General features: G+C 39.2%; 8 protein-coding genes and 1 long non-coding RNA gene across 29 annotated transcripts in view; 4 read left to right on the forward strand and 5 right to left on the reverse strand.

The window, feature by feature from the left end:
* The first annotated feature begins 59131 nt into the window (after positions 1-59131).
* Positions 59132-67716, forward strand: LOC127374946 (uncharacterized). Its single transcript, XR_007887295.1, has 3 exons — positions 59132-59215; positions 66188-66374; positions 66761-67716. It is a non-coding gene; the product is annotated as an uncharacterized LOC127374946 (long non-coding RNA).
* A 1661-nt stretch (positions 67717-69377) lies between these two features.
* rapgef2b (Rap guanine nucleotide exchange factor 2b) lies at positions 69378-176017 on the reverse strand. Of its 14 annotated transcripts, none has more exons than XM_051420651.1 (31): positions 175325-176017; positions 148411-148481; positions 145025-145081; positions 136887-136970; positions 123856-123931; positions 121815-121982; positions 114647-114664; positions 97581-97712; positions 92362-92539; positions 90435-90571; positions 89369-89527; positions 88541-88693; positions 88227-88391; positions 87893-88000; positions 87590-87793; positions 86007-86115; positions 85239-85515; positions 84008-84165; positions 83138-83152; positions 82398-82638; positions 81713-82096; positions 81272-81483; positions 80572-80695; positions 80086-80109; positions 78511-78734; positions 77786-77953; positions 76929-77078; positions 74789-74990; positions 74179-74693; positions 73553-73974; positions 69378-72300 (listed from the first exon to the last, which is right to left on the reverse strand). In XM_051420651.1, the coding sequence occupies exons 1-30, from the start codon at positions 175391-175393 to the stop codon at positions 73601-73603; spliced, it is 4956 nt and encodes a 1651-aa protein (XP_051276611.1). In that variant the 5' UTR covers positions 175394-176017; the 3' UTR covers positions 69378-72300; positions 73553-73600. The 14 variants fall into 14 exon arrangements, with proteins under 14 accessions (XP_051276611.1, XP_051276615.1, XP_051276608.1 ...); XM_051420655.1 differs by having other exon boundaries at positions 73684-73974; positions 74164-74693; XM_051420648.1 differs by having other exon boundaries at positions 73557-73974; positions 74164-74693.
* A 1369-nt stretch (positions 176018-177386) lies between these two features.
* Positions 177387-184595, forward strand: LOC127374944 (uncharacterized protein C4orf45). Its single transcript, XM_051420681.1, has 4 exons — positions 177387-178010; positions 178924-179153; positions 179460-179518; positions 184438-184595. Exons 1-4 carry the CDS (start codon positions 177947-177949, stop codon positions 184499-184501), a joined length of 417 nt encoding a protein of 138 aa, XP_051276641.1. The 5' UTR covers positions 177387-177946; the 3' UTR covers positions 184502-184595.
* A 1642-nt stretch (positions 184596-186237) lies between these two features.
* On the forward strand, positions 186238-194049 carry ppid (peptidylprolyl isomerase D). Its single transcript, XM_051420679.1, has 10 exons — positions 186238-186406; positions 187123-187263; positions 187906-188012; positions 188364-188552; positions 189273-189395; positions 189941-190047; positions 190967-191108; positions 191699-191785; positions 192041-192083; positions 193400-194049. The coding sequence occupies exons 1-10, from the start codon at positions 186322-186324 to the stop codon at positions 193486-193488; spliced, it is 1113 nt and encodes a 370-aa protein (XP_051276639.1). The 5' UTR covers positions 186238-186321; the 3' UTR covers positions 193489-194049.
* etfdh (electron transfer flavoprotein dehydrogenase) lies at positions 193925-211743 on the reverse strand. The gene is made up of 13 exons (XM_051420671.1): positions 211515-211743; positions 210557-210715; positions 208848-209077; positions 207620-207701; positions 206732-206850; positions 206099-206176; positions 205377-205523; positions 205018-205158; positions 200821-200964; positions 199378-199546; positions 198178-198360; positions 197370-197591; positions 193925-194646 (listed from the first exon to the last, which is right to left on the reverse strand). Exons 1-13 carry the CDS (start codon positions 211543-211545, stop codon positions 194483-194485), a joined length of 1869 nt encoding a protein of 622 aa, XP_051276631.1. The 5' UTR covers positions 211546-211743; the 3' UTR covers positions 193925-194482.
* A 2439-nt stretch (positions 211744-214182) lies between these two features.
* rxfp1 (relaxin family peptide receptor 1) lies at positions 214183-282367 on the reverse strand. 3 transcript variants are annotated; one of them, XM_051420669.1, is made up of 18 exons: positions 282044-282367; positions 275304-275441; positions 246696-246779; positions 240626-240731; positions 236332-236403; positions 233619-233690; positions 231882-231950; positions 231546-231617; positions 231286-231354; positions 231070-231141; positions 230768-230839; positions 227297-227368; positions 226272-226343; positions 225684-225755; positions 222653-222882; positions 217488-217898; positions 217125-217343; positions 214183-216255 (listed from the first exon to the last, which is right to left on the reverse strand). In XM_051420669.1, exons 1-18 carry the CDS (start codon positions 282345-282347, stop codon positions 215834-215836), a joined length of 2628 nt encoding a protein of 875 aa, XP_051276629.1. In that variant the 5' UTR covers positions 282348-282367; the 3' UTR covers positions 214183-215833. The 3 variants fall into 3 exon arrangements, with proteins under 3 accessions (XP_051276629.1, XP_051276628.1, XP_051276630.1); XM_051420668.1 differs by having other exon boundaries at positions 231879-231950; XM_051420670.1 differs by having other exon boundaries at positions 216042-216255; positions 217138-217343; positions 231879-231950.
* Positions 282368-337441: 55074 nt separating this feature from the next.
* tmem144b (transmembrane protein 144b) lies at positions 337442-345321 on the reverse strand. 2 transcript variants are annotated; one of them, XM_051420677.1, is made up of 12 exons: positions 345080-345314; positions 344799-344975; positions 343917-344039; positions 343201-343300; positions 342937-343017; positions 342712-342790; positions 342398-342477; positions 341803-341921; positions 341352-341471; positions 339702-339799; positions 338135-338188; positions 337442-337912 (listed from the first exon to the last, which is right to left on the reverse strand). In XM_051420677.1, the coding sequence occupies exons 1-12, from the start codon at positions 345156-345158 to the stop codon at positions 337826-337828; spliced, it is 1197 nt and encodes a 398-aa protein (XP_051276637.1). In that variant the 5' UTR covers positions 345159-345314; the 3' UTR covers positions 337442-337825. The 2 variants fall into 2 exon arrangements, with proteins under 2 accessions (XP_051276637.1, XP_051276638.1); XM_051420678.1 differs by lacking the exon at positions 339702-339799 and having other exon boundaries at positions 337818-337912; positions 345080-345321.
* Positions 345322-346438: 1117 nt separating this feature from the next.
* gask1b (golgi associated kinase 1B) lies at positions 346439-355793 on the forward strand. The gene is made up of 4 exons (XM_051420672.1): positions 346439-347440; positions 348676-348893; positions 350672-350898; positions 354651-355793. The coding sequence occupies exons 1-4, from the start codon at positions 346552-346554 to the stop codon at positions 354856-354858; spliced, it is 1542 nt and encodes a 513-aa protein (XP_051276632.1). The 5' UTR covers positions 346439-346551; the 3' UTR covers positions 354859-355793.
* Positions 355794-421555: 65762 nt separating this feature from the next.
* gria2b (glutamate receptor, ionotropic, AMPA 2b) overlaps positions 421556-423577 on the reverse strand; it is a 48551-nt gene continuing 46529 nt past the window's right edge. For 3 of the 5 annotated variants that reach the window (XM_051420667.1, XM_051420663.1, XM_051420662.1), the window contains exon 16: positions 421556-423577. This exon is cut by the window's right edge and continues 61 nt beyond it. In XM_051420667.1, the coding sequence (XP_051276627.1) occupies positions 423474-423577 (104 nt within the window). In that variant the 3' untranslated portion in view covers positions 421556-423473. The other 2 variants (XM_051420666.1, XM_051420664.1) reach the window with 1 other exon arrangement.

The raw sequence follows: 423577 nt of genomic DNA on the forward strand, positions 1-423577 counted from the left end.
ACGGAAGTTTAAAGCCATCTGTTGTCACAGGCAATATTACTTTGTAATTGCCACTATCAAACATATACAACTCTTTTGAGGCACACACTGGCATGAAAATTATAATGACTCGTCTTCTCTTGGCATGTGATCCAGGAATACTGTATTCAAAGACTATCGAGTCCCCTGCGTACATTGCTCAGCTTGTTTCACCAGATAGCCAAACAGATGGACACTGCACTGCAAGGATCAAATAAACCCAGACATTAAAGTTAAGTTCTGTCTCGCAGTAAGACCTACAGTGTTTTACCATATACCATTACCAAACTCACATTTCTAAAAAAAATCCTGCTTAGTTTTTACTTAAATTTGAAATCCTTTTAAATGTTTCATTCATTCATTGTTTTTAGATTTCGCTTGAATGATTAGACACATTAAGTTTCCTGTTTGCAAGGAATGGGTATGTGTTGTTAAGTTCATTGTGAGTTTTTCTTTCACAAAGTTGCCAGTTGGTCAATATTTTAAAATTGACAGATATGCTGTATTTCCCTAGATTTCATCAAAGTGTAAAAAAAAAAGTAGAAAGAGTCTGTGCAGTCAGGGGCTCGCTTTCTTTCGTTTTGAATTTAAAGCTTAACATTTTTTTAATATACATATACGAAAAGTGCTGTATCTCAAAAACAATTCTTAACAATTCCACTGACTATAGCTTTTTTTCGGGAGCTTTCAACAGAAACATTTCAAGGTCAGAAATTAAGTTTTGTATCTTTTATGTTGTCTCCCATCATTGTCCGTGCTGTACACAGAGTGAGAGCTCAGACATTGGGTGCAGGTTGGTACATGTCAGAACACAAATCACCTCTCTACTCTGTACTTCTAGGTGGTCTGTGTTTGCCTTTGTGCCACCAGTCACTGCCATATATCACTAATTTGAGTCCAAGTCAGTGATGGTAGAACCAGAGAACATTGCAGATAATGCAGGACAGAGAGATCGTCCTTTTGTACCCAAAATCAAATCAAACCAACTCTGGTGTATAATCATGTTAGATGTTAAATAATTCTGGCTCTACATGCTGTCGCTGCCTCTCTGATGCCCGACCTCCCTCACTCCTCTACTGCTTCATGCATCTTCTTTCCTGGCCTCTACCTATCCTGTCCCAGCCTGTCCCTGCCATGTACTTATCTTCCCTGGAGGAACAGTCCTGGTTGGAGCCTCTACGAATCACCTTGCATTTCCTGACGTCAAACTAGTCAAAATAAACCCTCATTCACCGCAGGTTATGTGGAAATACTGTGGCTCTACAGCCGTTTTTCAGCTCAGTGTGCTGCTGAACAGCAGCTCTCACTCTTCATGGGCAGACCATTCAATTAAAAAAACCCAAAACAGCAGCTGATAGCTGATATATTGGTCAAATCACCCAACCCTATTTAGCAACCGCGGCTTTCTATTCATGAGGCTGAAATTTGCCATGGAGATCAAGTGTTTGTGTGGTCACAGCTATTGTGAATATGTGCTTGTTTCCACAAAAGACATCTATTGTGGAATATGTTAATGGTTGATTCAGTTTTTCACTTTCCAAGACAGCAGAAATCAACCAATAAGCTGACTGCCAGCAGAAGCCAGATTGATACCTGATATCAGCTTGCCTAGAAGTTTTAGCTAAATGTCTGTTGTGTCTCTTATCTGCCAGAAAGCTAGTTCAGTGAGTTAGCTTGTTTGTTAGATAACCAACTTATTATTAGATACTTACTATTATTTGTCGAGTGCTGACCTGTTAACTGTTTATAATGTGAGGGTTGCAGAATCATTTGGCTAATAAGAACACATCATGACTTGAATGTATTTTTCTACTGCTACTACATATTAGACTATTGTAGAATAGACTACAGTCATTTACAGAGACTTTTCGACTGCAGTAGATATGTCCTAGTAATCTTTGTTATCAGCTTTCTAACACAACGTGATAACAAGTTAAGTCATTTGCAAGTCAAAATAAGTTATATTTAGAATCTCCAACTCAAACAAGTCAATAGGTCATTATAGGTTTATACTATGGGTTACTGATATTATCACTGAATGTGACTCGCTGAATCAAAAATGTTCACATAGGTTTTAAAGTTTTATATTTATTGACAACTCTGTTTATCATTCACACAACCTGAGCTGAACGAAACAGAGGATAACTGGACACAGACAGATTAAAAGATGAGAGAAATTCAGGCGGGAGAAACAGAGGTAAACTCTAGATAAGACAAACAACACAGCTCGGTATGAAGGCAGCAGTATACCAGAAATGAACTTGAACCTGCATGAAAATAAACTGTTGTCGAAGCTCTGTTGAACGCAGTGTTGTCAGCATGTCTGCATACAAACTGTGACACATCTGGCATGTTCCACAACACTCCCTGCCAGATGTGGGAGTGAAAATCACAGGCTAAATAACATAGGAGGAGGAGAAAGTCAGAGACTCCATCGAAATGACCACGACCTTCGCCGATTTGAATTATTGTCACCGGCATGCTCAGCATTAATGTTTGAGTGCAAGAGGGTGCAAGGACTCAACAATGCTGAATGAGGAATCAGAGGACAAAGAGCCATGCAGTGCTTGCTGATGAGGTATGTACATGTATTGTTTATGGCTGCTCCTTTAATGTTTGATTTACTTTGTGATGTTTTGGGCTTCCTTTTTCCATTCCCATTTTTAATATTGCCACCTTACAAATGATGAATGATTTCCTTAAGGTCTTGTAGACATGCAGAATTAAAGAAAGTAGGAATATAAAAATTCCACAAGCAATTTTACAGTGGCAGAACCCAAACCACCTCTTTTACAAATTACATTTTATGATTTTTGTTCCTGTGCAACGTAGAATCAATGCATGAAGTATTTTGACATTCGTATTGTAAAGATGAGAATTTCTGAAAATTATATTTAACATGAATCCATTAAGCCATGACCGCACAAAAATTAAATAATTTTTTTAAACACGTAACAGTGAACATTTTGCAGATATGTTTAACTTCAAGGTGCTTGCTTGTTTTCCCTTCCCAAAACTTATTTTTCCACTCAGTTTGCATCAACATGCTTGTCAGTTATTTGACAGCATCATGACAGCTCAGCAACACTATGATACAGCCAGGTAACAGTGGATGGTGCCTACATTTCTAAAATCTTATTTAGTGTCATACATCAGCAAATATGCAGTAATTTTAGCTCTAACTAAATTACAAAAGTAAACAAGCACACAACTGCTTGCAGTCCCTTTGATTTTAGCTTCAATAGTTAATCCATGGTGTTAATTTCTGTGTTTACTCTCAGTCGTACTAAGAGAGTGATCGAAACGATAAATATTAAACTTTATTTGGAAATTACTTAGTCGATCGACATAAAATCAATCGGAAACTAAATGGATTCATTATTTGTCATTTTTCAAGCAAAAATACCAAACATTAAGTGGTTCCAGCTTCTCAAATGTGAGAATTTTCTGTTTTTCTTGTCATATATGAGAGCAAACGTTTGGACTAACGGCCAAATAAAAAAAAGCAATTTAAACATATTACCCCAGGCTGTGGGAAATTTGCAGCCTTTTTCACAATTTTCTGACAGTCTGTGAACTAAACTATTAATGCAAGGAGCAACAGGTTAACCAATAATGAAAACAGCTGTTATTTGTTGTCCTAATACTATATACTGTATAATCATGTTTTTTTCAGTTGTCCAACAACATCTGAAGTAAGTTCATGAAGATTTGCATTACATACATGAATACCGGAACACAGTAAACTGCATTGAACATCAATTTGATTATTATACATTATCATCATTAGAAAATATTCTAGTATCATCATGATATTGAAAAACCATAGTGTCCAGCTATACTGCCCACACATTACAGCTTTATTCATTTTGAGCAATAATTCTCTAAAAGCCTGTGATCCACTCCGAAACTCCATGGCTGAGTCACAGTCTCCACTTAATTCAACCACAAGTACAGAGAAGGAGCAGAGCAGCCGACCATAAAGCTCTTAGGGAGTGATGTAAGGAACAAGAAAATGTGAAAAGCTAGTACGAAAATGAACATGGAGGACTGAAACGTCGGCAAATGAAAGCCCCTCTGGTCTTGTCTGGAAGGCCGGTGGTGTCTTTGGGGTTCCTGACTGGCATTGTAGCTGAGCATCAAAGGCCTTTTACCAGGAGAGAGGTGTGTGGCAGAATTGTGCCCAAAAGAAGGACTTCAATATGAGCATCAAGCAGCCCGAGAAAAAAATAAAATAAAAAAAACACCAAAACGAAACAAAAGGAGGGGGGGGGGGAGATACACTGAAGCCCAATTTATATCCACATTGCTCTGCTGTGTCACAAATTGAGTTAATGGGTACAGGCACATAGACTCACACAACCTGTCTATAGCTTTTGGTGTTGTTTTGTTTTCTGCCAGCAGTTCCTAAAAATCGATGACATTATATATTAATGAGACAATATATTCAACAGAGTTGGAGAAAAATTAATAAATGTAATCATTTCAGAGAATTGATAGAAAGGACTATGAGAACTAAATGTATTTATCGCTTTTGTATCATTTAATTGGGGGATGCAGTGGTCTCCTAATACTATTGAATCATCATTATTCAGACCGCTCAGTGCCATGGTGGATATTTGCAGAGTTGCACTGGGAATACTCTGACACACAGAACTTTCTGTCTGGAGTTTTTTTTTCCTTGTCCTTCACCGTTTTAATGAAGCGTGCAATTCTAAGGCAGTTGTTCCAAGATGTGCATCGTTCAGAGATAAGACAATCATTTATTGGCACATAATATACTAATTTCATTATTTAATGATTTGCATTGAAAAAATCGTTAAAATTAGATTAGGGAGGCAACCAAGTGTACGTACCACACAATTGCTATGAATGCTTGTTTCTCCTAAACTAACCTTTTTAATCATGTATGTTCCCAAAAATTAGAGGGTAATAGGAGAGTTTGAAGCCACATATCCCTCCTAAAACACATTTGCTTACAAGATTTTATTTTATTTTTTTACATAAAGGAGATAAAGATGAGTTTGATTATTTGCCAAAGTTAAAAAGACATAACAGGTGGTGTGAATTTCTGCAGTCACTGCAATGCAAGATGTGATAAGAGCACACACGTTTGTTTCTGCATAATGGCATTACTTTATAGGTCCATATTCATCATCTCCTTGCCCTCGCCCACTGCACATACTGTACTCACACATACACACACGAGAAGGCTCAGTGCCAGACATGTCTGAGAAACACAGACAACGTGCCTCAGGCAGTTCATTGGTAATGTAAATAACAGCCAGCAAACATGAACTTTAATTAAAAAGCATCCTGAGTTCTGTTCTTTCAGAAATGTACACCTGCAAATATTCTTCAAAGAACTTATTTTAAAAATCCCAAACTCATATTATGCATCCATATTCCATTATTAAATACTATATTATGCAAGTTATATACAGTATATTATATAAAACATCTCAGTTTATAAAGTTTATAAAGTTTCATTGTAAGCAGTGCAAAAAGGTAGTTGTGGCTGTGTTGACTAGTGGCTATACAAAGGATCCTGGAACCAGAGGACACTGTACTATAGCCACTGTAAACAGTTCCCTGTCTCTAGACCAACCAGACCAGCAGGTGTAGACACACAAACAGACACAACTAATGTTCCATTTCAAATGAGACATGAATGTCTAAAAATTTCAGGGTAACCCATCAACTAGTTGAGACATTTCTATAAAAACAACAAATGTCAATCACTAGAGTGTGTCGCTAGAGGAAAAGTCAAAAGGACCACTAAATTCATTAGGATACTTCATCTGGGAACCATGAATGTAAAACATTTTGTGCAAATGAATCCACTCAGTAGATGTTGGATACACGGTTTCACCAGATAAGGAAAAACTGGGGAAAGTCTCTGGGAAAGTCAGTACACTTCATCTTCTGGGGAACATGTGTACTAAACTTTTTGGCATTGTTGGTTTTGGTCTTTTCATAGGAAACGCTGAATATCGCCAGCGCCTTGAAATGTAATTGAAAGAAGCAGAATAGAGTACATGTTTTCTGTGTGAGGCAGCTTCAACTTTCATATTTTCTCTACTAAAGGACCAGGCACTGGTACGTTTGGACCTCATATTTATGTGTATAGAAGAGTGTAAAAGGTTCCATTTCATATCAGTGAGAAGTATCTTCATATCATAAATAGATTACTCACTCCATTTCTATTTAAAGCCAGACATTATAAATCTTATATTTTGACAACATGCATAATGAAGATAAATAAGAGAATGGCAAGGTGATATACTTCCTATATCATCCTATACTGTCTAAATAGAACATTGTAAAGTGGAGTGACTCAGAGAGAACAATTAGCAAATTAATCAATTAGTTAATGATTAGATTCAATTTAATTAATCTGCAACTATTTTGAGAACTGACTAAATCGTCAAAGTTATTTTTCAAGAATAAATGGCACTTTTAGGCTTTAGGAAATTGTAATTGGTATTTTCCCTGTTTAAAGACCAAACCATTGAGTAATTAATAGAGATTGATGATGATTACTCGCACAAAGAATTAGAATTGTTTTGGTTTTTGATGTTAGATTTGGATTTGCCAAACAATAATGGAGGCAACTTTCAACACTATCTTGTCACAGCAATAAACCAGTACATGACTATGTTGAAGAGCCAAGGAAAGATATGCTGTGTGTTTCATGGTACACCCTTCCGGGCATGATCCTTCCATAGCCGTGTCTTATCTGTTATTAATATGGACAAGACATTCAAACACATTTTCTTGCCTTTTCTCCTCAGTGAGCACAAACCTTTGATATGGCTCTGTGGAAAGGGAAAAGATAATTGCCGATGCCTTACTAAACCTTACTACGGGGCTTTTTCCCGATATTTCCTCTGTATGTGTGTTGTTGTGGACTATGTCAGCTAAAGCAATGAAAGAAATGGCTGAATGGAAGTAAGGACAACTATAATTAAAAAGGAATTGAATATAGATTTACAGGTTGTTGATATGGGTGCTGGGAAGTTAATGTTTGGGAGATTTCTGGCTTTAATACTGTTCCACAGAAAACAAAAAACACAGTCCCAATGACATTCAATGACATTTCCCTCTTCTTAATTATGTAAGTCTGACTTCTGAGCAAACAACAAGCGTTGGAAGACATTTCAGACTATATAAGCTGCTACAGCTTTTGTGTTATAATATTTAACAGTTCTCTTCAATATTTCTGACTTCCATCTGTTTCTAAAAAAACATGAATCATGATTTCATCAGTTTCAAATTAATTGTCATGTGTAACAGTTCCATAAGCCCCAAATGAGGTTTCAAATCAGTGACTTTTCCTATAATAATCCTCTTTAAGGAGCCACTACCCTCCAACTTCCTCTACATGGAAAAGAAACAAGCTGAAACAGGGCATCAACTTTCTGATTTTCCCCCTCATTTTTCTACCCATCCGTTTCTTACCATTCATGCCTCTGTCAATCAGACACTTTCATGTTCCCCTCTGTGACAGTTACAGTGTGATAATGTATGGTGTCAGCAAGTTGTCAGCTGTCTGCTTCACTAAAGAAGAGGGAAAAGGGAGCTAGTGCCTGCAGTCTTCAGGGGTCTTTTCTAACCTTTTCCCAGGAAACTAGCAGCTCCTTTAGAGAGAGGGTCTTTGATGCTGACTACAGACTTTGCAGAATGTCATCTCTAATTACCTCTGAAATCCATCTCTACCCCCTCCATTCCCCAAACCTGCCACCTGTATGGACTCCCTGTGTTTGTCAGCTGTAGTCCTGTCCTTGACTACTGGGAGTAAGCACTGTAGATTAAGCAGCTTGGGACTGTAAAGGGCTTTCAAATCATGTGGAACAACTTTAGTTGGTCATCTGTTTGAGGTCTTTAGGGTACAAACATGGCAATCTTTTTAAAAAGACTGTTTATCTATCTGTTGCTTTTGAACTGATTATGCACCCATTCACTTGTGCATCATCAATCAGTTTGGCTTCGTAGCGGGCACCATACTCTCTCATACACAAATATTAATTAAAAACTCCTCCACACTGTCTCGCTTGCTGGTTCATTCCATACTAAATGAGCAACCTTTTACTTATATTTAGGCTGTGCTACCTGTTACACATTTCGGTATACATATCTTTCATGATATTCAAAAATATTGATGAATGAACAAACAGTACTTGGCTAAATTAGAATGCTTGTCAGTTGAAACTGCAATATTCAATATTTTTTATAATAATAGATCAAATGACCAAGTGTAATGGGAGAAATTGGCGCACAACTAATTATCACTCAACTCTGGACTTCCAATGAGGTCAACAGAGCATTTCAATTCAATTCAATTCAATTCAATTTTATTTGTATAGCGCCAATTCATAACAGAAGTTATCTCAGGACACTTTTCAAATAGAGCAGGTCTAGACCGAACTCTTTATAACATTATTTACAGAGACCCAACAGTACCACCATGAGCAAGCACTTTGCAACAAGGGCAAGGAAAACCTGCCTGTTAAAAGGCAGAAACCTTTTTAGCATGTTTCAGCTTATTGCTTCAGTTTTATGCTAGAGGATCAAAGATCACAAAAGTCACAGTTTGCATAGTATCGTGGTTTTGAGTCACAGATAGGATAATTTTTCCAATCAGAAATAAAAAGGGTTAGGGTTAAAAGCGCTAAAAGAGCACTTTGGCTCTGATGTAGTTGAGCCTCTCTGTCTGTAGTCACCACTCTGTAGTCTCACTCAATGTCCTGTCGACAGCACTATCTTGGTAACACATCACCAGTAATAGCCTATCAACACTGAAGGCTGCTGTGCCACAGACAGGCAAAAAGACTGGAGCTGCTCTGGTGAGTGAGCATAGCTGCGTGCAGATATTGCTGAAGTTGTAATAAACATCACAATGTTCTGATCCATTTCTATAATGACAAGCATACCCAGTTTCATCACTGAAAATGCCCCAAGCCATAACCTACATCTGTACAAATCAGCTACGCTCCATTACACCATTATTTTACATCAGGCAAACTTAGAGTTTGGGTTCAGTCTCACTGCTGAAAAAGCTGTTAAACTCACTGTAGGCCACTGCCCAACACTCAACGGCAGACAGAAAAGGTTAGTGAGTAGCTAGTGAATATATACGGAGCGCTAAAAAGCTGGATGCGTAAATTAGCAACTGTTTACTAATAAGTTTGCTTTATCAAACTACAGTGACAATGTGTCAATGTTGTGCTTACATGTTGCTCTGCTGCCCCCAAGTGGCCAAAAATTAGGTAAGGCAGGTTTAACAATGGTAACTTTTCGTGAAATTAGCCAACTTGTCACTTGTCAAAATTCAACTCTTCGAAATCTGAATTTTGGACAGAACAAAGCGACCTGTTTCTGGTCCCGAATGGTCTGGTGTTTGCAGCATTCAAAATCAGTTACAAAGTGCATTACAAATACAACAAAAACACAATACAGTAAAACAATTTTATTACAGTCAACAAAACATAAAATAAAAAATACAAGAAGAGCTATATATTATAAAATATTAGTAGTAATGGTAATAGCAAAAGTAGTTGTGGATATAAATGAGCATCGATTGATGCCGCCTTTTGCCACAACGGCCAGCTACGACAAATGCAAACCGGGCTCCATACTTCCCTGTGCTAATTTTTTTATTATTTCCGACAGAACCTTTGGACATATCTGACAAAATCAGAATCAGAATCAGAATTTGTTTATTGCCAAGTAGGTTTTTATCCCTACGAGGAATGTGACCTGGTGCAGTTGGTACATAAAAATATATACATATACAAATACAAATACAAATATACAAATATACAATTATTCAAATTTAAATCACACAGAAATCACACAGAAATCACACAGAAAAATAAAGTACTTTCAAAAAATAAATAGATAAAGATAAGAAGAGAAAGAAAGCTGAGCAGAAGAACGTGGGTGCATTAATGTAATGCATACTGTATATACAGTATGCACAAGGGTGCTTGAAAATGAAGTGACCTGTATTTAATGAAGACCTGATTAAACTGAACTACAGCAGTAAACACTCAAAAGTTTAGACAGACTCCTCTGAACTCCTCTGAACGTTCCCTAAACTGATGACCTCTACATACACTCGTACAGCCAAAATACAAGGTGTGCAGAGTCAAAGGAACTACTGGACCTCATCGCTGCTGATTGACAGGCTGACTTTTTAATGAAAGCATAATTTGTTCAGTTATTAAGAAATATGCCAGAATTGAAGATCAGCTGAGGAAATGAAGTAAATGTAATAGATGGCTCCATTTTCAATCAATCACTTTTGTTAAATTAAATATTTTTTTCTCATGATGACCTAGAACAGATGTATGACAACTAATTAACATTTAATGAAAAGGATCATCTGTGAAGCCTTTCTTTTTAATGAAATGCAATTACGACACCCCCAACCACAAAATCTAACTGTACCTTATGATTGCATATAATTACATCAGCATAATGGAGTTCATATTGTTGTACAAACTGAAAACAGTCCACACAACTTTATAGAGGAAGCAGTTTCCTTTGTTCAACTTTCAATCTCACTCCTTACTTAATTTATATAATTTTATTGGCATGTGAAGGGAGGTGGGAGTGACAAACTTTCACTAATACCTTTGTCTGTCAGTTGAATTGAATTCCCCATTAAATTGAGCAAGTGTGAATCGCCCTGCCATAGACCCCAACGGCTCATTGTTCGCAGCCATTCTCATTAAATCTGTCAAATGCCCATTTCCGTGCACGGTTTCCTGCCCTCATATTTTAATGAATAGCAGGAAGATTACAATAGCTTACAGTTATAGATGGTTATGGTACGGGGTGAAACCAGGAGCCTGTACAAATAACTTGATCATCGAAAGGTGGTGACTGCATGGGGAAGATGTAAGACTTGCATGAGTTGATTTCACAAAAAAATAAAATAAAAACAAAACTGCAGAGAGGAGCATACTGTATGGCATGACGGACATTGCTTCAGTGCTTCTGACTAACCAGGTTTTATTCTCCACACAGTGGTTAGGCTGAAAGCAATTCATTGTTTTAAAAGCTTTGTGATTGACCTGGTTGGGGGGGCTGTTGAATACAATTGCCCCTGTAAGCATAAAAGACTGAATTCAATTAAAATACAATTAATGCTTCCAAGAAGATTGTTAACTAAGTTTTACAAGTTCTGTTTTACAAATGCAAACATGTAAAGTGGAACAGTGGAATACACTTAATTGTATTGGACATCAATTGGATTTTATTTTTAATATATGCAATTTCAAACCCTGTTGTGAAAACGGCCGCTACGGTTGCACAACGCTTTGGGCACCCTGCATCTCTTATTAGAATTTCAATGATCAATATAATTAACGATAAATTGGCTGGGCCTATACACTATGACTGATATGACTATATGATAGATACATAGGTTTCAGCCCAGGGGTCTCCTTAACCAAATATTTTCTGCCACTGACTTTTTCAATTTTTTAGTCATTTTGACAGATTAATACTGAAGGTGATCTACCGTAACATTATTGTGATTCACAGAAAAAACTGACCGTGATTTTCTAGTGAAGCATTGCTGCGGCCACAGCTGAGACATGCATAAGACGCACAACTCACGCAGGCAGTGTGACTAATCTGTGGGCGGCAAAATAAAAATGAAGACTTTCCGCCCTGCACACGCGCTGCAGACGTGGGCGGTGTGAACTACGGGTTAGTTGACACATCAGTAGGCTATATTGCTACAGAGCCTAACAATAGCAAAAGTTTCTTTAGAAAGCCCAATATTTGTGATGTGGTTGATTAATGGGGTGAAAAAAGGGGGACTGACTCAGGGGAGGATGAAGGACAAGCAAGTAATACTTATAGTCTTTATCAGCCAGCGGCCACTAATGTTGCAAAAGTAAGCAGGAAGGAGGTAAAAATCATTTATCTGTTTATGGTCAGTGTCTTTTTCTATTCTCTCCATACCATTAGAAATGCATTGTCTGTATGTTAAATGTTAGTGATTGAGTTTTAATTTCAACCAACCTACATTATGTTACCAGCAGAACTGACTTAAAGACAGAGAGTAAGATGCAAAAGGAACATTTATGTCATCTTCCACTACCTTCAGGTGACGTTACTCACTCTTGTTGTCCTCTGTGACTATAAAAAAAAGCCTCCATTTTAGTACTTTTTCACAGCCTCTCACTCTGTATAACCCCTCTGGGACCACTGCTGGAATAAAACACTGCTGCCATTGGCTTCACCAATATTTAAGCTCAACATTTAATTGCAAAGCTATAGGCTATTAGTTTTCTTTTTGACCATTAAAGAAACAAATTCACTTCCTGTTGTCATCCCCCATCTCCATGCTCCATATTATATATATATATATATATATATATACACACACACACACACACACACACACACACACACACACACACACACACACACACACACACACACACACACACAGCTCCTAGGCCAAGGAATACTGTCTTACGACTTTAGGCACAGTGTTAAGGAATTGCATTCTCACTGTAATCTGCAAACACAGGGACTGCCAATAAATACAGCTCATCCCATACCAAGCTTATTCAGCGGCATTGCTCCATAAATATATTTCTTCTTGAAGACACTAGTGGTCAAATGCCACTTTTTTGGAGCAGTATCAATAAACAACATTGGCCTTGTGGAGAGGGCAGAGTTACAGTTTATTTGTTGATTTCCCACAACAGATATGAGGTTTCACTCCCCTCCTTGAGTGAGACATAAATCTAGCAGACACAATATGGTCGGAACTGGAGATCATCAACAGATCTCCCCCAAGTGTCAAGTTTATCCTGGGAAATCTTCACCTCTAAGGGAGACTTGGCCACAGAGAGCTTTTTTTTGTTGAAGACCATTTGTGCCCTGTTGCGGTTAGCAGGGGACTAATATCTCGTTCCTGGCACTGTTACTTCCAGATTTTTATGAGGTCTTCAGCTTGTGAAGGCAACATCCCGCTGAACCGACAATTACCTGCTAATGCACATTGGCTAATTTGAATCTGGGGAGAGGGGAATTATGCAGCAATCAGCTTGAATCTAAAACCACGCTATGTGTGCGAAATGATAGTACAGTATGGGTTGCTAATGGAGTTTTACTACGCTGGCAGCCTATATGATATCATTTGGGGTTATAGACATTCATTACAGCAGTACTTTTATAGCAGGAACAGATGCAGGGTGCATATTTATACTGTGCGTGTGTGAGAAAGTTGATTTTACATTAAATCACAAGAAAAATGTTTTATTTTCAATATAAAAGCAGAATACTTCTTTAATATGCACATATTTGGTACCAGGTGCTGAAATTGTTGCATTTACTGCATGCAGCAATGTAACAAAGGTGGAAATGCCAAGAATTTTCATTAAAAAGGTATGAAATTCAAGCACTCGCTATGTTTACATGAAGCCTAATATTTGGATTATAATTGGTTTAAAAACAGAATAAAAATGCTCCATATAAACCCCTCAATCCAAATTAAATGCATGTAAACACCAGATCATATTAAATCACATTCCAACAGTGGACCCAACATGTTCCATTGGAAAGATTTCAATCAGAATGACAAAAAGTGTGCATGTAACCACAACGTAATGCATGCAGCAAATAACATACAGAAACTATACAAGATAAAAGCTTGTTGACAGCTACAAAAGCATTCAGATTTGTGTTGTTTTCACCCTTACAGTGGCCCTTGATAGAGTTATTATGAATGTGAAAAGCGACACAAATTCCTATAATGCACCATAACAGATTAAGATGTGAAACAGATAATGCAGTGTAATTACTCTTACAACAACAACTTACCACACATACAGTATCAAACCTCATCACAAGAGCCTCGGCTGACAATAATAATAATAATAATTATAATATGAACAGTCATTAGTCTTATGGATATAGAATATTTGTCTACAAATATGTTTATTTGCAAAATACGTTTGTGTGGGTCATACTATGACCCCCATTCCTGGCTGGTCTATTTTTGATGGAAGCCGTGATGCACTTGTGTCAAACAGAACAGAGCACGTCACACTGGCAGGAAGTCAGATACAGAAAATGCAGAAAGAATCTGGTCAATTTTCAAAATAAAATACCCTGTGCAGACTCGAATTTCATGCTACATCAACAGTGGGGAAATTTCTGGGTGGTGGACTAGACAACTGCGTATTCACGAGCTTGGATATTCTTTATGTGTTTTATGAGTCATTTGTAGCCTTAATGTTGCTAGGTTAGCGAGTTTCTTTTGCCCGTAAGGCTGATGTGAAAGCTTAAAAAAAAAAAGGAGTGTGTCAGTCCACTTCCATATGGACTCGGGTACAGTTTTGTTGTCTGAAAGAAAACAGACCAAACCAGAAGACCAGACCTTTACATAGGTGTTTCTGGCATAATTTCAAAAGCTACTATTAAATCAATCTGCTGATTGTAAATTGTTATGGCAGTGATCTTACAATTGATCTGTATAAGTAACATAATAATCCAACAGCCAGGGGTGGCGTGACTTCAGAGCACGACAGTGACATGTTTACATGGATGACTGGATCAACAAACCTATAAGCAAGCAGAAAAATGACAATTACCAACATAAACCACCATGTTCTGAACAGACGCCTTACAAACACTGACAAAAAGTAAGCATTTTGCAACATAAAAACAGCACTAGGCCAAAGCATCAATCATGCATTTACATGAGTATTGTTGGAAAAATAGATTTGAAGTGTAAATAAACGCTTCAGGTTGCGACTATGCCTGTGAGACACAGCTGAGAGGCTACCCTGCACGGATGAAGACAGACAGCTGCACAGACTAAAATGTGAGCGTAAAATCAAAGTCTGTGCGACAATATCACCGCATCATGTTCGGTTTAACACTATTACGGTATCTTTACTATCACAATCCAAATCATATGCATAGTGTTAACTACTCTTATGGAGAGCCTATGGTGAGCAGGCATGTGGAGAATGGAGATGCGGGGTGTCAGATCCATGGACAAGAGACGGCAAAATGGTTTGTAATTAAGGATTTAAAATTCACTCATGCTGATTACCAGGGCTCAGGGGGCGGACAGATTCTAGTGTGAAGATTCTAGAGATAGTTCTGATAGTAAATTAATTAAAATCGCCAGAATTTTGCCAATGCACAGCCTTACAAACTACAGGCATGAAAGCACCCCTATAGTTAATCAGCCTTAAAGGTTCTGGCCAAATGTAACCTACAGCCAGGAGTTTCTGGCTGAAACTCTTATTTTCTTTTCACTACAGAAATGGACCGTGGGCCAAATCATCTGTCAACACAGTCAAGAAATACTGGTCTGAAAAATGCTAACAGAGATGACATTGTGTGTGTGACTTTCATTTCATGTTTCACTTCTACAAGAGAAAAGGCTTTAAAGATGAGGACTATCTTCTCCCTGGACTAACAGTATCTCAATTTTCTCCCAGTTGACTGAAAGAGTTTTTGTACCTTAAAACATTTTTTTCCAAAAGTAGGTGTTGTCTTGTATTCAGGTCAGTAAGGTACTTTGCTACAAACCACACTGGGGAGGACCTGTTGAAATCCTGATGGTTTGTGCCAAAATACACGCATAATCTGATACTGTCACACAAGGGATTGAGATTGTTAAAACAAATTCAGTACAACTAAATACATCTCTTATCAAAAACATTCATGTCTAATGCATTTGTGCCTTTGCAGGTCCATCTTGAGTGTTTGAAAGTGTAGTGGGCAGAATAAGTGTTTCAATGGATCCGGATATTAGTTTTGAAAGCCAGAAATGTCAGCAACTTGCAAATTAACTCTTGAGAGTCATTGGTATTGATCAACAGCCCTTATCAGTTCTTGCAGTTATATTATTATGGTTGTTTTCTGCTATGGAGCATAAAAATAAAAATCAAACTTGTTACCCTTTTAGTAATTGATTAAAGTATAGCTTTCACAGTCAACCTTTCTGCTATCTCCATACAAACCTGGCTTGTGATATAAGACCATATCAAACAAATCATACCTCAACTTCATTACCATCACATCTGTGCTCAAATTTGATTCAAACCTGTGAATGTAAGCTATTGAGAGATAAATTAATATCAAATCAGAATAAGCGGTGACATTTAAACCTTTTATTAATATGTTTACCTGTCAAAAAACAAAAAGCAATTAGTATGAAAGATGTATCGTAATGAATTCTGTCACTGTCTTTCGCTCTATGTAAAGATCTAATGCATGCAGACCCATATTTTGACAGCTATTAGCAGAGACGATATACGCATTTTACCTTGTAACTGCAGATGACTTCTGGGAGTTCTCTTCATTAAAATGAATCATAGAGGGAAATGCTGTATGTGCCAGGAGATGCAAGTGAATGCAGAGCATAATTGTTTTATTCATGTAACCGTGTTATTTTGACACATTTCTTACGTGACAATACAGCAGTTTGACATGTAAAAACATCTTTGAACTGAACTGTAACTAACTCCTTTGTACAGAATAGAATTAAACATCAGGAGTTTTCACATGTAAAGGTGTGCCTGTGCATCCGTTGGGGGAGGGGTAGAGAGTTTCTAGATATTGTGCATTAAGATTCATAGCACTGATCCAGATCAGATCTGCTAATTAAAGATCAAAGTAATGTCATCATGAACTGTTCTCAGGTTTTAGGATGCTGTTGGAATGAGCAATGTAATGGATAATTTCATTGCCTTGGTCTTCCCTTGCATCATCTGACATTCTTTCCAAAGCCCCTTTAAAGTAAGGCAAGGCTTTTTTGGAGGGGGGGGACTGTAGGGAAGAGACAATTGTATTTTCTCCTTGCGTCTACACGAGGATATAATCTTCTAAAAATGTTTGAAGTGCTGCAGCTTCTGAATGAGATAGTGGTTGAATCTCTGGTTAAACAAATCCACCCACTAATCTTCTGCCCCAAAAATGTCCTAGATTCATCCAAACGCTATATCTGGTTCAACTTTTGCTCAAGTGATCCTGGTGGCTGACATCAAGCTCATGGATCCTGGGAATGCCTGTCCTTGTATGCATATTCTGACAAAGAAAAATTACTCAATTAAAATCTATGGTTTGTGCTCTATAGAGCTGTTAATGTCTGCTGACCTGAAGTTCTCCACTGGGTTAAGTGAATGTTTGTTAGAGTGGGACACAGTTCAAAGCATGAGTCATTGCCTTTGAGGAGTGTAATTATAGTGCTTAACATCATCACAGTTTAGAAGTACAGCTTGCCGGTCTGATCCCATGTGGTCATTGTAAGTACTAAAGATTATTCTGATAATACAGTAATAACAACAAATGGCCTTTAGCGCGGTCTAAAGTATGAAATATACAGGGTGTTTCATTTGGTGGAGATTAAGAAGCCAGGCATTACCCTGTTAGCTCTAACCTCAGATGTATAGAAATTATACATCACTGTTAAATATGGTTGCGTTTCACAGCCAAACAGACCTTTTTCACATCACATTTAGACTTGCCATAGCAGGAAAAGCACAGGTGTTAAGTTATAACATTGATGATGGTCCTGCTCTATTTTGGCAACATGCCAGTCAGCTGGCACGAGTAATGCCAAGGCCATGGCACAAGCACGCCTACGGTAAATGGGGTGCAGCGACAATTAATGTTCTCAGTTACACCTTTGCTTGACAAGTCAGAATGTCTGCTGTGAGAAAGGCATTTGGCTGGTAGATTCAAACATCTGTGTAATAACCAAAGCCAAGAGCCAATGTAGATCGTCCATCTGGGGGCAAATATTTGAATTCCAAGTAAAATCAGGCATTAACTGAAAGAGAACATTTTTAAATCTTGTTTCAGATGTTTTTAGAAAAAAATAATATTGGTTGTCATAATGTAAACAGTAGTTTGTGTTAAAAAATAAAGCAGCAATTTTCAGAGTGCCACTAAAACAAATGTTGCACATTAACATTGATTAAAATGACACAGTGTAAAGTATATTGGGTACTCAAAGTGACAAATCCACAGAGAATTGTCACCCATCTCTCGAGCAACTTTTAGCTCGTAGTTTTGTTTTTTTTACTGTGTGGATGCATCTCCATATTCACCTGCAGACAGCAGATTTCTCAGGAATTGGTCGGGACCTAACTCAAGCTAAAAAGGAGAGTAAATATTGGATTTACACTCATCAGGAGGACAGAATAATGAATGATACTGTTGCTTCATTTCTGCAGAATGTACAAGTAGTTTGTTTGTGATTACTTTAGCTCAAATATACTGTATAATCTCTAATTTGGAGAGCGCCTTGCAAATATTAAAAGTAAAATTGAAAACCCCAACAGGAAACTAAGGTGTTCATTATTTTCTGATGGCATTATATATGGGATGAGGCACAACATGATTTTGAAACTTTTCCAACAAAAGAATGAAAGAGTTTAACTTCATGCAAAGGTCTACAAGCTGTATTTACGTAGAAATAACCAGGGGAGAGGAGAGAATTTAGAGGAGGAAAGAGAATGAACAGCTTCCATCGTTCAAGCTCATCAGTTATAACTGCAGCTGAAGGTTCAGTGGTGGCTGAAGTAGAGGCTTTCTATACAGGTTAGTTGGCTTTTCAGCATACTAACTGTACTCTTCTAATAGGTTTGCTGTGTCACATGTGGCCCAAAGTAATAAGCTCATGGCAGGTAGTTAACACTGATTGATAAAAGACCTTTTAGAGGGCACAGCGCACGCTGCAAGTGTTTTATTGCCTTTTGTGTCCCTGGCGAGGAGAGACAGGAGAACAAGTGAAAAGAGATGTGACATTAGCAAATGCATAGCTGGGGTTTTAATCCATACAACAAAACATGGTATGTGGGGCCAACATAAGAGCCATTAGCCTTTGCAGGGGATGTGGAAATTAGACTCATGTCTATTCAAAGTGATGTGTGGAGGTTATTTGGTCTTTAAATTGGCCTAATGTTGCTGCTTGACGAATTCAAACATTGTCCCCAATGTAAGTTTAAAAGCAACTGACAGGAGCACGCATAATGAGTCTTATTGTAGAATTTCAACACTAGCAAGTGTTGTTCAAATATTTCAATTAAAATCTCATTCTTAATGAAGTTTGGCTCAACAACAACTGAAATACTATCTACAATAAGCTTTGTTTAGAGAGCCTTACACTTACATCTCCCCACAGTCCTCCTTTAACAAAGTCCATCTATTTCCGATATTATTTGGAATCACATATAAAAGCCAGTGCCAGAGCAGTTTGAACACAGCCAAAAGACAAAGAGGATGTTACCACTAAATCAATGGACAGGGCTTTACTGCTTCAACATATGGGAGTTTGGGAGTTAAATCTTGCTTGGTTGCTGATTGAATTTTACAGCCAGAGCCTTCAGGAGAGTACTGGATGGTAATTACCCCAATGTAGGAACAACCAGAGTGGAAAGAAGTGCTAAAAAAAGAGAATGAGAATGAATAGCAGCGGGCCAATCCTTGGGTGTAACCCATCTGCTTTGAAATGTGGCAAGTTTAAAAAAGGACAAGGGAAGCTATAAAGGACAAAATTGCAACGAAGACAGACTTCTGGCTTTGGTTCTTAATGAGGTTTAGAGTCTTTGCTGGGCAGGAAGCTTAACTTTTTTGTTAACAGTTCACAGTGGCGGGGAGATTCCTAATTTCCCCACCAAATGTAACTGTTTAACCAGCCAATTATGACTGCAGAATACAGTTGGACCTTTGAATGATACCATGTGACCTGCTGGAATGGTTGCTTATCAGACTTTACCAAATGACTCCACACACTCTATATGACTTAGATGATTTGTTGAGCAAACTAATTCTCAGTGGCTTAAGGACTTTTCTTGGAGATGAGTGTCTATTATAGATGGTGGTGTATTATAAGGCATAGCACAGAATAATAATCATCTTTAAAATGAGAAGTACTTCGCAAATTTACTGCTCATCAAAAGTTTTTAATGGTTTATGCTTTTTTTTTTAATGATTTTAGTTTTTGAAGATGTTACGTATGTATAAAGAAAGTCAGCAAAACTGTAATGCAAGCCAGTATAATTGACATTATTGCAGACACCACTTGCAAACACAAATAAAAAGCCATTAAATGGGCCAATTTACAAAATGAAAAAGGGCAACAAAAAAAAAGCCAATTTGAAGCTGTAGAATATGTCAGCATATTTGTTAAGATTTTACACAGTATTTACACAGAATGTTGTTAATTCACACAGGAGTTCAGGCTGTTTTGAGCTCTCTGGAGGCTGCTGAATCTTAGGTTTCCCCATGATTCAGGTTCCAGCCAAAGCTTATTTGACTTAGGTTATTAACGAAAATCAGTTTACTATTATATGCAACCCAAAAACAACAAATACTTTAAAAACCTGAAACCACAGAATGACTGAAATGATTAATCAATATCAAAATACTAATCTGCTGTTGAGAGACTTTATCACCTAATCAGTTCAGCTCTAGACTGAACAACTAATTAAAACACCAACTGTCATAACATACATATGGCATACAGACTTTTGCTTCTCAACCTAGTCTTCAAAATGTTCAATTGGCACGATCAAAACAATGAAAATATAAAAGAAAACAGGTGCACATTCTGCTGGTGTTAGCACATGCTCCATAAATTGTTTTCATATATTAGTACATCCTTATGTATGGGTCAATCATCCCAGTGCATCTTGACTTAAGTATTAATTAACCAGTCCTTAGTGTGACAGTGTACTGTAATATGGTTTATACTGTCAAAAGCCAATTGCTGTAGAAACTGTGGAGAACTCTGTGGGTAAAACCAGAAAATTCTAACGTTTGTTGTAAGACAAATAAACATCATGTTACAGGACCATCATTACAGTGATGAAGAGGTCAGGGCTAGCCAATTACATCTACACAGTCTACTGTAAGTATTTGCACTGTGACACATTTTCTATTGCTTTGGCTCTGTACATTGGATTTGAAATGAAACAATAAATGAGGTTTTAGTGCTGACTTTCAGCTTTAGGAGTTCTTGAGGTTCTTTTCTACATTGCTCAACCAATATGGATGACGACACAAAAATTAAAGCTGAAAGTCAGCATTTTGAACTCACAGTCATTGTTGAATCTCAAAGGACAATGTGCTGGAGTAAAGAGCCAATTGTGTAAAAAACATTTCACTGTTCCAAATTAAGTTAAGTTAGTCAATTAATCAATTCAGTGCATGGACAGTTTTTACTAATCAACAAATGGTTCAAATCATTAATCAAGTAAAGGTTAAAGACTGATGTTTATAGGCACTGTGAAAAACATTTACCAAAACTGAGAGAGAGTGTCCTGACAACTTTAAACAAGTATTTCCCATCTCGGTCAGCAGACCGGGATTACAAAGGTCCGGTCTTGTACTGGTGCTGATGAGCTCTGTGGAGACTTTAGGTACCGTATCTCCGAATAACAAATCCCTACCCTGCATCGCTCTCCATCAGAGAAAGACAATTTGACTCTTGGGCCTCTCTTTACTTGCAGGGAGGCAATTGTTGCCTATTCATCTCCTCTCAATTGGAGTCGCCTGCCAATCGAGCTCTTGCTGATAACACATTGTGCTGCCGGGTCTATCAACTCACTTTGCATCCAGACAGGCTATGACCGGTTTGACTCTGTTTGATCACAGGATGAATGTTGTTGAATGTTGACTTCACAGAGAGGATCAGGTTTGAATTACGGGGTGTGACTGTTTTACCTGAAAACTCTGGACATGCGTATCCTACTTTAATTGAACAAGATATTTTCAAATATTTGCTCTTTTTAGATTTTACCTAAAGCTTGGAAGAAACATAAATTCAATACATTTATAATGATTGCAGTGAGACATGAGGTAATGTACTGCATATGTAACTATTCACATTATATACTATAATGCTTTGTCCCTTGTTGCAGCAATGCTTTTGGAGGAAATCTAAGCAAGTTATTTTAATGTAGCCACCCCACTATTTAATGCCACATTTAGTCTAATGGAAGTGAAGTGGAAACTTTCATTTTAATTTGTATTGTACATATGATTGCCCCTGAAACATTCTGGTGTACAAATGATCAAAACCTGGAATGGCAGTGTAGTTTTGATTTGAGTAAATGTGCTGACTTTGTTTCAAAAGCCTGGAAAAGAAAGCCAGACAGATTATTTAATTAGTGTCCATTCGGATTTCTCCAGAATGTTTTGTCAGCAATTCAGAGATGTGTGTTGTAGAAATGAAGGTCTGAAATTCTGACCATGAAAGAGTGGGTCTCTTAATTTTTAGACTTTCTATAGTATTGTCTCTGTATCTGCATGGCTGAGTGCCACCAAAATCTGAACACATTGTACCTCAGTGATCCGCCAACTGGTGCAGGGAGTGTGTTTCTGTACTCTGTGAATGATGATGCCGACTGGGACTTACCGTGATGTGTACGTATGTTTTTAATGTGATGTATGTTACATGTGATGTTGATGACATTATCTTCAATATGGATCTGTGCCCTGTAATAAAGCACATTTTATAAAATACAAAAGAACATCTGTGAGAAGCAATTCAAGTATGTTTTAAAGTGGCGTTTGGCTGCCTGTCAGGTGAGAGATACTCAAGGTTTTTCTTTTTAAATCACACTATATTGACTTAGCTCTACTTTATCATGATCAAAAGCAATTCCCTGCAACACAGAACAAAAGCAGCATGGGTGCTGGAAAAATTGATAAAAGCCTATTGAGTTCGACAGAGGCTGCCACTGTAAGACTTTGTTCAACACATTCTGTAGGTCTGTATTATCTACCAAAGTCTATAACATACTGCAGCAGACATCTTATGTACAACAAAATATAAATTGAAGTGTATGTTGAAGTTTGTGTTAGAGTAAAAGTTTTATTAGACAAATAGCGCACAGAAGACATCAGTGAGGAAGAATTTGCTGTCCAACTCTATGCTGAGGCCTTTCAACCTTGAAATGAACTGAAGCGGAGTCCTGAGAATACAAAGGAGTTTCAACAATGAGTTTTCATACAGCGTCAGGGTCTCAGCAACCAAGGTCTTCACACATCACATTATAAACCTTAAGGTTCTTAAATGTGGCCATTGGTTTCATTTTCAGACAACTTGCAAGGAAGGAAGTGATTGTCTATGATTACTTCACAAGAGAGCACATAATGTGCATCCACAGTCACAGGGAATATGAGTGGTCCCCAATCTGCAATTTTCCCATGATCCTTATCTTTATTAGCTCATTATTTTCAGTGGAGCCAGCAGTGGCTGCTGATCTGTGGCATTTATCTGGGCGAGCAGAAACAGCCAATTAGTGGGTGCTTATCTCATTGCAGATATGGAGGTGCAATAAGAATTAAATAGCTCAGTAAATTTTGTAGATAGACTTGGATTTAAATAGGATTATTAATATATATATATATATATATATATATATATATATATATATGGTTATAATTTGGTACAGTTGAGCCGAATGCCAGATTTATTAGCAATATATATCATCAAATGAAACAATCCTTTTGCAGTATGCTGCTTTAGTTACTTACAAGGACATATTGGTGAGATGTTTTAGTGCATGTTTTCAAGGTTCCTGCCATTATACAGTAAGACTGCATAGAACTACAACTGGTATAACAGCATTGAACTCCATTGTACCAACTCAGAGTAATAATAACAATAATAATCATAATGTTAATAAACAGTCATTTATCTGCCCCAATAATGATCATGCATCCCTATTTACTAATATAGTCGGATCTGTGATACCACATCTTTTTTAAGTGATGAATGTGGGGCAATTTTGTTGGACTGAAGGTTGAGGACTGTTCATTTACAGCACTGCACACTGGTCTCTTCGCATCAATTTGTCAAGAGGCTACATTCTCTACCTTCATGTAGATTTACGCTGGTTTTGTCTTACTCTTACTGATATGGTGAGCTTTACACAGGTACTGTGTTCAGTTCCATCCCTAAGGTGTTATAGTTTACCTATAGTTTGATCAAGGATCAAGGATGTTCTCCTCTTGTGAGTGGTGAATGGGGTTCAGTATCTTGCCCAAGGACACTTCAACTGGACAGGGAAAGTAACAACGCCCTCCAGTTACGAGACAAAATGCTCTACTAACCGAGCCACAGCTGCTTGTCACATTAACCTACAAGTAATGTGACTTCTGACTGTTGTTTTTTTTTGTTTTACTTTGCTGTTCTTTAAAGAATAAGTTTTAAGACAGTTTTCTGTGTATTTTGTTTTAACTGACCTGAATGCAGCTTGTTGTTTATCTGCTTTTGCTATTTGCTAAATGTCTCTGCCAGCAACTCTAGTACACTGTTGGTATACGGTCAGGTCTACATAGACAGTGTCTGCACTGTCCTGTCTGAACACAAACAAATGTAAGGTCATTCCTCAGATGCTGGCTGACAATCCGTATGAAGCTCTTTAAAAGGCACCACCTGGTTGAAGTCGTCATGTTATTACTGTCTGCATTCTGTTTGGTTTGGCTTTGATCCTTTGTTAAGGCTTTTTCATTTCATTTATGGAGATTCAAAAGATTTGACAGTGACTTGCATTTGATTTTTAGTCTGTGATCAATGACTGTGATAGTAACCTTTACACTCTAGCTGATGGCCAGTGGGTCACTGTCCCTATTACCATTACCTTTCTGTTCTGTTTCTGTGTATCCAATGATTCATTCTTACTCTGTTAAGGTCATGCACGGCATTATAGCGTTATTTTGCTTTATTGACAACCAGAGTTGGCAAGCGAGTAATTATGGTTTTCCCTCATTTACTAAGATACTACAGCTCAGTAGTTTTTGTTTGGATGGTATCACATTTTAGATTGGAGGTAAAGATTAATTTTTTTATTCCATTACTACTTGCACAATATTTTATTTCTCTGCTATGTGTTATTAAACTGTTGCTGACTTTAAAAAGGTCCAGTGTGTAAGATTTAGTGGTGTCTAGCAGTAAAGTGGCAGATCGCCTTCCTAATGTGTAGGAGAAACCAAGGTGGCCACGAAACTCACAAAAAAGGGAAAAGGCCACATCTAGAGCCAGTGTTTGTCTGTTCTGGGCTACTGTAGAACCATGGCACAATCCACAACCCCTCTATCACAAATCTAGTAATGCTTCCATTTTTACATAGTAGAAATAATGATTCACAAGGTAAAAATGATTTGGCATTCATCTCACCAAATATTTTGCAGTGAGTGAGGAAAGTAAGTTTCCTTGACATCCGATGGGTTTTCTGCCCAAATTGGCCACAGGGCCAATATAAAATTAAGCCACATACGTACATAATGAGTTGATTTTGATGAGATGGTTGTCTTAAGTGAAATTCCAAGCAGCATGACCTTTATGAAACCAATACATCTCGACTGTGGTTACTCCCGTCTTCTCAATAACGTATAATATCAAATACAACCAAAATGGTATAGTGCAAGAAACAACCTACTCCCCCTCAGAAAAAGCTGAGGAAGAGACACCCCCTCACCCTGTCGTAGTGTACTTGCTTAGTTTCGTGTAATTCTTGGATGCTTATGAGATCATGATTGTGTTACTTGATTTAAGCCAAGATACTTGTTGCTATTTTGGAAAACAGTAAGGTTCCCCCAAACTCCCCTGAACTCTCTTTAACCTAATCACACAGAACATTCTACGTGAACTCCTTTTTAGGAATAAATTACTATTATTATTTGTCTATTTAACATAGGTGGATAACAGTATATATAAGCAATGTAATATTTTTTCCACTTCCATTCACTGAGCCTCCCCTGAAACTGGATGGAGCCCCCCCCCCCAGGAGGCCCACCTCCCACATGGAAAACTTCTGACCTACTACCAGTACTAGTTAGCATTTTTTTTCTGATACATTTGAGGGATGGACTGTCCACCTGTATGTCCACCCATCATGCGCAGTTGTAAATATTACTTTTCAGATCTTCTTGTCCTATTTTGTCCTTTCCAGTTTTTTTTAAAGCTGGTCTAATTGACTGAAGCAAAGCACCACAAAATATGCTTATATATCAGGCTTTTTTCAACAGCTATTAGCACCAGAGACAATAACTTAAATCTCTCTACTAATAAATTACGAGACAGTCTGCCAACCTGGAACACACATTTGACAAGGGAGTTTTTACAGTAGAACAACCAAATGAGTGATTTTTGACCCAAGCAGTAGCAGCCAACTGGCATTTAGGCATGAGTACATTCATGAGGGAGACACAGTGTCCCTGTGTGTTTGGCCTCTGATTGGCTGGCATCAGTTTGACATGTCTTATTACAGGCACATCTGGGGAACTGGCAGCAGTGGTGCGGTGCCCAGACACTGCCAACAGATTATCGTAAACAGATCTCTGAGCCAGAACAGTGACTCAACTGTATAAAGTAGGTAGATGGGTTTATTTTTAGTGGATTAATGGGGATCAATGGGTACTAAAAAAACACAGACATGCACAATGGTTACGTGTGTATGCTTGATCTCGCTCAGTGGGTGTCATTTGTCAAACTTTCAAAAAAGCAAATGGGATCATGAATCTTGTCAAGGTAACCCTTTTCATAAAAACATAGGCACCAGGGGCTGAAAGTTTCACTTAATTATGCAAGGGTCAGTTTTAATTTTTGTTAATCTTTGGATATGTGTGGGAGTTGAAGAGTGCTGCTGTTGGCAATGGCCATTACAAACAAGTGGGGGTGGGGGACTAGACAATAAGTACTAAAGACTGAGCCTCCATTAAGTACAAAAAATGTTTCTCTGCATAATAACATGATGCCTGGATTTAGAAAGAATTTAATTTATAGATTGTAATGTAACCCATTTTTTTATATCTCTTACAGCGAGGCAGCGAATCATAATCTATAACTGAGAAGATAACAACAGTTGTATTCTCATCTACATATAAACCTATTTGGACACTTCCTAACCTTTGCTAGCACAGTAGCAGAATAGAAGGAGTGTACGTCGGGCATGTCCTGTGAGGATGAGGTTCACTTTAAGTGGGTCCCCAGGAGCCATGGAATGTCTCCAGGCAGTGATTGCTTCAGTTAGACAGTGGAATGAGTTACAGCCTTCACTGACCAGAGGCGACAGCAAAAATTACCATGACTGCAGCTGGACTGTCTCTTTTTGATGACAACAGTCCCTAAACCCTTTATCTCACACACATACACGCTCTGCCCACATACCCACATCTAGCCTGTGGCTGTTTAGACAGAGGGGCAGTGGGTCCTGAATCTTATTACCTAAGAGGAGGGCTTAGCAGCTGGCAGTCTCTTGAATTCATGAAATTTCAATATCGGTTGTTTTTCAGTCTGTGACATAGGGCAGCGAGGACTTCGATATCAGCCCTAGTTGAATATATAACAGTGTGGGTAAAGGAAACCACAAATACTGCTTTGTTACTGTTAAATTATGCAGTACATGAAACATATCCATTTTTTGTTACTAATTACAGTTAGTAGCTGCACATACAGTATAGTTATTGTCTGTATTATTATTTTTCTACAAAACACAGACAGTCAAGAAATGGAGGCATCCAGTAGCCTATATGACTCACACAAAACACAAGTACACACAAGAATATAAGAATATCAACAAGAATACAGGACGGGAAAAAAACAGCAATTAAGAGAAGTCTAGCCACCATAACAACTACAAAGAGCTGTCACCTTAATGGAGTGTGTGCTGAAGGAGCTAGTGAAAAAGTAAGGTGATTAAAATGCACAAACAGTGCAAGGATAATATTAATGTGAAGAATATAAAATACAAATAGAAGATAAATACATAAACAAATAATGGATAAGGCAAGCATAGCTGACAGAGAGTTCAGCAGCCTAATGACAGATTGCAGGTGAGCATTCAATCAATTTCACCCAACTAACATTGGGAGGTGTTGAAAGCCGTATGTGCGGTCTGCCACTGAACACACTCCTCTGCCTAGTGAATGTGCTGTGTAAAGGCATTGTCCATGATGGAAAGTTTATTTAGGGTCCAACTGTCTGCCAGCGACATAAGGGAATCCAGGTCTCCTCAGCAGCCTGTCTGGCCACATAGCGTCCTCTTCTTAATACTGCTTCCCCAGCATACAACAGCACAGAAAAGAACCCGGGCAACAACTGACTGATGTCAACAGCAGCAGTTTCCTACAGACGTTGAAGGACCCCAGCCTCCTTAGGAAATATAGCTGGCTCCCCTGTCAAGAGTGTCATACCACCTTTGACTCCCTCAATAGCGGCCAGTTGCACATGGGGCCTGGTTCTCCAGTGGTCAAGCAGCATCCCTGGACTGGGATGAGTTCATTGCAGAGGGTTCATATGAAAAAAACTGAGCGACCACACTTCCTATCTGCGGTTTGACATTTTCACACCATACCATTATGTACCTCCCTGACAAAAATGTTATCTTCTTCCAATGGAAAAGCTGGTCTGGAGTCTCTTTCCAATTAGGTTTTCATTATGAACTATTGCACCCGGTCTAGATATTTTCCAAGTTATGAGCTGTGAGAAGATCACCCATACCCTTATATTATAGTAAGTAGAGATAACTGGCATCATCAAATGTCTGCGCTCACAAGGCCAATAAACAAAAATGTCTATAGGCAGCCTTGTCAGTGTGGCTGCTGTGGAACAATGTTAGCACTCTTTTTTGTGAGTTTTGGGAAAGTGGTGGAAAAAGTTAGCTTCAAGCTCTGTACGATAACTCTCATGCATCCTTTTTCTATGTTTTGAAATTAGCATTATATATTAGCCATCGGCCACACTGCTCTAAATATCTTCCATTTCACCATCGTCAGTGATGCTGGGTGTGGGGTCAGAAGTTGGGCTGAAACGATTCCTCAAATAACTCGATTACTTAACATCATTGATGTGAATCCTTGTTTAATCCACATGAGAATGTACAGCCATATAGTGCACTGTGTTTTGCACAAATGATTTTTACTGTCGCACAACGTGCTTGGAGAGCAAAAATGGTGAGGGGGTAAGAAAAGACAGATCAGGGACCCCCCAAAAAAAGTGTCCAAACTTCAGGCTCATTTTAAGCTGAAACAAAATGAAAACTCAGTACAGTGTGTCTATTGTGAAAAGAGTGAGAAACCACGTGGGGATTGCCTTGATCATAGCTGCATTTTATGTCTGGTCAAGTAATCACCAGTGCTATTTGATCACTCCCCCCCCCAAAAAAATACCTCACATTGCCTTCCATTACAGACAACACTGCATTGTTATTTCATCTTTCAGAAACACAATCCCACTTATGAGACACATTGCTGGCAGCAGACACTCCTCAGACTGTAATTTGCTCTAATTAACTCTTCATAGACCTGGGAGCTTGTTTGGGAAAACAGTGATTAGTAATGTTTCATACATCTTGTTTTTCCTTCTGTGATGTATTCTTATTTTTGTTGTTAATTAGCCAACATGACATGTTAAGACCTCTGCAGAGGAAGAAAGAAAATATAGAAAATCTATTAAAAAAAAGAATTATAATTATATATTATTTCTTTTTTTTTTTTTGGGGGGGGGCTTTTATTGCCTTTAATGGATATTGATAGATGAAGATTTGGGGGGGGGGTGGAATTGAACACTGGGCTGCAGGGATTCAGCCTTGGTACATGGGGCAACAGCTCTACCAGGTGAGCTATCAGGTCGCATATTTACCATCACTGTATTGGTAGTGGAGTATTTTCAAACCGTGATATTAGTATTTTTACTTAAGTAAAGGATCTGATCCTCCACCCACAGCCTGACTGCACGTGTGTGTTAAAGGCCGAGCCTTCCCCTTTTAGAAAGGTAGGCTTGTGGGTAAAACTGTGCCGGTTTGTTGTAGGAAGTGAGTCTTAACGTAATGTTAATTTAGTCAGCCATAAAATGTGTAGATAAATTCAGCTTGCAGTATAATAGTTACTGAAAGGCTGTGTCTTGTGTTTACTGCCACAGAAAATAAATAAAAGGTCCCTGTGTATGTACATTAACATTCCTACAGTGTCGTCTTGTACAGTTCACAGCTGAGTTGGTCTAGACTGTGGACAGCTGGTTAGCTATCTAGCAATCTAGTAGACACAAATCAATCAGGTTAAAGTAAATTAAAATAATCTACATTGGAGGTAAAATGTTTCAGAGCTGGAAACCACATTAGATTCAATTCAATTAAATTGTATTTGTATGGTGCCAATTCATAACCGAAGTTATCTCAGGACGCTTTTCAAATAGAGCAGGTCTAGACCAAACTCTTTATAACATTATTTACAGAGACCCAACAGTACCACCATGAGCAAGCACTTGGTGACAAGCGTAAGGAAAAACTGCCTGTTAAAAGGCAGAAACCTAGGACAGATCCTTCGGCTCTAGGTGGGTGGTCATCTGTCTCGACCAGTTGGGGTGGAGAGGAGAGAGAGAGAGAGAGAGAGAGAGAGAGAGAGAGAGAGAGAGAGAGAGAGAGAGAGAGAGAGAGAGAGAGAGAGAGACACAGACGCACAGCAACAACAGTATTGGCAATGGCAATCTAGCAGGACCATGGCAGGAGGCTCCACCAGGACCGATAAGAACCTGCGAGACGAGAAAGCACAAGAACTCCGGGGAAGAAGTGAAGTTAGTAACATGCATTAATAGGACATGAATGAGTGCGGAAAGAGAGAGGAAGAGAGGAGCTCAGTGCACCATGGGAAATCCCCCGATAGTCTAGGCCTATAGCAGCATAACTAAGGGATGGTTCAGGACTCACCTGATCCAGCCCTAACTATAAGCTTTATCAAAGAGGAATGTCTTAAGCCTACTCTTGAATGTGGTGAGGGTGTCTGCCTCCCGAACCACAAATGGAAGCTGGTTCCACAGGAGAGGAGCTTGGTAACTGAAGGCTCTGGCTCCTATTCTACTTTTAGAGACTATAGGAACCACAAGTAGCCCAGCATTCAGAGAACGTAGTGTTCTAGAGGGGTAATAGGGTACTATGAGCTCTTTAAGATATGAAGAGGCCTGACCATGAAGAGCTTTATAGGTGAGGAGGAGGATTTTAAATTCTATTCTAAATTTTACAGGGAGCCAGTGCAGAGAAGCTAGTACAGGAGAGATGTGATCTCTTTTTCTAGTTCCTGTCAGTACTCGTGCTGCAGCGTTTTGAATTAATTGGAGCGTTTTAATGGACTTATTGGGGCAACCTGATAATAAAGAGTTGCAGTAATCCAGCCTAGAGGAAACAAATGCCTGGATTAGTTTTTCTGCATCTGTCTGTGATAGTATGTGTCTAATCTTTGTAATATTACATAAATGAAAGAAGGCAGTCCTGGAGGTCTGCTTCATGTGGGAATTAAATGACAAATCCTGATCAAAGATAACTCCAAGATTCCTGACAGTGGTGCTAGAGGCCAAGGTAATGCCAACTAGAGTAAAGAAGAACTTTTTCCCCTTTTTTTCTTTAAAAAGACGCTTTATCTGTCTCTTAATTCAGCAATCATCATATTATTTTGATTTTGTTCCACCAGGAGAGTTTTCAAGGCCTCCTCTTTCCCTTTGACCTTTTGACCCAGGAGGGGAGGTGAGACTGTGGCGCCGACAGTCTCCTGCACAGAGAGCCTGGTTCTTTCAGATTCTCAGATGGGATCTCTAAGGTGTCAATATGTTTTATCCTCTTTAACAGAACACTGACTTCTCCACAGATCAGAACGACACCCTACACCTAAAGTGGATCGTGTGTGATAACATAAATGCCTTTTGATTGTAAATCAGGGTTAGATATCCCTGAAATGTGTTTACATCTCTTTTAGTCTGACAGGTCCACCTCCAGAGAGAAACTCCTCTGGAATCCACATCTGGCATTCTGACACCCCTTCCTCTAAAGTGTGAATTACGATGTTTTCTGTTGATAGTGGACATTCCAATCTAGGAAGCAGTAACAGCAGTTGTACAGATATAGATTTAGTTCTGTTGGAGTATTATGGTAAAATTTCATCTCCTCCTAATTAACCGATTGACATCCAGCATGAGAAGGACGCAAATGTAATGTTTGTCTGATGTTTCTGTCATCAGATTGGACTAAGTTACAAAATCATGTGTAAAATCTCTGAATGTTTGATGGAGCCACAGTGCCACCTTTTGGTAAGGTTCTGGTATAGCGTAAGGTATCTTCAAAACGAACTTTGTTTGATAACTGTATAGTAATACAATAAGTAAATGCCTGACACATATTTGTTATAACAAGGATTAAGCTAGCACTATACGAAATATGTACAGTCCATCAGTGCTGTTTTATGTGCGTGTTTAATGATTAATGATTTAATGACTTTAATCAGTTCCACTTTTCTTTTACATTAAGTAATTTCGGTTATGTTATGTTGAAACATGTGAACTATGTATTAAGTCATGGTGGGTTCTGTGAACGGCGAATTATGATCTCGAAACTTTAAAACACGATAGGAGTAAGTTGATAAAGTTACGTATATCAAATTATCACCAGAGGAAGTGACGGCGCGGTCAGCTCCTCTCGTCAGTTCCGCCTCAAGAATAAAAGCTATAAGAGATAGACTCCGGTCCTCTTCATTCTTCTCTTCACTCTTCTCTTCGCTGCTTTTTTCTCTCTCTTGTATCAACTAGTTATTTTTCTCGCTTTTCTTTAATTTCCGTACTTTATTTTACTTGTTTGCGACACGTGTTAATTTTTCCTCAAGTAATAACTTGCCGTGCTGAAGTACTTTTCAAGTACTTTTATTTTGAAAGCTCAAGACACAAACGAATTTCTTCTTTTATATTTTTGTAGTCTTATCGTCAAGTATTGTCGCCTTTTCACAGAAAGTGAATTTAATCAAATTCTTGGACTTTCTTGGAGAATTCGCCAGGCCAGCGTTTCATCCTCAGTTATTTTTGAACAAGAAGCTGAATGAGTTTACAGTCAAAGCTGAAGACCAACCACTCTAAGACATTCATCATCAGCCAGAAGGACGTCGCAGTAGTTGACTGCTCAAGAAGACGTATAAACGTTTCCAGCCGAATAAAGACATTATTCTCCAGCCACCTTGCCCCCAACGCTCACTAGCGCACACGCCGCGCTGGGCCTTTTGGAGAGATTGCCACTGGAACCAGGGACGAGACGCAACTTCCCTCAGCCTGTTGGACCAGTGACGCAAAGCCGCAGTTGAGTTAAAGCCAAGGACCTGGAATCCTTCCAAGTTCCATCTACAAACAAAGTAGGCTGACTCTCCGGTACACGGCCGGATTCCACACATGAAGAAGAGCTGGTGTCTGTCTGTAAGCTTTGATTCCCATCTTTACGTTTAAGAGAATTTTGGATTAGGGCCTCTCAGTTCTAAAATTTACTCTCGTAATATTTTAAACTTACTGCCGCATCGCAAAATCCACCATCGCTCCTGAATCACCTAATAGTAATAATTCATATATTGTCCACATATTCTGTTACTTGTTGTCATTTGTTTGTTTATCATTTCATGCTATTTACTCTGCATTAGTTTAGTTAATAAACATATATAACCGTATGTCCTTGTTGGTGCAGGTTTGATTTGATGCGGGAAATCGATGAATCGTGTAAAAGAAATCACTACTTCAGAAATATGAGATTAAATATAGATTTTGAAACTTAATAAATTGATTTAAAATTGATTTGATTAGATCGGCGGAATAATTTCCTCCGGATTATTCCAGTAGCTAAACAAGGAGGTGGTGCCCCATTTACGAGTGTATTATTAATCACTAGTGATTAAATACTAATAATAATGAAAAGTAGTGTATCCCCTACAGTAACTATATCTTTAGACAGTGAGTCTCTAAGATTTTTGGGGCCAAGTACAAGAATTTCGTTTTTTTCCTGAGTTTAACATCAGAAAATTGCAGCTCATCCAGGATTTTATGTCCTTAAGACATGTTTGTAATTTAGATAATTGATTAATTTCATCGGGCTTGATTGATGGATGTAACTGCATATCATCTGCATAACAGTGAAAGTTAATGGAGTGATTCCTAATAATTTTGCCTAAAGGGAGCATATATAAAGTAAATAGTATTAGTCCAAGTACAGAACCTTGTGGAACTCCATGACTAACTGTAGTACTTATTGAAGATTCATCGTTAACATGTACAAACTGCGAACGATCTGATAAATATGACTTAAACCAGCTTAGAGCGGTTCCTTTAATGCCAATTTGATGCTCAAGTCTCTGTAAAAGAATATTATGGTCAATGGTGTCAAATGCAGCACTAAGATCTAATAATACAAGTACAGAGAAGAATTCCATTGTCTGAAGCAATCAAAAGGTCATTATTAACTTTAACCAGAGCTGTTTCTGTGCTAGATCAGATGGTTGATCACGTTTTTTCTTATTAGTTTATCCATAGATAATGACTTGTAGCTGCTAGCTAACTAGCTTTATTATTATTATTATTATTTTTTTTTTTTTTTTTTTAAAAACAGACACCCTACAGAGTTTTTCGTTTTGTTTCAGCTTGAAATTATCCCTCGTTTTCTCTGGTCTGTCTCTTCTCTCCGCCACTCTCTAAGCGCGTTATGTGACAGTAATAATCATCCGTGCAAAACAAGTCTTTATATATTTATACGGATTAAACAAAGCCTCGATGCAAAGAATTTGCATAGATGATTTTTAGTAATGTATGTATGAAGTTTTAAAAATAAAATATCAACCATTTACCAAAAATCCCTCCGGCTCTTTATTTTTCTGGTTAATTAGAGGCATTTTATTCGCCTTTTAGGAATAAAACCCTTCACATTTTATCAGAACTGCCTATGTAAACAAAGCCTGTAAGGAGCAAAAGGTTCATACTAATTGTAACACTGCTTGACCCCAATACTCTGAATTTCCACACACCATTTGAGTGTGCTTTTAATTATTTAGTCTGCAATCCTGCTGAGGTCTAGTTGCTACAGTACTTGGCCAGAAACAACACTCTTGAGCAGCTGAAAAATAGGTTTAAGCCACTAATGGCTGGTGTGATGAATCTCTTAGTCTACACTTACTATGTTGCTTGAAAATGAGACGGCAAGGCTTTAATTTTGTCAAGTGAAGGGAAAATTATTCTGAAACGACGTGGCGCATAAAATGATGCATGATGTTTTTAAGAAAGCTGTGCACTCGCTTTAGTCCATTTCAGGGAGAAACCGTGAGTGAGAGTGTGTGAGAGTGAGTGATAGGGGTTGAGCTATTGGTTTGCACAGCACTGATATGCCAAAGTTTAACACCCATTGGACCAGTAAAATTATTGCTGTGCTTTCTTCATATCCACTTTTGTGTGTGGACATCCAGTCAGTACAGAAAGACCGCTCCACCGTGTATGGTAGAAAAGTAGCTTACAAAGTATGGACACTATTGTTCTTAATTATCAAGTGTTTTCCACACTATGAACTATTATAAAAAAGCCATTGGCTATAATTACAAGGCGTAAAGTATGGCTGGGCAACAATCCAATACACAAACTCTGTCCAAATTGGTTATTCCATGCAAACTGTGATTAACAACTGACAATATTGGTCAATCAAGTTATTATTTTATGCAGGTGAAAACAGCGGGACACGGTACATTTCCTACTTAGATTAACACCACACATTATTTTGATTTTTGCATACATTTGCAATATTGTAATCTATATTGTTATCAGAAAAAAAAGTTATTTTGTGAGTCTTTTTGGAGCGTTTTATGTCTTCATTAGAGAATCAACAATTTGAGAGAGGCAGGAAATGAGGGAAGAGGAAACAAGATGAGATGGGAAACATTGCCAGTGAACATATTCCAGGCAGTAATTACGTTTCTAGTTACAACATAATTGGGATACCAAATCAGTAGTATACAGACGTAATTTCTAGGTGACGGAGTTGCTTGACTTGAGCAGAGGATGTTAAGATGAATATTTTAGCTCTAGGGATGGCACTAACATGGCTGTAGACTGTCTTCTTAATAATAAGAAATCTCATAATTATGACCCATTATCTCATAACTCATAAGACTCATCTCCAATTTTAGGATATTATAATGATGACTTCTCTTATTACAAGAAACTCATAATTTTGACTTTTTTTTTTGACTTGCTTAACGTCCTTATCCACTCCACTGCTGAAGCTGGAAGGCCTGGTGTCTACTGCACCCACTATCACTGAACAAGGTTTCCATCTGCCAGTCACATGGCCTCCAAACCTTTACTGGGGCATTTCTCATAAGCCTCCTGATGGAAAATAGGAAATGTGTGTAAAAACAAGTAATAAAAATATCAAATAGGAGTTGATTTGTCAAGTAATAAAACATGAAGCACCACTTGAATCACTAAAATCATGAAAATGTAAAAAAACAAAAAGAAAACAATCAAGCCCATTAAATTCCTGGTTAAAAGCAGTTTTGCATATGGACTTCCTCTCTCCTCATAGTCTTTCTGACCCACACACTCATACACTATGTTTCATTCCACACACAAACAGAGTTGAATTTTTAAGGAATTACCAAAACAGACTGCAGTACCTGGGTGCATGGGGAGTGCTGAGAAATCATTTACATGTGCTGAGTTTGACAGACATCCAGTGCATCCAACTTTGTGCATGGATAAATTGGAGATCATTCATTTTTCATTTCATTTCAACTTTATTTCTCCAGGATAACCGACTCAGTAATGATACGGCTTCCCAGGTAGTCCAAAGTACATGTAAGAGAACTAAATAAGACACTGGTACTCTACGTCTGATTAGCTTATTTAAAAACAGTAAATCCACAATACTTCATTTTAAAAGCAGCATTTTTTTGACATTGAACTTTCATTGTCTTTTACAGAAGACTGAAATCTCTGTCAAAGATGGACTTCAGCGTTCATATCCTCCCTCTCATGTCTCTAGGGATTAGAGTTTGATATTGAACTTTAATACTGTTTATTAATACCATCCTATACTTAGGATTGGTAAAATGCAGAGCACAAATTTCACTATACATTGTACTGTGCATGGTTGTATGTGTGACAATACAGTTGATTCTTTTCTGTTCTACTATACCAGAATACTATTGTATTTAAGGATAAAGTTTTTCTATTTGTTAACAGAAAAAAAAAAGCCAACAAGGCAATCTGTCTTTCAATACTTCTGATTGCCCTACTGTGTCTGCGGTCCAAGCCCACAGGCTGCTACTGAGGTCATAAAACAGGTCAAACAGTACATACGCGTGAAAAAGTACAGTTTTAGTTTTGGTACGGAAACATATTGCCATTTCTTGAGAGGAATCATAACATTTCCAATAGCCAGCTCTACTGGGGATCTCTTTATATGTCGTAATATTGTCTAATTTTTCAGTCCACATGTTCCCACTCTGTGGTGCGGCATTGAGCAGATGGGCCAGAGAATATTTGCATATCAAATTTTAGATCTATATATTGGTTTGCACTCCAAACATTCATTACTGGTGTCATTGACTGCAGACTTGTGACCACCAGGCTGCTGAACACACAAGAACAGATTTACAGGAGTGGAGATAAACAACCCAACAATAACTTTTAAATGGAACTGTCCAGCAGAGATAATGAAGCATTTGTACAATATTAGATTTTAAGACAGTGCTCGGAATTGGCTTGTTGTTGACAAACTAACCATATGTAATGGTATCATTTCATATGCCATATTCTTTCAGGGATTTATTAGATTAAAAGCAACAATCAAAAGTTCAGACTTTAAAAAGTACATACAAGTACGCTGAATTTGAAGGAAAAGCTGTTGAAAAATAAGGCAAGAAAAGTAGCTGAAAGGGACAAAGAAGCAAAAGGTTTTGAATAAACTTGTCTGCAAGCAAAGGTCCATCCCCAAAAGTGAAGGCTAAGTATGAATAGGAACGCTAAAGCGAGCATATCTTAATCTGCATAGACAGCATTTAACTTTACACAGTCTGAATCAAGCTCACAATGAAAGCAGTCTCTTTTAAAAGTATGGTGGTGTGTGGCAGAGAGATTGAATGTAAAAGACTGAGATAGTAACTGTCTGCCTGAAAGGAGGTGTTCTGACATTTAACCTTTGACTTTAAAACTTTCTTTTAAAAAAGGAAGATAATTCCTGTGATTAATGTAACAGTAACAGAATTATCAGAGCAGGGTTGACACACAGCCAGAGAAATCCTTTCCCTACATACTAACGAGCTAAAAATCTACATTTTTCCCATGATATTTAAAGCTACTACGAGGAGTTTTTAACTTTATGGGGTCAACTTTTGGAAGCAACAGCTGAACTCGTTAGCATTATGAACACTTTCTGCCTGTGCTCCTCACTGAAGCAAATAAACAGAGAGGAGCAGAACAAAAAAAAATGCCTGCTGTGACAATACTGTCTTAGGGACAAAATGACTGCAGGTAAACATTATCTTAATAAGCTTATGCACAGGGGATTGCCATGGTGCTGAAAATGTAGGCATTGTTGGCCATGAGAGAAAGAATATAGCCGGAACACTGACCTGGTTGAGGCTCACGTAGCTAAATTAATTATTTGATTGATTACTATGACTGGAGGATTGTTAAATGGGTCAGTCATGACAGGGAATGAGCAGTCTGTCATCACAGCTGGTTTGTTCAGTGACAATAGTGTTAGTTGTGCCTCAGGTCTAATGTAAAATACACAGAGTCTGCCATGGTTTGCCAGTCCTACACAAAGTGTAAAGATCTTCAGTATGGAATCTACAATGGTGCCCGTTATGATGGGTTGTCGTCTAGTGTGAGTGGTTCTGAGACGTGTCTTCACTTCGCTGTGAGCAAAACTCTGAGCTGTATTCAGTATTCAATGAGAGCAGCGGAAGAAAAGGAAACTGAGGCAGGGTAAGGATGTAGGTGTGTGGAGGAACACACACACACACACACACACACACACACACACACACACACACACACACACACACACACACACACACACACACACACACACACACACACACACACACACACACACACACACACACACACACACACACACACACACACACACACACACACACACACACCTTAATTTCATTACTGCACAAATTGTGTATCTTTAAAACCAGATTACATTGTAAATCAGTGCATCTCATCTGTTGTGTAGGTTGTGCACCCCCACTTTACCATGGTAACAGTTTGGGACATGAATAATTGTAGAGCTGCAGCTAGTCTCCCATAGCCAGACACACTTACTTTGAGTGTTGTCCCAGTGCTGGAAAAAGGTTTGGCTGAACCCATTATCATTTCTGGTGTGGGGGAAAGAAACCCTCTGGCTTGTTTGTATTTCTTTTCAGGATAGACTGAGGGTGTTTTCACATATAGCCCTTTGTGTAAATGCACCAAACTCATTAAAAAAATAAATATAATATTCCTGACATCAAACACACAGACATCAGTCAGTATCAGTCCTTCCTCCTGTCCTCTGAGATATGGGGTAAAATAATACTACAGACAAACAAGCTTTAATCATTATTAGATTATCAAGAGCGCTGTGGTTGGAACAGCTGCGGATGAAGCAGGTGGAAATATCGCTGCTCTACTTTTACTCCACTACATTCATTTGACAACTTTAGCTACTAGTTCCTTTGCAGAATCATGTTTATGCTAAATGTAAATCAATTAAAAAAATATGATGTACTGTATATTTTGACGCTAATACTTTTAGGGGATTAATAAAGTATATCTTCTTCTTAACAAAGCAATATTTTGAATACGTGACTTTTACTTTATATTTTATTCTACTGTGGTATACAAACTTTACTACGTAAAAGATATGAGGACTTCAAGCGCATGTTTAATTAAATCCTGCAAAAGAGAGCTTACAAAATAAAAAATAATTATTCCACTATTGCTTTGATGTGTATTCAGTCAGATAGTGCTGCTGTGGGCAGGACATTGAATGAGACAACAAAGTCCAATAGTCAAAAAAAAATTCTATATCAGATCTAATAATCAGCCAGACATAACCAGACTATCCCTAATTTCTTTAAACCAATCACAATGTTCTTGGGTGCCCTTACAAGACTGTAACACACAGATAGCAGAAGGGGAGGAGAATTTAAATAGTCGGCCAATGGCAGGCTTATACCAAGCCTACTTCCACTGAGTCAGATTAGGCTACAATTTATTTTTATTATGGATTACCAGCCAATTATTTTCTTGATAAATCAATCAATGTCATAGTGAAAAATTTGACAATTGAAGTTGACATCTACCAATGTTTTAGTTTTGTGCAGTTTACAATGATTCAAAATAGACAAAAGCAGCAAATCCTCATATTGGAGAAGCTTCTTAAAAAAAGTGACCAAAGCAATAAATCCTTTACTTCGATGACAAATTAATTTATCAATTATTAATTAAAAAACTCTGAGCAGTACAGCAATTCTGAGATTTGGCATCTTTCACACTTCACAACCTGCAGTGTAATTTGTCAGTAATGGCAAACTGAAGGACTAAACAAACAGTCCCAGCAGTGCTGAAAGGACACAGTGCTACTATTTTTACTATTAGCAAACTATTGTGACCTTTGTTACTATTGCTACTGTACATTAGGTGTTTATTCTGTTATGGGAGTAATGCATATTTTGAGTGAGGACAAATTAATGAGTGTAGCGCTACCATTATGCAGGCTGTTGTGATTTATCATCATTACTTTCATTACATTCATAAATTTGACCCTAGAGGAATAAAAGAAGTTAGCATGGCACAGAGAACATTTCTAAGATCAACTTAAAAAAATTATAAAATGATGAGAAACGGACAACCAGGAATTGTATGCAAATTCTGCTTTTGCCTGGCTTAACCATATGTAAATAAATCTTATTGTATAAAGCATGCAAATGTGTTCTGCCCTTAGAGCTTTAAAGGTCTGAGCTTGTACTGAAAAACTAAGCAATTCTTTTCTGCCTTCCAACTTTTACAAGCTATTGTTGTTCCTTATACAATTGCATGCATAATTAGTTCTGACCTTGAACTATTTCATAAGTTAACTGTATCCATGTTGACATTTGTAATAAAAAGATATTTCTGAGAGCTTACTGGGGAGAAATTGGTGAGAACTCAGAGCAACAGATGAATTTAGCCAACCCACAGTGGGAGAGTAACACCAGCCAAATCTTCCAAAAACCAACATATCCAAAAAGTGGCCAACAGACGTCTGACCATCAGTCACAATGTCCAGTGGGTAAAAATAGCAATTTTCTTCCTTAAAGCTTAAGCTTGGCGAGGTGTGGGTGTTTGGAAGATGGGAATGTAAACTCAGTGGCCCAGGGAGCAGATGGTAGCTACATGGTTTAATGACCATCTTCCTGCCTTGGTTCAAACTGCTCACACAGGGAATTCTTTTGAAGCAGGTTGAAATCTGATAGGTACTGGCTTCACAGTGGACCTGGAGGGATTTAGTCTGAAAGTGAAGGGTGTTCTCGTGGTTCAGGGATCCATATGTAGGGATAATGGGTTGCTAATGTACAATTTAGAGTGGCCCCGTGGAGCTCCAGGTTTTAAAAGAGGCAGGTCATGTACTGTGGTTTTGAAGTTCTGACACTGACACGGTATGAGGGAAGTGCTTTTCATTTATTATATCATATACTGAGCAGTTCTTTATTTTGAGTAATAAGTATTTGAATAATAAACTGAACATTAGTGTGATACAATGCTGTTTTGTTTTAATAATTGCTAAAACAATGTAAAATGTAACATGTACAATGTAAAGGTATGCTTCAAACATCAGCTCATGCCAGATCAGCAGTGTCAAAACCTCATCCTTCTAAAGATTTCCAGTGGAAGTCGAGGGGAAATGATCAGTCAACAAACAGAGATTAATCTGTAACTACTTTGATTATTTGTTTTTAAGCCAAGAATGTATTAGTTCCACTTCCTCAAATTTGAATATTTGATCATTTGTTTAGTCTTCTATGATAATGAACTGAATGTTTTGTCTTTTTGAACAGTTGGTCAAACAAAAAGGCAAAAAAAGGAATTTCAAGATGTCACCCTCTCTCAGTGCGAAACTATGACTGGACTAAGTCACTATTTCTTTTGCCAAATGATTAATCAAACAATACGCAGATAGTTGGATTTTTCCAAAGGTGAAATTGATTAATTGTTAGATGCAAACCTATTCTGAACTGGATGGCCCAACAATTTCCACAATCAGAGAAGCATGGCACACTTGCCCACAGTAGCTGGCCAGTTGTGCGGCGGTGTGACAGTATTTGGACATCTCTCTCTCATTCTCTCAATCTCTCTGCTCCAATTCTATCTTCTTTCATGTGTAAAAATGAATGCAACGCCATGAATATCTCTTTTTGCTGATTTGTTTTGCATTTGCCCCACCTTCAAGTGTGGCCATTTGGAAAAGGTACAAAACACTTTTGCCTTTGGACAACTGAATGATGCACAAATCAGTTTCAAGTATACCCTAGCCTGAAAAGTAAAAATGCACACACTCAAAGAACAGCGCTATAAAAAACTAAAAATATGAAGCTGTAACTTGCCTTTCCTGCAGATATGTTTTTTTTTTTTTTTTTACAGCAGCTATTACTTTGCCTTTTGGTGGTGACATAAAATTGTCTACATCTGCATGTGTAAATGTGTCATGCTTGTCTAACAATGAATGAACAGCTCCATCTTCAGAACCTGCAGCCCGCCAAACGGGAATGAGATAGTTTGTGGGAGTGCAAACCAATTCCATGAGAAGCATTGTATCTAAAAAACAAAACAAAACAAAAGTCCTTAGCTGGTGGTCTATCTTAAAAAGCCACCCTGGTTTAAGTAAATTTCACACTCTGCCCTTTCATATTTATCATGCAAAGTTGAGGGTTCCCTTGCTTTAATGAGACTGCATCCACAAATTAGTGCTGTAATTGGATTATTAGCTTACATTTGTTAGGGCACCGAGAGGCAGAGAGGGACACACTGTGCACCGTAGTCTTTGGGTCCTTTGTGGAAGGTGGCAGGTGGTGAACAACAGCTGGCTTCCCATGCTGCTCTACTCCGGTCAGAACTGTCCTGATCCAAAAATTCCCAGCTGCCCAGTTGGTCGGTCTGCCTGTCTGCCTGCCTGCCTGCCTCTCTCCCTTTGTCTGTTTTCCAAACATTATCTAACTCTGAATTCGTCTTGTTCTTTTTGTACAATGGGTTTGTACAATGACCAACGATCAACTCAAGAGTTTATTAAGTGAGAATAGAATAGTTTCACTACCAGCCCTTCTTTCCATAAAATATCAGTGTCTTGACAGGGTGAGGGCAATACATTCAAATCCCTGGTCTCAAATCACATCTCAACTAGACAATGCCACCACTAAAGACAAACTAAATATCAGCAGAATTCAAAGTAATAGGTCACAGCAAGTGTTGTAATGCCCCTTATTCAGTCTGGATTTTCAGACCTCATTAAAATGACTTCCTGTTGACATACTTGGTTGATATTCCGCACATCACGGAGGAGCCCAATGAGGCTGGAGCAGAATGTGTTAGAGCCTGAATGGATTGATCAGTTGCTCATTACACAGATCAGAGCTGTGTCTGTGTCTGTAGGTAATGTGTTTGATGGGAGAGTGCTTTGGTCAGCGGCAGTCTGGGATTTTCTGCACCCCAGGCAGCATCATGCAAAGATATCCCTTGAAGGCATCCTCCAAGGCAATTCAAAAGTGCATCTAATTCCCACCTTATTACTGCCACACACAGGTTCTCTCAACATTTGACTCCAGGTCTTTCAGCCAGCTGCATATAATATCACATCCCCGGTCTGATCGACCTCCTCTGCTGCGGGTGCCTCAGAAAATATCCCACCTCTTCACCTCAAAAGCAGAGCCCCCAGTCGATGCTGTGGTATGCTCATCTGTTGGGCACAGCGCAGAGGACTTGCAACCAAAAGGCCTAAAGCAGTAAAATATCTCATTCTCATCACCTCATTCAAATTCAGGATTATTTATTTATTCAGCCCTTCATCACAGGATGTCTCAAAAAGTTTTAAAAAGAAAATGTTTTAGGGTAATCTTATCGTGTAAATGTCACACAGCGTAACAGGGAATACAAGATACTGGATCCTACTGCAGACTGTAAAACTAGACTGGTGTAGTACAGATGATTGAATGAACAACAACAACAACAATAACAATACCAATACCAATACAAAAAGGCTTACAGAAAGGTCAGCCAGGAAGAGGTCAAAACCAGATAATCAGTCCAAAAGGCAAACAAGTCCAAAAAACTAACATAGCAAATCCCAAACAGTGAAAACACTGGGAAAAGTTGGGGAAAGGGCTGTAACACCTGACAAACTGACAATAAAACAAGAAAATCCAGACTAAACACACAGTGAGAGGAGGATAACTAGACAGAGGTGAAACTAATCAGGGCGGGGCAGACAATCAAAACTGGCAGGAACCACAAAGTTATCGACACAAGAGGAGAGGTGAGTATTACAACATAAAACAGGATATAGTTAAACTAAAAACCAAAACAATTACCATATTTTGTTTTACAATTTTTAGTTTGTTCTAAGGCATGAATTTAGCAACATGAACACTAAACAAACTTTGCAGATGGTGAAAACTCTGATTGGATGTGAGCTTAGTCCATCAACAGACACAGTTCAGTTTCAGTCTCATGTACTACTCTTACTGCTGCTGCTGCTGCTGCTGCTGCTGCTGCTGCTACAACTACCAATATCAGTATCTACAGATATCCAAATTTAGGTATCAGGGTCGAAATAGAAAAGAAGGCGGATTAGTGCATCCATAATCTCAGCAACAGCAAACTAGAAGTTTGGGTCTAATCAGGAGCAGACCTGTTGTAAACCTATCCAAACACAAGATAAGACAAGACAAGACATAAATTAATTCTCCAACAAAAAGTGACCTGATCCAAACAGGGGACATGAGGACAGTTAGACTTGATCTGTATAGGCCTGGGTATAATTACACTGCATCCCAAATGCCGTAGGCCCGAAGTGGTCAAAACAGACCCCAACAGTGGCAGCAGCAGGATGTGCTACCAAATAAAAAGCAGCCGCAATCAAAAAAGAAGCAGCAATACCTGTAATTTGTTTCTGCAGCGTAGTTCCACCCACTCCATCTCGCCTCAAAATCTCTTGAGTTGATATGCTAAAAAAAAAAAAAGTTTGTACAATCCAACCACATCACAAGACAAAAGTGTTTTGAACAGCAACACTGCACCGGCTGTCGTGGAGAAGGGCAAGACATGATAACTGTTTAAATATGGGGATAATGGCACACTCTAACCCAGCTAGAGTCAGGGCTGAGTTGGGTCTCGCATACTAGGAACCAAGTGGACTCCAATAGACGTTTACAGCAAACAGTAGAGGATGTGCAGCTAATGGTCTGTAAGAGTTTGTGCTGTTCAGATGTTAAGTTGATATTTACATTACCGTTTAAGAATGTTGAATTTCGGGCACTTACCACTACACTTTGAAATTAGCAGTCCACCAATAGTGCATTTTAAAGGTAGATATAATAACCCCTGTGACACTGTCCAAAAAGAATATAACAATAACAGTTATTGAGATGATTATTAGGAGTGAAACACATGCACACAGATATTTTCAGCAAAAGTGGCCAAATGATCAGATATGGCCACTGGTCCCAAAGTTGCAGCAGTTATCTTGAGTCTAAGGCACTAATAACGCCATACTATAACCAACAATCTTATCATGTCATAATTGTGTACAACTAATAATAGTATATACACTTATTTACATATTAAGTATCTCCTGGTACCCTCTGCCACCATCGCAGGAAAGTTCTGCCGATACCAATATATTATAAAACATCCCATCAGCACAGATTAATCAGTCAATCTATTTTTGAAATAAATGGAAAATGAAATTTTGAATTGAGACATTAATAAAAGGACACAAACACAAATAACTTATATCAGTAATTAACCTTTTTGTGGACGGAGCCGTTCTGCTTCATGAAGTTGGGAAACAGTAGCAGCAGTTTTTATCCCCTACAGATTCAGAGAAGGTCATTTTATTTAACTTTGTTTAGACCACTGCAACTCCATCTGTGGTTCCCTCAAGAAAAAGTCTCTTTTACGACTTTGTCTATGCTGTTGGTTTCAGTAACCATTACGTCAGATATGGTGTAAAATATATTTAAAGTTTACTGGCTTGTCGGGTCAAACTTGACCCAACAGGACAATTAATGGTGCTCGACATCGGAGCAATAGATCAAATGCAATTTATTTTCATTACTAACCCAGCTACTGTAGTACTCCTAACAGTGTGTCAAGGTCAGGCACTAGAGTCCAGTATAGAGAATATAAATGAATATAATGATGATCATGAGGACATGAATATTTATGCTCATTTTCATGCAGCATTTAACCATGAGATGATACAGTCCACTGGCTAACAAAGATGTCAGACACACCAAATGCCTAATCTTATGACTTTGGTGGCATCAACCTACTGGAAAAACACATGTCCCAAGTATCAGAGCTATTTAACGCCTTTAAAGTCACAGTCTTAATGTTGCACAGGCTATATATACAAAATGAACTACCAGATGTCTCACTAGAGCGCCAGCTTCTCAGGTCAAAACCATGGGACAGAAACAAACTAAAACTCACCAAAACCAATTCTGTTAGTCTTTCCACCGTCTTTCCAAAATAAACCCTGAATTCATAGAGTTAGATGTGAAAATATTAAAAACATGGAAAGGGTTGCTATGGCTGCAAAGTAAGCCAATGTAAATCATTGCGACAAATGCATCCGTCAAAATGCGTCCACTAAAAGAGCGTGTGACAGGCTCAGATTGTTATTCTAAGTGTCTGACAACATTATGGAAATTCCTGCAGATAGACCTTTTGTTTTACCAGAAATAGCCGTAATAACGCTCGCACCCAGACTCTATGAAGAAAAAACTACTTTGTCACTTTATTGAAAGTGGACTGAAACAAAATAAAACTCACCAAAACAGTCTTTTCATTGGTCCAACTATCACAAACTCTGCTCTGGTTGAAATTAAACCCTAAATTCACCAACGAGTAAATCAGCAGTTTTAATTGCTGTCCTCAGTTGTACTTGGAGCAGACCAGCTATGTAAACAAACCACAGGGAGGCAGCTCAGGACACCATGACTCCACTATATCTCTATAACTTTACATAGCAAATAGTGTTTGCTGCTATAATAATGTTTTAAATCTCATCATCTCTAACCAGGCATAGAAGACTAAAGAAGTAAAAAAAAAAGGTTTGAGTAAAATATAGCAGCAGTTCCAAAATAAATTAACTGCAAGGCTAATCCAGTATTACCATTTTATACCACCATACACAATATGACTCATGGAGGAAAATAAATGTTTTGCTGTCACATTTGATGTTCATTTTTTTGCTTTATCCAACATAACATCCGTCTTCATACAACACAATAGTTACACAACAACTCAGAAGTCATGATGATGGAGAAGAAATACACCTAAAATTTCTCATGAAGGCCCTCTGAGCCCAAGAGTCCTCTTCAAATTGTCTCCATCAGACGCCAGAGTGTGGTCAGCTCCGTGGCTTCAATTGCAGCACTCATCGATTATAGAAGGTCGCTTCACTAATGAGCGAAGGTCAGCCCCTTCTTCATCTGTCACTGTCCTCCTCGCCATCCTTTCTTTCCCGTTAGCTTCTGTTCCTCTCTGCCTCCCTCTCATTGTCTGGCAAGCAGTGGAATGTGGCACGACAGGAGGACATGTCAATGTTATCAGCATGCAACAGACGACAGCTTTGAGGGAGACCGTGACTTTCAGCTGCTGCCCCAGTGGCTAATTACCCGCACTCCTCATCGGGTGGAACCCTGCTCGCCACTTTGCAAAACAAACCACCAAGCTATGGGTGGCCATTTTGCATGTTGGAGCCAAGGCCTATTTGGAATTTTTTGTGGCACCTTTAATGTTGGACATTACTAATGCTGAGACACTCATTAGCAGTGGTTCACAGAAGATGCCCTCATTTAGAACACAGGGCCAAAAAGCCCACTCATGTTTCTTTTTTCAGATAAAATCAACATGTGTTCTATAAAATTGGAGTTTTCTGATTAGCTAAACTTGATTAAACACTGTGGGGAAATTTCTATAGCTCAACCTCAATGTATGCTGTGTTTCTGAGACCAATACTCTAATGGCTAATATTATTAACAATAACAATTATTCATGAACACAACATTGTGATATGGATGCCTTACCTTTTTTTTATGAAAATATCTACTGAATGGGACATTCTACAGTTGAAAATAAACACTGGAAACATATCGGGGTGGCTCTCTGGCTTTACCGTGGCCTGTAGGTTCTTGCCCTGGGCTGCTGCTTGTGTTTTGCGTCTCCCTTGAGGTCCTGGTAGTGCAACTGTTACAGACTGTGTTTTTAATGCAACTTGGTGCAGGTGGCCAGTCCATCCAGAGTGCAATGAGGGTCCTGTTCCCATTCATTCTCTCCCTCACTCCCATTGCTGGCTCTACCACTTGCACCACATGTTTTCTTCTTTTTAGTTTGGTTTAGTTGCACATCTTTTTATTTTACACCATACAACGGTGTATATTCACACACAGTCACTAACACTACTGACTGACCATTTCATACATGTGGGTAATGCTTTTCGTTGCAGTTTTTGTAAACCAGTGCACACCAGTATAACCACATGGATCCCCCTTTTTTTATCACGAGCTGAGGCATGAAAATCTTTAACATCTCTGTCCTGCAACTTTCTATTCATCAGCCAACAATCACAATATATTTACATTAAGCTGATACTGTAGAAATGTATGTAAGCAAACTACTGTAGTGCTGAAACAATTAGTTGATTAATTCATTAGCCGATCAATTCTGAATCACTTTTTGTCTTGTGTGACAGAAAAAATATCTTTGTGATTCCAACTGTTGGTCTGCCATAGAAAATTGTGATGGAAAAATATTTAGAAGATTTATCTATAATAATAAAAAAATCACTAGCCTTAAAACACTGAGAACAAATTCCTTAATAAAACATAATGTGAACATGTCTAAAAGCAGAAAAACTACTAGATACTAGTATGATATAAGTAAAAATAATAAAATCAGCAGCAACAGAATCAAGTGAAACCAATTTAGCGTTAGATTAAGTATTGTATTGTTTGTTTTTAAAACTTAAGTTATGAGATGAAAGGCATTATTGTACAGCATTCACACCACTAAAAGCCATTATGATTAAGTAAATATTAAAGATCAGGCTTGTGCATTTAATACCTTAAAATCAATGAAGTCTTGGATTCCATTAAATCTTTTTCCAAGGGGCAATAATTTTGATGTTTACTGCACCAGAGAACCAACCAAGTATCATATACCTGAAGGGGGGTTGCTGATCAATACCAATAACTTCACCAGGTGTGATTTCACTTTCTGACCACGGCTGCTTTGTTCAAAACAAAAACTCTATTCACTGGAAAATGAAAATGAACAATGCATTAACAGACAATGGGTGGGTGGGGGGGCGTTTTGTCAATGTTGTAATTTCTGGTGAACAAAAGAAGTTCATTACAATGATAGATCACTTAATGCCCCTTTGAAATGTTTTACTTAGTGTTCCTTTTCAAAGTAAAATCAAATGGTACACTAACACAAGCACATAAAACTTAATAAGCCCATATAACTGAAATTACAATGACGTTTAATTTTAAAAGGAACAATGTGTGACATTGATCGCATTGCTCATTTAGCAGCCACGCAGACCGTCCAGACGAGTATCTGATACCACAGTTCAGTTGGCTGTCATCAGTTCAGATCTATTCACAGCTTGAAATTCCATTAATCGACAACGGATTCACATAAACGTCAATCAAAAGCCACATCTCAGCTTTCTACAGTCTCTGCAGGCAGTTGCTTGAGGAAAGAGCCTGGATCAATTGCATTTTAATCAATGTGGTCAATGGCAACAAATGAGTTTGCTCTAGAATTGATGTAGCTCTAAAGTTCTATTCCATAGTTAGTGTTTAAAGCAGCAAACAAAGTTGAGTTATTTTTAACTGTGATTAGCAACAGTTTTCTGTTAAAGGGACCCTGCCACCAAAACTGCACAGCTGTACACTAATGAAATCTACCAAAATCAGGTTCCTTTAACTAATTAGAAACACTCTAGGCTTAGTTGTGAATAGTGCATTCTCAGTAGCATCCATAGCCACGGTAGCTGCTGGTGCATTTATAGCTGTCCCCTGTGGCATTTAATTTCAGTGTATGCGATTTGTCTATGTTGTGGCCTCTGCAAAGTTGGACTGGACAATGTGGATAAATGAATGTATGGATAAAAAGTCAAGATACTTAATCACAATCCTATCAAAATCAAAATCCTGTATAAAAAAGCAAAAGCATGCTTATTTGCATTGTTGCAAATACAACCAGAAATACTGAGAAGTGACAGCTACCATAGTTTCACAATTTCTAATGACAGACAAATGATGCATGTTGTCGTACAGGCAGATGCCACTACAATCTAGGGCTGTCCCTGACTGAATAGATTTTCCTAGTCGGCTAGTAGTTGTTAGTTAAAGCCATTAGTCGACTGGTTGTCAGTGTTTCTCTAGCTCCCTGTATGCGTCTCTGTTGACTTTCTTCAGCAGTATGGTAAACAGAAAGAAATCCCAAATGCGAGTTGTATTTGTTGGGTGACTTTACTACCTGCAATTCCGTTTTCACATCAGCAGGTGAGAGTTTTCACATCAGTGGGTGAGCTGTGTGGAGGAGCCTTGGCGTTAATGACGTAGCCTATCCGAACAATTGAAACCACCGTGGTACCGAATAACAGCAGCGTGTTAACTGTTGTTCACTCGTGCTTTCCCTGATCCATGCTTGTAAAATATCCACCGTGTCTGCGTCAGAGAACATCTCTCTGTGTTTCTCTGCAGTATCACATGTCATTTTATCTTTAAATGTATTGTTGTATGAAACAACTCAAGGAAGTTAATGTATTGGTGCAATTTACAAATGACTTTGCATCTGGGATCAGCGGGAAATGTGGTGCATGTTCTTACAGTACATTGAGAGTGAACCTCTTAAAATTACAATAAGCTGATGGTTTCTATTGTGTTCACTTTCTCGAGCTGTTTGATTGGACTATGAAATATAGTATGAAAGGAATCTGCCAAGGGAGTTTTCTCAATATTCTACTAATGAACCATGACTGATCTTCTTTATCCAGAAAAAGAAACCAAAAAAAAAACCCCAAAACATGCTAGCAATAGCCAGGGGGAGCTGTCATCTGGTTAGACTGAGGTAAATGCAAAGAACTAATGGACTCTTTTACACTCACACTCCCCCCCCCCCCCCCCCCCCCACACACACACACACACACACACACACACACACACACACACACACACACACACACACACACACACACACACACACACACACACACACAGTTCCTGCGTAATTTACCTCCCTTATAATGGCCACAGCTGACAGCAGCAGTAAAGATTAGATATGCTTTTTTCCACATGCCTGCACCCACACTGGCAGTGTGGTGTGTTTTTTCTTTTGTGTTTTGCACATTGTTAGGCTCAGTAGGGGTATGTCTGAATAAGACTCGTACTGGAAAGGTTCCAAATCACATTTAGGATTGTCTGACTCTCCAAGGGTGGTGGCAAGATCCTGGCTTCTACATGTTACAGTCGTAAACAAACAGGACCACAATCCCCTGCTATTACAGCAGAAGCCCAACGGGTTCAAATACATTACCCTATTAGGAACATGGCAATAAATTACACTTAGCAGGTGTGACAGGATTTTATTTCTCACATGATAATAATGTGTCACTAAAAACTACTGTGCTGTAGGAGCTCATAGCTGTTAACAGCTGTATGGGCTGTGACTACATCTTTAAAATTGGGTCAGTAACAGGAACAGAGTTGCATAGAGTGCAGAGATGCTTAAGATGCTTGTCTTCATGGTCTTCCAACTTAATTCCTTTTTTAGTAGTTTAGACTTATGTTACAGATGACAAATGAGGCTAATCACTTTAGCATTGCACTGAGTGACTAGCTACTAACGACAATATGGAAGTGTTTAGATATTATAGCTGCACAAATTTATTATTTATTTATATTTTGACATAAACAATGGCTCAAATGACTGTGTATTTTATTGTTTCTGTTGCCAGTTCCCCTACGCTCTACAAAGATTTCAGGCATCTTTCAGTAACAGCAGACAAAGTTAGTGAGTACAGAGGAGCATGCAGCAGCTAAAGAGCCAGATGTTTCCCTCAGGAGGTGGAGATGAAAGCAGAGCTAAAAGGAGAGACAATGATGGGCTAATAGTGTTCGCCATGTGGCCAGAAACAACTCCATATTCTTGATGTGTAAATAAAATAGGCAATTGTTTGCTAACACGTCGGCCATAACAACTTATGTCAAGTTGTGTTTGTCATTTTATCGTTGCTTGTGTCTTTGTCCTACCCCAAAGCGGCCCCCAAATCAAATAACTTTCAGCACCTTTAAAACGTTTAATTTCTAAATAATCTATTGTATAAGCAGATGTTTGATGATTAAATTGGCAGATTTAACCCAAGAAGAACCCAATCCAACACTAAATCAGTGGGATTAGGCAACTTGTCAATGACACAACTTGATCATAGTGCTCCAAGTCTCTCCCAAATAGCTTCAGTGGAGTCAGTACTGTGGAAAGCTACCCAACAGAGCAATGTGTTGATCTCTATCTGTAGCCAGACACGATGTCCAGATAAGGAAAAACACATGCAAGGTGAAAATGCGTCATGACTGGAATATGATACACACAGCAGAACAGCCGCTCACCGTCCGTGCTGCTGCATGGAGCACATCGGTATTTGCATGCAATTTGTGCCAGTGCTGGAAAACGGAGCTGATTATTTCTCCAATATCCAAGATGGAAATAACCAACAAAACATTTAGCCAGCGCAAAATTGATGCCACACAGCAAATGATAACGGAGAATATAATCTTATTTGCAGATGTCAGTCAGCGAGCCAGATATCGGCTGATACCAATGGTCAGACAAAATATCGGTGCATCCCTAATGTACACAGCTGGTGAGCGCTTTGTAATGCGTTTGCAAGCAGACAGTGAGGATCAGACTTGAATAAAGAAAAACAAATACAGTTTTTAGGGAAAAAAATGACACAAATCAGCCACACAGCCTATTAATTTCTTTTCCGACAGTTAAGTTGTAGATTTAAACATTTAGCCAGCTTTTAACAGCCACTGGTGGTGAGGAGCAGACTCACAGTGACTACTATGCACATGACAGGTAGCTAAAGGCAACTCAGTCAAAAATCATGCTACGTAGAGCCCAGTAGCCATTAGGAGGCCATGACTTCATGGATCAAACTCTTAAAAATCGAAAAGGTCAGAACACCTGAACCTGAAAACAGATAACAGGTTTTGCCCTTCAAACACATTTCCACATAATCTATAAATACCCAGCAAATGAAGCTGGTGCAGGTAAATTTTAACTTGAGCATTTCTGACATTTAAGGGCCAGATTACTGCTGTGTGCTCCATTTCTGACTAGTGGAGGTGGGGGGTTGTAGAAGTGGCAGACGGCAGTACTATCAGCTTTGATTAGGGGCACACAAAAACATTCACACTGGGCATTGAAACCGAATATTAGGACAGAGTGAAGGACCTATGCTTTTTCAGAGGCCCCCTACCATTAAGAGTTACGAAATCCTTTCGTTAAGTGTTCAGTATTTCACCTTGGGTTGCAGAAACCAACAGATGCCAAATGTTTTTCACCTTAAAGTCACCAGTTTAAAAGAGTTCAACCAGATTCTTCTAGAAACAGTACACTAGATTGAGCCTGTTCACTGCACTGCTTTCCTCCAGTCAGAGCTCAAACATTCAGCTACACAACACAAATCATCTCACAGCAGACTCAGGGGCTTCAGACATTTTCCATCACTGTTACTTTGTTGCTTTTTTTTTATCCATTCCATTTATTTGATAAGGAATTTGAGTCACATCACTTCTGTCAATACAGCCTATTTAAACAGCTGCATCCCATTGACTGTTAATGAGTGAAGCTGGACTAAAAACGTGCTCCTCGCTTCAATGGATTTATTGATGCATTAAAGAGGCATATGAGAACATTTTAAGAAGAGTTAGCATTTGCTTTTCCTGCAGTTGTATACAGTAAATACTTCATCTCTTCTATAGTCTTCAGCACTATAACTGAACGGGCTGTCACCTATTGACTGCACCTCCAAAATATCAGCGTTGTAATTAGCTTGGCCTTCATGCATTTTTAGCTTGTTCAGATGGTTTAAAATTTAAGTTCAGTACACCTGAGGATTATAATGTATTCTCAGCACATACATGCGATCCTTCATTTGGGGATGAACCATGAAAATGGGCAAAAGAAAACATAGAAGGCTTTTATCTGGCAGCAGCAGTAAGTCAAATTTCTTCTAATGAGCTACTGCTGATTGACAGGTCATGCTGCAGTTAAGTAAGAATTTATGATTTGATATTAAGGAGGCCAGTGTCTACAAACTAGGACAAAATGTATAACATAAGCAGATTCTACCAAACACTGATATTAGACACTTCTACATAATGTTTAATTTGCAGCTGCCAAGCTGTGTTTTGCATCATTTTAATTTTGAGATTTGGGTGGTATTGTATTGTAGTGTTGGGCATTTTATAGAAAAAACAAAAACAACTAATTGATTAAAAAAAATAATCAGCAGTTTAATCAGCAATACAAATAATTACTGCCCTAGTTTAATATAAAAAATGAGAAGGAACACAATCTGCAGGGTCAAGATCAAACCCTGCTACACAATCAACACAATATCTTAGGAGCAGAAACTATTCATTGACAGGAAATGATTCTGCAATTATTTTGTTAAAACATTATGTAACTTTTCTACCTTAAAATAACTGCTTCAAAGTCATTTTGAAGCTACACAGAACTGTAATAGGGTTAATGGTGCCTCTGTCATTGCCACTCTGTCCGGGTCTCAACAAGTGCTGACGGAGAGCGTGGCGGGACCAGAGTCAGGTGGGCGTGCAATGTAACCAGACTCAGCAGCTTCTATGGACCTAGTTCATGGTAGAGGCGAAGAGACCAAAGAGGAAGCACGAGAAATGGAGAGAGAAGCCATTGGCGAGAATGTGAAATAAAAGACTGCAGACAGACGGCAAGCTGGATTTCTTGTAGTTGGACTAGTAAATAACATTAGCTGGCTTGTCTTGTGTTGTTGCACTTGCTTGATGTTTAGCTGTGTTCGTTGTCAGTTTGCTAGTTTTTGATCATAAGTACGTAATCATAACAAATGCATGTGTACACCGGTCCATATTCACCAAATCTTACAATGTTGCTTTAATCAATTAATCATTTAAGTTATTTGATTTAGCAAAACTGCCAAATACTCTCTAGTTCTAGTGAGAATATGATGATTTTCTTTGTTTTATGTTACTCTACATTGTATATCTCTGGCATTTGAACAGTTTTAACTGCATAAACCACACATCTTTTATGTAAATTTTGTACAGTAGAATACAAACATAATGCCATGGAGAAGGGGCTGAGAGCAAACCAAGGAGTTACAGTGACTAGGGATAAATGTGACATGACTAACATGAATCGTCTGTTAATGTTGTTACTTCTCATTTCCTCCTCAACTCAAAATATTAGTTATTTCTACATCCTAATGTGGTATTAGTGTGCAGCCTTGTTTGTCTTCTTATCAGAAGACATTAAGCAAGAATTTGTAATACAAACTTAAATATTTTGGTTCATTTTTCAAGTTTTTCAATTAGGTACCAGTTTCATTAGCATAATTTGTCCGGAGAATATCTAATCACTCTGTGCTATTTTGTGTGATTACAGATGCATCATGTATTAATGTGGAGTATTAGACTGAGAAACACTGCAGCTCCACAAACAGTTGCAGCCATGTTTAATAATAATGTTTTCCTCATTATGCTAAGAGCTGCAGGGTGTTCACTGCTGCTACAGCTAATATAATGGGATTTTAACTTCCAGTTTTTTCTTCTAATTTTGAGAGTGCTCGGTAAGAGGACTGCTGAAGTAAAGTCACTGGAGTTTCACCTGTTATTGGTAATGATCGTGGCACAAGAATGTGGGGTGCTCCAAAGCCTGTATTTTGCCGTGAGGGTGCTCTCAAGAAGAAACAATAACCACCTCCCTCTTAGCTTTATCCCTCTGAGTAGTCAAAAAAAAAAAAAAAAACTGTTATGCACAGAACTTGCTAATGTTTTTATTTGCTGTTACTGAACATTTACCATCACAAAATGAATTCTGGCAGGTCTGCAAAATCTCTGCTATATGCTTATTAATTTTACAGATTTGAGTGACAAAGCTGTTCATGTAAAATACTTTTGGTCTCATCCATTTGACAGACTTTGAGGTACCTCAAGCCATTCTGATGTAGAGATAAAGGAACAGTAGGTATGGACGTAATTTTTTTTCAGCTTGGGGACATGCAGTCTCTCTCTCTCTCTCTCTTATCTAATGATGTAGAGTTTAGGTTTAAATAACTCCGTAGCATTATTATTACAGGCCAAGTTAATCTTTACTATAATATTTCAGAACCCTACATCAGAAAATCAGACATAACTAATTCTGATGATCATGCTGTGAATGTGATATTTTCTGAATTTGACTTAATGTTGTGTGAAAGCGGCCGTCTAGATGCTAATGGCTCAAGATAACTCAAGTGGACACCATTTAAATGCACACGTCGACTCAGATATTTGGTGGGCAGCTGGTGAAAATAACACAAGGCAGGATACAGGAATGCTAATATCAGGGAGCTGATTGGCTGTTCTCCAGAGAGAGCGGAGGGGAAATGGGTGAGATGTAGTCTGGATGCTGTCATCAGCCTTCCACTTCCCCCTGCTGTATGAGAGGTCACATGGCATCTGAGTAGAAGAGCATCTGATGCCAACATTAGTACCTGCAGCTACACGACTCTGGTGTTAGAGGGATGTGAGAAGACTGAAGAGCTTTTGGGACATTTGGAAACCTAACCATGCAATCACAGCTATTCTCTCAGCCTCTGTGTTGCTGGTGTTTGTGCATATAGTACGTGCTATGCTTCTCTCAGACAAAATCTGCCACAATGGTCTGTTCATTAGATACACCTTTGCCGATTTCTCCTGGGCCACTGAAGCAGTTAACATGAAAGGAAACGGCAAGACAGCATAGACTAAAGAAGGCACGAGCGGAGAGGCAATGCAATATACTCCCTCTACAATTTCTTCTCTCACAAGCAGGAAAATATGTATTCATGTCTGCATGAAAAAATAAAGGATTAAAACATATTAGTCAGTGCAAACCAACAGGAGCAGGAAATTATACATACAATAGCACATATAATAAGCCTGAGCAATAAAACAATAGCAATATGTATCAGCAATAGAAGCTTTATCAATAGAAATGAGAAAATTGTTCCATATGATACATAGTTTCACTTAAATGCATTAAATGAAAACTGCCATGAAAGCACATAACAAATACGCCCCGGCTCATAAACAGCCCATCGTCTCCCTTGATAATGCAGCGTGCTATAAGTGAATTACCATAGATATATGCAACACGTCATCAGTCACAACATACATCGGTTACATCTCAAGAAACAATCCACAGGCTGCCCGCAATGTACTCAGGAACAACAACTTGACAAAACATTAACGTGTAAATGATTAACTGTGTGCCTTGAGAAATAAAATAGGTAAATTATTTTTATTATATATAAATACATTTTATCTGACTTCAGACTGCCCATTACCTTCACAGTATGTGCAGAGGTTGAAACATGCACAATGCAATTACTCACGTACAGACAAATAAAAACTTGTATTTTACATTGCAAGCAATAAAATATGAAAGCTGCTTTTGATTATCCTGCCCAACAGAGATATATATATAACATGTTCTGCTTAAATCATGACTGTCTCTGTCACACTCATTTCACTCAGATTTTCGCACATATTTATTTATATGAATATAGAATATGTCCAGAGATCATCTCTCTCATTGCTCCCCGCCAACATAGACTAGGCAATGACAAATAAACTTATAACCTAAAATTATATTGCATACAGAGCCTGATGACAGCTATTACGTGGAATCTATCTACTACTTACAAGCTGTGACCATTCCCCAACGAAGCATGTGCACATTGCTAGGAACAGATTTTTTAAACAGACCCATCTAAACCCAGCAATCCACCTGAAGTGCGTCAGCCCGAGACACATCAGCTATGCAGCAGATAATGAATAATTTAAAATTTAAAAAATCACCAATATTCATGGTTTAAAGTATAACATGATAAGCAGATGACAGAACACGGCAATCAGTGTGATTTAATGTGGCAGCAGTGGGAAACCAACAGCAGCTCAGTATTGTAGATGTAATTATGATATGCAGAACAGTAAAGCAAGGTGTCACATTGCTTTGAGTTGGGATGTTTCCCTAATATATTAAGCTGAATATGTGACTGTGTGGTGAACATGTGAACATGACTAACTATGCTACGTGTGACAGATCACATTTGGGATTTCCTAGAGGCCAGTATTACATGGAAATATTTATATGAACGGTCTGTGTGCAAGACAGTCATCGTGTTTACATCCTAAAAGCCAATATACAGTACAATATCAGCCTCTGCACAAGCTTCACTGGACCGACCCCTCCAAAGAATGATGATAACCTAGGGGGGAATATGCAAAGTCAATTATGTCCATAAAACTCATATACGAGTATTTCCACTGTGTAAACAAACACCATGAAAGCATCATAATGCACCTGCCAAACAACCACCAATGGACAATGAGCTTAGCCACAACAAAGTAGGCTCATTCATAATTAATACCAATGCAAACATGCACAAATGGCAAAAGCAGCAGCATCCAAACAAATTACCAGCTAGAATATATTGACAAAAAGCAGATCTGAAAAGCAGTGCAGTGCCAGCAGCCTCATAACAGCACACAAACGCAAACAAACAAAGCAAAGACATCCGCTGACAGCAATTAACGTAAGCAAAAGCAGATATTCATTAATGACTTAACTTTACTTGTTGGAAGTGAGGCACTGGTCCCTGGTGTCCCCGGTGTCCCTGGGGAGGAGAGACATGGCCAAAATATACAGACAGCAGGAGACAGGAAACCTCAACTTCCAGGTAGAAGAGAGGAACTTCAGCAGCCTGACATCCAAACTCAGAGGGCCTGAACACGGTAATGTCCTCCAGAAACTATCCCCAGGTGACCGGACCGTCGCCAGGTAGGTGGACTTATGCTAACGTTAGCTAGTTCACGACATGCTGCACAGGTAGCAGCTGTGGCGGTGTTTACAGCTGTGTGTGAGACAGTGGGGTAGCAGTACTGTTGAAATATACCGTTTTTAGTGTTAAAGTTAAAATGGCGCTTTAGATATTTGCTCCAGCTTGTAGAGTTCCTCATGAGTCGGCCGGAGTGGTCTGCTGAACTGAGCTAACTTAGCTTGTAGTCCAGCGTCCACTTCCATTCAGACATTAAGTCGAGGTCGGAGACTTCTTCTTGCTTTACAAATGGACTTAAAACACAACACTATAAGTAAGGGCCATTACTTCGGTGAGGAGAGACTCAAACGCAGGGTCCGGTCCTGATGCCGGTGGAGGTGGGGAGGTCCTGCTGAGCTACAGGTGCAGCTAATTAGGGTCCTAATGAACATGCCCCCTGTGAAACCCGTGCAGTTGAAGGGAGTACAACTACAGTAACCTATCTTTGGATGACATTTTCACTGAGCTCCTAACCCAAAGTCTAACTCCTTTCAATACAGACCCCCAAACACTCGTTTTCTTGTAGGCCTTACCTGTTGTCAAGCAGTGGGTTGAGTCTTCAAGGGTGTTTATGTGATCTCCCTGATGTCTACATTGTGTCCATGCAGTTAAAAAAAAAAGAGCAAGCAATGTGGAGCTAATGTAAGAGCATCCAAGGGTAAACATTTACCGGTAATTATTTATAGGAGACAAATGTAAGATAATGAACATCCCTGTTAGCATCTGCTGATGGATAACAGGTCAAAGTAGATTTCCCCCTAAGGTTTGCAACCGCTGCTTGTCAGATAGGACTACCATCTGGGCTCCAAACGTTTCCAGTGTTTCCAAAATGTGAGTCTACCAGTATATACAAAAGTACACACAAATATCCATTTCACATACTGTGTTTTTCAAAGTGTGTGTCTTATGATTAGCTAATTATTCTCTATCTGTTAAAATTTTAATGTAGTCCACAATTTGTCCCAAAACAAAAAAAAATGGGCTATCCAGGCCAGGAGCGGAGACTTCAGCTACTGAGCCTGGCCAGGAAATAGTACCACGCTTAAAGGTCCAGTGTGTAACATTTAGGAGGATCTGTTGGCAGAAATGGAATATAATATTCATAGGTATGTTTTCATCAGTGCATAATCACCTGAAAACAATGGTTGTGTTTTTGTTACCTTAGAATGAGCCCCTTTATCTACAGAGGGAGCGGGTCCCCTTCTGCAGAGTCATGTTAAAATATAGATGTGTGTATATCACTGATCTGAGTCTAGCCTAGAACATAACATATCTAAGTACAGGAAAAGAAGACAGTTGACAAAAGGGTGCGGGGCTTAGGACGGGCCAATAGAGCAGAAAGTTTCGCTCTTTGCTTATTTGTTGAGGCTGCATGGGGCCTTCTGGACAGGAGCAACTACTGTATACAGTAAGAGTTTGCTGTTATTACGCAAGAAAACAACAGTTACGGCACTCTGTCTTGCACCTTGTGATGCTGAGGCAGAGGCTGGAGATGGTCTTTAGCTCTCAGCCCACCATAGAGGAGGTGGGAGATGTTGCTTAAGATGGAGTTCAGTTTAGTCCTCAGCCTCCCCTCTGCTGCTGCCTCCAGGCTGTCCAGAGCTTTTTTACACCAGTTTGTTTATCCTGCCTGCCTCCCCCGCTGTGGTGCTGCCTCCCCAGCACACTGTACACAACAGTGGCTGGCACATTGCAGCAAAGAGAGGACTGAGGAAGTCAGTCAGATTAAAGAAATAGATGTACAATAATGCTCTTAGCCTAATTATCAGTCCACATGTAGGCAGCCAAGTCTATCTGTTGTGTAGAAATGTGTCTCAACAGACATACAGGAACATATAATGTTGTAGAAGAACATACAGCGTGTGCATGTGCTGATGCACAGGGTATGTTGGCGTCTTAAATTGCCAGGGGGGCAGGTTAAGATGTTCAGTGGACTATTCATCCTCCTCTACAGGTATATTACTGCAAAATATTCTCTCAACATCACCTCAGTGCGCATACCAAACCAGCTGCAGCCCTCTGACCTTTCAAGCCAACTTTTACTCTGTCTATTGTGCAGTGAGTCGGCACTTTTTTAAATTTATGTGCATTATATAAATTTGATAAGTGTGTGAAATTCAGACGTGCTGTGTCACTGCTCGCTGTTAATGATGAATTATTGACCATCTGTACGAGAAAGCTTTTGAAGTATAAAATTAGTGCATAATGAGAATTTGGTTTGGAGGCAGTTTCAGCCCCACCTAAGCCCCCGCATGATTACATGTTGAATATTGATTATGCAAAGCCTTTTAAATGACATTAGAGATTAAATCACCTCTGCAGAAATCAAGCTTAAGGTAGACTTGCTCTGTTCCAGTCACTGACAGAAAGTTGATCAGCTGTATTTACTGTGCAGTGCATGTTTTAAATCAAATGTGCTGAGTGAAATGGAGATATTACAACACTTTTACTTGCTGATTTAAATGTTTCTGCTGTCATTGTTTTAGAAAAAGGCCATGAGAGCAATGGTTCTACCAAAGTATTAGATGGAGATATCTTTAAAAGTGGCTCATAGTATGTCTCAATTATCAAACAATGTATGGGTTAACTATATATTATATGAATAATAATTCTGCTCATTAGCTGGTACATCTTTTTGTCCCTGGCTTGCTACTTTCCACCTCAAAGGACCACTCAGATAATAAGCCTGTAATTAAACCTGGCTGCAATGGTTTTTTGGAGTCCGTGGAGAGAAACAGAAATAGTAGCAGAACTAATGCTAGCTTTATGTTGAGCAGAAAGAGCCCCAGAATTATGGCCGCTTGTACTAAGAAGCAGTGACAGCCAGGCTTCAGTAATGTCCCTCGATGTGGACCAAACTCTCTTTCTAAGGTCTGACAGACATGAAAGAGCCTTCTGATGTTCTGACCTGTGAGTTTACCTTTTGTTCATCCTGAACTATGTGCTCGTGTGCAGCGGGTCCTGCATTTCAGATCTGAGCTTTCAGTGAATCCAACCATGGAAAATGTCTGTACTGCACCTCCATCGTCATCTATCCTGTGTTTGATTTTCTCTTGTTTTGATCTATATTTGTAACCTTTGTTTTCTGTGAAGCGCTGAATGAAAGCCTGTTTGTTTAAAGCGCTTTAGAAATAAATGCGATCTGACAGTCCCACCGTCGACAGTACTGTTATAAATGCCTGTAGCATTATATATTGAAACAATAGACCGGAAACGCAATAATAATACTTTAACAACCCTTTATAATGAAGGAATTATTGTAATAGCTCGTAATAGTCACCTTTGAAGATACTGGAGGTGTAGTAATAATGTTTCATGCAATAATAATTGGTGTTTTTGGTGTCATTTTTCTTAAGATTCATAGCCCAAATTATTATGACATCACCAGAAAATATGTAAATGCAATAATTTATTGTTGTTTAGTCTTTAAAAGTTCAGAATATTGTGCAAAAAACCCAAATGATGGTTTAACGCGCTTGTTTTGTCCAAAATCCAAAGATATTATTTTTACAATGACTTCAAACAGTGAAAAGCAGATCTTCTCATTAGAGTTTTTTTCTTCACAAACTACTTAAATAATTAATCGATTTAATTTTCTGTGAGCGAAAACAAACACACCAGAGGTTTGACAGGTTTTCCCCGCTCATCCTCGAATAACTTGTGTTCTAAATAACGACCAGCGTGAGTGACCCCCCTCCCTTTATGTGGGCCACTTGCCAGAGCAGCGAGACGGTGTGGAGGTGAGCCAACCTATCAGAGCTCGGACGTGACGTGAGAGGGGAAGTGTCTGCGGCCCTTCAAACCCAGTTAGACCTAATAGCCAATTAGTGGTTCAGAAGGGAGGTGAATGTCAGCTCATTGTGGGGATGACTGTCACAGCAGCTGGATAATACAGTATGTAGCCTGCAGGAGGAACACTGAATACTGGATTTGTTGTTATGGCACGTACTCAGGATGCCGCCGTCAGTCAGGCACAGAGAGAAATTGACTGATATTGATTAGAAATGACTTGATATTTCAATTTGCATTTAAAAAAAGGATTATAAAATAGCTTTCAAGCCCTGTGCTGACTTTAAATGGTGCTGTTAACCACAATGTAAAACTGACAGCAGAACCATTCAGTCCACTGAAGTATTTGTTATGGAAAGTGTGTAGGAAGCTGGTTAGCCTAGCTTAGCTTAGCATAAAGACTCAAAAGAGGGAGCCTGGCTTGTCCAAATGTAACACAATCCACCTACCAGCACCTCTAAAGCTCACTAATGCTAATTTAATCTGTTCAAAAAAAGTGTTTTAAAAAAAGGACATGTGGTTCCTTATGTGAGGTTATATGCCAGACTTTCTTGGCCGAGTAATTGCTAACAGTGACAACGTGTAATCTGTTCACTAATTAGTAAAAACTTCAAAAGCCAACAGCTTTTTTTTAAGCTTTTTTATTGGAAGTGTGTTTAACCTAGTTCATAGCTGTGCAGCTGCACCCAGGAGAGCTGCTCTAAGTAAGTAGCAGTATAGAAAAACATTCATATTTGGGAGCCCAAATTGGAAAATAACAAGTTACAACTAAATATAAGAGATTTCTAAGAAGATTTCTTTTTTAAACTATTTCATGTCTATCAAGTAATTTAGTTTCCAGTGCTTCATATCCACCTATCCTGAATTAGGGCTGCTCAGGGGTCAATAACTTAATAATGATACCACTATATATGACCCCCTACTCAGACTGGCTGACAGTATTGCTGGTTCCAGTACCTCACTTGACGAAGGCTGCTCACAGAGCGACAGGACCATAAATGAATCTGATTCAAAACAAATTGAAAGACATGGACCATAAATACCATTATTTTTTCCCAGTCTGACACCACACCAAAACTGAAACTCTGAATGGCTGTTTTATCACATACCAAAGAAACAATAGCAGTTTCATGTCTTCACAACACTTTCAGTATCCCTCCTTTAAAATGCGTCTGTCTGATGTAAATGTCAGTATGGATTATCATGGAAGTTATTATTAAATGAAACATCTCTGCTTACACTCATTCTAGGAGAGGGTTAATGGAACTTTAATGATCCCCACGGAGAAATTGAATATTATGACATTAACAGTTCTACTTTTGACTTTGATTTACAACAGTGATGCCTGGCTACCATTGTAATATCTATTTTAAACAATGCTAAAACATACAGAGAATTCACATGGCTCAGTAGACTGTGCCCAGTGGTAAATCATTTCTTATTACTTTATAATGGACTCCTTTAACTATTTTTTTGCATTTTAAAATATCGCCCTTCAGTAGGTCGAGACCTTTTAATCACATATAACAACACACTCAGCCAATGCAGGCTATTGAAATGGAGGACAAGCCTCTTCCCTCTGCATGCCAACTAGCTTATTGTGAGTCAGGTTGGTAAGTGATCCATGGGTGGTGGTTCCCTTAAAAGAACCATTTGAATTCAAAGCATCTCAAAGCATGGCTCTCAGCTATATTTACAGCTTGGATAGCGATCAAATGGGATCCTTCAGGGTCGATGAAAAGGAGCAGAACGCAGCATGAGAAAACACACAAGGGAATGAGCCACTTATTGAGTTTCATGCTTCCTGCACATTTTCCATTGCAAAGAAACATTTTCAACGTTCATTTTTTTGACTGGATGTAAAGCGTTTGTGTTGATATGGAACATGTTAGTGATTGTACAGTACACATGTGACTGAACATAGTTGAGAATAATGGTTGAAGTGTAGAACTACATATTGTAATGTAACTCTACTCCACTTAATCTAACTTTAATTCATTCATTTCTGCTTCTTCCTTTAAAAGTACATCTAAAAAAATACTACCATTAGAGCAATAGTTCTAATTCTATCCTTATTTGTTTTTGACTCACGGTTATTTGAAAAGATTGAAACCATTCTTGTGTCTACAATAAATACAAAGCTAGCATCCGCAGCTGGTTAGCATAGCTTAGCACAAAGACTGGAAATGAAAACAGCTAGCCTGGCCCAGCCAAGAAATAATGTGGTTAAACCCACAACTTGTCATTTTTACAATTCGATTTTTGTACGGATTAAATAAACAAGAAACAACATGTCAATAAATTAGCTTAGGAGGTGCTGGTAGGATATTTTGTTAGCCAGCTAGCTGTTTCCCTGTTTCCAGTCTTTGTTCTAAGCTAAGCTAACCTGTTAGCTAGCTGTGCAAAAACCTACATAAATACATGAAGTTGTGGTTTTATGGTGGGATAGGACTATACAGGCCAGGCTAGCAGTTTTCCCATTTCAGGTCTTCATGCTAAACCGAGCTAACAATGTGTTGGCTTCATAGCGGACAGACAGGCTATGAGAATGGTATTAATGGTTGTATTTCCAAAAATGTCCGACCATTACTTGCACTTCATTTCAAATTCTTCTCCCAACTACTTGGACTAAAACTATGGTATATATGTGAACATGTATGTCATGTTATTCATTTGCCATACAGTAGTAGTATAGCAGATCTTTATTCTACACCACAGCAGATGCTGAGAGGATTTTTTGCCGCTCTGTGATTCTTCGGCGAGCACCATGAATAACAAGAGAGTCATTACTGCGTGAGGCGGAGCAAGTCACTTCTCAGAGGCAACAGAGAGCAGGAAGCCACAGATTTATTTATGGGACTAGTGAGTGTGAGACACTGGGAGCAGTGGGGGGGCTCCTGCCCAGACAGACTGACAGACTGACAGACTGACTGACTTAGACTGATAGATAGATAGATAGATAGATAGATAGATAGATAGATAGATAGATAGATAGATAGCGTATAAACCCTGCCATTACCATATACGACAGAGGCAGAAGGAGTGAGACAGAGTACTGAGAGTGATGTCGCTGCTCCAGTGTTTGTAGCTGGTTTGGTTCCCTGTTTATAGGGTGGCTCCCTCCTCTTATCTCTGCACATTTGCAGGTGCTCTGTCAGAGGCAGACCTCACTATCTGCGGATCTACCACAGTGGGGACTCGAGAGCCGGAGCAGCAGAGTCGAGGGAACGGCGACAGTACAGAAGAAACGATCCCTCTCTCACAAATAACCAAACGGTCGATGTGAGATAATAACAGAGCCGAATACTTTGGAGCTGCTTATCTAAAAATACTGTAGGTGTTGTGCTGATTTGTAGTATTGATTTTTTTTCTTTTTAAGTGTCATGTGATATCAAAATGTATTGATGGAGCTCTAAACGTTGGGTTTTTACAGTGGCAATTGCTTCTTGGAAATGTGTTAGTGGAGGGTGGGAGTGTAATTTGAAAAGCTGGGAGGATAGAGGAATGAACCTCTAGGAAGAAACTGACTTTTACCCAGTAATATATAACATTTGATGGTAGTGACTCATATAGACATCAGACATATTTCACAGCCAGCCGGGGTATAATACAGATTGTTTCTAATTAGATATAATATATGTGAGCGAATGATAAAATGTTCTACTCCAGGGTAAGAACCTACAGTAATTAAACAACGTCATGCTGATATTTCATTACAGGCTCTCTGAAGGAGTGTTTGGGAGTGAAACAGCGTCAACCCCTTCATGAACCATGTTGAATGTGGAACATTTTCTCAATCAAAACAAAAAGCAGTGAAACCTGCTCTAAACTGCTCTCCAGCCCCTCCCAGCCCCCCCATCCCCCAACCTCCACTACCTCTACCACAGCAAATTGTGCAGGAAAGCACCTGAGCGCAGGAGAGTACAGCTTTTATTAATCTTTCTTTTTCTCAATTCTTTGAGTCTGACAGCTTTTAACTGAATTGTCTGCTCGGGCCCGTGTAGACCCGTGGAGTCCAGACACAGGCCGGTGAACGCTGTGACATCTCCACTCCCCTCAGCTCTAGTGCTGCTGCCTTCATCCAATTTACCATGAAAGGAATCCAGACAGTCCCATAATATGTCCCACGACTGCCTCGATTGAACACGGTCAACAACTCTGGGCCTGGGCTTCACACACATAACCAGCCGGCTATCTACAGAGGACCATTGGCTGCCTGTTACCCCTTGATAAGGCCCATTGCCCAGGGAAAGACTGGACAGGTCCATCTGGCGGCATTTTATAGTGAGGAGCGCCCCCTGGTGCCTCTGTGGGCACAGCACAGTTACAGGGGCAAGTGAGTCGTAAACACATCGCCTGTAACTGTGGTCGGGGGGGGGGGGGTTCTACTGTCAGACACAGATTACAGCAGTGTTTCCTCTCTAATTTCACGCAGCAGCGGTGCTTGGGGTGATATTTTTGTTGTTTTTTATTCCACATCCATCCTCGTGTCAGTCACAGTTATCTTTCTAATGCAGGCGACTGCAGTGAATATTTTTTTTCTTCACACACTTTATCACAATGAAAACATGATTTGTCAGCGTTAGGGCTGTACCTCCATTTGTTTTGAGGGAAAATGAGAAAAAAAATATAGAGCTAATTTAATGTCTCTTTTTTTTTTCTTGCTGTGGTTGTCTTTCTGGTGAATAATGAGAAATAAACGCTATGTCACCCATTATAATTAAGCCCCCAGTTTGTGGCTGAATGTTCATAAGTGAGTGGTTTCCTGCTGTGTGAAGATGTGTTGCACAGAAACTGCAGGAATACTGATTCACAGTTTTAATCATTTAACTGTCCAGAGATAATAGCTGATAAGTCAGAGCTGGGAACATTCAGTCACCCACTCTGTAAGAAGAGACAAAAACACTGTCTTGTCTGTTCATTTTCTTCTAGTGGGAAGATATAACAGCACATGAATCTGCAAAAAAATGGGAGCTAAAACAACAACAACAACAACAATTTACTAACTTTTACAGTCACATGAACAAATGCTGCTTCAGGGTTTTTTTCCCCCTCTTCCCTTTTAAAGATATACAAAGTAATGAAATACATAAAATGCCAGGGGCAACATCAACATCCCTGCAGCTGTTTTGGCAAATTTACAAAAATGCCGAACACTGGCACAAATTTCCTGCTCCTTCAATCCAAAAAATATTCCTTATCTCCCAAAATCCTCCTGTGTATCTCTCGCTGTGTATCTGAGAATAGAGAAACGAAATGAAGCAAGACAGTGAGACACCTGAAATACCTTTATTTACTAGGCTGAAAGTTGTGTGAGTGTGTGTGAGGGCAGATCCTCTCTCGGTGTGTATCATTTTCTGGTGAGTGTGACAAATTGGGGCCCTCGGCTCTGTGATAGAGGGAACCGGGAACAGCTCGCTTGCATTATTCATGAGGAGTGGGGATGTCGAGCTGTGATATGGTGTCTACATCCACAACAACGCTACAGTCAGAATGTCAAACTGTACGAGCTTATACATTTCCCCCATCTGAACCCACACTCTGATCAACAGGAAACTGAGGCATTGTGGGACCAGATAATGAGAATGGTAACGGCTTTGGTTGCTTTTCTTGTAGAGAGAGTGGGCTTACAATACACTTACTCACTTTTTTGAATTAAAAGAAGACAAGTAATGATTTTTGAGTATGTATAGACCTATTCAACACACTCTGTATTATATTGAACATATTTTCAGAACCCAGCACGCTGTATGAAACACTGAAGTAGTTCAGATTCTGTTCTGATTATTTGCAGAAGAACAGCGCACTCTTGTGGTAGACTTTGCTCCATTTTATTGCAAGCACTACTCTGCAGGCGCCTCTATCTGTGGAATTTAGATCCAAAAGTCATTCTCTAACAAAAACATAAAGCCACTTAATTAATTTATTTCAGTCTGTCTATTTTGTTGCCAGGGGTGACTCTTTTGAATTACAGTTTTTAACCTAATGATATAAACGGAAATTTTTTATTCGTAGTGCCTTCCTATCAGTTATTATAAGCAAATCTCAGCAATTGTGAACGATGAGGCACAAATTAAATGTTTTACTTGCAGTAGAAATAACTAACAGCATGTATTCCCACAACACTAGCTCACAGTCATCATTTTTTTCCTATGGCTCTGTGGTGCACAGTGAGTTGGAAATATAGATTATTACAAAATGAAATAGCTAATGTAAGAAACAAATGAGAAATGAAATAAATGAGAATAGTGATAAATGAGAGTTGGGACTTGCACTATTCTCGCAGCTCTGGGGAACAAGACAATACAAAACAAGTAAATAAAAGCAAGGCGAGACTTCAATATCTCTTTTTTATTAATTCTGACACACTGCGGTCAGATAGAAAAGTATGAGAGTTACACTTTTCAAGTTGCTTCCATGACTTGTGCAAACACTAGACGGTATCTGGGGGAAAACTCCTCTGAAGGAAAAAAACAATTGGAAAAGAAAGACATCAAAATGTAGAAGAAATGAATAAGTGCATTTAAACCTAGGTGTTGATTCTTTATGCAGTATTTATTGATTCCCAGCTTCATATAAACTGGATGTTGAGGCATAAACATAGTACATTTGAACAAAAATATAACCAATATTTACAATTATTGTATTAAAAATACAAAAACAACTGATACGTACTCCACCAATTGTCTTTTTAAAAGACATACAGGTCAAAGTAGTACAAGAAAGAATGAAGAAAAAGAAGGTCATCACCAGCTAAATGTACATTTCTCACTGACATCACACATCAAACGGAGTAGCAGTTCTACCTACTACACTTATCTTTACGCTTGTACATTTTTGTGCAAGTTTTTGTTTTTCAAAGTCGGACTTGGCCCGCTAATATGCACATTATCTTCAGAGTTGAATGAAAGTGAATGATGCATGTCACCACTGTATTACAAACAAATTATTAACAATCTATCTGCAGCCATTACAAAAAAAACTACAATAACAAAAGAAACCCAAGAAATTATTAGTGTGTAGTCACAGAACACAGTGGAAAACACCGCACTCATTCATCTTTTTCTCAGTCTGTAGTTTCCAAGACTGATCAATGTGATCAGTGCGACTCAGTGATAGAGGAAAACAAAAAGTTACTTTTCACAAATTGGATTTCTAATCATTCTGATTGGCAGCCTCGGAAAAAAACAAAACATTTCTTCATATGTCAACTTCCCCACCGGAGTCAAAAAAACAAAACAAAACAAAAAAACTTCAGTCACTTCCATTGATGGCAAGATATGGTGGCGAACTGGATGCAGGCGTTAGCGATATACATACAGCATCCACTGAGCTGATGTCTGTAACAGGTGAAGAGTTTCTGAGGATGATTCTATTAGCACAACAGCAGAGGGAGAGGTGTGGGGGCGCTCCGTGTGTAGACAAAAACATCTACGACACTGTAACGTGTGATGGCCGCAGCGAGTCGGATGATGCCGTCTGAAGCCACGTGAGAACAAAACGGTGAAGAGAATGCTCGGCTTCATCTTGTACTGAGTCTTAATGTATTAAAAAAAGGTCTGGGGAAGTATCCTGAATAAGGCATTTCACTCCGCTATTGCTTGATTCAAGACTGCTCTTGAAACAAGGTGATTTTGTGATGGGAACAACCACGCAAAGAAATGTATGCAATCATGGCATCGTAAGGCGCTTTGGACATTCACAAAATGTGGCATATGTTCAGGTTGGAAAAAAGCCAAATCTGAATTGGTGGATGCTTTTATTTTGAAGGGAGATATGGGTATTATAAGACTCTGTACAAGATCGTTTGTAAAGGTTAGGGCTACAGTCACAATTTACACGTTGGCAGCTTCTGAAATATGCTGATGGTGGGTGAGTGCTCGCTCACAGTTTGTACTTCTATACTTCTTCTGTATTCACAAGTTCCCGCCAGCGTCCACACCTGACATCAGCTTTTCATTTGGGGGGAGAGGGGGGAAAAAAAGGGGTGAACCTCCAGGATTAAATCTTCTCCACTGCAGCTGCACTTTGTGATTTAGTTACCTTGTGTACCTCTGATGCGCTGTAATGACCAACATGATGGAGTCCGACATGTTCGCTCAGTTTTCAGCAGGTGGTCAGTCAGATCTGTGCTTTTTGATATCACCTACAGGCCGGTTACAAAACACTTAGACTCTTGATGCAACAGCAAGCAACAGGAGGATGAAAAGACTTTGATATAACCAGACGAGCTCCGAGGTGGGATGACAGTAAGATATGGTTCACTCATACCCTGGTATCCAGGCCAAATGTCTGGTAACATCTAGGATTGTGCTGAAAGTGCTATTTTTTTATAATAGAAATTCATTGTTTTATCTGTGTGTGTGTGTGTGTGTGTGTGTGTGTGTGTGTGTGTGTGTGTGTGTGTGTATGTCAGTACACTGTGCATGTCGGTTCTCCCTACCGGGCTCTCCTCCTAGCTTTGATTTGAACCAACACTTGATAAGCTTTCACATGTGACACATGAGATAATACTGGATTTAGAGTTCAAACACTCGACAACAGATGGGTTGTTTCAGTCCAGGCAGAAAAATGGGCTGACTTGGTTTCTCTTTTACGGCCCCCAGAGTGCAATCAGTCAAAGACAAAAAAGAAAAAGAAATCTAGTGGGAAGTTGAAAAGTTGAGAGTCAAGTCAACCGTTGTTTCCCTCCGTCTTCAAACGATAGTCTGTTTTCTTGTTTTTATTTGTTCTGGGGTTTTTTTAGAAAGTAGAAAATGAGAAAGTGCAGATGAAGCTCAAGACGTCATGATGCTGTTGTGTTAACAGGTGGGTTTGGGGTTGTCACTGGGTGGGGGCCGGTCTTAAGGAACCCGCTCCCGTTTCTAACAGCAACATCTATGTGGTTTTGTGTATATGCGGCCAGGTCGACCCCTCCCCGGCACCGGTTAGGTTTCTGTAGTCTTTTTCCAAAAGTGCCAGGCATTTTGTCATCGTCTTTGACCTCTCCATCTCTTCTTCACAGTATTTTTTTGCATGCAGGGTCATTCAACCCCCTATGATGCTTTAAGGCAGGGGAGGGAGACGAGCAGAGGAATCCACTGATCAGGAGGGAGAGCCGAGTGGAGGAGGCAGGCACGTACGTAACTGATGATGAGTCCATTGGTCTGTCTATCTGTCAGTCTCTTTAATCCTGCCCACCCCAAAGCCAGGGGGACTTCAAGTTACTGCAAAAGGACGTCCACTGTTGTCCCTCAGACTGCTGACACCTGTTCATCCTCTGTGGAAAGAGAGAAGACAACAGAAGGTTACACTGACTGGACAGCCCATGTGTGAACTGTTTCTAGTTCAGAAAGCAGTGAGAAGTTGAGTGAAAGCTGCTGCAGTGTTTCGTTAGAATGAAAACCTGCCTTCATATCGTATACTTTAATACTTTCTATGATTGATTTCCTCCCTTCGTTTAATGTCAGTATGATATGAAAATCAACTTGCAGCGACTTGAAATTTGACAGTGACAGAAGACATTTTGTCAGTTTTATTATATTTTAAGGTGTTTCTGACACACAATGCAGCTGTGAGCAGAGGCTCTTCTGAACTCGATGTTTAATACAATGATGCAACAATGATTTACCTAACATTTTTACAAATTCCCTTAGTATTAGTCTTGTAACTTTTTACAAACAATTGGAGACAATGTTCCCACGTGATGGCTTTACCCTCTTAAGCAAATTTCAAGTCTGTTTCGATTTGATTTTCATCTTGCACTGAAGTAAAGGCTGCCTGCTAGGTACAACATATTTTAAAAACTCATGTTTGGGAAAATAATAATATATTTTTTAATTTCTCTACATGCTTATTTCAAATTTAAATTAATTATAGTAATTTTGATGTCCTATTGTGCTATGTAACATCTGTCCAAGGACAACAGATGAAAAATAACACATTTACAGTAGTGTTTATTAATGCGGAAACCAACAGCTGTTCTAAAATCCAACTTTAATTTAAAATGTGAAAAACACTGGACAGCGTGTATTAAAAGTGTTGCTACAATAACACAGAATTCATCCAGAGTCACTGAAGGCGAGTCAGGTGCGTGCTGGTGCAGGAGAATGGAGGTGCATGTTTTCAGGCATTGAGTTTGATTGCATGGGTGAGAGAGTCCTCGCGGCACTGCGCCTGCTGATGGATGCTATTCGACACAGTGTGCGTGAGACAGTGAGAGAGAAGAGCAGAATGTGTGGTGGCAGAGAAGTGGTGAGTTTCTGGTCTGACCAGTATGACTCATGCATGATGACATATCGTGGGTTAAAGGTGAGGGTCCCGCTCCAAATGAACAATTCCCAGATCATAAATACTTAATGTCTGAATTTCACTTCCTGATTACGAACACTGATAGAGAATTGGAATTTGGAGTGGGACCGATCCTGCTGGTGCTGTGGGAAAGGAATGGTCTCAGTCCAAGTGTGTATTCCTGTTCACATGCAGGTTTCATTGGAGTGGAGGGGGGGGCAACCTGATAAATCAGTTTTTACCTGCCTTGGGAAGAGGGGCCCTGCCTGTTAACCCCCGTACACTCACTCTCATGGTCTGGGAGTCTCAGGTGTATGCTGTGCCACTGGCTTTGGCTTCCTCAGAGCGATTAGTTTGGAAGACAAGGACTCACCCTCCTCTTCCTCCTCAGCCTCTTGCTCCTCGGCCGGTGAGCGTGTGCGGTGGAGGCCGCCCGCCCGCTGTTTGGCCCCCTGGTGGGCCTGGTGGGAGTCGGGCGACTGGGTGACCATGCGTGAGCGCTGCAGGGCCGTGGTGTAGTCTGGTGGCCGGCGGCCTGTGTGGGTAGCTGTGGACGTGGGGACAGACGGGGCCGGGTGCTGCCCTTCGGCGAGGTCGGAGATGGTCAGGGCAGTGTAGCCGGGGGGAGTCGGGGGAGGCTCACGGTAACGGCTCTCTTTCCGCGCTGAAGGGACACAAAAGAAATGAAGATGCAGATGATGACGGCACTTTTAAAATACCAATGCTTGCTGGTTTTTATTTGATGTTGATTGTAGAGAAATGAAAGGAAATGAAGGAAGAGAGAGAACAAAGGTCACTGATTACAAGGTACAAAGAAATTCAAGCAACAGGACTGTGAAGTTCAGTCACTCACTAATGAGGCCTTTACCCCCAGCGGTGATGGGTGACGGGGAGGGCCGGCTCAGCTGCTTGGCCTCCTCTGACCCGGTGGATGTGATGCTACTTGTTTCTGGGTCGGCATTGACGTCCTTCCCCCCTCTCCTCTTAATGGTGCCAGTATCTCCCTCAGAGTCCTCTCCCCAGTAAGCAGCTGAGGATGAGGAAGAGCTGGCGGATGCCCAGCTCCCCCTGGCCTGGGCTGCCCACAGTGCGGCAGGCCCCCCTAATAAGGCCTCGGGTCCACCGGGAGGGAGTCCTCCAATGCCACCTCCAAGTCCACCTGCACCAAAGGCCAGAGTCTCCCAGCTACGCCCCTGCTGCATGGTCTGGATGTTGTCGTGGGAACCAGAGGAGCAGGAAGTCCAGGAGCCGCGGCCGCTGTCTGCGGCGTCGAGGGAAACGCGGTCGCCCTGATCCTGAGTCAGCTCCTCTGAACTGGGGGAGGAGAGCACTGTAGGGCAGCCGGTGTAAATGCCCCGACAGTCCTGCATCGATGAATATGAACTACCATTTGAGAAAAACAAAGAAACATTACTCCGGTTTGAAGGTCAGAGGGATAAAAGTGATCAGAAAGCAACCAACAAAAAAAGCGTTCCTACCCGAGGCTGTACTGGTCGGGGTCAGTGGTGGCTCTTCGTTCCAGCCGCGGCCCCCCAATGTGCGATTCCCCAACTCCTCCAGAGTGACGGAGTCTCCTCTCCTCCTGGGCCATGTCGAAAGAGGAGTTACTGACGAGGCTGGAGCGAGAGGAGATCTCACTGTGACCGGAGTCTGAGTAGGCGTCTCCCGTCCGGTTGTAACCTGGAGGAGAGGAAGAAGTTGTAAAAGATGTTCAACTTCAACAAAGAAGACTCAAATCCTGCAAGTCCTGACAGTGCTCCATAAAAGCCTCTTCCTAACATGACCCCCTTCATGCGTGTGGGTCTCTGCCTAACTTATGGTGGGTCAGTTTCTTTTTAACTCTGATCATAAATCTCTAATTCACATATCTTATCTCAGTCAGTGTTTTTAAACGAGGCATCACACACGGACTGCAGGGATAATTGCAGAGTGCCATTTCCAAGTCAGCCAACCAACTCTTTAGGGACGAGTGACTTAGATTCTTACTGAAGCAGCAGTTTACTACGAGAGTCAGGGTTTCAACACAGCGCTGAAGAGTGTGGAAAAGTTTAGATAATAAGTGTTGAGGGACTGAGAATTGCACAACAAAGTCTGGGGAAGTACATAGAAATCACTGGTGCTGACTGCTGACACATGTAAGTACATATTTTCTAGTTATGCTGTCATTGTAGCATTTGCTGTAGCTCAGCTATAGAGTCGAATAGCTTGACAGTCTTATTTCTCAGCCACTATCAGCATTAGTCAGCTCAGTAACCGCTTCCATCCCGGCATACGCTTTTGAGTCTGAAGAAAGGAGGGAATGTTTAAATGAAAATGGATTAGGAAGCTGTAACTATAAAGATGTGGCGCAAACATGAGTCAGAGGATGTTTAGCCCCTGCTAGATGATATCAATTCAGCTCAGGCTGAAGGGGACACACGGACTCATAAGACCCTTGAGGTTAATTTAATGAATATAAGCAGCAGCTCTAGAACTGTAAAGACAACAAAGTCCTGTCCTGTAAACAACTGATGCTCTTTGGACTAAATGATGGCGTTTTATCTGTAGCAGAGAACAATGGACTGTAATTATTTATGGTATTTTGCATATTTTTAGGTTGTTTGACTTATGAACTGCAGGTCTTTAAAGTATGTTGTTTTTAGCTTGTATATTTATGGTACTTCTCATTTATATGATGGTTTTATTGTTGGTATGCTGTGTTTGATGTTGCCCTGTCAGTCGTGTACCATGAGTTCATAAAGACAAGCTTCTAGCAACATTTGTTGAAAATGGTAACGTTAATTCTAATTCTAAGTAAACATTTTCTACAGCTGTTTCTAGCAGTTGCAACATGTGGAAGAGCTGTTTTAGTAAAACCACTGACAGCCACTGTGGCTGAACAAAGAAGAAACGCTGGAAGGAACAAAAGCATTCTATGAAAAATATATGAAAACACCAGTGGTTTCTGGGAAATGCAGGGTAAAAGCATTACAGATGTTGTCAAAATCCCAAATCCAAGAACTATTAGGATTACAATTTAAAAGGCTGAGAATGTGTGTTAAACTACATTTAAAAGGCATTGGACTCCAGACTAGTTAGTGCCACGGTTCTCAGGTCTACACAATTCTGCTCACCACCAGACCAGTACCAGTTTACCTGTGGATACAGTGGCTTAAAAGGGGGACCCATATTTCTGTGATCAAGGCCAATATGTCAACAACGACGCTTTATAGGCTGAAGCTGGGTGGGAATTTGGTGGCCTTGGTGTGGCTCCAAGTTCTAGTTAAATAATGTCTTTTCTGTGGCAAGGATCAGAGGACAGGAATTTGATATTTGTTATTAGTGCGTGTTGTCCTTTCCAAGGTAAAAATAATATCCTGCTGTCTTTCCCCTGCAACACATTACATAATCTCTCATTTCTCAATCTGCAAGAGTTTTCAAAGAAACAAAACTGGCACTGAAGAATCTAGGTTTGAAATAAGATGGGTCTTATTATGGAGGAAAAATACTGGTACCCAACAACAAATCTGAAACACAGTGCAGTGCACACTGGCAGCCACCAGGTGGCATTTGTGACACCATGACACAGAGAAGGAGCATGGAAAATGGTGTGAGAGGGAGGGAGGATTATTGGCTTACCCTTCTTGGGTGAGCTCTGGGGGGAGGTGGGAGGGGAGGAGAGCTGGGAGGAGGCGTTGGACACAGTGTCCTCTGGCTGCCTCCGGTGCCTTTCGTTCCCCTCCTCTGACAGAGACAGGATCTTCTTCAGAGACTGAGGGGAACTGGTGCCTGTGGACATTTGCGAGAAGATGAGCAGAATTAGCATGAGGAACACTGCCATTCCCCAAGGCTGCTGGGATGCTAAACTGCATTGTCTGGGATTTTCTTTTTGTTTTTTTTTATTCTTGTCAGACAGCCCCTAGGTGGCAGCACTGTCATAAAGAAGCAGGGAAATGCTGGCTCTGCTATTGTCTGAAAATAACTGGATGAGGAAGAGCGAACAAGGCAATGGTGGCATGTAGAAACAGAGTGAACAGAATCCACTCAATCCATAACAACACTGTTACAATATTATCAACAGAAGAATAACATGCATATCTTCTTTTTGGGACAGAGGATTTAGCTTAAATATGACATAACATGTCCCCACAAGAAAATTTAAGCAGAGCAGTAACTCTAGTGGACTGTACAGTTCAGTTACTGGTAAGGATTGTTGGATATTTTCCACTACAAGAACCGACATTACAATCAATTTAAGTCTACTACTTCAAATAAGACTCTATACACAGCATTTCCAGATCAATTGCACTTCACAAAATAGATTTATACAAATATACAATATATATAAATACAAATACCTCTAGCTCTCCTGCTGAAATATAACTTTTAAATACAAATAAAACTGATATTATATTAGGACTACTAATACTAGTGGTTGGAGGTGTATGTTCAGACTTACAAATCTCATTATTCATAAAGCTTCATCTTTATCTTACCAAAAGGCGGCAGATCCTTGACTGGCACTTTCTTTCGGGATGGGTAAAGGGCCACAGCGGGGACCTGGAGGGCCTGGTTTCCTTTGGCCAACTGGCCCCTCTGTTGGCTGGCAGCTCTGGACACAACTGGGGAGGTGTCTGGTCGTTTTCCACTAGCATTCTTGGGCACTGCAGTAGCGTGAGAAAGTGAGCAAAGTTAGATACAGATTTTCGACTTTAAACTGAGATGTATGTGTATGTAAAATGACTCATGAGAAGGCAGTAATTTGCTGTCTAGTTTAAGAAAAAAGACTAGTAATGGACAGTCAGTAGTTACAGGGATCTAAACTGTATGTTTGCTGGCCTGAGAGAGTCTCTTTGACCACTTGTATCCTTCCTTCTGTCTGTCAGTGAATTAGCAGCAAGTGGTGTTGGCATTAACAATGGAAAACTGACCTAGTGGTTCAGTCATTTTTATTCCCTGCCAAAGAGTCCTTAAGCAAGACTGAGTGTCTTGTTACTCCAGTGGTCCCACCCTGTTTGTCTCTGCTATAAATCTTGGGAACATGTGTGTATTCAAGATAAATATGCACTCAACGTTTAATTCTAAATATATTCTTGAAAAGATTGCTTTGGGGAGGGATAAGACAGAGTTTATCTCATAGACTATATTCATGTTTTCTATTATATGTCTATAATAGAAATAATGCCTATATCCTGTGTTGTTGTGAGTGTCACAAACTCACATGTACTGATGGAGGGTTCACACTGCAGCGAGAGCGTCTGCAGGCTCTCCTCGTTGGTTTCCAGGCTGAGGTTGGACAGGTACTGTTTGACCTTCCTGGCCATCTGGGCATCTTCGTAAAGCTTCTTGGCGTTCAGGAAGGAGCTGCGTCGCACCCGCTTCTTGTGCCCCCCTGTCTGGGTGACGTCGAGCACTGCCGCATTGGCGCTACCCTGGCTTAAGGACCTGATAGCACACATAGGCACCCACGCAGAAACATGGACGTCAACACAGAATGGAACGGGATTTGCAGGCACGAACCCAGACAAAGACGCACAAAAGCAAATAGAAAGAAGAGAAAAAGGCTTATTAACATATTGCTTTAGTGTGTAAATGAGGCTACATTTATTTTATTGTACAGGTAATACTACTGGGCTGCATAGGGAGTATGATATGTAAACTTGGACATGCAGAGAGCAGGTTTGGGCCTTTTTCTTAACTCCAAAACATTCCAGACATTCCAGGCAGCAGAGGGGGGTGAGGGATGATGGCTGTTGTCAAACAACAGGGGAGTAGAAAGGGGGAATTCAACTAGTGTAGCATGGTCATAGTTTACATTTCTGTGGCTTGAGTCAGAGCTGGTAGTAGTAAAAGCTTTATTTGCACACGAGCTCAGTCAAATAATAGTGTTACTCAATGAGAGTCACGTTTGTTCCTATCATTTCTTTATCGTGTTTCTGAAATGGACTGTTTTGCTTCTGACTATCAAAATCAAAAAAATCTGCTATGTGCATATGGATTCCCATTTCATTCAAAGGATCTTTTTCTCATAATTACTACGTCCGTATCTAGTAATTATAACTTAGCACCTCATATTTCCCAGATTAAGATCTCATAATTACAAGAAAACTCTTAACGGTTCTGAGATACAGATCTCGTAGTTCCAATATGGTTTTCTCATAATTACAAGATGTTAAGTCATAATTACGAGATAGAGAAGTCATAATTAGCAGAAAACGTTCCCTTTTTTTCCCCTTTAGTGAATGCAATGTGCTTCCATGTGTTTCCCATTAAATTTCCCAGTAAATGCTGTAAGCACAATAATGTCCTATTTGACCACAGGAATGTAAAGCATGATAAAAAAAAAAACTATATCTGGCTGTTTGATGTACAGATAAAACCTCAAAGACAGGTCAAATTCAGTATGTGAAGCTGCATGCACATTAAGTAAAGCAGCATGTCAATAAAGGTCACATTTGCTCATGTAATGCTGGAATCCAACATTAACAATATTCATTTGTTGTATCTTTACAGTATATGTATTAGTTTTTTTTTTTTTTCCAATTATCTGTGTTTTATTCTTATTGTAAGCACAACATCTATGTTCAGTTTACAGAATGTAACATAGTCCAGTGTAAGCTAATGCTAGCATAAGTGACCTTTGTTTCAACTGGTTGCCCTTTGGTTAGGATCAGGCAGTGTTAGTGGATTCAACTCAAACTGGTTAATGGAAACAAGCTTTCAGAAAAGAAGAAAAGAAGCACACAAATTGCCGTGGTGCGGGGAGGGCAAAAGGTTGTAGGGTCACCGAACTTACCCTAAACTTCTCCATTTCTTCTTCCTAGAGGGTGGGTGCCATGAACAGAGAAGCATGGAGGGCAAAGGGTGGACGAGTAGAGAAAGAGAGAAGGAGACAAAGCTTAGGACAGGAAAGACCACCAAGATCACCAAAGAGAAGCAATTTCACCAAAGACCCACGTGAAAGTCAGAGGAGGAAATCAAATGGTAACACCACTGGGAAGTGACATCATTAGACAAAGACACACTTTCACAGGAGCACTGTGCACATCCTATGCCAACAATGTGTATAGGGAAACAGTTGCCAGAGGAAACAGTTGCCAGAGGGAACAGCTGCTTGACAGAAAAGCGTGATGCAGAAATCTTTACTGGATCTACAGTATGTGAACCCGCTAACCCCTCAGAGCTTGGTTAGTCAGTGAGAGTGCTGACTGGGCCTACAGAGAGGGTGAAGGATCATTATTAATCTAAAAATCTGTCTTTTTTTTTTTTAAAGGAGTCTTACCTGGTCCGGAACATGAGAGCTGGGTCCATGTTGACGGAGGCCATGCGACCAACATGGCGAATTTCTTTGGCAATCATCCTCAGTTTCTCAAAGTTCACCAGGCCATCCACTTTAGAGTCATTGCCTGAGAAATAGGGGACAAAATAATGTGAACGCCAGTTACGCACACATTACATGGCTCACAAAACAAACAGATCAATAGGACTGCAGCAAAAAACACCTAACAGGGCCCTATAAAGCCACAAGTAGACTTACAACTTAACTAGACAGCTGATATCAACACAAGAAAGCTATGTTAATGCTAAAGTATACCTTTGAGATAGCCACAGCTAGCATTAGCTAAAGTTACATCTACCTACTTTTCTCTTTCCATTTCCTGTAATTGTAAAATCTGTTTTGTATCCATCTAATCTATTGTAGTGTATTTATTCTGGCCATCACAGCCTCTACATAGTGGAATTCACAAAATGTTGTGGGAAACTTTTTCATAGCTTATTCATTTAAGACAGTCTAAAAGTAAAAGAGTACGTTGCATCTTTTAGGCATTATGCATGTCTGTGACATAAAGGGGCACAAAATCGACATTATTATAACTTAACTGCCATATCAAACAAATTTTCAGTCACAAGCTTTGTAGAATGCTTCCATATTAGAGGCGGGATTAGCTGTACGTGTTTTTAATTGAATGCATGAATTATACCTTCATGTAGGAAGGTGAGGTCCTTCTTGATGACAGGGAACAGGGGAATGATCGGTGGCTGGAGGTTCTGATTGTTGAGGACATTCCTGTACTTGGCCATATTTCTTGATGGGTCAAAGAGGTCCTGCAGGTCCCCGAACAGCTTCTCGTACTTGCTAGGTAGCTTCTCCCATGTTCCCCTCAGCCTGGAGACTGGAGCCAGGTTCAGACCACTGTGGGTGGGAACATATTAAGCATGAGTATGGGAAATTCATGCTTAATCTGGCTTAGTTTATTAGGTCCTCTTATTAGTTTACTTATATTACAGCTAAAAATCATCAAATCAATCAATGAAAAGAAAAAAACACAACTGAATTTGTGAATGAATCAAGACATCCACTCATAATTCAAAATGTAAGACCATGGCACAATTAACTACACATTCATTATTCCCCAACTCACCTGATGATGGCGAACATGGAGTTGAAGTTCTTGCACTCGCGGCAGTGCAGGGCAATCTTGATGAAGTGCTTGATGGTCTTCATGCGCTTCAGCTGGTTTGGCTCCCGGGTCACCTCTGTGGCCACCCAGAAGGTCTCGTGGTTGATGGCCTCCTCAAAGCGTTTCAGGCTGGCCGAGCCCGTCTTGGAGCGCAGCTTGTACAGGTCATCGATGTATTCAGTGGGCTCGATGGCACAGAACAGTTCAAAGGCCCGCATGGAGAGCTGAGTGGCAACCTCCACTGTGCTGAGCTGTAACAAAGAGATCTGGCCTTCTCGCAGGAGGTCCTGAGCGTCCTCGTCGGAACATAACGTCTCCGTCTCCATGTTGCTCTTTAGGTAGTATCTGATGATGGAGAAGGATAATGTGTGGTTTGTTTTACTTTTTTTCTAGTGTTGACAGTTGATTCAATGAGTAGTCAAGTAAATCAACTGAAAATTAACTATTTTGATGGATGGATTAAGCTTAGCTTTTTTCCAGTGTGAGGATTTACTTATTTTCTCTATCTGATTACATTCTAAACAGAACACATTTTACTTTTTGAGTGTTTGCTGGACAAAACAAGCAATTTTAAGCCAAGAAGGGAAAACAATAACACTAATAAATAAAGGTGGCACTTAGCACATTCAGATGAAGATGTCATTACCTGCCACTCAGTTGAATCCTGTCGGCTAGTTTAGACAGCTGGTCTGGTAGCCGCCTCTGTTTAATGACGCCCTCTGGTGTGACGGATACTTCACACAGTGAATAAGCGTCTGCTGCTGCAGTCAGGGCAAACTCCCTGATAGCCTGGGCCACCACCTCCTTAGCCGTTGTGTCCTTCCCGATCATGATGTATCGAGACTGCTGGTCTGCCTTGAAGACTCGTAATACCTGGTCCGACATATCTGGGGATGCAAAACAAATCATGAGGATAAATGTTTAATTGTCAGCATTGTTTTTAATGTGAGCAATGAGCTGTTTGAATCTCATTATGCAAGTAACACCAAGGATTTTCTGCTGTTTCCTCCCCCAAGATTTATCAAGAGCCAGTACATCTTCCCAGCATTCCCTTGGAGCAAATAGACACCGACATATTTGGGATGTGATGGATCATTCATTAGTTTGATCAAAGACACAACTCCAACAGATCACATGATTCAAAATCTCAAATTACTAAATCAACACCCATGTGCCCACAGAAAAAAACATCAGCAGTCAGTGCAATGCTGTTAGCTTTACTCAGCGCTCACAAGCATGAATGCAGATTAATTGAGTTTATGTTACGTGTACAGACTTCAGTACAGCAGCTGATTAATGTCTGTAAGTCTGACATAGAGGCTGACAGCATTGACAAAGACGTGACTGTGCTAGGAGAAGCAGGATCATGGGAGAGAAGGTACTCACTCAGTATGACTGGGGCTGGACGAGCACAAACAACATGTGATGGACAGGAGTTAATGAAGACAGAAATACTGATTTTATATTCCTATCGTTGGCTCTATATAGTCAGAGTAACAAAAATCAAAGTAGGGCTGGATGATGATGATACATGTTTTATATGTGTACTGTAGGATGGGAGAAATGGTTCATACTGTAACATTTCTGGTTACAAGCCTGTCAATGAGCAGGACTTCCCTATAGCAACAAGGATTTACAGAATTGCTGCATCAATGTGATGAGGTACCTTCATGTGTGAGGTTTTTATTTACCGCTCTCCAAAAAAGGGCTTATTCTATCTTCCACTGGAGTCTCAATCAAGTTCATTTTTGACCTTGTAAAGAAATTCAAGGTCTGTGTAGTGCTCATTTTTTTTAAAAAATGTTAACAGCTACTGCGTAGTTCATGTAAAAGTTCATGTGAAATGATGGAAGGCTACTAGAACAGGTTCTAAACAGAACTGAAGGTAAGTTTGTTTTTCAACTGGTTTCTAATTGAATATCCAAAAAATTGTAGCACATCACATCTATACCAGTGTCATGATATAACATTGAATATGCTGTGACTTAAGATCCATATTACTTCCTAAAGGTAATAGTATTCCGTCAAAATTTAGTGTCTGTGCTCAAAAAGACCTACTTTTGGGGGTTTCTCTATATTAAAATAAAACATTTCTAGAAACAAGTGAAAAGCCTATTAAGGGCATGAGAAGGTTTTAGCTGCCACTAATGGAAATTGGTCATAAAAAAACGTTTTAATAAAAGACATAATGTTATGTTTTAGATCTTATTAGCCAACTGTGATGTCAGATGCTTAAAGAAACTGTTCAATACACACCAGGCTGGTTGTTGAAGTCGAGGATGCGATGGTGGGACTGCAGAAGGTCTGGGTTTGAGGACGACAGGTTTCCACTAACGGGCAGAGGTGGTGGGATCTGTTTGGACTGCTTCATCCCCACAATGCTGTCGTCCTGCGATTGGCCCACGCAAACGTCACTATGGAAACAAGAGGGAAGGTATGGGAGGGGTGAGAGAGCAGTTCTATCAACAAAAGGCAGGGGGCGATGTTAGTGTTGGCAGGAGCTGGAAGCTGTGGACGCCTCTGACTGTGCAATCCATCAACTACATTCTGCCAAGAAATATACCAAAGTTTTTCACCTGATACTGGGTGATTGGTGCTCTCACAGGTTCACATTTGGGTCAGTGAGCAGAGATATCAATTTGAGATCTGCACCTGGTGCTAGATCATTAGAATAACAAACTGAATGAGAATCCCACTGTCATCAGGAACTAGTTTCAAAAACTCACTGTCATCAGCTGCAGGCTGCTGGGGCATCAGTACCTCCAGTTAATTGCTAGAAATAAAGAGCACTTCCACTAATGTCAAACATTTTTTGTAAAATGTTAATACTAGGCTTATAAATCTTCAGGGAAAACGAGCAGTGGCACTACCACGCACAGCAAAGCCCACGTATTTTATCAGCCAGGTGATTGTTTAAACCTTCATCTAGCAACTACAGTGATAACGAGATGAGGTGCATCCAGATAAGTTGGATTCAGCTCAGCAAGTCATTGATTGATCAATCACATGGTGTGTTCGCTTTGCATCAATCAGAGCAGCATGTCGCAATGTGAGGAAAAAAGGAAAACCTTGTGAGTTTTCACAATTTTGGAAAAGTAGAAACAAACAGCCCAATCAGTCGCAATCAGATGAAAGAAGGAAATCAGTGCTTCCTCTCTGCACACAGCACAGGATTAACCAAAACTTGAAAGGAAAGTACAAACTGACTCTCCAACATCACTCCCAAGACTTTCTCTCTCCCAAGCCTTTAGTATATTTTGGAGATACAACTATCCCAGTCCTGCTAGTTTGGTGAATAAGCATTCTGTCTACAGTTTACGGACACCATCTAACATGATTATATGGTATTCAAATTTAAATCTCAAACATTTGCCTCTATATGCCATCTAGAATTGTGAACATGGAAAGCTTTCTTGTGCAGCTTTTACAATCACATACAATAATGTTCCTGATAATAAAGGTTGCTATGCTATTTAGGTCTTATTACTTGTATGGTTTAGGAGGCAAGATGCTGGTGAGTGTCTTGTCGAAGATCTTCTTCAGCTTGTTGCGTCCTCCCACCGTGTTGGTCTTTGCTTTCTTGCTGACCTTCTCCAGGCCCATCACCTGCTCCACGTCCACTGCCAGGTCAGGAATGGAATAGCGGCTGGCCTTCTTGATGTCCCCGATCTTTGGAAGGTGGGGTGCACCGTTCTTTCTGTCATGTTCCTCCTCACCATCCAGATCGTGGTCGTGTTCTGGCCTGGTTAGCAACTCTTTAAACACTAGACAAAAAGAGGGAGGAGACAAAAGATTGGTAAAGGAAGGAGAGCAATATACTACTACTAATGAAAACACTATAAACATAATTCAAAATGATTGCTACCAACTCTCTCTTTTCTTTTGTAAAGTGTTGAAGTACTTCTGTCTCTTTTATTAGATAATAATCCCCTAAGCCTCTCTTGGTTTGAATGATTGAGTTTGGCTATACTTGATTTAAGACACTAGTTCCCAACCCTTTTGGTTTGTGACCTCTTAAACCAAACAATGTCTACTTGCGACTTGCTGTATTTGAAGTTTTTGAGAATCTTAAATCATTTCATGAATTCACAGGAAAGGAGAAAAGGTTCAAGAAAGGAAAGTAAATACTTTTCCTAGCTTTTCTCTCCTGTTAATTATCTCACAGCCCCTCTCCACCCCCAGGTTTGGAAGCCTTATTGGCTAAACCCTCACATTACAGCAACACATGAAAAACCATATCTCCAAAAAACTTTACCTAAAAGGTTTGTTTTCACAGTTATGGACAAGTGGGTGTTGTTCTTCAGAATCTCATTGGCTTTGCTGAGCTGGACATTCTCAAAGTTCTGCCCATTGACCTCCAAGATCTGCAGAAAGAAGAAGGGAGAAATATATCAGGCACATTTTTACCAAACTGTACACCTCATTTGTTACCAACAATAGAGTTAAACAATGTGTTTGAGTGGTTAAGTGGGTGAATCTCAGCAGGACTTTGCCTTCTGTGTCCTTCTCAAGAATGTGATACTCAGCTTTTGTTTCTCTTTATCTCAGTAGAGTTAAATAAATACTAAGGTGAGTGGGTACTCTCTAATAAAAATGAACCAGATCTAAAGCTACAGCTACTTGATCCAAAGTTACGTATGTGGATTAAGAGTCAAACTGCTGCACTGGGGGACAAGAAAAACCTGCCAGTGAGTGTGTTTTCTGCCTCAGGTGTCACATCGCCATGTCAAACCGAATGCCATATTGGATATGTGCAGTAAAGTGATGAACCTTGAACAAACAACATATTTGTATCTGGGGAAAAAGGCAATAAACTCCAATCCTCTGGCATGTTATACCAAGGCCTTTAGTCCAACACATGGTTTTGACATTAACAGGTCCCCTTTTAGTTGTTTTTGTTTCAACAGCTTGACCTCTCTATATGGGCCGGATATTTGCATTTAACACAATCTACTAACCAGTCTTTGCCACTTCCTCCTCAGTGGAAGAGGAAGTCACCTCTGACTGCAACATAAGTACAGGTCATCCTCTGCTGACTTACAAGACCAAATGTGTTGGGATCAGCAGCGATTAGTGAGACGTTGCTTGGAGTTAACTACTACAGGGACTACTGCTAATAGATGACTGAACAAATGGCACTAATACTAAAGCTCTGAAATGATAAGTCCTGGGTGAACTATGATAGTAACTGAAGCTATTATAAAATGGAAGGTGTGCGCGGGTATGAGAGAGTGAATGCTTCCAAGGATGTCAGCTTCTCCGCTTCCTTTTGGGGAAACAGCTGCAGGGGATGTTTGGAGTCAAGAGGGCTTAACTCGCATCCAGACACTCTCAAGATGGTTTCAAGGATTAAGGGACTTTGCTTAAAGCCCAGAGGACTGCCGAGTGTGAAAATGGTTGAGAAGTCAAGATGCGGGGAGAAAGCCAACACAGGGTGTAACGCAGCTACTGGCAAGTTCAATTTAAGACTTAAAAAAAAAAAAAAACCTTTAATGATAGTTAGAGCAAAATGTAAAACCAATTTCATAACAAAAAATGAACTTGTGTGCTGGTCCGTGTGACAGGAGTGATTTCTCCTCACAATTGTAGCCTACAGACAAGACTGTGGCAGCTGCATTTATAGTTTTCATCCCTACAGTTTAAGAGGAAATCCCAAGACTGCAGACACTTTCTTATAGCAGAAGCAATGTATGCTGTCTTGCACATGAAGAGCCAGATTTTATTAGTCAATTAGATGGCAACAAAGATAATGTTATGGAAACTGGTGGAAGTGTCTTTGAGTGAGAGGAAACATATTCTGCAATGACGGTGAAAGTGGTAAAAATGAAGATATCGTACCTGATCTCCACGCTTAAGGCCAACTTCTGCTGCCTTGCTGCCAGGCTCCACAGCATCAATGAAGATGCGGAACCCTTTTTCCTGTCCTCCGAGTAGGCTGAAGGCCAGAGGAGAGTCCCTGGACGGCTTGGTTAGTGTCACCAGCCGCGGCTTGGCTTTAGCAGCGCACGCTATATTTAACAGTCTTAGGTGCCCACACATTTTCTGGAAAAAAAATACAACAGATGTGAGAAAAGTGCAATAAATTGATGCACAAAACACATGTTTGCATGTGGTTAATCCCTGCATAGTTACTATACTTACTTCTTTCTCCAGATTGTTTTCAAACTCTTCCAGAAAGTGAGTCATGGCAGGGTCACCCTCAAAGTCATTGAAGTGATTGTTTACCCACAGCAAGACTACCCGTGTAACCTGGAGGAATCACATGATCAACACAGGTCAATAGACAGTTTACCGGTTGACTAAAAGTGTGCGTCATGTAGCTTACATCCTGTTCTAACAGTGTCTGTGGGTTCATGGAAAACCTCCACTTAAATGTGTCATCATGCCTTCACTTCACTAAGTGTGTCATCATTCTGTCCATGATCAAAGTTATTTCATTAGTTCATGCAGGTATACGGTGGTCCTGCTCCCGTACCTTGTCCCTGAGACTGGGGTCGTGGAACCACTCCAGGAGCTTCTTGCCCACGACCATGGGGCTGGAGAGGAAGGTCCTGTAGGTCAACAGGAAGTCCTCGATGTAGGTGGGGTCCACCACTGAGTGTTCCTCCACCAGGTGCATGGTGAGACGCTCCGGTGTGCCCTGAGGTTTAAAATGATGGCATTATTGCGTTATTGCTGCAGCAGTTAATATTTTGGTTGGCTGTTCAGGGACTCTAGTCTCTTCTGAGCTGTCCTTATTTGTTTTCAGGTTTAAGGAAAACATAAATCAAAGTAAAGCTGATTGGTCACCTTGATGACGATGTGTCCTTTCCTGGTGCCAGTGCGGTCCAGTTCGCGGTGTTCCTTCACCATAACAATCTCCCCTTCCTCCTCCACCTTCTGCATGTTCTTTTCTACTTGGTTGAGGATGCAGCAGTAGTCCTGCTGAGCTATACACACAAACTGGACAGGGCAGGGTAAAACAAGAGTTAGAGACAGATTTGATACATTTTGACACAAAAAGTATTCATCATACATGCTGAACAGTATTGTAGTTACAGTACGTATACATAAGTTATTGGATTGGATCCCCCTAAATACTTGATCTGTTAGTGCCTTCACACCAGATTAAAAGTTAAATTAATACGACTAGAAAGAAATTCTGCATAGCAACTAAGCTACTATCCCCACTGATAAATTATGAAGAAAGGGATTTCATTAATTAAAAGCATTTCAGCAACTAAGCCTGATGAGTTCAGCTGCTGAAAATTAAAAAGACATGTCTTTACTTTTTTTTCCATTCAAATTTATTTATTTGTATAGAGCCAATTAATAAATAAAGTTATCTCAGGACACTTTTAAAATAGAGTAGGTCTCGACCGTATAAAATAATGGTCTATTCCTGTTAAACACATGAGCTGGCCTATTCTCTTTCAAAATGGTTGTGGATGCTATTGGATGCTATTGCCCAAAGCTACTTTCATTGTCACGAGTGCAAAACTTGTCTGCAGGAATGAGTTTAATATCATGAGACGTCAGGGTTCCTGCTTTGCTTTTCAAACTGGGATGTGGATGAAATGGAGCGATAAACCGTAACCCACTGTCACTACGCAGGAACATTTCCAACAAAGAACCTACCTGGCAGTCGTCCACCTTGGTCTTCATGACGCCCTTCATGTATTCCTTCTCCATGGTTGGTGACACCCCAAAACTGTTCCCCATGCACAGGATCTCTGTCCGGCTTTCGGGGTACGTCACCTCCACTGAACCGTTCAGGATCACCGACCACGAGTCCAGCTGGAGCCGAAGCACATGATTGTAGTAGTTAGATATTGGAAGGAGAAAGTGGAACAAACAAAAAACAAACAAAACATTGGAAAAAGAGAAAGAAAATAGACTAACAATAATGAGTTTGTAGATCACATTAACTTCAGTCAAGTAATATTCCAGCAGCTGGTGTCCCTTAATGAGTCAAAGATATTTATCAAGAACAACCATATGCAGAAACTACAAGGGGACTGCTGCACTAACAGATGGGTTTTTATTTTCCTCAGAGGGATACAGCAATAGCACAGGACCTAACTAGGATAGGGAGTTGCAATAAACTCAAAGTATTGTTACAAGTAATGCGCGCTTGATCTGAAATAAGGAAATATCATATTTTATCCTTGAAGGGGTAAAAAAATAGGGACATTTTCAAGAATTCCTGAGAAGCTTTCAGGAGAATTTTTGAGATTCACAGATTTTCCCCCTGACAGCAACAATAGGTTCAATGAACCCTGAATTCTCTATGACCGGACATTTACTAAAGTGATCTGGCCTTCAAGGCAAGCTCTGCTCTTTATTGTCTGGGTGCATCATAGCAAAAACCAAGCAAATTGCCTTCATTGAAACTCATGTTGCGTCTTTACCAGAGAGAGAGAGAGAATAAGTGATGCCTGCTTTAGTTGCCTAAGGGATCTTAGTAAGGCCCGGTGATAAGGGTTGTCCACCATTCCGACTTAATAGAGCAGAAAAACACATCAAATGGAAGGAGAAAGATTCACTGGTGTGAAGAGGTGAAGCTTAGATTTGGCTCACACACACACACACAGACACAGACACAGACACAGACACAGACACACACACACACACACACACACACACACACACACACACACACACAGAGCAAGACAAAGTCACGAGACAATACACTAACACGCACCTCCTCTCCATCATTGAGAACGATGGTGCCGGCACGTTCGACCACAGCGAAAACCATGACGGCGCAGAGTTCCCTCCTCACTGACATGGTCATGTTGGCAAATGCTGGCAGCTGATGCATGAACTCCAGTAATTGCTCTGTGAGAGGGACAAGGAGAGACAGCGGAGGAAGTAGAGGAGGTTGAGAAAAAGAGCAAACAGAGTGACACACAGAGGAGACAAAGAGGACAGGCAGCGCTGCTCTTGGCAAGTCTGCATTGCCCTCACTTCCAGCCAAGAAGACACGAGCTGGAGGCTGAGCATCAGAATGGATCATCACCACAGTGAATAGCCAACAGAGGAATCATTATCTGGAGAATGTAAAGCCAAATATCAATTCCATTGATGTAAACTTTCAAGGCAAGCCAAGAATAATTGCTGACACTTCACTCAATGACCTCAGTGTGAGTAATAGAAGTTCAATGCAGACATTGAAGCTGAAATCATATTTAGTGCTCTGTTGAGCATGATCAAGTTTAAAGGGTCAGTTCAACAGAGGACCCAAAAACATATTTTCTGACTTTGTTGCATGGCATTTTATTTGTGTAGCTAAAAGCATTGACAACTCGAAGATATTCAGTTTACTGTCATATATAGCAACAAAAAGCAGGAAATCCTCATATTTGAAAAGCTGGAACAATCATTCTTGCTGACTAACAGAATTAATAAAACATTTGAAAAACTTTGGACATTTGAAAAGTGCAACCTGGCTTTTCAGAAACAATTTTCCTGTTACTCTGGATAATCCACAGACCTCGCTGTGATCAGTTTTTGTAGGGACAATTTCTTCAACAGATAGTTGTTGTAGCAAAAACTGTCACAGTGAGGTCCAAGTGCTATTTTCCATTGTTTTCCGCAGCATATACAAAATTCTTTTCACCTCTTTTGTCTTGGGGTGATGACAGATATTTCCAAGCAGGATATTTTAAAACCTGGGCACATCAAAGCAAAACTACTGTATGTGCCAGGCTAGCTGTTTTTTTTTTTTGTTTTATTTGGGTGAAAGGATTTAATATTGGGTGGATTTGACTGGGTGTGGCATAAAGGGAAATGCTATGTATAATCCAAGACCCAAGACTTTCTGCAGCACCCTACACTGAGGTCCTCTCTCCAACCAGCCCCTCCCCTCCTGGCTTGCCAGCAGCAGTCTGGCGTTCTGGCTGACCTGTGCTTGCCATGGCAACAGCATCGTGTGTGAAGCTGCGGAAGCACTGAAAGTTTAATGTGCTGGGAGAGGTGAGGAGAGGATGTGCCGGAGTGACCTAGAAAAGCCTGGCGGCAGAGGGAGGGGTGTGCCGCGGGGGGGATCAGCGAAGACCGTGGGGGAGGGGGAGAATGGTTGGCACTCATTCTCTGCATCCAGTGCATCTATCCTCCCCCCAGTCCACATCTGTAGCTAAGCTCTGAGACTGTGTACTTTTTTTTTTTTGAAAACACGCCTATCATTATCATTGGAGTCGAGTCATAGCTTTAAGGGATATGATACTGCAAGCCTGATGTGGCTTTGAGAATTACTCGAAAGCCTACACTGTAAATGAGAGCAGGAAAGCAAAACAAAAAGGCTTCAAACAAATGTAAATTAAAAAAAGAAAGGAGGGTGTGGCTTTTGTAGAGTGCTAAATTATTCTAATATTGGGACAAACAGTACGGTCTCAGCTGGGGAAAACACTTTGTTGTTTTTCACAGATATCTTTGGAAACACATCCTTCTCTAAAGTCTTGCAAAGATAGCACTCTAAGGCATGCACATAAATAGACTGGATATTTTTAAAAGTTAACACTGCATGGCAAAATATCTTTATTTATAATAGTGCTATTCAAGAGCTAACTGAAACACAAACACTGTTCCACATTCACAGCACAAAATTAAGCCCCTGACTGGGTGCTCACCTATGTCGTCGTCGGTTCTGTCCATGGGGTCCTTCTCCAAGCAGTCCCGCACAATGTCCCGGCTCATGAGGGGGTCCGACGCTCGCTCGATGTCCTCCTCATCGTCGTCCTCCTCCGAGTCGACGGCGGTCTCAGGCAAGCCACTCAGGTCCATGTCACCGGGTTCGTTTTCTGTGGCCTACAAAGAGTAAACAGATGAGAAATGACTCAGTTATCTACGATTAAAGAGCAACAATGAGGGATTTTGGTGTTCCCATCCAACATCAGCAGTTGGCTGTCCAAAAGTAAAGGTTCAGATGGACCAGTATGTCCATCTATTGCAACGTCTTTGAGCGAAACACCGAACCACCTACCTGCATGCTCATTACAAACAATCCTTGAGACTGTCAGCTACATGCCTGAAAAGTGAATCAGATGTTGGTACCTGCTTACTAAGCCAGTAACCAAACTCATGTTCAACGGTCAGAACTCAGTGAACTTAAACTCATTTGTAAACAGCCAGTGTAAAAAAAAAATCTGCATAATAAGGATGCAGAGGTGGAGGCTGCAGACACACACACACACACACACACACACACACACACACACACACACACACACACACACACTGCTGAAATCATTTTACAGCACAAACATCAGCTGCGACACAATGCATTTCCAACCACAAGCAAAAAAACAGCCTCTTTAAAACTGTTGTGCAGATTTGACCCATTTCAGGAAATAGATTAGAGGTATACAGTACAGTATGAGAAAGACAGGCATCAACACTGCATACCAAACAGTCTGCTATGCATAATAAGAAGCTAATTAACAACTTTCCTCCCCCCCCCGCCTCACAGCCAGATCCTGTTCTTTGAAAGCACAAGACGAAACATGTGTGGAGCTGGGAAAATGAACTGAGTTGAAGAGCAAATGTAATTCAATTACTTGTGCAGGAGTGATATTAATGGAGTTCCTCTGCTATCATCAAAGAAAATATTTCTACAAATGACAGAGGGGCCCATATTGCCTGGTTCCTGCTTGCACAACATGAAACCTTCACACTGAACAAACCAAAGCAGTTGGGAAAAGGGACTACAAAGCATCAGCCCTGCTACACTGCCACAAAAACAAACCTTACCTCAATATGGTACCCCACCTCAAGCTTCTTAGTAGAAAGAGAAGAAAAGGTTGCCTTTGCAAACTGTCCGCAAAATCCCAGAGCCAGACGCATCTTCACCTCCCAGACTGTCAGTCTGCTTTTAATTTTTCAAGGCTCAGAGTCCCCGTGCCCGGTCTCTCACAGAAGCCCTATGTCATTTCTCCTCAAACGCCATGTGCAAAAGGCTCATTAATGATTCAGGCCAGTGTCTGAGAGGCCATTTGGGCGTCACCGGTGCACACACCCTGGTGGGCGGGGCAGATGATCTGGGTGTATGTGTGAGGCCTTTTCGACAATGGAGAGTCACAGATTCAATACTGTAGAATATCTTGCCTCAAAATAAAATAAATCAATAACAAGAGTAGATGCACAAAAAGAAATCAAGAATCAAAACGGAAGGACCAGCTCCATGAATTTGAATAGCATTCCCTGGGCACCCTCTGTCCTAAAACCACTGACCGTTGCATATTCATTGCTCATTTTCTACAGATGGACAGAGGACACACAAGACAGGTTCACCACACTTGTTATCTGCAGTAAATATATTAAGGAACAAACATAAATCAGCAAGAGAAGTGAGGATGCCTATTCCTTCACAGATGCCACAGTGAATTCATTTGCTTTTAACAGGGTGCAAAAAACACCTAACATGCCACATTGAGTATAACTTGTTATAACTGGAGATCCAGCGCGCTGTATTTAAATACAAGTTGCCCATATGCCTTTGTATTCCTGCACACGCTCGTTTTCGTGTCATCTATGCATCAAAAATCCATAAATGTGCAGTAAGCATTAAGAGTCAGTGGGCAAGACAGGTACTGTTAATATTTCATCACGGCTATTCTTGGATCAATGCTTTCAAAGTCCTTCCGAAGGACCAATTTCATGATTTATTCAGACACAAAACAGTGCGCCATGTTGCCGGTGACGTGAGAGTGATGTGGGACTCATGGGGTGCTTCAATTGTAGAGGCCAAAGGAGGCGGTAGAGATTAAAGCAGCAGGGCGGACCGGTGGTTAAACTACTCACTGCCTTCCATCATAAATCTGTACCCCTATCTGCTCAGCAACTCTTTACAAAGGCATAAGCTAAATGTAGAGTAACGCCGTCATATTTCTTAGTACCATCAACTTCCTGTGGTCTCAAGTGTAAAGAACCATGTCTCCCCTGATCCGTTAATTCAAAAACACCCGAAGTGAACACCACAAACATCGCTACTGAGCTTCTATGCCACATTATTAATTCTGAAACCTGCAGGGTGCGAGTTCAGCTAACAATAAAGAAGTAATGTTGCATAAAACAAACAGTTTGGGGAATCCTGCTGGGTACCCTAGGATAGTAAGACATGAATTTGAATCTCTCTCTCCATTTTTAATGTTTGCATATTTTAATTTAGTGTGCTGAGTGCGAGTGGTCTACAAGTTAGGGAAGGAGGGCTTGTCATCAGAAGCAGTTCAACCCTGCAGACTGGCTGATATAAAAGTGAGACAACTTATCTCCTTCATTTAACAACTGCCACTTAATCCTCATTACAGGGATGGTGCAGTAGTAACACCAAGCAGTCTTTAGATAAATCTGAGCAGTAAGGAGATGATTAAGAGGAGAGGGAAATAGAAATATTTCAGCAAAATGAAATTATGCTATTTTCTTTTCACCCATTCCTGTGAATTACAGCATCATTGTACTTAAGTCAAACAGTCAAATAAAGCTAAGAAAAACATACTTTTTCATTTAAACGTATCACAATACAAAGAAATATATATGCAACCAGTTACATGCGTGGTTGTAATTGATTAGGGACTGGAAACCATTGCTGTTAGAGCAGGTAAACTGTAGTTTAATTGAAACAAGGCTGCAACCACGGATTATTTTCATTATCCATTAACCTGCATATTATTAGTATGATTAGTATTAGTATAAGTATTAGTAGAACAATTTCCCAGAGCCAAAAGTGTCTTCAAACATTTTCAAATTGTTTGTTTCACCCAACTACAAGTCCATGCGCCCAAATATTCAGTTTACAACAGCAAATCCTCAAATTTGGGAACCTCAAACCAGCACATATTTATTTATTTTATTTATTTATTTATATCTATCAACTAATTGTTTCAGCTCTAATTTGGACAGCAACACTTGGGAGTGTGAAGAAAAGTGCACGGAAAATACAGCTTGCATACTAGTCCCAACAAGCACACATAAAAGTAGATCACCAGTGAGCTGAGCAGACAAGTTTGATCACATGTGACATTGAGATTGAGACAAAGCAATTTAAGGCAAGGCGACTGAGTAGATATAGCACTCAGAGATGGAGCAGCTGCTGCTACAAATAGATTAAAGGTTGTTAGAGTTAGAGATCCAGCAAAGGAGGACAGAGAGACTGAAGGAAGACGAAAAAACAGGACAGTGTATTTCAGACAGAGAGAGGGAGAGAGAGAGAGAGAGAGAGCGAAATCAAGACAGACACAGAGCTGCTAGCAGATGGCTGTAAGACCAGGATCACAGACTGGGGACAGTAGAGCCTGTTCAACCTGCCCCAGCCAGCCACAGCATGGCCAAACATACACACAAACACACCCGCTCATACAGGCCTAACACACAATTAAAGAGCTGTATTCAAACAATTTCATATAATTCTCCATCACACACAAACACAAGCCAAGAAGAGAGGTCCATACAACGTAAAATTATTCTGACTGATGCCCCCGAGTACAGTCACAAGTGCACACACACACACACATAAATAGGCACACAGCAGGTGACAGTATTAGGAGCCAATAGGGTGGGTGCTCTGTGTTAAGAGGATTAGTTGCAGGGTTTGGGACACGTCCACAGTCACGAGATTGTGTGTGTGTTCTTTTGAGCTGAGTCATGTTTTATTTACCTCTTGGAGGGGGGGGTTGATGTAATTTTTTTTAATGTTCCTTTATTCTTTAGTCAATGGTACTCATGTATTACCTTAGTCACACCCCTAAACACAAAAACATATTCTGCAAAGTCTATGTAATATTTTAGTATAAAAAGCGACTTATCACAGGAGACTGTACGTCACAGCTCCCCGGGAGTTCTGTGCTTCTGCTTTGAGGTGACGAGAGCCCGAGCTGGAGTCAGGATGTAGGCTGGACCACCTGCTCGCAGCCACCAGCCTGTCTGCTCGTCTCCCGCTGAGCAGTGACAGTGTCCTATTAGTGTCTTATAGCCTATTTGTCTGCCAAGCTTTTACATTCTTTCCCAAACTCTCTTGTCCTATTTAATGAGCCTAACCTGCAGTCCCAGAGGTATATTTGTCATTCCACCAAGGAGAGTTTTACCACTTGGGCTTCAGTTCAACCATTTTACTTTATCCACACGAAATTATCCTGAGATTAGGTTAGAAACATTGGCTAACAGTTGATTTTATACTATGCATTGTTAACATGTCATGTAGAACCTCAAAAGGCTACTACTCTACGACTACTTCTCTTGAGATTTACAGAGTGACCTGCACAAAATAACACCTCTTCTGTCATTCCCTTGAAGGAATAGTTCTTGCTTTGTAGTTGAGTTGGATACAAAGATTAGATGTGAAGCTAGAGCCAGGTACTGCCAGCAGATGGTTAGCTTAGCTTAACGTTAGCACAAAGACTAGAAACAACTCTGTTCAAAGGATTAAAAAAATCTCCCGCCAGCCACTGTAAAGCTAACTAATAAATGTGATAGATTGTGTTTCCTTGGTACAAAAACCTGACGAGAAAAAACAAAAGTGTAAAAATGATTTCAGTCTAAAATAAACTAAGCTAAGCGACTACTGGTACTAGCTTCTTATTTATAGTACAGACATGAGAGTGCTAGGTCTCCTCAGCTAACGCTCAGAAAGAAAGTCAATACATGTTTTTCTCAAAATGCCAGAACCTTCCTAAAAGTGCTTTCACATTTAAAAAGGTGAAAAGAAATCCAACTGGCTACTGAACGACGACAACTGGGGGAGTTTGACTTCATCTACAGGGTGTTAATCTAGTTAACAACCACACCTACTGAACTATCCAGGGGAGTCCAACCTGGGGATCCAGCGCCAGTGGTGGGGGGGGGGGGGGGTACTTACCTGGTAAATGTCTGACAGGCTGCTGCTTCCAGAGTCGCTGGTGATACTACATCCTGAGTGGCTGGAGGAGACGTGGGTCACCTGTGGGTGCAAGCCGTCGGCCAGGTGAAGTCTGCTGAAGTCTGCGGGGAGCTGCACATACACACACACAACATACACACAGATGGTCAGTATCAGCCAGCTCAGCCGCCACCACTGGTCAGTGGTCACTCACACTAACACCCATGCTGACTGCCAGACGTGTTGAAACGCACTTTCACAGTGTGAAATAAAAGGCTTCTCTACTTAAGCATCATTGTATTTATTTCATTTCCTTGTATCTGTTTCCTATTTGATCATTTTATAATGGACACAGTAATCCTTGCCCTTACTACAACTGATTAAGCAAAATTTGAACTGGACAGTCGATGTTTGAATTGCAAATTTTAGATTTTTTTCGCACCATTTATACACAAACTACAAAAAAATATTGCCTCTTTAATTTTAATTGGAAAGTAGCCCAAAAAACACAAAAAAAGTCTATTCTGTTGATATTCCACAGCTGGGATAATGCAATGTTAACAGAACAAAAGATATTAATTAGTCCCACTGCAATAGCTCAACTTAACACATAATTTCTTATCAAAGCAAAGCAAAGGCAGAAAAAATAAGGTGTTAATTAAATCTGACTTCCACAGAGTCTGTCAAACACATTTATCAAGTTTAACACAACATAGGACTGAATAAAAAAGTCTCCTCCTCTGCGTGTCAGTTTAAGAGCACACTAAACCTGCTGTCTGTTTCACATACAGTCTAACAGGCCTCAAGGACCTCAGAGTCTCATTGTCTAAGTGACAAAGTAACAGTTCAACTGGCATATTGAAAAGTGATAATCTTTAGTGGCATCTTTTTTTACAGCTCCTCATAGCTCCTGTTAGCTGTTAACTGCACGGGAACTTCCTTTTTAAGAACCGAGGAAATCGACAAGAAGCACGGCATACATCAAGGAAACACCCTAATTAAAACTCACATAACCTAAATGAACACCAGGCAGTAAAGGGGGGGGGGGGGAACCCCTCTGAGTAATTCATACTGTATAAAGTAACAGAAAGCCCTGCTGTAATTAGCTATATTGTAAATGAGCCAACCCACTTCTCTATGGAGATGACCCTGAAATGTAAAATACATCAGAAACCCCCCGCTGACGTTTCAAGAGGCAGATGAACAAAACAAAAACAAGTATAGCAGTTAGTGGTTTATATGAACAAAATGCTGTATATATATATATATATATATATATATATATGTGTGTGTAGTATTGGAGCTTTAACGATAAGTCAATTGACAAAAAATTAATCTGCAACTATGATACCTGATGATCGATTAACAGTCAAATTTCAAGCAAAAATGACAAACATTTGCTGGTGACAGCTTCTTAGATGTTGAGTTTTTTCCACTTCTCTCTGGTTTCTAAATCTAGTAACTGATCATGTGGGGGTTTGGGACTGTTAATTGGAAAAAAACGAGGCCTATGAAGCCAATGCCTTAGGCTCTGGGAAATGATACAGGGCATATTTTCCAATCTTTTACAGAGATTTCATAGCCCAACGATTATCGATTAACTGAGAAAATAATAGTGATCTTAATTTAGCTATTAATCATAATGTCTAGGTGATAGGTAATCACTATGAAATTATACAAATAATGACAATAAACCTCAGTAATTGGCTACCTAAAGCTGTTTACTTAAACCACATTAACATTAATTTGCCATTTGTAACTGTCAAGCAAATATTATGGTTTACAATCTATATGAACAAGCATTTTATATATTATTTCAAATGTGCAATATATAGTGTTACCCATCATATCTGACTACAATCCCAGAGGGGTGAATTATGAATTTAATCAAACTGCGTAAACTGGTTCACAGGGTCTATAGCCGTGAATATTTTATAGCTAAATGTTTTATTTACCAATATATATTTGACAGTCAGCAGGGAGACCGCTCTGAGCCGCTTCCAACTCCACTTCTGGCTGTGGCAGATCATCAATATTATATTTTTACACCTAAAAGTCAAATGTGGCTGATTTAACTAGGCTGGCCTCATTCATCATATGATATCAGAGCTAAATCTAAGCATCTAGAGAGTCAGTTTACAGTTTTTTTTAACATGCTGTATGATTTCAGATGTGGATAGTAAACAAGATTTAGAATTTTATTTATACATGGTGATTTTAAATGTTTCTTCTGGACAGTAAAAACTTTTCACTCAGCTTTGATAAGTGCCAGTAAATAAAGCCCAGACTATATATTTCATAGGAAAAAAGGACAGAAGCTTTGCTCCAATAAAACATGATGTAGGTGTGATATTGGACAGATTGTGCAGCCAGGCTTTTAGCTCTTCTCACGTGAGCTGTTAATGGTAAAATGGTCTCTGAAGTACAGTAGTCTGGGTGTCAGTGTCATCTGCCTCAAATTGTGCTTTGGGCTGTAAATAACTACACTGCCTCAGACAGTTTTTGGAAATCAGCCTCAACAGTGGCAAGACTATGAAGTCGCACTTGGATGACAAATGGAATAGATTGGATAGAAATACATCTTTGGAAGTTAATTTGCAAGTAAATGGGTTTGAGCCGTCATCCGCTCTTGAACGTACTCTAAGAAAACGCCCGTCATCATAGCTTCTGAAGCACTCATCTGCATTACAGCTTAATTAAAGAGTTGGGGAAATGGGAGGAAAAGTGTGCAGCTGCCAGAATTATCACTGTGGAATATTGGAAACTAGTTAAAATACTTTTTAATATTCATGGTCTGCCCTTTGAGACAGAGCCCCAATAAAACTGAAGAGCTTGAAGGTGTTGTGGCACTGAATTGATTTGGCAGAAGGTGTGGAGAGATATTTGGAGACCTTTTTGAGCTGTTTGTGTGGCGAAAATTAGAAAATAAGATATATCTAGTCACAAAGTGACAAGAGACTGAGGGGCAGACAGCACAGCTCCTGTGGCACTGAGGTGTGATGTGACTACACTGTGTCAGAGATTGCCATCACGTTTAATTATCTGGCTGGCTGCACTAACTAAAATGGTCGACCGGAGGACCCAGTCAGTCACTAACCCCCCTCAGGCTGCTATTTCCCACCCCTCGTCTGGTCCACTTCACTCTGAACGCCTCCAGCTGACTTCCACGTTATTATTGCGGGCTGGACATTATTGCGTTAGTGAGACGAATCTCTTTGTCTTTTTGTAACTGCAGTGATAAAGCCTCATCACATTTCCTTCTGATGACTTTTGGGACCAAAAGAGATTATGGTATATCACTCATGTGTAATACAAACCTCCGAAGTGAAGTCATGTTAGAGCAACAACAATAATGTAAATTTATATCAAGACAGCTGTCATAAGAGTGTTGTGGCTTTGAGGCTTTAACTTCAACTTCATTCTTATCCCCAAAAAATGTGATTTGCAGCCAGACAATGAACACATTGATCAGTGTATCAATGGCCTTGAACCAAAACAATTATTGGTCAAAATATAAAGGCAATATTTAATATAAAGCTGCTCTTATAAAAATGCTCTTTAAGGACAACTCTCTTAATATTCTAGATTTTTCTCCAAATTACAATTCCAAGATCAAAGCCAACAATTAACTGATGCTAAAAACAAGTATTGTCTGTGTAACCAAAGCCTGATATTGCACTGGGTGAAATCTTCCTCCAATATGATGAACTTGGGCACGGCCATCAATACTACATAGAGCACTAAATGTGCATTAACACCTAAACATATTCTTCAACAAATGCACTTTACTTTTGTTGGAGTAGCATTTAATACTTAGCTGTTTTAGGAACTTTTTTTGGCCTTTTCTCTTTTAAAAACAAACGCATGTATTTGTCAACTGTTTTTAAATAATTATTTCTACACTAGAAATAAATGGGCTTGGGGCTGAGAGCCACAAATGGCCAATGAAAGTCAGAAACTTTTGGGACAGGGATGAATGTATTCTCGCTTTTGGTCGGTCTTTTCATGGGTTTGTTGACAACAGCAAATATATAGAATACCACCAGCCTTATTATATATTTATTTTTAAATATAGACTGTATATAAAAACACTACTGCCACACAAGGATCAAAGCGGAACATGAAGTCAAGTAAATGTCTTAATTGTTAACTTATTCTTAACATCCTGGTTGCGCAGTCAACAAATGGAAGTGCACCGACAGTAAAACAATTGAACATTCTCATTATTGAGAGTACAACTCAAGACTGGTCATGTGGAGTTTGTCGATATGGTCTCCCAACCAGGCACTGGACTGGTCTACATGTCAATATTAATATCCCCAACTGGTTTCTCCTCCTCCCAACAAACCCCCACAAACTACAAGGCCCTACCCCCAGAAAGAGGGAGAGATAAAGGGAGGGCAGGAAAGAGGGATAAAGGGAGAGGATAATAAACACTTAATCCTTTCTCTCCACTCATTTAGGTCATCCGTCTGTCGGTCAATAAGCTCGGGTCCATTCAGTCTATAAGCATGTGGTCCATTGACCTCTTCGGCCCAATGGCACGCGAGAGACTGGGCCAAGATGGATGCCAGCACAACAATAATGACACACACTCATTAAGCTTTTCCAATCGGCGGCGCGACAACATGGCAATATGTAAAGTGCATGGTTAACCCCAATCGACTGCAGAGTCTATATCAGAATGCTATTGTTGAAATCTATTAGAGATATGCTCACCATCAACTACAGCATGAAATTGTGATTATTGTCCTACCTTTTATAGGTCTCTCTGTACTCCTTCGCTCTGAATTCAATGCTCTCTCGTAAACAAATGAAGCGAGCTCTGCAGAACTGCGAGCCGAAAGTACGTACAATCAGCTGTCACAGGAGGATTAAGCATCGCTCTAATGCTCGAGCCACAACACCCAGTTCTGCCTACATGTGAGCAGATGTGGCGCTCCTTAAATTACACTGTAGACCTAATGACCTAGATTGCTGGGTGGAAGCCCTGAGTGGAAGCGCTGGCTCTCAATCTCTTTACCGCCTTTATATGCATGGGGTGAATCTGTGCTATTACACTAGATATCAGATATTGTGGGTGGCCAAGTGCACAAAATCTAACCTTCCATGGTGTACAAAGCATTAAAGTCTCATAAACAGCCTCATACTTCCACTGAAAGAAGTCAAATTTAAATTGTTGGTTTAATAGGTTTAAATTATAGAGCAAAGGACAACAAGAAAATGCTATTGCTTTCTGAATTCAAGCAGCTAGAAGCGCCTGAAGCTGCTCCTTTAAACATTTCACATGTGGGTTTAACTTTGTCTACTTGTTAAAAAATGGAGGGCTGCCAATGTTGGAAGGCTAAGAGAGAGCGGGCACATCCCAGAGTTTCCCCTGACCATGGTGGAAGCTTCTCGCTTTCCTGAGCCTCGCGGATCAAGAGATTAAAACCCTTTCGGCAGGGTGTCCGATTAAATGGGCCTGATATGCTCTCTGGGCTTTCCCCTCCCTGGTTACAGCGCCACCAGTCCACACCACACAAGCCAGACAAGGGGGAATGACTACCCAAAATAAGGAATATAGTCCCCTATACTGCTATTGCAATCATTGTTGGTCAAGAAGTCAGTTATTGTAAAAAATAAGCCCTGCTAGTGGATGGACAACATTTACATGAATCTCAAAATAACATACTTCTTATATTACTGCCAGTTTTTAACAAGATAATAAGGGATACAGGTGTCAAGTAAACACAGAAAACTTTACCATAAGTGTTACAGAGAGGAGTATCAATGTCTAGTCCCCAGTTACAATTTCTATCGGATTTATTATCCAAGCCAGGCAAGGTTAAAACATTTGGGCATAGGTCTTTAAAGTATATAGTACAATAATTCCATAAAATGTTCCAAGATAAGGAGACGGCATTCATGGCCAAGCTATCGCCAAAAGATGAAGCCATAAACATCCATCACAACCTAATAAATCAACACAAATTGTACTGTGATGGTGTAAGTCAACCTGTGCCTCGTTGCAGTAAAGATAAAAGGCAGCTATAAGAATGAAAAACACAGGCCTCCAGAGGAAAGATAAGCAATTAGGGAATTATACATATAGCATCCAATGGTTGTGAGCCTATTGTGGTGATGTCATTACTGTAATAAGATCTGGGGGGTGTTATTGACTCTACCCTTAGTGGGTTTCTTGCTGGGCTAAATGAATATTTACACAGGCCTCCATTTGTATGCTTAAAACACAATACAACTAAAATCTAATGAAGGGACAGGGAGAGAAGACAAAGAAAGACAAAGATAGACTAGAAGAGGTGAATATACAAATCTGTAGATATTATCCAAGACTCGAACAAAAACAATGAATTTGAAAATCAGTGTCAAAATAAAAAAAACTCCTTTCTACCCTGACTGCAGAATATGTAAATAACTTCCACATGCTGAAAGATGGCCAATTGTAAAAGGAGCCAAAATTAGATTATCGCACTCATGTTTCTCTATGTTCTACATAATTGCCATTTGTGTTGACTTGCTGGCTTGTTTCCTTGTGTTGTCTAACGTGAGGTGCACGTGTGTTGGGCTTTCATTATGTTCTGGCTGTAGAAACTATTCTATCCTGCCAATAGCAATTCTTCAATTAGAATGATGTGCTACTTGATGGTGTGTGTGACGTGTTGCCTTTCCTCGTCAAAAGATAACTAGTAACCCTATGATAAATAATTTAAGCATATTTTAAGTGTTAGAGTGGCAACTACTCACTCAGCCAAGTGCTTTTGCTAGATTCCTGGAAAACCAGTCAAATCAATGTTGAAAGGTCTATTTCAGTTATTCAAATGACACAGCACATCAGCTGTACCATATTAACAAGAAATGCTAATAGTGCTGATACCATGGTATATTCAGCATCAACATATAGTTGAGTGCCACAGTGTATGCAGTCTATGTAACCTCGTATAATTACAGAGTTGTTGGAGAAAACATACTGTCAACACTGGAGTTTCCTTTGACTACATACAGGACGTAAACATTTATAAAAATTGTAGAAAATACATGCATTTATGAGTAACGACTTTAAAAATACAAACTTAATAAAAGATTATTGACAAAAGATGTTCATATAGGCAAGAATATAGTTTTGGATGCTTTAGAAATTCATTTGATGTAATAAAAAATCCTCTTAAAAACGGATATTTGGGGCTCCTGGTACCCTGTGAGGCCTCCCTCAGAGCAGATGAGATATGTCGTCAACAGTGACACATCTATGACTATTATAGGAATATTAAGGTGATTTTTCGTTGGGGCATCTGTGCTCTGCGATCCAGGAAACTGTCCATCAGTGTGATGTACAGCCTTCCTCTGTATGTGTACGTGTGCGGTCCCGGTGTGTGAGTGATGTCAGCGGCGCTGACAGCCGATCAATCCGTTTACCGTTCAAGTGCAGATCAGCTCAGGCCTCCGAGTGTCTGCGGGAGCTGCCGGCTGCTTCCAGCACCACGGACAGCGCCCCCGGCAGCTGCAGCACTACACACACCGCAGGGTCAGACTAGTGCCTCAGCTGGTGATCAGCGCAGGCAACACACACACACACACACACACACACACACACACACTGAAGACACCTACAATTATCAACTGGATTCATGCAAAAGGGTCGATGTAGTCCATTTTCTATGATGCATCGTAATGCTACCAACAGCACCTAGAGGTTAAAAGGTGGGACAACTGAATTTGGGGTAGCTTCATCTCTGCACGCATGACATCACCTCACACCTAACCACCCTGATCTATCGCTCCTACTGATTTCTCTCCCAATGCAAATGACACCTAGCGTGGTTCATTTCATGGACCTACAATCAAGTATTGTCACCTCAGAGCGTCGTAAAACATGATGAGGGCAGAGACGTCGGTCGTTAAACACACTTACACACATCTGCACCGCTGGATGTGTGTGTGTGTGTGTGTGTGTGTGTGTGTGTGTGTGTGTGTGTGTGTGTGTGTGTGTGTGTGTGCGCCCTTGGATGAGTTTAATGTGTCTGAATTATTGGCCACATATTGATCTGGTCGGAACTATTATTTTAGGCTAATGAGCAAGGCCTATAAGATCAATCTTAAGTCCTTAATATTCACGTGAGCGCGCGTATGTCTGCGCGCGCGAGTGACAGCAAGCACATGGCGGCCGTTTCTAGTACAACACACTGACACACATCGGAGGCTCGGCGGGGCAATCATCAGCCCCCGGTTCAGCCCGTTCGGGTTTCTGTCGCGTCCTTGGTCTGCCCTGCGCTCATTCGTCTTGTACTGGCTCGATAGAAATCCGATGCACATCCATTATAGGGACGGTAATCATATCTAGTGGGTCATAAATGAGAGAGAAAGAGAGGCAGAGAGGAGGAGGAGGAGGAGGGGGGGGAAGAAAGATGGAGAGAAAACGTTGCACCTCGATAAGGCTACTTACCGGGGTTTTATCTTGCTGGCTCGGGACTCCATTGCTGTCTGATGCTGCTAATGGTTTCATAATGAAAAAATGTTCGCCGGGCTAAAATCTAACATCCCGGACCTGCTCTACGCTACAGCACAGACCCCCATCTTCATCCAAACCGCCTGCCCTCTCCCCTCCCTCGGCTGCGCCGTCTCTCTGGCAGGAGGCGGCGGCTTGACAGGTTTGGGAGTATCCGCTGCTCCTTGGCCTGATTAGACTCTCTCCAAACCAACACCAGCTTCTGCGTTTATTCCAGCCTCCCCGCTGCTCCCCACAGAAAGATCGTTTAAAAAAAAAAAAAAAGGAGGTGGAGGAGGAGGAGAGAGAGGGAGAAAATATCCTTTTATCCAAAGCTAGGACGAGCCAGCTTCTACTTCTCCGCGCACTTGACAATCACATCTCCAGCCGGAGAGCAGCGGCGCGCCGATAATAAAGCAGAGAACAGGGAAAAAAAGATGAGAAAAAATGGCTGACAACACTTTCACTCACGTTTGCGCCCTCCGCCTTCCCTCTCTCTATCTTTCTCCCCTCCCTCTACCGAAAGTGAAGCTACACACACGAAAACACACACACACACACACAAACGCCTTTATGCACCATTACATTATTTGAAGACCGAGACGCCTGCAGCCTCCGCCGAGGTACTGTACGTTAAACCCAGCGGTTTGTTTGTAACGGGAGCAAGGGGATGTGTGTATGTGTGTCAGGGGTGGAGGAGGGGGAGATTGGGAGGGGAGGGGGGGTAAGGACCTCCTCCCTGCCAGACAGTGATGCTGTAAGAGCAGCCACTATGGCTGTGCTCCTCTGGAGGGGCTCACAAACACCCCCGGCGCAGATAGAGAGATGGAAAGAGGAGAAGGGCGGATGCGAAAAATGAAAGTGAGGAAGATGAGAAGAGAGGGAGAGATGAAATAGGGGATGACACAATAAGCAAAAACGTCAGGAAGAGAGCCGATACACAGCCGGGTGGTGGGAGGAAGAGAAGAGAAGAAAATATCAAAAGGTAGATAGATGGATGGATGATAGAAGGGATTGGAGGGAGGAGAGGGCCGCAGTGGGAGTAATGCCATTATCACGCTCACTTCGGCACAAGACCGCGGCTGGAGCCGGTTGGCATAGTAACGGAATGAAGGAAAGCCATTTCCTGGGCGGGGAGACAGAAACCGAGACAGCAGCACTTCCTCTTGAGAGAGTGAGAGTGAGTAAAAGAGGTAGACCCACAGAAAGAGAGAAAGAGTCGCATCATTTCTTGTGTGTGGAAGTAAAAGAGGAAGATGGGAGATGGAAGATAGAGGAGGGGGAAGAAAGTGTTCAACAGTGAACCACAGAGACTGGCACCAATGATGTCACACTGTCACTGTCACTCAGCTGGAATAGCCATGGCAACTGGGTGAGCACGAGCCCCCCCCCGCCCCCCCTCACATCCTCACATCCTCCCACCACCCAACCCCAGCCATCCAGCCCCCTACACACCCTCCAGGGCTTTCAGTTGCTGTGGCGACAGAAGCAGCGAGACATGGCGAAATGGAGGAGGGACGGGAGTCGAGTGTGTGTGTGTGTTTTTGTGGGTGTGTGTGTGTGTGTGTGTGTGTGTGTGTGTGTGTGTGTGTGTGTGTGTGTGTGTGTGTGTGTGTTCGTGTGTGTGTGGGTGTGTGTTCGTGTGTGTGTGGGCCATGCCTCTAGAGAATCTGGATATTGGATACATAAAAAGGTCCCACATATGAAGGTCTCCTGACAGAGATGTGAGGACGGCACTTTAAATGACAAAAACACGTCATAGGGAACAATGGGGGTTTAAAGGCCAAACGAGGCAATAAACAACTGGCCTGCTGCAGTTCTTATTCACACTGCAAAATAATCAGACATTCTGTTCAAAACCAAGACACAAAGGAATTAATATCACCAACTACAGCTGTCATAATTGACACTATCTACACTTTATAGCAGGAAGCAGCACATCAGCGAGAAGTGTCACACTTCAAAAAGTAGATATCAAATTTGTTTTATTCTTTTTTTGTTACTTGTCATTTTGTTGTCACACCATTTTCTCAAATCTTGACGGTGTCAGTCATTTTCTGCTATCTTGTTCCATTGCTGTCATTTTCTTGTCATTTGGAGGTTTTTGTAAAATAACAGACGGAAAATAAATTATTTTTACAGTATGCAACTGCAGAAATCAAATAAACCATCATTTTAGCACCGAAGTTACTGGTCAGTTTATCAGTTAGACTATTTTGATGATCGTAAATTATTTATTCAGCAAAATTGCCAAAGATTCGCTGGTTGCAGCTTCACAAATGAGAAGATTTCCAGGTTTTCTCCATTTTATTTTATTATATATTGCATGTTAGTTAAACAAAACAAGGTAACTGATGTTATCTTGTGATGGGAAGTTTAATGAATCAGTGTAAACATTAGCTAAAAAAAATCTAATATTTGATATTGAAAATAATAAGTTGTATTCATATAAAAGAATCCTGATGCTAAATCTGTGCTTAATATTTGATGATTAGAAGTATAACCACAGAAATATAAAAACAGTTTCTAATAAAACCAATGCAACATTTGGCACATTCATAGTTTTGTGTGTGCAGACAGTTGAGGCTGGATCTTTTTGTTATGGTGTATAAAGAGCTGCGCTGCCTCAGACAATGCCTGGAAAGCAGCGTACTACTAGCTGGTCTTGGAGCTGCTCCAGTCAAAGTAATGGGGGGGTGAGTGGGAGGGAAGCTGGAGACCCGCTATGACATCACCTCTCCTGCCCCGAGCCATGATGTAATGCATCACAACAACAAAAAAAAGCTCAGGTGCTTTGCTGTGCAACCTAGTCATTAACGTCTCCAACAATCGCCGGGGGGAAGAGGACCGGGGCATCATTACATCACCGCGGCAACGGGGCGCGTCTGGGGAATATCAGACCGTTCTGCCCAACCCCCTTCCTTTAAAGCTTTCTAGGCACAAACAAGCTAATTAATCATTTTTTTTACTGACTAATCACACGCTAAATGTAAAGGGAGAGAGGCAGGGGAGCATTGATCTTAGAGGATTGTGACAGTGACGTGAAAAACGCCACTTGAGAATAACATTAATGCACTCGAGCTCAATTGCATTGTGTGCTAAATGCATGGGGTGGAGAAAGGGGGGAAGCGGTGCCTCATCTGCCATTTGTAAACAGTCTGTGGACCCGGCGTGCCTGCCACTGTTCAATGCATTTATAGCGTAGACCATGCAATGGAGTTTTGCTTGCTGATGCATAGCATTAGAGCCATAAAAACCCCATTACGCTGCTGGATGACACACATGTGCACAAACACATGACACACACATATACGCATGTGTTTCAAGGGTGATAACAGAAAAACTGCAACATGGCACCTCCTTTGACTCCTTGATTTTGCAATATATGTTCAGAAATACAGTACAATACATACAGTGCAAGGCCCCACTGTGCAGTGTATTACAGTGCACACAACCAACAGAGCAAGAGATGTATGCATTTCTTCTGCATTAAAATGGTAACACAGCTGAAATGAACTCAGTCCTTCAGAATGGTAACGCATGAGAGAAAAGCTTTTATCATTCATTTAATTACATTTACAGTCACATGCATACTCACAAGCACCCAAAAAACAAACTAACAAAATCTGTCACATGGACTGCGTGTCTGAGGCTCAGTTCCTCGTCCAGTATTTCAGTTCCTCACCCAATATTCTGTGTTTTGAGACTTTAATGTCCCTTTATCCATGCCAGAGACTAATGGTGGGGTTAACATGATGCTCCGGCTGGAGAAATGCTTCCGACTTCCTATAAAACTAAAGACCTTACATTGTTCAGAGTTTTGTGTGATTGTTTTCACACACCACTGACACCATGACAGGAGACTTGTTTGTCCACTTAGAACTGATGTCACTGTGAAGAAAGAGATTCAAATGATCAAGTGTTGAATTGAACTCTAATGGATGCGGTGTGGACAACGGTGATGTTTACACTCTTAGAATCAATGGATAAGACTGGCTGTACTTTTTTTTTTTACACTGTCAACAAATGAAAAGGCCAAAATCAGCAATGTCTAGTCTATCTCTGAATACTTCCAGACTTAAAAACTTGTTACTCAAAAAAAGAGTAAATCGTGCATTTGTTAGGGACTATTTTCAGCCGTGGATTAATATGCATTTGTATACTGGTGACTATAACAGCAGCAGGACGATGTATGGGAAACATTAACTACGCTAGGAGGAAAAAAGATCAACCGGCTAGGATCTAAACAAACAAATCTAAATCATAGCACCAGAGAAAGAAACTTCAGCTCCTACACTGTACCTTACCTGCAATGAGTGAGCAGATCGTTTTTCAGTATCTTGCTCAAGAAGCCTTCAACGGGATATGTGACTTCTCATGGACACACACTGGCTATTACAGGATCAAACTCTACATACTCTGATTTATTGATCTGTGTCTACCCCTGTTCAGTGAATTTGTCTGTCAGCTAACAGAACGCCTCCTGTAGAGAAAACACAGCCCTCCTGAATGCCTGCTCGGTGCATTAATCCTTGACGTCGGTCCCATTACGATGGCTCTAAATAGCATTGTTAGAACGAGAAAGATGATCTAATAAAGTGACTACATTTTCATAGCTGCAACAGCCCAAGGGATTATTTCATTTATCAAGCTGTTGTCACCTGCACGCTGCTCTGAAAATAATTTGGCAGAAACGCAGGCAGCCAGGCACGTTTAAAAGATTACACTTGTAGGTTCACAGGGGCAAAACATCTGTCGTACCCCAGCACCTGCTACAAGGCGCATAAATCAAAATCTGAAAGTGAATGAAAAGAGGAGCTCTTGGAGAATAAGTGGCAAAGTAAGATTGTTGGCAAGTGAGTGAAAGGTTGCTCAGTAACTATAGGTTTCCGGATCAGGTTATAGACTAACTGTGGAAGGTTACGAACTGGAAGTCTTTGACTTTACAATTATGTTTCACCTCACTGTTTCTTTCCCAATGTTCCTGTTACCCTCCAGTCCACATCCAAAACAAATGGAAATGGTAAAGGCAAAGGTACAAAGTGCACCTGAGGCTGAGGAGAATGTCATTAGTTTTGCAGGTATTAGATCATAAAACAAAGTATTGGACCTTCGCTTTATTTTTTTATTATTAGGATTTTTCCAACAATATTTTACGGCCATCCATCCAATAGCTTTTTGGACCAATGGACAGGAAACATCATTGCCATCTATAAAGCCATAAATAAAGCCATAAATAAAGAGTGCATGGCTAAAAACAGCTCTATAAAATATTTCATAATTTTTTTAACATAATTGGTCAAATGGAGACAATGTGGTGTTTTTGTATGATTTGCGCTGCCTCTCAACAACCATACAGGATGAAATCCATCACTCAGGAGGCATATAGACCAATTTCCCACAAACAGCAGCCTCAATGAACCACAATGTAATGCAGTCACTCTTTTTTTAGGGCTGGAGAAATCGCAGCCTCTCAGAGTCTCTCAAATATCCACAAACTACTTGGCTAGCTACCTATAAATACATACAACAACGAGGGGCAAAGGCCACACCAAAAAGCACAAAACAACCTCAGTGATAACCGCAAACTGTTGATGTGTAAAGGGGAAGCGTCTAGAGAGGAGAGTGTGAATATTTCCTTCATGAGACAAGAAGTCATTATGTCAGGATTTAGGACTCCTTTTATAGTGCAATTTGTTGGAAGGTGTGTCAAGTCAGATATAAATGGATCTCTGGGTGAGCAATAATTGCTCATGTGGAATCTGATGTGTTAATTGATATCATCTTTTACAGCTTAACAGTTCATCACATTGTGCAACTTTATTTAAGAGGATATTACATCTAGCCGGTTTTATTCTCCATTTTACTGCTCGCTAGGTTCATGGCTACTATCAGTATTATCCCCGCGTTACGGATGTTTAAATACAACAATATTATGTGAACGTTTAATAAAGGTCTCTTTTTTATGTCTTTATGCCAGACAGCTGTTTCAAGCTGAACTAGAAACAACAAGCCGCTATGATCCCATCATTATGCTCTTATCATCTGTCTATCTCGATGCTAATATGCATCCAGGGGACTGTGCACCCAATATGAAGCAAGACAGCTCTACAAATTTTATTTTCAGACTCTTACAAAACACATTTTAACCCTTATTTCACCAGACAAGAGCAGAGCATTGTTATTAATATCTCAAGTATCTCCTGCAGCATTCACACCCGCTCAACATTGAACAGATCAAACAGTTCTGCTATCAATTGTTTAGAGAGATTCTGATCAAATCTAAGTGACACAAACAACAAAAACAGCGTACTTTGTTATCCTCGCCGTGCAGGCTCATTACCATCGAAAATAAATGTCATCTGTCAGGCTGTTTGAAAATACTCAACTTTAAAAAAGGTCTTTGAATGTCAGAAGTGACATGAAAAGCACATCAAATGTCAGTAAGCGTGTTCTATAACACTGGTTGAGATATGAACCATTCGCCAGCTGTAAATGAGTAGCTTGTTCTTCTCGGTTGCACGATTCCAGCTGTATTATCCAGTACGAGCACTCCCAAAAATATCTGTTCCATTTCCATCAAAGCATAAGGTCTGATATTAGGCTATTAATAACTATAAACACAGATATTGCTTTTGATGCTGGGAAAAAGATACAGATAAAGAAACAAAGGAAGACAAACTACGACTGAAAATAAAAATGCATATTTACTGCATTACATACTATAGAAGATAAATGAACTGTCCTCTTTTCCTCAATCCTTATGACCATGTTGGACAATCAAGTCATCTTCATTATCGTTACCGATTTAACAATAATGTGTTTCTTTTTACAACATGTTCTACCTCGAAAATATTAGGCCCTCCAAGTTCCACCATAATGACCAACGTTAAAATATTCAGCTACTGTAAGTTAACACAAGAGGCAGGTTTATTGCTGATAACTTTATTTATTGATGACTGTTGTTGGATCCTGGATCCTCTTATCTACCTTGCCATCACATTTTAGCTCACAAATAATCATGGCTGTATGTAATCGCTATGTGCATAAATGTGACTATGTAGCAGGCTGATACAGGAAATGCAAAACTCATTTTAAACCAACGATCTCATAGTGGTTTGTAGTAATTTGACAGCATTATATGTTAAATAAATAAATGTATTTTATTTTTTTTATATATATTTCAGCGATTATCCCGCATAACACTGGACTCTCTTGTACCAGAAGTGGTACACGTACCATAGTTTGAGAACCAGCGGACCCATTGATTAATCAATTAAAACGATGGACAGAAAATGAATCAGGAAAGATTTTAATGATTATTGGGCTTTGGGTAATTGTGATGGGCCTTTCTATTTTATGGCATTTTACAAACAAAATGATATTTTTACAGACTAATTGATAATGAAAGAATAATTATAAAGAGCACATTCTGAAGGATGAAGGAATGCAGGAGGCAAGAATGCGAGAAAAGAAAAGTGTACAATGAACCGTTGCTTCTTCCACCGCTGCAGTTCCTACACAATGTCTATTCAAAGCGGAGGCTTTTGTATCCCCGCACAGCTGAAGCAGAGCAGGTTGTCACAAAGGACAGCTCTAAAAATAGGAGCTCGGCTTTTTCTGCGGCCGAGAGTGGCAGGTTTGTTCTCCCTGCTCTCGCATTTCTCAGCAGGTCTGACTGCTCAACACCTTGAGCTCTGATCTTTTCAACCTCTTCCTCGCAATCCATTTCTGCTTGGACACTGCGGGAGTCCATGATGGAATACTGAGATATGATATGTATTTTTTCCAGACATATGTAAGGAATGGTGATATGCTTTTTTCCCCACGCAGCACATATGGTAGATTTGTTTTTGAATGACTGTGTTATACTTGGATAAATGTATTTCAAAGCCATCATAATCAAACACTTAACACATTAACAGCACCATCAGCAGATCATCTCAACAGTGAGGCAAGACCCAACAGAACCACACCCACACGGCAGGGATAATAATAATCCATATAGCCTAAAGACAGTCAATACCATTATCAAGCACATCAGCAGAGAGGCACAGTGTTTGAGATAGCGTGCACCTCAATCAGCTAAATTGTTGCCATTATCTCAGTTTACAGGCCCATAAGCTCTACCAGAGTGATGTTTATCATTTCTCTGTCATTACCCGGCACCGTGATGAAGTCCATTCACAACCAAGCATTCTTATTTTTCTGATCAAAAACAGGATAATATGTATGGAAGCAGAAGACGGAGCCGTTTTATCAGGGCTGTTTCATAAGAATTCAATTCATGTTGCTGTTTATGTTGTGGTAATACAATTGGAGTGTGGTGCAGGCTTCCCTCTATGTCTTTATCAGCACCCATGCCCGCAAATGGAAGGTATTTATTAAGGAAGTGTACCAGAAGCTACAGATACGACAAATGGGGAAAAGATAAAAACCCCCAGCAGAAACACAAACACATCACAGCTAGAAAATGCAGAAAAGCAGAACACACATACACACACACACACACACACACACACACACACACACACATACACACAGTAAACACAACAGACAACATTGTTAATAGATACAGTACCTGAGGTTTATTGCATTCCTGGCAGCCAGGTTAAAGGAGAGGGCCATGAAAAGAAGCAGAGGAGATGAAAGTTATCAAACATGCCACTTGTCAGTGCTGGATGTGAGAAATAGAGGGTGAAAGCCGCAACGACATGTTAAAATGCACGTTCTGCACCAAACAGAGAGAAACAATTCAATGTTAGATTGAGACTGAATGTAGCTGAATGTGACTGCATCCAAAAACACTGCTTATAGATATAAAACTTACTTGTCACACAGTGAAAATGAATTGGTTTTGTTTGTTTTTGATTCTTATATATGAAAACAAGTGATTTCAATGGTCAAGGTACGTTTATTGAAAACAACGATTACTTCAATCTACTGGCCAAATCTTTTTCATTGTTCTGGGACTCAGCAGATTAATGAATTCAAGGTGAAAATTCAACTTTCTCAGTGCTCTTGGCCAAGGACAGGTAGGGAACACAGATACGGGCATTATTATTCTGGCTTGCACACACATCTTTCCATTGCCTGCAGATTACTGAGCAGATCACTTCTGCAGGACATTTTCAACCACTAAACAGACAATAAGACTCCAAATATACGGTTCTATGTGTGTAGTGGTTTTAAAATTCACTATCCTTTCCAAATTAACTTGGAAACCTTTGGTAAAGTTACCTCAAACCCATGAGAGAGTGGTCGAGGAAGCCCTCAGCCTCTAAATTGAAGACCACATTTCAAACTCTATCTCTGAAAATATCTTATTGTAATTTTTCTGGACCATATTGCTCTTGCAATTTAAATTGAATTATTTTAGTAGGTCTGAAACAATTAGTCAATAAATATTAGTTGACAAATATTAGTTGACACACATTAAATCGCCAACTCATACATGTATTGGGGCGCCCTGGTAGTTTACCTGGTTGAGCGCACACCACGTGCTGAGGCTAAAGTCCTTACAGCAGAGGCCCAGGTTCAATTCCAACCTGTAGCCTTTTGCTGCATGTCAGCACCTTCACCTCCCCATTTCCTGTCTACCTCAAGCTGTCCCTATCAAATAAAGGCATAAAAAAGCCCACCAAAATAATAATTTAAGATATTTATTAAGCAGATATTATCAAGCAAAGTTGCTGGTTCCAGCTTCACCAATGTGAGGATTTTCTTCTTTTTTTCTGTTTCATACAAATATACTTGGGTTATGAACATTTTGAAGATGTCGCCTTGGAGATTTTTCACTACTATCTGACATAATATAGGTCAAATTGGAAACAGAAAATATAATGGGCAGATTAACTGTTAATGAAAACAATTCTTTCCGGTCTGTACTGGTGGTCTAGAGCCAGCAGCCAGTTAGCTAAGTGAAGCACAACTAACCACAGGTGGCAGATGGTTTTTTTGAATACTCTGATTTTAGTAGGGATTAAACAAATCAGATATAACATGGAAATTACTGGGCTTTAGAGATGCTGGTAGGCAGATTTTTAGACAGAGCGAGGCTGTTTCCCAGAAAATGTAGAAAGACATCAAAATGTCTGCTTTTGTTCATTGAAAGTACACTTTAAGATTGCAAATTTGATACAAACACAATTAATCTCTCTGCTGTGATAACAGGTAAGTTAAGATACAGAGTTCATTAAAGTTCATTTGAAGTCAGACTGTGCTATAAAGCAACCACATACAGTAAAACCCTGCAGCAAAGCCAGTCTTTGCATCAATTTGATACATTACATTACATTATATAGTCTCAGAGTCATCCCATACATGTGTGGGCAGTAAACAATTTCTATTCAAGAGCTCTCTAACATAAATACTTGTCAGAGAGACTGACGAGGGGCTCCTCCTTATCTGCAATAACTCCCCTTCCATATATGTCTTAAAGCAATTAAAAAGTAGTCAGCAGATGAGTGAGCAATGTCACTGTCAAGGACACTCCAACAGAGCACACGATGCTGATGGACACATTGGCTGTTGCAGGGATTAAACCTGTGACCTTCTGATTACAGGGCGGCCTCGCTAACCACCAGGCCGCCCGGGTGGAGGAAAAGAGTAAAAGGAGTATTGATTGTCTGCCTCCTGCTGCTTGTATAATTATAGAACAGCTGTTTGGGGCCTTAGATGCCCCACTAGCCACTGAGTAAACCCAGAGGAGGAATATTACTCAAAGAGTTTGGGGTGTCTGAGTGCAAGAGGAGAGTTTCAAAACAAGCAGAGGAGAGGAGAAAAATGAGGACAAAGGGTAAAAGGAGATAATGGAAATGATCAGAACTTCTTATGGATGAAATCAGGAGTGTAGCGTTCAGAAAACACAAGCAGACCTTGATGGCAATCACGTCAACATTTCATTTTAAACTGAGTGACAGACAGAATCTGAACAAAGACATTAAGTGAGTGGCTGAGTGAGAGATCAGGGAGAAAATCTGTGTGTGCATGTGTGTGTGTGTGCGTACAACAGGTCGACAGCACAAATGGCTGTTGATATTAGAGGACGAGATGGAGTGTGTGAGATAAAGTGCAAAATGGAGAGCAACTGAGAAATGGAGATTATGAGCCTTTGCGAGGGAGAATATTGAAAGATCAAGTGTCTGTGTGCGTGTGTGCGAGCGCGACAGAGAGATGGAGAGAGAGAGAGAGAGAGCCTGAGTGATGCTAGAAATAACTGTTGTCCATTCTGAACAAGGCACCCAAGTGTTAACCCACTGCTCAGAGCACACAGGAGACACGTGTTGAATCCTAAACACTGTCCTCTTTCACTGCCCTGATTTATCCAGGACACATCTATAAACAGAAATGTATTTTTCTATGTCTATCTTAATCTCTGGTTCTAATGATGTCAAGCCACAAATTTAAGCTCAGACCACAGCTGTGTTTCGTTTCAAGCAGTTTATATGAGGGCATCAGCTACATTCCTCAAGTAAAAATGTGACATAATAATTCACACGACAAGCTAATTCTAAATGCAACACGAGCATAACGTCCTCCTCCAGATACAAGGAGATAAAACTTGGCTTGTGGTAATCAGAGAGGGAGGGCATAGGAAAAACGAGGACTGTGTTACATCATACCTTAAATCAAAAGCTTTTAATGTTTAGTAGCAGGTGTGGTCTTTGACTCTGACAATAAATCTGGACAGTGCATTAGTAGTGAAGCCAAAACTGCCATCTTTCACCTCAGAATGATTGCAAAGGTCAGTGTATTCCTCTCCCTGGAGGAAGCTAAAACACCATTGCATGATCAAACATAAGAGGCCTGCATTATTGTAAGCCAAACAAAAAGACAGCTCGGGCGCAACTTGTAAAGAGTTCTGCCATGAATTGTGCACAAACGCAACATCCCCTGTATTTGATTCATATAGATTGGGTATTGTGCTCATTGATTGCTGTTGTTGGCCCGGCTGCAAAAGCAACAGAGTAAATCACAGCTGTGTAGACGGGTTTAAGAACGTCATCTTCCTGTGCCAGAATTTGAAAAAATGTAGAAAAATGGACACAAAAACGGATGACATCAACACTGCTATACAGGTTGTTTTAGGCGACATACAGACACATTCACTCTTAAATCCACATATTTCTTTGATCTACATGTTAAATAACATTCTCCTAGCAGCTGCTAGCCCTTGACCGCTCCTGTGTCACCTGTAAATGATGTCTATGGGACGGATATGTCAGTCACTATTGATTGGTTGGTGCAAAATAACATCTCTTATTTTGTTTAATTGTGAAGCACATTGCATCGAATTGTCTGAAATGTGTGCTACATAAATTGAGACTAATATGTGAAATAGCTAATGGAACAGTCCATGTATCTAACAAATACTATTCCATGTTAATTCTCTCCAACCTAAGCCCTCCAAGTGATAGTAATAGTCCAAACAGATCCAGATGAAGCCATTAAAGCCAGACTCTTATTTAAATGTTCAAGAAATAACTTGCATTATGTTTGAACCCTGAGAGCCAAATAATCCTCACTTCATACAGATAATAACTCCGCTTCAGATCATGGTGGAGAGTGGGGATGGGGGGGGCGTGTGTGTGTGTGTGTGTGTGTGTTTGGATGTGTGTTAGCGCTCCCAGTGGGAGTTCCACTCCTGGGTTAGCATTGCATTTATATTTTAGATATTAAGCTACAATGACTGAGCATGTTCAGTCTGTTGCTCAGGGACAACAGCCGTTCTCAGACACTCTGCCCACTGCAGGGATCGAACCTGTGACCTTGGAGTTACAGGAAAATGTCTCGCTAACAACGAAGGCCATGCTGCTCCTGGAAAAGCATTAGCTATTTCAGGACTTAATGCAATACTGAGGAAGGTGGCTGGCATTGGTACGTCACATCTCATCTTGCTCACAAAAGCAGAGCTTAGCCGCTAAGTTTTAAATGAAAGGTTTCACTTCTTACAATAACAATAATCTCATCTGAAGTAACCCAATCTTCAAATAGCCAACCGTTTAATGTTGTTTCCTTAATGCCGTGAGTGGTCGCAAGAACTTGATGAGAGGAGGAATCACTTTTTCCAAACGATGAATGAAAAGTCTTCAAATGCAGCATTGTTGAGTACCTTCGCTCCAGTTGACTATACAAACAATATAGTTAATGAATTCTACCAGCTACAACAATAAAATGCTGCTCACATATGAATGCATCAGTAATAATGAGACAATTTAAAAATATATAATGGGAGAAGACAAGGGCCACAATGAGTACTTTTACATTGGATTACTTTCACTTGTAATTAAGTATTTTAGATTGTGGTATGAATAGTTTTACTTAAAAAATATATTTTTCCACATAAAGCAATCAAATTAAACAACAATTTTGATAAAGGAAGAATAATTTCAGTCACTTATCAAGAAAAAACGCCAAACAATCGCTGGTCCCAGCTTCTCAAATGTGAGGATTGGATTGGACAAAACAGGAAGTTGTGTTGGCCATTTTTCACTATCTTATATCATTTTATAGACTAAACAATCAGAATTAATCAACAAGGTAATCAACAATGAAAACATGCACATGAGCCCTTAATAAAACAGATCCCTCTACAGTATCTGTCCCACTGGAAGAGCTTTGAAACCTTCAGATCAGTGGCTCCTCTGATGTTTTCATACCTAGCCTCACATTTGCCTTCACAGGAGTGACTAAGCTGAATAAAAACCTTGCCTGCTGGAGAGATTTCCTTTCTTCAATCCCAAGTTTCTCCTCGGTGCATTTCTCACCTCCTAAATATGCCTCGGGGTAGGAGGGAGGAAAATCTGAGTGGTGCCTGGCATTCTAAATGCTGGAGATTAGCCCGCTATGTCAGCTTAGCATCCGCCCAGATTCAGCTTCTCTGTCGCTCTGCTCCCCTCCACCCCTCCACCCCTCTGTCAGCAGCAGCACAGCAGCAACGGCGGCGTACTGCACTCTTGCTAAGTTAGCTCCCTTCCCTACTGTACTTCTAAGTGCACTCGAGCACAGCCCATTTGGGACTTGCTGGTTGCCATGGCACCCGCTCCATCCTTCCCACAGGAACGGTACTAGAGCGAGGAGAGTTGAGTGTGTGACGGGAGATGTCGGGCCATGAGAAAGTTCAGTGCAGTCTTTTGAAACTAAAACACAGCGAGTCTAAATTTAGGAAACAGGGTGGGGCTGGAGGGAGGCAGGAGGAAGATGACGTTTGCCGCATTTTCTTTTTTTAAGTGTGATTGTTTCATAGTGTTCCAAGAAGAACTGGGTACACTGACAGAAGCCCCAAGGGAGCTTCAGGAATGAAGGGAATGCAGTGAAATTGTGCAGAACAGGAAAAAACTGTGTGTAACAACTGCATGCTGGGTTATTTGGATCATTAGTGTGAAAATGCTTCGCTTCCTTTTCCCAGGGAAAGGAAGCACAGAGGGGAGAAAGCTCGGTGCAACGCAACGGGGCAACAAACTCTCCCTCTGCTGGAGTGGAAGCCCTTCACATGGTTAAAGTCAATACTGTTCCACAGATATGGCACTGTGATTGGATTTACACTGGGCTTTACACCATCGGAGCTCCAAACCACATTTCTGCTTTCGTATTTCATCATCGACATCATCATAAACTATTCTCCAACACACAAAGTGAGCTGATTTGTCCAGCCTCTAACATGTTGAAACAGTATTTAATTAGGATGAGAAGTATTGTCTACAAAATGTATATACATACCACTCAACATATGTATAAAACTATTAAATCACAATATACTGGACTCTTATCGTCAACCATTTTCCTCTTCGTCATCTTACTTTCTGGATAAAATGACACTACTAACAAATCTTTTTTTTTCATGTTTCATTAAAATGTTCAAAAGGAAACTTCAGTGCTCTGCATTAAAACCATCCTATGTTATGTTGTAGTTTTACATTCATCTTACACCTCTTGTTGGAGTCCCAATTCCCACATTGGGAAACAGTGCTTTATTAACAGCTTTTTTAACTGAATATCTTCCTTTTCTCTTGGTTCAATGATCATCAAACAGCAACATGGATATGATAAAAGTTTTGTTCTCACTTTATCTACAGATGAAAGGAACTATGTAACCATATACACCTTGACTTTGCTTTGCAATATGCTGCCATTTTAATCATCTTCATAATTGTAAAGAGAGCTGAAGACGAAGTGCTAAAGCGATGCATGGTGAGGTGTGTGTTAATGTGCAAATTCAAGATATAAAAAGGTGCTAAACATATTAAAAAACTAAAATTGGAAGACTATTCTAACAACTATAAGAGGCACAAACAAGTAGGTATAGCACAGAGAGAGTACACTATAAAAGATGCTCAACAAACTACAAAACATTTATTACACAGAGGGTAGATCGACACACTAAAGCCAAACATTACACACAAGTGTAGCAACTTCAGGGAGGAAAGCTCAGTGCAAGGATTAGGAAAACAGTATCGAAGCACACCCTCTGGGGATAAGGGTGCTCTTCCCAAAGGACACAAGACATCAAAACAAGACAACCTGCAACCGACGGGTCAGTTCAGGCCACCAAACACAAAGTTGGTTAAACAGGGACGTTTTCAGCTACGATCGGAAGCAAGACTGCACAACAGGTTCTGAGGAATGAGCGGGACACACAAACAGAGCACAAACACGGCAACAGAGCAACACTGAGCCGCCTCTGGAGCGCACAGAGATCCACCGCAGCGACGGTAAACACAAAACTGCAAGCGCAGGGTGCAACTCACCGTGTGGTATCCCCGGGCTATGGGCGGCTTTCCGGTGGGGTACGGATCCACTGTGTCGATGATTGTCTGCCTCTCCCCTTTCTGGTTGATCTTCCGAAAGCGCCGACGGGACTGTCTGTGCGAGGCTTGCCGCTGAAAGTACTCCTCATTTTCATCCATATAGTCCACCTGGAAATGATAGGGAGGGAGGGAGACACAGAGAGGGGGGAGTGACTGTCTTCATCTTCATTCACGCCCTTCCCCACTCCCCCCACCAAACAAAACACACACACACACACACTCATCCCAAAAACCACACCCTCCTATACTCCTTCTCCCTGCCTCCCGCCCCTCTCATTGCGTAAAAATAGAGGAGTGTGTGGGCTGCACGGTGCACACCTACGTCAAAGGGTTCTCACAACACAAAAAGAGAGACAGAGAACGAGAGGAACACAGGGATGAGCGAGGAATCTGAAGTGAGGGAGGGAGATAGAGATATTGATTGACAGGCGGCGATAAACGGAGATGGAGTCAGATGGAGTGAAAGAGCAGCAGATGAAATAGACGCTCTCAACTCTCTGCCTCTGTTAAACATTTTAACCACGAAATGAAATTACATGTTAAAACAAGATAAAAATCCATGTTTCCATTTTTAATGATGGGAGGAGGGAAAAAATTCCAAGTGGAAACTGGCAGAGGATGCCACCTCAACATTGCTGGCAGTGAAGCCACATTATACAGTTTTCTTACGTATTTTTAGTTAAATTCTACTTTAATGGGACCGTTCTGTTGCCTGGTGGCTTTGGGTCATGATGGAATGACATATTTAAGTTTCTTTTTTTTTTTTTTTTTTTTCCCCCCCCCCCCCCCCCCCCCCCCCCCTCCTTCCCTCCCACCACCCCCATAAACCACCCCCCCCCCTTGGAAAAAAAAAAAAAAAAAACCCCCCAACAAACAACCCCAAAAAAAAAAAAGGGGGGGGGGGGAGGGGGGGAGGGAAAGGGAGAGTGTAATTGTAAAAAAAAAACTTTTGTTAGTTTTATTTTTTCTTTTTTTTTTTTTTATTAAGTTTTTTTTGTAAGTGGTTTTTATGTGTGCATCTTTCTGTGTGCTCCTCAAACTTGTGGGGGGGGGTTAGTCATGAGTATCTGTATTCCAGCAACACAAAACCCTCCTCAGTAATTACAGGGTGGGTTGGCACCTATTATAGCCAAAGGGGTAAGGCCAGAGTGTCTGCAGTAAGCAGAGAAGAGGGTGTTATTACTGAGGGGTTTGTGTCTAGCTGATACAGGCTCAGTTAACAGATCTTAAAACAAAACTCCAGTCCACTTTAGATTAAACTATTCAGACCTCCTACCCTGTCAAGTTGAGTAGCGAGTATACTGTGCATACATTTTCTCACTGGGCTATGAATGACAACTGCTTTTGATTCTGCACAACATGGATTTTGTGTCTAGTATACTGCCTCCCTTTTAGTGCAAAATCATCAGCAGAACCGCATCTGTTCTGATCCGCAAGCCTCAGAGGGCTTCTGTTCAACAGATGATTGCATTGTGCTGCTACCTCCTGCTTCTGTGGCCCTCTGAGACGGGAATGATTTGTTCTCAGCAACTTCTTCTGTGAGCCAACATTTGATTTGCCATAGAAATGGGTCAGAGTTTCTACCAGCCTCGGACTCCAGTCACCCCACACGTGCTGGACTTCAGCAAAGACACAGTTAAATACAGCTGTGCTTCAAAGCTGTGATGAAATGTCAATAAGAGGCACTTAGACAGATTAGTACAGGCCATCACAGGCTCAAGAACCTATATTCTCCTGTAGGTAATGTAGGTTTGATGATCCGCGTGGGTGCAGATCACTCTTAATACATGAAGGAATTACAAAATCAATAATTTTTATGAGAACTTTACATGTTCTCTGCTGCTGCGTCTTATTATTTCTCGCAATTTGTCTGTGGCTCTACAGCAGGAAATATGCCGTTCTATTTTGTGTGTCTTGCCTGGTGTGCTTTAGGTAATGCCTTTCACACTAGTGTGCTAAAAGTCTGAAAAATGGGACTCACCACAATCATCTCTGAGGGTTCCAGGACGATGCACTCACATCCGCGTCGCAGGCTGCCTGCTGATCGCTTCCCAAAGCTGGACAAAAAAGAAGACATGAATAAAATTATGAGAAAAACAATTTAGAAGTCAGCATTTACCTATCAAAATCGGAAGAATCCTGTTTATGTTGTTTCCCTGTACAACCTGTAAATCTTATATTTCTTTTGAGTTTTGACGCTCACACTGATAGCCCAGAAGCCCAGACAGATCGCTTAAAAGTGTGTGTAAGTCCATAGGTAACTCTCTGCCCAACATTTTAAATATGCAGTATGGAATTTCTGTATAAAATGTTGAACAGAGCAGCATTGAACAGACAGTTTCTCCTTTCAGCTGTAACCACTCCCACCTGAAGGGAAACACCCGCCTCTGGAAAAGTCCACTTTTGTGACGTCACAATTTCTACAGTATGCCTCGCTCCTAATGAGGGGGGAACCGGGAAATATTAAAAGCAGCGGAAACCGAAAAGTCTCAAAGAAGGGCAGCAGCCATGGAAATTCTGAGCATGAGGAGATCCAACTTGTGGGTTGGAGGAAGAATGCAGCTTTTGTCCAGTACCCGACCTCAACGCAGAGACACAAGGACGTCCTTGTTTGTTATTTTTAACATCTTTCGATTCAGAATGTGACCCACATCTTGTTGGTTTGCTGATTGTTTTGTAAGATAAACTCAAGTGACTCCAATGGAACAGACTGCGGTAGGGTTTGTGTGCCTGCCTCACGTTGTGCACCGTGTCTTGAATTATTTAGATTGTCTAGCTGGGATTTTATACCAGCAAGCGGGCCATTTATCTTTAAATTTACGTCAAGGTGGCCTGCAATCTTAAATAATTAATAGAACAAACAGTTATAACAATGTATTTTTGGAAACAATCATAATGCTGATTGATGGTTGGAGGACAGAAGAGTAATCTGCAACAATGTTGATAACTGATCAATAGCTTGAGTCATTTTTTTTTTGTTGGGGGGGGAATGGCTCAGATTCACGATATCCAACTTCTCAATAATGAATATTTTGGGATTTTCTTGGTGATCTATGATAGTAAAGTGGATACCTTTGAGTTCTGGACTGTTCGTTGTACAAAATAAAGATCAATGAATAAATAAAGATGTCACTGTGGGCTCTGGGAACTTGTAATGGGAGTTTGCCCGATATTTTATAGATCAAAAAAACAACAAAGTGAGTAAGTAAAATAGTCAGACAATTGACTGAAAATTATTTTCTAGTTGCAGTCCTAGAAATGTAATTTATCCATTTCACTTTTTATATCTGATTTTTGATCAATTGATTTGATTTGACAAACAATTGATTGCTGAGCCAAAAGAAATGAATCAGCTATATTTATCATTTTAAAGCAAATAAGCAGAAGGTTTGCTGGTTCCAGCTTCTCAAACATGCTGATCTGCTGCTTGTCATATGTCGCTGTTCTTTCTCAAGTCATAAACTGGGCCTGTTGAAAATTAAAAATTATAAATAAAAATATAAAAATAAAACCCCACTGTATGGCTGCTGCAAAGTGAGTAACTCTGGGTGTATAAAGTTCCCCTCTGTGCTCACAGTGAAGTGAGCAGAAGGCAGTGACGAGTGGCTACCTGCACGGAGGACGTGGAGGTGGCAGCTTTCATCAATCACACCGACAGGTGCAGACCTGAGGCACAGCATGGCTTAAATGCTTTGGAGCCCAGGGCTTGTGGCTACATGTTGTGGGTCCAACTTGGTCAGGCTAGAAAATAAATATCAGCCAGCTGCAAAGACCTGGTGATACCCTACCTGCCACTTTGGCAAAGAGCAAATAATGATTTTTGTGGTGCCTTTTATTTTCTAAAAGTCAATTTAGCTTGCTCTGCTGTTCTCTTTCTGCCGCCTTTCACAGACAAGCCTTTGTCGGATTTTGTGTTTTTTCCTCTTTTGTCAGCCGTTCTGTTGTTTCTCTGCCAGTGCTGCAGTTTTACTTGACTAATTTGTCAACTTTTTGATGCTTCTTGAACAACAGTTTGTCAAATAACTCCACATGATGCACAGTTAACTAATGCTGAGGAGCATAAACTGAAATCAAAGACAACACTGAGTGACTGGCTGGACCACAACAAGCTGAGTGAATAAAGGCAGTCAGGGGGTTAATGCTGATGGTTGCTGTTTGCTTTGCCTGAGCTTCAGTTTAATGCGTTTTAACTCTGCTTGTATGCCCGACATACACAAGTCTGAATTCCACCACAGGGCCAAACAGAGCTATAGTATGGAGAGCTTACTCAGTATTTTCGCTCACATTCTCAAAAGTAGACAAACGCTGTAATTCTTTTGCAACTTATTTCCAGCAAAGATGATTTGTCAGCTGGGCAGCAGCTTCAGAGACGGGCCAGCGCTTTTGATCTGGTTTTACAGACATTTGGAGTCGGTACCAGTTCTGATCCTGTTGAGCCTCCCGTGGCTGGCTCCACTGTAGAAAAGGGAGTAGTGGTTCCACCCATAACGCATCACAAAGCATGCTGGGCCACTAAATGCAAACAACCAAAGTGACATGTTCAATCATGTTCCTCAATTACATTCCTAACATTAGTAATCCAATCCTCCATTTTGCACGAGGCAAATGCCACTGGCAGTGTGAGATATTAAAGAAGGGATTATGGAAGTGGAGAGTGAGGGGGTGAGAGGGTTTTTTCTAACACAAAAGTGTCTTGTTTGGAGATTAAAGCCTCCACTGTCGTATGACTAGTCCTGAGCAAATATAAAGTACCAGAACTGCCGTGTGTTTGAATGTATCTTAGACAACAAATATAATATCTAAAACAAACATTTGATTCTCCCAGTGAAGGCTTGGTTGCGTTGGGGTGTGGGCATCTCTGCAGCAATTAACACTGTCAAACAGCAAAGTTTGACCCATGCAAATATTTAATTTATATTAGCTCTACTAATGATGTTCACGTATGTGCACTAGCTATGAATAATTGAGCACTGAGGAATCCAGGTCCACGAGTTGCTGCAAGGTTTTGTGTTTTCTTTCCTGAGAACTACAGTGTGTGTTGGCTGAAAAACTTACAAAACCAGATAAGAAGATAGAAAAAGATAAGATGTCAGATGCTTGAACAGGTATGTAACTCATTTATAACAGAGCACAGCACTGAGCAAACATTATCAGTGTCACACTTTCCACACCAAAATGCTGCTCAATGTGCTGTGTGCACAGCAACATTTTATATGCCAATGCTGAAAAATCATTATGTTCACTTTATTGTCCCTTCAAGGGGAATTCATCCTGCACAAGCCATTAAAAATACAACAGACAACACGCAGTACATAAATACATAAAGACCTAGCATGTTTAGAAACAGACATATAGAAAAACCACAGAAAAAAAAAACATGCCAGAAATTTTAAATCAACAACTTTGCAATTTAGGAAATGCTTGCACTAGTTTCTGACTTGTAAATAAAATTAATGTCATAATTATGACTGGGAAACTCAGTGAAGTCAATATATTCAAATTGGCAAAGTGCCTGAAATGCAAACAAACACGAGCCTCGTGTCAGCCAGTCTGTTGTTCAAGGTATTAAAACCCACACTTATGTAACAAAACCGCATTTAATATATGCCACATTGTCACCGTTTTCACAGCATTTTGTAACCTGCACATGGGCAACTTTACAAGCATACACTGCCTTGTGTTGTCAGGTGATGTGAACACTTGCAAAGTCAAAACATGGAGATCTCTTCCCATTTGACACGAGACAAGCCTTCATCTTAAAAGGTAAAAGCTGAAACTCTTCCTTCAAAGAGTCATTTTGACCATAGTGAACTTGGCTTAGGGTAGAACCTGTGTAGATGATATTGTTGTGAGTCACATAGGCAAGTAGGTTTGCCTATTTCATCATGTTTCATAACCTCTACCCGTTTACACATTTAAAACTCTGAACCAGGAAATGTTCAAATTCAAGGTAAGGTTTAGACAACATGGCTTTCATTTTAATGTCTGCATTAAAACATTTTATTTTGGCTATTAAAATTGTTACCTATGATCAATTAAATTGCCTGCAGTTTATTGCAATTCAAGTGCAAATGCAAGTGCTTTACAGGTAGCTGGCAAGTTCCTAACCAGTGGAGACTAATACACATACACACTGGATTCTTTAAAGATCCTCTGCTTCTACCCTTTTAAAAAATACCCAGCTTTGCTGCCATCAGACTCTTTGTATGAGCTGGTTTCAGACAGGCGGCCAGTATCTCATTTTCAAATTAAGCCCTGAAGCTCTCTCTCAGTTGACAGACTGACATCTCCCCTGCTTCAGTGGCCTGGCATTCCCCCCCACCCGTTATACAACAAGCCTGGGTGTCTGGAATGTCATTCCACATGCATCACCAGCCTTTCACTCTACAAGCCCGGCAGCCCACCGCCAAAGCCTCAGATCCATTCTGCTGTCTGACTGAACCAGTGCAATCCCTAATCTGCACCCCTGGTCTGAGCTGGAGGAGGAGGGTGGAGGGAGTGGGGGGGTCCTCTGTTAAGCCGTTTAACTGAGTAAGTGGTGAGAGGGCACACCAGCTTTTTTAACCCACCAGACCCTTAAGAAGGACAAAGATTAAACTCTCCGGTTATGCAAGACTTTAGACCCGGTACAGAAGGAGGGAAGGGGAGGTCAAAAGAAGGAGATGACAGGAGCCTCAGGACCTTCCACAGCTGTTAAGTCAATGAAAACAGCATCCAGGGTGGAAGGGTTTACCAACATCCCTTCAGAGATGCAGTCGCCCATCCAACCACCTCTTACCTTGCAAACATAAACAGAATTCCTTGGAGTAACAGCGTGGTCGCGCCATACATGTACCCTGGAGCTTTGCCCCGCCACTTCTGAAATAGGAGCTGATGCCGATGCCAAGAATGTGCGATTGACTCGTGACTTTTGCTTCCCGAAATACAACTTCACTGACATCGTAACAGCAAAGAGAAAAGGGCACTGAAGTAGAGAGTTTAGAAGGCTATAGAGAGAGCGACTAGGCTAGCCGCTTACAACTTTTCCAAGGTATATCAATCAATCATCACCGCATCTATCATCCATTTTTAACACACATTCTCCTCACAGCAGGAACCCGAGCTTTGTTTTGGTTTCAAAGTTGCCAAAAGTCTTGTCTAACCCCCGAAACATGAAGAGCACACACCCCTTTTACTGGTGGCACACACCGCACACTAGCAAATCCAAAATAACATCAAAGTATTGTTTTACATTCCAGACTTGAAGGTTTTACTGCAACCAGCTCCCGGGCTCGGAGACGAGTCAGGTATTTAAATTACAACCAACAACACAGGAGTTTCTAGGCAGAGCTTTGGTGAGTCATATGTAGGAGTTAAGTGCTGCTGTAGTCTGGACACTCACCGCCGACACTGCTCCCAGAGTGACACCAACACCTGATAAGATAAGAAGATCCTTCCTTCTAAAATTTCCCCCCGCCGTTAGTCCACAGTCAGTCCAACAAGCATAGTCCAAGTCCCGACACCTTGCTGTGACTGCAGCATATCGTCCTGAGCAGACCCCAGTGCTTCTGTCCGAGATTTTTGTGTTAGAATGGGAGTGTGTGGCTCGGAAAGTGTGTGTGGATCAGCTTCTGCCCAATGGCTCTGCCCCCTTTCTCTCTCTCCGTCTCTCTGTCTCTCTCTCACTCTCTCTCTCTCTCACTCACTCTCTGTGTAATGTGGTGAGTTGACTGCAGCCAGCATTCCAGCGTACGACTCACTTCCTGCTACAGAGTTACAAGTGAGTGAGAGGGTGTGGTGTGTGTATGTGTGTGTGTGCTATGGAGGGTTGGGTAGGCGTGGACAGATTCTATCCTGCCCATTCAGTAGCAGTTACTCATGACATTACATAAAACATTGAATAAAATCAATATATGTTTTACTATGCATTCTGCAGAATGAAATACATTTTGTCAGCTTTTAGTCAGTCAACTGAAATTTTAAGTTAGCACACTAAGCACGTATAATAATGAATTCTTGAAGTTTAATCTCGTGAGGACAATTAATGTCCATCCGTTTACTTAACTGTGGTTTTCATACATGCATCTCAGATCATGCCATGGGTTTTGTCTGATCAAGATTAAAATCATGATTTAAGATTAAAAAAAAACCTAACCACTTATATCTATCTCTAAACTTGCTTCTGAGCTGTTTATTTCAGAATGTACTTATTGCAAGTCTGCCAAATGAATGAATGTAATATAATGTAAAAGCATCCACTCCGGCCACTTCTGCATACTTTTGAATTCCAGCAATAGACTTCATACTTATGGATCAGCACTGATCCTTGTTTGAATGTAGAAGCTGATGACTAGGCAGCATGGCGGATAAAGGATTAGACTTAAGACTGCTTAACTGGTGAATAAATAAACATAATTGGCAACTAGCAACTCTGGTTAATATTTAACCCAAACTGATGAGTTGTTGATTTAACTTTCTATAAAGGGAAAAATGCTTTTTTTCTGATGATCTGTATGTTTGATTTGGCATAGGCTTCTTATGCCGGATGCCTTCCTGATGCAACTCTTCCCATTTATCCAGGCCTAGGACCAGCGATTAGAAATGCACTGGTTTGTGGCTGTGGAACAATGCAGGGTTCAGTGTCTTGCCCAATGATACTTTGACATGTGGACAGCAGGAGGATGGGGATCAAACTGCCAACCCTGCTATTAAGTAGATTACCTGCTCTACCACCTGAGCTGCAGCTGCCCCTTTTGTGAGACAAAATATTCATTTTTTTAAAAAATAGTATGGAGAGCAGAAAAATATCTTGACTTTACTTTCTAATATGGGTCAAGCTCCAAATTGTTGAATTCTAAAATTCCCATAAAGCAACTAAGTCTCTTCATTAAAACCTTCCTGTCAGGTACTGTAAATAATACCTACATTTTCAAACTCTGTGGTCCCAAATTACATTGCAGACTTTCTATTGAATTTCAAGTGGGGGCGCCAGGTTAGCTCAGTAGGCAGAGCTGGCGACCCATATACGCTGTTGCTGCAGTGGCCCAGGTTCGAATTCGACCTGCGGCCCTTTGCTGCGTGTCATCCCCTCTCTCTCCACCCACCTTTCCTGTCTCTCTCCAGCTGTCGATCAATAAAGCCAACAAAAGGCCCAAAAAAATAATAATAATTTCAAGTGTACAAAGCAAAGCCAAGATAACCTGATGACTTTATTGGGGTTATTTTCTCAGACATAACTGCTTTAGAGCCACAGAACACATTATACAACTGTTTCTACAGGAGAAGTAGAACGTCCATGTCTGAGTGTGAGTGTGCCCCTTTAAATTTAGTTACCTCTAATTTCAAGGAGCCGAGTCCCTCAATGTTATATCCGTCTGTCAGTTATAATTAATTTTACAATGAAGCCAGGTATATTGGAGTTCTTCAGAGGTAGATGGATTTATTACTCTGGTAAGAGCACTCATGTGATACGCTGTTGGCAAAAACCAGAAGATATTTTTATATTATAGTCATTATTCATTTTATATTCTAGTAGTTATAGTAAGAATTGTTTTATTCCATGTAAAGAGTAAAAATCACCTTTCAAGTCTATCATGTCTGTCCACAGAACATACAGTATATGAGCAAAACTGAAAAGAGATAAGGCAGAGCTATAATTGCACAATTAGAGATATGATTACTGGATTAGTCTGTCATCTAGTCACAGATGAGTGTGCCAACTGTCAAGAAATGATTTGAGCACTACTGACCTTTTCTCCCAGCAGTTCACACAAGCAAAAATGATGACATTCCTCCGCTAACTGGCTGCTGATATGGGCTGATTCAGTTCAGAGTGTTAGATTTGGTTAGCTGATGACCAGGAAAATTTTTCAGTAAATGACCGGAGGTAAAGTCCTGTCAGCTGTCAGCTGATAGTGAGAATACATGTCGGCAGCAGCATAAAGGAGGGGAAGTAAAGTGTATATTATGGGGGAAGTAAAAAGATAATTAAAACTGTAACTAAAAATATCTCATCGTGTTCTTACATAACCTTTTGAAAATTAATTCACTCATAAATGTTGCTGTTTGGGTGGGAAAGGCTAATAAGACAGCTATTATTTACAAGACTGGCCAAATTTCAAGTGTTTGTGTATTCTGTATATTTTAAGAGTTCTGTCCATTGCTTAAAAAAAGTTGCAGAGTTGCAGAAAGCAGAGAGTTGCAGCATAAACACATCTAAACATCTATCTATAAATAACTCTAATAACATTTGCAGCTTTTCCAAAAGAAAATTCAGCCACCATCACCAGCAACAACTCAAATCAAATGTTTAAATGTAGAAAATCTAACTTTTACATAAATTTAACACATCCCAAGAGCAGACTACACTTTCACAGCTTGATAATGGCCCAACCGACATTATATAGCATATGTTTCATACATGTTTGAAATCTGTCCATCACCTGCTTATTTTTTGTTTTATTTATTTGGGTTGTATTTGATTCCATACTGCCCTGTGGGTTAAATAAGGCACAGACCTCAAGCTTCTTTCACTTAATGACTGAGTCATTTCTCTTCCACTGGATCACATCTCACTACAGCGACCAGCAAGAGGAGGGGAGCAGAGAGAGAGAAGAACTGAGGGAATGATGAATGCATATCAGGTTTTCAACCTTGCTACCAGTATAGATATGAGCAGCCATTTCTGGGCAGGGCTTGTCTGAAACCCAATTCCACCACATCCTTAAAAGCTTCAGGAAGTCCCGCTGGACTCCATTCAGTTCCTTGTGTCACAGCCAATTTCCTCTCTGAGCCATTTAGCCCTTTAACCATTCTCCCCTTTGTTTCTTCTTTGTCGCTATGGCCATTAAAAGAATTTCAATGACAAAAATTTCAAGTCCGAAGGAAAAAAGGTGTGAAAAATATTGTAAACAAAGTGATATCTGGTAGTTTGAATAACAAAACAACTGTTCAGGTTTTAATAGGACTGAGCTATTGAGGAAATCCCACAGCACCTAAACAAGCATTCAATATTTAAACACCCAGTGACAACACTGACACTGTTTAATAGGAAGGGTGGCAGTCATGCATCCTCCAGTGACGTCCGATGATTTCCAGTCTTACAACTTACCAAAGAATTTATATAGAATATAGCGTGTCGCTTTAAATAGTCACAATTGTCACTGGGTAAGGTCTTGGTTCATTTCTCCACTAAAATTATGTTTTTAATATGACAGCCATACTCCAGGGGCTGTGGTAGGAGCTAAGACTGTAATAAGTGCTAATAATACAAATAATTTATCAAATTAGCAATATTAAGAATAAAAAATGTCTGAATCTCATAGATATGAATTAATTATACATGCAACCACACATGACAACATGCCAGATGCTCAACCAACCAATCAGCACACAGTCCGGAATCTGTTATGGGACATAACAACTAACTGATAAGTCAGTTTTTGATAAGTGTTATCTTTATACTGGTAAATGTGTACGTTTTTTTTTTTTTTTTTAAATCAAGCTGCTGACTTATCAAGTCATTTCATCAAGCCCTTCTTTAACATGATTTTGCTGATAGTACTCCACTTCACTCCTTTATATTTGCAAGCTGTATGTTGTTGACATACTCCTCTATGTTGGATGTGAAGTTTGTGTATCCAACCATGCACGATATAACATCACGTTACCTCCACCTCTGCTTCGGAGTGAGGGCAGTTGATATTCATATGATTGCAAGAGATTGCTTGCATAGAAACTGTCAATACCAGAAAAATGACAAATGAAACGATTGGTTGTCAGTCTCCAAACTTCTGTGTTTGAGTGAATTATTGCAGGTCAAATAGGCTACTGACTGATATTTTATTTTACCTTTATTTAACCAGATAAGTCAATTGAGAACCAATTCTCATATACAATGACGACCGCAGCAGCAAGAGGCAATCCTTTACAACAAGTAAAACAGTTAAACAAAGTTAAAACAGCACAATATGTACACCACAGAGATCAAAGTGCTGTGTTCCATAGAAATAGATTTGAAAGTAGATGCAATGATCAAACTAATCATGTGTTGCATGAGTCATTGAAGGAGGATAATGAAATAAGATATTTATTTAGCAATTTAGCAGCTTTTGCAACTGGTTCCAGTCACTGGGAGTGGCAGACTAAAAAGAGTGACAGCAAAAAGAGGTACAGACTTGCGGGTTGTCCAGAGTAATGAATTTGCTAGGAAGCAAATTGTGGTTACAGTTAGAAATGCTGAGTAGAGAACAGGGATACAGTGGGGTGATTTTATAAATTAACTGGTACCAGCGGATTTGACGCCTGGTGTGGATTGATGGACAGTTGACTAGAGAGTACAAGTGGCAATGATAAGTACTGAAACGGGCACCTGTGACAGAGCGGATGGTGGTATGGTAAATGGCGTCCAGTTTATTGAAAAGAGATTCGGAGGCAGAGGAAACAGATTTTTGCCTTGACTTTGGAGAACAGGGTGTTGGTGTGTGTTTGAAAAGAGAGGGAACTGTCGAACCAGATACTCAGGTATTTGTAGGAGGTGACAAGCTCAAGTTCTGAACCATCCAAGGAGGTGATATTAACGGGGCTGCTGAAGCTGAGTTGGAGGGAAGACAGGGCAGTGTCCAGGGAGGGGCTGGGTGTGTTCAAGAAGGTATTGTCAGCATAAAAGTGGATGTGAGAATGGCCTGCAGCCTGAACAACATTATCTATGGATATTGTGAAGAGGTTTGGACCTAGAATGGAACCCTGAGGGACACCCATGGACAGGGATAGTGGGTCTAACATGAGACCCTAAGCTCTCACAGTTTGTATACGATCAGAGAGGTAGCTGTTGAACAATGCCAGACATTCTCTCAGTGAGTCCAATATCTCTGAGCCTATGAAGCAAAATGTGATTGTCCACAGAGTCAAAAGCCTTTGCCAGATCAATAAATATGACCACATACATTCAGAGGTCATGTTGTTTCTGTGTCAGTTTTACAGTGTGTAGTTATAGCTGTTGCTTTGCTCTTTAAGACTGTTCCCAAGATAGATTCTTCACCTTTAAATTGTGATTTAAAATGTGCATATAAGGCACAAAGCCTTGTATGTATTAATTTAGTGCAGTTGACAGAAACAAGACAGTCAGTGCAGTTGGTATCACTCTAAACAAAGTGAGTCAACCTTATACATTCTCATGCAGTAGAGTGGAGCCCTAACAGGCTTCCTTGCAACATATGCTTACTAAACATTTTCAGAGCCCTCTTTTCCCCTGTGACTGCAGTCAGGCATTAACTTTAATCTGTCAATACCTGCAAATCCCCCTCCAGTATCCCATTCACACGCTTTCACCTTGTCAAAACTGAAAAGGTTATATTTAAGAGGGGGGCAGCTTTATGGCACATGTCCGATTGGGTCTTCCGTTTTAAATGCCTCCCACGTTCATGTGAATCCAGAGAATGACCGCCAACCCCCACAGCACTGCTGGGACAGTTCTGCTCCATGGGCTAAAGTGGTGGCCTGGTGCTCTGAGTGGTCGTAGGTGTGTGTTATGCAAGCCTGATGGATGAAAAGATCATTGTTTTCAAGACGCCCACAGAGATGGTTCATGTAACAGATCCACTTGTGAAATCACAGCTTTTTAACATTTGAGTCTTGGCTTAAGAGGTGGTGATCACTGCTGTGAGCTGATGGCTGAGAGCTGGAGAGCAGAACATGAATCTTAAGTCCTCTGAAGGTGTCGTAGATAATTATTATCCATCATGGGGGTGGGCTCTGGTGACAGCCCCGCTTTCTACCACTCTTCTTTCTTCATATATTTCAAATAATTTTTCCTTTGAGATAACTGATACAACTTTTGAAGGGTAGAGGTCAGTTGAGGTGTTTTATATGTTTGTCAACATAATATATGCTTAAAGGAAAATGTTCTGTGGTTTAATAAAAAGTTTAGTGTTAAAGATATTTTACCAACTGGGCGTGCTGCAGTTCCCCTTGCTTTACTACATCTTTTCATTATGGACCTTTCCTTGGAATATACGTATACGTATATATTTTCTTTGCTTCTTTAGTTTGGGTGTTTTAGCTATATATGTGAAGCTAAGCTACTTTAAACTAGTGTGAAGTGTAGAGGGTAATATTTCTACATTTTGGAGCTAAAGTCTTTTTGTTTGAGCATTTTGTAATTCTGTTTATGGTGTTACAGAAAGTAAGCACAGAAAGACTGTACTTGTTTTTTTATTTTATAAAACTTTTATGTGTCTTTTTGTAATATTAGTGTGCATTTTATACTGTCTTCCTTTAGCTCAGGACTTATCCTTGGAAAGCAGAAAGCAGAAGAGAGACCCTGCTGCAAATGCATTGTTTCTCTAGAATTGCAGGAAAGTTATGTTGATGATATCTCTGGCGCCTTGCAATAAAGTGTCAGGCAGCCCAGCATCCCTCTTGGCAACTACACTGTGTACGTGAAGCACTGGAATATCAGGTCTTTTTGGATTATACATATATAGTGCAAATTGAAATCATGCATACCAATTTGCTGCCAATTAGTTGACATGTGAACACATTCACAATTTATTCAGTGGTTAGAAGAAAATGAGAAATCTGTTACTTTTTGGAAAATACTGCTGCAAAATCCCAGAGTTGGCAGCAGTGGTCACATTTGAGGGATTATCTTCAGTGACAACATAAATAAAATCTATTTTTGTGACAGATAAAGCAATTATTAGGTTTAAACTGTTCCTTCTGAGAAATACAACAAGCAGAGGTGTCCTTTGTAACCTTAAGGAGATATTCTGCAAACAATGTTTAAAAAGCCAATTACTGTTAAAGGAATCGCTCCTGTTTACTCCTCCGGATAAGAGCAAGTTGATAAGAAGGGCAACAAACTTTGAGATTGTATAAATTAAAACTGGCTCTCTCTTGACAGTCCAGGATTAGATTTTTATCCCCCTTTGTGACTGTTCTAAATAGGCTTTGAAGTGAGGAAGCTGCTCGCATATTAGTGCCAAGATCAAGCCTTCAGACAGCGGCCTGAACCAAAATGGCTGATGATCTTACCTGCTTCTGGGCAGAAACATGGACTCCTTGATGAAGACAGAGCCAGACAACAGGATGTACCAGCAGCTTCCAATGTCATCAGGACTGCAAGACAGAAAGAGAAGCAGTTAGCACAAATTATACATGCAAATTATATGAGACGTTCAAATATAAAAACACACAAATTCTGCTATTTTAAAGCAAAAACCACTCTATTACAAGTATATTACATTTCAAAATAAATGTTACAAAAGTCCAACACCGTTTTTTTTTTATTTATTACTAACATAACATTACTAAATGATCACCTTCAGGTATTATTTTCTTGGAATTACTACATTGGTATTGGAAACAAGCTCTTCAGGCCCCGCTGAAGAAACGTAAGCAAACTCAAATTTTATGTCCTCTTTTTTTAGAGCTCAACCAATTAGTCCATTATTTAATTAGTCAATAGCCAGAAAATCAATCAACCATTTTGATAATAAGTGTATGCTGGAATTGGCCCTCTGTGATTGTAAACTGAATATCTTTAGGTTTTGGTTCGTCAGTCAGACAAAACCTGAAATAAAATGGGCATCAACTTGGGTACTGGGATATTCACTATTGTTTGATATTTTCTGGACCAAACAATTTATCAATTCATCTGGAAAATCATCAACGGATTTAATAATAAAGATCAATTGCTGGATCCTGACTCTCATTGATGTGTTTTCTCATTTGCCTGATCTGAATGGTGCTGCAATCTAAAGCAATGTGAGACTGCTCAGTGTGCCAAATGTAGATCACTGTTTTTAAAATAAAAGACAGTAAAAAGGAGAACACACAAGATAGAGAGAGTGGAGAGTGTTAGAGAGAAAGAACTATGAATGAACTGAGGAATAATGTCTTATCCACCCACATCCCTGCTGAAACACACAGACAAGGAAACCGGGCATTGCAGACGAAGTAAACTCAGACTGACCCCTGGATGATGCAGCTGGCTGACAAGTTCTTACAACATCACACACACACACACACACACACACACACACACACACACACACACACACACACACACACACACACACACACACACACACACACACACACACACACACACACACACACACACACACACACACACACACACACACACACCCCTTTTGGCCATTTAATTTAAATTATAGACACTTTCAAGTTTTACCTGTTATGTGTCATTACCAGCGAACCAGATGCCTCATTAAGGGACATCAAAGATTCTACTGAGGAGAGTCTGCCCTCAGATAAACAACTCACTAAATATGAAATTAATTCAGTCTACCTGTGTTAATAAAGGACTTAAAGGACTTTTTTGCATCACTTTTGCTTCCTTTGCTACCAGAGGGATTTCAAAGAGATAATCTCATGAGGCTGAGATACACTGAATCTTCTACGCTCAGTACATGCAGGATTATCAAAGGGGCCGTGTATGCTAATGTACGGAGAATGTAAATAAATGCTATGGAGATGGATAAGAGAGTTAATGCTTGCTTTTATCCACATGCGACTGACCAAAGGGATCAAAGGACAAACATAACATATGCAGTCTTTGTGCATGGTCAGTTCAAATATCAGAGAGAAGCCGACAGCGCTACTATTGAGTCTCATCTTTACCTGGATTCTTGAAAAAAAATCAGTAGTGTATGCTTTTACTTTTATTTGAGATTAATTCTGGTTAAAAAATAAATAAAAATCCTTGTTTGACAGTCAGTCATTAAACATGTCACCTCACAGTCTTCTGACCGTAAAGAGGAAGTAGAAATCCACTGAAGGAAGTATTCTCATGACACGTAACACTGATACCATCGTTCTCCGGTGCTGGGAATTTGACATCAAAACTGAAGTTTCGGCAGTGGTGGACGAAAATAGGCATGTCAGTGAACAAACACTGCTTTCATTTTGCTCTGATGATTCTTAACCAACCCTGCATTATTACTGCAAAAATGGTTATTTTACTAGATGTTATGATTAACGGTCTGAGTTTGGTGCTTTTCTTGCTTATTTCAGCATCCCTGCTTTTCAAACAAAACAGATATCTCAAGTGTGTAAATATTTGACTTAGATGAAGATTGATACCAATGTGTAACACTTAGAAAGGTTCTTTGAATATAATATGCATAACTATGTTTTTATTAATCTATAATCACCTGAATATATGGTTATGACCTGAATTATGGAACTGAATGAATCTTTAAAACCATAGAGGAACAGTAATAACATGATTGTAAAAATCTTGAAATAAAAAAAAATCTATTTTATTATCAGTCTGTATCAGTTCAGCTATTACTGTTAAGCTTCACCTGCAGGTGCGAAAACCTGTAATTATCTTTGCTATGAATGCACTGCAATGGAAATTCAAAAGGATGTTTCTCCGTGTGAAGCTTCCATCTGTCTGTTTACCAGTCTGCACTTTGAAACGCCACCTCTTCACAGAAAAAGAACCTCTGCTCGTCAAGCAGAAACCAAACCTTGTACTCCAAGGTGCTTTGGTGTTAATAAGGCAGCAGCTTGTGTGATTATCGCTGAACATTTTCACCTGGTCTGGGTGAGACTTTTTAATTGAACCAGCGGTGAAAGAAAAACTAAATCAATGACTAGAAATCAGCAGAGTGGGACTGGTTTTTGCTTACAGAAAGGGAAAGGATGGGTGCTCTTACTGTACACCCACCCCCACAGACACATATTTACACCCAGCATCGCTGTGCTGACCGAGTTTTTTTACTCTAATCACTGAGAACAAAGTCTCACCCTCCGTTCCTCCTCCTCCTCTCCTCCACACTTTCCTTGCACAACTAATGAGGCTGTAGACAGCACACTCTACTGACACAGTGCAAAATCTCCCTCGCTCCCTCCAACAGCATCCATTCTCCTTTTCCTTCTACTGATCTCCACCCTCCCTCCAGGCTCTTGCCATCCTTTTATGGTTCTTCCTTGCATTCAGAGATGACACGAATTAAATGATCAATTATTAATTGCTGGCATGCAGCCGCACCGAGCGAGTGGAGAGGCTCATATAGGCTGAGGAAGACGAGGAGGAGGAGGAAGAGAAGATACTACACCAAAAAAGTAGGAGATAGGAGACTCTTATGCGCCGCGACAGCTTGACTGAACTGGGTCACGCGTACTGGAAGCGATCGTCAAATGCTAAACATCATCCACTGAAACCCCCCAGGAAGCCTTGATCAGCGGGGATCAGGATATACAAGTGCCATGGAGGTGCTGGAAGGGGGTAAAATGACACGGGAAGGGTGATTATGGCATTGAGACTTGGGTCTACATGTACGAAATCAAGAGTTTTATTCAAGAAAGAAGTGACCCTGTTGGAAGAACCCATTTGGCTGCCAACGCATTTAGCTTTCACAAAGCTGTTAGGTATGCTCAGAAATTCAATTAAAACGTTTACATTTCTACTTTTAACAGGATATAATCATTTGCCTTGGGGCTTGGACAGGGTTCAGGACTGACAGGATCGACAGCAGTTTCAACACAGAAGAGGTGTGTTTGACAAGCCCATTCAGTGTCCCAGTATCAACAAGCAACTAAATATATGACCATTTTAAGTTGTTATTGTTGTGATGTTTTCATCATGGGAGTCTCAAGAGACTCCCAGTGGCACAATAGTGTGGTGACATTATGAAATAATGCATTCATACCACTTTAGCAATCATCCTAATGTTTTACTATTTGATGTTGTTTTGCTGCTTTTATGTTTTTATGTAAAGTGTCTTTGAGTATTTAGAAAAGCGCTCATAAATAAAATTCTTATTATTATTATTATTATTATTATTATTATTATTATTATCCAACTGTCCTAAACGCAAATTGTTGTTGTTGTTTTTTTTCCCCAAAAAAATCTAAAGCTAACAAATGATCAAGAGAGGGGGTGGGAGGGGGCTGGTTCATGTTCAAGATTGAAATACAATGAAAGATGTCTGACCAGCAGATTGTTTTACCACACCAACATACTCTGCTTGGAAGCTGTCTTAAACTTAAAATCAATTAAGACATGCTCTGGAGGTGATGAGATCTCACTGCTTTCTGCTGGACCTTATTAAAAAGCTCCAACTATGGTTGAATGCTCCAGACCACATCGCTGCACATACTGTTTTCTTCTTTCATTTTTACCAAACTGAATATGCCGCCATTGCAGATACTTGTCAAATGACTAATGTCTCCATGTCAGAACTGTCCATACTGCACGTACTGGAATGTATAATTATATATGCCGACTGGTCATTGGGATGTGATGAGTTTTTCAATTTCCATTCCCCACTGACTTTCCTCATCTACCCTCCTGCGACGGTGGCCAGCAGTGTCACAAGGAATAGGAGCTGAATGAGGGGGACAACTTTCCGACAGCTGCACGGGAGCGTCGCTCACTCTGAACCTCAGCCAGACAGTTAAAATATCACAGTCTGCAAACTTCTTTAGCGTTGTCATTCGTTTTAACCAATGCTACTTTTCTATATCTAAAAAAATTGTAATGACCATCAAGTAAAATAAAGGACAACTGGTTTGTTCAAACAACATGTATTGCCACACCTAATTGTTGCAGTGATGGTTGTAAGATAAATGTTTTTGTTTATCTCTCCTGGCATCAGTTTGACAGGGTAATACTTTCACTATCGAATGCCCGTAGTTCTCACAAAACAAAAGCAAAACACAATTTTGCAGAATTAAAAGCACTGAGTTTCCAGTTGGACCACACAGACCAATGAGAGTCAAAGGTCAAGGGTTACATTGAAAGAGCTGACATGGACGAGGTCAAAGGCCAACTAGAAGCTACTAACCCTCTTCACCAGCCACCGTAAAATGTGCCAGGTCAGCCTCCATCTCAGGAGGGCTTTAGCACTATAATCTCTGGATGGTAAATCCTGAGAGGTTCAGGCTCTCACAGTATGGGATGTTTTCATGAGATACTGTGTGTGTGTGTGTGTGTGTGTGTGTGTGTGTGTGTGTGTGTGTGTGTGTGTGTGTGCATGTAGTGTTAGCACTCTAGCAATCTAGAGCCCCAGGCAGGAAAAATGAGCACTTTTATAACTATTACCCTTATCCTCCTATCATTACTCTAGGACTGCCAACTGTTAGGGACAGTCAGAGTGAGATTGAGAATGTGCGGGTCATTAACTAGGTCATTTGTGCGACTCTATGTGGTTTTATCAAACATTATGAGTGTTTGTAGAAAAATAAATATGTAGCCAGGATTTAATTTTATGTCAAATGTTCTTTTGGGTGCTGCTTCACTTAAATCACACGAGGAATCGTAAAAAAGTTTTTTAAAAAATGTGTCTTTTCCATGTAAATGCACATTCAAATGTTAAATTTAAGATAGAAAGTCCTAATCCCGCTGCCATTTATGGATACTCAATCCAAAGCCTGACATTTATACTGAATTTCCTTTGATCAAAAGCCATCGTAGTTTTTCTAAAAGCATCTTACATTTGAAGGTGGCTTTTTCCTTTAAGAAAATGAACTCTCTCCAACCATCTGAGATACAGTGTGTGTGTCAATGCACAGGCCATACATTTTTTACAACTTAATAAAAGATACTATCACAATTAAATTCCCCCATTGACTTTTAGAGCCCTCGCTCCCCAGCAGATTATTGCTGTTGTTATAAACAGACCAGGAAATTAAGACGGGCTGTTAAAAGCCTGCATTTTCACAAGAGAAGGTTGATTAAGATCTTGCAGGAGGAGAAGTCTATCTGATCTGCTGGTGTTAAACACCCAGCTCTTATCAGTAAGAGCCCTGACAAGACTTTCAAAAGCATGCAAGCACTTGTACAGAAACACATGCAAACAAATGTTTATACAAAGACAACTAGAAACTATGCCTAAACACAAATTAAATAAACCAAAAAGACACTAACCTACTGAGTTTTTATGTTTCGAACTAAATTACGGTAATTTATCAAAGTACAGGCAGTTAGGTGTGGCAACTGCTTTCTCTCCTCCATTCTTATACCCCTTTCACATAGGAAGCACGCATACGATGCAGGTCTACTGAACGCATGCTCAACCCGAGCTGGTTCCATTCATGTGAGACAGCTGTCCCAGGTTGATCTGTGGTTGTAACTGTTAGCAGAGACTCCAGTCTGCAGCTGCAGATCAATAGACTTCACTGACAAACCAGAGAATCACACAAAATCTCCTTCCCAATTACCAAATCAAATTCACATTTCAGTTCCACTTATCTCATTCTGTTCATAAACCCACGCTACCTCTCTCATTTGCATGCTTTCTATTTCCCTCATTTAAGGAAGTACATTAAATGATGTTTATGCATCAGTATCATTTATAAGGACGCGCTGATATAATCGGCTGAAACATCGACAGCCGATATTGGCCTTGTTGACTGACATCGTCCTATCGACATTCACCAATGTCAGTGGTCAATGTTCTTCTATAGCTTTCTTTGTTTCCCTGGCACAAAGGGGTGAGTAAATCATCGGTATGTTGGCTATCGGTCAAACTGGTTTTTAACATCGATATTGGTCCAGAATGTCCCCATCTGTGCATCCCTAATCATTAAATTAAAAAATGGTTATTTTCCAACGTCGATGAACACATTCATGCCAAAGTCAACCAGCATCCACAACAGGATGAGGGTTTGTGAAGGAGTGTCAGCGGATGCAGGTCTCAGTGGGGTTTTAAACTACATCCACACTAAGCAGTCTATATCTGAAATTGTGTGATCGGCTGTATTGACATTAGAAATGAGTGATTATAGAGTAGGTCAGAGGTGACAGAAAGTTGGCCTCTTGACTTTGCAAACACCCACTACACGACTGTGCCTGGGCAGATGATAGTTTTGCAAAAGCTCTATTTTTTGGCTTTCAAATCCGTCCACTCTAGAGAGTATTTTAGTAAAGCTCTATTTTACCACATGATAAACATGGCTTACTGTGGACAGATACCAAAACTGAGAGAAAAAGGTGCATTTTTTAAGATTCAGCCAGCTGTGTATTATTCCTTGTTCTGCAGATTTACATTTTGGACAGGAATTTGTTCACAACAAGCAAGAATGCTCGTTGTGAACAAAACTACTAAAAATGCAAAGTGAGATTCTCAGCTATAGGCTAGGTGTGTGTGTGTGTGTGTGTGTGTGTGTGTGTGTGTGTGTGTGTGTGTGTGTGTGTGTGTGTAGTTACTGGTATGGAGGACCTGAGGGAATCTTGCTGAAACTGGAGTCTTTTATGCGACCACCGCGCAATCTGCATTCCTATTGTTTAATCAGCTCCCACGCTGCTGAGTGGGCTTCTAATGGGGTGTTGACTCTTCCTCATCATCCCCCAACACAAACACACACACACACACACACACACACACACACACACACACACACACACACACACACACACACACACACACACACACACACACACACACACACACACAGGGGGATGAGGATACAGAGAAGGGACAATGCGCCCTTCTCTAGCCCCTCGAGAGGTTGATAGAGTTAATCAACTGTCTTAATTCTCACCATGGGTGTTCAGAAGGCGTCGACATGTGACAGCAGTCAAACACTATATGCTCTCTCTCCACCCACTACGGCTGTGGCAGCGTATCAAAATGGGTCCAAACACACTCAGAAGCCGCCAGGAAGCTGTCAATACAGTTTTATGATCATATTAACCCTCCACTATACCCAGCTGAAAGGAGGAAGCATATAAACATTACCACTAGTGACTAGCTAGCTCTCTCCCCCTTGAAGGAAATGCTTTTAGGAGCTATTATAGCTTCAGTTTTTCTCTGTCGATTCAGTACACGCTGACTTATTGAATCAAGCTGAAATTACACTGGAAATCTAGAAGTCCTTTGTCTTCAGCAACGCTGTACACCCACACCTTCATAAAAGGCATCGTCTGACTGCTTCTGTGCTTTATGGACATTTGTTTTCATTTAAGTCACCCGGGTCGCTCCGTTGTGTGGACCCGGCGTGCCTCAGTTCATCAATAACTCGGAATAACAACCCAGGCCAGAGTGTGTTTTGATCGCACAGAATTGAAATATTGTCACATTGGTTGTCCCTGCTAGAGATTTATATATTATTTATATAGATATATATTATATCATCAATATCCATTCCCATGCTGGCATCCACACCCATGCAGTTCCAGGCATTGTGGTACTTACTAGTATAGCACTTCATTGGCCTCATGTCTCTCATAACGCACCGTCTCACACATTATCCTGCGGGGACAGAGAAGAGAGGGAGAGGAGAGTGACAGTCAGAAAACAATAGGAGGAAGCATCAACTTTGGTTGGCGAGCAATGTTATAAAACAGAAATAAATGGGAATATCGCTTTAATAAGGGTGTAGCTTCAAGTACTGACTCCTTTGAGAACAAAATGTCATCCCTTGATACTACAACATAATCATATATCATCTACTTGTGGTTTGTGAGTTTTTTTAAGATCAAATATTGTCATTTATTTTATTTTTAAATCCACAACTAGTGATTAGCGACTAGTGACAGGCAGCGAGTGTGTAGCTTATAATAATTAAAATTGGGAGTACTGTATGTGTTGGTAGGTCGGTAAAAGATGGTGGTTGAGAGGTATGTCTTGCTGTACTTTGGAAAATAAATGGATGGGCATATCAAACTTTAAGTTCAGGCTTTTTAAAGGTTTATTTTGTGAATAAATAAAAAGAGCCTACAATGAGGCACACCATTTACATTGGAGGCACGTATACATTTCTGACCATGGGGTGCATACAAAAAAAGGTTTGGAAGTACCGATGAAGGTTGTACCTTAGGTTGAGGAGGAGAATAGTGACTTCACATTGGCAATGTCGGCATAAATAATTTCTTGATCCTTGAACAGTAGAGCCCGAGAGTCGGAGTGGCTGTATTATTGTATTGTATTTTGGTCTATTGGAGCAGAAGGTCAATTGATTTTCCTGACCAAAAAAAGAATCTTAATTTATGTTCTAGCTAGAAGTATTATATCTGCCACTGCCTTCTTTCTTATATGAGTCTATCTTTTTAATCTGGCTTTTATTTGGGCTAATTTTACATTGTCACCTAGTTTTTATTTTCGACATGTATCATTTTTGCCATTTGTTTCACTGTATTTGAATTGGAATATTTTATGGTACTGTTGCCAAACATTTTTTTATAAATTCATTGTCACTTTCATTGTTTGGCATTTGCGGTTGATGACCGCACTTATGAAAGGATGGTAGACTACTCACAATACAATGAGAGATTTTTTAAAGTTCACTTTGGGATTTGAACAATTAAGCATAGAGCCACAAGACTGTTTATGCCTCGCCTCCCAAAACAAGTATAATTAATCCAGGTCAGATGAATATTTACAGAGCCCGGGTTTAGACAATTGATTGACCTTACTGCACTGTAGTAATTTCATAACCTCAATTAGGCACAGACTCACTTTGTACTCCCACTGCTCCTGTTGTTTTGATTTATTATTTGTTAAACATGAAGTATTTAAAAAAATGATAAATGAAAGTACTGTCATTATTCAACCAAGAACTTAAAGTTATTTTGTAAGGGTAAATAATGGGTCATATTTCTCAAATCACAGATATACGATTTTGGAATCAAATCTGTTTTTGGTTTTTTTTTGTGTGAGAAAAAAAAGTCTTCTATATCAGGCTTTCCCCAAGACGCCTCCAGAGAAGACAAGTGCGCGTCAACATTACAGACATGCAACGATAGTAAACAGTAGCTGATTAAAACACGAAAGGCTTCAAAAATAGCTGGGGGCGGCCGCCGTGTTGCAGCCTCTATTGCACAACGACCGAAAAACAATCCCGGCTGTAAAAAACAAGCCGCTGTGAAAAAGAACTACAGAAGAAAAACAACACATTCCTCCCAGATGAAATGAAAAGAACTATAACATAATCCCATAGTTAGTGGGATGTCTGGCTGGCTGGGAGTTTTTTTTTTTTTCAAGTTAGGAAAACCAAAGTTGGCAGGAGCGGTGGTTTGGTCTGTGGGACCACGGGGACATTCCTCAGGATCCAAACAGGGAGGAGGGAGAGGGGTTACTGTGGGGTGGGAGGCCTCTGAGGGGGTCACACAGTGGAATGTTCCAGCTCATGGGTCATGTACTGCTACATTGTTCCGCCGCCAGTATAATCCACATGTATGCACACAAGGCATGCTGGGAACAGACTTCTGACATGCAGTGTTTGGAAAAGTCTATGGCAGACAGAAAATACTGGAAGGCTAACGTGGTGACAGGAGAGCAGGAGGCAAAATCATGTACGGAGAACAGAGCAGTATGTTCTCATCAGGTTAGATTGGCAAGTTTGAGATTGTCATGAGAATACACGCTTCATACTCCACCAGTTTAGCATTGTACACATATAACACTATCTGACTCATGATGGACAGTTTAAAAAAAGTAGTAAAATCGGGCTACTACAGCCTCCAGCCTCGAGTAGAGATGAGGAGCGGGCTGCAGAGTTCTGCTAAGCTTACATCTTTCTAACTCTGTACCACCAGATTTCTTTACATTTTGGAACTTGTAGTCTCTTCAGATCCAACTCACGCTGCCTCAAGTGACATCACTTGAGTCACTTTATCAGATTTCAAGCAGCTCCCTCTGGAGCCACAAAAGGCGTTGTACAACTTTCTTTATGAATACAGTAGTACTTTTCGAGACCTGTAAACAGACTGTGATGGGTAAAGTCAGAATGCTTCCCCTTTAACAGCACTTGGTCTGAGGGCACGTGTCAATTTCTTCACATGTCAAGTTCCCCGAAACAACAATAGAGCCCTTTGAAAAATTCCTGACGAAACCAAACCCTCTCTGTGAATGCCAAATCAAAGAATTAGAAAAAGAAACCCTGCTTTCAACAACTTTTGGAGAATTCAGAGGTCAGTGTGAAAGAAAGGCACACCTGTCGGTGAACAACTCATGAGAGCATGGATGTTTTAAATGTGCGAGTACTTCGCATTGGAATTTCTGCGCCAAAAAAAAATTAGCTTACTACAGTGATTTGGATTTTGGAGTAAGATATTGCTGAAATCCCTCTTTCAGAAGAATTGTTGTTACATTTCATATCATTTTAATGTGTACACACCTTCAAGAACCGACAGATTTTATCACCTTGTTATCTAGAAAAGTAATATGCCCAACAAGAGTGAAAAAAACTGACTTAAACATTAATCATGCTTAAAATAATGTGTTTTAGACCAAACAGAATTTTTTTAAGTGTGCCAGTCATTATAAAGGCTAGACTTCAGTCACTTTGTAGCAGGCAGATTTGCTTTTTAGAGAGTAAAATAATTCCAGGGAACGAGTGGATGGCGAGTTAGCCAGTGGCTGTAGGGCAGAATTGCTGCTGTATTTAAAAAAAATAGACCAATTCCGCCAGCATTTTGCTGGCAGCTCGGTGTTAATTTTCCACCCTTCAATACAACCGTTATGGATCAGACACTGAGGAGTTGTCACTGTGATTTAATTAGCATTTGAAATTCATGTGATTGGAATATCAAGCTCCGACTTATGTTAATTAAGCAGCAGGCATGTGTGCAGACACTGACCTTAGCTGGTGCTCTCGCAGGTTGGACAAGGCCTCCATCCCGTGGAGATAAGAGTAGACGATCTCCAGGTCCTGAGGAAGACAGGAAAAGTGTTGTTAGACACAAACGCTTAGAGCTAGAGCTTTAAAGCTGCTACAATCTCGTATTTTGGTAAATGAACAATGTATGAAATGACTGCGTGAAAAACGACACAGATAATTATCACAGACTTTCAAGTTTCCCTCAATTCTACGGAGCTTTAAAGCAATTTTCAGCTCGTTTTGGTTTTACGGCCCACAACTGTTAGTGTAACTGTTTTGATTCACTCTAACCACTCATCAAACACACTCACACTCATCAAAATCTTTTCAGCCACCGCAGGCAGCTGTTTTCAGTGAAATGCCTCTGATAAACCCACTGTAGCAGCAAATACTTAAATTTATGAGGCTGAAACCAATGAACGTTAGGTTTTTCTTTTTTTTTTAAAAATGATTTGAAGATGAATCGATTATCAGAATTGTCGATCCATTTTCAGTCGATCAACTATCTACTTAATTGACTAATTGTTTCAATACTCTACACAATCCCAATGAGCAAAAGGTGTCAACAAAAACACACCCAAACAACAAGTAATGATTATATAGTAACACTGATGCTTAAAAACCACTGAACATTCATTCTGCAGTGGACAAAACAGCCACTCATTCAACAGAAGACGTTTTACAAGGACAGTGACATTGATTAGTGCGAGTGAGCATTGGAATAGAAAGCAATAAAGCACCTCACAGAGAAAAATAAAGGAAGTACACTGCACAACTATAAACTCCCCATTCAATTACTTCATCAAGTGACCCAGTGAGCGACTCTCAGATTGTTTGGCGTGAATCCAAGTCAGAGGTGAAACAAAGTGGCCCTCTCTGGGAGCTGGCAGCCAGCACAGCTACTCCACTGTCTGATGGTACACACTGGGGCACTGACTCTGTGTATGTGTGTTGCGGTGCTGGTTGCAGCTACTGGGATGCCTTTGTCGGCAGCAACTGGAGGTAGATGTGGCGATAGCAGAGCAGGGGCACAACAGAGACTCTGTTAAAACCCCGCCAGACACACAACACACACACACACACACACACACACACACACACACACACACACACAAACACACACACACACACACACACACACACACACACACACACACACACACACACACACACACATATACATATACACATATGAAACCACACACAATGGCCACCCCTGTCTCTGGGCTATATTTCTGAGAGATGCAACATAAGCTTATTGAAGATTTTATGAAATGTTGACCACAAATCTAAATAACACTTTGTGCTGGTTTGGTGTCCCACTGTGTGCAGAAGAGAAAGTGCTAGAATCACACCAGTGTTGGTAGCCTCTCTTTGGTGAATATAAGCCATTCTAAAGCAGCAACAAGGAACTTTCATTTTGTGTTGATTCTGGCGGCCCCTGTGGACAAAAGCGGTAGTGTTTCTACTGTCTCTGTGGTAGGCATTAAGAATAACAATACAGGAATAGCCAATCTTCTTGCTGATGGTTTCGTTTGATTATGTACATCATGTAGAGCCATCAGTATTAAATTGAGACTGTTTCATAAAAAGTTAAAAACTAACAAGGGTTAGGTGCCTTGCTCAAGAGCACCACGGCAGCGCACAGGAGGTGGCACTTGCACTTCTCCAGCTACCAGTCCGCACTCCATACTGTGGTCTGTGCTGGACTTGAACCGGCGACCCTCCGGTTCCCTACAGACTGAGCTACTGCTGCCTTCACGCACCACAACAAACAGCCACCACAATATAATAACTGTCACTTAAAACTGGGTGAGTCCAAGTCTGACATAAGTGATTATGAGTCATTTTTTAGACAAATCAACCCCTATATAGGATGCATGAAACTCAGTGACCTTGAATTTGCATAGTAAACAACATTCAGAGAAACAGCTAGCAAATGAGCAACACACAAAGAAAACACTCTGCCTATTTGCTCAGCATTAAAGTTGAATTCAAAGGGTAAATTCAGAAGTTCTCATTACAAACAACAAAGTGAAAAAACACCACACTTCCACACCACAATCTGTTCTCACCACCTGTTATAAATGTCCATGTAGATCTAATAGTCAACAAATATGTGACACATTAGTACAAACCATGAATTCATATCCAAACTGTTATGAAACTACATGACTGGGTGTTGGTTGAAGTCTCTTTTAAATTTGGGTTCGGCCTTTATGAAGTGGACCCAGAGAGAGACTCTTATTGTCCTCGGGGGTGCCTGGCCCTGTTACATCACACAATGATATCCTCACTAACCAAATCCTTATGTTCAAAGTGTCTGTGGTCAGTGGAACAACAGCAATGGTTAGACAGAGTCAATGTTCAGACACATACTGCCACCTACTGAGCACCTGAGGAACTACAGCCTGGAAGTAATGTACAGGGTACATTTTGGATATTGAGCAAGAAAATGCCACTAACCCTAACCCACCACAAAGACAACTAATAATACAAACATCTGCTGAACTGCAAATGTTAATCAGGTCTTTATTACAAAGTATGCATGTGTAGTATATCACTGTGCAGGGGTAGGGCTGAAATTAACTGATCAAGTCAAGCAAAAGTGCCAAAGATTCCATAGTTCCAACTGATCAAATGTGAGTTTTTGTATGCTAAAAACTAACCAGTGAGGTTATTCCTTCCTCAAATGGATCTTAAACTATTGTAGTTCCAGTGTTAACTCTGGACTTTTAAACCCTAAAACTTAATGTTTAACTTTAATAACCCAAAGAATACAAAATAAAGTACACAGCATAAAATATGATTACTAGTCTCTCCATGGAGAGAAGAAGAGAGAAAGAAACAATCAGGTCTCATCTATAGAAAGAATTTTCTTTTAAAGCAAACCATGTAAATGCAACACCACCACTAATGTAACTCGGTAACCACAAAAGGTCCTCACCCCCTTTTCTCTCTTCCTGCGTATTATCTGTCACTCCCTAGTTAAGTTTCCAAATATCCATTTCTTATAGTCACAAATGAGATTAAACCAAATATGACGAAGCAGAAAGTGTCAATAAAACACCCGGCAGCGACACAGGCATCAATTTTCACTGTGTTGACTGGAAGGAAGAAATTTCCTTCTCAGACACAAGGTGTCCAATAAATCCAGCTAGAAGGTCACCACTAGGTGGCAGTGTTGCAGGTGTCTTTTTTCCCCTTCCAGTGACATCACTGTGAATAAAACAGCGCCACTCAAAAGCAGCCTCACAGGGAGAAATATGCAAAACCATCAATTGTGGCTTCAGTCTCAAATATTTTAGATTGACTGTATGGAAAGAATGTAAAGGACCCCATCTTTTCCACTCCCTGGGCCCTACATTTTCCGGTCCATTTTCTTTCTTTTTTCTCTGTCTGGTCTCCTTTTAGTCGGAGCCAAACACAATCACCACTAAGTGCACAGGCAGAGGATACAGGACAGTTTCAGGACATGGACATAATCATCAAATCCTATCCGCAATTTCAATGAGGTTCCCCCCACCCCCGTGATTAATTTCCCCCCTGTGATTAATTTGCTTTAATTCAAACAATTTAACATTCATAAAAATAAAAAGACCTTGCATGGACTAATTATTCTAACAGCTGATTTTTATGCTTTCACAGAGATCAAAAGAAGAGGGTGTTTGATCTACGCTTTCAACAACACTTAGATGATGCCTGCTTCATGTTCATTCACATCTAACAGAAACAGGAAGGAGATCAGACCATGAGTGGTGGGTAGCTGAAACTGGGACATGCTGATGAAGGTTGCATCCAGCCAAAATTCTGCTCATTGTGTGTGCTGAATAGCTTGTTTTTAAAAAAAAAAAACTGCTGGCTTTTTGGGGGGTAGCTCAAACTCCCAGACTACACCAGTAACACCATCTAATCCCTGCTCCTTCCTTTTCCAAACTAATCCTTCCAAGAACACAGGTGGCCCCCACTGAAGGGAAAACATACCAAGATGCTGTTCTTGATAAAAAAAAACCTCTTGGATACCTCAAAGCTGTTTGTACAAAACTACCCATGGCATTCCTCACATACCGTCAATGCAACCTCTTTGTAAACTTCCCCAGTAATTTCCTTGATGCAACACAATATGTCATCGCTTTACACCTTGGTTTGTCAAACAGATGGTAGCAGTGAAATGCAGCCAAACGAGTGGAGGCATTTCCTCTCCTGGATACAAATTAAACAATAGCAGGCCTTGTCTTTGTTGTTTGGGGCCCTAAAACACACACACACACACACACACACACACACACACACACACACACACACACACACACACACACACACACACACACACACACACACACACACACACACACACACACACACACACACACACACACACACACACACACACACACACACACACACACACACACACACACACACACACACAGACCAAGATGTCCTCCACTTCCCACCCATTATGTCAGGCCCCAGGGGGAGAGGGTGCAGTGTCAGGCCCCATGCCAGCCTGTTGAGTGGCAAAGCATTCAGTGGGCAAAAGGGAGGTCGAGGAAGTTGTGAAGTTTTTCCTGCATTGTGTTCATTGAGACTTACGAGAAAACAGAAGTTATGGTGAGAAAAAAAAACTGTTTCACTTGAATATCGTATCGTATGACAAGGAAATCAGAATTTGTTTATTGCCAAGTAGGTTTTTATGCCTACGAGGAATGTGACCTGGTGCAGGAAAGTACATGCTAAATTATAAAAGAAATTCCAAGATAGGGCTGCAAATAAAGTTTTATTTTTATTTTTTCCATTTACTGATTCTATGAAATGTCAGCAGAGTGAAAAATGCTTGTCACACTTTCCCAAAGCCCAAGCTGACGTCTTTACTCGTTTTGTCCGACTAACAGTCAAAAACCCAGAGTTATTCAGACAATAATATATTTAAAAAGTAGCAAGAGAATGGTAAGCACTTTTGCTTGATAAATTATTCAAAATGATGAATCAATATACTGTAATTTCAGTATTTGTTTTGATTAATTAAACCCTAAACTATAGTTAGAAAAGGCCTCTGCTTTTCTTATCTCTTAGCACCACAGTGTCTGTTTGCCAGATAGGAGGCTTTCCTCTAGTCGGGCCCTTTCACTGTGGCACAAATGGTCAATCCACTTATTCATTTGGCTCTGGCTGAGTGCAGATAGCAGACCTCCGCATACATCTATCACCCACTGTAGACAAACATCAAAGAAAGGGGCTGCAAGCTTTCAAAAACAATGGGACGCTGTGGGAGAGACAAACAAAAGAGTCTCAGGTAGGGAGGTGAAGGACATTTCTGATTATCTAAGCAACCTTGATATCTGATGCATCATCAGTCGCTCATCAGGCTCATGTTTTTCAATTTCAACTATTTTGCACGTTGTTAACATATCTTGTTTGAAAGTGTATCTGCTGTCCTACAGTACTGCGGAGAACTGCGGATGGAAATGACTATGAGCACCGTCTTTAGAGCAGTAACTCATACTGAACGGCTAATCTGATGATGTGTGTCTGGGGACTGATGTAGCAAACTGCAGGTGATGAGGTTATGTTTTTATATCGTTTATGAATGACCGATTAAGTGTTTTAAAGCGATAAAACAGGACACGTGATGGCTGTTATAGAGACGCGCTGCCCTCACCGAGTCAGCCAGCAGAGTAAATCAATGATGGTGTCTCCTTTGTTGACAACATTAGCATCTCCAGCCGTCTGCATGCAAGCCTCGCGCTTATATAACTACTGTCGAGGAAATCCTTCTATCAGGTGATCCCAATTACATGTTTGTTACTTTCTGGCTGAGCTGAAAACATGCATGCATCAGTAGAGGTGATTTTATCTGTATCAGCAACAAAGGAGGGTTTATGTAGTTTCTTACAAGCACAGGACTTAATGCTGCACAGTTAAAAAAGAGAAAGGAGAGAGTAACTTCCTGCCTCTTTTCTTATTTCCCTTTGTGCCTATGCAAGTCTTTTTGGTGATGTTCTGTATGTTTTTTTTTATGGCCAGGGAGAAGGAATCTTCTGGTACTTTTAGCCTCGATATCTTCAAAATACATTTAGTGGTGACGTTTCAGGTGCTGGAGTATACTTGTGGGGTTTCCATGGAATGCAAAACATTGCTTGCAAAGTATTTGCTTCAGACTGCCATCATCCTTGAATCCAAAAAAGTTACACATAACGAATGTGACCCTTGTTCTGGAACGATCTTCAGGTTCGAAGAGTTTATGTGTTCTTCCTCATCTTTCCTTGACTTTAGCCTAAGACTTTTGCTTTTTCTTTCACCATATTCCTCCTCTATTTCTCTCTGACACATAAATTAAAATGACTATTTTTAGTACAAATGAACCAAGCGCTACTAATCTATTAATCCTTTTTTAATTATTTAGTCTATAAAACGTCCAACAGAAGTGAAAAATGCCCATATTATTTCTCCCCATACACTTAAAACCAGAGAGTCTGTTTACCAAATCTACTATTCTTATCTATTCCAGCTCTAGCTATTCTTATCAAGCCAACAGAGACATGAACAGAAGGGCAGAGAGTGAGAGAGAGAAACCAGGGTGGCTGCCTGCTGTGAGGCATATGTACTTCTGTCAGCACTGCCAGGCAACTTGTAAAGAACTTGTCTGAATGAGTTTTCACACTGAGTAACATCTCACTGGCAAATAGTGGAATTTGGCAAATTGTGATCCTTCCTTCTGTCCACGGTGGCGGTCAGATGAACAGGCCTGAGCTCATGTTGGTTCAGATATATCAACTGCAGAGCATGAAACACTTTCCATCACCAGTAACGTTTTGGATCATTCTGAGCTGGAAAACAAAACGTTCTATGGTCTGTATCTAAATGAGAATAGTAAAATAGGGATGGGCTGATCGAAAATGTGTTACCAAAGAATGAAAATAATGCAATTAAACATCACATTAAAACTGCAGTATTGACTACTGGTGGCTCGGGTTTGCTAGAGCCTGCTTTTAAAAGAACAAGAAGCATCTTTCTACCAGTCGGCTCATTACACCATCCCTGTCTAAGATGCTTACGACCTTGATCCCTGGCAGTCAAATAAGGAACGGCCGTTCTAATCACGGCACTTTCTGCGGGGAGGATTTGTTGTCGTTCTGTTTCAGAAAATAGCTGTGAAAAGCACAAATTAATCCCCCGCGACCTGGGAGCGAGGACGACCTAGTTTTATAACAATTGCTCACTTGTCACTGCGGGGTGAGCTTTTTAACTCCATACCTTCACCCTCTGAACTTCACTGCGGCCGCTTCAAGGTTGGAATCAAACAATGAGGATGTGGTGTGCACACACAGCTCATTAGTGTGACATAACTATGACTAAAGAAATCAAAACTACACTTTCTGTTTGAACTGGAAAAAAAAAACTTGGACTTTTATAATTCAAATTGAAACAAATGAAGCCTTGCATAATTGGGAAATGTATTTATTCATTCAGTCATTCGTTCATTTTTGTTCCAGAACATTCCCCTTTGAAGTTTTGACCTTTTCCAGGTTTGCCTTTATATGTCAACGACCTCTCATTCAGTGATGCATCGGTATTCCTGGATCCTGTTACCGTGACACCGAAGGGGCCGTCTTGTGTGTCAGGCCGGGGTGAGGCTTGCATTCCTCAGATGACACTGTCTAGATAATGTCTCAGTGTCCACACTAACAGACACTCACACACAAGGCCTAAAGAGGCCATCTCAGTCGTGCCTCCCACCCCCTACTGCTCGCTAACCTATGGAAGGTACTATACAGCATACCAAGTGGAGGAGCCATCTGGGTCAACTATTAAGACCATGGATCTGTGGGGGACCTGTAGGGACTTAAAAGATACTAGGACTGCAGCTACCGGCTAATTTCAATCGTCATTTAATCTGCTAATTATTTTCTCAATTGATTGCATTGTTTGATCTATAAAATGTCAAAGATTAAAACTTGCAAGTCAATGAACTGCCTCACAGTTGGTTGCAGGAATGTCCTAATTTACTTCATGTCATTATGATTACAGTTGTGACTGTTTCTATTTACACTAGCACTCAAACAATTAGTCAATTATTTGCTTAGTTGACTGACTGGGCAACAATTTGATAATTTATTGATGGGTTTTGACATTTTTCAAGTAAAACGTCAAACGTCATTACAAGCTTCTCGCTTGACAAGACATCTAAAGATGTCACCTTGGGATTTTGAAAATTGTGAGGGGCATTATTCTCTCTTTTCTGACATTTCATAGATCAAAAGATTTAACCATAAGGAACATAATTGTTAGTTGCAGCCATAATTTACCTGACAGTACATCAAAACACACCATCCCTCATGTCTTACCAGGGTTCATTAGTCAAACTACTAAATGTCACTTCCATTAAAAATAATCACAAAGGCAGCAAAATCCTTCCGTGCATTTCCTAGATTCTTCACACTGGACATATTATAATGCTGCCTTGCATAAAATTAAATGTCAATCTCATCAATGTCTGGCTGTCTAATAAAGAACATGGCTGCATCAGAGACTGAACAACAAGTCTGAAGTGAGTGTTGGAGCATAATGAAGCGGACAGAGCTGCTGCATGAGGAGCTCAACAGCCTGTAGCCGTGTAACGAGATAAACAGACCACTGGGAGTCAGACAGCTAGTGTTGAAGGTTGGAAGGTCATGTTGCCTACGGTGCAGTATCTGCTAATGGCAATATATTGCATTATATTGTCTCCTCAGCACAAACGCCGCAGCATGTCTGTGTCAGTGTGCCAAGTGGGTCTGAGAAAGACCGCCCCCTGAAGCAGGCGAAACAGCAGCGACGGCAGTTTATTCCAAATGTGCACAACATTCATCATATTCTTCAGGGGCAGCAGTATGCTGTTCCACTGGGTGCCACTGTGTGCATGTCTGTCTCTGTTTGTGTTAATATGTGTGTGTGTGTGTGCATGTGTGTATTCCCCTTGCCTTTGTTTGTACATTCCCTGTGTTAACAGGGTGGCCAACAGCTGTCCTTGAATCTCTATTGACAGAGAGTGTGGGATCTGCTGGGTATTTTTATCCATTAGCCTGTGTGAGAGAGCAGGTGGAGGCTTTGTGGGGCTACAACAAGGTCACACGATGACGGGCGCCGCTACGCCGCTATCTGTGGCTGTTCTGGCCAAACGTCGAGGTCTGAGTGCCCGTTTTACAAAGACACAGCATGCGATGATAGCGAAGGGCTTCGCTGGCAGAATGCAAGAGCTCATTTCCAAAACACTACATTCATTCTCTGGGAGGAAAAACATTGACGTTTATCCTTCAAGAGATGGCAAAAATAAAAAGGATCCAGAATTGAAGCGCTGTTAACTGTAAAAGAACAACTATTTATTCATATTTTGAACTGATGAAGATGAAGAGTGAGAGCATGAAGTAACTCCAGACTGTTGATGAAAAGGAACCCGACTGTTCAAACGTCCTTCGTGTTTTGCATTAAAACCGTGTGCCACCTGAATGAAGCTGGCACATACTACACAAAGCTAATTAGCGGTCTTATTAACATTAAGCACTCGGTGTTAACAACAGGTTAAGCTAGCAGAGCTCATGGCCCTCTCTCCTTCTTCCTCTCTGCCTTGGATGCTGAATTAAGTGCCGGAAAAACAATCACACTTCCTCTGCCACCTGTTTAGACGTGTTTAAGAAGAAAGGACTCCTCTTTGTCGACAGAAACGCATCTAACACATCCAACCATCCTCCGCATTCACTTCAACAGCAGATTGATGGAATTTAGTGAGTAGAATTACACCTCTAAATGATGGTGGGTGGCTGAAGTGGCCAGTGGAGCGGAACAACTTCGCAGACAAAATTTAAAAAGCACTTGGGAGCTGCTGTTTATTTCCCACCATGGTCGGGCAGCTGGTGGACACGGTGACTGGCTGGAACAGGAATCAAGGGAGGCATGTGAATGAGCTTAACAGCACCTACTTGAGCTGCCTGCCAGAGTAAAAACCCTCAAGAACTAAAATGCAGTCGGTCTCGTAAGGCATGCAAATTAGATGTGCGCTAGACTGCACAAGTAGCAGCAGATAGCGAGTTTTGTTGTAAGTTTGTTTGTAAGAATTGAGAGGCGATTCAAAAGGATGTTCTTTAAAAAGTGTGGATGTTTCATAGAAAGCCAGCAACTATGTCTGAGCAGTAAGCATAGCAAAATGAATGCTACAGGTTAAGTGACCTCTCCAACCCGTCAACCAGTGCTGCAGCCATCTGACACAGACGTTGGTTTGGAAGTGTATGCGTGTGAGTCTTCAGTGCAGCATTTCAAAAAAACTGAATTGAGCAACAAAATCTCCAGCTCTTCGAAAGATAAAAGATCATCTTATATAAAAGAGTCAGCTTGAGTATCATTGTGGCATGTCAAAATATATCTTGCAGTTGAAAAGAGCGCTTTGAGAGTAGCTTATTGCTGCAGCTCACTATCTCACTTGGACGGCTGTGTGACAGCAAACCAGCGTAAGAGATGATGACAACCCTTTCAGGTGAGGAAGTGAGGGAAGTTTCTGCTCTAACTGCATTTAGCAAACTCTCAAGAAAGGGCGAAAAATGCTAAAATATTATAAATATTTTAGTTTTGCAACAAATACCAACCATTGCTGATCTGAAGGTGCTGATATTTCAGTGCACACAGACACAGCTGTGAGATCCCTGAGAACAGTTTGGTTTAATTACCTAACAATGCGACTACCATCTAACTGAGACCCATCTGAGGCAATTAAAATGTATTTTCCAGTAATGGAATTATTGAGACACTCCATTCCCCCTGCCTAGACTCTGATGGGACGTTTAAAGAAACTTGAAAAAGCTCTCTACATCCACAGGATCACAAAAATACTCCATGTTGAGTATTTGTTGAGTCACTATGTTGTACATTGAGGATGAGAGTTGCTCTAAGTTAAGGGGTAAGAGGAAATAATTTATGAGGAGAATGAAGCAGGAGCTTGTGGTCAGCGCTTAGGAAGAGCTACATTGTTCACAGTACACATACATTTTATTAATTCACTTAACAGTATGAGTATGATTTATACAAAGAGCTGCACAAGGTAATTTCTTGCTTCCAGGAGGCGCACTGATTACTAATTCAGACTCTGCAGTAAACTGTGAGGACACAATGCTGCGTGGTTGTCCTTGAGGGTAAAAACAAGCCCAGTTGTCCAATAAATAAGAGTTAACTTTCCTGCATCAGTCTGGTGCCAGATTAATATCATTCACATGGCATTAGTCAAGCCACACTGATACAGGATCTCACAGCGATCTAATTAGCACTGAATGATATTTGCTGACTCAAGTCGCACCCCATAATACCAGAGCACATTCACACAAGGCAAGAAGTCAAAGCTATCAACAGCATCACAAGAAGAAAATTCTAGATCTGGCCAAACTTTGTGCGTGAAGTGTGTGAGGACGCGATACAAGTGGTCTTGAACATGTCATTGATGCTTTAAATGTTTGTTCTTTAAAAATGAGTAGTAATGCTAATGCTAAACATTTAGCTTTAGCTGCTAACTGATCCACTATGTTCACCAGCCGGTCACTAACTGTGTCTGTCTGCTGTTTGGTGCTGAGAAAATCATGTAAATTGGCGTTTTTTGCAGTAAAAAGTTGCCTCCTGTGACCAAAAATTAAACCATGGGACTGGTGAGAGTGAAACCAAATAGTAACAGCTGGAAAGGGAGCTGCAGATTCAGGTGACAATTCTCTATAGATTCATCACTACTGTTTTTTACATTATCAACTGATACACTGTTATTATAAAATAATTATATGCCAAGTACAACTATACATATGAAGACAATTTAGATTGTACATTGAGGAAATCCTGAGGTTAAAAGTTCAGCTATTGAGTTCCTTTTTTGAACATTTACATCTCTGTACCACCAAAAGCAATACATCGTGTTGGAACCGGTTTCCTCAAGCTGCTGTACCAACTCGTATGCTGTCAAGAGTACCTCCAGAGCTTTAATGCAGTCTGTTCTTGGACTGGATAACAGCAATGTCTTCCATCCATCTGGGCTGAACAAGTCCAGTTTTACACCAAAATCAGGACCATATTTTCTTATCACTGATGCGGACGGAAAATACACAAACAAGCTTCACATATTTGACCACACTGTTGCACCATGACAACCGCTACTCTGACCACAGGCTCATTCAAAGTCAACCGCTGTACCCGACTGTAAACACAGCCTCAGCACACAGGCTGCATCTACGACAAGTCTGCACGATCATTCATACAGTTCAGAAAGTGACAATGGTGTAGTTTTGAAATAGCTGTAAAAGTAGTATATATGCTTTCCTAGACAACATTCTGACAGTAATTCTTGATTAATCAACTAGCTGCTGGAAAATTATTCTGTAACTATTTTCGTTATCAGTTTATCATTAAGGTAATTTTTTCAAGCAAAAATGCCTAACATCTGATCTGGGTTCTGTAGAAGGAGAGTAGGGAATTCCAACTTCATCTACTTCCATGTTTCAGGTTCAGAATGTCAAATCTGAGAATGTGCTGCTCTTCCCTGTCATAACATTATAGCAAAATAGCAAATTTAATAATTTGGGGTTCTGGACTATTGGTGGCCAATACAAAAACATCTAATGACATCACCCTGAAAGTTGTGATGGGAATTCTTCACTAAATGATTGATGGTGAAAATACTTGAGATTAACTGATAATGAAAATGTTAGCAATATTGATTTAGTTTAACTTTATTGAAAATATTTATTAAAAGAAAATGTGAACAAATCTTACTATTTTTGTTTCAATGAAGATAATTATCATGATATCATGGGAAAAAAACACAACACTTATTTTAGTCATAAACATGCAGCCTTAACAACAACAATGGCTCAATGTGGATTCAACGGTGGACTCTGACCAATAGTGGACACAAAGAGATCTCTCAGCTCTGTCATTGAACCTCATCGTAGCAGGTCTGTACCCGGGAACAAAGCCAACTGTCCGGCCAAATGAAACCCGCTCCATCTCGCTCAAACAAAGGCCTCAAAGAGGTGCAGCGCAATCATCACAAAGTTACGCAACATCATATAAAGATCAATTCATGAGAGCTCAAAGCAAAAACAAGGAGAAAAGGGTTGGGTGGATAAAATGGGATGGTGATGTGCTTTAATCTTCCCAGGGCAAATGACTTGCTTTGCGGCCTAAATGATCCAAAACCGCTTGGTTCCAGCTTCCCTCTACTTTCTTCTGTCCAATTAACTTGACAAAATAGAAGCCAGCGGCTGGAGAAGGGTTGCTAATGAAATCCCCCAGAGTTCCACATTGGGAATAAAATAAAACCAATTCCCAGCTCTGCCTGGGTTCAATACTTCGCTGCCATTAATCCCATTAAAATATTTATGAAATTCAATTATCAATCTTTTAAATCTGCTGCTTTCTCTCATGGACGTCTGCATAAAGTAATTACAGCATTACAGCGCTACTCTGGCTACTGGTTGCTAGGGAACAACCAAAGAAACTCTTTTCACAACAAGAACTGCTTTCAAACAAGCCTGATTTCTTTTTTAGGGCCCCCAGCACCACAACACTACTTGGTCACCAGAGGGACACTGGAGTTTGTTTGTTTGTTTGTAAGAGAGTGCATGTAAAATCACGTGGAGCATGTCTTGTTGATCATTGCAGCATAAAAGGATTTCAGCATTAATCTCTTAGCAAACAATACCCATAAGAGAAAGGGAGTTCAGGTAATGTTAACAGAACTGCGGATGTTGTCTTGGTTGAAATGTATAGTTTGTGTAGTTTTGTTTGTTGTTGTTTTTTTTTATATATCAGACAGCTTTTTGGTTGTTGTTTTTTTCTTATTGTTAATGGGTTACTTTGATTTTAATGACATTAAAATTGCTACCCAACATTCCCATACATTACTGAAAGTCTTAGAAAATACCCTCATACTGCATTACACATAAAAATGAAACACTGCTGGATTTAATAGACAAAAGAGACTGTGGCTCAAAACAAATCCACCAAAATCTATTAGAGACATAATTTGCTACATGTGCATGCATGATATTGAATATAAATACATTACTTAAATAAATATGACTTACTGCTTTCACTTTGGCAATCGGGCACACTAAATTCCTAAATGAGTTTTAAATGTAACCTTGGCAGTGCCAGTGGTCTCATGTTTGGAGTGTTTCCAGAGGGTCTCTGGGCTGCAGGACTATCAGCACATGAACAGCATGTTCCCTCTGAGCTGGGAGAGAGCCAGCAGCGTTGCCTTTGTTAGTAGCTCAACGACATTGTCATCTATGCTCTTTCATGGTTTGCCATTACAGTGGAGGGGGGTCTAGCGCCTGCCTGAGTAAGGTGTGACTCCTCACCTTTTTATCTCAAAGGGGGTGACTGTCACACTATAACTCTACCATCCAAAGGGGGCAGTGTTGTTTTGTTTTGTCAGTGAAAGAAAACACTTTAGTTAATGTGAGCTGCCAGGGAAGGTCAGAACAGTTGAGAGCCACTTAAGCATATAAAGCCAACTACACCCCCTGTGTGAAAATCATGTATATCTCGAAGCATACGATGATGTCTGATGTGAGGGATTTGTGGTGTTGTGTCAGTTCTTGAAAATCTGCTCATGATTTGAGAGATGCATTACTCTAACTGATAACTATTTTCTTGTGTTTAGCGTCTGCAGCACCGGGAGCCAGTCAGCTCACCTAGTCTTGAATGAAGGTTTCCTGTTTATAAAGTTGCCTTGTGATCCCACCCAAGGCCTTTCACTTCGCTCTGACTAAAATAGGCCCCAGCTCCAGACGGACGGGGATTTCAGGCTATATCCTGAGGATGTTTTACAAAAGAAACATGGCGAACCATTGTGATCCTTAAGGACTTCAGTCACAAGTTAAGGTTTTCCCTTTCCTTGCCATCACTTCAGCTTCCCAAAATCAAAAGGAAACATACTGTATGCATACTGTTTTTTTCATTTCATGGTTTTTTAATGATCTTATTTAATATTATCTAATTTAGTTCAATGGTAGATTTATTGCAATTTGGATTTGCTATTTATTGCATTTAATGCAAATGTTGCATGGTGAGTTGGGATTTTTCTGATAAATAAATAATTTATAACCCATTTTAATTTCATAAGAATACATTCTCACAAAGCTGAAAACACAGCCATTTTGCTTAACCCATGAAAAGTTTTGGTTATAAGAAGTTTTTGACCACCTCTGCGTGGAAATAACATATGGTTTTCACAGGTAAGCATTGCATTGTATTTTTTATTGCATGTGTGTTTTCTCAATAAAATCACATCTTGAAATCAAACTTAGTCTTTAAATATGCTAATAGATGGAACGATTATATTCAGTGCATTTTATATATCCGCTCTTATAAAAATAGTTCTCTTATTGTAATTAGCAATCTTTTTCATATACTGAGCTATAAAATTGAGCTATATGTTATAATGTAACTCACGGGGTATTTGGGCTATAATACAAGTCTTTGTTTAAGTCAGCTTGGCATGTGTACAACTCCAGTTGGTACAATTTGGCTAAAACAGCTATTCCAAGTGCAGCGACAAAATAATTGGTGTGATTTTAACCGTTTTTGACAGGCAGAAGCTGGTTGTAACAGGGAGTCATTGTGTTGGGTCCGCACCACACTTGCTGGAGGATTCAAAGCACCCGAGCCTATAGGGAAGCATGCATGAATGGCCTGCATCTTTCCCTCCTATTATAATCATATACAGTCTTCATTTAGCCCAGTAATAACACAGCCGCAGGCAGTCAGAACTACACAAGACGATAAAACCATCACATGAGAACGTTGTCCCAATGTGACTCACATTTCATAACACTGAGACAGCAAGTACAGTGCAGAGTTAAATATACTCTGGAACATGGCACAAAGGACACATAGTAGTGACAAAGGCATCTTTTCAAAAGGACATTTAGCAATTAGTCAATCTGCTCTTGAAATTTGTTCAATCACATCAATCTTTCATATTTGTCAGTTGTGTCAAGCTCACTTGTGATATTCTAGAAATGAATTATTAGCTTTCAAAACAAGAACATACAAGGAACAAGAGGACCTACTTATCATGTTTGTTTTCTTTCTATCCATGACTGCAAACATAAGTTAAGCATTTGATATGGAGGATTTAAATTAAATTTGAGTAGTTATCCGAGCACTGAAAATGACTTTTACAAACAGAAAAAGAGGGAGCTATACCTATACATGTGACATCTCATATAGCCAATTCAGAGTCTGTTTAATTAGGAAAGTGGAAAGTTAAGAAAAGTCAAACTTACTGCTCATCACTCAAAGTTGAGAGCTTCTATTCGAGCATGTTGGTTAAATCCCAAGATATGCCATTGTCAAATTACTGTATATAACATAGGAGGGTTTCATTTCCAAGTAGGATAAATATCTACCGGGCATCCGCAGTTACTCTCTGTCCTTGGGTTGAATCATTTCTCATCATCTTTTCACTTCACACATATGCAGCAGTGTCCGACTGATCAGCAGCGATGAGCAACACTGTATAACCACTCACTCTCGACACCGAATCACATTAACAATATGTGTGACGCGATTGTGAAAATGCACTTAAGGGCCGGATTTTCACAGTAAATAAACCTGCAGGACCATCGGGATTCTTTCTCGATTCGTTTTTGACTGACTCTGCAAGGCTCCTTTGTTGCTGTGATTGATTCTTGCCCATTGTGTTGTTTTGTACAGTTCACACTGAGTTCCATTTACTCAATAATAGTCTAGTGTGCAGCCCATTCCTGTGAATGTTTGCTTACCAACAGAACAGAGCAGCTAACCGCATTACTCAATGCTATAAGAAGATTGTGCACGCATTAGCCTCTCAGAAGAACTGCTAATGTGGCATTATGTAACCTTCTTTTTGATACTTGTTCTTTTCTCCATCAAGGCTACATAACACATAAGGAGATCTGCATACTAATCACGGCAAGAATGATTAAAGAAAAGGGTTTGCTCTCAGCAGGAATGGTTTAAGTGTGAAGGAAATATAGGGCCATATGGGAAAACGTCTGGAAGTGGACGGCTGTTTGAGGTCAACCAAGGCAAGTGTCAATTAGCCCGGTCAAGGTCTGAGGCGCCCATAAACTAATGCCGTTTAATGAATAATGCTCGGCTGTGCTGACATCATAGCTTTTAGTGAGAAATTATTGCTGGAATGGTGCGAGAAAGACATACCACAATGTCACCAGAGTGAAATCAATGTCAACTGGGCTGAAAAGGGGGAATGTTGCATCACAGCAATAAATGTGTTTCCACAAACTTGTCCCAGAGGTAGGATCCTAAAAAAAATCTGGGCACACACACAAGCTCTGTGGTTTAAGAGTAGGATCCTGATAATCTCAGACTGGCACCAGAGCGATCTAGACTCCGTTCGAAAGAGAGTGTAATCGGTGGTTGAGTTGAGCTAAGATAATTATCCCCTTCTTCCCAAAAGCAGGAAGCAGGGAGAAACTGTCAAACATTCCAGTAAGAATCAGATTACTTTGAGGGCCTTGGTAATGAACAGACATTTTCCCTGATGGGCAACGGAGGAACAGAGGGCTGCAGAGCTGGAAACGTGACCAGCTACAGGTTAGACAAACCCTCAGGGACCAATTACAAAGATAAGGTTTCAACAAGACAGATATTGTACACCAATCCGCTTCACTGCACACAGGAAGTGGAACAACAGTATTCCTAATCACTGATTTATAAAATGGGGAAAACAATGTTGTGTGGAGGCTTTTTCCCTCCTTCATTGCTTTCTTTTTTAGGCCGTGTGGGGCTATTTCCCCCCTTTTTTTGTCTTTTCATGTTCCTGCCGGTAGAACTCAAGGACTGCTGCTGCAGCATTTTTCACTTTTGACAAAAGCATCCATTAGCAGAGACAGCTGGTTTTTGCTCATACTAGTGTTGTAATAAATGGCCTCTTTTAGCTCACATGGCAAGTAATTACCTGCCTGCCACCAGCACAGCTGTTAATAAACCACAGTTTGCATGAGGCATGACAGACCATATTAGGATCAAAGGCACATCTAGCAAACAGTGTTATGACTCAACATTACAACTTGATGCTGACTAGCCATCAGGTCAAAGATGCCTTGGCTGAATGATGGGACTGAACTGTTTCTCTCTACATGCTTCTAATCTGATATTCCACTTTCACACTTTCCCTTTACACACCAGCCCTACTCTACTGTACAATGCATTTGTTTACACTGGAAGGGGGTGGATTTCCTTTGCATACAGACACACAGTTGGCTGGTGGAGGGAGAGTAACATCATTGCTTCAATCTGATTGGTTTAAAGGGTGGCAATTACCCAATGCTTGCAGAAAGCTGTGAAATGTCACTTGTTTAATGTTGCACTTGGAATGTGTGTAGATTTAGGCATGTATTGTGTTGTTTGTTTGGTAGTATGATGTCACCTAGTCACCTGGACCCCTGCATCTTAACATCAGGACCAACAATGGATGGTGTTTTGGTGTCCTCCTTAGTTAACTAAACTAAACTCTGCTTTATGTTTGTCATAAATGAAAATAATAATTTCGCACAATAGGAAACACTGAGTGAGCCGAACATACAGCAGGATGTGTAGGCTTAATGTTCTATATCAGTGCAACAATGTAAGGTGTAGTAAAAATAGCAGAAGGGAGATGACACCCACCTGAACAACACTTTTTAACCGACTTGTGAATATCCTATAAATATCCTCCAAGATTTTCATGAGGAGGGCCACCAGTGCCTTGCTGATGAATATTTGAAAGCTTTAACTTAAGAAGGTGAGCAATCCACTAGAGGCACAGTGTTAATGAAACTGGCTCTAGTTGCTTCAAGTGGACAGATACATAGAGCCATACTGCTAATGAACCTGGCAGTGGTTCCACAGCAGAGTAGTAGGATGGAAACATAAGGTGCCAAAGACTTTCTCTGCTCATAGAACAGAATAAACAGGTCTGCACAATAAATCTAATGAAACAGAAAATGCTGTACAAACTATACTAATATATCACTCTTTCAAGACTTTCATTTCAATGCAAAACATAAGCATTAATGTATTTATTCGGTCCTCCCGACAAAAACACTGCCCTGATCTTGACCCTGTGTGTACAACAGCAACCATTTTTAAGTGCCATTGTTACAAATTCTGTAAACAAGTATTAACTGCATGGTGAACCCATATACCGGGATTTAGAGATCTCTAATCACACAAATTAATCAGCTCTCCATCTGATCCACTTCATGTCTGAGCAGTTCACCAAGAGGGAGGATTTATACAGCAGATTATACACCAGAGTAAGCCTGTTCTGTGTGGGACAAGCCTAAAAAGGAAATTCATCCCAAGAAGTCTGGTAGTTGTTTACATCAATGACTTCACAAAACATCCTAAAACATATATATTTAGCTTGAATTCAGTAGCACTCACTACAATGGACAGATGTGTCTGATTTAGGGTTTACCTACTCAACAATAAAAAGTACAATTTATGCCATCAATCTTTTTTGTAATGTAGGTGTCACTTTTTCCAAATTCTGGAATTTCCAAAATCTTATTTAGGAATGAAGCTCTTAATGACAGCCACAGCAAGTAGCGTAACTCAATAGCTGTCGTGTAAATATTGCACGTCAGGAATGGTTTATTCTCTAATCTCTTCAAGCAGCCAAGTGGGTCTCTGACTAAGTTATGTAAAGACTGTGGTCACTCAGTGGCATGAGGTCTATTGCCTTCTGCTGTGGAGGCCAATGGAATTTCTGGAACCTCGACTCCAGAGTTGTTTTTCTTTGCTTTAAAAATATCTCAAGGAATGTGAACATAAGGAACTGAAACATGCCTTGGACATCATAACGTGTGTGTGACTCAGTAGCGACAAATGTACAGTGTGACCCTGAGGGAAACACCTGATGACCTGACACCTGATAAAGACTGGCGGCAATGCAACCTCAGGACTGCACACAGCATTAAAAGTAGTGTTCACTGTGAACTGCAGCTTTAGAACGAAAATATAATCTGTCAAAACCAAAAAGATTCTTTTTTTTGAGTTTTTGTAAAGTTGTAGAAATAGAAAGGTTTAACCCAATAGATGAAAGCAACTGATGTATGAATGACATAACCTGGAGTGAGCCCCCAATATGCCAGCATTCAAAATCTGAATATGAAAGAAGCAACAGCAGAGAGAAGACTGCGGAGAAAGCAACCTTAGAAACCAGCATGGGGTCTCTCGATAAACATTTTGAAAAAGTTACTTTAACTTCCTCTCAGCCTCTATTGTCTGAAAAGGAACTCTGATATGATTCTGCTGAGGTGTAACAAGGATACTTTGCAAACTTGGCAAAGTTAACTTTTGTTCATATGCGCTTCCTGAGGACATATCCACCTTAAACACTGTCAAAACTCTTTTATTGTTTGGTAATAAATTCTTTATATTCCGCAGAATGCTGCACATATCCTGAGTAACTACCACAGGCACAGTTTAATTGAAAGAGATTTCGCAACTATTTAAACTCCAGCTGTAAATGGCAGGTTTAGTGTTAGTCCCTCTGAATCTTTCTACTCTCTGATAGGGTTAGTCCATTAATTGATTCGTCAAACGACAAAAAATTTAAATATGTACGATAACCAACCAAGCATTGCCGTCTCCTTTCCAACTGAGAAAACTCTAGCAGAAAAAGGCCAAACAGATTTATTTTAGACATCAATACTTGAGGTTTTGATCTACAGCTGTACTTTAAGGAGTTAATAAAAGCATCCACCTACCTTAGTCATCAGTAAAAATCTACCAGTGCAACAAGCAGAGATACACAAACGTTAGCCAACATATAAAGCGCCTCAGCTTGGTTTTGTGCTCCACTAGTGTTTAAATCATGTTTCATGGGGTGAAAGCCGCTGTGTGTTTAACTTACTTCAATCTCAGTGGTGCATTCAAACACAAACTACACTGGATTGGTCTTTTCTTTATTAGATTTCAGGGAGTAACAGGCACACAGGGCTACACAAACATCCTGGTGTATTCCAGTAAGGAACACTTTGTGGAATGCGTATGTTTTCTGGTTTGTAGTCAACCATGATATCAGACATTTATCTCTACAATTAAACCATAACAACAGCCATAGATGCCATCTTCCTGCAGTAAAGAGGTTATATGTATGATTTAAGATTCAGCCTTTTCATCAGTGGCTCCCTGTACGGTCATAACACTGAAGAATCAATACTTTAAATATAATAATCAATGCCTTTTATAGGTCCACTGAACAGTAGGCAGTGCTATGCTTTATTGCCATCACAATACCATGAAAAAAAAAGGCTAAAATAAAAGCTGGATTCGATTGAACCAATCAGAAGCTGTGCTGGTCTTCTGTGTTGGTATAGCACATTTGTTTCTTTCTTCCCTTCCTGAAATCATCCCCTGTATTTAAACTGGGAGCAATACGTCACTGTGACCGCGGTCTGTGCACGTAACCACTTCAGCCTACACTCAGCCTCCACTTTCAACACAAGAATAACATGTGACATCACTTTACTTCTACAGGGTTAGCGCTGCAGAGTGCGAGCAAAACGCCAAGCAAGCAGCACCTAAATTTACAGACTGGTTGGGAGCTTTGGGGAATTAGAAAACCCTGTGCTGCCTGGGAAAATCACACCATCACGACTCCAGCAGAAAAACTCACAGCAGAAGTCCATCCTACTTTTTGAGCCAGCAATCTGGAGATAGATGTTCACATGGTTCTTACACCCTGAGAAAAATAGGAAGGAAATCACAAAACAACACCCAGCTTCAGAAAATAAAAACAGCTTTGGGGGAAAGCCATTCTTCCGGCTTCAGTTCAAAAAGCATCCTTGACGATTTTCCTCTTCCTGCTGCTTACACTGGGCAGGATGCTGAGACTTTGTGCTCATCAGTCATTTTACAATCTGTAGCAACTACTTTCTCTACAGGTTTATATGTATACCTTCATTTGTAAAGGGATGACACGAAGCAAAGTGCCAAGGGTTGGAGTCGAACCCATGGCGGCTGCAGCTGGGACTTTGTACACGGTGTGCCAGCTTTACCAGGTGAGATACCAGGGCACGCCAAGTCAATCTTTTTTTTAACACAATGTGATTCACAAATATGGTCAATAGGCCAGTATTTTACTTTATGATATTTAAAATGTAATACAATATTACACAACGTCATATATGATGAATGTGAATATTTATTTCCATATATATGCACATAATGTATTAGGAATGCATAGGACTGAATGCATTAAGCTAACAGCTCTGTGTCATTTACACTGTTTCTTTCCTGTAGTGTAAATGGCAGGTATGTGATTAAAAAGAGCCCATTTTCACCTTCATTTTAAAGTAAATACTGTTTTAAATGAGTCTTTAATAGGGCTGTTATTCTCGTCCTCCTTTCCATTTCTGTTCTCCGTACCTTTCTATCACGCCATGGTTGTTCTACAGACAAAAGGTTATTTATTATTTCAGCTGGAGCATTAAATGCCTCGCTGTTCATATCTGAGTTTGAGTAATGACCATCTAATGGCCTAGAAATTAAGATTTATTTTGCTCACTACAGGTCACTGGGGTCAAAATCCACTGAAAAATGTGTTTTCTCCCTCGGCTCTCCTCGTGCAGTCACTGCACGCCTGCACTGATCTCCTTTGCTGGTCAAGAATATGTGGAAACAATGTAAAGTAGGCAGCTTGTCCCTCCAGCTATGCGAATGTGAAGCAGGGTCACTGCAGCAGAGGACTGTGGTTTGTGGCCTTTAGCTTTGCCACCTGGCTTAACAACAGGAGAGGAGAGATAGCCGTCCTGCGTCAAGCTACTTGCACCAGATTAATGGACCAGCTAAAGCAGAAGTATTCACCTATGCACCACGGAGAGCCAAGTGTGTGCAGGTCTCTGTTCCTATAGGACTAAAAAAATGACATTGCTGCAGTCTCGGGTTTCATACTCCCTGTACTTCATGAATGATACGATAAAGATATGGATGCTGCATCAAAAAATGCAGTTCAGATCAGTGCCTTTATGGTGCAAAGTTATGAGATTACTAAAATATGGACATAAACAAGCTATTCTCAATATACACCAACAACAGCAATTATTCCATGTTAAAAACGACTTGCCTACTGAAGATCTCAGCATGCAATCCGCTCTGAAATACTGAGGCTTTTTACCTTCTAAAACATGTAAAGCAGAAGATAGATCTCAGAGTTCAATGCATACTTTGGACAGCTAAAGACAGCCCAACCCCTACCCAGTGACCTGACAAACAAACATGACACAGATAACACTTTCACACAGAAAGCCTGAGCCTCATGTTTGATAGTGAACATGCAATCTAGATCTATGAAAGGATCCACTTAGTATTTGTTTTAGATTCTGAGTAGCACAACGGTCATTACTGGTGACAAATGGATTGGTTATAAATAAAATGTCAAAAAACAACGAGTAATGCCCGTCACAGGTCACCAGAGCGCAGAGTGTATATATTTTAGAGTCTGTGGCATCCTCAATAATAAACTGCCATGTCTCTGATCAATTTAAATATTACGTTTTAGCGAGTCTGCAATGCATGACTGTACAGTGCTTCAGTGCAGGCCCATGCTAGAATCCCACTGCTGAGGCAGGCACGCTGTCATTGTGTCGTCTGCAAATCTGATAATGTGCCCGTCCTTGTATTGTCTCCTGCAGACATCTGTGCAGAGAGGACAAATACATCCCTAAGGGGAGACAGATACAATTATGACTGAGTGTACATGATGTCATCTGTACAACCCAATTAAGATTATTTTTTTTATTTTTTTTAAAGCTAAGATTTGAGGCTGGATTGGGTGAAGATAGTTGTGTGGCTTAATAGTTGGCAGTGATATAGATAGAAGGCCCCAATTCAGACCATGCAAAACATCTCAAGAACCACATTGCATGTTTCAGCAACTCTGTTTTATTCAAAGGGATGTAATTCCACCCCGAAACTTTATTGAATTTGGACATGAAAAAGAAATTAGAGATCAAATAGCCATGTCATGTTATCTTAATTCATATCACAACTGCAAAGATGTGCAGCAGGGGTTAACAGAAAAATAAAAAAATGTGTCCTTCCTCTGCTTTCTTCACTATCTGACTGCCTCCTTTGCATACTGCAATTATGTTGCACTTCCTATTACACACCAAAATCAAGCAAAGGAAACTGACAAAGCCAACGTGAACACTAGCTGTCAAGCGGTCAGTTATTTAACCTGCCATGTGACAATGGCGTGAGGCACAGAGGGTCAAATCCCAGTGTGGTCAGTCTTGAGCGATAGAGACAGATCCCTCTAACCGTTGGCTAATCCTGACAGAGAGACCCTGCCAAAACCATTAGGATAAACTGTGTCAGCCACCATAGTTGCTGGGCGCTTGAAAAGAACACCGGGAAAGGTGCTGCTATTGAAAAACACAGAAGAGAAGAGCAATAGAGCCACCCAGGCACGTGATCAAAAGACTTCTTGGTTATTATAAACACTGTGTTCTTGCTTTTCTGCAGAATAATCACAGGCTTTATTGTGGTTTTTATTGCTCTGTGACGCAACTGCAAAATGACATGGATGCAGTGTTTCTGAAGGCTGCCAAATCCTGCCAGGACATCACACTTTCACCCCTGACTAAATCTTTTTCAAACATAGTCATTTAGTCATTGTTCAGACTGTCCTGGTTGGCCTCTGTTCATTATTCATCCTCTCAAAGACCTCCTGATGAAATGTTTGCACACTGACTCAGCATGGGTTCATACCATGGCTCTAGAGTGTTGAAGGACCACAGACATAGTATTTTTTTTTTGGTTTTTTTACTGAATCTCCTTTTGCACAAGCCGCATTATCTTTTAAACAGACTACTTTCCAGCTCAGAATTTTTCAAGTGCTTAATTTCTTCTCACACATTCCTGGAAACTTTCAGAAAGAGCTGCGTTCAGACATCGATATGACACTGAAATCCATGCTGCTGTACATTCTCTCAGGTGGCAGGATGAGACAGGTTGTACCAGTTATTATTCAAAGGATCCTATTATCAAAACTACCAGCAACTATTTCCTACTGCGGAAAAAATCTATGTTGATTGGAAAGAAAACTAAAAATATTAACCACCACAACTGAATAAAATTGCAATTTGGGATTGTCTGTCTACACAAAATGAATTGGCAGCAGTTTTCATAAAAAAGATCGATAATTTCTGTCGTTTCTTACAACAAAAAACACTACCTAGTCTGAGCCTCTCCAATGTGAGGATTTGTGGTATTTGAAAAACTTCTATGATTGAATATGTTTTAGACTGACAGTTGGACAAAACACGTAATTTGAAAATGTCACTATGGGCTCAATGACAGTTTGACAGTCATTTTTGAGATTTATTTTCATTTCATGGACAAAACTCCTGAAAACAATCCTCACATTAATCAATGATAGAAATAGTTTTTAGTTTTAGCCCAAATAGAAATGACTAATGTTTAGTCTCGTCTTAGATGAACATTGCTGCTACTGATGCCAACCACAGTCTGTCTTTGTTTCCATAACCACAATGGCATCTGTCACTCCTACAAATTATAGCCTGCATAAAGCTGTAAAGACTGTGGGCCTAGTACGGCTCAAGCCGTCAATGACACCATAATTGTTTCCTCAATGTCAGATAGACAGGCAGACGGCTGTGCCATTCAATGTAGCCCACTGGTTCAAGTGGTGGCCTATTGATTGTCCATTGTGTGCAGAGCCTTTGCTGAAGCAGCATCCACTCGCAGTAAAAGCGCTGCTCAAATGAAATGATACCATCTTCACAGTCAAACCGGCTTTATCTGCAAAGCACAACTGCTAATATCGGAGGATATGCAAGCTTGTGGGTGTGTGTGTGTGTGTGTGTGTGTGTGTGTGTGTGGCTCAATCTTAATAACCAGAGCCCACAGCATTTGCATGTTCAAAGGCTTACACAACTGGTACTCCAAACTTCCCAGAGGAAGCCACAGTACTGGTATGGATTGGATGATACTGGGGTGATAATGTGCAGGGAAAGCACCCGGCTTCAAAAACAACTAACAACAAAGCATTATTTATTTATTATTTTTTCTTATTCTGTCTAACTGTGGGACGTGAAATGTCCCCATCACCCCATGAGCACAAATCATCCAATAAAAACTTGGCCACAAAGAAAGGAATGACAAAACATTATTAGGTCACTAATAAAGTCAAATAAAGCCCTAAGTACCAATAAAAGGGGGAAAAACGACAAAAGCACATCAATAACTGGACTAACTAAGAATCATTCATCTTAAAAGTGTGCCTCAGTCTACGAACAATGATCTAACAAATAAGTAAAACATGATAAGGAGCAACGTCTGCTTTGAAAGGCTACTTAAAGGCTATTGGCTAGGTTAGGATTAGCCACAGCTTGTCCCTCTCCGATACTCATCCTTTTACCCTTTAATGTTATTCTACGCTAAATGCAAAAGTCGGTTTTGCCCTAGACGACAAAAATGCAAAAATAAACACGTCTCAAATGTAAAAAAAAAACAAAAGGCACAAACTGGCTACTTGAGGTTAGATTCCCGACGAGGCTACAGCTCCTGTTATGTTAAGTAGCCTTGATTATCTCTGCTGATAGAGAGCTTAGCGGGATGTAGCCATACGTAACACTGGAACAGGCTGAATGGCAACAGTTGCAAAACACACACACACACACACACACACACACACACACACACACACACACACACACACACACACACACAGCTGCTCTGTTGCAGTTTAGGACGTTACAATGTTATAATGTAACAACTGAGTGTCAAACACACACACAAAACGCCACTTGTACAGACAGGTTACCAGCAGTAGTTACACATAGTAAATGATTTCTTCTGACCTGTTGCGTCCTTTCAGCCGGATTCATCATCACAGCCTGCCGAAAGCTGTTATCCACATAAGACGCCATTGTTTTGGAAGACGCCGTCTGGAGGATATTGAATTTCTTATCCTGATACAATGTTTACAGATATCCAGCGCCACGGATATAAACACAAGAAGTCCCCTTGCTGTCTTGCTTTATTCTTGTCGCCTGTGCTCCGATGCTAGCGGATAAGCTGGGAGTGCCCCGGAGCCAGGCCACAACTGGAGCCCGACAGCCGAGCAGTCTCCTCGGGGTGTCTGTCTCTCTGTTGTCCGAGCCGAAACCGGCTGCCAACAGCAGTCCCACCGAGAGGAAACTTCCTTTAAAAGCGCGGCTCAAACTGTCTCTTGGGAGTTATTTTCTTAATGTGAAAAATGTCCCTTTATTGAAGCCAGCGTTCATCAAAGCCATTCCTTGTCTCTTCAGCATTCTGCTAGCGACGGAAAGAAAACCCATGTAACGTTAGGAGCCACCAAACAAAAAAAGTAAGCTAACGGCTAACGGCTAACGGTTACCCCGTCAACAACAACCCGGCGTCCATTGTGAGAGGTAGACCCGAGGACACTCACTGAGAATATTCATTATATTAACATTTTTACTGGGTCTGAAAGTGAAGATAGGTCCGCCGCCGCTGTGCTCTGTTGTATGCCACCATGGTGACTGACACAGCAGAGTAAAGTCCGCAGGAGTTAGCGCTCGCACTCCTCCAAAGCTTTTCAAAATAAACCTCCAAAAGGAGCAACGTGTTTGACGTTAATACAAAGAGACAATGGAGGGAGCGGTGTTTTTAGGGAGGAGTCTGCAGTACATGAAATATACATGTTGTTTTGTTTCCCCCCAAAAAAATGTCATTTCCTCTGCACACTATTAATAAAGACCTATATGCAATATGTCAGGGGTCTTTTCAGTAGAAGTAGCCTACACAAAACGTTGGATATTTATATTAGACCAAGCACTATGACGTAACATAATCATTAAATATCTGTTTTTAGTTTATTCCTATATTTAATCCGCGGAGTGTTTCTTATTTATTGACTGTAGCGCTTAGATTGTATTATTGTCGCATACAATTATGCTTGCTTGGTATTATTAAAGGTACGATCTTATTTTGAAGGTTAAATCATTGCATTTCCTGTCTGACTGTTGCTGTGTTTGACTTGACGGAGCTGTAGTCACAAGGGGCGGCTCATGGGCGAGTCCATTGAACAAAAAAAAAAGAAAAAAGAAAGAAATTGGGAATAAGGAGGGGGGAGTGCAATGTGGCAGAGTGGTGCTTTGGGGCCACCTAGTGTCTGAAAATGGTAATATACATTTAGGTGGACACAAAGATGCACCATTTGATCAACGGTGTTACAAAAACTTATTTATCTTAGTTATCCAGCCCTATCAGCGGTGAGAGAGCTACTCAGGTTTTTACTGTAGTAAAGGTAGCAGTGCCTACATTTACTAAATAATGAAAATCCTGCATTAAAAATGTTATCTGAGTGAATGAACAAGTATTGCTATCAAAATGTAGCCTATTTAAAGTACCAAAAGTAAAATGACTCATTATGCAGAGAGGCCCATTTCAGTAATATATATATATAATAATATTACATTACTAATGTTGCAGCTGATAAAAGTGAAATTAATTTCAACTACTTTATACACTAAAGGGTAACTTAATCAATAATAAAAACAGTTGAACTGTATTTTTTATTAAAATCTGAATTTTAAAAAGTAACTAGTAGTTAATGTCAAACAAATGGATTGGAGTAGAAAAAAAAAAATGTTGACTTCCAAAATGTAGTTGAAATTGTACTTAAGTACCGTACTTGATTAAATTTACTTTGTTACACTTCACCGTTATCCTTAAACATTTGATCAGGATAGGAAGAAATAAAAATACAAAATATTCATGTCTGGTAGGAATAATATCAGATTATGGAGAATAACAGAGAATCGCAGAGTAAAATTAAATTCATTATTATGTGCCACAGACACACAAAGTTCCCAATAGGAACGCTACATTGTGACAGTCTGCTTTAAAGAGGCATTTCATTCATAAGCAAACTTCAGATTAAATAATTTGCTTTTCCTGCACGAGCTGACTCATACACTCAGTGTCTGCACAGGGAGTTCAAATGTAAGATAAATAAAAAAAGAAACAGGTTAAGTGAAGTCCAGTAATGCAACTCTATGAACTATATCCTGTATTTAGTATATGTATATAGGTATGAATAATCAGTACAATATACAAAATTATATCACAACATAAATGTTATGCTGTTGCGGTTGTTACTCTGAATATAACATGTTAAAAAAACACTCCAGTGTTACCCCTGCACCTTCATGTTAATTATTTCAGTAAGAGATCTGGGATGAATTTAGAATAGAGTAATTTGTAGTGGACATGCTTCAGCATAAGAAGCAGCCTTTGTTTTTACAACTTAACTAGGACGCAACCACTGACTCCATGACAACCAGTGGTTGCATGACAACCGACCATGACCCCATGGACAGAGCAGACCGCCAGGCTCTAGTTATCACCCAGGGGCACCCATTAAATTGGTGTATCTATCCTGCAACTAATCCAAACATCACACTGGAGGGAAAAAAATGATGCAAAAAGGAGGAGCAGTTGCCTCAGAGTCTGAGCATGGACACAGGATGGTTTTTACAGGTAGGAGAAGCATACAGACAATGTACATCTATTGTATCGACACCGTGTGCCATCCTAGGAGGTAGAATTTGTAGTAAAAAGTTTGAAATTTGAATTGAAGCAATGTCTCTATTGTTATCACTCCCAAAATAGCTAATTGGTGGGAAAGTATGTATTGTCAGACTGCTGTAACCCAGTTTCCTGTGAGATTATGCCACAGACCCCCAGAGCATTGTTTAACAATTATATAAGCATATGTTCTGTGTCCAAGCAAATATAACTGTAATTGGACACATGATGGCACTGTAACCAGGGCCAAAAGTAATACTGTATGTGTGCGTGTGTATGTGGGTCTGTATAATCGTGCTGTATGTGTCTTTGTGTGCATTAGGGCATGTCCACATAGGTGTTTGCTTTCACTGCAATAACGGATGTGTTAGACAACACACAGCGGGATGTGCAAACATATTGCTTTGTGTTATTGTCTATCACTCTGTATTCTATTAATTATATCACACAGTGTTTTCTAAGTATTAATAATTTATGTGTTCTTTATGTAACTGTTATTACTCTGAATAAACACTTAAATAAAAAAGGAAGATCAAAGAGAATGCATGTTCTGAAAAACACTGATCCTTTGCTCCAATTCCTCTTGAAAGATAATTAGTTGTAAGAAATCCCCTGAAGATAAATACTGAATGGATGCACCCTTTCATTTTTTGACTTTCTATAAACAATCTATTTCTCTTTTCTCTTCCATCTTGAATATCTCATTGTCGTTAGTTCTGTTGGATTCACCTCAGTAGCTGCTACTGCAACTGTACAGAGATTTCTTTAATGTATGCTGCACACTATTTCTCTCTTTTTTATTTAAAAGATTCAGGTTCTTCTGGTTGGGTTAAAAAAATATTTTCTGTCCACTGGTTCTAACAAGGCCCAGATGGAATTGGAGACTACAGACCGAGATCAAATTATTTCCCCCGGTACATCGGTGTGGGCACCTCATCACCTGAGGCCACGGGTGACCTCAGTTACTTGTGCCGAGCTGCACCACATGCCCCCCCTCCTATGCCCAGGCAGAGCTGCGTGGGGGAGGTAGGCTGGGGCTGGCAGTACAACCAGCTGTTGAACAGCGGGACGCTGCTCAGCAATATGCAAATTAAGGTATGGCTAAAATGCACTGTGTGCATCTTATGCAAATTAGTAAATAGAGGCAACATTCTTCAGTAATGTGGCACAACGTCACACTGAGCATGACTTTGAGAAACTGATGTAATATGATGCAATATGCAGGACCTTCATTTTAGTTTGGGTATTAGTTTTCTTGTTGTTGACTCGTGACATCATGAATATTAATTTTACCTGCTGTGGATTAGAAAAATGTTATGACAGTGTATCATGCTGTAAACATTTAAAACTACAGCATTTCAGGGATAAATTAAACTGAACTCAATTCTCCTTTTCTGACAGAAAACTGATATACGGACGGCATTGGAGGACAGAGTGACTCACAGGTTCCAGAGCAAACAGTAAGATAGCATTTGTAACCCTAACATTGGGCACGTTGAATGTATTTGGTTTCCACCGCCCAGAATTGTATTACGTGTGTGTGTGTGTGTGTGTGTGTGTATGAGTGCTGTGTTTGCACAGTGTCTGCTTTCCCCATTCATAATGCAACACTTCCACTTTTACACATGCCTCAAGCTGTTCATGAGAAATCAGCCAGACAGACATGGACACAGTCACACCACTGACATAAATACGGACCTAAACGAACTCTCTGGAAGGTTTACACTCTACCACATTAACAATCTAAAGTTACACAAAATCTAGACCCAACAGTGGTTTCCAACCTTTTTCCTGAAGAGTAAACTGCAGACCCCTAACTGAGTGACATATTTTATGTATATCTTATATTATATTCAATGTATAACAATAACTCTACAGAATAACTGATAAACGTTACAATGAACCCAACTAGTGAATACAAAAACTGCAGGAAGTTAAAAGAGTGATTTGGATGCATTTTGAGCAGATTATGTCCTGTGAATATTGCATCAGAGATGAGTTTTCCTAATATTTTTGGGGACATTTTTTTAACAATCATACATACTTAATAGGATTCTTTTTTGACAAATTCAGTGTTATCTTTCTCTGGTTCTTAGTTTTTTTTAATTGTGTACTTTTCTCATGCAGGATGAGGCTGTTTAGCAGACAATGAAGGCTCTGTGAATATAGCTTGTGTTCAGGTCTTCATTGTCCTCTGAGAAGTTCATGTCTTAAGCAGTCAAGCATGTCTACAGTCAACTTTAAAAATAACAATTTCATTTAGTTTTCTTCCCAGAAATGAATTAAAATACTGAAATACAACAATAGTGTATGTAAAAATAAAAGGTTTTATATATATATATTTAATTCAAGGTCCAGTGTGTAACATTTAGGCTCTATTGGCTGAAATAGAATATTCAGAGGTATATTTCCATTAATGTATAATCACCCCAAAAGAAGTATTGTTGTGTTTTCGTTCCCTCAGAATGAGCCACTTTCATCTACAGGAAAAGTCTTCTATAGAGTCTGCCATGTTGAACTGTCATGTTTCTACAATAGCCCAGAAAGGACAAATCAAACACTGGCTCTATATAGGACCTTTTGCATTTTTCTTGAGTTTGTGGCCACTATAGTTTCCCCCACAGACTTGGAACGTTGAGCTGTATTCAAATAGTTACAACTTCACTGCAAGAATCTTGATGTAATAGAATATGAATGAGAAGTTATGGCTCTGTTGAGCTTTGCCTGTTCACTGTGACTTATCTTTCACATTCATTCTACAGCTGATCCTGACAAGCTCAGTTTGAGATGTCCTAGAATGGCCACTGTATGTTATAAACGTAATGTATGTAACAACATGACCGTTCCTCTGGCACCACCAGTGGGAAGAATTTAGGGAGATAAAACTACATATGGGTAAAAAAAGTAAAAACATGTAAAAAAGAAACATAAGAAATGCTGATGCTTCCATGTAGGGCACTGGGCGTAAGGTATATGACATGCTATAGCCTTCACAGTCATTAGATCTCAACCCATATGAACACCAATGTGAGATTTTGGAGCAACGTGTTGGACTGCACTCCTCCGCCACTATCATCAAAACACCAAAAGAGAGACTATCTTTTGGAAGATCATCATTTCATCAAGGGTTGACAAATATTCAGTTCATGTGTTCAAATTCCCCAGCAGAACACAAACCATTTGAGATGTTTTTGATAAGCCACATAACCAAACCATTTTATTTCAGCTTTTTTTTTTTTTTTTTTGCCTAAGACAGTCACAAGATTTTTATTTTAAGATATTTATTATATCTAATGTCCCTGAGACTTAAACATTTTCCCGATCCTATATTCATTTTTTTTTTTATTCAAAGGGTCTTTATTGGCATGGGAAACAGACGAGTACATTGCCAAAGCAAGTGTAAAACACATGTATATACTGATTAGTAAGAAAACAATAATAAATCATATAAATAATAATAGGTGCTATCTATGGACATCTGGTGTCTGCCCTTTTAAGAATGTATGTTCTCTTGTGTTTATGTGAGAGGTTCTCACTGTATTCACTCTATTCCCTGGACAGATGTAGAGTATTGATTCACCCATTGTTATACGCTATTGTATTGTGTGTGTGCTGTCTGAATAGCAGTGGCTGAATCCAGGAAACCGGCTATTGAAGGCTTCTTCAGAAATGTGGGCCTAATAACAAACCATTTCACAAATGTGTCCCTTTGATAACCGTAATGACAAATTCACACTCACACATTACAGTTCCTTTGTTAGACCCTCCCACACATGGAACATCCTTTCACTGCATATAGACAGTTCCTTGTTCAATCTTAACTCCTGGATCAAACATTGCCGCAAGGGTCATCCTACCTTGACTCTGCATGCTTGTCTGTTTGTCCTGGCTGTAAGCCTGTCACAATATGTTTTGTGTCTCCTGTGTTGTGGGGATGTCAATGGTTAATGTGTTCCATTGATTCACTGCTGTCCTGTCAGCCAAGGCTTCTTTCTCTTACACTTGTTTGTGCGCTTTAACAGTTTGGTTTACTTTCTACTGTATTTGGTGGCTTTTAAATTGTTTTCTTGCTTTTGTCATGCATGTTGTTCAGGAGGGAACTGGCTGTTTGGCTAACACTGAGACAGTGACATAGATTAATGGGCAATGTCCCTGAAACAAAACAAAAAATCCATAAACTCACCGTCTACAGTGGTCACACAAGGCTGTTATACTCATTAGAGACCAGAAAACAAGATTACTGAATGAATGAAAAATAGGGAAAGATACACACAGGTGGCAAATTAAAGTGGAAAACACCATAAAATGTCCTAGTAGTTGAGCCTTCGCAAGACCACCAGAACAGCTTCAATGCATCTTAGTGCAGCTTCTCTTCTTAAACATCAATGTAGTTAATAAACTAAACTAATTATTTTTTAAAATAAGATTAGCAACATCAAGCGAATATTAGGAAGTAACCAGGCTCAGAGAAAGACAAGGTCAGATGTATAAGAAGAAAACAAGGACATTTACATTCAAGGTAAAATTTGGTCCCATGTGATATGCAAACACAGCTAGCAATACATTACAATGCACAGTGCAACACACAGCAAAGGAAGACTGATTCGAGGCAAACAGCCCCAGCTTAGGCTCCACTAATCCTCTTCTATGTTGCATCCCATCTTCAAAAGGAGCGACATGCATCAATGTTTTTAGATGAATGTGTTATGTGTATTATCAAAATCACAATGGGACCCAGCCTGCTTCACTACAGCAGTAGACCCTAAATGTATGCAGAGGCATACACAGCCGTTATACTGCCAACATCAAGCAAATGAAATCAGAACTTGAGAAGACAGTCAGAATAATTATATATAAGACTGGCATTCTGGGAAGTAGCAGCAGTCCACTTCTGGTATGTTGAAGCATCAAGGTCAAAGGTTTGGAACATACTCCCACCACAAATTAGACAAACAACGTGTGCTGATGGTTTTAAGAAACCACTCAAAATCATTTTCATGATCTTGCTTTTAATTATTTTTTATCTTTTTTTTTTTTAGCATTACCGACTACATAAATCCTGTATGACTTTTTAAGATTATTTTCATTATTATATTATTCTGTGTTGACACAGATCCATCAGCTGGGTCACAAGTTATACAGATTGCTCCTGTGAGCAACCTTCCCAAATCCCCAGGCTCTCAAGCCTCACAGCCATTACATTTACAGTTAAAAAGTATTCAGGGTAATACATTATTTGCCTATTTGATAATTGCATTGTCATACAGAAATCTGGGTTTTTGGAAAGTCAATCAACACAAACCAGCCACAAAGAAATGCAAAACAGTCACAAAGGAGAAGAACTACAAAGAGGAAAAAAAATCACAGAGATAAAAAACTTGCCACAAAGAGATGCAAAGCAAGCACAGAGACAGAAAATGACCACAGAGAGATAAAAAAAATGACTACAGAGAGATAAATAATTATCACAAGAGACACACACAAAAAAAAAAACAACATTTCAGTCTGGGTGTGTTGCTTCTCTGTTGGACATTTCTGTGTCCCGTGGCCCATTGTCTTATAATCTGTCCATGGCTATAGGCTATTTGGTGTAACGAGTGGCAGCTAATCATTGATATTATTTCAATATATTAAAATATCTAACTATGTTTATTTGGCATTCATGTATCACACTGAATAGACAGTGTAACTATCAATCATTTACAGTGTATTGTTGTTAAGTTACCGACTGAAATGCGGTCAAGAATCCCTGAAGCTGTACAGTCTTCATCAACATCTCTACACTGAAAACCATCTTACTCCCCCATAAACTCTTTTTCTTTGACCTTCCACTGAGGTTGAGGGTCACTGTGGTTACATTGACCCTTTTTTTAAATTAAATCCTAAAGTGAACATCCAACACAATAGTCCAGCACTATAATGGAAGACCTCTGCTAATAAGTATACATAGTTTTTACGAGAAGTTACATTTATCAGTCAGCCAGGGTCGAGTATTATACAGTAGTTGTTCTGTCTGTGAGACGTGAAGTCTGCAAATTCACTCATTTGTAACAGATTTTCCTGATTTTAGCAATGAAAACTAACATATGGGGTAAAGAGTTTCTTGGAGACAATAGTCCTTAAAGAACAAACTGAAACTCCTTAAGTCCTCTTAAACCAAATCAATAGGTTATTTCTATCTTTGGGATATGTTAATAATAATAATTGTAACCAATAAAGGACTTGTGTGAAAAGTGTGTCTTTAATATGTGAGAGAACAATAAACCGAATAAAAACAACACACCCTGTAGGTACACATGTAGACCAGGGATGTCAATTGATTCTTGTATGATTCATATCTTTTACCACCTCTAATGGCTGCCTATCTGTTACCTCCCAGAAAGAACATGACAGATGACTCACCCCAAGTCAGCACCAAGTTTCACAGAGACAGTCAGCGCTAACAGCAGATGGCATTCCACTACCCACGGCGGCTGCAGGAACCTGACTGTTAATGAGAAGTGCCCCATTTGATTAAACATCTTCTAATCCCCACAACATGTTGACTTTTCAGCACTTTCATTTCATTACATAAGCTCCAGCCTGACTGATTCAGAGAGAATTTGACACATTTCTCATTATCGAGTTTAGACGTTGTGTTTTCTTGCACAATTCTACTTGTGAAAGTTCATGGCAAGTTTATGATTCAGTTCTCTCTGTTATAATTATTGGAATTTACACTGGAATTCTGAACTAGAGCACACCTGAAAGTATGAAAACTGGGCCAACAAAAGGGCTAAATTGTTGCTTTATCAAAGTTGCTCGAAGCAATATGACCAGTCAGATATGGCATTGATTCCTCAAACTGAAGATTGTCTCGAAAAAAACCCACAACAAGTTGTTATTGTTTATCAGAGGTCCGTCTCCCCTCTCGCAAAGACACAGATATAGACTTTTAGTTCCTGTATGAAAAGTGCCTGGTAATCTATCCCAGCAGCAACAGCAATCATATCCACTTATGGCTGGTGTAGATAACTGTACAGATTGTTTACCACAAGAGAAACCACCAATTTTTATATAATGAGCCGCACAAACATCCATTTCTCGAGGTCAGCTGCAATTTGCTGGTAATACCATCACTACAATAGGGTGCCCTCAATCTGACACCCACCTGAAGGCATTTTGTGGTTGATCATTGCTGAGACAGAACACTATATGTATTTACAAGACACTCTGAGTGGCAGGCAAAGCCAAAAGCTTCATAAAACCAGCATGGGATCCTAAGGGGTTGCTATCAGTTCAGGCACCCTGTTAGGATTCATTTATTCAGTATTCCTCCATAGGTATTATTCAGTGATTTCCAACATTTTTGTCTTATGGCCCATAAAACAAAGTACCGTCCACTTGTGTCACCTATGTCTGTGTATTAAGACTATGGTCAGCTGAAGAGTTGTTTTTTCCTCCTGCTTTATCTGAGTGCTGAAGAGGTAGAATTAGCCAGCATTTACAAGTTAAAAAGCAAAGATTAGAAGAACATAAAAATATCTTTTTGTGCAACATTAATATTCTTATCTGCTTTACTATTATGTCCATCATCTCACAACCAGTCAGAACTGTCCCCAGTTGTGTAAATGTGTACCGTTGACCTACACAAGTACAAGACATGAGTCATTTTTAGATCAGCTTGTATAGAGTAGAAACTAATAAAGGTTACCAATCATTATCGCACAATTAGTTTTTCATAGCTTTTTAATCAATATGATTAAGCGCTCTAGTTTTACATTGCTGTATCAGCCAATGGTTTTTGTCTGCTTATTTAATCCTTCTTATTTGAATTTCCAGAAAATATACTGTTTAGTGATTCCAACATACAGAATTGTAACCATTTTCCCCACTGCTACTTCCAGTAGTGTCTATGAATCCACCATGAGGACAAATGATCACTTTTGTGAATTTTACTTTGGTAAAGGTTTTTCGGAGGCGCACAATCTCATGAGTAAAATTCTGTAAACGAATATATGCTGTGAAAAAAATACATTTTGTGAGGAAAGGATGTATTCTATATATTATTGTCTTTTAGGATTTGGAAGTCAAATACATACATCGGTTATTAATGTCGTTACCAATACATCCTCAACAATGACTCAACAGCATTGTTTTATTTTGAAATTTCTTGATCGGAAGTTATTGAGTTCATTCTTCTTCGTTTAATCTGCTCCAGTACGCCGGCCGGGTTTAGCAAGGTTAGCTAGAACAAGTGTCTTAAATCGCCTTGTCCTTAAAAATGTCTCACCCAACACCGTCTGACAAGCCTACAAACCCCGAAAACCCTCGTGTCTTCTTCGACGTAGACATTGGTGGCGAAAGAGGTCAGCACATTTTGATTTTAATGTCAACTAACAGCTTTTTAAGACCCAGTCTAACCGTTAGCCGCGTTAGCTTAGCTTGGCTCATTCCAGTGACTTCTAGAAACGGATTCATTTAGTAGCTGCCAGAACAAATTACACCGAACAAATAAAGCAAGTGTGTACACACCGACTCTAGCAGCTAGCCAGTGTTTAATGTGAGCTATCTTACAGTCAGATAAATGTTTATTTAGAGAGCCGGTCTCTCGTCTTGTGGGTGCTTAAACCACGTGTGCTTGTTGTCCAGTAAGACCAGTGTAATGTAGCACTCCTCAACCTTCACTTCGCTGTCAGAGATACCATTGTGATCATAGTCATAGCCGTCGCTCACTGTTAAGAACAAGTGTAGGTCTCTTAGTATTAGCTCAGGTAGTTTATTGGATCATTTAACTGGTTGCAGCAGCAACACATGACAACACAAAGAGGACCAACCCATACACTGTACCCTGACAAGGCCTCGGGTAGATATAGCTGTGTCCTGTATGTGTAATGCTCCTGGATACCTTCATTCTGCTGCTAGACTTTAGTTTCAACAACAAGGATTTGTTTTCTGTGTTGAAAGTACATAGTAACTATGTCCAGATTATTCTCATGTAGACTATACTGTAGGTATCTTAGTAAATTCTAATCTGTGACTATATATTAATGTTATACTGAGCCAAATTGTTTTCTATCCACAGCTGGCCGGATAGTTTTGGAGCTGTTTGCCGATATCACCCCCAAGACGGCTGAAAACTTCCGGGCACTCTGCACTGGAGAGAAAGGCATTGGCAAATCGACTGAGAAACCGCTGCACTTCAAAGGATGCCCGTTCCACAGAAGTAAATAGCCTTCACATCTGCATATAATGTGACATTTCAGTTTGGAAGGGAACCTTGAAGTTTTAGCACCACCACACACACACACACACACACACACACACACACACACACGTGTAGAAGTAGCTGAAGGGACATCCAGTGCTGCCAGACATCTGGAGAATGTGTAGTTACTTGGATGCTCAACTCCTTTTTAAAATATACCAATTTTTTTAAGATGTCAATGCACCAAAACCTCTGACTACGTAGAATGTTGATCTGGTTCTTTAGTTATAGGTCAGGATTTTCCCGTGAATGAACTTGCTTTAAGTTGGGAACCCAAAGGGTGGATAAAAAGGAGGACTGTGCTGCACCTGAACACATGCATGATGAAGGGGTTGTTAACTGCACCAGGGTTAACAGTTAAAATGGACCAAACAAACACCTAATGATGAACAATGGGCCGTTAAACAGACAGTTGTTGACTATTGTAAAATGCAAAGGCATTTTTTTCCTGCACAGACATGAGACAGTATAGTATTAAAAATAATAATAAACAACTTGAGCTCAATAGGCTAATTCAGGCAATGGTTATTTAACTTTTTAAATTAGGAAGTCTGAAGTACTACTGACATTCAGTCTAATTTGATTATTTGTTTTTGGCAGTCATCAAGAAGTTCATGATCCAAGGAGGTGACTTCTCCAACCATAATGGCACCGGGGGTGAGAGCATCTACGGGGAGAAGTTTGAGGATGAAAACTTCCACTACATGGTAAACTAACACAAGAATCCCCATTATCTGGGTCGACCTCTGAAATATATTTAAGAGGTTTCTTCATCCATCATGTTATCCATCAGTGTTTGTAGTCACTATTTTTTAGCTTTATCCATAACAAGTCACAAATGTCCAAAGTTTGTCATCGTTATTGACTTAAATTTAATTACGGTCCCATATCGAGATCTCCATTCTACTCTCCAAGCACTCTCAATCTCCAATGTTTGTTTAAATAGACGGAAAGGCTTTCTTTGTTTTGAATAACATTGATCAAATTTGTCCCTACATGTGTATTTTTTTCCTGCCATCTTTTGTCTGTTGCAATAATGTATCTCCTTCTCCATGCAGCATGACAAAGTGGGTCTGCTGAGCATGGCCAACGCCGGGCCGAACACCAATGGCTCACAGTTCTTCATCACTACTGTCCCCACGCCTCACTTGGATGGCAAGCACGTAGTCTTCGGACAGTTGGTGAAAGGGATGGGAGTGGTAAAAATGCTGGAGACCATTGACACTAAGGATGATGTCCCCGTAAAGGTAAATGTTTTTAATTAAAACATGTACTTATTTATAGTTAACCACATCTTTTACATAGGGTTATTCACTTGCTCTTTTACTTCACTTTATGATTCTTTTTCTTTTCATTTTTTATTTAATTTTCTTTTCTTTTCTTCTTTCTCTTTTTGTGGCAACATGGGTATGAAGAGTTCTTTTTCTTGGTTTTTCTGTCATGGTCATCTTGACCTGCATTTGATGTTCAGACTTTGCCATAGCTGCAGAAAACTCATTAAGAAGATTTAGAATGCTAAGTTTACAGAGGTGGCACCTAGTATAAAATTAACAATGTGGCCTTAAAAATAAATTGATATTTTCTTTCATGTAAAGACCAAAAACAGCTTTGTACAGTAAATTCAAAACCTGCAGTCATGTGGGTACAGGTTGAGTAATGACTATGTTTTAGATAAAGTGAAATAGAAGTTTATTTATACGTATAAAGACAATACTCCCCCTAGAAATGATATACCTGTTAAGATGAAGGGGCCTTCCAATTGTATATGAAATAAATAAATGTTGCCCAGTTCCTATTTTCATTGGATAACTGATACGTATATGATTTATGATTTGTAATAAGTTCCTAATCCCTCCCAATGATGCATTGTTTATTGCCACTGTGTTAAACCCACCATAATCTGATCTGTGTATGAGCTTTAAGTGAAATCTTACTGTCTTAAAATGTCCTGCTCTCTACCTTTGCAGCCATGCATCATAGCCGACTGTGGTGAGCATAAGGACGGAGACATCTGGGGCACTGCACCAAACGATGGATCAGGGGACGCCCACCCAGACTTCCCCGAGGACTCCGACATTGACTTTAAAGATGTAAGTATCGGTGAGCTCTTTGATCTTCAAGGACACGGGTGAACTTTGGCAGATAGCATCAGACCGCTCTGCGGGCCTCTGCTGAAGGACCACTCTGGCTTTGTGGGAAATGTGCCCGTTTGTCGTCGTATCCAAAGTCAGATGAGAAGATTAATATCAAGATCCAGGACGTGTTTAGCATAGCAAACACTGGAAGCAGGGTAAAACTGCTACTAAACCAGTTCAAGGGCTTGTCCCCAAAAGGAGGGATGATGAATTATTACCATTATTTTGAGTGTGCTCACTTTGAGTTTTACCTCCAAATATAGTGGTTTAGATAGTCTGGCTAAAGTATCTGTTTACAGCCCGTTTGAACGATTAAGTTGGACTTCATTGTTTTATACATGTATTGTATATGTTTTGTTTTAGCAATTTCTCTGTGTAGCTGGTACTTTGAGCACAGTGTTATAATAGAAAATAAAAGTTGTACAAAAATATTACTTTTATTTTTTTTCCTTGCCAGCAGTTTAATCTCCAGTGACATTTCCACCTGTGTTTGCTTTCAGGTCGACAAAGTTCTGTCTGTTGCTGACGACGTGAAGAATATTGGAAACAGTCTTTTTAAGAATCAAGACTGGAACTCTGCAGTCAACAAATACAGCAAAGCTCTCAGGTAACGTGTTACTCTTAGTCACAATGGCCTTTAATACTAGTGAGAACTGCACGTTGAAAGCAACCATCCAAATAAAATAAATGATCTTGGGTGATATACATACATTTAATACACATCCACACCTGGCTAAAATGAGCTTATCATAATTCTATACTTTTCTTGTGGTTAAAAATCCTTTTTAAACGCCTCTGTTCATCTCCCAGTGCATACTGTCTGCCCCAGCCTGTATATGGAAATCTGCCCCAAGCCCTTGACAGGGATTTCCAAAAACAGGTGGAGACTGTTGGGGACTATTTTCAGTTGCGCATTTAACGTGTCAGTGTACATATATATATATATAAACCACCGTGCCCATGTTCATGGTAATGAAGGATCATGTCACCCTGGGCAATGGTGTCGCTCATTTATGTGTTTTTTTGTTTAGTTTTTTGCTTTAGATAACAATGGATAAGAACAATAAGATCTTAACAGGCTTTGGCAGTGCCTGTTAGTAGGTTGAATGCAGTGTTAAATAAATGTAGAAAATCACTAGCCATTATCTTTTAAAACAGAAATAGCTCACCACACATACGCAGAAAGCGCTCTGTGACAGATGACAGTGAAGAGACAATGTTTATGAAAAGGAAATGATGACGGGCTGCTGGTTATACAACCAGTGAGTGTTGCAGATGACCTTCACATTGCACTCAGAGACACAGTTCTGTTAACTACCGTTTCAAACCCTGTGACGCAGCAGCTGCGGATAAATGGGGTTACAGTATATAGTCTCAGTAGCATCCTTCCACAGCTCCCACAGCTTTGTCACCTGTGATTCCGTTCACGCTTGATAATGCACGATAGCCACAGTTTTACAGTGACATCAATCATTGCTCATCGGGATCCCATTCTGTAACCAACAATGAGCCATTCACTCGCACAGGTACTTGGAGGCGAGTGGAGATCAGCTGGAGGAGGAGGCGCAGCAGAAGCTGGAGCCCACAGCCCTCAGCTGCTTCCTCAACACAGCGGCATGTAAGCTGAAGATGCAGCTGTGGCAGGACGCTCTGGACAGCTGCAATGAGGTACATTTGGCAGTGCTCTTGTCTTTGTGGCACTCCTGTGTGACGCAGAACGGTCGAGGTTTATAGCTCATTTAGCCATGCTAAGAATTTAAATCTCCTGCTGCAAACATTTTTACAGTTAAATTTCGGGAAATATGCCTTATGCTTTATTGCTGAGAAGTAACACTGTCATGTTTGTAACTCATGAGATGTAACAAGTTAATCTGTACAAAAAACTAATTGTGGGAACTACAAGTTGTGGTTTCCTACTTCTTGGCCAGAGAGCAGTGACTTCCTGGAATCTTGTCGTAAAAACAAATAAATAAATGTTCCTAAATGGCACACTCTTGGTTTACTGGTGGTATACAGTATACTGGATCTTACATTCAGTATCTCTAAAGCGGACATGGTTTTATTTCTGGCAGGATAAAGTAAACTTCCCAGACATAGTGCAAATGCACTTAAATACATTATTGGTTGGACCCATCCTACACAATGAGTGTTAGCGGGGGATACAATGGGCTCCCAAAAATAATGAAGTCACAACAGAATGCTGACAGTTTTAATAGAAGTGAAGTTGTTTCCTGATGTGTTTCTGTTGTGTCTTACAGGCTCTAGAGCTGAGCCAAACAAACACGAAGGCACTTTTCCGAAGGGCCCAGGCCTGGCAGGGGTTAAAGGAATACAGCAAAGCCATGGTAACGTCTACACCAGCACCTCTGTCTTTACAGTGGCTGTTGAAAAGCCTTTTGTATGAGTTAAAAATGTATATATTTATTATTCTGCATATAGACGTTGTATTGTAGTGAAGCATTTGGCAGATGGGAGTAACCGTGCTCCTAATTTACACAAGATAAAATCCAGGTGTATTGGCGTTGGATACGTTCAGTATTTGGAGCAGTAAGATGTCAGTTTGGCTCACCACATTGTTTTCTGCACTTGTCCTCTTTCAGATTGATCTGAAGAAAGCTCAGGAAATAGCTCCAGAAGACAAAGGTGGGCGATTTGTCTTTTGTCTGTGTGCTCAGCCTTTCAAGATAGGCAGCAGATATTTTCCTCCTCTTCCCACATTTGCATATTGAGTTTATATATTTCTACATTTCATCCCCATTCACATGCATTATTCAAACTTTGCTTGCGAGCTCATGAAGAAAAAACAGTCCAGGACTGTTCGGACAGGCCTGCCCCCACTGCTAAAAAAAAATCCTAGAGGAAACACTGCAGTTGCAGGACATTGGTTGGTTTGATGACTCTTCCCTTCTCTTGGTTACTTGGTTTTCATGCAGAGAGCCAAGTGTAGTCACAATTCATATTCTGCTAGGCTGGTATTTAATGGCAGGTTGTTGGAACATGAGGTCACAAACAACAGCTTATTTTCTCTCATTTTCAGTGGAGGTGGAATATTTTCAAGTAAACGTTCTGCAGTCATTTGATTGACTGAGTTCTCTATGAGCAGCATGCAACCAACACATCACCACCCAAGACCTCCCAGTATGCAAACTGGTCAATAATTAAATTCCTAAGAATATAGGACAGAAATGGCCACATTAACTTCCCGAACTATTCTGTAGCCAACAAAAGCAGTTTACAACAGACGACTGTGCTATACTGTTAAAAGTCCCTGAGCTACCAGTAGATGGAATCTGATGCTGAATGACTTTAAAGGATAATGAAGTTTCTGTCCCAATTTTTTAAAGAACCGACACTTTTATCTTGCTACTGTAAGTGTGACTAAAGGAGAATTATTCACAGCCACACGCTATCTAGTGCATTCAAGCATTTGAGAACACACGTGTCTCAAAAATAGCTAGTTCATTACTATGATTCTTACTGATCAGAGTATACTGACACATGCTTTTTAAAGAAGTGTTAGCCATTAGCAGATATGAACCCTCATTAAACAATGCTGAACTGAAGTTATTTACATGATGTGCATTTTGTCATTACACCTCCATTGGATGTTTAGGGGAACAATTTAAAAGTAATACACCCCCCAGTACGTAAAGGTTTTGGGTGGGATCTGGAGCCCTTCTCTTTTTGACAGTTTCACTGCTCTTTTGATATTTTAAGCAGCAGTTCATTGGCTGCTGGCTAGGAGATAAGAGCGATCAGTGCACTTCATGCTCTCCTTATGCTTTCAGGAGCAGGCTGTCTCTTACAGTCAAAGTAAATGAAGAACGTGGAAAAGTGGGCATCAAAAACAATGTTTAAAATCTCAGCATTCAAAGTGAAACCATATCCAGGACAAACAGTAGACGCGACTGCATTTGATTCACGAGTTGAGCTAATTCAAAGTGTTTTCTTTTTGACAGCTATCAGCAATGAGATGAAGAGAGTCCAGCTTAAAGTCCAGGAGGAGAAGGAGAAAGAAAAGAAAATCTATGCCAAAATGTTTGCCTGAACATTTCACCTCATAATGCAATGAATTCTTGTTAACAATTATCAATGTTTGAAGTCGTGTACACGGGAAGCTGCACACTGAGATAAAGAGTCTGTAACCAGGTGAAAGTGTACAGTATTTTCAGTTGGCAGGTCCTTTCCTGTTTTCCAGCTGGCACATTTCAGTCTGTATTGTCACACGGGAATATCTGTTGTAAGCTTTGACCTGTCTTAGTTCTGACAAGTGTCTTCACTGTAATGATTAGTTGCATGGCTGACCCCACTGCTCTGAAAAACTGGGTTAACGCTGGTCTTTGTTCTGGAGTTTTGAGGTAGTTCAGCAAAGTTGTGTATGTAGTATTGTTTCATGGTAGGGATTTTGATACAGTGCCCTTGGACACATACAGTACATCTTTTTGTTTTTATTTATGTTTTTTTACAGAGGTCAATAAAAGGGATAACAGTCAAGTGTTCTTTATTGATTACTGTGATATCATGTAATGTTATGTACAATACTGTGCAGATCAAATGCTGTCAAAATATACCTGCAATAATGCTGAAATAAATCTTAATTTGAGAACAACTTGTTTGCTTGTTCAGCTGCAAAAGATTTTGAAAGAAATATATTAACTATTACAGTTGGTAAAGTAATTTCCAAAGCAAAAGAGTCACCATTTTTAAATGGCCATATCGGTGATTTTATGGCAGTGATACACTACAAAACTGCTCACTGCAGACTGCTTAATATGGTCCTGCATTTTGCATGGGTTTCATAACCCCACACACATTATGAACTGAATACACTATGAATTAAGAATTTCTAGGACAAAATGTTCTAATATCCTTGCTGTTTTGTGGATTATTATTATATAATACCTTCAAAAACAGATGTGTAGTTATTTTCAGATCCATACTGGAGCACATTGCCACTGGCTGGCAGTACTGTAACCCTGGATGTATCGTTCTTAATAGTTATCGTTCAAAACAGTAAAAAAACAAACAAAAAAAAAAGCTGTTCACATTCCATTGTAGGCTGGTCCACCGCCGCCTTCAGGCACAACCCAGTTGATGTTTTGGCTCGGGTCCTTGATATCACAGGTCTTACAGTGGACACAGTTTTGAGCGTTTATCTGCAGTCTCATCCCATCTCCAGTTTCCAGGGGAACATACTCGTACACACCTGGGAGGGGTTGGTGGAAAGAAAACGTTAGCTTTTCTGATCAGGATTTATATTTATTAAAAGATGCAGCAATATACCATCATGGAGCCCTATGAAACCTTACTGACAAACTCTGGCACCAATAGCTTAGGGTCATCAGTGAGTTAATACATTTCTGTGAATGTCATTATGTTATGCCATGAATAAGTAGTTTGTACTTGGCACCCGCTGAAGGAGTATGTTTTCTAATGTTTTTTTGCTCTGTATTGCCTTTTGCATAATTGCTTGTATTGTTATACAATGTATATCATCAGCAACATGTGATAGCGCTGTGAGATACCCTACAATTTCCAAACCTATTTAGCTCTGTGGTAAAACGATGAATCTTTAGAGAGCTAGAGGCTCATATAATCAACTACATCTCATCTACTTTATTGAACAAAGGATTATAAAATATGCTTTCTTTCTGTAAAACTGGACTGATTCTATTTAGCATAACTTGCCATTTCTGTGACAAATGTTACCAAGGAGACAAACAGCAATAAAACCTGATAGAAAACATGGTTGGAAACTCTTCAGCAGCAGTACAACGTGGACACTGATCAGTATTAACAATTGCCTCAGTGCATTTAGTTTTAAGCTGAATGCTGACCTCACTGTTCCTGCCCACTGGATTTGATTTTGCTTAGAAGTTTTTAAAAAATAAGACATCAACTAGTATAAGCCAAGCATTAGTAACTGCATTTCAGTTTCCACTTGTATCAGGTTCTACAAGATCTTGTGAATATTATTCATGGTTCATGGTTGTACAAGTGTTATTGTGTGAAATGCTACAGCAATCTGTTGGTGACGTACTATATACGACTATAAATGACCGGTTAATGAGGTCGGGTTTGAAAAACATGAACCTAAGCTTTAGATTCTAAAGGGTAAGCTACATCCTTCAAAGTTTAGAAGACATGACAATTGCGGCTGTTTTGCTTTCTTGGAAAAAAACTTTGTTCATTATTCATGCCAGCCATAACTAATTATAAAAAACTATTAACCTTGCCAACCCCAAGCTGCAGCGTGCACAGATTTTCTACAGTCCTGTTTAATCCAATCTCCCCAACTCTTTGTCATGGCGCACCTCTGTGGGCCACAAAGAGAACAACTGTCCCGCTGAATTTGGCTTCTCTGTGTTCACGTTAGCATAGCCACTGACCGCAGATCATTAAGTTTCAAAGCTTCCAGAGAATTCAAACGCAGTCACCGTCTATCGAGTTTAGCTTTTCAGTCTCAGCTGCTGCACCGGAAAGGAGATACACACACAACCAATAAGCTGAACAGATGACAAAAACAAACCCAAAACATTTCTTGTGGGCTTGTTTTTTTAATGTTGTTTAAGGTTGTTTAAGGTTGTGGTAGTACGTCAAGGTTTCAGGTGTCAAGTGTCTGTTTTAAGACGTCAGCAGCTGTTCCAGTTGATTAACTTCAGAATACAGGAGAGATATTGCAATGTTTTCTGTTCCTGACTAATCGAATCTGTCAAAATGGAATGTAATACTTCTCCAGTTGCACTGTGCTCAAATTCAGGCTGTCATTCATGGAAGAGTCTACAGGACCCTGGAGCAGTTTTTTCATCAAAGTCCAGCATGTTCCCACCAGGGTGTTTATGTTTACTCCTCGTTTACCACAGAGAGTGTCTGAAACTCTGGTCTCAGCTTTTTAAAATCCTCTCCAACTCAAACGGTGGCAACTTTGCTTGGAGTGAGAATGCAACCTGTTTGTGAAGAGGTGTTAATTATCAAGTTTTTCTTCAGTTGTTCTCAACTGCAGTGCTGAAATAACTCATCAATCATTAGTGGGTCAACTGATTATGGATTAATAATTTAAGTCACTGATTAAGTGAAAATACCAAACTCTGGGTGGCTCAAATTGAGGGATTTGCTACTTTTCTCCATTTTGTTTCCTCAAACTGAATAAAATTAGCAATATGGAGATTTGGCCTTGAGCTCTGAGAAATTGTGGTAAGTATTTAGATCAAATGATTTATTGGAGAAATAATTGACAGCCCTACCTAACTGCTATGAACACCACAATGTGAGTTTTAATGAGCACAGACAGAAGAATCTATTCCATGAGACAGTGTGTAGGAGTGGGATGTGTAGATCAAAAAGGTGCAGATAAATTCCTGCACACTGCCCAACTTGCAATATAACATTGATTTGTGACATTTCTGTACTAGACCTTTATCAGGCAATGATAAAACTAAATGTTATATTGTATATTTAAATGAGCACAGACAATAATATGACATGTATTTTAAATTACAGGCACTAGGTTAGATTTAGGATTGCAACTAATGAATCTGCCTATCATTTCCTCAATTTTCAGTCTATGAGATATCAAAAAATAATAAAAAATGCCTTGTGCTTCCCGCAAGTTGACATACTCAAATAGCTTCTTTTGTCAGCCTAAAAACCAAAGGACAGTCAATCACACTTGAGATACTGGAACCAGTGAAAAATCAATGAATGAAAAATGACAAAGGGTAATTAACAGAAAAATATTTCAGCTCTAATTAGATTTAGTTTCTCTACTAAATATGAGAAAGCATGTGACCTATTTTTTTATTTTGTTTCTGTGTGAGGCTCTATGTTATAAAACATAGAATTTCTCATTATAGTATGTGGAAAAGATTAACTGTTATCTGCACCCTGATGGATTGTTTGGGATGCTCCTCGGAGGGTTGACAGTATTACCTGCAGGGCAGAAGCGTTGCTCGGGCCCATCGTATATGGCCAGGTTCCTGTTGACGGGGACACCGTCATCCTTTAGGGTCAGGTGGGGGGGCTGGTCCCCCTCGTGGTTGGTGCCACTCAGGGCCACAGAGGAGAGCAGGTCAAAGCTTATCTTGCCGTCAGGCTTGGGATATTCAATCGGTGTACAATCTTTAGCCGGTTTCAGCTGGTTCGCATCAAGGCCTGAGACAGATCAGGCATGGCCGGTTATGAAATGTTGATTTTCTCTGCTGAGATAAGATGACCTCGTACCTCACCTAAACAGAAACCACTGCCATTGTGCTGTGCTGCACAGCTAACCACCAATATGAACTATACTGCTCCACTTCTTTATTTACATTCTTTATACATTCAGGCCTGAGGTCACGGACACTATATTGATTTATACTAATGCTGTATGCTTTTTCTATAAGGTTTACAACCACATAGCTTTTTTCTTAGAATGAACAGTGTAAACATGTTAAATCAGATTATTTGCAATGACATTGTAGAAAACAGAAAATTACACATTTCAGGATAAAAAAACCCTTCCATCTTCTCCTCCTCTTTCCATTTCACTGGCACTTATTTCTCCTAATTGCATTAACTATAAAACTATACTATAAACATGAACTTTTTAGTTCAACATGTGCTTATTGTTTTTGTCATCATTGATCAACCTTTTACTGTAAAACTCAGCAGTTTATTGCTATAGAGAGATCAGCTAAATGCATAACAAATGTTTGAGTTAACACTGAGCTGTACAATGATTCTGCTCCTTGATACTCACCACAGTGTTTGAGGGTCCATGGTTCTTTTCCTCTAAAGATCCAGTAGAAAATCCCAGTGTAGATCATGCCACCATACAGGCCAAAGTAATTGTGGAAAGACGGCCTGATATTTCTTACTGCATACATCTCTTTCCACACCCACGAATTCTTCAAGTTCTCAGCGTACTCAGGTGTATGGAGTCCTGAGAGGATTATAAAAAATGAAATAAATTAATTGAAAGATTCTAATTTCGTTTTTGCTCTGCTGTTTTCAAACTTTTCTACACATTTGTACCACAAAACCGTGATTCATTCTGTACTTGCTAAACAAAGTTTTATAAAAGAATGACTAGATTTCAGCACATTTCCAGGAATATGGAGGTTAACATTTTCCATTGGAAGAAATAATCCCAATAAAAACTTTGAAATCAAAGTCAAGTCTGTGGGCTTTCTGTATTAACTAAGACTCAGTTGGTAAAACACTTAGACTTGTTAGGTTTTCAACTGTAATTTTTCAATTTGAGCAACACAAATTAAAATGCCTTCACCTCAAACTGGAGTGGTGGCAGAACATTCAGAGGTGGATCACTTCAAGACCCTGGCACATTAAACCAAAACTGTATACACAGCAGTACCACTAGGAGTGATTGGGTAAGTAATTTGGGTGAAATAACCTTTTAAGAATTTAATATTTGTAATTTTTTCTTTTCTAGACCACAGACATTTTGTTATTATTAAGTAAATAAGTCACCACACACTGTAACTGTGTATAACGTCCGTATCGGTTAGGTTCAGCCTGTGACTTTTCTCAAAGCAACCTGCTCTGAAAATTTGTCATGATCTTAAGACTCCTCCACTGACATTTTTATTGAAATTGCAGTTTTGATTGATACACAATTTACCCACTTTGGACATCTTTTAATATGAGTTTTCAAAACAACCTGAGGAAACTTAACTTAAGTTTATTGCCTGACCTTTGTATAGCTGGCAAATACTACTACCTGGCATTCAACCTGGTATACCCAAGTCTTGGTGCATTGTTTGTGATTGTGTAACTAATCATTTTGTCCATGACGTGTTAACATTATTTTGTCTACTCTGTATAATTTAAGTGAGTTAACCTTAAAGAGGTATGACCCATGATGGAATAACCGGAATGATTAACAGACAAAGCTACTGGTGCTACTATCATGATTAGTAATGGCTCTTAAATTCTGTACCTGCCGTCTCTGAATCCAAGCTCTCTGCTGTGACTTTTGGGAAAATGGCCTCAGCAGCCAGCATGCCACTCTTCATCGCTGTGTGGGTGCCTTTGATCTTTGGGACGTTCATGAAACCGGGGCTGCAGCCAATCAGCAGCCCTCCAGGGAAAGTCAGCTTTGGTATAGACTGGAGAGGAAGAGGAGCGAGTTCATGCCCATTTTTGAACTTTCTTGTGTTCTACTTTCTGAGACCTTAAATTCTAACGGGTTTTCAAGAATTTGGTTGCTGTACTCTCAATAGAAATAAGGATACTGCGTCTTGTAAACGCCTTATCCAGGTCTAATCAAAAACAGGTTAAGACAAGGACACTGGTGTATATACAAGTAAATATTACATGTAAAATCTTAAGGCATATGACATTCGCAAACGGCTTTAAATGAAAAAAGTGGTTGGTTTATCAGCAAACAGTTTTCTTGTTGGTGATATCCTCTAGCTCATCCTGCGGGATCCTGAGGTGTGTTCTCAGGCAAAGTGGGATATATAATCCCTCAGACCTGTTTTGGGTCTGCTATAGGGTCTCCTCCCAGTTGGACATGTCTGGAAAACCTCCACGGGGAGGAGGAGTCCAGCAGATGCCCTAACTGACCTTTAAATTTGAGTGAGCAGTGGTTGTGCTGACTTGTTAATATTCAACAAATTATTTTACATTTATAAGTGAATACAGTTGTTACTATTAAAACAATGAAACCACTTAAAAACAGAGGTGTTGTATGTTACTGCAATACCTTAACTTAATCCTATTCTAATTTGATTGAGCTATCTATTTGGACACTAAGAGTTTTATTGCATATCTGGCAAATAAAGCATGTTATCTATACTTGCATTAGAAATTTCAATTTAAATACACCAATAATATAATGAGGCTGAGGAAGAACCAGAACACAGTTAAGATAAATCAATCTCACTTCAAAGGCTCAGATGCATTTGATGTATACAAATAAACCAAAGTGACTAATGAATCAGTAATAGTGAAAACATTTTAATAAAGATGTTCAATTAGTATCTTGTTTCTCTTGTCATTCAGCTGTAGCAACATTGATTTGTTTGCAGAGTAAATTAGATTCTACATTTAGAATTCTGCTGAGGGCTTTAATTAAATATGAAAGTAGGAATAAATTTAAAACAATCCCTGTAGGGAAACTAGCTGGTTTAATTGAGGCACAACAGTCATCCCTGTATGACACAAATATAAACTGTAAGTACATCTTGTGATTTCCCCAGTGACACAGCTTAAGTCAATGTTTTGACATTTAGATAAGGTCAATTTTAGGGTTTGAAAATGTTTGAAAATGCCTGGCTTGTTTCACTGCTTGTGGGTTTATCTTGTAAAATGGCAAGTTTGATAAACTAATTTTATGCTAAACAAGACTCCTAATTGATAATGATAATATGTACTATACCTGTAATCCTCCCTCATTCAGTGCCCTGGCTCCATATGCAATCCTGTTGCCTCCTTCCAGTGTGGGAGCTACAAAGGGATGATGTTTCCAGCGCTGGAACTCCCTGAAGGGGCTCAGGTAAGGATTGGTGTAGTCTAGACCAACCTGGAGTGGGGAAAAAAACACTGTATATAATCAGAATCATCTCAAAGTATAATATATAACAAACCTATTAGACAAATACAAAGTGGTCAAAGGTAGGGTGATTGGTTATTTTACGATGCTACTGTTATAATTGTAATAATAATTAAAATCCAATTAATGTTTTATTATATCTTCTTGAGTTAGTGTAGCATGTTTGCATCAACCCAGACAATCTAACAAAACATAACAAAATATAAGCAACAATACATAAATGTAAAGTAATTTGGGCCTTAAGTCTCTAGAACCTGTTAGCTTGTCACAGTACAAGTCAGAGGAAAAAAACAGACCAGGTCAAGGACTTCTTTGTCCCTTTAGATTACCCTTTGATGAAAAAAATGGAAGAGATTTGGAACCACCAAGACTATTCTGAGCTTGATGTCAGGCCAAACTCATTGACCAGACAAGAAGGGCCTCAGTCAGGGAGGTAAAAGCTGCCAGGATGATAGTGGCTCCATGAGGTGCCACTTAATGACTGTGAACAGTGTAATGACAAAAAAAAAATTACATTTGGCCTGAATGCAAAGTGAGATGCCTGGTGAAAACATCATACTGTTCACCACCTGGCTGATATCATGTTTTGTGAGATGCAGGTAGCAGCATCATGCTATGAGGATGCTTTTTATGTCAAGATAAACACCCTGCTTTAGAGTAGATGTGACTTACTCTTCATAAGCCAAGGTCTTCAGTCAAATCCCAGAATTTCCTTCAGTGATAAAATTACAGGACTGAACTCAATTAATGATCAGTGGAAAAAGCATTTCACCAGGGTTTCCTCATCCAGTCCGACATGAACAGTGGGAGCATCTGTCCCAGTCCACGTGTGCAGAATGGCTTTAGTTTTTAGTTTTTTTGTAAAATTTCCTAAAGAAAGATTTTTCTTTGTTATTAAGGGTAATAGGAGTACAGTGGGGAGAACAAGTATTTGATACACTGCCGATTTTGCAGGTTTTCCCACTTACAAAGCATGTAGAGGTCTGTAATTTTTTATCATAGGTACTCTTCAACTGTGAGTGACGGAATCTAAAACAAAAATCCAGAAAATCACATTATATGATTTTTAAATAATTAATTTGCATTTTATTGCATGACATAAGTATTTGATCACCTATCAGCCAGTAAGAATTCCGGCTCTCACAGACCTGTTAGTTTTTCTATAAGAAGCCTTCCTGTTCTCCACACCATTACGTGTATTAACTGCACCTGTTTGAACTTGTTACCTGTATAAAAGACACCTGTCCACACACTAGGGCTGGGCGATAAATCGATTTTATCGATTCATTCGAATTTGTAGTTAAACACGATTTATTTTTAGTTAAAATCGGTTTTCTCTTGAACATCCACAACACCGGTGCTCCCTTTGGGCTCCGTAGATCAGAGTGCGCTGACCCCTCCCCCTGCCTCTCCACAGATAGACACAACATGGCAGCAAGCCAGGATGAGCTCGTCCCCAAAAAAGGCACAGTGTCGTCGGTTGTTTGGAACTGGTTTGGTTTTGTGGCGTCCGACAGCGAACAAACCACGACCCACTGCAAAGTTTGTTTGAAAGCTGTTGCAACCAAAGGTAGCAGTACGACCAATTTATTCCAGCACCTCAAGCAGAGGCATGCAGCCAAGTGGGAGAAATGTTGCTCTCTGCGAGATATACAGGACCGCAGCCCACAAACACCCGCTAAAAAACAGTCTACAAAAAAATCGATTAAAATCGTAAATCGGGTTTGGTGTGAAAAAATCGGAGATTTTATTTTTAAGCCATATCGCCCAGCCCTACCACACACTCAAACAGACTCCAACCACTCCATAATGGCCAAGACCAGAGAGCTGTGTAAGGACATCAGGGACAAAATTGTAGACCTGCACAAGGCTGGGATGGGCTACAGAACAATAGGCAAGCAGCTTGGTGAGAAGGCAACAACTGTTGGTGCAATTAATAGAAAATGTAAGAAGTTCAAGATGACGGTCAATCTCCCTCGGTCTGGGGCTCCATGCAAGATCTCACCTCGTGGGGCATCAATGATCATGAGGAAGGTGAGGGATCAGCCCAGAACTACACGGCAGGACCTGGTCAATGACCTGAAGAGAGCTGGGACCACAGTCTCAAAGAAAACCATTAGTAACACACTACGCCATCATGGATTAAAATCCTGCAGCGCACGCAAGGTCCCCCTGCTCAAGCCAGCGCATGTCCAGGCCCGTCTGAAGTTTGCCAATGACCATCTGGATGATCCAGAGGAGGAATGGGAGAAGGTGATGTGGTCTGATGAGACAAAAATAGAGCTTTTTGGTCTAAACTCCACTCGCCGTGTTTGGAGGAGGAAGAAGAAGGATGAGAACAACCCCACGAACACCATCCCAACCGTGAAGCATGGAGGTGGAAACATCATTCTTTGAGGATGCTTTTCTGCAAAGGGGACAGGACGACTGCACCATATTGAGGGGAGGATGGATGGGGCCATGTATCGCGAGATCTTGGCGAACAACCTCCTCAGTAAGAGCATTGAAGATGGGTCGTGGCTGGGTCTTCCAGCATGACAACGACCCGAAACACACAGCCAGGGCAACTAAGGAGTGGCTCCGTAAGAAGCATTTGCAGGTCCTGGAGTGGCCTAGCCAGTCTCCAGACCTGAACCCAATAGAAAATCTTTGGAAGGAGCTGAAATTCTGTATTGCCCAGCGACAGCCCTGGAACCTGAAGGATCTGGAGAAGATCTGTATGGAGGAGTGGGCTAAAATCCCTGCTGCAGTGTGTGCAAACCTGGTCAAGAACTACAGGAAACGTCTGATCTCTGTAATTGCAAACAAAGGTTTCTGTACCAAATATCAAGTTCTGTTTTTCTGATGTATCAAATACTTATGTCATGCAATAAAATGCAAATTAATTACTTAAAAAAAATACAATGTGATTTTCTGGATTTGTTTTAGATTCCGTCACTCACAGTTGAAGAGTACCTATGATAAAAATTACAGACCTCTATATGCTTTGTAAGTGGGAAAACCTGCATAATCGGCAGTGTATCAAATACTTGTTCTCCCCACTGTAGAATGGAATATATATAAAATATGTAATACATTTGAAATACAAATCTATAACATAATAGGATTTGAATACCTTAAGCAAACATGTATTTTTTTGAAAATCCAATTTGAAATCACGATTATTCAAACGATTATTTTTTGCTGCATTTATTGGACATTTGTCAAAAACATTTTGCAACGAAGTCCTCAGTTACACTTTCCTTTCCCCATAAACATTTATAAGTCTCCACGTTACCTGTTCAAACGAAAACAACGTGACAGGAGAAGACTGCAACTAGTGTCGCGACCACCAGCGCAAGTATAAATAGTTACGGCGCTCCTGTGACTTCACATTGTCGCGCGACAGGTCGGGAACGGCGAGTATACCGAGCGCATGACTTGTGCTGTGCATGCTGTGGGGGAGGGACGGAAATACGCATGCCCGAAATACGCAGACTGTGGCTGTGTCCCAATTCAGGGGCTGCATCCGTGAATTGGAACACAGCTTTTTTCTATACAATGTTGCACAACAGGAAATTAAAAAAAAATCGTTTCCCCCGATTTTATTAGTTTTGAGATCGTTTGGCCCCAAAATCGTAATCATGATAAAATTTTTATTAATTGAGCAGCCTTATATCATTGTCAGAATGTAAAGCAGGGGTGTAACAGTACACAAAACCACATTTCAGTATATGTACATTTTCGATAAGATTAATAATTTATTTTGAAAAAAGAAACATTGAACAGTACTGGCATGTGTCAATAAGAAAAAATGAATAACACCAATAAATAAATGAAATGTTTGAAGTGTTCCCACATACATTGAACAATGTCCACATACATTTTGACACTAACCTGTCCGTTTTTGCTGTAACTGATCGGGAAATGATTTGTGTTTGCCATTCGGATGGCAGCAGCACGACATAAACATGAATCATTCCTGTACCAAAAGGTTCATGGGGAATGCATCTATCATTACACCATGAATACATAGCCACTCACCACAAAGCCCAAGGCCACTAGTGGCTCTCCTTCATTCAGGTGATACAGGAAGGATCCTCCATATGTGTGCCTGTTCAGGGGCCAGCCCACAGAATGCTCCACTCTGCCTGGTCTCCACTTCTTCTCATCAATTGTCCACAGCTACAACAGGAAAAGTGGAAATTATCAACAAGCAGAGCATTCATTTAAAGCTATCCATTCATCTCCTTTCATTATGTTCACATTTGCTTTATTTATGTTCATTACTCATTAGAAATGATAAGTCAAACCAGATTAAAGGGAAAACAAATTTAGTCACAAACGGAGTGACCGTTGCTCTCTCTTGGATTCGCCTGATGCGGGCAGTACATGTTATTTACCTCCTTCAGGCCTATGGCGTAGGTCTGGGGTTCACAGTTCTCACGCAGGTTAAATTGCTTGTAAAGCTGCTTTGCCAAGTGCCCATGACAGCCCTCTCCAAACAATGTGACTTTAGCATGGAGCTCCATTCCTCTCTCAAAAACATCCTGAAGCAAGAGAGGAAGAGTAAATGTAAATATATTTCATGAATGACAAGGAACTGTGTATAATACAGAGAATAGTTAGGTTGTGACCGAGTTGTTTTTCACATAGAGGACAAAATCATTTAGTATAATCCTTATAAAAACAAAAAATAAAACCTACCTTCTTAAACCCAAAGGGCAAGAAAAGGATTTTCTAAATTGCAATTATATACTACATGTACTAAAAATGCTGTCTGCCTACAAAATATTGCCCTGGTATACAGTATATAGCATATTACAAGGTACTGTATAATATCTTAATCATACAATACATCTATACAATGTACCTATCAGGGACAATCTCATTCTTTATTTGAAGCAACACAAAAACTACTTAGATAAAGAAGGTCTGTTAATGGAATTTTCTATGCTTGATGCCTCAAAACAAGCTCTTGTGTTCCTGTTGGTTTGTTGCAAACCTTTATGTCCTTTCAAAGAGCCTGATATACCCAAGCTGTTCATGCGTATATTGTAAAAAATGGCCTGCATTTGTAATTTTTCAGCAGTATTATTAAATTACATTTGTTGCTGCACAATACCTTCGGTGAGCCATCCTTGGCAATGCCTACATCATTAGTGGCGATTCCCTTTACACTTCCATCTTCATGAAACAAAACCTTGACAAAAGTAATACAGAACAATGTTAACGACTGGAGATGAGAGAAGACAGTAAACAGGTTGATTAAAATGACTAAACTTTTTTTTTTGCACACAGTGTAGATGCTACAGAGGTTGAACGTTTTGTAGCACAGGACACAAAATTGTAGCATTGCAGTGTAAAATGTATATGTATGTTACCACTACTAAAAACAACCACAAGTAGTGCACTAGATCACTTCAACAGCTAGCGACTGGCAAAGGACAAATAATGTTGCATACAGGCCATGCAAAATCCAAACCATAGCAAGAAATGTTTTCAGACAAACATTTTCTTTATTTGTCCATAATGGTAAACTGCAGTTACAAAAATAATAGGGAGTAAATTCAGAACAGGAGTAGAAATGATTGACTCAGACCAGTGGTGTAAGCACTTGAAGTAGGTGTTCAAAGTTTGATCTTTACCAACATTTATGGAGAAATGAGCTACACAGCCATAGCCAAACCACCCAACTATTTACATACATTTTGAGAAATAAAAAAAAAAAAATGTGTTTAAGAAAAATGTTATTCACCTCAGCAGCAGCATAACCAGGATACAGCTCCACTCCAAGCTCCTCTGCCTGCTCCCCCAGCCAGCGCACAAAATTCCCCAGCCTCACAATGTAGTTACCATGGTTATTCATGGGCAGACCTACAAACAGTGACAAAAATCACACACACATAAAATCAGCACTGCTGGGACTCTGGTGTTATATCATATAAGTTTTAACAAGCTGGCCAACGTGTTTGAGATACCATCCTTCAACTAAATTACCTCAGTATGAACACATACCAGTATGGTACACCTTTTTGTCATAATTTCTGTATGCAACCATTTTTATAAGAGAAGACATATGACACACCTGTGCTAAGATGTGATGTAATGTCCAACACATAGATTAGATATATTCACATAATTTAATACAAAAATGGAACATATGTACATAAATGCATAATGTGCATTCTAATTTCAAAACTGATTATAATGCAAAACAGTCAGTTTGCCGTATATTAAGTTTCCTCTGTTTGAAATTTTTGTGGTGTGGCAACACCTATAACTAGATTTAGACTGTAAGAATGCTGTATCTTTCTTTCGTATCAGTTCAGGTATACAATGTGTGCTCACTCTACACACCACTCAACTGGCAATAAAATGCTGATGGATTCTCTCTGTTAGCTTTAATATATATATATATAAATATATAAAATATAATATAAAAATATAAAATATTACTGTAGTTGTAAGTAACACATGGTAATAGTAACAAATGTAATTCTGATCTCTGACTGAAACCATGGATATATGAAACACCCTCTGTTGGGCCAAACCTTGTAAGGCCATGTCAGACCAATAATGCGGCTTACAAAGTGAGAGAGCACTGTACATTTTTATTAGAATTTCAAATAAAACAGGGTTTTACCTGGCAACATAGGGACAGGGATTCTGTGTTTCTCTGTTAAAATGCTGAACACATCTTCAGTCACTGGAGTGTTGAGGGGTGCCTGAGGTAAGAGCACAATGTGTGTTGTTGAAAGTTTTACTTCATAGGATTTGTACTTTGTATTAATATTCAGATCTGCATTAACACAAAACCATACATATTCTATATATATATATATATATATATATATATATATATATATATATATATATATATATATATATACCCAGTGTAGGTATATGCAAATACTGAATAAACTGAGTAAAATGTAAACATCTTACATAAAGCATTGCTGACAAACTACATTAAAGAAGACGCAGCAACAGCATGGAGCACCTGATGTAACCATCCTTTATGGTTAAAATAAACTGCATCTTTGTAGATCAATCCAAGAAGGGCTGTCCAGGACTAAGGATTTCCCTAGTCGACTATTAGTTGTTAATTCAAGCCATAAGTCAACTGGCTTTGGAATGTTGATGCTATTGATTTAATTATTTAAATATATTAACATAATAACAGCCGCCTGGTAAACAATAACAGAAATGAACAGAATAACAGAAATTATTATGTATGTGTGGGAACAATGGAGCAAGGAGACTGACCATTTAGTTAATTTATTTCAAAAAAATGTGTTCAAAACACGGTATAAATAACTTCATAAAAACAAACACTTGTAGATTTATTGATACAATGGATGACGTGTAACGTTACTTACAAATCAACTCGCTACAAACTTGCTGCTCTCCTGTTTCACACCTCTCCCGCCCTGCCTAGTCCTGGTTGGAGCCGCTGTAAGTCACCTGGCCTTCGATGATGTAGGAGACTGTGTTTGGCTCCAGCCATGGTCACTGGGAGGCTGATGAGCCTGTTGTCTGCTCACCCACTCTGGCTATGCTGCTCATTCCGGCCCCACTCTCCTTCTCCTACCCCAAACCTCCCCCAGTTCTTACAGCTTGTAGTCCAGTACAGTCTGCTGATAGGACTGCTAACTAGTTGGCAGCAGCAGCTTGTTAGCCGTCACAAGAGTAAAGGTCCATGTCACAACACTCTCCTGATCCTTTAGCCCCCGTAAAAAGGCAAATATCTGACTAATGAAAAGTGCGTCAAGTAGGACTCTTCTCGTCCATCAACAGTTTACCCAAATATTAGGGGACAGCCCCACTACACACCAAACTCACAAAGAAGACACGTTGAATAAGACACTCACCCCTCGTTCCTTCCAATCCGGAAAGAGCTCTCTGAGGGCAGTGGGTTCCAGACAGGCTCCTGACAAGGTGTGTGCTCCAATCTGAGAGGCCTTCTCCACAAGGCACACTCGCAGTTCCTTCTCATGTTTGTTGGCTAGCTGCTTCAGTCGAATGGCTGCTGAAAGACCGGCAGGGCCCCCACCTACTATCACCACATCTGCCTCATCGGCAAATCTCTCCATTTCGATCCCTGGGAAAGGACCATAAGGAAGAAATGCTGGGGAACGAGAGAGGCACTGCAATCTGATTCCCTTTTTAAAAGGATAACTGCAATGTTGCGTGGCACACTTGGAAAAACGTAGTGTCAAATCTGACAGGATTAGGCAGGGTTCTATTTGCAGTGGAGCTAAACAAACTAAGTGTGAATTATTCGCTTTAATAATTTTTTTTATTCACACCGATTCCTCACCATAGTATAGTTTAGTAGTTTTTTAACTGAATGCTATCATTCTGTTGAGTGTTTATTTTTGTCCCCTGTGCATCTTTTTAGTTGTGGCTTTAGTTTCATTTGCAGTGAGTGCAGCCGTCATCAACTCTCCACTGGAGGAGGGACAGATAGCAGGGGATAGCAGATGACAACCACACACCCAAGTGCAAGTCAAACATAAGCCCCGCAAGTAAAAACCCAATAAGAGCACTGTTGCTATAAAATTTAAAACTGTCTCAGCTTATTGCTTGTGTTTCCACCAATTCTTGAACTTTTTTACAGACATTACAACTAGCACTGTTGTCCTCTTTTTCTGCAACATAAAACCACCTCTTTGGACGCTTTCTTCCTCTCCGCCATGACTCCTTCTTGCAGCAAGTTTGCTGCAGCGTAGAAGCATGAGCTTGACGTCACTGTTTTGCTATGCACAATGGTCAGAAGAACACGCCAAGCTTTGACAAAAGGAAGTGATAAGCTCGGAGGCATACAATACGATACAATTCGCCAATTTGGAACTGATTCTGAAATGGAACCTGATGGAGCTTGATCGGGATATCCCAACCTTTTTTTTTTTATATCTGTAGCCTTTTTATTTCACTCAAATGCTGCTGTGACAAGTGAATTTCCCCATTGTGGGATTAATAAAGTTATCAATCTATCTTCTAAACAGAAATGGAAAACCTCAATGAACTCTAAGTATGGAATCATATTGCATGCCTGATCAGATTTCAGAAGACAAAAAGACTTAAGCTCATGGGCTGAGGAGCTTAGATCAATCCTGTCCAACCTTGCTGCCACAGCAAATCCTCAGTGACATTTCTCTTTCCATGGATATTATACAAAATATTTCAGGCAATAATACAAAATATGATACGAAATCACCAAAGTAAAGGTGTAATGCAGGCTGTATATTCCTAACACTTTCAGTTGTCAAACATGTCTAAATGGCTTTAGTAATTTTATTGTAAGCATATGATAAGTGAAAGGTGCACTGTGAGCTGTATTGTATAAGAAAAAATTTAATTGAAATGCCTGGACATATCAAAAACCAGGCATAATGAATCTTACAGATAAAAAGGGGGAAAAAAATACAAATTATAGACAAAACTGGGAAGATACATCGTGGATCAAACTACAAAATGATCGATCCTCAATCCAAGGGTGCCAGTGGATGTCTGGCCAGAAACCATGTTGCTAGTGATGATGATGTGATGATAAACTCTGGATAATGCAGCGTCTTACCTTCCCATCTCGGATCTTTTTCTCGAGAATGGATGGTGTAGTGTGTTGTGATGCGGGGTGTTGACACCGAAGAGCATGTCCGTCTGTTTAGTGTTGTGTACAACTGAGGGGCTGCATGCTCCGTCTGTACTGTCTTCAATGCCCTGATACACCTGTGGGCTGCAAGAGAGATAACAGCTCCCAGTCAGGACCAGTTCAAAGTGGTGGGCATGTGACTGTATACAGCTGAATAGTGTCCTCATGCTCACTTGGTTTAGTTGAGCCTGAGCCGGTTCTTAAAGAATAAAAAAAAAAAACACACAAAAATACAATAACATGACGTCTAAGAAGACCTCTTAAAATATAACATAAAAAAAATAAAAATAAAAATAAAAATAAATAACACAGGACACACACACACACACACACACACACACACACACACACACACACACACACTATTTTAGTAGCTAATGTAGTGACAATGCCAGACAGCTGTCACACTGCTACAGTAAGTTGTAGCAGTAGCACTATGCTAGCTAGCAGAGTTGAAGATAAATTCAAAGTTCAAATAAATATTATTCTTACAAAACAATACACTTTTTACAGAACCTTCTAAACAATGATAAGTTACTAACACCAGTACACGGAAAACGCGTGGATACATAGCATCAACGTTAACCCAGGACAAGGGCACTGTTTAAGTAACCTACATACTGGTTCACCTTTACCCTACATGTTAGCTTGAAGCTAACAGAAACGAGCTTGTTGGGATTGTTTTGACTTTGTGCTAACACTAGCATTAGCACAAAGTCTAAAAACAGAGTTAGGCACAAATAAACAACATTCCCCACCCTCTACAGCAGGCTGTAATAAGCAACATCTGACCAAAGTGCCGGTCAAACTAACGTTAAGTATGTTTAAAGTCCAGCACACCGAGCTCCCTCTGGGTTAGCTAACTAGCCTTTAGCTGACGTACCTTTACTTGAATATCTGCTAGCTGGAAACATGATGTGTCAGCTGCTGTGAGCTCGCTAGCGGACAGCAGCTTTTTCTTTTTACAGTCAGCCGAAGAGCAGTTGTGGTGTTGTCACTTCACCGCCAGTGTAAAGGTTGTGTAACCCGCCCGCTCTGCAAACAAACGCAGTCTGATACCTTACACAAAGCGTCTCATAACACAGGCGTTGGAGCGCGTCTAAAGCTGCGGGGCTGCGCCGGCGTTCATGTAACAGAGCCAAGTGGTAACTGCGCAGTTGTGGAGCCATAGGACGTTTACGTTTCACTCTCTGTCTGAGTTATGGTGAATCTGAGATGTTTAAATTGTGTTAAACGAGTCGTTCCAGGTTATTGTGCAGACAGTGTGTCGACGTTGTCCAGTCCAGAGAGTTTAGCCTATCTGACATAACAAAATGTTCAAAATAATGATCTATCTATTTGAACTAACTAAAGCTATTTAAAGGAGATAGTAAAGTAATGTAAAAATGTAAAGGGGATGTAGATTAGGTTGTGGTCTATGAATTTAGTGGAAATTATAGTATCTACTTTGTTTTTGTTAGTGGTTGAGGCTAAGTACATTTGTGTAAGTGAAAAACAAAGAAAACAAGCCATGTGTTCAGGCCTTGAACTGCTGCAACTGAGGCACTGAGCATTTCATTTGTTTTTCTCTCTGCCTTTGAAGAGTGTTGGATTTGTTTGTTTTCACAACAGCTGATAAACTCTATGGGGGAGGAGGGGAAATTGAGTGGAGAATCAAAAAGAATTATAATGGTGAAATAAGCAATAACCTGCTAGAAATCTGAAAGTGACAGCCTTTTTCATTTCCCGCTGAATGCCCTTCTTAAAGTGTTATCTGTTGGCACTTTATTACAGCTGTGTTGTGATTACTGTTCTACCAACTATGACTTACAATGTATTCTTCCACTTTACAGTCAAGTTAGTCTTTGGGAATCAAGTTTTATTAGTTGTACATTTATACAAATCCTTTGCTCCAACTCTTGTTTATGGTATCTAACAGTTCTGTGACTTTGTAATCACTATGATTGAGTTTGTTGTGTGTTATCCAACAGTGCAATCTTCAGTTTCACAGTTTCTGCCATTAAAGGCCAACTCCTGTTTTCAACTTTTTTGGAAGTACTTTAGTTGATGCATAGCTGTGGACCTATATGCATAGTGGCAGCAGATGATAAACTGCTTAAATGCAAGGCCAGTGAAGTATTTTTAGGTAGTGTTATTGCTACTTACTACAAGTACTGACCCAACTATTCCCAATATGTCAGAAAAAAACCTATGAGATACATTTGTACTCCGTACCCATGCTTCAGAGGAACATCTCAACAACCCCAGGTAGGTGTGGCAGGGCATACAGACCATCACCAACTACAGAGGCTGTGCTGGGACACCCGGGGACTCAGATACGGGGTTGGCAGAGGAGCTGAACAGCTTATTTGCCCGCTTTGAGTCTCAAACACAGCACTCAGCCACATCACTCCAACGACCACTGCAACCCCCACCAATACCGGACATTCTGATCCCCAAGCTAGCCAACCTGGGGCTCCCACCACCCACCTGCTCCTGGATAAAATACTTTTTGGTCAACCGACCCCAGCAGGTGAAACTGGGTCCTCACCCCTCCTCCTCCCGCACTCTCAGCACTGGCTCTCCCCAGGGCTGTGTGCTGAGCCCACTACTCCCTCTACACATCCGACTGCAGTCCCGTCCACCCAGAGAACATCATTCTGATTACAGGGGGAAACGAGGCGGCCTACAACTTGGCACTAAACATCACCAAGACAAAGGAACTCATCCTGGACTTCAGGCGGAACAGAGCCCCCCTGTACATCAACGGTGAATGTGTAGAGCGAGTGGAATCCTTCAAATTCCTCGGCATCCACATCTCTGCAGACCTCTCCTGGACGGTCAACACCACAGCGCTGGTCAAGAAGGCCCAGCAGCGGCTACACTTCCTGAGGGTGCTCAGGAAGGAGCAACTAAACACTCAGCTGCTGGTGACCTTCCACCGTTCCACCATCGAGAGCCTGCTGACCTACGCTGTGACAGTGTGGCACTCCAGCTGCACAGAGGCCGACAGGAAGCGACTGCAGAGGGTGGCAAACACCGCACAAAAAATCATCGGCTGCCCTCTGCCTTCCTTGACTGCCATCTATAACTCCCGTTGTCTCAGCAGGGCCAGAAACATCTTGAAGGACACCACCCACCCCGGCTTCCATCTCTTTAACCTGATGCCCTCTGGTAGGCGTTTCAGGTCCATACGGGCCAGAACAAACAGACTCAGGGATAGCTTCTTCCCCAAAACTGTCACCATACTAAACTCAAACTTGCACTAATGTTTTTATTGTTTTGTATTGTATTTATTGTATAGTCTTTTATACCGTGCTAATTATGTGTGCACTTTTACGGGGCTGCTCTTTAAATTTCATTGTACTGGGTATAATGACAATAAAGGCTTTTCTATTCTATTCTATTAACTTATATCACTTATTGTTTCAGTTTTACAATCCAAACAATGCCCAAAATAATAAGACAAAAAACAAATGTGCACAAAATAATAAATATCAACAAGCAGATATGAAGTGTACATATATTTATTGTACACATTTCACTCAAGAACAACAAAAACACAAAAAAACTCCCTTGTAAGTAATTTATTGTGGGACACAAGTCAATACAACAAATTAAATGGTAACACATTCAAAACATTTTTCCATCAATATTCAATGTAAGCCTGCAGATATTATGAGCAAACTCCTCAGTTCTCTGTCTTTTCAGTATAGGAATGTAATGTAAACACAAATGGCACATACAACATATTCACAAATCATTGTTTTAATAACAAGGTCATCGCCATCTGTGTTATAGCATGTCTGCTATACATTCATACATTTACAATGTCTGGAAAAGTCAATTTCCACACATGCACAGAATATTTTATGATCACTGTACAAATGTCTTCACTGTACAGATCACAGTGTAAAAAAATGTGTAGTGTGGTGTGGTTTGTGCGGCGAGGTTGAGTCCAAGTTCAACCCCCCAGACCAGCTGGGGTATTTCTAGACAGGATGTATAAAAGACTATTTAAAATTGCTGCCTGCCCAAATTAAGTACATTCTTTCATAAACATACTGGACATATCTCAAACATTACATTCAATATTTCCCTAAAATAATTTTTGGTGGCAGTGGCAACACAAAAAACACTTTTGATGGATGCAAGAAGAAGGGCTTTAAAAAGTTCTTTGCTGCAAGTTGCATGTATTATTATCGATACAAGATGAAACTAGTAAGTACAGCATGCAATGTATTTTTATGGGCCCAATCAAAAAGGCTTTATAAGGGTTGATTCACACAAATCTCTTCATCTGAACTGCCCAGTGACTGATTGTAATTATCACCAGATTACAGTTTTTCCTGTCACAGAATGTTCCCATAAGACATCATTACTCAGGGCCAGGAGAGAGAAATCAGCATCTATAATAAACTTAAAAGACAAATGCAAGTTTCTTGCAGATTTACAGCTGCAAATATTATGATTAGACGATATGGGTTTTCTTTGTCCATATTATAAAAATAAAGTAAATCTACAACTGCAAGGCTAGTACAATTTTAACATTTTAGACTGAAGACAGCAAGATATGTTTGAAAGGTCCAGAAAAAGCTTTTGGGATTTTGCAAGAACAACCTTCTACATTAACTATTTTGTTTTGAGTCACATGGTTAACAGGACCTGTGGTTATTGGATTTGAACAAAATACGTTTACGTTATCACTGTTAAAAATGATAAGTTGTCAACATTTTACTCGCCAGTATACTAGTAGATGAATATTCAGCTAAGAGTATGGACTATGGATAATATATAATGTTTCAGCTTTCAGAAAGAATAATGAAAGAAGCCCTTTGCGAGAAATTAAACGGAGACCTAGTGGAATAAAAGCTAAACCATTAGCTGGGCATGACTTATGCTCTGTACTGATATATTTTCGGAGTGTAGTGTTCATAAGAGTAACTGTACTGCCACATAAGGGATTTCCACACTTCACTTGACTTCACCCATTGCTGTGATGGCTGCTGCTTGGTCAAGACATGCACACAGTGGGATTCCACTAACTCTAATGAAGATGAATTATTTTTAGGACAAATCTGGGCACAAATCAAGGACTGTCCCTTTAAAAACGGTATTAGTAAAAGGTCAAACACTTTGCCGAGATGAATGTACCTGAATCATCTGTTAAGGGTGACTCTTTGATGTCATTATGAACAAATCTGTGTAGCGGCTGTTCGACACCTAGATGAGTTCATTTGTTTGTGTGTATATGTGGGTGTGTGCGAGTGTGTGTGGCGCTGTTTGTTTCTGTGAGCATACTGACAGCACTGTATGTTGCTTCTGTTGCTGTGTGCACGTGGTAATGTCATTGTATCCCTCGGTAGGGTTTTCCACCGGGGTGAGCTTGGCTAGCGTGCCTGTTGTCTCCAGCGGGTGCCCCGTGGTGAAGCCGTGGCTGTTCTCCTGCAGGGGCCACATTTCCTGCCAGGTGAGCGACGGATGATGAGCTGGGTGACCACTGAGCAGAGGCCTCTTCTGCCTGTAGTTAGCCCATACCTGCAGAATGGTCTCTTTGAAGGGCCGTGTGGTCAGCGTGTAAAGGATGGGGTTAAGGGCGCTGTTAATGGGGAGAATAAATATGACCACCCAGGAGCTGATAGTACCTGCAGTGAGAAAAAAGACAGAGAAGAAGAGGTAAGACAACAGGACTAAGCAGAGTTCAACATGGTTGTGAGTTGGCAGAGTACTTGAACATAAAATCCTTTAATCAAAGCCATTTATGTAATTAATGAAAATCCCTTTTACCCCTGGGCATCTAATTAGGAAGCCAGAGCTCACAGGTTATGTATGTAATGGACTTTCTGCACAATATTAAATGGTCATTTGGGTATAGAGTGCAAGCTAAAAACACCAAGGTGTCTACAGTTAAATGCTTTTTATTCAGTGGTGAATGCCTTTTTAAAAACCTTTTAAAACTTAGTTGAAACACCTGTCATAGTACTTAAGACATTTACTAATATACAGAAAATGCATTACAATTTAATACAATTAAAGAAATACTCAACCAAAATGTCTCTTTTGAGCACTCATCTCCCTATAGGCTTGACATGTGGCTCTGAAGAGTTAGTAGCTTTGCAGAGGAAGGCAGATGTAGTCACAACATAGCTATAAACTTTACTTCTGTGTCATGCTATTGTGTCGTAGCTCCAAAGTTTATCCAAAAATGGCCAATTACTTGGAAAAAACTGTGCATAGGAATCAACAGCAGATAAGTGGATTATGTCGTAGTTCTTTTTTAAAAATTTCGATGGCCATTTTGAGGGTTATTTTAGCCACTGAATTCAATGGCGACCAAGATTTACGTCAGTGGCTGTGATTTCGAGCTCACTATAGCTGCTGTTTCTGCACAAAAAAGCATGCTACAGAGTTTTCAGAACCACATTGCAAGCCCACCGAGGAAGCGTATTTGATACTCAAAGTGTAGACTTCCAGTGGAGTAACCCTTTACATGGTTATAGCACTTTTACTGTACCGGGAATCTCCACCTGCAGCAGTGACAGGATCTTGAGGATGAAAATGGGGATCCAGCAAAGGGAGTCAGTAATGACGATAGAGAAGAACCTTTTGGCGATGGTCACCTCTTTCTTGATGTGGTTGCTGTATTTAGTGGTCTGAGTCCCTGTTCTCTGGATGTTATAGAACATGCTTGCATAGGATAGGACAATGATGAGGAATGCCACCAAGTTCAGACCTGCAGAGAAATATCTGGTTAGTTTCTGGATTGCAAATGCAATAGCTCATATTTGCACTGTGGATGTTCAATAATAACGAAGCTATGCAAATTAAAATAAACAACAAAACAGCTCAAAGGACTATTGCAAGAATAAATGCCCACCCAGGAAGATGACAATGGAGTAAACATGAGCCCAAAGTGTCTCTGGCTGCTCAGAGTGCAGTGGGAAGCAAACTCCATTGGTCCCGTAGAAGTTGCGAAACAGCCCCTTGCAGGCCAGGGGCAGGAAGGCAACAATAAAGCCAAACACCCATATCCCGAGAAGGATGGTGACAGTTCGTCGCCAGCCAGGAGTCAAGTACTGGAAAGGGTAGACGATGCAGATGTATTTCTCCAGAGTGAGGTACGTGAGGAGAAGGACTGATACCTCAGTGGACAACATGGCCAAAGAGCCGATGACCTGACACTGACTGCTGTCCATCCAGGCCTGGGCGTGCCGGTTGTACTCGCCACGGAACTTCAGATCATACGCACCGATCATAAAAAGGTAAATTCCCATCAGCCCGTCTGCACCTGCAAGAAAGGAGAGCTCTAATTGACAACATATTCCAAAAAATGTATTGACTGTAAAGATTGGTTCAACAATTAAACATCTTTAAAGACACATTCAGATCCAGCGTCCATCCAAGTGTTCACACCTTAAGCTTGGTTCATTTAACTGAATGTATTTGAACTCCAAACAAAGACCAACACTGACTGATAAAGCAGGTCTTTTTCAAGCAGTTCTCTTTCATAGGAACTGCAATGCAATTTCTTCGAAGTGAGAACCGAATCAAACCAAGTACAGACATGGCCCTACATGAAAGGCTTCCTGTCTATAATGTGGAGATGGATGATGACAAGCAGGTCACTCAACTTTGGAAATACAACTATAAGAAAAGAAACCAGGGAAAAAAACCAAAAACTTTTTTAATAAAAGGGAGAAATTTAATAAAAAAAAAAAAAAAAAAAAAAAAAAAAAAAAAAAAAAAAAAAAAAAACCAAAAAAAAAAAAAAAAAAAAAAATTAAAAAAAAAAAAAAAAAAAAAAAAAAAAAACCCTTTTTTTTTTATAAAAAAAAAAAAAAAAAAAAAAAATAAAAAAAACCCAAAAAAAAAAAAAAAAAAAAAAAACCCACCAAAAAAAAAAAAAAAAAAAAAAAAAAAAAATTATTATTATTGCAGTCAGGTAATGTAATGATGGATATGCGAAGATGGCCTTACACCCATTGGTGTGTATTTATAAAAATAAATACAGTGTTGTGTTACTGTTGTTGATGTTTACTCCAGCATCACAGACTTTAGAAGCTGGGTAAGCAACGGAGACAGAAAGGGAAGGGAAGAAGAAAATGGAAAAGGGAAACTTCCTGGAGCACTAAAATGGCGAATTGTTATTAATTTACAGAGTAAGATGTTTTCTGTCTTTATGCTAAGCTAAGCTAACTGGCTGCTGGCTGTAACTTCATATTTAATGGCTAGGCTTGAAAGTGGTATTGGTCTTACTCTCAGCCACAAGCAAATAAGATTATTACCCAAAATGTTCAACTAGTCCTTTAAAATGTCCCCCTGTACTCATGTGTCATCAATCACCATTTGATTGCTTTGGTACTGTTTGAAGATGTTGTATTTGCCTTTTGTTGTATTATCGTCATTATCATTAACATCTAGCTATATATGAATATTTATTAGGGTTCCCGCTCTTTTTAATAAATCTCTTTTCAGGATCATTCCAGGACATTTTTCTGGAGCTTTTCTTGACAAAACAGAACAGCACTTGCTCACAAACGGTCATATAATTTACCAGTAGGCCAAATACTGACACATTTAACTGACACAGTTTTATCCCTCGTGGTTCATTACAGCCTGGCTGTTCTCACAACCACTGATTTCTTTTCTGCTTCGGTTTAAGTGGAGCAGAGCTGAGGCGAATTGAAAATAGTTTACTACAGTTTTCCTCTAATAGTAACATTAATAGTTTAAATCAAGTACAATATTTACTTTATTTTACAGAAAATGAATCTTCAATCAGCCAATTAAAATAAGAAGTAGAGAGTGACAGGGTCTGTTGCACGTACAGTTAACATCACTATCTTTTTATCAAGCACAACAACACATTTAAATTGGATCATTAATGGGCTGTATGCATGTAGATATGAGATTTCTGCCCGCGGCTCAGAACTCGACAGCAAAAAGATCACTGCAAGTCAGTTGTGCTTCATGTCACCCACTTTGAAGTGTCATACTATGCAGCTCATCCAACAAACAGTCATGTTTCAAACTAAATACGCAACCAGGTTTTTGTAGGAGATCTGAGTGAGTTGCTAAAATGGAATTATATTGTCCATGACAGCATAGATTATTTCCAGGATATTTGGTCATTTTAATCAATTGGGTGTTTCCATGACTAGCAAAATGGTCTCTAAATTTCCAGGATGCGTGGGAACCCTGTTCATGGATAATTGTGGGCTAGGCAGTAACAATGTGCACATAAATACATCATGACAATAAAGAGTACTTGTATATGGGATACTGTACTGCTTTAATGCACAGGCTGTAGGCTTTTTAACTACACAGATGTTTCTGCATCTGGCCCACAGTCCCAAAGTTTTCAAAGTCTTGCCTATGAAAAACTAACAACCAAACAAAATAATAAATAAATCCCAATCCCACATGGTATTTTCTTTTACAACTATGTACTTTTTCTACCCTCAGCCTACCACCACAATGTGTTTGCTGACACTTTGTCAAAGCAGAAATTAAATTCAAAGCTTGCATCCTCTGAGGAACTCGCCACTCCTTCATCATCAGTCACTACTTAATGTTTCTTTAATAATATAGTAAGTGTATTACCCAAACCCTCCTGAGAATAAATCCTTTGATATGGAAGCAATACCAATGCTCATGAAAAAGCATTTTTAATTTCACACACACTGTATATATCCTCATTAAAGACTCCCCTAATATTCGTCATGTGAAAATTGGATGGGGCAGCTGAGACGAAGCTTTGCTGTGCATAATCTGAATGAAAACCTTCGGAGCTGACACATACCTTTAAGTGTCAATCAATGCAATATCTTCAGCATAATATTTTTTGCTTTTGTAATTGCTATTTAGTTATTGAATTATGAGATACAAAGTGATGCATTATACTTCTATATGAGTACATTAAAGTGTTGAAGTTGAAGTATAAATTGACCTCTGGCTGACTCAAGCCGGCTCAAAGTACTCTCTAACATAAATCAGGAAGGATATAGAAAACAAGCGCTACATTCTTAGAAACTAAAATAAATAGAAAAGGTGTAGCAAAGGTTAGATACAGAGAGGCAGAGAATTATGGGTGATAAATGTGTGAAAACCCATAAGGTAACATCAAATGATAAAAGTATATTGAATGACCAGATGCAAGTCCATTTACAGCGTAGGAAGAATCGTTCTCACAACTCTTGTTCTGGTTCTAAACCACATTACCAGCGACACACACTCTTATCTGAATGTCTCTGCTTTGTTTGTGCCTTCTTTCTTTCCAGACTCAACGCTGTTCCACTTTAATAACTGGATTAAAAGCAACATTCAGACACGTCCTGCTCACATGAAGAGACACATAATCCACTGTTGTTAAAAAGAAGCGAACAATGAATAATATCGAGACATTTTCGCTTGTGCTAATTACCTTATGCTCTGTTTTTGTCTGGTCTCAGCCACCATAAATTAGTGTGCTATCAGCCCCCACTGACATTCTGGTAATAAAGTTTTAAAGGTCGCCATATTAAGTGAACCACAGAAGGAGATAATGAATAATGGCTGTCATCCTCCACATGGCTTTCATTGTGGATGTAGCAGGAAAGCGAGCATACAACCACTATAACATATCATTTCTGCTTTGCATATTCTGAGCTCTTTGATCTCAGCTGCTCTGAGACTTATAGTCCACATAGGATCCTTTATGTTTGACTTATAGATGTAAAATGCCACCGTAGGCACAGACACAACATTTATTTCCTATATATTTTGCGCTTTTATGTTTTCTCTCTCTGTGCAGTTTCTATTCAAAAGAAATTCCCTCTTGGGAACGATAACCATAAAGTTAATGTACACTATCTGGTTTCACACCTGCATAGATCCATTCAGCAACTTCCCATAACAGCAAGTTTGTTTAAAGGTGGAATTGTTTGCTTTATATTATCTTACTTTCATGAATTCACTTTCCTCCTGAGACTTATAATGTCATAGTGAGACCCATGCTGAATGTCAGTTAGAAGCTAAAGTGCCAAAATGTGAAGGAAAATGCATTATTAGATTTTTGGCATGAGGAGCCTTTATCTGTGCAGTGTCAGTGCTATCATATAAATTCTACTCTATTTCCAAAGGAACTTTCTCACTGCAATCAAAGTCTTTGTTCCTGTAGAAGAAGCCCTTCAATGAACTCTCACAGCCCTTATCTGAATGCCATCACACACCTGCAGTAGATACGGTTGGATAAACAAACACCACGCTGATAGATTTTGACTATATACCAATGCAGTCATATGAAGTTAGTTTTGTCTGCACTGCACATAGTATAGCATAAGTTACATTCCAAAACTATATATACACTTGGGGAAAACACTGTAAGTCCAATTGACATAGCTACTGTATAGGTATAAGTTATCTGAAGGATATTTATCTTGGTAGATGAGTCAGTGAATGTTCTGTGAATGAATCACTGCCTTCACTGGACCGTTGAGCAGTTACCATTTTTGTGCCAATATTATGCTGTGATTAATTTATTTTAATCGGATGGCAAAAATTACACTTTGGAACAAGATTGTATTATTTCTACATTTAGTATTATTCATGAGGGTGTCAACAGTGTACATAATACGAAATCATTGTTGGTGAAACACACTGATAAGCACACTGGGAACTCATTTAAAATTTCCTACTGAGTTCATAGGTCTGTTTACTTCAAAAGTAGGAAACTAAATTATTTTGCAGAATTTCCACTTTCCCCTTCTGTAGTTGTATCTGGCATAATTCCAGACTATAGTCCGGTTTATAAACACAATGAAGAGGTAAATATAAATATAAGTATACTGTAGTGGTAATAAGGCAGAAAGCCACCAATTTATCATATTGTAAAAACTTGTTATTTGGCAGTAAATACCACACCATCTATATCTGTATGACTTACAGAAGAGACTGGATAATACCTATATATACACATATATACTGTAAGTAATGGTAAAACGTATTCTGCAAATATAAATCCTGTTTCCACTAGATCCCTCCTTTAAATGCAGTGTGACTTACAGCAGAGGGAGATGATGCACATGGCATGGAGTTTGTTCTCCGATCGGATGTAGGAGCGCATGCAGATGACGAAGATGTTGCCGAAGCAGGTGGTGGCAGAGACCACCCAGACGAAGACCCTCAGCACGATGTTGGCCAACAGGTCCTCGAAGGACGAGATGCCGTCTGTGTTGGGTTTGCAGCTGCGCACATGAGGAGCATAGCCGCAGTATTGGAATTTCTTGAAGTAGCTGTGATAATAGATTAAAGAAGAAAATCAAGTTAAGAAAAAGAAATAAGGGAGTTTATTTACTGGGTTTTTATAGGCGAGTGTGCAGTCCACACACCTTAACAGCTTTTTTTGTTGAGACGATTGGAAAGCAGAAACATAAAAAAAGAAAAAGAAAAGGGTTGATGATTTTGACTAAAGATTTAATTTAGCTTGAACAAAGGGTTTGAAAAAGGGTTAGCATTGGATGGCGGGGCTTTAGAGGTAGTAAACTTAATCAAAAAATCTATTTGTGTTAAAACTGAAGCTTTTCTTCTTTCAAAACTTCTATTTATTTTGGACAGGGTTGAGTGAGTCGGCTGAAACGGGTATCCAGTACAGATAATGCACTGCTAGTGGTGCTTTAAACTGAATACTAAAGACCATGCTAAAGATCAAAAACACAATGGCAATGTTAACATGCTAATGTTATGCAGGTACGGTTAGCGTGTTAGCATGCTAACATAAGCTAATTAGCACTAAACACAAAGCACAGCTGCAAAGTCAGAATCAACAAAGCTAATTTATCCTTTCGTCACTCCTCAACCCCCAGAAATGTAGTTTAACAAGTTCAGAGAAATACAAAATTTTAAAGCATATAGAAGATGAAAGCAGCAGATGAAAGAAAGGTCAATAATTATGGTCAATGATGAATAAGTATGGTAGATCAGCATACTTGTCAACCTAACCTAACCAGGATATTGGGGATCAGAGAATGTTGCTGTGTATGGAGTCATTTTTGTGGCTGAGATCAGAGTCAGAAGGATGGGGGAAGGGGGCATTGAAAAATAGGACCCTCAGGAGAATCTACAAACAGTACCATTGTATGAAAAGTAAATGAAGGAAGAAAAACACACTGTTCAAAGACAGTGCATCCCGCACAGATAATTTTGTCCAGAAAACAACAACAAAACAAACAGATTTTATTAATCTAGAAAGCCAGCCAAGGAATAGAAGACAAGGAACTAGGAACTGAACTATTTTGTTTGGATTTGTCATATTTTTCTTATCAATTATATCAGAGATGCTTTCACACATATTTACTGATAAGACTACAAAGGCAGTTCATCGTCTGACACTTTGGCAGATAAATTAGGCCAATGGTACTGTCTGATAAAAAGAGCTAGGATAAATACCAATGCATGATGATGATTTAATTTCCAAATCTGTAGTACACACCTCCTAGGGTTACTAGTGTGAGATTATTGGTGAGCCTAATTAATCAAACATGTCTTAATCACATCAAAAGTTGTATTTGTTGTTTTTTTTTTAATGATTTTTTAAAATTTGGCATAGATATGAAATTGAAGAGCAGTGAGGCAACACTCTGCATACATGAAAGGTGTTTGATGTTGGAGCGGTATCTATTAACGCCTCTGTCAACTAAAGCCACACAAACTGTGTACTTTGGGCTCTGGAAAAAAGCCTGATGATCAGACTTGGTCCTGTTTGCAGAGATAATTACATTTTCTCATGAGGGATTGGCTTTAAGGCTTCCTCTTCTTTGGCATGAGATTTGTTCAGGCAACGTGAGATCATACTGGCAACCCTGTATAATGTTAATCAACAATGTAAAATTATGTTTTAGTTCATCATTTAGGATCACTTATATCCATGATTTTGCTAAAAATCTCTTGCAAATCATGAGAAAGTTTCAGAGCCACAGGGATGCAGAGCGTCCCCGTAACCATAGTAAGTTACTCTCACTGCTGTCTGCGAGAGAGAGAGAGAGAGAGAGAGAGAGAGAGAGAGAGAGAGAGAGAGAGAGAGAGAGAGAGAGAGACTCTGCGCTGCTACCAGAACAGCTGCTGACTAAGATTACTCTGCAGGTATAGGAATAAATTACAATAGATATGTATATATTTCTCACTTTGCCCCTGATGGTCTGAAACTTGTCTGTCTGTGCACACTGCTACGTTATCAGTTATGAATTTGAAATTGACTTGTGACATGAAAGCATGTGAAAAGTGTCAATTGGCCACCCAGTGTGAAGACATCTGAATCTAAACCAGGATCACCAAGTCAGCAGGCTTCATCTGGGGACCATGAATGATATACAAAGCTTCATGGCAGTCCATCCAGCTATCCAGCTAGAGATAATTCAGTAAGCACTAAAGCGGTGGACCAATCGACAAAAAACTGACAATGCCATCCCTAGAGCAATAGCATGCCAAAAAACAACAATATGTCTTTGCAAAACACTGTTCCAGGTACTCTGGTAAGGATCCTTTTTCAATGCTGTGAGCACCAAAAATGAATTTCCATTCATCTCCTCTGTATTGGTGCAGAGGCAGAAATCTCAGAGACAAATATCTCAAAATCTGGACAAAACAAAACCAAAGAAATTCTAGGCTAGATAGATAGAGTCAGAAATGATATGTTTTGTAACTTGGATGAAGTGCCCATTCAAGATTGGAGACACTCTATTTGAGCAAACAAACTATTTGTATCTTACCATATCTTCCTGGAACTTAAATAAAACTCTGGAGAAAAAAGAGCCTTGAAGAGCTTTTCTAAAAAGGCTGAAAGGGCATTTACTTTCTCTCTGTTGCATCCATTCCAGGACCTGCATGGGTGTATCTCAGGCTGTTTCACTCACAGAAAAGATGGATTACACTAAGCCTGACTCCAGCATCTCCCAGTTGGAAAAGAAGCCTGACAGTCTCGATAAGGCTAGCTGGGGTCTCACTGCTAGAAATACACGTGAAAGGCCTACAGTCTTTGTGACAGTCAAATGAAGAGGATTAACAGTATAAACACATAATATGACAAAGGAGTACTTACATGTGAGTCAAATATTTGAGAGGTTCAAACATCCTCCGTTGTATGTTTTCAATTTCAATTCCTTCAATGCTCCTAGAAAATATACAGACATAGTGATTTTGTCCAAGTCAGATGCCACACCCACAATACAGTTTTGATTTATAATTGTTATTATAATTATAAATGTCTTTGAAAGCACAAATATTTCCACCAAAGGTTCTCCCAAGCAACTAGCCATTCAAAGACTAAATGAGAAACAGTTATACTTTCCCAAATACATTTTCTTCTTTTTTTTATTTGTTCATACAGCTGAGCTCATGCTTGTATCTCATGCTTGACCACCATTCAGCAAATGCTGTGACCCTCACAAAATGGGCCAACATTGACAGAACAATGATTTCCTCCTAGCATGTCAGGGTCTTTTTTTATTTTCATTATCCAGGCCATCACACATGTCTGTCTGTATGTTTGCTGCTCTTCTGAACCCTTAAACATGTAACAGGAAAGCTCTTCAAATGCCCTTTTAACACAAACAGGGATATTTTTTTATGTGTAACATGTTTTGGATTAGTTGCAAGAGTCATTCAGCATTTAATAATGTATACTTACAATGACTTCAGTTTATGCAACTTGTCAAAGTGGTCAACTTGGAGCTCCACAATGGGATTGTATGATATATTCCTAAAAGACAAAGATAAGAAACGCAGTAATGAAAATCAATTAGATAACATCAAAATAAATCCGATTTACTAATTACATGAAAGTACATTACACATTATGTTTAGTAGGACAAGGACATAGTAAAGCACCCTACAGTGTTAAAGTTCCTTGATAATAGATGTAACATTAGTGACAATGTTTCCCTACTACTGCTTGAAGTTACAATCTTTAAGATGGCCAACTTTTATTTTGCAATTGTCAATCACTGTATTTACAATCAGTAATTATCTCTGTATATAGTAGTATTTTTTTGATAGTGGTGGAGTCTGCTATTAATGTGTTGAATTCAGATTGCCTAACTTAGAATGAGGAAATAACAGGAAAATGAAATAGCTTGTAACCCAGCAAAATCTGATTTTATTGATTACAGCCTTGCTCTGTTTACTTTTCACTGGCTTTACACTGTGTCAGAGCTGTATTAAATTACTGCTAATGCAAACAGAACATCCCTCAGCCGCTTCACATTAATAGCATTCAACTGGGGAATCACAGGGTGGCTTTAATTGTGAAGCAGCCACAGGAAATGCAAAAATGCCTCTACATAACAAAACTATGGTAATTTTTTTTTCATTTTATTAAAGCAGTAATGAATCAAGAAGGAACCGCCATAGTGCACTGTTAGATGAAGAGTTAAAGGAGACAGCCTGCACACTTCAAACTTCTCAGAAAGGTAACTTTACTGTGCCCTGTTATGTGACCAAAATGTGAAGGATTACAACTTTAAAGGATATTTACCAGCACTCACTGAAAGTACATATTAGGGGTGAACTTTTGTGTTATACAACAACCTTACTAATGACTCCATTGTCCGTTCCTGACAGAATCAAAAGATAAACCCTAGTAACTATTCATGGAATAAGTATGCTTGCATGCATAACTGTATATCCCAGTGTATTTGTGTAAACAACACTCACAGTTGGAGCAAATCCCCCAGTAAGACAAAGAGATTGGGAGGGATCGCCACCAGTCTGTTGTTGGATAGATCCCTGCACGCAGAAACAAATCCACATCGGTTCCCCAAAAACACAAAACAACAAACAAATATTGATGTACAACACTGGGTATCTGACAGATGCACACAGATCTTGAAAAAGAAATGCAACATACAGGGGGCGGATTGCATAACATACACTGAAAACAACAGCCTCGCAATACTGTCTCTATGAATTGAGAATGTAATGCACATTTTTGATGCACCCAAGGTTTTCATAAGTCCCAATAGCCAGTGCATGAACTTGAACTATATTTGGCTGTGGTTACATGGGTGAATGGAGACAGCTATGGTTACAATGTTCATAGCTGAAGGAAAGTGTGAGCTTTTACAGTCAATAACAAGTGAGAGTCTCAGCCCTCACAAAATCTGTCGTGGCTGCACGGCATTAGGGTTCTCCTGAGGATGCATGCAGTGTACGGTTCATCACTTCTGAGGGGAAGGGGAAGTGGGGTCAAGATCACTGTAACTATCTGAACAGATTAAGGTTATGGGTGAGCTGCATTTACTTCAAATGCTTCCTTCTTTCTTTCCTTACCTACACTCTCATTCTTACTCACCTCCATGTTTGCTAAAATCTGAATCTTACTCATCAGCGACAACATTTATATCAAAACAACAACCAAAAAAGTGTTTAAAGTATGTGAGCCTCTAAGATGTCCACTGATGTTAAAGATTATAGTTAATAAAGAACCAGTGAGTAGGATTTAGTGGCATCTAGTGGTGAAGTTGCAGACTGCAACAAACTGAATACCACTCGTCCTCCAAACATAGTAGGAGAAACTACTGTGACTGCGCAACTCACAAAAGGCACATTTGGACAGCTGTGGTGACGGCCTTTGAATGGCCATCTACATTGTGTGTACTATACCAGTAGTTACAGTATACAAGTCTTTCTAAGCTAAGTAGTTGCTCCTTATTGACACTACTTTACAGTTACAAGGACTGTTTTCTTTTTTATTTATTCATCCTCGAACCATTTATCGTTCCTTGATTATTCATACCATACTGTTTATGTTTATTACTACTGCATAAGCTTAATGTCAGTAATGTGTTCTACATTTATTCCTTTTAATCTAGTAACCACATTCACATAAGTACATTCTAAACAACCAGCAATAAATAAGTGGCATGCAAATGTGTGTGTGTGTGTGTGTGTGTGTGTGTGTGTGTGTGTGTGTGTGTGTAAACATAAACAGTTTTGAGAAACCTTCCATTATCCAGATTCCTTACCGCCCCCATCAAATAAAGTGCAGGCAAATTGTTTTCCCTGAATATTAATGTTGATTATTATTCTGTGTTATGGCCTGAATGCCAAATAAAAGATTTAATTTGGACAGCTGCAATATCATTACCATTAGGAGCAACAACAAAAAAAGCCATGTGAACAGAAATTATATATTTTTGAGTGTTAAACAAATGCAGCAGTTAGAAATTTGACATTCAAACTTCAATCAAGCCTTGTTATTGATGACAATCAGAAATTTCAAAGGAAATAAGTTAGATTTCTTTGAAAGATAGTCCTGTTTGGTGCTTCTGTGCCATTTTCTTTACTGCAGTTTGCAGAGAAGTTATCAAGGCCATCAAGTCCAAGTGATTGCGGTACTTGGACTACATGTGGAGGACCTGGCTGAATCCCTGCTTGATTAGATGTGTTGTTGGGAAAGCAAGAAGAAGCAGCCTGGTCTTCTCCCAGAGAGCCTTGTAACACTGGGCATATTTAACATGTTGCCAGAGATGCTCCTGGGTAGTGGGATTGCATTTGGTCAAGGGCTTCATCACCCAAACAGGAACACTGAGATTCAGGAGGTCCCTGAAGCAGATCTAATGTCGGCCTTAACTGTCCACAGGTGGACGGTGTAAAGGACTTACAATGTCAAGAATGTTAGAGGGGCTAATACTTTTTATTTTAATACTATACTATAAATCTTTATTGAAGATATTGAGGACCTTTTTATTGCATTATTTTCTTTTAAAATACACTGTTTGGTTGACTGTATGTTTTTGAACTGACTAAACATCATATGTTGCAGCATGTAACTTTTAGCATAACATATTGCAGAATTAATTTAGAAGATTTTTGAATGGAGTTTGCTCAGACATTTTTTATGCTATACCAGGGAAATTAAACCTGGGAAATGGATCCGGTTTTGGGACTTCACATTGCCTTTTATTCATAGACTTATTAAAGACGTTTAATGAAGACTTTAAAGGTCATGACTAGACAAAACCGTTTTATGTTGCTGTAAAGAAAAGTCGCATCGGTGTCTCAGCTGGAATTGAGCAGGTTGATGGCATTGCTGTGACTCAGCTTGTCAGGCAGCAAGTGTTTGGTTTTACAATAGCGGTAAAATTAAGATGGAAAATTTAAACACCACATAAATCCCTGGCAGTTCCTGGTACTTGCCTGTGCTGCCTACAGTATATGTAATATATATGTGAACAGTCATTAACCTAAACCTTCACGACAATATACAATACTGCCTACTGCCGAAATCCCACTTTTCATGCCATGTTAATTTTTGAAATTTGATATACTGATATATCAAATTATCATCAATCAAATGATATACAACGGACAATTTGACCTAATGGTGATGAAACAAGAAAAAAACTAATGAGTCTCCAAGTTGGAATGATTCCACAATTTCTTGTGTACAGTTTTTTCCTTGTAGTGGTTCTAATAGAAAGTTCCCAGGCTCACTTAAAAGTCAGCAGAATTCATCCTCTGGAGACCATGAACACTCACACCAACTTTAATGGAAATCCAACCTTTAGATTTTAAAGAAACTTTATTATGATGAAAAAGTTGGCCAAGGGGAAATTTCGATCTGACGAAAGGTCAGACACTCACCACAATAATTAAAAAAACTAAGAATCATCCTGTGGGAGCCAAAAATATTTCTAAAATCTACCCAGATGTTCTGAGATATGTTGCTTTAGAACAAAGCATTCGAAAACACCTACTAACTGAAACACAAAAAAGCCAAAGCCCCAAATAACCATCCTCAGGCCTCACAGCTAGTGGGGCACAAAGGAAATGGTCTTCATTAAAATGTATCTGTTCAATGAAGCCATTATTCTAAATGTGTGATCATTAGACTTGTGTCCTTGATTGGTGTCAGTTGTTGCTTGCAGCTATATTTACCACTTAGACAGGAATTCCGTCTGAAGGTTTACATACTTTCAGCATATAATGTTAAAAACCATGCCCTCAACATCATTTTTGGGAAACAATTTAAGCAGAAATCAAGTTGTTCTAAACTTTTCTCTCAGCATTGTTTTCTCATTTCCTCCTCTTCTGCTGGTGTTTGTAGAGTCGTTGCTTGTAACACATGTTCAGCATTTTTTTCCTATACAGTTTTGCTTACATAATCAAACAAAAATAACTTACAATTCTCCAAGCTTTTGGAGGACTGAGAAAGCCTGTTCGTGTATATTGCTGATCTCGTTCCGCTGCAAAACCCTGGCAATAAACGCAAAAATAGAATCACATTACTACTTTTTCACCTTTTTAATCCCATTTAATGAATCAATGCTACAACGATTTCATGCTTAATTCCATGATGTAATTTAAATTTTGAGAAAGTGAGGCTGATTTGGATGGCTCTCACAGAAATTCAAGCAAACAACAAATACATTTTAAGCGAAAACATTGCCTTTGCTGTGGACTGAAATATGTAAATGTATACTTACAGAACTGTCAGCATACTGCATGAGTGTAATGAGACATTCCCAATAGTTTCAATGAGATTTCCCTCCAAATCCCTGCAAGAACAGTTACGAAATGCACACACAGAGGAAATGTGCACACACACCACACAAGCACAAACACACAGACAGAATAAATTCATCAAAAGACATGTCACTTCTATGACAAGACAGCTTTTGATTTCTTGACATCCTACTTACAGCCAGTTCAATCTTGGCATTTCTCGACAGATGTCATCCAGCTTTGTCAAAGAGTTGTTCAACAAAACCCTGTCAATCATTAACACACAGTGTAACAAGGTGTAGTGCATTCTCCTTCAATGTTCAAAGGGGGAACACTCATTCAATCTAAACTTAACAAAGAGTCGTAATACCAGAACTTTTGATGATTTGAGAGGACATCACAACAAAGTAAAGCCAAGCAAAACAGAATAAGAATAAAACCTAAAATAAAAACTCACAGTAAAACAAGGGAGTTTAGTCCAGAAAAGGTCATGGAGGATATTTGATGGATGTTGTTATTTTCCAGGATCCTACAACAAAAAAAACACTGTTTATACTTGCAGCCTCATTTGCAGAATATTGATTCAGAAAAAACAGCATTAAGAGAGATATGTGTGATGTATTACCTGTATGTAACAAAAAACAAAAACAATGCAAGAAACAACGTTTATCTCAAAACTGACCTTCTTTGCCTATAGCAAAGCAATACTTACAGTACATAAAGTAAAACATCCTATATTATTTTATATTCCTTTGGTGCAGAACTTTCTTTCAGTAGAGAATAAACATACAACCACTCCAGCTTATGCAGGTCCCGGAACACCCCCGGCATCAGGACAGATATCTTGTTGTAGCTCAGATATCTAAGAGAGGAAAGAGTTTAGAAGGTTACCTGAAGAGGATGCTCTCTGACATGTTAAATAAACTAATGGGAAAACCTGCCCCCTGTTGCGTTTATTACTATACAATAGTCTCAACAGTATGCTGTATTCTGACTGCATTTATACTTACTGTTTACCTGATGTTCGTTACTGGTAACCAGAGGTGGGAGTAAGACACACATGTGCAAGTCTCAAGCAAGTCTCAAGTCTTAACCTTCAAGTCTCAAGCAAGTCCCAAGTCATTTTTGTGAGAGTCAAGTCAAGTCAAGACAAGTCATAGTTTAGGTCAAGCAAGTCACAAGTCAAGTCATAGGAATATAATAAGCTGGATGACAACTGTCTTAAAGTGCTGATAGCTCATGTTTTCAATGCATAGTATTCCATTAAATACATAGGTAACATTGCAATTAAAAATATTTTTTAATCACAATCAATTAAAGAAGTTAACATTTGAAAATGTTGTCCATGCTTTTCTACTAAGCTGTCATCTCTAATTTCTCATTAAATATACAGCCCCTCACTGTTATGTGGACATGTACAGTATGTGGTAAAGTAAAACCATAGTCTGTATTAGGCTAAATTAGTGCATGAATAATGTCTATCAAACATAAAATTAGAGTTGCAATGAGCTTCCAAGGACCCCTAGGAAGGGTAGGCTATGTTAATTCACTGTACATTGTACTAGGGCTGCAACTAACAGTTATTTTGGTTGTTGACTAATCTATCGATTATTTTTTCATTTAGTCGATTAGTCCCGATTATTTTGGCATTTACTAAAATAGAACAAAACAGAAAGATGCATCATTTCAGAAGCTGCAGGTTAAACATTTTTATAACTTTGGGAACAGCTGCTTCCAGTTCCATCTTCCAAGTGCTCCGCTCCGGCCACTCTACAACCGCTGCAGTCAGTGATGCGTGCGTCACTTGGTTAGATTACAGGTTGCCTGGTTCGCCCACATGCAACAAGAAATATCCGATCGAATTTTTGATAATTCACATATTAATAAAGACAGCAATGACTTGTCGAATCATTTCATGCAAGTCTAAGTCAACTCTCAAGTCATGACTAGCAAGTCAAAGTCAAGTCAAGTCTTTTATCACTGTTAATCAAGCAAGTCACAAGTCCTCAATCTGGCGACTTAAGTCTGACTCGAGTCCAGTCACTCGACTCGAGTCCCCCCATCTCTGCTGGGTAACTATATGCATTCTACTATTTCACAATGTGTGTACATACAACCAAGCTTTGATAATGTCAGGAAACAAGGATCCATTACATTGCCAAAAGTATTTGGACACCAAAACATTAAACCTGTATGTGATTGTTGAACATGTCATTTTAAAGCTACAGGGATTCAGGCGTTCTATAATATTTTAGAACCTGGCGTCAGGGATTTGTTCCCATTCAGCCACGAGAGCGTTAATATCTAAATAGTCATTAGAAAAATTTACATAGAAGTTGACTTTTCTCTGAGCAGGATAAAAGACAGACATCTGTGAATAAGACAATTGATTGTGAAGCATGAATGAAACTCCAGTGGCCTGCCTCAGCTAACGCTTTGCTTCATTCTTTGTACATACACAGAAGTACAGCCTATACAGCTGCTTGCCTTATTCCTAAACAGTACGCATAACAAAGGTGAACAAACTTACAGCCTTGTTAAATTATACAGCCCTCTGAATGCGTCAGGACTCACATCTCGGATCCTGTTGTGCTGGAGATATCTATGTAGAAAAAGCACAAAACTGTTTGTGAAGCATTTGAATTCCAAATGAACAATGAGAGAAAAATGTAATAACTCTGTAATAAGTCTGTTGGTTTTTTTAAAACAGACACACAATTTTTTAATTTGGTTGTTTGAGTGAGAAATAGATGTTGTTTACAAAAAGTAAAAAGCTTAAATAGGGATATTAGCCCAGCTGAGAGAAATTAGTATTATATCATACAACCAGTGTCTGTCAAATACCTTGAATTCTTCTTTTGTAGCACATACTGTGAGCTCAACAAACCTCCTCTGACAGCTTTGTTTTGTCTATTTGTGTATTTTACACACCTGGCAATTCATTCTGATATTTGTTTATGCATATCTTAGGCAAGTTCTCAATCTGGTCAGACCTTTAGTGCAGCAACTGAAGGCTGACAGCCTGACACAGCCAAATGGTTCAGACCTATTCTCCTGCTGCCAGTCTGTGGCACTGTGAGAGGTTGATAAACAACGCAAGTCTGCAATGAATGAATCTGTGCGCAGGACAAAACAATCACTTTTGGCAGCGTTCCCAGTAGTCATCATAGCCTCACACAGATGGGCTTTGTAGTTGTGAAACTTGTGTGTTGTATTTATCACTCAGTGGCTTGTCATTATCTCGGCTCTGTGGTATCATGGAGGTGAAGGCATTGTGCTTTTCTGAATGAATAGTGTAGGCTCTCACGCATGCTAATAATTTATTAGAAGTTTCACAATTTTAGAATTTATTTTTTGGTTGGGAATGACACGCAGCAAGGACTCATCCTCGGTACACAGGGTGCTGTTAAATCTAGGTGAGCTATCAGGATGCCCCACACATGCATGTTTAATCTTGAAAGGTAACTTCAAACTACAATATATTATACAGTGGGTAAAATAAGTATTTGAACACTTCACGATTTTTCTCAGTAAATATATTTCTAAAGGTGCTATTGCCATGAAATTTTCACCAGATGTCGGTAACAACCCATGCAATCCACACATATTACACAGAAATTAAAGTTATGTGTAATAAAATGGAATGACACAGGGAAAAAGTATTGAACACGCTTACTGAAATTTATTTAATACTTCGTACAAAAGCCTTTGTTGGTAATGACAGCTTCAAGACGCCTCCTGTATGGAGAAACTAGTCGCATGCATTGCTCAGGTGTGATTTTGGCCCATTCTTTTGCACAAACAGTCTTCAAATCTTGAAGTTTCCGTGGGCCTCTTCTATGAACTCTGATCTTTAGTTCTTTCCATAGATTTGGATTGGATTGGATTCAAGTCAGGTGATTGGCTGGGCCATTCTAGCAACTTTATTTTCTTTATCTGAAACCAATTGAGAGTTTCCTTGGGTGTGTGTTTGGGATCACTGTCTTGCTGAAATGTCCACCCTCGTTTCATCTTCATCATCCAGGTAGGTGGCAGCAGATTTTTATCAAGAATGTCTCGGTACATTTTTCCATTCATCCTTCCTTCAATTATATGAAGTTTTCCAGTGCAGTATGCTGAAAAACAGCCCCACACCATGATGTTCCCACCTCCAAACTTCCCTGTTGGTATGGTGGTTTTGGGGTGATGTGCAGTGCCATTTGACCTCCAAACATGCTGTGTATTATGGCATCCAAAGAGTTGAATTTTGGTCTCATCTGACCAGACAATATTCGCCCAGTATTTCAGACAGGCTTGTCTAAATGTTGTGCAGCAAACTTTAAACGCGCTTCAACATGCTTTTTCTTCAGCAATGGAGTCTTGCGCGGTGAGCGTGCATAAAGGCCATGGCGGTTGAGTGCATTACTCAATGTTTTCTTTGAAACAATTGTCCCTTCTAATTCCAGGTCTTTCTGAAGCTCTCCACAAGTGGTCATTGGCTCTTGGACAACTCTCCTGATAATTCTTTTTACTCCTCTGTCAGAAATATTGCAAGGAGCACCTAGTCGTGGCCGGTTTATGGTGAAATTATATTCTTTCCACTTCCGGATTACGACCCCAACAGTGCTCACTGAAACATTCATAAATTTAGTAATCCCAAGTAACCAATGCTATCAGTATGTTTTGCAACAATAAGGTTGCGAAGGTCTTGAGAGAGCTCTTTGGTTTTACCCATCATGAGATGTTTCTTGTGTGACACCTTGGTGATGAGACACCTTTTTGTAGGCCATCAGTTGGGACTGAACCAGCTGATATTAATTTGCACTGACAAGTGGCAGGACTGCTTTCTAATTACTGATAGATTTCAGCTGGTGTCACGTGTTCAATACTTTTTCCCTGTGTCATTTCACATTATTACACATAATTTATGGACATCTATGGTTTGATTTCTTTGCATGTGTGGATTGCATGGGTTGTTACCGACATCTGGTGAAAATGTCATGTCAATAGCACCTTTGAAATATATTTACTGAGAAAAATGGTGATGTATTCAATAGTTATTTTACCCGCTGTATATGATGCTTGAATAAATTACTGAATAAAGGACCAATGAAAAATAACAATTGGGTAGGAGAGAAATAAAAATTGGAATGTAAATTAAATAAAACAAAAATAATAAAATATATGTACTGTATTTAATATAAATACATAATACAATAATATATATTCAAATAAAATGCATTGCATAGTATATGGAAACTCACAGTTTCTGTAGGTTCTGGTACTTAAAGAATGTGTTTGCCCTCAGTATCTGAAGCTGGTTCATTTGTAGGGACCTGCAGGACAGAAAAAGGCTCAAAATCAGAATACAGAAGGACGTTTACACCATCAACGATACATGATTCAGTACTGCTGCATTTGAACATCTAGCCGGCTCCTTCAGATTGTCATGGTTATAATTTAAGCATGTGAGTTTAAATTATAAAGTGTCAAAATGTCTAATTAATGGGGTTTCCAAGCCTGGTTCGAATCTATTCAACATTAAAATGACCATCTCAACTTCAAATATATAAAACATGACACCATTACTGCAGAACACTTTCCCCAACAATGAATATTATCTTTATTTTACCCTATATATTTCAGGCGGTGAGTCTATATCTAAAAGAACTTTTACACTCACAGACTTTTTTTAAGGTAAAAGAAAAGTTAAAATAAGGTAGGCAGATGTAAAATATATAACAACTTTAGTCAATTAGCAGAAAATTAAATCTGTAAACATGCAGTTGATCAAGCAGTTCATTACAAAGCTTTTAACGGATTAAATCTCGATTAAAGGCTCATCCACTCACAATGACATGAGAAACATTTGGACGTCAGTTTTTGGGGCAGTGTAAGATTTTCTTAACACTGTCTCTTTGGGTTTACCGTTCTCTAACATATCCTCTGATATGACTGATGATGAGATGCAATTTCTATGGCAACACTAAAGTTAACAAACATGCTTTCCTATCAAAACTGAATGTTCCAAGTCAGATTCAGATTCAGTCTTAACTCGCTAATTTTGGTCTGACAACACAATAACAACAACCACCTGTTGGTGATTAGATGCACTATGTGAGATTTCATCATTAGCATAATCAACACCCCTACAATTGCCATACAAAGCCTACCCGTTCAACTTCACTGTAGGTAAGTTTTATTTACATCAATGAAAAAAAACAACAATAAAGCCTGCATACTTACTCACTGCCACAAAAACCTTTTTAATAAGGACCAACGTAATGCGGTGACAGTGGATTTCAGAGAGGCAAATCACCCAGTGGCCTCTCTCAGATACATTGGCATCCAAGAAGAAGAGATAATTGATATACCCTTGTTTCCACTCTTCAGACTCTCCCCCCTAGCAATTTGAATCAAGAACTTAAGATCAAACATATTCTCTAGAATAAAATGGTAGCAGGATTATGATTGTTCTTCCCACATGAATGTAGATATTTGAAGGCCTACATACTGTATAAGCCTATATACGTGTGTATGGATATGTATATGTATTTTCCCTATGGGAAAATAAATGATAAAATTGGTTTCATATTTTAATCGTACTAATACTAATAGGTGTGTCTTTTACCTTATTGGAATCTGATCCATACATGTTTTTAATTAATTCATATATGTTTTGATATATGTGTTGATGGATCTGATATAAATGTCTGCATTGATATTTTGAAGAACACTATTATTTATCTCTGTACTTTGTTCAACGTATTTTTTATTACGGACTGAAATGTATTGTTAATTGTTCTCGGAGGATTATTATCCTGGCTGTAATGATTAACCAGACCTGCCAGCACAGAGTTTGTCAGCCTACTGATGTGCATAATGTATAAATATGGGAGTGGTTTCAAGTCTTTCAAACACTCTGATCTGACAATGATCCATCTAGGATTGTCGCTATCATTACTAAAAAGATGGTTGTGGCAGTGAGTTAGTGTGGAGCCTGTATTGTTTTTTTATTTATACTGTTTTCTGACAGCCTTGCACCTGAGTGATGTGCGTATAACTGCTTCCCTTCTACAAGTTAATTCCCAAACATATTAACAAAAAGTAAAGAGACTTCACCCTGTGGAACTTCAAGTCCTGATTTTGGCAGTCAGGAGACAAAAAACGACACGTTTAGCAGTGTCAGTAGTTGTAATAGAGGACCCAAAATAATACAATGTGGCAATAAAGAATAGAGTCAAATAAAAAAAATGGTTTAACGTAAGATTAGATGTCAATTAATGTCTTTCTAAAGCAAAGCGTCCATGACTAATATGAGAGTCAGTCATGTGAGTCATGGAGACACAAGATGGGATAATATTATGTATGTAGGAGATTTTACACTGTCGGGTGCAACAGAGGATGATACTGGACCTATATGAACACCTTAAGGCAGCTGTCAGAGTCAGAGACAGAGTGTGCCAATAAAAACCATAAGAACCCAAGAAACTGGCAAATTATCAAGCCATAATTATGATATGTGGTCAACATATGTATCTTAGTCATATCTTTTTTCATTTAATTCGTAATAGGAGGAAACTAGTGAATGCCACATATTCATACATAACTCACTCTGTATCCTTGAAGCCAGTACTTGCTCCAGTCAAACAGAACACTGTCTGTTGAAAGCAGCTATGAAAATATTGATATATACATATATAATATTGAAATATTATATGACCTCCAATCTTTCAAGCACAATTTCCAGAATAATAATTGTCTCATTTTCAGGCCAATACAGTCATTACAGTGAAAACAATTCCTACCAACTGAGTTCATTCCACTTCAGTCAGGATGCAGGCACATTTTATTCTAAAAGGTCACAGATAAGGTCCAATTTCACTAAAGCTTGTGTAGTACATGGAACGGGTAACAGATGTAAAATATGGTGTAGCATTTGCATGGAACTGAAAACTGAAGTCCCATGATAGCAAACTGGGCCTGTGGGCTAACACAGATTGATAGCTGTCTGGTCACACAGAGTAATAACTAAACACCCAAACATTGTTTTTATTGCTTTATTATTATTTTAATAGAAAGTGCCACCTACACATAGTCATACTTAATTAAAATAAAAATCAAAGGAAAAATATGTTTACTGTCAATATAGAATGATGAAACAATCTCAAGGAAGAAAAGACCCCAGCAAATCAAAACTACTGAAATAAGAAAACATTTTTTTCTAGTTCAGGTGTTCATGGCAACCCATCTAACAGTCGTAGAAATATTTCAGTCCAAACCAAAGTTGTGGAATAATTGACTGGCCAACAGAACTAAACATTCTCTAAAACAGAGAAAAGGGTCTGTTGTTTGATACATCATTACCAATCTTATAGACCACCATCAGGCCACACATTGGCTACTTCTATACAGCAATCTTTCCATCCACCAGAACCTTGTTGCCTGTGAAGGTCATAAATGACTTTATAACTCTGGCTGGAAGTCTGAACTATTGTGCCCTTTCGTTTTAAATCAAAATGTACACATGTCTCTTGCTTTGGTCACCTGCACTTTAAACACACCAAGAGAGACAGGCTCTTGGAAAGTTTTAGTCAGTGCGGTTCAGAGAGGAGAAAAAAGTGGGGCAACTACAAAACAACAAGAAAATGATGCTGTCCCAATGAGCAGATACATTATAACAGATAATGAGGATAGGCCAATTTGCCTGGTAATTGTGTGATTTGATCTATAGGCAATGCCTTTTTGAGCTGGAAAAAATATTAATAATATTAATATATTAAATATTTTTGGTAAACACAATCGTTGCCTCTATTGGAAAATATTTGGTTCAATCTTTACCAAATTCGGTACCATATACTGTACAAAATCTACAAGTTTGCTTTTTGAAAGCACCATTTCTCTGTAATTGGCCATCAAAATGTTGAAGGGGTGACCTCATGCCCACACAAAACTCTTTAATACAGAATTTGACAGCATCCAACATTTTGGTACACAAGTTCTCTATTAGCATGGGCACCATGCAGCTGATGCAGCAATTACATGTAGGAAATGCAAATATTCCAGGTCACATAAAAACAGCCTAAATTGACTTAAAAGGGGTAATGTACCTCCATCAGACACAAAAAAACTTTGTAATGACTACAAGTTCATACAACCATGTCAAATGAAATTTAAGAAGACAAATTATTTTAAACTATTGTCTCAAAATAATTGAAATCTTGCATTATACACTTTTGACAAAAGACTGTGTGGTGCTGGCTATTCAAGGACATACACTAATCATCAGTGGAATGTGAAGGGGTTGCATTAGTCACTTCCACTCCCCCCAGACATTCATCTATAATTCTGGCTTCAAGTAAGTTACTCACTCACTCATCTTGTGGCAATGGCAGCTACTCACAGTGATAGGGTGGCGCTTTGGAGGGGGGTGGGGGTGTGGCCCGCCTGCTACAACACTTCTCACATGCTCTGACAGTCACAGTCGAGGATGAAGGCTTCCTGGGGATTGCTTGAGCTTTAGGATATTGAAAAAATAAGGGGATATTTTCTACTCACATCATGGTGACATTCATCGCCACCACAGGGATATCTTGAAGCTGTGCGCCGTCACAGTCCAGCTCCAGGTCTCTGCACTGGCAGAGCTCAGGAACGACACCCAGCACTGGAGAGATGGAGGGGAGAGGGAAGGGACATCAGAGGATACGTCAATCAACGGGTCATTCTGCGGAGTGTCAAAGTGTCAAGAGTGGAGCTGTTTGGAAGAATGGCAACCTAGTTCTCCTGGAAGAAAATGCAAACCTGAGATTTAAGGAAAGCAGAGTGTGTAAGCAGAGTTTATTGGCTTGGAGGATTAACACAGGATGGCAATAGTTAATAACTGAACCAGGTCTCTCAAGATTGATTATTGAATATTCCTGGGTTATGCCAACTTTGATTATCTTTCATTAAATCCCAGTTTAGCTATGCAAGACGTGATGAAATGGAGCAGATACGATTGTTTAACCAGGCCTTCCTGGCTCAAATGAAAGAAAGTTTTATTTGAAGACACATCAGAATTAACCACAAGGGGCATTTAATGAAAGGCTCCTCCTTGACAGGCACTACACCTTTAAGCCGTGCTTAAGAGGCTGTTGGAAACTAGATTTTTACTTTAGTATTTTGTTCATGAATGGGATGACAAGAAGACCACAGTAGTAGTTGCAGTAGATACTTGCAGTGGTTGACACTACAACTCCCTTTTATTTAAAATACTATTTTATTAATTTCATACCAGTACTAAACTGTTCTTTTGAGTGGCTCTTTTGGGCTCAATTTCTTTATTTATAAATGTTTTATCATCTCACACTGCGTTTCCCATAAAACAGCTCTATTATTATTGTCATGTATCTGCTGATGTGAGTACTGCTTTGCTATACTAAATCTCAATGAGTGCACATTTGGGCAACACTTATTTCTACCAACATTACTTTTATTATATGGACAGCCCCAGTGGAAATAAATGCTTAACTCTGCGGGACCATGCAAGAGCTCCAACATCTGTATTCAGACAATAATAGGAGAGTTCCTGGAAATAGTAATAGAAAAGTGCCTGTCCTTATTACGAAATGATGTTGCAATGTCAATTTAGAGTCATTTGAAATCCTGCAAATTAATCTTCATGGAATTAATAAAAATAATACATGTCATTACCAGAAGAGGAAGGAAAGCATATCAAGGTTATCAAAATCTATTTGTATGAACGATACAAAATGTACTGACATATAAATACAACCCTGTATCTGACATATTTATGGTTGCTTAAGCTTGATCAAGGCTGATAAATGGGAAAAAAGTACTGTAGCATTTAGAGAGTTTCCTAAAACAAGTTTAACAGGTTGACTAGGTAATGTTTTTTGGAAAATTCATTGCAAACCATTAGAAGAGTGAATGATGAAAGAAAGGATGTTTTGCTGCCTTTTCATCTTTACTAGTTAACGTTAGCTAGCTATATAATTATTTAATTCACTGTACTGCTCAAAGGCTACTGGCAGCTACAGGCAGCTCCCGGCAACTATTAAGGAGGAATGCATGAGTTGGCATTGTGAATCATTTAACACAACTTAAAAGGTCCAGTGTGTAATATTCAGGATTATCTATTGGCAGAAAGTTAATATTGATAGGAATGTTTTTATTAGTGTATCATAACCTGAAAATAAGAATTGTGTTTTCGTTATTTTACAATGAGCAGTTTTTATCTACAGGGAGCAGGTCCTATTCTATAGTCCACCATGTTAAACTGTCATGTTTTACAGTAGCCCAGTACTGACAAACCTAACACTGGCTCTAGATAGGCCTTTCACGTTTTGCACGACTTTGTGCCGCCGCCCCCCGACCTATTACATAATCACTATGGAGAGGTTTCTGTTGTTAGCGGCTAAAGCTCCAGGTAGAGTCTCCCAAATTGATCCATGTGCATTGCCAGACTAAGTGCAAGTAAAAGACTACTATAAATCAGCTTTGAAGATGGTTTCCCATCTGGATCCCCTCCTGAAACCAGGCCTATACCTATAGATGAATTAGGGTCTTGTTGTGCTACCGCTCTGCATTTCCCTGTCTAGCTTGGTACTATAATTACTGGCCAAAGCTAACATTCTGCACATCTCATAATAACTTAACTAAAAGGCCAAATCAAACATAATTTAAATCTCAGTGCTTCTAGGAATTCTACCATTGGTGAGTTTTATTTGCTTTTAATAGCTTAGAAATGTACTGTTAAGACAGAGAACACTTGAACATTGTGCGGACATCATTGATATATGGAGATACATGCAATATTAAAGGAGAAACACTGTCTCCCTACCCAAAGCTGACACAATCTTTGATCATTTATCTTTAGGTAGAACACCAGGCAAACCTGCTGGGTTTTATTTTTGGAAATAAAAATGTGTGGGTGTGTTTTTTGTATACACATTCAGAGGTATAGATTCTCAGTGAATGCAGCATGGATGTTAGCATTCAAACTATGGTCACATAAGTAGAGCCAAGAATAATGAGCTGTAAAAGGCGCCTTAAACTACAGTCATGGCTTAAAATGAAACTTGACAAGTTGATTTCCTCTGACTTGTTTGGTTTTTCATGTTTGAGACTTTGTAATTTAGTGCAGATGGCAAATTAAAAGTATAATTATGTCAACAATTAGGCCATGCGTGCATTATTTATCTTAACATAGATCAAGTCTGACAAACTGCAGGATACATTTAACTTTTTAAACAAGCTGAGAGAAAACCTGATTAATGGGAAAGCTGAATAAAACAGGTTTGTTTACATGCACGACTTCGGTGTAAAAATGTTTTCATCCAAACCCAATTTGCACTGTTCATTGTGTGGAGTATATATTGTATACATTTGGCTGTTCAAATAAGTAATGGCATTTCTCAGTTGGAAACTATGATAAGCTTACTATTTATGACTTTATCACTTTTCTTTTTAAAATTGAGTATTTCATATCTATATCCATCCCACTACTTATTATATTGTCTGTCCTTTCTAAGCATCTGACTATGCAGCTTATTTCTTTTATCTTCAGAAATGAGTAAAACTTTATTGACTCTTTTGTGCTCTCTGAAGTGAAGAACTGGTGGCACAGCGCAGAGCATTATTGAAGGTTTTTCAAATTTGTTTTTGCCCATCTTCTTTTATATTTTAAGGTCACATTTGCTCTTTTTTCTCTATCTTGGTTAAATAGTAGATGCTTAATCAGAACTACTTGTGGGATGGTTAAACTGCTTTGGACACATTCTACAAATTGTTTCTTTTCTACCATAACCCAGCCACGAATGTCGGTTGGTTTAGATTGACTAGGTTATGATTGCTTGAAGGTGGGCTCTAATTGACAACACTTCATATAACTTAAACATTGTAATCTACGGAGGAAAAGAATGGATTTGACAAGTAGGGAAGCTGAGCTTTTTTTTTTTAGTGTTGCAGGAGGAGAAAAGTCTCCTCCTGCCTTGTCAAACATTTGTAACTTGATATCATTGTGATGGATGAGGTGTATATGACAGTATATACTGCATACACTGTACAGTGGGAGCAATAATTATTTGATCCCTTGCTGATTTTGTAGGTTTGCCCACTTACAAAGAATGGAACTGTGTATAATTTTAATCATAGGTACATTTTAACATTGAGCGACAGAATATCACAAAAAAATCCAGAATTACAACATCATATACATTTTATAAATTTATTATCATATTTTTGCATGAAATAAGTATTTGATCCCTTACCAACCAGCAATAATTCTGGCTCCCACAGACCAGTTAGTTTTCGCACTCCTAATCTCAACTAATTACCCGAAACACCTGTGTCAACTCGTTACATCATTATGTAGCTGTATAAAAGATACCTGTCCACACAATCAATCATGTTCCAACATTTCCACCATGGGCAAGACAAAGGAGCTGTCTAAGGACATCAGGGACAAAATTGTAGACCTGCACAAGGCTGGGATGGGCTACAAGAAAATAAGCAAGCAGCTTGGTGAGAAGTTAACAACTGTTGGAGCAATTATTAGAAAATGGAAGAAACACAAAGTCACCGCCAATCTCCCTCGGTCTGGGGCTCCACGCAAGATCTGTCCTTGTGGGATATCAATGATCATGAGAAAGATCAGGGATCAGCCCAGTACTACACAGGAGGAGCTTGTTAATGACCTGAAGGTAGTTGGGACCACAGTCACGAAGAGAACCATCAGTAACACACTACAGCGTGAAGGATTAAAATCCTTCTGCGTGCTCAAGGTTCTTCTGCTGAAGAAGGCACATGTACAGGCCCGTCTGAAGTTGCCAAAGAACACCTGGATGATTCGGAGGAGGCTTGGGAGAAGGTGATGTGGTCAGATGAGACCAAAATAGAGCTATTTGGCATCAACTTGACTCGCCATGTTTGGAGGAAGAGAAATGCTGAGTACAACCCCAAGAATACCACCCCCACTGTGAAGCATGGAGGTGGAAACCTTATGCTTTGGGGGTGTTTCTCAGCTAAGGGGACAGGACGACTTCACCGTATCAAGGGGAGGATGAATGGGGCCATGTACCGGGAAATTTTGGGCGACAACCTCCTTCCCTCAGTGAGAGCACTGAAAATGGGTCATTGATGGGTCTTCCAACATGACAATAACCCAAAACATACGGCCAAGGCAACAAAGGAGTGGCTCAAAAAGAAGCATATTAAGGTCCTGGAGTGGCCTAGCCAGTCTCCAGACCTAAATCCCATCAAAAATCTGTAGAGTTGACAAGCGACAGCCTCGGAACCTTAACGATTTGGAGAGGATCTGCAAAGAGGAGTGGACCAAAATCCCTCCCAAGATCTGTGCAAACTACAACAACCGTCGGACCTCTGTGCTTGCCAACAAAGGTTTCTCCACCAAGTATTAAGTCCTATTGTTCTATGGATCAAATACTTATTTCATGAGAAAATATGATAATAAAAATTATACACAGTTCCATTCTTTGTAAGTGGGCAAACCTACAAAATCAGCAAGGGATCAAATAATTATTGCTCCCATTGTATATACTGTCATAGCCACCTACCTCATGTACATAAATAAATCTGTATTTAAATACTTATTTCAGCATCCTTTGCACTCTGCACCATTGCACTATTGTCTATACTGTCTACACGTATTTGTTCTTTGTTTTGTTTATATATATGTGTAACTGTACATAGTAGTTCATGTCTATTTTGTTGAGATAGACAAATTCAGTCAGATTCCTTGTATGTGTCCACATACCTGGCCACTAAAAGTCATTCCGATTCTGGTTCTGATGTATACTTGATGCAATATGGGTGATGAATTACCTCTGTGCTATAATGCCAAAGATGTTTGCAATTAAATGAGGTGGGTTGAGCCTGAAAGGGTTAGTTATAAAGTAATTTAACTTTAAAGAACCACAAGATGTAAATACATATCCTTATTGCACTGGAACTGTCCATTGAATTTTGAGTTTTTGGTAGTGTTCAACAAATACATGTTTATCCTGGTGGCTGCTCGTCTTGATCTATTCATGTCATTAAGAAATTGTGAAAACCAAATCTAGAATAATTAGCATCGAAGTATTTGTAAATATGATTTTTTGCATTTTCTAACTTGCTAACCTTTTCTAACTCGCTAACCTTTTCTAACTCACTAACCTTTTCTAACTCGCTAACCTTTTCATTGTGTTTTGTTGAATATCTTTACAGCAGGGAGAAGGTTCATGAGAAGGGCACAATGCATCAAGTTCACGTTATTCCCCTCCAGACCTAATTCCACCTCCACAAAGTCATTCCAACGAACCAGTCAGAGTCTCTGTGAAATTAACTTTCACCGGCTTCCCACTCCTGCTGCATGCCATTATGCAACAACTGAACTGCCATCAGTTTTGTTTCATAGAACAAACCGTATCACAGCAGTGATTCAAACATGTATGGCTTTCTATTTGATGCCCTAAAGGACAACAAAAAAAGGAAAATCCAGGAAAACTACTTCTCTGCCGAGGTTATTTTAAAGAAGAGTAAAAAAAGGAGGCACGCATGCATATGAGCACAAATTAACCCAAACCACCTATAAATATGCAGTTAATAACAAAATACCAGTACTTACAGCACACATTGGACTTGGTCCCAGTGTTATAGCTTGGCATTCCAAAATACTTGTCGAAAAGATGGGGCCATCCATTATTATCTCCTGGAAAAGAAAATGAGACAGACAAAGAAAGAGATCACAACCCATCATTTGTCCCTCAGAACATTTTTTATAGTTCAGTATAATTTGAAATCGTTCAAATGTTCCATTCTGTCCGCCCACAGGGCACACAGTTCCTCTCCCTCCTCGCTCTTTTGTGATAAAAAGATGCATATGCCTTGCTGTAGGTGAGATCAAGGTCATTTTTTGTTGCTCCATGATGGCTGTAGATATTTAATAATAATAAAAAAGGATTGGCCTGCACAGTGCGACCAGTTGTGGCCAATAGAATCACACATTAATGACTAATGTAGAACGGACCCTACTTATGTAGCATTAAAGATTTGATTTCACTGTCCTTTTAAAATGTGTTCTTCTAGATCAAATGGCATCAGTGTGACATACAGGATTTTTTTGATTTTGTAGGTGGGTCCCACACAACCAAATCTATAATGTTGATTTTAGGACTTTGCATTTGAAATAAGAGCTGGAACTCACTTTCAAATTCATACCAAAATGAACTTTTCACAATCTTTTTGAGGCAAAAAATGACCAAACAGGTGCTAAAAAAATAACATGTATCTGATGAAAGTGGTGACTCTACCACTAGCTTTGCAGTGGCATGAAATGAGAGGCTGACAACAACATCCATCTTTAATTACTTCCTCACAGCTCTCCCTCTTCCCCCAATATATTTTTGTACTCTCATTAACTATACAATATAACTGTTGTTGGTTTATCATCTGATATGTAACCTAGGACATCTCAGTTAAATGTTTGCTATGGGCTGCTTAGCCTGCCGTGACTTGGGAAACATCAGCTCATTGTTTGCTGCCACAACCTCCTGGGAAGACAAAAGTGCCAGGTCAACTGGTACAAACACACAAATGGTAATAATAATAGTGTTGATGACATTTCTGAGTAATAATTTGCTTTTTTTCTCCAACACTGAAAATACCAAGCCAGTGTTCTGTTTATTAAAAGAAGGCACAGTTTCTCCCTATAAAATAAATTGGCTCCCATTGTTCATTTAAAGAATCGGCTCACAGAGCAGACTCATTCACAAATGAGAACTATCATTACAGTCTATATAACTGCTCTGCTTGCTTACTACATGTGTACTAAACCACCAGTCCACATTCTTCTATTTTATGTAAGCAACAAGTTTACATGCACTCTAATTTTCTAGTATGTTTCCGAATATGACAATATTCAACAATGTAAATAGCATATTCTATTTGGATATTCCTAATTAGAACTTATTCCATGTGGAGCAATTTCTGATTAGGACACGTGGGATATGCCAATATTATTTAGGTTTTAGGAGCATTCTTTGGGTGTGCATTCGGATATGCATTTCATTTGGGGACCACAGTTTGTGACACACAGCCTCTTGCCTGTTTATGGTCAGCTCTGGGCGATGTAAACAAACCAACTAGCCAACAGTTTGCATAGGTGGAGTAGAGGTGCATGCACAAAACAAAAGCCCACATTTCTGTTTGGAAGGAGAGACACACCTACTTTTAAACATTATGAAAGACTTTGATACAGGTTTTTGGATATGTGCAAATATCGCAATGGCAATCTTTTCAAGAACGTGGCTGAATGAGTGAAAAGAGGGAGGCTGTGTCTGCAATGTCGAACATGTTTGCCACCGGTGGAAAACATTTGACGAAAAGAGGAAAAATGACTCAAGCTTCTCCAGCCGTTCCACTTTCACTACGGGACCAACATGACTGCAGTTTAAAAAGGAGGTTAAAGGAAGGAAAAGGAGGGAAATTCCTCCAGTAGTATGTACAGTACATAAGTAACAGTTATGTTAAGAGGAGTATGCACAACTACATGTATACGGGAATATTATTATATGATATTAATTTTCATTAAATATGTAGGAATAGTAGGAATAAAAAAACTGTTTAGTTGGAATATTGTCTTCATTTGGAATCAGGGCAAAAAACTGTACCAGATATGGGTGACCTACACGTGTACTGTGTCTGAACACATTCCCTGGCGATACAGAGGGAGCACTGAAGCTGCTGCTGCTATGCTAATGTGCTGCCCACGCTTTGCCACCTTTGTAGACGTGATTTTAGCAAGCACCATATGCTGAGGAAGCAGACTGTGAGATCTGGTTGAAAGCTTTCAAACAGACCTTGAGGTAAGATCATTTCTGTTTCCAAGATGAAGGATGAACTTTCACACTGAACTTTGTTCTGTCTAACAAGCCATTTTCCAAAGATACTCAATAATATAACACAGATGAAAGCACCAAATCCTCACCTCAACTTGAATGATGTTTGGAGGTTCTGACTTAAAAAATTACTTACTTACAATATTTATTCAAATGTTGAGTAATTGACTTAAAGGGGAATTTGGCAACTTTTTCAACTTAATAAACCTGTTTAGAAATCATTTGGATGGTTAAATGGCCTGTTCCGGTGTTAATAGTGACTGTCCCCGCTCCCCCTAGCGTCCCCAGGCGGAAAACCAACCATGCAACTTTGGGACTACCGTCCCGTTAAGTTGGAAATAGGAAGTATCGTGAAAAGCGAGAACGAGCGAGAAACACGAATTGCTTCACGGCAATTCCACATAAACGCAATGTTCTATGATACTGTGTATAATGTATTACCCACCTTGGTAGACATTGCTCCACACGAAAAAGGAGGGTGCCGCAAGTGAGTGAAATATACGTCCCAGAGCTATAGGGGGAGCTTGTTGAGAAAACATGCAACGACAAAAGTGAAAACCAGCGAAGAAATGGCTAGAGTTGCCAAGTTCCCCTTTAAACGATTACTTTCCTTACCTGTCAGACCCTTTATCCAGACTGTACAAGAACTATGCAAGCTTTTTGAGAACAACATCTTGAATACAAAAAACTATTTAGAATTTGAGGTGTGCTGCTGCCAGGACAGTAAAGAAGTGACTCAGATTCCACTTCAATCCCTGTGGGGGCTCTGCTGCAGCGTTTGAGGTGGTCAGACAAAACTCCTGTAAAAACCCTTCATCCTGCTCTGGCAGACTCACTCGCCACACATCTAAGTTCAGATTCCAGAGGAGACTTCTCGCTTTTTCCAACTATCCATCACTGTTCCTTTGAAACCCTTGGGCTTTCCGGTAACTTGAAACTTCAGCCAGAAATTAATCCTTAAATCACTGCTGTTTCTCAGATAACTGTTATTTTATCCTTAGCCTCTGCTATTCTATCATATGTATTATTATCATACATATATGGTGGAAATAATGTGTATAATGTGTGAGCATTTTTTTTGTGGATAAAAATCAATAACTTAAACACACATAATCACACCATCACACCACTAATTGGATGAATAATTCTGCATTGGAGATGCGTATGTATGTGTATTAATTATTTAATCATTAAAGTTTCATATCCTACAGTCAATAAATTTGTCAGATATATAATACATTGAGATTCAGTGCTCATGTGGACATACAAAGAAATAACCCCAACATTCACGTGAAATAAGGCTCAGTGAGGGAACATTGATTTTAAGGCACATACCTTACAGACCAAGTTCCTTCCCACTAATAGTCAATCTCACACACAATCTGCATGCTAAATGTGCCCACACAGTGAAGTTCATATGGTCCACATTCAATACTATCTACTTACAATAAATTGCATAGGGTGTAGTTGGAATGTGATCATGCAAACTCAAGGTGACCATGGAGTGGAATGTGTTCTCTGCACCAATCAAGGACTGGGCCTTTAAAATCAATATCGTTTGACTGACAATGCCTTTTGTCTTCATTGACATTCAAGATGTTTGTGCAACAGTGCTTGAGGTTTCTGTTTTTGAAAACCAGGTTAATGTGTAGAGTGAAGTTTGGTGTGAGTTTAGCAATAATGTAATATCTCTTGACTACACAAACATCCCTGAAAATACATTACTTGATGCTGTTTTTTTAGAAGATTTTTGAACAAGAAAATGGCACAACATGAAGCATAGATACAGAAGGGCAGGAACATGCAGAGGGAAGGCAAGAAAATTGGGACAGAAGTCACTGACATGACATGAATGACCTGAATTCTACGCTGCAGCCACCCAAGAGTCCAACTCAGCCTGTCATCATGAGAGGGATCCATTAGCTCTATGCTAAACAGGCCAGTCTTAGGTTGGTACGTGTAACACATCACATTACAATCATGCTACAGTTCTGTGTCTGATGTGTCGAACACATATATTGTTATATGTTGTTGTCTACAGAACATTCAATTAATCTTTTTAACCTGAGTAAATTGTAGTAAAATGGTGACCAATAGTATGTTTAGAGTTCCCCTCCATACATGTTTTAAGACATATATATAAATAGTATCGGAACAATAATGTGTCTGATATGTTTTTTTCTGCCATAAAAGAAGAACAATTTCCACGTTTAAATCCTTAAAAACTGATCTAGTCCATCTATGAATAATCTATGAATATGCAAATTGTTTTAAAGTTTTCCTGCTGCACACACAAGAGATATCTTACTTCACTGCCCATTCTCAGTGTATGTGCTCTGGTGGCATTCATGTTTCTACATCGCATATGTATAAGTTGCATACTGGACCTGGATTGACTGAAATATTTGTGATGTCACAAATCATGCCTGTAAGCCCCGCCCCTTAGAAATCAGATTCAAAGTGAGCATAGAGAAACTTTCCACTTTCAGCAAATGAACGTGAAACATCCTGTTAGTGTCAAACTCTGCACAGTGAAGCTCAAAAGAAGAAAAACTGATTTTTGAGTGCAGTGACATGTATTCATCATATGAATTCGTATTTACATAGCAGAGGTGTTGCATGGCTCTATCCAAGCCAATTTTGCACTGAAGTAGAATTACCTGGGGACCTTGGGAGATTTTAGGATTCATCACCCAATTCTGTGCCATGTGCTGCATTTGTAAGAAATAAACAAAGTCTGTTTCAGTGAAATTTAATGACGTACTAATTGGAACTTGGTCCTTTTCCAAATGGATCTCCATGCTGAGTCGCTGGAGGAGCCTCTTGAATTTGCAGCCAAAATGCTATTGAAGCTCTTATATGCACTGTGGCCTGATAAAAAAATACAAAAAAGCCCCCAAAATTAGTGAGATGCTGATTCACACTGGAATAATTTATCAGATGGCCTCTTTGTGTTTGGGTTATTTACTATGGAATTTCTCGACAAAGGCAGATTTGCACATACTTAACAACACAGATGCGTCTGTGATTATATCGAATCACAGAACAACCCAAAACCCTAGTCTAATGATTAGGCTGAGTTACATAGAGCAACGTTTTGATGTTCCCTTGATGAGTCCCATTATTGTGTGCGTCTTCAAATGAACACACACACACACACACACAACTATGCACATATTCCACAATATCAATTCAAAAACGGTAGTAGCAGTCGGTGGCAGTAAAAGGATAGCAATTAGCCAATGAAAGAGGAAAATGAGAAGAATACCACTGCTGTAAACAAAGCAGGTTTCAAAGTAAACAAAGAAAGGCTTTTCAAATGTTTAATGGGGTATAAAACATATTTTGTATGTTTTGTTCGTTTGGTCTTGAGGATACACATAATGCGTTCACTGGTAAATGTAATTAAAGCTGTTTTTATTTATAATGAAAACTCCTCAGGGTACCTTTTTAAAGCATGGACATGCATATAATGTTGGGTTGGGGATTTGGACCTCCATGCTGAGTAGCTGTAGGAGCCTTTAGTAGCAGTATTATTGTTTTGCCATGCAAGCGGCGTAGCTCTCGGGATGGCAGTGTCTGTTGGCAAATATTTCATCACTTATTGGTCAGTTTATGAAATGTTGCTACAAATATAAAACTTTGTTTTATGACAAAAACCTGCAAAACTAAATATTGTTCCTACTCCTGTTCTATAATTCCATCCAGGCAATATATACTCAGAGGCCACATACTGATCTGTGAACCTGTTCATGTACAGTACTCACCATAGGCACATACATATGCAGCCGTGTTAAACAATTTGCTGAGGTTTGTGATCAAAGCCACTGAGTGAAAGCGTGCCCTCCCTATGCATTGACTGTACATTTAATGTTTAGCAGTTTGCAATTCTGTGGGCAGAAGTACTTCAAAGGCAGCAGGAGGTCTCTTACACATTAGCCGCTGTTTGGGTATGAAATGCAAATCTCACAAAGCACAGATGCTATGACTCCATCAGCTGTGATAAAAGAAGCTATGATGAAAAGACAGCGCTCCTGGCCCTAATTGATAAGCCTCCCATGAATGTGAGTGTGTTTGATTAAAGAACACACAAGTTTTAAACACTGAGCAAAGTGAGAGAAACCAAGATAGTTAATGACACAGAGTAAAATGTATTCAATATGCAGAGACCTCATTTTCAGATACAAGTCCAGGCCAATAGAATCGCTGTTCAAAGCTATGTCCAAAAGCACATTACTGAGTGAGAAACATTGATTAACAATGATTATCTCTACATGCCTTGCTGAGACACTCCCCATCACTATTAGAATTATCAATGTTTTAAAAGCGCAGCTGATAAATTCTTTAAAGGGGTGTGTAATTTGGCATAAGCTGTGACCTATTTGCCTCTATGAAACCACAAGCCTGGAATAAGAAACAGCATAGGATTCATGATTGGGTATGCTATTGATTGGTTTTGTCATGTTACTCTGTCCTTCCTTTTTCCTGCCCCACTGGGTCAGTTTTTGATCATGTAGGATTTTCTAACGTGACTAATTGGCCTCAACTATGTCTTGATTATTGATGATGTTTTTAAAGCACCTCTCACTGGTGTTTGATCATGATATGATAGCTCTCTCAGGACCTAGTATTGATTTTCATATCGATTGGTGTTGTCATTTATGAGTCTTCGCTTAACTTTGCTTCTTGATTATAAGGTTGCATTAATGACAGCTATGATGGAACTTGCTATGATAAATGGACCCTAATGCTGCATGAAAAACAAGCTGCATAACTATAGTGAGAGCAGTGTGCATTATTCAAGTTGGCATTTGGGTTCACAGAACCCAGCAGGTAACACCTTGTAACAAATTGCATGCTGGTTTAATTCAAAACTTGCTTTCCTTTATGGTTTCTATTAGTCTTGTTCTGACTGACACACTGATTATGTGTTATTTAGTTCAAGAAACACAAATCACCTTACTATATCACTCCTATCCAGTGCAACACCACCACAAAGTACAGCGTATGTTGTATTTAGAAATCAAACCAGGGCAAAAAGAAGTACACACAAATATTTTTGATAGCAGCATAACAGTTTTCTAATATTTATCATTTGAATAAATTGTTTTAAATATTTATGCAGCATCACATAATTGGTACATAAGCACACATCTTATTTTGTGTACATCAAAAGGCCAATGAAAAGCAGAATGAAACAAGCAATGGAATCAATGGATTTGAGTTTACTATCAGCTGACCATGGGAAAACAATGTGACAATGTGAGAGGCATCACGTGTAGTGATGAACCTACAGAGAATTATCACCTGAGTGTGCTTCATGGTGAGTTTAGTTGCCCGGCAACTTCGCTGTCTTTGTTCACTCTTGCCACTCAGGCAAATACATGTCATGAAATAATGCCAGAGGCATACCTAAGGCGTCATATTGTGAGGTGGAGGGCCACTGAACAAGTTGCAGTATTTGACGACGATGACGACGACGACGACGAGTGACAAGTCCACCATATTAAATTAAAAGGTGATACGTCACTATTGTGTTCAAAACCTTCTTTAGGGTAAATATCTCACCTCAGATTTAGGAGTGATGTTTTTATCGTATTTGAACAAGACAGTTGTTAATTTCAGACAGTTGCACATTTGCTCCATACTGAACTTACTGAAAGGATGCCAGGAGCCAGGAGCCAGGAGCCAGGGGATGCATGATACACGACTGGTTGGTGAGCTTTTGAACCTGAAAATAAATTTTCCCTTGTTGCTCCTTCTGACTTGCTCTTCACTCAATTTACATCAGTCATCCTCTTATGTTTTGTCTCCGTTATCCTGGTTCTGTCAGAACTTGAAATATATAATTAGGATTCAGTCTCCATGAGGATTCTCGGTCATGTTTTGAAGTACTAAATCAGTAAAGAGGAGACTGCCAGAGGGGTTCCATTTAATCCTCAGTAGGTTGTTTACACCTTGAAAAGTCACTGAGCTCACCGGCGAGCCGTTAAAGCTCTCGTAAGATGGTATCATTACCTCCTTAATGTGATGCATTTCGTGTTTAGACAGGAGAGTGCAACATCAATCTTAAGTGAAAAACCAACGTTGAGAGAGAACAGTGTTATGATTTAATATGACAGGCAGAAGGGAAGGGCATGTGAAAGGGACTGATCTTATTAGTTGGACTCACCCACTAATGCAGCATGGGTGTCCAGTGAAGATGAGCTGTTTTCCAGGAAAAGACAGTTTTCCAAAAAAGTTAAAGTGAAAGTCAAAATTGAACCTAGTCCAGTTTAAGTGCAAGCCCTCGTGGAACACATTAACTCAGTAGACACTAACGTCAGGTTTACACAAGACAACGGAAATGACAATGGAGCGTCTTTTGGAGTGCACACTAAAAGAAAGGAAAGCCTGGTTTATCAAAGTGTACAGGAAAATGACTCACACCAACCAGTGGAAAACAAGCTGAGAGTTACTGGAGCCATTTACCATCAGGCTGAGACTGCGCCAACAAGCCGTGAGGCAACATTTCAGGAAAGAAAAACACAAAACAAAAACGGAGCAAAAAAATACACTTGGGAATAAGCAGAGGAGGGAAGCAGTGTTCTTGAAATCTAGGATTCACCCTGAAGACCATATGCACAAACCCCCAAAATCTATGCAGTGTCTAATACAACAAGGGAAAACATACAAAACAACTGCTGAGCAAGTGCATGGCCCTGAACACGAGCTGGCTTACTAGAGGTCTCTGCTTCTTAAGAGTCAATACTTGGTGTTGAAAAACTGAAACCCCCCACTATATTGCTAACAACATGTTTGTTGCTTTTTGAATTTGCCTGACAATGATGAGCGTAACTTAACCATCAAGCAGCTATTTAGGCTGACCTCAGCTCCATGAGTTGGTTGAAAACGCTTCCTCCAGTTGACTCGTTCCTAATGAGAATCCTGTAAAAGGGTCTTAAAACTGCACTTGATGGTTACATGATATCAAGCTCACAGGTCCCGTACAAATATTCTGCATCCTTACCTTATTCTCACAAATTAAAGCATTTTTCTTGTATTGTAGTGTATGGATAGTTAGTCCGTAACGGAAAAAATATGTCATTCTAACATACATAACCTTGTTTGGATGCTTACTTTAAATACTCGCTTGTATTTTTAAACAGTATGTTTCACTTTTAACGTTACAAGAGAAAAGACTTTTGGGATGAGGACAAATGGAGTTTCTGTAAACTTCCCCAAATAAAGACCAGGACAGAGATTCTAACCTCAGCCTAAACTCTAATATCATCCAGGACTGTTTTCAACACAGTGGCGGAATACCACACAGTGGAAGTCACAAATAGGGGCCTTTTTTTAATACAACCCGTAAACCCACAAACTAACGTAGTTAGCTAATGACGTGATTCTTGGCTTTATATGTAACGCTACTGTGGGTAGAAAGCTAGTTAGCCAGACATGCTAATGATTGCAACTTGCGTTAAGAGCTAATAAACACACTGTTTAATCCATTCATTGCACTATTGCTCATGTGTTTTAGAAAGGATGAAAATATGCACCGACTTCAGAATGCTTGACAGACATGCTTCGCTTCTTTGAGGGAGGGGTTTAACTAACAGCTGCCTCAGAGAAAGCAAAAGACAAAATATGCTGAAATTTTAATTAGTTTTTGGGCTGTTTTTCTCTGTTTGTGAATCTTCAAAGTTGATGGGTGTAAGTAATCTACATTTATGACAGCCATGCATGGTTAAGACCCCACGCTTGTTAAAACTCAAGAGGAAATTCAGTTTTTTAGAATTAGTCACTGACACCCCATCCATTGCAATATCCTATTTCATTTATATTATTTTCAGTCAACAGTCTAATTAGAGGGAAAGTAAACTGAATGTGATTCTGCAGTTTGATAAACCATGGAAGTGAAATAATAATGAGTCACTTTGAACTTTTGCTTCAAAGACATTAATTTGTGACTCATTATATTATCATGATGATATAAAATAGCACAAACAGACTGATGCTCAATCAAACCAATAATTGAAAAATGGATGGCTCGATTGCGGTTCAGAGATCAACAGCCACAATTACAAAAGAAGGAGGCGGGTGAGAGACAATCTGTGGGAACACTCTGATGTAGCGTGCACACTATTTGAAATCAAACTCAAAAGACACACAACACGCCTGCAGATACACATACAGGACTTGGAGAAAAATATTTTTTCTCTCTGATAACAACCCCCCTTCAGCCACCTGTCAGTTTCTTAAACAAGGTAGAATTAGGCTACACAGTCCTCTGTGTACTGGAATACCTTGTTGTGAATGTGTAAAAATGAATCTATCAAAATAATACAGAAATATGATCTCAATCAATAAGTCTGACCTACATTGCTCCTGGCAGGAAATCCGAAGCAGACATCAGCCCTGAATTACAATTACACAATGACAATCTTCAATCCAGGTTCTCACAGTCTGGAGTCCCTGCTGGTTTTCATTCTACTCATCTAATTAGGTAATACCTGAGACGCCAAGTAAATGTAATCAGGTAGTTGGTAGGACAGAACAGTAGCAGTACTATGTGTGCCGGGGGCAAGAACTGACAATTGCTACCACAAAGGATGCGTGTAATAATTTATTTTATGATAATTGTATGGTCTTAACATTTCTAAGATCCTGAGAGGAGTTTTTTCACAAGGGGGCATATCCACAGCGCAAACAGGCAATACATCAGGTGAAACATGTCAATTCTAATTGGGCAGGGGGCTGTTCTATATGCTCTGTTGCAGACACAGACCATAGAGAATGTATCTCACATTGCAATGCACAGGGATTTGAACATTAAACAATCTTGACAGGGTCAAGCCTTTGCCTCTCCATGCTCTCCTCAATTACATGTAAATTGTTATTACTGCAGGAGAAAAACATTTGTGAATGCAAGACTGGAACAAAGTGACCTGAAAGAGTTGGATGGATCTATTCTCAGAAAATATGTCATACAATTGCAGTCCTTTGATTTTCATTTCAAAATGATCACCGCTGTACAATGGGATTGAAATGATGCAACTGTGTTCAACCACAGAAACTGAAATGGTACATAATGCACAGTCGACTCTGTACGGCTTTCCTCATACATCACTGAACCTGATCTTCTCTAGGAGGATTAATCTGTAAAGACCAGTGTCACACCAGCAAACTGAGCTACTGGCATTACGGTTTAGCACAAAAAAGTGTATAAAGTGAATAAAATTAATTTGGGGTATGGAACAAATGAACAGCAGGTGTCTGAAAAGATTGACTTAAGGAGCTCAGGTTTTGCATTTAAGCCCTTTTCACACATCAAGCTCCATCCAGAAATGTTTCTGAAATTATCCTTGTCGGGGTTATGTTTACACTGGAGCAGATATGCCACACATGCTCAAGCAAGACTCCCACCCTGGATGTTCCTTTGCAACACATTTCTGAGAAAAAACACTCAAAGTACTGTCTCCAAAACCCTTTTAAAGTAAAGTGGCACATTTCATACGGCACAGCATTTGTCTGGAGCATGACATGCAAAAGTTTGTTTGAGAATTATCCTTTTTTCTAACGATTTCCAAAATGTCTGTAAAGTGGACGGCCTCAAAGATAAGGGAACTGCTGGGCACCCAACTGGGCAATAGAGATTATTAGAAGAAAAAAACAGTATGAAGTGCAAAACCTGTCCTCGGCTCACCTGTTCGACACTGTCATGTCACATGTGAGCACATCCTGCACAGAAATAGTGGTAAAACGCAGAACGGAGTGCTGAGCACTAAAGATGTAAATAAATAAATAACCAATCAAGACAAGAAGGATTGTGACTTGAGGGCTTGAGAATCGATCCCCCTGGCATGATAAATCTAAGCGAGGAAGTGACTGAGGACTTACTGCCACAGCCACAGTAATCACTGCTTGGTTGCAGTGAGACGGAGGACTTAATGGACAGGTACTTTCAGGTGTGCTTGTGTGTCTGACCAGACATCTCGTCAGTAAAGTACAGCGTTAATCAGCCTCCAAGTTGTCTCATTCTGGATGCGCGGTTAATTGAGGATTTAGCCGGCTAGTGACGATTTGGCATTACGAGTTGTAATGTCATTGTAATGTCACAGTGTTTTTCTTACATCAAAGCAAAGTAGTGGGCCTCTTTAGTTTGCTGGTTTATCAGTAGGGATAGATTTTGTCAGGTAATTCATTCTTGGTGAGAGAAACATATTACCCGCATAAATATAGTATAAAAAGCAGGCTAACCTGCAAATAATACTTATGTTTTACAAAATACATAAACACAATGACAACGATTGACAATGACATTTAAAAGATCTAAAATAGTGTATATACTGTATTACTGTAGATACAGTAAATTCCACTCTCCCAAAATATACACATAAGAAACTTACACTACTCCCTGTGATTCCCTGTCTTTTTACCCCAGTAGTGCTATAGAGCTATTTTTCCATGAATGTGTCACAGAGGACGTACATGCAGGCACAGGATACACATTCATGCCATTGGTTTCACACTATTCCACTGATCCACAGGTGACTGCAATGTGCTAAAAACATGAATGAAAACAATGCCAGATTTTTTTAAAAAAGGGCAAATATTTTATGAGGAAGTGAATGCATTCAACACAGTTCAATGATTTAGTGAGTAACACTGAATATAAACATAACTTTATTTGTTCACAAGAAAACTTCACAGGGCACCTTTAATACTAACATAACTGTGGTAAACAAAGACATTTGAAACCAGTGTTTCATAGCAGAAATTACTATGTGGGATTTTGTTTCATTTGTTCAATTTGGAATCAAACATTTAATTATTTATCAATCACTTCTCATTTGGCACTACAAAAACGTCTCATATCAACACCACATTAGATCACACTGAGCCACAGTCATTATTTAGAGACTGAATGTATAAGGGTCCCATCAAGTGCAATTAGAGACGGTGCATGCTTACTGTATTACCATGGGGTAATGCGTGTTTTATGAAAATCAAAGACCAAATTCAGAGGCTGTTTTTGTTTGCAATATTGGCTTTTCATTGTTTTGCAATGTTAAAACAAAACCACACTCAATTAAGCAACAATAGACTTCAATTAAGACATTGTTTTTGTGATTCCTTTATTGCCTTTAATAGATAGTGACAGTAAAGGGGGAGAGAGAGGGCATGATACGTGGCAAAGGCCACAGGTTGGATTCGAAGACTGGCCTGCTGCAGCAAGGACTCAGCTTCGGTACGTGCCCATAGCATGCCTTTCTGATATAGAAATTAGTTTTCTGTTAATATCCTCTCAAGTCACTATGTCAGCGATGGAGAGGCTGTCTCCTGGATCAAATCTTTACAGAATGGTCTCTTGTGGTAAATTTGATCATAAATATATACACACACAGTGGTGTGGAGTGGACAAGGGATCGATATACACCTAACAGGGAACATTATGTTTGCTCCATCCTGCAGCCCTTTAGTGACAAGATGTTCTAACTGACTATTACATCATCCTCTTTTTTCAACAGTGCTTCCCTCTCTGTGACAACATATAAAAAAAACAACAATGCAGACTTATTTTATCCTCTTCACTTTGAGCCTATGTGAAGTACTCTTTGCTCAGCAACCCCCTGAGTAAAAACAACATTTCATCTTTCTGATGTGTGAATCTTTTGTCTTTGATGTCCAGGGAACCTTGACAAAGAGCCAATGTTGATACAGCCAAAATGGAAATGGAGAGAATACAGTAGGCTATATGTTGTCAACTACAGCTGCTAAATGTTTGTTTCATGAAAATGGGAGCACAAGGTCTAACCTAGGTTTCTGATTAGTTGAAACATTAACCAGGCTATTTTTACACAGCCATAAGATCAGACATTAAATCTAAATGTCATGTAACGCCACAGGGCTAGAAGTGGCCGCCTCATACATGTTGCTGTCATTCAGAGTTTGTCAGTGCTTGTATGATTAATTCACGTTTTCTAAGAATAATAATAACTTTTTCTAAAGCAATTTATTTAGGGCTTACATGGCTATTTTGGCTATGTTTTCATTACTTTGGTTTGGGGCTTGTGCAATATTTCTTGCAGAAGCAGATATCTCATTATAAACTTGTAGCAAACAATAATCACGTACAGAATAATATTTTAGAAGAGGCAAGTAAAAGAGAAGAAACAAGGTGTTAGTAGTAATGGAAGTACAGTAGCTGTAGCATTCAGAGAAGTAATAAAAACATGCTATCCTTCATAACAGTTTTCATGAAACTGGAAGGCCACACTGAAAGGATGGGTCAGGAACACCTTCAGTGCGCTCAGTACAAAATCTAAACGCACCAGGAAACAAAAGGACTCTGCACATGGAAATGTGGTTGTATTGCCCAGAAGGTTTGTGCCACTTATATCAGTTTATTGTAGGAAAATGCAAAGCTTATTTTGGGAAAGTCTTATTCAACACAATGAAAAGAATGCTCTAGGTTATTTTGTGCGGGAGAGTGGAATTAAATACAGAAAATAAGCCTCACTTGTGGGTGTATGACAAGGTACTTAGACAGAGGTACACACTAAAAATATGTTTTTGACTACAGGATTCACAACCTGTATGTATGCGTTTTTCCTCAATGTTTTACACCGGTTAAAGGATAACACTTATATCAATAACAAAAACAATTTGTGTATCTTTCTCTCAAACGATTTCCTATTCTGAAACAAAAAAACAGAGATTTATTTTTAGATAGCAATTTATTTTTAGATAGCCATTTTCCCATTTACTTTAGCCTTCATAATCAAATGTTGTTGGTCCTGTATTATGGATTTTCATATACTGAGTCAAACACAAAAAATCCAGTGTCCACTACTACAAAATGCAATATTGGGGCAATTTTAAATTATCTTTGTTACCTCTGCTGCCTTATACAAATTATCTTCAGATAAATGGCAGGCTAACCTCCATCACTGACCAGTTAATGACCTCCAGGGGCATCTTGTGACACAACAGCAGCAATAATTTATACTTGACAGGTCCCCTGGTGTCTGCTGGTGAAGTTTGTGTGTGTGTGTGTGTGTGTGTGTGTGTGTGTGTGTGTGTGTGTGTGTGTGTGTGTGAGTGTGAGTGTGAGAGAGAGAGAGAGAGAGAGAGAGAGAGAGAGAGAGAGAGAGAGAGAGAATCTAAATTGCATATAGTCTATATGCAATTAAGAGAACATTTTATAATTTCCATATTCCAATAAAAATCTGGCTTAAAATATTTGATAGTGTCATCCAGCCCATTGCGCTGTATGGTAGTGAAGTATGGGTTCACTCAGTCATCAGAGCTTTACCCATTGGGACAAACATCCAGCAGAATCTCTACATGCAGAATTCTGCAGATACATTTTACACGTACACAGAAACACTCCAACAAATGCATGTAGAGCAGAATTAGGCAGATACCCACTGATAATTAACATTCAGAAGAGAACGCTCAACTTTTTATAACCACCTGAAATCCAGCCCCAGAGACACCCTCCACTCCAAAGCCCTCCAAACCCAAGAGGTGAGCCCAGAAAAGAGTCCCCTATGTCAGTTGGTACTGAGGCTAACTGCCCCTTCTCAGACACACTCTGACCAGCCTCACAGCAACACTGCTCTACAAACAGTAATCAGAGCAAAGCACATTATAGCACAATGTAAAGAAAGCTATCTGGACCATTGGGAAGAAACAACTAGAAGCCAAAGTAGATTGGAATGTTATCTTGCCCTTCAAAGAGATTATGAATTAGCAGAATATCACTCTACTGTCAGAGATAGAAAGCAGAGACAGATCCTAACCAAGTACAGGCTCAGTGACCACAAACTGGCAATCGAAACAGGAAGACACAAAAAAATCATGGCAACCAAAAGAAAACAGAAAATGCGGTCACTGTTCAACAGGTGAGGTTGAGAGAGAGAGGCACTTTCTCCTACAATGTACAAAATTATATGATACGAGAAACATTTATTTGAACAAGTTCAGCTCTTTGGTACCAGATTTCAAAGAGCTGAACGACCTCCCCAAATTAAAAATACTCCTCGGAGAAGGAGAGCGGGCACACCTTGCTGCCAGTATGTATTAACATGCCACAACCTGAGGGACAGTGAGTGATCGAGGCACACACACACACACACACACACACACACACACACACACACACACACACACACACTGTATATAACTAATATAATGTACATAATGTATATATCTTTCATATTGTGTATTGTCTGAATATTTCGACTTATTGTATTGTATTCTGATGCTTTGCTTTGGCAATATTGTTTTTAAAAAAAAACTTTCATGCCAATAAAGCCCATTTTGAATTTGAATTTTGAATTTTTGAGTGTGACACTCCCAGTGTGACAGAGGACAAGTAGAGACAGAGCTGCACTTTCTAACCTCATGCCCTAAATATAAAATCTTGAGACAAAAACACTTCCCAAACATTTCCCAAATATACCCCGAATTCGAATTTATATCAGACACACAGAAACTCCCCTATTTACTGGGAGAAATGCCAAAAAGTCAAATTATTGCAGTAAAATATGTAAATATGTCTCCTCATGCCACGAACTGAGGACAACCAGTGGAAACTCAGATAAATGTATAAAATAATTAATTGTTTTAGTTGTTTTTTTTGTTGTTGTTTTGTAATATATATATATATATATATATATATATACACTCACTCACTCTCTCTCTCTCACACACACACACACACACACACACACGTTTACAGTTTTATTTATCTATTTTATTTTAATTTTAATATATTTTAATATTATATATATTATATTTAATAATTAGTTATTACTGTTATATTGACAACATACTAATTGTTTTAACTGTAGCCTGTTACTTTACTACTGTTTTAATGACATTTTAGTTTCACAAACTGATTGATTGATTGATTGATTGATTGTAATTAATTACTTATTGACTGAGATTGATTGATTGTGAATGTGATTGAGTCAATCATAGTTACAGTATTACCAACAGTATAGATTATAATTAATTTATTGTAATTTTTGTTTTCCTTTATTGTTATTATTGTTATTTTTAATTCCAAACACTTGCTTTGGCAATATGTACAGTGTTACATCATGCCAATAAAGCCATTTTAATTAAATTGAATTGAATTGAATTGAGAGAGAGAGAGAGAGAGAGAGAGAGAGAGAGAGAGAGAGAGAGATCCCCTGAAGCACCAGTTGAGCTCATTAGTATGGAAACCCAGTTTACAGATGCGAGGATCCACACAGCTATGGACTAACAAGGAGACTTGCGACCTTAACGAGGTACATTCATATTTATCCAATAGATCATATAAAGAACCGTGTTCTTCTGGTAGGCTGCTCGACTGTGTTAGCCCCGACCGAGGGCTGCTGTTTCGATAATACAATCCAAACAAGAGTATACTTCAGACAGGTTAGGTAACAAGCACCCGGACTGTATCCATGTAGTTGTAGGCAATTTATCTAAATATGCACCAGTACATATGCATATTAAGAAAAATGATCCACTCACTACCAGTAGTTCAATCAAGACAAGCAAGTTAGGAAGGACATGATGCACAGGCAGGCATTGAGCTCAAACAACGTCGCCTGTGCTTGCGCCTTGTGCCACAGAAATGGATGGAGAGACCACGAAACAAAAACTGACAATCAATACAATTCTTACAGTACACTGAAAGACACTGAAGGTTATGCCTAATATCCTTGCAATGAAATTTGCACTTTGATGCCTCAACTGCTATGTATGATTACCTGTAGACTAGATTATTTTATTGTCAATGTGACTGTAAATTGCTGAGCCTATAGTTATAATAGCGATGCAATGATGAATTGATAGTTTTACCGGTTGGACCAATTTTGGCAGATATTTCTGATAAGATTTAGTTTATTATGATCAATGGGCAATTAGGCTATTGTAGGCCACTGTTGGGTACACCTATTGGAGGAAGACCACTGTTGTCTTGCAATTATTCTGTGTGAGCTTATTATATTGTTGTATTTGGGTGACATATTTCTTTAGTGCAGTTTATTACAACTTTGCAAATGTATTTTTGATCCACGGAGAGTAGCTCTACATTGGGCTGACCTAAGTTTATAATGTGGAGAGGACAAACTACACTTGCTATATTCATAAAGTGGCATACTTATAATTTAGTAACTCAAAAAACTTTTAAGGAAGTCTTGGAACTCTTACCTAAATCCTGAAGGGGGCAGGGTGTTTTTTTCTGCATTAAGAAAGCTAAGCTATTAGTTCTTTAACAGATTTCTTACTGTGAGCTGCCTGATAAATTCAGGTCCAGCTTTCTATTTTTCTGTCTTGCTTATTCCCAGGTCATTAGACAAATCACTGTGTTACAGCCACTTGTGTAAGAATTGTTCCAATTTAAATACAGCTGGCAGGCTCAGAATAAGCCTATCATCTTAGAAGCTATGCATTATTCAAATCATTGTCTTGATGTATTTGGGGAGAGCTTTTACACAACCCAGCTTACACTGCTGTGATGTACACAAAGCTTGCTGTGGGAATAGGGGAATTAAAGTGGGAATTTAACCGGTAACAATGAAAACTTCTACCTACTGGGCTTCATTGGAACATAGGGATTTTGTTGGACATTGTTTAAAGCACATGGAGGAGTCTTTGGAAATATGAGGGCTGTCTAACTTTCAGGAATGGGTATGATTTAGCTTTTTGCAAAAATACATCATATTGTTCATTTGTGTTTTTTGTTTGCTTTGGTATTGTTGACATATAAAACCCCTGAAGCGGGGGTGTGGATCTTACTGAGATAATCGTGTACTGTATGTGGCAGAGACGATTCCAAGGTTTTGGCTTTATTTTAAGGCGTTTAGAGAGAGCGTGTCATATAGCGTTAAATTATTTGAACTGTGTGGTCTTAGGGATTATGGTTGTATTGAAGACTCCTCTGAAAATTGTGCTTACTCAGAAAATTGTGCAATTACAAAAATATCAAAAAGCAAGAAAAAGCTGTGTCTATATCTGGAATGCAAGACGGCTTGCTCACAGTCACACTAACCCTTTTAACATAATGTTAGATGTGTAATGTGCTTGTCAGTAAAGCTTCATGTCTCACCCTGCAGTCACACAGTGTTTTGTATTTAGCCGATCCATTTCAGTTGATATCTCTTTGACAGTTCCTCCTCTCTGTCCTATTTCTGCCACCCTCACGAGGTGAGGAAGCAGGCATATACCCATGACAGCTTCTTATCTTTTGGAACCAACCGTGCCAATGCAAGTAGAGGAAGGAACGGATGGTGGAGTTAACCAGTCGGGGGGAAAGACACACAAAAGTAAAATGCTGTTAATAGTCTACTGAGTATGCTCATGCTACAGCTCATCTCAAAGTGCACTATTGCTGAAACCCACCAACAAATGAGAGGCAACAGCTGGAACATAAAATAATCAAGGCTTAAATCTCCATTCTGATCTATTTTCAAGCAGGAATGTGCAGGAATAAAATCAATGATTTTGTACAGTTTCTGAGATGAAGAATGGGTAATTGTTTTGTTTTTTTTGCATGATGATGGAAAGAAATAGGTTCAGACAAATTAAATTTAAAAAAAATTGTAAATAATAAAACTCTAGACCTGCACATCAATTGAGCAAAACTCTGCATTGATGTTCATGGAATGGGATAAAAAGTGTCGCAAAGTAATTTTCTTCAACCAAACTGATGTCAACGTCACAGGGACTGAGCAGCTGCTACCCTTTAAATTATGGTACCCCTTCACTCAACACTGTGCACAAACCTTTTGGTTTTGGCTCACAGCAGAGGAAGAAACCAAGGCCAATCCAGTGAAAGATGACACCAATCTACTGCCAACAACACTCAAGAGAGTGCTGCTATGTTAGAAGAGCCTTGGATGGAAAAAAAGCAAAAATGTAACCAGCGGCAACTTTTTCACCTCCGTTCACCCTTCTAATGAGAATCTTGAGAGAAACACTATCAGGTAGGAGCTGTGAAAAACAAAACAAAAGGAGGTGGAAACTCCTGTCATCTCTGCGTGAGAGTCTGGAGCTGTTCAGCACCAAGATGCCTTCTGTCACTGTGGCTCTCACTTACGCCAGTGCAGTGACAGCCACACTGACAGGAAGTCTGTCTGTGGAGGTCAGGGGTGCAGAGGAGGAAGAGTAAGCCAGGGCAGTCACATATTACAGTTCCGCACATGGTGGGAAGGATTTGCAGGACAGGAAATGTTCTGTGAGATGTGTCAGTCAGTGATGGACGGGTGCAGTATTTTGCAGTTTGTTGTAGCCATCTATGCATGTTTTATGTATAACATTTTGACTTGTGTTTCTTGCTATTTATTTCTTCTTACACAAAGCATAACACAGGAGAAAGGCAGTTCATAACATTAAGTCAGCCTTATCTAAACAAATGAAAGAAATGTTCCTTTAAAATCTCTTCCACAAAGCTAGTTTAAATAAACGTGAGCTAAGTCACTGTGGAAACCTTCAGAGCCAGAGGGGGTCACAAGGAAGAAAACAGACTATACTTAAGTACAGCGCTGCTTTGAGCTAAATGCTAACTAAAGCATGCTCACAAATACATACTGCTAACATACGGATGTGTAGCAGGTATACTGTTTACTGTGTTCACTACATTATGTTAGTCATTTAGCAAAACATTTGCATTGTGGCGTTAATCACAGTGCACAGCTGAGGATGATGGGAATATCATCAGTTTTGCAGATATTAGTATTTAATTCATCCTGAGGTGGCCCGTTTTCCAGTAATTCAATGAAGTATTTGTCATACCAGCTAAATAAAAGCACAGACTAAAACTGGTGAAAAACAGGGAAAATACTATATACCATATAGTACCTTGTACAATTTCTCTTCAATTGTTGAAGCCTAAATTATGTCTCCGATTACATTCTGCAGTTTATCACTCCCCCCTTACATTTATTTTGAAGGTTATAAGTCCATATTGGAAGTCTGACTGTCAGCATCTGGTATCTCCCTTGGTTTAGCAATGTGTGCGCATGTATTTCAACAAACATTTATTTTTGTACCTTATGTCACTGGGGAGATATCAGGATTAGCTTCAATTCTAAAAGCTGACAAGACTAAACCACAATGTTTTAAAGTTCAGGCAAGCAGCCCCTCATTACTGTTATCTCATACACCAAGTTCAGGGAGAAGACACAAATTAATTACTATGATTTCTAAGAATGTACTACGATTAGACCTTCTGCAGTTTTTACCTAAAATGTAGAGCCCAACCTGTAGATAGATATTATTATTATTTGTCCTTTCAAAGTTCTTTTCCAGTTTGTGATGTTTCCAGTCAGGGTGCTTTCTATATCTCGTCTGTAAAAGTTAACAAGAACTTGGCATGGGAATTTTGCTTTTTTAACCAAGGGGGATATTTGAGATGACCATCATAGGTTCTCTGTGATGTTGATTCCCAGGAACCTAAAACTGTTCTCCTGTTCCAACTCAGTTCCACTAATGTAAACAGGGGGGTATGTGTTTGCCTCTTTTTTCCTAATGCACCAATCAGCGTCTTGGTTTTGCGAACGTTGAGCAGTAGATCATTTTCTGTGCGACACTCTGCAAGATTGTTGATTTCCACCAGATGTGAAGTCTCATCATTGTCTAAAATCTGGCCAATGATGGTGGTGTCATCTGCAAACCACCAATCTGAATTGTCTGAGATTTCTTTGTGAGGAAGTCCAATATCATGTTGCAGAGTGTAATACTCAGGCCCAGGGTGCTGAGTATACCAATCAGTTTCACGGGGGAGATTGTGTTAAATGCTGACTACTGGACAATGTCCCCTCGCTCTGCCCATCCTGTGCAGTCTACTGACAGTCACACTGCTCTGCATGCAGACAGACGCTCACTGGCGCAGATATGGGGTTTATTTTATTTAGATTTATTTTCAATCGTTTTGATAGGCTCCGTCATTAACAACAAGACTCTTCTGATTTTTGGGCGACTTTATAAAAGTTACTGCGGAAGAAAGTCAACAGAGACACAAGGAGAGAGAGAAACCGAAGAGGCAGAGCAAACCGGTGTGAAAAAGAGGTGGAAAAGTATTTTCTAACTACCCCCCAAACTTTGGAGGTTGCCAATGAGCCGATATTGTATTCTGGTTGATCGGGAGGACTTCCTTAGTTGGAGCATCACTTTGTGTGGCCTGGCCAATTATAGATTAGCATAAAATATTGAAGTTCATTAAACTGATATAAGAGGACAGCAGCAGCCCATCCCCTGTCCTCCACCACCATTTCACACAGACTGCCCTGCCATGCAGTTGTCACTGTTGAGGATTTTAATAAGAATTTCAATGATGGCTTTTTTTTACAAATAGGAAGATTTATTTATTTATTTATTTTTATGAATGATGCTGAGATTTGGTAATTGTTTATTTTAACCACTTAATATTTTTATTTTTTATTTTGAACCTCTGAAAAACAGAGGAGGTGCAACCTCCTCCTCCTGTTTCTATGGACTAGCCTCCTCCACAGCCAATTAGAATGCCCTCTTTGATGAAATGTGATTGGCCAAAGTCTCACATCACGAGCTAAATTTATTAAAGCCATAAAACAGAGCCAAGAGGAGGCCCAGAAGTCTTGTTTTCTCTCCAACCACTTGAATTACAATATGTTGAAAGGTTATTATGACATTTGTTGCCTAATGACGCCAAAAAATACTGCCTACCCAGCTTTAATCATTGAATTCATTAAATCACTCAGAGCTTTTTCCCCTCCGGTCTTCTTTTGTGAAACTTTGTTTATTCTCTTTCATACTCTTCATCAAAGCTGAAAAATGATCATCCACCTACATCCTTCAACACGTGTATGCACTCACCACTCGACATACTCAGAAAACTGACACACACACACATTATACTTTCAAGTAACATACATAACTCTTGCTGTTTTGATGCTCTATGACTTTTAGGGATATTACTCAGATCAGCATGGACTCATCATTTATGCTTCATTTATTTCCCCCTGATGTTGGGGATCTGATAAAGTTGTTACACACTTCCTGCAACACATCACTTTATGGTGCTTAAGTGTATAAATAATGTAACACTTTTATGTAACTAATTTTATTTATAACCTCACCTGTCTCTTCCAGGTCACTAGGCACCCAGTTATTTATCAGTTAGAGGCCTGCCAAATAGTGCCGTGAATGCAGCAGGATTCAAGGTAATCTTAGGACTGTTGTTGACTGAAGAAGTGGATATTAATAATGGTATGCCTTTAAATGTGCTCCTCACCATTAGATTATTTTATTCAAACGATTAAACCAGATTAGATTAGAATCTAACGGTATGACTGTTTTTATTAATAGTTTTTTTTTTAATAAAAGGGAATTTAGATTTGATGCAGATAAGTGGGGCTGTTTTTTATGTGAGTAAGGGTAGAGTCACTACTTTATTTATGTCAGCTTGTGTTGCGAAGTTGTAGGAAGTAAGCACGGATTGCTGCTCTCTCCTCAGCAGTCTTAGCATCTGACTTAGTATCTTGGATGCAAATACAGTATCTTTCTGATGAAGCAATCATATTGGAAGGCAAGGTATCAGATTTGACATTCAAAGAGCCTATAGCATCCTATGGTTATTTACCTTTTTGTAAACATGTGGACATCCTTGGTATCAAAAATTACACTTCAGGGTTCAACTTTCTGGAGAAATACCGTGTATTTATTGGATAAATTTGCCACTGCAAATATAGTGTAACACGTACAATCTCCACAAAGACTAATGTTCTTCAGGAAAGAACTACAAAGGAAATCTGTTACTGTAACATCTTGTATATACGAATATTACCTGGGGCAAGTAGATATGTCACTTCAAGCTTATTTTCACAGTTATGTCAGATATTTCAGCCACAAAGACTATTACACCTACTCATTGAGTCAAAGTGCAACCCGGAGGCTCTCTAAAGGCGAGGCACTGAATACAGCATCAGGAAGACTTACTCAGACCAGAATTGTCCATAATTTCTTTCAAAATTATACCTAAGTGCTTGCCCAACAAAACACATTTTACTGAGCACTACTTCTCATACTAACCTGGTTTCAGACCTCTGAATCACGCACATCTCAAAATAGAGATATAAGAACACAAAATCTGATTGACATTTGCAATAATGTAAATTACTAAGATGTCCTGCTATGGAACATTACTATTACCTCAACAGTTTATTGTAAGGTTTATGCCATCTGTCTCGACAGGAATAAACACCATGTGATGGGTTGAATGTTTATAATGGGTAGTTCAATCTAAACACGCATCATATTTAAGAAGTTGATCAGATGTTTTGTGTGTATAACCTTGATCTTTAAAGTAACTTATTACTATAGCTGCCAAAAAAATTTAATGGAGTAAATCTTCATGTTCAAGCAAGGCCTGCAGTAGATATTTATCTTAGAAATTGTTAGGTATCCTAAGGAATAGAGTGGAAACAATCAATAGAAAGGTATCAAGAAAAAATGCCAGACATTTGCTGGTTGCAGAACCTCCGTGTTGCTTTTCTTTGTCTTACATTATAGTAAACTATTTCAGACATTCTGCAGATCATTAGCTGAAACCCTAAAAGAACCCTTCAATGGGATTTTGCAATTTACAATGAGAACACAAACTAGTGAAACAGCAGCTACCCTGGAAAGTGGTAGCAGCACTTCAGCTCTTGAATGCCGTTTGACATCCGCACACATCCTCAGCACTGACTGCAAGTGACATCAGACCAGCTGGATATCAAATCCTCCTCCCTGAAAAATGGCTAGCAAGAAGACATGTCAGACTGAATACTGGAGAGGTACTGAAATGGCGATTCAGTCTGAATATCAGGCCATCCCATTGCACCCATGGCACTTGTGCTTGTTCTGTCTAAACACTTCTCCACATGCAAGCTGCTGATCACAGTCTTCAAGTGGGACACACGTTTTGTGCTTCTCACACCCCTGAGGCAGACTGCTATTTTCAGCAGGAGTTTATGACTGAGGGAGGCCGTTTAAATCTTTTTAACATCTCCAAAATGATGGAATCAATAGTCCATTAAACTCTTATATAAAAGGCCATAATGACAAAATGATGCTCCCTGATTCTAAAATCTGTCGACTCAAATCACACACACACCAAAATGTAGCTTGATGGATCCGTCTGCCTGAAAGATGGAACAAAAAACAATTCAACGACTCATTTTCTGTCTGGTTTGGTTCTGTGGCTCTTCTGAGAAATTTGGTATTTTATGCTATCCCCCTAAAGAGGCTGATGCCTTTAACCTTAACACTTATCCGTTGGAATTGGGGGCTTGTGTCTTGTTCGGGGATGCTTGAAAAAGGATTGTCAGTCTAACTGCCCCAAGAGGATTTTATCTGTGACCTTCAAAATTGTAAGGTCAGCAATGTATTCCTCCTGACAAGAGTAACATCAAGAAGGTCTGGAGTTAGAGACTGATGTGAATAGCCACTTTGGAAATGCATAAAACATTTAAAAGTTTACTGTTGCTCAAGTAATTGTTCTCATCTCCAATAACTAATTTCCCTTACCCCGTCCTCAGATTGAAATCATTCAATTTTCATTTTAACATTCGCTAAATTAACGTTTACAAAACATGTTGCAGTCTTGTTAAGTAAGCGCTTCACATTTATTTCCGCTGATGAATTAATGAAAAGCGAGTGGGGAAACGAATGCAACTAAAACAAAAGCAAAACAAAAAATTTCAGAGGTGCTGAGTGATGAAGGGCAGACTGTGAAGGGGCAACCAGTACAGCAGAAAAGCCTCATAGTCAAACCCATGAGGAACTAAGTATTTTGTGTCCTTCTTCCTGGATATTTCAATTAAATCTCTTTTATTTTCTACAAGGGAGTTGCTGCCATTCAGTGTACTTGTGCAAAGAATGTAGTTACGTCAATGGATTATGAAAGACCTACTTTAAGTGTTTTTCCCCTCTCTGCATGGGAGCGTCACAGCAGCTTTGCCTGCTACTGGATTAAGGAACTGTGTTTTAGTCAGACCAAGCGATACACTTAGTTTCCAGTCTATTAGGTGCACCTCAAAGAGGGACAAGGATGATCAATGGCTATTTATTAAGTGTTAGCCAGCACTGTACTTATATGAGTGTGTGATGGCATACTGCTAAATATGTCTGGAGACAGCAAAATGCATCTTTTCTGTTAATATAAACAGGCAGTGAAATGGTTTTAACTTTATTAAGACTACATAAACCACCAGCACTTACTGGACACAAAGCTGACATCAGATCATCATCCTTCCCACAGGATGACTAAATCGAGCCTGGGGAAGGGACGGAAGTCAGAGGAATTCATAACTGTCATTTATTATAATCTGACAGCTGTTTTATAAGCTGCACCTGTTACAGCACAGGAGCCATAATTGATGATTGTCTCCTGAGGATAAATTCAGGAAATCAGTCATGCTTGTTTTCACAAACTGGAGCAAAAGAATTGGTGATGAGAAATTATTATGTCAGTTACCTTTGAATCATGCAGCTGTAGTGTCAATTGCATGTTTGCTGTACCTATGCTGAATAAGAGCTTTCAAAATTTACACCTGTCTTGACAAGTACACCCCTGCACTTTGGTAACCCACCAAAAAAAATATTTTATTAAGGGTATGGGTAAAAATGAAAATAATGTACAGTGTTGCTGTCTTTTATTTTCATCTTTACCAACATAATTAGATTATATAATGTTTTGGAACAGCTCACCAGCATGTAGAAAAGTACAGGTCAGTTTCTGTTAAATCCTGGTGTTACATAATAAATTAAAGTAAACACATTGCCAGCTGTGCATAAAATACACAAGACTTTAGAGGTATGAGTGAATGCCTCAAGCAATGAGTTGTACTGAGAAGGAGGAAATGCAAGTGAACATGATCCATTCAAAAATTGGATCACACAATCCACACGCATCAATGTGAATGTTTTTTTTTAACTGTATTTGCTTATTTTCCCACGTTTGCACCTGTATTGCCTACACCAGAAAGCAAATCAGAGCCTATTTAATTATGGGTACAGGTTAGGCCGGGTCCGAGACTAAGCTTTGCAGATGCAGGGCTGTTATAGGTTTGCAAAACTGGATCTGTACAGAACTCTGAGGTACACCATATCAGCAGAACGGATCAATGCGCATGCAGTATAAAGTTTCCCTTGTGCACAGCTTCCTATTTTCTATTTGTGGCCCGTGGCCTCGTTGTACTGAGCTCATACAACTTGCTTTTGAGTTTTTAAAAAAACATAATGTTTTGATTTATCACAGACTCATTTGTGTCTAAGTTTAACAAGGACATTTGTTTTCAAAACCATTTGAAGTTAATAAATAATGACACAAAATAACATCTGTTGTATTTCCGGTCAAAACTGAATGTTATTATTATTATTTTATAAGCAAGGAAAGGACACAGGCCCAAAACTACACATAAAAACTTAACATATTACGACACTGATATCTCAACACATGAAAGAAAACCAGTAGCAATAAGAGTATTATTAAGAAACCGTAAAAACATCAAAATGTTCACATTCTGTCAATCACAGGTGGTTACATTTTGTGTGTTCTATGGGGGGGCTGCTGCATGTTCCTTCCAAATATATGACATTGAGGTGTGTGTGTGTGTGTGTGTCCTATACATTATTAAAACAAAGTTGCAATTGTTCATAAAGTGAGATTCCCGTGGGGGAAAGATAGGGGAAAAGGTTCCTGTGCGGATTGCCATTGTAGAAATGCCGGTGGGGGGTCTGGGAGAGGAAGTGTGTCCAACTGATATGGGGATGGGCCTGAACTCTAGAGTAGTCTCACTCATTCATTTCTGATGGCTTGTCATTTTTGACCACAAGTGTTCAAAAGAAAAATAAAACCTATCCCAAATCCCCAAATTTAATAAAAATGACCAACATTAATTTTGTGTGATCAGATGCCCTGTGTGGACAAGGTCATGGAACATTATGAAAATCGCATTAAGTTAACTACATTTTTCAGAGAGAAAACTTAAATCGTTCCAATTCAACCAGAACACAACAGGACACTTTACTGAAAGATCACTGACGCTCTGATGGCATTACTTGTTATTCTGGAGAGGGCAAATAACTACCACTGCAATGACCACTATAGGCAGGGAGCAGAATTAATTCATAGTACAACAATATGACTGTATCTATATATTAAATGAATCACTGAAGAGTCCAGTTAGAAGCTTTGAATGTCAGTGTACGTACCAACTATTATCTAAGTGCCCCACACAGCTGGTACATTGCAGATGTATGTAGGCAAAAGGGTTATGCAGCACATGAACATATTAACATTTGTTCAAGTAGAAACAATGACTCACCACAGTTCTCCTCATCCGCTTGATTTCCACAGTCATCGATGCCGTTGCAGTGCAAGAGCTGAGGCAGGCACACGGTCAGGTTGCCACAGGGGAACAATCCAAGGGGGCACGATGCCTTCTCCTCTGTGATATTGAGTGCTAGAAGCAAAGCAGAAACAATCCAAGAATATAATTATGAATGCAAAGATTTCTTCCACTTATCTTTGTCAGGGACATATTGAGAGCCCTTGTTAAACATTTCAGTGAACATGTGGAGTCTGTGCATCTCTTCTGGGGAGCTTTTGTATCCATTTGTCCAAACCTATGTCAATGGGCTCTTTCAGCGCTTCAGGGAGCTGTTCTCTGTTCAATCCATGTTGAGTTGCTGTGTTTCCTTATTTGATTCAACTGTAATCTTAATAGTTTTGTATGGCTACTGCTTTACTTTACTTCAGAGACTAAATTATGCAGGGACATAGAACAAACAGTGCAGGCTGACAAATGTGGTAAATGTAAAACAGACATCATAAGCTGGAAGAGAGATTTATTAATTCTCTCACACCTCATCATTATTGAAATTCCTTATTCACATGCCATAATGAGTCTGACTTATTATGCCTCTGGTTCAAGATACAGCAGAAAGGCCAATGACAAGCCAGCTGCAGATCACACATAAGACATACACTGGCATCCCCGTACTGGCACCCAATTAAGAACAGAATAGAATTTATGATTCTCCTCATCATCGACAGGGTACTTAACAGTCTGGCTTCATGCTAAATCACTGATTTATCATCTCCTTATGTCCCAACAAGACCGGTCAGATCTTCTCGGGTCCCTCATTAAGCACAAAAGGCAAGTGTGTCTTATCCCTTTGGCCCTACCGTTACTCTTTGTAACGTAAGTGTCCAATATGATTAAATGTCATGGGAAATAAGCTAAACATATAACTGAACATACGCGTATTTGGCCAATAAACATAGAGAATAGGTATTAAGAAGTAGTCGCAAAGAGCTTGGGATGCTTCAGTACACAGAGCTGGTTAATGACACATTTAACAAGTTTATAACAGTATATTGGTCATTTGAAAGTACCACCTTATGTTATGAGTATCACTGTCTAATTAGAAGGTTTTAGTCTGTGGTCTATAGTACAATACCAGATGAATTTAAGTGTTTGCTGGTTTCATCATTTTTTATTTGATTTGTAAAATAAATATAAATGTGTGCTGTCCAACATTTATTCAAAGTTAATAAAAATAAAAAAAACATTATCCTGCCATGCCCTGAAAGACTTCATGACCTGCTTCTGACATCGAGCATCTCAAAGCTGCCTCTTTAAACCTCCTGTTCTCTGTAAAATTGGAGTTCAGGGTCCCATTAAATCAAAAATAACTTTTCAGTGCTGTTGTCTTCAGATAGGATCTGTATGTTAGGCTATGTCTATAACATACTGCGTATGTCAAAAACATTTATTTTGGAGTTTTATATTAAAATCCCATGGTCCTCAGAACCTGGAAAATGATAACATTTCCTCAACAGCGCATCTTAATCTTGAAGGCATACATACAGATTCAAAATAATCACAGATTTTAAGGCAACCAACAAGCCGCTTCTATCACCTAAAACTTCCACATCTACCTTCGTGTTTCAAATCAAATCCTCCGGTTCTAACAACCTGTTTACTGCAAAACCACATCAAACGCCGGAAAATAATTCTGCTCTCACAGTCGTTTCAAAGAAAGCTTTTGGTGATGCCTCGTGTTCGTCAGTGCATTTTGTTATTCCTGATGATTACAAGTCAAACATTGGTTTGGGGGGCATTTCATTAGAGAGAACACAGTGGAGAGATGAAATTAGGGAAGAGATGGTGAATGACATGAAGGTCCCTGAGTGGACTTGATTCACAGACAGCAACTTAAACCATCCAGCCCCGGGGTGATCAATGAAACTTGAATAAAAAAAATAACATTAACATTAAATTTTGGAGGCAAAACCAAGGACTATTTGCTTGACCCGTTATACCATTAACATAAGGAGAAGGTTGGCAGTTCGATCTTCGTAAATGAGGAAAGAGAAAGTGAAGGACAATAAGGTCCCTGACTGGACTCAAACTCGATTGATGGACAGCAATTTAAACCATTCAGCCATGGTTGATCAATGAAAATTAAATTAAAAAAAAAATAACATTAACATTACATTTTGGAGGCAGAACCAAAGACTATTTGCTTGACCCATTATTTACATAAGGAACAGGTTGGCGGTTCGATCCCGGCTCTTCTCTCTGCATGCTGAAGTGCCCTTGGGCAAGAAACTGAACCCCAAATTGCTCCTGATGCTGTGCCATCAGCGTGAGTGTGTGAATGGGTGAATGTGACATGTAGTGTGTAGCGTTTAAAAAGGCGCTATATACGTGCAGTCCGTTTACCATTTAAATCCATCATAGTAGAGGAGGATGCACCTTAATCAGCCATGATTTTATGGTGCAGCCAAATGGCATGTTGACCACAGTGATTGAGGTTGATTTTACCATTTATGGGTGAGTTACATTTTTTATGAGGAATCATGACTGCTGGTCTTCTGTGACTGGCAGCAAAAGTGAAAACTGTCACTAGGAGCACAATAAATCACAAATTGAAGAAAGAACAAAACTGCGCCAGCTGATGTTATATTATTATTATTATTATTATTATTATTATTATAATATAATATAATATTATTATCCAAGCAGGTGTCCAAGGACAGCAGTGTAAGTCATTGGCTTAAGATTTCGAACAAAACTTTTAGTTGACAATTATTGTTATACTAACCCTAACTGTTTGTTTGCAAAACAAAGTGCAAGCAGCATATCTGAGTCACTAATCCACATTTACAAATCTCAAATCATCAGCCACTGCAGCTACATTTATGAATGAGTTTATAACATTTTTCATGAAGAGCATGACTACCTGTCCTCATTGACTGAGTGAAAACTGTTGCTAATGTCTCCACCTTTATTTAAAAACTGCAGTGAACATATCTGTTTTCTACTCACAGTCACTAGTAAAAAAAAAAAAAAAAAGCAATAAAAGCTCTTCAATAATATATTTGTGATTACTGGAAAAGGAACAGCAATTTACAACTACTAGTTTAGTTGCCTGAACAAAGAGAATGTTCTATTCTCATTTTCTGGATGAACTTGAGGTCAGGTAATAGAAGTTTTCTCACAATAATAAACACACGTTCATAATTACGCTTTTGGTATTTTTTGTTTTGTTTTGACCCTCACCAAAGGTTTACAACTGATTCACTGAAGCAGAAAAAGTAACTATAGCAGAGATAAGTGAATATTTGTCACAGAACTCAAAACTTTTCTGATATTTATATATTTAATTTTGTTATTAAACTCACAAGAGTATTTGTTTATATGTAAGGGCACACTTCCAAAGTCATATGGTGTTCAATTAAAGCACAAGAGATCTTCATCCATTATTGGCTTTGCTTTAGACATGCATCATATTTACAATGGCGAGGTTACAGTTAAGTGCTGGCACTTAACTGTAACCCAAATTCCCACCAGACACGAGCCGTAGTAATGAATCACACAGTGCCAATTCTGTCTCCAAGCCACATGGGAAGATGTTTTAGATGTCTGTTTTCTAAAATAAATGCCAAATAAATCACCATTCCCTGGAGTATAAACTTGTAAATTCATGGCAAATATGAAAATCTTATTAGAACCAGACATCCTTTAATGTGTGGGATGCACAGTGCCTGCCACCATATCACAATGCAAAATTATTTCAGTCTGAAGAACTACCTTAAGAGCAGTTGATAGTTTTGGAATTACATAATACACAAGCAGGGGGAAAATGTTTGATATATTTTTTATTAGTGAAGAAAAGTAGTGAAAACCAGCAGCTCTGACAAAAATATTTCTTGCAAGTATGTAGCGTACAAGCAAAAACTGTCCAACAGGAGGGCACATTACTAGCTATATGTATCTTTAGTTAAGACTGTATGTGTGTTATGAGTCATTTCCAGGCTGTGGATCACAATGTCTCCACGTTTGCACATCTATAATAAAGCTTCTTCTGTCAAAGTATAACCTTTTCAGCTTTACAGCTACTGTGCATTGTCAGAGTTAAAGGGAACAGAGGAGACCTTTAAGCTATGATAGAATATATATATTATATATATATATATATATATATATATATATATATAATAGAAATAAAAAAAGGATCAGTTGAATCACTATATATTTTTCTTTAGTGACACTGTACTAGTGTGCAGACCATTCCAGTGCAGCACATGCACTGTGGACATTGTTATGCAATTTGTAACACTGCAGTTCAATATAACTGCGAGTAAAGTTAAGACTGAGAAATATTGAGTTTACCTGACAGTGTAGAAATGGAAATGTGTCATTTATATTTCAAATAGACCATTAGACTTCCAACCATACATTTGCTCTGTTTAAGGGCCTGGAGATGCTTCGATATTTTGTACGTTCTACAAGATCTATGCTGACTAGTGCTGAAAAAGACTTCTAATCAAATGTTTTGCATCCTCAGTTGAAAGTTGTTCTCAAAACAGCTGATGGCCAGCTGTACACCCGCACAAGACGAAATATGAGCTCATTATCTGTGTTCATAATCCAAAAAACATCTCGGAGAGACAAAACAAGTAATTCTACTACACTTAATTGTCCTCATTGGAAAACTTTCTTGGCCTTCACCGCATGACAGATTGGCCATACATATTACAAATTTTTACGCCAATGGTTTTCTGTCTTGCTTGGAATATGAAATAAGAGTATGTATGACAGCACTGACACTCTAAAATTTGCCAGCCCATGGTCTTTTTATTCAAGATAACGCACAGTATATAGGAGGAAATAATGATTTGCTAGGCTGGACAGCCACTCAAGATAGCTCTCTCTCACTGACTGCCTCCATGACTCTTTCAGTGCTGTAAACACAAACTGATAAGGACTGACTAGACCTAGCAGGGCAATACTCATCCCAAAAACCACGAGCGATGGTTAACACACACACCTGATAGCAAACTGACTGTGAATCAGGGCCCAACAGATCATTAGGGCATTACTCTGAGAGCTTCTGAAGAGTCGCCTATCATCTGTTGACTGTGACAACAGAAAAAATATAATCAATATTGGTTGATTCCTTTTGCAGAAGATCCATTTTTCACATGGCACTGCACAGCAAGGCCAATTACCATTCTGAATTGTTTTTTTTTCTCCACAGATTTTGGACACTGTGTTCCAAGTATAATGCAAGCAAAGCATAAACAGTTATGCAATAGATTCATGCCCTGGTGACAGCGCCTTACAGTATCATAAGTACTAGAGCTGCTTTTTTTAAAAGCAAACTTTAAACTTCCAGAAAACCCCAATGCACTTTAAACACACAGCTTAAATGCCAACACTTGATTTATGAGGATAAAATACACATACTGGATTAAAGCTCCAACACTACTACACTAAAAGCAATATTTTGACCTGACAGGGTCTTGGTTAGGCTTTCTGACCCAGCAAATGATTGCTTTATTTTTATTCAATACAGGGTTGGCAGCTTGAATTCAGTGTACGCTTCCTTAAATCCTTCAAGCTTCACGTGCACTTAATACAGGATACGCAGTGCACACAGAACTACTGCACAGCGACTGCTAATACTCCTCACATTTACTGTCACAGATGTGATGGATACAGCATTACACTGCTCATGCTATACAATTGCTCATAGGGACTGCAACTAACACTTATTTTCATTATCGAATAATCTGCAGATTAATTTCAACATAAAATTGGTTAATCCTTTGATATATAAAATGTCAGAAAATATTTCCTCAAAGTCCACGGTGATGTCCTTCAATGTGTGTTTTACAAGTCTAATATTCCAATTCAAAATTATTCAAACATTCAGCTTTAGGTATAAAACAGATAAAAGAAGGAGATATCAATATTTGAGAGGCTGAAAACTGCATTTTCTGCCATTTCTACATGACAAATTACTCAGACCATTAATGGAATATCAAAATAGCTGGCGATTATTATTCTGTCAATCAACTAATCGACTAGTTTACTAATCCTTGGAGCTCTTATTTCTCTTGAAAAGGCTTCAAGAAGGCAATACCTCTATTACTGAAATAACAAGATTCACAGCACTACTGAGCCACCTCACACAAAAGAGAAAATACAGTGGATGAAAACACAAAGATCTTCAGCCCTATAGGCTACACATTATGAAACTGGGGTGGTGTCTTGTGTTTAAATGGGATTTTCACAGATTCTATAACCGAGGATATCTCAGGATCCTGTGAGATGCCTCCCACAGATGACAATCTCCTCCACTTCCAGTTAATTTGACAATATGCAGGCAGTTATTACATAGTGGATGGCATGCTGCCTTCAAAATGTTAATACAGCTCCTGCTACTTTAAAACCAATACAGATATCCTAATATAAAAAAACTATTAGATATCTGCTGGTATAGTTGCATGCCCTTCAACAAAAAAACCCCAAAACATCTTAAATGACTTTCTCTTGTAAAATCATCCTTCAAGTACCCGTATCCTCTTTCTTTTAGTCATCGGTGCAGATTACAGATACAGTCATTCGGAGAATCTTAAGGCTACTTCTTTGAAAATCGATCGTTTTTATACTTTCTGCTCAATCAGAGCTGATTTGATTGACAGCTTGTGCGCGAGCAGATTGAGCTGTAACGTAAATTCGTCAAGAGAAGAAGTTGCTAAACTTACCCGACACTCCATACGCGAAAATCACAGCCACATAAGCTTGCATGGTACCTCTGGGAAGTTTTGTGCGGAAAATCGCGCGTGTGGTGAGGAAGGCGCAGCGGTGCTGTGAGCCGCTTGTCCAAACCGGGATCCCGTGCGTAAAAAGAACGCCAAAAGTTTCGCAGTCAACGCGTGGACCGTGCGGATGAGACACGCGGGTGGAGCGGCGCTGCAGGAGGAGAGCCTGTAGCCGCTTCGCTGGGTCGAGTCGGTCTGAAGCCAGTTCGACAGAGAGTAAGGTGTAAGGAGACTCAGTTGCCACCATCTGACGCACGGGCAGCAGCAGCATAGGTGCAGCGCGCAGAGGAGGAGGGAGAGAGAGAGAGAGAGAGAGAGAGAGAGAGAGAGAGAGAGAGGGGGGAGGTATCTATCTGGGGCTCTAAAGAAGAAGGAGATTTTAGGCTCTGAAAGCAGTGTACCAACTATACCACGGCTTTTGGGGGCGCTTACTTTTTCTGCTGCTGCAGGGGTATAAATTCTGATTTTATTTTTCTAAAGTTAATGATATTGGGCTGTCACGCTGAACTGGTGATGGCAAAGTATCCTATTTAGGTCAGTCTGAGTTAACTGAGTTAGAGTCAGAAATCATTCATCAATAGTAGCTTAAGTTTAAGTATAGTCCAAAAATAGAAATGCATGGCAGAAATAGCATATTGCAGTCGCAGCAGTTACTGCAAGTTCAACCAATCCATGGCTCACTGGAACAAGTTGCCTTTTCATTAAAAAACCAACAACAAACTGAATACATCACAACAGGGATCACAATTTTCTAGAAAGAATTAAATCAGACATTTTAGGCTGCAACAATGGAGCCCCCCGGTGACATTGGATAAAAAAATAAAATAAAAAAAAAAAGCCTGGAGGGGCTGATATTGTCAGTATTTTGGAGACCAAACATTTCAGAAATCATCTAGATTGCACCCTGTCTAAAAGAAACAACTGACCGGAGGGATGCTGTTTGTCAAAATGCTTGCTGATTTGCATTCATTAGATGCATGTTGTCTCTGTCCAACTCTCCAGGGGAAGTGTGACAACCCTGCACATTCTCCCCATGTGTGTGTTTGATGGGGTCAGAGGACTGATGCGTTTAAGAGCATTGCAAACAAATTTGTGACAGACTGTGACAGCTTTCATGTTATATTTTGTCAAGAAAAAAAAAAACAATCCTTGCATGATTATCTACCTGAGATGTTTCTCTAATATACATTTTACCGCTTCAAAGTAATCAGCAGGAGAGTAAGTCCACAAGATGTTGTCGGGTTTTATCCACTGCCTGTTTATGTATGTGTTCACATAAAAGACTTGCTTGAAGGCAGTGGCTTTGGTCTGACAGGCAGGGCGATCCATGCCTGAAATCTGATTCCTCTTATCTTTTTACCCTTGCACTACTGTATATCCATCTTCTCAGTCTATATGCCTGCATTCTAAAGCCTTTAAAGATGACCTACAGTAAATGCAGTCATACAGATTCTCTCATCGGCAGTCTTCCAGTGCAACGAAAGTGAAGAATGCCTTAGGGCTGACACCTTCTGGTCAGTTAGTTTGTCAATATGCTCTTGTCCAATCAAACTCTCATTGGTCGGACAATTGTTGGTGTTTAATAAGGAGAAAATCACACATAGCACATAATCCATCATTTTCCAGGGCAGTTGGGACATGTAAAGATCTGATGTATTGTATTTTTGAGTTTGATAGGCAATATTGTTAAAAATAACATCAAAATAATCCAAACTAATTGACACCATGTCAAAGAACCAGCACAAATCATTAAACCAGACCCCGACCTCAGAGGACAGAAGAGCTGAGTGGATATTTTTGACGACAACATGCATGTGCAGTCCGTAGTAACGAACTGCTTTCTTAAGGAGGGCTAACGGTTCAAGATTGACACCAGTTTTACGTTGTTTTAGTGTTCATTTTGTAGTTTAGCTTGTTGAACTCTGCATTATCATGTTGTGCAACTAAGTGGCTATTGCCTCAGGCTGAGGGATTTGGGATTAATATTGTAATACTGAGGGAGGGTCAAGAGAAACTCTGTGAACGTTTAACCTCATTTGAAACTTAATCCGCGACCCTCGCCTGTATGTGTGTGTGTGTGTTTCTGTTGTATGTAAATTGAGTTGACGTTACCTGAAGGTAACAATATAACTGTGGGTGCAAAGGAAATTGTCAATCTACAGGAATTCATTTTCTTGGCAATGTTGTGCGACTTAGATTAGCACCCAGCAACTAGCAGGTACACAGCACTCAAATTTGTCCAATTTAATAATATTTTACTAATAAGTTAATCATGTATACCCACAGAGAATTGTCCCCCGGGTCTGCAATGCCCTTTAGCTCTATGTAGCCTTTTAGTGTCTTTCAGCTCATTGTTATGGTTTTACGGCCCACAACTTTACTGTTTTGGGTCTCTCTCATTAGTGTCATTTCCACACACAACAACACCCCCCCTCCCCTCAGTACTTTACCTGCCCAGCACCAAACAGCAGACACACAAAGTTAGCAATCAGCTGGTGAACTTAGCAAAGCAGATAGTTCAGAAGTTGATGGTGACTAAACAGAAGTAAACAGAGCGTAAACATTGGACTTACAATTGTTAGTTGGCCAGAGATTTTTAAATTTTTACAATGTATATACAATTTATGGCTTTTAATGAAAATACTAGAAGACTTGGCTTTGAAAACATTAACATTTGTTTCTAACACTTTAGAGCCACTGTAAAGCCTTTGAGTGTCAGATCATTATTGTAGATACAAACAAGCCCTGTGGGTGCTTGGCAAGCTACAGTAGCTTGTAACGTTTTGGCAGTCCATAAATTACTTGAATTACACCACTCGGGCATCCTGAAACACATCTTCAAATCTTCTCTCTGTTCTTGAAAAGGGGGATTGCATGTTTATTTTTAGGCTGCTTTGCTTTAGTATGCAACATTTCCCTCAGTTGTTTTGGCTGGATGCATGGTAGAGCTTTGATTTTACAAAGTACAATCATGACGAGGATTTGGGGTGTTAGAAATGTATAGATTTAAGAGAGTTGATTACTGATATTTCCTAGTTAATGTCAGCCTAAGCAGGCTTGACTTAAGCCTTTAAAAGTACCTGCTTACTTACTTACTGGCTGAAAGTGTTAGTTTAAGCAGTGCTGTGGCTACCATTGTGGACGCAGAGGAAAGGGAATTTTGATTCAATATACTGTGCTCTAAGCCTGGGACTGGGATAAGTATTGCTTTTGGTGCCAGTATAATACCTTACATTGCCTTTATTTGACAAGACAGCTCAAGATAGACCGGAAAGGGGGAGAGAGAGAGTGTGTGACATAGCAAAGGGCCACAGGTCAGACTCAAACCTATGGTGGCTGCAGCAAAGCCTCAGCTCCACAAGGTGAGTCTCTGCAGATACATACACCCCAAACACTTCAAAAGTGATGATTGAGAGAGATTATTTTTGAATGAGTGTATACAGTGTTTTTCTGAGGAAAGATCTCCATCTGCCTTTAAACTAGGGAAAGACTGTGGCTTCAATTAAATGTTAAGTGAACTTTTTACTTAAATCAGGTAATACCTGATCAAAGAATGAACCAAAGAATCTCATCAAGCATTCCAATCCACCTTCAATACTGTATACTTTTTGGAGACTCTCTCCAGAGAAAAAAGACATAATCAGTCTTTTTCAAAAATCTTCCCAAATGACATGTACTTAGGTTAAAAAATGGACAAATGACAGTTGTCATTCTTTAAACCAAACCATTACCATTTGTGCATTGTCACAACATAAAACATATACTTTTCTGTATAACACCTTTTTAACAGTGGTTTGCAACTGTTTTGGAAGGTGCGACCAACAATTATGTCCTGTGGATAGGTGCATCAGATCAGAAAGGGAAATATTTTGTTGTTTAATCTGGAGGACTAACTTATTTTTGACAGTCTCTGTTATATATTCATTCTGGTTAATACTCAAGTATTTAGATTCAATAGCCAGCTCCATAAAGGATGTTTTTTTTCTGTAACCAGAGTTGTATTCCTGACATTGTGGTGAAGGCATAAATGATTCATGAATTTGAAAGAATACAAAGAAAACATCCAAATAATTAAAACAAATTATTGTTTGGGAGGGTGGTTGACTTGAACTCATGACCTCAATATTTCTACAGCCCTGGTAATACAGTAATATCTTTCTTGTTTAGCTAAAGTGTTGTGTTCTTCCTCACCTTGATAAAACCTTTGTAGCTAATAAGGTTTTTAGTTAAAAATACAACTTTTTCAAGTGATTATAGTATATAAATGATATTGTGCATTAATATAGTCTTTTCATACACAATGTTTAATTTAAAAATACTACACAGAAACATGGCAGACTTTGACAATGGACAGCAATTAACGGCACATTGTCACATCAGCTGAAAATAATTCTGTACAGCTTGACTTTCATATTTCCAAAGCTATTAATGATATGGAGAATATTCAAAGGCTTTCAAAATGTGCATGGAAATGACTTGAGATCCTGTAGTTAAAGATAAAAAATATTATAGTTATTAGAATGCACAAATATCTTCCAGCTAATACTACAGAACTGGAACAAATGCAGTTTTTGTGCTGAGAAGACACTTGGCAGGCTGAAGTTGAAGCTGTGTTACTGTAGTTGTTTTTCCAGTTCGCTGCATATACTGTAGAAAGAGGTGTTTGTAAGGCTAAAATTGACTTAGTGATTGGAGAGGGATTGTGAATGAACAGGGGTAAAGTTCATGACCACAATTAAAAATCTGAAAATAAATTGTTAAAGACACTAATAAAACTGATAAACTGTGCTACTTTGGAGACATGCATGTCATATCATAAGAGCCTCCCTGCAGCACACTGCTGCTCTCACTAAACATTTACAACCTAGTAAGATGTATCTTCCCTCTACATCAGTTTTATCTTTATGTCTTTGAATTATTGATAATTTATCTAATGTGTGGGCTTTCAGGAAGCTGTCACACAAAATGTATAATTTATCAGCAATACTGACAACAGACAATTTAATAATGTCATAACAAACTTCTGAGGCTAGCAGAGTTAACTTCTGTATGTATCTTCTCTGTTGTGTGGAAAAGCTTGGGCGCAAGCTATACAGATAATTTAATACTATACTCGTGTTATTTATGATTTTGAATGCACGGTTGTTTGCATTTGAATTCATGTTATGTGCAGTATTTGCTCATGTTCTTTGTCTTCTTGTTGCTTTTGTTTAATCTCCAGCCATTTTCTCCGAATGTGTTGAATGCAAATAAAGACTGAGAGAATTTAAGGTCTCATACTTTGCTGCTAAATAGGAAATATCTTAGTCTTGGAAATCCTTGAAATACAAAAACTGTCATAATTCTGAGTTTCTATATATATATATACCTACTATATAATACTCAACTTGAACATCCAGTGCACAACTCTGGAAGGCAGCAGAAACACACATGTGACACTTTTAGCCCATAAAGGCAGAGTATTAAGACCTTTTCCCTGCATAATGTGACCTCTTAACAAGGACTTAGACACACTGTTATAAAAATAGCTTAGTCTATGTTAGATGCCTTTTTTTTCTATTACTACACGTTTTTATATAAATACACTTGTTTATTTAAATTGTGTTAATATTTTAGGAAGCACTAATAATAACATACTACAAACTAAATGTAATACACTGGGATGTTGAGATGATCTCAGTGAGAACTAATTGTTATAGCATAATTTGATACTTTATGTTGAAGTTATCATATGGAATAAACAGTGACATTTAAAATTCAAAAGATTTGTATAAATTAAAAGAGAGTGCAACTAACCTGGGTTAGCTGAAAAACAGCGCAAATTACTTGGGCAAAGCGCTGTAGCCCTCCTCTTCAGAAGCCAGCAGGTGAGAGAACCCCTTCAATATAAAAGGTCCATAGCTCAACACCACAGATTTATATAACAGAACAATAATAGAACATTTGAGTCTGAATGTGAAAAAAGTCATTCTGTCTTCTGCTGAAAAGAGTCCTGACAGGGCTGCAGCTGGCTGCCACATCCAATAATTTGATCAGTGATAACCTGCTGAAGAAAAGAAAAAAAATCATCACAGGTATTGATCAAGAGCTGCTGCGGTTCAGTCACATTAATATTTGCTGGATATTGACACTAATAATTTGGGGTTGAACTCCCATCTAGACCACCCGCGCACAGACACAGACTCTTAAAATGAAGGTCACCCTAAAAGTTAGAAAATGGAGTTATTTTCAGGCATTCAGCCGACAGTTAGCTGGTGGGTGTTTATGGATGTGTTCTCTGAAAGCTTTGGGTGGCACTTTAAAGCTCCAGATTTCTATCTACTAATCTCTGCAAGCTCTGCCGAAGCACTTTGTACTGTATATGAAAATGATTCTTTGTAGGATACTTTTAGCATTTGCCTAACTAATATAAATTGAAGAATGGAAACATTAGCGTGCAAACATGGAGTGGCACTCATTATTGAACCGGATCAATTTGATGAATTACTAAACCAGATCGTGCCCATTTCATCCAAACTGCACTCAGTGTTTAACAGAGAGAAGGCACTAACTACTATCACAGCAGGATACAATTCAAGGAGAAGAGACGCGACTTTCTCTCCTTATGTGGATTTATGTTCATATGCATGTACGCTTGTTCTTATGCAGCAGGCTGTGAGAGCAAATTTACCCTCAGGGTTATTAATAACAAAAAAGAAAAAGATTCACTCAAACTGCATTGATGAGGCAAATGGCTCTACAGCAAATGATTCCTCATACATGGGAGCAAAATGGCTCTATTTAGACAAATGAACTGAATGCAAAAAATACTAAACATTTCACACCACTCTGTACTCTGTGCATGTGATGTTTACATTAACAATAATTGCCTACATCGTTTTTGATTCTGATTTACCTGTTTACATGACTGCTCCTCATAAGCTTTTCTTTTACAAAACTGAAGTACTTTATTAGCACTGAAGTACTGATTATCCAGAGACAATTATAGAAAACAGGCAACTGGCCTGGTGTATGCAGAACATTCATGTATTTTTCATGCAACAGCAGCATGTTTATGTTTGTGCAGGATTATCCACATGGGATGACTGTGATGTAGCATTTTGTAAAATGTCCATCCCATTCATCAAATTACATTTCAACTACCAAACTAGAGGTAACAAAAAAAAAGATACATTGTTGCCTTTTAGCTCTGGTCTGCGTATCATTAGCACTGACTTACAGTATTTCAAACAAATCAAAATGAAGAAGGTAACTCATTTATTGAATAGTTTTGGTGATCATCAGCAGCGCTACATGGATTCATGAAAGCGAATGAAATTCAGGTGACTGACAACAATTCATGCAGCACTTCACTGCACCGTATGTTTATTTATTTTCTCTGGTGATCTCACAAAGAAATAATTATGAGCATTAATAGTACATATTGCAACTGGACCTCACATATGATACATAGGTAGAACGAATAGGTAGAAAGGAGATGATATTGCCTGGGGGAGACTCATTTCACTAGTTTCATTCAGGTTTTAATGAGAAACTGCTAAACATTTTATTCTTTTTAGCAGGCAAAGCACAACACACCACAGTTTTAACTGCTTTGGACTTATCAGGGAAAACTTTGCACACTAACATGTGTAGATAATTATTGCAAACGTATTACTTTCTTGACTTTTCATGAGTGGCAATCACATACTGTATCTACTATCACAGAATAATTTGGTTTTCCCCCTTTTCCAGGCAGTCTGAGTCTGACTGTTTAATCTAAACAGAACCAACTGGCAAAACACGTCAAATCCTGAAATGCACTGTCAATTGTCAAATATCAGCAGAACTGGACCAGACAAGAGCACAAAAAAACATTATATCCCATATGGGGTTATATCTAACAAGCGGCATGCCTGCCCTTGAAATGGCTGGAGAATTTGGAAAGATATATCATAGGTATTTCACTAACACCCTGAGAGTCAGTGTCAACATCATGTGCTGTATCTCTAATATCCAAAGGGAGTCTTTGATGTGCAAACCTTTCGTTTTTCACTTTTTCTATCACTTTCCCCTCTGTCTCTTCTATTCTCTGTGTGCCTGTCTCTGCTCCTCTATTGTCATCTCTGACACCTGCTTTTCCATCTGACTTCACATGGCGAAAATCAATAGAATAATCAGTACAAGTGGTTTTGGTTATGTAGTGTGCTTCAAAAAAGCTGCAGAAAAAAAATCTGATGTAAAAGGCAGATACACGTGATGGACAAGACAGTAATGAAGAGTTGAAGTCTCCTGTGGTCGACCTCATTATTAGGCTGTCATGCAGTTAACTTAAAACTTCTGTTCTGACATAATCCACAGTACCGTTCACTCACCATCAAAATCCATAATGTTTTTTTGTTTTTTTTCTGTTCTGTATAATTCAGGTGATTCAGTTTGCACATTTGGTGTACCCACTTTCCCTTTTATTTCCACAAGAACTTCTACATCTGTAAGTTATTGTCTTAATAATTTAAAACAACACCAGCAGAACTTGTTGCATTCAACTGGGAATTATAAGTCTGAAAAGATGTGATTTCATCATTGTCTCAAAGCAGAAAATAGTGGCTGCATTGCTTTCTAGGTCATGATTGCTAATATCAGTACAAATGTCTTTAGTTTTCAGAAACACCTTAATATGTAGTTGATATTTTGACAGCTATGAACAGGTGTAAGACAAGTACACAAGTACACAATAAAATGGCCCCAGAAACAGAACAAACCGCTGTTGGTAAGCCATGTTAGGCTGTGTTGTTTTGGGGGGATTTTGTTCCTGTTCGTGCTGTTGTTTATGTATGTAGGTCATGAAGGTATAACTGGCCCACACTCACACATAGAAAACATCTGTTTGCATCAGTGTCTCAGCAAACACTCCAAACCACTCCATAATTTCTATGCAAATATGGCTTGGAAATCACTCATCACACACACACAAGCACCAGAGTCTAAAGAGGCAAGACTGTCTGTCATCTGCTTATTATTTATTTGAAGAGGGGTTTTTCATCCACTTGAAAATTGGTAAATAATTACATTTTCCAAATGCCTAGAATGTGCTAGACTTACGCACCAGTAACCCTTCACTTCAGATTTTTGTTTTTCTTACATAAACATTCCTCAGAGGGAAGGCAGCTCTGTAGGAATAATCTCATTATGTTAAATCTCAATCAAATAACTTCAGGTTTAGTTTCATAAGATATTAAATCACATGAAACAGAAAAAAGCTCAACTTTGAAATTCATACAAACAGTCACATCAAGTGTATAACATCTGCAAGGTTAATTTAAAATGTCTTAACATGATGCAGTGAGGCCAAGAACAGTTCTGGCTTTGGCCAATATGCAAGGAAATGTGAAACAGAACTCTGTTAGAGTGAAAAACACAGAACAAATGAATTGTGGGAACAAGTAGTGGGATGCCATGAAGAGCGAAAGGCCGTCTATCAACGGGAAGATGGCAGGCAGAAGCTTGCATGGCACAGTCATCCCTGCTGAAGTGTTGTTGGATATGAAACTGTCAAACCAAGGATCTGACATTGGAATAAATGCAAAAAATAGGGTAGTATCCAAGGTAGTGATACATTTGAATATGGACAGATCCTGTCCGTATCCTGAAGCTTACAGACATGGACCTTTGACAGATTTTCCAGATACAGGTTATTTTTGTCCAGTGTGATGCTGACACATAACCTCACAGCTGGGGTCAAGGTATGTAGTATGTACACCGATCAGCCATAACATTATGAGCACTGACAGGTGAAGTGAATAACACAGATTATCTTGTTATCATTGCAGCTGTCAGTGGGTGGGATATATTAGGCAGCAAGTGAACATTTTGTCCTCAAGTTGATGTGTTAGAAGCAGGAAAAATGGGCAGCGTGAGGATTTGAGCGACTTTGACAAGGGCCACATTGTGATGGCTAGACTACTGGGTCAGAGCATCTCCAAAACTGCAGCTCTTGTGGGGCCAGGGTGCCCATGTGGTCACTGATCAGTGTATGTATGTAGTCAGGGTTCTAATTTAGGGATACCAAAACCTAAAAAAATTAAGAATTCTATTTGAAACTACAAAACAAGGTATTTGCAATCATTGTATTTACCACTGTGAAACTCTTTCAAATAGGGCCACCATCCTTGTTATTTTTTGTAGAATGGTAAATAGAAATATGTTCCTACCAAGAGCTGACAACGCGTTACTTCATCTCTCACTCTCAGTACTTTCTGACCTTCTCAGCCCTACGTGGCTCTAAGACATTATTTTTAAAAACAGGTCACATACATACGAGCCGATCACCTGGGCGCTTGTTTTTGCAGGAGAAACCAGAAAATGAAAATGACTGTACAGGCTAGTTTTAAATTTTAAATCAGTTAAATATTAGATATTATCAAAACTAATCATCTTACAGGATGTTTTTATAAATTGTGAAAGCTGCAAGCTCACAAACCTACGGCTGGAGCAGGAGCCCAGGTGTTATATCAGTTGACAAGAAAAAGGACTGCTAAGCCTTCCCCTGCCAATCTGAAATAGCATAAGTCAGTGTTATGATGGCGCATGAAATATGTCTGGTGTTTGAAATGGGCCAAAGACACGGGTACAAGTATTAATGCAAGGGTGTAGGTTTGATTTGGAAAGTGGTGAAGACATAAGACATATAGAATTGCAGGAAATGCAATGAAAAATTCCAACATTTTTCATTGCATTTCCTACAATTCTACACAATGTTATGTTGTGGCCAATGTGGGGACCAAGAGGTACATGCCTCTTCATCAGATGGTCACACTTCCTGTGCTACTCCTTCACATCTTATTATATACCGTCAGTGCCTCATATGCATGTGTGTTTAAGCACACACTCACACATACACATGCAGACTTCACTCCCCTTCTTGGCTTCTATGGAAGCCCCCACAAGAATTGTTTCCTCCACAAGAATCACACCTGTTGGCAATTTTTACAAACAACTGTAACTGTTTTCTTGCTGCTTTATAAAGCTGAGGCCTTAATTTATTCATTCATTCAATTCATTCTATAGCAGCACAATGGCCAAACTGCATACTGTATGTGAGGCTCTTGATCACATCTTTGATCATAACACTGGCCAGGGGACTGACAGTGAAGATGCATTAGAGGAGGAAGTGTCAGAAGTTGAGGACAACACCGAATGAGCATTATGTGCCATAAATGCAGTGCATATATTTGCAAGGCATATGCAAAAACCACCAATTGTCCAGCACGCATGAGAACACACAAAGTTTAACCATCATTGCTTGACAGATTGTGGGCATGTATGTGGTCTGGGCATGTATTTTCATTTGCATATGTTGCTATAGTGACTAAGGATGGTCTTATTTATATGTTATCATTTGTGATCTGACTGTGCTGCCTATGTCTTTTCAGTTGAAATGATAATAATAAATATGTGATCAGATAAATACCTTTTATAAAATTAAGATCTACTGGGCAAAGCCTATTCTCGCATTGTACTGTACCTGACTAATAAAATTAAAATAACAAATAACCAAAAATATGGTAAGAAAAAGTAAAGAAATGTGATTTATTGTATTACCAACCAGCTGCATTTAAACATGGATCATACAATAACCAGAATACTGTAGTACATGTAAACAGATTTTTCATGTGCATGAATCACAGCTTACGACCTGAATGAAAATCTGACAATGAATACTGTTCTAGTATAATGTAGGATGAAATGGAATTACTGAACAATCCAGCCAGTATAAAAATAGCCTGGATCCCTGGATCACCAGATGCATGTGGGCAGTATAGAGGCATAATGTAGAAATCCTTACATATCCCTGGATACCAGAAGGACATTGGGCACTTACTGTATGAATGTAGTTTAATCAGAGAAGAAAATATCACTGGGACAGTATAAGATGTAAATAGACTAAGAAAAGAAAAGGTTATCTGCTATCTATAGCTGTAATGTCGTTTCTCTGGAAGCCTAGTTTCCACAATTGATGACACCAGCTGATGATGAAAATTGAGATAGAGCTGCAGAGTAACAGGGACAGTCTATTGCCATTGGTTATTGTGCTGAATAGCTACAGCTGTCTGAATATAACAGACCTACTATCTGGGACAGCACTAATCTGTTATAATTTCTGAGAATGTGAAACTTGTTGTAGTCAGCAGGGTCCTTTTCTTTTGTTGACTGATGTGAATTCTTGACCACCACACAGCAGGGGAAGTGAAAAGGTAGTGATTTAAATAATAGAAAGATACAAATCAGTGGGAATACTTCTGACATTGCGCTGTCCGCGTGTACAGCTGATTCATTTCATGCGGCCACCTTCTGTGAGCCTGCAGGGAACTTGAGGGAAACAATGACGACTAGATTAAGTCATCACATGTTTTTGCCTTCTTTTGTCAAAATAAACTAGCTGCGTTGTGTTTACAGAACAGTAATGTTTTGCAAATTAAAGTACCATCCTAAAAAGAAAAATGTATTGCACAGTTGGCATATATTTCTTCCTTCCACTAGGTTAAATTTTGAGGTCAGAGAAATAGTAGAAATATAATCACAGTTAATGATGATTACAATATTTTGTAAAAGTGTAGCACAAACCATTACAGTCATACACTAGATTTATAACCCTGCTGTTTAAGGGGTTGCAGAATGATTTTGAGTGCGTACACAAATCCTTTTTGGACAGATTTTATGGCAAAAAGAGAAATCTAACAAGTCAGACCTGTGTGACTTACAGGTAAGAAAAGTAAGAAATTGATCAAAAGTGTAATGTGCAATGTGAAAGGTGTTGGTCTCAGTGAGAAACTAACAGATAAGTATCACCTGGCTCAATTCAGCTCAGCACTTAGTGTCTTTCAGCTCATTGTTTTGGTTTTACAGCTCTTAACTTTCCTGTTTAGGCTCAATCTCACAGCTCTTATCACTCTTGTTTGTGAACACAACAGAAAATGTAACCGCTAAAGAGTCAGCTATTTCCCCCAAGAAGACCAAAACAAAGCTAAAAGGAGAATGGATATTGGACTTTCATTCAACTTTGCATTCATCAGGTAAGCACAAACACGATTCCAAATGAATGCTAATGTTGCTCCATATCTGTTGGAGAAGTAAAAAGGCCAATGTTTTAAATATGTAATGTATATTTACAGCTTGTTACGCTTCCCCGAAATTGCCAAAAAAATATTTTCTGCAGAATCCTTAGAAGATGTATGATGGACAGGGTCAAAAATGGATAGGTCATGTTTACATTTTCCCCAGCTGATGTTTCTTGCATCATTAAATTGATTTTGCTCCAGGCACCCATATATTGATTGTCTGGAAAAAAATACTGATCCATGTAACAGGACCTCTTGTCCTCCTTCCCATGTTTCAAATTATCATATTGTGAATCAGACATGTGACCTTACTAAACATAGGCAAGCCACTTCCCAGAAGACTTGTCAACACTAAATAATGTTGAGATTTGAAAGATCCTTATAGCTTTCTGCCCATGACATACTGTAAGTCCAAATGTTGATGATTCTCTTTTTCAGTTACCTCCAAATGAATGAGAAACTGGGAAAAGTGTTGTTTTTCTTGCTCCTGTTGCATGGCTTAACAGGTCTAAAATGCATACATGGAGGTGTCAAATGTAAGCACATAAGCCTATAATAAAGCCATTTACATTTGCAAAAAGCTGAAAACATGATCTTGTTTTACATGTAATTGCAGAAAATGATTATTTTGGGCTCTTTATGATGGGAAAGCTACATAAAAACCAACCAACTGACAATGTTACAAGTGCTTTACAAAAGAAAAATAAAATCAGACAAGGCAGATAAAATCAAATTCAGGCCAAGGAACATGAGCACAGAGGAAGTAAAAGAATAAAATGGGTATACAAATAGGAATAAAAACACTATAAACAAAAACATACATCAAATATTTCCAAAAGCTATGTATGATGTAATGCAGAGCAACCGAGCAGCCCTGCAACATGCACTTCTTGTTGGAGCTTCTAATGTTTGTTGACATTGTTTCAGAGATTGTGACTCAAATCTGTGGTTTTGAGGCATTTCTAAAGCAAATTAGAAACCACCTTACAATATTATGCACATCGCAATACAATCCAACACACTACCAGCAGAAACTACATCCTCAATTTCTAACACAAGAGAAGTGAGATAGGAGACCTCTAGAGGAGCTTAAAGCGAGGAAGTGTCTTTTAAAGGATGCCAATACCACTTCAATGGGAATCTGTGTATTGATTGGGGCTGTAAAAAGATCAGACTACTGTGAACAACATTAATGCAATATTTATTTATTTATTATCACTGCTGAACTGTATATTGGGAAAGCTATTCCTGGCAACAAGAATAACACCACCAACAAAGGCTGTAACATGATTGCTGTTCTGTTGAAAAGTCATTAAAAAATAATTCAAATACTTTTGCCACTGTGTCTACTGTTTTCATTTAGGGAAAATTAAGAGAGTCCAAACATTTTTCCTCCGTGGTTGCAATGTTGCAACAATGATTAGTCCTGTAATATCTAGGCTACCTCACCTGCAGCCTCTCACGCACTAGATTTTATTTAGCAGTTTGTATAGCTGATTTTATGACAGCCTCATTTCTGTTGCTTTACTGTCTCTCTGCTCCGTCATTACCATCCAGTCACAGTCTAGTGATATATTTATAATCATACTGCTGCAGTACACACAATCATCAGTGTTTCAAGCAGAAAATCTCATGATAAATGATAAACTGTATATCTCCATTCAGCAGGTGTTTTCCTTAAAACTGTTTTTAAATCATTTGTGCAGATAATGTGGGACATTCTGACCATACTTAAATTACTAACTGTGCATCAGCAGCAACATGGGACATAATGGGACATTCTCACATCTCTTCTGTACATCTCTGTTGAGAAAAGCTAAGATGTCAAGAAGAAAAATGGAAACCACTGTGTATGCTCTGGTATTTTCCACTCGCCCTCAGTAACAGAAAGAAAGCAGCCATTGCTGCACAAAAAGCCATAGTAAGAAAATGCACTCTCTTTCTCCTCCTCCTCGTCCTTGTTATTATCTGCCAATGAATTCGCTGGCTTCCACTGCAACTTAAAAACCTAACTGTAAGCGCTGACTTCAGTGTCGTCCATGTTTACTTCCATATGACAGTGTGCTGCGTGTGAAATCTTTGTCATTGTTCTTAAGGTCAGTTCAGTATTGTGACTTGCTCACACTGTAATAAATAAATAGAGCTGCCAAACAAAAAAAACTCCAAACAGTTCTAAGCAATACATCAGAATTGTCTCAAACATTCAAAAGTTAGCATTTGCCTCCATTCACTTACAGAAGATATAAAACATAGAAAACGTGAGCGTTCTTTTTTGCTACTGACTAAACAACACATCATTTTCACACTGTTTAAGGCTGAAGACAAGAAAAACGCTCTCAAGCACACTAGTGTGTGCGCATGGCAGAATGTTTAGCTTTTATTCTGGCGCCCATGTTAACGCTACTGTGTGACTCACGCTTCTCAGGTGCTGCTGCAGCAACGCTTCACTGAAGAGTGCACGATTCCCAGGAAAAATAGATAGTGAAAATGATCTGAAATATGTCAGAAATGATCAACATCAAACCAGCAACATATACACCTTTCACTACAGCTTCAATGTCTGTATGTGTAGAATATGCCAGACAGGAAAACGTATAAATATTTTTCTGTAACTTTCAGATTAAAAGATCTTGGGCCCTATCTTGCCGATCTGAAATGCAGGTATCAAACGCAAAACGCAAGTAGCTTTGTGGGCGGATCTCGGGCGCTGTTGCTATTATGTCGGCGGGAGTGCGCAAGGAGCAGCTGAGGAGGGGGCAGCGCAAACTCCAAGGTGCAGAGGATCCAGACCCACTACACGCCGGAGGACCACCCGTTCCTGCAGCAAACCGGGGTAGACATGTGCGTCGGTGGAGGGAAAATTCCAATGTGCGTGGAGTGCAAAATAGGAATTATACAAGCGCCAGTTTACAAAGTCAATTGCGCTGAGTGCAAGATAGAGCCCCTTGTGTTTCTGTGAACAGAATCCATTCATTTGTTCACAAGGCTGTCATTTTATTGTATTTATCAAGCAAACTGTAGAAAGATACGGCTGGCAGCAGCAGAAACACTCGAGTCACAGCAATTCAGTGAGGCAGCTGTCATACACTGCCCACGCATCCTGTGGGTAAGGGTAAGGGCCTATTCTTGAAAGTTCAAAATATATAAGCATATTAACAAGTTCTTCCATCTGATGGAAAACGCTAAACGATCTGCATCTCTTGTTGTCTTGGTCGTTTGTTTTTGTGAAGGGCCAAATGGTGAGTGACGCCAGAAGTAGGGGGGATCAGAAGAGGCTGCAGCAGCACCCTCTAAAACTAGGCATTATAAAAACCATTAATTGATAAAAAAGTAGAATGCAGACTTGCAGCAGAGAAAGAGCGAGAGCTTAAGTGGACAAAAGAGAGAGAGAGAGGAAGCATGCAAATATGAACAGAAGTGTCATATCATATCAAAAAAACATAATTTGATCTTGAAGCCTGATGTCACTCTACAGTTCTGTGGTTTAATCAGTGGAGTGTATAAACTACACTGCAGACTGGAGTCTGTTAACATTGACAGACAAATAGATCTCTGTGAAAGGTGGTCTGTATCCTTACTGCACTGCATTATTATAAAATGAACCTATCGTGGATTTCTTGCCCACGTCCAGGCACACGTCTTCATCTCCTTGCAGTTCTCATGCATTAGTTATGTGTTGTTGCCTGTGTAGGCTCTGTGGCTGCTTTGACATACAGTATGTTGGTGCAGTGTAAAAAGTTGTTGTAAATTGTTATTAACTATTAGATATGTGTTATGTGTAATATCACGCACCGTTTAGTATTATGTTATTATATAGACTGACCTTCTCTCGCCCCCCCCAACTGTGACCGACTTTCAGCGTCACCTGAAGTGCTGCTGTGCTGCAGGAATTGTGGGATAGAATTATCTCCTGTCTTTGCATGACGGATGGTTCAGTGAATCCTATGCTTAAGGCGAGAGAAAAGAAGGAGTGAAGCACCCTTTCTTAGCATTTAGATCATTTGACCAGCATCTATTATGATGATAATTCTGAGTCATTTCACTCAGTAACTGTCCTGCGAAAAAAAGAATATTCAACCAAAGCCCAGGTTTGCCTTCAGTCAGAACCCACAGATTCTGACTGCATTTCAGCATTGTGTTGGCCTTCAGTCTTTCAAAATGTTCTTCTTCCACAGCTCTCGTCATTTATAAGAACCACAGAGAATTTTTTTCAGTCAGTAGTTTTCATTCACAGTAGTTTTGCCATCTACTCCATGTTGCCACGCTCCTGCAGCTTTCCAGCCATGATTGCCTACAGCCATACTGTCTGCCTGATTCTGTCTGTCTGTCTTCCTGTTACTGACTGTGCAGTGGCCTGAACAGTGACTCTACAGTACCCGCTGTCTTTGCAATGTCTGAATTTGGATGTTGTTTTCAGCTGCCTGCTCTCCTGAACCTTGACATCTCTGACAGAGTGTCAACTACATTATGTTTTATCAAGTTATTGTAGGGTTGTTGTATTGAATTGCATTACAGTTTTCCAGGGTTTTATGTATATATTTATTAACATATATATATATATATATATATATATATATTTATATTAACAACACTTGCTATGTAAAGATATAGTGGAGTCATGGTGCTGGGCAGAGATAATGTCACTATAGTCCCTATGTTGCTATCCCAGCCTCTCTGTGCTTTGTTTACGAAGCCAGTCTAGTCAAACGTGCATTTTAGTGCATGTGAGTCCCTCTGTTGTTGTTTTTTTCTCTTTTGTTTTCCGTAGCTAATCGTAAACACACATCAGCTGATGGCTCAGCTGATTCCCTTCAAGAATCCAACTGGCAAATGTCATTTAGGGCGCCTTATTTAAACTGCTTTAGCCTGCCCATCTTTGCTGCTTTCTCTGCAAGCTGCTTTGCAAACCACCTCCACCCCAGAATGGGGTTAGAAGGGGAATGGAAGAGCAGGAAGGTCCCAGAACAGAGCCATACCTCCAAATATAACATGCATTTGGAAATAAAGTTTTCTTCTGACAAAAGTGGTCCTGACTAAATTACTGTTTTTGTCGATGGAGTATGCCAAGCAATAGCAATATAATGGCTGTTTATTGTTAAACATGAGTTATATCTCTGCAGGAATCCTTAAGCATAGTGGTGTCAGACGAGAAAAAGGTTTTATGTGATGTTCTGGAGGGCAGTTCCAATGCAACATACAGTACACTGTTGTTTAATAAGGAGGACTTGTTTCTGTTTGTTTGATCACATTTTTCATTCCCCACATTTCTTTGCAGAACAAACAGACTAAAACACAACTTCTTTCCAAGACCTGTAACCCCTGACTAACAATTGACACATACACACACACCACATGTATGGCTTTGTCACACAGATACACGTAAGTACACAACATATACACATTTTCACACCTGTGTACATGTGCATGCACATATCCAAAGATGCTTGTTATATACATTCACACCATCATCATCTCTTTTTCTCTATTCAGTCTGTTGTATAATTACTCATTTTCAGTTAGTTCTGCATGTTAAGTGTTAAATGTAGAATAACCCCACCAAGTAAAAAGGCACACCATAACTGATATAATAATAATAAGTAATTTCCCCACGGGATTATTAAAGTATATCTGATTCTGATTCTGATTCTGATATGGAAAAAGATGAAATGAAGTTGTTAATGACGACACAAAACTTACTGTTTCACAAATTTGAATAGAGCCAGTTTAATGAAGTACCAGATGTGCCCACCCAGTGCCTCAGTCTATCTAAAAGAATGCCATGATCAACTGTGTCAGGAGCTCAAGAATTGAACACATGCCTGCATCAGCATTCATTAAAAGGTCATTAGTGACTTTGAAAAGGGCTGTCTCAGTGTTGAGACACTGACGAAAACCAGCAGCAAGAAGCTTTTTTTGAGAATCTTAGAAATAAAGAAAGGATTGGGGCTAATACTGAGCCTTATTAACTGATAAAAACTTTTCAACATCACAATCAGCAGAAGCACAGGGAGTCTAGGTTGACTAACTGACCAGTCTTGAATTTGGGGCTGTGCTGATGGACAGAAATAAGTTCAGACAAATAGTATGTTCTTGCATCTTTCACCATAGTAACACTTTCTTAGCCGCAAATTGGACATGGAGACCTGCTTTTCTGCATCTCCTTTTACAGTTTTGAGTACTGTCATCTAACCTTTTCTTTGAGTTAGATCTATTCTACATAGGGGCCTTGACGTCTGAAGTTGTGGAATAGAGAGAATAAAAATAATTAAGCTCGTCACTGGCGTGGGAGAAGTTAGGTAACATTGCCAAGGGAATGAAAAACTGTACAGAATTTAGAGGAATTATGCTCATTAAAGATACAATTGTGTCTAAGAGTGGGATGAGCAAGTACTAGCAGTCTGTAACTTACAGTTTAAAACAGTATATCTGTGATCAGATATAAACATGTCAATGATGGGGTAAAATAGCCTACAGCAAATCAGTGGCGTACATTTGAGTAAGCCAAGTCAGACAAACTTCTAATCTATATGCTTTTTTGGGTTGCTGCTTTAACAACTAGTTATGCAACTAGATGAGCTATTAAAGTGCATGGTATCATTTTCCACTAAATTAAATCATACATTAAAGATGTAGACCTCGTACACGTCTGTTATCAACACACACGCACTGACATTTGCTGTTACCGACACATACGCTCTCTCTCTCTTTCTCTCCCACCCACATAACCAGGCGCTTAGTGCACAGTACCGATTTGATAAAGAATAAAGAAAGCACTCACTCACAAGCCCAATCAGGAGACATTTAAAGTTTTACATTCACATCATAAAGTATCAGTAGGTTGCATGTATCAAATACATGACTTACAAACTCCTTTGTATGCTTGACATACACAAATACTTTCCATACTCTCTCATTTAACACTTGGCCAAATCTTCATTACCATTCATCAACATCACCAAAAATACCTGCAGAGGCTAAACAAACACAATCTCATCTATTCAGGTAACCTGGCCCAGTGCCCAATGGTGGGTGCTGTCCATGGTGCTAATTTTCTGTACATAAAAAACAAAATAAAATAACTAATTAAGTGGACTAACACACGCAGCTAAATCCAGGCAAGTAAGGCACATTAAGCAATATAACCACATAAAAAAATTGCACACATAACTGCAGTTCAGTAAACACACATTTAATTTGAAAGGGAAAGTCATTCTCCTGTCTTTCATGGTGGCAAAGTGCTCAGTAACCATGTCGTCGAATTTTCCACTGGCCTTTTGGTCCTCTACAGCAGAGTCAATGGATATTTTGGCTAGGTTGACAAGTCTGTCCTGTCAAAAAATGTTCCTCAGATAAGTATTTTCCTTTTTACACAGGAAAAAGCGCTCTGCTGATGTGCTGGTGGCTGGTATTGTGAGCATAAGCTGCTGCACCTTGGTTTACAAGCTGACCCTGTAGATCATTCTCAATAAGAAAATAAGGCTAATAAGGCTTGTGAAACAATCTGTTGTTGCACAGTGTGTGCAGCTCATTCCTTAGAATCTGCTCATCAAAGAATGGATATGTCTGAATCAGCTGAGCAAAGAGTTGGGTCATTCTTTTTTGGATTTTTTTTATTGCCTTTATGATAGTGACAGCTGGAGAGAGACAGGAAAGGGGGGCAGAGAGAGGGAATGACACGCAGCAAAGGGCCGCAGGTCGGATTCGAAGCCTGGGCCGCTGCAGCAAGGACTCAGTGCATGGGTCGCCAGCTCTATCCACTGAGCTAACCAGGCTATCTCGTCGACTTTTTCTTGGTGCTGGTTAAGCCCCTGCCCCATATCCTCCCAGTCGTGGTGCCAACGTTTATGTTTAAGTAAAGTTTTTGCTTCAAGGCTGCACTGTGCAATGGTCTTTTAGTTCCGTCCCGGCTCATTATCTTATCGAAAGCGATACTAAGCGACCTGTGTCCTTCATGGATGGCATGTACAGCTTTTAGTAAGTAAGTAAGTAAGTAAGTTCCACCTCACAGCAGAACCCCCTGGCACACACACAGCTCAATCTGCTTCAGACAGTAATGCCGATCTCTTACATGAACATCAAAAAATTATAAAAAGGCATCAAGACAGAACAAAACAGACAAAAAACAGTTTGGCTGCTTGGATGTGTTTTGTGACAAACCAAATTCAACTTATGAGCATAGCAGTGGATGAATAGTGCATTGGGGCAGTGGGATTTCACTAAAGCCTGCACTCCGTGTTGTCCACTCAGCTTGCTCCATCGTAGGTCTGAAAAATGAGTTTGTTTGTAGGACTGTGATTCTCTCATCACAACTGATGTTATACCTTTTGCATCTCTATCTGGGCTGACCGAAAAAAAGCAGAGAAAACGTTCACACACCCAGCCTTTTGTCATTATCATATCTGATGATGACAGTGAGTTGGCAATTGTTGGGGATGTCTGTTGTGTTGTCCACTTCGACGGCAATGAAAGGACACATTTTTCTTTCTTTTTCAGTCTTATCCTGTATTACACAGATGTATTATATGCTTTTAATTATTTCATTCTGTATGGTGTTTGACATACCAGTTCCACAAAATTACACCTGTTTGAGTAGCCATTGTCTCCCTTGAATGCTTGTTCTTGGTGCCGAGATACAAGGCTGCAACAATGAGTCTCATCAGAATATCCCTATTCTTCTTCACCTGCTCATTGTGCTTCTTTGTGCTAATGCTTCTTGCCAAGTCCAGAGCCTCATCAATCCTGACATGCCCAAAAAGCTTCACTTTCACAGCCCACTCTATGTGACTTTTTGATTTATCGTGCCTCTCAATTGCCCGTGACAGGTTGGCAAGGTCGCTGTAATCCTACTGAATCCTGTAGTGACCCAAGGATTGTTCAATGAGCATGAATCCTTGTCAAAAAGAAGACCAGCAAAACAGCTGCTGAAGTTTAGTGCTACCAGCTGGCCACTCTGTGCGGGCATAGTCTGTGACCGCAGTGATGGAATCTCCAACGATCGATGATCATGGAGAGTGCTGTGTTGCAGCAACAATAAGTTAAAATTGTAGCCGAGGACTGCTCTACTGAGGGGGTAGAATCCTTATTACCTTCTTACAATGTTTCTCTTTATTTTAAAATGACAGGAAAATAACTTTTACATTTCAAGAATAAACATAATTGGGGGTGCCTGGTTAGCTCAGTGGGTAGAGCTGGCAACCCATGTACTGAGGCCCTGCTGCAGCAGCCCAGGGCTGCTCAAGTTAGTTTTATTCCCACACTCACCCTCTCTCACTACTGCTCGTTAATTTGCTTTTGCCACTGTCCTGTTTTACATCTTTGTCATTCTTTCTTTAATTTTACAGTAATAATTATGACCTGTTGACATATCAAGTTTACTAATGCACTGCAATTGTTAATTTGTAGCCCACCAAATTAGATTTTTACCTCTCATAAAGTTTTTGAGTTAAATCCTCTTTACTTCTTAATTCCTATCCCTTCGAAGAGCCTTATGAAAGCAAGTCCTCAGTGTGTATTATAAAATGTAAATTATAATAATCATATGCCTGAATGTGAGAACATGTTTCATCTATGTATGTATGTTTTGCATGTGTTCTTGTGCACAGATCAGAAATGTTGTCAGATCTCACACTGGAGACGAAGGACTGGTAGAAGGTGAATGTTTGAACAGAATCTTTGCAAATGCTGCAGAGATAAGGGAAATATTGAAATTAATCTCGGGTAGGGACCGGGGCCGTGACCAGCCAAACCACCTAAACCTTTTCAGTTATCTTTACGCAGTGATCTGTAGCAAAGCAGCAGGGCTGACTGACAGATTACATTAACATAATGAAGCTCTCTGATTATGAAAGTTCATAAAGGCTAAGAAAGAATGTACTCTATTATCAACAGTGCTGGAGTTTTTTGTTGTTATTTAATGGATCTGGGAAGAAACTGAGAAGATTGTTCTACCCATATTCATGCTACTATGTGATTTGGGGTAATTCAGAAAAAATGTTTCAGCATGACAGAATAAGAAAACCAAAGAGCCAGCAGAGTTTTAGAGAGTTTGGAGAGATTGCTGTCATGGAACAAATACTCAGATACTGATAGCCTTACATTTACTAATAAGTATGTTTTGAAAGATGTAATTCTTTTTTTGTCCTCATTATGCTACATGGTATTTTAAAATTAAACTTTTGTGTATTTCACATTCAAATAAAACTGTATAAATGACAAAAGGTGATTTATGCAGAGAGAAAGATAAAGAGACAAAAAATTCCCAATATGCAATACAACTTCACAGCTAATTTGACACATTCACAAATGCAAAACGGCAGATAATGATGATGAATCACGGATACATTTCCCTTCATCTGCTGTCTGAACCAGCTTGAAGAAATATAATTCTGATTTATCACATTTGAAATACTTAAATACATAAAAAGGGAAAAAAAGTTTCATATTTAATGTTATTTAAAAAATAGACTGTAACATTCTCCTCTAAACTGCTGCTGCAGGACCAACGCTCGACAACAAGCATCAAGGTGTGAACTAAGGTGCTCGGGTTTACTGTCTGACATGAAATGGGATTTCATGTACGATCACGTTGTTGTTGCTTCAGAAGTTACGGCTGAATCAAAGCTGTTTGTTGTGTGACATCCATTAAATTATACAGGGGAAAGTAGCCCTGTACTTGGTGGAGCTATTCTGTGTTTACAGAAACAGTTAACTGAAACAGAATGAAAAGGATTCGTTATTCTACAGACAGGACACAGAGAAAAAGATGATGATGGTGTGTTTTGGCTGATTTATCATGCGTCAAGTCAGTGGTGTTTCCAAGTAAAATTACTGTTTTTAATTTTATGCTGGTTGTGCTTTCTACCTAGAAATAATTCCATAGCACAACTGTGACAATAAAACGTAAGACAGCACAACTTTCTACAAGGATTGGCAAATTTTTCTACTCATAAAAGCTGTTGCAATGAGGAAATCCTTCAAGATGTATCTGTATTGTATCTGCCTTGCCAGATATATACTTGTTGGAAAGTTTAATTGCATTGATTGATTGATTAGCAATCCAAGAAATGCTGAGAAATTGAGTCCGGTATCTCACCTGTGGTAGGTTTAGGCTACGAAACCATTTGATTAGTGTGTGTCACAATAAACATTTTCCCACAATGTTAATAGAAAAAAATCATCTGATTTACATTATGAAGATTCTATAATCAGAAGAAATCTACAAAATATCACAGGATTAAAATACTGTGCCCATTAAATAAAAGGGTTAGTCCCAACTGACTCCTCTGAGATTGTTCAATGTTCAAAAGGCAAAAAAACTCCCACACAAAAGTTCTGACCCATCCATGATAAAGATGATGATAAAAGACGTCTTGAAAGATAGCAGACAATATGAGCCAGCACGAGTGGTAAACGGCAGCTTGCAAGGTGACTGTAATGTTGTGCTTCAGTAACACTGCTGTGACAGCCAGTACAGAACCAAGAGGGAGAGGGATAATATTGACATTATTTGTTGAAATTATTTTTCTATGGTATGTAAATGCTGTATACTGCCTTTGAAGGGCAAATGAGGCACGGTGGTAGGAAAATTTCAAAATGCAGAGTGAAGTGTGTCATTGCTTTATTTCTATGTAATCATTTCTGAACTCAGGTAAAACTAGCATGGAGGTGAAATAGTTTTCCAACATAAAAAGTAGAATACATTAAGTAAAATGGAAAAAAAGAAATCCTCAGTAGCATAACCAACCAAAACTAAATTGAGGATAAAAAATGTATTTAATCCTGATATATTATAGAAAGTAAAACTAATCAGACAAGCCGAAAGTAGAAGTAAAATAATGCTGAGTTGTTGTTATGTAGGCAGTAAATCATCTCCACGCAGTAAAAGGCTGTCCAGTGTCAGTCGCTTCATATCCATCCATATATGCACAACCAAGTTACAGCAAAGTCAAATTAGCAAATTTAACAGAAGTGTGCTTCACTCATAAAAATAGCTTAGAATTTATTATGGATGAAAAGAAACAACTGATTTTTGATCCCCTTCAAAAACCCAGAGCTTTTCAATCAGAGAGCAACATTGAGAAATCTTTATTGTTGAAAGAGCCAGAGCCAGTTTGTGTGTTTGAGTATCTTCAGATTGCATGAAGGCAATCATAATCTGTGTTTTTGTTTGTGCATACATTATTAGCACATTAAATATTTCTCCTCATGCAGCCATGAGCCGTGTCGGGGAAGAGTGCAGCAGGAGGTTTGACATTGGAGGAAAAACTGATTTTCTATGGAAAAATAACAACTATGCAATTATATATTCATTTTGGTGTTATCACTCTCACGTTTAGATGCTGCATGTATTGTTCTTCATGCATTATGTGTTCAAACGATGTCAATTACATTTTATACTTGCACAGTCTGCACTAGTTCTTGCTGTATGCTGACATGTGGCTGTTTTCACACTATTTTATCCATTGTAAATACCGCTCTGTCCACTGGCTATGTTTCCTCCTGCTTTAAGCACACAGTAGTATACCCACTTTTCTAGAAATCTAGCCTTTAGAAATATTAGTGCTATTTCTAAATTATGAATAATCATAATATCTTAGATAAATAGCACCTGACAAATAATAATAATCTTTTTAATAACGGCTAGATTGTTTGATTTAAAATGCTTTTTTAAACTAGGTTTCTCAGCTCAGCATTTGACACAGTGGATCACCCTATTCTATGGGATCACCTTGAAGAGTGGGTTAGCATCAGGGGTACTGCTACAGATGGGATTAAAATATATTTTAAACTAGATTTTTTTGGTAGTGGTGGGTGATGCTTCCTCTTATGTGGACTGTTCCTTATTGCAGTCCTACATTTCTTTCATCCTGATCCAACCACGTAAAGCACTTTCTAACTTTCTTTTGAAAAGTGCTGTATAAATAAAGTTTTATTATTATTATTATTATTATTATTATTATTATTATTATTATTAGTCACTAGAAATACATTGGTGCAAATGCAGTGGAATTCAAAGAAAAAGATTTTGATTCACAAAAATGTGAAAACTAGAGAAGAATCGGGCTGCAAACTTTCTACTTTCTTGAGCATTTCAATTTGAGTCACAACAATTGAGAAGGACTTTATTATAATTAGATTATTTAAATTACTCCCCCTTTGCGAGTTGACCAAACCAGGAAATGTAAATTCTTGTATTTAAATGTGCACATTTCTTTTTACCGCCTGGAGGAAAAAATCTTCTTACATTGCAGTTTGTCAAATTAGGCCTCAGTGGGGTTGTGCCATAACTTTTAAGTTAGATATCAAGGCAAAGTGGAGCAATGCGTCTCCACATTAATTTCTACGTGAAAATGTGGCCAATTTGTCATTATGTCACACATAAAGCTCATGGAAAGTTATTTGTCAGATAAGTTTAACTCTGTTTCAGCCTGTTGTTGATTTTGAAAATGCTTGTTGTGAGTGAGTGAAAGAGGAGGAATTGGGATGGCAGCAGAGTGGGCAGTGAAATTTTTAGTAGCAGATACAGTGGATGGCAGTAGATGAGCACAGTGATTTCACCCCTGACAGATTACGACGTTATTCCTGATCTGATACTGCAGATTTTCACACATAAAGAAACTAACCTTTTACATTTAGATACATTTGTCGACAATGAGATTGCTTAAATTGTCATTAGGATTTCCCCCAAGTAAGTGTTAAGCTGAGGCAGTAATCCTATATCTATTCTTTTCTCCTAAAAATTAAGCTTTTATCGAAGGTGAGGTGGTGCACCAATGACACAAAAAACCCTACACAGTATTTCTTTGGATCTCTGAATTTTAGTCCGACCAACAAAAGACACCAGTGTTGATTGATTTGATCTGAGCGTTTAAAAATTCTTATAATGATAATAATTATCCTTTCACCACTTCAGACCATAGAATGGTGCAGCTTCAAAACATACACTCTGCATTTCTGTAGGCCTACTTCAATCCCTGGTCATTTATTGGCTGATGCCAGTCGGAATCTACTTCGAATCCCCAGTAATTTTGCTTTTTCATGTGATTCATAAATTTTTTTTCCATGAAATAGATGAAAGTACTTTAATTTAAATCGCAGTTTGATATTTAATGTCATATTATTATGTCATATTGCTCAGACTTTTTATGGAGCACCTAAGGGGACATGGGTAAAAAAACAAACAAAAAAGGTTTGCGTACTCTTCCAAAGCTTTTTTACAGCTAGTATACTTGTGTCATGAAAGGCAGGAAGGCGCCCTGAACTTACTGTACAAAAACTCTAATTTTATTCACTGATTTTGGTAAAACTATGGGGATATGAAAATGATGACTTTATTGTGTATCAGGCCACAAATGAGATGTAAACGCAAAGGTTTTTTTTCTTTTTAAACTAATTGTATGATAACGTCTTAAATATGCACTTTAACATAATAGGGTTATTTTGGGCTTTTTTTCATCTTTAGTTCACTTTCTAGATGTTATCAGAACATGTTTTTAAAATTGGAGAACTTATGCCTCCTCTTATAATCTCTCAGTGAAGTTGGTCTGCATCTGTTTGTTCACGGCTTTCAAATAAAGACAGGAATGGCTCCGAGCGCCTGGTGTCAAGTCTATCACCCAGCAAAAGCTCAAATGTGTTGAACTTTGAGTCTGTCAAAACAGATGAAAATCTGACAGAGACAGTTGTGTCATCATTGCTGTCTGACAATGGAAACTGAATTGAAATTTATATTAACAGACAGGCACAAAGCATCGCTTGTGCACAAACACACAAAGGCATGCACACACAGGACCTGTAGAATGCAATCTATCATTTCAACCAGTGAGCTACAGTCTTCAGCCTACAGCTATAAAAGGTTATATAAACAGTTAATGTAAAACAAAAAACATGAAAAGATCTTCATCCTACAAGGTTCTCAAAACCAGGGTCTAGTACAAGTGTCTAAAATAAAGCCATGTGGCTGCTTTAACAAAAAAAATCATTTTCCGTTATAGAATTTCCATATCTGACTGCCAAATGATATCTGAAAGGCACTTAATTGGTAATAAATAAATACATTTCATTACGACTTCACAGCTCAGTTGTGGTAAATAAAAAGATAACTAATAAATCTAAAAATTATTTCCTAACACCTCTAAACTCACAGTGCTTAGCCACGGGCTAAACATCATTCAATTAGTTGTAGTATAAGTAAGATGAATCAAACATGTGTGAGGCACATTAATAACTTATCCACTCTCTACTGTACATTTCACCTCCCTCTCTGATTGATTATATGTTTTTGTATGAAGGATGATCCACTGGAACTCAATGTGCAAACATAACTCCTTTGAGCCTTCACAGGGCTGACAGCAGTTGGTGATTATTTAATGTCCACAGAGGGTTAAATTTATTCAGACTGACTGGGACAGATCTTCCTCCAGCTCGTACCAAAGCCCATCCTTTCAAGATTTTCCAGCCGTCACTGTGATTAGTTATAGTGGACAGGCTGTCCATCTCTCTCCTACTGCTCGTTATCTATCACGGTGGATCCTTCGAGTGTGATTTCTATATTTGCTACACTGCCAATGAACTTCTTCCTTCAGTGAGGTATGTGACGCCTTTCTGCTGTTTCTGACTATTTCTATAACAGTTGTGACTAGGGATGGGGCCGATCCGATCCAGTATCGGTATCGGAATTTCCCGATCCAACCTGCACAGATTTCCGATATCTATGAGCCATGTCTGCGCTTTAACGTTGTCTGCTGAAATGACTCCACAGGTGATTCCTGCCGGCCAGTCTGCTAGCTGGCTGCAAACTGTGGAATGGATTTCCTGAACGGAGGCGCAGCTCAATGAGACACAGAGTTATGAGACACACCCCCGCTCAGGAAATCCATTCCACAGTTTGCAGACAGCTAGCAGGATAGCATTGAGCAGCATTGTGGCTAGCCAACATGTCCGCTATATGGAAATACTTTACACTGGAAACACCGCAGAGCAAAACAGCAAAATGCAATGTTTGCAAAGCCGTAATTCAGGGACACGGAAGCTCCCTCGCGTCGTACAACACTACGAACAGAATCAAACATTTAAAAAAGCACCACACGAAAGAGCACGAGGATTTTTTAGGCGAGCTGTCAGGAATCACTTCTGGAGTCATTCCAAAAACAAGGTTAACTCCAGGTAGACAACGTGAAAGCTAAAGGGATTGTGTGTGTGTGTGTGTGTGTGTGTCTGTGTATGCGTGCGTGCGTGCGTGTGTAAGATGTTTACACTTATTGCACTTTTCTTATATTTCAAGACTCAAATATTTGACATTTTGGGAATTTAATAAATATTGACAATCACTTTGAAACCCTTACAGTTGCATATTTGTTTTCAGAATGGGATTTTTCCTGTTAACAGGATTTCCTGTTTTTCTGACTTCCTTTTCTGACCTTATACTCACCTCAAGTTGCCTTTTGGGACATACATGCATACATACGTACATATCATACTTGCCTGTTGAGAGGAGTTTATTTCAGCCTCATATAAATCAAAAATAATAATAATAATAATATTAAAGCAAACACAGCTCTGGTATTGGAATAGTATCGGTATCGGCCGATATCCAAATTCGGGATCGGATCGGAAGTGAAAAAATGTGGATTGGTGCATCCCTAGTTGTGACGGCAGAGCCTTTTTCAGCACAAAATGTTTTAAACCTCTGAGGAGTGCAATGGGACACAGAGGCTAAGCAGACTGATTACGTGGGACAGAGAGGCTGAGTGGACTGGTTATGATATTTACTGAGAATGGGCAAGCAAAGAAGTTTCAGACAACTCATAAAACTTAGTTTAGTTAGAGAGATGAAAAGTACAGTATGAGGATGTGGGAATATTTTTCATAATTAATCATATGCCAATATTGAATTAATTACATTAATAACACAACAATTGCCATTAAATATTAGATTTGAAAATGTGGCCAATTTAACACAAATTCCAGTATGAACCAGGCTTACGTTCGGCCTACACATCATTTTGTTGGTTGAACAGATAAAGACACAGATTATGATGTATCTGTTACACCATTGGTCCGTAGCCTCTTCAGTTCAGCTTGTTTGGAATTTGGAGTGGCTTTTAGCTAGAGAGTCTCACAGAACACATTTAACCTTCCATTCTTTATTGTGTCAATACTTTCTCTCTACCCCCACATATTACATATGTATGGGGACTCTGTGTCAGCATCAGTGCGAGGAAAACCAAGCAGAGCCAGCTGCTGCTGAAGGAGCCTGAAATGGCAGTTCAAATGAGACGTCATGGCCCCGCAAGACCATTCCCGACATCTCCTGAGCACACCAGTGAGCATCTTGGGCCTGCTGAAGCATTTAGATCTGGCCCAAACATGGCAGATGGCATTACAGGCAGCATAACCCTGTCTTCTCCCTAAAGCTGTGACTGAGACAGCCAAAGGTGGCACCTCACCTCTCCCACAGAGAGACCTTGGCCCTGCCAGTTACAACTATTGCTCTTTCATCAGCTTAGCTAGGAGTGAGGACACCTGCTGCACCTCAGCAGCTAAATTGGAGCCTCCCTCCTCAGCTGATGCAAGGCTAAAATAATCCCTGCGTTTAGTGTTCCTACTTAGGCAGCTTGGCTTGCCCAAGACAGACTGGGGTGGGGGACGCCAAAGCCCCTAAGGCATGATCCACTCATGTATGTAATTATGTAACGTTACTAGGTAACTCAAATGCGCTGCCTAATTTAATTTACATAAGCTACACAACATACAGAGAGGCTACATAAATTAAAATACTTTAAATATAATAATAATATAAAACTTTTAATTTGATCATTTATTGCAATAAATATATATTTTGAAAAGCAGATAAGCTTTTTTGTTCAACATTTTTTATTTTAGAGTAAATCTTTATGAGAACACATTTAAACAACATTCTTTTTTAAGACTAAAGTGAACATGCTGTGTAAATTTGCATTTTACTAACTTTGTCAATTATTCATTTTAAAATCTCATGCTGCTGTCATTCACAACTGATAATATTCAAACTTCTTACATTGGAGATTTATGATTTATATGAGGGGTATATGATGTCAATAACATACAGTGACTGACTGCAAACATTTGCTGATATTATGCATCAAAATCATGGATATTCCCTTAAATCAGGTTGTGTAGCCTTTGATGGACCTTCTCTGGAGGACTCAGGCAGATATATTTGATGTATATTTAACATTTTGGGTCAAGTCCAGTTGAGTTTTCTTCTGTTTACATCTGCTTCACTGTCTTACAGAGAGGGAATGCAGTTATATAATGTTGTTAAATTGCACTTGCAGTAGGGCAAGTCCTGCAATTTCTCAATATGTTTCCAGCTGATTTTTTTAGGGAGAAGCTTCAGGGCAGAACTACTAAACAGATGTTTAATGAATCAACACATAAAGAGTACAGCTCAGGGATGGTATAGTTTTTAAGGAGGCATTTAAACATTTATTTACGATGATCAAGAAATAAGTTAAGTCTGAATAAATTGTAAACTATGGGTATGTGTATAAATGATAAAGTGGCAATAGTTGTAGAATTGTAGATTTGATATGAGCATGTAATGACAATATTAATAATGAATTATTATTATTCTTGACAGTGTTTGCAATATGTTTGTTGTATTTGTGCTATGTTGTACTGGAACTCCATTTGTTGAATATAGCTGATTGTCCTTCACTTGAGCTGAAAGAAAGAAATGTAAACATGTCAAAATTCTAGACCTTGTCCTAAAAATAACAATGGTTTCTGTCACTAAAGAAAAAACTGCCTTTTAGTGGCTTCATTAATGAATCATGTCAGGTAGTAGTTTGACAGGTGTCAAAAGAGCTGCCTGTAACATTTTATTAGTGTACTGATGGACAAGGTAAACATATGTCAGAAACCTACAACCTTACAGTCAGAAAGCTTTTCACTGAGGCTGCTGTAAACATCTGTTCTGTCAAAGGGATATTAAAAATAAGCATTCAGACACAGCAAAACATGAAAAAATCAAGATAAAGAAGAGTAGCAGAATACACAAATATTCAGCTTTCAGTATTACTAAAAATGGCAATACACCACTTTTCTTTTTACATGGTACCTCCATGTTCAAAAACATGATTTAGGTGTTTCAACATAAATGCATCTCAACTTTCTGTGTCCCTTTTTATTTATTTGTCCCTGCCCCTCAGGTTGCTCTGAATACTTCAAGTGTCACTGGAGTTTTCACTTCTTCAGGTCCTAAACAAGGACAGAAAAATGATTAGCTGATGTATGAAGAGGATCTGGCAAAGGTGCTCGTGGACTTCAGCTCTGCTTTTAACACCATCCAAAAGCATCTGATGATCCAGAAGCTTCACTATTTCAACGTCTCCACCCGTCTGATCCATCTCCTGCACAATTTCCTCAGCAACAGACGGCAAGCGGTGCTGGTGGGCAATACCACATCACCTGCACACACCATCAACACAGGAGCGCCGCAGGGCTGTGTGCTGAGCCCATTCTTGTACACACTCTACACCAACGACTGCACCAGGCCGTCACCCATCACTACCTACCTCAAGTATTCAGACGACACAGCCATTATTACCCTGTTCACAGAAAAGCACTCCGTTCTCGACTACCACAGCACCATCACACACTTCAGCAAATGGTGTGAGGACAACCATCTCCACCTTAATGTCAGTAAGACCAAAGCAATCATCATTGCTTCCCCAACACCACAGCACCCCAATACTATCAATAACCAAACAGTTAAAATGGTTGACAGTTTTAAATACCTTGGAGTAACACTGTTCAATAAACTTAGTTTCAACCAACACATCACTGACATCTTCAAAAGGAGCAAGCAAAGACTATCTGTCATCTGCGTTGGATGTGGTCTTGATGGGGAACCCACTTGTTGCACTGGAGGTAATGAAGTGCAACTTGGGAGTGAAATAGAAAATTCACAGCAGCATATAAGTGCTTCAACTTACTTTTCACCAACTCCATCTCCAACAGCAGGCAATTATATTTCCAACAAATTGTTTACAGCATTGCTTTACAAGATTTCTAGGTAATGCAGTCTTCAAAATTCTAAAAAACATTTTATACTTGCCTTTTGAAGCCACCAGCATGTGAAATTACCTGGAGAAGCTATAAAGCTAAAAATGCATTGGATCTTTTACATTCAAAGAACCACATAAAATATACAGAGAGGCTTTGGCAACAACAGGAAAGATGTCTGAAACAAAAGAAAGTGCAGGAGATAAGACTCCCTAAAAACACTTGTTAGGGAGCTCCTGCGGTGGCTTTTCAGATGCTGTTTGTCTAACCAACAGGTTACTGAAGGATACACCTCATCAAGATAAATAAAAAGTATTCGATGGACAAGCTAAGGTGAAGGATGGAATTAAAGACTAACAAGACAACTCCTACCAAAGTGGAATATTGCATATTGAGTATAAAACAGAAAGTAGAAAATGCATAAAAACATTTCATTAGATTAGATAGAGAGTGTGTTGTATGCTGAGAAAGTTATGAGCACTCCTTGTATGATAAACCAATCTCACACTTACCTTGGCACTATGAGATTCTGCTTGTGTGATTTTGCATACTTGGTCATTCGTGTTTGTTTGAATTTAACAGTTATATTTATGAGGCTTGACAGCTGAGTGGCTTTATGAATGTAACTTTACTAGTTACTTGTGTAACATACAGGCACATGCTGATACAGTCCAATCCAATCTTACGTTTCTGCACTTCTGTATACCTTAAATCCTGATCTACAGGTACCTACAATGCCTACAAGCAACACCACTCTTTACAATGTATTTTAATGTATTGTGAGATTGTAAAGTTGTTTTAACTCCGTTGCTTCTTCAGCCTGTGGTCATGTTCTTCAGTTGAGTCTCTCCAAACTAGCAAGTCGTCATGTTGTTTACAACACTGTCTAGATTTTGATAGATCATCTGTGCAATTGCCTTTAAAACACCTCTGGTACAGATAAAATCCCAAATGGCAAACATAGGAATGTCTAAATATATGCAAAGCCTTGATTAACATCAAACAGAAAAGTAGTTTGAATTTGGCATACAGGAAACTACTTCCTCAGCAGTGAGCAAGGGATAGTGGTCCTGTCTTTTGAATCCATGTAGATATGGATTTTCCTGAGACCGCTATTACTATACTGTTAACCCACTCTGATGGATCCGCCTGACTTATTACTCCCAATTTTTCCATATGCTGTAGTTCCTCAACTACTCTGCCCCTGACTGCTACAGGACGTCTCTCTTTAATGAGCCTAGTTTCAAACAAGTGGATCCACCCAGTATAGCTGGAACATTGTGTGTAATTTCATACTCAATTTTGTGCTTTTAGCCCTTGTACTCACATGTTTGTGCTCTCTTGGCCTGTGGTGCAATCTTCTGACAAAGAAAGCAATATCTTTGCGTTCACTCACCCAGAGCCTGCTTCTGAAATCAAATGCATTCTTCGCCTGTGTCCAATATCAAAGTCAAATTTCAGTCCATATTTCTTCTTTATGATCATCTCAATGTGTCTTTCATCCTCCACTTTGACTGTGACATGTTATTTGCACTCTCACTCTGCTCATTTGCATGCACTTTCTTCCCATGTTGGTGCTGCTGACCCTGTGATCTACACATCTTGGCTAAACTATTTTTCTTGTGGTGGGATTTGCCAAACTGCTTCTGTCATTGCTTTCACTTGACTGGATGTAATCTCACTTGCACGGCAGATATGCATAGCTTTTTCTATTGTCAGATCTGCTTCTCTTAACAGTTCGCCTCTCACTTGGTCATTAGTTATACCACATAATATTCTGTCACATACCAGGAAGTTGTGTAACTGTCCAAATTCACAGTCTTTGGCTTTGTCTTTTCAATCTGTGAAATATACACCAATGGATTCTGACCGTTTGTGGGAAAAACATGTGCCTTATGTAAGGTAAATGTTTTCTTAGCTCACAGTCGTCCTGAAAGTTCCTCTAAAGCACATCTATTTTGTCTCTTTTGCATCTCCAAAGTCAAAAATATAACATGGCCACTTTTATAGCCTCTTCTCCCACGCTGTAAAGAAATGCTTCAAACTGTACCTCCTCTGACTTTTCCGCAATGCCGTTAGCAGTGCAGAAGTGCTTGAAGGACTTAATCCAAGTTCTCCAATTTTCAGCCTCTATGAACCTAACTTTATTGGTTACTCTGCAACATACATGTTGATACAGTCCAGACAACAATAACCTTACACTTCTGCACTATGCACATTCTGGTCTACTGGTACCTACAATGTTCAAAAGTCTAAAACATTACAGTGCACAGTGTAACCACATACCAGGAAGCAGGACCTTGGAACCTGGTGATTTTGTAACTACGGCAGCTATGTTGATGCATATTTTGTCCAGCACTTAACTATAACTTGCTTACAGGGGAAGTTTTCAAAGTAAACATGCCAAGATCAATAATAATAATAATAAAATACCCTGGTAGGAGGCTGTAGTTTATAGTGCTGTCAAATTCATGAAATTCCACCCAATATATACCAATGAGAGGAAAAAACACCTCTTAGTAGTTAACTAAATACAATTCAACAGTACACCAAACAACCATTAAGTTGGATCAAAACCTCTATAAAACAATTTCAACTAAAACTGAACATTCTAACCTTCATGAGGGTAGGATATATTGCAGGACTGCTGTATTAGACGGCATTAGTTTTAGCTGACGTATAAACTACATCAACTAAGTTGTATAGAGATGCCTGTGCCAGTAGCACGTTACTCAAGGACCTTCTATCAGATCAAACAGATGCTGGTTTAAGGCTTGACCCTCATTCATCTGCAAGGTCATGTTTCTAAAAGCAAACCGATCCAATGGATTATGTCTAAATGTTGCCATTTACCTCAGACCTAAGACTCAGCCACAATGGCCGACATGTTGAAAGCCGAATTTTTATGGTCACTTATTTTTATTAATGAATTATTTAAAAAGAAACGTTTAATGAAGAAGCAGACAAATAAACAGAAAAGTATTACCCATCCCCATGATCCTCATGCTAGATTTAAAATATGCAGCACTGCACTACATCAAGAGTAATTGCAGCAGTATGTCCTTTTTTTATGTAAGAGGAAACCCATTTAAGTTAATATGGTATCATTCAAATGCCACAAAATTGAAGCCCCAGTCAAATTTGGATGTAATCTTCTTGCTGTTCAGCAACAGGGTGAACCAATGTGCCACTACGATTAAACAATGAATGAAACTTAAGTAATATAATTAGCAAATGCATACACTTAAGGAAGAAGCCTCTACTTTGATCAGGCATGAAAACGGGTCAGGGGTGGAAAAGGTGAGAAGGATATTACCGCTCTAGGGGGTTCGGGGGCTTGCTCCCCCGGAAGAAGATTTTGACTATTCCATATTTTAAAGCATCAATCTGATGCTTTTTGAGATGCATTTTTTCCTGGGGAGAGCTGGAGAACTTAACTTCGCCTGTCAAAAATATTATGGCCTCCTTGCTAAGTATTATGCAAGATTGTCAGAGTTTGGGTCCAACATTTACAATATATGAGGCAAATGGGCAAGGGCCATGGCTTAATGCTAACCCCAAAGAGGTAACTTGTCTAAGCTTCCATCATGTTCAACAGAGCTACCTGGGTAACAAACTCTTAGATAATTACCAGTAATTAACGGAGGTTAGCTAATAATTTCCACTGGAGCTTTAGCTGGCTAACGTTGTTACTTGCTTGTTCAATGACTCAATTCATCAACCTGTAGGTAATGGCCTATGTCCTCCTGGGTAACTCTTAGATATACCAGAAAATACTAAAACACGAGCGAAGCGAACTGCTTGTAAACCAATCAGGTAATGGTATTCCCCTACCTTCCCAGAGAAAGAAACTGGTGATGCAAGGCCCATCGCGCTAATATTTCCATGCACTCGCGCTCCCTTCTGGCACGCACACCTGTTCGCAGTTCACTGAATCTCTGGTACCTACATGCCCCCCCCCAAACATTTTCTCATTGAATCTACACGATTTACGTAGGTCACCTATTTTGGTTTCAAAATGGCGAATTTTGCTGAAAGGTGAACGATTTTCATGTATGTTTGATGGACATAGTGAGTAATTCATTCTTGAGAACTTCAGATACAGAGAAACTATTCTTTTCTTTTTCTTTGTTCTTGATGTTGATTGAAAATGTGAGTTAGCACATTTTACAGCAAGGGAAACCATTTAAAGTGCTATTTTCAGTCCATAATGTGAAAGTGATCAAAAGAGGCTATATTGTTATATTCACTTTATCCTCTAAATCCAGAGAAGAGCTGGTTTCCCTTAGTGCCAATTAAATTAAATCGTTTATTTGCTGAGTTCAAACACTTTGGTCTTATTTCAGACAATTATAGATAAGGATGTCCCATCAAGTTTTTTGTTGGCTCAGAGTCAAGATTCTTCCCTCACAAAAGATCTTTGGCGAGGAATAGACACTAACTTTGAGAGAGCTCTTTAACCAAACAGTTTTAATTTTGTTATGTTATCAAGGAATTTCCAATGGGACAATAAATTAAACTAAATAACTGACAAAGTACACAGAAATAACATTAATTAGGGACAGCTGATATGATCTGGTGCCGACAACGTTTATTATTTTTACCGTCAAAAGGTCAGTGCTGAGTAAAAATGAGAAGCTGCTATTTGTACACTCCAGAAAGAGAGTTTGAGCTTTGGAAATCTATATATTTTGCGATCAGACTTCAGTCACTCACATTCAGTGGCAGACTCAGGTTGCTGGAAGGGCAGGGGCTGCAAAAATAAAAATAAATAAATAAAAGGATAAATAAAGTATATTCACATTCTCACATTGTGGCATGTATGTACTATTAGTAGCCTGCAAGCGGAATTATGGCAGTCTGGAGCCTGGCTGTCTTTAAGGAGAGCAGCGCTGCAACATTAGCAGGTGAATAGGACAAGACAGTTTGCCGATAAATCGCCAAAAACCAGGCCAAAGAATGAATGGGTGTGTACTGGTAGAATGCTCGCCAACTACGTGCGTGACATCATCCCTAGAGTGGAGAGGGGGAGAAAAACACACTGAAGCGCCAGCAACACCCCCTCACGGCCCCATCTCCTCCCATGTAAATTGGAGGGGAGAAATTTTTAACCTGTTCTTCCTCAATCTCCCGAGGTCACACGTTTAACTGCTCTGGCCTGCTGTTGCAAAGCATCCAGAGCCAGGCCATCAGTGCGTTTTCCAAAAGATGACAAGGTATTACTATGCTTGTGCTTGCTAGGGAGGACAAGCTATTAATCATACATGAAAATCACTCACCTTACAGCGTGTGAGCCGTTTTGAAACCAAAATAGGTGACCTACGTGAATCGTGTAGATTCGATGACAAAATGTTTAAGGGGGGGTTGTAGGTACGGGTGGGGGGGATGTAGGTACCAGAGACTCAGTGAACTGCGAACAGGAACAAGAAATACAGATTTAATAATGTAATAAAACTTCAAGTTAGATTTAGATTTAATCAAACTAAGGTCCCATACAACATCTGGACAGCAAACTACACATTGAGTTTGGACCAATGGTCTGGACCCTGACTTGAAAATCGGGCTGAGGGTGGTGTTTCAAAATAAAAGCCCACAACGTCACAGCATTCATTGTATGTTAACAGGTAGGGGGTCTTGTGGACACTTTTCTAAAAGTTTCAAAAACCTACACTGCCTATGACTGCACAATAAGAATTGTCTTTCTTAATTATGTTTTACTCATTAATATAACTATTGTTATCAGTGTTATTGATACCATTACTCATTATTGTTATTATTATTATTATTATTATTATTATTATTATTAATAATACATACTTATTATTCCCATCATTGTGGTTATTACATTTTTAGTTACTTTAGCAATTTGAATTAAACCATGATGATTTCTGCATAATCCCAAGACAATATTATGCCAAGATATACCATATATTAACAATTATTTACATTTACATAAAAGCACCTAACTGTAGAAACTCAAGAAAAAAAAACTCATCAAATCTCAACAGTCTTTTTGTCAATTTGGCATCAATATAATACATAAATACAAACTTTTTGGCCGACTTTGTCAGCAGTGTCAATAATGTATGGGCCAGAGTCACGGGCCAGAGTCAGGCAAACTCAGAATTTTCAAGTTTTTTAATTATTCTTATCTTTGTAAAGAAGAAAATTAGATTCTGGGCTATTCATAAAACATTTGGGACTGTAGTCTTGGACGCCCAGGCCTAACAATGCCACTAGAGAGGACAGAGCTATAAAGAAATGAAGAGGGAAAATTTCAAAAACATCAAAGTACACTACCCATGTGAAATTGAAGTGTCAACAGAGATAAAAAAAAATAATAATAAGTCTGAGACAGGCCTCATTCACATATGTGAAACCCATTTTCCTATACAATTTTCTGCAAGATACAAAAATGGCAATTTTAAAAGCTATTTCAGCATTTCTTATGCCTTTGTCCAACTCACTGTATTGAAATTCTAATACCCTGGCATAAGATTTCAGAGTCGGGCAGCCCAGTTGTCAGGACACTGCTGAAAAAAAAGTTTTTCTCTATAGAAAATGCACCTGGTATAAAGATAATAAGCTGGCAGTGAAACACTAAGCCCCCTTTGAATAATTGAGTCATTTATGCCAAGGTTAGGTTGTTACAGCAGCGTCTGATAACAACCACAAATCAACATGTAACCATATTCTGGTGGAGGCTGAAAAGCTGTTGGGACGTAGTGAGAGTGGAGAAATATCAGAGGCAAATTGGGCTCCCTCACTCTCTGAAGCAGAAAGTTACAATATGCCATGACTTTTCTTATCTAGTCTAGTCTTCTGTTCTTTCTTTTCATTCTAATAACAGAATAGGGCTGCAACTGATGATTATATTTTCGTTATTGATTATTCTGCAAATTATTTTTTCAATTAATGGACTGTGTGTGAAGTGAAAATTATGAAAAATGCTGTCAAGATTTCCTAAAATCTGAGCTGATGTCATTTTCCAACCAACAGTCCAGCACCTAAAGCCATTTAATACACAATTGAATAATACAAAGTAAACTCAGTAAATCATTACACACATGCTGTGCAACCAAACGTTGTTCAAAGCTGCAGAAATACTGTTTTCCAAGGTGGATTTGGGAAAATGTGTATAAAGGTATGCCCAAGATAGACATAGGGTTTGAATTGGCCCAGGGAAGCAGCTGTGTGTTGCTCTATAATGGAGGTGGGGTGGTTAATCAGACGTACATTTCCCAAACCAACCAGTTAGTCTTCATAAGTATTTTCTCTTGTAAAACTGACAAAAAAATTGTAAGGTTAATTAATACAACAGTCTAACACAATGTCATTCAGTCTATAGAATGATTATGTACAGTATAATGTATATTTTAGAGAGGACACATAGCTTACCATGCACACATGAATAACTTGTCAGGAGTCAAGCAAAAATTACTGGATATAAATCATAGCAGGAAATTGGAGGTTGAATGAGATATTTTAAATCCAGTTATGAAACAACTTGGGTTGGCTACTGTGAAGATTATAATTATGATTAATTTGGTCATTTTCAAGGTGAAAAAAATGTTTTTAAAAGCTGTCAGTGCTTGATGGGCACAAAATGGGTGCCTCCGTATATTCAGTTATTGTACATCTCCCATATAATACTGGTTTTAACCACATAGTATAGAATAAACTGACTGACTTTTGACATTGCCTATCAGATTCTCACTGTTTCCTTTATTTCTTTCCTTTTTACACAAACTGGATTAGCCAAACCACAACTCAGTGACATTATGTGATATATGAAGACAAAAGCAGGCTCCCTTCTGCTTCTATCATCCTTGAGCAGAAAGCTGCAGGGCTTGTAAGCCTCAGAGTTCAGGACTTATAGCCAGAGGCCACTGCATTACAACAAAATGTCCAGAACTCCTAACTGTGTCAATCACTGAGACTGGGCAAGTCAACCGCACTACAAGAAGACAGTAAGAAGAAAAAGAGAGAATGCGTGGGCTGGGATCCAATCCTATATACTTTTTTACATCAACTGCATCAGGTAGTGGAGCAACACAAAACATTTCCCTTTTATGGTGCACACCCGGGTCATACTGTGTATCGTGGTTAGCCCCGTTCTCCCATAGAAAATCATGCATTAACCAAAAGAGTTTTCTCTTCTGAAAGATACTTCCAATAAATCATAAATCTTACTTCTGTGTTTGTGTGGAGACTGGAGGAAAATGAGAGAAAAATATGACCTTCTAGGTACATTTGAGCAGCCTCACAACACACACGTGCACACACACACAGTAGCTACCTTGTCTGAGGAAACACAACCCACACTCCAGGTGGAATCAGCTTCGCTAACATACTGTAACCTGAACACTACTGTGCACAGTTAGTTAACATGTGCAATAACAAGACAACAGCAAAACACTAGTCATTTAATTTCAAAGTATGTGCACGAGGGTGTATGAGCATACTGCAGGAGGTGTGATCAGGGAGCGGGGGATTCTCACATTTATTTCCTCTCAGCTTATAACCAATGTCAATAGAAAACAGTCATGCAGCTCAGTTTGAGAGAGCAAACAAACAAAATAAAAACCTGACTGCAATATTGTGAAAATAAGAAATATTACAAAGAAAAGGACATGCCGTACAAAATATTGCATGTTTGATGGTTGATGGTTGGAGTCAAGTTAAACCAGTGCAGATTTTTCATTCTGTACATTTACTTTTGATAGCATAGCAAAGTTATTTACACTGTTGGTTGTGCAAATACGGAAGCGCATTGCATTCACTGGATAAAAAAAAACTGACACATCAAGTAATTACAAGATAAGATAAAGAAAAAGGAAACGTCTGTAAATCCTCTCTCAGTGGCAGTGATGGCGCTATCGCAGTTAATCTGCTATTATAACTGTTACCTTCTCGGTTTGAGACAAATACTGATGTTTCTTTAAAATGAGGATGGTATTAATAAACTGCCTGCTGCCTGTTACTCCAGTCTGCTTTTTTTTAACTTCTTAACTTTTATTCTATTTTTGTTCGCTCTTATTTTTTCACTGTAACTCTATGAAGTCCTGCCCTCTCTAACGATGTTGTTTGAGAGAGTTTTTGTGATTTTGTTTCGTGTTTTAATGCCGCTTCCACCGGGACACGCGGCCGGCATAGTGGCCAGAGCCGCTGATGTACCACCTGAACTCTGGAGCAAACACACTGGGGATGCAGAGGAAGGAAGCAACGTCGAGGGTTGATATAAGCCGAGTCTCCCCTCTCTTGTTATGTTGGATGTGCGGTCTCCTAGCAACGGAATGTATGAGCTGACGGCATTGATGCGGAGCCACGCAGAGTACCGGGAGTCTGGTGTGTTTCACTGGGGCATGGCTGCACAGGGACATTACGGACCTGAGGGTATGTGGCGGTGGCTTCCACACCGTCCGGGCGGACCGGGGTGGTGCCGAGAGCGAACAGCTGGCCGTTGGACCCCGTCCATATATATCGAGAGATCCTGCACGTCATCATCGTTGTCGTACATCCCTCCCTCAGCAAACCCAACATCCTGCTATGTGCCTCTGTTCAAGAGGAAGCCTGCAACCACTTTACACTGGACATTTTTGCACATTTGAAAGTGTGACTTTAAATTATACTATATATGTGTATATATTCTTAATATATGTATGTCTATCTCATATGGAGTATGGATATGTAACGAAAGTAATTTCCCACTGGGATTATTAAAGTGGGCCTATGTCTGATTCTGATTCTGATTAGTAGGCTATGTCAACACTGCGCAGGCATCTCAAGTCCTTAGGATTGTTCAGTCGGAAAGCGCCATCACTGCCACTGAGAGAGGATTTACAGATGTTTCCTTTTTCTTTATCTTATCTCGTAATTACGAGAAAAGATATGGTGTCATTTTTTTTTTTATCCAGTGAATGCAATGCGCTTCCGTATGCAAAAGTAAAGTTAGGGATGTTTTAATTTTGCATTGGTTTAACATGCCTCATATTTTAGCATTATATTAAAATGCAATTCTAAACACAACCTGGGGCTAGCTTGAACCTTATCTTTAGTCAACCTCTCATAATCTATAAATGATATCATGGATGTAAATTAATCAAGGTTTATTTACGTGGAAACCCTGCAGCTGAACTTTAAATAACACATCAGAGTAAAGGCACCATTTCAAAGCCACCAAGCTACATCTCCATATTCTATTCATACTGATTTCCTGAGTCGCTAATGTATTTATCCCTTCCTACTGCAATCAGCTTGTCTCGGTTCATGCACCCCACTGCTTCCACACTAACCATCCAAAAAGCATTCGGCTACTGGCAGCAAGCAGGAAGGGAAGTTTGACATCAGCCCAAGAAAGCACAAAGTTGTAAGAATGGATTAGACTTAAATGGCTTTTAAATGCATGAGGCAGTTAAGACCCCAATTTTACAAGACGGTGCAGCTAACTGCTATGAATGACTGTGTACATTCTGTCAAGTTTAGCTTTTCAACACCAGCACAGGCTGTCATATCAGCTCTCTAAATACAAAATGTTTACTGAGCTCTCTGGCTCTCTTCTTCTATCCCTCTGTCTCTGGAACGACAGATAGGAAGCATCAGCAGATGGTTGTATTATTATGCGTGATAGCATATAATTCCACTGGTGCCCCCTTCACACAGGTGAGTTTCAGCATCAGCATGGTGAAATTTACCTCCTCACTTTTAATCCAAATACTCAATCCAATACCAGTTAGTATCAGATGACACTTATGTTAGATGCTACGGTCTTTATTTAGTTCCTATTTTTGTAAGTATGCAAAGTGACTGCAAAGTGAATAAAACATTGGCAGAACAGTGCTGTCATTCTGTAATCAAGTGACAGCTTGCATTGCAGATTCGAGTTTTACAATCATTTATCAGAAACAGAGCTGCACTGGAGCCTCGAGAAACTAATTGACTTTTCCCATTATCTGAAAAAAGAGGAGTTCTGCCTGAAATATGATTAAAACTGTTATTTTTAAAGAATCGTGTAAAGCTTGTTAGTGCAGTTGAAGAGCTAAAAAACAGTGGATCGATAATCGGATAGGATACAAGTGAATTAAGGAGCACATTCACTGTTGTCATTGTCTGCCTGTGGTACTGCAACTACATGCACATCCCAGAATATTTCTTGGTTGCCTTATGTGTATGTTTTAGATCATTGTCCTTTTACAAATGGGCTATTATAAAAACAGATATGACCTTAACTTTTAAAGCAACATGAACAAGATGTCCTTAAAGTGCTCAAAGAAATGAAATTCTTATCATCTACCATTCCTCTGACAACTGGAAAATCTGTTAAAGAAAAGTTCCAAAATAATAAATAGTCCATAAAGACTGATACAGATGTAAACACACCATTGACAGTATATAATTAGTGGACAGAGCTCCTGGTCTGTGAAGTGTAGCCAGCACGGTAATGTCTAAAACCTGCATTATTTCTAATGGTCAGCAGGGGGCAGCTCCATTGGCTGCCAAAAAGAAATCATATAGTATTGAGTCTTACAGCAAAATGACCGTACACTTCATTTATTACCTCAGTTAACAGTTTCCTAATGAGGGTATGGTCATTAGTCAAACTAGGCAGTGCTGATCAAATATAAATCAAGATTCACTGCATTGCCTATTTCACATCCAAAATATTTTTTAGAAATGTATTTTAGTGTACTGTTTATCTGTAATATGAGAATGTGTGTGACCAGGCAAGCCAACATTGTTTCCTGCTATGGAAAAGTTGAAAGCAAGCTGCAGTTTTTGTGGTGTTGTGCACATGTACAGTCAGTATTTTAAACGACAAAATAGTTTGTTTCAGAAAAAACTAAATTAACACCTGTAGGAAGGTAAATTTTTTTGTATTCTCTTTGGTGTCCACAAATGACTAAGCTGTTATAATTCTGCTAACAACTGGTGATATTGTCTACAAGGCTGTTATACTCTGTAATGACCATCTTTCTTAGCTCTATTCATTTTAAGCAAATATCTTTCTTTCGTCTACTTTAATGTATTCATGCTAAGAGCATTTTCCTTGGAAACAGAGATTAGATAAAGTATGCCTCGACTTAATATAACATGGCCTAATCATGGGTCTTATGTAGGCATTTTCTAAGCATTGCACTTTTCTGTCCAATTACTGCACTGAGCAATTTGCCCTTTTTCTGCAGGTCTACTGTCCCCGCTGCTTTTGTCAAACAGAGAGGCTCTATGAAATGCTTGCTATCAAGATAGTTTGCATCTGGGGCATCACTACCTGCTGATGCTCTACATTTCAAATGTAAAAAAAATAAGATATTTTCATTTCTTTGTGGATCTTAAGTGCATGATTCTAACATGTTTTGCTCTTAACTAAAAATGACCCTGTTTTAAGCTATGGTCACATATCCTTCAGTCTGATGAAATGGCACTGCACTTACCACCAAAATAGGGTGTTTGTAAAAAATTGAGTGTTTATTGTCATATTTTGGTTGTAAAGCCTGCAAACTTGTGATTTTGGTAAAAAGTAAAATAAAAGCAACCAATCAGCAATCATAGAATACAGTGTACAGAAAGAATACAGAAACAGGAAGAAGCACAATCCCATTAATACAGAATTAATACAAATACAAATTAAGTAATGGGCATCATAATTCATAATTAAAACCTCTGAGCAATGCAGACTCAGTATACCCACCTTCACCTTAAAGAAACAACAAAACAGCAACCAACTTCTCAACTAATACATAATACAAAATGTCATCATGTACCTTACTTAACTGTGAGTATTTCACCATAAATTCTAAGTTGACACAGATTTGCATTCATTTATCCAGAGCTCACAGGGGATCAGTCATATGTCTCATATGAATAAAAAAAGGTGTTTGCGTGTGTCTATAAGTTGTGGCAGGAGGTAGACAGAGGATCTCAACCCCATAATAATATTTTACCAACACATAGACGTAAATCATAGCAAGTTTAAACTGACAATAACCACAACGTGAGTGTAAGCCAGTATCGTTACAGTAGGTGCTGAGCATTAACCAGGGTGGGCCAAGGCAAACTTGACACACAGACCATCCAAAAAACATTGCACATTTTACTGGGTTGCCCTAAAGCTTACTCTACCCAGACCCCATAAGAGTCATAACACATCAGCAGCAGATCAAATATGCAACTTAAAGGAAAGAGAGAGCAACAACAACAACATTTTCCAAATCTCACACCAAAAACTCGCCATCGATGTTTTCAGAGCAGCACAATTTGCTGGCTGTTGTTTAAAAACACTTACCAAACACCTGCGGGTGTTTACAAGCAAACAAATTCTAATAAACTAATTCAGCCTACTAATTTTACACTGAAAAAAATAACGGGAAAGCTTGCGTTAGTGACGTAGGGTGTGACAGAGAAACTTCCCCACTGGTCTCCACTACCAATGTATGGGTACTAAATGGCAGATCTGCTTCTGAACTCAGATCAGTGTGATACAGCACTAACTACGGATGGTGTCTGGTGAGGTGACTTAGCCTATTTTTTTCAGTGATTATTTTGGGAAAGCTATGCTTCCACTAGCCTCTTAATAGCGCCGCCATATGGTTTCACCTAGACTTTAAACCATTGGGTTTTTTAGTACCATTCTTGCAGTTGCTATTTCAACATAGGCTATTTACTTCCAAGGTTTGGTAAACTATTTTTAAACTAACATATGTTTAAAGTAGGTTAAGTGAAACTATGTTGACTCCGTGTGTAAACAGGTGCCATTGTATTCAGTTCACAAATGCAATTTTGGGTATCTGAATATAGGCTTACTAACAGCACACACATTGGGAGTTGGGTTATTTCCACTACTTTTGGTGGTCTTGACTAGTAGTAAGTCATTAAATAATGCAATTACAATTACTGAAAATTAAACGGACTTGTTACCCTTTTGTCTTACCTGAAAATAGTGGACAACTCCAGAAGATGGCAGACAAATGCAGCACATCTGAGCATACCAACTTCATTTTCCACTTTATGATCTTACGTCACCCGACCTTAAGGTGACAGTTCAGTCCGTCCATCAAATAATTAATAACTAGTTACTGTAGCAAAGTTTGGTTAATGTTTAGACCCTGTGGGTCTTCCTCTAATAAATCTTCCTTTGTAGTTTATAGGTAGGGACACTACTTGATGCTGACCTCCGGTGGTTGGGAGTACTAATAATTAGATAGATTTGCCCCATAGCTGGTGGGACAGTAACTCATTGCTAGTAATAAAATTACAGTAATAAAATTACTTTCAAAGTATCACACAAGTTATTATAGTAACTAATTACTTTTTTGAAAGAAGTAACTAGTAACTGTAACTAATTACTAATTTTCAGTAACTTGCCCAACACTGAGCTTGTGTGACTTACTGCCTAGCTTAAAGAATGCACACTGTAATACATCTTTATAAAGAACAATGCAAAAGCATTGCTTTGTTGCATGTAAATCAACACTGAATGTTAAAGTGAGGATGTAGTTACCTTAGTCCCATCCTAACAAGGCACCTTACACCCACCGTAGAGCATAATTTAGACAAATGGTGCAGTCAGGGATTTAAGGCCTGCCTGATGAATGAATAAGAAAACTGGATGAAAGCAAAAACGTACTGGGCTGGTCAAAGCAGGTTCAATTACAGGAGCAATGGTAAAAAAAAAATAGTTTGTAATGTAGTTTCAGTAATTAACTACACAAAAATGAACTATTTGAATCACTATGTAAATATGAATGTAGTTGAACTACCAGCTACTGCAAAATGTGTAAACTACTATTCTTTTACATGTTGTCCACTACTCCCCAACACTGCAAACACGAGTCATGGGTTCACATACTACCATTTCAAACATAATGACCCACTTGAGGGGCATAATCTGAAGCATGTCGTCTATTAAGAACCTCTGCAGGAGCTCAGGAAGGGACTGGAGTCTGCTCTTATCTGAGAAATTAAGGATGAGAGCATGAGATGAGAGGGAGAGATGTATAATCATAACCATTTTAATGAAACCCTGGGTACAGTAGCTGTTTCCATTGAGACACCCTCAGTAGCAGATTTAGCAACAGCTTGAATTCCCGTGGTGACTTGGAAAGAATGGCTATGGCATCCCATGAAATAAATGAAGGAGAACAAAGCTGTGCCCTTTCTGTGGGTTCAATTAACTGTTGGTAGTAAGTATGTTAAAAGAGCTGTAAAGTCATAATGTAGTGAATATTAAAAGGTTGGAGGCATTATTGGGGCAGGAAAATTCCTCTTTAAGACAGAAAATGTCAGAATAACAGTAATTGTATTGTTCCTCTAAACTGCATCTTTTTGAAGTTTGCCCAAAGGTGACCTACAAAAAGACCACATTTGTAGACTTCTTGAGATATGTTATTTACACAGACCAGCACAGAACTGGCCTTGCATGCCAAATGAGTTTCACACTGTGAAACATCCTATAGGCCTACCCAGTAAGAGGCTATGAGTAAGATGGCCGACCAATCACAGCATTGGATCAAAAGGAAGTGATGCAAGAAAGAAGAAAGACATGAGGGAGGAATGTCAGTAAAAATATTGCCCGTTGAAAATGGAAGCCTTAGCTGTCTTTACATTGAAGTAAAGCTGCAACTATCCGGCACCCTATGTGCTGAAATGATCATGAATGATGCACTGTAAGGCAGCCTGTGATGTGAAAACAAATTTTTCCATCAGCTACCAAGGGTAAACCACTGAGTGGTGTGATGCCAGAAATGCTAAAAAGTTCCAAGTAGACAGCAGTGCAGCAGAGATTGTGTGTCCTCTGGACATTATATGATGCATTATAATATAATATCACAATGTTCATTACTCAGTTCAATTTAATTTTATTTGTATAGTGCCAATTCATAACAAAAGTTATCTCAGGACACTTTTTAAATGGAGCAGGTCCGGACCGTACTGCCTTTAAAATTATTTACAAAGACCCTAGAGTTCCCACCATGAGCAAGCACTTGGTGACAGCGGCAAATAAAAACTTCCTTTAAAGAGGCAGAAACCTGAAGAAGAAGAAGAAGAAAAAGAAGAAGAAGAAGAAGAAGAGTAGTGTGGGTCAAGCAGGAACACGGCAGCAGGCACAACCAAGATCCATGATAATGTCACATGAATATGTAGCCTACAGATAGAGAGGAAGAGGACTGAGAGTTCTGTCTACCACAGTGTCTTTTTTGCTGCCACTATAAGCACTTTCAAATCATACCCATAAGGGATTTAATGATGCTTTCAAAAAAGCTTAAATACAAAGAATATATGCAATTTTGTCCAAAGAAAATGTGTTATCTTGGTTTATGTCAGGGGCATAAATGTGTAATTTTTGCCTAGTTTATTTGAATATTTCTACAGACTGGGTCCCTAAACAATGTTGGAATTTCATACATTGGGAATTAATAAAAAGCTGAGTGCCCACTTGTGCCCACAGAGTCAAAAAAGTCTGGAAACACCCCTGGTTTAGGTTGGTGGCAAAGGTAAAAAATATGGCACATGGATAAACTGGATATTGTACTTTTTTCTGCATTTAATTATAGAAGAGTAAATGGTGGAGCATGCGGCCATCTACGCTGTATCTTTAAAATATCCGAACTGGAATTGCTGTAAAAGGTCATGTCAAATAAAAATGCAGAAGGACCCTTCACTTTAAAAAAAAAAAAATCATCTCTAGATTTGCCCCTAGAAATGAATTGACAGTGTCCAAAGTTCTGGTGTCTTATGACTGTTAATACAATGTAAATGACAGGCTTTTTAAAATGACATTGCTTTTCACCCTCATTTTGACTGCATGAGTCATGTAATTGTATTATAGCTTGTGTACAGAGGTTGTTGTGGTTGACTGGTTTGGGCGAGTCAGTGATATACTCAGTGTAGCCTTTTATTTGAATGAAACTCCAATCCTTTCATCTTTCAAAACCACTCCATGTATGTAAATGAAACCTTTGGTCTATCTAGCTTTAATCCGCCTGTGAAGACATTTTGTCAAAAGAAGACAGATTTATAGAGACTTTTATGGAGACTGAGGACTCTAAAGTTCATGCAGATTTCTGTCATATGTGAATCTGCACTTGACTTTTTTTATCCAATACCAAGCAGTAATCTGTTTGATAGGATTTCAGACGTGAAAGAATGACTTTAAACATGTTCCTTATTTATACCATGGTGACAGCTGCTGCTCCTCTCTCTTCCTTCCTGTTCATCCAAGTAATCTCTTTTATTCATACAAACCTCTCCTGTTATTCCAGACCTCTCATTCTACACATGTCCACCAGCTGTCATCAAGGATCTTGCTCCAGCCCATTACCTGACACTGCCCTCCGCCTTCCAGGCTTTTCCTCATTTTTGTCCAGATTCTATGAATAAACAGACAACAGCTATCAGTCACTTTATACCACATTGTCGATCCAATCCAAACCAATCCAATGGTACATAGTCTTGACCAAGACAAGCCATGATGTTTATTATTTAGCTTTAACCTGTGATTACTCAACAGCAGCTTAATCCTATTTCTATTTCTTAATTCCTTTAAAAGGAATGGCATGCAGGAGGACGGAGAACAGGACATCACAAGGCTTTCATCTCAGGCTTCTTCTTCAAAAGCCTTCTAAGCTGGAGCATACGTATGGAAGCTATTACTGCACCTTATTCTGACACATGATACGGTCCTTTCTTCATCCTTGAACTCCTTGTGATGGGCGCGCAGCTGTAAGATCCGGTTACAGATAAGGCAACCTCAACTGTAATGACATACTTTGTAAATAAGTGATGAGGTTATTGGCTCCCACTGGTGCAAAGCTTCAAACCATTTGTTTGACTAATGTAATGTCAACATAATGAGACTCTAAGAGATAAAAATGTGCTACCACACATCAAGGTATAAATTAGGTTCTTTCTGATGTCCCCAGAATTTATTTGGATGCAGACCGACACAAATGTATTTAAATTCAAGTGGAAAAAATTAAAATATGTCAAGTCAGAAGGAATACTTCAACAAAGAAAGAGTTAGATGAGAATATTCACACTTATATATAGGTCTATATATACCTAAATATAAAGCTACAGCCAGCAGTCAGATAGCTTAGCTTAATTTAGCATGAAGACAGGAAGCAGGGGAAACAGCTGGCATTGCTCTGTCCAGAGGTAACAAAATACATTAATAATCTAATATTGTCAATTAATTACAGAAAGATAAGCATTTGTAGTTCAATACATAGTAACCAACTACTATATTTAGTATGTTAAGGAAAAGTTCCTTAGCGGTGGAAACACAACATCTGCTGTTGGAACCGACTTATGGCTACACATGAATAAATCAAAATGATTGATTTCACATAATCTGTAGACAGTAGTAGTAGATTTTTTTAAATGTAAAAAATCAAAAAAAAAAGTCTAAGAAGTGTATGTTCATTTGAAACATTAAATACTGGAGCAGAGGACATATTTTTGAAATTGAGATTATTTTTAACCGATGGTACCATACATTCGAAATAGCTTTATATAACTTTGTATTTGTTTGTATCATACTACATTTATTAATCACCGGGGGTTATTAATTTATCTCATAGGAATACTATATAAAATGGCTCTAAGGTCTGCACAATTGGACCTAGAAAAAGCAACAAATTATGTTTTTTTTCTTAATGGATCTATAGTGTAAGGATATGTGTGTATCAAAACAAGATATGTTGTTCATATTGTGTTTTCTGGAAAATAAACACAGCAACCTCTTGTCTATGGACATTAATGGGTTGTACACAGTACGGTATTTGCAGGCGGGGAAGTTTTGTAGGTATTTATTTTTGAAATATTACCCTTTCAAACATCAAAGCCACGATGTTCTTGTTGCTAGTTAACGGACCATTACTATGCAGTGCCCAATTTAGAAACATGTGGCCGGGTTGCATCATGCGCTCATACACTGTAAACTCTAATTGCGTGTGTTGAAATTAAGGTGCCTTAACAAGCTGACAAAGCGTTTTACAGCCTTTGTTTGTAACCAAGATTTACATGACTAAGGGGATAGGATTCCCTCGGTGTGATAATCCTGTTTAAGAGCATAACACCATTATGACAAATTTTCTTTTCAACCTAAAGCTCTTCACTAAAAAGTCATGAAGCGTGGAAAAAAAATACTGCTCCAGTTTTAACAACAGCCTGTTTCAATTTCACGCCTTGCTCTTCATAGGAGGAGCAGAATCTGGATTTAAGGTTGAATCAAGCTGTTTGTGCACAGTTAACCATAACCTATCACACATGATGACCATGTTTTAAATTTCCTGCCTTAAAAATGATAGATAATCAATTGTGTAGGACACAGACCTGGACATGACAGTTGAATTCCTGTAATTAAGAAGGGATTTTAAAGTGAAGTCCAATGTCCCACTTCATGGCTTGCCCTTCCACTTTACTTGCAAATTTCAATTATGCACTGAGTTGAACAGTTGAGGATAGTCGAGGCATCCAGTCAATTTTGGAGATTAAGTATGTTTTGCAATGAATTACACAAGCTGCTCAGAACCTCTTAATGGGTTCATTTAGATTCTGGATTAACTTTGATGAACGGAACTGAAGATAACTGCTCTGTGCATCTCAGAACTTGTCAGCTCACATAATTGTGTGTCTTAAAAACAAACTGGAGTTGAGGGGGCTGTAGCTTCTAGTTAGCATTTGATTAGCTTAGCTGGTTTTCAGAGCAGTTTCAATGGTTTAGAACAGCTATTTGTCAAAATTAACATAGTTGCCGTGTGAAAACAATCATGGGTTCCAGCTAAACTCTAAATGTGTACACAGTAATGCTCCAGATATGGTAAAGAGTTCTTTTTCAGATAATCCTATTTTCTACAACTGTGCCTGCTCAAACAGTGAATTTAAAACGAAAAATGAATGGTGTGCAAGTTTTGTTAAATGGTAAATGGTAAATGGACTACTTCTATAGCCCCTTTCTAGTCTTCCATTGAACTCTCAGGATTTAAAAGTCACAGTAAAGATGTCAAGGCAGCATTGACTACTGTATGTAATTCTGAACTTGTTCTGATCCACAAAACATTTATGGCACTTCCATTTAGTGGATCAAGGAGTACTCTCTTTGGTCACACCAGCAGTAAGGATATTTTATGACATTTTATCTGCTGCAGTGGTGCAACAGACTCAAACTGTATGGACATTTTAAAATAATAAGGAAGATGAACAAAGGCTTAATGTTTTGATAAAATGTTCCAGCCAAATGTCTCCTTTGGTGAAAACCTGTCTTATCCAGCGTCATCCTGTGTCATCTCAGCTTCTATTATGTCTGTCTCTTGTCACTGTGACCTGTTCACTGAGGCATAAATGCCAAAAAATGTCTATAAAAAGGGCACTTCCTCAAAAATGTTAGGGGAATCTGGGGGTGTGGCAGTGCAATAAAATGTTTTTTTTTCCTACACACAAAGTTGTTGTTTCTTTTTTAATGAACATTTGAAATAAAGCAAATGCTAATTGAATTTGTGTCTCAATGAATTTTCTTATGCAAAGTAGTTCCAGTCTTTAGATTTTCATTCCCTGCTATAAAAATCCATGCATTCATGGATCCTCGCTATTGGTCTAAACCATTGGACAATAGCCACAACAAATAATGTGTCTTTATTTATTTAAGGTGTGTGCATTTCTTTGTATCACTTTGTCTTTTTGGGAATTACCACTAGGGGCACTAAAGTCTGAAGAAGAAATTCTACGGAGAGTTTAGCTTTAATATTTTCTTTTCAATTAAATGAATCCTTTAAAATAGAAGCTTATTTTTATTGGTCTGCATTAAAATACTAAGTGCATGTTGCTGTTATTTTAACATTAAAATACCAAAGGTATATATATATATATATATATTGCCATTCAGTTTAGTGCTGTTATTTTAACTTTTAAATTCTCTTATATTTATTCATGTGATATTGTTACAGTTATATTGTGTTTATGAAGACTATATATGATGGTAAAAGCAGCAAGCACTAAGTAAGTGATTATGAAGTCATTATATGATGCACTCAAAAATGTTTAAAACATTGTTTAAATGATCTTCATAAAACAAAAAAAAATCCATTCATGCCAAAGAAAGTGCTCAAATAGTAGTCGACAGAATCAACCAGAGCTTCAGTTCCCAACACAATCCACCCACATTACCTCTGCCCAAACAGCAAAAGGTGGGGCGGACTGCTGTGCAAAAGGTGTCTAATATAAGAAACAAATGCAACCTAAAGCTGCAAAGAACAATTTCATATTAAATGTTTAACATATATATGTATATGATAGAGATGTACACGTAATACATGTGGTTGTAATACATAGCATTGTGGATTAATGTTCATAATTAATCTTCATGGTAAATATTGTTGTATGTAGTATTACATTACCTTACACTGCTCACTTTTAAGGCCATTGTACAACTGTTAAGTTGTGCAAACAACTAGTAACTCATAGAATCATGCATTTATGAAAGTATCAGTTAAGAGCAGTGGTTAGTTGCCTGAATGTATGTTTTTAGGCTACTTACTCAGCCGGTTCACTATTGTCTGCCATGCTTTTTCTCTATGTCTTATTACAGCAACCATGTTTCCCTTTTTACATAGTATATACTTTACATAGGCTTCCATTATGTAAAGTATGTTAATGCATGCAGGCAACAACATCATGTCAGCGTCAAAGCATCGTATTAATAAAGTGTAAATATTTTGTCAATATTAATTGACTAGTTGTGCAACAAATAACCTCATTAACACATCCTCCTCCACCTCCTCCTACAAGACTTGATAAGCACCATGCATTTATTGAGAAAGGACACCCTCAACTTTGTGCCATCATTGTATGCACCATCCAAATCAACAGGAGCACATGCTTTAATGTTACAACAGTGCACACAAACAAAGCTCTATGGGGAGAAGACAGGCATGAAGCAAAGAAAACACCCACAGTCTTGACATATAAATACTGTATGCCAGACTTCTATATGAAGCAAACAAATAGAAAATGTTTGCAGGAGCACAAGTACACATTTATGTGCAGTATTGTAGATGTTTTGATAGAACGTTGTGTGAAAAATAAGAAATAAATCATTGTGATGCACTGTCCAAAAAGCCAAGCTGAGACACACAAACAAGCACTCTGTCAGCATATAAATATCTGTGCAGTAAAGACAGCCCCTCTTGTGAGCAATGTGTTGAACATGTTTTATGAGCATTTTATTAGCAGCAACTGAACAAAACACAGGTGACAAAATATATTTTCAACAGATACATTTACAACAAAGACAAGGGGCAAACCTTCCCTTTGAACCAACCAGAAAGTGTGAGGGTCAATACTGTAAGACACTGCCACCAAATGTTAGCTTAGAGTATAAACTCTGCTGGGTCAAAATTACATTTTCCAACTCTAACAAAGATTTACATTCAGCTCAACCACAATGTATTTTGGTTCATTTCAATGGGGTTCAAAGAGTTTCATAAAAACCAAGACCAGTCTCTTCTAATTCCATTTGATAACTGGGGTAAATATGTGTATATAATGTAAATATGACAACCACAAGCAAAGATGTTATTTTATATTATTGCAGCTTTGAGATGGCGGTCAGCAAGGAACCAGTCAGCACGACACAGGAGGCCAAGATGAAGACGAAGCAATTGGCCAACCCCTGAGGGAAAAGACAGGTGTTTAACATCACCTCTACCCAAAATATTCAGTTTCTACTTTGAGTTGAAGTTAATCAGAACTTCAAAAACATTTTTAATTCACAGTAAATGCCATCTACTGGTCAGTAGTATTACAAGTGACCCTTCATTATGATGACTAAAGTCATGTTCTCCGTGGTAAACTGTGTGTGTACACTTACTAGTAAAGCATGTATCTAGATTACCTTAATCTCTCTGAACACCAAGGATCCCCACAGTGCTGCAACCAGACCATATCCCTACAGAGAAGAAAGCACAAGACAAAGTGTTTATTGAAGACAAACCAACAATTCAAATAATTTACTTTTAAATCCAATGTTACATCTTGAAGGTCTTCCATAGGACAGGTTTTTTTTTTTTTTTTTTAAAACAAACAAACAAAAAAACATTACTTCACACTTCACTACCCTTAGCTTTTTTTTTTTTGGTTATGCTGTACATACAAAAACATGCACACTCACTGATAATTAACATATACAGTAGGCTACACATTGTCTATATTGTCTTAAGCATGGATGGATGAATCTTTTCCCCTAAGCCCAGTATAACGAATACATTTAATTGGGTCAGTTTTAACATGTGACATGAGGGATTTGAACAACTAGACAAAGATCTGAAGCTCTGTTAGAAGCCTATAGAGGCAAACATGTTCATTACACTCAATGACTGAAAGTGTTGGACTGTTTTCTATTGTCAAGGCCTTTCAGAACATGAAAAGCATGAATGTAAATGTAAATGTAACAGTAACATAATGAGGAGTATGAGATGCAGGATAGCATTAGTTTTGCTCCACCAAGGCCCTAGAAATCTAGAATCACTTTCACCTTTCAATACTTTTAAAAACTTTTTAAAGTCAACTCTGACAGAAAGTGCAATTGTTTTTAACTAGGTGCCCTTTAAGTTGTATGTCTGTATTAGCTTAAGTTAAGTTTAATGTCTTGTTTGTGTTCTAGTACATATAGTGTATATACAGAGATTTGTGGTGTAGTATGTAACCTTCATCCTGTCTTTTATGTATATATTTTTTTAAAACTTGGACTGCCTGGGAGAAGAGTTACTGTAACTCAATGGGACTTTTCCTGGTTAAATAAAGGTTAAATAAAAAAATAAAAAAATAAAAAAAATAGAACCGCAGGTTCATCAATCACTAATTTGCTGATGAATAAATTGCCATTAAAATTAGGCCCCAGGTTGTTTGTTTGGGTCAAAAATCCCCTTTGACGCATCAAAAATGACATTGATGACTAATAGCTTGATCTATAGTCCCCAGAGAATGAATCCTAATTATTTTTTGTCCATTTTACCTGGTGTTTCTGCTAAATTTCCATCAGACCAAAAATGTTATAAAGTGTCAAAATATAATGTGAAGATTGTCATTGCATTTAGTGATCAGTCATGCTCTTCTGGGAAATTAACCTATTTTCATTCCTGACATTCCACACACTCTCCTGTAATATCACTACCGTGGCAGTATCACAATCAGAGACATCTGATATACATCTCAACAGATAAATCATGCATGGCTAGATCTGAGTGTCTCAAATGAAATTCATCAGACTACACGGGGGTGTTGACACATGTTAAAACATAAATATCTGAAAAACATTGTACTTGACTTCTAGTTAACAAAAACATGAATTTTCTGTTAACACTGAGCAATGTGCTAATTTGAATCTGTCATTCCAAGTGTTGGTGAACAGAATCTGTTTCCACTGACCAGCCCACTCAGCTGTCAGGACATGATGTACTTACTGCACTGACAATGGGAAAGGTAATGACCGCACTTAAGTAGTTATTGGCCAGAAACCAGCAGTACGTGGCCAATGCCCACATCAATCCCGACAACAGACCTGAAGAGCAAAAGTAGACGACAGTTTCCCTTGAGTCAAATGTATGGTAGGCAAGCAAGTAGAGTTCACAAGGTATATTCAAGTTACAAAAAAAATAAGAGGCGCCATTAAATGTAGACATCTATAATCTGTATATGCACACAATAGTGAGTTGGGCAACTGTCATAAATTGTAGAGGCTCCCAGACATAGACATGTCCCTTTATTTCAATTTTCACAGAGTAACTGTAAAAGTGTCACGGGGGTCAAGCCCCCTATGGTGCCTTGAAATTAAGGTCCACTCCGTAGCCCACCCACCAGGCTGTAAACCAACACAGCAGACCTTAACTGTAACTGCTGGGGGCAAACACATCTGGACCAAAACCTGGTGTGCAGTTTTGCCTGAATCAACACATCCAAACCTCCTCCGAGATGATGCATTTGCACATGAAGCTTGGCAAAGGAAACTGCTGCATTTCCTCGGATTGTTCCAGTATTGACTCATGTCTTAAGTCAAATTGAAAGTGTTGTCAGACACTTCGGTGGTTGCTTGTGCATGAGTGGTTCGCAAAAATAAATCATCTAGGGGAAAAGGGTGTCAAACTGTAGCCAGGACCCCTAGTTTTTAGACTCCCTGTCTGAGCTGAATATGGTGATAAGACCACATGCCAATTCTGAGGCAGTTTGTGTAAACATGTGATTCCCAGACATTTTGGCTAATGGCCCTTCAAAATGAAAAGATGTCTTGCACCCATTTATGGTCTGAATTTGGACATTTTTCTTTGGATTTCCTTTTCAGACTATTTCATCTGGTAGATTTTTATTGGCATAAAGTGGTGGTAAAGTAAAAAACATTTTCAAAGCATCTATTTGAACATCACAGGTTTAAATCTTTATTAATAATCTCTGTCTATAAATAAATCTCAATTTCTTTTCAGTAGAGTGACAATTTTAATCTCTTTCTAACAGAAATGAACTTATAACCTGTTATTGCTTGTATCACAATACAATAAAGATAGCAGATTGTTACTCTATAAAAAAGGATCTACACTGGAAATATTGCACATGCAGTTTTTTAATTTTTTCCTAATGAAAAATGAGTCATGGTAAAAGGTACATTTTCAGGATTTATGTTGTACAGATGCATCTGATAAGGGCTTTTCACACTGCATATTCTTGCAGAGGACTATCCATAGAGTTGACCCTAGGATAATTTTGCCCTTATTCACACACATTTTTAGGGATAAGTGTCTGTTGGCACACCCCACAAATGTTTACATTTATGTTTTTACATTTCATTTACTTTAGCCCTGTTTCACACTGGCACCTTTGATCCCTGTGTTTCAAGCAACTCGGGGCCAGCAAGCCCTAGGCTTAAGTCGGGTTTAGACCACTTTGGAATATACCATAATTGTGCCAGTGTGAAAACTTTTTTAGCCCAGGGCTAAGAAGGTTTTAAGAATACTTTCAGCCCCGATGTGCAGTGTGAAAAGACCTATAAAGTGTTTCAATGTCAATAACTCAAAAGATCATGGTTATTCCACAAAACCTCTGTCCGATAAACTGTGTGTTACCTGGTAGGATGGCTCTGGAGTAGACCCTGGGCCTGTTTTTCATGGCAGCACAGTAAATGGCAAAGTACACTGTGCTTGCAACAAAAATGCCAGAGCACTGTGCATGGACATAGTCCAGGTCTGTGAAGAAGTGGAAGAGAGAATTTAAAGTTTAACATAATTTGTTTATCCCTGTGGGTTTGCAATAAAATGAAGGTTAAATTGTCTTCCTTTGGTTTTGAGAGTTCAGTCAATATTTAAGTCATCAAAGTTAGAGCTAAAATGATACAAATGACTTTCTCAGAGAATGGAGGATCCACTGTTATTTAGTGTTACATAGACCAACAGTGTGATACAGTCTTACAGTCTCAAACCTGAGATATTTTTTTTTCATTTCATAAGTAACTAAGGTATAGTCATAGTAGCTTAAAGGGTTCAAAGTGCAGGCAGTTATCAAACATTGTAACCATACCATAGACACTGGCTCCATGGAACATGCTGTCATGGCACGACGAATGGCTCTTAATGTAGAGGATGGGTGCAAAGGAGGAGCCGTACAGCAGGCCTGACACAACAGCAAGCAGGCAGCCGCTGAAAGGATGAAGAGACTGAGAAACTACATGATGGATTGATTTTAAATCTCCACTGACAGATTGTTGAATTTGTAAAACTAATTTAACTGTTGCATACAAGGCTTACGGACATTTGACTCTCAGGTTGAATGTGCATGGTACACTGGGATGTATACACCCATTTAAAGACTTTCTGTCTGATTACTGCATATCATTGAATGATTATTGTATTATTTTGCTGCTTTGCTAAGACACACATCATGTTACATTAAAAAACAAGCTTGCCAGCACCTGTAGATTAAACAACTAAGGACTCTGGTGTAAGCCTGGGGCTTCCGTAAATATTTAAATTGGTCTTTGTTCTATACTGAAAAACATTCTATTGATAATTTAATCAAAATCAATGTTTCATAGACCTTCCCTTGTCTGTACTTTGAGCTTGCAAGTACAATATTTGTGCATACAGCTCACAGACTGCTACTGAGTTCATCTCACATGAACCGCCTGGTCTTTGGTCCGATGACATCTATCCAGAACCCTGAGGAAATTGGTCCGTAGCTGCCTGAATTTGTTCTCTGCAGAAAGGAACAGCATCCTAATATAGAGTAACTGTGTCTTTCAAAACAAGGACACCATGAGAGCACACAAAACAAGCCAAAGTCATCACAGCTCACTTTGAGAAATCAAGTAGCAGGAATTGACTGTCCTTGAAATTCTCCTTGGTAGAATATTGGTACATTTAAATGTGTTGTGAGTGTGAAGTCAGAAATGACTTCTCAAAAAGACAAATAGACCATCAATGTACTCACCCTGTCAATAAGTAATGGAATTGATTCTGAGTTGGGATGCAGTTCCACGTCTGTTCTCACAAAGAAAAAAATCAGGCCACTGGAACAAACACAAAAGTCACGTCTGTCATCCAAAACAAAGCTCAGAATGACAGCAGAAAACTACTATAATCATGTTTTTTGTTCTTAGCAGCTACAGTGACTAGCAAGAAGGTGGGAGACTTTACTTCCAAATTTAGAGTTTACCTGAGCAGACACAACCCAGCTCCACAGTAATTTAATATCGGCCTGGAAACATCCTGAGCAGCAATCCCAAACCAGCCAAATCTGTGAAAAAATAGTCACTTTCTTTTGAATATATTGCCAATTAAAAAAAAAAGCTGCTGATTACATAAGGTGAAACCTCTATTACAGGACCCAACAAGAGTCCCAGAATCAATTTAACTTGCAAAAAGAAAGGAAATTTGATTTTCTATTCTGGGTGGAAGAACATAAATTAATCTGACTCACCTTGAACTGGCCCAGCCCATCAACAAACTAGAGGAACCCCAAATTAAAATCCCAAGACCAAGGCCAATCGCTTTAACAATTGGAACAGCTGTTATATTACCTGTAGAAGTCATGGGGAAAAAGTTAGCAACATGCAGGTCTTATAGGTAGTGTTAACCTCCCAGGTGACGCTGGTGACAAATAGCGCTCTACACACTTAAGGTTTGATATTAGGGACATTGCAGTTGAATGCTAAATCAGTGTCATGGAAAGCACCTCTGTACAGTATGCTTTGAGACCAGTATGCTCAAAATGTCCACATTAATGTAAGTTTTGATACAGTGTTGGAGCAATAGACACTTGGTTTTGTCCAGTAACAGACTCAAGAGTGGGATCAGTCAGTTTTCCATATGATCCAAAGATTTTGTGCCAGAAGTAAATTTGCCAGCTCTGAGTGGCAGTAATGTCCCAGTTTCATACAACGTGTTTAAAGGATGGAAAAAAAACAAAATGTACTTAAAAATGTTGTGTTTAAAAAAAATAAAAAAATAATTATTTGAGTGTGGTCTTTTGTCCTGTACCTCAACTCAGTGGGGTTGCATGTGCATATCCACATTCTTTGGACAAATACTGTGACAAAAAGGGAGTTCTTGCAACTGAAAATAAGTTAATACAATATGCTATTGATGCTTCAGCTCAGCTTTAAAAAAAAAAAAAATGCTTTCATGAGACAATACCTGTAGCCCAGATGACACCTCCAAGCATTGCAAAAGGGTGGAATTTTGGCGACTGAAGCATCAAGTCTCCAACCATAGATACAACCCATATCGCCACACAGACTACCCACTGAAAAAACATACCTGTAAACAGAACACAGACAAATTCTCATACTGGCCATCAAAGTTTTAATCCTATGGATTTCCCCAGTAGAAAAGCCTTAAAAAGGGACAGTTCACCTCTACATGGAAAACACATTTTTCCTCTTACTTGTAGTGCTATTTATGGAGATATCTCCCTTCACTTGAATATAACGGAACCAGATGGCACTCTGCTTATGGTGCTCAAAGTGCCAAAAAACACATTTAAAAAAAACAAACAGCAATGTCTCTTTCCAGAAATCACGACCCAGTTTTACACTTTTTGTAAGCAGTTTCATGGAGGAACTATTTTATTTCTACTGTACTACACCCGGCAACTGTAGCTGAACATTAGCTATCTCAGTAGTGCTAGGTGAGCTAGCTAATGTTACAGCTCAGTCCAGAAGGATGCATTAATGTTTACATCCTGCACTGTTTTGAGCACGGGCCTCTCATCCAGGAGTAGATGCATGCTTCATTCTGCAAAATTCCAAGAAAGAAAATAGCCACCTGGTTCCATTATATTGGAGAGAAGACAGACATAGGGCTGATATCTCCAAAACTCAGCAACTCACACCACAACAATCTAGATAGATAAATAGCACTACAGGAAAGAGGAAACATATGTATTTGTGATTGTGGGATAAAGTATCCCTTTAATAACTTATATAAACCCTATTAATAACAATAAGAACAAGAACAATAATAATAATAATAATAATAATAATAATAATAATAATGAATCAAGTGCTGAATGCTTACCATCTCCTGTCTCTATTCTCTTTACAGGAACAAAGTTGCTTCCATACAACAGCACAGCAACCACATTTGCAGCAATTCCATAGGCAAAATTAGTCATATTGGTTGAATTAAAGCTGATTTCAAATGTTTCCAGTTCGCCAGTTGCAGCATGTTCGCCACTTGTGCCACCTGGAAGAACTTTGAAGTGAGACAAACATCTAAGATGGGCTGATGTCAGACAACACACCAGCCTCAGAGCTCCTCACATTCATCATTACGCACCAGTTAGAATGTGTCCCTACCTTGTTCAGCGCCCTGACAGCTCACCAGCAATAATGCGGTAACAAATAAAAGCAAAGGTGGGCATTTTGCTTCAAGCATGTTAAAACGTTACAACATTTGTCTTCTATGATTCAGCAGGTCCACAGTGTTAAAACCGGCGTGTATGTGTGTGTGTGTGTGTGTGTGTGTGCGCGCGCGGTGGTGAGGACTGACACTCTGCCAGGTGCTGCCAATTATCCAATCAGTCAACGTGACGCAGTGACGCTGCAGTGTCATCCATGCAAGGACTGAGAGCAGGCGGCAAAGGTGCTTCAATATGAGGGCTTCCATCGAGTCAGTAGTCTTAAATAACTTGTGAGCTATACATCTCTCTTTAAATAAATTACAGGTTGCAGTTTAACTCCTGTGTGTTGCCCTTGGGTGAAATATTACGTGTTATTATTAATGTCAAATTAAGGAAATCAATACACATGAACAAATAAATAAACAAATGATCTGAATATGTTAGGTTCAGGTTAGAGCACTCAGTCGCCTGGCATGCTGAAGACGACAGCACTTATCTGGAAATATCTGGTCACAATAGTTCTATAACAATAGTTCTATATTTAACCTTGTGTTTATTCAGGTCAGGAAATCCTGTAGGCCTATTTCGTATCTGAAGAGGGTATGTGTTTCCTGCTCTTAGAAGCTTCCCTTTTCCATTCTTTATTATATTCTCTGTCTCCATGCACGATCTGAATAGCCTGCACTCAGTTAATTCACTTTATCACGATTACAATTACGAATTATGAAAATTGACCAGCAGATGTCGCCTAAAATGCGTAGGCTAGATGTATAATGGATCAAATATTCTTAGTAGGTTATTTTCATTTAAAACATATGTAACTCCTCACCTTGACCTCAAACCTATGTATTTAAATAGAATCAAATAATATCATCATGAAGTCCCCTTGGATTTGAATGTGTATCAAACAATGATAATTATTTCATTAACTGCTATGATATCCATAATATTCCCATTCACAGGGGCTTGTATTGGGCTGCAAAATTTGCATGAGAGGCTATATCCAAAAAGCCTTTTTATAACTTGAGTGAATTTTCAGAACATTTATTTAAATTAATCTGAAAACGCAAATCGCTTCCCCCTCAGCGTGTGCAGTGAATTTCAGCAGAACAGGCAGGCTGATGCGGGCAATGAGAACAGAATTACATCCATAAGGTGTTCCTTCTGTGCTCAATATGTATTTGATCATATAGGATCGTAGTTATATCTGAAAGAAAAAAGGGAAAAAAGTCCTGAAACAACCAGTCGCCTCGTGTTTGGTTGGAGGGTGGTTTCCCAGCCCGTCCATCCCCTATTTACGCAGCAGTCTCCGTACACAATGTGGCCACAAATCCTCCCTTACAAAATGAGTTTCGGAAGTTGAGCGCTCCTCCTGGTTTGAGTTTAGCGCAAAACAGACACTCAACCATGATAATAGCATAAGTTCTAATGGGGAAGTCTCGCTTTCACTGGCTGTGCTTCCCTTTTCTGAAACTGACCAGCAGCTTTCGGAGGTGCCCTCTTTCAAAAAGGACTTTGATAATTGCGAGCGTGTGTGTTGTCTATTTGTGTTTTGTAGTTTCACAAGTTGGATACTCGCAGCAGAACCGGGACAGAAGGACTGATAAAGACAAGTACCGACACACCCGTGGATTGTATAATTTGGATATTAGTGATGCGCTGCCAGACTCTGTGGATTTGCAGACCGGTGCGAGTTTTGTGGTCCCGACACGGTCCAACGTGGTGTACATAACGCTAAAGTCTAAGCGCCTGAAACCAGCAAATATTCGGGGTACAATCAGACCAAAACTGAGGAGAAAAGTGAGAAGGACTAAGTCGACTAATTTATCTTTTACGCAGAACAAACTTGGCACTTTGGAGCGGGACGCGGGCCAAATTAAGCGCAACATTGCACACAAGACTTCCTGGGGAGAGAGCAGGGATGTCGATTATAAATCTTTGGATATAATCCCTAAATCTCACATAGATGCACAAACAGACTCTCAGATTAGTTCTATCAGAATTTACAGCCAGAAGGCACCGCCATGGTTCAGCCCACAGGACGTGAAAGCCATGCGCTTTCTTGCGGATGCCAAAGTTTTGCGCATCAAAGAAGTTTCTGGTGGAGACTCTCCATCACTTCTGATATTTGAGGGCGAAACAAGTGGTTCAGTGACCAACCAAAAGCCGGAAAAACTGAGCAATGTATGTGGAGGGCAGTGTGGTATAATCAGCAGTCCTGTGGACACCACTGAGGTCTTCGCTTTTCATCTGGACCGGGTGCTGGGGCTCAATAGGACATTACCAGCTGTAAGCAGAAAGTTCAGCTTTTTACACGGTATGTCATCAGACACGAGGACATAGCTCCTTATTTTCTGTTTGGTAAAACTCGACAGCTGTTGAAACCAAGTTCATTCACAACTGTACTGTTTAATGGCAAGCAGTGAATGATGATGACAATCACTGTAGCATGAAGGCACGAGAGAGAGAGAGAGAGAGAGAGAGAGAGAGAGCAGGAGGAAGGTGGTGATGGTTGTCTGCAGAAAATAAATGACATTTTCTAACTTGATTACTTGGTTTCCTCACTCAGAGTGCAATGCATCATCACCATCACAGCACTGTAATCAGTTCTATGGAGACATAGACTGAAACTATGAATGACTATGAATATTACCCTGATTATTTGGCTCTTACTATGCAACTTCATCATAAATGTAGGTGGTTTTAGAGCCATTAGACTGTATAATGTAAGTGCTCCAGTACAATAAATAACTCATGGTAATTATATGTAACCTAAAGACTAATCAGTGTTAACATTTTAAAGTCACTGTATGCTATGGACGAGTTAAATGCCATATAATAGTAAAATAGAATGTACTATGATTCACAGGGAAATCAATGTAACACATTTAAGAAAAATGTCAAAGCACTGTAATGAGAGCTCCCAAGAGGTGTAACTGGCAGTTAAGGGTCAAACACACAGCAGGGGACAGAGAGCCACTGTCCACTTTCCTCTCTTCCCCACATCACCATTATTCCTTCTAGAGTGACATCTGCAAGGGAAAAAAAACCCTCTTAGATAGCACAACATCATGTTTCTATCGGATTTACAAGTGCTTCATCAAACATAAAATGTCAAAATGAAATATTATATGTACTGAGACCATAAATTGCACATTACAGTCTTGGGCCTTGGGTTGTAAAATCCCCAATGAGCTCTACTCTTTGGTGCTATAGCCCCTACCACAGTAAATGTTGTTGTTGTTTGATACATCACTTAAGCAAAATGAAAACATCATTCCATTTACAGTCCCTACCATTTCTGAGGACAGTGAGTTAGAGACAATGTGTTACAGTAAGAAACATGCTGGTCACCATTTGCAATTCCTGGACTATCTTTCTCTTGTCTTGATCTGCTCTGGTAACCAATGTAGATTGAATAAATGCCAATAAGAACACTACCACCAAGCATATGTATTTCTCAATAAGCTTGTCCTCCATAAAAAAAGGGTTTAAACAGTCACTGAGACTCAACAATTGCTGACTATATATCCTTATATCCTCCCTCTTCAGATGGCCAGCCCTGTCCGGTGGTTTCATGGGATGCATCTCTTTACCCAGAAGGCCTCGCTGCAGGCTGGTCTGCCGTGAGGTTAACATGGGGGCAGTACCAGAGATCCCTGAAACAGAGGTGCTGGCATAAAAACACCAGCCCAAAGCCAGACTCAAGCTGCTCCACAGTTCTTCACTATGAGTGGAGTAAACTGGCTCTGTTTGACTTCTTGTTACAGGTAATAATAACAATTTGAAAAATGAAAACTTGTGATAGTGACAGATTTGAGAAATTCCACATTACTCTAAATGTGAAAAAAAAAACAAGTCTGCAACTTCCGTGCTTTGGTTTGTGTTTGTGCAGTTTTTAGCTTGCTTTATTGAAATCTAAAAATGCTTCATAAATGACTTCTGCAAAAATCTTTTTTTCCTGACATCAGCAATATGTTCCAACAGCTGTTATTTCTGAAAAATAGGTTAAATATCCTCTGAGGTATTGTCCTTTGGCTGAATAGATGTCTTGTTTCCTGTGTGGGAAGGCTGGATCTCTGATCAGATCGAGGACACATCTCCTGAGAATGATTTAAATTCATCTCTTGATCATGAAGGAGCAAACTAGTAGAGAAAATAATTGGAAAATATGTATTTCAAAATAGTTTGGATACCTTTCAAACTACTAAATCAGCCACTGAGGTCATATTGCAACAGTTTTGATTATTCATCTCCTTAATTTGCTCTTTATCTCAGGTTCCTTACAAATAAATGATAGGGTTAGCAATGAGACATTCATATTGTGAGGCTGCAGGGCACATAAACCATCTTGTCAAAGTAAACTGAAGGTATTACATTGATTTTCTTGATGCTGAATAACAGATAAATCACAACTATTCATACCATATACTTTCTTTATTGCCACAGTGACAACAACCATGGCTGAACACTAAAGCCAAAGTGGAACTCCTTAGGCTCCTCTAATACCACTATCCTCGCTCCAAAGAAACTGATCACATTAAAGTCAGTGGTAATACCTCCAACATATCCCAAGTGATATTGATACATATATATGGGTAAATGGTGGCTGTGGCTCAGGATGCAGAGTGGGTTGTCCACTAATCAGACGGTTGGTGGTTTGATCCCCGGCTCCCCCTGCTACATGTCCAAGTGTCCTTGAGCACAGGGAAGTGTGTAAATGCCCTTAGTTTCTGTTTCATCTGATGAGCAGTTGGCAGTTGGTTTGGAGGTGTTAAAAGTCTTTGTTTGAAGGTAGTAGGGCTTACAGGAAGGTATGGTTTGTGGCTTGTTGTCTTGATTGACAGGTGTCCTGGAGGTATTTCACCTCATCACACTTCATGCGTTGGTGGATGATCATTGACCCAAGTCGCCCCAACTCCCAAGTTTCTGAAAAAGGTGGCCTATGAGTGGGACCTAATCCTGGCTTCAAAAGTCCCATCTGAAACCTATGAGTGGCATCTCAGATTCTGCATCATTGGTCTTTGGTAGCACTGCCTAAAACCTCTGCCAATCAAATGGTTTGCCTTTAGAGAGTGAGCTATGCTTTGAAGCTGGAGTTGTGATTATGGCCGGTCCTTGTGGAGGAAGCAGGAGTGTTATAAAAAGAGGCGCCGTCTGATAGGCTTAAGAAAGTCCCCTGTGCAGTCATTAATTATGTCTCTCAGCAGTCTTGTAACTGATGTCAATATCTAACCAAACAAACAAGCAGTCCGCATGCCAAGACTGCTGGATGTGTTCAGTTTTGTCTTTGCCAAACATTTTAAATTATTTTATCTTGTCATCAAATTATTTTGTAGTCTTTGAGTTAATGTAAAAGGGAGACAGTCACTATTGCAAAATGAGCTTGTTGAGGTCAATACAATCTCCTGCGCTTGCCAGGGTCATCAAACATAACTCCCGAAATACCAATCTGAAAATTCCTCAGTGTCAGTCACAGCTGTGATTGCTTTCTCAGTACATCAACTACAAGTATTCTCTGAAGAAATATGAACAATTTATTTTACAGATTCACAACCGTCTAGATCAGAGCTGCTGTGGATTCAGGCCCAGGAAGGAGGATGTGTGTTTGGGACTCGGTCACCATGCCGATTGTGGGGACCAGAGCCACATACAACTGACAAACATCATCCACAGGGGTCATGACCCCAGACACCTAGTCTTCACCAACAACAAGGGGTTCTTCGACCGCAATGAGGACAACCTGGACTTCAGGCTCCTGGAGGGAATCAAAGAGTGAGTTTGGATCACAGTATTGACGGGGCCACAAAAACATCATTATGTGATAAATACTGATTGTTTTTATTGATTCATATATTAAATTAAACAGTTACAAGTATTGCCATAAACATTTATGAAAGTTTGAAGAAACAGATTTGATTTTAACTTGGAGTGTGTGTGAGCAAAATAACAACCATTTCCAAAATGTCTGTAGTTAGGAACAAAATGTATAAGTGGGCAGGACCATTTATTAATCTTTTTTTTTTAAAGGTAAAAGTGTCCACTGGAGGATTGGTTGTATTTTGTTGATGGACAGTCTTTCTTATTTTCAGTAGCTGTTTACCATAGTTATTCCCTTAACAACATGGTTGAAAAATTCCAGCGCACAAAGCTGAAAAAGCAGATTTGACTCTCTTCCATTCCTTTTCAGAAACCTTGAATTTAAAGTTTTGCATGCAATTGTCTGCAGTACAAAGCAGCAATTTAGAAACATTTTAAAGCTGTTTTCCGCTTTTAAAACTGCAATTTAGATGTTAAAAATGTATGTAATTTTAGTAAATATTTAGAGCTAGTTCAACAAAGTAAATTGTGTGTTTTGGATATGAATCTCAGGGGCATGATAATGTGTTCTTTCTGTTTATCCCCCAAAGATCTGTGTGGATCTGTCATTCTGAACCACACTGCTGAGACACTGCTTTAATTCAATCTACCTTTTGATCAATAAATCAGTGAGTGATACCACAGGGGACACAGAACAAAAACTGTGGTTTGGCAAGGGCACTCATGTCACCTCCCCAAACACGGATCCTTGTGATCCTCATCAGAACCGTAGCTTCTATTCTGCCATTCAAATCACATATAAAGGCAACATCAGTCTAAATGTATCTGTTATCAGATGGCCTTAGGCGATAAGACCACAAGGCGGCATTAATACCTGATTTTTGTTTGATGTTTTGCTGAATTCTCTGTAGATCTGAGGGTTCTTTGACTTTTATCAAAGCTAAATAAACTGATGTTTGACATCTTATTCCAGGCACATTCCAAACTGACATGTACAACATATACTATCGAAGTTTATTGAAAAAGCTGCAACCACTTAGCAGTCTCTCCACTGCTTTTCTCCAGTCATCTTCAAAGTCCACATGACCATGTCCCACCTTTTTTCTCTTGTGGTTTGTGATTTAAAGGGACATTGTGTAGTGTTTTAAGTATTTTATTAGCTAAAATCAATGTCTTTATTCATAAATGTGTCCTCATTGGTGTAAAATTACCTTTGCACTGCACTTGAGTTAATAATGGAGGATCATACTTATGCCAAGCCACAGGAGAAGGAATCCTTGTCGCCAAAAAAGGAAAAAGGGAATTAAAAAGGCAACGTGACCGGGGAATTCAAAAAACGAGGGTAAATATCGGGGTAGCTTTTCCCAGGTGGAAAGAGCTAATGAAGGAGAAGTTGCCTGCTTTCTCCTCGACAGGTAGGCTTCTTGGTACATAATGGCTACCGTAGTTGCAATACGCATTTGAAAACGCGAGGCACTAGAGAGCACTATTCGTTTGAATGCAAAATACAATTTCACTGCTAGATGGGAGAAATTCCTACACAATGTCCCTTTAAACTATACAAACATTTCTCTGAGGCACAACTCCTCTGCAGGGACTAAAAAAAAAAAAAAATATCCACTCAAAACTCAAGTGAGGTGAGCGACAAAACAATATCTCTGAGTCAAGCAGAAAATTGCACTTTTAGTTTCGTTCATTCACAAACATCCAATAGCTGTACTGAGTTTATAGGCTTGTCATGCTTCAATCCGGGTAGATTTATCTTGTTCTAGTTGAAAACACATAAGGTGTCACTCGCCCAACTCCAAACCTGACTGCTGCAGCCAGCTGCCGCGCGGCTCCGCATGATATACTGATCTCGTTTTTCATTTCTGCTGATACTTCATTTGTATGAGTGGAGCTTTTACCCACTTGTAAGCTGTTGAAATGTCAAAAATATACCAGAAGTGCTAACTTTCAGCTTGTACTTGTGCTAGAATTATGAGTAACCCTTCATGTCACTCCCAGTGAAGCATCCTAAGAGGCAACCAATGCCGAATATATGAAGTGTAATTTCAGCTGCCAAGAAGCAGACAGCCGCTGTTTCTCTGATTTACAGATGGCTAATGTAAATGTCAATCTGTGTTTTTCTACTACACTTCTATCTGTCAGCTGTACTTAGTAGTTCCAGTTGGATGAAATTCCAGTGAGAAATAACAAGCTATTAGCAGTAATGATGCTAACACAGACTACACACAGTGGGCCCTTACATGTAGTGAAAAATAAAGAAGTGCCTTTCCACAATGGTTGCATAAAAAAGTAATGATAGTGTTTAAGAAAATAACTTTATTTCACTCAAATTGATGATAATTGACTTTTTGCTAAACCCCTCCTCCGATCAGCAACTGTCCGATCATTGATTAGTAACTGTAACTAGGCACTGTGGGCCTGACAAGCTTTGGATTTCTCTACATGTTTAAGCCAAATCCCCATGCTTTAAAGCCAATTTGACATTCTGGCCAAACCGTGTAATGGCAGCAATAATGCTCCAAAAGACTGTTTCCCATGAGCTGGAATTGTGAAAGGAGCAGCTGTAAAACGGTGGATAACGTTTTTTGAGCATCACAACCCCTGTAGGATGACTTGGCATGATTAAATTATTTTATTCCCATTCAAGTTAGTGGAGGGCTAGACCAGAAGGTAGTGGTTTAGGTGCGCTTGGCCGGTGTAAGTCTCCAGTGCGCTTGCTCTATGGGCCCTACAATGCTGAAGCAGATGCATAATTTTATACCTTAACTTTTTTCACTTTATGTGCCACTGAGCTGCTTATTCTGGCTTTCCTTCCTTTTCTTCTCTTCCTTCTCTGAAGTGATCACACAGTTTGCGACGGCATGTGGCCCGACGGGTCTGGCAAACGAAGATATCTTGTTGGCCTTTTAGTTCCATGGTTAATTAACTCTGTGAATTTGGTCAGGTGCATTTTGATCTCTTTATCACAAGTTGATCCAATGAATACGCCGTGATGGATAACAGAACTAATAGATGTGTGACAGGCTATGTAGGCTGCTACCTTCAGCTCACTTCTCTGTGTTGTCTCGTTTTGCTTTGAAACTGTGAATCCAATGTTTGTAACATCATTGAAGAGAACGGTGCTATGTTTCTTATGTTTATCAGTGCTGACACGTTGAACAAGATCTGCATGATGCGCACATACTTCATAATTACAGAATCGGTTCTTTGCCTTTGAATTGTCTCCACTTGAGGTCGAATCCAGTCTTATAATCCACTCTCTTTCTCCCACTCTTTGTTATATTATATTTCGCCCACTTAGTCCCTGATGTTGTTTGCTTAGTTTCTAAAGAAACTCCATCAATCACATGATTTTGACCTAAATTAATTCTATTTGAATTATTAATTCTATTGCACCTTTTTCAGACAGTATTTTTTCCAGAAAGTCTGTGTTACAATTGCCTTCTTAATATTGCAGTGGGTATAGTGTAAGGAAACAACCAAGATAAAGTTGCAGCAAAGACTAATTTGATTCAAACTGCTTCTATTTTTGGCAAGTTTGACTTTACTGTTGGTATACTATAAAAACAGGATAGGGCTTTGCCTAGTGGGAACCAATCAGATTATTTCTGCTCCCAGCCAAGAGCAGCTCTGCCTTTGAGACATGCACCTGGAACTAAAATTTGATTGTTCTTCTTCCTGACTTTCTGTCTTTCTAGGCTTCCGGAGAGGGCTGTGTCAGTGCTGAAGAGTAGGAGACTGAGGGAGAAACTCCTCCAGTCTCTGTTCCTGGACCAGACATACTGGGAGAGCCAGGGGGGCCGGCAGGGCATCGACAAGCTGATCGATGTAATTGAAAGGCGGGTGAAAGTCCTTCTCACCTACATCAATGCTCATGGGATCAAGGTCATTGCAATGAATGTGTGATGAAAGTTACACCTGTCAAGTGGCTAATTTACCGAGACACAGGTAAAGCAAATGAATGGCTTGATCCCTGTGTCCTTTCACAATGTCCTTTTACAATGTCCTTTTACAAAACACTGGAGCTTTATCCGCTTACATTTTCTAAGTGGGTCCGGATAAAAACATTACGTAATGTCCAGTTAAATATTGTTTCACATATTTAATTCAATATCAGTTTATATCACAAGAGCGTAAAATCACGTGTTGTCAATTAAAGCTGGTCCTAATCTTCAAGACAATCTAATTTTACAGTGAAATATTGTGAAATTAACTCTTACACTGTTATAGCAAGCCATTCAAGTCATTTGAGGTTAAGGAAACAACTATAAACATCTAATTTGCATAATACACTGAAAGAGGCTTTAATTTAACTAATTTGACATTAAAAATTGGTCTAACCTTTTCTCAAAGAAACCTGTTTTGCTTCCTTCTGTTGAGTCTTCATGTGTGTCTCCCCCAGAGGCAAATACATTATAGAATTTGGTTCAGTTTTAACTTTCCTCCTCCTGAGGCCTTCCAGCAAGTGTAATTTGCATTGTGTGTGAATGGAATGCACTAAATGATTCTTCTCCGCTCCTGAATGTTTTTAAAGCCTCTAAGCGTAGTTCAAGTCCCAACTCAGATCGATGCAGCTTGATTGGCGTCAAACAACATAATTTATTATCATGAACATTGTACATTATGAAACATGTTTGGAAAAAACTATTGACTGTACATTGTACACTGAAGAACTTTAAGATGAGAAGTCAGATGGTGTTATTCTCTTTTATGTCTCTTATTATAAATTTACCTATAAAGAACACCTTAATCTATAACCGTTATGACTGCATTTATTTATTTTTGTACTTTCTTTTCTAATTGTTGAAAATGTTAGTCAATAAAAGCATTTATTTGTGAAATGGTTATTTTATTACATGTATTTTGGTTTGAAACATGACAAGACTTGATTTCAGGTAATTTCTCAGTCACAGACAGACCTACAGTTTCATTCACATTTACTTTACTGTGACCTTATACAAATTAATCAATGAACCATTTAAAGTGTGCACATAGTACCAGTCAAAGCATGGTCAGAAATAGTCTCTGAAACCTGGCTCTGAAACCTGAGCCACAGCGCGGTGTCTGCTGTTCATGCTGTCGTAAACAGTGTGCTTTGGGCTCTGAGAGTTGGAGTCGATGGGGCTTTGTAGGTTATTTTCTCGTGTCCGTACCGGGCATTCACTAGGCTGTTGTTTTAACCCCTCTCCACCCGCATTAGAGCGTCAGTGGGGACCATGCCTCTGTGTGTTTGTGTTAGAAAGACCCTTCTAGTTCCCAGAGTGCTCTGCAGCGGAACTCACTTTCGTTGCACACATGTGTGAATGCATATTCCCACACAATAACATACACACAGACAAAAGCTGACTTTTGACCAATGTATGTATGCAACAATATGTGTGAAGACACACACACAAATACACACATACACAAGAATTATGATCTGGACCTTTCCTGACAGTTTCCCCGTGTTCCCACATTCAGACTGACTCAGTGAAATAAGACCACTCCAAAAACTGTGTGTAAAGCTCTGCAGGTCAAGTGCTGCACTCCAAACTGACAAACAAGCCTGTACAAGCAGCTACTTAGTCAGTCAACTCAGACACATGTCAGCCAAGCCATATTTTCACTTGCGAAAAATATGGTTCTACAATACTGCATATAGGAAGGAAGTAAAAGTCCTCTCTACAAGTAAGCAATAGTGTGCAGGGTCATGTAATATAAGCAGAAACATGCACTGCCGGTTTTGAGAAAAAAATCTATTCATTCAACTCCACTTGTTTATGAAATGCATAAATTAAACTCATTGAAACACCTGATACTTTTACACTCTTTGTTGGGGAGAGGCAACTGACATGATGTCCAAACTACTGCAAAGATGGCAGAGCAACAAGAGTTGCACTTATTGCCTCATGTGATGTCCTGAATAAAAATGTCCTGGTAAAGCTGTAAATAGATAATTAAAGTGGTGAAATGACACTCTGAAGTAACATTGGCTTTACGATACTAAAATATTTTCATATTAGGCAATGCTACTGGCACATCTGCCAGATATACTGTATCTGAATCAGGGACAGTCATTATAAAACAGCACTTTACATGTTATATCTCAAAACAAAGTGTAAAAATAACAATTGACCATCTGATGGGGGGGTTATGAGCCAGACACTTGGCTGGGACATGCTGTTTCCAGTCAGCAAGTGAGGACTCCAGGAAGTTACTGGCCTTTATATTATTATATATTACTAATATATAAGATATATTAGCCCTACGATGCACAGATGCAGTGCAGCAATGCTCATTATCACATTTGACATGGATTTACCCTAATGATTCCATTCATTGTTATGGGTAAAGGCCTATTTGATCCTGAACAAACACAATAATTAGTTAAATCTACAGTAAAAGTTTAATAGGAGAAAAAAATATGCATCACAGGATTGTGTGCCTTAAAGGAAAATGCAGTGTTTGCAAATGATATCTCCTCAGGCAAGTTGTTCAATTTTAAATACCTAAAGAGGCAGTGTGCTTTGTACTTCAGTTTTCATTTTGTTCAGCAGGTTTTGGCTTGAGCACTGGGAAAGTTTGTGCTTTTGTTAAGCTGGTAAATTGGATCATTTTTCAACAGTTTTCATGAAACTTCCCAAGGTTTAGCTTCAGGAATGGTTTGTGAGTTATACAATTACTCTGTATGAATGTTTCTTTTTTCTTTATGATAGGTCTAACATGTTCACTCTTGTTTACACAGATAATGAGCCTTTTGCTAAATGTTTCTTCTTGTGTCTGCTTTTCTTCTTCCTCTTCCACTCCCTTCACCTCTTCTTTTTGCCCTAAGTTCAGTTAGCATTGTTAATCTTCTTCCTGCTTCCAAGGGAGTGTAGAAATTGAGAAGATTGTATCTCAGAGGCAGTGGATGAGAATAATTTGGAACGGTTAACCTCAGCTGTTCCCAGCTGGTTGCTGCCTGGTCAGACTCCAAACAGAGGAGCTCTTTATTCTTGTAACCACAGCTCAGCAGCGATAATCACTCTGCTTTACCATGATGTCACTATTCCCATTCCCTGCTCTCCAGTTTGCCACTGACCCTCACTGAACTCTGGCAACAGTCTAGCAACAGAGCAACTTATTTTTTGTGACATTTAATCATTTATTTGGTGTAATTTGTTTTCTCTCAATTAATTGTTGCATCTCATATCTGTACGCTGAATATTAGAATATGAAGCTAAAAGCAGCAGCTGGTTAGCTTAGCTTACCGCTAAGACGGGACGGAAACAGCTACCTTTGCTCTGTCCTAAGGTGACAAAATCCATCTACCAACATTCACTCATTAATATGCCATATCTTGTTTGATTATTCTGTACAAAAACCAAAGTGTAAAAACAACTACTTTAGCTACCAGCTCCCCCCCATGCTAGGCTAAGCTAAGCTAAACAAACTGGATGCAGCTTCATATTTAAGGGACAGACATGAGGCTATCACTATTTAGTTTTGGCAAGGGAATAACCATACAGTATATCCCAAAATGTTGAACTACTCCTTTAAAATGTACCACCTCCTCTTGGCGGAGGAGTAATACCCACACTAACGTCATAACTTTATTTTATTTATTTTTTAAAGAAGATACATTTTGGGAAGTGAGACTTTTTATCTGTTGCTGTTTTTATCCCCCCCTTCCAATTCTCTGATACGACATGCTTTTACATTTCATCCAGAACAGCTTTCATATTTCTTTGAAGCCAGAGGGTCTCGCTGTTTTCTATTAGGCCTTTTTAATTTGTGGACCATGTAGTCTTAGAAGCATCACTGCCTTTCACTGCCAAGAGTCTTCAGGAGTGTTTCAACAACACAGCACGTGGGTGGTCACTGCCAGAATGCTCCAGAGGTAGATTACATGGCATGATAACAAGAAAAAAAGCACTCAAATTATTATTTTTTGTCTCCTTCAGCACAAAAGTTACCAGACACAACAAAATATCCTGCCATGCTGCCTCCAACACTGTTAGGAAGGAAGTTCCCTTTTGCTGATAAGGACTTTAGAGGAGAAATTGAAAGAATGTCAACATGTGTCAGATGAAGTCATGTCAAAACTTGCTTGTTTCACTAAATAGCCACATCATTCTTTGCTTAAAGATTTATGGAATCAGGACACACAGTGAATAACAGTCTTTTTTGATGACTTTAGCTACATGTAGAAACAGTTTTTCGCAGGTCTGGCACGCTGCCTGGATCTTTTATTCCCATCCCCTCTTTGTGAAAAAGAACAGGTCTGAGAGGATTTAACTCAGCTGTCCTTACTGAAAATATCTCATCCTGCAAATCTTACTTCTTGCTCCTTGAGGGTTTTAATATCCCATCACTTGACAGTTGGAATGGCCCCTGTCTGTTGTTGCAGTTTTTCCCTCCATTTCATTATTACCTTTTGAAATTCAACATGAGCAGACGACAAAAAGAAAACTTTTGTTTCTCAATGGTTTTTATTCTTTTTTAAGGCACATCTCTGACTCAGGGCCTATTGATTTTTTGTTTCGCCTATATTATCCATACCAAATAGCTTTGACTGTTTCCATAGCCACAGTTTTTGTGTAATACTGATTACTGAGAAATGTAAAATATCCCCCTAAGGCAGCTATTGTGTTTCTGGTTGTCTGATTCTTCAGAAATAAATGTCATGAGTAAATGTGCTGCATTAATAAGTGAACCGAAAGTTGAACTTCAGCTGCAGCTCAGATTGAAGCCTATTCAATTAGAAGGCTCTCTGTCAGGTAAGAATGCAGCTAAATGAAATAGTTTGCCAGAGGCGGCATACAGACACATAATCTTTGAAATCCAATTTAATGAAAGCAGTGGGTCAAGAATCAACTTGACCTAAGCACTGAAATAGTAACAGACTCAGATTCTATTAGCAGAGATTTTAAATAGCTTGTTAATCCATATGTCATGTTCAGAGGTGAAGGTGAATAGCTTCAGGCTCATCTGTGACCAAGAATAAGACGAGTGAGCAACTTCCTTTGGTGCAATGTCCTCCAAGATATGATTATAGTGAATATAAGCACAGTGCGAGGCTCCTGCCAGCTGCCTGGGTATAAGCACTCCACTGTGGCATGTAACCAGACCTATAAATTCCATCTTTCCGACTTACTTTTTCTCTTTTTGATTCTGGAGGAGTTCTGCGGGTCAGGAGTGGGGTCAGTGGCAGAACATTTCTCCCTGGAGATGGTTCAGATTCAGTGTGTTGCTCAAGGACATTTGAGCAGGACATCTGAGGTCATCAGGGATCAATCCAAGTGTCAGTTACAAGGCAGACTCTCCAACCACTCGTCTACCCTGCTTTCATTTTGCAATTGCAATGGGAAGGGTTTAGGGAAGCAATTTCCCTGCTAATATCTAATGCTGAAAACAGCTGACCCTGAGAGTAGAAGCTCTTATTGGTCAAATGCTTCTATGGTTCAATACAAGGTGATCAACCACATGTGGGACACTTTGGGAGAACAGAAAAAAACTGAACAATTACATAAAAATCTACAAGCTGACACTGAAAACAAAATATCATTGCAGGTTTTACATGTTGTGGTCAGGAAGGAACTTTCATCGTATCACTTGAGGTCTAAACCCGAGCAGAGACATATAAAGCTGTGGCCCTACATTAAAGGGATGAGCGCACATACTAAAAACCGGGGTGAGGCATCTCCATGGACTGGCATCTCAAACATCTGCTGCCGGAGATATATGGGGCAATCAAACATTTGTGGGCTGAATATGTCACATTCTATATTTAGAGATGGTATGATGAGAGAGGTGTGGCATGTGGAGCATGCAGCAGACTCTGAATGAGACCATTGAGGATCATTGCTCATATGATTTAAGACATTAGCAGCAAATGTATCATATGATACATGATATATGATTTTTTACTTTTGATTTTTATCTTTTTCAGAGGCCAGATTAAGAAAGAAAAATAATATGCACAACCATTATATGATGTATAATATTTCAAAATCTGCCGATGAGTTACTTGTTGATTATGAAAACGTTTTTATTTCTGTAGAAGTTTTTCATTTACACAAGACTGGTGATTACTGCAATACTTATCCTTGCAGTTAAGAGCTCTGCTCTACTTGGCAGCATTTAATGATCTTGTGATGTCCACTTTTTTAGAATATCTGCAACTGGCAGACAAAGCCTTCATCTCAAACCAAAATAACAGGTTGCAAGAGTCAAGTGAATGTCCTCAACCATCACTTTTCTTAATAGTCTTCTTCTGAGTCAGAAATGTTTGGAGCTGGAGTATGGGAACCCAATACAAAAAGAGAGAATATGGATTTTATTTTCTCTGATTAGTTATCTCTCTTGAAATTACCTGAAATAGTTTTGGTTGGAATAAAAACCAACATTTAGAATTAGTATTCTACAAAATACCAAAAACAATACACATTCTACGTGTGCCATCAAGCTTTTGAACATGAGCTGTAGTGTCTATAGTTTGAATCAAGTCCCATTTTGGACTCTGGAGACACAGTTGGTGCATTTCCCAGTGACAAACTGTCCACCATTCATCTCTCTTGGGAAACCCAGACCCAGAGGACAGGAAAAGGCAAGAAAACAACCCTCACAGTATAAACTGAGCTAACACAAGCCATGTTGTTAAACTGACAGTATACTTCTATATTAAACTGACACAAACATGTGCAGTCACTGACTGAAGGTGTGAACAGCCTGAAGAAAGAGGCACCAAACATTCCTCACCTATTCCATTCCTGACTCGTCTATCTGGGGTCAAAACTGTCCCAGCAGCAGTACTTTGAACTTGGCTGGGCCTCACTCATGAGCTATAGAAAGGTCTTAAGTCATAGAGGAGGCACTTACTGTATATTCTATACCAGGGATGGGAAATCAAGGCATGCTTTAGAGGCAGGAGAGTATACTGTTTTCAGTCCATTCCAAAGAGAACAGCAGGGGATACCATGGATTATATTCTCCTTTTTTGCTGAGTTTTTATTTTTATTTCTTTGAATAAAAACCTGCTGACTCTGGCTATTGACTGGGACTGCACACCCTGCTTCCAGACTGTACGCTTACACAACAGCATTGGTCAATTGGGCAACAGCTAACAAAGCAATTTTATATTTTTCTGACAATACAGTGACTTTTTTCCCATTGTGCCAACAACTGCCCTCTCCAAAAAATGGAAACATTTAAAAACTGTAAAATGACCGATTTGCACATTCAGGAACACAGCAGAAAATAGTACCATGTTCTTACACAGCTGGTAAAAGTGTTAACCCATTATACAATTTCCTTCACAGTACTTAGAGGTCCAGTGTGTAAACATTTCAGAGGAAAGTGGCAGAAATAGCAGAAAATATTCAAAGGTATGTTTTCAATAGTGTGTAATCATATGAATATAAGAACTGTTGTGTGTGCCATGTTGAATCGTCCCAGGTCATCAAATACAGATGTGAGTGGTGTTCACTTGGTTGCAATTTGAAACTTCACTGCTCCACTAAATCCTACACACTGGTCCTTTAAATTGAAACCACTCAAGTTGTATATAGTGTGTTAGAAGTTGTATTCTGCATGTGCCTAAATATAATGCAATTATACTATTGATGTGCACTTGGATACTCTTGCCTTCCAATATAGTACACTTTTAATGGAAGTACAACCTGAGTTTTGTGTATTTAGGTATACTTGGATTACACTCACAGCAGTGACAACCACATTGCATTATATAACGAAGCGCCACTGATACAAGTATACCACCAGAAAAGCACATATATGTAGAAATTAAAAAATACACCACTTCATGTGCAGAAAACATTCTATTTTTTTCTGGATGATGTGAATCCCCTCATTCTGTCAGTGTTTTTGTTTGATTGTAAATGTACTGGTTTTCATGAAAAGTAATGCTATGGTATCAACCAGTGGAAATTTTGCATCTTATTACTTTAATTTACTGAGTGCTGAGTGCTCTGGCTGCAGCTAATTTATTTTCACACTAATATCTAAGACAACAGCTATAGCAATAAAGTTAGTCATGTTGTGCTAGTCTTTATGATGAAGATGCTATTCTAAAGTGCTGCAGAGAGGAGATGCCATGTGCATTAAATGAGCAGTGGGAAACCTTGGCCTTGGTCAGAGCACAGCTCTCTTTAGAACTAAAAAGGCCATAAATCTAAACTTGCCAAACACTATTAGCATCTCGCAAACTGCCCTTCAATGATGACTCAACTGTTTTCAAAGGAAATGTCACTGATAGAAGAATATGATGTCTTAATAACAGTATGTAGTGAAGATACAAAGTAAGAAAATGGACAGGGACAGTGAATTTATCTTTCACTGTTTGGGCTGTTTTCAAAGAAATTAATTAAGACTTGCCTGAGAGGAAGAAAAAAAAAAACATTATTACTTCTATACTTCTGGTCACTGTGACTTTGAGCACTCCAACTGGATTAAAGCTGTTCTCTTCCATAAAACCTAGCTGTAATATAAATCCAGTGGGTGAAACACTTTTCTATAACTGATGCAATGGATATTTATTTCCTATTTTTTTCCTGTCTGTGAAAATACATCAGATTAATTCTAAAATCACATCCTTTTCCAGTGAAATAATAACAATTATAATAAATGTATTAATCTTGAAGGCTCATGCTTAATATTGGATATTATTATTTACAATATAAACGCATGCTACATACATAAAACAAATGGTTAAGCGCTGTAATTTGATTACACAAACCTGGTGCTGGCAACAGGCTATGCATTATCAATGTTTTCTTTTTTTTTTATCTGTATTCTTCCAGCAACAGCACAAAGTGACTCCATGAGGGCAGTGCTTCACAGAGCAGAGAAATACGTTTGAAAGTATGATGGAATAAATTTCCACCAGCATATTTGGCTATCTAAAAGACCTTCTTCCACTTCATACGACTCTTCAGATGGGACTTCATCTCTTCAGCCTGTATGAAGAAGGAAAGGGAAAGAATGTATCACCACTGTGACTGTGGCAACACTCCAAACAAAATCTTCCATGGTAAATGTTACCCATTCCTGCAGGAATCCAAACAGGAACTGCCTGGCCCGGGCACACAGAGCAGGCCAAAAAGGAAATGACTGAGACCAGCCTCGGGTGCGGTGGGTTCAGTCTAGTGGTCATGCCCAGTAGTCTCCAGCCTCACTGGCATCACAAGCCAAGAAATGTTGAACAGGCAGATACTTAATTTGTGTTTGAAAAGCTGTTGTATAGAGTCATAAACAGGGGCTGAGTGGAACTTACTGTGGAGGGAAAATACAACAACTGTAATTTTCTCTCCATGTTTGTTTGTATAAGCTACCTGTAGACTTTCCTCTGATGGTCAAGTCAGGTATTAGTTCTTTGCTGCATTGCTCTGTTCATTTTGCAAGTGTCTTTTTTAAAGTAGTTTTGAGCATGTTTTGTTCCTTTATGACAAACACAAAGAGAGATAGCAAGAAACAAGAAAGATGCAGCAAAAGTTCCTTATTGGACCCGAGGACACTGCAGTTCATGGTTGGTATCTTAATCCCTAGGCCACATGGGTGCCCCATTTTATAAGCTTCTTATTTTACTTCAATTTACTTTATTTTGGTTTGACTCCTGCCCATTTTGATGTTACAAATTCATGATTTCATATTGGTCTTTTTTTTATTAGGACAGTACAGTTTTATAGGTTCAAACTATGGATTTGATTGAATTAATACTACACAAATTTAGAGTTATGCAGCCGTAAACCTAAAAACATCAGATATCTGCAAAGTCAACAATACCAAAGTGGTTCAGCACATAAAGAGGCAGCTGGGATGGTCGAACAAGTTGCATCAATTGCATCAGCAGAGTGACACAGTGAGAGCTGTCTGTAGCTGTAGGCCTGTTGGTAGTTGATTTGTTGATGTACCACTGAGCAACTGATGCTAAACAGCTGATGCAGATCAGTTATTACAAATGTGTGATTTAAATAGTCTGCCTGAACTAACACGGTGCTAAAAGCAAGGATTTTTAAGGGAGCAATCTGATATTTTAAGCTTGTTTCTTGTGAAGATTTCCTCAACAAAGTCGCGTCTGAGTGTCCAGTACAGGAACATAAAACTATAAAAATGAAGCAGCTGCAAACAAGTCTTTGTTTACATGTTACACATTGTTTTATTACCTGAGACTAAAAATGCACTTTTAATTGACATTAGGGAACAGTTGCGTAGTTATTCTACTGTACCAAGAACAGTCTGAGCACAAATAACCTCAGCAAACACAGGAAAACAGTGCCACCTAGAGAATTTCAAACAGAAAACCTAACCAACAACACTTCTCATGAGTACTGTGGAGTACAGCAGATGTTTCCACTTCAAACTGCATACAGTTTTCTTTACTTCTTTTCATTGTATTTACAGCTACCGATAAAAATAACAGCACTGGTAGCTCTTGGAACTTAAAATATCCTCCAGCCATGTTAAATACATCAACATGTGCCTCCAATGATGCTGCACAGACATGAGACGGTCACTGGTATGATGATGGTACATGAGTGAAGTGATCCTTTCAGGCAGTCATTACAGGAGTGTCCCTGAGCAAACTCACTGAAGCTGCTTCAGTAGCTGCATGGATTTATTAATGAGGTTATTTTGGTGGCAGCAGTGGATGTCTAGGAAGGACGATAGGTTGCTTTGAAAGAATTGCTCTGCTGCTCCCTACTGGCTAAATTAGTGAAATGTTTCTCTTTTATAGGAGCACCTTGAATGAAAGGATCTGTTGTACAAAGGCAATGAAGAACAAAATGAGTAGGCAAAATTAAGCTAGTTTACTAAAGTTATTCAATTCAATCAAAAATAGAAAAATAATAGTGGATTGCCTGTGATATGTTGTGCAAATAAGGAGCTTTTATTGATTTACAGAGCTATTTAAGGACCTATTAGAGTATGTACATTTAATTGCATTTCTAGCCATATAGAACCTGCAAGTCTGTAAGTCTATATAATACTGAGTCCCTTCATCTGTCTTCACCACCATATCTTCGTTCAAATGTCAAACATTGTTTACAGTTTGCTGACCTCTTGTGGCAGTATAAATAATGACTGTTATCTCTCAAAAGCAAAAGTAGAAGCAGCACTGTAAAAACTCTTGTGGAGGATGTCAGGGTCGATGGTTGAATGTCTGTCTTTGATACCAGGCACTGGGGTTTGTATCCTGTATGCAACAGTTAACTTAACATTAATGTTAGCAGAAAATATTTTGCATATGGGATGTTTTTGTTTTTAAGATTGTTTCTCATATGCATATGCAGAAGTCACAATAAGCAATATTTGGCAAATGTTTGGTATTTTCATGCCATAATTACCCATAATTCATAATTTAAAAATGTGTTCTAGACAAATGGGAAAGCTTTGGTCTTATTATGTTATTCTGCAGCTCTTTAGGGCTACTACAGTGGCAAATGAAACTCATAAAACCGTTAGCTGAAGCATTAATTAACAAAACATCAACATTAATTATACATTTTTAATAAGAACAAATAAATGATTTAAGTGTGTTTAAGTAGTGTGCAAGTAGCGTTTGTGTGATTTAGTCAAGTCAAATTTTCTGAGTGAAATATCTTGGTTATGTACCAGTTTCAGAGAAACTGATCTCTTTAAGAGAATGATCTACTACTGGTTTATCCCTTTAAAGCGACTCCACAGACTCTTAATATTTTCTTGTATATCGTGCATTCTTCTTATTTTAGATTAATTATTTAGTCGTCCCGCTCTTTTCCCCAGCACAGCTCACTCCCAACATTTCCAAACATAAGTAATGAAGTAACAGTTTGCAGGAATGGCTGTGTTAAAAGCGTGTTTTACTGTACGCTTAAAAATTGGATAAAAAGTCATCATAAATAAGATATCAGGCTGGAACTGTGACTGCTTTCCTTTGTGTGTATGCACCGGAGAAAGCGTCAGGAGCACAGTGTTTGTTGCACTTGTGGGATTGTTTTCAAAGCAACAGCCGCAGTGTCTCACACATGTCAGCAGACATGTGCCGCTACATCTCTTAAATAATAATAATAATAATAATAATAATAATAATAATAATAATGGGCAGGAAGGTCTACAAATGCAATCCTGTGAAATGATGCTGTGCCAGGTTTCTGTCTCTGACTCCTGTTTTGCAGGTGTACATATATCTGCTTGATCCCCTCTTAGCATCTCTCTTCTCTTCTCCTCAGTGTGAAGGGTATCTTGAGTTCTGTCTCTTGTGTGGATGTGTACTCCATCCTCTTTATAGGTCTCTCTGGTACAGAGCAGGTTTTGTGCTTAACATAACTATAGACTACTGGCAGCACCTGTTTTGACAGCCTTACTTTATTTTCTTGACATTGTCATTCTATAGCTCCATCCTCCAATCCTCTAAGGAATTCAATCATCAGACAACCATCAATGTCAATGTATTTTAGAACAAAGAGGCCATATTAATTTCAGGTGTTATTCATCAGGTAATCATTCATTCATCGGGTGATCAAAAGCATTTGATCCCATTTGAACAATGCATTTTCCTACAATTCCTCAAAAGTGTCAACAATTCTGTCTCTGCAGCCGCAAATCTGACAAAGAACCCCTAAAAGAACATATATATGTATATATGTATATATACATATATATATATATATAAGCACTATTAATACAGTCAGATTGACTTTTGATCCATTCTCGTAGGAAGTGCAAAAGCCCCTGATGTTAGAAGTCTAAATAAAAAAGAACGACTAATACAGTCTGTTCAGGTTTACATTTTATATTCTAAAGTTTGTTATATAAAACAACAACAATGCAAAGATTAAATGTACTAAAAGAAGTTTTTAACTGGTTATGAAAACTCTCAATTTATGACATACATGCTTGCCAGGTCAGGTTCACCGGATTCTCCTTGAAATCAGTGACACAAGGCAGTCGAAACACTACCGCTTTTGTCCACAGTGGCCACCAAAATCAACAAAAAATTAAAGTTCCTAGCAGGGGCGTTTTAAGATACTGTAGTATAGCCCTTTCGGACTGACGGTGGAATATCCATGACACATAGTCAGCAATGTGCACATTATTTTCAACCTATTAGTTCTATGCTTAGAATCCCCCAGATAACAAAAAACATATCCGCCAAAGTGACCCAAGGCTACACATGCTTTAGTCTAACTGTATCAAAATCAATCTCTATGTCCAACATTGACATGGCTATGGGTGCTTTTATCCAAAATGTCCTAATGATTTTGGATAATTGTAGCATGGCTGGAGCTAGGGAGCAAACATGGTCTCAAATTCTTGTCATGTTCTACAGCTAAACAGGGCCACCAAGAACAGTGTGTGATACAAAATATTTTACACACAAAGAGTGTCTCCTCTCTTGTCTCTCTGTTCACACGTTTTCTGACATGATGCCTTCTCCTTTGGGAGATGAGAAACTTGAAATACTTCGACCTCCTTGTGTCAAACGCCTCTCGCCTCACAGGGTGAAGCTCTCCGGTGGCCCAGCTGACAGTGACAAACTGACAATGGCTGAATGCTCCACTTCACATCTCTAACCTTTTCTGAAAATGCATCTTTTTTTATTCAATTGTCTGTTGAGCTGGAGAGAGGGGGAGGACAAAGGTTGACTGAGAAAAATAACTTTTAGCCCCCCAAGGACTTTTTACATGAAGACACATGGGTTAATACGATGGACATGTCACTATAGGTTTACAGCGTGTTTCTCAAGGTAATGTGGTTGAATCCTGGGTATTGCTAGACTCACTAGGCTCCCTCAGTATCCAACAAAATGAAGATTGAAAATAAAGTCACAGACCCCCCCTGGGAAAAAGAAAAAAATCTATGTGTAAACCTGTACTATGGGTTTGCAAATCTGTGTGCACGGTTTATAAACTGTGCTCTCTAATTCATAATTTGTGCCCAGGGATTTGTAAAGCAGATTTGCAATGTGTGCCAACAGACACACTAGGTTGGTAGCCAGCAGCAGCAGGCCTATGTGGCTTTTGGCCAGAAGATGTCACTATACAATAAGAAACAGTTGCAGTCTATATCATTTAGCTGCGAGCCTCATAAAATTCTACATTAGAAATCATAACGATTAATTTACAATACTTTTACCACTTCTCCTACATCGTATGTAAACAAGATACAAATGATACCACACGGTACTATATAATGCCAAATTACACATTATAACGTGTAGTATCATCTGTATATTGTTGTTCAGATGAAGTGTTATGGCAAGTAATGGCAGAGGGGAATTGTTTGACTTCAACTCACTCAAGAAGAGAACTTTATTGACATTCATGCACACCACATCACATGTCAATTCCAGCACATCTCATTGGCTGTTATCATTGTCGATCACACGGTATGTGTATTCACTTGTTGCCAATGTGACAGGACAAAATATTGATTATTTTTCACTATTGAGAGTGTATTTTTCTTATATGTCAACAGTTAGTATTTTACATGTGAATTGTTTCTTATTGTATAGTGACATGTTTTGGTTGGCCTATTGCTGCTGACTACCGTGACGTTCAGTGTGCACAGATTATAAACTAGTGGGCACGAATTATGAATCTAAGAGGTTTCCCGATGAAGGAGAAGTGTAAGTGTAAATGTAAGTATTTCTAATGAATCGTTATGTCAAATAGAAACATATAAGATATGTGGTCATAGTTAATGCTATAGATTACTGCAAATGTTTTTTATTGTATACTGACATCTTGTGGCCAAAAGCCATATAGGCCTACTGCTGCTGGAAACTAGCCCAGTATGCCCGTGGGCACAAATTGCAAATCCGTGCCCACGGATTTGTAAACCTAGAGCACAGATCAAGACACTGCCCTTTATTTTCTCAGATGACTCCAGGGAAGGCTGTGTATGAAGTTGATTTATAACCTTGATGTTTTATTTCAGATGCTGTTGGACTCAAAAGATTTTTGCATTTTAACATTTTTGGACCTCCTAGGGGCCAGTGTTTGTCGATCTGTCTGCTGGTTGTTCGATCGACCATGTTGGTCCAGTTTGAAATATCTCAACAATTTTGACTGTTTATGACCAAATACCACACACCAATGACATTAAAGCTGCTAGCATGTAGACTATATTTTGTTCAGTTATATATATGTAATAATTTAATTTACATCCATTTTAATATTTTGTAAGCAAGATAATTTATTAAAGTTGTATTTAATCCTATCTTAATTGTATACTATCCTAATGTTGTGTTGGACATTATATGTGTGTGTTCAATTATTTTTGCTGTGTCTGAGACCGACTCAGAAATTTTACAATTTATTCCACACAAACTTTTTGAAACCTGTACATTTTTTCAAGTTGATATAACATATCCAACAATGAAGTCCCTTCATCTGACTTTGGGCATGTCAGGTACTTTTCTTTAGCAGCATGAGTTCAAGATAGGTGTGAGATAATGAGACAGGACACCAGTTGGCAGGCTGCTGTCACCACTTTACACAGACGGCTTGACATAAATGCCTCATTCCAGGAACTGCTAGAAAAGGCTAAATATGCACCCCATGAATAGCAGTTTTGATCTCATGAAATTAATTGCTCTGTATAAGGCTTGAGATGTGTCAAAATGACCCGCTTGCTGATTTAAACAGCACACATGCACATGTATGAGTGTGGCCCAAAAGAGAATTTCTCTCGCACAGACACTGGAGCACAGGATGATAAAAGTACATTCACTTTCAAACTGCTGCTAAAATGTCCCAGCACTTTCATCACATTCTGGACCATGTGGATACACACTATAAAATCTGATCTTGAGGCATATTTGCCAGAGCTACATAAATATTGTGTCATTCACATTAGAATATGAATTAAATTTGTTGGCACAGCAAATGGACCGAGCCATTGTTCCATCATGGGATCTATCTGCACAACAAGATACCACCAACATTATTGGTGTCAGCAGCGTAAGTTATGGCTGGCCCCAGTGCACACATTTATGATGGGCCCTAGCTACCATATATTGTATCGTCTCATCATATGATCAAATAGAGACTGGACATAGACTACATCAACATACATATAACCCACAAATCATCATTAATGCTAAAATGTATCTTAGAAGCAGTTTGAACCCAAGGCAATGGGCGATCTTGGGCCAGTGGTTAGACACAACAGATCCATTACTCAGGTCTGTTCTTACCTCAGGATCCACATTGATAATACACTTTGCTGGAGGGCCCATGTTGCCCGTCTCTGCTCTAGATTGCAACAGCATATGTATTGTTTTTCGTAGACTTAGGTTCTATGGAGTTAAAGCAGAAGTTCACGTGACATAGGCCCCTCCAAACAATCTATGAGCAGTCTATTATCAGACAGGCACAGAAAATGTTTTTTTTTTGTTTTTTTCAATCCATATTCTCCACCCAGAGTTCCAGCTCGCAGAAGATTCAGGGTTCCCCAGAGCATGAACTGTCACAGACATTAATCCAATGTCCATTTAGATTCTCAACTCAAATAGTAAGTGTAAGATGTTGGCCATGTGAATTGTGTAATATGTCTTTGTCAGAATGTGTACATGTGTATATGTATGTTACATGGAAGCTGTCAACTGCTGAGATGTGTTGGTTGTTATTTGCAGTATGTGCATTTTTTTAAATCTTCTGTGGAACTGCCCTCTCATATCCATTGCATATCTGCATATGACAACAATACCGAAGAACATAAGAAATTGTTCATTTAATTGAATCATTTAATATTTTTTTGTATTCTATGTAGAATAGGTATTTTACCATACCTTTTCTTGTTACGTACCTGCTTGGTGTGTGAGATATAGTGATGGGTCGGTTGCGAACGATCCGGCTCTAAGAGCCGGCTCTTTGAAGTGAACGACAGGAGCCGGCTCCTGATTGGGAGCCAGATCCAAATTTTTTTTCTGTTAAAGCCACGTGATTGGTTAAGATGTGTGGCGGCGTCTGTGTATCTACACTCAGCAGGAGGGGGGAGGGAGGGGTTACAGACGCACAGTGACCATGTGAACAGGTGGGAGGGAGGCTTGACAAAGCGAGAGAACTTGTTACATAGACAGAGACTACACACTGGAAAGGTGAGGAAAATGAATGACAGAAAACGTAGTACAGTTTGGAAATATATGTCCACATATGTGATAGACGGTTTAAAGGCAGAGTGTAGACTGTGCAAACTTCAAAATTTCATATTGAGCAGCTTTTTGTCTAATTGAGATGGGTCTTTGTTTTTGTATTTTATAATTTATTTTTGTTGCACTCTTTTCCATGTTGAGTATATTAATAAATCCATATAAATAATAAACATGATATGATCTATGTATTTACATCAGATATTCATTTTACACATAATTTGGTAATAAATTAATTTAAGCAACAAAAAATCTGAGGAGCCACCTGGGAGCCGAAAGAGCCGGCTCTTTTTAGTGGGCCGAGCCAAAGGAACCGGTTCTCTAAAAAGAGCCGGAATTCCCATCACCAGTGAGATACATCAAAGGCACATTATGAAAGCACTAGATGCAGTGGCACAGAAACAGGGGTGTTATTGTATGTGCTTTGACATTACTAGCAGTTCATAATGCATGTGGGTTTCATCCGAGAATGGATGAGAGAAATTAGCCAAAAAAATCTGATTTGAGAAGCAATTTGGACTTGCAGTGGACAGCTTACAATGCAAATGCATGCAGCTCCATTAACATTAAGAACCTACTTCACTTACAGGGTGGCAAACTCCATTTAACACAATCCTTGTTGTAAAATGTGATTTCTTTGTTCCTTTGGAGTGCTGCTATATTTCAAGTGACATTTCAAGAAAAGTTGATTAACATTGGAATTATGGCACTACAGATTTCATGGTATCCAAGAGAAAAAGGACCAGGGGGAATTGGGATTGCCAGTAATTTAGCTTGTCTATCAAAGCGCTTTCATCACCTCCCTCTCACTAGCATCCTGCCTCTCCCCACTAAGGGAAAGAAGCTGGCACTGATGAATGAGATGAAATAACATTTGGACAGTACAAAGTCGGCAGCAGGGCCTTCCCTCTCCTCTCTCCTCCTCTGGGGACCGGGGAGAATAATAACAGAAGTGGAGATAGTGAGAAAGAGGGAGAAAGTGAAAGAGAAAGGAGAAAAGGGAATAATTACATTACTATGTTAATCTTTGAGAGGACAAAGAGAAAACAGAAAGTGAGAGTGACCACAGGGACCGACAGAACATGTAAGAGAATTATCAAGAGAAAGAGGCAGATTTTTTTGGTACTTATAGTCTTTTTTTAAACTTTTCAACACTTTAAAGGAGAGTTTGACATTTGAAAAAATATGCTTTCTTGCAGACAGTTGGATGACAAAATGGATTCACACTCATATTTTCCTTTTCAGTATAACACTGCAGCTTAGCTTAGCATAAAAACCTTAGCATAAAAATTGGAAGCAGGGATAAATGACTAGCTTGGCTCTGTCCAAACAAAAATCTCCACTAATCCACCTCTAAAACTCACTTATTAGCATGTTATATCTCTTTTTGTAAAGGTCCAGTGTGTAGAATTTAGTGGCATCTAGTGGTGTAGTTGCGGATATCACCCAAAAAATACAGTGGCTGTGAAACATGTTAAAATGTGAATGCGACCATCTAAAGCCAGGCTTCAAAGCCCTCTGGCAAAAGCTAACAGATATGAGAATGCTATTCATACTCTAACTCTTGGCAAAAAAGCAATCAAGTTGTGGGTCATTCATTACAAAGTCATGCTTATTATCTTATTATTACTGATGAAATAGTGCAGCTATTAAATGTTGGTGGTGTCTTGGAATATCAGACTGTGGAATACTATAATTTCAATCACCATAAACATATTTAGGTCCAGTGTGTAACATTTAGGATCTGATGGCAGAAATGGAATACAATATGCATAGCTGCAGGTCACCTTCCATGGAGACTAGCATGTTGAACCGCCATTGAATCGTTTCTACAGTAGCCCAGAACTGACAAACCAAAGACTGGCTCTACATAGGGGCGTTTTTGCATGTTTTGCACTTGTCAGGGGAGGGTGAAGCGAGGGAGTTGTGATCTGCAACTATACCACAAGATGCCACTGAATCCTACACACTGGACCTTTAAGGGCAAATAAAAGGGGAAAACTGAGAGTTGGGCTGAAAACTGCAAGAGCTCGACTTTCCCATATGTACACACACATACATTCCAGCCAACAACACATACACACACAATCCCCATCATGCACTGGATACCATGATAGAAAAATAAATATAAATAAAAACTAAAAATAAAGAGTAGAGAAAAGACTAAATGGTGACAAAGTCAATGGAAAGAACATGGCAGAGAGACCCAAATACATATAAAGACACAAATACAGTAAGAAGGAGGGACAACAGCAGAGAGAGAAAGAGAGATGTCATAGCTTTGGGGATTGAACATGACACAGGGCAGGGCTGAGTCCTTGGATTTGTGAAGGAAACATCCATCATGTACCAGTCAGAATGAGATTGCTTCCTCCCACCTGCAGCACAGCAAACAAGATATCATGTTTCATTTACATGCCACACAGCTTCAGACATTCAGTATGCACTCAGGAAACCCATACACGTAAGATGGGTATCATGTTTCAATTTATGTAATATCTAATGTTTCTCTCATTATAAATAAATGAGAAATGTATGCCATTTTACATTAAGAATAATTTAAAGATCATAACTCAATCATCCACCCACACTACTATTTCCTTATATTACTGGATTCTTTTAGCGCCATCTTAAAAGCTGTATGAGGAAAAAAAGAAAAACAGTTATGTTACAGCATAGAAATTCTATATTTGACTTACTGTCAAATAAATCATATGAAAAGAGTAAAACCAATTCTACTAAAGAGTACTGCCACTGTAGCCAAAGCTTAATGTAGCTTATTCCAGTGATTTTTGTACAGGGGTGTTCAATCAGGTGGCACGTTTGCAGTTGCCAAGGAGTATGTGGAAAAGTGTAGAATAATAAAAAATAGAAAGTATGATTTGATTAAATATATAAACATATTGAGTCAGCTGCAACACCTGAAGAATATGTGTTGTGATTGAGGATGCATGAATACAAGTTAGTAAGCAGAGTAAGCTAATGGATAAAAAGTTTAAACAGCTTTGGTGATGTATACATGGTTGAAACAGATGGCTAAATTAAAGGATAATGACAAAAGATAAGTTGTTGAAATAGTTAAGGGAATGGATAAATAGTTGAAAATGGGCTGACACAGAACTTCCTGTGATATTTTTTATTGCAGATTTAAAATGGCATAAAATGTGTTTCAGAAGTGACCTTTAGAGATGAGCTGTTCCTCTTGTATCCAGTCCTGTTATAGCTTCATACTTAACAGACAGGTACAGTTTGATATCAATCTCCTCTAAGGTAACTCACCAAGAAAGAAACAAATGCATTACTCAAGAATTTGCACTTTGGTTACACTAAAATAGTGGTTTTATAAGGTATAATTAGTTCTGCCTAAACATTTTTGGTCATTATTATAATCTCTTTATGACACTGATGTATTGTTTTGTGGTGGTTATAAGTACTTGGGTACATTTCTGTTTTCATTATTTTAACTTAAAGCCCCATTATGTAACTGTTCTAGCTTAAAATAACCGCTTCTAAATGATTTTGATGCTACACTGACTTGTAACTGGATGAACGGTGCCTATGTCATTCCCAATCTGTGCCCTGTACGCCTGTTCTTTTTATTGTGACTTTAGTCTCTGCGTAGCATTTTTACGGGGAGCGCTTTGTGAAATAAAAGGCTGCAGACAGACACTGAGCTGGCCTTTCTTGCTATTACAACAAATACGAAAGATTGCATAGTGTTGCTTTAAAGACAGAATTAAGGGTTGATCAATCAGAAGTTGTAAATTCCCAAATAAATTTTATCCAAATCTAAGGTGAACTGTTGTTAAATTCAGTATTATAACTTGGATAATGGAAGAAAACCAATACGATTCAACTGATAACATTTTTATAAAGAATATGCATTTAGTTATAGTCCTACTTTATTCAGATAAATTCTGTTAACAGAATTTAAATAAGTTTGGAGAAATACTGCATATGGGTTTAATAAACCATTTAATAATGTACCCAAGTTACCTTAACAAATACCTGTACTAAAGTATGTTTGTATGCCTAAATTGTCGAGATAAAACAATTAAAAACACACTAAAACACAAATGATTTAAGTTTGAGTTGAAGTAACTCATCGGGTTTTACAATGTAAAAACAAACTTCCATTTAATCCACACACCACAAATAACAGACAGCAGTGTCATTATTATAAATATTTGAAGCACAGGTTAACAGGCAGTGCTTTACAGCTTTGACAAATGGATTAACGTATTTATTTTGCCCCTGTGATCATGTCAAAAACATCAAAGCATAACCCTCTCTCACTTTACTGTTCCTCCAGCTGCAATTTTATTGATGCTCCATTACAGCGGGCATCACATCATCAGTTAGCTGTTGGAGGAAAAAAAGGATTGTGCTACAGTGAGTCATCTGCCTAATATGTACTGCTGAGGAACAGTCTGTGCTGCATGAAGCACACCGTGTCAACCACCAGCTGTTAATGCATTAAATATCACCCACTCAAGAAACCTATATGAAGAGTGTGAAAGGAGCTGAGAAGAAAGACCAGAGAGGAGACCGGAGAGAAGGTGTACAGAAAAATGGTTGAGTGTGGACAGAGAATTGCAAGAAAAAAACAGAAAATATGAGGGTGAACAGAGAATGGGAGGAGTGGAAACAGACACGCAGATGAGGACTGCAAACAAAAGAAAAACAAAAAAACTGATGAACAAAGCAAGATATTTCGAGATAATACACAAAAATACTGCTACGAACAATAAACAGGAAGTGGCACCAGAAATATTTAGTTATACTTTTGCCTCTATAACTGATAAACTTCAGTCCACCAGGTTGTGCTGTTGTACTTCACTCCCAGTCAGTGAGGAAACCGTCTTGACCTTATGTGAGGGAGAGGTGGAGGAAGTGGAGGAGGGTTACTTCACACAGCAATTTCCAAAGATTTAAATAGGCAGTGAATCTGTAAAATACATGTGAGAGAGGAGGTTACAGGACACGGCTGCAATTAAAACCAGACAGCACCAGCCGGAAGACGGCAATAGATTTGAATCAACAGGTCACAGAGACAGTATATTAGCATGGGCAAATGCTGACAAAGCAATGGGTGCATATTGAAGAATATTACATAGAGTGATAGCATTGAGCAGAGTTAGGATGGCACTTTGATTAAATGGCACTATAATTAAATGCAGTAGTCGTACTGTGAGTCTGATGACACTAAACCTGCACAGTTTGATAAACTGGTATAGAGGCAACATGTTTTAAAACACATATTGCTCTCAGAAGGATGCTTCAACTGTGTCATGATAATGTACTGCTAAAAGCCATCAAAGTTTAATTGGTCTAACAGAACAACAAGCCTGATTTGACAAGTTAGTGACTAATTTATTACACAGCAGACAACTACTGCCACTCCCAAAACAGGAACTTTGCTGGGTCACAACTAAGAATCTGTTTGTTCACTGCAGCCCAGTGGCTCAGGGTATAATACAGCATATATTTATTGTCAGTGATTAAAGGACCAGAAATAAATAACTGTATTCAAAATGACAGTGATAGAGGAGACATGTAAAACATCTCCTCCGTACTCAAAGTCCAGGACAAACCCAAGCTTGTTAATTACAGCTTGTGATGTCGCATCAAACCATCTCTGTCTCCTTTTCTGTCTGCGCTCACAGACACCTTGCATACATTTGTGAACATAATGTGCTTGGCATAAGTAGTGCTTCCTGCTGAATTTAATATTTACAGAATGCTAATGAAAGAACCCAGATATTAAAATGCAACATACATTATTTAAACTACTACTAAAAGTACAATATCAAATATATATGAATATATTATTCTGGCCAAATACAAACAAAATACACAGCTTGAGTCGATGTATTTCTTTTTATCTGTAACACCTACAATGTTGTTGCCGGTTTTGGTTCTATCCAGATGAATCATGCGCACTAACATTTGATAGTCATACAGGAAATGATCTATCAGAGAACAATATTTCTCCACCTTCAGCTGCATCACCTTCCTCTCAAGCTGCAGCTCTTATTCCTGCTCTCTCCGCCTACACAAGAATTCTACAGTAACTGAATAAAAGTCTAGCATGTTCTCTGAGGGTGGTTGAAGAGCATTTGTGGGAGATGTAGGAAACCAGTAGATTAGACAGGTTGATGCAGGGTGGATTTCAGTTATTCTTTACAGTGGAGTTTAGCAATAATAAGCTATTTTTGTTTGAAGGGGTAGTTTGTCGTTTTGACTTATTTTCTTTCTTCTTTTCTTTCTCTTTGCCAGTTAGATGAGAAATTCATCATCACTGTTGTGTTTGCAAACTATATATATATATATAAAGCTAGTTAGCTTAGCTTAGCATAAGGATTGGAAATGGAGGAAAGAGCTAACATGGTAACCTCTTATGCCCACTTCGTTCTATCACCTTTATCAAATCCATACAAAACCCAAAGAACCAGGTTGCTGTAGATATTTGACCTGTTTCCAATAATAATGCAAGAAATTTTTTGTTGTTTTTTTAAAAAAAGGACATTTATGTAATTTAACCTGCTGACTTGTCCCACTCATTGACATGGTCAACTCTGGCAGCAGCAGCAGTGGCTCCCACACGAAGTTCATCGAGTTAAGGTACATCCAAACCCTTGGTGCTTGATTGCCACAATTTGGGTCGACAATCATACTCAAACAATTCATATTTTTAGTGACATCATTATCATGGATGCCCATTGCAAATGAAAGTCCATAAATCAGATCATGTTTTTAAGTTTTCCTTTCTACAGTGAATTGTCTGTACATCCATTCGTACACTGCCAACTGATTTTGTATACTTTTATTGGTGCTTATTTGCTAAATGTAAAAAAAAAGCTAAAGCTCAAGATTTATAATCTACATCCCTAAAACATCATGGGAACTGTAATTCCAAAACTTGTGATTATTTTATCATAATGGATCATAACACAACCCATTAATATAAACTTTTTTCACAGAATACATCTGTATTTAGTTGAAGTAACCCTGCTCATCCCCATAAGCGTTTTGAAAACAGTGTTTACAATCCAAGGCAATTTCTAATAGTGTTTATCAGGATGTCTGCATCTGCACAATGCATCACAGTTATAATGTAATAAGTCACCTGTACTGGTGGAAAATAGACAAATAATATTATTGCATGAAATAAATAATTTTAAAAATGGATGTCAGCTGAAATGACCAGATAAAGTATTGGCTGTTGGCAAACATTTTAATATTGTGCATCCCTAATTTATACTATTTCATGCTGTGCTACCACTTAACGCTGATTATAATGTTTCATGCTGTGCAAACTACTTAATTCAGCTCATCCAAAAGTCAATTTAAGGGTGAAAGAAAACCCCTTGGAGCTTTACGTCATAGATGAACCAGGATAGAGATCGACCAGCTACCTGCAAACTCACACAGAGAGGTGGAGAGGCTACTACACAAGACAGAAACCATGCTGAGCCTTCTCTCTTAGTCACACACACAGCCTCAACACACACAAAACAAGATAGAGCGCACACTTTCTTCCTGGACTCTGATAGCTATACTTGCTGCTATACCATAATATTCCCTCCTGCTGGATTCTTTAAGACTCCCAGCCGCCAACCTCCAACAGCCCGGGCTGAAGACACTGGGTGGTGAATCAAGGTGTAGAGGGAGTTCAGAGTTGTGGTCTCCAGGGACAGTGAGCTGATACAATCAACTCCTCCTGTCAATCTCCTGCCTCTACACATACACACATGGACTACCTGGAGGTCAGTGAGTGGACTGGCTGAGAAGTGGTTGTCTTATCCAAGCATGACGCTGATTAAATTAACTCCCACTGTTACACATTCCCTCCCACAAGACATGTCACTCCCACTGTGAGTGGGAATCAGACCACGGGGGGTGGGGGGAGGGGGGTGTGGAACCAAAAGTGACAAGAGCAACAAAGATGGAGACAGAGAGAAGCTTAAGCAATTTAAGGATAAACTGTTTCAGCTGCTCGGCCACATCCTCGGCAGTTGAAGCTCCATCAGACACATCCAGTCAAAGAAAAACAGTGGAACCGGCCTGTCAGTACAGAATAATTTGACAATTTGACAATTTCTGAGAAAAGGTGTAGGACCACCAAAACCAAAATGGCTGCTTAAGTGATTTAATTACAGATGCCACTAATTACTGGAGTTGCTGAAGGAAACCTTGGTAAGCTGGCAGCTCTAGAGGTATGAAAAATTTTAACTACTCAAAAACAGGAACAATCGTCACAGGTACGCATGTCGTCCATGTTCACCAGCTCAGCTCGTCTGTGATGCTTTACAGCAAGGGGTGCCAAAGGGATGAGAGAGGGAAAATGACTAATAAGGTGGAGTTTCTGGATGAAATGTTCTGATTGCTGCTGAAAACAGGTTCTCTGGTTTTAATTTGTACTTCATTGTAGTGAAATCACGATTGAAGAAGTGCATAACTGATGGCATATGAGGGATAGGACAGTTTTCCAAGATCGTTATATTTTCTCAAAGCCTACACATTCTGGGAATTGTGTGCAGACTCTTTGTGATTTCATGATTTGATGAGTTTAAACATTTGATATTGCATTTTCCCCCCCTCTGTGATTCTCTATATTGTACATTTATTTATAATTGTACTTAAAATATATATATATAATAAATCTTCTCTTGTTTTTCCACATTCTGTGTTATATGCAACAAGTCACATTTGGAGGAAATTTTGTGAGTGACATAGCAGCTCATCTAGATCACATGTGATGAACCCACTGAGAATCACTCAACACTGCAGATTCCTGCAGAATTCTGGAGCTTTATAGCACATTTCAGCTCATTGTTCTGTTAGCTGTTTTGATTGAGCCTCCGCTCTCATCAGCGCCGTTTTCGGCCACAGCAGGCAGCTGTTTTCAGTGAAAACGCCCTAATAAACCCACTCCATAGAGTTTATTTCTATGGTCATGATGATGATCCTGTGAATTTGTTGATATAAAACACTGGCAAAATGCTCAATATAATTTTGAAAAGGACAAGTTGTGCCAAAACATTGGTCTAAAGAATTGAAAACAAAAGTTTGCATCACAGTTATAAAAGTGCAGCTTTTCTCCTCCTTCAGAAGATCACAACATATGCCAGTTCTTTCTCGCGATGGCATTTCGCTTTAAGAAAGCTAAATACATGATTCATTTTTTACTGAGAGCATTATTCAAATTTTCTATGGAGTGGGTGCCAGCAAAATCAGTTAAAGTCCTAATTATATGCTGGGATTTCTGTCTCCCAGCCCACTCAGTTCTTACAACAACAGCACTGAGAATCTACTGCAGCTGGGAAATGAGAAGAAAATGGTGAGCAACAGTATCTTTCAACAGCACATTTATCTTAAATTTCTTATGCGTTTTAGAGAAATATATTTTGGTACACTAGCAGATCAATCTGTACCTTGTCATATATCTATCTGTGGGGTTCTGTTCCCCTATACTTTCTTCCTTTGCACTATCAGTGTCCAGTCATTATTGCTGTGTCATTTCTACCGGGACGCACATTGAACTAACTATGAAAAATCCCTGTTTCTGATGTATTTTCTGCTTTGATGACCAAAAGAAAATCAAAGAAGTCAGCAACAAAAGATTCCAACAGTGGTGGCTTTGTTGAGATCCTTTTCTTATCTCTGTGGCAGTGATGCTAGTGCTCTGCCAAGGCTTTCTGAGTGAATCCTCTATAATTAAAAGTGAGACCGTTCATTTAACAAGTCCCTTTTTTACAAGAGGTCTTTAATGCAATGCCATTAGGCTCCGCCACCCACTCTGCACATGGTAAATACTGAATGCCCCTGCATGCTCGCTTGCTCTTCTGTTGTGAACAGTGTGGTTTCATCATCCTTTAAAACGTTGCTTCTATCTCTTCTCTCTTTCAACAAAAGCCGCCACCGTCACAGCCTACACTGTCTCCTCACTCCTTTGGCTGTCCTTGAAGCTACATTTCTCTCCTTTGTTTTATATTTTACTTCAAATACAGAGAGCGTATCAGTCCTTGGATTCTTCTAAATTACAGGCACTCAGATTTTTCACACCTGTTTATTAGAAGCTGTTGACACAAGATAGTATTTTCTTCCAGCTGCCTGTATGTCAAACTTTTATTAAGTCTCTGTTGCACTCAGGAAGTTTATGAACCAGACGGTCTAAGTTTCACATGATTCATCTTCATTGGAGATAACAGATATCTAGTAAGTAAAAATATTGTAATGATCATAGCAGCAGACTTTGAGCTTTGGAAAAAACTCAAAACCCACATATTAAAGTCCCAGCGCTAACTTTATGACAGCTGGTGTGCCAGCAGTTCCTTTGCATCCCACCTGCCATGGAGTGACGCCAAGTCAAAGATCAGATTTCCACTGTGCCCTGGTGATTCCATGAGAGAATGAGAATCAATTAAAGCTTAATATCGGCCCTCAGAGGAACTCCTACCAGGTGTACACAGCAGATGAGTGCTTGAGCCAGTTAATGTCACATATCACACACACACACACACACACACACACACACACACACACACACACACACACACACACACACACACTCATAGACACCAGGTCCTCCTCTGAGTCACAGCTGAAATTAAAAGTCATGAATTTCACATTTAAAGTTTACTTGTGCAAAGTAAAGGGCTTCTGAGATAACTGAGTTGAAAAAAGAAATTGACAAGCAAAAGAAGACAAATCAATGCTCGCTACAAGACATTGTCATGCCTCTTTGGAAAACACTTGAACCAAAGCCGGTCCTAGACAAAGTTGAACATTGCTGACAGTTAACTGTGTTTCAGGGAGTTTTTCAGTGTCACAAAGCTCTTCTTCTCTTTTTAAAATGCAAGAAAAGGAGACAGTGACAGATTATGAGTGAACGCATGGCTGCATATCTTGCCCGGATGAAACAACTTTAAATGTCAGTTTGGATCAGCACCTTGGTGCCCTTTTTATTGAATGCCAACCAGACACACTGGGTGCCAGTGCGTTGTATACAAAGGTACAGATGTTATATTTTTGTGTCCTGACCACGGTGGATTTCTCAGATAAATGCGCATTGAATATATCTTGTAATGTGGAGGATCCATTTTTGGACTATTTTCCTACATAGACTATAAGAACTCACTTCTGTGTGAGTCTTTTTGTTATCTATGTACAGTTTGCTCTACGGGAAATACACCTTCTCCAACACTGAGGGTTAATTGCTACTGTATTTCTTAACCTGCTGTTAATAATTTTGTTCAACAAAAGCTTCACAAATGTATTCTATTTCTATTGGAGCAGTTGTTTGATATAATGTATGCAAACATATGACCTGTAAACTAAACAACAAGGTTGCCTTTTAAATTGGTCAGTGTGATAAGACATTTTTTAGTTTAATTATCCTCTGTAATTCATTCCATTTATAAGTAGTGGAAGGCAGTTCAGTATTTACCCAAGGATTAATTAGTTAATGAGTTAAACTGTCCTCTGATCTGGTGAGGACTGGTTTGAAATTTGAGAATTGAAGTGAAGTGTAGTGGCATATTATGCAGTAGACCTTCATACATGTAGTTCTCTTCTTGATGTTAGTGAGGACCAGATTCGTATGTCCAGTTGGACTATTCAGTACACAGTGATTGGTGTGATATGTATCTCCTCTCATAAAACACAAATACATACAATACTTTTTTTTTAAGGTAGAGCAAGCACCATGAGAATAAAGCATGTCTCCATAATCAAGCACAGACATGATGGTTGACTGTACAATCATGTTCCTGTCCTCACGACAGAGGCATTCTTTATTCTGATAGAAGAAACACAGTTGTTTAATCTGACTTTGACATTTTATCATCTCAGCCTCACCTAAACTAATAATATGCATTAAGAAAAAAAGAAAAACATTAATCCAAGATTTTAACTATGGGCACAAATGCAAGCACATGCACGAATGCACTAACAGAATGTCCTTTGAGGCAGTTTTGCCCTTCCTGCACCAACTTGAGAGAGCCCAATCAGTCTCCTAATGATACATACCTGTTTTCAATATCACTAATTGACACAAGCCGAAAAACAGAACAACATCATTGCTACAGTGAGGCTGATCCTTTTAACACATCAGAACCCCCAAAAAAACACTCAACTTTAAAAAGCTTGTTAATGTTGGAAAACAAAGCCTAGTGAAAAGGGAGGTAAGAAACACAAAAATCAGATTTTAAGGAGTGGGCCTACAAGCATGAATGGTCACAAATGTTTAGTGAAAAAGTTTAGAAATCAATCCTGCTCCAGTAGGCTAACTTATTCAAGTGTGATATAGAAACTAGAAGACAGATAGAAGCCACCAGTACACTGATAATTAGGAGCCATTTTTTTCCCAGCAGGAAAACTTTAGAAATGAACAGAATTTGTAATTCTTTTTAATGAGGTAGAAGGAGAAGATTTTTATGTGGATTTTAATGTTTAAATTATACTTTTTCTTTTCAGAAAATAAACATCAGAGACACATTATTGTTAGACTATTTGTAGGCTATATGTCATAAAACATGTCTGGAGGGGATCTTTAAGGTTAGGGAAACATTGTTTTCATGGTTAAAAGAAAATGTTCACTGTCAGGAGGAAATGTGATGCAAATAGCAGCTTCCCATGTCAAAGTCACAATTCAACCTTTAGCTGAAGCTGATGCTAATAAACTAAGCTAAGCTAAGTTATTTAGGTTATTTGTCAAGAAATGACAAATCCTAACAAATCTAACATTTTACACTGAGTGCTTTATGACCAGTACCAGTTGACATGGTCTGTGTTTGTTAAAATCCAAAGTATTCAGATTTCTCTCGTAGCCATTTGGAGCAGTCAACATGTGAATTTACATTTGGTCTTATGAATGCGTGCTTCATTAGGCAGCACTGGGTGAAGATTGACAGGAATGATGAGACACAGGAAATTGAAATGACAAATATCATGACTTACAAGACCAAGTTTAACGATTCATGGTGGTTCAAGATTAAAAGCATTCCATAAATTTAGAGTAAGCTATATTTTCATCATAGCACAGGTTTGCTGTTAGAATGACTGTATTCACCGCCATATTCCCACCAACACAGGCGAAGGCAGAGCTCACTGGCTAACTGCTGCTATTTACGATTCAGTCCCGTGTGGATTGGGTGCTCAGTGGATGTTTTTGCTCTGCAGCAACAAAGACAGACCTTCCTGTCAGGCTGTGTACAAATCCTGCCCACTTGGACTGGAAACTATAACCTCAACGACAGCATTAAGCTTAACCTTGACCATCTATAACTATAAAACATGTGATTGGTAGAGGCTGTCAGGGGCAAAAATAGGACAAAGTGGTTCCTGGAAAGCTAAGTTTAGGGGAAAAACAACAACAAAACTGAGTTAAGTATAAGATATTTGGAAGAATATATGGAATATATAGAAGAAGCATGTTAAATTTTCTCAGCAGAGTTTAATACTAACTCATGTTCAAATCAAACACTTATTAAGTTTTATTACATTAGGTGTCACTATAGCCACAGTACAGTTTCAAATTGGCATTTTTAGTAGGAAGAGCATGGCGAAATAACACAATCATTTATGTTTGACCATAAAGGTATTCAAGCCTGCTGACCCTCAAGCTTATGTTTCCATACACTCAATAAATACTACACACACATTTGAACAATTGCATGTCCAGTAGAATCATTCACCATTATGTTTTTTTTCTTCTGTTTTCTCCTCTGCAACACAAACCATTCTGGACAATCATTGTTAGTGCAAGTAAAACATAATACAGGCATTTTCCTTCAGGTAGCAATCTAAAAACGTCCTCCTCTTTCCCAAATCCCATCTCTTTTCATTGCTTCCAAAAGCGGGCACACAGTGAACCTGAGCTGCAACCACACAGGAAGACCAGCAAGGGCTAATTCTGCCTCTGTATTGGACAACTCCATTAACCATAATCCAGGTGCGCCAGAGGTGAATCCAACACATGGCCGCTATTGAGGAGGAATTAGGCTTCACGTTGAGGGTTTGCAGCCTGATGTCATGAGGGGACAGGAAGTTGATGGTGTATTTTGAGGAAGGTGAAAGATATTAGCTGGATGTTAGCAGAAATGAAATGATTCATGAATGAAAAATGTGACTTAGCACCTCCATTAAATGAAGACTTTACAAGATGCATTCTTAATGCTTAAATACTGAACTTATTCCGCCATTTGAATTTATGCACACACATCCAGATTCATGAAGAGTTTAAGATGAACAGGAAAAATTATGCACGAAAGCATAATCTCAGTTTAATATTCCAAAAGGTACTTTGAAGAATTTTTTAAGTCTGGGATGATGTCAAAGACGGTTTGAACATTAAGAGAAAACGTACCTGCTATTTTCTGCTTAGATCTGCGAGATGTCAAAGGCTTTTTTCATCTTTATCTCAAAAAGTTTTCTTCATATATATTAATGTATGTACATTTGCAACTATGGCCAAACTTCTGTTCTCAAGTAAACATATGTCTACAGAGGATGTCATCATCTCTCAGTCATGTAATAAATCTAAATATATAATTTTTGTTTAAACAGCTTCAGAAAGATATCATAAAGAGTTGATAAATCTTGTTTTTACAGCATCTTATATGCACCACAGGTTGCAGCTGAATATTGTGGTTTAGCTTGAAGCAGGCATCTGTTTCTCAGTCTAACTGAGCCAATTTAGACAGCAAAAAGACAATTCATCTGCTGGTGATTCATCATTATGTCTCCATAACAACCATAGTATTTATGTAATGCTGTATTTGTCAAATGTTCAATATAAACAGGCTTTTATAATTTGGTCTTGATGCCTGAGCATATTTCTCAGTAACTGGGACATCTTGTCTATATTTAACTTTATTTCTTTCAACAAATGGGTTCATCTGCTGAATCTTTGCCAGACGGTTTCTCTACAAAAGGCTTCCAGTCTGCCTACTCCAAAAATGAACTTAGAAAAACAATCCATATGGGTTTGATTATAAGAAAGTTGGCATGTCAAAGCAAAGCATTAAATTGACGTACTGGTATATTTAAATAGCTGACTGTTTCATTAAAAATGTGTTACAAATGAAGTCTCTGTGAGACTGTGTAATGGTGGCAATCACATTTAGATTCTGTTTATTTGTTCCATGTTTACAGTCTTGCCAGTGAAAAGAAGAGCTGTACTTTACACCAATGCAAGAGTAAAAGAGAATACAACAAGAAATGTATTATCATTGCAACTGATGAACGTGACACCACTAGTAATTTATTCAAAAGCACTGTAATGTGTGCATTGTAGGATGTATTAAAATATTGCTCCATAGTTTCTTAAAAGCGGCATTAATCACATTTCTGTCCAGAAGGGGGCACAAAAATGTCACAACAACTTGACTAGCTTATAGCTATCATAGCTAACCTGTCTGTAACCTGTAACATCCAGCAGAGGTGGAGTTGCATTAGCTCAGGAAAGTTGTGGTTCCGATGTGAAGTCTTTGCTGTATAGGCTGTCCGCTTGTGTATGTTTGAGGAAGCAGTTTTGCTCCTATTGTCCTGCCTCATTCCTTGCAAGACTTCTTTGTTTGGCCCCCAGAGAGTACGTTTGACTTTATTGTCAGCTTTGGGTATTACACAGAGAGATATTGATAACAATATCAAAAGTGGAGTGAGAGGTTTTCTTTTGGAGACATGGCTGTATTGTGTTGTGGTATATTGAGACTACTGTCAGTGGGGAAATTGATATCTCCGCCTCTTCATGATGGATTTCTTGCTGTATTGTTGTTGAATGTTTGAACAAAGTGTTTAGACAAGAATAAGCCCTTCTTTGTCTTTAAGAATGTGACATCTGCTGTTAAACTCTGCTGTAAATGCTCTGAAAATGACTGATGTGTCTTTTCATTAATCCTTTTTTCATCAAACCTTTAAACTTTATGTTTGATTTTGCTTTGTTCCACTCTAAATGGTTATTAAGGTAATAAATACTTTAATCTACATGTCAAAAATACTGTTATTACACTAACAGAACCATATCAGCAGGCACAGAGTGGCTAATTGGGAGAAAAAGTAAGACACCCAACAATCATAATTTTCTAAACAATATTTTTATGATTAAATCATACGCTAACTACACAGCCCAGTAGATTATGATTGGTCACCTGACTGATTACATTTGACCTTTGACCACAATGACCACTGCCCCGAATTGCACACTGCAGTGAGGATTACTTTGTAGAGGATGCGAGTTAAACATATAAAAAGACAACATGGAGAATAGAAAGAGGTAAAATAAAAAGGTAGAGCTAAAAAGGCCAGAATAAAAGAAGAAAACCCTTACAAGGCGACGTGGCCAAATGTGCCAAACCAGCAACTTATTAATCATTCAAAAAATATTGAGAGTAAAGGTACAGAGCCGTCAGTATTGCTGCTGGTGGTGATGAAGAGGCGGTACCAAGCACCAGCCACGATGAGCCTAGAACTCCAGAGTGGGCAAGTAGGATTGGTGAACACTTTTGATTTGTAGGGGGGGGGGGCTTGAGCTGAAATTGATGACAATTAAATTTTTAAAATTTGATTTAGTGTCAGGGGCAGTGCCAGGACCCAGAAATGTGCAGAAGGATTCCTGCTGTGAAAGACACAGGTGAGCTGTTGTACCAGTGTGTGAACCATAAAACATGACCAGATATATTATTTCAATATAACCACTCATATACACAAATCTAAGTAGAATAGTAAAGATAAAAAGACCATAGTATAAAAAGAATATGAAATAAAACTGCATACTTAGCATGGGAAAAACATATCTATGTTGTTTGTGAACTTAAGTTGGCTTGTCTGAGGCATCAAACTCCCAGGCTGAAAATGAGTCCCACTTCAACCCTGCATATCAGTTATAGCACACATTATGCTCAGTACCAGCTTACAAAATAAGTGCAAGGAGACTCCAATTGGGCAGTTGCTGACAAAGCTCTGCAATGAGTTACATGATGAGGGGAAACCCACTGCTGCTTGATAAGAAGGACCTTCAGAAAAGCCTCATTGTCGGCTCCAACAGCAAGGCTGCATTGATTTGTGGTAGCAACCACACACAGTCCAGTCTGCCCCTACTTCCACCATGCTCGACAAACGACTTTATCTCCTGGTGAGTGCAAAAGCTGATTAAACATTTTCACCTGCGGCTCAGCCCTCTTCCCCTCAAAAAAAAAGAAAAAAAAAAAAAGAAAAAATGTCTCATCTCAGCAGACAGGAGGGTAATTGAAGTTTCACCTTAGTTTCTTAGTTTCCAGAGTGGAGCTTCACAGAATAATACACTGGAGATAGAAGTTCATTGTCCCTGGCAGCTTATATTTTAACTTTTTTTGGACTGACTCCTATTGTGTTTATTTCTTATGATAAACATGATGATGTCATGAAGATGATTATGTGATGCATTGTTCAATCTCTCAGAGGAGAAGTGCTTGTCAAAGTGCCAAAGCTTTCTCTTCAGGGGCAGCAAGCGGTTCTTTCACACTTTTTAATAGGGCAAATACTTGCTAAAATGAAAAATTAAGATTTGAACCTGGGTCCTTCCTGCTAAAGAAGCATCTCCTCACTCACACGCACTGCTTCCCAACAAAATACGACATTACTTTCTCTGCCAAAGTGGTTTCAAAAGCAGTCCGTAAATTGACTCCAGGGGATCAGCATTATAAGGCCAAGTTGATCTCATATTGGCATGTCCATCTAATCTATGATGTTACACAAACTCTGAACCACTCACATGATCTCGCTACCTCGGTATTCTTATAAAAATAGTTATAATAGAATTCCTGCCATAATGGTGCGGCAAATCTTTAACATTGTAATTAAAAGTGTAAATGGAATTTTACAAAGAAAACAATAATGAACTTGTAAAATAGCATGAACAGCAGAGTTTTCTTTGAGTTTACCAATATTAAATGGTATGATTTAATCTCATTTAGTCATGCTTCTATAATGCCTACGGGATGTGTTGTGAAAGCAGTTTGCAACCAAAATGCTGCTGCTGGTCTGTATGTTGATGCACATAGGGCCACAGAAAATTCCCACACAAAGGCTGAACTAATCCTAAACCTCTTTATTTATCTGCCAGTATTGGCTGAGATGACACAGTACCATTCACAGCAGGGTGACAAAAGCAGCGACCTCTTCCGTTATGGAGGTAACTTCATCCATCATCTGCATGTCTACTGTACCTAAAAGCCTCTGGAAAAAAAGTATTCAGATTCTTACTATGAGCAATGGGACCAAACAAGAACAGACTATTGTTTACCAAATTTAGAAAAGTTTTAATAATTTCACATTTCTGTATTTGTTTCTAAAAATCCACTAATCCCTAAAACTGGGGAACATATACCCAAAATGCATTCTCAAATTTGGAAACACTGTCTCACAAAAATGGTTCATGAAATATGGTTGAAGGCTTTTTTATTTTGACAAAGATGTGTTATTTTTTTTGCAGTATTACAAACATAATGCATTACATGTTAACATCCTTAAAAAAAAGTTTGTTTTTCTAGCATGCACTGCTTTTGTGCTGATGTTGTGTAATACCACCTGAGGCCAGGGGTCAAACCCTCATTTTGGTGGTGTGATGATATTTTTAGCATATGAGAAAAATATTTAAACATAAAAATGATGCTTTGTTAACGAGTTAAGTGAAATGCTGATAAACTCTTCTGGCTACCATTTCACTGTCAATGTCAACCCCCTCCTCTAGCACATCTGCTCAAGCACCTCTCATCTCACCCTGTAATATCCACTGCTGATGGGCACGGCTAGAGCAGATGGCGTGTATACACTCGCAAAACACACACACATAGACATGGATGAGCACACATGTACCTGATACACACAGGCCCTTGTTTGTTTTCTCTTTTAAAGGGGTGGAAGTCAGAGATGGAGCTGGAGGATGGTGAACTGGACAAATAGTGTTGCAGGGTGAGATTAATCAGTACACTGCATTGGGCTGCAGGTTACACAAAGGGATGAGGCCATTTTGAATGCCTGATTAGGTTTGATGTGTGAAGTGATGCTTCGCCCAGTCATCCTGCTTCATCAGAAGTGAGGCTTACAAGGCACCAACAATAGCTCAAGGAAAATGGTGAAATGCAAATTGTGGAGATGGATGGAAATGTCAGTTTGGGTCTTGTAATCAGGTGATGACCAAGCATAAGTGCATCCCACAGTCTTGTAGGACACAGCATCTAAGAAATTAATATAAAATAAAATACTACAGCTGAGTGAAAGGCTGTGGTCTAATAATTGACTTGTCTATGGCTTAATAGTGGTGCTAGAAGGATATTTGGAATTGTGTAGACACGTGAAGGGAATTAATTTTAACCAGCTTTGTAGTACTACTAAATGTGTTTTCACAAAATTAACTATCAGAGTGCCCTTAGGTTATCCCTAGCTGAAACAGGATTCCAAACTGAGGCAGTTTTTGATCACTTGTGGCCTCTTCTGTCCGGTTAAGAGGAGTGAGGAGTCAGCATTCAATGGTGGTATAAAATAGCAGTCAATAAAATAATACAAAATACAAAATTGCAAATCACCATAACCACCAGATGTCCTTGAGCATACAGTCATAAATGTTCACAAACAATATTAGGCGGATGGGTCCAGTATGCAAGACAGATATGCACACAGTCAGTTACATTGGTTGAAAGTTAATAATAATAAAACAAGATAATACAGAGTTGTCAGAGCGCTACAGCTGGTGGCTGGTCCAAAACAAGAGAAACAGACTGCATACAATTCACAGAAGTGTTGTCTACATTTGTGTGGACACTCAAAGCCAAAACATATGCAACGCAGTGAGGCTCCTTCATGGCCAAAGTGGTAAGTGACTGAATGGGGCTGCTGGTGGTGGTGTATGCAGATGGAGAGTGGGTGGAGAATGATTTATTGTGAAGCGACAGAGTGGGTGGGATGGTGGGGAGGGGGCTGTCACAGACGTACACAGACGTACAACGTTGCTGTTACAGGAGCAGGTGTGCAGTTTTACTGAAGCAATGGATTAATGTTGAATGGAGGACCAGATGATAAAATATACATCACAGCATGATTGCTTTCCATTCTGTGTGTGTGTGTGTGTGTGTGTGTGTGTGTGTGTGTGTGTGTGTGTGTGTGTGTGTGTGTGTGTGAATGTATGTGTTTACCTTCATGTAGCTGTTTTCATGAGCACTTGTGATCTTTGGTTTAGATTACACCAGAGAGACATGACAGTTTGGAAAAGAGATGAAGGATTCTATAGTTGAGTGTGTGGATATGACGGCTAAATGTGAATACAGGCATGTCCATAGATGCAAACAAACACTTTGCAACCAAGCTTATACTAGTCCCTATGAAAACTGTTGTGGTAAGAAGGTTCCCTCACTTTTTTCCCTACATATTGTATACATGTGGTGTAGTTTGTGGTGAAACTGTACTGGTAAAAAAGTGTATAAAACTTTGTTCCCATGTGCCATCCTTACCATGAATGTGGGCACTTAAGAGATGCTGCTGTTAAATAGGATCTGCATTATGGTCATAATCACAACAAAGATTGCCTTTTCAAAACTTTTGCAGAGAGACACTCTATTTGGTCCTAAAATTCCTTTTCTTTTTGTCAGAGTTAAAAAAAAAAAAAAAATCTTTTAGGAGCAGCTTTTGTAGTAGTCTTGAGTGTTCACATGCTCCTGAAGATCATTTTAAATTTAATGTCCTGTCATTTCTTACTTGTAGGCAAGATAACTCACTACACTCACTTCCAGGATTTAATGTTACCAAATGAATCTAACCCCCATCAGGATCAATATTTGATGATGCTGCAAAACCCCAGATTACACTCAGTGGCAGCATTTTCTTAGTCTAACTTCAATGGATCTGCATTGAAAATAGAATAAAAGAAATCAGGGAAATATTGTGGTTACAGTTACCACCATGATCTCCACACACTTACATTCTACTTTACTACAAAGAGGATGAGCAGCTTTCTGCACTGGCACTGAACATTGGTATTGGATTTGAATCATGACAAACAAATCTGCCTAATATGGATGTAATTCCCCATGATACAGGGCTTCGGAATTTGGGCAGATTTGATTTCTTCTCTATTTGTCAGAGACATAGATAGACAAAGTAATTTCTGAAATACAAGTCTAATAAATGGTAACTATTTAATAGTTCTGTCACCACAAAAATAATAACAATATTCATATTCCAAGATATTCTGGTGTATATGCAACATTAGTTAGACTTTCTTATCTTTGCCTATAAATAGTAAATTAAGATCATAAAAGACAATATGCTCAAACTACATGAAGAAAAGGAATCCAAATGATCAAACATTTTCCAGAATTATTAAAAATATGTCAACTTTATCAGGATGGAAACTGCCTGGCTGGCACACACAATGTGCTGTAGCTCACAATGCAACTGGCATGCTAAAGATAAAACCCCTTCACGGTTGCTCCCCTGTCCAATTAGCCGAGTAGCTTTATGCTCTGTGACATGCAGAGTACAGTAGGCGAAGGAATCCCAGACAGCTGGAAGCGTCTCTAAACATACTTTCACGTTTTGAAGCAAATCTGGCCTAACAGCACTTTAACAGCTAACAGCAAATACATCTGGCTTCCCTTCTCTCTCTCTCTATTGAAGTCCTTGTTGCTTTCTTTGTTGCCCTCCTCGTCTTTATCTGCATTTCCATCACCTTACATCTCACTCATTAATTATGAAAATAAGTGCACTTTGCCCACATTGTATTTATACTGTAATTGATTACCTCATCCCCCAAACTGTTTACAATGCTTTACCTTTTTTTATAGAATTTTTAAATTAAGAAATTCAAAACTGTATGTCATGCAAATCACTGTGCAACTGAAGAACATCTGAAGGCTTTGTTGATATACAATTCTGGTATTAGGTGTGACTTGATGGTATAACCATGCCACTAAACAGTATCAGGTAAGCACTTCATCAGTCTAATTGTTCCAAACTTTCACCATCTCCACATTGATCAGGCGAAAAGTAGAAGCTGAGACCCAGCAATCCATAATTGTGCTATGTGGGGGACATGACACTGAGACCTTTATTTCAAACACCATGCATGTAGTCTATTTGGTCCTACTGTCCTGTGAAGAGGAAATCCTGGGCTTTCTAGTGATGTAACACAAATGGCAGTGTGGCCAAAAAAGCACATCTTTTGTCTTTTCAAAATTGAAGGAATTGCAGCAAACACTTATTTGGCTTTAAGGGAGATGAGTGGTCAAATGTATAGAAGTAGAGATCTTAGAAGATGTATGTTAATTTTAAGCCCTTCAAAATACACATTTTAACCCATGTGGTGTGTGTCACTGTAGGATCAGCCTATATCCAATGTCAAACTGCTCAAAGAAGTGGACTCCACACCATCCTGCGTTTTATCTAGCTGCCTTAAGAGATTACAGGCGTCTGAGAGAACAAGAAGAGATTGCAGTAACTTTTGTGAAAAAGACTGACTCAATGTCCACATTAAAGAGCATGTTCTTGTTCTTTGTTGGTAAACAAAACTGTGTGACATGTTTCTTACATCCCAGTTACTTAAATTATGTAAAAAAAATTTAAAGGTTTTTTTTCCTGTGGGTGTCCAAGCAGCACACAACTTGCTGATGTAATCCATGACCTCATGAAGTCCTCAAAGTCCTGTACCACCTTCTCATACTCTTTTACCTCCTTGTTCTCTCTTTTATCACCTCCTTTTTCTCTCCTTGTTACTTTTTTCTTTATCCTGTTTTCCCAGTGCTTCCCCCGCTTTTTTTTTTTTTATGGACGCCTGGATGAACCCAAAACCCCGGGCAGGCGAAGCAGCTCGACCGTGGAACTGCTCAGCGGAGGAAGGAAACTGCAAAGCTGCACTAATAACGTCCCCCTGAATATTTTAGACACAATTTATTTTTAATCCGCCGGCTGGAAATCAGAGTGATTCAGTTCCATATTGTGGCCCCTGTGGGTGTTTCGTTGCTCATACTTTTTTAATGACCACACTTCTGTCCATCCAGAGGGAGGGAGGGAGCTGGGACTCGGTATACTGGCCTGTAACTCTGAAGGTAAAGGACAGTAAATCTCAGCTGGGAGTTTGATTTCAAGATTAGATTCTGCCATTTGAAAAAAAAGTCTCACCTGTACTTCTACAAGGATTGATATCCCAATTGCAATCAAATTGTCATTTCAAAAAAGGGCACATTATCCAATCATAACACTGTACGTAACATTTAGGCTGCATTTGCCAAAATTGTAACAACTGGATGCTACTTATATACATAATTAGAAATTTTACATATTTAATCTCATATAAAGTGTTATGATTTATTCTTTTTGGCAAGCATTAGCACACATAACAACTTTATTGAGTGGTTAAAGCTGCACATATATTGCAATGACTACAATTGCAGATTACATCAAATTACATCAGAAACACAGTTCAGGAGTATCTTGGTGGCCCTGAGGTATATGATGGATCCTCTGTAATGACATCATCCTGGGTTTTAGTCCAGCCAGGGACATGTTGTCTCTTATCTCATGAAATGCTCATTAAAGGTGAATAAGGGCTGACGTGAGGGTAAAAAAACAACAGCGAAGAAATGTGCACATCCATATATAAAGGTACAGTATATGATTTGTGCTGAGAGAGCAGGTTGTTGTTCTCCATTGCTTTAGAGTGCATCATTCATTGCTGAGCTTCACAAAGCACTCTCATTGTATTCGTTAAAATTTAATTGAGTAAACACAAATGCTTTCCTACGTCTACGCGTGGCTGTTTTTGGCATCATATGTGACTCATGCCTCATTTAAGACTCATTTTGATTGGCACCTGGAGTCACAGTTCCCTAACACATTTTATTATATTTCCTGTGCTAAGGACCAAGCTCCGTGTTTCATAACGGCCATTATCAAAGATTGTATTACTAAATTAGGGCCATCGGGACTTGCTTCCCCTCACCAAAGCAGCTCTGATGCTTTCCCAGGGGAAATGAAGAAATAGACTGATCGACAAAAGAGACCATTGAAGCGCAGTGTGGGGATGGAATTAAATATTCCGCTCTGCCACTTGATATCAGCTTAATATGTATTCATATTATTGCAATGCCCATACAGGGGCTTACAGTATGTATCACACACACAATAATACCAAGAGATACATAGTTTGTATTATTTTGTAATATATTGTTTTTGTGTATTCTTATTCTGCATTATATGTAAACACTGTATGAACTCTCAATATATAATATAATTGACCCTCGCTGATTATGGCACCAGGGTCACTAATGATATAAATTTTTTTGCAACCTAAATCTGTGACATAAGTCAAGAGGCATTCTTTTGAGAGTACAGGAACAGACATATCAAGGACAGTTGTGTAGTTGCCCCTCAGGAATAGCATGTCACATGATGTACTTTGAATGCAATTATTCGAATTGACCCCTCAAAGAAAGGCTACTCCTTGCTGACATTGATGTCATACTTAGTACAATGAAACACATTTATATTAAAACAAACTTAGTCGAGTGTAGATTTCTGATGTTACTCCTTACTTTGTTTAAGAATTTCTTGTGCTGAGGTTAATGACTAAGGTATTTCTCATTTGAACGGAAACATTATCATAAATTGAGGGCCAGCACCAATTAAATTAACCTAAGGTGTCCTTCATTTTCATGATTGTCCACTAAAACTCTCAAATTTCCAGTTCATAAGTCCAAATTTAATTTGCAGTTCAGAACACCCTAATGTCTGTGTGTTTGTGTATGTATTAATCCTGTTGTGTTGACATAAATCTGTACATACAATCACGTAATACAGACTGACCCCATTTGTGTGACAAAGCAGATCCTCACTTGGTTTTTGGCTATAGTCATTGATATAATAAAATATCAAATAGAGCCTTTGAATTAGACATTTTATTTTCACAGTAGCTCTCTGTTATGATGTGTGACCTACAAAATGATCTCAGTAACTGTAACTATGCAGTGATCAGGATTTCCAGATCGCATCTCCAATAGCCTCAGGGCTATGTAGGCAGACTGTTCACAGACCCCCCCCCCCCCTCACTGGAACAGTAGTTTTCTTTCATCTATGCCATATTCTTAATGTACATTGCAAGCTTTCCAATGAGTACTGCACTTTTTCTGTTTCTGGGAAGCTCTATTTACATTACTAATAATTGTTCTAAGAGAAGCTGTTTGAAGGAAATTGTTCAGCTGACAATCGTATCCAGAGTAACCCACATGAAGTGCACCAAAGCGTTTCTTATTTCTCAAACATTACAATGCAAGGGTAAGAACCATGGTTTTTCACAGTGTATATGAAAAAAGGTCCTTCATAATGGAGATTTGATGGATACACAAAGTTAGAACAAATAATAACAAATAAAAGGCAGGATGCCTTTTATTTGTTATTTATTTGGAAGGAAGAAAAGATTGAAAGTGTTTCTTTAATAGAAATGATTCATATGTCAGTGTCAAGTTTGTGAGTTTGTGGTTGTTTCTTTGTTTGTGTGTGGGGGTAAGGGGAGGGGAGTTGATGTTGTTGATTGAAATCCTCTTACAGTTTTTCAATTTAACCAATCCTGAGTGCAAAGGAGGAAGGCTTTGGGTTAGTTTTTTGTCATTTAAGAAAAGGGAGTGAATGGGATGACATTTATTTTCTATAGCTCAAGGTTCCAATATAATTTACTGCAACACCCACATCAGATTTTTTTTTTTATTATACCCTTCCTCTTAAAACCTAGATCAGATTTTTTTTTGTAGTTTGGCCCATAATTTCCATAACTCATATCTTAACATTCAGGTAGTAGTTCCATTATACAGTAGTTCCAATAATGAAAGTATGAGCTGCTATATGGGCAACAATCCAGAGATCCAGATAGAACAACTATAATACTCATGCATGCATTTGCAATTTAAGTTACTGTCAAAGATCGCAGCCAATTCTAAAAATGAATACTGTTATCCTTTAATATTATAAACTTAGAATGTATCTGAAAAGGAACTATATATAAGAATTGACCACCTGTCAAATTAATACTCCACACAAATAGACAGCAGCATATCACCAGAATGTTAAACTGCAATTAGCTAGTTAGCTGTGGACCTAGAAGTCAGGAGAGAGTGGGACCTCTGGGCACGGGGCAGTATTGGTGTTTAGGCTACATCCCTAGCACAGGAGCTTTAGACCACTGGAAGGAGGAGGTATTCAGGACCAAGCTGGGAATGCTTGTGGGGAACGGCGCTGATATGGAACAGAGCCCAGCAGCCTCTCAATAGCTGGACCAGGACTGACTTCTGCTGGCTTCATCAGTCTGTGACCTCCAGCATGCAATGGGGCAGTTTTCAGCCGAGTGTGAAGCAGCCAGGATGGCTCGGAGTGGAGCCACTCCTTCTTTGCGTAGAAGGGAGTCAGTTAAGGTGGTTCTGGCATCTGATTAGGAGGTTTTCCAGGCACGTCAACTGGGAGGAGACCCCAGGATAGACCCAGAAATTGCTGGAGGGATTACATATCTCATCTGGTCTGGGAACGCCTCGGGATCCCCCCAGGAGGAAAATGGCTTTGTTGGGAAGAGGGACATCTGCAGTGCCCTGCTCAACCAGCTGCCACCATAACCCTTACCTGGATAAGCGGTCGATAATGGATGGATGGATGGATTATCAAGTCAGCATTTTGAGGCATCTTAGTACATAGATTTCAAGGGACTTCATGTTTTAATGCCAGCACTGTGGAAAGCATATTTTGACTGGAAGAATAATTCTGTTCTCTTGGGCTAAATTATTGACACGCAACTACAATAGGTATTTTTAGTTTGGACCTCAGTTTACAATATTAATACCATTTACCATACCTGCCCATCATCTTGAAAGCTATGAACCTTTAATTGAATACAGGAACATTGCAGCATTAAGCAAATTTGCCAACATAGCAACAATGACTCCCACAGTGCAGTGAGGATGACAAAGGCTGTTAAAGTTTACATGTTACAATCCTATGCTTATGCATGCATATAAAAGCCATGGGAACTGTAGAAAGTGTAACAAGATGGCAATATTTCTCATGTTGTCACATTAAAAGTGTTTTAAAATGGTCCCTGATGGTCCAGAATGCTAAGCAATTTGCACACAATTTTCTTCTTTGAAGAGAAGTGGGCTTATAATAGGCTACTGAAATAATTCACTATAATAGGATTACATATTATGTTATTATAATTTTATTAAATTCTTCTAAACCTTTAACATTATTAATTGACAAATTAATTTACTAATTGCTGAACAGCAAAGAATCAAATGAGAGAAATTCCCACACAAAGTTTTGTTAATCCCTTGTGATATTCTGTCTGCTACTTAGCCAAAAAAAACACAAAAAAACCCCCAAGAAAAACATGCCTTGCACTTTCAATTTCAGCAATTAAATAATGCATTAGTGTGATTCCCATCTGAAATGTGAGGAGAGCATGTCCTGTACTCCAAGTCACTGATGTGTATCTCTCTGAACCACACTGAGGGTTTCAGTTAGAGTTTAATGTGAGGGCCTTTCTTTCCTAAATGCCTTGGGCAATCTTCAGTTCATCCAACCATATAATGATAGAGGTGATTGCAAAGACTACCAGGGATCTATGGCAGACGGAAAGAAAACAAAAAAAATCAATGATGCAAAAAATAGTAATTTCTTCCCTTTCCTACATGGTTGGTGCTGGATTTCATATTCCGAATCAACTAGCAGAATAATGACAGAGAGATACTCATTAAGTTTATTTTTTACAGTGAGTTGTAACAATTGATGCTCAATGTTATTAGGTTCCTGAGAATTAATTATTGGTATATTAGCCTGTGCTCATCGCCATTATAAAGTTAGATGCAAGGCACTTGTTAGTTGTTTTGGTTAATTAACTTATAGCTTTGTTGGTGGTGACACTGTAGTTTAGTTGAATATGTTACATGGCAAGTATCTGTTGAATTGTGGGTTAGCTAAATAGTTTTTGGTCACCACTAATAACTTACAGAAATGTTGGTTGGTTGTTAGTGCAAGTTAGCAGTGGCTATCATTGAGTGTTTCTCTCTCTGGTCCTGCATGTCTGCTCGGCCTCACATAACCCATTGACATTCATGCATAAAAAAAACTCTTGTAGGCTCTGGAAAAGTTTCAAACCTTCATGGTTTAAAAATTCATACTACAAAGAGTAGTACAAAGAGTAATTGGTTGACCACGTGGGTAGCAAGAGTGACTGGATGTGCTGTTTATATATATGTTAATACATCTATTATAGCTACACCATAGGCCATGCCAGAGCTAACATGCTCTTCCTAAAACTGTAACGACACTTAAGGGCAGTTAGTTCAAGATCTGTGGTCAGCTTGGGCTTGCTGGTAGGTTTTTGTGTGCTAAAATTAGGAACATAAAGACATTGGTTGTTATACATTATATTGCTGCCCAGCAGTAAAGTCATATTTTTAGTAGTTGTTGCTCTATGTAAAAAAAGTGAATTATAGAATGTCTTTGCAGATTTTTTGGGGGATGACACAGCTTGATATGTTTGGGTTATATCTTTTAGGGTAAATGTTGCTTGGTAAAGGGGCAATTATTAATCGACTTCTGATGAGTTTGAGTGAGCAAAATGTCCATTTATGTCTGCATGTTGGTTGTTAGTTTGTTGTTGGTTAGTGGCACAGTATAGGGAGATATGGACAGAGACTGAGAGCTGAGAGAAGTCTAATGCTGAAATAAATAGAAGTGCTGGGCTAGATCAGGAATAAAGCAGTGGGTGGGAGTTGGCGTGGGTTTCCATTTAGAAACAGAAAACTGCTGAGGAGCACCTGTCGTCACAATCTGTCCACCTACACAGTGGAGCTCTATAAGTCTGCACAGACAGCGGCTGCTTCAAATTTTGGGTTGTGGTATTCAGTTGAAATGTTTGATGTCGATCTGTATCTGTGCTTCTCTGTGTCACATAACAACTGAATTTCTCTCTCTCACACAAACACACCATCTCACTTTCTGTCTTTCTCTCCGAAGCATATATACATACTCTGCTTTTTTATGTAGCACAGCATGGCTATTTCATTTCACTCTGTCTTAATAATCAGTGGGATAACACTCCAGCAAGGGACATCTACTCTAACCCATTTTCAAGGACAGGGCTGGACACATTGTACCAGGTCATCCATTTTCTATAGCCTACCTGTGTTATCCTGCACAGGGTATGTATAGTGTGTCTTCAACGTTTTTTTTTTTTAAAAAGGTAGATGGATGAAGTTTATCTGGAGCAATGAGCGTAAACATAATATTGATGGGAGTGGCCCCTGGGTCTCCCGGTTAATAGGTTCTGACACCTTGGCATGGGTTTGATAGATCGGGGGCCAAATAGACGAAGGCTGCAGGCATGGAAAGCCTTATTACAGCCTGACAGAGGAGCATAGAGGCTGAGATCCATCACCCTCTGGGGAACTGTGTGCATGTGTGTTTGTAGATTTAGAGAGGGTGGTGTGCGAGGGGGACATCACTGGCAAATGAAAATCTACTGAGTGCCAGGCTTCACATAAGGTGGGGCTGGTTTGCCTTCTGGACTACCTTGAATATGAAATCTGAGTGTTCGAATGTCTGTCACTAAGAAGAGTCAAAGCTGAATCCTTAGGGAACACCGATCATAGATATTTCAGTGTTACCTGTATGGACTGGAGACGGACCTGGATAAGTCTTGCAACAAAAATTTGAAATTATTTGTCAGCATTTCCGATCAGGCTTAGGTGTCAAGAAATTTAATCTCTTTCCTGGTTCTTGTTCACACTGACTAATTACAAACAAACCAAGAGGTGTTAAAATTAAGTTACATGAACAGACAGTAAATCTTTCTTTGGCTCTGGTGTTATCCTTTATCATCAGAGATAAATGGTCCCTCATGGAGAAATCAAATCCTGGTGAGTGATAAAAAATCATACTGTTTTTGTACCTTTATTTTCCCTCACTTATGGTCACCAAGAGATCATCAAGAAATTACTTATTATTAAGAAATTATGAGCATTATTAACTAATAGGGCAGGTAGAAAAATAATGAAAAAGAGGCATACAAAGAACTAGGAGCTGGCAATATACAGAGTATATTGCACTTATTTGCTGACATGCATATGTGTTACAATGGTTACCAAATTATGCATAATTATGTAGTTTACCTATAGAGGTATTTTCAGATTAGCAGATTAATTTAAATGTAGTACAGACTTTGAATTCATACTAGAATGACATCTACTTTCATAAAATCATACAGCTAGTGTGCTTTATTCACAGCAAATTTATTATTATTTGATCGACACTGAAGTTCATTTGACAGCCTAAATTAGGTTAGATAATTAGGATCAACTTTGTCATTGCACAGAGCACAAGTACTGAGACAATGAATCAGTTTAGCATCTAACTAGAAGTGCAAAATGCGAAAAGTATGTAGTACCAGTAGAGGAAACAGACAAACAGGCACACCCACCTGAGCTTCTTTGAACAGAACCAGACAAGTCAGGTGTAAAGCACCCTACGTCTGTTCCTCAGGCCAAAATTATTCATTTGAAATCTGATGCCAGAAAATCTAGTCCTATGCGTGTAAAATAAAGTAATTCTCAAACACATTCTGCAGAGAGAACTTTATTTTCCTTACTTCTGCTAACATTGCAGGCATGCATGTGCAGCAAGCTGCCATCAACACCAAGCCTTCAACATGCAGAATGACAATGCCCCTGTCAACAACAAAAGAGAGCTGTGCTTAGCATACAGTGTACTGGGCAATGGTCTTGCTAGTGGAGATCATGTCAACATAGAGTATTCCTAATACACAGATTGAAGTTATGTTGGGTAACTGGCAGCCTAGAAGTGTGTGAGACCATCCTATGGTCAAAAGGTTACATGTCTAGTCTCCGCAATAGTACCTTTTTGATAATGAATCAGTAGCTTTTAGCAGTGATTCACAGCACATTATGTCCTCAAAGCCTATTAAAAGACACTAAAAGGCACATAAACTGATAACTCACTCATAAATAATGGGTTGCAAAGCTATTAACCTTGTGTGCAGTGCTTGTATAGGCTAGCAACAGACTGAATGTACTGCTGAACTGAAGGCAGTTAGAATTAGTACTGAACATCAAGGTGGTATGAACGATGCTGCGTTTATCATCTTCACAGACAACAAAATTATGTAATCTGACTACATACCATTCAAGGTCTATCCCAGCTTGGATAACACAGCTAGGTTCTGCCTCCCATAGGCACTGATCATGGTGAACAGGCTCACAGATCAGCCATTAATTCATTAATTAACCTCCTCTTCAGTTTTGCTAGACTGTGCCAACTGCTGTAGCTGCTGCTCACCAAAATTGCAAAACCTAGTAGGTCACACCCACGTGCGCTTGTGTTTGTTCTTGCACCCTGTAGGCAAAGACAAGGAAACAATATAATACGTTAGTAGGATATTCCCCCTTGCTTCTCTATCAGTGACGGTGCCAAAATCCTGGCTGACAGACCTCCCAGCACCCCCAGCTGTTTAGTTGCACCTTGTCCAATGCATGGGCAGATAAATAACATTTCCAAGATTGCTGCCACCATCATGTGAACTGACATGGGATTTTATTATAAACTAAGTTAATTTTTAACATGATCGTTGGGAATCACCACTCTACTTCCTGGAGTTCCAGTGTTACTAGACAGCCCTTCAGAGTATTCATTGTCCTTGTTAGTCAGTATTTTCACATATAGTAGGAAAGGGAAACATTGGTCAGATGGCTAATGCTGTTGCAATTGGTGTCTGTTCTTATTTTAGTACTAAAAAAGAAAGAACAATTTTTGGATACTGTTAATGAGTCAGTTCTTTACGCCAAAGTACTGACTGTTCATGGCCAACCAAACTGGGAAGAGTGAGAATGCAGCCCCAGCCAAGAAACATGTTGGTATGTCTTGCCCCTGACTGGTGGGAATCATCCTGCTGAACAGCGCCAGGCCACATCCTGTCCCTATCCGTCCCTACCCATGGGTATTTTCCACTCATCCAGAAAGCATGTCCTCTTCACTTCCCATGGGGTCAGGGGGAGAAAGCAGGTATCCACCTGCATTACAAGCCTCTCACAAAAGTCCATGCTGACAGGTGAGAAGAAGTGGTTCCTCAGGCCAACAACTGGGGGTTGGCAGTGACAAACACAGTCATACATAGAAACTGGCTATGACTAAATAAGTGAGGATACATCTAAAAATGGAATAAAATCTTTGTGTAACTAACGAGCCAGCCTGCCTGGCCAAGTTGCTTGCTATCTTAAATGTAAATCTACATATGGTATGTTGGTACGGTTGTAGGCCATTTGGTTGCTCACAGCAACCAAAAAATTCCACTATCAACATGATGTATGCTAGAGTAGAAATTATATAATTCATCAAGGAGACTTCCAAAAGATGTTAATTTAACACTTTTTCAGCTGTTCTGCCATTTTTATGACATGTTGTAGACTTGTAGACTTACATGCATTTTTTAGAAGTCTTTAAGCCTTCAAGTCTTATTATCAGGGTTTAACATAGACAACTAAAAACAGTTCCAGACATTTCCTGAATGTTCTCCATGGAAGTCCAAAATAATTTTGGGGTTCTAAATGAATGTTTGAAAATGTCATGACCAAATGTTAGACCTACATAATGGATATCCACAATGATCTAAAAAGGAGTCCAGCTAGACATCCAAGGGGTCCAACTGGGTAGATCGTTCAGATATTGCATATTTTCTCAAAAACATATAGAATAATCTATACTTATGAACATGATACAGACATGATTTACACATCTCTCTTAACATTGCATGATTGCAGGGAATATAATGCAATAAGTGTACAAAATGTGAAAGAATCGAAATACACCCAACTGTATATGGCTTATTTTGCAATACAATACAACCACAGAGAAATGTACCATCATCTAAACATTTTCTTTCATATTAGCATCTCACTATACCCACAAATTCCCCAATACTGAAAGGTACATTACACAGATGTCCTGCTAAGTGCCACAGTAGGAACCATTAATCCAGTTAGGAAACTCCAGCTGGTTAGTACCAGTATGTTGCTGGAGGGGCTGTCCCAGAGGGTCTGTTTTTCATCCTATGACAAGCAATTTATGAGTTTTAGTCTACAGTGCTTTAAGAACTCATCCCCAGTCATTTAATTTATGTTGTTTGTCCTATCTCCTTTCTTATACCCAACTGCGTCTTTAGGGGGGACAGTGTAGGCCATAGCTCAGGGTTTATCTGTGATTTAGTAGGTGGATCTATGCCCAAAAACTTAAATTTTTCTCTTTTTTTCCATTTTGACTGTGATTTTACTGCCACCTTTTTTTTCCGCTGGTGGACTGGCTGGCATAATTAAAGTTCAGTCAGGACCACTTTCGTCAAATATCTTATATTCCAAGCAGAATTACATTTGGCGGTATGGCTCTGTTCTGGGACCTCCTTGTCCTTCCGCGTGCCTACGTGGAAAACCTTAAGGCAGGGAGAGCACACCTCCCTGCCCTTCCATGTGCATACATGGAAAAGTTTAAGACAAGGAGAGCGGCAGCAGAGACCCCCAGGGTACAGAACAGAGCAAGCATCAATGGCAATCAGAAAATGACATTGATTAATTAGAAATATAAAAAAGGAGGAGCTGGGGTGGAGGTGGGTGCAAAAAGGCTTGTAGAGGAGCAGCAGAGATAGGCAGGCAGGCTAAAGCAGCTTAAATAAGGCGCCATGTAGATGTTAGCCAATTGGATGCTTGAGGAAATCAGGTGAGCTGTCAGCTGACTGTGTATGGTATCCAATGGGAAGCTTAGAGGAATCAGCTGATGTATGTTTATGACTAGCTGTGATCGTATGATATAGCTGTGACTGAAAGCTAAGCCTGACTTCGTGCCCTGCCTGAACTAACGCTATGCTCAATTTCAGTCAGGACCACTTTCGTCAAAATATCTTATATTCCAAGCAGAATTACATTTGGCGGTATGGCTCTGTTCTGAGCACTTGGCTCCTCTTACTGGCACTTCCATGAGCTACATGGAAGTGCCGGTAGAGGGCCAGCAGCGCAAATTTTTGTAAGAAATAAATAACAGTAATAAAGCCAATAATTTATGCAGATACTAGTTAAGTAACTTGGCTGAGGATTAATAAAGAGATCCCTCAGAAGTTATGCTAGAGTGTATTTAAATTAAACCAGCAAAAACATATTTCCCGAACAGAGGGTTATATTTGGTGGTGTGGCTCTGTGTGGGACCTCCTTGTCCTTCCACGTGCCTACGTGGAAACCTTCCATGTGCATACATGGAAAGGTTTAAGACAAGGAGAGCGGCAGCAGAGACCCCCAAAGAACCACACCGGGCAACCTCCCTTCCATGAGCTACATGGAAGTGCCAGTAAGAGGAGCCAGCAGGACTATAAACCAATACGTCTAAGCAGACACTAGTTAAAGTACAAGGCTAAGTATACTAGAGATATCCCCAGAAATGCTATACATTAATGAATTTAAGCCAGAAATTACAAGGCACTCATTGCTTTTGAGCATCAAGATTTGCTTGGCCTCAGGCAGGAGGTATCGTTCGTAGCAGATAATGAACATTTACCCATAGCCTTGGCGTCGAGACAGGAGCTACGGATGCTGCATTTATGCGAATTGAATGAGTTATTTTAATGTAGATTAGCTAAGCCAGATCGCATATACTGAGCAGTAGATAGCCTGTATATTGCATGGTTGTGTTTACTCTAACACGGTTTGAGAAAATGGGGGGCAAGTCAGGCTGGATGGCGCTGCCTCCGGGCACAGCTGGCGAAATTCTGCGATTCAAACGGGACAAAATCAGCAATTGTTATCCAAGCCTGGAATATGAGCTTCTCTAATAATGAATTTACCCAACATAGATAACCAAGTGAGGCGCCTTACAAATCTATTAATGAATGGAACTGAAGAACGCCCTTGTAAATGATGTTGGCAGTTGCCTCATTGTCGAAAAACATGATTGTTCCCATGACCAGTCTTTTCCCCACAGAAACATGAAACAACAATTGTACATTCATTAAAAAAGGTAGAAGAGGCATTAGCTGCAAGGATGACAGTATTTTAGCCATATGCCTGCGGACCACTGATTATTAAAATACCCCCAAAACCTACGGAAGGGTGGTTATCATACAGGTCAATCATGCCACTACTACTGTATGTTTGAATGAATTATATCTCCATTATTTCTGTACACAACACCGAAAACTTGAGGATCCATTGCTCTTCCCTAAATTGCCCCTCTGTCTGCTCCTGTCTAAGCTCAGCAAGCTGTTCTTAGTGATCTAGTGATCTAGCAGTCCACTATTAGACCTTGCTGTTGACATAAAGCTTCCAGGGTGAACTGGCCCAGTGTTCGATTTTTTATATGTACTCATATGCTGCGTCTTTTATAATTAATGGCAAATGATGATTTTAGCTGCTCATTGTAAAGAAGGAGATGCCATACCATTATCACACAGAAGGATCAGGACTGGGGCTCGGTCTGCAGCCCTTCTCCAAGCTCCCATATCATGGAGTTCTCTATAAATCGGAGAGGTCCGAAGCCTGGATATAAGGGAACTTCCCTGGGGATCACACATGCCATTTAAGATGTCTAAGCAGGAGAGCAGTTCTCTTTGGAAATTACTACTGCCTGCTGCTTTCTTACCTCTCTGATGCAATTTTTATCAGTACACTATCTAGAGTGAAGCCTAGACTCTAGCCTTAAAGGGCCTGATGTTTCTCCTTGGCTAGAGAAGACCTAATGTTTAAAGGTATATTAAGAGCAAAAATGCATGGTCTGATTTTGAATTGATAGTCACCAACAGAAAATAGTCTACGAGATGGAGCACGAAAGCAGTTGCAGTTATTAGAATCCAGCAGAGAGCCTCTGACAGTGTCAATATGTGGGGCGCTGTACACCAAGGTGAGCCTAACTGGAAGTACATTTTCTTCTTTAAACCAAACAGATGCCATGTGAAGGTGTTGCATGCTTAAATGCATCTGTGACATCTGCCTTGGCTAGCTGGCCTCTACATGCTTCCTTAATCAACTGATGGCTTGTGATTATCAGACCCGCCTTATGTTCCAAGTGTGAAAATATAATAATGACTTTTTCCCCATCCTTTATGACCAGAATGGAATCCATTTTTTTTTTTTTTTTTTTTTTTTTAAATCAAAACCCTTTGTTATTTTTTTGTCTTTCATGGACATCGGGTCCAACAATTCTTAAAATACCAACATCATATGACACATCATACCTATTTTTGTCTGTTAAATGTTGCAAAGTAAAAAGCCCCTGTGGTGCGTCCATTGTATGGCCGGGTCTGAGGGGTTAAACTATTTGCCTTAGTTTTGCTTTGCAGAGCAGATCATTAATATTGTTTTTTTTTTTTTTTTTTTTGAATATCCCTGGTAGCTATCCTTAATGCTTGTTGGAGGCGATTTATGATGGACCAATATGAACCTTTTGTTATCCTTTCTTCAGTAAAGCTCGACTATCTCGCTCTTTCAAAGCAGATTGTGGTTTTGGCAACCAAATCAGCCCAGAACCATGAACCGCCCTATAACAGATAATTCACTAACAGTGTTTAGATGCTTTCTTGCGCCTTCCCAGCTCAGGGACGTTTACTGGGGTTGAAGGTTTATCTCTCATGCCCCTTTTTGAGAGGCGCACGTTCTTCCCTTGGTGATTGGGACTGCACTTCCGCTTTCGGCGGGAATGTGACGCCGTCAACAGCTGCTGTGACGTCTCGTCGCGCTGCCCTGTGGGCCATGGCCCCGCGACGCGAAGGGGAAACATTGCGGGGAAGACTGGCCGGCCTGCGTGCCAACCGAACCCTGGACCCTGAACCCATGCGGAGCGACACTGGATGTTGGCAGGCTGACAGCAGACAGGTGGAGCCGGCCGCTGCGCCTGGGACCCGGCTCCCTGGAGGCAGCGAGCGCGCGCCGGGCCGGGCCGGGCCGGGCCGGGCCAGGCCGCAGCGGGCCGCGGAGCATTCCTCCCCCTTCTGCGCCCTCCAGACCAGGCGCCGGACAGACTGCGGATGTTGTTAGCGACCTCCCCACAGCCGAGATCGCTGCTGAGACTTCACATGCATCGACCCGCCTCTCTCCGCGCAGGACAGTGAAACAACGACAAACCACAAGTCCCCCACCCTGGCAAAGGCTTGTGGGGCGCAGGATGGCGGCGGCTAGGCTTAATGGGCCATGTGTGTTGCATTGGATGCTTGGGTCGGTGGCTGTCGCTGTGTGTTGGTTCATGGGGCTTGGGTCGCGTGTTGTTTTGTGCTGTGATTGTTGTATGCTGTACTGCAGCCTCGCTGCCTGCCAGAGTGCAATAAAAGATATTTCAAATCAATACTCTAAACAATTTTTAAAGGAGCATTTCACCCGTGGAAACATTAATATTTATTGAAAGTGGGTTATATATGTAGTCGAAATGTAACATATATTTTGAATTTGGTGCCTATTTGACCGAGAAAAGACAACAACTCCCACAATGCACAGCTCCGCAAGCCGCTCCCACTAACACTATCAAGGACTACAACAACGTGAATGTAAACCATTTATTTACAGAAATATATCAACAACAACTAAAATAAATATGTTAACATTGACAGTTATAGTTCCTCCTGAGCGTCCTCAACTTCTTGGTGCCCGCAGTACTGGCCATCTGGAGCTGGATATTTCTGTCGGATAGCCTGCACCACATAAGCGGGTAAAACGACACGATGGCCTCGACCCAATCTCTCGCCTTGCAGGACCCATTCCAGAAAGGCTGTTAGGCGATATTGTCTGCAAGACATTGAGCACACAGTTAGCGATGCATGGTCTTTGTGTTTAGCGTGCCACAGTAGTTAGCAATGCAACTGCAAGCTGTTTGTGCAGTAAAGAAGTTAACGTTAGTTCAGTTGGCTGACGTTACGTATTAACCGGGAATAACTTTGCGATAATACTTGAACAAATTGTGTACATGCATGCCACGTTGTTATAATACAGAAAATAGAAACACTCACTTTACAGTCAGGCGTCCGTGTGTCCACAGCGAGAGCACAGGCACCAGCAGTCCGCCACAGCTCGAGCCAGTCCGGGCTCCTCGTCCGCAACAGGCAGGACCTCTGCATCGGCTGCAGCAGCCTCAGCCGCCTCCGGTTCAGCCTCAGCTGCTGCTCGCTATATTGCGGCTCATAAAGGTAGCCACGAACATCTGATTCGACCATCATACTTTTGAAATTTCTTCCATATTAGATTGATTACCATAGTCGTAACGTCTGGCTCGACAGCGCCTCCGCTTAGCTTCCAAACAAGATGGCGGTTATATTTTTTAGTTTCTGCAGGTGAAGTCCCACCCACTGATCTGTAATAGGTCTGTCGTGTGAGTGAAAAAGAAATTAGGAAGTAGTGTTTGTAGTCTCACCCCCTCTACAGAGATATGAGACTTCCTGCTTCCAGTGACGCAAAATGACGATTTTTACATCATTGGAAGCAGGAAGTGCAACACTAAAATCTGTATTTCTCCCCTCTCAGGGAAAGTGAGGGAATGATACACGACCATTCAAAAATATGACTGGGGTTCTAATGATACAAAGCTTAATGCAAATGGGTGAAGAGTCCCTTTAAGTCCCTCTATTAAACCAATCCCTGCACCACTTAATAGAACAACAGAACATTACTTTATATATTACATGACAGTATATTTATGAAATTTTTGCAATCCCACATCAAAAATTCCTGGATTCCATCCGATGTAAATGGAAAAACAACCACAACCTCCAAAATCCACTTTCTTTGCCGATATGTAGAAAGTTGAATAAACGTTGGTTCAATTGTGTTTTTCTCATGTTTACATGAATATTACACCTCTATTATTTGGAAATCACTTTAAAATGCCTTCAGGATTTTCTGGTTCTTTTTGGTTTCTGGTTTGATGACTGTCCGATTGTCTGAATTTCTGAAGACAATATTAATTCCGGTGCTTTAATGCAGCAAAATTAGATAAGAATTGTATTGAACTGCATTGTCACAGAGAATCCAACTGGTAGTATGTTCTCTGAAAATTCTTTAGGGTTGCATGTAGGCTTCCTCCCTGAATGAATTAGATTCTGTTGAAGGAAAATCAATGAGCCTCCCCCTGAGGAGGTGTTTATTAGGGTGAAAACAGAGATGGGATCCTGGTGAGGAGACTGTATAACTGGCTGTCCATCCATGGAAACAGTGTCTATCCACCCTCTCCTCCCCTGCCAAGTGCAGACCTTCTGTTCTACCTTGGCTGTTACAGCTAAACCAGCCCATGCCAATAGCTCTCCTGGGACTACTGCACACTTACCACCACCTGGGCTAAAGAAAATTTGAAAAAAAATAAAAATAAAAATGAATAAATTCAAAAAGGAAAACAATGTTAAACAACAGGCAAAGTTTTTTGGCAAAATCAGTGAACTTTGACACATGAATTTGTGCCATTGATCAATAGCAAGCCTTGCTGACAATGCTGACCTTTGGAGGAACAGGTTAACCTGAATGTCTAAAGTGGAGTACGATATTGTAGCCTATTAGCTGTGTTGTACAAGCCATTTTTATTTAACCCTCTTGAGTATAAACTTGTTGTGAGACAGGAGTTGATAGTATAATAAACTGGTCAAATGTATTGTCCCATCAATGATTGAGCTAACTAGCTTGCTACTGTTAGTTTGCTAAGCTTGCTTGCACGCAGAGCTCTAATTTGTTCTCTCTTCAGTATCTCTTTATTTACGGAAATTATTTACCATTTTGAGAACATATCATGACAAGATGGCCCATTATAGAGAAAATAGATAGCTAGTCATAGCATGTGTGCAAGTGGTTAACTCAGCAGCTTCAGTTGTTCACAAACTAACCCTGTGAGTAGTCACTATACCACCAAGCTTTTTGAGCCACATATTTTGCGATAGTGCATGGATAAATTTGACTTTTCCACTTGTGACTGAGCCATAACTCTAACCTCAACCACCATGCCTACAATCTCACTAATTGTAACCTTAACCCTAAAGATTCTTGACCCAGAAACAGCCTTGCAGTGAGTAATGGCCAGAGTGCCCTTGCTCTCAACATCTCCACTCTGAAGGTCTAAAACTCAAAACGGTCCTCACAAAGCTAGAAGTAGTACAGCAAAAACACACATAAACATGCACCCAATCCCTCACCCTTATTCTCACACATGCATACACACTCAACTGCCGATCAGCAGCAGTGTGAGCCTTTGCTCATGCATAGCTGAAAGGCAGTTTGCCCATGTGAAAAGCATTGCAATCTACATAGGCTACATAAATCAGGGCATGCCAGTGCGATGAAAGATTTAATCTTGGTGGTCTTCAGTGGACATGAAAGATCCATCTTCCCAGACGAGAGGTCCATTTCCCCTGACGCCACTGACAATGGCAGCTCCACTGGCAACTAAGACATTTGGGGGCAGATGGTGTCTGCCTGAGAGTGGATTCTTTTCTATGGAAACCAAATTCATCCCATTTCTAAGGCTAATTCCTCAGATATCTGTATACAATTTCATTTATTTCTGACTGAAATTAAGATTGATTTTTTTTTAGGTGAGCACCATCAGCCCATACAACAATCTCTCTCTCTCTCTCTCTCTCTCTCTCTCTCTCTCTCTCTCTCTCTCTCTCTCTCTCCTTCTCCTCTCTTTCTCTCTCTCGCTGTATATATACGTATATGTATATATATATATATATAGCCATCATTAGTATAAATCAATGTTTTTGAATAGAGGTGGAACGGAAATAGCAAAGAACTGACTTCAGCTCAAGACTTTTATGCACAGATGGCAACTCACTGTAACACTCCCCAAACAACTGCTGCATAATTTGTCCTTCGTCAGATGAGCTGCAAAGTTGTTTACCGATTTCCTATCACAGTCATCATTATTTGGTAGCTTCCTTCATATATCATTTATATTGCATCAACACATGGTGGCATTTTGCTGAATTAGGAGTCTGTTAGTGGAGGAGTTTGATGTTTTTGGTGTCTGTTTTCTGTATTGAATATTGATAAAGTTCTATTACAAATGACAACCTTCTTATACCTCACCGATTGTGAAATACACGGTCATGTAAATTTACAAATATAGCAAAAAAATGTTAAAAATGTATTTTCATCTATACTTATACTGTATCTATACTCATGAATGTGATTTGGGAGATGGTGAGTCCCGTTTGCTTTTGTACTGCACATACTTGGAGTATGTGGAACTGTTGTTACGTATGTATGTGTTTAATACTGTTTGCTAACAGTATCAGACAGGAAATGTGAGTGATTTTTACAATTTTGTTCAAGACAATGAAAGTCTGATTGTAAAAAAAATATTTAAATGTGTGTTCTTTATTTCTGATACTACTATTGATAGTACTGGATCTGGCTTATATGTATTTGTGTGTGGCATCTGGTAAGCTCCTGCTGGCTGGTAAGAGTTGTAGACCTACGCATGACACACAAAAAAAAATCCATTAATTTATTGATTCATACAAGGTTGTCCCCTGGGTTGGGTAAAATGGAAAGAAATAGTACATTCGGGGGTGCATATCCATACAGTACTGTACTCTAAGCTAAATTGTATCTGTTGATCCATTTTCCTGAGAGCTCACAGCATCTAAGGAGGGCCTCCCTCTGTACATCATCATATATCCCACAATGTTATGAGACAGACCATTAGTTTATTGCTCAGCCAGCATTGGCAAGCAAGTGAGCGTGAACAATGCGAAATATTGAAGGGGAGAGGGAAACATTCTCCACCAATAAATTAAGAGAAAAGATAAAATAGTTTGTTGGTCACTGCTGTTTTTGTTTTGTTTGGTGTTGCTGGCTTGAAAGTTCCCAAATCAGCCTCAGTCTAGGAAAATAGTGATGAAGAAGATGCTTTGGACACACACAAACATCTGATTGATTGCAGCACATGTAGTACTTAACCTGTCACACCACAAAGGAAACTCATAAATTAAACAAATGTGATCAAAGTGCAAATCTTCAGTTTGCTATATTTTGAATGTCACTGCTATTAAACACAGCTACTGCATCTGCTAAGTTGCAACTGTGATATTTGCAGAAGAAATGCCACCTCAAAGCAGCTCGCACACCTTCGACGTGCTTGAAGCGAGGGAAAACAACAAAACAACAACTTGCCATGGTCTGTTACCATGGAAATGTATTCAACCTCGTTTAATAGGAGAAGCTCTCGGTTTTTTGAAGCACCCTCTCACTGTCACTCCATACCGAATCACACATGATCCTCTCCGCATAGATAAAAACACAACAGCTGTTTGTTTTATTCTCATGGGTGACTTAAAATGGTGGTATGCATGGAAGAGCAGCCCCTCCCCCCCACTCACGCACGCCAACGTGCAGCTAAAGGGATGACATGCTGTACTAGAACATGAGAAACCCAGCTAACACTGTTGCCATGACAACCCAGCCAGAGGATAACTGTTTTACAGCATATAACACCACCCACCACCTTGGCTGCTTCAGAAATATGTTGCTCTTCTCTGCTCTGTGTGTCAGTGGTGAAATGCTTTTGTGTTTACTCAGGGTTTCTGATCACTCACTGTAGTGATTAGGCTTCTTCAAGTACAAGAGTTGCCTTTTTCCCCCACTAGAGCTATAGACAAATTAAGGGGGGTAAACAGTAATGAACCATCCTTTTGTTGGCTGTGCATATTACAAGCACAAATTAATTGAAAATGTCACATCTGCATTGGAAATGTCATTGGTTTTAAGTGGTGTACCCCAACATTACCTCTCATTCCTCTCACTTTAGTACCACACAATAAATTAACATAGCTATAGTTTATGATGTCACCATTTTATCAGGGAGAGCTTAAGATCACCAGAACAAAAAAGTCCTTTTCATCAAATTTTCATATTCATTTATTCATTTTTCTACTGCCCTGGATTACAATATACATCCTTCTACATACAAGTGACTTTAATATGGACACAGGGAGAAGAGACACAGAGATGTGTCCATGCTATTTTTTAGAGCTAATCGAGTCAGCAGTGTAAATTGCTTTTGTAGTTTTTATAATGCTATTCCATTTTTTAAGAATCTTTTTAAATTATTATTATTTTATCAGTTTGAAAATGTCTCCTCTTGTTTTTGTTTATTATTATATCTTATATATATATATATTAGTCATGATAGTATTAATGTTATGAATGTTGTTGTTAAATAAGTAAATCAGAGGTGCTAGATTTCTTTCTGTATTTCAGTATAGATCAAATTTATGGTTATCATCCTTTCTCTCGTCACAACACTAATTAGTGTGCATATTCTTCCTGACAACTAGATAATTGATTGGCTAGTAGGGGAAGACATTTTGGGTTAGTCCAAGGGCCAATCAATTATCATCTATCTTAACCAGCCTCTTTTAAGATAATATTAATTCTGTTGATGCCTTAGGTGAAACCAGATTGTAATTAATAAGGTTAAACAATTATGTGAGAGATAACTTTAAAAAAAAAAAAAAAAAATCCACAAAAGGACACTCAAACATTGGGCATTCAGTTTTCTAATCTTGCTCTGTTGTAGTAAACATCACTTCATTGTTGGGGTTTGTGACGCACAAACAAATCCCTGTCCATGGCTGTCTGACTCATTGTGATGTAAATTAATCTGATCCTGTATTAGCATTGCTGTCTCACTTGCTCAGGTGCTTCTTTGTGCAAGAGGACTGGACACTGCCATCCTCTGCCCTTCATCATCGATGACAGTAAACCTGAACTGCAGTTTTAGATGTCAGAGCTATTGTTGTCATTTCAGAAGTTTTTAAAATTGAATACTGTTTGAGACCTGTCTCATCCAAAATGTGTTCAATGTTCCTAAATAGGTAAACCAGTCAATATTAATTTAACATAAATTGTCACTTTGATTGCATTCTGGTGACATTTAGGTGAGGCGCCACCGTCATTAAGTTTAGCTGACGGATTGAATGCTAAGCTGCTAGACAGACCACAAAAATGACTGAAAATGTAACTGGATAAAAGTCATCAAAAAGAAAATAAATGACACTAAATGTATTGCTCGTATTTGATTCTTTATTTTAAAATAAATTGCATTCTGTCAATTTGCTCAGATAAAAGGTTGAAGGCAACCCAGCTCTGGTTCTGGCACAAACCAGTGCCACTCCCTGCCTGCAACCCCCCTCCCCCATCCCAGGCCTGAAAACCTCCTCCTCATAGCAATTAAAAGCTCCTGTGTGAGCAGTGTAAACACCTACACTCCCCCGGTGCTCAGAGATCGTAGTCATTCCACCACAGTTGCACAATGCGAGAACAGGGGTTCTTGGTCCCCAGTGATGGGAATAACGGCGTTATAAATAACAGTATTATAAATAACGGCGTTACTAACGGCGTTACTTTTTTCAGTAACGAGTAATCTTATTGATTACCCTTCCCATCTTAATAACGCCGTTACCGTTACTGCCAAAAATGTGGCGCGTCACTATAATTGAAGCTGTTTTTTTCATCAGACCAGCTAGATCTCTGAGCCGAGAGGCAAAGACTTTTTTTTTTACTGTTCTTCCTTGGTTAGTGGGCAGTGCACAAGACAAGCGCATAAATGCTGACGATTGGCTGAGGTTGAGTAAAATGTCATGGTAAGCCGATCAGAGGTAGAGTTGGGTGGGTGTTCGAAAGCACGCATAGTCGGACACACAACGAACAACACAAGCGAGTCAGTCAACAAGAGACAGGTATGGCGAGCCCAAATAATCCAAAAGTAGCCTTCTCTACTATTACTACTATTTTTTGTACATTGCTTAAAGAGCATAATTTATTTGTTGGCTGGCTGTAGCCAGTTGAAGTGAGATTGTCAATGGCCAGAGAAAGAGATTTTTTTTTATGGAGATGTATTTTTTATTTCTTATGTATTACCTGTTTATATTTGGATTCCTTAGTTTTGCTATACATTGTACCTTTCAGTTAGATTGAAAGCACCTCATATTGTTACACTGTTCTACTTTTTCGAGGAAGAAAATACTTGAAGTACAGTATATCTACCAATTGTCTGAATTCTTTTCTGTTTTATTTGCATTACAAAGAGTGTACATATATTTGTTATTTATTTATGGTATAGTGCTTAACAAACATAATTTAATTTTGCCCAGTTGTGGCCTGTTGAGGAGCAATAAATATCAAAAGTTCCAAAACATCTATTGTGTTATTTGTATCGATCCACTACCTAAACATGTCTACATACATGGCATTTGATTGGAGGCTTGTCCCACAGCAACATTAAAATTGTTTAGATTTGTGTACATTGTTTCTGTTAATAATGTATTGTATTAAGTGTCCATTTCATTATAATATTCAGATTTATCATAAATAATTGAACATGCACATGTATTTTAAGTTCCGTTAAAGAGGGGTAGAGGTGGGGTCACATTTGAGCATTTAAAAATGTACTTTAAAGTAACACAGTACTTACTTTCTGAAGTAACTAGTTCATTTTATAATTTGTAACTGAGTAACTAACTTTAGTTGCTTTTTGGAAGAAGTAACTAGTAACTGTAACTAATTACTTTTTAAAAGGAACTTGCCCAACACTGCTGGGCACAGAGTAGGAATGACAGTCACCATTCTCCCTATTACAAGTCAGTGTACCAAACGGACGCAGTTATTTTAAGGTAGAAAAGTTGCACAATGTTGCTTGAAGTGTATGACAATGAGTATGACAATGAGTTAATGAAATGTGTAACTACCTTTGGTGGCAAAAAGCTCTTGCATCTTAAATCTACACCATCATTGCTGTGTGAGCATTTCTGTAGCATCGCTGCATTTTAATGAGGCCAAGGCAGGCAGTCATGCCTTAGTTAATAAACCTGAAGATGAAACATCGCCCTGGCTGTGCTATTGACGTCTCCTATATGAGGTGGCAGATTCAGGCCATACCCTGTGTACCTTCTGTCATCATTAGCTTCAGCCCAGGGAGGATCCTATCTGAATATCCATTGACAACCAGTAGCAGAGAGAGAGAGAGAGAGAGAGAGAGAGAGAGAGAGAGAGAGACTGAGCTGGCATCTTTCAGGCTGATTGGTCACATGGGTGAAGATTCATTTTGGTTAACCATCCCTCCATGCCATGATTGGCTGAACTAATGGCCCATAAGCACGCTTGATTACACAAAGGTGGTGAGACTGATTGGTGGAATGATAGCATCACTCCTGTGGAATGTAACTTCAATAAGTCATTTCCACACAGAAGAATAACATAGTAGTATCAAAGCTTGCTTCACTTTTTAAAGTCAGACATAAACAACATACATGTTCATTATATTTGTAAAACTAGTTAATTAGTACTGATAATATTACTCTATCTTGAAGATATAAAAATTTTCAAAAGCAATAAATGGCAAGAACCCTCAGGCTGTAGCTATTCTCATAAAGAAGCACAGTGTTTGCAGTGTAGCCATAGGACAGTCCTAGCCTTTAAGAATTCACTGGTCTTAAAGTAAAGGCTAAATCCACAAAAAGGTGGGCTCCAAGGAAAACTGTTTAAGGTTATACAAATCTCTTTATTTTGGTTGACAGTCATGCAGTATGGTTCTGAAATAGGAAATAATCTTGTAAATTATTTAGTGCAAATACAGGAGAAAATATATAAAACTGGAATAATAAGATGTTTGTATTTATATTCACCAGACAGTGTTTGTAAAGCATAAATTATTCTGTTTTTATAGGCAAAATGCTCTTTTTATGAGCGCCTGTCTTTCTTTCAAGTTGTGGATATCTAATTTCACAACTAAATCCTTCCACCATTAAAGGAACAAGGATAAAGAAGACGTATAATAGCGTAATTCTTCAACACCTTTAAGCTGTAGAACGACAGTTACTCTCACACGTATCTTTCTTCCAAATTCCAAGACTTTACCTTCTTTTCTCAGCTAATTTCATTTTATGAGATGGTTTCACATTCAAGCTGATAATTTCCTGGCCTTTCTCTCATTTTGATATTATTAAATATGCTGGTGATATGCACTTGGATTAACATCATCCTTTTATCATAAATACTGCATATCATAACTGTAAACTGTCCATAAATCATACAATGTATAAATGAGATTGCCTTTAGTAGCTTTATTTTTTGGCTGCCATCATGACCAAAACTGATATTTTCTTCTTGCCACAGCTCTTTCATGCAAATCAGTAGACAGGGGTAAACAGGGTAAACAGGTGTATGTCAACAATAGCAAACACAAAAAGACACATTTCCATTTTGGGTAAACGTTGCATTCATTCAGTAACTACAGATCAGTTATTCAGTTCCAAAGCAAAGCATTCTTAATTTGCTGCAGCTTTATCCAGTTCCAGTTCAAGGTTCTTGTTATAATGTTAAGAGCCTTGCATGGTCAGGCATCCGCCTATATTGTCATGTTTACAAGAACCTATTTATGTGTAAAAATGTCAAACAATCAATCTCTTATCCTAAAATACAGACATAGAAATACACAGGGCAGAATTTTTAAAATGATAGTCGATATGACATCCAGTAAAACATTTGGTCATTTTCTAGATCTGCAATCCTTAGGCAACAGTTCACTTTAAGGCGTGAGAGTGGGAAAACATGACTTTAATATGATCTAATTAACTTCAAGGTGTGGAAAATGAATAGAGGACTGGAGATGAACATATGGCCTAATTGGGCAAAAAGAGGGATTATCTTTATGGAGCAGGGGGGAAGTCAACCATCTTCATGCAGACGTGTGACCTTCATTACCACTCAGCAGAAGGAGGGTGGACTCAAAATTATTTATTAGATTTATTAGAGATTTATTCTGTAACACAAAGGCTTAGCTGTGAGTTACCATGGTGATGTTGGTGGATAAAATCCTGTTTTTAGTAAAAAAAAAAAATTAAAAAAAATTAAAAATTAATCAATTTCTAGTGTTTTTATAGTAACACAGCTGGTGTGGTATCAAATGTCATTAGGGCTGGAAACGCATTGAGTAAATGATCACATTATAGTTCAATAGGGAAACGTTTACACTGACAATTGATGACACAAAGAAGTGTACATTAATTATTTGTTTTGATATGTGATTACTTTGGGTAGAAATCTGCTTTATTATTTGGACAAAATAAAAATAACATTACAGTACATCATAATATTCTTTATTTAAACCAAGACCTTTATCGTCTCATATCTCTTATCATCTATACAGGTGTTTTTCATGTGGGACAGTCCATAATCACCCAATGTGATTACACAGGTGTATCTCTTATGTTGCCTAATTAGGCTTCTTCCCAGGACTGTGTGGGCATGTACAAACTGCTTGATTGGCATCCCTCATCCCTGTTAAGGGCTGGGCTGAATTTAAAATAGCAATATTTTACAACAGAATCAATTAATTCCAATGGAATCAATGATGCAAATATAATCAGTCTGAATGTTTCACAGAGAGTTAAAATTTGATCTGTGAATTCACGCCATTGACAACATAGCAAGCCATATTGACAGTGCTGACCTTTGATAGGGCACAGCCAGATAATCCAAAATGGAGGAAGCTATTGTAGCTAAGCTATGGATCTAAAGAGTTAGCTAACTGTATGTTAGCAAGCTTTAAATTTTCAAATAACTTCTTATTGCACGAAATGGTGTATAATAATAAAAAAAAATTATTTGGGAAAGTGGGGGAGAGAGAGAGAGAGAGAGAGAGAGAGAGAGAGAGAGAGGGGATGACACGCAGCAAATGGCCACAGGTCGGATTCAAACCCATGGCTGCTGCAGCAAGGACTCAGCGTAGGTACATGAAGCACCATGGAACTCAATTTCTGACAATAAATATAAATGAAATGTTATTGAATTGTACTTTCTTCATACAAATTGTTCAATTGTACTTCAATGGCACTGAATCATAATGGAAGTAGTCATTATGATTTTCTGGACTTGAAAATGTTCTCTAACTTCCTCTTTTTGGAGCAAATTACTTCTCTCTGACAGCCAAAATTGAATAATTTGCAATAAAGTATTGGTTATAGGTCACACAAGAGGGCCTCTGGGTCTGGACCTGGACCACAGTCGGCATTTATTAGTGATATCGGTACTAGAGGATGAAGAGGGGGGATTGCAAATTAACTAGGGGGATGTATTTGGACATTTTGCTCATAAGGGATAGCATTCCCCCTCAATTAGCCTACTGAGTAGCACTAGTCAATGGTTACTTTGTCAGAGATCTTCACCAGTTGGTCCTACCTTTGTTGTAACAAAAAAAAGTGATCACCTCATCATCTTCTATACTCCCACTTCCACCTCTGGTTGTATTTACTAATCATGTTCAATCTCATTTATGCCCACATTTATGATGCTATTTAATAGCCAGGCTTGAACAAAAATATTCCACCACTTTTTCTGTGATGCTTTACTCAGGATCAACGGCAACTCAATTCCTAAATAAATGACACACACTGAGAGATAACAAGAGATCAGCCACTTTTATTTAGAAAGAGTCCCAAAAAATAAACAAGTTAGCACACATTCCATATACAAAATGTCAGTGAGAATAGCCTGAATATGCGATGAAATTGATAAGCAACTACGGTATATGTTTCTATTGTTGATTACAAAAACAACAGTGATAATAATAGTACAGTTTACCTCCCTTTGTGTTGCAGGGGAGGACTTAGTCAATTTAGTCAATTTCAGAAAAGAAGATAGAATTAAATGTGTCTTATAATTAGAAGTGCTCGTCTGTTTAAGTTTTGTAAGTAACTCATGGTAAGACGGCATAACTGAAAAAAAATAAAATAAAAATACTGTATTTTCTGAATAAGTAACCAAATTTAGTATTTAATGGAAGCAGAGTAGCGTTGACGCTATAATGAAAAGGGGCTATAATTTTTCATATTTAAACTTTTTATATAAAATATATGTATATATGTATATATTGTATATATGTCTAACATTGTATTTCCAATTTCAAACAGTTAACCTCACAACTTCAACATTAAAATGAAAACGCATGTTTGGCAGTAATGAAATAAACTTATGTAGTATTTGCGGCAACAACATGCAACTGATGCTACTTCATTGTCAGATCAATGCAAAATACATGGAGACTGGAAAACAAAGCGAAAAGGCTATTGTATCAGCACTGTCATTGCCACCGACTGTACATCTAGTTACAAACGTTACAGAATGTATCATTTACATTCACTGAGATGACAGTGATTGATTATATTTAGACTATATTCATATCTACTGGCACTAGAATTTGGCACTCGTACTTATTTGGCATTTGAAACCACCACGTAAACCATGTGGATGTTGATGCCTCTTTTTGATGTCACTTCAAAATGTGATACGATAATACCATACCATACTATGTTTTGTTTTGCATTCATGGCGTGTAAACAGATTAATTTCCTCTTGAAAGTAGAACAACCCTGGTCCTTGTCAGAAAAAATACAAACAACAAAAGCACTGAAGCAAACAAATAGACAAAAGTATAAAGCAAAGTCGCTGCATCAACTCTAACAAGAAAAACATAGAAGGATTGATTCCAAATGTCAAGCATTGACATATATTTCATATCAACACCAAATGTTAAAGAATAAAATATACAGGAAAGTTTAGAATAGGAATTAATTACATGATTTCAGCATCTCACCCCCATATGTATTTGGCTTTAAAAATATGGAACTAGAAGCTGTTTAGTATTTTTTCTTTCTTTATCACACATTAAGATGTTTATATCCAACCAGTATGTAAGCAAGTTTATTTAAAAGCTATTTTGTGAAAATACATAAAAATATTTTTTTTTTCAATAAACTTTTTTCTTAGGTTTTCTTAGAAAAAAAAAAGACAATTTCACATCTTAATGCAGATGATATCAAGTGTGCTTGAAAATCCTGTTTGGCGGTGGTGGCTACAGAAACAGTGTGTTTTTGACGACATCTTCCCCTGACGCACACACCCCCGCGCTCTTCACACACACACACACACACACCCACACACACTCAACAAACACAGTTAAGATGACTGAAACTCCCAGAAGCAGCCGTTGCCATCAATCAAGCCCTCGTTTCCGTCTCAGTCCAGTCCCGACAGATAGATAGGAAAGCATGGCGTCATCAGTTTAGAAAAAAAGAGCCTCCCTTTTATATTCCGAGATGTAATTCCACCCAGAGAGGGAGGCGTTTTATACGGTGAGAAATAGAGACAGAGAGCAACAATACGTCTTTGTGAGAGGCAAAATGAAGCCTCCATCTCCTACCTTTCCTTTTTCACCAGACAGAGACAGAATAAGCGCCGGAACAGAAGGAGGGAGGGAAGGACAAGAAAAAAAACGCTCTTTTGAAACCATTGTAAGGCACTCAGAAGTTTCTCATTGATCAGGACAGATCTGTCAGGCTGACGTTTAGTCCCATGTCAGGTCTCACGTAAGGGACAGCGTGGACAGCTTTAGGAAACTCTGGAGTCATCACCCGACCATTCT

The sequence above is a fragment of the Dicentrarchus labrax genome, unplaced genomic scaffold (assembly GCF_905237075.1).
Source record: "Dicentrarchus labrax unplaced genomic scaffold, dlabrax2021, whole genome shotgun sequence".
Taxonomy (NCBI): domain Eukaryota; kingdom Metazoa; phylum Chordata; class Actinopteri; family Moronidae; genus Dicentrarchus; species Dicentrarchus labrax.

Bases quoted from the DNA above. Each gene is read 5' to 3' on its own strand.
- rapgef2b (XM_051420648.1), bottom strand. From the start codon at position 175,393: ATGGCGTCTTATGTGGATAACAGCTTTCGGCAGGCTGTGATGATGAAT. The intron at 87,794-87,892 runs GTAAGTATAGTA...TTTTTTTTCCAG, and splicing joins AAAACAATCTGGAGAAAGAA to AAAATGTGTGGGCACCTAAG. The intron at 81,484-81,712 runs GTGAGTTGGGGA...TCCCACCCACAG, and splicing joins TCCATGTTCGCCATCATCAG to TGGTCTGAACCTGGCTCCAG.
- rxfp1 (XM_051420668.1), bottom strand. From the start codon at position 282,347: ATGGTGGCAACTGAGTCTCCTTACACCTTACTCTCTGTCGAACTGGCT. The intron at 225,756-226,271 runs GTAAGTATACAT...TATATTTTCTAG, and splicing joins TTGCATAAACTGAAGTCATT to GAGCATTGAAGGAATTGAAA. The intron at 217,899-222,652 runs GTAAGTCACACT...CCTTTCTTGCAG, and splicing joins GTGCATCATCTCCCTCTGCT to GTGCAGACGGGCTGATGGGA.
- etfdh (XM_051420671.1), bottom strand. From the start codon at position 211,545: ATGTTTCCAGCTAGCAGATATTCAAGTAAAG. The intron at 200,965-205,017 runs GTGAGTGGCTAT...TCCCCACTCCAG, and splicing joins TAGTGGCCTTGGGCTTTGTG to GTTGGTCTAGACTACACCAA. The intron at 194,647-197,369 runs GTAATACTGTCA...AACCCCTCCCAG, and splicing joins GCAACGCTTCTGCCCTGCAG to GTGTGTACGAGTATGTTCCC.
- tmem144b (XM_051420677.1), bottom strand. From the start codon at position 345,158: ATGCTTGAAGCAAAATGCCCACCTTTGCTTTTATTTGTTACCGCATTA. The intron at 344,040-344,798 runs GTAAGCATTCAG...TTCTGTTTACAG, and splicing joins GAGAATAGAGACAGGAGATG to GTATGTTTTTTCAGTGGGTA. The intron at 343,018-343,200 runs GTGAGTCAGATT...ATTTTTTCACAG, and splicing joins ATGGGCTGGGCCAGTTCAAG to ATTTGGCTGGTTTGGGATTG.
- ppid (XM_051420679.1), top strand. From the start codon at position 186,322: ATGTCTCACCCAACACCGTCTGACAAGCCTACAAACCCCGAAAACCCT. The intron at 189,396-189,940 runs GTAAGTATCGGT...GTTTGCTTTCAG, and splicing joins CCGACATTGACTTTAAAGAT to GTCGACAAAGTTCTGTCTGT. The intron at 190,048-190,966 runs GTAACGTGTTAC...TCACTCGCACAG, and splicing joins AAATACAGCAAAGCTCTCAG to GTACTTGGAGGCGAGTGGAG.
- LOC127374944 (XM_051420681.1), top strand. From the start codon at position 177,947: ATGATGCAAAAAGGAGGAGCAGTTGCCTCAGAGTCTGAGCATGGACAC. The intron at 178,011-178,923 runs GTAGGAGAAGCA...GGTTCTAACAAG, and splicing joins ACACAGGATGGTTTTTACAG to GCCCAGATGGAATTGGAGAC. The intron at 179,154-179,459 runs GTATGGCTAAAA...CTTTTCTGACAG, and splicing joins TCAGCAATATGCAAATTAAG to AAAACTGATATACGGACGGC.
- gask1b (XM_051420672.1), top strand. From the start codon at position 346,552: ATGGGGAAGTCTCGCTTTCACTGGCTGTGCTTCCCTTTTCTGAAACTG. The intron at 347,441-348,675 runs GTATGTCATCAG...CTCCCTCTTCAG, and splicing joins AAAGTTCAGCTTTTTACACG to ATGGCCAGCCCTGTCCGGTG. The intron at 348,894-350,671 runs GTAATAATAACA...TTTATTTTACAG, and splicing joins TGTTTGACTTCTTGTTACAG to ATTCACAACCGTCTAGATCA.